Consider the following 576716-nt stretch of genomic DNA (forward strand, 5'->3'; position numbering starts at 1 on the left):
TGAAGGAGAGATTGGAGTCAAACATAACACCCAGACAGCGCGCCTGCTGCCGGGGTGTTATTATGGTGCCATCCACGGAGAGGGAAATGTCAGATTTAGGGAGGTTAGTAGATGGCGGGAGCAGAAGAAGTTCAGTTTTGGAGAGGTTGAGTTTCAGATAGAGAGCAGACATGATGTTGGAGACTGCGGACAGACAGTCAGTGGTGTTCTGTAGTACAGAGTCTAGAGGGACTCTAACCCCGTGTCCTTGGGGCAGAGTCCTGTGACCGAACACTAGTGCTAGTGCTCACTCTGCGGTATTGCGGCTCTGTGACGCAACAGAGTCCGTCTCCATACATACCGGGTGAAGTTAACCCGTGTGTGTCCTTGTTATGCCGCTATATAGTTAAGTCCATATATATTTGGACAGAGACAACATTTTTCTATTTTTGGTTATAGACATTACCACAATGAATTTTAAACAAAACAATTCAGATGCAGTTGAAGTTCAGACTTTCAGCTTTCATTTGAGGGTATCCACATTAAAATTGGATGAAGGGTTTAGGAGTTTCAGCTCCTTAACATGTGCCACCCTGTTTTTAAAGGGACCAAAAGTAATTGGACAGATTCAATAATTTTAAACAAAATGTTCATTTTTAGCACTTGGTTGAAAACCCTTTGTTGGCAATGACTGCCTGAAGTCTTGGACTCATGGACATCACAAGACGCTGTGTTTCCTCCTTTTTGATGCGCTGCCAGGCCTTCACTGCGGTGGTTTTCAGTTGCTGTTTGTTTGTGGGCCTTTCTGTCTGAAGTTTAGTCTTTAACAAGTGAAATGCATGCTCAATTGGGTGGAGATCAGGTGACTGACTTGGCCGTTCAAGAATATTCCACTTCTTTGCTTTAATAAACTCCTGGGTTGCTTTGGCTTTATGTTTTGGGTCATTGTCCATCTGTAGTATGAAACGACGACCAATCAGTTTGGCTGCATTTGGCTGGATCTGAGCACACAGTATGGCTCTGAATACCTCAGAATTAATTTGGCTGCTTCTGTCCTGTGTCACATCATCAATAAACACAAGTGACCCAGTGCCACTGGCAGCCATGCATGCCCAAGCCATCACACTGCCTCCGCCGGGTTTTACAGATGATGAGGTATGCTTTGGATCATGAGCTGTACCACGCCTTTGCCATACTTTTCTCTTTCCATCATTCTGGTAGAGGTTGATCTTGGTTTCATCTGTCCAAAGAATGTTCTTCCAGAACTGTGCTGGCTTTTTTAGATGTTTTTTAGCAAAGTCCAGTCTAGCCTTTTTCTTCTTGATGCTTATGAGTGGCTTGCACCATGCAGTGAACCCTCTGTATTTACTTTCATGCAGTCTTCTCTTTATGGTAGATTTGGATATTGATACACCTACCTCCTGGAGAGTGTTGTTCACTTGGTTATCTGTTGTGAAGCGGTTTCTCTTCACCATGGAGATTATTCTGCGATCATCCACCACTGTTGTCTTCCGTGGGCTCCCAGGTCTTTTTGCATTGATGACTTTACCAGTGCTTGCTTTCTTTCTCAGGATGTACCAAACTATAGATTTTGCCAGTCCTAATATTGTAGCAATTTCTCGGATGTTTTTTTCTGTTTTCACAGCTTAAGGATGGCTTGTTTCACCTGCATGGAGAGCTCCTTTGACCGCTTGTTTACTTCACAGCAAAACCTTCCAAATGCAAGCACCACACCTCAAATCAACTGAAAATGTTTTTAAAGGGACCAAAAGTAATTGGACAATTAACTCCAAGGTAGACATGGACAGGTGTGGGCAATCCCTTCGTTATGTCATTCTCACTTAACCAGATAAAAGGCCTGGAGTTGATTTGAGGTGTGGTGCTTGCATTTGGAAGGTTTTGCTGTGAAGTAAACAAGCGGTCAAAGGAGCTCTCCATGCAGGTGAAACAAGCCATCCTTAAGCTGTGAAAACAGAAAAAAACATCCGAGAAATTGCTACAATATTAGGACTGGCAAAATCTATAGTTTGGTACATCCTGAGAAAGAAAGCAAGCACTGGTAAAGTCATCAATGCAAAAAGACCTGGGAGCCCACGGAAGACAACAGTGGTGGATGATCGCAGAATAATCTCCATGGTGAAGAGAAACCCCTTCACAACAGCCAACCAAGTGAACAACACTCTCCAGGAGGTAGGTGTATCAATATCCAAATCTACCATAAAGAGAAGACTGCATGAAAGTAAATACAGAGGGTTCACTGCATGGTGCAAGCCACTCATAAGCATCAAGAAGAAAAAGGCTAGACTGGACTTTGCTAAAAAACATCTAAAAAAGCCAGCACAGTTCTGGAAGAACATTCTTTGGACAAATGAAACCAAGATCAACCTCTACCAGAATGATGGAAAGAGAAAAGTATGGCAAAGGCGTGGTACAGCTCATGATCCAAAGCATACCTCATCATCTGTAAAACCCGGCGGAGGCAGTGTGATGGCTTGGGCATGCATGGCTGCCAGTGGCACTGGGTCACTTGTGTTTATTGATGATGTGACACAGGACAGAAGCAGCCAAATTAATTCTGAGGTATTCAGAGCCATACTGTGTGCTCAGATCCAGCCAAATGCAGCCAAACTGATTGGTCGTCGTTTCATACTACAGATGGACAATGACCCAAAACATAAAGCCAAAGCAACCCAGGAGTTTATTAAAGCAAAGAAGTGGAATATTCTTGAACGGCCAAGTCAGTCACCTGATCTCCACCCAATTGAGCATGCATTTCACTTGTTAAAGACTAAACTTCAGACAGAAAGGCCCACAAACAAACAGCAACTGAAAACCACCGCAGTGAAGGCCTGGCAGCGCATCAAAAAGGAGGAAACACAGCGTCTTGTGATGTCCATGAGTCCAAGACTTCAGGCAGTCATTGCCAACAAAGGGTTTTCAACCAAGTGCTAAAAATGAACATTTTGTTTAAAATTATTGAATCTGTCCAATTACTTTTGGTCCCTTTAAAAACAGGGTGGCATATGTTAAGGAGCTGAAACTCCTAAACCCTTCATCCAATTTTAATGTGGATACCCTCAAATGAAAGCTGAAAGTCTGAACTTCAACTGCATCTGAATTGTTTTGTTTAAAATTCATTAATTTTGAAAATTCATTCATTTTTTGTCTATAACCAAAATTAGAAAAATATTGTATCTGTCCAAATATATGGACTTAACTGTATACTGTCCGCCATTACCGAGCAGCAGGTAACATCTCTGCACGGTGGACCCCAGGCTGCGAACACATCTTATAGCCTCTTTATATTGTTTGGTGCATTTCGCCAGCCCTAACATTATACTAGCGCCAGGTTCTGGCTAGTAATGGCAGATGAACAGTGACTGCAGCGGTACATCCAGCAGCTGGAGGGCAGGTTGGTGGCTCTTGAGCCTACAACCTCAGCTGTGGATGCTACCGCAGTAGCTGTTCAGGCTGCTAGCGTGGCTGCAGCTAGTATGTCTGCTGCCACCTCTGTTCCAACCTTATCCCGCCTCCTACTGTCAGGTAAGTTTTCTGGCGATGGTAAGTCGTATAGGGGATTCGTGAGCCAGTGTGCAATACACCTTGAGCTCCTGGCTGCACGTTTTCCCTTTAGTAGCCATTCAGGCCCATTTATGTCAACTTCTGTGCATGTTAGCAGGCCAAAATCACGATGGTATGCAAACTTTTGATCAGGGACATTTGGGTATTTTGGGTTGTTACTATGATTTGAAAAGAGAAAACACAGTAGTTTGACAATAAATGGCTTCACCCAACCACTAACCATGAGTGGAGAAAAAGTTTTGGTGTTATCATTCGTATTCTCTGAAAAAAGGCCACAAATGCTGCTGGGGTATGTAAACTTATGAGCACAACTGTAAATTCCTCAAAAACTTTAGTTTCCAAAATGGGGTCACTTTTGGGGGTTTCTGCTGTTTTGTCATGTCGGGGACTCTTCAAATGTGACATGGTGTCCGTTGTCTATTCCAATCAAAATTGAGCTCCAGAATTCAGTTGGTGCTCCTTCCCTTCCAATCCATCAAGCCCCGTTGTGCAACCAAACAGTCATTTTCCACACATATGGGGTATCAGTCTACTCAGAAGAAATTGCACAACAAAATACACAGTCCATTAATCCCCTGTTACCCAAAAGAAAATGTTAAATTTGGGGTTAAATCACATTTTTGGGGTAAAAAGTAGCATTTTCATTTTTCCATCCACATTGCTTTAATTCCTGAGAGACACCCCAAGGGTTAAAAAACTTATTGAATGTAAGGCTGCGGTCACACTAGCAGTATTTGGTCAGTATTTTACATCAGTATTTGTAAGCCAAAACCAGGAGTGGGTGATAAATACAGAAGTGGTGCACATGTTTCTATTATACTTTTCCTCTGTTTGTTCCACTCCTTGTTTTGGCTTACAAATACTGATGTAAAATACTGACCAAATACTGATAGTGTGACGGCAGCCTCATTTTGAGCACTTTGATGGGTGCAGTTTTTCTTAAATAGTGTCACTTTTGGTTATTTTCTATCATATAGGCCTCTCAAAGTCGCTTCAAATGTTGTTTGGTCCCTAAAAAATTTGTTTTGTAATTTTTTTGTTGGAAAATTGAGAAATCCCTGATCAACTTTCAACCCTGCTAACTTCCTAATAAAAAAAATTATGCTGAAGTAAAGTGTACATGTGGTAAATTTTATTTATTAACTATTTTGTGTGATATAACTATCTGGCTTAAGGGCATAGAAATAAGAAAATATTAAATTGCGATATTTAAAAAATTTCCATCTAAATTCCAATATTTTCACAAATAAATGCCAAAAATATCGGCCTAAATTTCCCGCTAGCATGAAGTACAATATGTCACAAAAAAACATTCTCAGAATAAGGCCGGCGTCACACTAGCGAGTTTTACGGACGTATGAGCGCATAAAATACGTCCGTAAAACTCGCCTAACAAACGTCCCAATTATTCTCTATGCCCCTGCTGCTATCTGCCGTATTTTACTGATCCGTATTATACGGCTTTCTACGGCCGTAGAAAATCGCAGCATGCTGCGTTTGTCACCGTATTGCGCAAAAAAAAGCCAATGAAAGTCTATGGAAGCCCCAAAAATACGGATTACACACGGACCAGCAGTGTGACTTGCGAGAAATACGCAGCGCTGTTAGAGAGAAAAGCCGGTAATTCATTGCGGTGTACAGTAAAATCACACTGACAGCTTACAATAGAATAGGTAGAATAAATGTGTACACATAGAATAGGTATATATATATATATGTCAGTGAGACACATATATGTATATATATTATTATTTCATACAGCGCTAGATAGCTTTAAAGCCGGTAATTCAATTGCCGGCTTTTGCTATCTCCTTCCTAAACCCGACATGATATGAGACATGGTTACATACAGTAAACCATCTCATAGCCTCATTTTTTTTGCATATTCCACACTACTAATGTTAGTAGTGTGTATATGCAAAATTTGGCCGTTCTAGCTATTAAAGGGTTAAATGGCGGAAAAAATTGGCGTGGGCTCCCGCGCAATTTTCTCCGCCAGAGTAGTAAAGCCAGTGACTGAGGGCAGATATTAATAGCCTGGAGAGGGTCCACGGTTATTGCCCCCCCCGGCTAAAAACATCTGCCCCCAGCCACCCCAGAAAAGGCACATCTGGAAGATGCGCCTATTCTGGCACTTGGCCACTCTCTTCCCATTCCCGTGTAGCGGTGGGATATGGGGTAATGACGGGTTAATGTCACCTTGCTATTGTAAGGTGACATTAAGCCAAATTAATAATGGAGAGGCGTCAATTATGACACCTATCCATTATTAATCCAATACTAGCAAAGGGTTAAAAAAAACACAAACACATTATTAAAAATTATTTTAATGAAATAAAAACAAAGGTTGTTGTAATAATTTATTCTACGCTCAATCCTTCTGAAGACCCTCTCTGTAACAAAGGAAACATAATAAACCAACAATATACATACCTTCCAAAGATCTGTAAGGTCCCACGATGTAAATCCATCTGAAGGGGTTAAAAAATTTTGCAGCCAGGAGCTCTGTTAATGCAGCGCTGCTCCTGGCTGCAAAACCCCGGAGAATGAAGGTAAAGTAGGTCAATGACCTATATTTACCTTTATTTGCGGTGAGGCGCCCTCTGCTGGCTGTTCCTGGTGCGTGGGAACTTTCCTAGAAAGCTCCCAGGCTCGAGTTCATATGAGGACAACCAGCAGAGGGTGCCCTCATATGAACTCGAGCCTGGGAGCTTTCTAGGAAAGTTCCCACGCTCCATGGACAGCCAGCAGAGGGCGCCTCACCGCAAATGAAGGTAAATATAGGTCATTGACCTACTTTACCTTCCTTCTCCGGGGTTTTGCAGCAAAAATTTTTAACCCCTTCAGAAGGATTTACATAGTGGGACCTTACAGATCTTCGGAAGGTATGTACTGTATATTGTTGGTTTATTATGTTTCCTTTGTTACAGAGCGAGGGTCTTCAGAAGGATTGAGCGTAGAATAAATTATTACAACAACCTTTGTTTTTATTTCATGAAAATAATTTTTTATAATGTGTTTGTGTTTTTTTTTAACCCTTTGCTAGTATTGGATTAATAATGGATAGGTGTCATATTTGACGCCTCTCCATTATTAATTTGGCTTAATGTCACCTTACAATAGCAAGGTGACATTAACCCTTCATTACCCCATATCCCACCGCTACACGGGAATGGGAAGAGAGTGGCCAAGTGCCAGAATAGGCGCATCTTCCAGATGTGCCTTTTCTGGGGTGGCTGGGGGCAGATGTTTTTAGCCAGGGGGGGGGCAAATAACCATGGACCATCTCCAGGCTATTAATATCTGCCCTCAGTCACTGGCTTTACTACTATGGCGGAGAAAATTGCGCGGGAGCCCACACCAATTTTCTCCGCAATTTAACCCTTAAATTTAATAGCTAGAACGGCCAAATTTTGCATAGACACACTACTAACATTAGTAGTGTGGAATATGCAAAAAAAAATGGTGATATAAGATGGTTTACTGTATGTAAACCATGTCTCATATCATGTCGGGCTTAGGAAGGAGATAGCAAAAGCCGGTAATTGAATTACCGGCTTTAAAGCTATCTAGCGCTGTATGAAGTAATAATATATATACATATATGTGTCTACTGACATATATATATATATATATATATATATAGACAGTATATATGTTTTGGTTTTTTTTACACATGGATCCCTTGTATAGCATGTCGGTTTTGCAAGCCTGCGAGAAAAACACGCAGTACGGATGCCATACGGATTACATACGGAGGATGCCATGTGCAAAAAACGCTGAAACACCCTGCCTACGGAGGAGCTACGGACCACTATTTTGGGGACTTTTCAGCGTATTACGGCCGTAATATACGGACCGTATTGTCTTACGCTGAGTGTGACTCCAGCCTAACTGGGATACGTTCAAGCATTCCAGAGTTCTTACCACATAAATTGACAGTGGTCAGAATTGTAAAATTTCACCTGGTCATGAAGGTGAAAACAGGCTCGTGTGTTTAGGGGCTAAAGCCACTGGATCCATAGTTACAGGTGCTTCTCACAAAATTAGAATACCATCAACAAGTTAATTTACTAAAGCTCTTCAATACAAAAAGTGAAACTCTTATATTATAAAGATTTGTTACAAACAGAGTGATCTATTTCAAGTGTTTATTTCTGTTAATGTTGATGATTATGGTTTACAGCCAATGAAAACCCAAAAGTTGTTATCTCAGTAAATTAGAATACTTTATAACACCAGCTTGCAAAATGATTTTAAAATCCGAAATGTTGGCCTCCTGAAATGTATGTTCAGTAAGTGCACCCAATACTTGGTTGGGGCTCCTTTAGCATCAATTACTGCATCAATGCATCGAGGCATGGAGGCGATCAGCCTGTGGCACTGCTGAGGTGTCATGGAAGCCCAGGTTGCTTTGATAGTAGCCTTCAGCTCATCTGCATTGTTGGGTCTTGTGTCTCATCCTCCTCTTGACAATACCCATAGATTCTCTATGGAGTTAAGGTCAGGCAAGTTCGCTGGCCAATCAAACACAGTGATACTGTTGTTTTTAAACCAGGTATTGGTACTTTCGGCAGTGTGGACAGGTGCCAAGTCCTGCAGGAGAATGAAATTTCCGTCTCCAAAAAGCTTGTCAGCACAGGGAAGCATGAAGTGCTTTAAAATTTCCAGGTTAATGGCTGTGCTGACTTTGGTCTTGATAAAACACAGTGGACCTACACCAGCAGATAAAATGGCTCCCTAAATCATCACTGTTTGTGGAAACTTCACACTGGACCTCAAGCAGCTTGGATTCTGGCCTCTCCATTCTCCTTCCAGACTCTGGGATCTTGATTTCCAAATGAAATGCAGAATGTACTTTCATCTGAAAACAACACCTTGGAACACTGAGCAACAGTCCAGTTTTTTTCTCCTTGGCCCAAGTAAGACGCTTCTGGCATTGTCTATTGGTCATGAGTGGCTTGACACAGGGAATGCAACACTTGTAGCCCATGTCCTCAAAACATCTGTGTGTGGTGCCTCTTGATGCAATGACTCCAGCAGCAGTCCATTCCTTGTGAAACTCCCCCAAATTTTTGAATGGCCTTTACTTTAAGCGAATCTGTCACCTCATTTTTCGCATATGAGCTGCGGACACAGCCATTAGGGGCTTATGTACAGCATTCTATAATGGTGTAAATAAGCTCCCAATGTAACCTGAAAGATAAGAAAAACAAGTTAGATGATACTCACCCGGGGATGTTCTGGTGTGGTCCAGGTCCGATGGGCGTCGCAGGTCCTAGTCTGGCCCCTCCCATCTTCATATGATGTCATTATCCTCCTTGCTTCGTGTTGCGGCCCCTGCGCAGGCGTACTGATTTGACCTGTTGAGTGCAGAGCAAAGTACTGCAGTGCGCAGGCGCTGGGCCTCTCTGAGCTTTCCCGGCGCCTGTGCACTGTAGTACTTCGATCTGCCCTCAACAGGGCAGAGAATTACACCTGCAATAGAAAAAAATCGGCTATAAGCCGCAGCCAGCTCACCAACCAGACCATAGATAATTGAGCATGGAGATTCGTCCAGACCAAGACGCCAAGCAATAGCAGTATACGAAAACGTGGAAACTCCAGCTCCAATAAAATGGCAAAATTCTTTATTAGTCCAACTTCATTAAAACGGACATCCTTGCAGAGTAAACAGGGCGCAGGTCTGAGCATGAGCATGAATAAGATCCTGTGTGATCGAAACGCGTTGCCTATATTCATGTAACCACCTGCGCCCTGTTTATTCTGCAAGGATGTCCGTTTTAATGAAGTTGGACTAATAAAGAATTTTGCCATTTTATTGGAGCTGGAGTTTCCACGTTTTCGTATACTGCTAGAGAATTACACCTGCACATGAGCCGTCACAGAAGCAAGGAAGAGGACGTCATCGCTTGAAGATGGGAGGTGCTGGACCGCCCCTGCGTGAGTATAATCCAAGTTGTTTTTCTTATCTTTTGGGTTACATTGGGGGCTTATCTACAACATTACAGAATGCTGTAGATAAGCCCTAATGGCAGTGGCCGCAGCTTATATGTGAAAAATGAGGTGAGAGATTCCCTTTAACAATCCTTTCAAGGCTGCGATTATCCTGGTTTCTTGTGCACCTTGTTCTACCACATTTTTTCTTTCCACTCAACTTTCCTTTAATATGCTTGGATACAGCACTCTGTGAACAGCCAGCTTCTTTAGCAATGACCTTGTAAGGATTCCGGACTTTCCTGGTGTCTGTTCGCCCTGATCCAAGATGGAGTCTTGGATCTCACCCTGTCATGGAACTTCCTGTCTGTCCTGACTATTTAAGTCCGGGTCTTGTGTTCACCTGTGCTTGAGTATTTTGTGCTGCTGGCTCCTGAGCATCTGCCTGTTTGCTGGCTAACTCCCTGCTTCTGCTGCTCACTACATCGGTGGTCTGCTTCACCCCATTCAGCTACCTCTCACATCTGGAACTGCTGCGACGTGCAGTACACCAGTGGAAGGATTTCCTCTTTGCACAACCACACCAGGTGAGCAAGATTCAAGCTGTGCTTTTCTCTCCAAGAAAGATGTACTCATCTACTACGCTTAGATAGCGCTCTCCCTCTTTCTCCCCTTGTCCTCTCTTTTCCAGGACGTCATTCACAGGACGCACCATCTGTGAAAATTGGACTCCTACCAACAAGTACTGTGCTGGACTTGTGCACTGTGCTGGACTTCATCATTTAAGTACTGTGTGCATTTGCACTATAACTTTATTGGACTTCCTCGTTCAAGTGTCTTGTTTGCTTCCACATTATTTCCTTGCTGGACTGGTTCACATAAGGCTTCTTTCACACTAGTGTCGGGCTCGGCCCGTCGCAGTGCGTCGGGCCGAGGTTACCGACGCTAGCGTTGTAAGCGCCGCACAACGGGTGCAGCGGATGCAGATTTTCATTGCATCCGCTGCCCCATTATGAGGTGCGGGGAGGTGGGGGAGGAGTTCCGGCTGCGCATGCGCGGTCGGAAAAAGCGGTCCGTTGGCAGCAAAAAACGTTACATGTAGCGTTTTTTGCTCCCGACGGTCCGCCAAAGCACGACGCATCCGTCGCACGACGGATGCGACGTGTGGCAATTTGTCGCAATGCGTCGTCAATACAAGTCTATGGGGAAAAACGCATCCTGCAAGCACTTTTGCAGGATGCGTTTTTTCTGCAAAACGACGCATTGTGACGGATTGCAGTTAACGCTAGTGTGAAAGTAGCCTTAGCGGTCGCGCCCCGCTACTCAGTTTGCTGTGATTTTCTATATGGAGCTGAGGACCTCGTTACTATTGCAGGAATATCTGTACCATGTTTTGTTCGCTATTCTGTTTGCTGTGATTCTCTATATAGAGCTGAGGACTTCGTTACAACTGCAGAAATATCTGTTAGTTCTGTTTACATTTCTGTTTTTGAGTAAATACATCTTTTGTTGCAACTTTGCTCTCAGACTGGCTTTATCCCATGCTATCAGATTCCGTAGGACCCATATAATTATTACAGACCTTTTGTGGCTTACCCTCCTTGTGGAGTGTGTCAGTGACTGCCTTCTGGACATCTGTCAAGTCAGCAGTCTTCCCCATGATTGTGGAGTCTACTGAAACAGACTGAGGGGCCTTTTTACACGCTTAGGAAGCCTTTGCAGGTGTTTCTTGTTAATTATTCTAATTTACTGAGGTAATGACTTCTGGGTTTTCATTGGCTGTCAACCATAATCATCAACATTAACAGTAATAAACACTTGAAATAGATCACTCTGTTTGTAATGACTCTATACAATATATGAGTTTCACTTTTTGTATTGAAGAATTGAAATTAACTTTTTGATGATATTCTAATTTTGTGAGAAGCACCTGTAGCTTGTCATGCACAATTCCTTTAAGAAGTGATGACATTCTAAGTTATGCCATCAGTTAATAACCAGTGAAATTCTAAGGAATGAGAAGAGCATAATCCACGTTTTTTGGAAAGTTTTTGTGCATTTTACTCTCTAGTGCAAACAAATGATTTGGGCTGTGCTACTCTCTCTTTCAGAGCAGGTGGAAGCGACCTGCTCTATCCACTGATCAAATGTGAGGAATCGACAGAGTTTGATTAGTGCTGTGCCCTCTTCTTTCTAAGGGCAATGGGAATCTTGACAGCAGGACCTGGACCAATCAGTAAGTGACAGCATATCCCCCGCAATATGTGATCACTGATGAAGCTAGAAAACCACCTTTTAGGGGTTAAACAATGAACTCAATTGACAGTTGAGTAACTTCATGACAAATTTTCATTGTTTAATGAAGTGAGAGTAGTTTGTACCTCCCAGTTCCTGCCAGAGCCTCCCTTCACCCACTTACCATTACTGTCTCTGTCACTTATGAGCTCCTCATTACGTCTTCTTCTCTAAATACCTGACATTTTACTGCCTTACGTAAGAAGCAAATGTCCCTTTATTGTGGGGATGAGTCCAAAACTATTTGGTCTTCTTCTACCATGATAGCAGAAAGTGGAAAGCAAAGCTCAAAGTATATCCCACCACCAACAATGAAGACACATTGAGCCTGGTAAGCGCACAGCTTGTCTGTAACTGCTGATTTTGTGCTAATATAACTGAAAAATACTGTTTAGCAAAGGGCAATGTGCAACCTGCAGCTGTGGAGCTTCTGGGGCACTACAAATCCCAGCTTAATAACTGCACACTCTTATTAGCTAAAAGCTGACGACGTACAAATAAATCAGGAAAATGTTACTTTCAATGCTTCCACATAATGTTATTATAATGAACACTTTTTCTCTGGTGATACTTTTATTTTGGTGTGCACACTTTATTTTCCCTTTAGTGTACATAAGGAGTATTTGTACCTTTTTAGAACCCTGGACTTAGGTCACATTTTTTTGTGTGCAGATTTTATGCATGCAGAAAAAAAAAGAATTTTAATTTACTAGCAAAGTGGATGAGTTTTAAATTAAAGGGGTATTTCTATGTCCAAGATTGTAATAATAATAATATGAGCAAATACCTCCAACGAGAAATGTAGCATAGTTCTTCTGATTTGCTATATCTCTTACCTTATTTGCAGGGCATTGCAGTAGCTTAGGTGTCCATGGTTACCACTACTAACATTAACTAACAAATTAACTGTCACTATATGAGTGGTCGTAACCATGGATAACTAAGTTACTGCAATGCCCTGCATATGGAGTAAGCAACATAGCAAATCAGAAGAACTATACTTCATTTCTAATTGGAGGTGTTTGCTAGTATTATTATTATTACACCTCCGACATATGCACATGCTGTGTTTTTTCTTGGCATGGAATCCAAATGGAAATTAACTTTTCTTGCTTTTTATAATAAATTTGCAGCATGCTAATTTCTGTTACAGAAAACACCTTTTTGGTGCAGATCTTACTAGTCATAAGTTCATAACCGCAGGCCTGGCACTCAATTAATGGATATTTTGTTGTGTTTCTGAAAAAAAATGCACATAAAAATGATTAACTGCAGAAAATATATGCAGATTATTGACGGAGAAACACTATAAACTTCAGTTTAGTAATTCATGCGTAAAATTTGCACCAATTGTTTAACATGTGAAACTGGTCTAAGGCCGGTTTCACACATCAGAGGCTCCGGTACGTGAGGTGACAGTTTCCTCACGTACCGGAGACACTGACTCACGTAGACACATTAAAATAAATGTGTCTCTGCACATGTCAGCGTGTTTTCACGGACCGTGTGTCCGTTTGGAAAACACGGAGACATGTCAGTGTTCGTGGGAGTGCACAGATCACACCGACCCATTAAAGTCAATGGGTCCGTGTAAACACGTACGGCACACGGATGCTGTCCGTGTGCCATCCGTGTGCTGTCCGTGTGCGTTTTTCCTGTCATAGGGTTAAAACTGTAAAAATTGTTGCAATACACAGACACAGACACACGTACAGCACACGGACCCTAAAAACGTACTCACGGACATCACACGGATGGCCTACGTGAGCACACGGACAACTTCGGTACCGTTTTCTCCGGTACCGGAATTATCTGGACATGTGAGACTGGCCTAACACTGACTTCCCACGCACTCAAGGCTCATTCAGATGTCTGATTTTACCAGCAAAACAGGCCTCATTTGCAGACCAGGCTTTGATCAGAGTTTGATCAGAGTGTGCTTTGAGTGACATCAGTTTTTCTGGTATGTGGAGGGAAAAAAAAAGTTTCTCCACCTTCTCCATTCTTACAGTCCATGACAGTTGGTTCGCACTCGGATGCAGACCGATTTCTTCACTGATAGACTTGCATTACCAATTTTGATCCAACACTTGGGTGAAAATCTGACATGTCTGTGCGACTTTGTCAGACATGTGAATGGTCCCAAAGACTATCACAGGTAGGAGTGTTATCTATGCAATATATGTATAGCGCTTGCACACGATAAACTGATGTCTGAATGAGCCCTTAATTGCATGTGTTTTTTTTTTCTGTTTTTTTTTGCAAGTGCTGACTTTTTTTGATCGTTTTGTATGTGTTTTTTTTTTTTTTTTTTAAATAGCGTGTTCAATACCTGGGTTTTTTATACTACATTTCAAATATCAGAAGTCATCTGTTTCAATTTCTATTTCATACTAAGATTTATTATATAATCGCATGACATGTAGAGTAGAATGAAATGCAATGAAAAAAAAGAGCACAGTAAGGGCTCGTTCAGACGAATTTATTATTTGGACATGTACTGTCAGCATGTGCATATGGCAAAATAGTCACACGGACCAAAGGTCTGCATGGCAAAAATCACAGTATGATCTATTCTGGTCCGATTTACGGATCAGACTATTGCATGTAAATAAAATGAGCAACCACTGCATATCAAATAAAAATATAATTTTACTGACATCAAAATAAAAAGAGGAGATTTAAAATGACCCAAATAGACAGCAGGATCACCAAAGATAAGAATGATATGAGGGTTAAAAATTAGGGATGAGCGAGCACTAAAATGCTCGGGTGCTCGTTGCTCGAACCAAGCAATTCCTAATACTCGCATGCTCACTTCGAGTAACGAGTATAATGGGAGTCAAACTTTTTTCCGGCAGACCCTACAAAGAGGTCTGGGGGGGCTGTGAAAATGTTCAAATGTTTGGGACAAGTGCTGAATGGAAGGAGAACAGCATGGGGAAGACCCCTGGAAGCATCTCTGCCTCCCAGATCACTGCTGAGAACAATGGAGTCACACTTTTGTTCCACTTTAACAAAATGAACCAGCATAGGCTGCAACCAAACATCATCTCTTAACCCCTTTACCCCCAAGGGTGGTTTGCACGTTAATGACCGGGCCAATTTTTACAATTCTGACCACTGTCCATTTATGAGGTTATAACTCTGGAACGCTTCAACGGATCCCAGTGATTCTGACAATGTTTTCTCGTGACATATTGTACTTCATGATAGTGGTAAACTTTCTTTGATATTACCTGCGTTTATTTGTGAAAAAAACGGAAATTTGGCGAAAATTTAGAAAATTTCGCAATTTTCCAAATTTGAATTTTTATGCAATTAAATCACAGAGATATGTCACACAAAATACTTAATAAGTAACATTTCCCACATGTCTACTTTACATCAGCACAATTTTGGAACCAAAATTTTTTTTTATTAGGGAGTTATAAGGGTTAAAAGTTGATCAGCAATTTCTCATTTTTACAACACCATTTTTTTTTAGGGACCACATCTCATTTGAAGTCATTTTGAGGGGTCTATATGATAGAAAATACCCAAGTGTGACACCATTCTAAAAACTGCACCCCTCAAGGTGCTCAAAACCATATTCAAGAAGTGTATTAACTCTTCTGGTGCTTCACAGGAATTTATGGAATGTTTAAATAAAAATGAACATTTAACTTTTTTTCACAAAAAATTTACTTCAGCTCCAATTTGTTTTATTTTACCAAGGGTAACAGGAGAAAAAGGACCCCAAAATTTGTTGTACAATTTGTCCTGAGTACACCGATACCCCATATGTGGGGGTAAACCACTGTTTGGGCGCATGACAGAGCTCAGAAGCGAAGGAGCGCCATTTGACTTTTCAATGCAAAATTGACTGGAATCGAGATGGGACACCATGTTGCGTTTGGAGAGCCCCTGATGTGCCTAAACATTGAAACCCCCCACAAGTGACACCATTTTGGAAAGTAGACCCCCTAAGGAACTTATCTAGATGTGTGGTGAGCTCTTTGACCCACCAAGGGCTTCACAGAAGTTTATAATGCAGATCCGTAAAAATAAAACAAAAATTTTTTCCCACAAAAATTATTTTTTAGCCCCCAGTTTTGTATTTTTCCGAGGGTAACAGGAGAAATTGGACCCCAAAATTTGTTGTCCAATTTGTCCTGAGTGCGCTGATACCTCATATGTGGGGGGAACCACTGTTTGGGCGCATGGGAGGGCTCAGAAGGGAAAGAGCGCCATTTGGAATGCAGACTTAGATGGAATGGTCTGCAGGTGTCACATTGCGTTTGCAGAGCCCCTCATGTACCTAAACAGTAGAAACCCCCCACAAGTGACACCATTTTGGAAAGTAGACCCTCTAAGGAACTTATCTAGATGTGTGGTGAGCGCTTTGACCCACTAAGGGCTTCACAGAAGTTTATAATGCAGAGCCGTAAAAATAAAACAAAAATTTTTTCCCACAAAAATTAATTTTTAGCCCCCAGTTTTGTATCTTTCCGAGGGTAACAGGAGAAATTGGACCCCAAAATTTGTTGTCCAATTTGTCCTGAGTGCGCTGATACCCCATATGTGGGGGGAACCACTGTTTGGACGCATGGGAGGGCTCGGAAGGGAAGGAGCGCCATTTGGAATGCAGACTTAGATGGAATGGTCTGTAGGCGTCACATTGCGTTTGCAGAGCCTCTAATGTACCTAAACAGTAGAAACCCCCCACAAGTGACCCTATATTGGAAACTAGACCACCCAAGGAACTTATCTAGATGTGTTGTGAGAACTTTGAGCCCCCAAGTGTTTCACTACAGTTTATAACGCAGAGCCGTGAAAATAAAAAATCTTTTTTTTTACCCCACAAAAATTATTTTTTAGCCCCCAGTTTTGCATTTTCCCAAGGGTAACAGGAGAAATTGGAGCCCAAAAGTTGTTGTCCTATTTGTCCTGAGTACGCTGATACCCCATAGTTTGGGGTAAACCCCTGTTTGGGCACACGGGAGAGCTCGGAAGGGAAGGAGCACTGTTTTACTTTTTCAACGCAGAATTGGCTGGAATTGAGATCGGACGCCATGTCGCGTTTGGAGAGCCCCTGATGTGCCTAAACAGTGGAAACCCCCCAATTATAACTGAAACCCTAATCCAAACACACCCCTAACCCTAATCCCAATGGTAACCCTAATCACACCTCTAACCCAGACACACCCCTAACCCTAATCCCAACCCTATTCCCAACCATAAATGTAATCTAAACCCTAACCGTAACTTTAGCCCCAACCCTAACTGTAGCCTTAACCCTAGCCCTAACCCTAACCCTAGCCCTAACTCTAGCCCTAACCCTAGCCCTAACCCTAACCCTAGCCCTAACCCTAACCCTAGCGGGAAAATGGAAATAAATACATTTTTTAAATTTTTCCCTAACTAAGGGGGTGATGAAGGGGGGTTTGATTTACTTTTATAGCGGGTTTTTTTAGCGGATTTTTATGATTGGCAGCCGTCACACACTGAAAGACGCTTTTTATTGCAAAAAATATTTTTTGCATTACCACATTTTGAGAGCTACAATTTTTCCATATTTTGGTCCACAGAGTCATATGAGGTCTTGTTTTTTGCGGGACGAGTTGACGTTTTTATTGGTAACATTTTCGGGCACGTGACATTTTTTGATCGCTTTTTATTCCGAAAAATATTTATTTTTGCATCGCTTTATTCTCAGGACTATAACTTTTTTATTTTTTTGCTGATGATGCCGTATGGTGGCTTGTATTTTGCAGGACAAGATGATGTTTTCAGTGGTACCATGGTTATTTATATATGTCTTTTTGATCCGTGTTATTCCACTTTTTGTTGTTTTTGCCTCGTTTTTCTTTTTTTTCCTTATGGTGTTTACTGATGGGGTTAACTAGTGGGCCAGTTTTATAGGTCGGGTCGTTACGGACACGGCGATACTAAATATGTGTACTTTTATTGTTTTTTTTATTGAGATAAAGAAATGTATTTATGGGAATAATATATATATATTTTTTTCATTATTTAGGAATTTTTTTTTTATTTAGTTTTACACATTTGGAAATTTTTTTTTAAACTTTTTTACTTTGTCCCGGGGGGGACATCACAGATCGCTGATCTGACAGTTTGCACAGCACTCTGTCAGATCAACGATCTGACTTGCAGTGTTGCAGGCTTACCAAGCGCCTGCTCTGAGCAGGCACTTGGTAAGCCACCTCCCTCCCTGCAGGACCCGGATGCCGCGGCCATTTTGGATCCGGGCCTGCCACAGGGAGGGAGGTAGGAGACCCTCGCAGCAACGCGATCACATCGCGTTGCTGCGGGGGTCTCAGGGAAGCCCGCAGGGAGCCCCCTCCCTGCTCGATTCTTCCCTGCACCACCGGCACACCACGATCATGTTTGATTGCGGTGTGCTGGGGGTTAATGTGCCGGGGGCTGTCCGTGACCGCTCCTGGCACATAGTGCCGGATGTCAGCTGCGATAGGCAGCTGACACCCGGCCGCGATCGGCCGCGCTTCCCCCGTAAGCGCGGCCGATCGCGTATGATGTACTATCCCGTCGGTGGTCATACGGGCCCACCCCACCTCGACGGGATAGTACGTCATATGTCAGAAAGGGGTTAAATTAAAAAAAAAATTGGAAAAAAAATTTAGCGGGCTCCCGCGTAATTTTCATAATCAGCAGAGGAAAACCTGACAGCTGAGGGCTGATGTTAACCCCTTTCTGACATCAGGCGTACATTTACGCCAATGTTAGACTCCCTCCCTTAGATGTGGGTTCCGGCGGTGAGCACACATCTTTCCAGGGACATAACAGCTGCTTTGAACAGCTGACATGTGCCCGCAATAGCCGCAGGTGGAATCACAATCCATTTGCAGCGATTAACCAGTTAAATGCCTTTGTCAAACTCTGACAGCTGCATTTAAATTGCGCTTCCGGCAATTGCACCAGAAATATGCACACCGGTGACCACCATCATGTGATCGCGGGTCACAAGTGTGTTGGCATGACAACCTGAGGTCTCCTGGAGACCTCTATGGTTGTCAGTGCCAGCTTGATATGAACACCACCCAGTGGTCGGAACTCATAGCAAATGAGTAAATCTTCTATATAGAGGTGATCTGAACATCGGCTCTATTGTATATACCAATTGAGGGGGCACCACGGTCAGTGGGATACACACCAAGACCTACAAAAAGATCAATGATAGAGCACAAAGAAGCAGGATAGGTCATATAAATGGGGATCACCACACATAAGGATATGGCAAATAATTAAACACAGCTTTATTGAGGTAGATATACACAAAATAACAGGACACTAACATTTAAAAACATTTAAAAATGGAACATGTTTGTGCCCTGTATACACGCCCATAATAAGGCTACAACCCACACATGACTCGTAGGTACAATAAAAGAATGGTACGCAAAGGAGTACCTATATAAACAGCATTGCCAAATTGTGATTAACAAACTAAAATATGTATAAACACCCAATACACCTAAAAATAATGAATTTATGGGGCCTTGATGATAAGATAATCCACTGGCCAGACAAGCGAGCCAGTAGTTAAACACAGTACAATGACAAACCCTCAGTAGGAGAGACTAAAAATAATAGTCCAAGGTACAGCCGGTCATAAGGAAGCAAAACTGCTTGTTGAGCAGAAAAACACACATGGTATATGGTCCACAGTACACCCAGCATGGGGGTGGAAACATCATGCTTTGGGGCTGCTTCTCTGTAAAGGGACCAGGACGACTGATCTGTGTACATGAAAGAATGAATGGGGCCATGTATCGTGAGATTTTGAATGCAAATCTCCTTCGATCAGCAAGGGCATTGAAGATGAAACGTGGCTGGGTCTTTCAGCATGATAATGATCCCAAGCACACCGCCAGGGCAACGAAGGAGTGGCTTCGTAAGAAGCATATGAAGGTCCTGGAGTGGCCTAGCCAGTCTCCAGATCTCAACTCCATAGAAAACCTTTGGACGGCGTTGAAAGTCCGTGTTGCCAGGCGGCAGGCCCAAAACATTACTACTCTAGAGGAGATCTTCATGAAGGAATTGGCCAACATACCACCATGTGCCATCCTTGTGAAGACTTACAGAAAATGTTTGACCTCTGTCATTGCCAACAAAGGATATATAACAAAATATTGAGATGAACTTTTGTTAACGACCGAATACTTATTTTCCACCATAATTTGCAAAATAAATCTTTCCAAATCAGACAAGGTGAATTTCTGGATTTGTTTTCTCATTTTGACTCTGATATTTGTGGTCTACCTATGATGTCAATTATAGGCCTCCCTTATTTTTTTTAGTGGGAGAACTTGCACAATTGGTGGTTGACTAAATACTTTTTCCCAACTGTATGTATATAAGTAAGTATGCAAGTGAGAGCGGGGGTCACCGCTGCGGGGTCACGCTCACATCTGATAGCATGATCCCGCAGCGCTCTGACCGATGATCTTACTGGCGGTAGCTTTATAGCCGATAAGAACCACTGCAACGGTGTTTCCCACGCTGTCACACAGATGGCACCATGGGAAGCACCATGGAAAGCTCGTAAAAATGCAAACAAAACTCAGCAAATATGAAAACATTTTCTTACCTGCATTTTTGCTGTGGAATTGACTGACTCAGTTGAAGTCAATGTGTGGAAAATGCTACAGATCTGCACAAAGAATTGACATGCTGCAGTAAAGAACGCACTGCAAATACTCTAAGGCTGCCGTCACACTAGCAGTATTTGGTCAGTATTTTACATCAGTATTTGTAAGCCAAAACCAGGAGTGGAACAAACAGAGGAAAAGTATAACAGAAACATTTGCACCACTTCTGCATTTATCACCCACTCCTGGTTTTGGCTTGCAAATACTGATGTAAAATACTGACCAAATACTGCTAGTGTGACGGCAGCCTAAGGAAATTTACTGATCATGTGCACACTACAGGATTGTCATTCAATTAGCTTGCATAATTTTTCCATAGCGTTTTTGACCCATTTCCACGCGGAAGAAAAAACCCCTAAAATGCATCAAAAACATACCGTGTGCACATAACCTAAATGTGCTAATCTGGTAGAGACAGACCCCAAAAGCCTTGGCGAGGTAATTGTAGTGAAACGTTGTCCTATAGAGTATTCACTCTGGGAACTGAATAATAATGTCACAATTTTCAGATTTAGATTTTTAAAATTTTCCGAAAACCATATGTACCGTATATACTCAAGTATAAGCCGAGATTTTCAGCCCAAATTTTTGGGCTGAAAGTGCCCCTCTCGGCTTATACTCGAGTCACGGTAGCGGTGGGGTCGGCGGGTGAGGGGGAGAGGGCGCTGAGGTATACTTACCTAGTCCCAGCGATCCTGGCGCTCCCCCTGCCGTCCCACGGTCTTTGGTGCTGCAGCTTCTTCCCCTCTTCAGCGGTCACGTGGGACCGCTCATTAGAGAAATGAATAGGCGGCTCCACCTTCCATAGGGGTGGAGCCGCCTATTCATTTCTCTAATCAGCAGTGCCGGTGACCGCTGATATAAGAGGCTGCAGCACAGAAGACCGTGGGACAGGCGGGGAGCGCCAGGATCGCTGGGACTAGGTAAGTATGTCATATTCACCTGTCCCCGTTCTAGCCGCCGGGCGCCGCTCCATCTTGCCGGCGTCTCTGTGCTCTGACTGTGCAGGTCAGAGGGCGCGATGACGCATATAGTGTGCGCGCCGCCCTCTGCCTGATCAGTCAGAGCGGAGAGACGCTGGGACCGGACGCTGAGGAGCTGCAAGCAGCGAGGTGAGTATGGCATTTTTTTTTTTATTGCAGCAGCAGCAGAGGCACAGATTTATGTGGAGCATCTATGGGGAAATATGAATGGTGCAGAGCACTGTATGGGGCACAGCTATGGGACAAAAATGAACGGTGCAGAGCATATATGGGGCACAGATATGGGGAAATATGAACGGTGCAGAGCACTATATGGGGCACAGCTATGGGGAAATATGAACGGTGCAGAGCACTATATGTTGCACAGCTATGGGGAAATATGAATGGTGCAGAGCACTATATGGCACAGATATGGGGAAATATGAACAGTGCAGAGTACTATATGGCACAGATATGGGGCAATATGAATGGTGCAGAGCATATATGGGGCACAGCTATGGGGCAGTATGAACGGTGCGTGCAGAGCATATATGGGGCACAGATATGGGGCAATATGAACGGTGCAGAGCAGTATATGGCACAGATATGGGGAAATATGAACGGTGCAGATCACTATATGGCACAGATATGGGGAAATATGAACGGTTCAGAGCACTATATGGCACAGATATGGGGCAATATGAACGGTGCAGAGCATATATGGGGCACAGATATGGGGCAATATGAACGGTGCAGAGCACTATATGGCACAGATATGGGGAAATATGAACGGTGCAGAGCACTATATGGCACAGATATGGGGCAATATGAACGGTGCAGAGCACTATATGGGCACAGCTATGGGGCAGTATGAACGGTGCAGAGCATATATGGGGCACAGATATGGGGCAATATGAACGGTGCAGAGCACTATATGGCACAGATATGGGGAAATATGAACGGTGCAGAGCACTATATGGCACAGATATGGGGCAATATGAATGGTGCAGAGCATATATGGGGCACAGATATGGGGCAATATGAACGGTGCAGAGCACTATATGGCACAGATATGGGGCAATATGAATGGTGCAGAGCACTATATGGGGCACAGATATGGGGCAATATGAACGGTGCAGAGCACTATATGGCACAGCTATGGGGAAATATGAACAGTGCAGAGCACTATATGGCACAGCTATGGGGAAATATGAACGGTGCAGAGCACTATATGGCACAGATATGGGGCAATATGAACGGTGCAGAGCATATATGGGGCACAGATATGGGGCAATATGAACGGTGCAGAGCACTATATGGCACAGATATGGGGCAATATGAACGGTGCAGAGCATATATGGGGCACAGATATGGGGCAATATGAACGGTGCAGAGCACTATATGGCACAGCTATGGGGCAATAATGAACGGTGCAGAGCACTATATGGCAGAGCTATGGGGAAATAATGAACGGTGCAGAGCACTATATGGCACAGCTATGGGACAATAATGAACGGTGCAGAGCACTATATGGCACAGCTATGGGGAAATAATGATCTATTTTTATTTTTGAAATTCACCGGTAAATGCTGCATTTCCACCCTAGGCTTATACTCGAGTCAATAAGTTTTCCCAGTTTTTTGTGGCAAAATTAGGGGGTCGGCTTATACTCGGGTTGGCTTATACTCGAGTATATATGGTAATTTCCTTTACACTTTGCAAATACTTGCTACTTTGTGTTGGTATATCACATAAAATCGCAATAAATTACATTCAAGTTTGTGGGTACAACATGAAAAAATGTGGAAAAGTTCACAAAGTATGAATTATTTTTCAAGGTACTGTAAAAAGATTTCATTCTGTTTAAAGTCTAAAGCCACTGATGACAGAGCGGAACATCTCTTCTACGGTATTAGGGTTGTTAAATAGAAAAACGTCAAGCAATGAATCTCATTGGCTTATAAGGGTTCTGTTATTTCATTGGCAATATCAGCAAAATATTACAAGGAAAAGTAGGGGGAAACTACTGTGTCGTGGAGAGTAATGTTAAGGCTGCAGTCACACTAGCGTATCAAAAATCTGTCCGATATTGATCCATAAAGGTAGAACGAGTGTAATGCAATTAGAATGTGATTATTCTCAACTAACATCTGTATGCAATGCGTTTTTAATATCATCTTTTACAGACAGTAGTTCTCTATGTAATTTAAAGCTAGTTTTCAAACTAATAAAGCAATCTTATATGTAGATATTGTATAGATAGAGAGAATAGATGAATACAGAGATAGATAGAATAGATAAATACAACAGATAGAATAGATAAACAAAATAGATAGATCAATAGACAGACAAACAGACAGATAGATAGATAGATAGATAGACAGACAGATAGATAGATAGATAGATAGATAGATAGATACATGTCCGTGAGATATATAATTAGTACCATGCATGCGTAGTTTATTGTATGTGTTTAGGTAATAAATGAAAAAAATGGCATGGGGTCCTTCCTATTTTTAAAAACCAGCCAAGGGAAAGCAGACAGCTGTGAACTGGTCTTATTATGCTACAAAGGTACCGATAACTATGGAGCTTCCCAGTCAATTAATATCAACTCACAGCTGTCTGTTTAGCCTTTAGTAGTTATTAAAAAGTGGAGACGCTAAAAAGAATGGTGTTGAGTCCACACTATTTTTAATAACCATCAAAAAGTAAGCAGACAACTGCGGGCTGATATTGATTGTCTGGGAAAATCCATGAATATTAGCCCCTTCCCAGCCTAATAAATCAATCCCTCAGCCATCCCAAAAATGGAGCATAGATTAGATGCGCCAATTCTGGTGCTTAGCTTCGGCTCTTCCCGATTGCCCTGGTGCATTGGAAATCGGGGTAAAGAGTTTGTGAGGTTGATGTCAGCAGCTGTATCTGACATCAAGCCCTGGGGTTAGTAATGGAGAGGTGCCTGTCAGACACTGGACAAAGAAGATGGGGATCATCCTGGGACCTCCATGCGGATTACTGTGAACCACTGTGGATTACTTTATTTTGGTAATAAATGGGGGAAAGAGAGAAATTGTTAGGGCATAATTTTTTACAAATAAAGGTCTTTTCTGTATGTGTTTATTTCTTTTGACTTTGGGGTTAGTAATGGGGGCGTTTGACAGACACCTCTCCATTACTATGTATAAATGAACCTGGTTATTAAATCGGTTAAGAGGACTCACTTTTAATGATGGGCTAGAAAAATCGGAATGAAAATTAGCACTTTTCTTGTAGGTGCACTATGTCTAGTGTTATTCTGTTAACTCTATGTATAATAATATTCTACTGGCATTATGGTGCACAATATGTGCTTCTATTCTATTTGCACAATATCTGCTACTATTCTATTTGCACAATATCTGCTACTATTCTATTTGCACAATATCTGCTACTATTCTATTAGCACAATATCTGCTACTATTCTATTTGCTGCTATTTTCACAACATCTAGTGCTATATTTGCTTTGCAGTAAGACTATTAAGGCCTCCATACACATTAAACTAATGTTGGCCAAACCAGCCGATATAGATGGGTTCTGCTAAAGCACTAATTTGTATTCTTGGCATTCAACTGATGGTTTTGAGATATATTGATCAAGCATGAAAAATTTCAGACTGCACACTGCATTGCTCTGCCAGATATAAGCTGCCGGCCGGTGTGTCTGCTCTGAGCTTTCACATAGAAAACACAGGAGCGCTCAGCCATCTCCTGTGTTTGTGAAAGATGGCTGACAAAGGTTTTGGTCAAATCAGTCTAAGCATCATTGGGTCAATAGCCGCCATCTAATGGGTATGGACAGCTTTACTTTACTATTTGCACTGTCTCTAAAGACACAGTGTAAATAGAATAGCAGCAGACATAGCACAAATAGCACAGCACTAGACAAACTGCGAAAAGAAATGTAACAGCTATGTTGCAAGTAGAGTAACACCAGACATAGTGCAATAGCACAGTGCCTCAGTGGTTAGCGCTGCTGTTTTGCAGCGCTGTGGTCCTGGGTTTAAATCCCACCAAGGACAACACCTGCCAGCAGTTTGTATGGTTTCCCCCAACTCTTCAAAGACATACAGATAGATTGCGAGCCCCAATAGGGACAGTGATGATGATATCTGTAGAGTATTGAGTTATATGATGGTGCTAAATAAGCAAAGCATCCTGAATAAAAATAGAACAGTATCCTATATGCACTGGTGTCATTTCACTTGCAACGTAACTGTTACATTATGTCTGGCACTATTTTATTTGTACTATACAGCAACTAATTGTACTATGTGTGACAGTGTCACTGGTAATGTAAGTGAGGAGAGATATGTATCACGAAGATTGCTATCTTTCATGATGTGAAAACCTACCATCATTGACTTTGTTATCCTGAAGCCACTTTGTTACCATTTTGTCAGTATGCTTCAGGTCAATGTCCTTTTGGAAGACCCATTTCCACCCAAGCTTTAACTTCCTGGCTGATGTCTTGAGATGTTGCTTCAGTATTGCCACATAATCTTTTTTTCTCGTGATTAGTGTTGAGCATTCCGATACTGCAAGTATCGTGTATCGGCCGATATTTGCTGTATCGGAATTCCGATACCGAGTTCCGATATTTTTGTGATATCGGAAATCGGAATCGGAGTGTGCCGTGCGTGTGGTTCCCAGGGTCTGGAGGAGAGGAAACTCTCCTTCAGCCCCTGGGATCCATATTAATGTAAAAAATAAAGAATAAAAATAAAAAATATGGCTATACTCACCCCTCCGAAGGACCTTGGCTGTCACCGCTGCAAGCGTCCACCTCCGTTCCTGAGAATGTAGTGAGTGAAGGACCTTCGATGACGTCGCGGTCAGGTGTGCGGTCACGTGAACGGTCAGGTGACCGGTCCCCTGACTGCGACGTCATCGAAGGTCCTTCACTCTATGCAATTCTCAGGAACGGAGGCGGACGCTTGCAGCGGTGACAGCCAGGGTTCATCGGGAGGGTGAGTATAGCAATATTTTTTATTTGTATTCTTTATTTTTTACATTAATATGGATCCCAGGGCCTGAAGGAGAGTCTCCTCTCCTCCAGACCCTGGGAACCATACAGGATACATTCCGATATTTGTGTCCCATTGACTTGTATTGGTATCGGTATCGGCGAGATACGATATTTTGCCGGCATCGGCCGATACCATCCGATACCGATACTTTCAAACATCGGAAGGTATCGCTCAACACTACTCGTGATGCCATCTATTTTGTGAACTTCACCAGTCCTTCCTGCAGCAAAACAACCCCACAACATTGTGCTGCCACCCCCTTGTTTCACAATTGGGATGGTGTTCTGAGGCTTCCAAGACTCTCCCTTTTTCCTCCAAACGTAACAATGGTCATTATGCCCAAAAAGTTTAATTTTAGTTTAATCCGACCATAGGACATCTCCAAAAATTAAGATATTTGTTCCTGTGTGCATTTGCAAACATTAATCTGCCTTTTTTATATTTCTTTTGGAGTAATGGCTTCTTCCTGGCAGCCCATGTTGATATAATACTCTTTTCACTGTGAATGTTGACACAATCTCACCAGATGCCGACATCATCTTTACAAGGTCTTTTGCTTTTGTCCTTGGGTTGACATGCAAATGTCAGACCAAAGCACTTTCATCTCTGGGACACAGAGCCCGTCTCCTTCCTGAGCAGCATGATGGTTGGACATTTCCATCTTGTTCATACTTGCATATAATTGTTGGTACAGATAAACGAGGCACCTTCTGGTATCATGAAATTGTACCCAAGGATGAGCCAGACTTGTGCCAGTCCATAATTGTCATCCTGATATCTTAGCTGATTTCTTTAGACTTTCCCACAAATGCTACAAAAAGAAGCAGTGTTTTGGGTATACATTAAAATGCATCCCAGGTGTGTCTCTAATTAACTCAGATGTTACCAAAAATCAGAAACTTCCAAAAACATGACAAGATCATACGGGCAGCCCAGAATTGTTTAACCCCTTCCCGACCTGTGATGCCACGTAGGCGTCATGAAATTCAGTGCCAATCCGACCTGTGATGCCTATGTGGCGTCATGGCAGGATAGCGCTCCTGCAGATCAGGTGAAACTGTTAACTGAAATTTAACCTGCAGGGACAGGTGGAGTGGTACTTCAGCCCAGGGGGGTGGCTTCGCCCCCCCGTGGCTACGATCACTCTGATTGGCTGTTTAATGTGAAACAGCCAATCAGAGCAATTTGTAATATTTCACCTATGAAAATTGGTGAAATATTACAATCCAGCCATTGCCGATGCTGCAATATCATCGGCCATGGCTGGAGACCCCGATCTGACCCCTCCACCGACTGACAGTGGCGATCTGCAGCCGCTGCCAGTGTTTGCTACCCCTCCATCCTGTCCTCCGCGCCCTTCTCTCCCCTCCGCCCCTCGCTGTCCGATCCCACCTCCCATTCTTACCGAGTCCCGGTGTCCCTCCCGTGTCCATCCGTCTTCTCCTATGGGCGCGCCAAATTCCAAAATGGCAGGCAGATTCATTCCAGGTACATTTTGATCACTGTGATAGTTCTATCACAGTGATCAAAATAAAAAAATAGTTAATAAATCTCCCTTTCTCACCCCCATAGGTAGGGAACATAATATAATGAAGAAAATATATTTATTTTTATTTTTCCACTAGGGTTAGGGTTAGAACTAGGGTTAGGGTTGCAATTAGGGTTAGGGTTGCAATTAAGGTTAGGGTTGCAATTAGGGTTACGGTTAGAATTAGGGTTAGGGTTAGAATTAAGCTATGTGCACATGGTGCGGATATGGCTGCGGATCCGCAGTGGATTGGCCGCTGTGGATTTGTAGCAGTTTTACATCATGTTTACATTACCATGTAAACCTATGGAAAGCCAAATCCGCTGTGTCCATGGTGCGGCAAATACCGCTCCGTATTTTCCCCAGCATGTCAATTCTTTCTGCGGTTTTCGCAGCATTTTACACCTGTTCCTGTATAGGAATCCGCTGGTGAAATCTGCACAAAAAACACTGGAAATCCGCGGTAAATCCGCAGTGCGTTTTACCTGTGGATTTTCAAAAGCGGTGCGGAAAAATCCGCACACAAATCCACAACGTGGGCACATAGCGTTAGGGTTAGGGTTGGAATAAGAGTTAGGGTTGGAATTAGGGTTAGGGTTGGAATTAGGGTTAAGATTAGGGTTAGGGGTGTGTTGGGGTTAAGGTTAGGATTGTGGTTAGGGTTATGGTTGTGGTTAGGGTTGGGATTAGGGTTAGGGGTGTGTTGGGGTTAGGGTTGTGGTTAGGGTCATGGTTAGAGTTGGGATTAGGGTTAGGGGTGTGTTGGGGTTGGAGTCAGAATTGAGGGGTTTCCACTGTTTAGACACATCAGGTGGTCTCCAAACGTGACATGGCGCCACTATTGATTCCAGCCAATCTTACGTTCAAAAAGTCAAATAGTGCTCTCTCTCTTCCGAGCCCCGACATGTGCCCAAACAGTGGTTTACCCCAACATATGGGGTACCAGCATACTCAAGACAAACTGGACAACAACTTTGGTGTCAAATTTCTCCAGTCATCCTTGGGAAAATAAAAAATTATGGGCTAAAAATAATTTTTGAGGAAAGAAAAAAGATTTTTTATTTTCACGGCTCTGCATTATAAACTTCTGTGAAGCACTTAGGGGTTCAAAGTGTTCACCACACATCTAGATAAGTTCCTTTGGGGGTCTAGTTTCCAAAATTGGGTCAACTGTGGGGTGGTTCTACTGTTTAGGCACATTAGGGGCTCTGCAAATGCAACATGAGGCCCGCAGACCATTCCATCAAAGTCTGCATTTCAAAATGTCACTACTTCCCTTCTGAGCCCCGACGTGTGCCCAAATAGTGGTTTACCCCCACATATGTGGTATCATCGTACTCAGTACAAATTGTACAACAAGTTTTGGGGTCCAATTTCTCCTGATACCCTTGTGAAAATAAAAAATTGTGGGCTAAAAAATCATTTTTGAGGAAAGAAAAATGATTTTTTATTTTCACGGCTCTGCGTTATAAACTTCTGTGAAGCACTTGGGGGTAAAAAAGTGCACACCACAAATCTAGATAAGTTCCTTGGGGGCTCTAGTTTCCAAAATGGGGTCACTTGTGGGGGAGCTCCTATATTTAGGCACACAGTGGCTTTCCAAACGCGACATGGTGTCCACTAACGATTGGAGCTAATTTTCCATTCAAAAAGTCAAATAGCACTCCTTCTTTTCCGAGCCTTGCCGTGTGCCCAAACAGTGGTTTACCTCCACATGTGAGATATCAGTGTACTCAGGAGTAATTGCCCATCAAATTTATGATCCATATTATCCTGATGCCCATGTGAAAATGAAAAAATTGAGGCTAAAATAACTTTTTTTGTGAAAAAAAAGTACTTTTTCATTTTTACGGATCAATTTCTGAAGCACCTGGGGGTTTAAAGTGCTCACTATGCATCTAGATAAGTTTCTTGGTGGGTCTAGTTTCCAAAATGGGGTCACTTGTGGGGGAGCTCCAATCTTTAGGCACACAGGGGCTCTCCAAACGCGACATGTTGTCCGCTATAGATTGAGCCAACTTTTCATTCAAAAAGTCAAATGGCGCTCCTTCCCTTCCGAGTCCTGCCGTGCACCCAAACAGTGGTTCCTCCCCACACACATATGGGGTATCGGCATACTCAGGACAAATTGGACAACAAATTTCAATGTCCAGTTTCTCCTCTTACCCTTGGGAAAATAAAAAATAGTTGCTAAAAGATAATTTTTGTGACTAAAAAGTTAAATGTTCATTCTTTCCTTCCATGTTGCTTCTGCTGCTGTGAAACACCTGAAGGGTTAATAAACTTCTTGAATGTGGTTTTGAGCACCTTGAGGGGTGCAGTTTTTAGAATGATGTCACTTTTGGGTATTTTCAGCCATATAGACCCCTCAAACTGACTTCAAATGTAAGGTGGTCCCTAAAAAAAATGGTTTTGTAAATTTTGTAAAAATGAGAAATCGCTGGTCAAATTTTAACCCTTATAACTTCCTAGCAAAAAAAACAACGGTGTTTCCAAAATTGTCCTGATGTACAGTAGACATGTGGGAAATGTTATTTATTAACTATTTTGTGTCACATAACTCTCTGGTTTAACAGAATAAAAATTCAAAATTTAAAAATTGCAAAAGTTTCAAAATTTTCGCCAAAGTTGCATTTTTTTCACAAATAAATGCAAAAATTATCAACCTAAATTTACCACTAACATGAATCCCAATATGTCATGAAAAAACAATCTCAGAAGCGATATGATCCGTTGAAGCGTTCTTGAGTTATTACCTCATAAAGGGACACTGGCCAGAATTGCAAAAAATGGCCAGGTCATTAAGGTCAAAATAGGCTGAGGCATGAAGGGGTTAAAACCATAGTAATCTTAGTGTATGTAAACTTTTAACTTTGCAATAAGTAGTAAAAATGCCTTAAAACATTCTCTCTTATTATTATAGCATTTGGCAAATATTAATAACTATGGTAATCCTAATTGACCTAAAACGGGAAAGGATTATTGTGATCTCATGTCAGATTTTGAGAAAAACATGCAGATGTGTCTTTTTATATAGTGTATGTAAACTTCTGCTTTCAACTGTATATTACTACTAATAAACCAAAAAACAGGCCTAATGAAGGCACTTCCAATTAAGCAAATCCTACACAAAACCACGGAAGTAATGCCATAGTAGAAGATTTAAAATGTCATTTTATTACATATATGCGAACATTACAGAAATTAACAAAAAGGAAGGAGGGGAAAAAACAACACAAAATAGCCGCAATACCAAAAATATAATGCACTTCAAAGTGCTAAAGGGGATGTTTAGAAATTTTTATTATTTCCAATATAAAAAAATCCTTTTTATACTTAGCACTTTGCACTTTACTAATTATGTATTAATTTTTTCGTGTCCTTATAATAAATCTATATATATAATTGTCTAAGGGTTTTTCCGTCTGTCTGTCTGTCTGTCTGTCTGTCTGTCCTGGAAATCCCGGCTCTCTGATTGGTCGAGGCCGCCAGGCCTCGACCAATCAGAGACCGGCACAGCATCGACGTAGAAATCCCGCGTCTCTGATTGGTCGAGGCCGCCAGGCCTTGACCAATCAGCAACGGACACAGCGACGATGTCATAAAGGACGTAGACATCCCGCGTCTCTGATTGGTCGAGGCCGCCAGGCCTCGACCAATCAGCAACGGGCACAGCGACGATGATGTCATAATGGTTGCCATGGCGACGATGATGTCATAAAGGTTGCCTCGATTAATCAGCGACGGACACAGTCTGCCGCGAATTCTGGAATCATCATTGTCCATATATTACAGGGACATGCATATTCTAGAATACCCGATGCGTTAGAATCGGGCCACAATCTAGATTGTGGCCCGATTCTAACGCATCGGGTATTCTAGAATATGCATGTCCCCGTAGTATATGGACAATGATGATTCCAGAATTCGCGGCAGACTGTGCCCGTCGCTGATTGGTCGAGGCAACCTTTATGACATCATCGTCGCCATGGCAACCATTATGACATCTACGTCGATACTGTGCCCGTCGCTGAATCAGAGACGCGGGATATCTACGTCCTTTATGACATCATCGTCAAGTGTCAGGAGGACTGATCAATATAGAAGTGTCAGGAGGACTGATCAATATAGAAGTGTCAATCAGACTGGCGGCCTCGACCAATCAGAGACGCGGGATTTCTACGTCGATGCTGTGCCGGTCTCTGATTGGTCGAGGCCGCCATCAATAAAGAGGTATCAGGAGGACTGATCAATATAGAAGTGTCAGGAGGACTGATCAATATAGCAGTATCAGGAGGACTGATCAATATAGAAGTGTCAGGAGGACTGATCAATATAGAGGTGTCAGGAGGACTGATCAATATAGAAGTGTCAGGAGGACTGATCAATATAGAATGTCAGGAGGACTGGTCAATATAGAAGTGTCAGGAGGATTTATCAATATAGAGGTATCAGGAGGACTGATCAATACAGAAGTGTCAGGAGGATTTATCAATAAAGAGGTGTCAGAAGGACTGATCAATATAGAAGTGTCAGGAGGACTGATCAATATAGAATGTCAGGAGGACTGATCAATATAGAAGTGTCAGGAGGACTGATCAATATAGAAGTGTCAGGAGGACTGATCAATATAGAAGTGTCAGGAGGACTGGTCAATATAGAAGTGTCAGGAGGATTTATCAATATAGAGGTATCAGGAGGACTGATCAATACAGAAGTGTCAGGAGGATTTATCAATAAAGAGGTGTCAGAAGGACTGATCAATATAGAAGTGTCAGGAGGACTGATCAATATAGAATGTCAGGAGGACTGATCAATATAGAAGTGTCAGGAGGACTGATCAATATAGAAGTGTCAGGAGGACTGATCAATATAGAATGTCAGGAGGACTGATCAATATAGAAGTGTCAGGAGGACTGATCAATATAGAAGTGTCAGGAGGACTGATCAATATAGAAGAGTCAGGAGGACTGATCAATATAGAGGTGTCAGGAGGACTTATCAATATAGAAGTGTCAGGAGGACTGATCAATATAGAAGAGTCAGGAGGACTGATCAATATAGAGGTGTCAGGAGGAATGATCAATATAGAAGTGTCAGGAGGACTGATCAATATAGAAGTGTCAGGAGGACTGATCAATATAGAAGTGTTAGGAGGACTGATCAATATAGAATTGTCAGGAGGACTGATCAATATAGAAGTGTCAGGAGGACTGATCAATATAGAAGTGTCAGGAGGACTGATCAATATAGAATGTCAGGAGGACTGATCAATATAGAGGTGTCAGGAGGACTGATCAATATAGAGGTGTCAGAAGGACTAATCAATATAGAAGTGTCAGGAGGACTGATCAATATAGAAGTGTCAGGAGGACTGATCAATATAGAGGTGTCAGGAGGACTGATCAATATAGAAGTGTCAGGAGGACTGATCAATATAGAAGTGTCAGGAGGACTGATCAATATAGAAGTGTCAGGAGGACTGATCAATATAGAATTGTCAGGAGGACTGATCAATATAGAAGTGTCAGGAGGACTGATCAATATAGAAGTGTCAGGAGGACTGATCAATATAGAATGTCAGGAGGACTGATCAATATAGAGGTGTCAGGAGGACTGATCAATATAGAATTGTCAGGAGGACTGATCAATATAGAAGTGTCAGGAGGACTGATCAATATAGAATTGTCAGGAGGACTGATCAATATAGAAGTGTCAGGAGGACTGATCAATATAGAGGTGTCAGAAGGACTAATCAATATAGAAGTGTCAGGAGGAATGATCAATGTAGAATGTCAGGAGGACTGATCAATATAGAGGTATCAGGAGGACTGATCAATATTGAAGTGTCAGGAGGACTGATCAATATAGAAGTGTCAGGAGGACTGATCAATATAGAAGTGTCAGGAGGACTGATCAATATTGAAGTGTCAGGAGGACTGATCAATATAGAAGTGTCAGGAGGAATGATCAATATAGAGGTGTCAGGAGGACTGATCAATATAGAAGTGTCAGGAGGACTGATCAATATAGAAGTGTCAGGAGGACTGATCAATATAGAAGTGTCAGGAGGACTGATCAATATAGAGGTATCAGGAGGACTGATCAATATAGAAGTGTCAGGAGGACTGATCAATATAGAGGTATCAGGAGGACTGATCAATATAGAAGTGTCAGAAGGACTGATCAATATAGAAGTGTCAGGAGGACTGATCAATATAGAGGTGTCAGGAGGACTGATCAATATAGAGGTATCAGGAGGACTGATCAATATTGAAGTGTCAGGAGGACTGATCAATATAGAGGTGTCAGGAGGACTGATCAATATTGAAGTGTCAGGAGGACTGATCAATATTGAAGTGTCAGGAGGACTGATCAATATAGAGGTGTCAGGAGGACTGATCAATATAGAAGTGTCAGGAGGACTGATCAATATTGAAGTGTCAGGAGGACTGATCAATATAGAATGTCAGGAGGACTGATCAATATAGAAGTGTCAGGAGGACTGATCAATATAGAAGTGTCAGGAGGACTGATCAATATAGAGGTATCAGGAGGACTGATCAATATAGAAGTGTCAGGAGGACTGATCAATATAGAAGTGTCAGGAGGACTGATCAATATAGAAGTGTCAGGAGGACTGATCAATATAGAAGTGTCAGGAGGACTGATCAATATAGAAGTGTCAGGAGGACTGATCAATATAGAAGTGTCAGGAGGACTGATCAATATAGAAGTGTCAGGAGGACTGATCAATATAGAATGTCAGGAGGACTGATCAATATAGAAGTGTCAGGAGGACTGATCAATATAAAAGTGTCAGGAGGACTGATCAATATAGAAGTGTCAGGAGGACTGATCAGTATAGAAGTGTCAGGAGGACTGATCAATATAGAGGTATCAGGAGGACTGATCAATATAGAAGTGTCAGGAGGACTGATCAATATAGAAGTGTCAGGAGGACTGATCAATATAGAAGTGTCAGGAGGACTGATCAATATAGAAGTGTCAGGAGGACTGATCAATATAGAAGTGTCAGGAGGACTGATCAATATAGAAGTGTCAGGAGGACTGATCAATATAGAATGTCAGGAGGACTGATCAATATAGAAGTGTCAGGAGGACTGATCAATATAAAAGTGTCAGGAGGACTGATCAATATAGAAGTGTCAGGAGGACTGATCAATATAGAAGTGTCAGGAGGACTGATCAATATAGAATGTCAGGAGGACTGATCAATATAGAAGTGTCAGGAGGACTGATCAATATAGAAGTGTCAGGAGGACTGATCAGTATAGAAGTGTCAGGAGGACTGATCAATATAGAGGTATCAGGAGGACTGATCAATATAGAAGTGTCAGGAGGACTGATCAGTATAGAGGTATCAGGAGGACTGATCAATATAGAAGTGTCAGACAGCATCGACGTAGAAATCCCGCGTCTCTGATTGGTCGAGGCCGCCAGGCCTCGACCAATCAGCAACGGGCACAGCGACGATGATGTCATAATGGTTGCCATGGCGACGATGATGTCATAAAGGTTGCCTCGACCAATCAGCAACGGGCACAGTCTGCCGCGAATTATGGAATCATCATTGTCCATATATTACAGGGACATGCATATTCTAGAATACCCGATGCGTTAGAATCGGGCCACAATCTAGTAATATATATATTTTTTGTATACATTAGGACTTTTTGTATAGTGCAATAGTGTCATGATATAGGCTGCAGCTTAGTGTTTTGTTTCACTTTGATATATGATTTATATTCATTATGATTTTATATTATTTATTAGTACAATCTATATTTGGAACTTACACTGTGACTGCTGGAGTGAGTAAGAGTAGCATGGGATATAAAATTTCTAAACATCCCCTTTAGCACTTTGAAGTGCATTATATTTTTGGTATTGCGGCTATTTTGTGTTGTTTTTTCCCCTCCTTCCTTTTTGTTAATTTCTGTAATGTTCGCATATATGTAATAAAATGACATTTTAAATCTTCTACTATGGCATTACTTCCGTGGTTTTGTGTAGGATTTGTATATTACTACTGTCTGGTGGTTTTCTTTTAGCACTTTAGTACTATGACAGTTACTATTTTATTTGCACTATGATAGAAACTATTTTATTTGATAGGACACTATCCTATGATATAATATTATAGGAACAACCATAAATACAAAACGGCAGTTAAAGGGAAACAGTCACCAGGAATATCTCTGTTAACCTGCAGATATTGGGTTAATCCGCATGTTAACAGCGTTATGATTTGCGGGGAGAATAAGGATAATTTTCTCCTTGCTGCATTTGGGTGTGTGCAGGTGCCTGGCATCATAATACTTTTAACCTGCAGGCAGATTAACCCCATCCAGGTTAACAGTATTATGCCTTGTGACAGGTTCCCTTTAAGTAAAACTGTAAACTTGTTGATTTGGGCCATTTATTGTGTTTTTATTTTTATCTGTCATCATCTTACAATTCACATTACCTATTGCCAACATGTTCAAATTAACGTTTTAGTCTGGTTTCACACTTGCGTTTGGCTGGTCTGCATATGGCTGCGTACATCCTCCCTTAAGCTCCGCCTACGTGCCGCCTACTTCCGCATGCGTCCTGTGTCGTCCTGCATACCTATCTTTAACATTGTATGTAAAAAGAAAAATTTTCTGCTCACCCTGTTATGTCCAGGTTCCTTAGCTGGTCATCGGCACTCGGAGCTGCCCTGGTCCTGGCGGTATAGAAATCCAATGTGCAAGAAAAATTGTCTCCAGCGACCACAGGAGATATGATTCTTAAAACTTGACGATTATTTATCATCGTATTAAAACGCAGAGATATGCAGATATGAGCAATCCCAGTGCAAGAAATGAATCCATGATTAAGAGCATTTCTCCTGTGGTCGCTGGAGACAACGTTTCTTGCACATTGGATATCTTTAACATTGGGTACGCAGGGACATGCGTTTTATGCAGATGCTTCCATATGCGGCATTTTGACGTCAAAACGCATGTCACTGTGTACCCAATGTTAAAGATAGGTACGCAGGACGCATGTGGAAGTAGGTGGAGCGTAGGCGGAGCTTAAGGGAGGATATACGCAGCCATACGCAAACCAGCCAAAGGCAAGTGTGAAACCAGCCTTATAAGGACATGTTGATTTAATATATTGTTATAGACATGTGATGCTTTGATTATTTTTTGTTTTCTAATCTGAACCTGGCTGAGAGGATGATGATAGAACGCTATCCTTGGACTGTTGGCCATCATATTGTGGATTTTACAAAGATGATTTTTGCCTGCTTTTGGCAATGTAGTAATCTCAAAGAAAAATGGCATCCTATTCTGTCAATATGTTTTAAGCATTTATAACCTGCAAGACCTTAGAGCTTAGTGTCAGCATAGGGAGAGTGAAATCAGCGTATAAGGAGAGTTTGAGTCCAAAATGCTCTTTTATGAGCTACTTAAAGTGAAGATTAGTTCTCTGTTAGGTTTAGATAGCTTAGGGAGAGATTTATTACCAGGGAGAGGGAAAGGCAGGCAGAGTATTAACATTGCAAGTACATGCTGCAGATCTCTGCTAGGTTGCATTGTGTATAGTGTAGGAACAGATTGTGGAGTCGCTAGAGAGAGGCAGGGTTTCATATCCAGTACCAGCATATACTAAACAGCTCTTTTTTAGAGCGAAATAATATTCCTCAGTACCAGCATACACTAAACAGCCATTTTAGAGCAAAGTAATATTCCTCAGTACCAGCATATACTTAACAACCTTTTTTAGAGCAAAGTAATATTCCTCAGTACCAGCATATGCTATACAGCGTTTTTTTAGAGCAAAATAATATTCCTCAGTACTATCAGGATCATACTAGCCCACAGGGTAACAGAGGAATCCCCCGGTGGGCTCCTGTGTAGATCTGGGCCCCCGACCCCACTGTATGGGCAGTACTTGGCATAATTCACTTGATTCACTCTGTACAGAAAAAATAGCATCTCATCATTCATTAACCAAACTACCCAGTTTATTATTATATAGAGATATAGCTACATTTGTGAATGAAGATAGTATAATGCGGTAGTAGGAAGAAAAGAGCCGGCACTCACCGATCGTCCAAGACAGGTTACTTTATTAAAGTGCGGTTAAAAATCTTCACGGCCGGGGGTGCTAGGTAAGGAGAGCGGTAAGCATCACGACGGCCGTTTTGCGCCTGGTATGTGCTTCACTGACCCGTAGAAGCTCCTACCAGGCGCAAAACGGCCGTCGTCATGCTTGCCGCTCTCCTTACCTAGCACCCCCGGCCGTGAAGATTTTTAACCGCACTTTAATAAAGTGCCAGTGTCAGAACCAGTTGAAGTGTATTGAGCACGAAACGGCCGTCGTCCGGGTGCATTCACTACCCTCCCTCCCTGCGTTTTCTATGTATATGTCCGAATAAACCTGACGTTTCACTACCGGTGAGTGCGCTCTTTTCTCTTCTTTTTCTTCTTATTTTTTGTGGAACTTTAATAAAGTAACCTGTCTTGGACGATTGGTGAGTGTCAGCTCTTTTCTTCTTACTACCGCATTGACTGTCTACTGCATTCGCCAAGTCACCCGTGATCAGAAGCCTGGGCTTCCACTGCAGGGGAGAGGTTCACACTATTATTAAGAGCGGTGGTGCCGTCCATCTGTTTCTACATATTTTGAAGGTAGTATAATATTTGCATGTAGGTGAAAAGTGGGCCCCCCAAGGTCAGTGTTATTAGTGGGCCCTTGTCACTCCAGTCCAACACTGAGTACTAGTGTCATGACACGAGGACCAGAGGCTCTTTCCCTGTCCCTAACACTAGGGGGCGCCCTAGCTCTTCCTGCTCCCTGGGATATTTCAGATGGCAAAGTTGCCAGGGTCTCCACCCTTGCCTTTTCTCATAAGTTAACCCTCCATCTGTGTTCTTCCCCCACCCAGGGAAGAGGAGGTGCTACTGTGCACAGTAGTAGGCCAACCCAACAAACAAGGCAATACAGACAAGGGTTAACAGAAAACTCCAGGTATACAAAATATTGAATCACATGTAACAGAAGAATGTACCGGGGTGTGAAGGTAAGGGAATAAACAAAAACAGTGAAGTATAACGAACTACCACACATACAAACCAAGCAACAGTCACTAATAACTCCTTCGCCTTCTCATTGTACTCCTCTCCCATCGATAGCCATGCAGCAAATGCTAGGCTCTGACGAGGATTAGTAACAGAGCCCGGATTATAAAGGGAAAAGGAGTGGCTAACTGAGCACAGCTGTGTGTACAGGGATTTCCAACATAGCTGATTAACCCGTGTTCTGCCAAAAGAAATAAACACTAGAGTTGAGCGACCTTGACCTTTTTAGAGTCGAGCCGGGTTTCGCGAAACCCGACTATCTCAAAAGTCGGGTCGAGTGAAATCGGCCGATTATGACGTAAAGTCGGGATCGACCGAAACACGAAACCCAATGCAAGTCAATGGGGCAGCATAGTCGGCAGTGAGTGGGGGCCAGGAAAACACCTAGAGTGCCCATTTTAATGTCAAAACCATCCATTCTTCAGCGGTGTGTTTGCACGGCGGGGGCGCCTCCCACCGGCAGCAACACTTTTGCGTACTATGAGAGGCCCTGTGCCAGTGACGTCGCCAACTAGTATTCCTCCCCCCACCTGATGAAGGAACCTGCACTTTCATCTGCACCTTCCTCTTTGTCCCCGTGTAAGGTGGTATGGTATGAGGGAAGAGCAACCTGACTTTCAGCAGGGTCACAATGTTGTTGTGTAGCGTGCACGGGGAATGTTGCGTTATGGGTCAATGTACCAGCAGACTCATCTATCACTGGCTGGGCAATGGGCAGGATGAGGAGGAAACACAGATATAGGCCCAAAGAATAAAGTTGGCTAAATGCAGTTCAAAATTGGTAACACAGGAATAACCAGGGGGCATTGCAGTGGAGGACAACTGGAATGAGAGGCTGACACAGAGAGTAGGCCCAAATCAGTAAGTAGTCGAAATGCAGTTCAAAATTGGCAACCGTAGTAAACAGGCGGCACAGCTTTGTTCAGTGGAGGAGAACAGCAAGGAGTGGCAGACACCGATAGTAGGCCCCAACCCAACTAGTAGGCCAAATGCAGTCTAACATTAACAACTACTTAACGAGCGCCTGAAAACGGAATTTCAGGACAGGAAACCAGGAGAACAGCAAGGAGTGGCAGACACCGATAGTAGGCCCCAAACCAACTAGTACGCCAAATGCAGTTGTTCCGTTTAACCACAATTTAATGAGAGCCTGAAGATAGAAGTTCAGGAAAGGCAACCTGGAGAACACCTTGGAGTGGAACACACCATCTCTCTACACCCCATACCCAATTTGTAGGCCTAATGCAGCGTAGTTTCCAACAACTACTAAACGAGAGCCGGAAGATCGAAGCTCAGGAAAGGCAACCTGGGGAACACCTTGGAGTGGAACACACCATCTCTCTACACCCCATACCCAATTTGTAGGCCTAATGCAGTGTAGTTTCCAAGAACTACTAAACGAGAGCCGGAAGATCGAAGCTCAGGAAAGGCAACCTGGAGAACACCTTGGAGTGGAACACACCATCTCTCTACACCCCATACCCAATTTGTAGGCCTAATGCAGTGTAGTTTCCAAGAACTACTAAACGAGAGCCGGAAGATCGAAGCTCAGGAAAGGCAACCTGGAGAACACCTTGGAGTGGAACACACCATCTCTCTACACCCCATACCCAATTTGTAGGCCCAATGCAGCGTAGTTTCCAACAACTACTAAACGAGAGCATGATGATCGAAGCATTGGCGAGGAAACCTGGGGAACACCTTGGAGTGGAACACACCATCTCTCTACACCCCATACCCAATTTGTAGGCCTAATGCAGCGTAGTTTCCAACAACTACTAAACGAGAGCCGGAAGATCGAAGCTCAGGAAAGGCAACCTGGAGAACACCTTGGAGTGGAACACACCATCTCTCTACACCCCATACCCAATTTGTAGGCCTAATGCAGCGTAGTTTCCAACAACTACTAAACGAGAGCCGGAAGATCGAAGCTCAGGAAAGGCAACCTGGAGAACACCTTGGAGTGGAACACACCATCTCTCTACACCCCATACCCAATTTGTAGGCCTAATGCAGCGAAGTTTCCAACAACTACTAAACGAGAACATGATGATCGAAGCATTGGCGAGGAAACCTGGGGAACACCTTGGAGTGGAACACACCATCTCTCTACAGTGGAACACACCATCTCTCTACACCCCATACCCAATTTGTAGGCCTAATGCAGCGTAGTTTCCAACAACTACTAAACGAGAGCCGGAAGATCGAAGCTCAGGAAAGGCAACCTGGAGAACACCTTGGAGTGGAACACACCATCTCTCTACACCCCATACCCAATTTGTAGGCCTAATGCAGCGTAGTTTCCAACAACTACTAAACGAGAGCCAGAAGATCGAAGCTCAGGAAAGGCAACCTGGGGAACACCTTGGAGTGTAACAAACCCTCTCTCTACACCACGGAAGGGCTGATTCTTAGGAAGGAAGGCTGTCGGAAAGAAGCAGGGCGCGTCCGAGGGTGATTATATTCTTATTAGGTATATACTCACCCTCGGACGCGCCCTGCTTCTTTATTTGTAATGAATGTTTATTTGCAATGTGGTTTTGACTTACTCTATTTTTTTGGTAAATAATGATTTTATTATTTTCATTGTTTTGCATCTTCTTGCCAATAATATAAAGAAGACGCGACAGGACAACACTCGGTGGATGCCATATCTGTGTTTAAAATTGAAAAAACCTTTCAGTTAACTACTTGCAGGAGAAAGTTATTGTAGCTGGTGGCCATTTTTAGTACTGTACCAGATTTTTGTTGTATGTGTTTGTTTTTAATGTTAAAATGTCTGCATTTGATATCTCTCCAGTATTTTCTTTTTTATAAGCAAAATACTTATTTTTATATTTTCTGATGTTGGTTCCAGGGGTACACGGGCAGCAGTGGTGTGGTCAGTGGAGGCCTAGTGGAAGGAGTGACCGCAGACAGGCATCGAAGGCCTAAAATAATAACACATGGCTGTAGGCAATTTTAAATTGGTTACAGGGGTACACGGGCAGCAGTGGTGTGGTCAGTGGAGGCCTAGTGGAAGGAGTGACCGCAGACAGGCATCGAAGGCCTAAAATAATAACACATGGCTGTAGGCAATTTTAAATTGGTTACAGGGGTACACGGGCAGCAGTGGTGTGGTCAGTGGAGGCCTAGTGGAAGGAGTGACCGCAGACAGGCATCGAAGGCCTAAAATAATAACACATGGCTGTAGGCAATTTTAAATTGGTTACAGGGGTACACGGGCAGCAGTGGTGTGGTCAGTGGAGGCCTAGTGGAAGGAGTGACCGCAGACAGGCATCGAAGGCCTAAAATAATAACACATGGCTGTAGGCAATTTTAAATTGGTTACAGGGGTACACGGGCAGCAGTGGTGTGGTCAGTGGAGGCCTAGTGGAAGGAGTGACCGCAGACAGGCATCGAAGGCCTAAAATAATAACACATGGCTGTAGGCAATTTTAAATTGGTTACAGGGGTACACGGGCAGCAGTGGTGTGGTCAGTGCAGGCCTAGTGGAAGGAGTGACCGCAGACAGGCATCGAAGGCCTAAAATAATAACACATGGCTGTAGGCAATTTTAAATTGGTTACAGGGGTACACGGGCAGCAGTGGTGTGGTCAGTGGAGGCCTAGTGGAAGGAGTGACCGCAGACAGGCATCGAAGGCCTAAAATAATAACACATGGCGGTAGGCAATTTTAAATTGGTTACAGGGGTACACGGGCAGCAGTGGTGTGGTCAGTGGAGGCCTAGTGGAAGGAGTGACCGCAGACAGGCATCGAAGGCCTAAAATAATAACACATGGCTGTAGGCAATTTTACATTGGTTACAGGGGTACACGGGCAGCAGTGGTGTGGTCAGTGGAGGCCTAGTGGAAGGAGTGACCGCAGACAGGCATCGAAGGCCTAAAATAATAACACATGGCTGTAGGCAATTTTAAATTGGTTACATGGGTACACGGGCAGCAGTGGTGTGGTCAGTGGAGGCCTAGTGGAAGGAGTGACCACAGACAGGCATCGAAGGCCTAACATAACAAAAATGTCAATACAATGGTAATGTCAGTGGCAGGCATTGAAGGATGTCAGCGCATAGACTAAACATTGGTGGAGCTGTGAGATAATTTTGCAAGTGGTAGAGCACTGTTTGAGCTGGGGGGGGGAACTGTCTTGTGGCCGGCGGTACAGGCCCAGGGCCCCTCATATTACAACGGTGTGTCTGACGTTGGGTGCGCACCACCACCGCCAGAGACACTTTATTGTACTATGAGGGACCCAGTGGCAGTGCCGTCGACCAAAAGCGGGCACACCCACCTCTTCAGACAAACTGCACTCTCACGGGTGCTGTCGCCAAGTGTCGATACCACGGCCCCGTGTGGGGAGTTTGGCCATTTAGTGAGGTGTAAACATGTCGTATGCTGGACAATCAGGTGCAGAAAATTACGAGATTGGAAAAGGCATTCAGAATAGTCCACAGGCAAGACCTTTTCATAGGAAAGCTAGGTGTCAGCCGGGCAAGGTGGGGCAAAAGATTTTGAAATCCAGTTGTGGTTCATTTTAATGAAGGTTAGATCATCTACATTTTGGGTAGCCAGACGAGTCCTTTTTTCTGTTAGTATTGAACCTGCAGCACTGAATACTCTTTCTGATAGGACACTAGCTGCCGGGCAAGCAAGCTCCTGCAATGCATATTCTGCCAATTCTGGCCAGGTGTCTAATTTTGATGACCAGTAATCAAATGGGAATGACGGTTGAGGGAGAACATCGATAAGGGATGAAAAATAGTTTGTAACCATACTGGACAAATGTTGTCTCCTGTCACTTTGAATTGATGCTGCAGTACCTGTCCTGTCTGCGGTCATAGCAAAATCACTCCACAACCTGGTCAGAAAACCCCTCTGGCCAACGCCACTTCTGATTTCTGCCCCTCTAACTCCTCTGGTCTGCTGGCCCCTGCAGCTCGTGTGAGAACGATCACGGGCGCTGTGTGCAGGGAATGCCAGAAGCAAACGGTCAACAAGAGTTGATTGTTTGGTTGCTAATATTAGTTCCAAGTTCTCATGTGGCATTATATTTTGCAATTTGCCTTTATAGCGAGGATCAAGGAGGCAGGCCAACCAGTAATCGTCATCATTCATCATTTTAGTTATGCGTGTGTCCCTTTTGAGGATACGTAAGGCATAATCCGCCATGTGGGCCAAAGTTCCAGTTCTCAAATCTGCGGTTGTGCTTGGTTGAGGGGCAGTTTCAGGCAAATCCACGTCACTTGTGTCCCTCCAAAAACCAGAACCCGGCCTTGCCGCGCCACCAATTTCCAGTGGCCCCGGAAAAGCTTCCTCATTAAAAATATAATCATCCCCATCATCCTCCTCGTCCTCCTCCTCCTCTTCGCCCGCTAACTCGTCCTGTACACTGCCCTGGCCAGACAATGGCTGACTGTCATCAAGGCTTTCCTCTTCCTCAGCTGCAGACGCCTGATCCTTTATGTGCGTCAAACTTTGCATCAGCAGACGCATTAGGGGGATGCTCATGCTTATTATGGCGTTGTCTGCACTAACCAGCCGTGTGCATTCCTCAAAACACTGAAGGACTTGACACATGTCTTGAATCTTCGACCACTGCACACCTGACAACTCCATGTCTGCCATCCTACTGCCTGCCCGTGTATGTGTATCCTCCAACAAAAACATAACAGCCCGCCTCTGTTCACACAGTCTCTGAAGCATGTCCAGTGTTGAGTTCCACCTTGTTGCAACGTCTATGATTAGGCGATGCTGGGGAAGGTTCAAAGAACGCTGATAGGTCTGCATACGGCTGGAGTGTACGGGCGAACGGCGGATATGTGAGCAAAGTCCACGCACTTTGAGGAGCAGGTCGGATAACCCCGGATAACTTTTCAGGAAGCACTGCACCACCAGGTTTAAGGTGTGAGCCAGGCAAGGAATGTGTTTCAGTTGGGAAAGGGAGATGGCAGCCATGAAATTCCTTCCGTTATCACTCACTACCTTGCCTGCCTCAAGATCTACAGTGCCCAGCCACGACTGCGTTTCTTTCTGCAAGAACTCGGACAGAACTTCCGCGGTGTGTCTGTTGTCGCCCAAACACTTCATAGCCAATACAGCCTGCTGACGTTTGCCAGTAGCTGCCCCATAATGGGAGACCTGGTGTGCAACAGTGGCAGCTGCGGATGGAGTGGTTGTGCGACTGCGGTCTGTGGACGAGCTCTCGCTTCTGCAGGAGGACGAAGAGGAGGAGGAGGGGGTGCGAACGGCTACAGCCAATTGTTTCCTAGACCGTGGGCTAGGCAGAACTGTCCCAAACTTGCTGTCCCCTGTGGACCCTGCATCCACCACATTTACCCAGTGTGCCGTGATGGACACGTAACGTCCCTGGCCATGCCTACTGGTCCATGCATCTGTTGTGAGGTGCACCTTTGTGCTCACAGATTGCCTGAGTGCATGGACGATGCGCTCTTTAACATGCTGGTGGAGGGCTGGGATGGCTTTTCTGGAAAAAAAGTGTCGACTGGGTAGCTCGTAGCGTGGTACAGCGTAGTCCATCAGGGCTTTGAAAGCTTCGCTTTCAACTAACCGGTAGGGCATAATCTCTAACGAGATTAGTCTAGCTATGTGTGCGTTCAAACCCTGTGTACGCGGATGCGAGGCTAAGTACTTCCTTTTTCTAACCATAGTCTCATGTAGGGTGAGCTGGACTGGAGAGCTGGAGATCGTGGAACTAGCGGGGGTGCCGGTGGACATGGCAGACTGAGAGACGGTGGGAGATGGTATTGTTGCCGCCGGTGCCCTAGATGCAGTGTTTCCTACTACGAAACTGGTGATTCCCTGACCCTGACTGCTTTGGCCTGGCAAAGAAACCTGCACAGATACTGCAGGTGGTGCGGAAAATGGTGGCCCTACACTGCCGGAAGGGATGTTGCGTTGCTGACTAGCTTCATTGGCCGAGGGTGCTACAACCTTAAGGGACGTTTGGTAGTTAGTCCAGGCTTGCAAATGCATGGTGGTTAAATGTCTATACATGCAACTTGTATTGAGACTTTTCAGATTCTGTCCTCTGCTTAAGGTAGTTGAACATTTTTGACAGATGACTTTGCGCTGATCAATTGGATGTTGTTTAAAAAAATGCCAGACTGCACTCTTTCTAGCATCGGATACCTTTTCAGGCATTGCAGACTGAGCTTTAACCGTATGGCCACGCTGTCCTCCAACAGGTTTTGGCTTTGCCACGCGTTTTGGGCAAGATACGGGCCCGGCAGATGGAACTTTTGCGATGTTGATGCCTGCTGCGGCCCCTCCTCCTCTGCTTCAGAACTGCTGCCGCCTGCACCCTGTTCCCCCAATGGCTGCCAATCGGGGTCAAGAACTGGGTCATCTATTACCTCTTCTTGTAGCTCGTGTGCAACTTCGTCTGTGTCACCGTGTCGGTCGGTGGTATAGCGTTCGTGATGGGGCAACATAGTCTCATCAGGGTCTGATTCTTGATCATTACCCTGCGAGGGCAATGTTGTGGTCTGAGTCAAAGGACCAGCATAGCAGTCTGGCTGTGGCTGTGCATCAGTGCACTCCATGTCAGATTCAACTTGTAATGGGCATGGACTGTTAACTGCTTCACTTTCTAAGCCAGGGACGGTATGTGTAAAGAGCTCCATGGAGTAACCCGTTGTGTCGCCTGCTGCATTCTTCTCTGTTGTTGTTTTTGCTGAAGAGGACAAGGAAGCGACTTGTCCCTGACCGTGAACATCCACTAACGACGCGCTGCTTTGATATTTACCAGTTTCACGAGAGGAGGCAAAAGAGCTAGAGGCTGAGTCAGCAAGATAAGCCAAAACTTGCTCTTGCTGCTCCGGCTTTAAAAGCGGTTTTCCTACTCCCAGAAAAGGGAGCGTTCGAGGCCTTGTGTAGCCTGACGACGAACCTGGCTCCACAGCTCCAGACTTAGGTGCAATATTTTTTTTCCCACGACCAGCTGATGCTCCACCACTACCACTACCCTCATTACCAGCTGACAATGAACGCCCCCGGCCACGACCTCTTCCACCATACTTCCTCATTGTTTTAAAAACGTAAACAAACTAACGGTATTTGTTGCTGTCATACAAATTACACGGTGAGCTATAACTTCAGTATGATTTAGCTACCCCTTTACAGGTGAGTGAGACCACAACGAAAATCAGGCACAATGTTACACACTCTGTTGTTGGTGGCAACAAATGAGAGAGATGCCACACACGCAGGACTGTCACTGAAGCACAAATGTAAATATTAATCTCCCACTGATTTGATTTTTTTTTTTTTTTCAGGGAGACTTGAGGAAAAAAAAATAATAGAATAAAATGATTTTTTTCAGGAAGAATTTAGAAACCAAATAAAATAAAATGATTTTTTCAGGGAGAATTTAGAAAACAAATAAAACAAAAAAAGGCTTTCTATGGCCCACTGAGTGAGAGATGACGCACACAGGAGTCAGGAGTGGCACACAAGCCCAGAGGCCAATATGTATCTCCCACTGATTGATGTAGTGATTTTTTCAGGTAGATTTTGGAACCCAAATCAAGCTAAAAAAATAATAGGCTTTCTATGGCCCACAATTGGAGAGAGAGAGAGAGATGGCACACCCAGGAGTCAAGACTGGCACACAAGCAGAAAGGGCAATATTAATCTCCCACTGATTTTTTTTTTTTTTTCAGGGAGACTTTAGGAAAAAAAAATAATAGAATAAAATGATTTTTTCAGGAAGAATTTAGAAACCAAATAAAATAAAATGATTTTTTCAGGGAGAATTTAGAAAACAAATAAAACAAAAAAAGGCTTTCTATGGCCCACTGAGTGAGAGATGACGCACACAGGAGTCAGGAGTGGCACACAAGCCCAGAGGCCAATATTTATCTCCCACTGATTGATGTAGTGATTTTTTCAGGTAGATTTTGGAACCCAAATCAAGCTAAAAAAATAATAGGCTTTCTATGGCCCACAATTGGAGAGAGAGAGAGAGATGGCACACGCAGGAGTCAAGACTGGCACACAAGCAGAAAGGGCAATATTAATCTCCCACTGATTTTTTTTTTTTTTTTCAGGGAGACTTTAGGAAAAAAAAAATAGAATAAAATGATTTTTTCAGGAAGAATTTAGAAACCAAATAAAATAAAATGATTTTTTCAGGGAGAATTTAGAAAACAAATAAAACAAAAAAAGGCTTTCTATGGCCCACTGAGTGAGAGATGACGCACACAGGAGTCAGGAGTGGCACACAAGCCCAGAGGCCAATATTTATCTCCCACTGATTGATGTAGTGATTTTTTCAGGTAGATTTTGGAACCCAAATCAAGCTAAAAAAATAATAGGCTTTCTATGGCCCACAATTGGAGAGAGAGAGAGAGATGGCACACCCAGGAGTCAAGACTGGCACACAAGCAGAAAGGGCAATATTAATCTCCCACTGATTTTTTTTTTTTTTTTCAGGGAGACTTTAGGAAAAAAAAATAATAGAATAAAATGATTTTTTCAGGAAGAATTTAGAAACCAAATACATAGTAACATAGTAACATAGTAACATAGTAACATAGTTAGTAAGGCCGAAAAAAGACATTTGTCCATCCAGTTCAGCCTATATTCCATCATAATAAATACCCAGATCTACGTCCTTCTACAGAACCTAATAATTGTATGATACAATATTGTTCTGCTCCAGGAAGACATCCAGGCCTCTCTTGAACCCCTCGACTGAGTTCGCCATCACCACCTCCTCAGGCAAGCAATTCCAGATTCTCACTGCCCTAACAGAAAAGAATCCTCTTCTATGTTGGTGGAAAAACCTTCTCTCCTCCAGACGCAAAGAATGCCCCCTTGTGCCCGTCACCTTCCTTGGTATAAACAGATCCTCAGCGAGATATTTGTATTGTCCCCTTATATACTTATACATGGTTATTAGATCGCCCCTCAGTCGTCTTTTTTCTAGACTAAATAATCCTAATTTCGCTAATCTATCTGGGTATTGTAGTTCTCCCATCCCCTTTATTAATTTTGTTGCCCTCCTTTGTACTCTCTCTAGTTCCATTATATCCTTCCTGAGCACCGGTGCCCAAAACTGGACACAGTACTCCATGTGCGGTCTAACTAGGGATTTGTACAGAGGCAGTATAATGCTCTCATCATGTGTATCCAGACCTCTTTTAATGCACCCCATGATCCTGTTTGCCTTGGCAGCTGCTGCCTGGCACTGGCTGCTCCAGGTAAGTTTATCATTAACTAGGATCCCCAAGTCCTTCTCCCTGTCAGATTTACCCAGTGGTTTCCCGTTCAGTGTGTAATGGTGATATTGATTCCTTCTTCCCATGTGTATAACCTTACATTTATCATTGTTAAACCTCATCTGCCACCTTTCAGCCCAAGTTTCCAACTTATCCAGATCCATCTGTAGCAGAATACTATCTTCTCTTGTATTAACTGCTTTACATAGTTTTGTATCATCTGCAAATATCGATATTTTACTGTGTAAACCTTCTACCAGATCATTAATGAATATGTTGAAGAGAACAGGTCCCAATACTGACCCCTGCGGTACCCCACTGGTCACAGCGACCCAGTTAGAGACTATACCATTTATAACCACCCTCTGCTTTCTATCACTAAGCCAGTTACTAACCCATTTACACACATTTTCCCCCAGACCAAGCATTCTCATTTTGTGTACCAACCTCTTGTGCGGCACGGTATCAAACGCTTTGGAAAAATCGAGATATACCACGTCCAATGACTCACCGTGGTCCAGTCTATAGCTTACCTCTTCATAAAAACTGATTAGATTGGTTTGACAGGAGCGATTTCTCATAAAACCATGCTGATATGGAGTTAAACAGTTATTCTCATTGAGATAATCCAGAATAACATCCCTCAGAAACCCTTCAAATATTTTACCAACAATAGAGGTTAGACTTACTGGCCTATAATTTCCAGGTTCACTTTTAGAGCCCTTTTTGAATATTGGCACCACATTTGCTATGCGCCAGTCCTGCGGAACAGACCCTGTCGCTATAGAGTCACTAAAAATAAGAAATAATGGTTTATCTATTACATTACTTAGTTCTCTTAGTACTCGTGGGTGTATGCCATCCGGACCCGGAGATTTATCTATTTTAATCTTATTTAGCCGGTTTCGCACCTCTTCTTGGGTTAGATTGGTGACCCTTAATATAGGGTTTTCATTGTTTCTTGGGATTTCACCTAGCATTTCATTTTCCACCGTGAATACCGTGGAGAAGAAGGTGTTTAATATGTTAGCTTTTTCCTCGTCATTTACAACCATTCTTTCCTCACTATTTTTTAAGGGGCCTACATTTTCAGTTTTTATTCTTTTACTATTGATATAGTTGAAGAACAGTTTGGGATTAGTTTTACTCTCCTTAGCAATGTGCTTCTCTGTTTCCTTTTTGGCAGCTTTAATTAGTTTTTTAGATAAAGTATTTTTCTCCCTATAGTTTTTTAGAGCTTCAATGGTGCCAAATAAAATAAAATGATTTTTTCAGGGAGAATTTAGAAAACAAATAAAACAAAAAAAGGCTTTCTATGGCCCACTGAGTGAGAGATGACGCACACAGGAGTCAGGAGTGGCACACAAGCCCTGAGGCCAATATTTTTCTCCCACTGATTGATGTAGTGATTTTTTCAGGTACATTTTAGAACCCAAATCAAGCAAAAAAATAAATAGGCTTTTTATGGCCCACTATTTGTGAGATAGATGGCACGCTCAGGACTGGCACACAAGCCCAGAGGCCAATATTAATCTCCCACTTTTTTTTTTTTGGTTCCAGGGAAAATTTATAAACCCAATAAAAAAATAAATAAATAGGCTTTCTATGGCCCACTATCTGAGAGAGAGAGATGGCACGCTTAGGACTGGCACACAAGCCCAAAGGCCAATATTAATCTCCCACTGATTGATTTATTGATTTTTTCAGGTAGAATTTAGAACCCAAATAAAGCAAAAAAAAAAAAAAAAAGGGCTTTCTATGGCCCACTGAGTGAGTGATGATGCACACAGGAGTCAGGAGTGGCACACAAGCCCTGAGGCCAATATTTTTCTCCCACTGATTGATGTAGTGATTTTTTCAGGTACATTTTAGAACCCAAATCAAGCAAAAAAATAAATAGGCTTTCTATGGCCCACTATTTGTGAGATAGATGGCACGCTCAGGACTGGCACACAAGCCCAGAGGCCAATATTAATCTCCCACTTTTTTTTTTTTGGTTCCAGGGAAAATTTATAAACCCAATAAAAAAATAAATAAATAGGCTTTCTATGGCCCACTATCTGAGAGAGAGAGATGGCACGCTTAGGACTGGCACACAAGCCCAAAGGCCAATATTAATCTCCCACTGATTGATTTATTGATTTTTTCAGGTAGAATTTAGAACCCAAATAAAGCAAAAAAAAAAAAAAAAAGGGCTTTCTATGGCCCACTGAGTGAGTGATGATGCACACAGGAGTCAGGAGTGGAACACAAGCCCTGAGGCCAATATTTTTCTCCCACTGATTGATGTAGTGATTTTTTCAGGTAGATTTTAGAACCAAAATCAAGCAAAAAAATAAATAGGCTTTCTATGGCCCACTGACTGAGAGATGGCACACACAGGAGTCAAGAGTGGCACACAAGCCCTGAGGCCAATATTTTTCTCCCACTGATTGATGTAGTGATTTTTTCAGGTAGATTTTATAACCCAAATCAAGCAAAAAAATAAATAGGCTTTCTATGGCCCACTGAGTGAGAGATGACACAGACAGGGATGGCACTCTAGCAGAAATGTCAATCTTAATCTCCCACAAAAAAAACAAAACAAAACAGGGAGTGTCCTTCAATTACTATCTCCCTGCAGTAATCTCAGCCAGGTATGGCAGGCAGCAATAAGGAGTGGACTGATGCACAAATTAAATAAAAAGTGTGTACAAACAAAAAAGATAGCTGTGCAGAAAGGAAGGAACAAGAGGATTTGTGCTTTGAAAAAAGCAGTTGGTTTGCACAGCGGCGTACACACAGCAATGCAGCTATCAGGGAGCCTTCTAGGGCAGCCCAATGAGCTACAGCGCTGAGGGGGAAAAAAAAAAAAATGTAGCTTCCACTGTCCCTGCACACCGAAGGTGGTGTTGGGCAGTGGAAATCGCTACAGCACAAGCGGTTTGGTGGTTAATGGATCCTGCCTAACGCTATCCCTGCTTCTGACGAAGCGGCAGCAACCTCTCCCTAAGCTCAGATCAGCAGCAGTAACATGGCGGTCGGCGGGAACTCCCTTTTATAGCCCCTGTGACGCCGCAGACAGCAAGCCAATCACTGCAATGCCCTTCTCTAAGATGGTGGGGACCAGGACCTATGTCATCACGCTGCCCACACTCTGCGTTTACCTTCATTGGCTGAGAAATGGCGCTTTTCGCGTCATTGAAACGCGACTTTGGCGCGAAAGTCGCGTACCGCATGGCCGACCCCGCACAGGGGTCGGATCGGGTTTCATGAAACCCGACTTTGCCAAAAGTCGGCGACTTTTGAAAATGAACGACCCGTTTCGCTCAACCCTAATAAACACATTTAAAATGAAGGAGAAGTACTTCTCACTGCCGTAGTAGGAGCAATCAGATGCTGAGGTCTCCTGGCTCCACACTGTTGCAGTAACCCTGTGACAACCAGCATATACTAAACAGCTTTTTTTTAGAGCTAAATGATATTCCTTGGTACCAGCATATACTAAACAGCTTTTTTTAAATGCAAAATAATATTCCTCAGTACCAGAATATATCAAATAGCTTTTTTTGTAGAGCAAAATAATATTCCTTAGTACCAGCATATACTAAATGACTTTTTTTAGTGCAAAATAATATTCATCGGTACCAGTATATTCTAAACAGCTTTTTTTTAAATAAAATAATATTCCTCAGTATCAGCATATACTAAATAGCTTTTTTAGAGATAAATAATATTCCTCGCCTATTGGTGAAATAGCGTATATTTATGTATTTATGTAGCATTTGTGCAAATGGTGTAAAGCCTGCTGACATACCGAAACGTCACTTTTTACCAGTAATTTACATGAGCATGCTGTTGCTTCTGTGTAATCAAGGCGATATAAAAGAATTGCTATGCTATTGGTGAAATAGCATACAATTATCTAGCAGTTGTGCGACTGGCGTAAAGCTTGCTGACACGCAAACGTCACATCACTATTTACTAGTAATTTACCTGAGTCTGCTGTTGCCGTGTATAATAAAGGTGATATATAAAAAAATACTCTGCTATTGGTGAAATAGCGTACATTTATCTTGCAGTTGTAAGACTGGCGTAAAGTATGCTCACATGCGCAAACATCACTATTTACCTGTAATTTACTGGAGTCTGCTGTTGGCATGTGTAATGAAGCCGATATCCAAAAATAATTACTGTGCTATTGCTTAAATAGCGTACATTTATCTAGCAGTTGTGCGACTGGCGCAAAGCCTGCTGACATATGTAAACATCAATATCTAGCCGTAAGTTACCTACGTCTGCTGTTGCCATGTGTAATAAAGCTTATAGCTAAAAAAAATTACACACACATTGCTAGATACAGGAAATTTGTACATAATACCTTGTGAGGGTACTTGAGACAAATAAAGCCAGGAAATTATTTTTCATAACGCATTCAATATGGGAAAGGGTGATGTTAAGGAACACGGACATGGATGTGGTGGTGCCAGATCAGAAGGTGACTTTATCTCTTTCTAGCTTCATGTCAAAATTCGGTCTGCGCACTACACCACTGTTGAACTCAGACAAGTGCGAGGGTGTTGTGGGTTGGATGGCATACAGAGGCTCTATTGTGTTGACAAGCAGCACCACCAAGTCTTCCACATGATCCAGTCTCAGCAGCCAAGACACTGGGTCTCATAATCATCAACCTGATCCTCCAACCTCCCCCCCATGAAAAGACCTAAGAGACATATGACCCAAAAGCTGGCCACTCCGAGCCATTATTATGGTCTCTGACCGTGCACTATTAAAGAGGGTTATGAGGAAATGGAGTGCAGTGATGCAAAAACATTTGAGCATCCACAGCCAGAAGAAAGCCACGTTGAGGAACATCAATTCATGTCTGAAGAGGTGGAGGGTAATGATGACGCACAGTTGCCATCAGGTCAGCTTAAAATCGCAATTCAGAAGGGGGATCAGATTGATGAATTGGAAGACAACGTAGTCGATGATGAGGCCACTGATCCAACCTGGCACAGTGGCACAGCAATGCAGAGAGGGATGGATACGTAGCACGAAAACAGGCATGAAGAGGTAGTGGTTTGACCAGAGGGCGAACTCGGTCAACTGTTCCACAGAGCCTCCCCACTCAGCAAGATAACAGGCCAAGTATATGTTGTTCCCCTGTATGTCAGTTTTTTTCTGAATGTCCTTCAGACAAAACAACTGTAATTTGCAGCATCTGCCATACCAAGCTGAGAAGAGGCAAGAACACTGCCAATGTGAGCAACACCAGCATGCAGAAGCACATGGCAGCCAAGCACACCAGTAGGTGGGTGGAATGCTTGGGTACAAAGTCTGTGTCTGAGGGTGAGACCACTGTCTCATCCCCTGTGTTATATCCTTCCCAATCTGCTGTCCAGGAAGCAGGCGCTGATGCCCCATGCCCACAACCTGCAGCTGCACATACATTAAGAACATTCAGCAACCACATCCACCTTTTGGTACCAGCGCAGTGTTCAGTTTTCCCTTGTCAGCATATTTGTCTCTTCCCAAATTGTTACTTGGATAGGACATACATATTAGTTAGCACTTTACATTGTCCGGTGCTAGCCAAAGACCATTCCTGGCTCTTCTAGTCTCCTAAGTGGGACTTGTGTCTCTTTATTAAACCGTCCCATTCCTTAAATATTTAAATTTTGGTAAACAAAAATGGTGGTGGTGTATTGGTCAGTTTCTTTACATTTTAAGCAGGTCTAAGAGACTGGGTTAATACGCTCCTCAGACCTATTCAGGCCGCAGCCTTACACACTTACACATACGGGAACATGGTCATTACCACGCTAAGGCCTTTACCTGAGCTCTGTAGCTCTGCCTGTCACCTGAGTAACACACTCCACAGACCACATCACTCTCTGGGACATATCCTGTAATTACTTCATTGTTGCTCAAAACCTTGCAAAGGATACATTCTGCCTGTTTGGGTAGTTTCCAGAAGCAGTGCGTAGGCTTGTCCAGATTGGTTAGTGGCACTCCTGTCTCTTTTCCTTGAGGAAGCTGCAGCAAAGTAAAGTGAGGCTTGCACATGTTCCTGTCATGTGTTTCAGGCCTGACAGACTGACCACAATACAGGCACTCACTTTCATACACTGGTTTCAGAATTTAATTCAAATGATTTTGGTGTTCGGTAGAATCCAATGTACCGACATTGATCATACAGCTCCCCCAACTCCTGTATTAAATTCGCCTTACAGCGGCTTCACCCGCTATGACAGTGGCTCCATTTGGATCTGGTGGCCAAAATGAACTGTGGAGCTCACAAAACTCAGGTTTCACGGCACCTGCTGGCCCTCTGAAAATGTCAAGCAGGGGCTGCATAATGACATGGTGGTCGACGTGGTGGTGGTGGTGGCGGCCGAAGCCCAAAATTTAAATGGGCATGTTTTAGCTGGCATTGTAAAGTGCTGGGGAATAAGTATTCCACCATCAAGCTAACAATTATGAATGAGGAAGGGACCTCCCAAATGTATAAGGAAAAAATAAAGCCAAAACGCTGATTGTGAACATATGTTATAGGGGGAGGTATAATTTTTTTTTAATTATTATTTTTATTTTGCCTTAGGCTGGGTTCCCATTGCGTTATGTGATCGCGTTTAACGGACAGCGTTGCACGGCGAAATTAACGCCGTGCAACGCGTCCGTTAGCGCGCCCATTCAAGGCAATGGGAACGCGCATCGCTAGCGCGTGCCATTTTCGGCACGCGCTAGCGATGTGCCGGTGTTTTGTAGCGAGGTCCGTTCCCCGCTCTCGCAGATCAGGGTTTGGTAGGTATTCTTATAAATCCATATTACTGATGCAATATTCTGACAACATTATTCCCAGATATCATATGTCAGAAAGGCATGCAGGCATCTTCTCCATGCTGTTTCAATTTAGTTTTAGCACTTTACTATCCATTTTAGCTTTTTTTCTCATGCCCCCAGACCAGTTTGTTGGGTCCAGCAGAAAAATATTTGGCTGTCCCATTGTCTTGCATTGTACTCGTTATTTGGTACAAATATCCGAATATCAGAAATTATTCAGACCGATTTTCCTAAATCTGAATATTTCACTATTCGATCATCACTAATTATTACCATTACAATGGGTGCAAAAGAGCAGAAGCCTTTATGGTCTTTGTTGAAGATATATCCTCCCCAAAATGCCAAATATATACATTAAATACTGTTTGTGACACATGTCAAACTGTGGCATTCAATAACCATAGACAATAATGAACTTTTCTATGACTTTTCATGATATACTCATGAAATGGATGCCATTATAGTCTATGAATGATGGATGTATCTGTTAGGCATGCATCACAAACTTCTGTCACCTATTGGCTATAATAGCATTTATTTAACAGATATGTAATAAAAATTTATCGAAAAGCTTGACATACTGTAAACATTTATCATATGCCAACAGTATCTGTCACCCATAGGCTCCAATATTAAAAAAGTATATAACAAAGGATATATTATTTACTGGAATTTGTAAGTTGGAGTATATAGTATTTTCAACTACACTATTTCTTAACTTTTCTGTGGTTCAGGTAGAATAAAAAATTAAACTTTGTTTAGACACCATTATAACTGTTGGAGACCTGCAGACATGTCGGTTGTAGTGACTTTTATGTCATATCTTGTGTATAATCAATTCCCGTCGGGTGTCTCCACAACTTATGTTTCCTCTTTTATACTTTCATCGAAGATACTCAAGTATCACATCCTTTATTGCATCATAATATAAAAAAACTCAAATTACCATAGCACAAAAAACTGACAAATATCAGTAAACACGCAAGAGAAAATCCAGTATACTGTGCCAATTAAAAAGGTACAACTTTTATTAAATTAAACTAAACAGAGTTTATATATCAATGCCACAGACTAAATCCAAAGTCAGTCCATATAACAATTAAGGTCACTACTTGATCATAGTGGGAAGATATACCAACATAGACCCAACCTACAGCCTATATGAAAAGTGCATCGTGCCTTCCATTTTCATGGTCCCATATAATATCCCATATAAGGTGTCAACTGCGTCCTTCTTGTAATAATGCCAAACTATATTAATGGATAGCACTTACATTAGGGGTGGTCTGCCGTGTGTGGTTTTTCCCCAAGCGCCCCAACGCGCGTTTCGTCCCTTCGTCAGGTTCGCTTCCTGATGTCCTGTCAATGTATGGTCACATCTGGAGCCAAGACCATGCAACCTGAGGAGATCTCCAATCCAAAAGTGAGTGATGTGCACTATACACAAACAACATGACAGACAGGACATTATCTTTTCTTTGCGGGGTACCAGGGTGTGCCGGAATAGCAGCCCCTCACCATGACTACCACCCTGGCCACCTCACATACGGATCTGATTAGGGACATCTGCCATGATGTTTTACGTTTATGGACAACTTATCCAAAAATCAAGCTAATGTGATTGGATATAGTACCCAGAACAAGTGGGCGCACTGCCTGATATGTGGAAAGGATTAATAAGACCAGGAAAAAAGTGAACAGGGCAGTGGGAAGTTTTATTGCAAAGAACGTAGATGTTGTAGTGAGGGACACAGATCTGTAGTCTGGGGAGGCAAGTTTTTGGCGACATGATGGGGTGCATCTAAATGCAGTTGGGATTTATTTGTAGGCTTTGGGCATTCAAGAAGGAGTGGAGCAGGCATTTCTTTTGGTGGGGTAACTCGCATTTTGAGGAGTTAGGTAATGCTGTGGCGTTGGTGAGGGAGTTGGTGGCAAAATTGTGGTGGGTACTTGTACATCGGGTGGATGGTATCCTCTCCTTTACACCATGTTCCAAATTATTATGCAAATTGGATTTAAGTGTCGTAAAGATTTAATTGTTTTGTTTTTTCATATAAATTCATGGATGGTATTGTGTCTCAGGGCTCAATGGTTCACTGAAATCAATCTTAAACACATGATAATTAATTTTCCAGGTCATTCTAATTAAAGGAAAACAACTTAAAAATGATGTTCCACATTATTAAGCAGGCAGCAGTTTCAAGCAATATGGGAAATAAAAAGAATCTCTCTGCTGCTGAAACGCGTTAAATAGGGCAGTGCCTAGGACAAGGTATGAAAACAGATATTTCACGAAAACTTAAGAGTGATCATCATACTGTGAAGAGATGGGCATTTTCAGTTCTTTAAAACATATCAAATGTTTAGAAATTCTACTGTGCCTAACAATTTGGAACAGTGCATTTTGAGTTTTTATTCCTTTTGGAGATTATACTGTTATCATTGGGAGGTCTCTTCAATAAAATTCGATCTATGCTCTAACGGGTGATGACTTTTATTAGACTGACTGTCATTTGCACCATGTAGAAAAGCCGCGGAGACACCATCACGTGTTTCTCAACATAAGCAATAAATAGCCAGGTCTTTTACCGGGAAGGAACAACCACGGGAAGGGCAGCATCCAAAAAGGAAAACCACCTATGTTGTTCCTTCCCGGTGAAAGACTTGGCTATTTATTGCTTGCGTTGAGAAACACGTGATGGTGTCTCCGCGGCTTTTCTACATGCATTTGCATATTTCCCATAAGGGATGGGGGCAGTGTTCTGGATCACTGCATTGAGAAACAAGTGATGGTGTCTCCGCGGTGTTGGATGTTTTGGTCTCCCCGAGGTCATTCATCCTTATGTTTATAGTCCTTTTACTAGGCACTGCTCCTAATAGCCAGTTTCCTACTCCACACTGATGAGGGGCAAATACCCCGAAACAGCTGTTTGTGGATGGATACCATGTTTTGGCATAGGTGGTTTTCCTTTATGGATGCTGCCCTTCCCGTGGTTGTTCCTTCCCGGTGAAAGACCTGGCTATTCATTGCTTGCGTTGAGAAACACATGATGGTGTCTCCACGGCTTTTCTACATGCATTTGCATATTTCCCACAAGGAATGGGGGCAGCGTTCTGGATCACTGCGTTGATAAACACGTGATGGTGTCTCCGCGGTGTTGGATGTTTTGATCTCCCCGAGGTCATTCATCCTTATGTTTATAATACAGTACCATGTAAACCAATGGAAAACCAAATCTGCTGTGCCCATGGTGCAACTTTCATTAGAAATGGTTCACAGCAAAGAGACGTGTATTTTACATGTTTTGAGATATTTATCCCTATATTGGTGGGAGGCCCCCGCTTGGTGGGAGGCCCAGGGCCCGGGCCTTTTGGGCCCACCCCTAAATCTGGGCCTGTCAAGTGGAGAAGGAGGTTGAGGAGTGGGTGGACACATAGGTGGAAAAGGTGGATGAGGAGGAGGTAGCCAACACTATTTTTGTATTTTGTTTTTTTATTGATTTTTTTGGGGGGTGTACACTGAAAACAGGCAGTATAATAATCTGCTGTTCTCTTTTTCTATGTAATACTCTGCACTATTTTTTGTACTAAAACATGGAGGAGAGCACTAAATAGGGGATGCGGCTGTGTTGCTGGTGCGGGTGATGTTGCTGCTGAAGGGGGAGAGAGGCTGTGGTGGATCTGTGCATGAAACTCCTTAATCTGGTTCATGCAGACGACAAAACGTTCTGTGTAATTTTGTAGTGAATAAGGATGGATGAATGGTGAGGCCAGAACAAGTAGAGGTGATTTTAGATTGGATGGCTGAGAGTGTCTTCAGTTTCTTCGCTTTGTCTTCCACTCAGTACCATGCCGAAAGTGCAGAGTTTGCACCTGCAGCCCTTGGGCATCTGTTTTCCACCTCACCCCCGTACAAATCAGGCAAGCAGTCTGAGCCCTAAGTCATGCAGCAGTCACTTCTGCTTTTTGATAACTGCTGGCTGTGATTCCGTGGGCCATCCACCTTACAATTGTAAGAAATTGATTGCACTGATGCACTAATATCTATCACTGAGGCACTATCTATCACTAATTTAGCACTGCCTGAAAAATCAAGATTTCCAATATTTCGAATCATAGCAATAATACCACCATTTCAGATTGAATAATAATTACAATACCGCAATAATAATATTGCAATATAACAAATACCAACAAACCATAACCAAATATCACCAGCATATACTGTAATAATAATACCATCAGACTGATCGTTAAAGGAATTGTCCAGGCTTGGTGTTAAAGTCTATGTCTATGTGACTTCAGATTTCTGAATCCTCACAGTATGCACTGTTAGGATTCTCCGATGTCGGCGTTGGGAGCGGCTGTCATGTGACAGCAAGTATGCAATTTCCACACTTACAACCACATTCTGACTAAGCATACTCTGCTTTTCTAAATTCACTTGTATTGAGCAAGGCACATTACCACATGAATTCAAATAGCATACTTGTGGTCACTTAATCTCCCGCTCCCGGCACCGAAGAATTCTGACAGCGCGCACTGCACACACTGTGAGGATTCAGAAGTCAGCACTGCACTCACACAGAGTGACTACAGACTTTAACACCAAACCTGGATAACCCCTTTAACCAAAACCACTGTACTAGGACTGATATCACCACCATACAGTGACTGTATAATGCTAATATCCATTTTGCATCAGTGCTCTGCAGACCATATATGTGTGTACTGTGCAGGTTCTCACCAGTGACGTCTCGCTGATTGTTGACGTTCATTTTTTTCCCCTTTGCATTCGATCCAGACTGTCATGACCTTTTCTTTCGTCCATAATTCGTCCCTCTAAAATATAATACACAGATATTTTTATTTTACTGCTTTTCCATGACTCCCTTCACATTCTACCATCTCTACACAAAACACAACTTCCGCTGCCTTATTGTAATTCCCCGGTGCCTCCTTAAAGTTATACAGAACCATACAGTAATAATTTTCCTTTGTTACATAGGTTGAAAAAATACCTAAGTTCATCAAATTCAACCTTTCCCCACCAATTGTACATTTTTTTTCACTAAATTAACTGTAACCTACAATGTTATGTGTATTGAGGAAATCATCCAGCCCTTGTGCTACCTTATATTAATTCCCCTGTACCTCCTTTAATAATACTCCCTCCTGACCCCTTATAATAATGACCCTACACTGCCTTACAATAATACAAACACCCACTGTGATTTCTTACAATAATATTGCCTCCTTGCTTCCCCTATAATAATAACAGCCCCCCTCTTTGTGCTCACACTGCCGTATAATTTGGACTAATGCAATCCGATAAAAAAATCGCATCATGCTATAACTTCACCCTGAAATCGGTAGGACATAAGAAAAAAATTGCATGTCATACGGACTATCAGTATGGCAAGCTATTTTTTTTTGGCTACCGTATATACTCGAGTTTAAGCCGAGATTTTCAGCCCATTTTTGGGGGCTGAAAGTCCCCCTCTCGACTTATACTCTAGTCATACCCAGGGGTCGGCAGTGGAGGGGGAGCGGGGGCTGTCTAATTATACTCACCTGCTCCTGGCGCGGTCCCTGCAGGTCCCTGGCTCCCTGGCATCCCAGCTTCTTCCTGTACTGAGCGGTCACATGGTACTGCTCATTACAGTAATGAATATGCTGCTCCACCTCCCATATTCATTACTGAAATTAGCGGTAACAGTGACCGCTCAGTACAGGAAGAAGCTGGGGCGCTGGGGAGCCAGGGACTGCACAGGAGCAGGTGAGTATACGGGGAGGGGAGCACTACGCGATATTCACCTGCTCATCATTCCAGCGCCGCTCCATCTTCAGCGTCTTCTGCAGTGATGCTCAGGTCAGAGGCCGCGATGACGTGGTTAGTGCGCGCCCTCTGCCTGAACGTCAGTGCAGAAGACGCTGAAGATGGAGCGGCGCCGGAACGAAGTCAGGTGAATATTGAAACTGCTGGGGGCCTGAGCGATGGAGAGGTGAGTATGTGATTTTTTTTTTTTTTATCGCAGCAATAGCAAAATTGGGCAAGTGTTTGTATGGAGCATCTTATGGGGCCATAAAGTTTGTGCAGCACTATATGGTGCAAGTGTCTGTATGGGGCCATAATCAACGTTTGTGCAGCACTATATGGGGCAAATATCTTTATGGAGCATCTTATGGGGCCATAATCAACCTTTGTGCAGCACTATATAGGGCAAATATCTTTATGGAGCATCTTATGGGGCCATAATCAACGTTTGTGCAGCACTATATGGGGCAAGTGTCTGTATGGAGCATCTTATGGGGCCATAACGTTTGAGCAGTACTATATGGGGCAAGTGTCTGTATGGGGCCATAATCAACGTTTGTGCAGCACTATATGGGGTAAGTGTCTGTATGGAGCATCTTATGGGGCCATAATCAACGTTTGTGCAGCACTATATGGGGCAAAAGTCTGTATGGAGCATCTTATGGGGCTATAACGTTTGTGCAGCACTATATGGGGCAAGTGTCTGTGTGGGGCCATAATCAACGTTTGTGCAGCACTATATGGGGCAAGTGTCTGTATGGGGCCATAATCAACGTTTGTGCAGCACTATATGGGGCAAGTGCCTGTATGGAGCATCTTATGGGACCATAATTAACGTTTGTGCAGCATTATATGGGGCAAATGTCTGTATGGAGTATCTTATGGGGCCATAATGTTTGTGCAGCACTATATGGGGCAAATATCTTTATGGAGCATCTTATGGGGCCATAATTAACATTTGTGGAGCATTATATGGGGCAAGTGTCTGTATGGAGCATCTTATGGGGCCATAATCAAGGTTTGTGCAGCACTATATGGGGCAAATATCTTTATGGAGCATCTTATGGGGCCATAATTAACATTTGTGGAGCATTATATGGGGTAAGTGTCTGTATGGAGCATCTTATGGGGCCATAATCAACGTTTGTGCAGCACTATATGGGGCAAGTGCCTGTATGGAGCATCTTATGGGACCATAATTAACGTTTGTACAGCATTATATGGGGCAAATGTCTGTATGGAGTATCTTATGGGGCCATAATGTTTGTGCAGCACTATATGGGGCAAATATCTTTATGGAGCATCTTATGGGGCCATAATCAACATTTGTGCAGCACTATATTGGGCAAATGTGTCTGTGGAGCATCTTATGGGACCATCATAAACTTTATGGAGCATTGGTGTAGGAAAGAGGGGTTTGGGTTCCTGCAGAACTGGGCCGACTTCTCAGTTGGCTACAGGCTCTACGCTAGGGACGGGCTGCACCTCAATGGGGAGGGTGCAGCTGTGCTGGGGGAGAGAATGGCTAGAAGGTTGGAGGAGTGTTTAAACTAGGAATTGGGGGGGAGGGTATTCATTTTATAGGAGGGGAAGATAGTGCAGACAGAGACCTGGGCACAAATAAGGAAGTTGGGGGTGGCGGTGGCATGGGGGTTGGGGTCAGAACAGTTAATAATTTAAGAAATAGAAGTACAGAGAGGAACATAAAGTGCATGTATACTAATGCCAGAAGCCTCGCCAACAAAATGGACGAATTAGAACTAATGTTGTTGGAGCATAATTATGACATGGTGGGGATATCTGAAACGTGGCTGGATGAGAGCCATGACTGGGCTGTTAACTTGCAGGGCTACAGCCTGTTCAGAAATGACCGTACAGATAAGCGAGGGGGAGGGGTGTGTCTATATGTTAAATCATCCTTAAAACCCATCCTGCGCGATAATATAGGTGAATTTAATGAAAATGTAGAATCCCTGTGGGTGGAGATAAGGGGAGGGGGAAAAAATAATAAATTACTGATAGGGGTTTGTTATAAATCTCCAAAAATAATGGAAGCAATGGAGAATATCCTCGTAAAGCAAATAGATGAAGCTGCGACTCAAGGAGAAGTCATTATTATGGGGGACTTCAACTACCCTGAAATAGATTGGGGAATAGAAACCTGCAGTTCCAGCAAAGGTAATCAGTTTTTGACAATTATGAGAGACAATTACCTTTCACAACTGGTTCAGGACCCAACAAGAAGGGGGGCACTGCTAGACCTAATATTAACCAACAGGCCAGACCGCATATCAAATATAAGGGTTGGGGGTCACTTGGGAAATAGCGATCACAAAATAATAAGTTTTCAAGTATCCTTTAAAAAGATGTGTAGTAGAGGGGTTACAAGGACACTAAACTTCAGGAGGGCAAATTTCCAACGGATGAGAGAGGATCTTGGTGCAATTAACTGGGACGATATCCTGAGACACAAAAATACACAAAGAAAATGGGAGACGTTTATTAGCATCCTGGATAGGACCTGTGCACAGTATATACCGTATGGGAATAAACATACTAGAAATAGGAGGAAACCAATATGGCTAAATAGAGCTGTAAGGGGCGCAATAAGTGACAAAAAGAAAGCATTTAGAGAATTAAAGGAAGTAGGTAGTGAGGAGGCATTAAATAAATACAGAAAATTAAATAAATTCTGTAAAAAGCAAATCAAGGCAGCAAAGATTGAGACAGAGAGACTCATTGCCAGAGAGAGTAAAAATAATCCTAAAATATTCTTTAACTACATAAATAGTAAGAAACTAAAAAATGATAGTGTTGGCCCCCTTAAAAATAGTCTGGGTGAGATGGTGGATGAGGATGAGGAAAAAGCCAATATGCTAAATGACTTTTTTTCATCAGTATTTACACAAGAAAATCCCATGGCAGACAAAATGTCTAGTGATAAAAATTCCCAATTAAATGTCACCTGCTTAACCCAGCAGGAAGTGCGGCGGCGTCTAAAAATCACTAAAATTGACAAATCTCCGGGCCCGGATGGGATACACCCTCGAGTACTGCAGGAATTAAGTACAGTCATTGATAGACCATTATTTTTAATCTTTAAAGACTCCATAATAACAGGGTCTGTGCCACAGGACTGGCGTATAGCAAATGTGGTGCCAATATTCAAAAAGGGGACAAAAACTGAACTCGGAAATTATAGGCCAGTAAGCTTAACCTCTACTGTGGGTAAAATCCTGGAGGGCATTCTAAGGGATGCTATACTGGAGTATCTGAAGAGGAATAACCTCATGACCCAGTATCAGCACGGGTTTACTAGGGACCGTTCATGTCAGACTAATTTGATCAGTTTCTATGAAGAGGTAAGTTCCAGATTGGACCAAGGGAACCCAGTGGATGTAGTGTATATGGACTTTTCAAAAGCTTTTGATACGGTGCCACACAAAAGGTTGATACATAAAATGAGAATAATGGGGATAGGGGAAAATATGTGCAAGTGGGTTGAGAGCTGGCTCAGGGATAGGAAACAAAGGGTGGTTATTAATGGAGCACACTCGGACTGGGTAGCGGTTAGCAGTGGGGTACCACAGGGGTCAGTATTGGGCCCTCTTCTTTTTAACATATTTATTAATGACCTTGTAGGGGGCATTCAGAGTAGAATTTCAATATTTGCAGATGACACTAAACTCTGCAGGGTAATCAATACAGAGGAGGACAATTTTATATTACAGGATGATTTATGTAAACTAGAAGCTTGGGCTGATAAATGGCAAATGAGCTTTAATGGGGATAAATGTAAGGTCATGCACTTGGGTAGAAGTAATAAGATGTATAACTATGTGCTTAATTCTAAAACTCTGGGCAAAACCGTCAATGAAAAAGACCTGGGTGTATGGGTGGATGACAAACTTAAATTCAGTGGCCAGTGTCAGGCAGCTGCTACAAAGGCAAATAAAATAATGGGATGCATTAAAAGAGGCATAGATGCTCATGAGGAGAACATAATTTTACCTCTATACAAGTCACTAGTTCGACCACACTTAGAATACTGTGCACAGTTCTGGTCTCCGGTGTTTAAGAAAGACATAGCTGAACTGGAGCGGGTGCAGAGAAGAGCGACCAAGGTTATTAGAGGACTGGGGGGTCTGCAATACCAAGATAGGTTATTACACTTGGGGCTATTTAGTTTGGAAAAACGAAGACTAAGGGGTGATCTTATTTTAATGTATAAATATATGAGGGGACAGTACAAAGACCTTTCTGATGATCTTTTTAATCATAGACCTGAAACAGGGACAAGGGGGCATCCTCTGCGGTTGGAGGAAAAAAGGTTTAAGCATAATAACAGACGCGGATTCTTTACTGTAAGAGCAGTGAGACTATGGAACTCTCTGCCGTATGATGTTGTAATGAGTGATTCATTACTTAAATTTAAGAGGGGACTGGATACCTTTCTGGAAAAGTATAATGTTACAGGGTATATACACTAGATTCCTTGATAGGGCGTTGATCCAGGGAACTAGTCTGATTGCCGTATGTGGAGTCGGGAAGGAATTTTTTTCCCCAATGTGGAGCTTACTCTTTGCACATGGGGTTTTTTTGCCTTCCTCTGGATCAACATGTTAGGTTAGGCTATGGGTTGAACTAGATGGACATATAGTCTTCCTTCAACCTTAATAACTATGTAACTATGTAACTATTATATGGGGCTCCTGATTCAATATGGATATTCAAAAACACTTAACCTACTGATGTCTCAATTAATTTTACTTTTATTGGTATCTATTTGTATTTTTGACATTTACCAGTAGCTGCTGCTTTTCCCACCGTAGGCTTATACTAAAGTCATTAAGTTTTCCCAGTTTTTTGTGGCAAAATTAGGGGGGGTCGCCTTATACTCGGGTCAGCTTATACTCGAGTATATACGGTAATTACAATTTTGTAGCATAGGAAATTGTAAATGGTTCTGGAAAAGATTAATAGCTGTCGAGTGAAAAAACGGATTGCACACTGATGACAAGTGAGTAAAAAATATTTTTTTTAATGCGCTAGTGTGATCATACCCTAATAATGACCAGCAGTGCCTTTTTATTGTAATAAGGCTCCTGAGCAGGGGGGAGCATAAAAATAAAAGATTCCCCATAGAATGTCCTATCGCATTACAGTCACAGAAGGGCATATCTCCCAACTTTTTAACGGAGAAGGATATGTATTGCAGCACTTACCATTATTTTGCCCCTACTAAAGTCCCTAAGTGGTCTCATCCACCATGATACTCCTTCCATGACCACCATAGTGTATTATGCCCCCACACGGTATGATTACCCTAAAAAACCCTATACAATGTATGATGCCCCATAGCACCCCACACAGTAAGATAATCACCACAGCCCTCCATATATTATGGTATTCAACACAGACCCCAATATACAGTATGTGATGCAACACAGACCCCTAAATAAAGTATGATACCATAAGCACTCTATACAGTATGAAGGTCACCACAGCCCCCACTTAGTATAATGTACTCCATAGACCTCCACACAGTATAATGTCCACCCCAGCACCCATACACTATGAAGATCCCCCACAGACCCCTATGTAGTATGATGGTCCCTTCAACAGCTCCCCATATAATATGATGTCCCCCAACAACACCCTATTTAGTATGGTTGCCCACCCTACAGAACCCGATAAAATATGATGTCCCCCCAAACAGCACCCTATACATTATGGTGGTCCTCCCCACAACCCCTTATATAGCATGATGGTCTCCCAAACAGCCATCTATATAATATGATAGTCCCCCAAACAGCCCCAATATTGTATGATGGGAAAGAGGCACCTGCATACTAGAATAGTTTGTTAGAAACACTACTCGTATAGGCACAGTGGTAGAATAAAATATTTTTTTTGACTCACAAATGGGAAAGATACTGCTGCATACTAGAATTTTTCTTAGAAGCACTACTCACAAAATCACGGCTGCAGTGTAGAAAAATGTTTTACACACACTACTCGTATAGACCCAGCGGTATAATAAGCTAATTTTTATCGATCACTCATGACAGCACCACGAGAGAGGGGATCCACCCTCCAAAGATAGGAAACTTACAGGCTAAAAAGGGTGACACCTTTCACTAGCATCAGTTGGTTTCCTGTCCTTCACAGGGGAACCTCTTACAGGCATACCTGAAGATACAGTCTTGAACTAGGCGTTTCCACCAGTATCCTCAAAGTCCAGGTGTGAGCTCTTGGGGCCCTGTATAACTGTGATCTAGTAGGCAATTATTGGGTGTCTAGATTTATTAGAGCATCATCTAGATCCATGCCCATTTTAAAAGAAAACGTAGTACCATGCAATTTAAATCTAGTTTTAACAGCTATGATGGGGTTACCGTTTGAGCCCATTGAATCAGCATCTGTTAAGGTTCTTTCTCTTAAAACAGCCCTGCTCGTAGCCTTAACATCTGCCTAAAAGGTTACTGACATTCAGACCCTTTCCAAAGATCCACCATTTACTCAGATACTGGAAGACAGAGTAATTTTGTAGCCTGGTCCATCCTACCTACCTAAAGTAGCATCCCGCTTTCATAGGATACAGGAGAGAGATCTTCCTTCTTTTTTCTCTAGTTCAAAAATTAGAAGGAACAGAAGCCTCATACTCTAAACTTTATGATATGTCTAGTTAAGTACCTGTCTGTTACTGGGGCCTGGAGGAAAGATAGTTCAGTAATTGTGTCCTTCCAGGGATCTAGGAAGGAGCTTAAAGGTACCTTCACATTTAGCGACGCTGCAGCGATCTAGACAATGATCCCGATCGCTGCAGCATCGCTGTTTGGTCGCTGGAGAGCTGTCACACAGACAGCTCTCCAGCGACCAACTATGCGAAGTCCCCTGGTAACCAGGGTAAACATCGGGTTACTAAGCGCAGGGCCGCGATTAGTAACCCGATGTTTACCCTGGTTACCAGCGTAATCGTAAAAAAAACCAAACACTACATACTTACATTCCGGTGTCTGTTCCCCAGCGTTCTGCTTCTCTGCACTGTGTGAGTGCTGGCTAGCCGTAAAGCACAGCGGTGACGTCACCGCTGTGCTTTACGGCTGGCCGGCGCTGACACAGTGCAGAGAAGCAGAACGCCGGGGGACAGACACCTGAATGTAAGTATGTAGTGTTTGGTATTTTTTACGTTTACGCTGGTAACCAGGGTAAACATTGGGTTACTAAGCGCGGCCCTGCGCTTGGTAACCCGATGTTTACCCTGGTTACCAGGGAAGACATTGCTGAATCGGCGTCACACACGCCGATTCAGCGATGTCTGCGGGAGATCCAGCAACGAAATAAAGTGCTGGCCTTCTAGCTCCGACCAACGATGTCACAGCAGGATCCAGATCGCTGCTGCGTGTCAAACACAACGATATCGCTAGCCAGGACGCTGCAACGTCACGGATCGCTAGCGATATTGTTGTGAAGTTGTTTAGTGTGAAGGTACCTTAAGGCTTCATAATGCATAATAGCTAGGTGGATAAAGGATGTCATTTCTTTAGCTTATTCAGCAAGTTCTAAAGCAGTTCCAGATGGATCTGTAGACTCACTCCACAAGGGACGTGGAAATCTCCTGGGTGGAGAGATCGGACGTCTCAAATGAGCAGATTTGTAAGGCTGTGAGCAGGTTGCGGGATGCAATGACGGACAGTAGACAGAGCAAGGGTTTACAATTTTAATTAACTCTGAGATACTCCACGCAGGGAGGTTAAAGGTTAACTAGGGTGTTGAGTAGGCAGTTCAAAATATAGATAGTATGCAGGAGTTAAAGAACAGGAAAAAAGGTATTAACAGTTCTTGGATGGTTAACTTATCCTGTCAGATATTTATCAAGACGTAATCCCGGAGCAGGTTATGGCGCCAACAACAGCTGACACAGCGCTTGTCCGATATGGTCCTGTAGGTAACGATGATCCATCTTCTGGCCGCAACGGTTGGTCTCCGGCACCTTCCGCTGAGCCCGTAGTCCATATACTAATGTGGCTGGAGGAGCATGGGCCACGGTTCGGTCTGAGCCCGACGTGGCCCAGCAGTCATATACTGGTGAACCAGGGTGCAGATAGCAGTCCTGCACCCAGTCTCTCTCTGGCAGCAGGCGTGCAGTACTCACTAGTCCGGAACATGCAACACCTCGTTTTGTGGTGACCAACAGGCACACTTCACGTCTCTCCTGACAGTCTCTGTCAGCGGTGATGGGGAAGCTCAAGCGCAGGCCTATGCTATTGATGCTCGAGGGCTGGAGCACTCACGTCCCCCTGCTGTGTGCTGTCTCTTCCCGCCAAGTCTGCCCATTTCCATGCGTGCTGAGTCTGTAAGCGCTTAGACACACACCCTGTTTCTGCCTGCAATGATTGGTTCGGTCTTTTAAGCTTTCCCCTGGACAACAGAGAAGACAGCCCCGACAGTTCTGGACCCGGCACAAAAAAGGTACCCGTGGCACAGTCCTTCTTCTTACAATGTGGCAAACCTTCAACTTTCTATAAGCACTATAGACTGGACAAGGGTTCCCCTTCTAACTCACCTTTGGGAGAAGTGTACTCCCAGCTGACGTCCCTAGCAAAGAGGGGGTGGAGGGCACCATCAAACCTAATAGTAAGAAGGGGGTCAACCCAAAGCATGATAAACCATGAGACTATAAGAAGACAAAAAAGCGTCAAGCTATATAGCAGGGACCACCACTAAATCAATTTTTGAAAATACAGTAAATTTTATTTTGTCAACCATAAACAGCACACCACACAATTAAAATCACTTAAAACAAAGATGACATCAAGGTTTTTACGTGAAGAACCCCCCCCTGGACATGATTATGATAGGAAATAGTATGCAGATAAAGGTACAAAATTCAGAAATGCAACTGCCTTAAATATAAATATGCATAGAAGTTTAGACATGAACAATTCTGCTGGTCGGAGGCCACATGCATAAAGATAAAAATAGGTATAATAATTAATGTAAACGTGGCCCAGCTTGCAGCATGAAATGATTATAGACTTGAATAATGAGTGTATGCTAGCTGCTAATTAGTAATTTAGTTGCATGACAGAAATACAAACAATAACTGATTTAAACAAAGGTAAAAAACAGATAACATGTTCACTGAAATGGCAAAGTATTTCTTGTGAATAAACTTCACTACTTTAGAGAGATCCGAGACAATAGTGGAGGGTTATGTTTATATCTACTCTGTGGGGAGGGATATAGCCAAATCCCTGAAAAGCCTGGGTAAGTGCAATAGCCAAAAGGACAGATGGTAATCTTGACAGGCAGATTAGATCAAAGCAACAAATAATATCCAGAACAATACATGTTTTTAAGATGCAAAATTTCCCACACCCAATAATCCAAGACACTGTCCTACTATTGTAAGTCTCTGTTACAAAAGGAATAACAAATGCTGCCTGTGGAAGAGCAAAAACGCTGTGCACAGCATAATGCTGTTGCCACAATAACTGTTTGTAGATAGCACTGCTCAGAGAACATGAACATGATACCTATCACCACAGAGGTCCATGGGGCAAAAGCCCAATGCGTATCGCCACAGAAGTGGCTTCGTCAGGAGCGGACGTCCCTGAGGTCTTATTTTTTGCTGTAATACTCTCATGGTGTTACCATAGATGATCATTAAAGTTTTAGTTACTTACTGGTAATGGGATTTTCTGAAACCATTAGATCACCCTTATCTTTCCTTCTGTCCAGGGCCGGACTGGCCATCGGGCACTTCTGGCAAATGCCAGGAGTGGGCCGCTGCCGCTATCACCCCCCCGATCGCCCGCCCCGCATTCAACTCAACTGGGGGGTTACATTATACTCAGGGGGCTACAATATATTCTGTGGGGTGGCTGCATTATACTCTGGAGTGGCATCATTATACTATATGTGGGCTGCATTATACTGTATCGAAGACTAATGGGAATACATTATACTATATGAAGAACAATAGGGTGCATTATACTATGGGAAGTGAGTTGTACTACATGTATAACAATGGCGGGGCATTATACTATATGGAGCATTATGAGGAATGTATTATACTATTTGGAGGACCGTGGCAGTACATTATACTATATGGAGGTCTGAGGAGTATATTTTAATATATGGAGGACTATGAGGAGTGTATTATACTATATGGAGGACTGAGGAATGTATTACACTATATGGAGGACTGAGTAGTGTATTATACTATATGGAGGACTGGGGAGTGTATTATACTATATGGAGAACTGAGGAGTGTATTATGCTATATGGAGGACTGAGGAGTGTATTATACTATATGGAGGACTGAGGAACACATTATAATATATGGAGGACTATGGGATGTATTATACTAAACAAGCAAAATGCTGCCTATTCATCGAGTGATTTCATTGTTTATGTGGGAACAGAAATCCTTGTTCTCAGCAGCACATCACTGGTGTAAACTGTAGATGTGCTGCTGATAACATGATACTGTATGGGGACAGATTGAGCTAATTGTGACTGTTCTGTCCTCATCATTCTTTCTCAGATGGTATAAAGAGGCCGGGAAACAAGCAAACAACTTCAATATTGTCGATCACACTCGTTTAGCGGCCTGAGATCAGCGCATGTAAATACAGCAGAAATGCTTCGCAAGGAGATGAGGCAAGGATGATGACAGTTGTAGTTAGCACCCGACGCCTGGGAATAGCGCTCACTCTACTGCTTTTACCAGCTGCCAAGCATTTAATTCTGGTATGTGTAATGATTTTTAGGGTTGATGTCAGCTGTGTAATGTCAGCTGCTATCAATCCCTGGTGTAAGTAATGGAGAGGTGTCTATCAGACACCCCCAGTACTAGCCCAGACCTGGCGAGACCCAGCGACTCTAAAGAGTGGTGACGGTCGTAACAATACCGCTCTTCACAGTCGCCGAGCTCAGTGCAAGACCCGGAATATCTGAAGAGCGGTGACGTTACTGATGTCATCGCTCCTCAGAGTCACCGGGTCTCATGCTGCGCAGCGGAAGAGTGGCTGTAGGCAAAGTTTATGGAGCATCAGAATGAGGTTCCATAGCCTTTGGTCGTCTCATCCCTTCATTATCTACGAGATCCAGTTATGTAGGTAAAGTAGCGGCTTTTCTTGGTACTGCAACTAAAAGCAATAAATAGGACTGAGCTGTAATGCTGGATACAGCTGTAATTATATGTTCTATAGTCGTGTTACACTCCCCTCACTTCTTGTAACCTACAAGTGTACAAAGATATTATACAGTCACCATGTGACAAGTGAGCCTGTGTAACTTCAAATGCCCGGGCTGAATTTTAGTCCCAGTCAGCCCTACATCCGTCACATGTGGTTGAGTACTTCTATCTCTAGTGTTATAATTATAAGTTCACGTTGTGATATGTGGTGCTGGTAAATTGTGTTGTAATAACTACTGGAGGTCCTCTCGTGCTCTGTAATCCAACTGATGCGAGGGAGAGGTGCTGCCTTTTTAGCCTGTAGGTTTCCTGTCCTTGAAGGGCAGATCACCTCTCATGGTGCAGTCATGGGTTCCAAAAAATTCTGTAGAATTACCGGAAAGTAACCAAGACTTTTTAGCCCACAAATAGGAAAATAGAATTTATTTTTTTAGACACACTACTCACAAAAAGAGGGCTGCAAAGTAGAAACATATATAATTTTTTTGGCCCACAAATGGGAAAGAAACGGCTGCATACTAGAATTAATTTCTGTGGGATCATTTTTATGCCTCATTTCGTCTACACCTGTTGAGTGCAACGAATCTAGAAACATTCTTTACTACACTTAGATCGTGCATGGCTTTTGTTTCCCCTTCTTTTCCCTATTTTTAGGGTCAGTTCGATTTAGAATAACAGACATAGACATAGCAGTAGAATAAAATATTTTTTTTCAGCCCACAAATGGGAAATAGACAGCTGCATAATAATATTTTTTTTCAAAAGTACTGCTCACAAAAATACTGCTGTGTAGTAGAAATGATTTTTTAGACTCGTATAGACCCAGCAGTAGGATAATTTTTTCGGCCTACAAGTGGGAAAGAGACGGCTGCATACTGGAATTTTTTTTTAGAAACACTACTCACAAAAATACAGCTGCATAGTAAAATATTTTTTTAGACACACTACTCGCATATACCCAGCAGTAGAATAAAATATTTTTTTTGGACCACAAATGGGAAAGAGACAGCTGCATACTAGAAAAAGTTTTTAGACACACTACTCGTATAAACACAGAGGTAGAATAAAATAAGTGGAAAAATATATAATTTTCTCGGCCCACAAATGGGATAGAGATGGCTGCATAGTAGAATAATTTTTAGAAACACTACTCATATAGACCCAGCAGTAGAATAAAATATTTTTTTTGGCCCACAAATGGAAAAGAGATAGGTGCACAATACTCCCACAGGAAAGGGTGCAGAGTACACAGCATTTTTTTGGCATAGTGCTCCCACAGATACGGGTGCAGAGTACACACATCAGATTTTTGGCACAGTACCCCCACAGATATCGGTGCAGAGTGCACACAGAAGATTTTTGGCACAGTAATTCCACAGATATGGTTGCAGAGTACACATTGTTTCTCTTTGGCACAGTACTCTCACTCACACACGTGCAGAGTACACACAGCGGCTTTTTGGCAGAGTACTCCCACTCGGTTATGTGTAGGGTACACAAAGAGGCTTTTTTGCAGAGTGCACAGTCTAATTCTGTTACTCCAGCTGCGCCCTGTCCCTACACAAATCAGAGCAGAACAGCAGTGGCACTTGTGATTCGGCATTTATACAAGCAGGGTCACATGCTGCGCCAGCAAATCACAGCCATGGCAATAATTGGCATGGTTGTGAAGACTCTGGAAATGCCCACAGCCTAAAAGCTTGTTGATTGGCTGCACTGCCACCTTTCAACAAACTTTATTAGGCATCTGAACCCGAAAAATGGACATTCTGTTAAAAGTCTGTGTTTGGGGTTCGGTACCAGACACTAAGTGTCTGATACAGAACCTGAACTTTACAGTTTGGGTTTGGGCTCATCCATAGTTATCATATTAAATGAGACATTGTTTCATAAAATTTGATGTGAATTTTTTTTCCCATAACCTGATAAACTAATATAGATCCATCAAAAAGAAGAAGTAAGCAAAAAAAAAAAGTTATACTTCCATATATGTGAAGGAATAGGTTTAAGGTTCCTGACGTGTTCCTCATCTCGAAAACTGGCTTGGTTTTCAGACATATTGCACATTTTATATTTACTTAGCATCAAACTAAGTTTCTGGGTTTGTTCAATTGTTAGGGTATGTGTCCACGTTCAGGATTGCATCAGGATTTGATAAGGATTTGACGCTGGTAAAATCTGCACCAAATCTGCACCTGAGGTCACTGGCAGGTCACCTGCGTTTTTCATGCGTTTTTTGCCACGTTTTTGACGCTTTTTTCATGCGGATTTGTGTGTGTTTTTGTAAGCTCAATAAAGATATACCAAAAAAAGGGTGATGTCATTTCTTGTCCGACCTCTTCATTTACATACTCCATTGAAGAATAATGTTTACACACACAGACAGATAGATAATATAATATAATAATAATTTTTATTTATATAGCGCCAACATATTCCGCAGCGCTTTACAAATTATAGAGGGGACTTGTACAAACAATAGACATTACAGCATAACAGAAATACAGTTCAAAACAGATACCAGGAGGAATGAGGGCCCTGCTCGCAAGCTTACAGACTATGAGGAAAAGGGGAGACACGAGAGGTGGATGGTAACAATTTCTTTAGTTTTTCGGACCGGCCATAGTGTAAGGCTCGGGTGTTCATGTAAAGCTGCATGAACCAGTTAACTGCCTAAGTATGTAGCAGTACAGACACAGAGGGCTATTAACTGCATAAAGTGAATGAGAACATGATGCGAGGAACCTGGGTTTTTTTTTTATATAAATAGGCCACACAGGGATCGTTAGGTTAATGCATTGAGGCGGTAGGCCAGTCTGAACAAGTGAGTTTTTAGGGTACGCTTAAAACTGTGGGGATTGGGGATTAATCGTATTAACCTAGGTAGTGCATTCCAAAGAATCGGCGCAGCACGTGTAAAGTCTTGGAGACGGGAGTGGGAGGTTCTGATTATTGAGGATGCTAACCTGAGGTCATTAGCGGAGCGGAGGGCACGGGTAGGGTGGTAGACTGAGACCAGAGAGGAGGTGTAGGGTGGTGCAGAGCCATGGAGTGCTTTGTGGATGAGGGTAGTAGTTTTGTACTGGATTCTGGAGTGGATGGGTAGCCAGTGTAATGACTGGCACAAGGTAGAGGCATCGGTGTAACGGTTGGCGAGGAATATGATCCTGGCAGCAGCATTCAGGACAGATTGGAGTGGGGAAAGTTTGGTAAGAGGGAGGCCGATTAGTAGAGAGTTACAATAGTCCAGACGAGAATGAATAAGTGAAACAGTAAGAGTTTTTGCAGAGTCGAAAGTAAGAAAAGGGCGAATTCTAGAAATGTTTTTGAGATGCAGGTAAGAAGAGCGAGCCAGTGATCGAATGTGGGGGGTGAATGAAAGGTCAGAATCAAGGATGACCCCAAGACAGCGGGCATGTTGCTTTGGAGTAATGGTGGAACCGCACACGGAGATGGCAATGTCAGGCAAAGGTAGGTTAGTAGAGGGAGAGAACACGAGGAGTTCAGTTTTTGACAGGTTTAGTTTCAGATAGAGGGAGGACATGATGTTAGAGACAGCAGTAAGACAATCACTGGTGTTTTCTAAAAAGGTCGGCGTGACAACAGGAGAAGAGGTGTATAATTGGGTGTCGTCAGCATAGAGATGGTACTGGAAACCAAATCTACTGATTGTTTGTCCAATAGGGGCAGTATACAACGAGAAGAGGAGGGGGCCTAGGACTGATCCTTGAGGAACCCCAACAGTAGGGAAGGTGAGAGGAGGAGGAACCAGCAAAACATACAGTGAAGGATCGGTCAGAGAGATAGGAGGAGAACCAGGAGAGAACGGTGTCCTTGAGGCCGATGGAGCGGAGCATAGTGAGGAGGAGCTGGTGATCCACAGTATCGAATGCTGCAGAGAGATCCAAGAGAATTAGCATGGAGTAGTGACCATTAGATTTAGCTGTTAGTAGGTCATTAGAGACTTTAGTGAGGGCAGTTTCAGTAGAGTGTAAAGAGCGGAAGCCAGATTGAAGAGGGTCGAGAAGAGAGTTATCTGAGAGATAGCGGGTAAGACGGGAGTGGACCAGGCGTTCGAGGAGTTTAGAGATGAAGGGAAGATTAGAGACAGGTCTATAATTAGCGGCAGAGTTTTGATCGAGGGATGGTTTTCTAAGTAATGGATGTATGATGGCATGCTTAAATGAGGAGGGAAAAATACCGGAAGTGAGGGAAAAGTTGAATATTTTTGTTAGGTAAGAGGTGACAGCCGGGGAAAGGGACTGGAGGAGATGTGACGGAATGGGGTCACTGGTGCAAGTGGTCGGGCGAGAAGATGCAAGGAGCCTGCTTACTTCTTCTTCTGTAACTGCTTCAAAGTCAGAGAGTGAACTAGATGCAGTGGAGGAGGGAGGACAGTGCATGGTATGAAGAGATTGGGAGATGATTTCCTGTCGAATGTGGTCAATTTTTTCTTTGAAGTAATTGGCCAGATCGTCAGCATGGAGATCCGTGGTTGGGGCCTGCTCTCTTGGGTTGAGTAGGGACTGGAACGTGTCAAAGAGACGTTTAGGGTTATTGGACAGGGAGGTGATGAGGGTGTTGAAGTAGGTTTGTTTGGAGAGGTGAAGGGCAGAATTGTATGTCTTTAGCATGAACTTATAATGGATGAAATCTTCGGGTAGATTAGATTTTCTCCACAGACGTTCTGCGCACCTGGAGCACCGCTGCAGGAAACGTGTTTGCAGCGTGTGCCACGGTTGTTGCCGTCTGTGCCGAGTTGTTTTATGTATAGGAGGAGCAGCTTCATCCATAGCACTTTGCAGGGTTTCATTGTAATGCTTCAGAGCAGAATCAGGACATGAGATGGAGAAGATTGGGGCCAATGAGGACTGCAAGTTCTTCATAAGTTTCTGGGTGTTAATGGCCTGTATGTTTCTATATGTGTGGAAAGTGGGGGTGACCTGAGCGGGATGGCAGTTCTTGATAGAGAATGAAAGAAGGTTGTGGTCAGAGAGTGGGAGAGGGGAGTTTGTGAAATCATCCACTGAGCTAAGCCGGGAGAAGACCAAGTCAAGGGAGTTTCCATCTTCATGTGTTGGAGAGTTGGTATGCTGCGAGAGGCCGAAAGAGGAGGATAGAGATAAAAGGTGAGAAGCAGATGGGGAGAGGGGAGAGGCAACGGGGATGTTGAAATTACCCATGATAAGGGTGGGGGTGTCACAGGAGAGAAAGTGTGGAAGCCAGGTGGCAAAGTGATCCAGGAACTGATGAGAGGGGCCGGGAGGACGATACACCACCGCCACTCGCATGGAGAAGGGGACGTAAAGTCTGACCACATGGACCTCAAAGGAAGGGAAGACAAGTGAGGGTACTTGGGGGATAACTTGGAAAGTACATTTGGGTGAAAGGAGCAGACCAACGCCTCCACCTGCTCTGTTGTCTGATCTTGGGGTATGAGAAAAGTGTAGTCCACCATATGAAAAAGCAGCAGCGGTGGTGTCTGACTGCTGGATCCAGGTTTCAGTAAAAGCCAGGAGATTAAGAGAATTAGAAAGGAAGAAGTCATGAATGAAGGAGAGTTTATTACACACAGAGCGAGAATTCCAAAGGGCACAATTCAAAGAGACAGAAGGCATGCAGGGAATATTAATAAGGTTAGAGGGGTTTCTGAGTGTAGCAGTTGGGAGGTTTGACTGGCTATAACATGGGGGGCCGGGGTTTGGAGAGATGTCTCCAGCGACTAGGAGAAGGAGGATCGAAAGAGTGAGCAGATGGTTAAGTGATTTGTGAGAACGTCTCTTGTGTTGGATGGTGGGACTGAATGGATCTGTGCTGTTAAGCAATGTAAACAGAGCATGAGTGCTATACATAGCACTCATAGATGATAGATAACGTATAGATCGATAGATAGATGATAGATATGGGATAGATAGATAATAGATCTATCGTATCTATCGTATCTATTATCTATCTATAAATATATCTATTGATAGATATATCTATCGATAGATATATCGATAGATAGATAATAGATAGATGACATAGATACAATAGATAGATAATAGATAGATAGATAGATAGATAGATAGATAGATAGATAGATAGATAGATAGATAGATAGATAGATAATACCAAGCCCGATGTTTAGTATATTTATGTATCTATAGATATATATATATATATCTATAAATATATCTTTAGCTAGATTATCCATCTATCTATTTAACCATCTAAGGGGTACTTTCGTCTATTTATCTGTCTGTCCTTCTGTCTGTAACGGAAATTCCGAGTTGCTGATTGGTCACTGCTGGCAGTCCGGCTGCAAATTGGCCCCTCCCTACTCCCCATCCCGGACCAACTTTTTTACTATTGATGCTGGCTATGCAGCATCAATAGGAAAAAGATATAATGGTAAAAGTAATAAAAAAAATAAAAAATCATGCTATTCTGACCTTCCGTTGTCTCGGCAGCTTTCCCGCTCCTCCCGATGCTCTCGGCAGCTTCTGGTCCCAGAGATGCATTGCGAAATTACACAGATGACTTAGCAGTCTCTGGCAAAGACTGCTAAGTCATCTGGGTAATTTCGCAATGCATCTCTGGGAACAGAAGCTGCCGGCCGCATTGCGAGGAGCGGGACAGCTTCGGTGGACGACAGAAGGTGAGTATATAACTATTTTTTATTTTAATTCTTTTTGTGGGCTGTGTTATTTACTACGTGGCTGCTATATACTACGTGGCTGCTATATACTATGTGGCTGCGCTATCTACTGCATTGGCTGTGCTATATACTACGTGGCTGCTATATACTACGTGGCTGTGCTATCTACTACGTGGGCTGTGTTATATACTACATTGCTGTGCTATATACTATGTGGCTGTGCTATATACTACGTGGCTGTGCTATATACTACGTGGCTGTGCTATATACTACGTGGCTGCGCTATCTACTGTGTTGGCTGTGCTATATACTACGTGGCTGTGTTATATACTACGTGGGCTGTGCTATATACTACATCGCTGTGCTATATATACACACATTCGCCAGAAGACTCGCTACACTCATCAGGAGGGCGTTAAACTAGAAGAAGAGGGGACGGGAAGAAAAACATTAGACTTGAACAAAGAAGATCCAGGAAAACATACTCAGAAGGGAGGTAAGAACATTTCTAAAACAATCCACAGTGAGGAGATTGGAACAAAACAAAATCCTCTAAACTGCATGCTCGCAAACACCAGAAGCCTGACAAACAAGATGGAAGAACTAGAAGCAGAAATATCTACAGGTAACTTTGACATAGTGGGAATAACCGAGACATGGTTAGATGAAAGCTATGACTGGGCAGTTAACTTACAGGGTTACAGTCTGTTTAGAAAGGATCGTAAAAATCGGAGAGGAGGAGGGGTTTGTCTCTATGTAAAGTCTTGTCTAAAGTCCACTTTAAGGGAGGATATTAGCGAAGGAAATGAGGATGTCGAGTCCATATTGGTCGAAATTCATGGAGGGAAAAATGGTAACAAAATTCTCATTGGGGTCTGTTACAAACCCCCAAATATAACAGAAACCATGGAAAGTCTACTTCTAAAGCAGATAGATGAAGCTGCAACCCATAATGAGGTCCTGGTTATGGGGGACTTTAACTACCCGGATATTAACTGGGAAACAGAAACCTGTGAAACCCATAAAGGCAACAGGTTTCTGCTAATAACCAAGAAAAATTATCTTTCACAATTGGTGCAGAATCCAACCAGAGGAGCAGCCCTTTTAGACCTAATACTATCTAATAGACCTGACAGAATAACAAATCTGCAGGTGGTCGGGCATCTAGGAAATAGCGACCACAATATTGTACAGTTTCACCTGTCTTTCACTAGGGGGACTTGTCAGGGAGTCACAAAAACACTGAACTTTAGGAAGGCAAAGTATGACCAGCTTAGGGATGCCCTTAATCTGGTAGACTGGGACAATATCCTCAGAAATAAGAATACAGATAATAAATGGGAAATGTTTAAGAACATCCTAAATAGGCAGTGTAAGCGGTTTATACCTTGTGGGAATAAAAGGACTAGAAATAGGAAAAACCCAATGTGGCTAAACAAAGAAGTAAGACAGGCAATTAACAGTAAAAAGAAAGCATTTGCACTACTAAAGCAGGATGGCACCATTGAAGCTCTAAAAAACTATAGGGAGAAAAATACTTTATCTAAAAAACTAATTAAAGCTGCCAAAAAGGAAACAGAGAAGCACATTGCTAAGGAGAGTAAAACTAATCCCAAACTGTTCTTCAACTATATCAATAGTAAAAGAATAAAAACTGAAAATGTAGGCCCCTTAAAAAATAGTGAGGAAAGAATGGTTGTAGATGACGAGGAAAAAGCTAACATATTAAACACCTTCTTCTCCACGGTATTCACGGTGGAAAATGAAATGCTAGGTGAAATCCCAAGAAACAATGAAAACCCTATATTAAGGGTCACCAATCTAACCCAAGAAGAGGTGCGAAACCGGCTAAATAAGATTAAAATAGATAAATCTCCGGGTCCGGATGGCATACACCCACGAGTACTAAGAGAACTAAGTAATGTAATAGATAAACCATTATTTCTTATTTTTAGGGACTCTATAGCGACAGGGTCTGTTCCGCAGGATTGGCGCATAGCAAATGTGGTGCCAATATTCAAAAAGGGCTCTAAAAGTGAACCTGGAAATTATAGGCCAGTAAGTCAAACCTCTATTGTTGGTAAAATATTTGAAGGGTTTCTGAGGGATGATATTCTGGATTATCTCAATGAGAATAACTGTTTAACTCCATATCAGCATGGGTTTATGAGAAATCGCTCCTGTCAAACCAATCTAATCAGTTTTTATGAAGAGGTAAGCTATAGGCTGGACCATGGTGAGTCATTGGACGTGGTATATCTCGATTTTTCCAAAGCATTTGATACCGTGCCGCACAAGAGGTTGGTACACAAAATGAGAATGCTTGGTCTGGGGGAAAATGTGTGTAAATGGGTTAGTAACTGGCTTAGTGATAGAAAGCAGAGGGTGGTTATAAATGGTATAGTCTCTAACTGGGTCGCTATGACCAGTGGGGTACCGCAGGGGTCAGTATTGGGACCTGTTCTCTTCAACATATTCATTAATGATCTGGTAGAAGGTTTACACAGTAAAATATCGATATTTGCAGATGATACAAAACTATGTAAAGCAGTTAATACAAGAGAAGATAGTATTCTGCTACAGATGGATCTGGATAAGTTGGAAACTTGGGCTGAAAGGTGGCAGATGAGGTTTAACAATGATAAATGTAAGGTTATACACATGGGAAGAAGGAATCAATATCACCATTACACACTGAATGGGAAACCACTGGGTAAATCTGACAGGGAGAAGGACTTGGGGATCCTAGTTAATGATAAACTTACCTGGAACAGCCAGTGCCAGGCAGCAGCTGCCAAGGCAAACAGGATCATGGGGTGCATTAAGAGAGGTCTGGATACACATGATGAGAGCATTATACTGCCTCTGTACAAATCCCTAGTTAGACCGCACATGGAGTACTGTGTCCAGTTTTGGTCACCGGTGCTCAGGAAGGATATAATGGAACTAGAGAGAGTACAAAGGAGGGCAACAAAATTAATAAAGGGGATGGGAGAACTACAATACCCAGATAGATTAGCGAAATTAGGATTATTTAGTTTAGAAAAAAGACGACTGAGGGGCGATCTAATAACCATGTATAAGTATATAAGGGGACAATACAAATATCTCGCTGAGGATCTGTTTATACCAAGAAAGGTGACGGGCACAAGGGGGCATTCTTTGCGTCTGGAGGAGAGAAGGTTTTTCCACCAACATAGAAGAGGATTCTTTACTGTTAGGGCAGTGAGAATCTGGAATTGCTTGCCTGAGGAGGTGGTGATGGCGAACTCAGTCGAGGGGTTCAAGAGAGACCTGGATGTCTTCCTGGAGCAGAACAATATTGTATCATACAATTAGGTTCTGTAGAAGGACGTAGATCTGGGGATTTATTATGATGGAATATAGGCTGAACTGGATGGACAAATGTCTTTTTTCGGCCCTACTAACTATGTTACTATGTTACTATGTATATACTACGTGGCTGTGCTATATACTAGGTGGATGCTATATACTACATGGCTGTGCTATATACTACGTGGCTGTGCTATATACTACATGGCTGTGCTATATACTACGTGACTGTGCTACCTACTACATGGCTGTGCTATATACTATGTGGTTGCTATATACTACGTGGCTGAGCTATCTACTGCGTGGGCTGTGTTATATACTACGTGAGCTGTGTTATATACTACGTGGCTGTGCTATATACTACGTGGCTGTGCTATATACTACGAGGCTGTGCTATATACTACGTGACTGTGCTTTATACTACGTGGTTGTGCTATATACTACGTGGCTGTGCTATCTACTGCGTGGGCTGTGCTATATACTATGTGGGCTGTGCTATATACTACATCGCTGTGCTATATACTACATCGCTGTGCTATATACTACGTGGCTATGCTATATACTACGTGGCTGTGCTATATACTACGTGGCTGTGCTATATACTACGTGGTTGTGCTATATACTACGTGGCTATGCTATCTACTGCGTGGGCTGTGCTATATACTATGTGGGCTGTGCTATATACTACATTGCTGTGCTATATACTACATCGCTGTGCTATATACTACGTGGCTGTGCTATATACTACGTGACTGTGCTATATACTACGTGGCTGTGCTATATACTACATCGCTGTGCTATATACTACGTGGCTGTGCTATATACTACATGGATGCTATATACTACATGGCTGTGCTATATACTACGTGGCTGTGCTATATACTACATGGCTGTGCTATATACTACGTGACTGTGCTACCTACTACATGGCTGTGCTATATACTATGTGGTTGCTATATACTACGTGGCTGTGTTATCTACTATGTGGCTGTGCTATATACTACGTGACTGTGCTATATACTACGTGGTTGTGCTATATACTACGTGGCTGTGCTATCTACTGCGTGGGCTGTGCTATATACTATGTGGGCTGTGATATATACTACATCGCTGTGCTATATACTACGTGGATGCTATATACTACATGGCTGTGCTATATACTACGTGGCTATGCTATATACTACATGGCTGTGCTATATACTACGTGACTGCTATATACTACGTGGCTGTGCTATATACTATGTGACTGTGTTATATACTACGTGGCTGTGCTATATACTACATCGCTGTGCTATATACTACATGGCTGTGCTATATACTACGTGGCTGTGCTATATACTACATGGCTGTGCTATATACTACGTGACTGTGCTACCTAATACATGGCTGTGCTATATACTATGTGGTTGCTATATACTACGTGGCTGTGCTATCTACTGCGTGGGCTGTGTTATATACTACGTGAGCTGTGTTATATACTACGTGGCTGTGCTATATACTACGTGGCTGTGCTATATACTACGTGGCTGTGCTATATACTACGTGACCGTGCTATATACTACCTGGTTGTGCTATATACTACGTGGCTGTGCTATCTACTGCGTGGACTGTGCTATATACTATGTGGGCTGGCTGTGCTATATACTACATCACTGTGCTATATACTACATTGCTGTGCTATATACTACGTGGCTGTGCTATATACTACGTGGCTGTGCTATATACTATGTGGCTGTGCTATATACTACATGGTTGTGCTATATACTATGTGACTGTGCTATATACTACGTGGTTGTGCTATATAGTACATGGCTGTGCTATATGCTACGTGGCTGTGCTATATACTACGTGACTGTGCTATATACTACGTGGCTGTGCTATCTACTGCGTGGGCTGTGCTATATACTATGTGGGCTGTGCTATATACTACATCGCTGTGCTATATACTACGTGGATGCTATATACTACATGGCTGTGCTATATACTACGTGGCTGTGCTATATACTACATGGCTGTGCTATATACTACGTGACTGCTATATACTACGTAGCTGTGCTATATACTATGTGACTGTGTTATATACTACGTGGCTGTGCTATATACTACATCGCTGTGCTATATACTACGTGGCTGTGCTATATACTACGTGGATGCTATATACTACATGGCTGTGCTATATACTACGTGGCTGTGCTATATACTACATGGCTGTGCTATATACTACGTGACTGTGCTACCTAATACATGGCTGTGCTATATACTATGTGGTTGCTATATACTGCGTGGCTGTGCTATCTACTGCGTGGGCTGTGTTATATACTACGTGAGCTGTGTTATATACTACGTGGCTGTGCTATATACTACGTGGCTGTGCTATATACTACGTGGCTGTGCTATATACTACGTGACTGTGCTATATACTACGTGGTTGTGCTATATACTACGTGGCTGTGCTATCTACTGCGTGGACTGTGCTATATACTATGGGGGCTGTGCTATATACTACATCGCTGTGCTATATACTACATTGCTGTGCTATATACTACGTGGCTGTGCTATATACTACGTGGCTGTGCTATATACTATGTGGCTGTGCTATATACTACGTGGCTGTGCTATATACTATGTGGCTGTGCTATATACTACGTGGCTGTGCTATATACTAAGTGATTGTGCTATATACTACGTGGTTGTGCTATATACTACGTGGCTGTGCTATCTACTGCATGGGCTGTGCTATAGACTATGTGTGCTGTGCTATATACTACATCGCTGTGCTCTATACTACATCGCTGTGCTATATACTATGTGGCTGTGCTATATACTACGTGGCTGTGCTATATACTACGTGACTGTGCTATATACTACGTGGCTGTGCTATATACTACGCAGCCGGCCGTGACCAATCAGCGATATTGGCGTGGAATTTAACCCCCAATCACAGCGCGACGTACATACATACATACATATTCTAGAATACTCAATGCGTTAGAATCGAGTCACCATCTAGTATATATATAATTGCCAAAGGGTCTGTTTGTCTGTAATGGAAATCCCGCATCGCTGATTGGCCGCGGGCGGCTGGCGCGACCATTCAGTGACAGGTGCAGTCCGGCCATGAATTGGCACCGGATTTAAACCACACTTCACTGATTGCTCGCGCCTGGCCGACTGCGACCAATCAGCGATATTGCAGCGGGATTTAAACATCACTTCGTAAATAAACTACATACATATTCTAGAATACCCGATGCGTTAGAATCGGGCCACCATCTAGTATATATGTAATAGCAAGGCCGATGTTTATGAATGAACCATTAATTTAAAAAAAAAATGGGAAAAAAATGGCGTGGGCTCCCACGCAATTTTCTGCGCCAGAGGGGGAAAGCCGATGGCTGGGGGCCAATATTTGTAGCCTGGGAAGGGGGTAATAACCATGGCCCCTCTCTAGGCTATGAATATCAGCCTGTAGCTGTCTGCGCAGCCTTTACTGGCTATAAAGCTAGGGGGACCCCCCAAAAAAGGCATGGGGTTCCCCTATATTTTATAGCCAGAAAGGCTACGCAGACAGCTGCGGGCTGATATTCATAGCCTAGAGAGGGGCCATGGTTATTGCCCCCCCCCCCCCCCCGGCTACAAATACCAGCCCCCAGCCACCCCAGAAATGGTGCATCTGTAAGATGCGCCAATTCCGGAACTTAGCCCCTATCTTCCCACTCCCATGTAGCGGTGGGATATGGGGTAATAAGAGGGTTAATGTCACCTTGCTATTGTAAGGTGACATTAAGCCGGGTTAATAATGGAGAGGTGTCAATAAGACTATCCATTATTAATCCTAGCGTAGTGAAAGAGTTAAAAGAAATAAAGACACAGCCAGAAAAAAGTATTTTAATATTCTAAATTTAACCATACTTACCATACTGCAGCGCCTGCAAAAAATTAAAAATAATAAATCGTATACTCACTTTCTGCCGTAGTCCAATTAATAACAAGTGTCCCACGACGATCTCCCCTATAGAACAATGACATCGGGTGATGTCACTGCTCTATAGGACCTCCAGTGACACACTGACAGGAGACAATGGCTCCTGCAGTGCATCAGTGAGGTTACCTGAGTTCAGGGTCTCACTTTATGGCATTGCTGCATGGGAACTTTCTCACACAGCAGTGCCAGAAGAGAGACTAGGGACTATTTTCGCACAGGGGCATAGGAATACATTGTGGGGAATACATTGTGGAAGGATACCTTCCATCATTGTATTCCTGGGGCTCCTGGAGAGCGGTCGCATCAGCTGATGCTGCTGCTCTCCACGGGAGATCGTCGTGGGACACTCGTTTTAATTGGATTTCTGCGGATCAGGGAGTATATTGCTTGTTTATTATTTTAATATCTTTTACAGGTGACACTGGCTTCGGGGATTAAAGTGACAAGTGATGGTGAGTATGTAATCTATGTTTAATGTACTGTATGTCTATATGTATGTGTTGTATGGTGTATGTTGCATGTTGTATGGTGCATGGTGCATGTCGTATGTCGCATGTTGTCGCATGTTGCATGGCACATCGCATGTTGTCACATGTTGCATGTTGCTGCATGTCGCATGTTGTCACATGTTGTCGCAAGTTGTCGCATGTCGCATGTTGATGCATGTCGCATGTTGCATGTCACGTGTTGTCACATGTTGCATGTTGTCGCATGTCGTCGCATGTCGCATATTGTCGCATGTTGTTGCATGTCGCATGTTGTTGCATTTCGCATGGTGAATGTTGTATGGTGTTTGTTGTGTGTTGTATGTTTTGTTTTGTATGTGCACACAGTCTAGACGACATCCTGATGTAGCAGAGCCTGTAGATGATCGCCAGAGAGAACTCTCCAGCGATCACCTACACTACAGCGTTCTCACAAACAGCTGATCAGCTGTTTGCAAGAACCAGACTAGAGACCGGAGATAAGTCCCATTCACGTGCACGGCAGTTCTGGCGATAAGATAAGTTATCGCGAGAACTGCCGTGGACGAGGGACTTCCAGTGGCGGGACAGGTGAGCAGGCAGACATGCGTAGTAAGCTGCGTGTATGCAGTTTCTACGCATGTGACTAATCATTAGTGATTTTATCGCATCTAATGATTGTCTACAGTAAATATGCGGCGCAGCGACGGAGCATCGCTGCTTTGTATACAGACATGCTGCATTCTGAAAAGACGCACCGCATGTCCGTTTTCACGGGTCTGCCACCTGCGTGTTTTACCGCATAGTGGAGACGGGATTTCATTAAATCCTCTCCACTATGCTGTAACATCTGGACGCTGCATGTTTGACGGCTCTACGCAGCGTCAAACATGCAGCGTTTCCTGAACGTGGAAACATAGCCTTAGTGTTGAATTAACATTACTTTAAACAGGCAAAAAAATAATTCTACTTTTGTTCATATCATTAGTTAAAAAATGATTTACTCAGTTTCATATTAAAAAGGTTTTCCATAGAATAGACTTTATTGTTTAAAGGCCTCAGATCAAGGGCAGACAGAGATAGATGAGGGCCCCTTTGCCGGAACAATGTATTGGCCTTCACAGTCCAATAGCTTATCATAATGCGCCATTTCACCAGCTATGGTTGTGGCTTCGGCCCCCTTACCTCTTGGGCTCCTGTGTGGCTGCACAGGTTACACCAATGTTATGTCTGCTCCTGCCTTGGACTACTACAAAATAAAATAAATAAAATCTATCCCACCAATCATTTGCTGCTCTGGTACTAATGCTTGACCAGTCTTTGCAGGTCTCTGTCTCCAAGTACTGTTCTAGAAGTAATCATTCAGCCAAACACTGGCCACAGTACTGAAATTCCAAAGGCCTCATTCAGACATCAGTTTTTCTTTTTTAATGCACTCTGAAGTCTTTAACCTTTTTCTGCCATCGGACGGAATAGTACGTTCGATGGCAGAACCCTCGCTTTGATGTGGGCTCTGGCGGTGAGCCCGCATCAAAGCCAGGACATGTCAGCTGTCTCTGACAGCGACATTTAACTAGCGTTTCCTGCCATATGGCCACAAATGTGCGCATTGGTGACCCCCCACATGATCCGGGGTCATCGGTGCGTCGGCATAACAACCAGAGGTCTCCAGCAGATTGCCAGATGCCAGATTGCTATTAGCGCCACCCAGTTGTCGGCACTCATTTCAATGCAGCAATTCTGCTACATATGGGCAATCTGAGCATCGCCTCTATGAAGCAGAGGAGATCGAGTTGTGGCAGCATCTAGCCTCCCATGGAGGCTATTGAAGCATGCCAAAATTTAAATTTTTTTTTTTAAATATGAAAAAAATAAAAAATATATAAAAGTTTAACTTACCCCCCTTTCAATCCATTCAAAATATTGGTATTGCTGCGTTCAGAATCGCCCGATCTGTCAATAAAAAAGGATTAACCTGATTGCTAAATGGCATTGCGAGAAAAAGTCAAAACGCCAGAATTACGTTTTTTTGGTCGCTGCAACATTGCATTAAAATACAATAACAGGTGATCAAAAGAACATATCTGCACCAAAATGGTATCATTAAAAACGTCAGTTCGGTACGCAAAAAATAGGCCCTCGACCGACCTGAGATCCCCAAAAATGGAGACACTACAGGTATCGGAATATGGCACCATTTTTTGTTAAGCAAAGTTTGGAATTTTTTTTCACCACTTAAAAAATAACCTAGACATGTTTGGTGAACTCGTAAGCACCTGGAGAATCATAATGGCAGGTCAGTTTTAGCATTTAGTGGGCCTAGCAAAAAAGCCAAACAACAAATGTGGGATTGCACTTTTTTTTGTAATTTCACCGCATTTGGAATTTTTTTCCCATTTTATAGTACACGATATGCTAAAACAAATGATGTCGTTCAAAAGTACAACTCGTCCCGCAAAAATAAGCCCTCACATGGCCAAATTGACGGAAAAATAAAAAAGTTATGGCTCTGAGAAGGAGGGGAGCGAAAAATGAAAATGCAAAACTGTAAAAAGCTCCGGGGGTTAAGAGGTTAAACAATTTTTCCTGCAACCTCTATGCTCCTTGTATACAGAACCGGATTTTCTATTAGATACAAGAAGCAAATGGAGAGCCCTCTGTTGGAAGTGGCACTCTTTATAATCATTATATAATGTAGTAGTGTTGGCATCTTTCTAAATAATCTTTTATCTGATGAAAGTCCTTTGGGCTATGTTCACATGCAACATTTCAGAAGCTTTTTTTATGCAGATAAGAAGCTGTGCTTTATAGTACCAGCAGAAACGGACACAGACAATAAATGGTTACTGAAAGGGCCCTTTGCACTCCAAGTCTATGTTCTCACAATGAGCTTTTGGTGAGCATTTGATGCTGCTGAACTTTAATTATGGTGCTTGAACCCTCTAGGTTCAAGCAACATATTGTGGGGGGTTTCAATGTTTAGGCACATCAGTGGCTCTCCAAACGCAACATGGCATCCCATCTCGATTCCAGTCAATTTTGCATTGAAAAAGTCAAATGGCTCTCCTTCCCTTCCGAGCTCTGCCATGCACCCAAACAGTGGTTTACCCCCACATATGGGGTATTGGCATACTCAGAACAAATTGTACTACAACTTTTGGTGTCCAATTTCTCCTGTTACCCTTGGTAAAATAAAACAAATTGGAGCTGAAGTAAATTTTTTGTGAAAAAAGTTAAATGTTCATTTTTTTTTAAACATTTCAAAAATTCCTGTGAAGCACCTGAAGGGTTAATAAACTTCTTTTATGTGGTTTTGAGCACCTTGAGGGGTGTAGTTTTTAGAATGGTGTCACACTTGGTTATTTTCTATCATATAGACCCCTCAAAATGACTTCAAATGTGATGTGGTCCCTAAAAAAAATGGTGTTGTAAAAATGAGAAATTGCTGGTCAACTTTTAACCTTTATAACTCCCTAACAAAAAAATTTTGGTTCCAAAATTGTGCTGATGTAAAGTAGACATGTGGGAAATATTCTGAAAAGTTCCCAGGCTCGAGTTCATGTGAGGACATCCAGCAGAGGGCACATCACCGCGACTCGAGGTAACTACAGGTCATTCCCCTGCATTCCATTCATTCCCCGGGTTTTTACAGGCAGGGGCGGCTGCATTAGCAGGCTTCTGCTTGTAAAATTAGTTAACCCCTTCAAATGGATTTACAGAGTGGGACTTGACTGAACGACGGAAGGTATGGAATATTGTTGTTTGTTTTGTTTCAGGTGACAAGGGTCTTCAGGTGGATTAAAAGTATAATAAAATATTAAAACAACCTGTGTCTTTATTTCATTAAAATACTTTGTAATAATGTGTGTGTGTTTTATTAACCATTTCGTACTATTGGATTAATAATGGATAGGTGTCATAATTGACGCCTCTCCATTATTAATCTGGCTTAAAGTCACCTTACAATAGCAAGGTGACATTTCCCCCATATCCCACTGCTACAGGGGAGTGGGAAGGGAAAGGCTAAGTGCCAGAATAGGCGCATATTCCAGATGCGCCTTTTCTGGGGTGGCTGGGGGCAGATGTTTTTAGCCGGGGGGGGGGGGGCAAATAACCATGGACCCTCTCCAGGCTACTAATATCTGCCCTCAGTCACTGGCTTTCCCACTCTGGCGGAGAAAATTGAGCGGGAGCCCACGCCAATTTTTTCCGCGATTTAACCCTTTAATTTAATAGCTAGAGACACCAAATTTTACACACATACACCTCTAACATTACTAAAGAGGAATATGTAATAAAAGAAGGGATATGAGATGGTTTGCTGTATGTAAACCATGTCTCATATGTCGGGCTTTGGAAGGAGATAGCAAAAGCCGTTAATTGAATTACCGGCTTTTCTGCTATCTAGCGCTGTATGAAATATTAATATATATATATATATATATATATATATATGTGTGTCTCACTGATTCTATATATCTATATATATATATATATGTACATATATATACTGTATATATATATATAGATAGATATATATATATATACCCCTATACTATGTGTAGACATTTATTCTACCTATTCTATTGTAAGCTGTCAGTGTGATTTTACTGTACACCGCACTGAATTGCCGGCTTTTCTCTAGAACACCGCTGCGTATTTCTCGCAAGTCACACTGTTGGTCCGTGTGTAATCTGTTTTTTTCTTGCCCCATAGACTTTCATTGGCATTTTTTTTGCGCAATACGCTGACAAACGCAGCATGCTGCGATTTTCTACGGCCGTAGAAGACCGTATAATACGGATTAGTAAAATACGGCAGATACAGTCATGGCCAAAAGTATTAACACCCCTGCAATTCTGTCAGATAATACTCAGTTTCTTCCTGAAAATGATTGCAATCACAAATTCTTTGGTATTATTATCTTCATTTAATTTGTCTTAAATGAAAAAACACAAAGTAGAATGAAGCAAAAATCAAAACATTGATCATTTCACACAAAACTCCAAAAATGGGCCAGACAAAAGTATTGGCACCCTCAGCCTAATACTTGGTTGCACAACCTTTAGGCAAAAAACCTGCGACCAACCGCTTCCGGTAACCATCAATGAGTTTCTGACAATGCTCTGCTGGAATTTTAGACCATTCTTCTTTGGCAAACTGCTCCAGATCCCTGATATTTGAAGGGTGCCTTCTCCAAACTGCCATTTTTAGATCTCTCCACAGGTGTTCTATGCGATTCAGGTCTGGACTCATTGTTGGCCACCTTAGAAGTCTCCAGTGCTTTCTCTCAAACCATTTTCTAGTGCTTTTTGAAGTGTGTTTTGGGTCATTGTCCTGCTGGAAGACCCATGACCTCTGAGGGAGACCCAGCTTTCTCACACTGGGCCCTACTGCTGCAAAATTTGTTGGTAGTCTTCAGACTTCCTAATGCCATGCACATGGTCAAGCAGTCCAGTGACAGAGGCAGCAAAGGAACCCCAAAACATCAGGGAACCTCCGCCATGTTTGACTGTAGGGACCGTGTTCTTTTCTTTGAATGCCTCTTTTTTTCTCCTGTAAACTCTATGTTGATGCCTTTGCTCAAAAAGCTCTACTTTTGTCTCATCTGACCAGAGAACATTCTTCCAAAACGTTTTAGGCTTTTTCAGGTAAGTTTTGGCAAACTTCAGCCTGGCTTTTTTATGTCTCGGGGTAAGAAGTGGGGTCTTCCTGGGTCTCCTACCATACAGTCCCTTTTCATTTAGATGCCGACAGATAGTACGGGTTGACACTGTTGTACCCTCGGACTGCAGGGCAGCTTGAACTTGTTTGGATGTTAGTCTAGGTTATTTATCCAACATCCGCACAATCTTGCGTTGAAATGTCTTGTCAATGTTTCTTTTCCATTAACATCTAGGGAGGTTAGCCACAGTGCCATGGGCTTTAAACTTCTTGATGACACTGCGCACGGTAGACACAGGAACATTCAGGTCTTTGGAGATGGACTTGTAGCATTGAGATTGCTCATGCTTCCTCACAATTTGGTTTCTCAAGTCCTCAGACAGTTCTTTGGTCTTCTTTCTTTTCTCCATGCTCTATGTGATACACACAAAGACACAGGACAGCGGTTGAGTCAACTTTAATCCATGTCAACTGGCTGCAAGTGTGATTTAGTTATTGCCAACACCTGTTAGGTGCCACAGGTAAGTTACAGGTGCTGTTAATTACACAAATTAGAGAAGCATCACATGATTTTTCGAACGGTGCTAATACTTTTGTCCACCCCTTTTTTATATTTGGTGTGGAATTGTATCCAATTTGGCTTTAGAACAATTCTTTTTGTGTTTTTTTTCATTTAAGACAAATTAAATGAAGATAATAATACCAAAGAATTTGTGATTGCAATCATTTTCAGGAAGAAACTGAGTATTATCTGACAGAATTGCAGGGGTCTTAATACTTTTGGCCATGACTGTAGGAGCTGGGCCATAGAGCTTCATTGGGCCGTGTATAATGCGTATTTTACGGACGTATTTTATGCGCTCATACGTCCGTAAAACTCGCTAGTGTGACGGCGGCCTTGCACTGAGCGGCTGCTGCGTCCACCTGCTTGACCAAGTGGGTGGCCATGGCCATAGACCTTCATTGCCGCGGTTGAGTGCTAGCGTCAATGAGTGGCCGAGCACGATACTGAAATTACTAATTTACAGTGGTGCAGTATCTCTCCAACTGACCGAGCACTTGTTCAGTGCCCGGTCTATCAGGGTACAGACACATAGAGCAGCTGCTCGGCCGAGTATCTGCAGACTGTTGATGTGTGTCAGAGTACCCTTAAGGACTAATCAGATCTTGTTACGTCCTTTGACACTGCTCCCGTCATTGGATATAGCATGTACAGCATAAGAATTCTTCTCTTCCCACCCACCAGGTGTGTTTTCTGTCCTGCCCTCCAACCCATGTATTGTTATGAACTCTGTATTTATGGATTTTATTGTAACCCCTGTTATGACCTGGTGGTTAGGAGCACCCGACCTGATAGTTAAACTCATACAGGACAAGCTCTGGGATGTGGGAGCTCTGCTGACCGCAAGCCCTAATCCTATCGCACACACTAAAAATAGCCGTGGAGCGCTCCTGACGCTCCCTAGGCGCCTCGTCACAGCCTAAGGACTAGCTAGCCCTAGAGATAGAAAATAAAGCCTACCTTGCCTCAGAGAAATTCCCCAAAGGCAAAGGAAGCCCCCCACATATAATGACTGTGAGTAAAGATGAAAGTCACAAACGCAGAAATGAAACAGGTTTCAGCAAAGGGAGGCCAGACTTACTAAATAGACAGAGGATAGGAAAGGTAACTTTGCGATCAGCACAAAAACCTACAAAAGACCACGCAGAGTGTGCAAAAAAGACCTCCGCACCAACTCACGGTGCGGAGGGGCCACTCTGCATCCCAGAGCTTCCAGCTAGCAAGACAAAATCATGATAACCAGCTGGACAAGAAAACAGAGAACAAATAATGACTATCAGGAACTTAGCTTCTGCAGGAGAAGGCAGGTCACCAGAGAGATCCAGGAGCGAACTGAACCAATGCAAAAACATTGACAGCTGGCATGGAGTAACGATCTGAGAGGAGTTAAATAGAGCAGCCAACCAAAGGATAAACCATGTCACCTGTGTAAGGAACCTCAGAAGCAGCAGCTTCACTCATAGCCACCAGAGGGAGCCCATAGACAGAACTAGCCGAAGTACCGTTCACGACCACAGGAGGGAGTTCGACAACAGAATTCACAACAGTACCCCCCCTTGAGGAGGGGTCACCGAACCCTCACCAGAGCCCCCAGGCCGATCAGGATGAGCCAAATGAAAGGCTCGAACAAGATCGGCAGCATGAACATCAGAGGCAAAAACCCAGGAATTATCTTCCTGACCATAACCCCTCCACTTGACCAGGTACTGGAGTTTCCATCTCGAAACACGAGAATCCAAAATCTTCTCCACCACATACTCCAACTCGCCCTCGACCAACACCGGGGCAGGAGGATCAACGGAGGGAACCATAGGCGCCACGTATCTCCGCAACAACGACCTATGGAACACATTATGGATGGCAAAAGAAGCTGGAAGGTCCAAACGAAATGACACAGGATTAAGAACTTCAGAAATCTTATATGGCCCAATGAAACGAGGCTTAAACTTAGGAGAGGAAACCTTCATAGGAACGTGACGAGATGACAACCAAACCAAATCCCCAACACGATGTCGGGGACCAACACAACGTCGGTGGTTAGCGAAACATTGAGCCTTCTCCTGGGACAATGTCAAATTGTCCACCACATGAGTCCAAATCTGCTGCAACCTGTCCACCTCCGCATCCACACCAGGACAGTCCGAAGGCTCAACCTGCCCTGAAGAGAAACGAGGATGGAAACCAGAATTAAAGAAAAAAGGAGAAACTAAAGTAGCCGAGCTGGCCCGATTATTAAGGGCGAACTCAGCCAAAGGCAAGAAGGACACCCAATCATACTGATCAGCAGAAACAAAGCATCTCAGATATGTCTCCAAAGTCTGATTAGTTCGTTCGGTTTGGCGATTAGTCTAAGGATGGAAAGCCGAAGAAAAAGACAAATCAATGCCCATCTTAGCGCAAAAGGACAGCCAAAACCTCTAAACAAACTGAGAACCTCTGTCCGAGACGATGTTCTCTGGAATGCCATGCAAACGAACCACATGCTGGAAAAACAATGGCACCACATCAGAGGAGGAAGGCAATTTAGATAAGGGTACCAAATGGACCATCTTAGAGAAGCGATCACAAACCACCCAAATGACCGACATCTTTTGAGAAACAGGGAGATCAGAAATAAAATCCATGGAAATATGCGTCCAGGGCCTCTTCGAGATCGACAAGGGCAAATGCAACCCACTGGCACGAGAACAGCAGGGCTTAGCCCGAGCACAAGTCCCACAGGACTGCACAAAAGAACGCACATCCCATGACAAAGAAGGCCACTAAAAGGATCTAGCCACCAAATCTCTGGTACCAAAGATTCCAGGATGACCAGCCAACACTGAACAATGAATCTCAGAGATAACTCTACTAGTCCATCTATCAGGGACAAACAGTTTCTCCGTAGGACAACGGTCAGGTCTATCAGCCTGAAACTTTTGCAGCACACGCCGCAAATCAGGGGAAATGGCAGACAAAATTACCCCTTCTTTAAGAATACCCGCCGGCTCCGGAACACCCGGAGAGTCAGGCACAAAACTCCTTGACAGGGCGTCAGCCTTCACATTCTTAGATCCCGGAAGGTATGAAACCACAAAATCAAAACGGGAGAAAAAGAGCGACCATCGAGCCTCTCTAGGATTCAACCGTTTGGCAGACTCGAGATAAGTCAAATTCTTGTGATCCGTCAAGACCACCACGCGATGTTTAGCTCCTTCAAGCCAATGTCGCCACTCCTCGAATTCCCACTTCATGGCCAACAACTCCCGATTGCCCACATCATAATTGCGCTCAGCAGGCGAGAATTTTCTAGAAAAGAAGGCACAGGGTTTCGTCACCGAGCCATCAGAACTTCTTTGCGACAAAACAGCCCCTGCTCCAATTTCAGAAGCACCAACCTCAACCTGAAAAGGGAGCGAAACATCTGGCTGGCACAACACAGGGGCAGAAGCAAAACGACGCTTCAACTCCTGAAAAGCCTCTACAGCCGCAGAGGACCAATTGACCACATCAGCACCTTTCTTGGTCAAATCAGTCAACGGTTTAGTAATACTGGAAAAATTAGCGATGAAGCGACGATAAAAATTAGCAAAGCCCAGGAACTTCTGCAAGCTCTTCACAGATGTCGGTTGAGTCCAATCGTAAATGGCCTGAACTTTAACAGGGTCCATCCCGATAATAGAAGGGGAAAAAATGAAACCCAAAAATGAAACCTTCTGAACTCCAAAGAGACACTTTGACCCCTTCACAAACAAGGAATTCGCACGAAGGACCTGGAACACCATTCTGATCTGCTTCACATGAGACTCCCAATCATCCGAAAAGACCAAAATGTCATCCAAATATACAATCATGAATCTATCCAGGTACTCTCGGAAGATGTCATGCATAAAGGACTGAAACACAGATGGAGCATTAGAAAGCCCGAATGGCATAACCAGGTACTCAAAATGGCCCTCGGGCGTATTAAATGCAGTTTTCCATTCATCACCCTGTTTAATTCGCACAAGATTATACGCACCACGAAGATCTATCTAGGTGAACCAACTAGCCCCCTTAATCCGAGCAAATAAATCAGACAGCAGCGGCAAAGGATACTGAAATTTGACTGTGATCTTATTAAGAAGGCGGTAATCAATACAAGGTCTCAAAGAACCATCCTTCTTGGCCACAAAAAAGAACCCTGCTCCCAATGGTGACGACGACGGACGAATATGACCCTTCTCCAAGGATTCCTTTATATAACTCCGCATAGCGGCGTGCTCTGGCACAGATAAATTAAACAGACGGCCCTTAGGAAACTTACTACCAGGAATCAAATTAATAGCACAGTCGCAATCCCTATGAGGAGGTAGGGCACCAGATTTGGGCTCTTCAAATACATCCCGGTAATCTGATAAAAACTCAGGGACTTCAGAAGGAGTGGAAGTCGAAATTGACAGCAATGGAACATCACCATGTACCCCCTGACAACCCCAGCTGGACACAGACATAGATTTCCAATCCAACACTGGATTAAGGAACTGTAACCATGGCAACCCCAAAACGACCACATCATGCAGATTATGCAACACCAAAAAACGAATATCCTCCTGATGTGCAGGAGCCATACACATGGTCAATTGAGTCCAGTACTGAGGCTTATTCTTGGCCAAAGGCGTAGCATCAATTCCTCTCAATGGAATAGGATACTGCAAGGGGTCCAAGAAAAAACCACAGCGCCTGGCAAACTCCAAGTCCATCAAATTCAGGGCAGCGCCTGAATCCACAAATGCCATGACAGAATAGGACGACAGAGAGCAAATCAGAGTAACGGACAAAAGAAATTTAGACTGTACCGTACCAATGGTGGCAGACCTAGCGAACCGCTTAGTGCGCTTAGGACAATCGGAGATAGCATGAGTGGATTCACCACAGTAAAAACACAGCCCATTCCGACGTCTGTGTTCTTGCCGTTCAGCTCTGGTCAAAGTCCTATCACACTGCATAGGCTCAGGCCTATGCTCAGAGAATAACGCCAGATGGTGCACTGCTTTGCGCTCACGCATGCGCCGATCGATCTGAATGGCCAAGGACATAGACTCATTCAGACCAGCAGGCGTGGGAAATCCCACCATGACATCCTTAAGGGTCTCAGAAAGACCCTTTCTGAAAATTGCTGCCAGGGCACATTCATTCCACTGAGTAAGCACAGACCACTTTCTAAACTTCTGACAGTACACCTCCGCTTCATCCTGACCCTGACACAAAAAAAGCCAGCAAGATTTTCTCTGCCTGATCCACTGAATTTGGTTCATCATAAAGCAATCCAAGCGCCAGAAAAAACGCATCAGCATCACGCAATGCAGGATCTCCTGGCGTAAGGGAAAATGCCCAGTCTTGAGGGTCACCACGCAACAAAGAAATTATGATTTTTACTTGTTGAACGGGGTCACCAGAGGAGCGGGGTTTCAAAGCTACAAACAGTTTACAATTATTTTTGAAATTCAAGAATCTAGATCTATCCCCAGAAAATAAATCAGGAATAGGAATTCTAGGCTCTAACATAGGATTCTGAACCACAAAATCTTGAATGTTTTGTACCCTTGCAGTGAGATGATCCACACAAGAGGACAGACCCTGAATGTCCATATCTACACCTGTGTCCTGAACCACCCAAAGGTCTAGGGGAAAAGAAAGACAAAACACAGTGCAAAGAAAAAAAAATGATCTCAGAACTTCTCTTATCCCTCTATTGAGATGCATTAATACTTTTGGCCAGCTGTACTGTTATGACCTGGTGGTTAGGAGCACCCGACCTGATAGTTAAACTCATACAGGACAAGCTCTGGGATGTGGGAGCTCTGCTGACCGCAAGCCCTAATCCTATCGCACACACTAAAAATAGCCATGGAGCGCTCCTGACGCTCCCTAGGCGCCTCGTCACAGCCTAAGGACTAGCTAGCCCTAGAGATAGAAAATAAAGCCTACCTTGCCTCAGAGAAATTCCCCAAAGGCAAAGGAAGCCCCCCACATATAATGACTGTGAGTAAAGATGAAAGTCACAAACGCAGAAATGAAACAGGTTTCAGCAAAGGGAGGCCAGACTTACTAAATAGACAGAGGATAGGAAAGGTAACTTTGCGATCAGCACAAAAACCTACAAAAGACCACGCAGAGTGTGCAAAAAAGACCTCCGCACCGACTCACGGTGCGGAGGGGCCACTCTGCATCCCAGAGCTTCCAGCTAGCAAGACAAAATCATGATAACCAGCTGGACAAGAAAACAGAGAACAAATAATGACTATCAGGAACTTAGCTTCTGCAGGAGAAGGCAGGTCACCAGAGAGATCCAGGAGTGAACTGAACCAATGCAAAAACATTGACAGCTGGCATGGAGTAACGATCTGAGAGGAGTTAAATAGAGCAGCCAACCAAAGGATAAACCACGTCACCTGTGTAAGGAACCTCAGAAGCAGCAGCTTCACTCATAGCCACCAGAGGGAGCCCATAGACAGAACTCGCCGAAGTACCGTTCACGACCACAGGAGGGAGTTCGACAACAGAATTCACAACAAACCCCCCCTTCATAAAAAAAGAAATAAAAAAAAGTATATATTATGTGAAGAATACATGATAATATAAAATAAGTATATCTAATATATAATTGCCTAGAATACTACTTCCTGCAATTTGTGCCAACTTCCGTGGCTTTGTCCGAAGCTAATGTCCGGAGCTAATGTCCGGAGCTAATGTCCGGAGCTAATGTCCGGAGATTAATTGCCTAGAATACTACTTCCTGCAATTTGTGCCAACTTCCGTGGCTTTGTCCGGAGCTAATGTCCGGAGCTAATGTCCGGAGCTAATGTGCGGAGATAATGTCCGGAGCTAATGTCCGGAGCTAATGTCCGGAGCTAATGTCCGGAGATAAGTGACGTCAACAGTGTCCAGTGTCTGATTGGTTGCCGCCTGCTGCGAGCGACCAATCAGAAACGTGCCGTACTGTGACACACTCCGCCCGCCATTTTGGTGTGATTTTTGAATTTTTACCTCACAGCAAGTTTCTACTGCGTGGAGGCGGGCCCAGTGACGTTGCTCTTCAAGCTCCTGCCGAATTTCAAGTATATATGGATTCTAGACTCCCGATTCTTTAGAATCGGGCTGCCATCTAGTATATATATAATAAGTATATATATATATATATATTATTATTATTTATTTATATAGCACCATTGATTCCATGGTGCTGTACATGAGAAGGGGTTACATACAAGTTACAAATATCACATACAGTAAACAAACTAACAATGACGGACTGATACAGAGGGCGAGGACCCTGCCCTTGCGGGCTTACATTCTACAGGATTATGGGGAAGGAGACAGTACATTGCTGGTTCATTGTGGGTGTTTATTCTTGATGTATTGTTATTAAGTCACACCTGACGATATATTTTGGCGGAGTGGATAAAATTATATGGGAAGGCACTAGTGCACGCCAAAAGTCTGTGTGGCACCCTGCTTCCTGTTCTATTTCAATGGTTTTAATTTTTAAAATGTGAGAGTTTCTGATTTATTAAAAGCTGTCGCCACCACCACCCATTTACAATTTACAAAGTTGTTTGTGTTTTTACTTCATATTGTCAAAGGGGCATGAAGCGTAAGAGCATCTGGTGTGTGTGACGCAGTACTAGCACAGGCTTCCTGTTCTCTGACTTGGCATAAAACATTCTAATTCACTTTCCTTTGATTTTAAAGCTATATGTACCGTATATACTTGAGTATAAGCCGACCCGAGTATAAGCCGACCCCCCTAATTTTGCCACAAAAAACTGGGAAAACTTATTGACTCGAGTATAAGCCTAGGGTAGAAAATGCAGCATTTACCGGTGAATTTCAAAAATAAAAATAAATGCTCCATACCGTTCATTATTGCCCCATAGATGCTCCATATACAACTGTGCTATATAGAATGCTCTGCACCGTTGATTATGGCCCCATAGATGTTCCTTATAATGCTGTGCCATATATGCTCTGCACCTTTGATTATGGCCCCATAGGTGCTCCTTATAATGCTGTGCCCCATATATGCTCTGCACCTTTATGGCCCCATTGGTGCTCCTTATAATGCTGTGCCCCATATATGCTCTGCACCTTTATGGCCCCATAGGTGCTCCTTATAATGCTGTGCCCCATATATGCTCTGCACCTTTATGGCCCCATAGGTGCTCCTTATAATGCTGTGCCCCATATATGCTCTGCACCTTTATGGCCCCATTGGTGCTCCTTATAATGCTGTGCCCCATATATGCTCTGCACCTTTATGGCCCTATAGGTGCTCCTTATAATGCTGTGCCCCTTATATGCTCTGCACCTTTATGGCCCCATAGGTGCTCCTTATAATGCTGTGCCCCATATATGCTCTGCACCTTTATGGCCCCATAGGTGCTCCTTATAATGCTGTGCCCCTTATATGCTCTGCACCTTTATGGCCCCATAGGTGCTCCTTATAATGCTGTGCCCCTTATATGCTCTGCACCTTTATGGCCCCATAGGTGCTCCTTATAATGCTGTGCCCCTTATATGCTCTGCACCTTTATGGCCCCATAGGTGCTCCTTATAATGCTGTGCCCCTTATATGCTCTGCACCTTTATGGCCCCATAGGTGCTCCTTATAATGCTGTGCCCCATTTATGCTCTGCACCTTTATGGCCCCATAGGTGCTCCTTATAATGCTGTGCCCCTTATATGCTCTGCACCTTTGATTATGGCCCCATAGGTGCTCCTTAGAATGCTGTGCCCCATATATGCTCTGCACCTTTATGGCCCCATAGGTGCTCCTTAGAATGCTGTGCCCCTTATATGCTCTGCACCTTTATGGCCCCATAGGTGCTCCTTAGAATGCTGTACCCCTTATATGCTCTGCACCTTTATGGCCCCATAGGTGCTCCTTATAATGCTGTGCCCCATATATGCTCTGCACCTTTATGGCCCCATAGATGTTCCTTATAATGCTGTGCCCCATATATGCTCTGCACCTTTATGGCCCCATAGGTGCTCCTTATAATGCTGTGCCCCATATATGCTCTGCACCTTTATGGCCCCATAGATGCTCCTTATAATGCTGTGCCCCTTATATGCTCTGCACCTTTATGGCCCCATAGGTGCTCCTTATAATGCTGTGCCCCATATATGCTCTGCACCTTTATGGCCCCATAGGTGCTCCTTATAATGCTGTGCCCCATATATGCTCTGCACCTTTATGGCCCCATAGATGCTCCTTAGAATGCTGTGCCCCATATATGCTCTGCACCTTTATGGCCCCATAGGTGCTCCTTATAATGCTGTGCCCCTTATATGCTCTGCACCTTTATGGCCCCATAGGTGCTCCTTATAATGCTGTGCCCCATATATGCTCTGCACCTTTATGGCCCCATAGATGCTCCTTAGAATGCTGTGCCCCATATATGCTCTGCACCTTTATGGCCCCATAGGTGCTCCTTATAATGCTGTGCCCCATATATGCTCTGCACCTTTATGGCCCTATAGGTGCTCCTTAGAATGCTGCTGGTGCTGCCATAAAAAAAAAAAAAAAATCACATACTCGCCTCTCTTCTCAGGACGCCGGCGCTTTCAATAATTACCTGCTCCTCTGCGGCTCCGTCTCCAGCACTGACGCTCAGCAGAGGGCGCGCACTGACTACGTCACAGCGCCCTCTAACCTGAGCGTCATTGCTAGAGGACGCTGCAGACGGAGCCGGAGCGAGGAGCAGGTAATTATAGCGCTGCGCTCCCCTTACCTGCTGCGGCGCGGTCCCTGCAGTCCCTGGCTTCTCCGTCGCTGCAGCTTCTTCCTGTAATTGAGCGGTCACATGGCACCGATCATTTACAGCAATGAATATGCGGCTCCTCCCCTATGGGGGTGGAGCTGCCTATTCATTTCTGTAATGAGCGGTGCCATGTGACCGCTCAGTGCAGGAAGAATCTGCAGCGCCGGAGAAGCCAGGGACTGCAGGGACCGCGCTGGGAGCAGGTAAGTATAACTACACAGCCCCCGCTCTCCCTCCCCTGCTGACACCCGGGTATATGACTCGAGTATAAGCCGAGAGGGGGACTTTCAGCCCAAAAAAATGGGCTGAAAATCTCGGCTTATACTCGAGTATATACGGTAAGTAATCACACTTATACACTGCTTTATAAGGGCTAGTACAAACAGTCCAATTTTTACATCCGAATTCGACCGATTATTTATTCTGACTGTGTGTACTAGCCCTAAATGTGACTTCATTAGCTACATATAAATAGTTTGTTTCCATTATGGGTGCCCCTATTCAAATCTGCCAAAAGCAGACAGATTTTAGATTAGCAGAGTCTACCTGTGAGAACTTGCTGCTAGAGAGATTATTTGTTGCAATCAGAATTTCTAGTGAAATCAATAAATCAAACTGAGCAGCCACAATTTCTTACATGCCACCACAACCTCTTTGACATAATTCTGTCAGCATAGAAGGCTAAAATTAGCCCATACAAAAAGAAAGTATACCCACTCAAACAAACATATTTACAGGGAGAAACAAGAGTTTTCTTGGGTAAATAGTAAAAGGTCAAAATTTATTGATAGTTCACATTACATATCATAAATAATTTTCAAAGAACAATCAGATAAAGTGATACATGTGCAGATACAATACCGGGGTAACCAGGAATCACCAGTTGCATTTGCCCCTTAGTGCAAAATAATCCATTTAGACATAAAGTGCATGTGCATTAGGGTATAGCACCAGTAAGTAGCCTTGCCCAGAATCGATCTTATATATATAGTAACAGGGGGTCTATATAGTATAGTACCCTACAGGGCCGGTACACACTTACCACGGGCAAACGCTGAAGGGGACCTGGGGCGGGTGTAGAAAAAAGCCCGACGCGCGTTTCGCGTCTCCAATAGAACGCTTTCTCAAGGGAAGTGAGAAAGCGTTCTATTGGAGACGCGAAACGCGCGTCGGGCTTTTTTCTACACCCGCCCCAGGTCCCCTTCAGCGTTTGCCCGTGGTAAGTGTGTACCGGCCCTGTAGGGTACTATACTATATAGACCCCCTGTTACTATATATATAAGATCGATTCTGGGCAAGGCTACTTACTGGTGCTATACCCTAATGCACATGCACTTTATGTCTAAATGGATTATTTTGCACTAAGGGGCAAATGCAACTGGTGATTCCTGGTTACCCCGGTATTGTATCTGCACATGAATCACTTTATCTGATTGTTCTTTGAAAATTATTTATGATATGTAATGTGAACTATCAATAAATTTTGACCTTTTACTATTTACCCAAGAAAACTCTTGTTTCTCCCTGTAAGTACAATTTCTTACATACAGACTCTGCCTAGGACAGTCTGCCTGTTCTTCACAAGTGTCCGGACCCCGCTCATTTCATCATTGTGGGTCCCAGCATCCCCTTGAAGCAAATGGCAGTGACATCACACAGGTCCTTTAGCCTGCACCCAATATTATATGATGGTGACATCACTACATCACTCCCATTGGCTGCATATACAACCCACCCCAGGTTGTACCATCGCTATACACAACATTCATATTCTAACTTTACTTTCTTACAGTTGACACCTGATACACTGCTGTAAAGCTGGCAGCGCTGTTCAAGCACCATGTATTTCCTTCAGGAAATGCTCATCTAATTATTATTATTTATTTGAATAAGGTAACTTGCTGTTTTTCATTGCATTTTTGTGTGCAGTTTTTTAAATATGCATTTTAATTGCGTTTTTGACTCTGTGTTTTTTGTCTCTTTTATGTATCATGCTTTAAATGAAGCTACTTGGTTTTTCATGCTTGCTGGTTTTTGGTTTAAACAAAAATTTATTGATATACTTAGGTGCGAATGCGTTTTTGATGTGTTTCCGCTTCGGAAATGCACTAAAAACACATGTGCATTTTTAACTGCAAATTTTCCACTTTGAACGCAAGTCTATGGCCCGTGTCTCACTTGCAAGTGCAATGCGAGAAACTCGCGCAAGTCTCCCGCCTCAATACCCGGCACTGCCGCCGGCACTCGGGACCGGAGCATTCAGCTGCATAGAAATACATACAGCCGCATGCTCCGGTCACGAGTGGCGGCGACAACGCCGTGTACTGATGCTCAAGTTTCTTGCATTGCACTTGCAAGTGTGACCCCGGCCTATGGGGAAAATCTGCACAGAAAACTCAGGGTACCCGCAAGAGAAATGAACACGTTGTGTATTTGAAACACGCACCGCAGGTCAGATTACGCTGAGTCAAATAATAGCACAGTGGGCAGGAGATTTCTATAAATCCCATCCACTTTGCTTTAATTGTAAGGTCACATTCACATCTTCAATATTTGGTCAATATTTTACCTCAGCATTTGTAAGCCAAAATGAGTAGTGGAGAAATCAAAGGAAAAGTATAATAGAAACACATCACCACGTCTGTATTTATCACCCACTCCTGGTTTTGGCTTACAAATACTGAGGTAAAAAAACTCACCAAATACTTCACGTGTGAACGTGGCCTAAGATGCTTTGTTTTTGACACAGAAACAATACCCTGTGTCAAAAAGACACCAAATGATCATACTGGTAAATCAGCTGAATATTTAATGATACTGCACCATTCCACCTGTTTAGAGGCAAAAATGGGCCCCCTTATCTCTTGGACCCCTGTGTGGCTGCAGAAGTTGCATCAATGTTCGCCCCTGAGTACCAACAAAAACTGTGAAATTTCAGAAATCTCATGTACATGCTTGATTTCTTTTTCATAACTGGATTTGAGAACTGAGGCGTCAATTCTTTCAGTGTTTTTGCAGCTGTTTAGCTGTTATTGAACGAATAAAAACTAATTTTACTAAACGTCCGGTAGACAAATCACACGTGGAATCCTCAGGAAAAATAAAAGAGATGCAACAAAAAAGCAATAATAAGGCAACAAAACAATTTTATTGCCAAGAAAGCAGATTTTGGCTCCAAAAACAAGCTGCAAAAATGCTGCATGTGAACATAGCCTAAGATGTTATGAAAACTCTCAAATGTAATGAATGAGCCAATGGGCTGCATTATTTTGGGCTGCTCTAAGGCTACGTTCACATTTGCGTTGTGCGCCGCTGCGTCGGCGATGCAACGCACAACGCAAATCAAAACGCACACAAAAACGCTGCGTTTTGCGACGCATGCGTCGTTTTTTGCCGAAATTTCGACGCAAAAAAAAATTCTTTGCCCGACGCTTGCGGCAAAAAAAACGCATGCGTCGCACAACGCAGCACAACGCATGTCCATGCGTCCCCCATGTTAAATATAGGGGCGCATGACGCATGCGTCGCCGCTGCGTTTCCCGACGCTGCGTCGGGAAACGCTAATGTGAACGTAGCCTAGGGTAGATCACACCCTGTTGCTATTTGAGAACCCACAACAGACAAACTTTCCAATATAAGTGAACTAGAAACCACAATTGTATTTGTTTTGATCAGATAAATTTTTTTCATGTCATCTGCAGAAACGAAACTGGCAAAGTGGAAAAACCGTGGTTCTCTATACTGCATCTGCAGTTACATAATGCTAGAATGGCTTCTCATAGAACTAGAAAACTCCACTGTATTGATGTGTGTGGTTTTGTGGTGTGCTAACAATTTTAAGTTTGCAGGATTTTCCCCACATTTGAGTGACTATACATTGAGGTTGTATGGTGGAATGTGACTGAGTAATAATTTACAGCAATTTCCTGACCCCAGATCTCAGCTTCATCTGTTATGTGCTATGTATAGCTCCAAAGTATTAAAAGGCATGAGCACAATCCTTGAGACTCAAGTTACACACACAGGGCACTTGCTAGAGAGACCATATTGCGTCCACCAAGATCAATAGAAGCAAAACAAGTTTTAGAATGTTCCCTGAAAAATACGAACCATCGTGAACGCGATTATGGAAATTGTCATGAAAAGATATGTTCGATGTCACAAAACGTCTCCTCCGAGCACAGGAATCAGAATCGACACTGCACTGTTGTGCTGGACATCCACAGGTTATGTGCAATTGTGTGTTCTCACAGCTAAGCTTCTATGTGCTGTAATAAGTGTTTTTATTATCATTATTATCAGTATTAACTGTATAATTAAAAAGGCACTTTCCATTTTATGATAACAGGCATTTTGGGCAAAATGACATTTGTCACATTCACTATGGAACACATATTTAATAAATTTCAACATAAAAGGAAAAAGTGAAGATGCATACTCACAGCAGGGATTAAACCATAGTATTCTAGGTTTTTGGGGGTGAAGGACAAAGAAAAATCATGATTCCTTTTGTGATAATTAATCATTTAAGAGCCTACATTCCGATGATCAGCTTTTAGTGAGCTTTTGATGTTGCAGATTTCTGCACCATATCTGCACCTATTAGATAAATTTTGTGTTTTGTTTTTTAGTAATTTGTTTTTTTTACATGCGTCATTATCGCATTTTTGATGCTGCTTTTTTTGTCTCTTCTTGGTTTGTCACTTTTTAAATAAAGCTGCTTTGTTTTGATACTTCCTGGTATTTGACTTTGACAAAACTTTATTGATACAGTCATGTGCGGATTACGAGGATTTTTATTGCATTTTTGACTCTGGATTTTTTGTCTTTTGTTGGTATGTCATATTTTAAATAAACTTGTTTGGTTTTCGATGCTTCCTGAAATTTTGCTTTAACAAAGCCTTTTTGATATGGTTGTGTGCGGATTACATTCATTTTTGCTGCGGAAATGCACTAAAATCGCATGTGCATTTTTACTTTTGGATTTTCTGTATCTAATCCCAGTCTATGGGAAAAATCCACAGATAAAACTCAGCATACCCGCAGAAGAAATTGTAATATTGCGGATTTGAAACACGCACTGCAGGTGAGTTTATGTAAGTAAAAAAAGCACAGTGGGCATCATATTTCTATAAATCCTTTTCACTTTTCTGGAATTTGGTCTGTATTTTACTTACGTATTTGTAAGCCAAAATCAGTGGAGCAATCAAAGGAAAATTATAATAGAAAAACGTGCACCGCTTCTGCGTTTTTCACTCATTCTTAGTTTTAGCTTAAAAATACTCATGTTAAATACCGACCAAATATTCAACGTGTGAACATGACCTAAGCACTGGGTCAAATACTCACCAAAAACTCATTGTGGGCACGCAGTCTACAAGGATTTTTGAATAGTGTCCAAAAACATTTGCTGATATCTACACTGGCAAAGCAGATGAGCTCAGTGATTGACTGCAGCAGTATAACTCACTGTAGTCATGATTTAACTACTGCAGCCAAAACATAGAGACAAAAGCAGGGATGGGGAGTCAGCACTGGATTGGCGGAATGTAAGTACTCCCTGGCTTTGTTTTTTACTTTATGCATCAGCAAACATTTTTCTCCAAAAGTTGAAACACTTTTTTAATATGCACTATATGGACAAAAGTATTGAAAAACATATACATTGTTACCTTCATGCCATGTTCACATATTCAGCATTTGGTCAATATTTTACATTATTATTATAAGCCGAGCCATGGTGACTTGATGGATGAACCTCTGTAGGAAGATCAATGTTGTTCAAGTTTGCATAGGTCCACCAGGGTCTTCTCTGCCATTATCTAGATTGTATCAAGCCACCAGGTTTCTGGTTTTCTTCTTCGCCTTCTTACGACCATGATGTCCTTCTCCAGTGATTTCTCTTAGTATGATGTGTTCAAAATAGATAAGTCGTAGCTTGGTGATCCTTGCTTTTATTGACATGTCTGGCTCGATTTGTACCAAGATTGATTTGTTTGTTCATCTTGCCATCCATGGTATTAATAGCATCCTTCTCCAGCACCATATTTCAAAGATTCTTCTTCTGTCTTATTCCTTTATCGTCCAGTTTTTGCATCCATATGTTACTACAGAAAAAAACATATTATATACAATCCTTGTCTTCATCGCCATTGAAATGTTCCGCGATATGAAGACCTTGTCCAGTGACTACATTTTTTATTTGCTCGTAGCTATTCCCCTATTGATTTATCTGCATCTTGAGTTGCTGCATTATGAGTGATCATTGATCCGCGTAGGTTTAAGTCCTTTACAACTTCTTCCAATTTGTCGCCTTCCATCTCAATGTGTCCCAGTCATACCTCGCAGTAGTAGTATCTTTGTCTTCCTTATATCGAGAAGGAGTCCCATGGTCTTAGTATTGTAAACCAAATTTAGGAGTGGAACAGTCAGAGGAAAAGTATAATAGAAACACGTCACCACTTCTGCATTTCTCAATCACTCCTGGTTTTGGCTTACAAATACTGTTTTCTACAAGATTATGGAGTAAGTCTGTGGGAATTTTTGCCCATTCATTCAGAAGAACATTTGTGAGATCAGATATTGGTCGAGACGGCCTTGCGTGCAATCTGAATTCTAGTGTATCCCAAAAATATGCATTGTGGTGATGTAAGGCCATGTTCACGCACAGTGTTTAATGCTGTTTTTTTTTTTCATGCAGCCAAAACCTGCTCTCTTAAGCTACTTTCACACGTCAGTGTCTCCGGTATGTGTGGTGACTGTTTCCACACGTACCGGACACTCTTAAATACGTAGACGCATTCAAATCTATAGGTCTGCGCACACGTCAGTGTTTGCACTGACTGTGTATCCATGTGCAAAACACGTTGACACATCCACTTTTTTGCCGGCAGCATGGTCCGCAATATGTCCCACACAGGTGCACACTGATGACAAACTAATGACATCCGTGTGTCATGAGTGTGACACGTATCAGCACCTGCGAAAAGCAGTACAGTTAGCGCTGTTTCCAGGCGCTGGGTGCTGAATGCAGCTCTCATCATTGTCACCTGGTCTCTCTGCAATCAGTGAGACCAGGTGACACTGATGAGACTTGTAATCACCACCGGCCATCTGTGTATCTCGTGTATTAAATAAATGATTTAAAAAAAAACATCATGGGAACCCTTTAATTTTCCTAACCAGCTGAGGGTTGGTTTTAATATTTTGGGAAGGGGCAAATAGCCATACTGGTTCACCGCCTATTAATAACAGCTCACTGCTGTTTGCTCAGCCTTTACTGGCTATTAAAGGGGACCCTCCAAAAATGATGTGGTGGTCCTCTCTGTATTTACTAACCAGCAAAAGCTGAACAGACAGATGTGGGGTGATGTTAACAGGCTGGGACGGAGCCGTAGATATTGGCCACCTTCCAGACTAAGAATATTAGCCCTCTGCCGCCCCAGAAATTATGCCTCTATTAAATGCACTAGCTCTGACACATAGCCTTGGCTCTTCCCACTTGCCCTGGTGTGGTGGCAAGTGGGGTAATAGTTTTGGGGTTGAAGTTAGCTGTTTTATTTCCACTGACATCAAGCCCAGGGGTTAGTAATGGAAAGGTGTCTATCAGACATCCCCATTACTAACCTCATAGTTAAATTTAACATAGACACACACAGAGTACAGTTCTTTAATTGAAATTAACACTCCCCAACCATCTTGTACCCATTTATTAACCAAAAAATCAAAGTCATCCTTCAGACGTAATGACTTGAAGTGGCCATTGATTGGCAGCAGGGATTGTTAGGTCATGCGAGCCCTGGGAGAGCCAGTGCCGACACTGCTGGAATGGTGTCAGCACCACAGGTGAGTATAGCTGTCATTATTTTATAAGAGGGAATAAAGTCATTTAGAAGGGTTTGCCCAAGTAGTGGGCATACCCTTTAAGAATCTGGGCAGTCTGCAATAACATTTTAAATCGTCATTGCATATTAAACAACTGCACAAGTTTGTTTCTATAGCTGCGGAAGCAGGGAGCCAGTTTTCAGGCACAGCCAGGCTTGCCATAGAGAAGGCAGAGATGATTTTTTTTACTATCTTTGCCTTCCTGACTATTGTATACACAGTGCTGAATGAGTGCGGTGTATGCAGATTTGGAAGCATTGACAGCATTTCATCCTCACATCCTAGCAATTATGTGATCTCAAAGTGGAGGGTAGGACCTGAAGCTTGAGTCCTAGCAGATTCAGATCAGCTCTGCAGTGTTGGCAAGAGCCTGAATTTACCCTATAACTGGAAGTTAATAAGGCAACCTCAGTTACAGGGAAAATCAAATATATAAAAATGTATTTAAAGGTTGCAGTGCACCCCAAAGGTCTTTATGGCCTCAAGGGTTGAATGGGGGATATGAGAAAAAATAAATTAATAAAAATAAGAAAATAAAATGATAAAAAATGATAAACAAAAGTTGTTGAAAATCCAAATCTCTGTTTCTGTTTTTATGCCCTTAAATCACAGAGATATGTCACACAAAATAATTAATAAGTAACATTTCCCACATGTCTACTTTACATCAGCACAATTTTGGAACCAACATTTTTTTTTGTTAGGGAGTTATAAGGGTTAAAAGTTGACCAGCAATTTCTCATTTTTACAACACCAATATTTTTTAGGGACTACATGACATTTGAAGTCATTTTGAGGGGTCTATATGATAGAAAATAACCAAGTGTGACACCATTCTAAAAACTGCATCCCTCAAGGTGCTCAAAACCACATTCAATAAGTTTATTAACCCTTCAGGTGTTTTACAGGAATTTTTGGAATGTTTAAATAAAAATTAACATTTAACTTTTTTCATAAACAATTTTCTTCAGCTCCAATTTGTTTTATTTTACCAAGGGTAACAGGAGAAAATGGACCCCAAAAGTTGTTGCACAATTTGTCCTGAGTACGCTGATACCCAATATGTAGGGGTAAACCACTGTTTGGGCGCATGGCAGAGCTCGGAAGGGAAGGAGCGCCATTTGACTTTTCATTGCAAAATTGACTGGAATTGAGATGGGATGCCATGTTGCGTTTGGAGAGCCCCTGATGTGCCTAAATATTGAAACCCCCCACAAGGGACACCATTTTGGAAAGTAGACCCCCTAAGGAACTTACCTAGATGTGTGGTGAGCACTTTGATTCACCAAGTGCTTCACAGAAGTTTATAATGCAGAGCCATAAAAATAAAAAATGATATTTTTTCACAAAAATGATTTTTTCCCCAATTTTTTATTTTCCCAAGGGTAAAAGAAGAAATTAGACCACAAAAGTTGTTGTGCAATTTGTCCTGAGTACGCTGACACCCGATATGTGGGGATAAACGACTGTTTGGGCGCATGGCAGATCTCGGAAGGGAAGGAGCGCCGTTTTACTTTTCAATACAAGATTTACTGGAATTGAGATGGGACACCATGTCGCGTTTGGAGAGCCCCTGATATACCTAAACATTAAAATCCCCCACAAGTGACACCATTTTGGAAAGTAGACCCCCTACGGAACTTATCTATATGTGTTTTGAGAGCTTTGAACTCCCAAGTGTTTCACTACAGTTTATAATGCAGAGCCGTGAAAAGCCCCAGTTTTGTATTTTAACAAGGGTAAGAGGATAAATTGGACCCCAAAAGTTGTTGTACAATTTGTCCTGAGTACGCTGATACCCCATATGTGGGGGGGAACCACTGTTTGGGTGCATGGCAGAGCTCGGAAGGGAAGGAGCGCCATTTGGAATGCAGACTTAGATGGATTGGTCTGCAGGCATCACGTTGCATTTGCAGAGCCCCTGATGTACCCAAACAGTAGAAACCCCCCACAAGTGACCCTATATTGGAAACTAGACCTCCCAAGGAACTTATCTAGATGTGTTGTGAGAACTTTGAACCCCCAAGTGTTTCACTACAGTATACAACGCAGAGCCGTGAAAATAAAAAATATTTTTTTCCCACAAAAATGATTTTTAGCCCTCCAAATTTTTATTTTCCCAAGGGTAAAAAGAGAACTTGGACCCCAAAAGTTGTTGTTCAATTTATCCCGAGTACGTTGATACCCCATATGTGGGGGTAAACCCCTGTTTGGGCGCACGGGAGAGCTCGGAAGGGAAGGAGCACTGTTTTACTTTTTCAACGCCGAATTAGCTGGAATTGAGATCGGACGCCATGCCGCGTTTGGAGAGCCCCTGATGTGCCTAAACAGTGGAAACCCCCAATTCTAACTGAAACCCTAATTCAAACACACCCCTAACCCTAATCCCAACCATAACCCTAACCCCAACTCTAACACACCCCTAACCCTAATCCCAACAGTAACCCTAACCACACTCCTAACCCTGACACACCCCTAACTCTAACTTTAGCCCCAACCCTAACCCTAACTTTAGCCCCAACCCTAACCCTAACTTTAGCCCCAACCCTAACCCTAACTTTAGCTCCAACCCTAACCCTAACTTTAGCCCCAACCCTAACCCTAATTAAAGCTCCAACCCTAACTCTAACTTTAGCCCCAACCCTAACCCTGATTTTAGCTCCAACCCTAGCCCCAGCCCTAACCCTAGCCCTAACCCTAGCCCTAACCCTAGCCCTAACCCTAGCCCCAGCCCTAACCCTAACCCTAACCCTAGCCCTAACCCTAGCCCTAGCCCTAACCCTAACCCTAACCCTAGCCCTAACGGGAAAATGGAAATTAATACATTTTTTTTTTTTAATTATTTTTACCTAACTAAGGGCGTGATGAAAGGGGGTTTGATTTACTTTTATAGCGTTTTTTATACCGGATTTTTATGATTGGCAGCTGTCACACACTAAAAAACGCTTTTTATAGCAAAAAAGTTTTTGCGTCTCCACATTTTGAGACATATAATTTTTCCATATTTTGGTCCACAGAGCCATGTGAGGTCTTGTTTTTTACGGGACGAGTTGATGTTTTTATTGGTAACATTTTCTGACACGTGACATTTTTTCATCGCTTTTTATTCTGATTTTTGTGAGGCAGAATGACCAAAAACCAGCTATTCATGAATTTCTTTTGGGGGAGGCGTTTATACCGTTCCGCGTTTGGTAAAATTGATAAATCAGTTTTATTCTTCGGGTTAGTACGTTTACAGCGATACCCCATTTATATCTTTTTTATGTTTTGGTGCTTTTATACGATAAAAACTATTTTATAGAAAAAATAATTATTTTGGCATCGCTTTATTCTCAGGACTATAACTTTTTTATTTTTTTGCTGATGCTGTATGGCAGCTCGTTTTTTGCGGGACAAGATGACGCTTTCAGCGGTACCATGGTTATTTATATTTATCTTTTTGATCGCGTGTTATTCCACTTTTTGTTCGGCGGTATGATAATAAAGCGTTGTGTTTTGCCTCATTTTTTTTTTCTTACGGTGTTCACTGAAGGGGTTAAATAGTGGGACAGTTTTATAGATTGGGTCGTTACGGACGCGTCGATACTAAATATGTGTACTTTTATTGTTTTTTTAATTTAGATAAAGAAATGTATTTATGGGAATAATATATATATTTTTTTCCTTATTTAGAAATTTTTTTCTTTTTTTTTTAATACATGTGGAAATTTTTTTTTAAACTTTTTGACTTTGCCCCGGGGGGGACATCACAGATCACTGATCTGACAGTTTGCACAGCACTCTGTTAGATCAGTGATCTGACTTACAGTGCTGCAGGCTTACCAAGCGCCTGCTCTGAGCAGGCACTTGGTATGCCACCTCCCTCCCTGCAGGACCCGAATGTCGCGGCCATTTTGGATCCGGGCCTGGAGCAGGGAGGGAGGTAAGGAGACCCTCGCAGCAACGTGATCACATCGCATTGCTGCGGTGGTCTCAGGGAAGCCCGCAGGGAGCCCACTCCCTGCGCGATGCTTCCCTATACCGCCGGCACACCACGATCATGTTTGATCACGGTGTGCTGGGGGTTAATGTGCCGGGGGCGGTCCGTGACCGCTCCTGGCACATAGTGCCGGATGTCAGCTGCGATAGGCAGCTGACACCCGGCCGCGATCGGCCGCGCTCCCCCCGTGTGCGCGGCCGATCGCATATGACGTACCCTCCCGTCATTAAGACGGGATAGTACGTCATATGGGATTAAGGGGTTAAACATCTGAAAAACAAATTTAGAATTAGAAAAATTTAGGAACTCTCATGTACCTAGTGAACACTAATGTTAAAAACATCCTCAAAAGTGTGGCAGTCATAAACAGGGAAAAATGACCTAGTCTTGAACTGTTAATTTTCTATATAGTATATTTTGTGTACTAGTAGCAGCTCCATTTTTTCACTAAATTTTCTTAAAACAGATTAAAAAATTCTGCTACTTGCACACTACTATGAAGTTCTGAGTGAATAATGTTTCCCAATGATAAAACAGTAAGCAGTCCCATAGACAATAAATGGAGCAGTGGTGCAAATGTTCAACCTCCGATCAATTCAGATGAAGATCTGCAGTGCTCCATTCTTGGTTTTTGCTTCTATGATTCCAGTATAATGCAGATAGATGATAATTTGTTAACACCCATTTGCATAATCATTTGTATAACTGCATAGTTATATGGTTATATAATTGTTTAAAAAGCATAATAAAAATATAATTGAAAGTCAATAGCACTGCTAATACAGCTCATAGGGCAGAGCTTCAACAGCAATTCACAGCCTTGTTATGCTTTGCTCTCATGAATGTATACAGTTGTGTGAAAAAGTTTTTGCCTTCTTCCTGATTTCTTATTCTTTTGCATGTTTGTCACACTTAAATGATCATCAAACAAATTAAAATATTAGACAAAGATAACACAAGTAAACAAAAAATTCAGTTTTTAAATGAAGGTCTTTATTAAGGGAAAAGGAAATCTAAGCTGAGGGCCGCAGGGCCACGCTTAGTAACCCGATGTTTACCCTGGTTACCATCGTTAAAGTAAAAAAACAACCGCTACATACTTACCTACCGCTGTCTGTCCTCGGCGCTCTGCTTCTCTGGTCTGGCTGTGAGCGCCGGGCAGCCGGAAAGCAGAGCGGTGACGTCACCGCTCTGCTTTCCGGCCGCTGTGCTCACAGCCAGACCAGAGAAGCAGAGCGCCGAGGACAGACAGCGGTAGGTAAGTATGTAGCGGTTGTTTTTTTTACTTTAACGATGGTAACCAGGGTAAACATCGGGTTACTAAGCGCGGCCCTGCGCTTAGTTACCCGATGTTTACCCTGGTTGCCAGCGAAGACATCGCTGAATCGGTGTCACACACGCCGATTCAGCGATGTCTACGGGGAGTCCAGCGACCAAATAAAGTTCTGGACTTTCTTCCCCGACCAGCGACAGCACAGCAGGGGCCTGATCGCTGCTGCCTGTCACACTGGACGATATCGCTAGCCAGGACGCTGCAACGTCACGGATCGCTAGCGATATCGTCTAGTGTGACGGTACCTTAATGCTTGGAAACCCTTCAATGTGGCTGAATTACAACAATTCTGCAAAGATGAGTGGGCCAAAATTCCTCCAGAGTGTTGTAATAGACTCATAGCCAGTTATTGCTGCTAAGGGTAGCCCAAGCAGTTGTAAGGTTTAGGGGACAATAACTTTTTCACACCAGGCCCTGTAGGTTTGGATTTCTTTTTCCCCTTATAATAAAGACCTTCATTTAAAAACTGCATTTTTGTGTTTACTTATGTCATCTTTGTCTAATATTTAAATTTGATGAAAACAGTGGTGAAAAAATAATAAATAAATAAATTTTCTTTTTTTTCTCACGCCGCTACCCTCAGAGCTGCTTCTGGCCAGAGCGCGTGAGGAGTAGGCGTTCTCCTCCAGCGCACTGAATGCCGGAATCTCCACCACTCAGCACCTTCATGCTGTCTATTCATCTGATCACTGGGCTTCACTGGTAAGTGCACCATATCTCATATCTAGCATTTTGCCTCAGAAGGGACCAATAATAACTGTCACCACCATATATTTAGTGCACACCTCCAGTATCTTCATTGATTGAGCCATTACCACTAGGGTTGAGCGAAACGGGTCGAACATTTTCAAAAGTCGCCGACTTTTGGCTAAGTCGGGGTTTCATGAAACCCGATCCGACCCCTGTGCGGGGTCGGCCATGCGGTACGCGACTTTCGCGCCAAAGTCGCGTTTCAATGACGCGAAAAGCGCCATTTCTCAGCCAATGAAGGTAAACGCAGAGTGTGGGCAGCGTGATGACATAGGTCCTGGTCCCCACCATCTTAGAGAAGGGCATTGCAGTGATTGGCTTGCTATCTGCGACGTCACAGGGGCTATAAAGAGGCGTTCCCGCCGACCGCCATCTTACTGCTGCTGATCTGAGCTTAGGGAGAGGTTGCTGCCGCTTTGTCAGAAGCAGGGATAGCGTTAGGCAGGGTCCATTAACCACAAAACCGCTTGTGCTGCAGCGATTTGCACTGTCCAACACCACCCTCGGTGTGCAGGGACAGTGGAAGTTTTTTTTTTTTTTTTTCCCCTCAGCGCTGTAGCTCATTGGGCTGCCCTAGAAGGCTCCCTGATAGCTGCATTGCTGTGTGTACGCCGCTGTGCAAACCAACTGCTTTTTTCAAAGCACAAATCCTCTTGTTCCTTCCTTTCTGCACAGCTATCTTTTTTGTTTGTCCACACTTTTTATTTCATTTGTGCATCAGTCCACTCCTTATTGCTGCCTGCCATACCTGGCTGAGATTACTGCAGGCAGGGAGATAGTAGCTGCCTGCCATACCTGGCTGAGATTACTGCAGGCAGGGAGATAGTAATTGTAGGACATTCCCTGTTTTTTTTTTTTTTTTTTTTTTTGGTGGGAGATTAAGATTGGCAATTTGGCATTTCTGCTAGAGTGCCATCCCTGTGTGTGCCATCTCTCTCACATAGTGGGCCATAGAAAGCCTTTTCATTTTTCTGTATTTTTTTTTGTGGGTGTATAAATTCTCCCTGATAAAAATACAGTGGGAGATTAATATTGGCCTTTGGGCTTGTGTGCCAGTCCTGAGTGTGCCATCTCTCTCACAAATAGTGGGCCATAGAAAGCCTATTTTATTTTTTTTTGGGTTTTATAAATTCTCCCTGAAAAAAGGGAGATTAATATTGGCCTCTGGGCTTGTGTGCCAGTTGTGAGCGTGCCATCTCTCTCACAAATAGTGGGCCATAGAAAGCCTATTTAATTTTTTTTTTGGTTTTATAAATTTTCCCTGAAAAAAGGGAGATTAATATTGGCCTCTGGGCTTGTGTGCCAGTTGTGAGCGTGCCATCTGTGCCAGCCCTGAGCGTGCCATCTCTCTCACAAATAGTGGGCCATAGAAAGCCTATTTAATTTTTTTTTTTGGTTTTATAAATTCTCCCTGAAAAAAAGGGAGATTAATATTGGCCTCTGGGGTTGTGTGCCAGTTGTGAGCGTGCCATCTGTGCCAGTCCTGAGCGTGCCATCTCTCTCACAAATAGTGGGCCATAGAAAGCCTATTTAATTTTTTTTTTGGTTTTATAAATTTTCCCTGAAAAAAGGGAGATTAATATTGGCCTCTGGGCTTGTGTGCCAGTTGTGAGCGTGCCATCTGTGCCAGTCCTGAGCGTGCCATCTCTCTCACAAATAGTGGGCCATAGAAAGCCTATTTAATTTTTTTTTTGGTTTTATAAATTTTCCCTGAAAAAAGGGAGATTAATATTGGCCTCTGGGCTTGTGTGCCAGTTGTGAGCGTGCCATCTGTGCCAGTCCTGAGCGTGCCATCTCTCTCACAAATAGTGGGCCATAGAAAGCCTATTTAAATATTTTTTTGGTTTTATAAATTCTCCCAGAAAAAAAGGGAGATTAATATTGGCCTCTGGGCTTCTGTGCCAGTCCTGAGCGTGCCATCTGTGCCAGTCCTGAGCGTCCCATCTCTCTCACAAATAGTGGGCCATAGAAAGCCTATTTTTTTTTTTTTTTGGGTTTTAGAAATTCTCCCTGAAAAAAAAAGGGAGATTAATATTGCCCTTTGGGCTTGTGTGCCAGTACTAAGCGTTCCATCTCTCTCTCTCTCTCAGTCAGTGGGCCATAGAACGCCTATTTTTGGTTTTATTTGTTTTCTAAATTCTCCCTGAAAAAATCATTTTATTTTATTTGGTTTCTAAATTCTTCCTGATAAAATCATATTTTTTTTATTATTTTTTTTTCTAAAGTCTCCCTGAAAAAAAAAAAAAAAAAACAAACCCCCAAAAAAATTGGGAGATTAATATTGGCCTTTCTGCTTGTGTGCCAGTCTTGACTCCTGGGTGTGCCATCTCTCTCTCTCTCTCTCTCTCTCCAATTGTGGTCCATAGAAAGCCTATATTTTTTTTCCTTGATTTGGGTTCAAAAATCTACCAGAGAAAATAACTCCATCAATCATTGGTAGAAAAATATTGGCCTCTGGGCTTGTGTGCCACTTCTGATTCCTGTGTGCGTCATCTCTCACTCAGTGGCCCATAGAAAGCATATAGTTTGTTACATTTGTTTTCTAAATTCTCCCTGCAAAAATCTATTTTTTTTTTTTTTTGCGGTTTCTAAAGTGTTCCTGAAAAAAATAAAAAAAAAAAAAAAATAATAGTGTGACATTAATATTAACATTTGTGCTTCAGTGACAGTCCTGCGTGTGGGGCATCTCTCTAATTTGCAGCCACCAAAAAAAGAGTGTGTAACATTGGCCCTGATTTTCGCTGTGGTCTCACCAACCTGTAAAGGGGTAGCTAAATCATACTGAAGTTATAGCTCACCGTGTAAGTTGTGTGACTGCAACAAATAACGTTAGTTTGGTTACGTTTTTAAAACAATGAGGAAGTCTAGTGGAAGAGGTCGTGGCCGGGGGCGTTCATTGTCAGCTGGTAATGAGGGTAGTGGTAGTGGTGGAGCATCAGGTGGTCGTGGGGAAAAAAATATTGCACCTAAGTCTGGAGCTGTGGAGCCAGGTTCGTCGTCCGGCTACACAAGGCCTCGAACGCTCCCTTTTCTGGGATTAGGAAAACCGCTTTTAAAGCCGGAGCAGCAAGAGCAAGTTTTGGCTTATCTTGCTGACTCAGCCTCTAGCTCTTTTGCCTCCTCTCGTGAAACTGGTAAAAGTAAAAGCAGCGCGTCGTTAGTGGATGTTCACGGTCAGGGACAAGTCACTTCCTTGTCCTCTTCAGCAAAAACAACAACAGAGAAGAATGCAGCAGGCGACACAACGGGTTACTCCATGGAGCTCTTTACACATACCGTCCCTGGCTTAAAAAGTGAAGCAGTTAACAGTCCATGCCCATTACAAATTGAATCTGACATGGAGTGCACTGACGCACAGCCACAGCCAGACTACTATGCTGGTCCTTTGACTCAGACCACAACATTGCCCTCGCAGGGTGCTGATCAAGAATCAGACCCTGATGAGACTATGTTGCCCCATCACGAACGCTATACCACCGAACGACACGGTGACACAGACGAAGTTGCGCAGGAGGTACAAGAAGAGTTATTAGATGACCCAGTTCTTGACCCCGATTGGCAGCCATTGGGGGAACAGGGTGCAGGCGGCAGCAGTTCTGAAGCAGAGGAGGAGGAGGGGCCGCAGCAGGCATCAACATCGCCACAGGTTCCATCTGCCGGGCCCGTATCTTGCCCAAAACGCGTGGCAAAGCCAAAACCTGGTGGAGGACAGCGTGGCCATCCGGTTAAAGCTCAGTCTGCAATGCCTGAAAAGGTATCCGATGCTAGAAAGAGTGCAGTCTGGCATTTTTTTAAACAACATCCAATTGATCAGCGCAAAGTCATCTGTCAAAAATGTTCTACTTCCTTAAGCAGAGGTCAGAATCTGAAAAGTCTCAATACTAGTTGCATGCATAGACATTTAACCACCATGCATTTGAAAGCTTGGACTAACTACCAAACGTCCCTTAAGGTTGTTGCACCCTCGGCCAATGAAGCTAGTCATCAACGCAACATCCCTTCCGGCAGTGTAGGACCACCATTTAGCGCACCACCTGCTGTATCTGTGCAGGTATCTTTGCCAGGCCAAAGCAGTCAGGGTCAGGGAATCACCAGTTTCGTAGTAGGAAACACTGCATCTAGGGCACCGGCGGCAACAATACCATCTCCCACCGTCTCTCAGTCTGCCATGTCCACCGGCACCCCCGCTAGTTCCACGATCTCCAGCTCTCCAGTCCAGCTCACCCTACATGAGACTATGGTTAGAAAAAGGAAATACTTAGCCTCGCATCCGCGTACACAGGGTTTGAACGCCCACATAGCTAGACTAATCTCGTTAGAGATGATGCCCTACCGGTTAGTTGAAAGCGAAGCTTTCAAAGACCTGATGGACTACGCTGTACCACGCTACGAGCTACCCAGTCGACACTTTTTTTCCAGAAAAGCCATCCCAGCCCTCCACCAGCATGTTAAAGAGCGCATCGTCCATGCACTCAGGCAATCTGTGAGCACAAAGGTGCACCTGACAACAGATGCATGGACCAGTAGGCATGGCCAGGGACGTTACGTGTCCATCACGGCACACTGGGTAAATGTGGTGGATTCAGGGTCCACAGGGGACAGCAAGTTTGGGACAGTTCTGCCTAGCCCACGGTCTAGTAAACAGTTGTCTGTAGCCGTTCGCACCCCCTCCTCCTCCTCCTCCTCCTCGTCCTCCTGCAGAAGCAAGAGCTCGTCCACAGACCGCAGTCGCACAAACACTCCATCCGCACCTGCCACAGTTGCACACCAGGTCTCCCATTATGGGGCAGCTACTGGCATACGTCAGCAGGCTGTATTGGCTATGAAGTGTTTGGGCGACAATAGACACACCGCGGAAGTTCTGTCCGAGTTCTTGCAGCAAGAAACGCAGTCGTGGCTGGGCACTGTAGATCTTGAGGCAGGCAAGGTAGTGAGTGATAACGGAAGGAATTTCATGGCTGCCATCTCCCTTTCCCAACTGAAACACATTCCTTGCCTGGCTCACACCTTAAACCTGGTGGTGCAGTGCTTCCTGAAAAGTTATCCGGGGTTATCCGACCTGCTCCTCAAAGTGCGTGGACTTTGCGCACATATCCGCCGTTCGCCTGTACACTCCAGCCGTATGCAGACCTATCAGCGTTCTTTGAACCTTCCCCAGCATCGCCTAATCATAGACGTTGCAACAAGGTGGAACTCAACACTGCACATGCTTCAGAGACTGTGCGAACAGAGGCGGGCTGTAATGTTTTTGTGGGAGGATACACATACACGGGCAGGCAGTAGGATGGCAGACATGGAGTTGTCAGGTGTGCAGTGGTCGAAGATTCAAGACATGTGTCAAGTCCTTCAGTGTTTTGAGGAATGCACACGGCTGGTTAGTGCAGACACCGCCATAATAAGCATGAGCATCCCCCTAATGCGTCTGCTGATGCAAAGTTTGACGCACATAAAGGATCAGGCGTCTGCACCAGAGGAAGAGGAAAGCCTTGATGACAGTCAGCGATTGTCTGGTCAGGGCAGTGTACATGACGAGGTACCGGGCGAAGAGGAGGTGGAGGATGAGGAGGATGATGGGGATGAGTATATTTTTAATGAGGAAGCTTTCCCGGGGGCACGGGAAATTGGTGGCGTGGCAAGGCCGGGTTCTGGTTTTTTGAGGGACACAAGTGACGTAGATTTGCCTGCAACTGCCCCTCAACCAAGCACAACCGCAGATTTGACAACGGGAACTTTGGCCCACATGGCGGATTATGCCTTGCGTATCCTCAAAAGGGACACACGCATTACAAAAATGATGAACGATGACGATTACTGGTTGGCCTGCCTCCTTGATCCTCGCTATAAAGGCAAATTGCAAAATATTATGCCACATGAGAACTTGGAACTAATATTAGCAACAAAACAATCAACTCTTGTTGACCGTTTGCTTCTGGCATTCCCTGCACACAGCGCCCGTGATCGTTCTCACACGAGCTCCAGGGGCCAGCAGACCAGAGGTGTTAGAGGGGCAGAAATCAGAAGTGGCGTTGGCCAGAGGGGTTTTCTGACCAGGTTGTGGAGTGATTTTTCTATGACCGCAGATAGGACAGGTACTGCAGCATCAATTCTAAGTGACAGGAGACAACATTTGTCCAGTATGGTTACAAACTATTTTTCATCCCTTATCGACGTTCTCCCTCAACCGTCATTCCCATTTGATTACTGGGCATCCAAATTAGACACCTGGCCAGAATTGGCAGAATATGCATTGCAGGAGCTTGCTTGCCCGGCAGCTAGTGTCCTATCAGAAAGAGTATTCAGTGCTGCAGGTTCAATACTAACAGAAAAAAGGACTCGTCTGGCTACCCAAAATGTAGATGATCTAACCTTCATTAAAATGAACCACAACTGGATTTCAAAATCTTTTGCCCCACCCTGCCCGGCTGACACCTAGCTTTCCTATGAAAAGGTCTTGCCTGTGGACTATTCTGAATGACTTTTCCAATCTCGTAATTTTCTTCACCTGATTGTCCAGCATACGACATGTTTCCACCTCACGAAATGGCCAAACTCCCCACACGGGGCCGAGCTATCGACACTTTGCGCTTGGACCCTTGAGAGTGCTGTTTGTCTGAAGAGGTGGGTGTGGCCGCTTTTGGTCGACGGCACTGCCACTGGGTCCCTCATAGTACAATAAAGTGTCTCTGGCGGTGGTGGTGCGCACCCAACGTCAGACACACCGTTGTAATATGAGGGGCCCTGTGCCTGTACCGCCGGCCACAAGACAGTTCCCCCCCCAGCTCAAACAGTGCTCTACCACTAGCAAAATTATCTCTCACAGCTTCACCAATGTGTAGTCTAGGCGCTGACATCCTTCAATGCCTGGCACTGACAATACCATTGTTTTGACATTTTTGTTATGTTAGGCCTTCGAAGCCTGTCTGCGGTCCCTTCTTTCTACAACTACTACACTGACCAGGCCACTGCTGGCCGTGTTACCCTGGAACCAATTTAAAAGTGCCTACAGTCAGCCCAATTTTGTTATGTTAGGCCTTGGAAGCCTGTCTGCGGTCACTCCTTCCACTAGACTTCCACTGACCAGACCACTGCTGCCCGTGTACCCCTGGAACCAATTTAAAAGTGCCTACAGCCAGCCCAAGTTTGTTATGTTAGGCCTTGGAAGCCTGTCTGCGGTCACTCCTTCCACTAGACTTCCACTGACCAGACCACTGCTGCCCGTGTACCCCTGGAACCAATTTAAAAGTGCCTACAGCCAGCCCAAGTTTGTTATGTTAGGCCTTGGAAGCCTGTCTGCGGTCACTCCTTCCACTAGACTTCCACTGACCAGACCACTGCTGCCCGTGTACCCCTGGAACCAATTTAAAAGTGCCTACAGCCAGCCCAAGTTTGTTATGTTAGGCCTTGGAAGCCTGTCTGCGGTCACTCCTTCCACTAGACTTCCACTGACCAGACCACTGCTGCCCGTGTACCCCTGGAACCAATTTAAAAGTGCCTACAGCCAGCCCAAGTTTGTTATGTTAGGCCTTGGAAGCCTGTCTGCGGTCACTCCTTCCACTAGACTTCCACTGACCAGACCACTGCTGCCCATGTACCCCTGGAACCAATTTAAAAGTGCCTACAGCCAGCCCAAGTTTGTTATGTTAGGCCTTGGAAGCCTGTCTGCGGTCACTCCTTCCACTAGACTTCCACTGACCAGACCACTGCTGCCCATGTACCCCTGGAACCAATTTAAAAGTGCCTACAGCCAGCCCAAGTTTGTTATGTTAGGCCTTGGAAGCCTGTCTGCGGTCACTCCTTCCACTAGACTTCCACTGACCAGACCACTGCTGCCCATGTACCCCTGGAACCAATTTAAAAGTGCCTACAGCCAGCCCAAGTTTGTTATGTTAGGCCTTGGAAGCCTGTCTGCGGTCACTCCTTCCACTAGACTTCCACTGACCATACACTGCTGCCCATGTACCCCTGGAACAAATTTAAAAGTGCCTACAGCCAGCCCAAGTTTGTTATGTTAGGCCTTCGAAGCCTGTCTGCGTCCCGTTCTTTCAACTACAACTACACTGACCAGGCCACTGATGGCCGTGTTCCCCTGGAACCAATTTTAACTTGCCTACAGCCAGCCCTATGTTATTATGTTAGGCCTTCGAAGCCTGTCTGCGTCCCGTTCTTTCAACTACAACTACACTGACCAGGCCACTGATGGCCGTGTTCCCCTGGAACCAATTTTAACTTGCCTACAGCCAGCCCAATGTTAGGCCTTTGATGCCTGTCTGCCGTCACTCCTTCCACTAGGCCTCCACTGACCTGTCTATTGCTGCCCGTGTACCCCTTGAACCAACCTAATAAAATATTTTAAAAATTAATTTGATTATAAAAAATAAGATCGTGTTGAGATCTCAAATGCAGACATTTTAACAATCAAAACAAACACACAACAAATATCTGGAACTGTACTACAAAGGTCCAACAGCTACAATTTCTTTCTCCTGCAAGAAGTTAACTGAAAGTTTTTTGGAGTTGTTAACACAGATATGGCATCCACCGAGTGTTGTCCTGTCGCGTCTCCTTTAAATTATTTCCAATAAGATGTTAAACTATTAATTTAATAAAATCAATAATTAAAAAATTAATTGAGTAAGTCAAAAGCACATTGCAAATAAACATTAATTACAAATCAAGAAGCATGGCTGTTGTGAATTCTGTGGCTGAGTTCACTTCTGTGGTCACAAGTGGTATTGCAGTCTCTGGGCTTCCTCCCTCAGGTGTTTTGGTGAGCTCGTTGGCTGCCTTGCTATTTAGCTCCACCTGAGTCTGTCTTCCTTGCTCCTTGTCAATGTTCCAGTGTTGGATCTGAGCTACTGCATCTTTCCTTGGGCCTGCTGCTCTGCTAGATAAGTGCTTCTAGTTTGTTTTCTGTTTTTTCTGTCCAGCTTGCTATTAACTTTTGCTGGAAGCTCTGAGAAGCAAAGGGGTGCACCGCCGTGCTGTTAGTTCGGCACGGTGGGTCTTTTTGCCCCTTTGCGTGGTTTTCGTTTTAGGGTTTTTTGTAGACTGCATAGTTCTCTTTGCTATCCTCGCTCTGTCTAGAATATCGGGCCTCACTTTGCTGAATCTATTTCATTCCTACGTTTGTCTTTTCATCTTGCTAACAGTCATTATATGTGGGGGGCTGCCTATTCCTTTGGGGTATTTCTCTGAGGTAAGTCAGGCTTGTATTTCTATCTGCAGGCTAGTCAGCTCCTCAGGCAGTGTCGAGTTGCATAGGTAGTTATAGGCGCAATCCACTGCTGCTTATAGTTGTGTGAGGATAGATCAGGTACTGCAGTCTACAAAGATTCCACGTCTCAGAGCTCGTCCTATTGTTTTTGGTTATTGCCAGATCTCTGTATGTGCGCTGATTACTGCACGCTGTGTTGCCTGATTGCCAGCCATAACAGTACAAGGAGCCATTCCAATGATTTCCAATAGAGGGAGAAAAAAAAATCCTGACATCATTTTTTTTTCTTAGCTCTGTCTTCAGTCTTTTTTTTCCCCTAGACATTAGAGTGCTTCAGGACACAGCTGTGGACATGGATATTCAGGCTCTGTGCTCCTCAATGGATAATCTCGTTGTAAATGTACAAAAGATTCAAGATACTATTGATCAGAAATCGATGCTAGAACCAAGAATTCCGATTCCTGATTTGTTTTTTGGTGACAGAACTAAGTTCCTGAGCTATTTTTGGCCTTGAAACCTCATTCTTCTGGTAATCCTATTCAACAGGTTTTGATTATTATTTCTTTTTTGCGCGGCGACCCACAGGACTGGGCGTTTTCTCTTGCACCAGGAGATTCTGCATTGAGTAATGTTGATGCATTTTTCCAGGCGCTGGGATTGCTTTACGATGAGCCTAATTCAGTGGATCAAGCTGAGAAAAATCTGCTGGCTTCATGCCAGGGTCAGGATGATGTAGAAGTATATTGTCAGAAATTTAGGAAATGGTCAGTACTCACTCTGTGGAATGAATCTGCACTAGCGGCCTTGTTCAGAAAGGGTCTCTCTGAAGCTCTTAAGGATGTAATGGTGGGATTTCCTATGCCTGCTGGTTTGAATGAGTCTATGTCCTTGGCCATTCAGATCGGTCGTCGCTTGCGCGAGCGTAAATCTGTGCACCATCTGGCGGTATTGTCTGAGAGTAAGCCTGAGCCTATGCAGTGCGACAGGACTATGACTAAAGTAGAACGGCACGAACACAGACGTCTGAACAGACTGTGTTTCTATTGTGGTGATTCTACTCATGCTATTTCTAATTGTCCTAAACGCACTAGGCGGTTCGATAGCTCTGCCGTTATTGGTACTGTACAGTCCAAATTCCTTTTGTCCATTACCTTAATGTGCTCTTTGTCATCATATTCTGTCATGGCGTTTGTGGATTCAGGCGCTGCCCTGAATCTGATGGATTTGGATTATGCTAACCGTTGTGGATTTTTCTTGGAGCCTTTGCGGTGTCCTATTCCGTTGAGAGGAATTGATGCTACACCTTTGGCCAAGAATAAGCCTCAGTACTGGGCCCAGCTGACCATGTGCATGGCTCCTGCACATCAGGAAGTTATTCGCTTTCTGGTACTGCATAATTTGCATGATGTGGTCGTGTTGGGGTTGCCATGGCTACAAACCCATAATCCAGTATTGGATTGGAACTCTATGTCGGTAACCAGCTGGGGTTGTCAGGGAGTACATGGTGATGTTCCATTTTTGTCTATTTCGTCATCCATTCCTTCTGACATCCCAGAGTTCTTGTCGGACTTTCAGGATGTATTTGAAGAGTCCAAGTCTGATGCCCTACCTCCGCATAGGAATTGTGATTGTGCTATCGATTTGATTCCTGGTAGTAAATTCCCTAAGGGTCGTTTGTTTAATTTGTCCGTACCTGAACACACCGCTATGCGCAGTTATGTGAAGGAGTCCCTGGAGAAGGGACATATTCGCCCATCGTCGTCACCATTGGGAGCAGGGTTCTTTTTTGTAGCCAAGAAGGATGGTTCGCTAAGACCGTGTATTGATTACCGCCTTCTTAATAAGATCACTGTTAAGTTTCAGTATCCCTTGCCATTGATATCTGACTTGTTTGCTCGGATTAAGGGGGCTAGTTGGTTTACTAAGATTGATCTTCGTGGTGCGTATAATCTGGTGAGAATCAGGCAGGGAGATGAATGGAAAACGGCATTTAATACGCCCGAGGGTCATTTTGAGTATCTGGTGATGCCGTTCGGACTTGCCAATGCTCCATCTGTTTTTCAGTCTTTTATGCATGACATTTTCCGTGAGTATCTGGATAAATTCTTGATTGTTTACTTGGATGACATTTTGATCTTCTCAGATGATTGGGAGTCTCATGTGAAGCAAGTCAGAATGGTTTTCCAGGTACTGCGTGCTAATTCCTTGTTCGTGAAGGGATCAAAGTGTCTCTTCGGTGTGCAGAAAGTTTCATTTTTGGGGTTCATCTTTTCCCCTTCTACTATCGAGATGGATCCGGTTAAGGTTCAGGCCATCCAGGATTGGACTCAGCCGACATCTCTGAAAAGTCTGCAGAAATTCCTGGGCTTTGCTAATTTTTATCGTCGCTTCATCTGTAATTTTTCTAGCATTGCCAGACCATTGACCGATTTGACCAAGAAGGGTGCTGATTTGGTTAATTGGTCTTCTGCTGCCGTGGAAGCTTTTCAGGAGTTGAAGCGTCGTTTTTGCTGTGCCCCTGTGTTGTGTCAACCTGATGTTTCTCTTCCGTTCCAGGTCGAGGTTGATGCTTCTGAGATTGGTGCAGGGGCGGTTTTGTCACAGAGAGGTTCTGGTTGCTCAGTGTTCAAACCATGTGCTTTCTTTTCCAGGAAATTTTCTGCTGCTGAGCGTAATTATGATGTGGGCAACCGAGAGTTGCTGGCCATGAAGTGGGCATTCGAGGAGTGGCGTCATTGGCTTGAGGGTGCTAAGCATCGCGTGGTGGTTTTGACTGATCATAAGAACCTTACTTATCTTGAGTCTGCCAAGCGCTTGAATCCTAGACAGGCCCGTTGGTCGTTATTTTTTGCTCGTTTTGATTTTGTGATTTCATACCTTCCGGGCTCTAAAAATGTGAAGGCGGATGCTCTGTCTAGGAGTTTTGTGCCCGATTCTCCGGGGTTATCTGAGCCGGCGAGTATCCTCAAGGAAGGAGTCATTGTGTCTGCCATCTCCCCTGATTTGCGGAGAGTGTTGCAGAAATTTCAGGCTAATAAACCTGATCGTTGTCCGGCCGAGAAACTGTTCGTCCCTGATAGGTGGACTAGTAAAGTTATCTCTGAACTTCATTGTTCGGTGCTGGCCGGTCATCCAGGAATCTTTGGTACCAGGGAGTTGGTTGCTAGATCCTTCTGGTGGCCATCTCTGTCACGGGATGTGCGTGCTTTTGTGCAGTCCTGTGGAATTTGTGCTAGGGCTAAGCCCTGCTGTTCACGTGCCAGTGGGTTGCTTTTGCCCTTGCCGGTCCCGAAGAGGCCTTGGACACATATTTCGATGGATTTCATTTCTGACCTTCCCGTTTCTCAAAAAATGTCGGTCATTTGGGTGGTCTGTGATCGCTTTTCTAAAATGGTCCATCTGGTGCCCTTGGTTAAATTGCCTTCCTCCTCTGATTTGGTGCCTTTGTTCTTTCAGCATGTGGTTCGTTTACATGGCATTCCTGAGAATATTGTTTCTGACAGAGGTTCCCAGTTTGTCTCGAGGTTCTGGCGAGCCTTTTGTGGTAGGATGGGCATTGACCTATCTTTTTCCTCGGCCTTCCATCCTCAGACTAATGGCCAGACCGAACGAACCAATCAGACCTTGGAAACATATCTGAGATGTTTTGTTTCTGCAGACCAGGATGATTGGGTGTCCTTTTTGCCGTTGGCTGAGTTCGCCCTTAATAATCGGGCCAGCTCGGCTACCTTGGTCTCTCCATTTTTCTGCAATTCTGGGTTCCATCCTCGTTTCTCTTCAGGACAGGTTGAGTCTTCGGACTGTCCTGGTGTGGATTCTGTGGTGGACAGGTTGCAGCAGATCTGGACTCAGGTAGTGGACAATTTGACCTTGTCCCAGGAGAAGGCTCAGCTTTTCGCTAATCGCAGACGCCGTGTGGGACCCCGACTTCGTGTTGGGGATCTGGTTTGGTTATCTTCTCGTCATATTCCTATGAAGGTTTCCTCTCCTAAATTTAAACCTCGTTTTATTGGTCCGTATAGGATTTCTGAGATTCTCAATCCGGTGTCTTTTCGTCTGACCCTCCCAGACTCCTTTTCCATACATAATGTATTCCATAGGTCGTTGTTGAGGAGATACGTGGCACCTATGGTTCCATCTGTGGAGCCTCCTGCCCCTGTTTTGGTGGAGGGGGAATTGGAGTATATTGTGGAGAAGATTTTGGATTCTCGTGTCTCTAGACGGAAACTCCAGTATCTGGTCAAATGGAAGGGTTATGCTCAGGAAGATAATTCCTGGGTTTTTGCCTCTGATGTCCATGCCCCAGATCTTGTTCGTGCCTTTCATGTGGCTCATCCTGGTCGGCCTGGGGGTTCTGGTGAGGGTTCGGTGACCCCTCCTCAAGGGGGGGGTACTGTAGTGAATTCTGTGGCTGAGTTCACTTCTGTGGTCACAAGTGGTATTGCAGTCTCTGGGCTTCCTCCCTCAGGTGTTTTGGTGAGCTCGTTGGCTGCCTTGCTATTTAGCTCCACCTGAGTCTGTCTTCCTTGCTCCTTGTCAATGTTCCAGTGTTGGATCTGAGCTACTGCATCTTTCCTTGGGCCTGCTGCTCTGCTAGATAAGTGCTTCTAGTTTGTTTTCTGTTTTTTCTGTCCAGCTTGCTATTAACTTTTGCTGGAAGCTCTGAGAAGCAAAGGGGTGCACCGCCGTGCTGTTAGTTCGGCACGGTGGGTCTTTTTGCCCCTTTGCGTGGTTTTCGTTTTAGGGTTTTTTGTAGACTGCATAGTTCTCTTTGCTATCCTCGCTCTGTCTAGAATATCGGGCCTCACTTTGCTGAATCTATTTCATTCCTACGTTTGTCTTTTCATCTTGCTAACAGTCATTATATGTGGGGGGCTGCCTATTCCTTTGGGGTATTTCTCTGAGGTAAGTCAGGCTTGTATTTCTATCTGCAGGCTAGTCAGCTCCTCAGGCAGTGTCGAGTTGCATAGGTAGTTATAGGCGCAATCCACTGCTGCTTATAGTTGTGTGAGGATAGATCAGGTACTGCAGTCTACAAAGATTCCACGTCTCAGAGCTCGTCCTATTGTTTTTGGTTATTGCCAGATCTCTGTATGTGCGCTGATTACTGCACGCTGTGTTGCCTGATTGCCAGCCATAACACATGGCGCGTCCGAGGGTGAGTAGATACCGAATAAGAATATAATCACCCTCGGACGCGCAATGCTTATTTAAAACAGCCTTCCTTCCTATGAATCAGCCCTTCCGTGGTGTAGAGAGAGGTTGTGTTACACTCCACGGTGTTCCCCAGGTTGCCTTTCCTGAGCTTCGATCTTCCGGCTCTCGTTTAGTAGCTGTTGGAAACTACGCTGCATTAGGCCTACTAATTGTGTATGGGTGAAACAGTGGCGCATCTGCGGTCCCTCCTTCCACTAGGCCTCCTCTGACCTGTCTACTGCGGCCCGTGTACCCCTTGAACCAACCTAATAAAATATTTTAAAAATTAATTTGATTATAAAAAATAAGATCGTGTTGAGATCTCAAATGCAGACATTTTAACAATCAAAACAAACACACATCAAATATCTGGAACTGTACTACAAAGGTCCAACAGCTACAATTTCTTTCTCCTGCAAGAAGTTAACTGAAAGTTTTTTGGAGTTGTTAACACAGATATGGCATCCACCGAGTGTTGTCCTGTCGCGTCTCCTTTAAATTATTTCCAATAAGATGTTAAACTATTAATTTAATAAAATCAATAATTAAAAAATTAATTGAGTAAGTCAAAAGCACATTGCAAATAAACATTAATTACAAATCAAGAAGCATGGCGCGTCCGAGGGTGAGTAGATACCGAATAAGAATATAATCACCCTCGGACGCGCAATGCTTATTTAAAACAGCCTTCCTTCCTAAGAATCAGCCCTTCCGTGGTGTAGAGAGAGGTTGTGTTACACTCCAAGGTGTTCCCCATGTTGCCTTTCCTGAGCTTCGATCTTCCGGCTCTCGTTTAGTAGCTGTTGGAAACTACGCTGCATTAGGCCTACTAATTGTGTATGGGTGAAACAGTGGCGCATCTGCGGTCCCTCCTTCCACTAGGCCTCCACTGACCTGTCTACTGCGGCCCGTGTACCCCTTGAACCAACCTAATAAAATATTTTAAAAATTAATTTGATTATAAAAAATAAGATCGTGTTGAGATCTCAAATGCAGACATTTTAACAATCAAAACAAACACACAACAAATATCTGGAACTGTACTACAAAGGTCCAACAGCTACAATTTCTTTCTCCTGCAAGAAGTTAACTGAAAGTTTTTTGGAGTTGTTAACACAGATATGGCATCCACCGAGTGTTGTCCTGTCGCGTCTCCTTTAAATTATTTCCAATAAGATGTTAAACTATTAATTTAATAAAATCAATAATTAAAAAATTAATTGAGTAAGTCAAAAGCACATTGCAAATAAACATTAATTACAAATCAAGAAGCATGGCGCGTCCAAGGGTGAGTAGATACCGAATAAGAATATAATCACCCTCGGACGTGCAATGCTTATTTAAAACAGCCTTCCTTCCTAAGAATCAGCCCTTCCGTGGTGTAGAGAGAGGTTGTGTTACACTCCAAGGTGTTCCCCAGGTTGCCTTTCCTGAGCTTCGATCTTCCGGCTCTCGTTTAGTAGCTGTTGGAAACTACGCTGCATTAGGCCTACTAATTGTGTATGGGTGAAACAGTGGCGCATCTGCGGTCCCTCCTTCCACTAGGCCTCCACTGACCTGTCTACTGCGGCCCGTGTACCCCTTGAACCAACCTAATAAAATATTTTAAAAATTAATTTGATTATAAAAAATAAGATCGTGTTGAGATCTCAAATGCAGACATTTTAACAATCAAAACAAACACACTACAAATATCTGGAACTGTACTACAAAGGTCCAACAGCTACAATTTCTTTCTCCTGCAAGAAGTTAACTGAAAGTTTTTTGGAGTTGTTAACACAGATATGGCATCCACCGAGTGTTGTCCTGTCGCGTCTCCTTTAAATTATTTCCAATAAGATGTTAAACTATTAATTTAATAAAATCAATAATTAAAAAATTAATTGAGTAAGTCAAAAGCACATTGCAAATAAACATTAATTACAAATCAAGAAGCATGGCGCGTCCAAGGGTGAGTAGATACCGAATAAGAATATAATCACCCTCGGACGCGCAATGCTTATTTAAAACAGCCTTCCTTCCTATGAATCAGCCCTTCCGTGGTGTAGAGAGAGGTTGTGTTACACTCCAAGGTGTTCCCCAGGTTGCCTTTCCTGAGCTTCGATCTTCCGGCTCTCGTTTAGTAGCTGTTGGAAACTACGCTGCATTAGGCCTACTAATTGTGTATGGGTGAAACAGTGGCGCATCTGCGGTCCCTCCTTCCACTAGGCCTCCACTGACCTGTCTACTGCGGCCCGTGTACCCCTTGAACCAACCTAATAAAATATTTTAAAAATTAATTTGATTATAAAAAATAAGATCGTGTTGAGATCTCAAATGCAGACATTTTAACAATCAAAACAAACACACAACAAATATCTGGAACTGTACTACAAAGGTCCAACAGCTACAATTTCTTTCTCCTGCAAGAAGTTAACTGAAAGTTTTTTGGAGTTGTTAACACAGATATGGCATCCACCGAGTGTTGTCCTGTCGCGTCTCCTTTAAATTATTTCCAATAAGATGTTAAACTACTAATTTAATAAAATCAATAATTAAAAAATTAATTGAGTAAGTCAAAAGCACATTGCAAATAAACATTAATTACAAATCAAGAAGCATGGCGCGTCCGAGGGTGAGTAGATACCGAATAAGAATATAATCACCCTCGGACGCGCAATGCTTATTTACAACAGCCTTCCTTCCTAAGAATCAGCCCTTTCGTGGTGTAGAGAGAGGTTGTGTTACACTAAGGTGTTCCCCGGGTTGCCTTTCATGAGCTTCGATCTTCCGGCTCTCGTTTAGTAGTTGGTGGAAACTACGCTGCATTAGGCCTACAAATTTGGTATGGGGTGTAGAGACAGGTTGTGTTACACTCCAAGGTTTTCACCAGGTTGCCTTTCCTGAGCTTCGATCTTCATGCTCTCGTTTAGTAGTTGTAGAAAAGTACGCTGCATTAGGCCTACAAAATGGGTATGGGGTGGAGAGAGATGGTGTGTTACACTCCAAGGTGTTCCCCAGGTTGCCTTTCCTGAGCTTCGATCTTCATGCTCTCGTTTAGTAGGTGTCGGAAAGTAGGCTGCATTAGGCCTAAAAAATGGGGAATGGGGTGGAGAGAGATGGTGTGTTACACTCCAAGGTGTTCCCCAGGTTTCCTTGCCATTGCTTCGGTCTTCCGACTCTCGTTTAGTAGTTGTAGAAAAGTACACTGCATTAGGCCTAAAAAATAGGTATGGGGTGGAGAGAGATGGTGTGTTACACTCCAAGGTGTTCCCCAGGTTGCCTTTCCTGAGCTTCGATCTTCATGCTCTCGTTTAGTAGGTGTCGGAAAGTAGGCTGCATTAGGCCTACAAATTGGGTATGGGGTGGAGAGAGATGGTGTGTTACACTCCAAGGTGTTCCCCAGGTTGCCTTTCCTGAGCTTCTATCTTCAGGCTCTCATTAAATTGTGGTTAAATGGAACAACTGCATTTGGCGTACTAGTTGGTTTGGGGCCTACTATCGGTGTCTGCCACTCCTTGCTGTTCTCCTGGTTTCCTGTCCTGAAATTCCATTTTCAGGCTCTCGTTAAGTAGTTGTTAATGTTAGACTGCATTTGGCCTACTAGTTGGGTTGGGGCCTACTATCGGTGTCTGCCACTCCTTGCTGTTCTCCTCCACTGAACAAAGCTGTGCCGCCTGTTTACTACGGTTGCCAATTTTGAACTGCATTTCGACTACTTACTGATTTGGCCCTACTCTCTGTGTCAGCCTCTCATTCCAGTTGTCCTCCACTGCAATGCCCCCTGGTTATTCCTGTGTTACCAATTTTGAACTGCATTTAGCCCACTTTCTTCTTTGGGCCTATATCTGTGTTTCCACTTCATCGTGCCCATTGCCCAGCCAGTGATAGATGAGTCTGCTGGTACATTGACCCATAACGCAACATTCCCCGTGCACGCTACACAACAACATTGTGACCCTGCTGAAAGTCAGGTTGCTCTTCCCGCATACCATACCACCTTACACGGGGACAAAGAGGAAGGTGCAGATGAAAGTGCAGGTTCCTTCATCAGGTGGGGGGAGGAATACTAGTTGGCGACGTCACTGGCACAGGGCCTCTCATAGTACGCAAAAGTGTTGCTGCCGGTGGGAGGCGCCCCCGCCGTGCAAACACACCGCTGTACTTTGAGGGGCCCTGTGCCAGTGCCAATGCCAACGAGTGGGCCCCCCCTGCTTGCTCAGGTTCACAGCACTTGCAAAGTTGAAATACTTACCTCTCCCTGCTCCACTGCCGTGACGTGGTCCAGATTTCCTGGGCCCACTAATTACTTGAACCAGCCCTACCCCCCACAACTTTAGCCAAATGACCCCCAATTTCAAATGCCTTCCAATTATTATAAGGTAAATTACGCTTGACAAGCTTCATTAAGAAGAATGGATGGTATTGACATTAAAATGTGTACTCTAGGTGTTTTCCTGGCCCCCACTCACTGCCGACTATGCTGCCCCATTGACTTGCATTGGGTTTCGTGTTTCGGTCGATCCCGACTTTACGTCATAATCGGCCGATTTCACTCGACCCGACTTTGGACATAGTCGGGTTTCACAAAACCCGGCTCGACTCTAAAAAGGTCAAGGTCGCTCAACTCTAATTACCACTCATTTACCCCTGTCTTGATACTCCTGCTCATACTGCACACCCAGCTGCTTAATTGACCAAGCACATTAGCCAGCAAGTACACGGGGCCCAACCATCCTGTCAAATCAGCACTCAGCACTTTATTTTAGAGCTATCTCCCTTTTTCATGGATTCCTGCATGCACCCATGAGTACATTGTTTCCTTAATCAGTAGATAGTTCAATTACATTTATATATATATAGATAAATAAAGAAAAAAAAGAATATACATTTATTTATTTATCATTTTTTCACCACTATTTTCATCAGCCTTACTATCCAAACGGATGAACAATTACATTCATCTCTGAGCACGCTCCATACAGACTCGTCTAGTGTGTGAGTGTACACGATTCAATCTATCTCAGTTATTGCGCGGTGATCCGTTATTATTTACCTAAACCAGTATTTTTACAGGAGCTGGCATAGAGCCTGTTATTTTCACCAGCTGCATCTGAGATTCATTGTACTTTCTTTCTCGAGTAGGCAAGCGCCAGTGTGTATATCTATCTATTTAGTAGAGAAAAAGATAACAAAAAGCAGCACCAAACGAAAAATAAAGGGTGCAAAAAATCCTTCCAGGTATGTACCAAACCTCATGCTATAATCCAAAAAAGAGAAGGCAGCACTCCAATAGAAAAAAAGATATGGTTTATTGGCCCATGTGCGACGTTTCAGTCCAAAATGTGGACCTTTCTCTGCTTGAGAAATGTCCACATTTTGGACTGAAACGTTACACATGGGCTAATAAACCACATCTTTTTTTCTATTGGAGTGCTGTCTTCGTTTTTTTGGATTATATCTATTTAGTAATAATTAAATTTGTTTGGTGATCTGAAACATTTAAGTGTGACAAACATGCAAATGAATATGAATTCAGGAAGTATGTGGTTGGTAAAAGTGCACTAAACATAAATCTGCAAATAGTCTTATTGCACAAGGAAGAAAAAAAACACAAAACCTCAAGAATATTGTGCAACAGTGTAGTGACATAAGTGTCTAATGGAAGATAAACTTTAATGATAGTATCCATATAACCAGAAAGGTTATCAGAAATCCACCTGAGATTTCCATTGTAAATAATTATCACGGAGACTCTCAATCTTTTAGTAACAAACCAATGTCGGAAGGCAAAATACTGCACACCCATTCAGTCAGTCAGACAGGGCTTCAGGAATCATCAGTTTGGAGTAATATCAGCGCTTGAACTGAATTGGTGAATTGTGATTTATGTGAACCCTCCCTGAGTATTGTAACGGTGGTATGAATGAAATGTAGGACATATGGGTGTACAGTGCCTTGAAAATGCATTTTATGTGCTATACCAAAGCAAAGTAGCAAGTATTTGTGAAGTATATAGGACATTATATGTGTATAGTAAAACATGTGCAATTGCAATAATTTTCTGTAAGAATTTATTAATTTTCTGGACCAATTTCAAAGGTGCCAACACTTTCGGCCATGACTGTATACTACCTTGCCTCCCATCTATCAGGCTGCCCAGCTCCGCATCTGGTCCTCCGCTGGTTCCAGCTCTGGACACTTCTAGTCTCCTACCTCTTCCTTCGGTTCTGGCACTTCCTGTTCAGGGTGATCTCACACCTTGTGATGACATGAAGTCAGAACGTATCAACATAATTCACCTGAAATACTGACATGCTCGCCATCATGTTTTGCTCTCATGAAATCACAATGCGTGTCTTCAAAGGCTTTCCTAGTACAAGAAGTAACTGTGTAAGGCCGGTTTCACACGTCAGTGGCTCCGGTACGTGAGGTGACAGTTTCCTCACGTACCGGAGACACTGACTCACGTAGACACATTGAAATCAATGTGTCTCTGCACATGTCAGCGAGTTTTCACGGACCGTGTGTCCGTGTGCAAAACACGGAGACATGTCAGTGTTCGTGGGAGCGCACGGATTACACGGACCCATTAAAGTCAATGGGTCCGTGTAAAACACGTACCTCCCATAGGGGTGGAGCTGCATATTCATTACTGTAATCGGCGGCCCCACGTGACTGCTCATACAGAAGGTGCGGCGAGGACAGGACACTGCGAAAGAGCTGGGTGAGTATTTGAATAACAGCGGGCGGGCTCACAGGGGCTGGGAGGGGAGTGGGGACAAGGATCTTTATTTTAAACACGAGAAACAAAAAAAAAAGGATTTATCATATCTTCTCTACAGCAAACGCTGCTGCAGAGAAGATATGAATGGCGGCTTCAGCACCAGATGCAGGGGACAGCGCTTATCTCTAGCGCTGTCTCCTGCACGCTCCGTGTGGTACCCAGTCGGCACACGGGCGGAACACGTGTGCCGCACGTGTGCCACACTGATGTGCCACAGAAACGCACGGGCACACGGACACGGATAATTCCGGTACCGATTTTTCCGGTACCGGAATTATCTGGACGTGTGGGACTGCCCTAAAGTGTAGGCAGAAGCAGAAGAGGATGTTCCCTGTCATGAAGACTGGAAGAGACTAGAGCTGGAGGGAGCCAGTGGAGGACATGACTGGAAGATGCAGGCAGGACAGTAGAGCAGCAGGGCGAGTGTACTATTTTGTTTTAAACCGCAGCTTAACATTTTGCTTGATTTACAGGAGGCAAATACCCCACAAATTCAGATTCAGGCAAATCTAATTTTTTTTTTCAAAATTCACATGAATTCAAATGAATTCACATAGAAGCGAGTTGCTCATCTTTATTGCCCACCTTTAGAGCTTACCATGTACAATAAATAAAGGAAAATATGAGAGCTGGAAAACATTTTATTTAACATGGTGTATTATTTACACAGACCACAAAAATGTATAGATAATGGACCAAGCTCAATTAATATAGGTGTTGGGTGTAAATCTCTAGATCGATGTTAGACTACAGTATATTGTAATCACCAAACAGGAATCATGCCAGACAATATTATTATTAACACAAATCCCAAAGTCATATCAGCAGTACAAATTATGTCCGCTCCATACCATACACATGAAAATAGGAGAACACGGAGCATATGGTAAAGGTATATATAAACATCATCTTTATTGATACAAACGTTAAAAACCAGCATCAGTAATATGGAGAAAAAAATGGCAGGACCCTCCTCCTCTGTCTCCCCCTGTGCTGGTAAGCTGACCCTTTACATAAGCCGCGGTTGTAGGGACCATTCACTGTTGGGAGTTGCCTGGATCACTTGATATCCTGCTGACTGTTTGGCTAATCTTGTTACAAGTAGTAAGCACATTGGGCCTTTTTGCATCCCCTCTGTGTGGTAACTGCTCAGCACGGGGGTCACTGAGGGGTGGGTTTCTCCCCCCTGTCTTTCTGTTGATTGGAATATGTGCACCTATTGTATTACTGATTCTGGTTTTTAACGTTTGTATCAATAAAGATGATGTTTATATATACCTTTACCATATGCTCTGTGTTCTCCTATTTTCATGTGCAGACAATATTATGATAGGATTATCGAGAACAGAAGAGACTCTTGCACTAGTATGGACTGTGCTTTAATCCATATTATGATTAACGTGTAATGTTTTTGTAAAATTAAAATTAAGAAGATATTCATGATACTGCCAAATTCAGTGATTGTTTTTTCTTTTGTTTTTTGTAGATATTAAAGAACAACTTATTTAATCTTCTTTGCTTCTGTCACCATGGTTCGTATCTTAAGAAAACTAGGTCTTATCACTATAACCATCTGCATTTCGAGTTTTCTTTATGTTTGTCTTTTTCGACATCCAAAAACATTTGCCAATACTGCGGAAGATCAGTATGTATTAACAATCATTAGAGAATATGCTAAAGTTAATATTTCATTACCCAAAGAAAGCAGCTCAACATATGTCACAGAACAGAATACTCACTTACCTAGACCTACCTGGAAATCCATGTACCATAAACATTCACTGTGGCAAAAGCAGATAAGTTTCCGTGACCTTGCCCTAAGACTACAAAAACAGAGGAGATATTATCAAACTAAGAATATATACAAAGTTAAATATGAGGGCAAAATTGATCAACAGCACAAACCACACGACATTCTGTGCCAGCTTAAGCTCAAGGTGAACATAACAACATTGACGAGGTCTGACCTATCTGACAATGCCATTCCCTGGAGTCATTATCTACCCAACAAAGATGTTAATGAGGCGGTGGGAAAACTAAGACGGTGTGCTGTAGTTGCTTCAGCTGGATCTATGAGAGGTTCAAAGCTCGGACAGGAGATTGGTGAGTGGAACAGTTATGTAAATATTCATCCTGGTTACATAGCTTGTAAGACTTAAACAAGATCCATCTATGGTAGTTTTGCCTAGTCTTCCAAAAGTCAAAGTAAAGAGAAAAACCATTGTTAAAGGCTTGTTAAAGGGTCGATATTGACTTGTAGGATTGCTACTTGCAATAGGTGGCTTGGAATAAAAATTATGGTGTGTTGAAAGTTAGTAAAACTAACCAAGAAGCATTGTAAGATCTTCATTATAAGTGTTTGGAATTTCTAGGTTATAAGGAGGAACACATCAATTCAATGCAACTCACATTTACCTTGAATTTTACAGAAAATCTCTATTCACCAGAATTTTTTTTTTTAATTTGCTTCTGGCGATTGCAGTAAAATTTCCCCATTTTGCTGAACCATAAAGGGCCAGTATAGGATTTAAAATATCTTATACTGCTCTTCGTTGGTCCTACTCATAACTATTGTGCTGCTGCTCCTCTAATTGACTCTTACATCTTTTATTTTTTTGGCCTGTATCTTCTGTCTTGCTTTCAGTCGGGTCTTTCATTGACTAGGCTCCGCATGACATGCTATTGATGTGCCTTGCACTTAAATTGTCACAATAGGCAAACTGCAAGTCACTGATATGCATCTTGCTGCAAAAGATCAAGTGGGGTCTATAGAATGGAAGGCCCAGTTGGACAGAAGATAGAAGAGCCAATCAAAGGAATGGCAGAAGTGGGACAAGTATGAAAAGGGCCCAAGACACATGGTATAATATTTTTAACTTCTTCCCAGCTGATTCAATTTTCATCCGATTTATTCAATGTAAATTGAAATTCTTTCCTGATCTGAGCCAATCTACCAGAACTGAAGTTTGGCAGATTTGCTTAACTCTACTAGCTTGTCTCAAGACATGATATGTAGTATCTAATTTACATCATAGGATACTCATAAAAAAGATTCTTGGGGCTCACACCTATTGGATAGTTAATCATTTACCATAGATCGTTGAGTGCAGAATATCATCTGCAGCTTCTGTGATTCTTCTTTTGTCACTTATGATGTAGATCTATGCCACATAGATCTATAGTGTCAATGTAGACAAGCCTATCAACTCTCTTAACTTGAGATTGACAGTTAGAAGAAGACCCCATTTAAACACGCTGTAAAATGTATTGTAAATTTAATCTACGAGGTGCCTTTTTGCTTTTTCAGACTCCCACGATGCTGTTCTCAGATTTAATGCTGCACCTACAAAAGAGTTTGAGACTGATGTGGGATCAAAAACTACATTCCGCCTAATAAACTCACAGGTAAATTTATAGAAACTGTCAAAAACAGAACTCTCAAACAACCTGCAAACAACAGCACACTAAAAGACCTTATGGCTCCACAACTTTAGTAGCTGACAGAACTGCACCATGCATTCCACCAATAGGCACACGATGCCTTACTAATTCACATATTATTTGTAATAGGAGCTGATCTGCAATACTCTATGCGGGTTACTAAACAGAGTGATGGAAGTACACTGTTTACATCTGGCCACTGCAGATGCTAGTAACAGCTAATAAGTAGGGGAGCATAGTGAGTGAACCCAAGTGACATGACATTGATGATCTATCTAGAGATGACAACCATTATTATTATTATTATTATTATTATTATTTATTGTTATAGCGCCATTTATTCCATGGAGGGGTATACATAATAAAAACAAGTACAATAATCTTGAACAATACAAGTCATAACTGGTACAGGAGGAGAGAGGACCCTGCCCGCGAAGGCTCACAATCTACAAGGGATGGGTGAGAATACAGTAGGTGAGGGAAAATCCTTTAAAGGGTTATACTTGAGCAATGTGTCATGGTAAGACTGGAGTAGCCTTTAAGAGGGGTGGTTTAGTTGTATTGTTAGGGGGTGGTACCAGCACTGTACCTCTACATGCAAAGCAGGCACAGTAAAAGTCAAGAATAAAAATGAAAATAAAACTTCAATATGTCTGGTGCTCCAGTCACAGACTGGGCAAACTAAGATGAAAAAAAAACCATAAAAAGCAGGCAATAAACACTGTAAAACATCAGTTTATAAATTATTAATTGCTTATATTAATTTAGTTCTTAAGTTTCTAACGAGGGATTTTCGTGGAGATTCCTATTGTTCTACTTGGTAGTGTAGGGCCAAGAGTACCGGTATGTTGTCTGGGTGCTCTCCCTGTAATGCTGCTCTTTACCCACTCACTACATACACACACTTAGAGGCTTCTTACCCCTGTGGTAAGAGACATGGGGAGCAGTGCCAGGGCTGACAGCAGGCTTCTCTTCAAGAAAATGCAGCAGAGTTAGTGCCACAGATGAAAATAATAATAATCTTTATTTTTATATAGCGCTAACATATTCCGCAGCGCTTTACACACATTATCATCACTGTCCCCGCTGGGGCTCACAATCTAAATTCCCTATCAGTTTGTCTTTGGAATGTGGGAGGAAACCGGAGTGCCCGGAGGAAACCCACGCAAACACGGAGAGAACATACACGTGCACATTAGCAGAGCACAGTAGATGGTTGGCTGTTATCTGTAATAATCTACTTGTCCTGGAGACCTGAAATGTGGATTGCAGATTGTGCACCACTGAGCAGGACTCTGCCCATGAAAAATCTTCAACCTGTCCCATCATGTGGGTGAACAGCCCAGGTGATTGGTTGAGCAGGTGACAGAATATGAAAGCTGTGTAGAGTAGACAAGCCTTTCTATCCTAATCATAGGTTATCAATTCCCTTGTAGTGGTAATCTCCTTTAAACTAAAATTGAGTCTCCCTGCTGTTCTTTCTGAAAAGTTGGCAAATTTGCTTAATGGTTACTCCACCTGAAGAGGTAGAGTGCTTGGTGGTTACTCCCACACCTTGTGGGAACAGTGCTTCAACTAACAAACAGAGCGACAATATAATTGCATCAAATATTACTGCTTTTACTTGAGACTTAGTGGCCGAGTTATGCTTTAAGGTGGTCTAGGCTTTTAATTTTTTATATCATTGTTCAAAGGGATGCAGAGCTGGGAAAAGGTATTTTCAGCCCTAGGCAGATGAGGCGGTTTTCCGCTGCAGAAACACTGTGAAAACGCTAACAAAAAGCATCCCATTAATTTTAATGGCATTCTGCAATTGTTGTGCCTATGCTGCATTTTTTTCTGTAGCGGAAACACTTTGCGGAAAAAAATGCAGCATGTTCATTATTTCTACGGAATAACAGCTATTCCGCAGCCATAGGAATGCATTGGAATTCTCACTTACGGATGTGGATATGCCCACCATGCGTAAAGTGAGCCCTTCATGTGCAGATGGTACCCAGGATCTGGAGGAGAGGAGACTCCTGGGTACCGTATTTCTGTAAAAAAAAGAAATAAAATAAAAAATATTGCTATTCTCACCTTCTGACAGCCCCCGATCTCCTCAGCGGAGCACGTGGTGGCTTCCGTTCCCAGGGATGCATTATGCGAATCACCTGAGATTACGTCACGGTCACACGACCGTGACATCACAAAGGTCCTTCGCGCAAAGCATCTCTGGGAACGGAACTTACCGGGAGCGCTGCTGAGGAGATCGGGGACCGTCGGAGGGTGAGAATAACCATATTTTTTATTTCTTTAATTATTTTTAACGTTCTATCTTTTACTATTGATGCTGCATAGGCAAAACGCTTGTGTTTTGCGGGAAAATTCATGCGAATTCCACATGCGTTTTACCCACGGCAGGGAGTTGCGGAAATGCTGCAGACATTTCCGCAGCATTTCTGCAACGTGGGTACATAGCCTAACACCCACCCCATCATGTCCTGATGGATCCGGAATGAGCTCTGATGACCACTTTCACAAGAATTGTTAGCTTTTTCACAAAAACACACCAGTTAAAGGTAAAAAAGTGGTGTTGCTTAACAGGGAGTGTAATTTCACAGACATAGGAATGACTGATTTTTGGTGAACCATTTATATGTTACCAGGGACAAATAGCGATAGTGATCTCTGACATCCTATATGTTGTGTCTACCCCAAGGATAGTCATGGAAACCAATATAACTTAACTATAATAAGGCCCTTTGGTTTATGATATCCCCCCACAGCCCTTAATACAGTATGATGCTCCAACATCTGACTCCCAGGCCAAATAATTTAAGAGAAATAATAAAACATTATACTCACCTAATCCAGGCTCTCCATCTACAGCAGCTTTCATCTCATCTCCTATTATGAGCAACAGTGAATATAATATCAAAACACCTCCTGACGTCTCTTGCCTCCAACAGACCAAAGGCTGAAAGTAACTTGCGGCCTTCTGTAGTATCTAGTTGAGCAAGGATATGATTAATACTTTTCTTCTCCTATCTCTGCCATCACATCTTCAATTATATTCACTCCTTACTGGATGCAAATACAATTGATTGCTAGGAGGGATCGACGGCCAGGACGCAGGCAGAGAGCAGTGAGTGGTGTTAGTGATTTACTGACAAATCCCAGCTGTCACTGTGCAGAATGCTGGAAGCCGCAGGTCAAATGTAGTATACTAGCTGAGTGCCTATCCTTACCTAACTATCGTATTGGCCCTAAAGGGGTGTGGCTCACTACCAATTCTAGCCCCATAAGTGTGTTTGCAGGATGTTAACCTGGATAGCTCAACACAAAAGTTGTTATTTTATTATTTTAACACATTTCATGCTCTCAGGCAGTTTGGGAAAAACCTAGACAATGGTCTTTAAAGAGATGGTACCATTGCTAATTAGGGCTATGACTGAGACTTTATTGACCCCATAGTGGGAAGACCATGCTCTTGTTCCATAGACTGATGGGTGATGCGCAAGTTGTCACACAAATAATCACAGGTAATTACAAGTAAAGTCCAGGCAAAATAGTGACCTGGTGTCACCCTGCTGCAATGCAGGAAGGGGCAGGCTCCACTAGATGGCAGTAGAGTGGAAGCAGGACTGCACCTATACAGAGCTGGCCTGCAGTGCAGCAGTGAGGCTACCACAGGTGGCAGCAGAATAGTCAAAACAAGCTGGGTCAAATCCTAGACTGTAGCGCAGTACCAAAGGAATAATCAAACTCACGGTCAGATACAAGCCAGGGAGTCAGTAACGGTCTACAGTTAGGTTCTGTAGAAGGACGTAGATCTGGGGATTTATTATGATGGAATATAGGCTGAACTGGATGGACAAATGTCTTTTTTCGGCCTTACTAACTATGTTACTATGTTACTATGTTACAGCAGATAAGCCAAAAGACAGAAGCAGGTCAGGATGCAAGCTAAGTCAAAACCAGGGAGTCAGCACACTAATGGGAAACATGAAGTCCAGACGGGAATAGGGGAAAACAGAGACATGGGTTCAGACAGCAAAGCAGCAGGACAAATCAGAGCAATCAGAGTCGGCTACAGCAGCACTAGGCAAAAACCATAACTGACATCACCTGCAGGAAGCAGCAGCGATAAATAGCCAACCTGAACCCAGCTGGTGGCCTAGAAAGGTTAACCCTTGACATGACCAGACTGGGAAAACAGGAATCAAAACCCAGTCTGGATCATGACACCTGGCTATCACAATGACCCATAAGTGTGTCTAAACAGAGGTTCCTGACACCCCACAAAAAAAGAGGGGCAGCATGTGTCCTCTCAGAAAAGAACAGAAGTACAGAAGTATAGTATGACAGGCAAAATCCAGCACTCACTTTACCACCTGATTGTCAGTGGACCCTTGAGTTATGTTGGACCTTGAAATGTGTTGTATCTGTAAAGTGCTGCGCAATATGTTAGCGCTATATAAAAATAAAGATTATTATTATTATCTTAATAAATGGATATTATACTTGAATTCATTTGGACAGATCATTATATACTGGCAATGCTTCCTACACTTGTTGCATTTATTATTACATTTCCCTTTGTCATCCTGAACAAAGATTGAGCAAGCATAATGTACATTGGTGCATGTACAGTTCAGTCTCTCATATACACTTCACATCTCTTTTGTGCGTGAACTGGAAATATCTGATAGTTTACATCAGGACAAGTTTGCCTGAAAGGTAAAGAAACATTTTGTAAAATTTGCAGAATGTTCTATGCACATCTGTTATCTGAATGACCCTATTAATTATTAAGCTGGATTCTAATGTCAGAGATGTGCAACCTTTTTTTGCCCCTTCGATCTACCCAACATGCACAGGATAGAACCTCAGTTGGTCAAGAAAATGGATAAATAGAAATTTGAAGTTACGACAAACAAGTTTCCCATAACATATTGAATATAGCCACAGTATGTAGCTGCCCACGGTGCAGCTGGACATTTTATTGGAAAACACTTGAGTTCAAATCTGTAACTCAATTATTCAATTGACATATAAATGAAAGAGCTTTAAGCAACTACATCATTAATGACCAGTCCTTGCATAACATATATCCAAATATGGTAATGCCTAGATGAATGGCAACTTCATTACTAATATTTATCAAAAAGGAAAAAAGAAGTTATATGCCATAAAAATGTACAAATCTTTATTGAAACAAAAATTGTTTAAAAGCAATTAAAAATAAGTATGAAAGTAGGGATAAAGTGAAAAAAGCGACTCATTAATAGTAATGCACCTTAAGAAATACAATGTATAGAGTGGAATATTACAGGTTTGCGTTAAATAATAAATGTAAAAAAGGAAATAGCAATGAGATTCCTATAATAAATGTGAGCGGCCAAACAATAAATGCTTCAAAGAACAATATATACAAAGCATTCTCAAAAGGATAGTAAGAAATTGATGTCCATCCTATTATGTTGGCAATAAAGTAATCAAAAAATATATAAATGAGCAAAACTGTGCTTAATGAATGATAAAGGTTTCTGTGTGATCAAAAAGAAATAAAGGTAACAAAATAGTGCTAGTTTTATATGATGTATCTACAAGCTCATAAATATAAAGGGATCAATGATATCAGAGGAACCAATTATGAAAACAGTGGATGGAAAATATGCATAGGTACCTTTACCATATATTACCTTTAATGGTGGCTGAACCCCAACGCGCGTTTTGCATATAGCTTTGTCCAGGGGATGCCTTGAAAAAGCGTTGTTTTAACGCGCGAAACGCGCGTTCGGGTACTTCCACCCGGCCCAGGGTCCCACTCTTCAACATTGGTAAGCACCATTCCTGGATATGACTTCTTTCTGGTGTAACCTTTCTGGGGTGGTCCCTGCCAGGGTGCATTCTGTGACACAGTAGCACTTTATATATTCTATTTTCGGATGCATAAAGACTATGTTGTACCAATGAGTGGTGGTGATCTTGGTGCGTCTGTATTTTTCTGCACTGCGTCATGTGATATTGTTACTTTTGTTTTTAAATAATATTTTTCCTACTAAAATTTCATCTTTTACTTCATACACCTGTATACTCCTAATTCTTCTATTGCCATAAAAACAGTAGATATGTTTTCTGTAAACTGCATGCTCTAGTGAAAGAGCTTTTATATTGCAGAGTTTATTATTTAAAATTCCCAACGGGTTGTGGCCATATTGTTTTAAACAACCAGACACCTTTCTCTCTTTCATCTGCAAAGTACGGCTGCACAGTGACTCATTGGTTGGCACCAAAGATAATTGATCATTTTAAATTTGAATTTTTCAGGTTCAGTGATTTTTTTCAAAAAGGTGTTAGCTGCAAATCTCAAGTACCGGTAGTCCACTTGTGAATCTCAAGTAGTCCATTGCCTTGTAATGGTGTGTAGAACATTTTGCTGCACCCCAATGTTGTATGCAATCTGTTTTATATAAGTAGAGAGAGGGGGAGTAAGAGGAAGAGAAAGAAAGAGAGAGATTCATTCCCTATATGAATTCTTTGGGAAATAGATTTCAAATATTTGCATTGCAAGAAGGATGAGAAATTGCTCAATCACACTGATACTAGTGCGGCCTGCTTTAACTTTCTCTCCCTTTTGATTCAACAAAACGGTGTTTTTTTATTAACAACTTTAAACATTTTAGAAAAAGCAGACCAAATATTTCCCCAACCCTCCCAGCTCCCTTTCAAAAACATTCTCCACATCCAGAACGTATTTTTAAAGAGTAGTGCTACAGTAAAAACATTCAGAATACTGCAGAAAACAAAGGCTTGAGTAACACATACAGGAGAAAAAGCAGCAAGACTCATCCTGAATCTGTAATAAAACCACACCAGCCCTTTCCCATTACTTCAGAATACATCATATATTTTGTAAAGCGACTAAGGGAACAGGTATACTGCCTGACATCTTTTTTACCTACAAGTGGGAAAACGGCAAGTACTACTTATCCCTGTCCGTCAGCTATAATGAACCCAGACCGAGCCTACCGTACTTTTCGGATTATAAGACTCACTTTTTCGCCCCCAAAGTTTTGGGGAAAATAGGGGTGTATTTTATAATTCGATTATATCTTACTGGGTCCGGTGGAGCTGGATCCCAGGGTTGCTGATGGCGGAGGCAAGAGTAACGAGTTGCTGCGGGCCACAGAGGTGCGACACTGCGGGTGTTCGGTGGTGTGGGGGCTCTGCCAACATCTTGTGAAAAGCAGGAGACCCTGCACTTCCATGGTTTACATTGCGGTGTACTAGGGTAAAATGGCTGCTGAGGGCACATTCGCAGATGGAGATCTCGGCACTAATATCTCAGGAGACGACGTCTCAGTGCCAAGATCTCCATCTGCTTATGCGCTGCCTCCAGGGGCAATTTTCCAGAAGTCCACTGCAATAAGAACCATGGAGGTGTGGGTGCTCCGGGCTTTCACAAAATGTCGGCGTAACCCACTGAACACCTACAGCGTCACACCTGCAAACACCCCTTCCTTCCAACCTGGGGTTCGCAGCATCACCCCACTTCTGCCTCTACCAGCAGCGACTCTGAGACCCTGCTATACCGCAGCCGCCACCCACGGTAAGTAATAAGATACATGTATTATAAGAAGCACCACCATTTTATTTAAATAGTTTTTTCCTATTTTTCTCCCCAAAATTTGGGGTTCGACTTATAATCCTGTGCATCTTATAAACCTCAAAATATGGTAATTAACGCTCTAGAAGAAACATCAGATGTATCAATTGCGCGGTGTTGACTCACTCAGCTGTTTGCAGAGGTAAACACTGGAACACTTTTTGTGGTATATCACCTGCTGGTTTATTAGTGCACAGAATAAACCGTAGCAGGGTTGAACAAAGTAAACATGGCGTTTCTGGCCTAATGGGAAAACAAAACAAAGATAAAGTTCAATAAAGTCCTTTTTCCTGCAAGATTCACCTGCAGGGAACACTCAAAGTCCTCAACTCCTCCTGGAGCCACGTCTGTAGAATTTACTTCGCAAACACACTACAACCCCGAGGAAAAAAAAAAGTGACTGAGGTGGAGATATGGTGAGTAGGCTTCCCGCTCATCTCTTACTTACTCACCAAAAAACCCAGTCCATTATCATGGGTGGTTTAATCCCTTCAGCACATAGCATGCTGGAGAGAAACTAATGCGTTTTTAGATCACAGAAGAAAGTAATCTTCGTGACACATATCTCCCATCACATGCAGTGCCAGTGACCCTGTCACACAATCCACGATGCCCACAATTTCTTGAATTTTACAATGGCACCTCGTTTACCTTATACAACATTCTCCAGAGTTAAGAATCAGTTGTTCTTATAGATAAATTATCATTAAGATAGACCCTTCTCATAAGCAATGTTGCGCTAACTTCCTTGCCATATAAAGTATTCTTGCCACTACCACCTTACTTGGTTTGTCAGTCTCAAAGTCCTTCACATAACCCAGAAATCACTCCAATGGCGTGAAGGAGACATTTATAGAATAGACATTATCATGTCTGTTACTGCCTTCCAAATACTTTCTAGGCCTTGACAGTACTACAGCAGATCAGCAAACTGTGACTTACATCTAGGATATAGGGAATCACCTATAAAGAGATTGTCCAATAGTAGGACAACCCCTTCTTGATCAAAATGTTTGGCCCCCATAAAATAATAAAGCTGATAGCTTTCCCACTGTGTTAGTGTAGGGGAGTGCCAGGGGCGCAGTCGTAGCCAAGCATTCCGGGTCTGGTATAAAAGTCACATCTCACTTTGAGCTTACTTGTGTTCCCGTTTTCTGCTCCTTCTGGAATTGCCCGCTGCTCTTCAAGGTTACTTTTAGTTACTTCAGAATAAACAGACAAACAGTCCAATTGCAATTTAAAACGGGCAACTTTACTTGACATACTTCGCAGCACATCCGTGTCAGAAACAATTTCCGCATCAAAGTCCATACAGTTCACATTCTATAACCTTAAACAAACTTCTTACACCTCTCAACTTGAATTTCAAAAAACTCTTCTTGGGCAAACTGATCCAGGTCTTATATTTTCAAGATTATGTGACTTTTGTGCATGGTGCTTGTGTGATGTGTGTGCATGGTGCTGGAGCGATGTGTGTGCATGGTGCTGGTGCGATGTGTGTGCATGGTGCTGGTACGATGTGTGTGCATGGTGCTTGTGCATTGTGTGTGCATGGTGCTGGTACGATGAGTGTGCATGGTGCTGGTGTGATGCGTGTGCATGGTGCTGGTGCGATGTGTGTGCATGGTGCTGGTGCGATGTGTGTGCATGGTGCTGGTGTGATGTGTGTGCATGGTGTTGGTGCGATGTGTGTGCATGGTGCTTGTGTGACGTGTGCGAATGGTGCTTGTGTAATGTGTGTGAATAGTGCTTGTGCCTGTGTGATGTGTGTGCATGGTGCTTGCGTGATGTGTGTGAATGGTGCTTGTCTGACGTGTGTGCATGGTGCTTGTGTAATGTGTGTGAATGGTGCTTGTGCCTGTGTGACGTGTGTGAATGGTGCTTGTGCCTGTGTGATGGTGTGTGCATGGTGCTTGTGTGAAGTGTGTGAATGGTGCTTGTGTGACGTGTGTGCATGGTGCTTGTGTGATGTGTGTGAATGGTGCTTGTGCCTGTGTGATGTGTGTGCATGGTGCTTGTGTGACGTGTGTGCATGGTGCTTGTGTGATGTGTGTGAATGGTGCTTGTGCCTGTGTGACGTGTGTGAATGGTGCTTGTGCCTGTGTGATGGTGTGTGCATGGTGCTTGTGTGAAGTGTGTGAATGGTGCTTGTGTGACGTGTGTGCATGGTGCTTGTGTGATGTGTGTGAATGGTGCTTGTGCCTGTGTGATGTGTGTGCATGGTGCTTGTGTGACGTGTGTGCATGGTGCTTGTGTGATGTGTGTGAATGGTGCTTGTGCCTGTGTGACGTGTGTGAATGGTGCTTGTGCCTGTGTGATGGTGTGTGCATGGTGCTTGTGTGAAGTGTGTGAATGGTGCTTGTGTGACGTGTGTGCATGGTGCTTGTGTGATGTGTGTGAATGGTGCTTGTGCCTGTGTGATGTGTGTGCATGGTGCTTGTGTGACGTGTGTGCATGGTGCTTGTGTGATGTGTGTGAATGGTGCTTGTGCCTGTGTGACGTGTGTGAATGGTGCTTGTACCTGTGTGATGGTGTGTGCATGGTGCTTGTGTGAAGTGTGTGAATGGTGCTTGTGTGACGTGTGTGCATGGTGCTTGTGTGATGTGTGTGAATGGTGCTTGTGCCTGTGTGATGTGTGTGCATGGTGCTTGTGTGACGTGTGTGCATGGTGCTTGTGTGACGTGTGTGCATGGTGCTTGTGCCTGTGTGACGTGTGTGAATGGTGCTTGTACCTGTGTGATGGTGTGTGCATGGTGCTTGTGTGAAGTGTGTGAATGGTGCTTGTGTGACGTGTGTGCATGGTGCTTGTGTGATGTGTGTGAATGGTGCTTGTGCCTGTGTGATGTGTGTGCATGGTGCTTGGGTGACGTGTGTGCATGGTGCTTCTGTGACGTATGTGCATGGTGCTTGTGTGACGTATGTGCATGGTGCTTGTGTGACGTGTGTGCATGGTGCTTGTGTGACGTATGTGCATGGTGCTTGTGTGACGTGTGTGCATGGTGCTTGTGTATTGTGTGTGAATGGTGCTTGTGTGATGTGTGATGTGTGTGCATGCTGCTTGTGTGACGTGTGATGTCCCCCAACATATCATTATCATATTTTCAGGATTTCATTTTGTATTGTGCGAGAGAACCTACTGCAATTTCTGATGCCTTAATAATAATTCTATCACCTGTGAAATAGTAAGGAAATCCTGAAAACATGAACTGTTGGCTGCCACAAAGACTGGAGATTGGGAAACAATGGTGGAGAGAAGAAAGTTTAATCATAATCATACAATCCTTGAGGAAGCCCAAAACGCGAAATGCACGTCAGGGCAATGGACGAACGTACATAATTTTTCTTCCCACATGGGTAAACACTACTTTGCACTTTATCTAAGCTGAGGGACTATGGATTTTGCCCTATCATTTACATTCACATAACCTGCCCTCTCTTCTTGGCTATATATCTGGGCAGGTGCTGTGGGAATGCTGTTCTCTACTTGTATGCCATCTTGTGGCCATATTATTATTATTATTTATTTATATAGCACCATTAATTCCATGGTGCTGTACATGAGAAGGGGCTACATCAAAATACAAATATCACTTACAGTAAACAAACTAACAATGACAGACTGGTACGGAGGGAAGAGGACCCTGCCCTTGCGGGCTTACATTCTACAGAATTATGGGGAAGGAGACAGGAGGTCGAGGGTTGCAGTAGCTCCGATGGTGTTGAGGTGGCAGTGTGGTCTTTACAGGCTGTAAGCTTCCTTGAAGAGGTGGGTTTTCAGGTTTCTTTTGATGGATCCAAAAGTAGTGGATAACCGGACGTGTTGGGGCACAGAATTCCAGAGGATGGGTGATATTCGGGAGAAGTCTTGGAGGCGATTGAGTGAGGAGCGAATAAGCGTGGAAGAAAGGAGGAGGTCTTGGGAGGACCGGAGATTACGTGAGGGAAGATATTGAGAGATTACTGTGGAAATATACGGAGGAGAAAGATTATGGATGGCTTTGTAGGTCAGTGTTAGTAATTTAAACTGGATATGCTGGGAAATTGGGAGCCAGTGAAGGGATTTGCAAAGAGGGGAAGCAGGAGTGTAGCGAGGAGAGAGATTAATTAGTCGGGATATTGCTATATTTTATAACCCATGGTGTCGTTACCATTAACTCTTAATATATTGTTCACAATTAATGTTTTTTATACAATTGAGAAATAAAGTCTTTAAATTGTATCATTAATATTAATATCTCATGATATTTGATTTTGGGGCACATTTCTCCAATTCTTTATAGGATTTATACTATTTAGGGAGTAGCGATGCCCCTTTCCTCCCGTTATTGGAGTACTATACATAAGTATATCCAGTATGTCAGTCTTGGATTTACTGTCAACGCCCCCCCCTCCCCCCTCCTGAAAATTACAACTCCTAGCATGCAGTGTCAGATTAAAGCTTTAAGGGCCTGCAGGAGTTGTAGTTTTGCTACCGCAGTGATGATGTAGGGACAGGTATTGCATCTGTACCCACAATATAAAAAGTCATCAACACTTTAAGACTACTTTTATACTTGCATTGTGAAATCTGGAAGGCTCTTTTGTCTGGGAAGATCCGGATGGATTTCACAGGATCTGGCAGTTTCATGATACAGCCAGATGCTCCCATTGACTATAGTGAGAGGCCGGTCACGAGCCAGCAAAACAGGAAGTCGGAAATCACAGCACTTTGAGGTTTGATGTTTGGCCGTTTTGCCGGATCTATACCAGATCTGGGTGGCTTCACATTATAGTCAATGGGAGCATCTGGCTGCCTCAAGTGGATCCTGTGCAATCCGTCCCACACTTCCCAGATAGAAGTGCATGCTGGATTTCACAACCACTATGATAACAATGGCAGAAAAAAAACAGATGAATGTCAGACTAAAATAACGCAAATGTTCACCAGAGTCTTCAGATGGAAAAGTTTATTGGAGTATTTATGCTTTATACTCCCACAGATTGACATTTACAGGATATTTCCCAAGTTTATTGTGAAAGACCCTATATGGCTGGCTAGATGGTGGCATAGGTGGATTCATTGTAGTAAACTTTTCAACTTGAAAATGCTGGATTCCATTTTTGCTTCACTTTGAATATTGTTTAAAGGGAACCTGTCAGGCCCCCTGTACCCCCAAGAACCACCAGCAGCTGTTTGTGTATATGTAGACATACTGCCGATTGTCAATATAAATCAGAGAGGAGGAGGGAAAAACACCAAACAACAATCACATGGTTAAGACTCGAGTAAAGTATATACTGTATAAAATTGCTTTATTTTCATTAATCAGACAAGGATAAGTGTCAACAAACATACATGAACCAACATGCAATCTGCATGCTGGAGGCATATTGGACCATTAAAGACCCATATAAAATTGAGTCACGTATATCACATGTAAGTGAAAAATAATGACAAGCAGTGGTACAGGTAGGGAGAGAGGCAGGCATATGATAGTGCTAGTATATAGAACAAAAATTCAGATATATACACCGTGTTACAAATTATTATGCAAATTGGATTTAAGTGTCATAAAGATTTAATTGTTTTGTTTTTCAAATAAACTCGTGGATGGTATTGTGTCTCAGTGCTCAATGGATCACTGAAATCAATCTTAAAACACATGTGATAATTAGTTTTCCAGGTGATTCTAATTAAAGGAAAACTACTTAAAAATGATTTTCCACATTACTAAGCAGGCCACTGGTTTCAAGCAATATGGGAAATAAGAATAATATCTCTGCTGATGAAAAGTGTTAAATAGTGCAATGCCTTGGACAAGGTATGAAAACATTAGTTATTTCACAAAAACTTAAGAGTGATCAATCATCATACTGTGAAGAGATTTGTGACTGAAACAGAGCACAGACAGAGTTCATGCAGATAAAGGCATAATGAGGAAGGTTTCTGCCAGACAAATTCACTGGATTAAGAGAGCAGCTGCTAAAATTCCATTACAAAGCAGCAAACAGATATTTGAAGCTGCTGGTGCCTCTGGAGTCCCTCGCACCTCAAGGTGTAGGATCCTTCAAAGGCTTGCTGTGGTGCATAAACCTACTATTTAGCCACCCCTAAACAGTGTTCACAAGCAGAAATGGTCGCAGTGGGCCCAGACATACATGAAGACTAATTTCCAAAAAGTCTTGTTTACTGATGAGGGTAGAGCAACCCTGGATGGTCCAGATGGATGGAGTAGTGGATGGTTGGTGGATGGCCACTATGTCCCAACAAGGCTGCGACGTCAGCAAGGAGGTGGAGGAGTCATGTTTTGGGCCGGAATCATGGGGAAACAGCTGGTAGAGCCCTTTAAGGTTCCTGTAGGTGTGAAAATGACCTCTGCAAAGTATATAGAGTTTCTGTCTGACAACTTTCTTCCATGGTCTAAAAAGCAGAAACGTGCCTTCAGGAGCAAAATCATCTTCATGCTGCAAAGAATACCTCTGAGTCATTGGCTGCTATGGGCATAAAAGGAGATAAACCCATGGTGTGGCCACCATCTTCCCCTGACCTCAACCCTATAGAGAACCTTTGGAGTATCATCCAGCACAAGATCTATGAGGGTGGGAGGCAGATCACATCAAAACAGCAGCTCTGGGAGGCTATTCTGACTTCATGCAAATAAATACAAGAGAAACTCTCCAAAAACTCACAAGTTCAATGGATGCAAGAATTTTGAAGGGGATATCAAAGAAGGGTTCACATGTTAACATGTAACTTGGCCTGTTAGGAGGTTTTGGAGTTAAATAGCTTTTTGTTCAGTGAATGTGACCTCCTAATGCTGCAAATTCAACAAATGAGCATTTTCAGTTCTTTAAAAGATATCAAATGTTTAGAAATTCTACTGTCCTAATAATTTGGAACAGTGCATTTTGAGTTTTTGTTCATTTTGGAGATTTCTTCAATAAAATTCGATGTATACTCTAACGGGTAATGACTTTTATTAGACTGACTGTCTTTTGCACCTACCATTTAGGAAAATCCGAGAAAAATGTGATTTGCATAATAATTGGAACATGGTGTAGGATAAAATAAACCTTAAAAACTGCCCATATATACTACCCGGCATACAGTATATCAATGTATCAGTATGTGGCAGTAACATTCTATTACATAAGAAAATACAATTGGTTAAATACCGTAAATACTCGAGTATAAGCCGAGATTTTCAGCCCAATTTTTGGGGCTGAAAGTCCCCCTCTCGGCTTATACTCGAGTCATATACCGGGAGGTCAGCAGGGGAGGGGGAGCGGGGGCTGTGTAATCATACTTACCTGCTCCCGGCGCGGTCCCTGCAGTCCCTGGCTTCCCCGGCGCTGCAGATTCTTCCTGTACTGAGCGGTCACATGGTACCGCTCATTACAGAAATGAGTATGCGGCTCCACCTCCCATAGGGGTGGAGCCGCATATTCATTACTGTATATGAGCGGTAACGCTGCCCGCTCAATACAGGAAGAAGATGCAGCGCCGGGGAAGAAGCAGGGACGCAGCGCCAGGACCAGGTGAATATATGGGGAGGGGGAGCGCTGCGCTGCGCGATAGTCACCTGCTCCTCGGTCCAGGTGTCGCTCTGTCTTCAGCAGTGATGCTCAGGTGAGAGGGTGCGGTGACGTTGTCAGTGCGCGCCCTCTGCTGAGCGTCAGTGCCGAAGACAGAGCCGCACGAGGATCAGGTAAAAGTGCCGGGGTCCTGAGCGAAGAGAGGTGAGTATGTGATTTTTTTTATGGCAGCAAAAGCAAATGGGGCAAGTGGCTGTGCAGAGCATCTTATGGGGCCATAACACTTGTGTAGCATTATAAGGGGCAAGTGACTATGCAGAGCATCTTATGGGGCCATAACACTTGTGTAGCATTATAAGGGGCAAGTGACTGTGCAGAGCATCTTATGGGGCCATAACACTTGTGTAGCATTATAAGGGGCAAGTGACTGTGCAGAGCATCTTATGGGGCCATACTTGTGCAGCATTATAAGGGGCAAGTGGCTGTGCGGAGCATCTTATGGGGACATACTTGTGCAGCATTATGAGGGGCAAGTGGCTGTGCGGAGCATCTTATGGGGACATACTTGTGCAGCATTATAAGGGGCAAGTGACTGTGCAGAGCATCTTATGGGGCCATACTTGTGCAGCATTATAAGGGGCAAGTGGCTGTGCGGAGCATCTTATGGGGCCATACTAGTGTAGCATTATAAGGGGCAAGTGACTGTGCAGAGCATCTTATGGGGACATACTAGTGCAGCATTATAAGGGGCAAGTGGCTGTGCGGAGCATCTTATGGGGCCATACTTGTGCAGCATTATAAGGGGCAAGTGGCTGTGCGGAGCATCTTATGGGGCCATAACACTTGTGCAGCATTATAAGGGGCAAGTGACTGTGCGGAGCATCTTATGGGGCCATACTTGTGTAGCATTATAAGGGGCAAGTGACTGTGCAGAGCATCTTATGGGGCCATACTAGTGCAGCATTATAAGGGGCAAGTGACTGTGCGGAGCATCTTATGGGGCCATACTTGTGTAGCATTATAAGGGGCAAGTGGCTGTGCAGAGCATCTTATGGGGCCATACTAGTGCAGCATTATAAGGGGCAAGTGACTGTGCGGAGCATCTTATGGGGCCATACTAGTGCAGCATTATAAGGGGCAAGTGACTGTGCGGAGCATCTTATGGGGCCATACTTGTGTAGCATTATAAGGGGCAAGTGGCTGTGCGGAGCATCTTATGGGGCCATACTTGTGCAGCATTATAAGGGGCAAGTAGCTGTGCGGAGCATCTTATGGGGCCATACTTGTGCAGCATTACAAGGGGCAAGTGACTGTGCAGAGCATCTTATGGGGCCATACTTGTGCAGCATTATAAGGGGCAAGTGGCTGTGCAGAGCATCTTATGGGGCCATACTTGTGTAGCATTATAAGGGGCAAGTGGCTGTGCGGAGCATCTTATGGGGCCATACTTGTGCAGCATTATAAGGGGCAAGTGACTGTGCAGAGCATCTTATGGGGCCATACTTGTGCAGCATTATAAGGGGCAAGTGGCTGTGCGGAGCATCTTATGGGGCCATACTTGTGCAGCATTATAAGGGGCAAGTGGCTGTGCGGAGCATCTTATGGGGCCATACTAGTGCAGCATTATAAGGGGCAAGTGGCTGTGCGGAGCATCTTATGGGGCCATAACACTTGTGCAGCATTATAAGGGGCAAGTGACTGTGCGGAGCATCTTATGGGGCCATAACACTTGTGCAGCATTATAAGGGGCAAGTGACTGTGCGGAGCATCTTATGGGGCCATACTAGTGTAGCATTATAAGGGGCAAGTGACTGTGCAGAGCATCTTATGGGGCCATACTTGTGTAGCATTATAAGGGGCAAGTGACTGTGCAGAGCATCTTATGGGGACATACTAGTGTAGCATTATAAGGGGCAAGTGACTGTGCAGAGCATCTTATGGGGCCATAACACTTGTGCAGCATTATAAGGGGCAAGTGACTGTGCGGAGCATCTTATGGGGCCATACTAGTGTAGCATTATAAGGGGCAAGTGACTGTGCAGAGCATCTTATGGGGCCATACTTGTGTAGCATTATAAGGGGCAAGTGACTGTGCAGAGCATCTTATGGGGCCATACTAGTGCAGCATTATAAGGGGCAAGTGACTGTGCGGAGCATCTTATGGGGCCATACTAGTGCAGCATTATAAGGGGCAAGTGGCTGTGCGGAGCATCTTATGGGGCCATACTTGTGCAGCATTACAAGGGGCAAGTGACTGTGCAGAGCATCTTATGGGGACATACTTGTGTAGCATTATAAGGGGCAAGTGGCTGTGCGGAGCATCTTATGGGGCCATACTAGTGCAGCATTATAAGGGGCAAGTGGCTGTGCGGAGCATCTTATGGGGCCATACTTGTGCAGCATTACAAGGGGCAAGTGACTGTGCAGAGCATCTTATGGGGCCATACTTGTGCAGCATTATAAGGGGCAAGTGGCTGTGCAGAGCATCTTATGGGGCCATACTTGTGTAGCATTATAAGGGGCAAGTGGCTGTGCGGAGCATCTTATGGGGCCACACTTGTGCAGCATTACAAGGGGCAAGTGACTGTGCAGAGCATCTTATGGGGACATACTTGTGCAGCATTATAAGGGGCAAGTGACTGTGCAGAGCATCTTATGGGGCCATACTTGTGCAGCATTATAAGGGGCAAGTGACTGTGCAGAGCATCTTATGGGGCCATACTTGTGCAGCATTATAAGGGGCAAGTGACTGTGCAGAGCATCTTATGGGGCCATACTTGTGTAGCATTATAAGGGGCAAGTGACTGTGCAGAGCATCTTATGGGGCCATACTAGTGCAGCATTATAAGGGGCAAGTGGCTGTGCGGAGCATCTTATGGGGCCATACTTGTGCAGCATTACAAGGGGCAAGTGACTGTGCAGAGCATCTTATGGGGCCATACTTGTGTAGCATTATAAGGGGCAAGTGGCTGTGCGGAGCATCTTATGGGGCCATACTTGTGCAGCATTATAAGGGGCAAGTGACTGTGCGGAGCATCTTATGGGGCCATACTTGTGCAGCATTATAAGGGGCAAGTGACTGTGCGGAGCATCTTATGGGGCCATACTTGTGCAGCATTATAAGGGGCAAGTGGCTGTGCAGAGCATCTTATGGGGCCATACTTGTGTAGCATTATAAGGGGCAAGTGGCTGTGCGGAGCATCTTATGGGGCCATACTTGTGCAGCATTATAAGGGGCAAGTGACTGTGCAGAGCATCTTATGGGGACATACTTGTGTAGCATTATAAGGGGCAAGTGGCTGTGCGGAGCATCTTATGGGGCCATACTTGTGCAGCATTATAAGGGGCAAGTGGCTGTGCGGAGCATCTTATGGGGCCATACTTGTGCAGCATTATAAGGGGCAAGTGGCTGTGCGGAGCATCTTATGGGGCCATAACACTTGTGCAGCATTATTAGGGGCAAGTGGCTGTGCGGAGCATCTTATGGGGCCATACTAGTGTAGCATTATAAGGGGCAAGTGGCTGTGCGGAGCATCTTATGGGGCCATAACACTTGTGCAGCATTATTAGGGGCAAGTGGCTGTGCAGAGCATCTTATGGGGCCATAACACTTGTGCAGCATTATAAGGGGCAAGTGGCTGTGCGGAGCATCTTATGGGGCCATACTTGTGCAGCATTATAAGGGGCAAGTGGCTGTGCGGAGCATCTTATGGGGCCATACTTGTGCAGCATTATAAGGGGCAAGTGGCTGTGCGGAGCATCTTATGGGGACATACTTGTGCAGCATTATGAGGGGCAAGTGGCTGTGCAGAGCATCTTATGGGGCCATACTTGTGCAGCATTATAAGGGGCAAGTGGCTGTGCGGAGCATCTTATGGGGCCATACTAGTGTAGCATTATAAGGGGCAAGTGACTGTGCAGAGCATCTTATGGGGACATACTAGTGCAGCATTATAAGGGGCAAGTGGCTGTGCGGAGCATCTTATGGGGCCATACTTGTGCAGCATTATAAGGGGCAAGTGGCTGTGCGGAGCATCTTATGGGGCCATAACACTTGTGCAGCATTATAAGGGGCAAGTGACTGTGCGGAGCATCTTATGGGGCCATACTTGTGTAGCATTATAAGGGGCAAGTGACTGTGCAGAGCATCTTATGGGGCCATACTAGTGCAGCATTATAAGGGGCAAGTGACTGTGCGGAGCATCTTATGGGGCCATACTAGTGCAGCATTATAAGGGGCAAGTGGCTGTGCGGAGCATCTTATGGGGCCATACTTGTGCAGCATTATAAGGGGCAAGTGGCTGTGCGGAGCATCTTATGGGGCCATAACACTTGTGCAGCATTATAAGGGGCAAGTGACTGTGCGGAGCATCTTATGGGGCCATACTTGTGCAGCATTACAAGGGGCAAGTGACTGTGCAGAGCATCTTATGGGGCCATACTTGTGCAGCATTATAAGGGGCAAGTGGCTGTGCAGAGCATCTTATGGGGCCATACTTGTGTAGCATTATAAGGGGCAAGTGGCTGTGCGGAGCATCTTATGGGGCCATACTTGTGCAGCATTATAAGGGGCAAGTGACTGTGCAGAGCATCTTATGGGGCCATACTAGTGCAGCATTATAAGGGGCAAGTGGCTGTGCGGAGCATCTTATGGGGCCATACTTGTGCAGCATTATAAGGGGCAAGTGGCTGTGCGGAGCATCTTATGGGGCCATAACACTTGTGCAGCATTATAAGGGGCAAGTGACTGTGCGGAGCATCTTATGGGGCCATACTAGTGTAGCATTATAAGGGGCAAGTGACTGTGCAGAGCATCTTATGGGGCCATACTTGTGTAGCATTATAAGGGGCAAGTGACTGTGCAGAGCATCTTATGGGGCCATAACACTTGTGCAGCATTATAAGGGGCAAGTGACTGTGCGGAGCATCTTATGGGGCCATACTAGTGTAGCATTATAAGGGGCAAGTGACTGTGCAGAGCATCTTATGGGGCCATACTTGTGTAGCATTATAAGGGGCAAGTGACTGTGCAGAGCATCTTATGGGGCCATACTAGTGCAGCATTATAAGGGGCAAGTGACTGTGCGGAGCATCTTATGGGGCCATACTTGTGTAGCATTATAAGGGGCAAGTGGCTGTGCGGAGCATCTTATGGGGCCATACTTGTGTAGCATTATAAGGGGCAAGTGACTGTGCAGAGCATCTTATGGGGACATACTTGTGTAGCATTATAAGGGGCAAGTGGCTGTGCGGAGCATCTTATGGGGCCATACTTGTGCAGCATTATAAGGGGCAAGTGACTGTGCAGAGCATCTTATGGGGCCATACTTGTGTAGCATTATAAGGGGCAAGTGGCTGTGCGGAGCATCTTATGGGGCCATACTTGTGCAGCATTATAAGGGGCAAGTGGCTGTGCGGAGCATCTTATGGGGCCATACTTGTGCAGCATTACAAGGGGCAAGTGACTGTGCAGAGCATCTTATGGGGCCATACTTGTGCAGCATTATAAGGGGCAAGTGGCTGTGCAGAGCATCTTATGGGGCCATACTTGTGTAGCATTATTAGGGGCAAGTGGCTGTGCGGAGCATCTTATGGGGCCATAACACTTGTGCAGCATTATAAGGGGCAAGTGACTGTGCGGAGCATCTTATGGGGCCATAACACTTGTGCAGCATTATAAGGGGCAAGTGACTGTGCGGAGCATCTTATGGGGCCATACTAGTGTAGCATTATAAGGGGCAAGTGACTGTGCAGAGCATCTTATGGGGCCATACTTGTGTAGCATTATAAGGGGCAAGTGACTGTGCAGAGCATCTTATGGGGCCATAACACTTGTGCAGCATTATAAGGGGCAAGTGACTGTGCGGAGCATCTTATGGGGCCATACTAGTGTAGCATTATAAGGGGCAAGTGACTGTGCAGAGCATCTTATGGGGCCATACTTGTGTAGCATTATAAGGGGCAAGTGACTGTGCAGAGCATCTTATGGGGCCATACTAGTGCAGCATTATAAGGGGCAAGTGACTGTGCGGAGCATCTTATGGGGCCATACTAGTGCAGCATTATAAGGGGCAAGTGACTGTGCAGAGCATCTTATGGGGCCATACTTGTGTAGCATTATAAGGGGCAAGTGGCTGTGCGGAGCATCTTATGGGGCCATACTTGTGTAGCATTATAAGGGGCAAGTGACTGTGCAGAGCATCTTATGGGGACATACTTGTGTAGCATTATAAGGGGCAAGTGGCTGTGCGGAGCATCTTATGGGGCCATACTTGTGCAGCATTATAAGGGGCAAGTGACTGTGCAGAGCATCTTATGGGGCCATACTTGTGTAGCATTATAAGGGGCAAGTGACTGTGCAGAGCATCTTATGGGGCCATACTAGTGCAGCATTATAAGGGGCAAGTGGCTGTGCGGAGCATCTTATGGGGCCATACTTGTGCAGCATTACAAGGGGCAAGTGACTGTGCAGAGCATCTTATGGGGCCATACTTGTGCAGCATTATAAGGGGCAAGTGGCTGTGCAGAGCATCTTATGGGGCCATACTTGTGTAGCATTATAAGGGGCAAGTGGCTGTGCGGAGCATCTTATGGGGCCATACTTGTGCAGCATTATAAGGGGCAAGTGGCTGTGCGGAGCATCTTATGGGGCCATACTTGTGCAGCATTACAAGGGGCAAGTGACTGTGCAGAGCATCTTATGGGGCCATACTTGTGCAGCATTATAAGGGGCAAGTGGCTGTGCAGAGCATCTTATGGGGCCATACTTGTGTAGCATTATTAGGGGCAAGTGGCTGTGCGGAGCATCTTATGGGGCCATAACACTTGTGCAGCATTATAAGGGGCAAGTGACTGTGCGGAGCATCTTATGGGGCCATAACACTTGTGCAGCATTATAAGGGGCAAGTGACTGTGCGGAGCATCTTATGGGGCCATACTAGTGTAGCATTATAAGGGGCAAGTGACTGTGCAGAGCATCTTATGGGGCCATACTTGTGTAGCATTATAAGGGGCAAGTGACTGTGCAGAGCATCTTATGGGGCCATAACACTTGTGCAGCATTATAAGGGGCAAGTGACTGTGCAGAGCATCTTATGGGGACATACTTGTGTAGCATTATAAGGGGCAAGTGACTGTGCAGAGCATCTTATGGGGCCATACTTGTGCAGCATTATAAGGGGCAAGTGACTGTGCAGAGCATCTTATGGGGCCATACTTGTGTAGCATTATAAGGGGCAAGTGACTGTGCAGAGCATCTTATGGGGCCATACTTGTGCAGCATTACAAGGGGCAAGTGACTGTGCAGAGCATCTTATGGGGCCATACTTGTGCAGCATTATAAGGGGCAAGTGGCTGTGCAGAGCATCTTATGGGGCCATACTTGTGTAGCATTATAAGGGGCAAGTGGCTGTGCGGAGCATCTTATGGGGACATACTTGTGCAGCATTATAAGGGGCAAGTGACTGTGCAGAGCATCTTATGGGGACATACTTGTGCAGCATTATAAGGGGCAAGTGACTGTGCAGAGCATCTTATGGGGCCATACTAGTGCAGCATTATAAGGGGCAAGTGACTGTGCAGAGCATCTTATGGGGACATACTTGTGTAGCATTATAAGGGGCAAGTGGCTGTGCAGAGCATCTTATGGGGCCATACTAGTGCAGCATTATAAGGGGCAAGTGACTGTGCAGAGCATCTTATGGGGCCATACTTGTGTAGCATTATAAGGGGCAAGTGGCTGTGCGGAGCATCTTATGGGGACATACTTGTGCAGCATTATAAGGGGCAAGTGACTGTGCAGAGCATCTTATGGGGACATACTTGTGCAGCATTATAAGGGGCAAGTGACTGTGCAGAGCATCTTATGGGGACATACTTGTGCAGCATTATAAGGGGCAAGTGACTGTGCAGAGCATCTTATGGGGACATACTTGTGCAGCATTATAAGGGGCAAGTGACTGTGCAGAGCATCTTATGGGGCCATACTAGTGCAGCATTATAAGGGGCAAGTGACTGTGCAGAGCATCTTATGGGGACATACTTGTGTAGCATTATAAGGGGCAAGTGGCTGTGCGGAGCATCTTATGGGGCCATACTTGTGCAGCATTATAAGGGGCAAGTGGCTGTGCAGAGCATCTTATGGGGACATACTTGTGTAGCATTATAAGGGGCAAGTGACTGTGCAGAGCATCTTATGGGGCCATACTAGTGCAGCATTATAAGGGGCAAGTGACTGTGCAGAGCATCTTATGGGGCCATACTTGTGCAGCATTATAAGGGGCAAGTGGCTGTGCGGAGCATCTTATGGGGCCATACTTGTGCAGCATTATAAGGGGCAAGTGACTGTGCGGAGCATCTTATGGGGACATACTTGTGTAGCATTATAAGGGGCAAGTGGCTGTGCGGAGCATCTTATGGGGCCATACTTGTGCAGCATTATAAGGGGCAAGTGACTGTGCAGAGCATCTTATGGGGCCATACTTGTGCAGCATTATAAGGGGCAAGTGACTGTGCAGAGCATCTTATGGGGACATACTTGTGTAGCATTATAAGGGGCAAGTGGCTGTGCGGAGCATCTTATGGGGCCATAACACTTGTGCAGCATTATAAGGGGCAAGTGGCTGTGCGGAGCATCTTATGGGGCCATACTTGTGCAGCATTATAAGGGGCAAGTGGCTGTGCGGAGCATCTTATGGGGCCATACTTGTGCAGCATTACAAGGGGCAAGTGACTGTGCAGAGCATCTTATGGGGCCATACTTGTGTAGCATTATATGGGGCAAGTGGCTGTGCGGAGCATCTTATGGGGCCATACTAGTGTATCATTATAAGGGGCAAGTGACTGTGCAGAGCATCTTATGGGGCCATACTTGTGCAGCATTATTAGGGGCAAGTGGCTGTGCGGAGCATCTTATGGGGCCATACTTGTGCAGCATTATAAGGGGCAAGTGGCTGTGCGGAGCATCTTATGGGGCCATACTTGTGCAGCATTACAAGGGGCAAGTGACTGTGCAGAGCATCTTATGGGGCCATACTTGTGCAGCATTATAAGGGGCAAGTGGCTGTGCGGAGCATCTTATGGGGCCATACTAGTGTATCATTATAAGGGGCAAGTGACTGTGCAGAGCATCTTATGGGGCCATACTTGTGCAGCATTATTAGGGGCAAGTGGCTGTGCGGAGCATCTTATGGGGCCATACTAGTGTATCATTATAAGGGGCAAGTGACTGTGCAGAGCATCTTATGGTGCCATACTTGTGCAGCATTATAAGGGGCAAGTAGCTGTGCAGAGCATCTTATGGTGCCATACTTGTGCAGCATTATAAGGGGCAAGTGACTGTGCGGAGCATCTTATGGTGCCATACTTGTGCAGCATTATAAGGGGCAAGTGACTGTGCAGAGCATCTTATGGGGCCATACTTGTGCAGCATTATAAGGGGCAAGTGACTGTGCGGAGCTTCTTATGGGGCCATACTTGTGCAGCATTATAAGGGGCAAGTGACTGTGCGGAGCATCTTATGGGGACATACTTGTGCAGCATTATAAGGGGCAAGTGACTGTGCAGAGCATCTTATGGGGCCATACTTGTGTAGCATTATAAGGGGCAAGTGACTGTGCAGAGCATCTTATGGGGACATACTTGTGCAGCATTATAAGGGGCAAGTGACTGTGCGGAGCATCTTATGGGGACATACTTGTGTAGCATTATAAGGGGCAAGTGACTGTGCGGAGCATCTTATGGGGACACACTTGTGCAGCATTATAAGGGGCAAGTGGCTGTGCAGAGCATCTTATGGGGACACACTTGTGCAGCATTATAAGGGGCAAATGGCTGTGCAGAGCATCTTATGGGGCCATACTTGTGTAGCATTATAAGGGGCAAGTGACTGTGCAGAGCATCTTATGGGGCCATACTAGTGTAGCATTATAAGGGGCAAGTGGCTGTGCGGAGCATCTTATGGGGCCATACTAGTGTATCATTATAAGGGGCAAGTGACTGTGCAGAGCATCTTATGGGGCCATACTTGTGCAGCATTATTAGGGGCAAGTGGCTGTGCGGAGCATCTTATGGGGCCATACTTGTGCAGCATTATAAGGGGCAAGTGACTGTGCAGAGCATCTTATGGTGCCATACTTGTGCAGCATTATAAGGGGCAAGTGACTGTGCGGAGCATCTTATGGGGCCATACTTGTGCAGCATTATAAGGGGCAAGTGGCTGTGCGGAGCATCTTATGGGGCCATACTAGTGTATCATTATAAGGGGCAAGTGACTGTGCAGAGCATCTTATGGGGCCATACTTGTACAGCATTATTAGGGGCAAGTGGCTGTGCGGAGCATCTTATGGGGCCATACTTGTGCAGCATTATAAGGGGCAAATGGCTGTGCAGAGCATCTTATGGGGCCATACTTGTGCAGCATTATAAGGGGCAATTGACTGTGCGGAGCATCTTATGGGGACATACTTGTGCAGCATTATTAGGGGCAAGTGGCTGTGCGGAGCATCTTATGGGGCCATACTTGTGCAGCATTATAAGGGGCAAGTGACTGTGCAGAGCATCTTATGGGGACATACTTGTGCAGCATTATAAGGGGCAAGTGACTGTGCAGAGCATCTTATGGGGACATACTTGTGTAGCATTATAAGGGGCAAGTGGCTGTGCGGAGCATCTTATGGGGACATACTTGTGTAGCATTATAAGGGGCAAGTGGCTGTGCGGAGCATCTTATGGGGACATACTTGTGTAGCATTATAAGGGGCAAGTGGCTGTGCGGAGCATCTTATGGGGACATACTTGTGTAACATTATAAGGGGCAAGTGGCTGTGCGGAGCATCTTATGGGGCCATACTTGTGCAGCATTATAAGGGGCAAGTGACTGTGCAGAGCATCTTATGGGGACATACTTGTGCAGCATTATAAGGGGCAAGTGACTGTGCAGAGCATCTTATGGGGCCATACTTGTGCAGCATTATTAGGGGCAAGTGACTGTGCAGTGCATCTTATGGGGACATACTTGTGCAGCATTATAAGGGGCAAGTGACTGTGCGGAGCATCTTATGGGGACATACTAGTGTAGTATTATAAGGGGCAAGTGACTGTGCAGAGCATCTTATGGTGCCATACTTGTGCAGCATTATAAGGGGCAAGTGACTGTGCAGAGCATCTTATGGGGACATACTTGTGTAGCATTATAAGGGGCAAGTGACTGTGCAGAGCATCTTATGGAGACATACTTGTGCAGCATTATAAGGGGCAAGTGGCTGTGCGGAGCATCTTATGGGGACATACTTGTGCAGCATTATTAGGGGCAAGTGACTGTGCGGAGCATCTTATGGGGCCATACTTGTGCAGCATTATAAGGGGCAAGTGGCTGTGCGGAGCATCTTATGGGGCCATACTAGTGTAGCATTATAAGGGGCAAGTGACTGTGCGGAGCATCTTATGGGGACATACTTGTGCAGCATTATTAGGGGCAAGTGACTGTGCGGAGCATCTTATGGGGCCATACTTGTGCAGCATTATAAGGGGCAAGTGGCTGTGCGGAGCATCTTATGGGGCCATACTAGTGTAGCATTATAAGGGGCAAGTGACTGTGCAGAGCATCTTATGGGGCCATACTTGTGCAGCATTATTAGGGGCAAGTGGCTGTGCAGAGCATCTTATGGGGCCATACTTGTGCAGCATTATAAGGGGCAAGTGGCTGTGCGGAGCATCTTATGGGGCCATACTAGTGCAGCATTATAAGGGGCAAGTGACTGTGCAGAGCATCTTATGGAGACATACTTGTGCAGCATTATAAGGGGCAAGTGGCTGTGCAGAGCATCTTATGGGGCCATACTAGTGCAGCATTATAAGGGGCAAGTGACTGTGCAGAGCATCTTATGGAGACATACTTGTGCAGCATTATAAGGGGCAAGTGGCTGTGCGGAGCATCTTATGGGGACATACTTGTGCAGCATTATTAGGGGCAAGTGACTGTGCGGAGCATCTTATGGGGCCATACTTGTGCAGCATTATAAGGGGCAAGTGGCTGTGCGGAGCATCTTATGGGGCCATACTAGTGTAGCATTATAAGGGGCAAGTGACTGTGCGGAGCATCTTATGGGGACATACTTGTGCAGCATTATTAGGGGCAAGTGACTGTGCGGAGCATCTTATGGGGCCATACTTGTGCAGCATTATAAGGGGCAAGTGGCTGTGCGGAGCATCTTATGGGGCCATACTAGTGTAGCATTATAAGGGGCAAGTGACTGTGCAGAGCATCTTATGGGGCCATACTTGTGCAGCATTATTAGGGGCAAGTGGCTGTGCAGAGCATCTTATGGGGCCATACTTGTGCAGCATTATAAGGGGCAAGTGGCTGTGCGGAGCATCTTATGGGGCCATACTAGTGTATCATTATAAGGGGCAAGTGACTGTGCAGAGCATCTTATGGGGACATACTTGTGTAGCATTATAAGGGGCAAGTGGCTGTGCGGAGCATCTTATGGGGACATACTTGTGTAGCATTATAAGGGGCAAGTGGCTGTGCGGAGCATCTTATGGGGCCATACTTGTGTAGCATTATAAAGGGCAAGTGGCTGTGCGGAGCATCTTATGGGGCCATACTTGTGTAGCATTATAAGGGGCAAGTGACTGTGCAGAGCATCTTATGGGGACATACTAGTGCAGCATTATAAGGGGCAAGTGACTGTGCGGAGCATCTTATGGGGCCATACTAGTGCAGCATTATAAGGGGCAAGTGACTGTGCAGAGCATCTTATGGGGCCATACTTGTGCAGTATTATAAGGGGCAAGTGACTGTGCAGAGCATCTTATGGGGACATACTAGTGCAGCATTATAAGGGGCAAGTGACTGTGCGGAGCATCTTATGGGGCCATACTAGTGCAGCATTATAAGGGGCAAGTGACTGTGCAGAGCATCTTATGGGGCCATACTTGTGTAGCATTATAAGGGGCAAGTGACTGTGCAGAGCATCTTATGGGGACATACTAGTGCAGCATTATAAGGGGCAAGTGACTGTGCAGAGCATCTTATGGGGCCATACTTGTGCAGTATTATAAGGGGCAAGTGACTGTGCGGAGCATCTTATGGGGCCATACTAGTGCAGCATTATAAGGGGCAAGTGACTGTGCAGAGCATCTTATGGGGCCATACTTGTGCAGTATTATAAGGGGCAAGTGACTGTGCAGAGCATCTTATGGGGCCATACTTGTGCAGTATTATAAGGGGCAAGTGACTGTGCAGAGCATCTTATGGGGCCATTTTAGTGTAGCATTATAAGGGGCAAGTGGCTGTGCGGAGCATCTTATGGGGCCATACTAGTGTAGCATTATAAGGGGCAAGTGGCTGTGCGGAGCATCTTATGGGGCCATACTAGTGTAGCATTATAAGGAGCAAGTGGCTGTGCGGAGCATCTTATGGGGACATACTTGTGCAGCATTATAAGGGGCAAGTGGCTGTGCAGAGCATCTTATGGGGCCATACTTGTGCAGCATTATAAGGGGCAAGTGGCTGTGCGGAGCATCTTATGGGGACATACTAGTGTAGCATTATTAGGGGCAAGTGACTGTGCAGAGCATCTTATGGGGACATACTTGTGCAGCATTATTAGGGGCAAGTGACTGTGCAGAGCATCTTATGGGGCCATACTTGTGCAGCATTATAAGGGGCAAGTGGCTGTGCAGAGCATCTTATGGGACCATAACACTTGTGCAGCATTATTAGGGGCAAGTGACTGTGCAGAGCATCTTATGGGGCCATACTAGTGTAGCATTATAAGGGGCAAGTGACTGTGCAGAGCATCTTATGGGGACATACTTGTGCAGCATTATAAGGGGCAAGTGACTGTGCGGAGCATCTTATGGGCCATAACACTTGTGCAGCATTATTAGGGGCAAGTGACTGTGCAGAGCATCTTATGGGGCCATACTAGTGTAGCATTATAAGGGGCAAGTGGCTGTGCGGAGCATCTTATGGGGACATACTTGTGCAGCATTATTAGGGGCAAGTGGCTGTGCGGAGCATCTTATGGGGCCATACTAGTGTAGCATTATAAGGGGCAAGTGACTGTGCGGAGCATCTTATGGGGCCATACTAGTGTAGCATTATAAGGGGCAAATGGCTGTGCAGAGCATCTTATGGGGACATACTTGTGCAGCATTATAAGGGGCAAGTGACTGTGCAGAGCATCTTATGGGGCCATACTAGTGCAGCATTATAAGGGGCAAGTGGCTGTGCGGAGCATCTTATGGGGACATACTTGTGCAGCATTATTAGGGGCAAGTGGCTGTGCGGAGCATCTTATGGGGCCATACTAGTGTAGCATTATAAGGGGCAAGTGACTGTGCGGAGCATCTTATGGGGACATAGTTGTGTAGCATTATAAGGGGCAAGTGACTGTGCGGAGCATCTTATGGGGCCATACTAGTGTAGCCTTATAAGGGGCAAGTGGCTGTGCGGAGCATCTTATGGGGCCATACTAGTGTAGCATTATAAGGGGCAAGTGACTGTGCGGAGAATCTTATGGGGCCATACTTGTGCAGCATTATAAGGGGCAAGTGACTGTGCAGAGCATCTTATGGGGCCATACTAGTGTAGCATTATAAGGGGCAAGTGGCTGTGCGGAGCATCTTATGGGGCCATAATTGTGCAGCATTATTAGGGGCAAGTGACTGTGCGGAGCATCTTATGGGGCCATAATTGTGCAGCATTATTAGGGGCAAGTGACTGTGCGGAGCATCTTATGGGGCCATACTAGTGTAGCATTATAAGGGGCAAGTGGCTGTGCGGAGCATCTTATGGGGACATACTTGTGCAGCATTATAAGGGGCAAGTGACTGTGCAGAGCATCTTATGGGGCCATACTTGTGTAGCATTATAAGGGGCAAGTGGCTGTGCGGAGCATCTTATGGGGCCATACTTGTGCAGCATTATAAGGCGCAAGTGACTGTGCAGAGCATCTTATGGGGCCATACTAGTGTAGCCTTATAAGGGGCAAGTGGCTGTGCGGAGCATCTTATGGGGCCATAATTGTGCAGCATTATTAGGGGCAAGTGACTGTGCAGAGCATCTTATGGGGCCATACTAGTGTAGCATTATAAGGGTCAAGTGGCTGTGCGGAGCATCTTATGGGGCCATAATTGTGCAGCATTATTAGGGGCAAGTGGCTGTGCGGAGCATCTTATGGGGCCATAATTGTGCAGCATTATTAGGGGCAAGTGACTGTGCAAAGCATCTTATGGGGCCATACTAGTGTAGCATTATAAGGGTCAAGTGGCTGTGCGGAGCATCTTATGGGGCCATAATTGTGCAGCATTATTAGGGGCAAGTGACTGTGCAGAGCATCTTATGGGGCCATACTTGTGTAGCATTATAAGGGGCAAGTGACTGTGCAGAGCATCTTATGGGGCCATACTTGTGTAGCATTATAAGGGGCAAGTGACTGTGCGGAGCATCTTATGGGGCCATACTTGTGCAGCATTATAAGGGGCAAGTGACTGTGCGGAGCATCTTATGGGGCCATACTAGTGCAGTATTATAAGGGGCAAGTGACTGTGCGGAGCATCTTATGGGGCCATAACACTTGTGCAGCATTATTAGGGGCAAGTGACTGTGCAGAGCATCTTATGGGGCCATACTAGTGTAGCATTATAAGGGGCAAGTGGCTGTGCGGAGCATCTTATGGGGCCATACTTGTGCAGTATTATAAGGGGCAAGTGACTGTGCAGAGCATCTTATGGGGCCATACTTGTGCAGTATTATAAGGGGCAAGTGACTGTGCGGAGCATCTTATGGGGCCATAACACTTGTGCAGCATTATTAGGGGCAAGTGACTGTGCAGAGCATCTTATGGGGCCATAACACTTGTGCAGCATTATTAGGGGCAAGTGACTGTGCAGAGCATCTTATGCGGCCATACTTGTGCAGTATTATAAGGGGCAAGTGACTGTGCAGAGCATCTTATGGGGCCATACTTGTGCAGTATTATAAGGGGCAAGTGACTGTGCAGAGCATCTTATGGGGCCATACTAGTGTAGCATTATAAGGGGCAAGTGGCTGTGCAGAGCATCTTATGGGGCCATACTAGTGTAGCATTATAAGGGGCAAGTGACTGTGCAGAGCATCTTATGGGGCCATACTAGTGTAGCATTATAAGGGGCAAGTGACTGTGCAGAGCATCTTATGGGGCCATACTAGTGTAACATTATAAGGGGCAAGTGGCTGTGCGGAGCATCTTATGGGGCCATACTTGTGCAGCATTATAAGTGGCAAGTGACTGTGCAGAGCATCTTATGGGGCCATACTAGTGTAGCATTATAAGTGGCAAGTGACTGTGCAGAGCATCTTATGGGGCCATACTTGTGCAGTATTATAAGGGGCAAGTGACTGTGCGGAGCATCTTATGGGGCCATAACACTTGTGCAGCATTATTAGGGGCAAGTGACTGTGCAGAGCATCTTATGGGGCCATAACACTTGTGCAGCATTATTAGGGGCAAGTGACTGTGCAGAGCATCTTATGCGGCCATACTTGTGCAGTATTATAAGGGGCAAGTGACTGTGCAGAGCATCTTATGGGGCCATACTTGTGCAGTATTATAAGGGGCAAGTGACTGTGCAGAGCATCTTATGGGGCCATACTAGTGTAGCATTATAAGGGGCAAGTGGCTGTGCAGAGCATCTTATGGGGCCATACTAGTGTAGCATTATAAGGGGCAAGTGACTGTGCAGAGCATCTTATGGGGCCATACTAGTGTAGCATTATAAGGGGCAAGTGACTGTGCAGAGCATCTTATGGGGCCATACTAGTGTAACATTATAAGGGGCAAGTGGCTGTGCGGAGCATCTTATGGGGCCATACTTGTGCAGCATTATAAGGGGCAAGTGACTGTGCAGAGCATCTTATGGGGCCATACTAGTGTAGCATTATAAGGGGCAAGTGGCTGTGCGGAGCATCTTATGGGGCCATACTAGTGTAACATTATAAGGGGCAAGTGGCTGTGCGGAGCATCTTATGGGGCCATACTTGTGCAGCATTATAAGGGGCAAGTGACTGTGCAGAGCATCTTATGGGGCCATACTTGTGCAGCATTATAAGGGGCAAGTGGCTGTGCGGAGCATCTTATGGGGACATACTTGTGTAGCATTATAAGGGGCAAGTGACTGTGCAGAGCATCTTATGTGGCCATACTAGTGTAACATTATTAGGGGCAAGTGACTGTGCAGAGCATCTTATGGGGCCATATTTGTGCAGCATTATAAGGGGCAAGTGACTGTGCAGAGCATCTTATGGGGCCATACTAGTGTAGCATTATAAGGGGCAAGTGGCTGTGCGGAGCATCTTATGGGGCCATACTTGTGCAGCATTATAAGGGGCAAGTGGCTGTGCGGAGCATCTTATGGGGCCATACTAGTGTAGCATTATAAGGGGCAAGTGGCTGTGCGGAGCATCTTATGGGGCCATACTTGTGCAGCATTATAAGGGGCAAGTGGCTGTGCGGAGCATCTTATGGGGCCATACTAGTGTAGCATTATAAGGGGCAAGTGGCTGTGCGGAGCATCTTATGGGGCCATACTAGTGTAGCATTATAAGGGGCAAGTGACTGTGCGGAGCATCTTATGGGGCCATACTAGTGTAGCATTATAAGGGGCAAGTGGCTGTGCGGAGCATCTTATGGGGCCATACTTGTGCAGCATTATAAGGGGCAAGTGACTGTGCAGAGCATCTTATGGGGCCATACTAGTGTAGCATTATAAGGGGCAAGTGGCTGTGCAGAGCATCTTATGGGGCCATACTAGTGTATCATTATAAGGGGCAAGTGACTGTGCAGAGCATCTTATGGGGACATACTTGTGCAGCATTATAAGGGGCAAGTGACTGTGCAGAGCATCTTATGGGGCCATACTAGTGTAGCATTATAAGGGGCAAGTGGCTGTGCAGAGCATCTTATGGGGCCATACTAGTGTATCATTATAAGGGGCAAGTGACTGTGCAGAGCATCTTATGGGGACATACTTGTGCAGTATTATAAGGGGCAAGTGACTGTGCAGAGCATCTTATGGGGCCATACTAGTGTAGCATTATAAGGGGCAAGTGACTGTGCAGAGCATCTTATGGGGCCATAACACTTGTGCAGCATTATTAGGGGCAAGTGACTGTGCAGAGCATCTTATGGGGACATACTTGTGCAGCATTATAAGGGGCAAGTGACTGTGCGGAGCATCTTATGGGGCCATACTTGTGCAGCATTATAAGGGGCAAGTGACTGTGCAGAGCATCTTATAGAGCCATACTTGTGCAGCATTATAAGGGGCAAGTGACTGTGCAGAGCATCTTATGGGGCCATACTTGTGCAGCATTATATGGGGCAAGTAGCTGTGCAGAGCATCTTATGGGGCCATACTTGTGCAGCATTATAAGGGGCAAGTAGCTGTGCGGAGCATCTTATGGGGCCATACTAGTGCAGCATTATAAGGGGCAAGTGACTGTGCAGAGCATCTTATGGAGCCATACTTGTGCAGCATTATAAGGGGCAAGTGACTGTGCAGAGCATCTTATGGGGACATACTTGTGCAGCATTATAAGGGGCAAGTAGCTGTGCAGAGCATCTTATGGGGCCATACTTGTGCAGCATTATAAGGGGCAAGTAGCTGTGCGGAGCATCTTATGGGGCCATACTAGTGTAGCATTATAAGGGGCAAGTGACTGTGCAGAGCATCTTATGGGGCCATACTTGTGCAGCATTATTAGGGGCAAGTGGCTGTGCGGAGCATCTTATGGGGCCATACTTGTGCAGTATTATAAGGGGCAAGTGACTGTGCAGAGCATCTTATGGGGCCATACTTGTGCAGCATTATTAGGGGCAAGTGGCTGTGCGGAGCATCTTATGGGGCCATACTTGTGCAGTATTATAAGGGGCAAGTGACTGTGCGGAGCATCTTATGGGGCCATACTAGTGTAGCATTATAAGGGGCAAGTGACTGTGCGGAGCATCTTATGGGGCCATACTAGTGTAGCATTATAAGGGGCAAGTGACTGTGCGGAGCATCTTATGGGGCCATACTAGTGTAGCATTATAAGGGGCAAGTGACTGTGCAGAGCATCTTATGGGGCCATACTTGTGCAGCATTATAAGGGGCAAGTGGCTGTGCGGAGCATCTTATGGGGCCATAACACTTGTGCAGCATTATTAGGGGCAAGTGACTGTGCAGAGCATCTTATGGGGCCATACTAGTGTAGCATTATAAGGGGCAAGTGGCTGTGCGGAGCATCTTATGGGGCCATACTTGTGCAGCATTATAAGGGGCAAGTGGCTGTGCGGAGCATCTTATGGGGCCATAACACTTGTGCAGCATTATTAGGGGCAAGTGACTGTGCAGAGCATCTTATGGGGCCATACTAGTGTAGCATTATAAGGGGCAAGTGGCTGTGCGGAGCATCTTATGGGGCCATAATTGTGCAGCATTATAAGGGGCAAGTGACTGTGCGGAGCATCTTATGGGGCCATACTAGTGTAGCATTATAAGGGGCAAGTGGCTGTGCGGAGCATCTTATGGGGCCATAACACTTGTGCAGCATTATTAGGGGCAAGTGACTGTGCAGAGCATCTTATGGGGCCATACTTGTGTAGCATTATAAGGGGCAAGTGACTGTGCGGAGCATCTTATGGGGCCATACTAGTGCAGTATTATAAGGGGCAAGTGACTGTGCGGAGCATCTTATGGGGCCATAACACTTGTGCAGCATTATTAGGGGCAAGTGACTGTGCAGAGCATCTTATGGGGCCATACTTGTGCAGTATTATAAGGGGCAAGTGACTGTGCGGAGCATCTTATGGGGCCATAACACTTGTGCAGCATTATTAGGGGCAAGTGGCTGTGCGGAGCATCTTATGGGGCCATACTTGTGCAGCATTATAAGGGGCAAGTGACTGTGCAGAGCATCTTATGTGGACATACTTGTGCAGCATTATAAGGGGCAAGTGACTGTGCAGAGCATCTTATGTGGACATACTTGTGTAGCATTATAAGGGGCAAGTGACTCTGCGGAGCATCTTATGGGGACATACTTGTGCAGCATTATAAGGGGCAAGTGACTCTGCGGAGCATCTTATGGGACCATAACACTTGTGCAGCATTATAAGGGGCAAGTGACTGTGCGGAGCATCTTATGGGACCATAACACTTGTGCAGCATTATTAGGGGCAAGTGACTGTGCAGAGCATCTTATGGGGCCATAACACTTGTGTAGCATTATAAGGGGCAAGTGACTGTGCAGAGCATCTTATGGGGCCATACTTGTGTAGCATTATAAGGGGCAAGTGACTGTGCAGAGCATCTTATGGGGCCATACTAGTGTAGCATTATAAGGGGCAAGTTACTGTGCAGAGCATCTTATGGGGACATACTTGTGCAGCATTATTAGCGGCAAGTGACTGTGCAGAGCATCTTATGGGGCCATACTTGTGCAGCATTATAAGGGGCAAGTGACTGTGCAGAGCATCTTATGGGGACATACTTGTGCAGCATTATAAGGGGCAAGTGGCTGTGCGGAGCATCTTATGGGGCCATACTTGTGTAGCATTATAAGGGGCAAGTGGCTGTGCAGAGCATCTTATGGGGACATACTTGTGCAGCATTATAAGTGGCAAGTGACTGTGCGGAGTATCTTATGGGGCCATACTTGTGTAGCATTATAAGGGGCAAGTGACTGTGCAGAGCATCTTATGGGGCCATACTAGTGTAGCATTATAAGGGGCAAGTGGCTGTGCAGAGCATCTTATGGGGACATACTTGTGCAGCATTATTAGCGGCAAGTGACTGTGCAGAGCATCTTATGGGGCCATACTTGTGCAGCATTATAAGGGGCAAGTGGCTGTGCGGAGCATCTTATGGGGACATACTTGTGCAGCATTATTAGCGGCAAGTGGCTGTGCGGAGCATCTTATGGGGCCATACTTGTGCAGCATTATAAGGGGCAAGTGGCTGTGCAGAGCATCTTATGGGGACATACTTGTGCAGCATTATAAGTGGCAAGTGACTGTGCGGAGTATCTTATGGGGCCATACTTGTGTAGCATTATAAGGGGCAAGTGACTGTGCAGAGCATCTTATGGGGCCATACTAGTGTAGCATTATAAGGGGCAAGTGACTGTGCAGAGCATCTTATGGGGACATACTTGTGCAGCATTATAAGGGGCAAGTGGCTGTGCGGAGCATCTTATGGGGCCATACTAGTGTAGCATTATAAGGGGCAAGTGACTGTGCAGAGCATCTTATGGGGCCATAACACTTGTGCAGCATTATTAGGGGCAAGTGACTGTGCAGAGCATCTTATGGGGACATACTTGTGCAGCATTATTAGGGGCAAGTGGCTGTGCGGAGCATCTTATGGGGCCATACTTGTGCAGTATTATAAGGGGCAAGTGACTGTGCGGAGCATCTTATGGGGCCATACTTGTGTAGCATTATAAGGGGCAAGTGACTGTGCGGAGCATCTTATGGGGCCATAACACTTGTGCAGCATTATTAGGGGCAAGTGACTGTGCAGAGCATCTTATGGGGACATACTTGTGCAGCATTATTAGGGGCAAGTGGCTGTGCGGAGCATCTTATGGGGCCATACTTGTGCAGTATTATAAGGGGCAAGTGACTGTGCGGAGCATCTTATGGGGCCATACTAGTGTAGCATTATAAGGGGCAAGTGACTGTGCGGAGCATCTTATGGGGCCATACTAGTGTAGCATTATAAGGGGCAAGTGGCTGTGCGGAGCATCTTATGGGGCCATACTTGTGCAGCATTATAAGGGGCAAGTGGCTGTGCGGAGCATCTTATGGGGCCATAACACTTGTGCAGCATTATTAGGGGCAAGTGACTGTGCAGAGCATCTTATGGGGCCATACTAGTGTAGCATTATAAGGGGCAAGTGGCTGTGCAGAGCATCTTATGGGGCCATACTTGTGCAGCATTATAAGGGGCAAGTGACTGTGCGGAGCATCTTATGGGGCCATACTTGTGCAGCATTATAAGGGGCAAGTGGCTGTGCGGAGCATCTTATGGGGCCATAACACTTGTGCAGCATTATTAGGGGCAAGTGACTGTGCAGAGCATCTTATGGGGCCATACTAGTGTAGCATTATAAGGGGCAAGTGGCTGTGCGGAGCATCTTATGGGGCCATAATTGTGCAGCATTATAAGGGGCAAGTGACTGTGCGGAGCATCTTATGGGGCCATAACACTTGTGCAGCATTATTAGGGGCAAGTGACTGTGCAGAGCATCTTATGGGGCCATACTAGTGTAGCATTATAAGGGGCAAGTGGCTGTGCGGAGCATCTTATGGGGCCATACTTGTGCAGTATTATAAGGGGCAAGTGACTGTGCGGAGCATTTTATGGGGCCATACTAGTGTAGCATTATAAGGGGCAAGTGACTGTGCGGAGCATCTTATGGGGCCATACTTGTGCAGCATTATAAGGGGCAAGTGACTGTGCGGAGCATCTTATGGGGCCATACTAGTGCAGCATTATAAGGGGCAAGTGACTGTGCAGAGCATCTTATGGGGCCATACTTGTGCAGCATTATAAGGGGCAAGTGACTGTGCAGAGCATCTTATGGGGCCATACTTGTGCAGCATTATAAGGGGCAAGTGACTGTGCAGAGCATCTTATGGGGCCATTTTAGTGTATCATTATAAGGGGCAAGTGGCTGTGCGGAGCATCTTATGGGGCCATACTAGTGTAGCATTATAAGGAGCAAGTGGCTGTGCGGAGCATCTTATGGGGCCATACTTGTGCAGCATTATAAGGGGCAAGTGACTGTGCAGAGCATCTTATGGGGCCATTTTAGTGTATCATTATAAGGGGCAAGTGACTGTGCGGAGCATCTTATGGGGCCATACTAGTGTAGCATTATAAGGAGCAAGTGGCTGTGCGGAGCATCTTATGTGGACATACTTGTGCAGCATTATAAGGGGCAAGTGACTCTGCGGAGCATCTTATGGGGACATACTTGTGCAGCATTATAAGGGGCAAGTGACTGTGCAGAGCATCTTATGGGGCCATACTTGTGCAGTATTATAAGGGGCAAGTGACTGTGCAGAGCATCTTATGGGGCCATTTTAGTGTAGCATTATAAGGGGCAAGTGGCTGTGCGGAGCATCTTATGGGGCCATACTAGTGTAGCATTATAAGGAGCAAGTGGCTGTGCGGAGCATCTTATGTGGACATACTTGTGCAGCATTATAAGGGGCAAGTGACTCTGCGGAGCATCTTATGGGGACATACTTGTGCAGCATTATAAGGGGCAAGTGACTCTGCGGAGCATCTTATGGGGACATACTTGTGCAGCATTATAAGGGGCAAGTGGCTGTGCAGAGCATCTTATGGGACCATAACACTTGTGCAGCATTATTAGGGGCAAGTGACTGTGCGGAGCATCTTATGGGGCCATAATTGTGCAGCATTATTAGGGGCAAGTGACTGTGCAAAGCATCTTATGGGGCCATACTAGTGTAGCATTATAAGGGTCAAGTGGCTGTGCGGAGCATCTTATGGGGCCATAATTGTGCAGCATTATTAGGGGCAAGTGACTGTGCAGAGCATCTTATGGGGCCATACTTGTGTAGCATTATAAGGGGCAAGTGACTGTGCAGAGCATCTTATGGGGCCATACTTGTGTAGCATTATAAGGGGCAAGTGACTGTGCGGAGCATCTTATGGGGCCATACTTGTGCAGCATTATAAGGGGCAAGTGACTGTGCGGAGCATCTTATGGGGCCATACTAGTGCAGTATTATAAGGGGCAAGTGACTGTGCGGAGCATCTTATGGGGCCATAACACTTGTGCAGCATTATTAGGGGCAAGTGACTGTGCAGAGCATCTTATGGGGCCATACTAGTGTAGCATTATAAGGGGCAAGTGACTGTGCGGAGCATCTTATGGGGCCATACTAGTGTAGCATTATAAGGGGCAAGTGACTGTGCAGAGCATCTTATGGGGCCATACTTGTGCAGTATTATAAGGGGCAAGTGACTGTGCAGAGCATCTTATGGGGACATACTTGTGCAGTATTATAAGGGGCAAGTGGCTGTGCGGAGCATCTTATGGGGACATACTTGTGCAGCATTATTAGGGGCAAGTGACTGTGCAGAGCATCTTATGGGGCCATACTAGTGTAGCATTATAAGGGGCAAGTGACTGTGCGGAGCATCTTATGGGGCCATACTAGTGTAGCATTATAAGGGGCAAGTGGCTGTGCGGAGCATCTTATGGGGCCATACTTGTGCAGTATTATAAGGGGCAAGTGACTGTGCAGAGCATCTTATGGGGCCATACTTGTGCAGTATTATAAGGGGCAAGTGACTGTGCGGAGCATCTTATGGGGCCATAACACTTGTGCAGCATTATTAGGGGCAAGTGACTGTGCAGAGCATCTTATGGGGCCATAACACTTGTGCAGCATTATTAGGGGCAAGTGACTGTGCAGAGCATCTTATGCGGCCATACTTGTGCAGTATTATAAGGGGCAAGTGACTGTGCAGAGCATCTTATGGGGCCATACTTGTGCAGTATTATAAGGGGCAAGTGACTGTGCAGAGCATCTTATGGGGCCATACTAGTGTAGCATTATAAGGGGCAAGTGGCTGTGCGGAGCATCTTATGGGGCCATACTTGTGCAGCATTATAAGTGGCAAGTGACTGTGCAGAGCATCTTATGGGGCCATACTAGTGTAGCATTATAAGGGGCAAGTGACTGTGCAGAGCATCTTATGGGGCCATACTAGTGTAGCATTATAAGGGGCAAGTGGCTGTGCGGAGCATCTTATGGGGCCATACTTGTGCAGCATTATAAGTGGCAAGTGACTGTGCAGAGCATCTTATGGGGCCATACTAGTGTAGCATTATAAGGGGCAAGTGACTGTGCAGAGCATCTTATGGGGCCATACTAGTGTAGCATTATAAGGGGCAAGTGACTGTGCGGAGCATCTTATGGGGCCATACTAGTGTAACATTATAAGGGGCAAGTGGCTGTGCGGAGCATCTTATGGGGCCATACTTGTGCAGCATTATAAGTGGCAAGTGACTGTGCAGAGCATCTTATGGGGCCATACTAGTGTAGCATTATAAGGGGCAAGTGACTGTGCAGAGCATCTTATGGGGCCATACTAGTGTAGCATTATAAGGGGCAAGTGGCTGTGCGGAGCATCTTATGGGGCCATACTAGTGTAACATTATAAGGGGCAAGTGGCTGTGCGGAGCATCTTATGGGGCCATACTTGTGCAGCATTATAAGGGGCAAGTGACTGTGCAGAGCATCTTATGGGGCCATACTTGTGCAGCATTATAAGGGGCAAGTGGCTGTGCGGAGCATCTTATGGGGACATACTTGTGTAGCATTATAAGGGGCAAGTGACTGTGCAGAGCATCTTATGGGGCCATACTAGTGTAACATTATTAGGGGCAAGTGACTGTGCAGAGCATCTTATGGGGCCATACTTGTGCAGCATTATAAGGGGCAAGTGACTGTGCAGAGCATCTTATGGGGCCATACTAGTGTAGCATTATAAGGGGCAAGTGGCTGTGCGGAGCATCTTATGGGGCCATACTTGTGCAGCATTATAAGGGGCAAGTGGCTGTGCGGAGCATCTTATGGGGCCATACTAGTGTAGCATTATAAGGGGCAAGTGGCTGTGCGGAGCATCTTATGGGGCCATACTTGTGCAGCATTATATGGGGCAAGTGGCTGTGCGGAGCATCTTATGGGGCCATACTAGTGTAGCATTATAAGGGGCAAGTGGCTGTGCGGAGCATCTTATGGGGCCATACTAGTGTAGCATTATAAGGGGCAAGTGACTGTGCGGAGCATCTTATGGGGCCATACTAGTGTAGCATTATAAGGGGCAAGTGGCTGTGCGGAGCATCTTATGGGGCCATACTTGTGCAGCATTATAAGGGGCAAGTGACTGTGCAGAGCATCTTATGGGGCCATACTAGTGTAGCATTATAAGGGGCAAGTGGCTGTGCAGAGCATCTTATGGGGCCATACTAGTGTATCATTATAAGGGGCAAGTGACTGTGCAGAGCATCTTATGGGGACATACTTGTGCAGCATTATAAGGGGCAAGTGACTGTGCAGAGCATCTTATGGGGCCATACTTGTGCAGCATTATAAGGGGCAAGTGACTGTGCAGAGCATCTTATGGGGCCATACTAGTGTAGCATTATAAGGGGCAAGTGGCTGTGCAGAGCATCTTATGGGGCCATACTAGTGTATCATTATAAGGGGCAAGTGACTGTGCAGAGCATCTTATGGGGACATACTTGTGCAGTATTATAAGGGGCAAGTGACTGTGCAGAGCATCTTATGGGGCCATACTAGTGTAGCATTATAAGGGGCAAGTGACTGTGCAGAGCATCTTATGGGGCCATAACACTTGTGCAGCATTATTAGGGGCAAGTGACTGTGCAGAGCATCTTATGGGGACATACTTGTGCAGCATTATAAGGGGCAAGTGACTGTGCGGAGCATCTTATGGGGCCATACTAGTGCAGCATTATAAGGGGCAAGTGACTGTGCAGAGCATCTTATGGAGCCATACTTGTGCAGCATTATAAGGGGCAAGTGACTGTGCAGAGCATCTTATGGGGCCATACTTGTGCAGCATTATATGGGGCAAGTAGCTGTGCAGAGCATCTTATGGGGCCATACTTGTGCAGCATTATAAGGGGCAAGTAGCTGTGCAGAGCATCTTATGGGGCCATACTTGTGCAGCATTATAAGGGGCAAGTAGCTGTGCGGAGCATCTTATGGGGCCATACTAGTGTAGCATTATAAGGGGCAAGTGACTGTGCAGAGCATCTTATGGGGCCATACTTGTGCAGCATTATTAGGGGCAAGTGGCTGTGCGGAGCATCTTATGGGGCCATACTTGTGCAGTATTATAAGGGGCAAGTGACTGTGCAGAGCATCTTATGGGGCCATACTTGTGCAGCATTATTAGGGGCAAGTGGCTGTGCGGAGCATCTTATGGGGCCATACTTGTGCAGTATTATAAGGGGCAAGTGACTGTGCGGAGCATCTTATGGGGCCATACTAGTGTAGCATTATAAGGGGCAAGTGACTGTGCGGAGCATCTTATGGGGCCATACTAGTGTAGCATTATAAGGGGCAAGTGGCTGTGCGGAGCATCTTATGGGGCCATACTTGTGCAGCATTATAAGGGGCAAGTGGCTGTGCGGAGCATCTTATGGGGCCATAACACTTGTGCAGCATTATTAGGGGCAAGTGACTGTGCAGAGCATCTTATGGGGCCATACTAGTGTAGCATTATAAGGGGCAAGTGGCTGTGCGGAGCATCTTATGGGGCCATACTTGTGCAGCATTATAAGGGGCAAGTGGCTGTGCGGAGCATCTTATGGGGCCATAACACTTGTGCAGCATTATTAGGGGCAAGTGACTGTGCAGAGCATCTTATGGGGCCATACTAGTGTAGCATTATAAGGGGCAAGTGGCTGTGCGGAGCATCTTATGGGGCCATAATTGTGCAGCATTATAAGGGGCAAGTGACTGTGCGGAGCATCTTATGGGGCCATACTAGTGTAGCATTATAAGGGGCAAGTGGCTGTGCGGAGCATCTTATGGGGCCATAACACTTGTGCAGCATTATTAGGGGCAAGTGACTGTGCAGAGCATCTTATGGGGCCATACTTGTGTAGCATTATAAGGGGCAAGTGACTGTGCGGAGCATCTTATGGGGCCATACTAGTGCAGTATTATAAGGGGCAAGTGACTGTGCGGAGCATCTTATGGGGCCATAACACTTGTGCAGCATTATAAGGGGCAAGTGGCTGTGCGGAGCATCTTATGGGGCCATACTTGTGCAGCATTATAAGGGGCAAGTGACTGTGCAGAGCATCTTATGTGGACATACTTGTGCAGCATTATAAGGGGCAAGTGACTCTGCGGAGCATCTTATGGGGACATACTTGTGCAGCATTATAAGGGGCAAGTGACTCTGCGGAGCATCTTATGGGACCATAACACTTGTGCAGCATTATAAGGGGCAAGTGACTGTGCGGAGCATCTTATGGGACCATAACACTTGTGCAGCATTATTAGGGGCAAGTGACTGTGCAGAGCATCTTATGGGGCCATAACACTTGTGTAGCATTATAAGGGGCAAGTGACTGTGCAGAGCATCTTATGGGGCCATACTTGTGTAGCATTATAAGGGGCAAGTGACTGTGCAGAGCATCTTATGGGGCCATACTAGTGTAGCATTATAAGGGGCAAGTTACTGTGCAGAGCATCTTATGGGGACATACTTGTGCAGCATTATTAGCGGCAAGTGACTGTGCAGAGCATCTTATGGGGCCATACTTGTGCAGCATTATAAGGGGCAAGTGACTGTGCAGAGCATCTTATGGGGACATACTTGTGCAGCATTATAAGGGGCAAGTGGCTGTGCGGAGCATCTTATGGGGCCATACTTGTGTAGCATTATAAGGGGCAAGTGGCTGTGCAGAGCATCTTATGGGGACATACTTGTGCAGCATTATAAGTGGCAAGTGACTGTGCGGAGTATCTTATGGGGCCATACTTGTGTAGCATTATAAGGGGCAAGTGACTGTGCGGAGCATCTTATGGGGCCATACTAGTGTAGCATTATAAGGGGCAAGTGGCTGTGCGGAGCATCTTATGGGGACATACTTGTGCAGCATTATTAGCGGCAAGTGGCTGTGCGGAGCATCTTATGGGGCCATACTTGTGCAGCATTATAAGGGGCAAGTGGCTGTGCAGAGCATCTTATGGGGACATACTTGTGCAGCATTATAAGTGGCAAGTGACTGTGCGGAGTATCTTATGGGGCCATACTTGTGTAGCATTATAAGGGGCAAGTGACTGTGCAGAGCATCTTATGGGGCCATACTAGTGTAGCATTATAAGGGGCAAGTGACTGTGCAGAGCATCTTATGGGGACATACTTGTGCAGCATTATAAGGGGCAAGTGGCTGTGCGGAGCATCTTATGGGGCCATACTAGTGTAGCATTATAAGGGGCAAGTGACTGTGCAGAGCATCTTATGGGGCCATAACACTTGTGCAGCATTATTAGGGGCAAGTGACTGTGCAGAGCATCTTATGGGGACATACTTGTGCAGCATTATTAGGGGCAAGTGGCTGTGCGGAGCATCTTATGGGGCCATACTTGTGCAGTATTATAAGGGGCAAGTGACTGTGCGGAGCATCTTATGGGGCCATACTTGTGTAGCATTATAAGGGGCAAGTGACTGTGCGGAGCATCTTATGGGGCCATAACACTTGTGCAGCATTATTAGGGGCAAGTGACTGTGCAGAGCATCTTATGGGGACATACTTGTGCAGCATTATTAGGGGCAAGTGGCTGTGCGGAGCATCTTATGGGGCCATACTTGTGCAGTATTATAAGGGGCAAGTGACTGTGCGGAGCATCTTATGGGGCCATACTAGTGTAGCATTATAAGGGGCAAGTGACTGTGCGGAGCATCTTATGGGGCCATACTAGTGTAGCATTATAAGGGGCAAGTGGCTGTGCGGAGCATCTTATGGGGCCATACTTGTGCAGCATTATAAGGGGCAAGTGGCTGTGCGGAGCATCTTATGGGGCCATAACACTTGTGCAGCATTATTAGGGGCAAGTGACTGTGCAGAGCATCTTATGGGGCCATACTAGTGTAGCATTATAAGGGGCAAGTGGCTGTGCAGAGCATCTTATGGGGCCATACTTGTGCAGCATTATAAGGGGCAAGTGACTGTGCGGAGCATCTTATGGGGCCATACTTGTGCAGCATTATAAGGGGCAAGTGGCTGTGCGGAGCATCTTATGGGGCCATAACACTTGTGCAGCATTATTAGGGGCAAGTGACTGTGCAGAGCATCTTATGGGGCCATACTAGTGTAGCATTATAAGGGGCAAGTGGCTGTGCGGAGCATCTTATGGGGCCATAATTGTGCAGCATTATAAGGGGCAAGTGACTGTGCGGAGCATCTTATGGGGCCATAACACTTGTGCAGCATTATTAGGGGCAAGTGACTGTGCAGAGCATCTTATGGGGCCATACTAGTGTAGCATTATAAGGGGCAAGTGGCTGTGCGGAGCATCTTATGGGGCCATACTTGTGCAGTATTATAAGGGGCAAGTGACTGTGCGGAGCATTTTATGGGGCCATACTAGTGTAGCATTATAAGGGGCAAGTGACTGTGCGGAGCATCTTATGGGGCCATACTTGTGCAGCATTATAAGGGGCAAGTGACTGTGCGGAGCATCTTATGGGGCCATACTAGTGCAGCATTATAAGGGGCAAGTGACTGTGCAGAGCATCTTATGGGGCCATACTTGTGCAGCATTATAAGGGGCAAGTGACTGTGCAGAGCATCTTATGGGGACATACTTGTGCAGCATTATAAGGGGCAAGTGACTGTGCAGAGCATCTTATGGGGCCATTTTAGTGTAGCATTATAAGGGGCAAGTGGCTGTGCGGAGCATCTTATGGGGCCATACTAGTGTAGCATTATAAGGAGCAAGTGGCTGTGCGGAGCATCTTATGTGGACATACTTGTGCAGCATTATAAGGGGCAAGTGACTCTGCGGAGCATCTTATGGGGACATACTTGTGCAGCATTATAAGGGGCAAGTGACTGTGCAGAGCATCTTATGGGGCCATACTTGTGCAGCATTATAAGGGGCAAGTGGCTGTGCGGAGCATCTTATGGGGCCATACTAGTGTAGCATTATAAGGGGCAAGTGACTGTGCAGAGCATCTTATGGGGCCATAACACTTGTGCAGCATTATTAGGGGCAAGTGACTGTGCAGAGCATCTTATGGGGACATACTTGTGCAGCATTATTAGGGGCAAGTGGCTGTGCGGAGCATCTTATGGGGCCATACTTGTGCAGTATTATAAGGGGCAAGTGACTGTGCGGAGCATCTTATGGGGCCATACTTGTGTAGCATTATAAGGGGCAAGTGACTGTGCGGAGCATCTTATGGGGCCATAACACTTGTGCAGCATTATTAGGGGCAAGTGACTGTGCAGAGCATCTTATGGGGACATACTTGTGCAGCATTATTAGGGGCAAGTGGCTGTGCGGAGCATCTTATGGGGCCATACTTGTGCAGTATTATAAGGGGCAAGTGACTGTGCGGAGCATCTTATGGGGCCATACTAGTGTAGCATTATAAGGGGCAAGTGACTGTGCGGAGCATCTTATGGGGCCATACTAGTGTAGCATTATAAGGGGCAAGTGGCTGTGCGGAGCATCTTATGGGGCCATACTTGTGCAGCATTATAAGGGGCAAGTGGCTGTGCGGAGCATCTTATGGGGCCATAACACTTGTGCAGCATTATTAGGGGCAAGTGACTGTGCAGAGCATCTTATGGGGCCATACTAGTGTAGCATTATAAGGGGCAAGTGGCTGTGCAGAGCATCTTATGGGGCCATACTTGTGCAGCATTATAAGGGGCAAGTGGCTGTGCGGAGCATCTTATGGGGCCATAACACTTGTGCAGCATTATTAGGGGCAAGTGACTGTGCAGAGCATCTTATGGGGCCATACTAGTGTAGCATTATAAGGGGCAAGTGGCTGTGCGGAGCATCTTATGGGGCCATAATTGTGCAGCATTATAAGGGGCAAGTGACTGTGCGGAGCATCTTATGGGGCCATAACACTTGTGCAGCATTATTAGGGGCAAGTGACTGTGCAGAGCATCTTATGGGGCCATACTAGTGTAGCATTATAAGGGGCAAGTGGCTGTGCGGAGCATCTTATGGGGCCATACTTGTGCAGTATTATAAGGGGCAAGTGACTGTGCGGAGCATTTTATGGGGCCATACTAGTGTAGCATTATAAGGGGCAAGTGACTGTGCGGAGCATCTTATGGGGCCATACTTGTGCAGCATTATAAGGGGCAAGTGACTGTGCGGAGCATCTTATGGGGCCATACTAGTGCAGCATTATAAGGGGCAAGTGACTGTGCAGAGCATCTTATGGGGCCATACTTGTGCAGCATTATAAGGGGCAAGTGACTGTGCAGAGCATCTTATGGGGCCATTCTTGTGCAGCATTATAAGGGGCAAGTGACTGTGCAGAGCATCTTATGGGGCCATTTTAGTGTAGCATTATAAGGGGCAAGTGGCTGTGCGGAGCATCTTATGGGGCCATACTAGTGTAGCATTATAAGGAGCAAGTGGCTGTGCGGAGCATCTTATGTGGACATACTTGTGCAGCATTATAAGGGGCAAGTGACTCTGCGGAGCATCTTATGGGGACATACTTGTGCAGCATTATAAGGGGCAAGTGACTGTGCAGAGCATCTTATGGGGCCATACTTGTGCAGTATTATAAGGGGCAAGTGACTGTGCAGAGCATCTTATGGGGCCATTTTAGTGTAGCATTATAAGGGGCAAGTGGCTGTGCGGAGCATCTTATGGGGCCATACTAGTGTAGCATTATAAGGAGCAAGTGGCTGTGCGGAGCATCTTATGTGGACATACTTGTGCAGCATTATAAGGGGCAAGTGGCTGTGCAGAGCATCTTATGGGACCATAACACTTGTGCAGCATTATAAGGGGCAAGTGACTCTGCGGAGCATCTTATGGGGACATACTTGTGCAGCATTATAAGGGGCAAGTGACTCTGCGGAGCATCTTATGGGGACATACTTGTGCAGCATTATAAGGGGCAAGTGGCTGTGCAGAGCATCTTATGGGACCATAACACTTGTGCAGCATTATTAGGGGCAAGTGACTGTGCAGAGCATCTTATGGGGCCATACTTGTGTAGCATTATAAGGGGCAAGTGACTGTGCAGAGCATCTTATGGGGCCATACTAGTGTAGCATTATAAGGGGCAAGTGACTGTGCAGAGCATCTTATGGGGACATACTTGTGCAGCATTATAAGGGGCAAGTGACTGTGCAGAGCATCTTATGGGGACATACTTGTGCAGCATTATAAGGGGCAAGTGACTGTGCGGAGCATCTTATGGGCCATAACACTTGTGCAGCATTATTAGGGGCAAGTGACTGTGCAGAGCATCTTATGGGGCCATACTAGTGCAGCATTATAAGGGGCAAGTGGCTGTGCGGAGCATCTTATGGGGCCATACTAGTGTAGCATTATAAGGGGCAAATGGCTGTGCAGAGCATCTTATGGGGCCATATTAGTGTAGCATTATAAGGGGCAAGTGGCTGTGCGGAGCATCTTATGGGGCCATACTTGTGCAGCATTATAAGGCGCAAGTGACTGTGCAGAGCATCTTATGGGGCCATACTAGTGTAGCACTATAAGGGGCAAGTGACTGTGCAGAGCATCTTATGGGGCCATACTTGTGCAGCATTATTAGGGGCAAGTGACTGTGCAGAGCATCTTATGGGGCCATACTTGTGCAGCATTATAAGGGGCAAGTGACTGTGCGGAGCATTTTATGGGGCCATACTAGTGTAGCATTATAAGGGGCAAGTGACTGTGCGGAGCATCTTATGGGGCCATACTAGTGTAGCATTATAAGGGGCAAGTGGCTGTGCGGAGCATCTTATGGGGCCATACTTGTGCAGCATTATAAGGGGCAAGTGACTGTGCGGAGCATCTTATGGGGCCATACTTGTGCAGCATTATAAGGGGCAAGTGACTGTGCAGAGCATCTTATGGGGCCATACTAGTGTAGCATTATAAGGGGCAAGTGACTGTGCAGAGCATCTTATGGGGCCATACTTGTGCAGCATTATAAGGGGCAAGTGACTGTGCGGAGCATCTTATGGGGCCATACTTGTGCAGCATTATAAGGGGCAAGTGACTGTGCAGAGCATCTTATGGGGCCATACTTGTGCAGTATTATAAGGGGCAAGTGACTGTGCGGAGCATTTTATGGGGCCATACTAGTGTAGCATTATAAGGGGCAAGTGACTGTGCAGAGCATCTTATGGGGCCATACTTGTGCAGTATTATAAGGGGCAAGTGACTGTGCGGAGCATTTTATGGGGCCATACTAGTGTAGCATTATAAGGGGCAAGTGACTGTGCGGAGCATCTTATGGGGCCATACTTGTGCAGCATTATAAGGGGCAAGTGACTGTGCGGAGCATCTTATGGGGCCATACTAGTGCAGCATTATAAGGGGCAAGTGACTGTGCAGAGCATCTTATGGGGCCATACTTGTGCAGCATTATAAGGGGCAAGTGACTGTGCAGAGCATCTTATGGGGCCATACTTGTGCAGTATTATAAGGGGCAAGTGACTGTGCAGAGCATCTTATGGGGCCATTTTAGTGTAGCATTATAAGGGGCAAGTGGCTGTGCGGAGCATCTTATGGGGCCATACTAGTGTAGCATTATAAGGAGCAAGTGGCTGTGCGGAGCATCTTATGTGGACATACTTGTGCAGCATTATAAGGGGCAAGTGACTCTGCGGAGCATCTTATGGGGACATACTTGTGCAGCATTATAAGGGGCAAGTGACTCTGCGGAGCATCTTATGGGGACATACTTGTGCAGCATTATAAGGGGCAAGTGGCTGTGCAGAGCATCTTATGGGACCATAACACTTGTGCAGCATTATAAGGGGCAAGTGACTGTGCGGAGCATCTTATGGGACCATAACACTTGTGCAGCATTATAAGGGGCAAGTGACTGTGCAGAGCATCTTATGGGGCCATACTTGTGTAGCATTATAAGGGGCAAGTGACTGTGCAGAGCATCTTATGGGGCCATACTAGTGTAGCATTATAAGGGGCAAGTGACTGTGCAGAGCATCTTATGGGGACATACTTGTGCAGCATTATAAGGGGCAAGTGACTGTGCAGAGCATCTTATGGGGCCATACTTGTGCAGTATTATAAGGGGCAAGTGACTGTGCGGAGCATCTTATGGGGCCATAACACTTGTGCAGCATTATAAGGGGCAAGTGACTGTGCAGAGCATCTTATGGGGCCATACTTGTGCAGCATTATAAGGGGCAAGTGACTGTGCAGAGCATCTTATGGGGCCATACTTGTGCAGTATTATAAGGGGCAAGTGACTGTGCAGAGCATCTTATGGGGACATACTTGTGCAGCATTATAAGGGGCAAGTGACTGTGCAGAGCATCTTATGGGGACATACTTGTGCAGCATTATAAGGGGCAAGTGGCTGTGCAGAGCATCTTATGGGGCCATACTTGTGCAGCATTATAAGGGGCAAGTGGCTGTGCAGAGCATCTTATGGGGCCATACTAGTGTAGCATTATAAGGGGCAAGTGGCTGTGCGGAGCATCTTATGGGGCCATACTAGTGTAGCATTATAAGGGGCAAGTGACTGTGCGGAGCATCTTATGGGGCCATACTAGTGTAGCATTATAAGGGGCAAGTGGCTGTGCGGAGCATCTTATGGGGCCATACTTGTGCAGCATTATAAGGGGCAAGTGACTGTGCGGAGCATCTTATGGGGCCATACTAGTGCAGTATTATAAGGGGCAAGTGTTTGTGCGGAGCATCTTATGGGGCCATAACACTTGTGCAGCATTATTAGGGGCAAGTGACTGTGCAGAGCATCTTATGGGGCCATAACACTTGTGCAGCATTATTAGGGGCAAGTGACTGTGCAGAGCATCTTATGCGGCGATACTTGTGCAGTATTATAAGGGGCAAGTGACTGTGCAGAGCATCTTATGGGGCCATACTTGTGCAGTATTATAAGGGGCAAGTGACTGTGCAGAGCATCTTATGGGGCCATACTAGTGTAGCATTATAAGGGGCAAGTGGCTGTGCGGAGCATCTTATGGGGCCATACTAGTGTAGCATTATAAGGGGCAAGTGGCTGTGCGGAGCATCTTATGGGGCCATACTAGTGTAACATTATAAGGGGCAAGTGGCTGTGCAGAGCATCTTATGGGGACATACTTGTGCAGCATTATAAGGGGCAAGTGACTGTGCGGAGCATCTTATGGGGCCATACTTGTGCAGCATTATAAGGGGCAAGTGACTGTGCAGAGCATCTTATGGGGCCATACTAGTGTAGCATTATAAGGGGCAAGTGGCTGTGCGGAGCATCTTATGGGGCCATAACACTTGTACAGCATTATTAGGGGCAAGTGACTGTGCAGAGCATCTTATGGGGCCATACTAGTGTAGCATTATAAGGGGCAAGTGGCTGTGCGGAGCATCTTATGGGGCCATACTAGTGTAGCATTATAAGGGGCAAGTGACTGTGCGGAGCATCTTATGGGGCCATACTAGTGTAGCATTATAAGGGGCAAGTGGCTGTGCGGAGCATCTTATGGGGCCATACTAGTGTAGCATTATAAGGGGCAAGTGGCTGTGCGGAGCATCTTATGGGGCCATACTTGTGCAGCATTATAAGGGGCAAGTGACTGTGCAGAGCATCTTATGGGGCCATACTAGTGTAGCATTATAAGGGGCAAGTGGCTGTGCGGAGCATCTTATGGGGCCATACTAGTGTAGCATTATAAGGGGCAAGTGACTGTGCGGAGCATCTTATGGGGCCATACTAGTGTAGCATTATAAGGGGCAAGTGACTGTGCGGAGCATCTTATGGGGCCATACTAGTGTAGCATTATAAGGGGCAAGTGGCTGTGCGGAGCATCTTATGGGGCCATACTTGTGCAGCATTATAAGGGGCAAGTGACTGTGCAGAGCATCTTATGGGGCCATACTAGTGTAGCATTATAAGGGGCAAGTGACTGTGCGGAGCATCTTATGGGGCCATACTAGTGTAGCATTATAAGGGGCAAGTGACTGTGCGGAGCATCTTATGGGGCCATACTAGTGTAGCATTATAAGGGGCAAGTGACTGTGCGGAGCATCTTATGGGGCCATACTAGTGTAGCATTATAAGGGGCAAGTGGCTGTGCGGAGCATCTTATGGGGCCATACTAGTGTAGCATTATAAGGGGCAAGTGACTGTGCGGAGCATCTTATGGGGCCATACTAGTGTAGCATTATAAGGGGCAAGTGACTGTGCAGAGCATCTTATGGGGACATACTTGTGCAGCATTATAAGGGGCAAGTGACTGTGCAGAGCATCTTATGGGGCCATACTTGTGCAGCATTATAAGGGGCAAGTGACTGTGCAGAGCATCTTATGGGGCCATACTAGTGTAGCATTATAAGGGGCAAGTGACTGTGCAGAGCATCTTATGGGGCCATAACACTTGTGCTGCATTATTAGGGGCAAGTGACTGTGCAGAGCATCTTATGGGGACATACTTGTGCAGTATTATAAGGGGCAAGGGCCTGTGCGGAGCATCTTATGGGGCCATACTAGTGTAGCATTATAAGGGGCAAGTGACTGTGCGGAGCATCTTATGGGGCCATACTAGTGTAGCATTATAAGGGGCAAGTGGCTGTGCGGAGCATCTTATGGGGCCATAACACTTGTGCAGTATTATAAGGGGCAAGTGGCTGTGCGGAGCATCTTATGGGGCCATACTAGTGCAGCATTATAAGGGGCAAGTGACTGTGCAGAGCATCTTATGGAGCCATACTTGTGCAGCATTATAAGGGGCAAGTGACTGTGCAGAGCATCTTATGGGGCCATACTTGTGCAGCATTATAAGGGGCAAGTAGCTGTGCAGAGCATCTTATGGGGCCATACTTGTGCAGCATTATAAGGGGCAAGTGACTGTGCGGAGCATCTTATGGGGCCATACTTGTGCAGCATTATACGGGGCAAGTGACTGTGCAGAGCATCTTATGGGGCCATACTTGTGCAGCATTATAAGGGGCAAGTGACTGTGCAGAGCATCTTATGGGGCCATACTTGTGCAGCATTATAAGGGGCAAGTGGCTGTGCAGAGCATCTTATGGGGCCATACTAGTGCAGCATTATAAGGGGCAAGTGACTGTGCAGAGCATCTTATGGGGCCATACTAGTGTAGCATTATAAGGGGCAAGTGGCTGTGCGGAGCATCTTATGGGGCCATACTTGTGCAGCATTATAAGTGGCAAGTGACTGTGCAGAGCATCTTATGGGGCCATACTTGTGTAGCATTATAAGGGGCAAGTGACTGTGCAGAGCATCTTATGGGGACATACTTGTGCAGCATTATAAGGGGCAAGTGACTGTGCGGAGCATCTTATGGGGCCATACTAGTGTATCATTATAAGGGGCAAGTGACTGTGCAGAGCATCTTATGGGGACATACTTGTGTAGCATTATAAGGGGCAAGTGACTGTGCAGAGCATCTTATGGGGACATACTTGTGCAGCATTATAAGGGGCAAGTGACTGTGCGGAGCATCTTATGGGGCCATACTAGTGTATCATTATAAGGGGCAAGTGACTGTGCAGAGCATCTTTTGGGGACATACTTGTGCAGCATTATTAGGGGCAAGTGGCTGTGCGGAGCATCTTATGGTGCCATGCTTGTGCAGCATTATAAGGGGCAAGTGGCTGTGCGGAGCATCTTATGGGGCCATACTAGTGTATCATTATAAGGGGCAAGTGACTGTGCAGAGCATCTTATGGGGACATACTTGTGTAGCATTATAAGGGGCAAGTGACTGTGCAGAGCATCTTATGGGGACATACTTGTGCAGCATTATAAGGGGCAAGTGACTGTGCGGAGCATCTTATGGGGCCATACTAGTGTATCATTATAAGGGGCAAGTGACTGTGCGGAGCATCTTATGGGGACATACTTGTGCAGCATTATTAGGGGCAAGTGGCTGTGCGGAGCATCTTATGGGGCCATACTAGTGTAGCATTATAAGGGGCAAGTGACTGTGCAGAGCATCTTATGGGGACATACTTGTGCAGCATTATTAGGGGCAAGTGGCTGTGCGGAGCATCTTATGGGGCCATACTTGTGCAGCATTATAAGGGGCAAGTGGCTGTGCAGAGCATCTTATGGTGCCATGCTTGTGCAGCATTATAAGGGGCAAGTGGCTGTGCGGAGCATCTTATGGGGACATACTTGTGCAGCATTATAAGGGGCAAGTGACTGTGCAGAGCATCTTATGGGGCCATACTTGTGCAGCATTATTAGGGGCAAGTGGCTGTGCGGAGCATCTTATGGGGCCATACTAGTGTATCATTATAAGGGGCAAGTGACTGTGCAGAGCATCTTATGGGGACATACTTGTGTAGCATTATAAGGGGCAAGTGGCTGTGCGGAGCATCTTATGGGGACATACTTGTGTAGCATTATAAGGGGCAAGTGGCTGTGCGGAGCATCTTATGGGGCCATACTTGTGTAGCATTATAAGGGGCAAGTGACTGTGCAGTGCATCTTATGGGGACATACTTGTGCAGCATTATAAGGGGCAAGTGACTGTGCGGAGCATCTTATGGGGCCATACTAGTGTATCATTATAAGGGGCAAGTGACTGTGCAGAGCATCTTATGGGGACATACTTGTGTAGCATTATAAGGGGCAAGTGACTGTGCAGAGCATCTTATGGGGACATACTTGTGCAGCATTATAAGGGGCAAGTGACTGTGCGGAGCATCTTATGGGGCCATACTAGTGTATCATTATAAGGGGCAAGTGACTGTGCAGAGCATCTTATGGGGACATACTTGTGTAGCATTATAAGGGGCAAGTGACTGTGCAGAGCATCTTATGGGGACATACTTGTGCAGCATTATAAGGGGCAAGTGACTGTGCGGAGCATCTTATGGGGCCATACTAGTGTATCATTATAAGGGGCAAGTGACTGTGCAGAGCATCTTATGGTGCCATACTTGTGCAGCATTATAAGGGGCAAGTGGCTGTGCGGAGCATCTTATGGGGACATACTTGTGCAGCATTATAAGGGGCAAGTGACTGTGCAGAGCATCTTATGGTGCCATACTTGTGCAGCATTATAAGGGGCAAGTGGCTGTGCGGAGCATCTTATGGGGACATACTTGTGCAGCATTATAAGGGGCAAGTGACTGTGCAGAGCATCTTATGGGGCCATACTTGTGCAGCATTATTAGGGGCAAGTGGCTGTGCGGAGCATCTTATGGGGCCATACTAGTGTATCATTATAAGGGGCAAGTGACTGTGCAGAGCATCTTATGGGGACATACTTGTGTAGCATTATAAGGGGCAAGTGGCTGTGCGGAGCATCTTATGGGGACATACTTGTGTAGCATTATAAGGGGCAAGTGACTGTGCGGAGCATCTTATGGGGACATACTTGTGTAGCATTATAAGGGGCAAGTGACTGTGCGGAGCATCTTATGGGGACATACTAGTGTAGCATTATAAGGGGCAAGTGACTGTGCAGAGCATCTTATGGGGACATACTAGTGTAGCATTATAAGGGGCAAGTGGCTGCGCGGAGCATCTTATGGGGCCATACTTGTGCAGCATTATAAGGGGCAAGTGGCTGTGCGGAGCATCTTATGGGGACATACTTGTGCAGCATTATAAGGGGCAAGTGGCTGTGCGGAGCATCTTATGGGGCCATACTAGTGTATCATTATAAGGGGCAAGTGACTGTGCAGAGCATCTTATGGGGACATACTTGTGTAGCATTATAAGGGGCAAGTGGCTGTGCGGAGCATCTTATGGGGACATACTTGTGCAGCATTATTAGGGGCAAGTGGCTGTGCAGAGCATCTTATGGGGCCATACTTGTGCAGCATTATAAGGGGCAAGTGACTGTGCGGAGCATCTTATGGGGACATACTTGTGCAGCATTATAAGGGGCAAGTGGCTGTGCGGAGCATCTTATGGGGCCATACTAGTGTAGCATTATAAGGGGCAAGTGACTGTGCAGAGCATCTTATGGGGACATACTTGTGCAGCATTATAAGGGGCAAGTGACTGTGCGGAGCATCTTATGGGGACATACTTGTGCAGCATTATTAGGGGCAAGTGGCTGTACGGAGCATCTTATGGGGCCATAACACTTGTGCAGCATTATTAGGGGCAAGTGACTGTGCGGAGCATCTTATGGGGCCATACTTGTGCAGCATTATAAGGGGCAAGTGGCTGTGCGGAGCATCTTATGGGGCCATACTAGTGTAGCATTATAAGGGGCAAGTGACTGTGCAGAGCATCTTATGGGGCCATACTTGTGCAGCATTATTAGGGGCAAGTGGCTGTGCAGAGCATCTTATGGGGCCATACTTGTGCAGCATTATTAGGGGCAAGTGGCTGTGCAGAGCATCTTATGGGGCCATACTTGTGCAGCATTATAAGGGGCAAGTGACTGTGCGGAGCATCTTATGGGGCCATACTAGTGTAGCATTATAAGGGGCAAGTGACTGTGCAGAGCATCTTATGGGGCCATACTTGTGCAGCATTATAAGGGGCAAGTGGCTGTGCGGAGCATCTTATGGGGCCATACTAGTGTATCATTATAAGGGGCAAGTGACTGTGCAGAGCATCTTATGGGGACATACTTGTGTAGCATTATAAGGGGCAAGTGGCTGTGCAGAGCATCTTATGGGGACATACTTGTGCAGCATTATAAGGGGCAAGTGACTGTGCAGAGCATCTTATGGGGACATACTTGTGCAGCATTATTAGGGGCAAGTGGCTGTGCAGAGCATCTTATGGGGACATACTTGTGCAGCATTATAAGGGGCAAGTGGCTGTGCGGAGCATCTTATGGGGCCATACTTGTGCAGCATTATAAGGGGCAAGTGGCTGTGCGGAGCATCTTATGGGGCCATACTAGTGTATCATTATAAGGGGCAAGTGACTGTGCAGAGCATCTTATGGGGACATACTTGTGTAGCATTATAAGGGGCAAGTGGCTGTGCGGAGCATCTTATGGGGACATACTTGTGCAGCATTATAAGGGGCAAGTGGCTGTGCGGAGCATCTTATGGGGACATACTTGTGCAGCATTATAAGGGGCAAGTGACTGTGCAGAGCATCTTATGGGGACATACTTGTGCAGCATTATTAGGGGCAAGTGGCTGTGCGGAGCATCTTATGGGGCCGTACTTGTGCAGCATTATAAGGGGCAAGTGGCTGTGCGGAGCATCTTATGGGGACATACTAGTGTAGCATTATAAGGGGCAAGTGACTGTGCGGAGCATCTTATGGTGCCATACTTGTGCAGCATTATTAGGGGCAAGTGGCTGTACGGAGCATCTTATGGGGCCATAACACTTGTGCAGCATTATTAGGGGCAAGTGACTGTGCGGAGCATCTTATGGGGCCATACTTGTGCAGCATTATAAGGGGCAAGTGGCTGTGCGGAGCATCTTATGGGGCCATACTAGTGTAGCATTATAAGGGGCAAGTGGCTGTGCGGAGCATCTTATGGGGACATACTTGTGCAGCATTATAAGGGGCAAGTGGCTGTGCGGAGCATCTTATGGGGCCATACTTGTGTAGCATTATAAGGGGCAAGTGGCTGTGCGGAGCATCTTATAAGATGAAAGCTATGACTGGGCAGTTAACTTACAGGGTTACAGTCTGTTTAGAAAGGATCGTAAAAATCGGAGAGGAGGAGGGGTTTGTCTCTATGTAAAGTCTTGTCTAAAGTCCACTTTAAGGGAGGATATTAGCGAAGGGAATGAGGATGTCGAGTCCATATGGGTCGAAATTCATGGAGGGAAAAATGGTAACAAAATTCTCATTGGGGTCTGTTACAAACCCCCAAATATAACAGAAACCATGGAAAGTCTACTTCTAAAGCAGATAGATGAAGCTGCAACCCATAATGAGGTCCTGGTTATGGGGGACTTTAACTACCCGGATATTAACTGGGAAACAGAAACCTGTGAAACCCATAAAGGCAACAGGTTTCTGCTAATAACCAAGAAAAATTATCTTTCACAATTGGTGCAGAATCCAACCAGAGGAGCAGCACTTTTAGACCTAACACTATCTAATAGACCTGACAGAATAACAAATCTGCAGGTGGTCGGGCATTTAGGAAATAGCGACCACAATATTGTGCAGTTTCACCTGTCTTTCACTAGGGGGACTTGTCAGGGAGTCACAAAAACATTGAACTTTAGGAAGGCAAAGTTTGACCAGCTTAGAGATGCCCTTAATCTGGTAGACAGGGACAATATCCTCAGAAATGAGAATACAGATAATAAATGGGAAATGTTTAAGAACATCCTAAATAGGCAGTGTAAGCGGTTTATACCTTGTGGGAATAAAAGGACTAGAAATAGGAAAAACCCAATGTGGCTAAACAAAGAAGTAAGACAGGCAATTAACAGTAAAAAGAAAGCATTTGCACTACTAAAGCAGGATGGCACCATTGAAGCTCTAAAAAACTATAGGGAGAAAAATACTTTATCTAAAAAACTAATTAAAGCTGCCAAAAAGGAAACAGAGAAGCACATTGCTAAGGAGAGTAAAACTAATCCCAAACTGTTCTTCAACTATATCAATAGTAAAAGAATAAAAACTGAAAATGTAGGCCCCTTAAAAAATAGTGAGGAAAGAATGGTTGTAGATGACGAGGAAAAAGCTAACATATTAAACACCTTCTTCTCCATGGTATTCACGGTGGAAAATGAAATGCTAGGTGAAATCCCAAGAAACAATGAAATCCCTATATTAAGGGTCACCAATCTAACCCAAGAAGAGGTGCGAAACCGGCTAAATAAGATTAAAATAGATAAATCTCCGGGTCCGGATGGCATACACCCACGAGTACTAAGAGAACTAAGTAATGTAATAGATAAACCATTATTTCTTATTTTTAGGGACTCTATAGCGACAGGGTCTGTTCCGCAGGACTGGCGCATAGCAAATGTGGTGCCAATATTCAAAAAGGGCTCTAAAAGTGAACCTGGAAATTATAGGCCAGTAAGTCTAACCTCTATTGTTGGTAAAATATTTGAAGGGTTTCTGAGGGATGTTATTCTGGATTATCTCAATGAGAATAACTGTTTAACTCCATATCAGCATGGGTTTATGAGAAATCGCTCCTGTCAAACCAGTCTAATCAGTTTTTATGAAGAGGTAAGCTATAGACTGGACCACGGTGAGTCATTGGACGTGGTATATCTCGATTTTTCCAAAGCGTTTGATACCGTGCCGCACAAGAGGTTGGTACACAAAATGAGAATGCTTGGTCTGGGGGAAAATGTGTGTAAATGGGTTAGTAACTGGCTTAGTGATAGAAAGCAGAGGGTGGTTATAAATGGTATAGTCTCTAACTGGGTCGCTGTGACCAGTGGGGTACCGCAGGGGTCAGTATTGGGACCTGTTCTCTTCAACATATTCATTAATGATCTGGTAGAAGGTTTACACAGTAAAATATCGATATTTGCAGATGATACAAAACTATGTAAAGCAGTTAATACAAGAGAAGATAGTATTCTGCTACAGATGGATCTGGATAAGTTGGAAACTTGGGCTGAAAGGTGGCAGATGAGGTTTAACAATGATAAATGTAAGGTTATACACATGGGAAGAGGGAATCAATATCACCATTACACACTGAACGGGAAACCACTGGGTAAATCTGACAGGGAGAAGGACTTGGGGATCCTAGTTAATGATAAACTTACCTGGAGCAGCCAGTGCCAGGCAGCAGCTGCCAAGGCAAACAGGATCATGGGGTGCATTAAAAGAGGTCTGGATACACATGATGAGAGCATTATACTGCCTCTGTACAAATCCCTAGTTAGACCGCACATGGAGTACTGTGTCCAGTTTTGGGCACCGGTGCTCAGGAAGGATATAATGGAACTAGAGAGAGTACAAAGGAGGGCAACAAAATTAATAAAGGGGATGGGAGAACTACAATACCCAGATAGATTAGCGAAATTAGGATTATTTAGTCTAGAAAAAAGATGACTGAGGGGCGATCTAATAACCATGTATAAGTATATAAGGGGACAATACAAATATCTCGCTGAGGATCTGTTTATACCAAGGAAGGTGACGGGCACAAGGGGGCATTCTTTGCGTCTGGAGGAGAGAAGGTTTTTCCACCAACATAGAAGAGGATTCTTTACTGTTAGGGCAGTGAGAATCTGGAATTGCTTGCCTGAGGAGGTGGTGATGGCGAACTCAGTCGAGGGGTTCAAGAGAGACCTGGATGTCTTCCTGGAGCAGAACAATATTGTATCATACAATTATTAGGTTCTGTAGAAGGACGTAGATCTGGGTATTTATTATGATGGAATATAGGCTGAACTGGATGGACAAATGTCTTTTTTCGGCCTTACTAACTATGTTACTATGTTACTATGTTATGGGGACATACTAGTGTAGTATTATAAGGGGCAAGTGACTGTGCAGAGCATCTTATGGTGCCATACTTGTGCAGCATTATTAGGGGCAAGTGGCTGTACGGAGCATCTTATGGGGCCATAACACTTGTGCAGCATTATTAGGGGCAAGTGACTGTGCGGAGCATCTTATGGGGCCATACTTGTGCAGCATTATAAGGGGCAAGTGGCTGTGCGGAGCATCTTATGGGGCCATACTAGTGTAGCATTATAAGGGGCAAGTGACTGTGCAGAGCATCTTATGGGGCCATACTTGTGCAGCATTATTAGGGGCAAGTGGCTGTGCGGAGCATCTTATGGGGCCATACTAGTGTAGCATTATAAGGGGCAAGTGACTGTGCAGAGCATCTTATGGGGCCATACTTGTGCAGCATTATTAGGGGCAAGTGACTGTGCAGAGCATCTTATGGGGCCATACTTGTGCAGCATTATTAGGGGCAAGTGACTGTGCGGAGCATCTTATGGGGCCATACTTGTGCAGCATTATAAGGGGCAAGTGGCTGTGCGGAGCATCTTATGGGGCCATACTAGTGTAGCATTATAAGGGGCAAGTGACTGTGCAGAGCATCTTATGGGGCCATACTTGTGCAGCATTATTAGGGGCAAGTGGCTGTGCGGAGCATCTTATGGGGCCATACTTGTGCAGCATTATAAGGGGCAAGTGGCTGTGCGGAGCATCTTATGGGGACATACTTGTGCAGCATTATAAGGGGCAAGTGGCTGTGCGGAGCATCTTATGGGGCCATACTTGTGTAGCATTATAAGGGGCAAGTGACTGTGCAGAGCATCTTATGGGGCCATACTTGTGCAGCATTACAAGGGGCAAGTGACTGTGCAGAGCATCTTATGGGGACATACTTGTGCAGCATTATTAGGGGCAAGTGGCTGTGCGGAGCATCTTATGGGGCCATACTTGTGCAGCATTATAAGGGGCAAGTGGCTGTGCAGAGCATCTTATGGGGACATACTTGTGTAGCATTATAAGGGGCAAGTGGCTGTGCGGAGCATCTTATGGGGACATACTTGTGTAGCATTATAAGGGGCAAGTGGCTGTGCGGAGCATCTTATGGGGACATACTTGTGCAGCATTATAAGGGGCAAGTGGCTGTGCGGAGCATCTTATGGGGCCATACTTGTGTAGCATTATAAGGGGCAAGTGGCTGTGCGGAGCATCTTATGGGGCCATACTAGTGTAGCATTATAAGGGGCAAGTGGCTGTGCGGAGCATCTTATGGGGCCATACTTATGTAGCATTATAAGGGGCAAGTGGCTGTGCGGAGCATCTTATGGGGCCATACTAGTGTAGCATTATAAGGGGCAAGTGACTGTGCAGAGCATCTTATGGGGCCATACTTGTGCAGCATTACAAGGGGCAAGTGACTGTGCAGAGCATCTTATGGGGACATACTTGTGCAGCATTATAAGGGGCAAGTGGCTGTGCGGAGCATCTTATGGGGCCATACTTGTGCAGCATTATAAGGGGCAAGTGGCTGTGCGGAGCATCTTATGGGGACATACTTGTGCAGCATTATAAGGGGCAAGTGGCTGTGCGGAGCATCTTATGGGGCCATACTAGTGTATCATTATAAGGGGCAAGTGGCTGTGCGGAGCATCTTATGGGGCCATACTTGTGCAGCATTATAAGGGGCAAGTGGCTGTGCGGAGCATCTTATGGGGACATACTTGTGCAGCATTATAAGGGGCAAGTGACTGTGCAGAGCATCTTATGGGGCCATACTTGTGCAGCATTACAAGGGGCAAGTGACTGTGCAGAGCATCTTATGGGGACATACTTGTGCAGCATTATAAGGGGCAAGTGGCTGTGCGGAGCATCTTATGGGGCCATACTAGTGTAGCATTATAAGGGGCAAGTGGCTGTGCGGAGCATCTTATGGGGCCATACTAGTGTAGCATTATAAGGGGCAAGTGGCTGTGCGGAGCATCTTATGGGGCCATACTAGTGTAGCATTATAAGGGGCAAGTGGCTGTGCGGAGCATCTTATGGGGCCATACTTATGTAGCATTATAAGGGGCAAGTGGCTGTGCGGAGCATCTTATGGGGCCATACTAGTGTAGCATTATAAGGGGCAAGTGACTGTGCAGAGCATCTTATGGGGCCATACTTGTGCAGCATTACAAGGGGCAAGTGACTGTGCAGAGCATCTTATGGGGACATACTTGTGCAGCATTATAAGGGGCAAGTGGCTGTGCGGAGCATCTTATGGGGCCATACTTGTGCAGCATTATAAGGGGCAAGTGGCTGTGCGGAGCATCTTATGGGGACATACTTGTGCAGCATTATAAGGGGCAAGTGGCTGTGCGGAGCATCTTATGGGGCCATACTAGTGTATCATTATAAGGGGCAAGTGGCTGTGCGGAGCATCTTATGGGGCCATACTTGTGCAGCATTATAAGGGGCAAGTGGCTGTGCGGAGCATCTTATGGGGACATACTTGTGCAGCATTATAAGGGGCAAGTGACTGTGCAGAGCATCTTATGGGGCCATACTTGTGCAGCATTACAAGGGGCAAGTGACTGTGCAGAGCATCTTATGGGGACATACTTGTGTAGCATTATAAGGGGCAAGTGGCTGTGCGGAGCATCTTATGGGGCCATACTAGTGTATCATTATAAGGGGCAAGTGGCTGTGCGGAGCATCTTATGGGGCCATACTTGTGCAGCATTATAAGGGGCAAGTGGCTGTGCGGAGCATCTTATGGGGACATACTTGTGCAGCATTATAAGGGGCAAGTGACTGTGCAGAGCATCTTATGGGGCCATACTTGTGCAGCATTACAAGGGGCAAGTGACTGTGCAGAGCATCTTATGGGGACATACTTGTGCAGCATTATTAGGGGCAAGTGGCTGTGCGGAGCATCTTATGGGGCCATACTTGTGCAGCATTATAAGGGGCAAGTGGCTGTGCAGAGCATCTTATGGGGACATACTTGTGTAGCATTATAAGGGGCAAGTGACTGTGCAGAGCATCTTATGGGGACATACTTGTGTAGCATTATAAGGGGCAAGTGGCTGTGCGGAGCATCTTATGGGGACATACTTGTGTAGCATTATAAGGGGCAAGTGGCTGTGCGGAGCATCTTATGGGGCCATACTAGTGTAGCATTATAAGGGGCAAGTGGCTGTGCGGAGCATCTTATGGGGCCATACTAGTGTAGCATTATAAGGGGCAAGTGGCTGTGCGGAGCATCTTATGGGGCCATACTTATGTAGCATTATAAGGGGCAAGTGGCTGTGCGGAGCATCTTATGGGGCCATACTAGTGTAGCATTATAAGGGGCAAGTGACTGTGCAGAGCATCTTATGGGGCCATACTTGTGCAGCATTACAAGGGGCAAGTGACTGTGCAGAGCATCTTATGGGGACATACTTGTGCAGCATTATTAGGGGCAAGTGGCTGTGCAGAGCATCTTATGGGGCCATACTTGTGCAGCATTATAAGGGGCAAGTGACTGTGCGGAGCATCTTATGGGGACATACTTGTGCAGCATTATAAGGGGCAAGTGACTGTGCGGAGCATCTTATGGGGCCATACTTGTGTAGCATTATAAGGGGCAAGTGGCTGTGCAGAGCATCTTATGGGGCCATACTTGTGCAGCATTACAAGGGGCAAGTGACTGTGCAGAGCATCTTATGGGGACATACTTGTGCAGCATTATTAGGGGCAAGTGGCTGTGCAGAGCATCTTATGGGGCCATACTTGTGCAGCATTATAAGGGGCAAGTGGCTGTGCGGAGCATCTTATGGGGACATACTTGTGCAGCATTATAAGGGGCACGTGGCTGTGCGGAGCATCTTATGGGGACATACTAGTGTAGTATTATAAGGGGCAAGTGACTGTGCAGAGCATCTTATGGTGCCATACTTGTGCAGCATTATAAGGGGCAAGTGACTGTGCAGAGCATCTTATGGAGACATACTTGTGCAGCATTATAAGGGGCAAGTAGCTGTGCAGAGCATCTTATGGGGCCATACTTGTGCAGCACTATAAGGGGCAAGTGGCTGTGCGGAGCATCTTATGGGGCCATACTTGTGCAGCATTATAAGGGGCAAGTGACTGTGCGGAGCATCTTATGGGGCCATACTTGTGCAGCATTATAAGGGGCAAGTGACTGTGCGGAGCATCTTATGGGGCCATACTAGTGTAGCATTATAAGGGGCAAGTAGCTGTGCAGAGCATCTTATGGGGCCATACTTGTGCAGCATTATAAGGGGCAAGTAGCTGTGCAGAGCATCTTATGGGGCCATACTTGTGCAGCATTATAAGGGGCAAGTGGCTGTGCGGAGCATCTTATGGGGCCATACTTGTGCAGCATTATAAGGGGCAAGTGACTGTGCGGAGCATCTTATGGGGCCATACTAGTGTAGCATTATAAGGGGCAAGTGACTGTGCGGAGCATCTTATGGGGCCATACTAGTGTAGCATTATAAGGGGCAAGTGACTGTGCAGAGCATCTTATGGGGCCATACTAGTGTAGCATTATAAGGGGCAAGTGACTGTGCAGAGCATCTTATGGGGACATACTTGTGCAGCATTATTAGGGGCAAGTGGCTGTGCGGAGCATCTTATGGGGCCATACTTGTGCAGCATTATAAGGGGCAAGTGACTGTGCGGAGCATCTTATGGGGCCATACTTGTGCAGCATTATAAGGGGCAAGTGACTGTGCGGAGCATCTTATGGGGCCATACTTGTGCAGCATTATAAGGGGCAAGTGACTGTGCGGAGCATCTTATGGGGCCATACTAGTGTAGCATTATAAGGGGCAAGTAGCTGTGCAGAGCATCTTATGGGGCCATACTTGTGCAGCATTATAAGGGGCAAGTGACTGTGCGGAGCATCTTATGGGGCCATACTAGTGTAGCATTATAAGGGGCAAGTGGCTGTGCGGAGCATCTTATGGGGCCATACTTGTGCAGCATTATAAGGGGCAAGTGACTGTGCGGAGCATCTTATGGGGCCATACTTGTGCAGCATTATAAGGGGCAAGTGACTGTGCGGAGCATCTTATGGGGCCATACTAGTGTAGCATTATAAGGGGCAAGTAGCTGTGCAGAGCATCTTATGGGGCCATACTTGTGCAGCATTATAAGGGGCAAGTAGCTGTGCAGAGCATCTTATGGGGCCATACTTGTGCAGCATTATAAGGGGCAAGTGGCTGTGCGGAGCATCTTATGGGGCCATACTTGTGCAGCATTATAAGGGGCAAGTGACTGTGCGGAGCATCTTATGGGGCCATACTAGTGTAGCATTATAAGGGGCAAGTGACTGTGCAGAGCATCTTATGGGGCCATACTAGTGTAGCATTATAAGGGGCAAGTGACTGTGCAGAGCATCTTATGGGGACATACTTGTGCAGCATTATTAGGGGCAAGTGGCTGTGCAGAGCATCTTATGGGGCCATACTTGTGCAGCATTACAAGGGGCAAGTGACTGTGCAGAGCATCTTATGGGGACATACTTGTGCAGCATTATTAGGGGCAAGTGGCTGTGCAGAGCATCTTATGGGGCCATACTTGTGTAGCATTATAAGGGGCAAGTGGCTGTGCAGAGCATCTTATGGGGACATACTTGTGCAGCATTATAAGGGGCAAGTGGCTGTGCGGAGCATCTTATGGGGCCATACTTGTGCAGCATTATAAGGGGCAAGTGGCTGTGCGGAGCATCTTATGGGGCCATACTTGTGCAGCATTATAAGGGGCAAGTGGCTGTGCAGAGCATCTTATGGGGCCATACTAGTGTAGCATTATAAGGGGCAAGTGGCTGTGCGGAGCATCTTATGGGGCCATACTTGTGCAGCATTATAAGGGGCAAGTGACTGTGCAGAGCATCTTATGGGGCCATACTTGTGCAGCATTATAAGGGGCAAGTGGCTGTGCAGAGCATCTTATGGGGACATACTAGTGTAGCATTATAAGGGGCAAGTGACTGTGCGGATCATCTTATGGGGCCATACTTGTGTAACATTATAAGGGCAAGTGGCTGTGCGGAGCATCTTATGGGGCCATACTTGTGCAGCATTACAAGGGGCAAGTGACTGTGCGGAGCATCTTATGGGGCCATACTTGTGCAGCATTATAAGGGGCAAGTGGCTGTGCGGAGCATCTTATGGGGACATACTTGTGCAGCATTATAAGGGGCAAGTGGCTGTGCGGAGCATCTTATGGGGCCATACTTGTGTAGCATTATAAGGGGCAAGTGGCTGTGCGGAGCATCTTATGGGGCCATAACACTTGTGCAGCAATATAAGGGGCAAGTGACTGTGCAGAGCATCTTATGGGGACATACTTGTGCAGCATTATTAGGGGCAAGTGGCTGTGCAGAGCATCTTATGGGGACATACTTGTGCAGCATTATTAGGGGCAAGTGGCTGTGCAGAGCATCTTATGGGGACATACTTGTGTAGCATTATAAGGGGCAAGTGACTGTGCGGAGCATCTTATGGGGACATACTAGTGTAGCATTATAAGGGGCAAGTGACTGTGCAGGGCATCTTATGGGGACACACTTGTGCAGCATTATAAGGGGCAAGTGACTGTGCAGAGCATCTTATGGGGACATACTTGTGCAGCATTATAAGGGGCAAGTGGCTGTGCGGAGCATCTTATGGGGCCATACTAGTGTATCATTATAAGGGGCAAGTGACTGTGCAGAGCATCTTATGGGGACATACTTGTGTAGCATTATAAGGGGCAAGTGGCTGTGCGGAGCATCTTATGGGGCCATACTAGTGTATCATTATAAGGGGCAAGTGACTGTGCAGAGCATCTTATGGGGACATACTTGTGCAGCATTATAAGGGGCAAGTGACTGTGCAGAGCATCTTATGGGGACATACTTGTGCAGCATTATAAGGGGCAAGTGGCTGTGCGGAGCATCTTATGGGGCCATACTTGTGCAGCATTACAAGGGGCAAGTGACTGTGCAGAGCATCTTATGGGGACATACTTGTGCAGCATTATTAGGGGCAAGTGACTGTGCAGAGCATCTTATGGGGCCATACTTGTGTAGCATTATAAGGGGCAAGTGGCTGTGCAGAGCATCTTATGGGGACATACTTGTGCAGCATTATAAGGGGCAAGTGGCTGTGCGGAGCATCTTATGGGGCCATACTTGTGCAGCATTATAAGGGGCAAGTGGCTGTGCGGATCATCTTATGGGGCCATACTTGTGTAGCATTATAAGGGGCAAGTGACTGTGCGGATCATCTTATGGGGCCATACTTGTGTAGCATTATAAGGGGCAAGTGGCTGTGCGGAGCATCTTATGGGGCCATACTTGTGCAGCATTACAAGGGGCAAGTGACTGTGCAGAGCATCTTATGGGGCCATACTAGTGTAGTATTATAAGGGGCAAGTGACTGTGCAGAGCATCTTATGGGGCCATACTTGTGTAGCATTATAAGGGGCAAGTGGCTGTGCGGAGCATCTTATGGGGACATACTTGTGCAGCATTATAAGGGGCAAGTGACTGTGCGGAGCATCTTATGGGGCCATACTTGTGCAGCATTATAAGGGGCAAGTGGCTGTGCGGAGCATCTTATGGGGCCATACTTGTGTAGCATTATAAGGGGCAAGTGGCTGTGCGGAGCATCTTATGGGGCCATACTTGTGTAGCATTATAAGGGGCAAGTGGCTGTGCGGAGCATCTTATGGGGACATACTTGTGCAGCATTATAAGGGGCAAGTGGCTGTGCGGAGCATCTTATGGGGCCATACTTGTGCAGCATTATAAGGGGCAAGTGACTGTGCGGAGCATCTTATGGGGCCATAACACTTGTGCAGCAATATAAGGGGCAAGTGGCTGTGCAGAGCATCTTATGGGGACATACTTGTGCAGCATTATAAGGGGCAAGTGGCTGTGCAGAGCATCTTATGGGGCCATACTTGTGCAGCATTATTAGGGGCAAGTGGCTGTGCAGAGCATCTTATGGGGACATACTAGTGTAGCATTATAAGGGGCAAGTGACTGTGCAGAGCATCTTATGGGGCCATACTTGTGCAGCATTATTAGGGGCAAGTGACTGTGCAGAGCATCTTATGGGGACATACTTGTGCAGCATTATAAGGGGCAAGTGGCTGTGCGGAGCATCTTATGGGGACATACTTGTGCAGCATTATAAGGGGCAAGTGGCTGTGCGGAGCATCTTATGGGGCCATACTTGTGCAGCATTATAAGGGGCAAGTGACTGTGCGGAGCATCTTATGGGGACATACTAGTGTAGCATTATAAGGGGCAAGTGACTGTGCAGGGCATCTTATGGGGACACACTTGTGCAGCATTATAAGGGGCAAGTGACTGTGCAGAGCATCTTATGGGGCCATACTTGTGTAGCATTATAAGGGGCAAGTGGCTGTGCGGAGCATCTTATGGGGCCATACTAGTGTATCATTATAAGGGGCAAGTGACTGTGCAGAGCATCTTATGGGGACATACTTGTGTAGCATTATAAGGGGCAAGTGGCTGTGCGGAGCATCTTATGGGGCCATACTTGTGTAGCATTATAAGGGGCAAGTGACTGTGCAGAGCATCTTATGGGGACATACTTGTGCAGCATTATAAGGGGCAAGTGGCTGTGCGGAGCATCTTATGGGGCCATACTTGTGCAGCATTATAAGGGGCAAGTGACTGTGCAGAGCATCTTATGGGGACATACTTGTGTAGCATTATAAGGGGCAAGTGGCTGTGCGGAGCATCTTATGGGGACATATTGTGCAGCATTACAAGGGGCAAGTGACTGTGCAGAGCATCTTATGGGGCCATACTTGTGTAGCATTATAAGGGGCAAGTGGCTGTGCGGAGCATCTTATGGGGCCATACTTGTGCAGCATTATAAGGGGCAAGTGACTGTGCAGAGCATCTTATGGGGACATACTTGTGCAGCATTATAAGGGGCAAGTGGCTGTGCGGAGCATCTTATGGGGACATACTTGTGTAGCATTATAAGGGGCAAGTGGCTGTGCGGAGCATCTTATGGGGCCATACTTGTGCAGCATTATAAGGGGCAAGTGACTGTGCAGAGCATCTTATGGGGACATACTTGTGCAGCATTATAAGGGGCAAGTGGCTGTGCGGAGCATCTTATGGGGACATACTTGTGCAGCATTATAAGGGGCAAGTGGCTGTGCGGAGCATCTTATGGGGACATACTTGTGTAGCATTATAAGGGGCAAGTGACTGTGCAGAGCATCTTATGGGGACATACTTGTGTAGCATTATAAGGGGCAAGTGGCTGTGCGGAGCATCTTATGGGGACATATTGTGCAGCATTACAAGGGGCAAGTGACTGTGCAGAGCATCTTATGGGGCCATACTTGTGTAGCATTATAAGGGGCAAGTGGCTGTGCGGAGCATCTTATGGGGCCATACTTGTGCAGCATTATAAGGGGCAAGTGACTGTGCAGAGCATCTTATGGGGCCATACTTGTGCAGCATTATAAGGGGCAAGTGGCTGTGCGGAGCATCTTATGGGGACATACTTGTGCAGCATTATAAGGGGCAAGTGGCTGTGCGGAGCATCTTATGGGGCCATACTTGTGTAGCATTATAAGGGGCAAGTGGCTGTGCGGAGCATCTTATGGGGCCATACTTGTGCAGCATTACAAGGGGCAAGTGACTGTGCAGAGCATCTTATGGGGCCATACTTGTGTAGCATTATAAGGGGCAAGTGGCTGTGCGGAGCATCTTATGGGGCCATACTTGTGCAGCATTATAAGGGGCAAGTGGCTGTGCGGAGCATCTTATGGGGCCATACTTGTGTAGCATTATAAGGGGCAAGTGGCTGTGCGGAGCATCTTATGGGGCCATACTAGTGTAGCATTATAAGGGGCAAGTGACTGTGCGGAGCATCTTATGGGGCCATACTTGTGCAGCATTATAAGGGGCAAGTGACTGTGCAGAGCATCTTATGGGGACACACTTCTGCAGCATTATTAGGGGCAAGTGGCTGTGCAGAGCATCTTATGGGGCCATACTTGTGTAGCATTATAAGGGGCAAGTGACTGTGCGGAGCATCTTATGGGGCCATACTTGTGTAGCATTATAAGGGGCAAGTGACTGTGCAGAGCATCTTATGGGGCCATACTTGTGTAGCATTATAAGGGGCAAGTGACTGTGCAGAGCATCTTATGGGGCCATACTAGTGTAGCATTATAAGGGGCAAGTGACTGTGCGGATCATCTTATGGGGCCATACTAGTGTAGCATTATAAGGGGCAAGTGACTGTGCAGAGCATCTTATGGGGTCATACTAGTGTAGCATTATAAGGGGCAAGTGACTGTGCAGAGCATCTTATGGGGACATACTTGTGTAGCATTATAAGGGGCAAGTGGCTGTGCGGAGCATCTTATGGGGCCATACTAGTGTAGCATTATAAGGGGCAAGTGACTGTGCGGATCATCTTATGGGGCCATACTAGTGTAGCATTATAAGGGGCAAGTGACTGTGCAGAGCATCTTATGGGGCCATACTAGTGTAGCATTATAAGGGGCAAGTGACTGTGCAGAGCATCTTATGGGGACATACTTGTGTAGCATTATAAGGGGCAAGTGGCTGTGCGGAGCATCTTATGGGGCCATACTTGTGCAGCATTACAAGGGGCAAGTGACTGTGCAGAGCATCTTATGGGGCCATACTTGTGTAGCATTATAAGGGGCAAGTGGCTGTGCGGAGCATCTTATGGGGCCATACTTGTGCAGCATTATAAGGGGCAAGTGGCTGTGCGGAGCATCTTATGGGGCCATACTAGTGTAGCATTATAAGGGGCAAGTGACTGTGCGGAGCATCTTATGGGGCCATACTTGTGTAGCATTATAAGGGGCAAGTGGCTGTGCGGAGCATCTTATGGGGCCATACTTGTGCAGCATTATAAGGGGCAAGTGACTGTGCAGAGCATCTTATGGGGACATACTAGTGCAGCATTATAAGGGGCAAGTGACTGTGCAGAGCATCTTATGGGGCCATACTAGTGTAGCATTATAAGGGGCAAGTGACTGTGCAGAGCATCTTATGGGGACATACTTGTGCAGCATTATAAGGGGCAAGTGACTGTGCAGAGCATCTTATGGGGCCATACTTGTGCAGCATTATAAGGGGCAAGTGACTGTGCAGAGCATCTTATGGGGACATACTAGTGCAGCATTATAAGGGGCAAGTGACTGTGCAGAGCATCTTATGGGGCCATACTAGTGTAGCATTATAAGGGGCAAGTGACTGTGCGGAGCATCTTATGGGGACATACTTGTGCAGCATTATAAGGGGCAAGTGACTGTGCGGAGCATCTTATGGGGACATACTAGTGTAGCATTATAAGGGTCAAGTGACTGTGCAGGGCATCTTATGGGGACACACTTGTGCAGCATTATTAGGGGCAAGTGACTGTGCGGAGCATCTTATGGGGACATACTAGTGTAGCATTATAAGGGGCAAGTGACTGTGCAGGGCATCTTATGGGGACACACTTGTGCAGCATTATTAGGGGCAAGTGGCTGTGCAGAGCATCTTATGGGGACATACTTGTGCAGCATTATAAGGGGCAAGTGACTGTGCAGAGCATCTTATGGGGACATACTTGTGCAGCATTATAAGGGGCAAGTGACTGTGCGGAGCATCTTATGGGGACATACTAGTGTAGCATTATAAGGGGCAAGTGACTGTGCAGGGCATCTTATGGGGACACACTTGTGCAGCATTATTAGGGGCAAGTGGCTGTGCAGAGCATCTTATGGGGACATACTTGTGCAGCATTATAAGGGGCAAGTGACTGTGCAGAGCATCTTATGGGGACATACTTGTGCAGCATTATTAGGGGCAAGTGACTGTGCAGAGCATCTTATGGGGCCATACTTGTGCAGCATTATTAGGGGCAAGTGACTGTGCAGAGCATCTTATGGGGACATACTTGTGCAGCATTATTAGGGGCAAGTGACTGTGCAGAGCATCTTATGGGGACATACTTGTGTAGCATTATAAGGGGCAAGTGGCTGTGCGGAGCATCTTATGGGGCCATACTAGTGTAGCATTATAAGGGGCAAGTGGCTGTGCGGAGCATCTTATGGGTCCATACTAGTGCAGCATTATAAGGGGCAAGTGGCTGTGCAGAGCATCTTATGGGGACATACTTGTGCAGCATTATAAGGGGCAAGTGACTGTGCGGAGCATCTTATGGGGCCATACTAGTGCAGCATTATAAGGGGCAAGTGACTGTGCAGGGCATCTTATGGGGACATACTTGTGCAGCATTATAAGGGGCAAGTGACTGTGCAGAGCATCTTATGGGGACATACTAGTGCAGCATTATAAGGGGCAAGTAGCTGTGCAGAGCATCTTATGGGGACACACTTGTGCAGCATTATTAGGGGCAAGTGGCTGTGCGGAGCATCTTATGGGACCATAACACTTGTGCAGCATTATTAGGGGCAAGTGACTGTGCAGAGCATCTTATGGGGCCATACTTGTGTAGCATTATAAGGGGCAAGTGGCTGTGCGGAGCATCTTATGGGGCCATAACACTTGTGCAGCATTATTAGGGGCAAGTGACTGTGCAGAGCATCTTATGGGGCCATACTAGTGCAGCATTATTAGGGGCAAGTGGCTGTGCGGAGCATCTTATGGGGCCATACTTGTGCAGCATTATTAGGGGCAAGTGACTGTGCAGAGCATCTTATGGGGACATACTTGTGCAGCATTATAAGGGGCAAGTGACTGTGCAGAGCATCTTATGGGGCCATACTTGTGCAGCATTATAAGGGGCAAGTGACTGTGCGGAGCATCTTATGGGGACATACTTGTGCAGCATTATAAGGGGCAAGTGACTGTGCGGAGCATCTTATGGGGCCATACTTGTGTAGCATTATAAGGGGCAAGTGACTGTGCGGAGCATCTTATGGGGACATACTTGTGCAGCATTATAAGGGGCAAGTGACTGTGCGGAGCATCTTATGGGGACATACTTGTGCAGCATTATAAGGGGCAAGTGGCTGTGCGGAGCATCTTATGGGGACATACTAGTGTAGTATTATAAGGGGCAAGTGACTGTGCGGAGCATCTTATGGGGCCATACTTGTGCAGTATTATAAGGGGCAAGTGACTGTGCAGAGCATCTTATGGGGACATACTTGTGCAGCATTATAAGGGGCAAGTGACTGTGCAGAGCATCTTATGGGGACATACTTGTGCAGCATTATAAGGGGCAAGTGACTGTGCAGAGCATCTTATGGGGCCATACTTGTGCAGCATTATAAGGGACAAGTGGCTGTGCGGAGCATCTTATGGGGCCATGCTTGTGCAGCATTATAAGGGGCAAGTGACTGTGCAGAGCATCTTATGGGGACATACTTGTGCAGCATTATAAGGGACAAGTGGCTGTGCGGAGCATCTTATGGGGCCATGCTTGTGCAGCATTATAAGGGACAAGTGACTGTGCGGAGCATCTTATGGGGACATACTTGTGCAGCATTATAAGGGGCAAGTGACTGTGCAGAGCATCTTATGGGGCCATACTAGTGTAGCATTATAAGGGGCAAGTGGCTGTGCGGAGCATCTTATGGGGCCATACTTGTGCAGCATTATAAGGGGCAAGTGACTGTGCAGAGCATCTTATGGGGACATACTTGTGCAGCATTATAAGGGGAAAGTGACTGTGCAGAGCATCTTATGGGGCCATACTAGTGTAGCATTATAAGGGGCAAGTGGCTGTGCAGAGCATCTTATGGGGACATACTTGTGCAGCATTATAAGGGGCAAGTGACTGTGCAGAGCATCTTATGGGGCCATACTAGTGTAGCATTATAAGGGGCAAGTGACTGTGCAGAGCATCTTATGGGGACATACTTGTGTAGCATTATAAGGGGCAAGTGGCTGTGCAGAGCATCTTATGGGGCCATACTAGTGTAGCATTATAAGGGGCAAGTGGCTGTGCAGAGCATCTTATGGGGCCATACTAGTGTAGCATTATAAGGGGCAAGTGACTGTGCAGAGCATCTTATGGGGACATACTTGTGTAGCATTATAAGGGGCAAGTGGCTGTGCAGAGCATCTTATGGGGACATACTTGTGTAGCATTATAAGGGGCAAGTGGCTGTGCAGAGCATCTTATGGGGCCATACTTGTGCAGCATTATAAGGGGCAAGTGGCTGTGCAGAGCATCTTATGGGGCCATACTAGTGCAGCATTATAAGGGGCAAGTGACTGTGCAGAGCATCTTATGGGGCCATACTAGTGCAGCATTATAAGGGGCAAGTGACTGTGCGGAGCATCTTATGGGGACATACTAGTGTAGCATTATAAGGGGCAAGTGGCTGTGCAGAGCATCTTATGGGGCCATACTAGTGTAGCATTATAAGGGGCAAGTGACTGTGCGGAGCATCTTATGGGGACATACTTGTGTAGCATTATAAGGGGCAAGTGACTGTGCAGAGCATCTTATGGGGCCATACTTGTGTAGCATTATAAGGGGCAAGTGACTGTGCAGAGCATCTTATGGGGCCATACTAGTGTAGCATTATAAGGGGCAAGTGGCTGTGCGGAGCATCTTATGGGGACATACTTGTGTAGCATTATAAGGGGCAAGTGACTGTGCAGAGCATCTTATGGGGCCATACTAGTGCAGCATTATAAGGGGCAAGTGACTGTGCGGAGCATCTTATGGGGCCATACTAGTGTAGCATTATAAGGGGCAAGTGACTGTGCGGAGCATCTTATGGGGCCATACTAGTGCAGCATTATAAGGGGCAAGTGACTGTGCAGGGCATCTTATGGGGACATACTTGTGCAGCATTATAAGGGGCAAGTGACTGTGCGGAGCATCTTATGGGGCCATACTAGTGTAGCATTATAAGGGGCAAGTGACTGTGCAGAGCATCTTATGGGGCCATACTAGTGTAGCATTATAAGGGGCAAGTGGCTGTGCAGAGCATCTTATGGGGCCATACTAGTGTAGCATTATAAGGGGCAAGTGACTGTGCAGAGCATCTTATGGGGACATACTTGTGTAGCATTATAAGGGGCAAGTGGCTGTGCAGAGCATCTTATGGGGACATACTTGTGTAGCATTATAAGGGGCAAGTGGCTGTGCAGAGCATCTTATGGGGCCATACTTGTGCAGCATTATAAGGGGCAAGTGGCTGTGCAGAGCATCTTATGGGGCCATACTAGTGCAGCATTATAAGGGGCAAGTGACTGTGCAGAGCATCTTATGGGGACATACTAGTGTAGCATTATAAGGGGCAAGTGGCTGTGCAGAGCATCTTATGGGGCCATACTAGTGTAGCATTATAAGGGGCAAGTGACTGTGCGGAGCATCTTATGGGGACATACTTGTGTAGCATTATAAGGGGCAAGTGACTGTGCAGAGCATCTTATGGGGCCATACTAGTGTAGCATTATAAGGGGCAAGTGACTGTGCAGAGCATCTTATGGGGCCATACTTGTGCAGCATTATAAGGGGCAAGTGGCTGTGCAGAGCATCTTATGGGGCCATACTTGTGTAGCATTATAAGGGGCAAGTGACTGTGCGGAGCATCTTATGGGGACATACTTGTGTAGCATTATAAGGGGCAAGTGACTGTGCAGAGCATCTTATGGGGCCATACTTGTGTAGCATTATAAGGGGCAAGTGACTGTGCAGAGCATCTTATGGGGCCATACTAGTGTAGCATTATAAGGGGCAAGTGGCTGTGCGGAGCATCTTATGGGGCCATACTTGTGTAGCATTATAAGGGGCAAGTGGCTGTGCGGAGCATCTTATGGGGACATACTTGTGCAGCATTATAAGGGGCAAGTGACTGTGCAGAGCATCTTATGGGGCCATACTAGTGTAGCATTATAAGGGGCAAGTGACTGTGCAGAGCATCTTATGGGGACATACTTGTGTAGCATTATAAGGGGCAAGTGGCTGTGCAGAGCATCTTATGGGGCCATACTAGTGTAGCATTATAAGGGGCAAGTGGCTGTGCAGAGCATCTTATGGGGCCATACTAGTGTAGCATTATAAGGGGCAAGTGACTGTGCAGAGCATCTTATGGGGACATACTTGTGTAGCATTATAAGGGGCAAGTGGCTGTGCAGAGCATCTTATGGGGACATACTTGTGTAGCATTATAAGGGGCAAGTGGCTGTGCAGAGCATCTTATGGGGCCATACTTGTGCAGCATTATAAGGGGCAAGTGGCTGTGCAGAGCATCTTATGGGGCCATACTAGTGCAGCATTATAAGGGGCAAGTGACTGTGCAGAGCATCTTATGGGGCCATACTAGTGCAGCATTATAAGGGGCAAGTGACTGTGCGGAGCATCTTATGGGGACATACTAGTGTAGCATTATAAGGGGCAAGTGGCTGTGCTGAGCATCTTATGGGGCCATACTAGTGTAGCATTATAAGGGGCAAGTGACTGTGCGGAGCATCTTATGGGGACATACTTGTGTAGCATTATAAGGGGCAAGTGACTGTGCAGAGCATCTTATGGGGCCATACTTGTGTAGCATTATAAGGGGCAAGTGACTGTGCAGAGCATCTTATGGGGCCATACTAGTGTAGCATTATAAGGGGCAAGTGGCTGTGCGGAGCATCTTATGGGGACATACTTGTGTAGCATTATAAGGGGCAAGTGACTGTGCAGAGCATCTTATGGGGCCATACTAGTGCAGCATTATAAGGGGCAAGTGACTGTGCGGAGCATCTTATGGGGACATACTTGTGTAGCATTATAAGGGGCAAGTGACTGTGCGGAGCATCTTATGGGGCCATACTAGTGCAGCATTATAAGGGGCAAGTGACTGTGCAGGGCATCTTATGGGGACATACTTGTGCAGCATTATAAGGGGCAAGTGACTGTGCGGAGCATCTTATGGGGCCATACTAGTGTAGCATTATAAGGGGCAAGTGACTGTGCAGAGCATCTTATGGGGCCATACTAGTGTAGCATTATAAGGGGCAAGTGGCTGTGCAGAGCATCTTATGGGGCCATACTAGTGTAGCATTATAAGGGGCAAGTGACTGTGCAGAGCATCTTATGGGGACATACTTGTGTAGCATTATAAGGGGCAAGTGGCTGTGCAGAGCATCTTATGGGGACATACTTGTGTAGCATTATAAGGGGCAAGTGGCTGTGCAGAGCATCTTATGGGGCCATACTTGTGCAGCATTATAAGGGGCAAGTGGCTGTGCAGAGCATCTTATGGGGCCATACTAGTGCAGCATTATAAGGGGCAAGTGACTGTGCAGAGCATCTTATGGGGACATACTAGTGTAGCATTATAAGGGGCAAGTGGCTGTGCAGAGCATCTTATGGGGCCATACTAGTGTAGCATTATAAGGGGCAAGTGACTGTGCGGAGCATCTTATGGGGACATACTTGTGTAGCATTATAAGGGGCAAGTGACTGTGCAGAGCATCTTATGGGGCCATACTTGTGTAGCATTATAAGGGGCAAGTGACTGTGCGGAGCATCTTATGGGGACATACTTGTGTAGCATTATAAGGGGCAAGTGACTGTGCAGAGCATCTTATGGGGCCATACTTGTGTAGCATTATAAGGGGCAAGTGACTGTGCAGAGCATCTTATGGGGCCATACTAGTGTAGCATTATAAGGGGCAAGTGGCTGTGCGGAGCATCTTATGGGGACATACTTGTGTAGCATTATAAGGGGCAAGTGACTGTGCAGAGCATCTTATGGGGCCATACTAGTGTAGCATTATAAGGGGCAAGTGGCTGTGCGGAGCATCTTATGGGGACATACTTGTGCAGCATTATAAGGGGCAAGTGACTGTGCAGAGCATCTTATGGGGACATACTTGTGTAGCATTATAAGGGGCAAGTGGCTGTGCAGAGCATCTTATGGGGACATACTTGTGTAGCATTATAAGGGGCAAGTGGCTGTGCAGAGCATCTTATGGGGCCATACTTGTGTAGCATTATAAGGGGCAAGTGACTGTGCAGAGCATCTTATGGGGCCATACTAGTGTAGCATTATAAGGGGCAAGTGGCTGTGCGGAGCATCTTATGGGGACATACTTGTGTAGCATTATAAGGGGCAAGTGACTGTGCAGAGCATCTTATGGGGACATACTTGTGTAGCATTATAAGGGGCAAGTGGCTGTGCAGAGCATCTTATGGGGACATACTTGTGTAGCATTATAAGGGGCAAGTGGCTGTGCAGAGCATCTTATGGGGCCATACTAGTGCAGCATTATAAGGGGCAAGTGACTGTGCGGAGCATCTTATGGGGACATACTTGTGCAGCATTATTAGGGGCAAGTGGCTGTGCAGAGCATCTTATGGGGCCATACTTGTGTAGCATTATAAGGGGCAAGTGGCTGTGCAGAGCATCTTATGGGGACATACTTGTGTAGCATTATAAGGGGCAAGTGGCTGTGCAGAGCATCTTATGGGGCCATACTAGTGCAGCATTATAAGGGGCAAGTGGCTGTGCGGAGCATCTTATGGGGCCATACTAGTGCAGCATTATAAGGGGCAAGTGACTGTGCGGAGCATCTTATGGGGCCATACTAGTGCAGCATTATTAGGGGCAAGTGGCTGTGCAGAGCATCTTATGGGGCCATACTTGTGTAGCATTATAAGGGGCAAGTGACTGTGCAGGGCATCTTATGGGGACATACTTGTGCAGCATTATAAGGGGCAAGTGACTGTGCGGAGCATCTTATGGGGCCATACTAGTGCAGCATTATAAGGGGCAAGTGACTGTGCAGGGCATCTTATGGGGACATACTAGTGCAGCATTATAAGTGGCAAGTGGCTGTGCGGAGCATCTTATGGGGCCATACTAGTGCAGCATTATAAGGGGCAAGTGACTGTGCAGGGCATCTTATGGGGACATACTTGTGCAGCATTATAAGGGGCAAGTGACTGTGCGGAGCATCTTATGGGGCCATACTTGTGCAGCATTATAAGGGGCAAGTGACTGTGCAGAGCATCTTATGGGGCCATACTTGTGTAGCATTATAAGGGGCAAGTGGCTGTGCAGAGCATCTTATGGGGACATACTTGTGCAGCATTATAAGGGGCAAGTGGCTGTGCGGAGCATCTTATGGGGCCATACTAGTGTAGCATTATAAGGGGCAAGTGGCTGTGCGGAGCATCTTATGGGGCCATACTTGTGCAGCATTATAAGGGGCAAGTGACTGTGCAGAGCATCTTATGGGGACATACTTGTGTAGCATTATAAGGGGCAAGTGGCTGTGCAGAGCATCTTATGGGGCCATACTTGTGTAGCATTATAAGGGGCAAGTGACTGTGCAGAGCATCTTATGGGGCCATACTTGTGTAGCATTATAAGGGGCAAGTGACTGTGCAGAGCATCTTATGGGGCCATACTAGTGTAGCATTATAAGGGGCAAGTGGCTGTGCAGAGCATCTTATGGGGCCATACTTGTGTAGCATTATAAGGGGCAAGTGACTGTGCAGAGCATCTTATGGGGACATACTTGTGTAGCATTATAAGGGGCAAGTGGCTGTGCAGAGCATCTTATGGGGACATACTTGTGTAGCATTATAAGGGGCAAGTGGCTGTGCAGAGCATCTTATGGGGCCATACTTGTGTAGCATTATAAGGGGCAAGTGGCTGTGCAGAGCATCTTATGGGGACATACTTGTGTAGCATTATAAGGGGCAAGTGGCTGTGCGGAGCATCTTATGGGGCCATACTAGTGCAGCATTATTAGGGGCAAGTGGCTGTGCAGAGCATCTTATGGGGCCATACTTGTGTAGCATTATAAGGGGCAAGTGGCTGTGCAGAGCATCTTATGGGGACATACTTGTGTAGCATTATAAGGGGCAAGTGGCTGTGCAGAGCATCTTATGGGGCCATACTAGTGCAGCATTATAAGGGGCAAGTGACTGTGCAGAGCATCTTATGGGGCCATACTAGTGCAGCATTATAAGGGGCAAGTGACTGTGCGGAGCATCTTATGGGGCCATACTAGTGCAGCATTATTAGGGGCAAGTGGCTGTGCAGAGCATCTTATGGGGCCATACTTGTGTAGCATTATAAGGGGCAAGTGGCTGTGCGGAGCATCTTATGGGGACATACTTGTGCAGCATTATAAGTGGCAAGTGGCTGTGCGGAGCATCTTATGGGGCCATACTAGTGCAGCATTATAAGGGGCAAGTGACTGTGCGGAGCATCTTATGGGGACATACTTGTGCAGCATTATAAGGGGCAAGTGACTGTGCGGAGCATCTTATGGGGCCATACTTGTGCAGCATTATAAGGGGCAAGTGACTGTGCAGAGCATCTTATGGGGCCATACTTGTGTAGCATTATAAGGGGCAAGTGGCTGTGCAGAGCATCTTATGGGGACATACTTGTGCAGCATTATAAGGGGCAAGTGACTGTGCAGAGCATCTTATGGGGACATACTTGTGCAGCATTATAACGGGCAAGTGACTGTGCAGAGCATCTTATGGGGCCATACTTGTGCAGCATTATTAGGGGCAAGTGGCTGTGCAGAGCATCTTATGGGGCCATACTAGTGCAGCATTATAAGGGGCAAGTGACTGTGCAGAGCATCTTATGGGGCCATACTAGTGTAGCATTATAAGGGGCAAGTGGCTGTGCGGAGCATCTTATGGGGCCATACTAGTGTAGCATTATAAGGGGCAAGTGACTGTGCAGAGCATCTTATGGGGACATACTTGTGTAGCATTATAAGGGGCAAGTGGCAGTGCAGAGCATCTTATGGGGACATACTTGTGTAGCATTATAAGGGGCAAGTGGCTGTGCAGAGCATCTTATGGGGACATACTTGTGTAGCATTGTAAGGGGCAAGTGGCTGTGCGGAGCATCTTATGGGGACATACTTGTGTAGCATTATAAGGGGCAAGTGGCTGTGCGGAGCATCTTATGGGGCCATACTTGTGCAGCATTATAAGGGGCAAGTGACTGTGCGGAGCATCTTATGGGGCCATACTTGTGCAGCATTATAAGGGGCAAGTGACTGTGCAGAGCATCTTATGGGGACATACTTGTGTAGCATTATAAGGGGCAAGTGACTGTGCAGAGCATCTTATGGGGCCATACTAGTGTAGCATTATAAGGGGCAAGTGGCTGTGCAGAGCATCTTATGGGGACATACTTGTGTAGCATTATAAGGGGCAAGTGGCTGTGCGGAGCATCTTATGGGGACATACTTGTGCAGCATTATAAGGGGCAAGTGACTGTGCAGAGCATCTTATGGGGACATACTTGTGCAGCATTATAAGGGGCAAGTGACTGTGCAGAGCATCTTATGGGGACATACTTGTGTAGCATTATAAGGGGCAAGTGGCTGTGCGGAGCATCTTATGGGGACATAGTTGTGTAGCATTATAAGGGGCAAGTGGCTGTGCGGAGCATCTTATGGGGCCATACTAGTGTAGCATTATAAGGGGCAAGTGACTGTGCAGAGCATCTTATGGGGCCATACTTGTGTAGCATTATAAGGGGCAAGTGGCTGTGCAGAGCATCTTGTGGGGACATACTTGTGCAGCATTATAAGGGGCAAGTGGCTGTGCGGAGCATCTTATGGGGCCATACTTGTGTAGCATTATAAGGGGCAAGTGGCTGTGCAGAGCATCTTATGGCGCCATACTAGTGTAGCATTATAAGGGGCAAGTAGCTGTGCGGAGCATCTTATGGGGACATACTTGTGCAGCATTATAAGGGGCAAGTGACTGTGCAGAGCATCTTATGGGGACAGAGTTGTGTAGCATTATAAGGGGCAAGTGACTGTGCAGAGCATCTTATGGGGACATACTTGTGCAGCATTATAAGGGGCAAGTGGCTGTGCAGAGCATCTTATGGGGACATACTTGTGTAGCATTATAAGGGGCAAGTGACTGTGCGGAGCATCTTATGGGGCCATACTTGTGCAGCATTATAAGGGGCAAGTGGCTGTGCAGAGCATCTTATGGGGACATACTTTTGTAGCATTATAAGGGGCAAGTGACTGTGCAGAGCATCTTATGGGGACATACTTGTGCAGCATTATAAGGGGCAAGTGACTGTGCAGAGCATCTTATGGGGACATACTTTTGTAGCATTATAAGGGGCAAGTGGCTGTGCAGAGCATCTTATGGGGACATACTTGTGTAGCATTGTAAGGGGCAAGTGACTGTGCAGAGCATCTTATGGGGACATACTTGTGTAGCATTATTAGGGGCAAGTGACTGTGCAGAGCATCTTATGGGGACATACTTGTGTAGCATTGTAAGGGGCAAGTGACTGTGCAGAGCATCTTATGGGGACATACTTGTGTAGCATTATTAGGGGCAAGTGGCTGTGCGGAGCATCTTATGGGGCCATACTAGTGCAGCATTATAAGGGGCAAGTGACTGTGCAGAGCATCTTATGGGGCCATAATTGTGTAGCATTATAAGGGGCAAGTGACTGTGCAGAGTATCTTATGGGGACATACTTGTGCAGCATTATAAGGGGCAAGTGACTGTGCAGAGCATCTTATGGGGCCATAATTGTGTAGCATTATAAGGGGCAAGTGACTGTGCAGAGTATCTTATGGGGACATACTAGTGCAGCATTATAAGGGGCAAGTGACTGTGCAGAGCATCTTATGGGGCCATAATTGTGTAGCATTATAAGGGGCAAGTGACTGTGCAGAGTATCTTATGGGGACATACTTGTGCAGCATTATAAGGGGCAAGTGACTGTGCGGAGCATCTTATGGGGCCATACTTGTGCAGGATTATAAGGGGCAAGTGACTGTGCAGAGCATCTTATGGGGCCATACTTGTGCAGGATTATAAGGGGCAAGTGACTGTGCAGAGCATCTTATGGGGCCATACTTGTGCAGGATTATAAGGGGCAAGTGACTGTGCAGAGCATCTTATGGGGCCATACTTGTGCAGGATTATAAGGGGCAAGTGACTGTGCAGAGCATCTTATGGGGACATACTTGTGCAGCATTATAAGGGGCAAGTGACTGTGCAGAGCATCTTATGGGGCCATACTTGTGCAGCATTATAAGGGGCAAGTGGCTGTGCGGAGCATCTTATGGGGCCATACTAGTGTAGCATTATAAGGGGCAAGTGGCTGTGCGGAGCATCTTATGGGGCCATACTAGTGTAGCATTATAAGGGGCAAGTGACTGTGCGGAGCATCTTATGGGGCCATACTAGTGTAGCATTATAAGGGGCAAGTGGCTGTGCAGAGCATCTTATGGGGACATACTTGTGCAGGATTATAAGGGGCAAGTGACTGTGCAGAGCATCTTATGGGGCCATACTTGTGCAGGATTATAAGGGGCAAGTGACTGTGCAGAGCATCTTATGGGGCCATACTTGTGCAGGATTATAAGGGGCAAGTGACTGTGCAGAGCATCTTATGGGGACATACTTGTGCAGCATTATAAGGGGCAAGTGACTGTGCAGAGCATCTTATGGGGCCATACTTGTGCAGCATTATAAGGGGCAAGTGGCTGTGCGGAGCATCTTATGGGGCCATACTAGTGTAGCATTATAAGGGGCAAGTGGCTGTGCGGAGCATCTTATGGGGCCATACTAGTGTAGCATTATAAGGGGCAAGTGACTGTGCGGAGCATCTTATGGGGCCATACTAGTGTAGCATTATAAGGGGCAAGTGGCTGTGCAGAGCATCTTATGGGGACATACTTGTGCAGCATTATAAGGGGCAAGTGGCTGTGCGGAGCATCTTATGGGGCCATACTAGTGTAGCATTATAAGGGGCAAGTGACTGTGCGGAGCATCTTATGGGGCCATACTAGTGTAGCATTATAAGGGGCAAGTGGCTGTGCAGAGCATCTTATGGGGACATACTTGTGCAGCATTATAAGGGGCAAGTGACTGTGCGGAGCATCTTATGGGGCCATACTAGTGTAGCATTATAAGGGGCAAGTGACTGTGCAGAGCATCTTATGGGGCCATACTTGTGTAGCATTATAAGGGGCAAGTGGCTGTGCAGAGCATCTTATGGGGCCATACTAGTGTAGCATTATAAGGGGCAAGTGACTGTGCAGAGCATCTTATGGGGACATACTTGTGCAGGATTATAAGGGGCAAGTGACTGTGCAGAGCATCTTATGGGGCCATACTTGTGCAGGATTATAAGGGGCAAGTGACTGTGCAGAGCATCTTATGGGGACATACTTGTGCAGCATTATAAGGGGCAAGTGACTGTGCGGAGCATCTTATGGGGCCATACTAGTGTAGCATTATAAGGGGCAAGTAGCTGTGCGGAGCATCTTATGGGGACATACTTGTGCAGCATTATAAGGGGCAAGTGACTGTGCGGAGCATCTTATGGGGCCATACTAGTGTAGCATTATAAGGGGCAAGTGACTGTGCGGAGCATCTTATGGGGCCATACTAGTGTAGCATTATAAGGGGCAAGTGGCTGTGCAGAGCATCTTATGGGGACATACTTGTGCAGCATTATAAAGGGCAAGAGACTGTGCGGAGCATCTTATGGGGCCATACTAGTGTAGCATTATAAGGGGCAAGTGACTGTGCAGAGCATCTTATGGGGACATACTTGTGCAGCATTATAAGGGGCAAGTGACTGTGCAGAGCATCTTATGGGGCCATACTTGTGTAGCATTATAAGGGGCAAGTGGCTGTGCAGAGCATCTTATGGGGCCATACTAGTGTAGCATTATAAGGGGCAAGTGACTGTGCAGAGCATCTTATGGGGACATACTTGTGCAGGATTATAAGGGGCAAGTGACTGTGCAGAGCATCTTATGGGGCCATACTTGTGCAGCATTATAAGGGACAAGTGACTGTGCGGAGCATCTTATGGGGCCATACTAGTGTAGCATTATAAGGGGCAAGTAGCTGTGCGGAGCATCTTATGGGGACATACTTGTGTAGCATTATAAGGGGCAAGTGGCTGTGCAGAGCATCTTATGGGGACATACTTGTGTAGCATTGTAAGGGGCAAGTGGCTGTGCGGAGCATCTTATGGGGACATACTTGTGTAGCATTATAAGGGGCAAGTGGCTGTGCGGAGCATCTTATGGGGCCATACTTGTGCAGCATTATAAGGGGCAAGTGACTGTGCAGAGCATCTTATGGGGATACACTTGTGCAGCATTATAAGGGGCAAGTGACTGTGCAGAGCATCTTATGGGGACATACTTGTGTAGCATTATAAGGGGCAAGTGACTGTGCAGAGCATCTTATGGGGACATACTTGTGTAGCATTATAAGGGGCAAGTGGCTGTGCGGAGCATCTTATGGGGACATACTTGTGCAGCATTATAAGGGGCAAGTGACTGTGCAGAGCATCTTATGGGGACATACTTGTGTAGCATTATAAGGGGCAAGTGACTGTGCGGAGCATCTTATGGGGACATACTTGTGCAGCATTATAAGGGGCAAGTGGCTGTGCGGAGCATCTTATGGGGACATACTTGTGCAGTATTATAAGGGGCAAGTGACTGTGCAGGGCATCTTATGGGGCCATACTTGTGTAGCATTATAAGGGGCAAGTGGCTGTGCAGAGCATCTTATGGGGACATACTAGTGTAGCATTATAAGGGGCAAGTGACTGTGCAGAGCATCTTATGGGGCCATACTTGTGTAGCATTATAAGGGGCAAGTGGCTGTGCAGAGCATCTTATGGGGCCATACTAGTGTAGCATTATAAGGGGCAAGTGACTGTGCGGAGCATCTTATGGGGCCATACTAGTGTAGCATTATAAGGGGCAAGTGGCTGTGCAGAGCATCTTATGGGGCCATACTAGTGTAGCATTATAAGGGGCAAGTGACTGTGCGGAGCATCTTATGGGGCCATACTTGTGCAGCATTATAAGGGGCAAGTGGCTGTGCAGAGCATCTTATGGCGCCATACTTGTGCAGCATTATAAGGGGCAAGTAGCTGTGCAGAGCATCTTATGGGGACATACTTGTGTAGCATTATAAGGGGCAAGTGACTGTGCAGAGCATCTTATGGGGCCATACTAGTGTAGCATTATAAGGGGCAAGTAGCTGTGCAGAGCATCTTATGGGGACATACTTGTGCAGCATTATAAGGGGCAAGTAGCTGTGCAGAGCATCTTATGGGGCCATACTTGTGCAGCATTATAAGGGGCAAGTGGCTGTGCAGAGCATCTTATGGCGCCATACTAGTGTAGCATTATAAGGGGCAAGTAGCTGTGCGGAGCATCTTATGGGGACATACTTGTGTAGCATTATAAGGGGCAAGTGGCTGTGCGGAGCATCTTATGGGGCCATACTAGTGTAGCATTATAAGGGGCAAGTGGCTGTGCAGAGCATCTTATGGGGACATACTTGTGTAGCATTATAAGGGGCAAGTGACTGTGCGGAGCATCTTATGGGGACATACTTGTGTAGCATTATAAGGGGCAAGTGACTGTGCAGAGCATCTTATGGGGACATACTTGTGTAGCATTATAAGGGGCAAGTGACTGTGCAGAGCATCTTATGGGGACATACTTGTGTAGCATTATAAGGGGCAAGTGACTGTGCAGAGCATCTTATGGGGACATACTTGTGTAGCATTATAAGGGGCAAGTGACTGTGCGGAGCATCTTATGGGGACATACTTGTGTAGCATTATAAGGGGCAAGTGGCTGTGCAGAGCATCTTATGGGGACATACTTGTGCAGCATTATAAGGGGCAAGTGACTGTGCGGAGCATCTTATGGGGACATACTTGTGTAGCATTATAAGGGGCAAGTGACTGTGCGGAGCATCTTATGGGGACATACTTGTGCAGCATTATAAGGGGCAAGTGGCTGTGCAGAGCATCTTATGGCGCCATACTAGTGTAGCATTATAAGGGGCAAGTAGCTGTGCGGAGCATCTTATGGGGACATACTTGTGCAGCATTATAAGGGGCAAGTGGCTGTGCGGAGCATCTTATGGGGACATACTTGTGTAGCATTATAAGGGGCAAGTGACTGTGCGGAGCATCTTATGGGGACATACTTGTGTAGCATTATAAGGGGCAAGTGGCTGTGCAGAGCATCTTATGGGGACATACTTGTGCAGCATTATAAGGGGCAAGTGACTGTGCAGAGCATCTTATGGGGACATACTTGTGTAGCATTATAAGGGGCAAGTGACTGTGCAGAGCATCTTATGGGGACATACTTGTGTAGCATTATAAGGGGCAAGTGACTGTGCGGAGCATCTTATGGGGACATACTTGTGCAGCATTATAAGGGGCAAGTGGCTGTGCAGAGCATCTTATGGCGCCATACTAGTGTAGCATTATAAGGGGCAAGTAGCTGTGCGGAGCATCTTATGGGGACACACTAGTGTATCATTATAAGGGGCAAGTGGCTGTGCGGAGCATCTTATGGGGCCATACTTGTGCAGCATTATAAGGGGCAAGTGGCTGTGCGGAGCATCTTATGGGGCCATACTTGTGTAGCATTATAAGGGGCAAGTGACTGTGCGGAGCATCTTATGGGGACATACTTGTGCAGCATTATAAGGGGCAAGTGGCTGTGCGGAGCATCTTATGGGGACATACTTGTGCAGTATTATAAGGGGCAAGTGACTGTGCAGGGCATCTTATGGGGCCATACTTGTGTAGCATTATAAGGGGCAAGTGACTGTGCAGAGCATCTTATGGGGACATACTTGTGCAGCATTATAAGGGGCAAGTGGCTGTGCGGAGCATCTTATGGGGCCATACTTGTGTAGCATTATAAGGGGCAAGTGACTGTGCGGAGCATCTTATGGGGACATACTTGTGCAGCATTATAAGGGGCAAGTGGCTGTGCAGAGCATCTTATGGGGACATACTTGTGCAGTATTATAAGGGGCAAGTGACTGTGCAGGGCATCTTATGGGGCCATACTTGTGTAGCATTATAAGGGGCAAGTGGCTGTGCAGAGCATCTTATGGGGACATACTAGTGTAGCATTATAAGGGGCAAGTGACTGTGCAGAGCATCTTATGGGGCCATACTTGTGTAGCATTATAAGGGGCAAGTGGCTGTGCAGAGCATCTTATGGGGCCATACTAGTGTAGCATTATAAGGGGCAAGTGGCTGTGCAGAGCATCTTATGGGGACATACTTGTGCAGCATTATAAGGGGCAAGTGGCTGTGCAGAGCATCTTATGGGGACATACTAGTGTAGCATTATAAGGGGCAAGTGGCTGTGCAGAGCATCTTATGGGGACATACTTGTGCAGTATTATAAGGGGCAAGTGGCTGTGCGGAGCATCTTATGGGGACATACTTGTGCAGCATTATAAGGGGCAAGTGGCTGTGCGGAGCATCTTATGACGCCATACTAGTGTAGCATTATAAGGGGCAAGTAGCTGTGCGGAGCATCTTATGGGGACATACTTGTGTAGCATTATAAGGGGCAAGTGGCTGTGCGGAGCATCTTATGGGGCCATACTAGTGTAGCATTATAAGGGGCAAGTGGCTGTGCAGAGCATCTTATGGGGACATAGTTGTGTAGCATTGTAAGGGGCAAGTGGCTGTGCAGAGCATCTTATGGGGCCATACTTGTGTAGCATTATAAGGGGCAAGTAGCTGTGCGGAGCATCTTATGGGGACATACTTGTGTAGCATTATAAGGGGCAAGTGGCTGTGCGGAGCATCTTATGGGGCCATACTTGTGTAGCATTATAAGGGGCAAGTGACTGTGCGGAGCATCTTATGGGGACATACTTGTGTAGCATTATAAGGGGCAAGTGACTGTGCGGAGCATCTTATGGGGCCATACTTGTGTAGCATTATAAGGGGCAAGTAGCTGTGCGGAGCATCTTATGGGGACATACTTGTGTAGCATTATAAGGGGCAAGTGGCTGTGCGGAGCATCTTATGGGGACATACTTGTGTAGCATTATAAGGGGCAAGTGACTGTGCGGAGCATCTTATGGGGACATACTTGTGTAGCATTATAAGGGGCAAGTGACTGTGCAGAGCATCTTATGGGGACATACTTGTGTAGCATTATAAGGGGCAAGTGACTGTGCAGAGCATCTTATGGGGACATACTTGTGTAGCATTATAAGGGGCAAGTGGCTGTGCAGAGCATCTTATGGGGACATAGTTGTGTAGCATTGTAAGGGGCAAGTGACTGTGCGGAGCATCTTATGGGGACATACTTGTGTAGCATTATAAGGGGCAAGTGGCTGTGCGGAGCATCTTATGGGGACATACTTGTGTAGCATTATAAGGGGCAAGTGACTGTGCAGAGCATCTTATGGGGACATACTTGTGTAGCATTATAAGGGGCAAGTGGCTGTGCAGAGCATCTTATGGGGACATAGTTGTGCAGCATTATAAGGGGCAAGTGACTGTGCAGAGCATCTTATGGGGACATACTTGTGTAGCATTATAAGGGGCAAGTGGCTGTGCGGAGCATCTTATGGGGACATACTTGTGTAGCATTATAAGGGGCAAGTGGCTGTGCGGAGCATCTTATGGGGCCATACTTGTGCAGCATTATAAGGGGCAAGTGACTGTGCAGAGCATCTTATGGGGCCATACTTGTGTAGCATTATAAGGGGCAAGTGGCTGTGCGGAGCATCTTATGGGGCCATACTAGTGTAGCATTATAAGGGGCAAGTGGCTGTGCAGAGCATCTTATGGGGACATACTTGTGCAGCATTATAAGGGGCAAGTGGCTGTGCAGAGCATCTTATGGGGACATACTTGTGCAGCATTATAAGGGGCAAGTGGCTGTGCAGAGCATCTTATGGCGCCATACTAGTGTAGCATTATAAGGGGCAAGTGGCTGTGCAGAGCATCTTATGGGGACATAGTTGTGTAGCATTGTAAGGGGCAAGTGGCTGTGCGGAGCATCTTATGGGGACATACTTGTGTAGCATTATAAGGGGCAAGTGACTGTGCAGAGCATCTTATGGGGACATACTTGTGTAGCATTATAAGGGGCAAGTGACTGTGCAGAGCATCTTATGGGGACATACTTGTGTAGCATTATAAGGGGCAAGTGGCTGTGCAGAGCATCTTATGGGGCCATACTTGTGTAGCATTATAAGGGGCAAGTGACTGTGCAGAGCATCTTATGGGGACATACTTGTGTAGCATTATAAGGGGCAAGTGACTGTGCAGAGCATCTTATGGGGACATAGTTGTGTAGCATTGTAAGGGGCAGGTGACTGTGCAGAGCATCTTATGGGGACATACTAGTGTAGCATTATAAGGGGCAAGTGACTGTGCAGAGCATCTTATGGGGACATACTAGTGTAGCATTATAAGGGGCAAGTGACTGTGCAGAGCATCTTATGGGGACATAGTTGTGTAGCATTGTAAGGGGCAGGTGACTGTGCAGAGCATCTTATGGGGCCATACTTGTGTAGCATTATAAGGGGCAGGTGACTGTGCAGAGCATCTTATGGGGACATACTAGTGTAGCATTATAAGGGGCAAGTGACTGTGCAGAGCATCTTATGGGGCCATACTAGTGTAGCATTATAAGGGGCAAGTGGCTGTGCAGATCATCTTATGGGGACATACTTGTGCAGCATTATAAGGGGCAAGTGGCTGTGCGGAGCATCTTATGGGGCCATACTAGTGTAGCATTATAAGGGGCAAGTGACTGTGCGGAGCATCTTATGGGGCCATACTAGTGTAGCATTATAAGGGGCAAGTGGCTGTGCAGAGCATCTTATGGGGACATACTTGTGCAGCATTATAAGGGGCAAGTGACTGTGCGGAGCATCTTATGGGGCCATACTAGTGTAGCATTATAAGGGGCAAGTGACTGTGCAGAGCATCTTATGGGGACATACTTGTGCAGGATTATAAGGGGCAAGTGACTGTGCAGAGCATCTTATGGGGCCATACTTGTGCAGGATTATAAGGGGCAAGTGACTGTGCAGAGCATCTTATGGGGACATACTTGTGCAGCATTATAAGGGGCAAGTGACTGTGCGGAGCATCTTATGGGGCCATACTAGTGTAGCATTATAAGGGGCAAGTAGCTGTGCGGAGCATCTTATGGGGACATACTTGTGCAGCATTATAAGGGGCAAGTGACTGTGCGGAGCATCTTATGGGGCCATACTAGTGTAGCATTATAAGGGGCAAGTGACTGTGCAGAGCATCTTATGGGGCCATACTTGTGCAGCATTATAAGGGGCAAGTGGCTGTGCGGAGCATCTTATGGGGCCATACTAGTGTAGCATTATAAGGGGCAAGTGACTGTGCGGAGCATCTTATGGGGCCATACTAGTGTAGCATTATAAGGGGCAAGTGGCTGTGCAGAGCATCTTATGGGGACATACTTGTGCAGCATTATAAGGGGCAAGTGACTGTGCGGAGCATCTTATGGGGCCATACTAGTGTAGCATTATAAGGGGCAAGTGACTGTGCAGAGCATCTTATGGGGATATACTTGTGCAGCATTATAAGGGGCAAGTGACTGTGCAGAGCATCTTATGGGGCCATACTTGTGTAGCATTATAAGGGGCAAGTGGCTGTGCAGAGCATCTTATGGGGCCATACTAGTGTAGCATTATAAGGGGCAAGTGACTGTGCAGAGCATCTTATGGGGCCATACTAGTGTAGCATTATAAGGGGCAAGTGACTGTGCACAGCATCTTATGGGGACATACTTGTGCAGGATTATAAGGGGCAAGTGACTGTGCAGAGCATCTTATGGGGCCATACTTGTGCAGCATTATAAGGGGCAAGTGACTGTGCGGAGCATCTTATGGGGCCATACTAGTGTAGCATTATAAGGGGCAAGTAGCTGTGCGGAGCATCTTATGGGGACATACTTGTGTAGCATTATAAGGGGCAAGTGGCTGTGCAGAGCATCTTATGGGGACATACTTGTGTAGCATTGTAAGGGGCAAGTGGCTGTGCAGAGCATCTTATGGGGCCATACTTGTGTAGCATTATAAGGGGCAAGTGGCTGTGCGGAGCATCTTATGGGGACATACTTGTGTAGCATTATAAGGGGCAAGTGGCTGTGCGGAGCATCTTATGGGGCCATACTTGTGCAGCATTATAAGGGGCAAGTGACTGTGCAGAGCATCTTATGGGGATACACTTGTGCAGCATTATAAGGGGCAAGTGACTGTGCAGAGCATCTTATGGGGCCATACTAGTGTAGCATTATAAGGGGCAAGTGGCTGTGCGGAGCATCTTATGGGGACATACTTGTGTAGCATTATAAGGGGCAAGTGGCTGTGCGGAGCATCTTATGGGGACATACTTGTGCAGCATTATAAGGGGCAAGTGACTGTGCGGAGCATCTTATGGGGACATACTTGTGTAGCATTATAAGGGGCAAGTGGCTGTGCGGAGCATCTTATGGGGCCATACTTGTGTAGCATTATAAGGGGCAAGTGACTGTGCAGAGCATCTTATGGGGCCATACTAGTGTAGCATTATAAGGGGCAAGTGGCTGTGCGGAGCATCTTATGGGGACATACTTGTGTAGCATTATAAGGGGCAAGTGGCTGTGCGGAGCATCTTATGGGGACATACTTGTGCAGCATTATAAGGGGCAAGTGACTGTGCAGAGCATCTTATGGGGACATACTTGTGTAGCATTATAAGGGGCAAGTGGCTGTGCGGAGCATCTTATGGGGCCATACTTGTGTAGCATTATAAGGGGCAAGTGACTGTGCGGAGCATCTTATGGGGACATACTTGTGCAGCATTATAAGGGGCAAGTGGCTGTGCGGAGCATCTTATGGGGACATACTTGTGCAGTATTATAAGGGGCAAGTGACTGTGCAGGGCATCTTATGGGGCCATACTTGTGTAGCATTATAAGGGGCAAGTGGCTGTGCAGAGCATCTTATGGGGACATACTAGTGTAGCATTATAAGGGGCAAGTGACTGTGCAGAGCATCTTATGGGGCCATACTTGTGTAGCATTATAAGGGGCAAGTGGCTGTGCAGAGCATCTTATGGGGCCATACTTGTGTAGCATTATAAGGGGCAAGTGGCTGTGCGGAGCATCTTATGGGGCCATACTTGTGTAGCATTATAAGGGGCAAGTGACTGTGCGGAGCATCTTATGGGGACATACTTGTGCAGCATTATAAGGGGCAAGTGGCTGTGCGGAGCATCTTATGGGGACATACTTGTGCAGTATTATAAGGGGCAAGTGACTGTGCAGGGCATCTTATGGGGCCATACTTGTGTAGCATTATAAGGGGCAAGTGGCTGTGCAGAGCATCTTATGGGGACATACTAGTGTAGCATTATAAGGGGCAAGTGACTGTGCAGAGTATCTTATGGGGCCATACTTGTGCAGCATTATAAGGGGCAAGTGGCTGTGCAGAGCATCTTATGGGGCCATACTTGTGCAGCATTATAAGGGGCAAGTGGCTGTGCAGAGCATCTTATGGCGCCATACTTGTGCAGCATTATAAGGGGCAAGTAGCTGTGCAGAGCATCTTATGGGGACATACTTGTGTAGCATTATAAGGGGCAAGTAGCTGTGCGGAGCATCTTATGGGGACATACTTGTGTAGCATTATAAGGGGCAAGTGGCTGTGCGGAGCATCTTATGGGGACATACTTGTGTAGCATTATAAGGGGCAAGTGACTGTGCGGAGCATCTTATGGGGACATACTTGTGTAGCATTATAAGGGGCAAGTGACTGTGCAGAGCATCTTATGGGGACATACTTGTGTAGCATTATAAGGGGCAAGTGACTGTGCAGAGCATCTTATGGGGACATACTTGTGTAGCATTATAAGGGGCAAGTGGCTGTGCAGAGCATCTTATGGGGACATAGTTGTGTAGCATTGTAAGGGGCAAGTGACTGTGCGGAGCATCTTATGGGGACATACTTGTGTAGCATTATAAGGGGCAAGTGACTGTGCAGAGCATCTTATGGGGACATACTTGTGTAGCATTATAAGGGGCAAGTGGCTGTGCGGAGCATCTAATGGGGACATACTTATGTAGCATTATAAGGGGCAAGTGGCTGTGCGGAGCATCTTATGGGGCCATACTTGTGCAGCATTATAAGGGGCAAGTGACTGTGCAGAGCATCTTATGGGGCCATACTTGTGTAGCATTATAAGGGGCAAGTGACTGTGCAGAGCATCTTATGGGGACATACTTGTGTAGCATTATAAGGGGCAAGTGGCTGTGCGGAGCATCTTATGGGGACATACTTATGTAGCATTATAAGGGGCAAGTGGCTGTGCGGAGCATCTTATGGGGCCATACTTGTGCAGCATTATAAGGGGCAAGTGACTGTGCAGAGCATCTTATGGGGCCATACTTGTGTAGCATTATAAGGGGCAAGTGGCTGTGCGGAGCATCTTATGGGGCCATACTAGTGTAGCATTATAAGGGGCAAGTGGCTGTGCAGAGCATCTTATGGGGACATACTTGTGCAGCATTATAAGGGGCAAGTGGCTGTGCAGAGCATCTTATGGGGACATACTTGTGCAGCATTATAAGGGGCAAGTGGCTGTGCAGAGCATCTTATGGCGCCATACTAGTGTAGCATTATAAGGGGCAAGTGACTGTGCGGAGCATCTTATGGGGACATACTTGTGCAGCATTATAAGGGGCAAGTGGCTGTGCAGAGCATCTTATGGGGACATACTTGTGCAGCATTATAAGGGGCAAGTGGCTGTGCAGAGCATCTTATGGCGCCATACTAGTGTAGCATTATAAGGGGCAAGTGACTGTGCGGAGCATCTTATGGGGACATACTTGTGTAGCATTATAAGGGGCAAGTGGCTGTGCGGAGCATCTTATGGGGCCATACTAGTGTAGCATTATAAGGGGCAAGTGACTGTGCGGAGCATCTTATGGGGACATAGTTGTGTAGCATTATAAGGGGCAAGTGGCTGTGCAGAGCATCTTATGGGGCCATACTTGTGTAGCATTATAAGGGGCAAGTGACTGTGCAGAGCATCTTATGGGGCCATACTTGTGCAGCATTATAAGGGGCAAGTGACTGTGCAGAGCATCTTATGGGGACATAGTTGTGTAGCATTATAAGGGGCAAGTGGCTGTGCGGAGCATCTTATGGGGACATACTTGTGTAGCATTATAAGGGGCAAGTGGCTGTGCAGAGCATCTTATGGGGACATACTTGTGTAGCATTATAAGGGGCAAGTGACTGTGCAGAGCATCTTATGGGGCCATACTTGTGCAGCATTATAAGGGGCAAGTGACTGTGCAGAGCATCTTATGGGGACATAGTTGTGTAGCATTATAAGGGGCAAGTGGCTGTGCGGAGCATCTTATGGGGCCATACTTGTGCAGCATTATAAGGGGCAAGTGACTGTGCAGAGCATCTTATGGGGCCATACTTGTGTAGCATTATAAGGGGCAAGTGACTGTGCAGAGCATCTTATGGGGCCATACTTGTGCAGCATTATAAGGGGCAAGTGACTGTGCAGAGCATCTTATGGGGACATAGTTGTGTAGCATTATAAGGGGCAAGTGGCTGTGCGGAGCATCTTATGGGGACATACTTGTGTAGCATTATAAGGGGCAAGTGGCTGTGCAGAGCATCTTATGGGGACATACTTGTGTAGCATTATAAGGGGCAAGTGACTGTGCAGAGCATCTTATGGGGCCATACTTGTGCAGCATTATAAGGGGCAAGTGGCTGTGCAGAGCATCTTATGGGGACATAGTTGTGTAGCATTGTAAGGGGCAAGTGGCTGTGCGGAGCATCTTATGGGGACATACTTGTGTAGCATTATAAGGGGCAAGTGGCTGTGCGGAGCATCTTATGGGGACATAGTTGTGTAGCATTATAAGGGGCAAGTGGCTGTGCGGAGCATCTTATGGGGACATACTTGTGTAGCATTATAAGGGGCAAGTGACTGTGCAGAGCATCTTATGGGGACATACTTGTGTAGCATTATAAGGGGCAAGTGACTGTGCAGAGCATCTTATGGGGACATACTTGTGTAGCATTATAAGGGGCAAGTGGCTGTGCAGAGCATCTTATGGGGACATACTAGTGTAGCATTATAAGGGGCAAGTGACTGTGCAGAGCATCTTATGGGGACATACTAGTGTAGCATTATAAGGGGCAAGTGACTGTGCAGAGCATCTTATGGGGACATACTAGTGTAGCATTATAAGGGGCAAGTGGCTGTGCAGAGCATCTTATGGGGACATAGTTGTGTAGCATTATAAGGGGCAAGTGGCTGTGCAGAGCATCTTATGGGGACATACTTGTGTAGCATTATAAGGGGCAAGTGACTGTGCAGAGCATCTTATGGGGACATACTTGTGTAGCATTATAAGGGGCAAGTGACTGTGCAGAGCATCTTATGGGGACATACTTGTGTAGCATTATAAGGGGCAAGTGGCTGTGCAGAGCATCTTATGGGGACATACTAGTGTAGCATTATAAGGGGCAAGTGACTGTGCAGAGCATCTTATGGGGACATACTAGTGTAGCATTATAAGGGGCAAGTGACTGTGCGGAGCATCTTATGGGGACATACTTGTGTAGCATTATAAGGGGCAAGTGGCTGTGCAGAGCATCTTATGGGGACATAGTTGTGTAGCATTATAAGGGGCAAGTGGCTGTGCGGAGCATCTTATGGGGACATACTTGTGTAGCATTATAAGGGGCAAGTGACTGTGCAGAGCATCTTATGGGGACATACTTGTGTAGCATTATAAGGGGCAAGTGACTGTGCAGAGCATCTTATGGGGACATACTTGTGTAGCATTATAAGGGGCAAGTGGCTGTGCAGAGCATCTTATGGGGACATACTAGTGTAGCATTATAAGGGGCAAGTGACTGTGCAGAGCATCTTATGGGGACATACTAGTGTAGCATTATAAGGGGCAAGTGACTGTGCAGAGCATCTTATGGGGACATACTAGTGTAGCATTATAAGGGGCAGGTGACTGTGCAGAGCATCTTATGGGGACATACTAGTGTAGCATTATAAGGGGCAAGTGACTGTGCAGAGCATCTTATGGGGACATACTAGTGTAGCATTATAAGGGGCAAGTGACTGTGCAGAGCATCTTATGGGGACATAGTTGTGTAGCATTGTAAGGGGCAGGTGACTGTGCAGAGCATCTTATGGGGCCATACTTGTGTAGCATTATAAGGGGCAGGTGACTGTGCAGAGCATCTTATGGGGACATACTAGTGTAGCATTATAAGGGGCAAGTGACTGTGCAGAGCATCTTATGGGGACATACTAGTGTAGCATTATAAGGGGCAAGTGACTGTGCAGAGCATCTTATGGGGACATACTAGTGTAGCATTATTAGGGGCAAGTGGCTGTGCAGAGCATCTTATGGGGCCATACTTGTGTAGCATTATAAGGGGCAAGTGACTGTGCAGAGCATCTTATGGGGACATACTTGTGTAGCATTATTAGGGGCAAGTGGCTGTGCGGAGCATCTTATGGGGACATACTTGTGTAGCATTATAAGGGGCAAGTGACTGTGCAGAGCATCTTATGGGGACATACTTGTGCAGCATTATAAGGGGCAAGTGGCTGTGCGGAGCATCTTATGGGGACATACTTGTGCAGCATTATTAGGGGCAAGTGGCTGTGCGGAGCATCTTATGGGGACATACTTGTGTAGCATTATAAGGGGCAAGTGACTGTGCAGAGCATCTTATGGGGACATACTTGTGTAGCATTATTAGGGGCAAGTGGCTGTGCGGAGCATCTTATGGGGACATACTTGTGCAGCATTATAAGGGGCAAGTGGCTGTGCGGAGCATCTTATGGGGCCATACTAGTGTAGCATTATAAGGGGCAAGTGACTGTGCGGAGCATCTTATGGGGCCATACTTGTGTAGCATTATTAGGGGCAAGTGGCTGTGCGGAGCATCTTATGGGGACATACTTGTGTAGCATTATAAGGGGCAAGTGACTGTGCAGAGCATCTTATGGGGCCATACTTGTGTAGCATTATAAGGGGCAAGTGACTGTGCAGAGCATCTTATGGGGACATACTTGTGCAGCATTATAAGGGGCAAGTGACTGTGCAGAGCATCTTATGGGGACATACTTGTGCAGCATTATAAGGGGCAAGTGGCTGTGCGGAGCATCTTATGGGGCCATACTTGTGCAGCATTATAAGGGGCAAGTGACTGTGCAGAGCATCTTATGGGGCCATACTTGTGTAGCATTATAAGGGGCAAGTGGCTGTGCAGAGCATCTTATGGGGACATACTTGTGTAGCATTATAAGGGGCAAGTGACTGTGCAGAGCATCTTATGGGGCCATACTAGTGTAGCATTATAAGGGGCAAGTGACTGTGCAGAGCATCTTATGGGGACATACTTGTGCAGCATTATAAGGGGCAAGTGACTGTGCAGAGCATCTTATGGGGACATACTTGTGTAGCATTATAAGGGGCAAGTGACTGTGCAGAGCATCTTATGGGGACATACTTGTGTAGCATTATAAGGGGCAAGTGACTGTGCAGGGCATCTTATGGGGACATACTTGTGCAGCATTATAAGGGGCAAGTGGCTGTGCGGAGCATCTTATGGGGCCATACTTGTGCAGCATTATAAGGGGCAAGTGACTGTGCAGAGCATCTTATGGGGACATACTTGTGTAGCATTATAAGGGGCAAGTGACTGTGCAGAGCATCTTATGGGGCCATACTAGTGTAGCATTATAAGGGGCAAGTGACTGTGCGGAGCATCTTATGGGGCCATACTTGTGTAGCATTATTAGGGGCAAGTGGCTGTGCGGAGCATCTTATGGGGACATACTTGTGTAGCATTATAAGGGGCAAGTGACTGTGCAGAGCATCTTATGGGGCCATACTTGTGTAGCATTATAAGGGGCAAGTGACTGTGCAGAGCATCTTATGGGGACATACTTGTGCAGCATTATAAGGGGCAAGTGACTGTGCAGAGCATCTTATGGGGACATACTTGTGCAGCATTATAAGGGGCAAGTGGCTGTGCGGAGCATCTTATGGGGCCATACTTGTGCAGCATTATAAGGGGCAAGTGACTGTGCAGAGCATCTTATGGGGCCATACTTGTGTAGCATTATAAGGGGCAAGTGGCTGTGCAGAGCATCTTATGGGGACATACTTGTGTAGCATTATAAGGGGCAAGTGGCTGTGCAGAGCATCTTATGGGGACATACTTGTGCAGCATTATAAGGGGCAAGTGACTGTGCAGAGCATCTTATGGGGCCATACTTGTGTAGCATTATAAGGGGCAAGTGACTGTGCAGAGCATCTTATGGGGCCATACTAGTGTAGCATTATAAGGGGCAAGTGACTGTGCAGAGCATCTTATGGGGACATACTTGTGCAGCATTATAAGGGGCAAGTGACTGTGCAGAGCATCTTATGGGGACATACTTGTGTAGCATTATAAGGGGCAAGTGACTGTGCAGAGCATCTTATGGGGACATACTTGTGTAGCATTATAAGGGGCAAGTGACTGTGCAGGGCATCTTATGGGGACATACTTGTGCAGCATTATAAGGGGCAAGTGGCTGTGCGGAGCATCTTATGGGGCCATACTTGTGCAGCATTATAAGGGGCAAGTGACTGTGCAGAGCATCTTATGGGGACATACTTGTGTAGCATTATAAGGGGCAAGTGACTGTGCAGAGCATCTTATGGGGCCATACTTGTGCAGCATTATAAGGGGCAAGTGACTGTGCAGAGCATCTTATGGGGACATACTTGTGTAGCATTATAAGGGGCAAGTGACTGTGCAGAGCATCTTATGGGGACATACTTGTGTAGCATTATAAGGGGCAAGTGACTGTGCAGGGCATCTTATGGGGACATACTTGTGCAGCATTATAAGGGACAAGTGACTGTGCGGAGCATCTTATGGGGACATACTTGTGCAGCATTATAAGGGGCAAGTGACTGTGCGGAGCATCTTATGGGGCCATACTTGTGCAGCATTATAAGGGGCAAGTGACTGTGCAGAGCATCTTATGGGGACATACTTGTGCAGCATTATAAGGGACAAGTGACTGTGCGGAGCATCTTATGGGGACATACTTGTGCAGCATTATAAGGGGCAAGTGGCTGTGCAGAGCATCTTATGGGGCCATACTAGTGTAGCATTATAAGGGGCAAGTGACTGTGCAGAGCTTCTTATGGGGCCATACTTGTGTAGCATTATAAGGGGCAAGTGGCTGTGCAGAGCATCTTATGGGGCCATAACACTTGTGTAGCATTATAAGGGGCAAGTGACTGTGCAGAGCATCTTATGGGGACATACTTGTGTAGCATTATAAGGGGCAAGTGGCTGTGCAGAGCTTCTTATGGGGCCATACTAGTGTAGCATTATAAGGGGCAAGTGACTGTGCAGAGCATCTTATGGGGACATACTTGTGCAGCATTATAAGGGGCAAGTGACTGTGCAGAGCATCTTATGGGGCCATACTTGTGTAGCATTATTAGGGGCAAGTGGCTGTGCGGAGCATCTTATGGGGCCATACTAGTGTAGCATTATAAGGGGCAAGTGGCTGTGCGGAGCATCTTATGGGGACATACTTGTGTAGCATTATAAGGGGCAAGTGACTGTGCAGAGCATCTTATGGGGACATACTTGTGCAGCATTATAAGGGGCAAGTGGCTGTGCGGAGCATCTTATGGGGACATACTTGTGCAGCATTATTAGGGGCAAGTGGCTGTGCGGAGCATCTTATGGGGACATACTTGTGTAGCATTATAAGGGGCAAGTGACTGTGCAGAGCATCTTATGGGGACATACTTGTGTAGCATTATTAGGGGCAAGTGGCTGTGCAGAGCATCTTATGGGGCCATACTAGTGTAGCATTATATGGGCAAGTGACTGTGCAGAGCATCTTATGGGGACATACTTGTGTAGCATTATAAGGGGCAAGTGACTGTGCAGAGCATCTTATGGGGACATACTTGTGCAGCATTATTAGGGGCAAGTGGCTGTGCGGAGCATCTTATGGGGACATACTTGTGTAGCATTATAAGGGGCAAGTGACTGTGCAGAGCATCTTATGGGGACATACTTGTGCAGCATTATAAGGGGCAAGTGACTGTGCAGAGCATCTTATGGGGCCATACTAGTGTAGCATTATAAGGGGCAAGTGACTGTGCGGAGCATCTTATGGGGACATACTTGTGCAGCATTATAAGGGGCAAGTGACTGTGCAGAGCATCTTATGGGGCCATACTTGTGTAGCATTATTAGGGGCAAGTGACTGTGCAGAGCATCTTATGGGGCCATACTAGTGTAGCATTATAAGGGGCAAGTGACTGTGCGGAGCATCTTATGGGGACATACTTGTGTAGCATTATTAGGGGCAAGTGGCTGTGCAGAGCATCTTATGGGGCCATACTAGTGTAGCATTATAAGGGGCAAGTGACTGTGCAGAGCATCTTATGGGGCCATACTAGTGTAGCATTATAAGGGGCAAGTGACTGTGCAGAGCATCTTATGGGGCCATACTAGTGTAGCATTATAAGGGGCAAGTGACTGTGCAGAGCATCTTATGGGGCCATACTTGTGTAGCATTATTAGGGGCAAGTGACTGTGCAGAGCATCTTATGGGGCCATACTAGTGTAGCATTATAAGGGGCAAGTGACTGTGCGGAGCATCTTATGGGGACATACTTGTGTAGCATTATAAGGGGCAAGTGACTGTGCAGAGCATCTTATGGGGACATACTTGTGTAGCATTATTAGGGGCAAGTGGCTGTGCAGAGCATCTTATGGGGCCATACTAGTGTAGCATTATAAGGGGCAAGTGACTGTGCGGAGCATCTTATGGGGACATACTTGTGCAGCATTATAAGGGGCAAGTGACTGTGCAGAGCATCTTATGGGGCCATACTTGTGTAGCATTATTAGGGGCAAGTGACTGTGCAGAGCATGTTATGTGGCCATACTAGTGTAGCATTATAAGGGGCAAGTGACTGTGCGGAGCATCTTATGGGGCCATACTAGTGTAGCATTATAAGGGGCAAGTGGCTGTGCGGAGCATCTTATGGGGCCATACTTGTGCAGCATTATAAGGGGCAAGTGGCTGTGCGGAGCATCTTATGGGGACATACTTGTGTAGCATTATAAGGGGCAAGTGACTGTGCAGAGCATCTTATGGGGCCATACTTGTGCAGCATTATAAGGGGCAAGTGGCTGTGCGGAGCATCTTATGGGGACATACTTGTGCAGCATTATTAGGGGCAAGTGGCTGTGCGGAGCATCTTATGGGGACATACTTGTGCAGCATTATAAGGGGCAAGTGACTGTGCAGAGCATCTTATGGGGCCATACTTGTGCAGCATTATAAGGGGCAAGTGGCTGTGCGGAGCATCTTATGGGGACATACTTGTGTAGCATTATAAGGGGCAAGTGACTGTGCAGAGCATCTTATGGGGCCATACTTGTGCAGCATTATAAGGGGCAAGTGGCTGTGCGGAGCATCTTATGGGGACATACTTGTGCAGCATTATTAGGGGCAAGTGGCTGTGCAGAGCATCTTATGGGGCCATACTAGTGTAGCATTATAAGGGGCAAGTGACTGTGCAGAGCATCTTATGGGGCCATACTTGTGTAGCATTATAAGGGGCAAGTGACTGTGCAGAGCATCTTATGGGGCCATACTTGTGCAGCATTATAAGGGGCAAGTGGCTGTGCGGAGCATCTTATGGGGCCATACTTGTGTAGCATTATAAGGGGCAAGTGACTGTGCAGAGCATCTTATGGGGCCATACTTGTGTAGCATTATAAGGGGCAAGTGACTGTGCAGAGCATCTTATGGGGACATACTTGTGCAGCATTATAAGGGGCAAGTGGCTGTGCGGAGCATCTTATGGGGCCATACTTGTGCAGCATTATAAGGGGCAAGTGACTGTGCAGAGCATCTTATGGGGCCATAACACTTGTGTAGCATTATAAGGGGCAAGTGACTGTGCAGAGCATCTTATGGGACCATAACACTTGTGTAGCATTATAAGGGGCAAGTGGCTGTGCGGAGCATCTTATGGGGACATACTTGTGTAGCATTATAAGGGGCAAGTGGCTGTGCGGAGCATCTTATGGGGCCATACTTGTGCAGCATTATAAGGGGCAAGTGACTGTGCAGAGCATCTTATGGGGACATACTTGTGCAGCATTATAAGGGGCAAGTGACTGTGCGGAGCATCTTATGGGGACATACTTGTGTAGCATTATAAGGGGCAAGTGGCTGTGCAGAGCATCTTATGGGGCCATACTAGTGTAGCATTATAAGGGGCAAGTGACTGTGCGGAGCATCTTATGGGGCCATACTAGTGTAGCATTATAAGGGGCAAGTGACTGTGCAGAGCATCTTATGGGGACATACTTGTGTAGCATTATTAGGGGCAAGTGGCTGTGCGGAGCATCTTATGGGGACATACTTGTGTAGCATTATAAGGGGCAAGTGACTGTGCAGAGCATCTTATGGGGCCATACTTGTGTAGCATTATAAGGGGCAAGTGGCTGTGCAGAGCATCTTATGGGGACATACTTGTGCAGCATTATAAGGGGCAAGTGGCTGTGCGGAGCATCTTATGGGGACATACTTGTGCAGCATTATTAGGGGCAAGTGGCTGTGCGGAGCATCTTATGGGGACATACTTGTGTAGCATTATAAGGGGCAAGTGACTGTGCAGAGCATCTTATGGGGCCATACTTGTGTAGCATTATAAGGGGCAAGTGACTGTGCAGAGCATCTTATGGGGACATACTTGTGCAGCATTATAAGGGGCAAGTGGCTGTGCGGAGCATCTTATGGGGACATACTTGTGTAGCATTATAAGGGGCAAGTGACTGTGCAGAGCATCTTATGGGGACATACTTGTGCAGCATTATAAGGGGCAAGTGGCTGTGCAGAGCATCTTATGGGGACATACTTGTGTAGCATTATTAGGGGCAAGTGACTGTGCAGAGCATCTTATGGGGCCATACTAGTGCAGCATTATAAGGGGCAAGTGGCTGTGCGGAGCATCTTATGGGGACATACTTGTGTAGCATTATAAGGGGCAAGTGACTGTGCAGAGCATCTTATGGGGCCATACTAGTGCAGCATTATAAGGGGCAAGTGGCTGTGCGGAGCATCTTATGGGGACATACTTGTGCAGCATTATAAGGGGCAAGTGGCTGTGCGGAGCATCTTATGGGGACATACTTGTGTAGCATTATAAGGGGCAAGTGACTGTGCAGAGCATCTTATGGGGACATACTTGTGCAGCATTATAAGGGGCAAGTGGCTGTGCGGAGCATCTTATGGGGACATACTTGTGCAGCATTATAAGGGGCAAGTGGCTGTGCGGAGCATCTTATGGGGACATACTTGTGTAGCATTATAAGGGGCAAGTGACTGTGCAGAGCATCTTATGGGGACATACTTGTGTAGCATTATTAGGGGCAAGTGACTGTGCAGAGCATCTTATGGGGCCATACTAGTGCAGCATTATAAGGGGCAAGTGGCTGTGCGGAGCATCTTATGGGGCCATACTTGTGTAGCATTATAAGGGGCAAGTGGCTGTGCGGAGCATCTTATGGGGACATAGTTGTGCAGCATTATTAGGGGCAAGTGACTGTGCAGAGCATCTTATGGGGACACACTTGTGCAGCATTATAAGGGGCAAGTGGCTGTGCAGAGCATCTTATGGGGACATACTTGTGTAGCATTATAAGGGGCAAGTGGCTGTGCGGAGCATCTTATGGGGCCATACTAGTGCAGCATTATAAGGGGCAAGTGACTGTGCAGAGCATCTTATGGGGCCATACTTGTGCAGCACTATATGGGGCAAGTGGCTGTGCGGAGCATCTTATGGGGCCATACTAGTGCAGCATTATAAGGGGCAAGTGGCTGTGCGGAGCATCTTATGGGGCCATACTTGTGTAGCATTATAAGGGGCAAGTGGCTGTGCGGAGCATCTTATGGGGACATAGTTGTGTAGCATTATAAGGGGCAAGTGGCTGTGCAGAGCATCTTATGGGGACATACTTGTGCAGCATTATAAGGGGCAAGTGACTGTGCAGAGCATCTTATGGGGACATAGTTGTGTAGCATTATAAGGGGCAAGTGGCTGTGCAGAGCATCTTATGGGGCCATACTTGTGTAGCATTATAAGGGGCAAGTGACTGTGCAGAGCATCTTATGGGGCCATACTAGTGCAGCATTATAAGGGGCAAGTGGCTGTGCGGAGCATCTTATGGGGCCATACTAGTGTAGCATTATAAGGGGCAAGTGACTGTGCAGAGCATCTTATGGGGACATACTTGTGTAGCATTATAAGGGGCAAGTGACTGTGCAGAGCATCTTATGGGGACATAGTTGTGTAGCATTGTAAGGGGCAAGTGACTGTGCGGAGCATCTTATGGGGCCATACTTGTGCAGCATTATAAGGGGCAAGTGACTGTGCAGAGCATCTTATGGGGACATAGTTGTGTAGCATTGTAAGGGGCAAGTGACTGTGCGGAGCATCTTATGGGGCCATACTTGTGCAGCATTATAAGGGGCAAGTGGCTGTGCGGAGCATCTTATGGGGACATAGTTGTGTAGCATTGTAAGGGGCAAGTGACTGTGCGGAGCATCTTATGGGGCCATACTTGTGTAGCATTATAAGGGGCAAGTGGCTGTGCGGAGCATCTTATGGGGACATAGTTGTGTAGCATTATAAGGGGCAAGTGGCTGTGCAGAGCATCTTATGGGGACATACTTGTGCAGCATTATAAGGGGCAAGTGACTGTGCAGAGCATCTTATGGGGACATAGTTGTGTAGCATTATAAGGGGCAAGTGGCTGTGCAGAGCATCTTATGGGGCCATACTTGTGTAGCATTATAAGGGGCAAGTGACTGTGCAGAGCATCTTATGGGGCCATACTAGTGCAGCATTATAAGGGGCAAGTGGCTGTGCGGAGCATCTTATGGGGCCATACTAGTGTAGCATTATAAGGGGCAAGTGACTGTGCAGAGCATCTTATGGGGACATACTTGTGTAGCATTATAAGGGGCAAGTGACTGTGCAGAGCATCTTATGGGGACATAGTTGTGTAGCATTGTAAGGGGCAAGTGACTGTGCGGAGCATCTTATGGGGCCATACTTGTGTAGCATTATAAGGGGCAAGTGACTGTGCGGAGCATCTTATGGGGCCATACTTGTGCAGCATTATAAGGGGCAAGTGACTGTGCAGAGCATCTTATGGGGACATACTTGTGCAGCATTATAAGGGGCAAGTGGCTGTGCGGAGCATCTTATGGGGCCATACTTGTGTAGCATTATAAGGGGCAAGTGACTGTGCAGAGCATCTTATGGGGCCATACTTGTGTAGCATTATAAGGGGCAAGTGACTGTGCAGAGCATCTTATGGGGACATACTTGTGTAGCATTATAAGGGGCAAGTGACTGTGCAGAGCATCTTATGGGGACACACTTGTGCAGCATTATAAGGGGCAAGTGGCTGTGCAGAGCATCTTATGGGGACATACTTGTGTAGCATTATTAGGGGCAAGTGACTGTGCAGAGCATCTTATGGGGCCATACTAGTGCAGCATTATAAGGGGCAAGTGGCTGTGCGGAGCATCTTATGGGGCCATACTAGTGCAGCATTATAAGGGGCAAGTGGCTGTGCGGAGCATCTTATGGGGCCATACTTGTGTAGCATTATAAGGGGCAAGTGGCTGTGCGGAGCATCTTATGGGGACATAGTTGTGCAGCATTATTAGGGGCAAGTGACTGTGCAGAGCATCTTATGGGGACACACTTGTGCAGCATTATAAGGGGCAAGTGGCTGTGCAGAGCATCTTATGGGGACATACTTGTGTAGCATTATAAGGGGCAAGTGGCTGTGCGGAGCATCTTATGGGGCCATACTAGTGCAGCATTATAAGGGGCAAGTGGCTGTGCGGAGCATCTTATGGGGCCATACTAGTGCAGCATTATAAGGGGCAAGTGGCTGTGCGGAGCATCTTATGGGGCCATACTTGTGTAGCATTATAAGGGGCAAGTGGCTGTGCAGAGCATCTTATGGGGACATACTTGTGCAGCATTATAAGGGGCAAGTGGCTGTGCGGAGCATCTTATGGGGCCATACTTGTGTAGCATTATAAGGGGCAAGTGACTGTGCAGAGCATCTTATGGGGCCATACTTGTGTAGCATTATAAGGGGCAAGTGACTGTGCAGAGCATCTTATGGGGACATACTTGTGTAGCATTATTAGGGGCAAGTGACTGTGCAGAGCATCTTATGGGGCCATACTAGTGCAGCATTATAAGGGGCAAGTGGCTGTGCAGAGCATCTTATGGGGACATACTTGTGTAGCATTATAAGGGGCAAGTGGCTGTGCGGAGCATCTTATGGGGCCATACTAGTGTAGCATTATAAGGGGCAAGTGACTGTGCAGAGCATCTTATGGGGACATACTTGTGTAGCATTATAAGGGGCAAGTGACTGTGCAGAGCATCTTATGGGGACATAGTTGTGTAGCATTGTAAGGGGCAAGTGACTGTGCGGAGCATCTTATGGGGCCATACTTGTGTAGCATTATAAGGGGCAAGTGACTGTGCGGAGCATCTTATGGGGCCATACTTGTGCAGCATTATAAGGGGCAAGTGACTGTGCAGAGCATCTTATGGGGACATACTTGTGCAGCATTATAAGGGGCAAGTGGCTGTGCGGAGCATCTTATGGGGCCATACTTGTGTAGCATTATAAGGGGCAAGTGACTGTGCAGAGCATCTTATGGGGCCATACTTGTGTAGCATTATAAGGGGCAAGTGACTGTGCAGAGCATCTTATGGGGACATACTTGTGTAGCATTATAAGGGGCAAGTGACTGTGCAGAGCATCTTATGGGGACACACTTGTGCAGCATTATAAGGGGCAAGTGGCTGTGCAGAGCATCTTATGGGGACATACTTGTGTAGCATTATTAGGGGCAAGTGACTGTGCAGAGCATCTTATGGGGCCATACTAGTGCAGCATTATAAGGGGCAAGTGGCTGTGCGGAGCATCTTATGGGGCCATACTAGTGCAGCATTATAAGGGGCAAGTGGCTGTGCGGAGCATCTTATGGGGCCATACTTGTGTAGCATTATAAGGGGCAAGTGGCTGTGCGGAGCATCTTATGGGGACATACTTGTGTAGCATTATTAGGGGCAAGTGACTGTGCAGAGCATCTTATGGGGCCATACTAGTGCAGCATTATAAGGGGCAAGTGGCTGTGCGGAGCATCTTATGGGGCCATACTAGTGCAGCATTATAAGGGGCAAGTGGCTGTGCGGAGCATCTTATGGGGCCATACTTGTGTAGCATTATAAGGGGCAAGTGGCTGTGCAGAGCATCTTATGGGGACATACTTGTGTAGCATTATTAGGGGCAAGTGACTGTGCAGAGCATCTTATGGGGCCATACTAGTGCAGCATTATAAGGGGCAAGTGGCTGTGCGGAGCATCTTATGGGGCCATACTAGTGCAGCATTATAAGGGGCAAGTGGCTGTGCGGAGCATCTTATGGGGCCATACTAGTGCAGCATTATAAGGGGCAAGTGGCTGTGCGGAGCATCTTATGGGGCCATACTTGTGTAGCATTATAAGGGGCAAGTGGCTGTGCGGAGCATCTTATGGGGACATAGTTGTGCAGCATTATTAGGGGCAAGTGACTGTGCAGAGCATCTTATGGGGACACACTTGTGCAGCATTATAAGGGGCAAGTGGCTGTGCAGAGCATCTTATGGGGACATACTTGTGTAGCATTATAAGGGGCAAGTGGCTGTGCGGAGCATCTTATGGGGCCATACTAGTGCAGCATTATAAGGGGCAAGTGGCTGTGCGGAGCATCTTATGGGGCCATACTAGTGCAGCATTATAAGGGGCAAGTGGCTGTGCGGAGCATCTTATGGGGCCATACTTGTGTAGCATTATAAGGGGCAAGTGGCTGTGCAGAGCATCTTATGGGGACATACTTGTGCAGCATTATAAGGGGCAAGTGGCTGTGCGGAGCATCTTATGGGGCCATACTTGTGTAGCATTATAAGGGGCAAGTGACTGTGCAGAGCATCTTATGGGGCCATACTTGTGTAGCATTATAAGGGGCAAGTGACTGTGCAGAGCATCTTATGGGGACATACTTGTGTAGCATTATTAGGGGCAAGTGACTGTGCAGAGCATCTTATGGGGCCATACTTGTGCAGCATTATAAGGGGCAAGTGGCTGTGCAGAGCATCTTATGGGGACATACTTGTGTAGCATTATTAGGGGCAAGTGACTGTGCAGAGCATCTTATGGGGCCATACTAGTGCAGCATTATAAGGGGCAAGTGGCTGTGCGGAGCATCTTATGGGGCCATACTAGTGCAGCATTATAAGGGGCAAGTGGCTGTGCGGAGCATCTTATGGGGCCATACTTGTGTAGCATTATAAGGGGCAAGTGGCTGTGCGGAGCATCTTATGGGGACATAGTTGTGCAGCATTATTAGGGGCAAGTGACTGTGCAGAGCATCTTATGGGGACACACTTGTGCAGCATTATAAGGGGCAAGTGGCTGTGCAGAGCATCTTATGGGGACATACTTGTGTAGCATTATAAGGGGCAAGTGGCTGTGCGGAGCATCTTATGGGGCCATACTAGTGCAGCATTATAAGGGGCAAGTGGCTGTGCGGAGCATCTTATGGGGCCATACTAGTGCAGCATTATAAGGGGCAAGTGGCTGTGCGGAGCATCTTATGGGGCCATACTTGTGTAGCATTATAAGGGGCAAGTGGCTGTGCGGAGCATCTTATGGGGACATAGTTGTGTAGCATTATAAGGGGCAAGTGGCTGTGCAGAGCATCTTATGGGGACATACTTGTGCAGCATTATAAGGGGCAAGTGACTGTGCAGAGCATCTTATGGGGACATAGTTGTGTAGCATTATAAGGGGCAAGTGGCTGTGCAGAGCATCTTATGGGGCCATACTTGTGTAGCATTATAAGGGGCAAGTGACTGTGCAGAGCATCTTATGGGGCCATACTTGTGCAGCACTATATGGGGCAAGTGGCTGTGCGGAGCATCTTATGGGGCCATACTAGTGCAGCATTATAAGGGGCAAGTGGCTGTGCGGAGCATCTTATGGGGCCATACTTGTGTAGCATTATAAGGGGCAAGTGGCTGTGCGGAGCATCTTATGGGGACATAGTTGTGTAGCATTATAAGGGGCAAGTGGCTGTGCAGAGCATCTTATGGGGACATACTTGTGCAGCATTATAAGGGGCAAGTGACTGTGCAGAGCATCTTATGGGGACATAGTTGTGTAGCATTATAAGGGGCAAGTGGCTGTGCAGAGCATCTTATGGGGCCATACTTGTGTAGCATTATAAGGGGCAAGTGACTGTGCAGAGCATCTTATGGGGCCATACTTGTGCAGCATTATAAGGGGCAAGTGGCTGTGCGGAGCATCTTATGGGGCCATACTAGTGTAGCATTATAAGGGGCAAGTGACTGTGCAGAGCATCTTATGGGGACATACTTGTGTAGCATTATAAGGGGCAAGTGACTGTGCAGAGCATCTTATGGGGACATAGTTGTGTAGCATTGTAAGGGGCAAGTGACTGTGCGGAGCATCTTATGGGGCCATACTTGTGCAGCATTATAAGGGGCAAGTGACTGTGCAGAGCATCTTATGGGGACATAGTTGTGTAGCATTGTAAGGGGCAAGTGACTGTGCAGAGCATCTTATGGGGCCATACTTGTGCAGCATTATAAGGGGCAAGTGGCTGTGCGGAGCATCTTATGGGGACATAGTTGTGTAGCATTATAAGGGGCAAGTGGCTGTGCAGAGCATCTTATGGGGCCATACTTGTGTAGCATTATAAGGGGCAAGTGACTGTGCAGAGCATCTTATGGGGACATAGTTGTGTAGCATTGTAAGGGGCAAGTGACTGTGCAGAGCATCTTATGGGGACATACTTGTGCAGCATTATAAGGGGCAAGTGGCTGTGCGGAGCATCTTATGGGGCCATACTTGTGTAGCATTATAAGGGGCAAGTGACTGTGCAGAGCATCTTATGGGGCCATACTTGTGTAGCATTATAAGGGGCAAGTGACTGTGCAGAGCATCTTATGGGGACATACTTGTGCAGCATTATAAGGGGCAAGTGGCTGTGCGGAGCATCTTATGGGGCCATACTTGTGTAGCATTATAAGGGGCAAGTGGCTGTGCGGAGCATCTTATGGGGACATACTTGTGCAGCATTATTAGGGGCAAGTGACTGTGCGGAGCATCTTATGGGGCCATACTTGTGCAGCATTATAAGGGGCAAGTGGCTGTGCGGAGCATCTTATGGGGACATACTTGTGTAGCATTATAAGGGGCAAGTGGCTGTGCAGAGCATCTTATGGGGCCATACTAGTGTAGCATTATAAGGGGCAAGTGGCTGTGCAGAGCATCTTATGGGGCCATACTTGTGCAGCATTATTAGGGGCAAGTGACTGTGCGGAGCATCTTATGGGGACATACTTGTGTAGCATTATAAGGGGCAAGTGGCTGTGCAGAGCATCTTATGGGGCCATACTAGTGTAGCATTATAAGGGGCAAGTGACTGTGCAGAGCATCTTATGGGGACATACTTGTGCAGCATTATAAGGGGCAAGTGACTGTGCAGAGCATCTTATGGGGCCATACTTGTGTAGCATTATAAGGGGCAAGTGGCTGTGCGGAGCATCTTATGGGGACATACTTGTGTAGCATTATAAGGGGCAAGTAGCTGTGCGGAGCATCTTATGGGGACATACTTGTGTAGCATTATAAGGGGCAAGTGGCTGTGCGGAGCATCTTATGGGGCCATACTTGTGCAGCATTATAAGGGGCAAGTGGCTGTGCAGAGCATCTTATGGGGCCATACTAGTGTAGCATTATAAGGGGCAAGTGACTGTGCAGAGCATCTTATGGGGCCATACTTGTGCAGCATTATAAGGGGCAAGTGACTGTGCGGAGCATCTTATGGGGACATACTTGTGCAGCATTATTAGGGGCAAGTGGCTGTGCGGAGCATCTTATGGGGACATACTTGTGTAGCATTATAAGGGGCAAGTGACTGTGCGGAGCATCTTATGGGGACATACTTGTGCAGCATTATTAGGGGCAAGTGGCTGTGCGGAGCATCTTATGGGGACATACTTGTGCAGCATTATTAGGGGCAAGTGGCTGTGCGGAGCATCTTATGGGGACATACTTGTGTAGCATTATTAGGGGCAAGTGGCTGTGCGGAGCATCTTATGGGGACATACTTGTGCAGCATTATTAGGGGCAAGTGGCTGTGCGGAGCATCTTATGGGGACATACTTGTGTAGCATTATAAGGGGCAAGTGACTGTGCGGAGCATCTTATGGGGCCATACTTGTGCAGCATTATAAGGGGCAAGTGGCTGTGCAGAGCATCTTATGGGGCCATACTAGTGTAGCATTATAAGGGGCAAGTGACTGTGCGGAGCATCTTATGGGGCCATACTTGTGTAGCATTATAAGGGGCAAGTGGCTGTGCAGAGCATCTTATGGGGCCATACTAGTGTAGCATTATAAGGGGCAAGTGACTGTGCGGAGCATCTTATGGGGCCATACTTGTGCAGCATTATAAGGGGCAAGTGACTGTGCGGAGCATCTTATGGGGCCATACTTGTGCAGCATTATAAGGGGCAAGTGGCTGTGCGGAGCATCTTATGGGGCCATACTTGTGTAGCATTATAAGGGGCAAGTGACTGTGCGGAGCATCTTATGGGGCCATACTAGTGTAGCATTATAAGGGGCAAGTGACTGTGCGGAGCATCTTATGGGGCCATACTTGTGCAGCATTATAAGGGGCAAGTGACTGTGCAGAGCATCTTATGGGGCCATACTTGTGCAGCATTATAAGGGGCAAGTGACTGTGCAGAGCATCTTATGGGGACATACTAGTGTATCATTATAAGGGGCAAGTGGCTGTGCGGAGCATCTTATGGGGCCATACTTGTGCAGCATTATTAGGGGCAAGTGGCTGTGCGGAGCATCTTATGGGGACATACTAGTGTAGCATTATAAGGGGCAAGTGGCTGTGCGGAGCATCTTATGGGGCCATACTTGTGCAGCATTATAAGGGGCAAGTGGCTGTGCGGAGCATCTTATGGGGACATACTAGTGTATCATTATAAGGGGCAAGTGACTGTGCAGAGCATCTTATGGGGCCATACTTGTGCAGCATTATTAGGGGCAAGTGGCTGTGCGGAGCATCTTATGGGGACATACTTGTGCAGCATTATTAGGGGCAAGTGGCTGTGCGGAGCATCTTATGGGGACATACTTGTGCAGCATTATAAGGGGCAAGTGACTGTGCGGAGCATCTTATGGGGCCATACTTGTGCAGCATTATAAGGGGCAAGTGACTGTGCGGAGCATCTTATGGGGACATACTTGTGCAGCATTATAAGGGGCAAGTGACTGTGCAGAGCATCTTATGGGGCCATACTAGTGTAGCATTATAATGGGCAAGTGACTGTGCAGAGCATCTTATGGGGACATACTTGTGCAGCATTATAAGGGGCAAGTGGCTGTGCGGAGCATCTTATGGGGACATAGTTGTGTAGCATTATAAGGGGCAAGTGACTGTGCAGAGCATCTTATGGGGCCATACTTGTGCAGTATTATAAGGGGCAAGTGACTGTGCAGAGCATCTTATGGGGCCATACTTGTGCAGCATTATAAGGGGCAAGTGACTGTGCAGAGCATCTTATGGGGCCATACTTGTGCAGCATTATAAGGGGCAAGTGGCTGTGCAGAGCATCTTATGGGGCCATACTAGTGTAGCATTATAAGGGGCAAGTGACTGTGCAGAGCATCTTATGGGGACATACTTGTGCAGCATTATAAGGGGCAAGTAGCTGTGCAGAGCATCTTATGGGGCCATACTAGTGTAGCATTATAAGGGGCAAGTGACTGTGCAGAGCATCTTATGGGGCCATACTAGTGTAGCATTATAAGGGGCAAGTGACTGTGCAGAGCATCTTATGGGGCCATACTTGTGCAGCATTATAAGGGGCAAGTGACTGTGCAGAGCATCTTATGGAGCCATACTTGTGCAGCATTATAAGGGGCAAGTGGCTGTGCAGAGCATCTTATGGGGCCATACTAGTGTAGCATTATAAGGGGCAAGTGACTGTGCAGAGCATCTTATGGGGACATACTTGTGCAGCATTATAAGGGGCAAGTAGCTGTGCAGAGCATCTTATGGGGCCATACTTGTGTAGCATTATAAGGGGCAAGTGGCTGTGCAGAGCATCTTATGGGGCCATACTAGTGTAGCATTATAAGGGGCAAGTGACTGTGCAGAGCATCTTATGGGGCCATACTAGTGTAGCATTATAAGGGGCAAGTGACTGTGCAGAGCATCTTATGGGGCCATACTTGTGCAGCATTATAAGGGGCAAGTGACTGTGCAGAGCATCTTATGGGGCCATACTTGTGCAGCATTATAAGGGGCAAGTGGCTGTGCAGAGCATCTTATGGGGCCATACTAGTGTAGCATTATAAGGGGCAAGTGACTGTGCAGAGCATCTTATGGGGACATACTTGTGCAGCATTATAAGGGGCAAGTAGCTGTGCAGAGCATCTTATGGGGCCATACTTGTGTAGCATTATAAGGGGCAAGTGGCTGTGCGGAGCATCTTATGGGGACATACTTGTGCAGCATTATAAGGGGCAAGTGACTGTGCGGAGCATCTTATGGGGCCATACTAGTGTAGCATTATAAGGGGCAAGTGACTGTGCAGAGCATCTTATGGGGACATACTTGTGTAGCATTATAAGGGGCAAGTGGCTGTGCGGAGCATCTTATGGGGACATACTTGTGTAGTATTATAAGGGGCAAGTGGCTGTGCAGAGCATCTTATGGGGCCATACTAGTGTAGCATTATAAGGGGCAAGTGACTGTGCAGAGCATCTTATGGGGACATACTTGTGCAGCATTATAAGGGGCAAGTGACTGTGCAGAGCATCTTATGGGGACATACTTGTGTAGCATTATAAGGGGCAAGTGGCTGTGCGGAGCATCTTATGGGGACATACTTGTGCAGCATTATTAGGGGCAAGTGACTGTGCGGAGCATCTTATGGGGACATACTTGTGCAGCATTATTAGGGGCAAGTGGCTGTGCGGAGCATCTTATGGGGACATACTTGTGTAGCATTATAAGGGGCAAGTGGCTGTGCAGAGCATCTTATGGGGCCATACTAGTGTAGCATTATAAGGGGCAAGTGACTGTGCAGAGCATCTTATGGGGACATACTTGTGCAGCATTATAAGGGGCAAGTGACTGTGCAGAGCATCTTATGGGGCCATACTTGTGTAGCATTATAAGGGGCAAGTGGCTGTGCGGAGCATCTTATGGGGACATACTTGTGTAGCATTATAAGGGGCAAGTGGCTGTGCGGAGCATCTTATGGGGCCATACTTGTGCAGCATTATAAGGGGCAAGTGACTGTGCAGAGCATCTTATGGGGACATACTTGTGCAGCATTATTAGGGGCAAGTGGCTGTGCGGAGCATCTTATGGGGACATACTTGTGCAGCATTATTAGGGGCAAGTGGCTGTGCGGAGCATCTTATGGGGACATACTTGTGCAGCATTATTAGGGGCAAGTGGCTGTGCGGAGCATCTTATGGGGACATACTTGTGCAGCATTATTAGCGGCAAGTGACTGTGCAGAGCATCTTATGGGGCCATACTTGTGCAGCATTATAAGGGGCAAGTGGCTGTGCGGAGCATCTTATGGGGACATACTTGTGTAGCATTATAAGGGGCAAGTGGCTGTGCGGAGCATCTTATGGGGCCATACTTGTGCAGCATTATAAGGGGCAAGTGACTGTGCAGAGCATCTTATGGGGACATACTTGTGCAGCATTATTAGGGGCAAGTGGCTGTGCGGAGCATCTTATGGGGACATACTTGTGCAGCATTATTAGGGGCAAGTGGCTGTGCGGAGCATCTTATGGGGACATACTTGTGCAGCATTATTAGGGGCAAGTGGCTGTGCGGAGCATCTTATGGGGACATACTTGTGCAGCATTATTAGGGGCAAGTGGCTGTGCGGAGCATCTTATGGGGACATACTTGTGCAGCATTATAAGGGGCAAGTGACTGTGCGGAGCATCTTATGGGGACATACTTGTGCAGCATTATTAGGGGCAAGTGGCTGTGCGGAGCATCTTATGGGGACATACTTGTGCAGCATTATAAGGGGCAAGTGACTGTGCAGAGCATCTTATGGGGACATACTTGTGCAGCATTATTAGGGGCAAGTGGCTGTGCGGAGCATCTTATGGGGACATACTTGTGCAGCATTATTAGGGGCAAGTGGCTGTGCGGAGCATCTTATGGGGACATACTTGTGTAGCATTATAAGGGGCAAGTGGCTGTGCGGAGCATCTTATGGGGCCATACTTGTGCAGCATTATAAGGGGCAAGTGGCTGTGCAGAGCATCTTATGGGGCCATACTAGTGTAGCATTATAAGGGGCAAGTGACTGTGCGGAGCATCTTATGGGGCCATAACACTTGTGCAGCATTATAAGGGGCAAGTGACTGTGCGGAGCATCTTATGGGGCCATACTTGTGCAGCATTATAAGGGGCAAGTGACTGTGCGGAGCATCTTATGGGGCCATACTTGTGCAGCATTATAAGGGGCAAGTGGCTGTGCGGAGCATCTTATGGGGCCATACTTGTGTAGCATTATAAGGGGCAAGTGACTGTGCGGAGCATCTTATGGGGCCATACTAGTGTAGCATTATAAGGGGCAAGTGACTGTGCGGAGCATCTTATGGGGCCATACTTGTGCAGCATTATAAGGGGCAAGTGACTGTGCAGAGCATCTTATGGGGCCATACTTGTGCAGCATTATAAGGGGCAAGTGACTGTGCAGAGCATCTTATGGGGCCATACTTGTGTAGCATTATAAGGGGCAAGTGGCTGTGCGGAGCATCTTATGGGGACATACTAGTGTAGCATTATAAGGGGCAAGTGGCTGTGCGGAGCATCTTATGGGGCCATACTTGTGCAGCATTATAAGGGGCAAGTGGCTGTGCGGAGCATCTTATGGGGACATACTAGTGTATCATTATAAGGGGCAAGTGACTGTGCAGAGCATCTTATGGGGCCATAACACTTGTGTAGCATTATAAGGGGCAAGTGGCTGTGCGGAGCATCTTATGGGGACATACTTGTGCAGCATTATTAGGGGCAAGTGGCTGTGCGGAGCATCTTACGGGTACATACTTGTGTAGCATTATAAGGGGCAAGTGGCTGTGCAGAGCATCTTATGGGGACATACTAGTGTAGCATTATAAGGGGCAAGTGACTGTGCGGAGCATCTTATGGGGCCATACTTGTGCAGCATTATAAGGGGCAAGTGACTGTGCGGAGCATCTTATGGGGACATACTTGTGCAGCATTATAAGGGGCAAGTGACTGTGCGGAGCATCTTATGGGGCCATACTAGTGTAGCATTATAAGGGGCAAGTGACTGTGCAGAGCATCTTATGGGGCCATACTAGTGTAGCATTATAAGGGGCAAGTGACTGTGCAGAGCATCTTATGGGGACATACTTGTGCAGCATTATAAGGGGCAAGTGGCTGTGCGGAGCATCTTATGGGGCCATACTTGTGCAGCATTATAAGGGGCAAGTGACTGTGCAGAGCATCTTATGGGGCCATACTTGTGCAGCATTATAAGGGGCAAGTGGCTGTGCAGAGCATCTTATGGGGCCATACTAGTGTAGCATTATAAGGGGCAAGTGACTGTGCAGAGCATCTTATGGGGACATACTTGTGCAGCATTATAAGGGGCAAGTAGCTGTGCAGAGCATCTTATGGGGCCATACTTGTGTAGCATTATAAGGGGCAAGTGGCTGTGCAGAGCATCTTATGGGGCCATACTTGTGCAGCATTATAAGGGGCAAGTGACTGTGCGGAGCATCTTATGGGGCCATACTAGTGTAGCATTATAAGGGGCAACTGACTGTGCAGAGCATCTTATGGGGACATACTTGTGCAGCATTATAAGGGGCAAGTGACTGTGCAGAGCATCTTATGGGGCCATACTTGTGTAGCATTATAAGGGGCAAGTGGCTGTGCGGAGCATCTTATGGGGACATACTTGTGTAGTATTATAAGGGGCAAGTGGCTGTGCGGAGCATCTTATGGGGACATACTTGTGTAGCATTATTAGGGGCAAGTGGCTGTGCGGAGCATCTTATGGGGCCATACTTGTGTAGCATTATAAGGGGCAAGTGGCTGTGCGGAGCATCTTATGGGGCCACACTTGTGTAGCATTATTAGGGGCAAGTGGCTGTGCGGAGCATCTTATGGGGCCATACTTGTGTAGCATTATAAGGGGCAAGTGGCTGTGCGGAGCATCTTATGGGGACATACTTGTGTAGTATTATAAGGGGCAAGTGGCTGTGCGGAGCATCTTATGGGGACATACTTGTGTAGCATTATTAGGGGCAAGTGGCTGTGCGGAGCATCTTATGGGGACATACTTGTGTAGCATTATAAGGGGCAAGTGGCTGTGCGGAGCATCTTATGGGGACATACTTGTGTAGCATTATAAGGGGCAAGTGGCTGTGCGGAGCATCTTATGGGGACATACTTGTGTAGCGTTATAAGGGGCAAGTGACTGTGCAGAGCATCTTATGGGGCCATACTTGTGTAGCATTATAAGGGGCAAGTGGCTGTGCGGAGCATCTTATGGGGACATACTTGTGTAGTATTATAAGGGGCAAGTGGCTGTGCGGAGCATCTTATGGGGACATACTTGTGTAGCATTATTAGGGGCAAGTGGCTGTGCGGAGCATCTTATGTGGACATACTTGTGTAGCATTATAAGGGGCAAGTGACTGTGCGGAGCATCTTATGGGGCCATACTTCTGTAGCATTATAAGGGGCAAGTGGCTGTGCAGAGCATCTTATGGGGCCATACTTGTGTAGCATTATTAGGGGCAAGTGGCTGTGCGGAGCATCTTATGGGGACATACTTGTGTAGCATTATAAGGGGCAAGTGGCTGTGCGGAGCATCTTATGGGGCCATACTTGTGCAGCATTATAAGGGGCAAGTGGCTGTGCGGAGCATCTTATGGGGACATACTTGTGTAGCATTATAAGGGGCAAGTGGCTGTGCAGAGCATCTTATGGGGCCATACTAGTGTAGCATTATAAGGGGCAAGTGACTGTGCGGAGCATCTTATGGGGACATACTTGTGCAGCATTATAAGGGGCAAGTGACTGTGCGGAGCATCTTATGGGGACATACTTGTGTAGCATTATAAGGGGCAAGTGACTGTGCAGAGCATCTTATGGGGACATACTTGTGCAGCATTATAAGGGGCAAGTGACTGTGCGGAGCATCTTATGGGGCCATACTAGTGTAGCATTATAAGGGGCAAGTGACTGTGCAGAGCATCTTATGGGGCCATACTAGTGTAGCATTATAAGGGGCAAGTGACTGTGCAGAGCATCTTATGGGGACATACTTGTGCAGCATTATAAGGGGCAAGTGACTGTGCGGAGCATCTTATGGGGCCATACTAGTGTAGCATTATAAGGGGCAAGTGACTGTGCAGAGCATCTTATGGGGCCATACTAGTGTAGCATTATAAGGGGCAAGTGACTGTGCAGAGCATCTTATGGGGACATACTTGTGCAGCATTATAAAGGGCAAGTGACTGTGCGGAGCATCTTATGGGGCCATACTAGTGTAGCATTATAAGGGGCAAGTGACTGTGCAGAGCATCTTATGGGGCCATACTAGTGTAGCATTATAAGGGGCAAGTGGCTGTGCAGAGCATCTTATGGGGACATACTTGTGCAGCATTATAAGGGGCAAGTGACTGTGCAGAGCATCTTATGGGGCCATACTTGTGTAGCATTATAAGGGGCAAGTGGCTGTGCAGAGCATCTTATGGGGCCATACTAGTGTAGCATTATAAGGGGCAAGTGACTGTGCGGAGCATCTTATGGGGCCATACTAGTGTAGCATTATAAGGGGCAAGTGACTGTGCAGAGCATCTTATGGGGCCATACTAGTGTAGCATTATAAGGGGCAAGTGGCTGTGCAGAGCATCTTATGGGGACATACTTGTGCAGCATTATAAGGGGCAAGTGACTGTGCAGAGCATCTTATGGGGCCATACTTGTGTAGCATTATAAGGGGCAAGTGGCTGTGCAGAGCATCTTATGGGGCCATACTAGTGTAGCATTATAAGGGGCAAGTGGCTGTGCAGAGCATCTTATGGGGCCATACTAGTGCAGCATTATAAGGGGCAAGTGACTGTGCAGAGCATCTTATGGGGCCATACTAGTGTAGCATTATAAGGGGCAAGTGGCTGTGCAGAGCATCTTATGGGGCCATACTAGTGTAGCATTATAAGGGGCAAGTGGCTGTGCGGAGCATCTTATGGGGACATACTTGTGCAGCATTGTAATGGGCAAGTGGCTGTGCGGAGCATCTTATGGGGACATACTTGTGTAGCATTATAAGGGGCAAGTGACTGTGCAGAGCATCTTATGGGGACATACTTGTGTAGCATTGTAAGGGGCAAGTGGCTGTGCAGAGCATCTTATGGGGACATACTTGTGCAGCATTATAAGGGGCAAGTGACTGTGCGGAGCATATTATGGGGACATACTTGTGTAGCATTATAAGGGGCAAGTGACTGTGCGGAGCATCTTATGGGGACATACTTGTGCAGCATTATAAGGGGCAAGTGACTGTGCGGAGCATATTATGGGGACATACTTGTGTAGCATTATAAGGGGCAAGTGACTGTGCGGAGCATCTTATGGGGACATACTTGTGCAGCATTATAAGGGGCAAGTGACTGTGCGGAGCATATTATGGGGACATACTTGTGTAGCATTATAAGGGGCAAGTGACTGTGCGGAGCATCTTATGGGGACATACTTGTGCAGCATTATAAGGGGCAAGTGACTGTGCAGAGCATCTTATGGGGACATACTTGTGCAGCATTATAAGGGGCAAGTGACTGTGCGGAGCATCTTATGGGGACATACTTGTGTAGCATTATAAGGGGCAAGTGACTGTGCAGAGCATCTTATGGGGACATACTTGTGTAGCATTATAAGGGGCAAGTGGCTGTGCAGAGCATCTTATGGGGCCATACTTGTGTAGCATTATAAGGGGCAAGTGGCTGTGCAGAGCATCTTATGGGGACATAGTTGTGTAGCATTGTAAGGGGCAAGTGACTGTGCAGAGCATCTTATGGGGACATACTTGTGTAGCATTATAAGGGGCAAGTGGCTGTGCGGAGCATCTTATGGGGACATACTAGTGTATCATTATAAGGGGCAAGTGGCTGTGCGGAGCATCTTATGGGGACATACTTGTGTAGCATTGTAAGGGGCAAGTGACTGTGCGGAGCATCTTATGGGGACATACTTGTGTAGCATTGTAAGGGGCAAGTGACTGTGCAGAGCATCTTATGGGGCCATACTTGTGTAGCATTATAAGGGGCAAGTGGCTGTGCGGAGCATCTTATGGGGACATACTTGTGTAGCATTATAAGGGGCAAGTGGCTGTGCGGAGCATCTTATGGGGCCATACTTGTGTAGCATTATAAGGGGCAAGTGGCTGTGCAGAGCATCTTATGGGGACATACTAGTGTAGCATTATAAGGGGCAAGTGGCTGTGCGGAGCATCTTATGGGGACATAGTTGTGCAGCATTATAAGGGGCAAGTGGCTGTGCGGAGCATCTTATGGGGCCATACTTGTGCAGCATTATAAGGGGCAAGTGGCTGTGCGGAGCATCTTATGGGGACATACTAGTGTATCATTATAAGGGGCAAGTGACTGTGCAGAGCATCTTATGGGGCCATACTTGTGCAGCATTATTAGGGGCAAGTGGCTGTGCGGAGCATCTTATGGGGACATACTTGTGCAGCATTATTAGGGGCAAGTGGCTGTGCGGAGAATCTTATGGGGCCATACTTGTGCAGCATTATAAGGGGCAAGTGACTGTGCAGAGCATCTTATGGGGCCATACTTGTGCAGCATTATAAGGGGCAAGTGACTGTGCAGAGCATCTTATGGGGACATACTTGTGCAGCATTATAAGGGGCAAGTGGCTGTGCGGAGAATCTTATGGGGCCATACTTGTGCAGCATTATAAGGGGCAAGTGACTGTGCAGAGCATCTTATGGGGCCATACTTGTGCAGCATTATAAGGGGCAAGTGGCTGTGCAGAGCATCTTATGGGGCCATACTAGTGTAGCATTATAAGGGGCAAGTGACTGTGCAGAGCATCTTATGGGGCCATACTTGTGCAGCATTATAAGGGGCAAGTGACTGTGCGGAGCATCTTATGGGGACATACTTGTGCAGCATTATAAGGGGCAAGTGACTGTGCGGAGCATCTTATGGGGCCATACTAGTGTAGCATTATAAGGGGCAAGTGACTGTGCAGAGCATCTTATGGGGCCATACTAGTGTAGCATTATAAGGGGCAAGTGACTGTGCAGAGCATCTTATGGGGACATACTTGTGCAGCATTATAAGGGGCAAGTGGCTGTGCGGAGAATCTTATGGGGCCATACTTGTGCAGCATTATAAGGGGCAAGTGACTGTGCGGAGCATCTTATGGGGCCATAACACTTGTGCAGCATTATAAGGGGCAAGTGGCTGTGCAGAGCATCTTATGGGGCCATACTAGTGTAGCATTATAAGGGGCAAGTGGCTGTGCAGAGCATCTTATGGGGCCATACTAGTGTAGCATTATAAGGGGCAAGTGACTGTGCGGAGCATCTTATGGGGCCATACTTGTGCAGCATTATAAGGGGCAAGTGGCTGTGCAGAGCATCTTATGGGGCCATACTTGTGCAGCATTATAAGGGGCAAGTGGCTGTGCGGAGCATCTTATGGGGCCATACTTGTGCAGCATTATAAGGGGCAAGTGGCTGTGCAGAGCATCTTATGGGGCCATACTAGTGTAGCATTATAAGGGGCAAGTGGCTGTGCAGAGCATCTTATGGGGCCATACTAGTGTAGCATTATAAGGGGCAAGTGACTGTGCGGAGCATCTTATGGGGCCATACTTGTGCAGCATTATAAGGGGCAAGTGACTGTGCAGAGCATCTTATGGGGACATACTTGTGCAGCATTATAAGGGGCAAGTAGCTGTGCAGAGCATCTTATGGGGCCATACTTGTGTAGCATTATAAGGGGCAAGTGGCTGTGCAGAGCATCTTATGGGGCCATACTTGTGCAGCATTATAAGGGGCAAGTGACTGTGCGGAGCATCTTATGGGGCCATACTAGTGTAGCATTATAAGGGGCAAGTGACTGTGCAGAGCATCTTATGGGGACATACTTGTGCAGCATTATAAGGGGCAAGTGACTGTGCGGAGCATCTTATGGGGCCATACTTGTGTAGCATTATAAGGGGCAAGTGGCTGTGCGGAGCATCTTATGGGGACATACTTGTGTAGTATTATAAGGGGCAAGTGGCTGTGCGGAGCATCTTATGGGGACATACTTGTGTAGCATTATTAGGGGCAAGTGGCTGTGCGGAGCATCTTATGGGGCCATACTTGTGTAGCATTATAAGGGGCAAGTGGCTGTGCGGAGCATCTTATGGGGCCATACTTGTGCAGCATTATAAGGGGCAAGTGACTGTGCGGAGCATCTTATGGGGCCATACTTGTGCAGCATTATAAGGGGCAAGTGGCTGTGCGGAGCATCTTATGGGGCCATACTAGTGCAGCATTATAAGGGGCAAGTGACTGTGCAGAGCATCTTATGGGGACATACTTGTGTAGTATTATAAGGGGCAAGTGGCTGTGCAGAGCATCTTATGGGGACATACTTGTGTAGCATTATTAGGGGCAAGTGGCTGTGCGGAGCATCTTATGGGGACATACTTGTGTAGTATTATAAGGGGCAAGTGACTGTGCGGAGCATCTTATGGGGACATACTTGTGCAGCATTATAAGGGGCAAGTGGCTGTGCGGAGCATCTTATGGGGACATACTTCTGTAGCATTATAAGGGGCAAGTGGCTGTGCAGAGCATCTTATGGGGCCATACTTGTGTAGCATTATTAGGGGCAAGTGGCTGTGCGGAGCATCTTATGGGGACATACTTGTGTAGCATTATAAGGGGCAAGTGGCTGTGCGGAGCATCTTATGGGGCCATACTTGTGCAGCATTATAAGGGGCAAGTGGCTGTGCAGAGCATCTTATGGGGCCATACTAGTGTAGCATTATAAGGGGCAAGTGACTGTGCGGAGCATCTTATGGGGCCATACTTGTGCAGCATTATAAGGGGCAAGTGACTGTGCGGAGCATCTTATGGGGACATACTTGTGTAGCATTATAAGGGGCAAGTGACTGTGCAGAGCATCTTATGGGGACATACTTCTGTAGCATTATAAGGGGCAAGTGGCTGTGCAGAGCATCTTATGGGGCCATACTTGTGTAGCATTATTAGGGGCAAGTGGCTGTGCGGAGCATCTTATGGGGACATACTTGTGTAGCATTATAAGGGGCAAGTGGCTGTGCGGAGCATCTTATGGGGCCATACTTGTGCAGCATTATAAGGGGCAAGTGGCTGTGCAGAGCATCTTATGGGGCCATACTAGTGTAGCATTATAAGGGGCAAGTGACTGTGCGGAGCATCTTATGGGGCCATACTTGTGCAGCATTATAAGGGGCAAGTGACTGTGCGGAGCATCTTATGGGGACATACTTGTGTAGCATTATAAGGGGCAAGTGACTGTGCAGAGCATCTTATGGGGACATACTTGTGCAGCATTATAAGGGGCAAGTGACTGTGCGGAGCATCTTATGGGGCCATACTAGTGTAGCATTATAAGGGGCAAGTGACTGTGCAGAGCATCTTATGGGGCCATACTAGTGTAGCATTATAAGGGGCAAGTGACTGTGCGGAGCATCTTATGGGGCCATACTTGTGCAGCATTATAAGGGGCAAGTGACTGTGCGGAGCATCTTATGGGGCCATACTAGTGTAGCATTATAAGGGGCAAGTGACTGTGCAGAGCATCTTATGGGGCCATACTAGTGTAGCATTATAAGGGGCAAGTGGCTGTGCAGAGCATCTTATGGGGACATACTTGTGCAGCATTATAAGGGGCAAGTGACTGTGCGGAGCATCTTATGGGGCCATACTAGTGTAGCATTATAAGGGGCAAGTGACTGTGCAGAGCATCTTATGGGGCCATACTAGTGTAGCATTATAAGGGGCAAGTGACTGTGCAGAGCATCTTATGGGGACATACTTGTGCAGCATTATAAAGGGCAAGTGACTGTGCGGAGCATCTTATGGGGCCATACTAGTGTAGCATTATAAGGGGCAAGTGACTGTGCGGAGTATCTTATGGGGCCATACTTGTGCAGCATTATAAGGGGCAAGTGACTGTGCAGAGCATCTTATGGGGACATACTTGTGTAGCATTATAAGGGGCAAGTGGCTGTGCAGAGCATCTTATGGGGCCATACTAGTGTAGCATTATAAGGGGCAAGTGGCTGTGCAGAGCATCTTATGGGGCCATACTAGTGTAGCATTATAAGGGGCAAGTGGCTGTGCGGAGCATCTTATGGGGACAGAGTTGTGTAGCATTGTAAGGGGCAAGTGGCTGTGCGGAGCATCTTATGGGGACATACTTGTGTAGCATTATAAGGGGCAAGTGACTGTGCGGAGCATCTTATGGGGCCATACTAGTGTAGCATTATAAGGGGCAAGTGACTGTGCGGAGTATCTTATGGGGCCATACTTGTGCAGCATTATAAGGGGCAAGTGACTGTGCAGAGCATCTTATGGGGCCATACTAGTGTAGCATTATAAGGGGCAAGTGACTGTGCAGAGCATCTTATGGGGACATACTTGTGCAGCATTATAAGGGGCAAGTGACTGTGCAGAGCATCTTATGGGGACATACTTGTGCAGCATTATAAGGGGCAAGTGACTGTGCAGAGCATCTTATGGGGCCATACTAGTGTAGCATTATAAGGGGCAAGTGACTGTGCAGAGCATCTTATGGGGACATACTTGTGCAGCATTATAAGGGGCAAGTGACTGTGCGGAGCATCTTATGGGGCCATACTTGTGTAGCATTATAAGGGGCAAGTGGCTGTGCAGAGCATCTTATGGGGACATACTTGTGTAGCATTATAAGGGGCAAGTGGCTGTGCAGAGCATCTTATGGGGCCATACTAGTGTAGCATTATAAGGGGCAAGTGGCTGTGCAGAGCATCTTATGGGGCCATACTAGTGTAGCATTATAAGGGGCAAGTGGCTGTGCGGAGCATCTTATGGGGACAGAGTTGTGTAGCATTGTAAGGGGCAAGTGGCTGTGCGGAGCATCTTATGGGGACATACTTGTGTAGCATTTTAAGGGGCAAGTGGCTGTGCAGAGCATCTTATGGGGACATACTTGTGTAGCATTGTAAGGGGCAAGTGGCTGTGCAGAGCATCTTATGGGGACAGAGTTGTGTAGCATTATAAGGGGCAAGTGACTGTGCGGAGCATCTTATGGGGACATACTTGTGCAGCATTATAAGGGGCAAGTGACTGTGCAGAGCATCTTATGGGGACATACTTGTGTAGCATTATAAGGGGCAAGTGACTGTGCGGAGCATCTTATGGGGACATACTTGTGCAGCATTATAAGGGGCAAGTGACTGTGCAGAGCATCTTATGGGGACATACTTGTGTAGCATTATAAGGGGCAAGTGACTGTGCGGAGCATCTTATGGGGACATACTTGTGTAGCATTATAAGGGGCAAGTGACTGTGCAGAGCATCTTATGGGGACATACTTGTGTAGCATTATAAGGGGCAAGTGACTGTGCAGAGCATCTTATGGGGCCATACTAGTGTAGCATTATAAGGGGCAAGTGACTGTGCAGAGCATCTTATGGGGCCATACTAGTGTAGCATTATAAGGGGCAAGTGACTGTGCAGAGCATCTTATGGGGACATACTTGTGTAGCATTATAAGGGGCAAGTGACTGTGCAGAGCATCTTATGGGGCCATACTAGTGTAGCATTATAAGGGGCAAGTGGCTGTGCAGAGCATCTTATGGGGTCATACTTGTGTAGCATTATAAGGGGCAAGTGACTGTGCAGAGCATCTTATGGGGACATACTTGTGCAGCATTATAAGGGGCAAGTGGCTGTGCAGAGCATCTTATGGGGACATACTTGTGTAGCATTATAAGGGGCAAGTGGCTGTGCAGAGCATCTTATGGGGACATAGTTGTGTAGCATTGTAAGGGGCAAGTGACTGTGCAGAGCATCTTATGGGGACATACTTGTGTAGCATTATAAGGGGCAAGTGGCTGTGCGGAGCATCTTATGGGGACATACTTGTGTAGCATTGTAAGGGGCAAGTGACTGTGCAGAGCATCTTATGGGGCCATACTTGTGTAGCATTATAAGGGGCAAGTGACTGTGCGGAGCATCTTATGGGGACATACTTGTGTAGCATTATAAGGGGCAAGTGGCTGTGCAGAGCATCTTATGGGGCCATACTTGTGTAGCATTATAAGGGGCAAGTGACTGTGCAGAGCATCTTATGGGGACATACTTGTGTAGCATTATAAGGGGCAAGTGGCTGTGCAGAGCATCTTATGGGGTCATACTTGTGTAGCATTATAAGGGGCAAGTGACTGTGCAGAGCATCTTATGGGGCCATACTTGTGTAGCATTATAAGGGGCAAGTGACTGTGCGGAGCATCTTATGGGGACATACTTGTGTAGCATTATAAGGGGCAAGTGGCTGTGCGGAGCATCTTATGGGGCCATACTTGTGCAGCATTATAAGGGGCAAGTGACTGTGCAGAGCATCTTATGGGGCCATACTTGTGCAGCATTATAAGGGGCAAGTGACTGTGCAGGGCATCTTATGGGGCCATACTAGTGTAGCATTATAAGGGGCAAGTGGCTGTGCGGAGCATCTTATGGGGCCATACTTGTGCAGCATTATAAGGGGCAAGTGACTGTGCGGAGCATCTTATGGGGCCATACTTGTGCAGTATTATTAGGGGCAAGTGACTGTGCGGAGCATCTTATGGGGCCATACTAGTGTAGCATTATAAGGGGCAAGTGACTGTGCGGAGCATCTTATGGGGCCATACTAGTGTAGCATTATAAGGGGCAAGTGGCTGTGCAGAGCATCTTATGGGGCCATACTTGTGCAGCATTATAAGGGGCAAGTGACTGTGCAGAGCATCTTATGGAGACATACTTGTGCAGCATTATAAGGGGCAAGTGACTGTGCAGAGCATCTTATGGGGACATACTAGTGTAGCATTATAAGGGGCAAGTGACTGTGTGGAGCATCATATGGGGCCATACTAGTGTAGCATTATAAGGGGCAAGTGGCTGTGCGGAGCATCTTATGGGGCCATACTTGTGCAGCATTATAAGGGGCAAGTGACTGTGTGGAGCATCATATGGGGCCATACTAGTGTAGCATTATAAGGGGCAAGTGGCTGTGCGGAGCATCTTATGGGGCCATACTTGTGCAGCATTATAAGGGGCAAGTGACTGTGCAGAGCATCTTATGGGGCCATACTAGTGTAGCATTATAAGGGGCAAGTGACTGTGCAGAGCATCTTATGGGGCCATACTAGTGTAGCATTATAAGGGGCAAGTGACTGTGCAGAGCATCTTATGGGGACATACTTGTGTAGCATTATAAGGGGCAAGTGACTGTGCAGAGCATCTTATGGGGCCATACTAGTGTAGCATTATAAGGGGCAAGTGGCTGTGCAGAGCATCTTATGGGGTCATACTTGTGTAGCATTATAAGGGGCAAGTGACTGTGCAGAGCATCTTATGGGGACATACTTGTGCAGCATTATAAGGGGCAAGTGGCTGTGCAGAGCATCTTATGGGGACATACTTGTGTAGCATTATAAGGGGCAAGTGGCTGTGCAGAGCATCTTATGGGGACATAGTTGTGTAGCATTGTAAGGGGCAAGTGACTGTGCAGAGCATCTTATGGGGACATACTTGTGTAGCATTATAAGGGGCAAGTGGCTGTGCGGAGCATCTTATGGGGACATACTTGTGTAGCATTGTAAGGGGCAAGTGACTGTGCAGAGCATCTTATGGGGCCATACTTGTGTAGCATTATAAGGGGCAAGTGACTGTGCGGAGCATCTTATGGGGACATACTTGTGTAGCATTATAAGGGGCAAGTGGCTGTGCAGAGCATCTTATGGGGCCATACTTGTGTAGCATTATAAGGGGCAAGTGACTGTGCAGAGCATCTTATGGGGACATACTTGTGTAGCATTATAAGGGGCAAGTGACTGTGCAGAGCATCTTATGGGGCCATACTTGTGTAGCATTATAAGGGGCAAGTGACTGTGCAGAGCATCTTATGGGGACATACTTGTGTAGCATTATAAGGGGCAAGTGGCTGTGCAGAGCATCTTATGGGGTCATACTTGTGTAGCATTATAAGGGGCAAGTGACTGTGCAGAGCATCTTATGGGGCCATACTTGTGTAGCATTATAAGGGGCAAGTGACTGTGCGGAGCATCTTATGGGGACATACTTGTGTAGCATTATAAGGGGCAAGTGGCTGTGCGGAGCATCTTATGGGGCCATACTTGTGCAGCATTATAAGGGGCAAGTGACTGTGCAGAGCATCTTATGGGGCCATACTTGTGCAGCATTATAAGGGGCAAGTGACTGTGCAGGGCATCTTATGGGGCCATACTAGTGTAGCATTATAAGGGGCAAGTGGCTGTGCGGAGCATCTTATGGGGCCATACTTGTGCAGCATTATAAGGGGCAAGTGACTGTGCGGAGCATCTTATGGGGCCATACTTGTGCAGTATTATTAGGGGCAAGTGACTGTGCGGAGCATCTTATGGGGCCATACTAGTGTAGCATTATAAGGGGCAAGTGACTGTGCGGAGCATCTTATGGGGCCATACTAGTGTAGCATTATAAGGGGCAAGTGGCTGTGCAGAGCATCTTATGGGGCCATACTTGTGCAGCATTATAAGGGGCAAGTGACTGTGCAGAGCATCTTATGGAGACATACTTGTGCAGCATTATAAGGGGCAAGTGACTGTGCAGAGCATCTTATGGGGACATACTAGTGTAGCATTATAAGGGGCAAGTGACTGTGTGGAGCATCATATGGGGCCATACTAGTGTAGAATTATAAGGGGCAAGTGGCTGTGCGGAGCATCTTATGGGGCCATACTTGTGCAGCATTATAAGGGGCAAGTGACTGTGTGGAGCATCATATGGGGCCATACTAGTGTAGCATTATAAGGGGCAAGTGGCTGTGCGGAGCATCTTATGGGGCCATACTTGTGCAGCATTATAAGGGGCAAGTGACTGTGCAGAGCATCTTATGGGGCCATACTTGTGCAGCATTATAAGGGGCAAGTGACTGTGCAGGGCATCTTATGGGGCCATACTAGTGTAGCATTATAAGGGGCAAGTTGCTGTGCGGAGCATCTTATGGGGCCATACTTGTGCAGTATTATAAGGGGCAAGTGACTGTGCGGAGCTCTTATGAGGCCATAACACTTGTGCAGCATTATTAGGGGCAAGTGACTGTGCAGAGCATCTTATGGGGCCATACTTGTGCAGCATTATAAGGGGCAAGTGACTGTGCAGGGCATCTTATGGGGCCATACTAGTGTAGCATTATAAGGGGCAAGTTGCTGTGCGGAGCATCTTATGGGGCCATACTTGTGCAGTATTATAAGGGGCAAGTGACTGTGCGGAGCTCTTATGAGGCCATAACACTTGTGCAGCATTATTAGGGGCAAGTGACTGTGCGGAGCATCTTATGGGGACATACTTGTGCAGTATTATAAGGGGCAAGTGACTGTGCGGAGCATCTTATGGGGCCATACTAGTGTAGCATTATAAGGGGCATGTGACTGTGCGGAGCATCTTATGGGGCCATACTAGTGTAGCATTATAAGGGTCAAGTGGCTGTGCGGAGCATCTTATGGGGCCATAATTGTGCAGCATTATAAGGGGCAAGTGACTGTGCGGAGCATCTTATGGGGCCATACTAGTGCAGTATTATAAGGGGCAAGTGACTGTGCGGAGCATCTTATGGGGCCATAACACTTGTGCAGCATTATTAGGGGCAAGTGACTGTGCAGAGCATCTTATGGGGCCATACTTGTGCAGTATTATAAGGGGCAAGTGACTGTGCGGAGCATTTTATGGGGCCATACTAGTGTAGCATTATAAGGGGCAAGTGACTGTGCGGAGCATCTTATGGGGCCATACTAGTGTAGCATTATAAGGGGCAAGTGGCTGTGCGGAGCATCTTATGGGGCCATACTTGTGCAGCATTATAAGGGGCAAGTGACTGTGCAGAGCATCTTATGGGGCCATACTTGTGCAGTATTATAAGGGGCAAGTGACTGTGCGGAGCATCTTATGGGGCCATAATAGTGCAGCATTATAAGGGGCAAGTGACTGTGCAGAGCATCTTATGGGGCCATAACACTTGTGCAGCATTATTAGGGGCAAGTGACTGTGCAGAGCATCTTATGGGGCCATACTTGTGCAGCATTATAAGGGGCAAGTGACTGTGCAGAGCATCTTATGGGGCCATACTAGTGTAGCATTATAAGGGGCAAGTGGCTGTGCGGAGCAACTTATGGGGCCATAACACTTGTGCAGCATTATTAGGGGCAAGTGACTGTGCAGAGCATCTTATGGGGACATACTTGTGCAGCATTATAAGGGGCAAGTGACTCTGCGGAGCATCTTATGGGGACATACTTGTGCAGCATTATAAGGGGCAAGTGGCTGTGCAGAGCATCTTATGGGGACATACTTGTGTAGCATTATAAGGGGCAAGTGACTGTGCAGAGCATCTTATGGGGACATACTAGTGCAGCATTATAAGGGGCAAGTGGCTGTGCGGAGCATCTTATGGGGCCATACTAGTGTAGCATTATAAGGGGCAAGTGACTGTGCAGAGCATCTTATGGGGCCATACTTGTGCAGTATTATAAGGGGCAAGTGACTGTGCGGAGCATTTTATGGGGCCATACTAGTGTAGCATTATAAGGGGCAAGTGACTGTGCGGAGCATCTTATGGGGCCATACTAGTGTAGCATTATAAGGGGCAAGTGGCTGTGCGGAGCATCTTATGGGGCCATACTTGTGCAGCATTATAAGGGGCAAGTGACTGTGCAGAGCATCTTATGGGGCCATACTTGTGCAGTATTATAAGGGGCAAGTGACTGTGCGGAGCATCTTATGGGGCCATAATAGTGCAGCATTATAAGGGGCAAGTGACTGTGCAGAGCATCTTATGGGGCCATAACACTTGTGCAGCATTATTAGGGGCTGTTAAATATTAATTATTCTTATTTTTATTCTGTACCGAGCACATGGTTTCTTGCTGACACTATCTAAAGCTATTTTTGTGTATGTAGCTCAGAGTATAAGTTAACTCCATATACAGAGGACATGTCATCTGTAGAAATCATATAAATAACGTCTCTAAGGAGGGTGGGGGGCTTTTTGTCACGTGGGACGGTCACCTCCCTTCCTTCACCATCATTCTCCATGGACATGGGACAAGACACGAGGAACAACAGCTGTTAGCTACTCCATGCCATGATGACTTCAGACTTTCACACAGACAGATGACTTCTACCATTCAGGACCCTGGAAAGATGAGTAACAGGAGAAGCGCTGATATCTACACATGGACACTCTGTTTGTAATTGTTTCATCTACCTTTTATGTTTTTGCTGCGATGGTGGATAACTCAATAAACCACTATACTTTCGTCAGAATATCATGACATTTTTCTTTTAAGAATAACGCACCTGGTTAAGTCTTGATTAGATATTTTTGCGCAATAACGATTTTTAACATTTGGCCTAGCCAGCCAGTTTTGATTTTTTGTGCTATTTTTGCGTGAATTTCCTTCTTCTTGCACACGGGGGAAGACAGAAGAGTTCCGCTAGATTGTGCAAGTATTCAGGAATTCCACTTCAAAATTTCAAGTCACAAAGATCTCACAAGAACCTACGAATGACGGAGACTAACAGGTGTTGTACGGATTGACAGCAAGCACTGGTAGTGCTGAAGAACAGACGTGCTAAAAATAGCCGTGCTGAAGTCCGGAGCCCAGCGTTGTAAAAGCAAAGGGATTACAAGCTGAGATTTCAAGGTAAGACAAATGGATTTGATAAATTCATATGCTAAATCAAGTCAGATAGACTTTGTAAGTTTGTACGGATCTAGCTTAGAAATATTTTGGTCTAATTTATTTTCAGAATGCAGAACTGCGAATTTGAATTTAGATTGTAAGCTAATGTCTAAGAAAAAAGAAAAAGAGCAACTTAAAAATATTTTACATATGGTTTATGTATTTAACGAGTTTGTGACAGAGAAGTCCAAAAAAGACAGTGTAGAAAGAATTTCTAAGGAAACGAATGATGTTCCCAAGATTGACTGTAATGAGAAGAGTGAGAAAGATGTGACGCACGTATCTGTAATGACGATGACCACCCAAAGTGACATTGACTTTGTGACACAAGATGAAAAACAAGATGGAGGAAGTGAAGGAGACATGACAATTGACAAAGATGATCTACGAGGGACAGATGTACCATTGCCCTTAAAAATAGACGACTCAGAGGCCCAACTCCAACTTAAATCTAGGAAAATCCTGCTAAAATTATGCAAAATCATTCCTGCATATGATGACAAAATCCATGTGTGCAGAAATTCAGAGATATTTGAGAGTTTTGCTGATAAGTTTGATTTGACTAATCAGGAGAAAAATAATTTGTTTAAAATTTGGCTGCCAGTAACTTTTATGAGAAGATATTCATTAGAAATGCAGAATGAGGAGTATGAAAATATGACTGATGTAGAAAGATTAAGAATTTTGATTTTCTGTGGATTGAAAGAAAATTATCCAGATCTTGATATTCTTCTAAAATTGAAGATTGGCCGGGAAGAATGTACGTTTACTTTTATGGCCATTTTTGAAAGGATTTATAAATTGGTCTGTACGAATTTGAATCAACAATCCATGATAAATTGTTTTGTAAACAAGTTTAAATTCTTAAATCCTGTATCTCGTGTAATTGCTACACAGAAAAATTCTTTATACGAATGCGCCCAATCCCTTGATTTTTCTAGAAAACACGAGAATCTTGAAAGGAAAACACATTTTACTAAGTTTTTGAAACCAGGCAGAATTCAATCTTATCAAAAGCCAAAATCAAAATCTTCAAACCTGTTCCAAAATCAAATCTATGAAGTACGAAGAAAATTACATATTTGCTACAAACCCTATGAAAAGATTCAGGAGTCTATTAAAGAAATTTCTCTGAAAGATTTAAAATCTGAAGGCTCAGATCTGTCTGTAAAGATGGCGGAGACTGACAGACGGAAGCAGGTGAGTATCCCAGGGGGAGCTCAGCTGAACACTCCATTATCACAGCAGCTCTTCAAAGAGTCCATAGGGTTAAAACTGACCTTACTAAATTTAGCATTTCAGCAGATTATCGACAAACAGCCAAATTTTGGGATAGGAATTGGCTAAAAATTAATTATATTATATGATGAGGTATACAATGTATTATTTATTAATGTAATTATTCTATTTCAATATAATTCTGCAGTTATATATATTAATATAGTATACAGTAAATACTGTAGCATATTTGTATAAGTAGAGATTATATTAACTGCATTTTTATATATATAGTGAAATAATTAAAATATACTCCAGTAAAAAATATTTAGAATTACAATTAAATACATTTATTAAGTATATACATATGTATAAGATATCTAAATTATTTTGTTTTGAAATAAATATGAAAATAACCTTTATCTTTCATTTCCCTTAGAATTTTACTTTCAAAGCGAGGATTGAACAAAAAAATACCTGTTTCATGAATTTATGTCTTATTCACACAGGAAGCTATATTAACTGCATGATATATATATATTTAACACTAACAAAATAAATAATATATCTAACAACCTAAAAAAATGTGTGTACTACATGTTTTTCTGTAACATTATGTTTTTTCCACTGCATGGTGCATGACATGAGCAGCTGCTGAGTGAATTTGACATGAGATGTGATGTAAGAGTGACCAGAGCGTGGTATGTGGAATGTGGAATGTGGATGCACAGTTTGACTGAGGCCTCATGATTTATGGTATGTTTGAGAGAAAAGAAAAAAAAAAAAACAACAACTTTGTGTTTAATAAATAATAAGATTCAGTTAAATTATTAGAATATTAAGATATATTTAAATATTATTATTCAACATATATTTCTTTAGTTATTATTATTTAATAAGTACAATAACACATCAATATGGTTTATCAAGGAAACCTACATTTAGAACATTTTTTCCTAATGATAATTTTTTCATATTTCAGTGTTTTTTATATTTACATAGATGAGTACACATCTTCAAACAAATATATGGCACAAGTTGATATGACAGTTATAAAAATAATTATTTTTCACTTGGGTTTTTACAAATTAATTTTTTCATAAAATAATATTTTTTGATATTAAGGGGGAAATGTGTTTTTGATCCTGATCACATCATCACATTTCATCAATACCTCTTCTTCACACATTTTAATAAAGAAGGAATATTAATAAGGTATTATTGGGTACAATAACAATAAATATTATAAATATCATTTTTTTCTCTTATGAAGGGTATTATATGCAAAGTTGCATAATTTCAATATTTTGGTGTTCCAAGGTTATGACAACATCTACATGAGGAAGTATTAAGGGAGTGTGTTGCTGAAACATAATCTCAGCATTTGTCATCAACATATAAAGGCCTTATTTTTATTTTTATTTTTTATTCTCATTTTTATTTTTCTATTTTTCATTTTTATTTTTTTATCTCAAGAAAAAATCAATATTTAATAGAGTAATGTCTACAAGCATATTGCTTTATCAAATATAGTGATCATATGGTTTCATTATATAAGAAATGTTTCAATTCCTGAGTTAAATACAACAATTCTTTCACTCATTCATTCATTTATTCATATATATATTCTTATTTTGGTTCATGGCTATACATACTTACATATTATTGATTGCTATGGTACGCTGTGATATTATAAGTTAGGGAAATAACCAGATTTGGTATAGAATAGGGAATGAAGACTTCAATCAAGATACCGGAGATACGTTAATAAAGACTTTTCATTTTTCTAAATTCAATTGATTCTTAAAAGTTGCAAGAAGAAAAGCCGTTATCCAGAAGTTCCACAAGGTAACAATGCTATGATTTCTGAGTAATAATAGACTGTGTCAAATACAATTCATGTCACAACTACAGCATCCATCACTGACAACTGAGTACAGTATCAAAGATGAACTGTGTTATTACGTTCTTATCACGATCCAGTGGTTTCCTATCACCTATAAGACTTCCATGAAAGCTGGTGAACATTCAGGTAATTGTCAGGACGCTACAACCCTGACATGTGTCCTGTGCACTAAGGACTGGTTATGGTGCTATGTTTGGCAAGGAAGAGTCAATGTAACCCTTGCTGTGCTGACCAAAGACGTCACACCTGTCCCAAGACCAGTGCGGACGATATGAGGATTCCAGATGATTTCCAAGGCGAGCCAATGTAAGTCCAGGTCTCTAAAGGTGACACTGCACAGATATTAAAGCTACATTTCATCTATGGACTTTGTTTTCTTATCAACATTTGATTTTATGGACTTTGATTGACACATGACACACGGTCTCTACATATCTACATGCTATCATCCTATTTCAAAAGACTTATAATAAAGATTGTTTAAAAGAACCAAGAAGACATCAATATGAAGACCAGATGACATCAGACCTGAGATGCTTCAAGTAGATATAGGGAAGTATAATATATATTTTATATGAATATTAGTCACGGCTTACCATAACATGAATTACCATAACATGAATTACCATAACATGAATTTACATATCATTATATTATTGAGAACATATAACGATATTATTATTAATAATATTATTTATTACATCATTTTGCCAAAGAAGAAAGAAGATCTTATTATTATTTTAATTTGAGGGTTCCAATCAATGTCTGTCACCCTCAAAAGGGGGAATTGTTAAATATTAATTATTCTTATTTTTATTCTGTACCGAGCACATGGTTTCTTGCTGACACTATCTAAAGCTATTTTTGTGTATGTAGCTCAGAGTATAAGTTAACTCCATATACAGAGGACATGTCATCTGTAGAAATCATATAAATAACGTCTCTAAGGAGGGTGGGGGGCTTTTTGTCACGTGGGACGGTCACCTCCCTTCCTTCACCATCATTCTCCATGGACATGGGACAAGACACGAGGAACAACAGCTGTTAGCTACTCCATGCCATGATGACTTCAGACTTTCACACAGACAGATGACTTCTACCATTCAGGACCCTGGAAAGATGAGTAACAGGAGAAGCGCTGATATCTACACATGGACACTCTGTTTGTAATTGTTTCATCTACCTTTTATGTTTTTGCTGCGATGGTGGATAACTCAATAAACCACTATACTTTCGTCAGAATATCATGACATTTTTCTTTTAAGAATAACGCACCTGGTTAAGTCTTGATTAGATATTTTTGCGCAATAACGATTTTTAACAGGGGCAAGTGACTGTGCAGAGCATCTTATGGGGCCATACTAGTGTAGCATTATAAGGGGCAAGTGGCTGTGCGGAGCAACTTATGGGGCCATAACACTTGTGCAGCATTATTAGGGGCAAGTGACTGTGCAGAGCATCTTATGGGGACATACTTGTGCAGCATTATAAGGGGCAAGTGACTCTGCGGAGCATCTTATGGGGACATACTTGTGCAGCATTATAAGGGGCAAGTGGCTGTGCAGAGCATCTTATGGGGCCATACTAGTGTAGCATTATAAGGGGCAAGTGACTGTGCAGAGCATCTTATGGGGCCATAACACTTGTGCAGCATTATAAGGGGCAAGTGACTGTGCAGAGCATCTTATGGGGCCATAACACTTGTGCAGCATTATTAGGGGCAAGTGACTGTGCAGAGCATCTTATGGGGCCATACTTGTGTAGCATTATAAGGGGCAAGTGGCTGTGCAGAGCATCTTATGGGGACATACTTGTGCAGCATTATAAGGGGCAAGTGACTGTGCAGAGCATCTTATGGGGACATACTTGTGCAGCATTATAAGGGGCAAGTGACTGTGCGGAGCATCTTATGGGGCCATAACACTTGTGCAGCATTATTAGGGGCAAGTGACTGTGCAGAGCATCTTATGGGGCCATACTTGTGCAGCATTATAAGGGGCAAGTGGCTGTGCGGAGCATCTTATGGGGCCATACTAGTGTAGCATTATAAGGGGCAAGTGACTGTGCGGAGCATCTTATGGGGCCATACTAGTGTAGCATTATAAGGGGCAAGTGACTGTGCAGAGCATCTTATGGGGCCATACTTGTGCAGCATTATAAGGCGCAAGTGACTGTGCAGAGCATCTTATGGGGCCATACTAGTGTAGCATTATAAGGGGCAAGTGGCTGTGCGGAGCATCTTATGGGGCCATACTAGTGTAGCCTTATAAGGGGCAAGTGGCTGTGCGGAGAATCTTATGGGGCCATACTAGTGTAGCATTATAAGGGGCAAGTAGCTGTGCAGAGCATCTTATGGGGCCATACTAGTGTAGCCTTATAAGGGGCAAGTAGCTGTGCCGAGCATCTTATGGGGACATACTTGTGCAGCATTATAAGGGGCAAGTGACTGTGCAGAGCATCTTATGGGGCCATACTTGTGCAGCATTATTAGGGGCAAGTGACTGTGCAGAGCATCTTATGGGGCCATACTTGTGCAGTATTATAAGGGGCAAGTGACTGTGCGGAGCATCTTATGGGGCCATACTAGTGTAGCATTATAAGGGGCAAGTGGCTGTGCGGAGCATCTTATGGGGCCATACTAGTGTAGCATTATAAGGGGCAAGTGGCTGTGCGGAGCATCTTATGGGGCCATAACACTTGTGCAGCATTATAAGGGGCAAGTGACTGTGCGGAGCATCTTATGGGGCCATACTTGTGCAGTATTATAAGGGGCAAGTGACTGTGCGGAGCATCTTATGGGGCCATACTTGTGCAGCATTATAAGGGGCAAGTGGCTGTGCGGAGCATCTTATGGGGCCATACTTGTGTAGCATTATAAGGGGCAAGTGGCTGTGCGGAGCATCTTATGGGGACATACTTGTGCAGCATTATAAGGGGCAAGTGACTGTGCGGAGCATCTTATGGGGCCATACTTGTGTAGCATTATAAGGGGCAAGTGACTGTGCGGAGCATCTTATGGGGACATACTTGTGCAGCATTATAAGGGGCAAGTGACTGTGCGGAGCATCTTATGGGGCCATACTTGTGTAGCATTATAAGGGGCAAGTGGCTGTGCGGAGCATCTTATGGGGACATACTTGTGTAGCATTATAAGGGGCAAGTGACTGTGCGGAGCATCTTATGGGGCCATACTTGTGTAGCATTATAAGGGGCAAGTGGCTGTGCAGAGCATCTTATGGGGCCATACTAGTGTAGCATTATAAGGGGCAAGTGGCTGTGCGGAGCATCTTATGGGGCCATACTAGTGCAGCATTATAAGGGGCAAGTGGCTGTGCGGAGCATCTAATGGGGCCATACTAGTGTAGCATTATAAGGGGCAAGTGGCTGTGCGGAGCATCTTATGGGGCCATACTTGTGCAGCATTATAAGGGGCAAGTGACTGTGCAGAGCATCTTATGGGGCCATACTAGTGTAGCATTATAAGGGGCAAGTGGCTGTGCGGAGCATCTTATGGGGCCATACTAGTGTAGCATTATAAGGGGCAAGTGGCTGTGCGGAGCATCTTATGGGGCCATACTAGTGTAGCATTATTAGGGGCAAGTGACTGTGCAGAGCATCTTATGGGGCCATAACACTTGTGCAGCATTATTAGGGGCAAGTGACTGTGCAGAGCATCTTATGGGGCCATACTTGTGCAGCATTATTAGGGGCAAGTGGCTGTGCGGAGCATCTTATGGGGCCATACTTGTGCAGTATTATAAGGGGCAAGTGGCTGTGCGGAGCATCTTATGGGGCCATACTTGTGCAGTATTATAAGGGGCAAGTGACTGTGCGGAGCATCTTATGGGGCCATACTAGTGTAGCATTATTAGGGGCAAGTGACTGTGCAGAGCATCTTATGGGGCCATAACACTTGTGCAGCATTATTAGGGGCAAGTGACTGTGCAGAGCATCTTATGGGGCCATACTTGTGCAGCATTATTAGGGGCAAGTGGCTGTGCGGAGCATCTTATGGGGCCATACTTGTGCAGTATTATAAGGGGCAAGTGGCTGTGCGGAGCATCTTATGGGGCCATACTTGTGCAGCATTATAAGGGGCAAGTGGCTGTGCGGAGCATCTTATGGGGCCATAACACTTGTGCAGCATTATTAGGGGCAAGTGACTGTGCAGAGCATCTTATGGGGACATACTTGTGCAGCATTATAAGGGGCAAGTGGCTGTGCGGAGCATCTTATGGGGCCATACTAGTGTAGCATTATAAGGGTCAAGTGGCTGTGCGGAGCATCTTATGGGGCCATACTAGTGCAGCATTATTAGGGGCAAGTGACTGTGCAGAGCATCTTATGGGGCCATACTTGTGCAGTATTATAAGGGGCAAGTGACTGTGCGGAGCATTTTATGGGGCCATACTAGTGTAGCATTATAAGGGGCAAGTGACTGTGCGGAGCATCTTATGGGGCCATACTAGTGTAGCATTATAAGGGGCAAGTGGCTGTGCGGAGCATCTTATGGGGCCATACTAGTGTAGCATTATAAGGGGCAAGTGACTGTGCGGAGCATCTTATGGGGCCATACTTGTGCAGCATTATAAGGGGCAAGTGACTGTGCAGAGCATCTTATGGGGCCATACTTGTGCAGTATTATAAGGGGCAAGTGACTGTGCGGAGCATCTTATGGGGCCATACTAGTGCAGCATTATAAGGGGCAAGTGACTGTGCAGAGCATCTTATGGGGCCATAACACTTGTGCAGCATTATTAGGGGCAAGTGACTGTGCAGAGCATCTTATGGGGCCATACTTGTGCAGTATTATAAGGGGCAAGTGACTGTGCAGAGCATCTTATGGGGCCATTTTAGTGTAGCATTATAAGGGGCAAGTGGCTGTGCGGAGCATCTTATGGGGCCATACTAGTGTAGCATTATAAGGGGCAAGTGGCTGTGCGGAGCATCTTATGGGGCCATACTAGTGTAGCATTATAAGGGGCAAGTGACTGTGCGGAGCATCTTATGGGGACATACTTGTGTAGCATTATAAGGGGCAAGTGACTGTGCAGAGCATCTTATGGGGACATACTTGTGCAGCATTATTAGGGGCAAGTGACTGTGCAGAGCATCTTATGGGGACATACTTGTGCAGCATTATAAGGGGCAAGTGGCTGTGCAGAGCATCTTATGGGACCATAACACTTGTGCAGCATTATTAGGGGCAAGTGACTGTGCAGAGCATCTTATGGGGACATACTTGTGCAGCATTATAAGGGGCAAGTGACTCTGCGGAGCATCTTATGGGGACATACTTGTGCAGCATTATAAGGGGCAAGTGGCTGTGCAGAGCATCTTATGGGACCATAACACTTGTGCAGCATTATTAGGGGCAAGTGACTGTGCAGAGCATCTTATGGGGCCATACTAGTGTAGCATTATAAGGGGCAAGTGACTGTGCAGAGCATCTTATGGGGACATACTTGTGCAGCATTATAAGGGGCAAGTGACTGTGCAGAGCATCTTATGGGGAAATACTTGTGCAGCATTATAAGGGGCAAGTGACTGTGCGGAGCATCTTATGGGCCATAACACTTGTGCAGCATTATTAGGGGCAAGTGACTGTGCAGAGCATCTTATGGGGCCATACTAGTGCAGCATTATAAGGGGCAAGTGACTGTGCGGAGCATCTTATGGGGCCATACAAGTGTAGCATTATAAGGGGCAAATGGCTGTGCAGAGCATCTTATGGGGACATACTTGTGCAGCATTATTAGGGGCAAGTGGCTGTGCAGAGCATCTTATGGGGCCATACTAGTGTAGCATTATAAGGGGCAAGTGACTGTGCGGAGCATCTTATGGGGCCATACAAGTGTAGCATTATAAGGGGCAAATGGCTGTGCAGAGCATCTTATGGGGCCATACTAGTGTAGCATTATAAGGGGCAAGTGGCTGTGCGGAGCATCTTATGGGGCCATAACACTTGTACAGCATTATTAGGGGCAAGTGACTGTGCAGAGCATCTTATGGGGCCATACTAGTGCAGCATTATAAGGGGCAAGTGGCTGTGCGGAGCATCTTATGGGGACATACTTGTGCAGCATTATTAGGGGCAAGTGACTGTGCGGAGCATCTTATGGGGCCATACTAGTGTAGCATTATAAGGGGCAAATGGCTGTGCAGAGCATCTTATGGGGCCATACTAGTGTAGCATTATAAGGGGCAAGTGGCTGTGCGGAGCATCTTATGGGGCCATACTTGTGCAGCATTATAAGGCGCAAGTGACTGTGCAGAGCATCTTATGGGGCCATACTAGTGTAGCCTTATAAGGGGCAAGTGGCTGTGCAGAGCATCTTATGGGGCCATACTAGTGTAGCATTATAAGGGGCAAGTGACTGTGCGGAGAATCTTATGGGGCCATACTTGTGCAGCATTATAAGGGGCAAGTGACTGTGCGGAGCATCTTATGGGGCCATACTAGTGTAGCATTATAAGGGGCAAGTGACTGTGCAGAGCATCTTATGGGGCCATACTTGTGCAGCATTATAAGGGGCAAGTGACTGTGCGGAGCATCTTATGGGGCCATACTTGTGTAGCATTATAAGGGGCAAGTGACTGTGCGGAGCATCTTATGGGGCCATACTTGTGCAGTATTATAAGGGGCAAGTGACTGTGCGGAGCATCTTATGGGGCCATACTAGTGTAGCATTATAAGGGGCAAGTGGCTGTGCGGAGCATCTTATGGGGCCATACTAGTGTAGCATTATAAGGGGCAAGTGGCTGTGCGGAGCATCTTATGGGGCCATAACACTTGTGCAGCATTATAAGGGGCAAGTGACTGTGCAGAGCATCTTATGGGGCCATACTTGTGCAGTATTATAAGGGGCAAGTGACTGTGCGGAGCATCTTATGGGGCCATACTTGTGCAGCATTATAAGGGGCAAGTGGCTGTGCGGAGCATCTTATGGGGCCATACTTGTGCAGCATTATAAGGGGCAAGTGACTGTGCGGAGCATCTTATGGGGCCATACTTGTGTAGCATTATAAGGGGCAAGTGGCTGTGCGGAGCATCTTATGGGGCCATACTTGTGTAGCATTATAAGGGGCAAGTGGCTGTGCGGAGCATCTTATGGGGCCATACTTGTGCAGCATTATAAGGGGCAAGTGACTGTGCGGAGCATCTTATGGGGCCATACTTGTGTAGCATTATAAGGGGCAAGTGGCTGTGCAGAGCATCTTATGGGGCCATACTTGTGCAGCATTATAAGGGGCAAGTGGCTGTGCAGAGCATCTTATGGGGCCATACTAGTGTAGCATTATAAGGGGCAAGTGACTGTGCAGAGCATCTTATGGGGCCATAACACTTGTGCAGCATTATTAGGGGCAAGTGACTGTGCAGAGCATCTTATGGGGCCATACTTGTGCAGCATTATTAGGGGCAAGTGGCTGTGCGGAGCATCTTATGGGGCCATACTTGTGCAGTATTATAAGGGGCAAGTGGCTGTGCGGAGCATCTTATGGGGCCATACTTGTGCAGTATTATAAGGGGCAAGTGACTGTGCGGAGCATCTTATGGGGCCATACTAGTGTAGCATTATAAGGGGCAAGTGGCTGTGCGGAGCATCTTATGGGGCCATACTTGTGCAGCATTATAAGGGGCAAGTGGCTGTGCGGAGCATCTTATGGGGCCATACTTGTGTAGCATTATAAGGGGCAAGTGGCTGTGCAGAGCATCTTATGGGGCCATACTTGTGCAGCATTATAAGGGGCAAGTGGCTGTGCGGAGCATCTTATGGGGCCATACTTGTGCAGCATTATAAGGGGCAAGTGGCTGTGCGGAGCATCTTATGGGGCCATAACACTTGTGCAGCATTATTAGGGGCAAGTGACTGTGCAGAGCATCTTATGGGGACATACTTGTGTAGCATTATAAGGGGCAAGTGGCTGTGCGGAGCATCTTATGGGGCCATACTAGTGTAGCATTATAAGGGGCAAGTGGCTGTGCGGAGCATCTTATGGGGCCATACTAGTGTAGCATTATAAGGGTCAAGTGGCTGTGCGGAGCATCTTATGGGGCCATAATTGTGCAGCATTATAAGGGGCAAGTGACTGTGCGGAGCATCTTATGGGGCCATACTAGTGCAGCATTATTAGGGGCAAGTGACTGTGCAGAGCATCTTATGGGGCCATACTTGTGCAGTATTATAAGGGGCAAGTGACTGTGCGGAGCATTTTATGGGGCCATACTAGTGTAGCATTATAAGGGGCAAGTGACTGTGCGGAGCATCTTATGGGGCCATACTAGTGTAGCATTATAAGGGGCAAGTGGCTGTGCGGAGCATCTTATGGGGCCATACTTGTGCAGCATTATAAGGGGCAAGTGACTGTGCAGAGCATCTTATGGGGCCATACTTGTGCAGTATTATAAGGGGCAAGTGACTGTGCGGAGCATCTTATGGGGCCATACTAGTGCAGCATTATAAGGGGCAAGTGACTGTGCAGAGCATCTTATGGGGCCATAACACTTGTGCAGCATTATTAGGGGCAAGTGGCTGTGCAGAGCATCTTATGGGGCCATACTTGTGCAGTATTATAAGGGGCAAGTGACTGTGCAGAGCATCTTATGGGGCCATTTTAGTGTAGCATTATAAGGGGCAAGTGGCTGTGCGGAGCATCTTATGGGGCCATACTAGTGTAGCATTATAAGGAGCAAGTGGCTGTGCGGAGCATCTTATGGGGACATACTTGTGTAGCATTATAAGGGGCAAGTGACTGTGCAGAGCATCTTATGGGGACATACTTGTGCAGCATTATAAGGGGCAAGTGGCTGTGCGGAGCATCTTATGGGGACATACTAGTGTAGCATTATTAGGGGCAAGTGACTGTGCAGAGCATCTTATGGGGCCATACTTGTGCAGCATTATAAGGGGCAAGTGGCTGTGCAGAGCATCTTATGGGGCCATACTTGTGTAGCATTATAAGGGGCAAGTGACTGTGCAGAGCATCTTATGGGGACATACTTGTGCAGCATTATTAGGGGCAAGTGACTGTGCAGAGCATCTTATGGGGCCATACTTGTGCAGCATTATAAGGGGCAAGTGGCTGTGCAGAGCATCTTATGGGACCATAACACTTGTGCAGCATTATTAGGGGCAAGTGACTGTGCAGAGCATCTTATGGGGCCATACTAGTGTAGCATTATAAGGGGCAAGTGACTGTGCAGAGCATCTTATGGGGACATACTTGTGCAGCATTATAAGGGGCAAGTGACTGTGCGGAGCATCTTATGGGCCATAACACTTGTGCAGCATTATTAGGGGCAAGTGACTGTGCAGAGCATCTTATGGGGCCATACTAGTGTAGCATTATAAGGGGCAAGTGGCTGTGCGGAGCATCTTATGGGGACATACTTGTGCAGCATTATTAGGGGCAAGTGGCTGTGCGGAGCATCTTATGGGGCCATACTAGTGTAGCATTATAAGGGGCAAGTGACTGTGCGGAGCATCTTATGGGGCCATACTAGTGTAGCATTATAAGGGGCAAATGGCTGTGCAGAGCATCTTATGGGGACATACTTGTGCAGCATTATAAGGGGCAAGTGACTGTGCAGAGCATCTTATGGGGCCATACTAGTGCAGCATTATAAGGGGCAAGTGGCTGTGCGGAGCATCTTATGGGGACATACTTGTGCAGCATTATTAGGGGCAAGTGGCTGTGCGGAGCATCTTATGGGGCCATACTAGTGTAGCATTATAAGGGGCAAGTGACTGTGCGGAGCATCTTATGGGGACATAGTTGTGTAGCATTATAAGGGGCAAGTGACTGTGCGGAGCATCTTATGGGGCCATACTAGTGTAGCCTTATAAGGGGCAAGTGGCTGTGCGGAGCATCTTATGGGGCCATACTAGTGTAGCATTATAAGGGGCAAGTGACTGTGCAGAGCATCTTATGGGGCCATACTTGTGTAGCATTATAAGGGGCAAGTGGCTGTGCGGAGCATCTTATGGGGCCATACTTGTGCAGCATTATAAGGCGCAAGTGACTGTGCAGAGCATCTTATGGGGCCATACTAGTGTAGCCTTATAAGGGGCAAGTGGCTGTGCAGAGCATCTTATGGGGCCATACTAGTGTAGCATTATAAGGGGCAAGTGACTGTGCAGAGCATCTTATGGGGCCATAATTGTGCAGCATTATTAGGGGCAAGTGACTGTGCGGAGCATCTTATGGGGCCATACTAGTGTAGCATTATAAGGGGCAAGTGGCTGTGCGGAGCATCTTATGGGGCCATAACACTTGTGCAGTATTATAAGGGGCAAGTGACTGTGCAGAGCATCTTATGGGGACATACTTGTGCAGCATTATAAGGGGCAAGTGGCTGTGCAGAGCATCTTATGGGGCCATACTTGTGTAGCATTATAAGGGGCAAGTGACTGTGCGGAGCATCTTATGGGGCCATAACACTTGTGCAGCATTATTAGGGGCAAGTGACTGTGCAGAGCATCTTATGGGGACATACTTGTGCAGCATTATTAGGGGCAAGTGACTGTGCAGAGCATATTATGGGGCCATACTAGTGTAGCATTATAAGGGGCAAGTGACTGTGCGGAGCATCTTATGGGGCCATACTAGTGTAGCATTATAAGGGGCAAGTGGCTGTGCGGAGCATCTTATGGGGCCATACTTGTGCAGCATTATAAGGGGCAAGTGACTGTGCGGAGCATCTTATGGGGCCATACTAGTGCAGTATTATAAGGGGCAAGTGACTGTGCGGAGCATCTTATGGGGCCATAACACTTGTGCAGCATTATTAGGGGCAAGTGACTGTGCAGAGCATCTTATGGGGCCATACTAGTGTAGCATTATAAGGGGCAAGTGACTGTGCGGAGCATCTTATGGGGCCATACTAGTGTAGCATTATAAGGGGCAAGTAACATAGTAACATAGTAACATAGTAAGTAAGGCCGAAAAAAGACATTTGTCCATCCAGTTCAGCCTATATTCCATCATAATAAATACCCAGATCTACGTCCTTCTACAGAACCTAATAATTGTATGATACAATATTGTTCTGCTCCAGGAAGACATCCAGGCCTCTCTTGAACCCCTCGACTGAGTTCGCCATCACCACCTCCTCAGGCAAGCAATTCCAGATTCTCACTGCCCTAACAGTAAAGAATCCTCTTCTATGTTGGTGGAAAAACCTTCTCTCCTCCAGACGCAAAGAATGCCCCCTTGTGCCCGTCACCTTCCTTGGTATAAACAGATCCTCAGCGAGATATTTGTATTGTCCCCTTATATACTTATACATGGTTATTAGATCGCCCCTCAGTCGTCTTTTTTCTAGACTAAATAATCCTAATTTCGCTAATCTATCTGGGTATTGTAGTTCTCCCATCCCCTTTATTAATTTTGTTGCCCTCCTTTGTACTCTCTCTAGTTCCATTATATCCTTCCTGAGCACCGGTGCCCAAAACTGGACACAGTACTCCATGTGCGGTCTAACTAGGGATTTGTACAGAGGCAGTATAATGCTCTCATCATGTGTATCCAGACCTCTTTTAATGCACCCCATGATCCTGTTTGCCTTGGCAGCTGCTGCCTGGCACTGGCTGCTCCAGGTAAGTTTATCATTAACTAGGATCCCCAAGTCCTTCTCCCTGTCAGATTTACCCAGTGGTTTCCCGTTCAGTGTGTAATGGTGATATTGATTCCTTCTTCCCATGTGTATAACCTTACATTTATCATTGTTAAACCTCATCTGCCACCTTTCAGCCCAAGTTTCCAACTTATCCAGATCCATCTGTAGCAGAATACTATCTTCTCTTGTATTAACTGCTTTACATAGTTTTGTATCATCTGCAAATATCGATATTTTACTGTGTAAACCTTCTACCAGATCATTAATGAATATGTTGAAGAGAACAGGTCCCAATACTGACCCCTGCGGTACCCCACTGGTCACAGCGACCCAGTTAGAGACTATACCATTTATAACCACCCTCTGCTTTCTATCACTAAGCCAGTTACTAACCCATTTACACACATTTTCCCCCAGACCAAGCATTCTCATTTTGTGTACCAACCTCTTGTGCGGCACGGTATCAAACGCTTTGGAAAAATCGAGATATACCACGTCCAATGACTCACCGTGGTCCAGTCTATAGCTTACCTCGTCATAAAAACTGATTAGATTGGTTTGACAGGAGTGATTTCTCATAAACCCATGCTGATATGGAGTTAAACAGTTATTCTCATTGAGATAATCCAGAATAACATCCCTCAGAAACCCTTCAAATATTTTACCAACAATAGAGGTTAGACTTACTGGCCTATAATTTCCAGGTTCACTTTTAGAGCCCTTTTTGAATATTGGCACCACATTTGCTATGCGCCAGTCCTGCGGAACAGACCCTGTCGCTATAGAGTCACTAAAAATAAGAAATAATGGTTTATCTATTACATTACTTAGTTCTCTTAGTACTCGTGGGTGTATGCCATCCGGACCCGGAGATTTATCTATTTTAATCTTATTTAGCCGGTTTCGCACCTCTTCTTGGGTTAGATTGGTGACCCTTAATATAGGGTTTTCATTGTTTCTTGGGATTTCACCTAGCATTTCATTTTCCACCGTGAATACCGTGGAGAAGAAGGTGTTTAATATGTTAGCTTTTTCCTCGTCATCTACAACCATTCTTTCCTCACTATTTTTTAAGGGGCCTACATTTTCAGTTTTTATTCTTTTACTATTGATATAGTTGAAGAACAGTTTGGGATTAGTTTTACTCTCCTTAGCAATGTGCTTCTCTGTTTCCTTTTTGGCAGCTTTAATTAGTTTTTTAGATAAAGTATTTTTCTCCCTATAGTTTTTTAGAGCTTCAATGGTGCCATCCTGCTTTAGTAGTGCAAATGCTTTCTTTTTACTGTTAATTGCCTGTCTTACTTCTTTGTTTAGCCACATTGGGTTTTTCCTATTTCTAGTCCTTTTATTCCCACAAGGTATAAACCGCTTACACTGCCTATTTAGGATGTTCTTAAACATTTCCCATTTATTATCTGTATTCTCATTTCTGAGGATATTGTCCCAGTCTACCAGATTAAGGGCATCTCTAAGCTGTTCAAACTTTGCCTTCCTAAAGTTCAATGTTTTTGTGACTCCCTGACAAGTCCCCCTAGTGAAAGACAGGTGAAACTGCACAATATTGTGGTCGCTATTTCCTAAATGCCCAACCACCTGCAGATTTGTTATTCTGTCAGGTCTATTAGATAGTATTAGGTCTAAAAGTGCTGCTCCTCTGGTTGGATTCTGCACCAATTGTGAAAGATAATTTTTCTTGGTTATTAGCAGAAACCTGTTGCCTTTATGGGTTTCACAGGTTTCTGTTTCCCAGTTAATATCCGGGTAGTTAAAGTCCCCCATAACCAGGACCTCATTATGGGTTGCAGCTTCATCTATCTGCTTTAGAAGTAGACTTTCCATGCTTTCTGTTATATTTGGGGGTTTGTAACAGACCCCAATGAGAATTTTGTTACCATTTTTCCCTCCATGAATTTCAACCCATATGGACTCGACATCCTCATTCCCTTCGCTAATATCCTCCCTTAAAGTGGACTTTAGACAAGACTTTACATAGAGACAAACCCCTCCTCCTCTCCGATTTTTACGATCCTTTCTAAACAGACTGTAACCCTGTAAGTTAACTGCCCAGTCATAGCTTTCATCTAACCATGTCTCGGTTATTCCCACTATGTCAAAGTTACCTGTAGATATTTCTGCTTCTAGTTCTTCCATCTTGTTTGTCAGGCTTCTGGCGTTTGCGAGCATGCAGTTTAGAGGATTTTGTTTTGTTCCAATCTCCTCACTGTGGATTGTTTTAGAAATGTTCTTACCTCCCTTCTGAGTATGTTTTCCTGGGTCGTCTTTGTTCGAGTCTAATGTTTTTCTTCCCGTCCCCTCTTCTTCTAGTTTAACGCCCTCCTGATGAGTGTAGCGAGTCTTCTGGCGAATGTGTGTTTCCCAGGTTTGTTGAGGTGTAGTCCGTCTCTGGCGAGGAGTCCATCATACCAGTAATTCACACCGTGGTCCAGGAATCCAAATCCTTGTTGTCTGCACCATCGTCTTAGCCAGTTGTTTGCATCAAGGATCCTGTTCCATCTCCTGGTGCCATGCCCGTCTACTGGAAGGATAGAAGAAAAAACTACCTGTGCATCCAGTTCCTTTACTTTCTTCCCCAACTCTTCAAAGTCCTTGCAGATTGTCGGTAGGTCCTTCCTTGCCGTGTCATTGGTGCCAACATGTATCAGAAGAAATGGGTGGACGTCCTTGGAGCTGAAGAGCTTTGGTATCCTATCGGTCACATCCTTGATCATCGCACCTGGAAGGCAGCATACTTCTCTTGCAGTTATGTCCGGTCTGCAGATGGCTGCTTCGGTGCCTCTCAGTAGTGAGTCTCCCACCACCACCACTCTTCGTTGCTTCTTGGCTGTACTTTTTGCTGTCACTTGTTGCTGTGTGCCCTTTTCTTTTTTGCTTGCTGGTATTGCTTCATTCTTAGGTGTGCCATCTTCATCCTCTACAAAGATTTGATATCGGTTCCTCAGTTGTGTGGTTGGTGATTTCTCCATGGTCTTCTTGCTTCTTTTGGTCACATGCTTCCACTCATCTGCTTTTGGAGGTTCTCTGACACTTTTTGCACCTTCTGTGACCAGTAGAGATGCTTCTGTTCTGTCTAGAAAGTCTTCATTCTCTTTGATGAGTTTCAAAGTTGCTATTCTTTCTTCCAGACCCCGCACCTTTTCTTCTAAAAGGGCCACTAGTCTACACTTCTGACAGGTGAAATTGGATTCTTCTTCTGGTCGATCTGTGAACATGTAGCACATGCTGCAGCTCACCATGTAGGTTGTCACATCTGCCATGTTGCTCCTAGATCCTGCTGACTTGCTGTGTGTTTTCCTTCTTGTGTAATCTACTCATCCAAGCTCTCTTGCAATAATGTCCTACAGGCAAAAATTCGCGCGCCGCAAGGCGCGCGGTTTGGTGATGCTTTCGAAGCAGCTGGTCCCGGCTGTACCCAACGATCTTCTAGCTTAGGGAGACTTCGCTTCTCCCAGAAGGCACCTGGAATATGCAAATTAGCCTCCTGAAGCTTGAATCCCTGGTTTGGTGATGCTTTCGAAGCAGCTGGTCCCGGCTGTACCCAACGATCTTCTAGCTTAGGGAGACTTCGCTTCTCCCAGAAGGCACCTGGAATATGCAAATTAGCCTCCTGAAGCTTGAATCCCTGGTTTGGTGATGCTTTCGAAGCAGCTGGTCCCGGCTGTACCCAACGATCTTCTAGCTTAGGGAGACTTCGCTTCTCCCAGAAGGCACCTGGAATATGCAAATTAGCCTCCTGAAGCTTGAATCCCTGGTTTGGTGATGCTTTCGAAGCAGCTGGTCCCGGCTGTACCCAACGATCTTCTAGCTTAGGGAGACTTCGCTTCTCCCAGAAGGCACCTGGAATATGCAAATTAGCCTCCTGAAGCTTGAATCCCTGGTTTGGTGATGCTTTCGAAGCAGCTGGTCCCGGCTGTACCCAACGATCTTCTAGCTTAGGGAGACTTCGCTTCTCCCAGAAGGCACCTGGAATATGCAAATTAGCCTCCTGAAGCTTGAATCCCTGGTTTGGTGATGCTTTCGAAGCAGCTGGTCCCGGCTGTACCCAACGATCTTCTAGCTTAGGGAGACTTCGCTTCTCCCAGAAGGCACCTGGAATATGCAAATTAGCCTCCTGAAGCTTGAATCCCTGGTTTGGTGATGCTTTCGAAGCAGCTGGTCCCGGCTGTACCCAACGATCTTCTAGCTTAGGGAGACTTCGCTTCTCCCAGAAGGCACCTGGAATATGCAAATTAGCCTCCTGAAGCTTGAATCCCTGGTTTGGTGATGCTTTCGAAGCAGCTGGTCCCGGCTGTACCCAACGATCTTCTAGCTTAGGGAGACTTCGCTTCTCCCAGAAGGCACCTGGAATATGCAAATTAGCCTCCTGAAGCTTGAATCCCTGGTTTGGTGATGCTTTCGAAGCAGCTGGTCCCGGCTGTACCCAACGATCTTCTAGCTTAGGGAGACTTCGCTTCTCCCAGAAGGCACCTGGAATATGCAAATTAGCCTCCTGAAGCTTGAATCCCTGGTTTGGTGATGCTTTCGAAGCAGCTGGTCCCGGCTGTACCCAACGATCTTCTAGCTTAGGGAGACTTCGCTTCTCCCAGAAGGCACCTGGAATATGCAAATTAGCCTCCTGAAGCTTGAATCCCTGGTTTGGTGATGCTTTCGAAGCAGCTGGTCCCGGCTGTACCCAACGATCTTCTAGCTTAGGGAGACTTCGCTTCTCCCAGAAGGCACCTGGAATATGCAAATTAGCCTCCTGAAGCTTGAATCCCTGGTTTGGTGATGCTTTCGAAGCAGCTGGTCCCGGCTGTACCCAACGATCTTCTAGCTTAGGGAGACTTCGCTTCTCCCAGAAGGCACCTGGAATATGCAAATTAGCCTCCTGAAGCTTGAATCCCTGGTTTGGTGATGCTTTCGAAGCAGCTGGTCCCGGCTGTACCCAACGATCTTCTAGCTTAGGGAGACTTCGCTTCTCCCAGAAGGCACCTGGAATATGCAAATTAGCCTCCTGAAGCTTGAATCCCTGGTTTGGTGATGCTTTCGAAGCAGCTGGTCCCGGCTGTACCCAACGATCTTCTAGCTTAGGGAGACTTCGCTTCTCCCAGAAGGCACCTGGAATATGCAAATTAGCCTCCTGAAGCTTGAATCCCTGGTTTGGTGATGCTTTCGAAGCAGCTGGTCCCGGCTGTACCCAACGATCTTCTAGCTTAGGGAGACTTCGCTTCTCCCAGAAGGCACCTGGAATATGCAAATTAGCCTCCTGAAGCTTGAATCCCTGGTTTGGTGATGCTTTCGAAGCAGCTGGTCCCGGCTGTACCCAACGATCTTCTAGCTTAGGGAGACTTCGCTTCTCCCAGAAGGCACCTGGAATATGCAAATTAGCCTCCTGAAGCTTGAATCCCTGGTTTGGTGATGCTTTCGAAGCAGCTGGTCCCGGCTGTACCCAACGATCTTCTAGCTTAGGGAGACTTCGCTTCTCCCAGAAGGCACCTGGAATATGCAAATTAGCCTCCTGAAGCTTGAATCCCTGGTTTGGTGATGCTTTCGAAGCAGCTGGTCCCGGCTGTACCCAACGATCTTCTAGCTTAGGGAGACTTCGCTTCTCCCAGAAGGCACCTGGAATATGCAAATTAGCCTCCTGAAGCTTGAATCCCTGGTTTGGTGATGCTTTCGAAGCAGCTGGTCCCGGCTGTACCCAACGATCTTCTAGCTTAGGGAGACTTCGCTTCTCCCAGAAGGCACCTGGAATATGCAAATTAGCCTCCTGAAGCTTGAATCCCTGGTTTGGTGATGCTTTCGAAGCAGCTGGTCCCGGCTGTACCCAACGATCTTCTAGCTTAGGGAGACTTCGCTTCTCCCAGAAGGCACCTGGAATATGCAAATTAGCCTCCTGAAGCTTGAATCCCTGGTTTGGTGATGCTTTCGAAGCAGCTGGTCCCGGCTGTACCCAACGATCTTCTAGCTTAGGGAGACTTCGCTTCTCCCAGAAGGCACCTGGAATATGCAAATTAGCCTCCTGAAGCTTGAATCCCTGGTTTGGTGATGCTTTCGAAGCAGCTGGTCCCGGCTGTACCCAACGATCTTCTAGCTTAGGGAGACTTCGCTTCTCCCAGAAGGCACCTGGAATATGCAAATTAGCCTCCTGAAGCTTGAATCCCTGGTTTGGTGATGCTTTCGAAGCAGCTGGTCCCGGCTGTACCCAACGATCTTCTAGCTTAGGGAGACTTCGCTTCTCCCAGAAGGCACCTGGAATATGCAAATTAGCCTCCTGAAGCTTGAATCCCTGGTTTGGTGATGCTTTCGAAGCAGCTGGTCCCGGCTGTACCCAACGATCTTCTAGCTTAGGGAGACTTCGCTTCTCCCAGAAGGCACCTGGAATATGCAAATTAGCCTCCTGAAGCTTGAATCCCTGGTTTGGTGATGCTTTCGAAGCAGCTGGTCCCGGCTGTACCCAACGATCTTCTAGCTTAGGGAGACTTCGCTTCTCCCAGAAGGCACCTGGAATATGCAAATTAGCCTCCTGAAGCTTGAATCCCTGGTTTGGTGATGCTTTCGAAGCAGCTGGTCCCGGCTGTACCCAACGATCTTCTAGCTTAGGGAGACTTCGCTTCTCCCAGAAGGCACCTGGAATATGCAAATTAGCCTCCTGAAGCTTGAATCCCTGGTTTGGTGATGCTTTCGAAGCAGCTGGTCCCGGCTGTACCCAACGATCTTCTAGCTTAGGGAGACTTCGCTTCTCCCAGAAGGCACCTGGAATATGCAAATTAGCCTCCTGAAGCTTGAATCCCTGGTTTGGTGATGCTTTCGAAGCAGCTGGTCCCGGCTGTACCCAACGATCTTCTAGCTTAGGGAGACTTCGCTTCTCCCAGAAGGCACCTGGAATATGCAAATTAGCCTCCTGAAGCTTGAATCCCTGGTTTCTGTGACTGTGCAGAGCATCTTATGGGGCCATACTTGTGCAGTATTATAAGGGGCAAGTGACTGTGCGGAGCATCTTATGGGGCCATACTAGTGTAGCATTATAAGGGGCAAGTGACTGTGCGGAGCATCTTATGGGGCCATACTAGTGTAGCATTATAAGGGGCAAGTGGCTGTGCGGAGCATCTTATGGGGCCATACTTGTGCAGCATTATAAGGGGCAAATGACTGTGCAGAGCATCTTATGGGGCCATACTTGTGCAGTATTATAAGGGGCAAGTGACTGTGCGGAGCATCTTATGGGGCCATAACACTTGTGCAGCATTATTAGGGGCAAGTGACTGTGCAGAGCATCTTATGGGGCCATAACACTTGTGCAGCATTATTAGGGGCAAGTGACTGTGCAGAGCATCTTATGCGGCCATACTTGTGCAGTATTATAAGGGGCAAGTGACTGTGCAGAGCATCTTATGGGGCCATACTTGTGCAGTATTATAAGGGGCAAGTGACTGTGCAGAGCATCTTATGGGGCCATACTAGTGTAGCATTATAAGGGGCAAGTGGCTGTGCGGAGCATCTTATGGGGCCATACTAGTGTAACATTATAAGGGGCAAGTGGCTGTGCGGAGCATCTTATGGGGCCATACTTGTGCAGCATTATAAGGGGCAAGTGGCTGTGCGGAGTATCTTATGGGGCCATACTAGTGTAACATTATTAGGGGCAAGTGACTGTGCAGAGCATCTTATGGGGCCATACTAGTGTAGCATTATAAGGGGCAAGTGGCTGTGCGGAGCATCTTATCGGGCCATACTAGTGTAACATTATAAGGGGCAAGTGACTGTGCGGAGCATCTTATGGGGCCATACTAGTGTAGCATTATAAGGGGCAAGTGGCTGTGCGGAGCATCTTATGGGGCCATACTAGTGCAGTATTATAAGGGGCAAGTGACTGTGCGGAGCATCTTATGGGGCCATAACACTTGTGCAGCATTATTAGGGGCAAGTGACTGTGCAGAGCATCTTATGGGGCCATACTTGTGCAGTATTATAAGGGGCAAGTGACTGTGCGGAGCATCTTATGGGGCCATAACACTTGTGCAGCATTATTAGGGGCAAGTGGCTGTGCGGAGCATCTTATGGGGCCATACTAGTGCAGTATTATAAGGGGCAAGTGACTGTGCGGAGCATCTTATGGGGCCATAACACTTGTGCAGCATTATTAGGGGCAAGTGACTGTGCAGAGCATCTTATGGGGCCATACTTGTGCAGTATTATAAGGGGCAAGTGACTGTGCGGAGCATCTTATGGGGCCATAACACTTGTGCAGCATTATTAGGGGCAAGTGGCTGTGCGGAGCATCTTATGGGGCCATACTTGTGCAGCATTATAAGGGGCAAGTGGCTGTGCGGAGCATCTTATGGGGCCATAACACTTGTACAGCATTATTAGGGGCAAGTGACTGTGCAGAGCATCTTATGGGGCCATACTTGTGCAGCATTATAAGGGGCAAGTGGCTGTGCGGAGTATCTTATGGGGCCATACTAGTGTAACATTATTAGGGGCAAGTGACTGTGCAGAGCATCTTATGGGGCCATACTTGTGCAGCATTATAAGGGGCAAGTGACTGTGCAGAGCATCTTATGGGGCCATACTAGTGTAGCATTATAAGGGGCAAGTGGCTGTGCAGAGCATCTTATGGGGCCATACTTGTGCAGCATTATAAGGGGCAAGTGGCTGTGCGGAGCATCTTATGGGGCCATACTAGTGTAGCATTATAAGGGGCAAGTGGCTGTGCGGAGCATCTTATGGGGCCATACTTGTGCAGCATTATAAGGGGCAAGTGGCTGTGCGGAGCATCTTATGGGGCCATACTAGTGTAGCATTATAAGGGGCAAGTGGCTGTGCGGAGCATCTTATGGGGCCATACTAGTGTAGCATTATAAGGGGCAAGTGACTGTGTGGAGCATCTTATGGGGCCATACTAGTGTAGCATTATAAGGGGCAAGTGGCTGTGCGGAGCATCTTATGGGGCCATACTTGTGCAGCATTATAAGGGGCAAGTGACTGTGCAGAGCATCTTATGGGGCCATACTAGTGTAGCATTATAAGGGGCAAGTGGCTGTGCAGAGCATCTTATGGGGCCATACTAGTGTATCATTATAAGGGGCAAGTGACTGTGCAGAGCATCTTATGGGGACATACTTGTGCAGCATTATAAGGGGCAAGTGACTGTGCAGAGCATCTTATGGGGCCATACTTGTGCAGCATTATAAGGGGCAAGTGACTGTGCAGAGCATCTTATGGGGCCATACTAGTGTAGCATTATAAGGGGCAAGTGACTGTGCAGAGCATCTTATGGGGCCATAACACTTGTGCAGCATTATTAGGGGCAAGTGACTGTGCAGAGCATCTTATGGGGACATACTTGTGCAGTATTATAAGGGGCAAGGGCCTGTGCGGAGCATCTTATGGGGCCATACTAGTGTAGCATTATAAGGGGCAAGTGGCTGTGCGGAGCATCTTATGGGGCCATAACACTTGTGCAGTATTATAAGGGGCAAGTGACTGTGCGGAGCATCTTATGGGGCCATACTAGTGCAGCATTATAAGGGGCAAGTGACTGTGCAGAGCATCTTATGGAGCCATACTTGTGCAGCATTATAAGGGGCAAGTGACTGTGCAGAGCATCTTATGGGGCCATACTTGTGCAGCATTATATGGGGCAAGTAGCTGTGCAGAGCATCTTATGGGGCCATACTTGTGCAGCATTATAAGGGGCAAGTAGCTGTGCAGAGCATCTTATGGGGCCATACTTGTGCAGCATTATAAGGGGCAAGTAGCTGTGCAGAGCATCTTATGGGGCCATACTTGTGCAGCATTATAAGGGGCAAGTAGCTGTGCGGAGCATCTTATGGGGCCATACTAGTGTAGCATTATAAGGGGCAAGTGACTGTGCAGAGCATCTTATGGGGCCATAACACTTGTGCAGCATTATTAGGGGCAAGTGACTGTGCAGAGCATCTTATGGGGCCGTACTTGTGCAGTATTATAAGGGGCAAGTGGCTGTGCGGAGCATCTTATGGAGCCATACTTGTGCAGTATTATAAGGGGCAAGTGACTGTGCGGAGCATCTTATGGGGCCATACTAGTGTAGCATTATAAGGGGCAAGTGACTGTGCGGAGCATCTTATGGGGCCATAACACTTGTGCAGCATTATTAGGGGCAAGTGACTGTGCAGAGCATCTTATGGGGACATACTTGTGCAGCATTATTAGGGGCAAGTGGCTGTACAGAGCATCTTATGGGGCCATACTTGTGCAGTATTATAAGGGGCAAGTGACTGTGCGGAGCATCTTATGGGGCCATACTAGTGTAGCATTATAAGGGGCAAGTGACTGTGCGGAGCATCTTATGGGGCCATACTAGTGTAGCATTATAAGGGGCAAGTGGCTGTGCGGAGCATCTTATGGGGCCATAACACTTGTGCAGCATTATTAGGGGCAAGTGACTGTGCAGAGCATCTTATGGGGCCATACTAGTGTAGCATTATAAGGGGCAAGTGGCTGTGCGGAGCATCTTATGGGGCCATAACACTTGTGCAGCATTATTAGGGGCAAGTGACTGTGCAGAGCATCTTATGGGGCCATACTAGTGTAGCATTATAAGGGGCAAGTGGCTGTGCGGAGCATCTTATGGGGCCATAATTGTGCAGCATTATAAGGGGCAAGTGACTGTGCGGAGCATCTTATGGGGCCATACTAGTGTAGCATTATAAGGGGCAAGTGGCTGTGCGGAGCATCTTATGGGGCCATACTAGTGCAGTATTATAAGGGGCAAGTGACTGTGCGGAGCATCTTATGGGGCCATAACACTTGTGCAGCATTATTAGGGGCAAGTGACTGTGCAGAGCATCTTATGGGGCCATACTTGTGCAGTATTATAAGGGGCAAGTGACTGTGCGGAGCATCTTATGGGGCCATAACACTTGTGCAGCATTATTAGGGGCAAGTGGCTGTGCGGAGCATCTTATGGGGCCATACTTGTGCAGCATTATAAGGGGCAAGTGACTGTGCAGAGCATCTTATGTGGACATACTTGTGCAGCATTATAAGGGGCAAGTGACTCTGCGGAGCATCTTATGGGGACATACTTGTGCAGCATTATAAGGGGCAAGTGACTCTGCGGAGCATCTTATGGGACCATAACACTTGTGCAGCATTATAAGGGGCAAGTGACTGTGCGGAGCATCTTATGGGGCCATAACACTTGTGCAGCATTATTAGGGGCAAGTGACTGTGCAGAGCATCTTATGGGGCCATACTTGTGTAGCATTATAAGGGGCAAGTTACTGTGCAGAGCATCTTATGGGGACATACTAGTGCAGCATTATAAGGGGCAAGTGGCTGTGCAGAGCATCTTATGGGGACATACTTGTGCAGCATTATTAGCGGCAAGTGACTGTGCAGAGCATCTTATGGGGCCATACTTGTGCAGCATTATAAGGGGCAAGTGACTGTGCAGAGCATCTTATGGGGACATACTTGTGCAGCATTATAAGGGGCAAGTGGCTGTGCGGAGCATCTTATGGGGCCATACTTGTGTAGCATTATAAGGGGCAAGTGGCTTTGCAGAGCATCTTATGGGGACATACTTGTGCAGCATTATAAGGGGCAAGTTACTGTGCAGAGCATCTTATGGGGACATACTTGTGCAGCATTATTAGCGGCAAGTGGCTGTGCAGAGCATCTTATGGGGCCATACTTGTGCAGCATTATAAGGGGCAAGTGACTGTGCGGAGTATCTTATGGGGCCATACTTGTGTAGCATTATAAGGGGCAAGTGACTGTGCAGAGCATCTTATGGGGCCATACTAGTGTAGCATTATAAGGGGCAAGTGACTGTGCAGAGCATCTTATGGGGACATACTTGTGCAGCATTATAAGGGGCAAGTGGCTGTGCAGAGCATCTTATGGGGACATACTTGTGCAGCATTATTAGCGGCAAGTGACTGTGCAGAGCATCTTATGGGGCCATACTTGTGCAGCATTATAAGGGGCAAGTGACTGTGCAGAGCATCTTATGGGGACATACTTGTGCAGCATTATAAGGGGCAAGTGGCTGTGCGGAGCATCTTATGGGGCCATACTTGTGTAGCATTATAAGGGGCAAGTGGCTTTGCAGAGCATCTTATGGGGACATACTTGTGCAGCATTATAAGGGGCAAGTTACTGTGCAGAGCATCTTATGGGGACATACTTGTGCAGCATTATTAGCGGCAAGTGACTGTGCAGAGCATCTTATGGGGCCATACTTGTGCAGCATTATAAGGGGCAAGTGACTGTGCAGAGCATCTTATGGGGACATACTTGTGCAGCATTATAAGGGGCAAGTGGCTGTGCGGAGCATCTTATGGGGCCATACTTGTGTAGCATTATAAGGGGCAAGTGGCTGTGCGGAGCATCTTATGGGGACATACTTGTGCAGCATTATAAGGGGCAAGTTACTGTGCAGAGCATCTTATGGGGACATACTTGTGCAGCATTATTAGCGGCAAGTGACTGTGCAGAGCATCTTATGGGGCCATACTTGTGCAGCATTATAAGGGGCAAGTGACTGTGCAGAGCATCTTATGGGGCCATACTTGTGCAGCATTATAAGGGGCAAGTGACTGTGCAGAGCATCTTATGGGGACATACTTGTGCAGCATTATAAGGGGCAAGTGACTGTGCGGAGTATCTTATGGGGCCATACTTGTGTAGCATTATAAGGGGCAAGTGACTGTGCAGAGCATCTTATGGGGCCATACTAGTGTAGCATTATAAGGGGCAAGTGACTGTGCAGAGCATCTTATGGGGACATACTTGTGCAGCATTATAAGGGGCAAGTGGCTGTGCGGAGCATCTTATGGGGCCATACTAGTGTAGCATTATAAGGGGCAAGTGACTGTGCAGAGCATCTTATGGGGCCATAACACTTGTGCAGCATTATTAGGGGCAAGTGACTGTGCAGAGCATCTTATGGGGCCATACTTGTGCAGCATTATTAGGGGCAAGTGGCTGTGCGGAGCATCTTATGGGGCCATACTTGTGCAGTATTATAAGGGGCAAGTGACTGTGCGGAGCATCTTATGGGGCCATACTTGTGTAGCATTATAAGGGGCAAGTGACTGTGCGGAGCATCTTATGGGGCCATAACACTTGTGCAGCATTATTAGGGGCAAGTGACTGTGCAGAGCATCTTATGGGGACATACTTGTGCAGCATTATTAGGGGCAAGTGGCTGTGCGGAGCATCTTATGGGGCCATACTTGTGCAGTATTATAAGGGGCAAGTGACTGTGCGGAGCATCTTATGGGGCCATACTAGTGTAGCATTATAAGGGGCAAGTGGCTGTGCGGAGCATCTTATGGGGCCATACTTGTGCAGCATTATAAGGGGCAAGTGGCTGTGCGGAGCATCTTATGGGGCCATACTAGTGTAGCATTATAAGGGGCAAGTGACTGTGCGGAGCATCTTATGGGGCCATACTAGTGTAGCATTATAAGGGGCAAGTGGCTGTGCGGAGCATCTTATGGGGCCATACTTGTGCAGCATTATAAGGGGCAAGTGGCTGTGCGGAGCATCTTATGGGGCCATACTTGTGCAGCATTATAAGGGGCAAGTGGCTGTGCGGAGCATCTTATGGGGCCATAACACTTGTGCAGCATTATTAGGGGCAAGTGACTGTGCAGAGCATCTTATGGGGCCATACTAGTGTAGCATTATAAGGGGCAAGTGGCTGTGCGGAGCATCTTATGGGGCCATACTAGTGCAGTATTATAAGGGGCAAGTGACTGTGCAGAGCATCTTATGGGGCCATACTTGTGCAGTATTATAAGGGGCAAGTGACTGTGCGGAGCATTTTATGGGGCCATACTAGTGTAGCATTATAAGGGGCAAGTGACTGTGCGGAGCATCTTATGGGGCCATACTAGTGTAGCATTATAAGGGGCAAGTGGCTGTGCGGAGCATCTTATGGGGCCATACTTGTGCAGCATTATAAGGGGCAAGTGACTGTGCAGAGCATCTTATGGGGCCATACTTGTGCAGTATTATAAGGGGCAAGTGACTGTGCGGAGCATCTTATGGGGCCATACTAGTGCAGCATTATAAGGGGCAAGTGACTGTGCAGAGCATCTTATGGGGCCATACTTGTGCAGCATTATAAGGGGCAAGTGACTGTGCAGAGCATCTTATGGGGCCATACTTGTGCAGTATTATAAGGGGCAAGTGACTGTGCAGAGCATCTTATGGGGCCATTTTAGTGTAGCATTATAAGGGGCAAGTGGCTGTGCGGAGCATCTTATGGGGCCATACTAGTGTAGCATTATAAGGAGCAAGTGGCTGTGCGGAGCATCTTATGTGGACATACTTGTGCAGCATTATAAGGGGCAAGTGACTCTGCGGAGCATCTTATGGGGACATACTTGTGCAGCATTATAAGGGGCAAGTGACTCTGCGGAGCATCTTATGGGGACATACTTGTGCAGCATTATAAGGGGCAAGTGGCTGTGCAGAGCATCTTATGGGACCATAACACTTGTGCAGCATTATAAGGGGCAAGTGACTGTGCGGAGCATCTTATGGGACCATAACACTTGTGCAGCATTATTAGGGGCAAGTGACTGTGCAGAGCATCTTATGGGGCCATACTTGTGTAGCATTATAAGGGGCAAGTGACTGTGCAGAGCATCTTATGGGGCCATACTAGTGTAGCATTATAAGGGGCAAGTGACTGTGCAGAGCATCTTATGGGGACATACTTGTGCAGCATTATAAGGGGCAAGTGACTGTGCAGAGCATCTTATGGGGACATACTTGTGCAGCATTATAAGGGGCAAGTGACTGTGCGGAGCATCTTATGGGCCATAACACTTGTGCAGCATTATTAGGGGCAAGTGACTGTGCAGAGCATCTTATGGGGCCATACTAGTGCAGCATTATAAGGGGCAAGTGGCTGTGCAGAGCATCTTATGGGGCCATATTAGTGTAGCATTATAAGGGGCAAGTGGCTGTGCGGAGCATCTTATGGGGCCATACTAGTGTAGCATTATAAGGGGCAAATGGCTGTGCAGAGCATCTTATGGGGCCATATTAGTGTAGCATTATAAGGGGCAAGTGGCTGTGCGGAGCATCTTATGGGGCCATACTAGTGTAGCATTATAAGGGGCAAATGGCTGTGCAGAGCATCTTATGGGGCCATATTAGTGTAGCATTATAAGGGGCAAGTGGCTGTGCGGAGCATCTTATGGGGCCATACTTGTGTAGCATTATAAGGGGCAAGTGACTGTGCAGAGCATCTTATGGGGCCATACTAGTGTAGCATTATAAGGGGCAAGTGACTGTGCAGAGCATCTTATGGGGACATACTTGTGCAGCATTATAAGGGGCAAGTGACTGTGCAGAGCATCTTATGGGGCCATACTAGTGTAGCATTATAAGGGGCAAATGGCTGTGCGGAGCATCTTATGGGGCCATACTTGTGTAGCATTATAAGGGGCAAGTGACTGTGCAGAGCATCTTATGGGGCCATACTAGTGTAGCATTATAAGGGGCAAGTGACTGTGCAGAGCATCTTATGGGGACATACTTGTGCAGCATTATAAGGGGCAAGTGACTGTGCAGAGCATCTTATGGGGCCATACTAGTGTAGCATTATAAGGGGCAAGTGGCTGTGCAGAGCATCTTATGGGGCCATATTAGTGTAGCATTATAAGGGGCAAGTGGCTGTGCGGAGCATCTTATGGGGCCATACTTGTGCAGCATTATAAGGGGCAAGTGACTGTGCAGAGCATCTTATGGGGCCATACTAGTGTAGCATTATAAGGGGCAAGTGACTGTGCAGAGCATCTTATGGGGACATACTTGTGCAGCATTATAAGGGGCAAGTGACTGTGCAGAGCATCTTATGGGGCCATACTAGTGTAGCATTATAAGGGGCAAATGGCTGTGCAGAGCATCTTATGGGGCCATATTAGTGTAGCATTATAAGGGGCAAGTGGCTGTGCGGAGCATCTTATGGGGCCATACTTGTGTAGCATTATAAGGGGCAAGTGACTGTGCAGAGCATCTTATGGGGACATACTTGTGCAGCATTATAAGGGGCAAGTGACTGTGCAGAGCATCTTATGGGGACATACTTGTGCAGCATTATAAGGGGCAAGTGACTGTGCGGAGCATCTTATGGGCCATAACACTTGTGCAGCATAATTAGGGGCAAGTGACTGTGCAGAGCATCTTATGGGGCCATACTAGTGCAGCATTATAAGGGGCAAGTGGCTGTGCGGAGCATCTTATGGGGCCATACTAGTGTAGCATTATAAGGGGCAAGTGGCTGTGCGGAGCATCTTATGGGGCCATACTTGTGCAGCATTATAAGGGGCAAGTGGCTGTGCGGAGCATCTTATGGGGCCATAACACTTGTGCAGCATTATTAGGGGCAAGTGACTGTGCAGAGCATCTTATGGGGCCATACTAGTGTAGCATTATAAGGGGCAAGTGGCTGTGCGGAGCATCTTATGGGGCCATAATTGTGCAGCATTATAAGGGGCAAGTGACTGTGCGGAGCATCTTATGGGGCCATACTAGTGCAGTATTATAAGGGGCAAGTGACTGTGCAGAGCATCTTATGGGGCCATACTTGTGCAGTATTATAAGGGGCAAGTGACTGTGCGGAGCATTTTATGGGGCCATACTAGTGTAGCATTATAAGGGGCAAGTGACTGTGCGGAGCATCTTATGGGGCCATACTAGTGTAGCATTATAAGGGGCAAGTGACTGTGCAGAGCATCTTATGGGGCCATACTTGTGCAGCATTATAAGGGGCAAGTGACTGTGCAGAGCATCTTATGGGGCCATACTTGTGCAGTATTATAAGGGGCAAGTGACTGTGCGGAGCATCTTATGGGGCCATACTAGTGCAGCATTATAAGGGGCAAGTGACTGTGCAGAGCATCTTATGGGGCCATACTTGTGCAGCATTATAAGGGGCAAGTGACTGTGCAGAGCATCTTATGGGGCCATACTTGTGCAGTATTATAAGGGGCAAGTGACTGTGCAGAGCATCTTATGGGGCCATTTTAGTGTAGCATTATAAGGGGCAAGTGGCTGTGCGGAGCATCTTATGGGGCCATACTAGTGTAGCATTATAAGGAGCAAGTGGCTGTGCGGAGCATCTTATGTGGACATACTTGTGCAGCATTATAAGGGGCAAGTGACTCTGCGGAGCATCTTATGGGGACATACTTGTGCAGCATTATAAGGGGCAAGTGACTCTGCGGAGCATCTTATGGGGACATACTTGTGCAGCATTATAAGGGGCAAGTGGCTGTGCAGAGCATCTTATGGGACCATAACACTTGTGCAGCATTATAAGGGGCAAGTGACTGTGCGGAGCATCTTATGGGACCATAACACTTGTGTAGCATTATAAGGGGCAAGTGACTGTGCAGAGCATCTTATGGGGCCATACTTGTGTAGCATTATAAGGGGCAAGTGACTGTGCAGAGCATCTTATGGGGCCATACTAGTGTAGCATTATAAGGGGCAAGTGACTGTGCAGAGCATCTTATGGGGACATACTTGTGCAGCATTATAAGGGGCAAGTGACTGTGCAGAGCATCTTATGGGGACATACTTGTGCAGCATTATAAGGGGCAAGTGACTGTGCGGAGCATCTTATGGGCCATAACACTTGTGCAGCATTATTAGGGGCAAGTGACTGTGCAGAGCATCTTATGGGGCCATACTAGTGCAGCATTATAAGGGGCAAGTGGCTGTGCGGAGCATCTTATGGGGCCATACTAGTGTAGCATTATAAGGGGCAAGTGGCTGTGCGGAGCATCTTATGGGGCCATACTTGTGCAGCATTATAAGGGGCAAATGGCTGTGCAGAGCATCTTATGGGGCCATATTAGTGTAGCATTATAAGGGGCAAGTGGCTGTGCGGAGCATCTTATGGGGCCATACTTGTGCAGCATTATAAGGGGCAAGTGGCTGTGCGGAGCATCTTATGGGGCCATAACACTTGTGCAGCATTATTAGGGGCAAGTGACTGTGCAGAGCATCTTATGGGGCCATACTAGTGTAGCATTATAAGGGGCAAGTGGCTGTGCGGAGCATCTTATGGGGCCATAATTGTGCAGCATTATAAGGGGCAAGTGACTGTGCGGAGCATCTTATGGGGCCATACTAGTGCAGTATTATAAGGGGCAAGTGACTGTGCAGAGCATCTTATGGGGCCATACTTGTGCAGTATTATAAGGGGCAAGTGACTGTGCGGAGCATTTTATGGGGCCATACTAGTGTAGCATTATAAGGGGCAAGTGACTGTGCGGAGCATCTTATGGGGCCATACTAGTGTAGCATTATAAGGGGCAAGTGACTGTGCAGAGCATCTTATGGGGCCATACTTGTGCAGCATTATAAGGGGCAAGTGACTGTGCAGAGCATCTTATGGGGCCATACTTGTGCAGTATTATAAGGGGCAAGTGACTGTGCGGAGCATCTTATGGGGCCATACTAGTGCAGCATTATAAGGGGCAAGTGACTGTGCAGAGCATCTTATGGGGCCATACTTGTGCAGCATTATAAGGGGCAAGTGACTGTGCAGAGCATCTTATGGGGCCATACTTGTGCAGTATTATAAGGGGCAAGTGACTGTGCAGAGCATCTTATGGGGCCATTTTAGTGTAGCATTATAAGGGGCAAGTGGCTGTGCGGAGCATCTTATGGGGCCATACTAGTGTAGCATTATAAGGAGCAAGTGGCTGTGCGGAGCATCTTATGTGGACATACTTGTGCAGCATTATAAGGGGCAAGTGACTCTGCGGAGCATCTTATGGGGACATACTTGTGCAGCATTATAAGGGGCAAGTGACTCTGCGGAGCATCTTATGGGGACATACTTGTGCAGCATTATAAGGGGCAAGTGGCTGTGCAGAGCATCTTATGGGACCATAACACTTGTGCAGCATTATAAGGGGCAAGTGACTGTGCGGAGCATCTTATGGGACCATAACACTTGTGTAGCATTATAAGGGGCAAGTGACTGTGCAGAGCATCTTATGGGGCCATACTTGTGTAGCATTATAAGGGGCAAGTGACTGTGCAGAGCATCTTATGGGGCCATACTAGTGTAGCATTATAAGGGGCAAGTGACTGTGCAGAGCATCTTATGGGGACATACTTGTGCAGCATTATAAGGGGCAAGTGACTGTGCAGAGCATCTTATGGGGACATACTTGTGCAGCATTATAAGGGGCAAGTGACTGTGCGGAGCATCTTATGGGCCATAACACTTGTGCAGCATTATTAGGGGCAAGTGACTGTGCAGAGCATCTTATGGGGCCATACTAGTGCAGCATTATAAGGGGCAAGTGGCTGTGCGGAGCATCTTATGGGGCCATACTAGTGTAGCATTATAAGGGGCAAATGGCTGTGCAGAGCATCTTATGGGGCCATATTAGTGTAGCATTATAAGGGGCAAGTGGCTGTGCGGAGCATCTTATGGGGCCATACTTGTGTAGCATTATAAGGGGCAAGTGACTGTGCAGAGCATCTTATGGGGCCATACTAGTGTAGCATTATAAGGGGCAAGTGACTGTGCAGAGCATCTTATGGGGACATACTTGTGCAGCATTATAAGGGGCAAGTGACTGTGCAGAGCATCTTATGGGGACATACTTGTGCAGCATTATAAGGGGCAAGTGACTGTGCGGAGCATCTTATGGGCCATAACACTTGTGCAGCATAATTAGGGGCAAGTGACTGTGCAGAGCATCTTATGGGGCCATACTAGTGCAGCATTATAAGGGGCAAGTGGCTGTGCGGAGCATCTTATGGGGCCATACTAGTGTAGCATTATAAGGGGCAAATGGCTGTGCAGAGCATCTTATGGGACCATATTAGTGTAGCATTATAAGGGGCAAGTGGCTGTGCGGAGCATCTTATGGGGCCATACTTGTGCAGCATTATAAGGGGCAAGTGACTGTGCAGAGCATCTTATGGGGCCATACTTGTGCAGCATTATTAGGGGCAAGTGACTGTGCAGAGCATCTTATGGGGCCATACTTGTGCAGCATTATAAGGGGCAAGTGACTGTGCAGAGCATCTTATGGGGCCATACTAGTGTAGCATTATAAGGGGCAAGTGACTGTGCAGAGCATCTTATGGGGCCATACTTGTGCAGCATTATAAGGGGCAAGTGACTGTGCAGAGCATCTTATGGGGCCATACTAGTGTAGCATTATAAGGGTCAAGTGGCTGTGCGGAGCATCTTATGGGGCCATAATTGTGCAGCATTATTAGGGGCAAGTGACTGTGCGGAGCATCTTATGGGGCCATACTAGTGTAGCATTATAAGGGGCAAGTGGCTGTGCGGAGCATCTTATGGGGCCATAACACTTGTGCAGCATTATAAGGGGCAAGTGACTGTGCAGAGCATCTTATGGGGCCATACTTGTGCAGTATTATAAGGGGCAAGTGACTGTGCAGAGCATCTTATGGGGACATACTTGTGCAGCATTATAAGGGGCAAGTGGCTGTGCAGAGCATCTTATGGGGCCATACTTGTGCAGCATTATAAGGGGCAAGTGGCTGTGCAGAGCATCTTATGGGGCCATACTAGTGTAGCATTATAAGGGGCAAGTGGCTGTGCGGAGCATCTTATGGGGCCATACTAGTGTAGCATTATAAGGGGCAAGTGACTGTGCGGAGCATCTTATGGGGCCATAACACTTGTGCAGCATTATAAGGGGCAAGTGACTGTGCAGAGCATCTTATGGGGACATACTTGTGTAGCATTATTAGGGGCAAGTGACTGTGCAGAGCATCTTATGGGGACATACTTGTGCAGCATTATTAGGGGCAAGTGACTGTGCAGAGCATCTTATGGGGCCATACTAGTGTAGCATTATAAGGGGCAAGTGACTGTGCGGAGCATCTTATGGGGCCATACTAGTGTAGCATTATAAGGGGCAAGTGACTGTGCGGAGCATCTTATGGGGCCATACTTGTGCAGCATTATAAGGGGCAAGTGACTGTGCGGAGCATCTTATGGGGCCATACTAGTGCAGTATTATAAGGGGCAAGTGACTGTGCGGAGCATCTTATGGGGCCATAACACTTGTGCAGCATTATTAGGGGCAAGTGACTGTGCAGAGCATCTTATGCGGCCATACTTGTGCAGTATTATAAGGGGCAAGTGACTGTGCAGAGCATCTTATGGGGCCATACTTGTGCAGTATTATAAGGGGCAAGTGACTGTGCAGAGCATCTTATGGGGCCATACTAGTGTAGCATTATAAGGGGCAAGTGGCTGTGCGGAGCATCTTATGGGGCCATACTAGTGTAGCATTATAAGGGGCAAGTGGCTGTGCGGAGCATCTTATGGGGCCATACTAGTGTAACATTATAAGGGGCAAGTGGCTGTGCGGAGCATCTTATGGGGCCATACTTGTGCAGCATTATAAGGGGCAAGTGGCTGTGCGGAGCATCTTATGGGGCCATAACACTTGTACAGCATTATTAGGGGCAAGTGACTGTGCAGAGCATCTTATGGGGCCATACTAGTGTAGCATTATAAGGGGCAAGTGGCTGTGCGGAGCATCTTATGGGGCCATACTAGTGTAGCATTATAAGGGGCAAGTGGCTGTGCGGAGCATCTTATGGGGCCATACTAGTGTAGCATTATAAGGGGCAAGTGGCTGTGCGGAGCATCTTATGGGGCCATACTAGTGTAGCATTATAAGGGGCAAGTGGCTGTGCGGAGCATCTTATGGGGCCATACTAGTGTAGCATTATAAGGGGCAAGTGGCTGTGCAGAGCATCTTATGGGGCCATACTAGTGTAGCATTATAAGGGGCAAGTGACTGTGCGGAGCATCTTATGGGGCCATACTAGTGTAGCATTATAAGGGGCAAGTGACTGTGCGGAGCATCTTATGGGGCCATACTAGTGTAGCATTATAAGGGGCAAGTGGCTGTGCGGAGCATCTTATGGGGCCATACTAGTGCAGCATTATAAGGGGCAAGTGGCTGTGCGGAGCATCTTATGGGGCCATACTTGTGCAGCATTATAAGGGGCAAGTGACTGTGCAGAGCATCTTATGGGGCCATACTAGTGTAGCATTATAAGGGGCAAGTGACTGTGCGGAGCATCTTATGGGGCCATACTAGTGTAGCATTATAAGGGGCAAGTGACTGTGCGGAGCATCTTATGGGGCCATACTAGTGTAGCATTATAAGGGGCAAGTGGCTGTGCGGAGCATCTTATGGGGCCATACTAGTGCAGCATTATAAGGGGCAAGTGGCTGTGCGGAGCATCTTATGGGGCCATACTTGTGCAGCATTATAAGGGGCAAGTGACTGTGCAGAGCATCTTATGGGGCCATACTAGTGTAGCATTATAAGGGGCAAGTGACTGTGCGGAGCATCTTATGGGGCCATACTAGTGTAGCATTATAAGGGGCAAGTGGCTGTGCGGAGCATCTTATGGGGCCATACTTGTGCAGCATTATAAGGGGCAAGTGACTGTGCAGAGCATCTTATGGGGCCATACTAGTGTAGCATTATAAGGGGCAAGTGACTGTGCAGAGCATCTTATGGGGCCATAACACTTGTGCTGCATTATTAGGGGCAAGTGACTGTGCAGAGCATCTTATGGGGACATACTTGTGCAGTATTATAAGGGGCAAGGGCCTGTGCGGAGCATCTTATGGGGCCATACTAGTGTAGCATTATAAGGGGCAAGTGACTGTGCGGAGCATCTTATGGGGCCATACTAGTGTAGCATTATAAGGGGCAAGTGGCTGTGCAGAGCATCTTATGGGGCCATAACACTTGTGCAGTATTATAAGGGGCAAGTGACTGTGCAGAGCATCTTATGGGGCCATAACACTTGTGCAGTATTATAAGGGGCAAGTGGCTGTGCGGAGCATCTTATGGGGCCATACTAGTGCAGCATTATAAGGGGCAAGTGACTGTGCAGAGCATCTTATGGAGCCATACTTGTGCAGCATTATAAGGGGCAAGTGACTGTGCAGAGCATCTTATGGGGCCATACTTGTGCAGCATTATATGGGGCAAGTAGCTGTGCAGAGCATCTTATGGGGCCATACTTGTGCAGCATTATAAGGGGCAAGTAGCTGTGCAGAGCATCTTATGGGGCCATACTTGTGCAGCATTATAAGGGGCAAGTGACTGTGCAGAGCATCTTATGGGGACATACTTGTGCAGCATTATAAGGGGCAAGTAGCTGTGCAGAGCATCTTATGGGGCCATACTTGTGCAGCATTATAAGGGGCAAGTGACTGTGCAGAGCATCTTATGGGGCCATACTAGTGCAGCATTATAAGGGGCAAGTGACTGTGCAGAGCATCTTATGGGGACATACTTGTGCAGCATTATAAGGGGCAAGTGGCTGTGCAGAGCATCTTATGGGGCCATACTAGTGCAGCATTATAAGGGGCAAGTGACTGTGCAGAGCATCTTATGGGGCCATACTAGTGTAGCATTATAAGGGGCAAGTGACTGTGCAGAGCATCTTATGGGGCCATACTTGTGTAGCATTATAAGGGGCAAGTGACTGTGCAGAGCATCTTATGGGGCCATACTAGTGTAGCATTATAAGGGGCAAGTGACTGTGCAGAGCATCTTATGGGGCCATACTTGTGTAGCATTATAAGGGGCAAGTGACTGTGCAGAGCATCTTATGGGGACATACTTGTGCAGCATTATAAGTGGCAAGTGACTGTGCAGAGCATCTTATGGGGCCATACTTGTGTAGCATTATAAGGGGCAAGTGACTGTGCAGAGCATCTTATGGGGACATACTTGTGCAGCATTATAAGGGGCAAGTGGCTGTGCAGAGCATCTTATGGGGCCATAACACTTGTGCAGCATTATTAGGGGCAAGTGACTGTGCAGAGCATCTTATGGGGACATACTTGTGCAGCATTATTAGGGGCAAGTGGCTGTGCGGAGCATCTTATGGGGCCATACTTGTGCAGTATTATAAGGGGCAAGTGACTGTGCGGAGCATCTTATGGGGCCATACTAGTGTAGCATTATAAGGGGCAAGTGACTGTGCGGAGCATCTTATGGGGCCATAACACTTGTGCAGCATTATTAGGGGCAAGTGACTGTGCAGAGCATCTTATGGGGACATACTTGTGCAGCATTATTAGGGGCAAGTGGCTGTGCGGAGCTTCTTATGGGGCCATACTTGTGCAGTATTATAAGGGGCAAGTGACTGTGCGGAGCATCTTATGGGGCCATACTAGTGTAGCATTATAAGGGGCAAGTGACTGTGCGGAGCATCTTATGGGGCCATACTAGTGTAGCATTATAAGGGGCAAGTGGCTGTGCGGAGCATCTTATGGGGCCATACTTGTGCAGCATTATAAGGGGCAAGTGGCTGTGCGGAGCAGCTTATGGGGCCATAACACTTGTGCAGCATTATTAGGGGCAAGTGACTGTGCAGAGCATCTTATGGGGACATACTTGTGCAGCATTATAAGGGGCAAGTGGCTGTGCGGAGCATCTTATGGGGCCATACTAGTGTAGCATTATAAGGGGCAAGTGGCTGTGCGGAGCATCTTATGGGGCCATACTAGTGTAGCATTATAAGGGGCAAGTGGCTGTGCGGAGCATCTTATGGGGCCATACTAGTGTAGTATTATAAGGGGCAAGTGACTGTGCGGAGCATCTTATGGGGCCATACTAGTGTAGCATTATAAGGGGCAAGTGGCTGTGCGGAGCATCTTATGGGGCCATACTTGTGCAGCATTATAAGGGGCAAGTGACTGTGCGGAGCATCTTATGGGGCCATACTAGTGCAGTATTATAAGGGGCAAGTGACTGTGCGGAGCATCTTATGGGGCCATAACACTTGTGCAGCATTATTAGGGGCAAGTGACTGTGCAGAGCATCTTATGGGGCCATACTTGTGCAGTATTATAAGGGGCAAGTGACTGTGCGGAGCATCTTATGGGGCCATACTAGTGTAGCATTATAAGGGGCAAGTGACTGTGCGGAGCATCTTATGGGGCCATACTAGTGTAGCATTATAAGGGGCAAGTGACTGTGCGGAGCATCTTATGGGGCCATACTAGTGTAGCATTATAAGGGGCAAGTGACTGTGCGGAGCATCTTATGGGGCCATACTTGTGCAGCATTATAAGGGGCAAGTGACTGTGCAGAGCATCTTATGGGGCCATACTTGTGCAGTATTATAAGGGGCAAGTGACTGTGCGGAGCATCTTATGGGGCCATACTTGTGCAGTATTATAAGGGGCAAGTGACTGTGCAGAGCATCTTATGGGGCCATACTTGTGCAGTATTATAAGGGGCAAGTGACTGTGCAGAGCATCTTATGGGGCCATACTTGTGCAGTATTATAAGGGGCAAGTGACTGTGCAGAGCATCTTATGGGGCCATACTAGTGTAGCATTATAAGGGGCAAGTGGCTGTTCGGAGCATCTTATGGGGCCATACTAGTGTAGCATTATAAGGGGCAAGTGGCTGTGCGGAGCATCTTATGGGGCCATACTAGTGTAGCATTATAAGGGGCAAGTGACTGTGCAGAGCATCTTATGGGGCCATAACACTTGTACAGCATTATTAGGGGCAAGTGACTGTGCAGAGCATCTTATGGGGCCATACTTGTGCAGCATTATAAGGGGCAAGTGGCTGTGCGGAGCATCTTATGGGGCCATACTAGTGTAACATTATTAGGGGCAAGTGACTGTGCAGAGCATCTTATGGGGCCATACTTGTGCAGCATTATAAGGGGCAAGTGACTGTGCAGAGCATCTTATGGGGCCATACTAGTGTAGCATTATAAGGGGCAAGTGGCTGTGCGGAGCATCTTATGGGGCCATACTAGTGTAGCATTATAAGGGGCAAGTGACTGTGCGGAGCATCTTATGGGGCCATACTAGTGTAGCATTATAAGGGGCAAGTGGCTGTGCGGAGCATCTTATGGGGCCATACTTGTGCAGCATTATAAGGGGCAAGTGGCTGTGCGGAGCATCTTATGGGGCCATACTAGTGCAGCATTATAAGGGGCAAGTGGCTGTGCGGAGCATCTTATGGGGCCATACTAGTGTAGCATTATAAGGGGCAAGTGGCTGTGCGGAGCATCTTATGGGGCCATGCTTGTGCAGCATTATAAGGGGCAAGTGACTGTGCAGAGCATCTTATGGGGCCATACTAGTGTAGCATTATAAGGGGCAAGTGACTGTGCAGAGCATCTTATGGGGCCATACTAGTGTAGCATTATTAGGGGCAAGTGACTGTGCAGAGCATCTTATGGGGACATACTTGTGCAGCATTATAAGGGGCAAGTGGCTGTGCGGAGCATCTTATGGGGCCATACTAGTGTAGCATTATAAGGGGCAAGTGGCTGTGCGGAGCATCTTATGGGGCCATGCTTGTGCAGCATTATAAGGGGCAAGTGACTGTGCAGAGCATCTTATGGGGCCATACTAGTGTAGCATTAAAAGGGGCAAGTGGCTGTGCGGAGCATCTTATGGGGCCATACTTGTGCAGCATTATAAGGGGCAAGTGGCTGTGCGGAGCATCTTATGGGGCCATACTTGTGCAGCATTATAAGGGGCAAGTGACTGTGCAGAGCATCTTATGGGGCCATACTTGTGCAGCATTATAAGGGGCAAGTGGCTGTGCGGAGCATCTTATGGGGCCATACTAGTGTAGCATTATAAGGGGCAAGTGGCTGTGCGGAGCATCTTATGGGGCCATGCTTGTGCAGCATTATAAGGGGCAAGTGACTGTGCAGAGCATCTTATGGGGCCATACTAGTGTAGCATTAAAAGGGGCAAGTGGCTGTGCGGAGCATCTTATGGGGCCATACTTGTGCAGCATTATAAGGGGCAAGTGGCTGTGCGGAGCATCTTATGGGGCCATACTAGTGTAGCATTATAAGGGGCAAGTGACTGTGCGGAGCATCTTATGGGGCCATACTTGTGCAGCATTATAAGGGGCAAGTGACTGTGCAGAGCATCTTATGGGGCCATACTAGTGTAGCATTATTAGGGGCAAGTGACTGTGCAGAGCATCTTATGGGGACATACTTGTGCAGTATTATAAGGGGCAAGGGCCTGTGCGGAGCATCTTATGGGGCCATACTAGTGTAGCATTATAAGGGGCAAGTGACTGTGCGGAGCATCTTATGGGGCCATACTAGTGTAGCATTATAAGGGGCAAGTGGCTGTGCGGAGCATCTTATGGGGCCATAACACTTGTGCAGTATTATAAGGGGCAAGTGACTGTGCGGAGCATCTTATGGGGCCATACTTGTGCAGCATTATAAGGGGCAAGTAGCTTTGCAGAGCATCTTATGGGGCCATACTTGTGCAGCATTATAAGGGGCAAGTAGCTGTGCAGAGCATCTTATGGGGCCATACTTGTGCAGCATTATAAGGGGCAAGTGACTGTGCAGAGCATCTTATGGGGCCATACTTGTGCAGCATTATATGGGGCAAGTAGCTTTGCAGAGCATCTTATGGGGCCATACTTGTGCAGCATTATAAGGGGCAAGTAGCTGTGCAGAGCATCTTATGGGGCCATACTTGTGCAGCATTATAAGGGGCAAGTGACTGTGCAGAGCATCTTATGGGGCCATACTAGTGCAGCATTATAAGGGGCAAGTGACTGTGCAGAGCATCTTATGGGGCCATACTTGTGCAGCATTATAAGGGGCAAGTGACTGTGCAGAGCATCTTATGGGGCCATACTTGTGCAGCATTATAAGGGGCAAGTGGCTGTGCAGAGCATCTTATGGAGCCATACTTGTGCAGCATTATAAGGGGCAAGTGACTGTGCAGAGCATCTTATGGGGCCATACTAGTGTAGCATTATAAGGGGCAAGTGGCTGTGCAGAGCATCTTATGGGGCCATACTTGTGCAGCATTATAAGGGGCAAGTGGCTGTGCGGAGCATCTTATGGGGCCATACTTGTGCAGCATTATAAGGGGCAAGTGGCTGTGCAGAGCATCTTATGGGGCCATACTTGTGCAGCATTATAAGGGGCAAGTGGCTGTGCGGAGCATCTTATGGGGCCATACTAGTGTAGCATTATAAGGGGCAAGTGGCTGTGCAGAGCATCTTATGGGGCCATACTTGTGCAGCATTATAAGGGGCAAGTGGCTGTGCGGAGCATCTTATGGGGCCATACTTGTGCAGCATTATAAGGGGCAAGTGGCTGTGCAGAGCATCTTATGGGGCCATACTTGTGTATCATTATAAGGGGCAAGTGGCTGTGCGGAGCATCTTATGGGGACATACTTGTGTAGCATTATAAGGGGCAAGTGGCTGTGCAGAGCATCTTATGGGGCCATACTTGTGCAGCATTATAAGGGGCAAGTGGCTGTGCAGAGCATCTTATGGGGCCATACTTGTGCAGCATTATAAGGGGCAAGTGGCTGTGCGGAGCATCTTATGGGGCCATACTTGTGTAGCATTATAAGGGGCAAGTGGCTGTGCAGAGCATCTTATGGGGCCATACTAGTGTAGCATTATAAGGGGCAAGTGACTGTGCGGAGCATCTTATGGGGCCATACTTGTGCAGCATTATAAGGGGCAAGTGACTGTGCAGAGCATCTTATGGGGACATACTTGTGTAGCATTATAAGGGGCAAGTGACTGTGCGGAGCATCTTATGGGGACATACTAGTGTATCATTATAAGGGGCAAGTGACTGTGCAGAGCATCTTATGGGGCCATACTAGTGTAGCATTATAAGGGGCAAGTGGCTGTGCGGAGCATCTTATGGGGCCATACTAGTGTAGCATTATAAGGGGCAAGTGACTGTGCAGAGCATCTTATGGGGCCATACTTGTGCAGCATTATAAGGGGCAAGTGACTGTGCAGAGCATCTTATGGGGCCATACTAGTGTAGCATTATAAGGGGCAAGTGGCTGTGCGGAGCATCTTATGGGGCCATACTAGTGTAGCATTATAAGGGGCAAGTGGCTGTGCGGAGCATCTTATGGGGCCATACTAGTGTAGCATTATAAGGGGCAAGTGGCTGTGCAGAGCATCTTATGGGGACATACTTGTGCAGTATTATAAGGGGCAAGTGACTGTGCAGAGCATCTTATGGGGACATACTTGTGCAGCATTATAAGGGGCAAGTGACTGTGCGGAGCATCTTATGGGGACATACTTGTGCAGTATTATAAGGGGCAAGTGACTGTGCAGAGCATCTTATGGGGACATACTTGTGTAGCATTATAAGGGGCAAGTGGCTGTGCAGAGCATCTTATGGGGACATACTAGTGCAGCATTATAAGGGGCAAGTGACTGTGCGGAGCATCTTATGGGGACATACTTGTGCAGTATTATAAGGGGCAAGTGACTGTGCAGAGCATCTTATGGGGCCATAACACTTGTGCAGCATTATTAGGGGCAAGTGACTGTGCGGAGCATCTTATGGGGCCATACTTGTGCAGCATTATAAGGGGCAAGTGGCTGTGCAGAGCATCTTATGGGGACATACTAGTGCAGCATTATAAGGGGCAAGTGACTGTGCGGAGCATCTTATGGGGACATACTTGTGCAGTATTATAAGGGGCAAGTGACTGTGCAGAGCATCTTATGGGGCCATAACACTTGTGCAGCATTATTAGGGGCAAGTGACTGTGCGGAGCATCTTATGGGGCCATACTTGTGCAGCATTATAAGGGGCAAGTGGCTGTGCAGAGCATCTTATGGGGCCATACTTGTGCAGCATTATAAGGGGCAAGTGGCTGTGCAGAGCATCTTATGGGGCCATACTTGTGCAGCACTATATGGGGCAAGTGGCTGTGCGGAGCATCTTATGGGGACATACTTGTGCAGCACTATATGGGGCAAGTGGCTGTGCAGAGCATCTTATGGGGCCATACTTGTGCAGCATTATAAGGGGCAAGTGGCTGTGCGGAGCATCTTATGGGGCCATACTAGTGTAGCATTATAAGGGGCAAGTGGCTGTGCAGAGCATCTTATGGGGACATACTTGTGCAGCATTATAAGGGGCAAGTGGCTGTGCGGAGCATCTTATGGGGCCATACTAGTGTAGCATTATAAGGGGCAAGTGGCTGTGCGGAGCATCTTATGGGGCCATACTAGTGTAGCATTATAAGGGGCAAGTGGCTGTGCGGAGCATCTTATGGGGCCATACTTGTGTAGCATTATAAGGGGCAAGTGGCTGTGCGGAGCATCTTATGGGGCCATACTAGTGCAGCATTATAAGGGGCAAGTGGCTGTGCGGAGCATCTTATGGGGCCATACTTGTGCAGCATTATAAGGGGCAAGTGGCTGTGCAGAGCATCTTATGGGGCCATACAAGTGTAGCATTATAAGGGGCAAGTGGCTGTGCGGAGCATCTTATGGGGCCATACTAGTGTAGCATTATAAGGGGCAAGTGGCTGTGCGGAGCATCTTATGGGGCCATACTTGTGTAGCATTATAAGGGGCAAGTGGCTGTGCGGAGCATCTTATGGGGCCATACTAGTGCAGCATTATAAGGGGCAAGTGGCTGTGCGGAGCATCTTATGGGGCCATACTTGTGCAGCATTATAAGGGGCAAGTGGCTGTGCAGAGCATCTTATGGGGCCATACTTGTGCAGCACTATATGGGGCAAGTGGCTGTGCGGAGCATCTTATGGGGCCATACTAGTGCAGCATTATAAGGGGCAAGTGGCTGTGCGGAGCATCTTATGGGGCCATACTTGTGCAGCATTATAAGGGGCAAGTGGCTGTGCAGAGCATCTTATGGGGCCATACTAGTGCAGCATTATAAGGGGCAAGTGGCTGTGCGGAGCATCTTATGGGGCCATACTTGTGCAGCATTATAAGGGGCAAGTGGCTGTGCAGAGCATCTTATGGGGCCATACTTGTGCAGCACTATATGGGGCAAGTGACTGTGCAGAGCATCTTATGGGGCCATACTAGTGTAGCATTATAAGGGGCAAGTGACTGTGCAGAGCATCTTATGGGGACATACTTGTGCAGCATTATAAGGGGCAAGTGGCTGTGCGGAGCATCTTATGGGGCCATACTAGTGTAGCATTATAAGGGGCAAGTGGCTGTGCAGAGCATCTTATGGGGACATACTTGTGCAGTATTATAAGGGGCAAGTGACTGTGCAGAGCATCTTATGGGGCCATAACACTTGTGCAGCATTATTAGGGGTAAGTGACTGTGCAGAGCATCTTATGGGGACATACTTGTGCAGCATTATAAGGGGCAAGTGGCTGTGCGGAGCATCTTATGGGGACATACTAGTGTAGCATTATAAGGGGCAAGTGGCTGTGCGGAGCATCTTATGGGGCCATACTTGTGCAGTATTATAAGGGGCAAGTGACTGTGCAGAGCATCTTATGGGGCCATACTTGTGTAGCATTATAAGGGGCAAGTGGCTGTGCAGAGCATCTTATGGGGACATACTTGTGCAGCATTATAAGGGGAAAGTGGCTGTGCAGAGCATCTTATGGGGCCATACTTGTGCAGCATTATAAGGGGCAAGTGGCTGTGCAGAGCATCTTATGGGGCCATACTTGTGCAGCACTATATGGGGCAAGTGGCTGTGCAGAGCATCTTATGGGGACATACTTGTGCAGCACTATATGGGGCAAGTGGCTGTGCAGAGCATCTTATGGGGACATACTTGTGCAGCATTATAAGGGGCAAGTGGCTGTGCGGAGCATCTTATGGGGCCATACTAGTGTAGCATTATAAGGGGCAAGTGGCTGTGCGGAGCATCTTATGGGGCCATACTAGTGTAGCATTATAAGGGGCAAGTGACTGTGCAGAGCATCTTATGGGGCCATACTAGTGTAGCATTATAAGGGGCAAGTGGCTGTGCGGAGCATCTTATGGGGCCATACTAGTGTAGCATTATAAGGGGCAAGTGACTGTGCAGAGCATCTTATGGGGCCATACTAGTGTAGCATTATAAGGGGCAAGTGGCTGTGCGGAGCATCTTATGGGGCCATACTTGTGTAGCATTATAAGGGGCAAGTGACTGTGCAGAGCATCTTATGGGGCCATACTTGTGCAGCATTATAAGGGGCAAGTGGCTGTGCGGAGCATCTTATGGGGCCATACTAGTGTAGCATTATAAGGGGCAAGTGGCTGTGCGGAGCATCTTATGGGGCCATACTAGTGTAGCATTATAAGGGGCAAGTGGCTGTGCGGAGCATCTTATGGGGCCATAACACTTGTGCAGCATTATTAGGGGCAAGTGACTGTGCAGAGCATCTTATGGGGCCATACTTGTGTAGCATTATAAGGGGCAAGTGGCTGTGCGGAGCATCTTATGGGGCCATAACACTTGTGCAGCATTATTAGGGGCAAGTGACTGTGCAGAGCATCTTATGGGGCCATACTAGTGCAGCATTATAAGGGGCAAGTGGCTGTGCGGAGCATCTTATGGGGCCATACTTGTGCAGCACTATATGGGGCAAGTGGCTGTGCAGAGCATCTTATGGGGCCATACTAGTGCAGCATTATAAGGGGCAAGTGACTGTGCGGAGCATCTTATGGGGCCATACTTGTGCAGCATTATTAGGGGCAAGTGACTGTGCAGAGCATCTTATGGGGCCATACTAGTGTAGCATTATAAGGGGCAAGTGACTGTGCAGAGCATCTTATGGGGACATACTAGTGTAGCATTATAAGGGGCAAGTGACTGTGCAGAGCATCTTATGGGGCCATACTAGTGTAGCATTATTAGGGGCAAGTGGCTGTGCGGAGCATCTTATGGGGCCATACTTGTGCAGCATTATAAGGGGCAAGTGGCTGTGCAGAGCATCTTATGGGGCCATACTTGTGCAGCACTATATGGGGCAAGTGGCTGTGCAGAGCATCTTATGGGGCCATACTAGTGCAGCATTATAAGGGGCAAGTGACTGTGCGGAGCATCTTATGGGGCCATACTTGTGCAGCATTATTAGGGGCAAGTGACTGTGCAGAGCATCTTATGGGGCCATACTAGTGTAGCATTATAAGGGGCAAGTGACTGTGCAGAGCATCTTATGGGGCCATACTAGTGTAGCATTATTAGGGGCAAGTGGCTGTGCGGAGCATCTTATGGGGCCATACTTGTGCAGCATTATAAGGGGCAAGTGGCTGTGCAGAGCATCTTATGGGGCCATACTTGTGCAGCACTATATGGGGCAAGTGGCTGTGCGGAGCATCTTATGGGGCCATACTTGTGCAGCATTATTAGGGGCAAGTGACTGTGCAGAGCATCTTATGGGGCCATACTTGTGTAGCATTATAAGGGGCAAGTGACTGTGCAGAGCATCTTATGGGGCCATACTTGTGCAGTATTATAAGGGGCAAGTGACTGTGCGGAGCATCTTATGGGGCCATACTTGTGTAGCATTATAAGGGGCAAGTGACTGTGCAGAGCATCTTATGGGGCCATACTAGTGTAGCATTATAAGGGGCAAGTGGCTGTGCGGAGCATCTTATGGGGCCATAACACTTGTGCAGCATTATAAGGGGCAAGTGACTGTGCGGAGCATCTTATGGGGCCATACTTGTGCAGCATTATAAGGGGCAAGTGGCTGTGCAGAGCATCTTATGGGGCCATACTTGTGCAGCACTATATGGGGCAAGTGGCTGTGCGGAGCATCTTATGGGGCCATACTTGTGCAGCATTATTAGGGGCAAGTGACTGTGCGGAGCATCTTATGGGGACATACTTGTGCAGCATTATAAGGGGCAAGTGACTGTGCAGAGCATCTTATGGGGCCATACTAGTGTAGCATTATAAGGGGCAAGTGGCTGTGCGGAGCATCTTATGGGGCCATAACACTTGTGCAGCATTATAAGGGGCAAGTGACTGTGCGGAGCATCTTATGGGGCCATACTTGTGCAGCATTATAAGGGGCAAGTGGCTGTGCAGAGCATCTTATGGGGCCATACTTGTGCAGCACTATATGGGGCAAGTGGCTGTGCGGAGCATCTTATGGGGCCATACTTGTGCAGCATTATTAGGGGCAAGTGACTGTGCGGAGCATCTTATGGGGACATACTTGTGTAGCATTATAAGGGGCAAGTGACTGTGCAGAGCATCTTATGGGGCCATACTTGTGCAGTATTATAAGGGGCAAGTGACTGTGCGGAGCATCTTATGGGGCCATACTTGTGTAGCATTATAAGGGGCAAGTGACTGTGCAGAGCATCTTATGGGGCCATACTTGTGCAGCATTATAAGGGGCAAGTGGCTGTGCAGAGCATCTTATGGGGCCATACTTGTGCAGCACTATATGGGGCAAGTGGCTGTGCGGAGCATCTTATGGGGCCATACTTGTGCAGCATTATAAGGGGCAAGTGACTGTGCGGAGCATCTTATGGGGCCATACTTGTGCAGTATTATAAGGGGCAAGTGACTGTGCGGAGCATCTTATGGGGCCATACTTGTGTAGCATTATTAGGGGCAAGTGACTGTGCAGAGCATCTTATGGGGCCATACTTGTGCAGCATTATAAGGGGCAAGTGGCTGTGCAGAGCATCTTATGGGGCCATACTTGTGCAGCACTATATGGGGCAAGTGGCTGTGCGGAGCATCTTATGGGGCCATACTTGTGCAGCATTATAAGGGGCAAGTGACTGTGCGGAGCATCTTATGGGGCCATACTAGTGTAGCATTATAAGGGGCAAGTGGCTGTGCGGAGCATCTTATGGGGCCATACTAGTGTAGCATTATAAGGGGCAAGTGGCTGTGCGGAGCATCTTATGGGGCCATAACACTTGTGCAGCATTATTAGGGGCAAGTGACTGTGCAGAGCATCTTATGGGGCCATACTTGTGTAGCATTATAAGGGGCAAGTGGCTGTGCAGAGCATCTTATGGGGCCATACTAGTGTAGCATTATAAGGGGCAAGTGACTGTGCAGAGCATCTTATGGGGCCATAACACTTGTGCAGCATTATAAGGGGCAAGTGGCTGTGCGGAGCATCTTATGGGGCCATACTTGTGCAGCATTATAAGGGGCAAGTGGCTGTGCGGAGCATCTTATGGGGCCATACTTGTGCAGCATTATTAGGGGCAAGTGACTGTGCAGAGCATCTTATGGGGCCATACTAGTGTAGCATTATAAGGGGCAAGTGACTGTGCAGAGCATCTTATGGGGCCATACTAGTGTAGCATTATAAGGGGCAAGTGACTGTGCAGAGCATCTTATGGGGCCATACTAGTGTAGCATTATAAGGGGCAAGTGACTGTGCGGAGCATCTTATGGGGCCATACTAGTGTAGCATTATAAGGGGCAAGTGGCTGTACGGAGCATCTTATGGGGCCATACTTGTGCAGCATTATAAGGGGCAAGTGGCTGTGCAGAGCATCTTATGGGGCCATACTTGTGCAGCACTATATGGGGCAAGTGGCTGTGCGGAGCATCTTATGGGGCCATACTTGTGCAGCATTATTAGGGGCAAGTGACTGTGCAGAGCATCTTATGGGGGCATACTTGTGCAGTATTATAAGGGGCAAGTGACTGTGCGGAGCATCTTATGGGGCCATACTTGTGCAGCATTATTAGGGGCAAGTGACTGTGCAGAGCATCTTATGGGGGCATACTTGTGCAGTATTATAAGGGGCAAGTGACTGTGCGGAGCATCTTATGGGGCCATACTTGTGTAGCATTATAAGGGGCAAGTGACTGTGCAGAGCATCTTATGGGGCCATACTTGTGCAGCATTATAAGGGGCAAGTGACTGTGCAGAGCATCTTATGGGGCCATACTAGTGTAGCATTATAAGGGGCAAGTGGCTGTGCGGAGCATCTTATGGGGCCATACTTGTGCAGCATTATAAGGGGCAAGTAGCTGTGCAGGGCATCTTATGGGGCCATACTTGTGCAGCATTATAAGGGGCAAGTGACTGTGCAGAGCATCTTATGGGGCCATACTTGTGCAGCATTATAAGGGGCAAGTGACTGTGCAGTGCATCTTATGGGGACATACTTGTGCAGCATTATAAGGGGCAAGTGACTGTGCAGAGCATCTTATGGGGCCATACTAGTGTAGCATTATAAGGGGCAAGTGGCTGTGCGGAGCATCTTATGGGGCCATACTTGTGCAGCATTATAAGGGGCAAGTGACTGTGCAGAGCATCTTATAGGGCCATACTAGTGTAGCATTATAAGGGGCAAGTGGCTGTGCGGAGCATCTGTATGGGGCCATGATAATGTGTGCAAAACTGTAAAGCGCTGCGGAATATGTTAGCGCTATATAAAAATAAAGATTATTATTATTATAACACTTGTGCAGCACTATATGGGGCAAGTGACTGTACGGAGCATCTTATGGGGCCATAATGCTTGTGCAGCACCATATAGGGCAAATATCTCTATGGAGCATCTTATGGGGCTCTTATTGCCCTTTATGCAGGATTATATGGGGCATATTTTAATATGGAGCATCTAATGGGGCCCATCAAACTTTATGGAGCATTATATGGGGCTTCTGATTCAATATGGATATTCAAAATCACTTAACCTACTGATGTCTCAATTAATTTTACTTTTATTGGTATCTATTTTTACTTTTGAAATTCACCGGTAGCTGCTGCATTTTCCACAATAGGCTTATACTCGAGTCATTAAGTTTTCCCAGTTTTTTGTGTCAAAATTAGGGGGGTCGGCTTATACTCGGGTTGGCTTATACTTGAGTATATACGGTAGTTACTACACCCTAAGGATGCCTGGCCCGTGGGTACAAATGGTCCGTATGCCCACTCCAATGTGCGTTTCAAAACACCTTAGTCAGGGGGCGAAGCAGCTTCTTCCCCTTATTGCATTGATACTCTAAAGTTGGGTGTACACGTCCTGGCCTCAGAGAGGCGCACTGCGCATGATTGGAATGAACTATTTTTTTTGTTTATTGTATATGGAGGTATATGCTCCTAGTTTGCACCTGTTCACATTAGCTTGGAAGTGCCAGTCAGTCTTTTTGTCATTGTATATTAGCTGATGGAGCACTCCGACCTTTAGCATGTGCTGGATTTTAATTGCAACAGGGTCCTACCTACCCATAAAATCAGATTTGGAAGAGAGGTATTTACATTTACCCAGGAATTCAGACTTCAATTTTAGAGAGGAATTCAAATTAGACACGTTAGGACTAGTGATGAGCGAATATACTCGTTACTCGAGATTTCTCGAGCATGCTCAGGTGACCTCCGAGTATTTTTTAGTGCTCGGAGATTTAGGTTTCATCACCTCAGCTGAATGATTTACAGCTATTAGCCAGCATAAGTAAATGTGGGCAATTCCTAGCAACAATCAACCCCCACATGTACTTATGCTGGCTAACAGATGTAAATCATTCAGCTGCGGCGAAGAAAACTAAATCTCCGAGCACTAAAAAATACTCGGACAACACCTGAGCATGCTCGGGAAATCTCGAGTAACGAGTATACTCGCTCATCACTAGTGTTGAGCATTCTGATACCGCAAGTATCCGATACTTTTTTGGTATCGGGTATTGGTATCGGATCCATAGTGAGGTGTAAAATAAAGAATTAAAATAAAAAATATTGATATATTCACCTCTCCGGCGGCCCCTGGACATCACCGCGGGTAACCGGCAGGCTTCTTTGTTTAAAATGAGCGCGTTTAGGACCTGAGGAATGACGTCGCGGCTTCTGATTGGTCACGTGCCGCCCATGTGACCGCCACGCAACCAATCAGAAGCCGCGACGTCATTCCTCAAGTCCTAAATTCCTAGAATGAGCGCGTTTAGGACCTGAGGAATGACGTCGCGGCTTCTGATTAATCGCGTGCCGCCCATGTGACCGCCACGTGACCAATCAGAAGCCGCGACGTCATTCTCAAGCACTAAACTCCTCATTCTAGGAATTTAGGACCTGAGGAATGACGTCGCGGCTTCTGATTGGTCGCGTGGCGGTCACATGGGCGGCACGCGACCAATCAGAAGCCGCGACGTCATTCCTCAGGTCCTAAACGCGCTCATTTTAAACAAAGAAGCCTGCCGGTTACCCGCGGTGATGTCCAGGGGCCGCCGGAGAGGTGAATATATCAATATTTTTTATTTTAATTCTTTATTTTACACATTAATATGGATCCCCGGGCCTGAAGGAGAGTTTCCTCTCCTTCAGACCCTGGGAACCATCAGGATACCTTCCGATACTTGGTGTCCCATTGACTTGTATTGGTATCGGATATCGGTATCGGCGATATCCGATACTTTTCGGGTATCGGCCGATACTATCCGATACCGATACTTTCAAGTATCGGACGGTATCGCTCAACACTACTCATCACTAGTTAGGACCCATCAGTTTTGAGACCACCTTGTCGTTGGTTGATGGGCATGCATGAATTGGCCAAATTGTGTGCTAAGCGTCTCATTTTTTCCTAGTATTCAGAAGCAGTATTGCTATTCATATTTCATATATTTCATATTGACATGCTTTAGCATGACAAACAACAGAGTGCAACTTTTTTTGTTTACCGACTAGCAGCTCTGTCACTGTGCGCTGTACACAGAAAGCTGTGAAGTGGGCGGTGTAATACAAAGCTCTATAATCAAGATCTGCAGCAGAGAAAACAGTAATTTTATCATAACTTCTCCACCTTGTAAACTAATTAAAACAGCACTTGAATCAGGGTATCTGTCCCTATCTCATGATGCTGACAGATTACACTGCAAAAAACTGCTGACAAATCCCCTTTATATGTTTGTTCCAGGATAGAACAATCGATGAACTATCCATAGAAAACATCATCAATATGAGTTTGGTGGGTTTCCGACACACAAACCCTCAATCAATCTGCTCCAGCAGTGGCCGAAACTAAGCAGCAGCTCCGTACAGTTCTCACTAGGGTTGAGCGAAATGGGTCGGCCAGATTCAGAAGTCGCCGACTTTTGGCAAAGTCGGGTTTCATGAAACCTGACCCGACCCCTGTGTGGGGTCGGCCATGAGGTCGGCGATCTTCTGATCTGGAATCGGAATTCCGATACCGAGTTCCGATATGTTTAAGATATCGGGAATCGGTATCGGAATTCATATTTAAGTGTAAAATAAAGAATAAAAATAAAAAATATTGATATACTCACCCTCGGACGCGCCCTGGTTCTCACCGGCAGCCTTCCTTCCTAAGAATGAGCGCCTGAAGGGCCTTCGATGACGTCGCGGCTTGTGATTGGTCGCGTGAGCGGTCACATGGGCGTCACGCGACCAATCACAAGCCGCGATGTCATCTAAGGTCCTTCAGGCGCTAATTCTTAGGAAGGAAGTGTCCGAGGGCGCGTCCGAGGGTGAGTATATTCCTAATAGGTATATACTCACCCTCGGACGCGCCCTGGTTCTAACCCGCAGCCTTCCTTCCTAAGAATCAGCGTCTGAAGGACCTTAGATGACGTCGCGGCTTGTGATTGGTCGCGTGACGCCCATGTGACCGCTCACGCGACCAATCACAAGCCGCGACATCATCGAAGGTCCTTCAGGCGCTCATTCTTAGGAAGGAAGGCTGCCGGTGAGAACCAGGGCGCGTCCGAGGGTAAGTATATCAATATTTTTTATTTTGATTCTTTATTTTACACTTAAATATGGATCCCAGGGCCTGAAGGAAAGTTTCCTCTCCTTCAGACCCTGGGAACCATAAGAAACCCAATGCACTGCATTGGGTTTCGTGTTTCGGCCGACCCCGACTTTTCTGTAGGATCGGCCGATTTCACTCGACCCGACTTTTGAAAAAGTCGGGTTTCATGAAACCCGACCCGATCCTATAAAAAGAAAAGTCGCTCAACCCTAGTTCTCACTGATTGCTGCTGAGTATTGCGGTTTGTCTTCCATTCATTAGAGGGTCACATCCTCAGCTATGCTATCAGCCCCTATAGCTATTTGGTAAACCCCTACATGAATGCTTCACCGAAAGGCCTATAAAAATGAAAGGTGACAATTTATGTTCTTTACAGACACTAAACCACCAAGAAATGTGAGATGATTTGAGCTGTGCACCCTGAGTGCTGTTGGGATAAGATGTACCTTAGGATAAGGACATTGTGGTTATCAAAATGTGAAGGGTAAAATTCTGATTCATATCTATATAATGTTTCCCTTATTTGCAGGTTGTGACGCAGAAAGAGTTTAATTTCACGAAAAACCCTATCTATAAAGATGTAATATTAATTTTGTGGGATCCGGCCCCATATGATGCTGACATATACCAGGTAAAACTGGACATGTATTGAAAGTCATTTTTTTATATTACTACTAAAGACATTCTATAGTCTAATATTGATATTGTTTAAGAATAAGGCTATGTCTCCACATTCAAGATTCCCTGCGCTTTGGACGCAGCGGATACCCCGCCCTGCTCCGCCCAAAGCGCTGCCCCCATTGTACGCGCGGTCATTTCAAGAAATCCCATCTCCACTATGTGTTCAAAGATGCAGGCAGTAGACCTGCGTAAACGGACATGTGGTGTATCTTTCCAGACCACAGCATGTCTATTTACAATACGGAGACAATCAGTCAACGCAGCGTAAATTTCCCCCCGCCACATCTAATTATTAGTCACATGCCTAATAACTGCGGGAACGCAGCTTACTATGCATGTGTACTAATTTACATATGCTGAATCTTGTGTCACATCCGGAAGTACGTGACAGACCGGGGTCACAATTGCAAATGTGATGCGAGAAAATCGCGCGAGTGTCTTGCATCACCACCTGGTGCTGCCGCTGGCACTCGGACTAGCGTGTGCAGCTGCATAGAAATACATGCAGCCACACACTCTGGTCCTGAGTGCCGGGTGTTGATGCGAGAGACTCACGCAAATTTTTCACATCACACTCGCAAGTGTGACACCGGCCACACAGAAATATCTAATGTCCTTTCCTTTTTTTTTACTAAATAAATAACTTTTTACAAAAAAATGCCGTGGGCTCCTGTGCAATTTTCCAAACCAGCAGAGGGAAGGCCAGCTACTGGGGGCCAATGTTTATAGCCTGGGAAGGGGGAAATACCTATGGAGCTTCCCAGGCTATTAACATCAGCTCACAGCTGTATACTTAGCCTTTATTGGCTATTAAAATAGGGGGAAACCCCCCAAAATTTTGTGGGGTCCCCCTATAATTAATAACCAGCAAAGGCTAGGCAGACAGCTGCAAGCTGATATTAATAGCCTAGGAAAGGGCCAGGAATATTTCCCCCTCTGGCTACAAACACCAGCTCACAACCACCCCAGAAATGGTGCATCTCTAAGATGCGCCAGTTCTGGCACTTAGCCTCTCTCTTCCCACTTCCCCTGTAGCAGTGGCAAGTGGGATAATAGTTTGGGGGTTAATGTCACCTTTGTATTGTAAAAGGTGACATCAAGCCCGGCTTAGTAATGGACAGGCATCTATAAGACACCTATCCATTAATCATCCTATAGTTGTTACAAGTTAAATAAAGACACAGCCAGAATAAAGAATTTTAATGAAATAAATCACCACACAGTTTTCCCATCTTTATGGTCCTGATAATTCCCCGAATCCCTCGATCTCCTGCAAAAATAATAAAATAATACACTAACACAAATACTCCCTGGTCCAACATAGTCCTTAATAACGAGTGCCCCACGACGAGTCCAGCTCTGCTACATCTGGATGCCTGACATCCAGATGTAGTAGAGCTTGTAGATGACCGCCGGAGATAACTCTCCGGCAATCACTTGCACTGCAGTTCTCATGATCAGCTGATTAGCTGATTGTGAGAACCAGCCTAGTGACTGGAGGTAACCCCGGCGGTCACATGCACGGCAGTTCTTGCAGTCAGCTCCGTCATCGTGAGAACTGCAGTGGACGCGGACTTCCGGGGTCATAAGGTAAGAGACTATTTAAATTAGTTCACATGCGTAGTAAGCTGCGTTTACGCAGTTATTACGCATGTGACTAATAATTAGATGCGGTTTTACCACATCTAATGTTAGTCAATGGGAAATTTATGCTGCGGAGACTGAGCGTCTCCGCATCGTAAATAGACATGCTGCTGTCTATAAAGATGCACCGCGTGTCTGGATACGCGGGTCTGCTGCCTGCGTCTCCGAACTCATAGTGGAGATGGGATTTCATCAGATCCTCTCCACTATGCTGTAACATCTGAACGCTGCGGGTTTAACGCTGCAGATGCACACAGCGTCAAACCCACAGTGTTACCTGACTATGGAAGCATACCTTTACAGTACCAGCAAAATTAATGAGATTTCTACAATCTCATGCATACGCTGCTAATTTTTTTCTTTCAGATTTGAACTATCAGATCTTTTTTTCATATCTACGGCGTGTTAATTCTTTCACCATTTTTGCAGCTTTTTTCACCCATTCAAATGAATGTGACAAATTGCAAGTAGAAACACAAGAAAACCGAATGTAAAAATGCACCAAAAATTCATCTAAAACATGAATATCTAGCACATCATTTTTCTTTCAATATTTTGTTTTTTGGTGCAGAAAAATCTGCTGCAAATGGTTAATGTGTGCACATGCCCTTATCATCGATATTATTCAAGAAAGTGCACAATAAATAACTGATTTTACTTACTATACTGGGAAACTGAATGTGACGTAATTATATCATGTGGAAGGTCAATATTACTACAGATATAGCACAACTAAGTGCACATTATATCAAATATTTACCATTGTGTTATAACCCCTTTATAGGGGTTTTCTGGTTTTGGAAAAACATCTCTTTCCCTGCGCCGCATTTAAAAGAAAAAGAAAACAAAATGCTTTAACACGCTTTCCTCATCCTCCACGGGTACAGCGAGTGTTCGTCGTTACTATCAGAGTCATTGTCTGCAGCGCTAACTTCACGGCGACAGCGCTGTAGCCAATAACTGATCTCAGCGGCGCCGCTTAAGTTGGCAGCATAAGCTGCGGAGCTCAGTTATTGGCTGCAGCGCTGTCAGATTGATGTCACCATTGCAATCAATACCAAACATGGGGAACATTGGAGGAGACTTGTTGTAGGAGGATGAGTAATGCACAGATTGTCTAGAGGGGGGGCTGTATGGGGCGCAGCTAAAAGGAGGCCCCCACATGACTGCGTTGCCATGGGAGCAGTGCAGTAGGTTTTCTTTTTAAAAATAAAGGTGTTATTGAGTAAAGGAGCCCGGGGATTGGAAGAGTAGGATTTGGGGTGGGGATTTATGCAAAAAGGGAGGTGGGGGCTTGGGAAAGTGCAGGAAAAGGGGAGATCAGTTACCTTAGACGGGCGAAGTGAGTGGACCTGCTGCCACATCCCTCTCACCATGTCTTCTGTGGACAGCCTGGTAGCTCAGCTTCGTCGGGAGGCCAGTTCCAGGAGGGCCGGATGGCTGGAGGAGCAGCTCACAGGGCTGCTCGGAGGCAGTGGGAGCCAGGACAGCGGGAGCCGGGGCAGCAGAACCAGGCGGTCTAGGCCGCCAGACAGGCTGTCCCCCGACACTACACCGCGCGGCAGGCGCAGGCCGCGGAGCCCCTCCAGGGACCCTGCGGGGGCTGGGGGACGCGGCCGATCCACCTTGCCCGCCCCCTCCCCCGGCAGGAATCCACCTGGCGGCCCTGCCGGCGCGAGGCGGCGCGGTGCTGGGCGAGCGGTGCAGACGCGGCAGGACGCCGGCGCTGCACAGGATGTCAGGGCCGCACTTCCGGTGCGGCCTAGCAGAGGGCGCGGCGGCGCCGCAGCACCGATAGCAGCAGCTTCTACCCGCCGGGGAGCACCTCCCGCGGTGGCGGCAACACGAGCAGGGGGACGGGGAAGGAGCCCAGCGGCGGCGGCAGCATCCACCAGGCAGGAGCCGGGGAGTATCGCGGCGGGCGCAATTGCGGCGGGGGCACCCGGATCCCATCCCCCCAGTGCACCTGGCTCTGCGACAGGACGGCAGAGCAGACTATCGGGCAGGACAGCGGCGGCATCACGGCAAGGAGCGGGTCGCGGTCGGGCCGCAGGAGCGGCGTCCAGAGGAGACAGTCCAGCGGCTGGAGGCAGAGGAATCACGGAGCCGGACAGATCCAGATCCAGCAGGAGGTTGAGGGACCGGTCGCCTTCGCCAGTCTCGGTCCCCCCTGGTGACGTGGAGGCCAGGGGCGCGGGCCTGGGGCAGATGAGTGGCAGCGATGATTCCGGGAACGAACATCGCGACGAAATGGACCAGCAGGATTCAGGAAGCACGGCTGGTGGGGACACAGCACCTGCGCAGCCACGTGAGTACATGTCCAGTCTTTCCCCAGTGCCGGGTGTTTCGGGTGTGGTGGAGCGGGGTGGGGGCTGTAATGAGGTCCCGGGGGTCAGAGAACTTCTAGCGGGTATGTCGCAGATTTTGCGTAGATTGGATGGGGGCGGGGGTAGCTCAGTTGCTAACAGTGTGGGATCGTCGCCCGCTGGTGCCTGGGTGTCAGTTGCCGGGGGCGTAGCAGGGGGTTCGAACGAGATTGCGAGCTCGGGTAGCGGGACACCTGTTTCTGTGGCGGGGGTGTCGGTGTCGGTACAAGCGGAAACGGGAAAAGGTGATACCGTTAAGTTAGACGACAGGGCAAAAGGCGAGGTATATGTGTGTTTTGAGGGTCCGCTGGGGGCCCATTTGAAGAAAGAAGTCAAGGAAAAGATTTGGAAAGATGAATACGTAGAGATTTTCTCTCTCCTTCCTTTAGAAAAATTTAACTTGGATAAAGGAAAGAAAGACGACAGCAAAAAGGAAGAGGAAGAAAAGAGGCGTTGGCGCCTTATTCCTCAGACATTCGTTAACTGGCAGCAGGCCTTTGCCATTCTAGCGAGTGTTATAGGGGAGAAATTCCCCGAGAATTGCTCGGGCCTGTTTTGTTATTTGGATGCTATTGGTGAAGCGCATCGTACCTACGGGGGCCAGGCTTGGCTGAGATACGATGAACAGTTCAGGCAGCGAAAAGCAGTGAGGCCGGAGATAAGGTGGGACCAAAAAGACATCGGGTTGTGGCTGAAGGTGATGGCTCCGGTGCGTTATGGGCAGTCCTTTCAGGGGGGAGGGGGGGGGGGGTAGCAGTCAGCAGTCAGGACAAAGTGGAGGACACGGGTCTCAGGGTTCAAAGGAAAAATCTGGGACATGCTGGCAGTTTAATGAGGGCCAGTGCAAGTATGGCACCACTTGTAAATTTAAACACGTGTGCTCCCATTGCAACGGGGCCTCTCACGGAGCCGCTAAGTGTTTCAAGAAATCACGTGGTAAGCCATCAGTGGGTGGCGGTCAAGGGGGTGACTCCGGTGAGGGTTCAAAAGATGGCCCCCTATCTAAGTAGATACCCGGATGTTAAAAAGGCGGAGGTTATTAGGGACGGTTTTCTTGAGGGGTTTAAGATCCCTCACCCGATGCATGTTGTTCCTTTTTCTACAAAAAATTTGAGATCAGCTGGCTTGCATGCGGAGGTGGTTTCGGCTAAATTGGCAAAAGAGGTTGAGCTGGGAAGAATGGCGGGGCCTTTTAGTTCGTTGCCCATGGCGGGTGTAATTGTTTCCCCGCTTGGGGTGGTGCCCAAGAAGGAGCCGAACAAGTTCCGGCTAATTCAGCATCTTTCATATCCCAAAGGATCCTCGGTTAATGACGGGATTGCGGAGGAGTTGTGCTCCGTTGTTTACACATCGTTTGATGCGGCTGTTCGGTGGGTGCGAATGTACGGGCCTGGAGCATTGCTGGCAAAAACGGACATCGAGTCGGCATTTAGGCTCTTGCCGGTGCACCCGCAGAGCATTCCTTTGTTAGGTTGTTGGTGGGAGGGTGGTTTTTACTTGGATAGGTGTTTGCCTATGGGATGTTCTATTTCCTGTGCATTGTTTGAGACTTTCAGTACCTTTTTAGAGTGGGTAGTGAGAGATGTATCGGCTGTTCCTTCTGTCATTCACTATTTGGATGATTTTTTGTTTGTTGGTCCACCGGATTCAGCAGTGTGCTGTCATTTACTTGGGACCATGGAATGGGTGGCCGGACAGTTTGGTGTTCCTTTGGCACAGGGAAAAACGGAGGGCCCCTGCACGGTCTTGAGTTTCTTAGGGATTCTCATTGATTCTGAGAAAATGGAGTGTAGGTTGCCTGATGATAAGTTGGAGTTGCTTAAGCGAGAGGTGAGTCGGATTGGAAAATTGCGGAAGACTTCATTGAAGGAGTTGCAGTCGCTGCTGGGCCGCCTGAATTTTGCTTGTCGTATTATGCCAATGGGCAGGATATTTTGCCGCAGATTGTCCAGGGCGACGGCTGGAGTTCGGTCGGCTCATCATTTTATTCGTTTGGGTAGAGAGCATAAGGAGGACCTTCTTGTTTGGCAACGTTTTTTGGAAGGCTATAATGGCAGGTCGCTTATTCAGCAGGAGGATCTGAATGCTTTTGATTGCGAGATCTACACAGACGCAGCAGGTGGAGTTGGTTATGGGGCCTACTGTGGAGGAAAATGGAGCGTCGGGGTGTGGCCAGAGGATTGGCGAAAGAAGGGGCTCACCAAGAATTTGGCATTGTTGGAGTTGTTCCCGATTGTGGTGTCAGTGTTTGTTTGGGGTGACAGCTTTCGTGATCGGCGAGTACGTTTCCATTGCGATAACTCGAGCGTGGTGGCCGTGATTAACAGCTTATCTTCTTCTTCCCCTCCAGTAATTAGGTTGGTCAGGGAGTTGGTACTGAGATGCTTGGAGTTGAATGCATGGATTACGGCGGTGCACGTGCCAGGAGTTCAGAATAATATAGCTGATGCTTTGTCTCGTTTGCAGTGGGACCGATTCCGGGATTTGGCTCCAGATTCGGAGGCGGCAGGAGCAGCATGTCCTTTGCATCTGTGGCAGGTGGTTACGGAAGGGGAGGCCGATTGATCCAAGCCTCGGTGTCAAACAGGACATGGTCAGATTATGCGGCGTCATGGGCCATGTGGGAAAGTTGGTTGTTTCAATGCGGCTCGGCTGAGTCAGATAGCGACAGGGCAATGGCGTTATTGGCACTGGTAGGTAAGGTCGTGGAGTGGGGTTGGTCCGTGTCTAGGTTAAACAAGTTTATAGCAGGTTTGGCTTTTGGTTTTCAGTTGCAAGGATTGAGGGATGTCACAAAGGACTTTGTTATACGGCAGGCGTTGAAAGGTTTTCGTAAGGGTAATTCGACTTTTGATAAGCGCAGGCCCATTTCTTTTGGGTTGTTGCAGCGGTTAGGGGAGGCCTTGGGCGTAATTTGTTCATCTCAGTTTGAGGTGGTACTGTTTCAATTGGCCTTTTCTCTAGCGTTTTTTGGTGCTTTGCGTCTGGGTGAATTGGTTTCCCCGAGCAAGGACAGGTCAGGTGGTCTTTTGGCGGAAGATGTGGTTTTTTGGGAAGGGGGAGTTGCCTTTTGGATAAGGCGTTCAAAGACGGATCAGCTAGGTAGGGGAAAGAAAGTAGTGCTAGGAAGGGTGGCGGGTAGCGGGATGTGTCCGCAACGCTGCTTAGAGGCATATTGGAATTTGTCATCAGTCAGGTCAGGCCCTCTGTTGCAACACCAAGAGGGGGATTTCTTGTCACGTTTCCAGTTTGTAGCCATTTTGAAGAAGGGCTTGGGTTTGCTGGGTGTTAACCCGGAAAATTTCGGCTCGCATTCTTTTAGGATTGGGGCCGCATCTGAGGCCGATGGTTTGGGCCTTGGGCCGGAGGTGATCAAGAAAATAGGCAGATGGAGTTCTAATCGTTACCTGTCTTATGTGCGGCATTAAATCAACAATGCGGGGTGAAGAGGGACGTCTTTGCGGATTGTTAATTATGGTTGTGTTTTTCAGGTCGTACCCCTCTTTTGGCGTGGATTGTCGGACACTCTTTCGTTTATTGGGGCGCCCTCCGGGCCGATGCGCGCGCGAATGGTAGGCAACTGGGTTTCGGCCGAGAGGCAGTGATCATCCGTTGGATGGGGACTCGTGGTATGTCGTGGCGTAGTTTTTTGCCGGAATTCTCCCGCGCCGCCCGTCTGGATCGCCCCCCGGATATTTTAGTGGTTCACTTGGGGGGTAATGATTTGGGGGCAAAACCCGTGAGGGAACTCATTCGGGATATCCGTTATGACTTGTTGAGGCTGTGGGTATCTTTTCCCGGTATGCTGACTGTGTGGTCAGACATTGTGCCGCGGAAGACGTGGCGGGAGGCCCGTTCCCATAAAGGGATTAACAGAGCCAGGGTAAAATTGAACAGGATGGTGGCGAGTTTTGTGTCCCGGAATGGGGGTATTGCCGTGAGGCATTTCGAGCTGGAGGCCGGGGTCGGTAATTTTTGGAGGGATGATGGAGTGCATCTTAACGAGATCGGGATGGATTTATGGGCGCTCGGTCTACAGGAAGGAGTTGAAAGAGCTTTGGCGGTGGTGGGGCACTCACGAGCCTGAGGTGGTCAGGGCTGTTCGTGTGTGGCGGGGGGTGGGGTTCTTGGAGTTGGTGATGATGCTGATAGGGTTGATCTGGCTTTTGGTACGGGCTCTGGACGGGGTGTTGCTTTGTGGTTGGTTTGCCCGAAATGGGTTACATGGTGCCCTCGAGCTGGTGGTTACGGCTGAGGGTAAATACGTGTTTTTTGTAAAAATTTTGGGTAGGCACTCTGCCTATTATGAGCCAGATTTTTTAGCTCCAAGAGCCCCCCCCTCGAGGTTTTATATATTTACTGTTTACATGTTGTTATTTATGTATTTGTTAATAAAATGGCCGCTGTGGCCAAATTATCCAAAAAGAAATTAACGTGGTGGTGTGTTTTCCTGGGTAATAGATGGAGGGGTTAAGAGGGGCAAGGTAGTTGGGGGTGGGGGATGCTTTACGGAAAGGATCCTTTATTGGCCATACGCGGTCAAGAGGGGGGGCTGTATGGGGCGCAGCTAAAAGGAGGCCCCCACATGACTGCGTTGCCATGGGAGCAGTGCAGTAGGTTTTCTTTTTAAAAATAAAGGTGTTATTGAGTAAAGGAGCCCGGGGATTGGAAGAGTAGGATTTGGGGTGGGGATTTATGCAAAAAGGGAGGTGGGGGCTTGGGAAAGTGCAGGAAAAGGGGAGATCAGTTACCTTAGACGGGCGAAGTGAGTCCCTCCCACCCTCCCTGTTTTAGCGGTTCTATGAGGCAACGTAGCTTTAGGCAAGATCGGCGAGTTCGTCAATTCTTAAGGTAAAAAAAAAAAAAAAAGGGGTCTTTTGAATTATATTTCTTTTCTGTTGATTTATTGAAGGCAAGCATTCTGTATTATTGTCACAGTGGCGTTGGCGGGGGGTGGGGTTCTTGGAGTTGGTGATGATGCTGATAGGGTTGATCTGGCTTTTGGTACGGGCTCTGGACGGGGTGTTTACCTCGGGAGCTTTGTGGTTGGTTTGCCCGAAATGGGTTACATGGTGCCCTCGAGCTGGTGGTTACGGCTGAGGGTAAATACGTGTTTTTTGTAAAAATTTTGGGTAGGCTCTCTGCCTATTATGAGCCAGATTTTTTAGCTCCAAGAGCCCCCCCCTCGAGGTTTTATATATTTACTGTTTACATGTTGTTATTTATGTATTTGTTAATAAAATGGCCGCTGTGGCCAAATTATCCAAAAAGAAATTAACGTGGTGGTGTGTTTTCCTGGGTAATAGATGGAGGGGTTAAGAGGGGCAAGGTAGTTGGGGGTGGGGGATGCTTTACGGAAAGGATCCTTTATTGGCCATACGCGGTCATGTTCACAACAAGCTGCAGATGGTGGACAGGGGGTTTCTCAAATTGGAAAACCCCTTCAACTGTTTGTGCTCAGAGAATTCTGATAACTCTGATATTCCGCTCCCATTTACAGTACAATCTGCATTCTGAACTGTGCACTGGTACAAAGCATGATCGCCAAGTTCTGCTATTTCATCTATTTATTACAGACAGTCATAAACTGTATTCCGACTGGATAGAAGGAAATTGTGTGATTGAATCAATACTGACAGATCAGTTTAGGGGATGAGTCAGTCAGTCCCAGCAAATATGGAAGTGAAACCTCACAATTCAGACGAAATAGTGGATAAATCCAAATGACAAGATACCTGCAGATATGGGCAGAATATAGTATAGATCCAATAGAGTGAATGAGTAGTAAAATTGTATTTACTGTACTCACAAAAGGAGTTAAAAACAGCTCGTTATGTAAAAGCAAATGCAAGGAGCAGTCCACCTCGTGACAAATGCCAAGAGTGCAGGCCGATGCACACTCGGTCTTCCGACGCCTTGGAATAAGCTGTCATTTGTAGGGCAACACCCTGGGTCAGGCTGCACACCTGGTATCTGCTGGCACCCTGGAATAAGCTGTCATTTGTAGGGCAACACCCTGGGTCAGGCTGCACACCTGGTATCTGCTGGCACCCTGGAATAAGCCGTAATTTGTAGGGCAACACCCTGGGTCAGGCTGCACACCTGGTATCTGCTGGCACCCTGGAATAAGCCGTAATTTGTAGGGCAACACCCTGGGTCACGCTGCACACTCTGCATCTGCCATGAGGTGGACTGCTCTATGAATTTCTTTTAATGACATAATTAGCTGTTTTTAAACACTTTTGTGAGTATAATAAATACAATTTTTACTGTTCATTCAGTTTAGTGGATCTTTACAATAATCCGTTTTATTGGCATAATTACCATGTAACTTGGATTTATCCACTCTATTTCAACAGAACTGTGACATTTACAAGGATACCAGCTGCTCAGGTACAGAATTTCTGCTAGATTAATTATTCAGAAACTAAGGACCCTGTTTCTAATTTGTGTCAGGTGAAGAGCCTTCATTGAATCTCTACCCAATGTCGTAGTGCAGTGGTTATTTTCTATCTCACAGTATTCCAGCTATTCTCCAAATTTGCTCGGTGCCACATGGTGCATGAATGCCACTTTGCAAGTATTGGGATTATGATTGGCTTGAACCACTAGACCAAGTTAAAGATGACACATTTTCTTTGTATTTTTGGTAAAAATATTATACATAAATATATATATATATATATATATATATATATATATACACTTATATGCATATCTATATATATATATATAATTGTCTAAAGGGGTACTTCCGTCTGTCTGTCTGTCTGCAACTTCCATAACGGAAATCCCGCGTCGCTGATTGGTCTCGCCAGCTGCCTGTCATGGCTGCCGCGACCAATCAGAGATGGGCACAGTCTGATTAGTCGCTCCCTACTCCCCTGCAGTCAGTGCCCGGCGCCCGCTCCATACTCCCCTGCAGTCAGTGCCTGGCGCCCGCATACTCCCCTCCAGTCACCGCTCACACAGGGTTAATGCCAGCGGTAACGGACCGCGCTATGCCGCGGGTAACGTTACCGCTGCTATTTACCGTGTGTGCCCCCAACTTTTTGCTATTGATGCTGCCTATGCGGCATTAATAGTAAAAAGATCTAATTTTAAAAATAATAAAAAAACAAAAACCTGCTATTTTCACCCTCCGTCATCCGAAGATGCGCTCGCGCCTGCCGCCATCTTCGTTCCCGCTAAGTCATCTGGGTAATTTCGCAATGCATCCTGGGAACGGAAGATGGTGGCAGTGCAGCGCCCCAGAGTCCTGGTCATTGCAGTAATGTCGCTCTGCCACTAAGGGGAGTGATGTTATGTCTGATTGCACTAAAGGAGTTCACCTGACCAGGTATCACAGTCACACATTACACTTCACACTCCGGCCACCAGGGGGAGCAAAATGCACTATGTATTAGGCCACTCCTCACACTCTGGTAAAACTGGGGGTTGGATAGGAAGTTAGTGAGAACGCAGCCTGGGAGAGCTCCAGGGAGGACCTGTCAGGGGTGGGTTCCTGGCAGGTACCTAGCAGAAAGGACAGAACGTGACGGAGCCGCGCCTGTACTACCTTGCGGCGGCATCCTAAGAAAGGACACGAAGCGAAGGATATTGTGGAGAAGTGAGAAACGAGATCATAGCACAAAGGAGAACCAGTAGGAGTCATGCCCTGAGATCGGCAACATCCTAGTGAGGCGCGTAGCCGGTGGCCGGAACGCCGAGGAAGTAACTGACTCCAAGCATTACTTCAAACAGCGGCAGGACAGTTGATTATAGGTTGGCTGTCTACCTTAAATCACCTAAGAAGACATAGGGGGCAAACGTGGAGAGGGGCGTCTCTAGGGTCCCAGAATAGCTCCGAGCCTACCCGTCATACGGGTGCGTCCTAGCCAGATAAACTTGGGGGACGGAGAAGAGAAAGAACTGATACGAAAGTTGTGAGGACTATCCCGTGGTGCTCAGCAGGGAAGGACTACAACACACAGGCGCTAGTTGGTAGGCACTGATTTCCACCTGCAAAGGGAACTCTGGATGTGCCTTCGGACCGGCTGGTCTCAGCCAGCCCTGTTAACAGTGCTCTGGATTGTGGATCCCGAAGCCTTCAGTAAAAGGTAAAGAGACTGCAACCCTGTGTCCTCGTTATTAACCGTGACTCACATCATCACCACCTACACTCCTGAGAAGCCCTGGGGATATACTTCACATGTGGGATGGTATACCATCTAGCTACCATAACATCACCCCAGTGGGCCCCAAGCAGCGTCGGTCACCCTGACCGAATACCACAGGTGGCGTCACGAAACCTTGACCGACTTTCTTCTCCCTTTCATCGGACGCCCCTTAGCAGGGTCACGGACCGGGTCCAGCCACCGTGACAACCTTAGAAGCTAGACAGAGAGGACCGGTATCGAGTACCCCGCGGCCCTGCGTTTGGAGGCGCTCCAGCAGCCGTGCGTGTATCGCTGGAGCTTCGCTGGATCACAGGGGGTGAGTATATAACTATTTATTATCTTAATAATTTTTTATTAACAGGGATATGGTGCCCACACTGCTGTATACTACGTGGGCTGTGTTAGATACCGCGTGGCTGCTATATACTACATAGGCAGTGTTATATACTATGTGGGCTGTGTTATGTACTGCGTGGGCTGTGCTATATATTACGTGGTCACTGTTATATACTGCATGGGCAGTGTTATATACTATGTGGCTGCTATATACTGTGTGGGCTGTGCTATATATTACGTGGCCAGTGTTATATACTGCGTGGCCTGTGTTATATACTACGTCGCCTGTGTTATATACTGCGTGGCTGCTATATACTGCGTTGGCTGTGCTATTTAGTACGTGGACTGTGTTATATACTGTTTGGGCTGTGTTATATACTGCATGGCCACTGTTATATATTGCGTGGCCTGTATTAACGCATCGGGTATTCTACAATATGTATGTATATACCAGCCACATAGTATATAGCACAGGCCACGTAGTATTTGCCTGCTATATACTACATGGCTCCTATATACTATGTGGCCTTTGCTATATACTATGTGGCTGCTATATACATACATAAATATATATTCTAGAATACCCGATGCGCTAGAATCGGGCCACCATCTAGTATATATATATATATATATATATATTTGTTTTTTTTTTTCATTTTTTCCATTTTCAAAATTCCAGAAGAGAAAATGGGCCACTGCTAAAGTTAGAGCATCCTTGGAGATTTGTGTGCTCAGATAACTTTGACTAAGGTTTCAGACCTTAATTAGCCTGTTAGCGTTATGGCTTTTTCAATATCCTAGTTATAAAGGCCAGGTCATGCAAATTTACCAGCTTTATAAAAATCCAGCCTCCTCTAACCTTTTGTAAAAAAACAATGGCCATGGGTTCTTCTAAGCAGCTTCACAGCTTTCTGAAAATGAAAATGGTGTAGGCTCACAGGGCAGGAGAAGGTTTTAAGTAGATACCAATGCATTTTCAAGTTGCCCTTTCCTCTGTTTGAAATGTAATTAAGAAATGGCAGTTAATAGTAACAGTGAAGGTCAAGATAAGGTCTGGAAGATCAAGCTAAATTTCAGTGAGAGCTACTCATTGGATTGCTAGAGAGGCAAATCAGAACTCCTGCTTGGCTGCAAAAGACCTGCAGAAAGATTTAGCACTCTGGAGTTGTGGTATATTGTACTACTGCTCAGAGACACCTGAACAAATATGGCCTTCATGGAAGAGTCATCAGAAGAAAACCTCTCCTGCATCCTCACTTAAAATTCAGCATCAGAAGTATACAAAAGGACAACGAAATAAGCCTCCTGCATTTTAGAAACAAGTACTGTGAACTGATGAGGTCAAAATAGAACTCTGGCTACAGTGATCAAAGGTGAAGAAAAAAGGGCACAAAATTTAAGGAAAAGCGCATCTCACTAACCATTAAGCTTGGGGTGGATCAATCATGATTTGGAGTTGTGTTGCAGCCAATGGCATGGAGATCATTTCACGGTGAGAGAGGAAGAATGAATTCAATGATATTTCAACAAATTCTTGATGCAAACAAAACAGCATCTGTAAAAAAAAACTGAAGTTGAAAAGAGGATGGCTTCTACAAATGGATAATGATCCTAAACACTTGTCAAAATTTACAATAGACTACCTCAAAAGATGCATGCTAAAGGTTTCACAAAGGCCTTCACAGTCCCCTGATCATCATTGAAAATCTGAAAATCTGTGGCTAGACCTCAAAATGCAGTGCATGCAAGATGACCCAGGAATCTCACAGAACTGGAAGAATTTTCCAAGGAAGAATGCATGAAATCCCTCAAACATGAATTGAAAAACTCTTGTCTGGCTGCAAAAACCGTTTACAAGCTGTGATATTTTCAAAATGGGGTGCTAATAGATACTAACCATGCAGGGTGCTCAAACTTTTGATTTGGCCCATTTTCCTTTTTGCAATTTTAAAATGTAAAAGATGCAATATTTTTGTAATACCTAAAAATGCAAAGGAAATGTGTAATCTTTAACCCCTTTCTGACCTCGGACGGGATAGTACGTCCGAGGTCAGAAGCCCCGCTTTGATGCGGGCTCCGGCGGTGAGCCCGCATCAAAGCCCGGACATGTCAGCTGTTTTGAACAGCTGACATGTGCCCGTAGTAGGCGCGGGCAGAATCGCGATCTGCCCGCACCTATTAACTAGTTAAATGCCGCTGTCAAACGCAGACAGCGGCATTTAACTACCGCATCCGGCCGGGCGGCCGGAAATGATGGCATCGCCGACCCCGTCACATGATCGGAGGTCGGCGATGCTTCTCCATTGTAACCATAGAGGTCTTTGAGACCTCTATGGTTACTGATCGCCGGTAGCTGTGAGCGCTGTTATGACCTGGTGGTTAGGACAATAATGGACCTAGTGGGTAAGAGCACACGGAATGACCTAATAGTTACTAATAATATAGGACAAGCTCTGAGACGTGGGAACTCTGCTGACCGCAATCCCTAATCCTATCACACACACTAGAAATAGCCGTGGATTGCTCCTAACGCTCCCTTTGCAACTCAACACAGCCTAAGAAACTAGCTAGCCCTAGAGAAGAAAAATAAAGCCTACCTTGCCTCAGAGAAATTCCCCAAAGGAAAAGGCAGTCCCCCACATATAATGACTGTGAGTAAAGATGAAAATTACAAACACAGAGATGAAATAGATTTAGCACAGTGAGGCCCGACTTACTGAACAGACAGAGGATAGGAAAGGTAACTTTGTGGTCAGCACAAAAACCTACAAAAAGACCACGCAGAGGGCGCAAAAAGACCCTCCGCACCGACTCACGGTGCGGAGGCGCTCCCTCTGCGTCCCAGAGCTTCCAGCAAGCAAGACAAAAATCAAAATAGCAAGCTGGACAGAAAAATAGCAAACCAGAGAAAAACAAGCAGTAACTTAGCTTCAGCTGGGAAGACAGGTCACAAGAACGATCCAGGAGAGAGCAAGACCAATACTGGAACATTGACAGGTGGCATGGAGCAATGATCTAAGTGGAGTTAAATAGAGCAGCCAGCTAACGAATTAACCTCGTCACCTGTAGAAGGAAACTCAGAAGCCGCAGCTCCACTCACAACGACCAGAGGAAGCCCATGGACAGAACCAGCCGAAGTACCATTCATGACCACAGGAGGGAGCTTGACAACAGAATTCACAACAGTACCCCCCCCTTGAGGAGGGGTCACCGAACCCTCACCAGAGCCCCCAGGCCGACCAGGACGAGCCAAATGAAAGGCACGAACCAGATCGGCAGCATGAACATCGGAGGCAAAGACCCAGGAATTATCTTCCTGACCATAACCCTTCCACTTGACCAGGTACTGGAGTTTCCGTCTCGAAATACGAGAATCCAAAATCTTCTCCACCACATACTCCAACTCCCCCTCAACCAACACCGGGGCAGGAGGATCAACGGATGGAACCACAGGCGCCACGTATCTCCGCAACAATGACCTATGGAATACATTATGGATGGCAAAAGAAGCTGGAAGGGTCAAACGAAACGACACAGGATTGAGAACCTCAGAAATCTTATACGGACCAATGAAACGAGGCTTAAACTTAGGAGAGGAAACCTTCATAGGAACATAACGAGACGACAACCAAACCAAATCCCCAACACGAAGTCGGGGACCCACAAAGCGCCGGCGGGTAGCGAAACGTTGAGCCTTCTCCTGGGACAATGTCAAATTGTCCACCACATGAGTCCAAATCTGCTGCAACCTATCCACCACAGTATCTACACCAGGACAGTCCGAAGACTCAACCTGCCCTGAAGAGAAACGAGGATGGAAACCAGAATTGCAGAAAAACGGCGAAACCAAAGTAGCCGAGCTGGCCCGATTATTAAGGGCGAACTCGGCCAAAGGCAAAAAGGACACCCAATCATCCTGATCAGCAGAAACCAAGCATCTCAGATATGTTTCCAAAGTCTGATTAGTTCGTTCGGTTTGGCCATTTGTCTGAGGATGGAAAGCCGAGGAAAAAGACAAATCAATGCCCATCCTAGCACAAAAGGCTCGCCAAAACCTCGAAACAAACTGGGAACCTCTGTCCGAAACGATGTTCTCCGGAATGCCATGTAAACGAACCACATGCTGGAAAAACAATGGCACCAAATCAGAGGAGGAAGGCAATTCAGACAAGGGTACCAAATGGACCATCTTAGAGAAGCGATCACAAACCACCCAAATGACCGACATCTTTTGAGAGACAGGGAGATCCGAAATAAAATCCATAGAGATATGCATCCAGGGCCTCTTCGGGACCGGCAAGGGCAAAAGCAACCCACTGGCACGAGAACAGCAGGGCTTAGCCCGAGCACAAGTCCCACAGGACTGCACAAAAGAACGCACATCCCGTGACAAAGACGGCCACCAAAAGGATCTAGCCACCAAATCTCTGGTACCAAAGATTCCAGGATGACCAGCCAACACCGAACAATGAACCTCAGAGATAACTCTACTAGTCCATTTATCAGGGACAAACAGTTTCTCCGCTGGGCAAAGTTCAGGTCTATCAGCCTGAAATTTTTGCAGCACCCGCCGCAAATCAGGGGAGATGGCAGACAAAATTACCCCCTCTTTGAGAATACCCGCCGACTCAGGAACACCCGGAGAGTCGGGCACAAAACTCCTTGACAGGGCATCAGCCTTCACATTCTTAGAGCCTGGAAGGTACGAAACCACAAAATCAAAACGGGAGAAAAATAGCGACCAACGAGCCTGTCTAGGATTCAACTGTTTGGCAGACTCGAGATAAGTCAAATTCTTGTGATCCGTCAAGACCACCATGCGATGCTTGGCTCCTTCAAGCCAATGACGCCACTCCTTGAATGCCCACTTCATGGCCAACAACTCTCGATTGCCAACATCATAATTGCGCTCAGCAGGCGAAAACTTTCTAGAAAAGAAGGCACATGGTTTCATCACCGAGCCATCAGAACTTTTTTGCGACAAAACAGCCCCTGCTCCAATCTCAGAAGCATCAACCTCGACCTGAAACGGAAGCGAAACATCTGGCTGGCACAACACAGGGGCAGAAGAAAAACGACGCTTCAACTCCTGAAAAGCTTCCACAGCCGCAGAAGACCAATTGACCACATCAGCACCCTTCTTGGTCAAATCAGTCAACGGTTTAGCAACACTAGAAAAATTACTGATGAAGCGACGATAAAAATTAGCAAAGCCCAGGAACTTTTGCAGACTCTTCACAGATGTCGGCTGAGTCCAATCATAAATGACCTGGACTTTAACAGGGTCCATCTCGATAGTAGAAGGGGAAAAAATGAAACCCAAAAATGAAACCTTCTGAACACCAAAGAGACACTTTGACCCCTTCACAAACAAAGAATTCGCACGAAGGACCTGGAACACCATTCTGACCTGCTTCACGTGAGACTCCCAATCATCCGAGAAGACCAAAATATCATCCAAATATACAATCAGGAATTTATCCAGGTACTTACGGAATATGTCATGCATAAAGGACTGAAATACTGATGGAGCATTGGAAAGCCCGAATGGCATAACCAGGTACTCAAATTGGCCCTAGGGCGTATTAAATGCTGTTTTCCATTCATCGCCCTGTTTAATACGCACAAGATTATACGCACCAAGAAGATCTATCTTGGTGAACCAACTAGCCCCCTTAATCCGAGCAAATAAATCCGACAGCAGCGGCAAAGGGTACTGAAATTTGACTGTGATCTTATTAAGAAGGCGGTAATCAATACAAGTTCTCAAAGAACCATCCTTCTTCGCCACAAAAAAGAACCCTGCTCCCAATGGTGACGACGACGGGCGAATATGACCCTTCTCCAAGGATTCCTTTACATAACTCCACATAGCGGCGTGCTCTGGCACAGATAAATTGAACAGTCGGCCCTTAGGAAACTTACTACCAGGAATCAAATTGATGGCACAATCGCAATCCCTATGAGGAGGTAGGGCACTGGATTTGGGCTCATCAAATACATCCCGGTAATCCGACAAAAACTCCGGGACTTCAGAAGGGGTGGATGACAAAATAGACAAAAATGGAACATCACCATGTACCCCCAGACAACCCCAGCTGGACACAGACATAGATTTCCAATCCAATACTGGATTATGGACTTGTAGCCATGGCAACCCCAAAACGACCAGATCATGCAGATTATGCAACACCAAAAAGCGAATATCCTCCTGATGTGCAGGAGCCATGCACATGGTCAATTGGGTCCAGTACTGAGGCTTATTCTTGGCCAAAGGCGTAGCATCAATTCCTCTCAATGGAATAGGATAATGCAAGGGCTCCAAGAAAAAAACACAGTGCCTAGCAAACTCCAAGTCCATCAAATTCAGGGCAGCGCCTGAATCCACAAATGCCATAACAGAATAGGATGACAAAGATCAAATCAGAGTAACGGACAAAAGAAATTTAGACTGTACCGTACCAATGGTAGCAGACCTAGCGAACCGCTTAGGACAATTGGAGATAGCATGAGTGGAATCACCACAGTAAAAACACAGCCCATTCCGACGTCTGTGTTCTTGCCTTTCAGCTCTGGTCAAAGTTCTATCACACTGCATAGGCTCAGGCCTATGCTCAGAGAACACCGCCAGATGGTGCACAGCTTTGCGCTCACGCATGCGCCGATTGATCTGAATGGCCAAAGACATAGACTCATTCAGACCAGCAGGCGTTGGAAATCCCACCATGACATCCTTAAGGGCTTCAGAAAGACCCTTTCTGAAAATTGCTGCCAGGGCACATTCATTCCACTGAGTAAGCACAGACCACTTTCGAAACTTCTGACAGTACACCTCCGCTTCATCCTGACCCTGACACAAAGCCAGCAAGATTTTCTCTGCCTGATCCACTGAATTTGGTTCATCATAAAGCAATCCAAGCGCCAGAAAAAACGCCTCAACATCACGCAATGCAGGATCTCCTGGCGCAAGGGAAAATGCCCAGTCTTGAGGGTCACCACGCAACAAAGAAATAATGATTTTTACTTGTTGAGCGGGGTCACCAGAGGAGCGGGGTTTCAAAGCTAGAAACAGTTTACAATTATTTTTGAAATTCAAGAACCTAGATCTATCCCCAGAAAATAAGTCAGGAATAGGAATTCTAGGCTCTAACATCGGATTCTGAACCACAAAATCTTGAATGTTTTGTACCCTTGCAGTGAGATGATCCACACAAGAGGACAGACCTTGAATGTCCATACCTACACCTGTGTCCTGAACCACCCAAAGGTCTAGGTGAAATGAGAAACAAAACACAGTGCAAAGAAAAAAAAATGGTCTCAGAGGTTCTCTTATCCCTCTATTGAGATGCATTAATACTTTGGGCCACCTGTACTGTTATGACCTGGTGGTTAGGACAATAATGGACCTAGTGGGTAAGAGCACACCGAATGACCTAATAGTTACTAATAATATAGGACGAGCTCTGAGACGTGAGAACTCTGCTGACCGCAATCCCTAATCCTATCACACACACTAGAAATAGCCGTGGATTGCTCCTAACGCTCCCTCTGCAACTCGACACAGCCTAAGAAACTAGCTAGCCCTAGAGAAGAAAAATAAAGCCTACCTTGCCTCAGAGAAATTCCCCAAAGGAAAAGGCAGCCCCCCACATATAATGACTGTGAGTAAAGATGAAAATTACAAACACAGAGATGAAATAGATTTAGCACAGTGAGGCCCGACTTACTGAACAGACAGAGGATTGGAAAGGTAACTTTGCGGTCAGCACAAAAACCTACAAAAAGACCACGCAGAGGGCGCAAAAAGACCCTCCGCACCGACTCACAGTGCGGAGGCGCTCCCTCTGCGTCCCAGAGCTTCCAGCAAGCAAGACAAAAATCAAAATAGCAAGCTGGACAGAAAAATAGCAAACCAGAGAAAAACAAGCAGTAACTTAGCTTCAGCTGGGAAGACAGGTCACAAGAACGATCCAGGAGAGAGCAAGACCAATACTGGAACATTGACAGGTGGCATGGAGCAATGATCTAAGTGGAGTTAAATAGAGCAGCCAGCTAACGAATTAACCTCGTCACCTGTAGAAGGAACTCAGAAGCCGCAGCTCCACTCACAACCACCAGAGGAAGCCCATGGACAGAACCAGCCAAAGTACCATTCATGACCACAGGAGGGAGCTTGACAACAGAATTCACAACAGAGCGCCACCCTGTGGTCGGCGCTCACAGCACACCTGATTTTCTGCTACATAGCAGCGAACAGCAGATCGCTGCTATGTAGCAGAGGCGATCGTGCTGTGCCTGCTTCTAGCCTCCCATAGAGGCTATTGAAGCATGGCAAAAGTAAAAAAAAAGTGAAAAAAATAAAAAAATATAAAAGTTTAAATCACCTCCCTTTCGCCCCTATCAAAATAAATCAATAAAAAAAATCAAATCTACACATATTTGGTATCACCGCGTTCAGAATCGCCTGATCTATCAATTAAAAAAAAGCATTAACCTGATCGCTAAACAGCGTAGCGAGAAAAAAATTTGAAACGCCAGAATTACGTTTTTTTGGTTGCCGCGACATTGCATTAAAATGCAAAAACGGGCGATCAAAAGAACGTATCTGCACCAAAATGCTATCATTAAAAATGTCATCTCAGCACGGAAAAAATAAGCCCTCAACCGACCCCAGATCATGAAAAATGGAGACGCTACGAGTATTGGAAAATGGCGCACATTTTTTTTTAGCAAAGTTTGGAATTTTTTTTTACCACTTAGGTAAAAAATAACCTAGTCATGTTAGGTGTCTATGAACTCGTACTGACCTGGAGAATCATAATGGCAGGTCAGTTTTAGCATTTAGTGAACCTAGCAAAAAAGCCAAAACAAAAAACAAGTGTGGGACTGCACTTTTTTTGCAATTTCACCGCACTTGGAATTTTTTCCCCGTTTTCTAGTACACGACATGCTAAAACCAATGATGTCGTTCAAAAGTACAACTCGTCCCGCAAAAAATAAGCCCTCTCTTGGCCAAATTGAAGGAAAAGTAAAAAAGTTATGGCTCTGGGAAGGAGGGGAGTGAAAAACGAACACGGAAAAACGAAAACTCCCAAGGTCATGAAGGGGTTAACTTTAGGCCAAAGGTGCCCAAACTTTTACATGCCAATGTATATCCCTGGACAACTTTTCCAAAAATCACGTTCATTCCATGTTATTAACACACTGAAAAGCAATAATAAAGCACTATTGTTTTAGTTTATACACAGCATTGTAAAACCAAATAATGAGCTGGAATATATGTTGGTACAGTATATGTGCAAGAAGTAGGTATACATTCACACTGTGGCCACCTAATAGACAAAATCTAAGATAAAAACAAACCGAGCATATGCGGTAGCTTGTAAAAAAATAAATAATATTACACGTAAAAAATAGTGATGAGCGAATATTCTCGTTACTCAAGATTTCCCAAGTATGCTCGGATGTCCTCCGAGTATTTTTTAGTGCTCGGAGATTAAGTTTTCATCACCGCAGCTGAATGATTTACATCTCTTAGCCAGCTTGATTACATGTGGGGATTCCCTAGCAACTAGGCAACCCCCACATGTACTTATGCTGGCTAACAAATGTAAATCTCAAGTAATGAGTATATTTGCTCATCACTAGTAAATAACATAGGGTACTTGTTTTGATCAAAAAAGTGTACAAAGCAGCCCACCGCCACAAGGTGTACCACATCGGGACTGTCCTATTTATAGTATCACATTATGTGTCAGCAGATCTCAATATACATAGAGCCAGAGTAGGATTCAGAACTGACTATTCCGACACCTGCCCATTGAAAGCTATACAGACAGAATACCCAGCCCAAAATGGGGGAGCCATGTCCCTGTTTGTACAAGTTACACAAAACTAAAGCAAAACTGTATACAGCACCATGTAAAAGTGTTAGGCGGGTGTTGAAAAAATGCTGCAAAGTAAGTGGAGCGCCCTCAGACACAGGGCCACGAGTTCTCGGTACCGGGCGTCTCTGCTTCGGTTCTGAGGCTGTCACGGTGGCTAGACCCAGTCCGTGACCCTGCTAAGGGGCGTCCAGTAAAGCGGAGATAGTCTGTCAGGGGTTCGTGACGCCACATGTGGTGTTCGGTCAGGGTGACCGACGCTGCTGTGGGGTCCGCTGGGGTGATGGAATGGCAGCTGGATGGTATACCTTCCCACAGGTGAAGTATGTCCCCAGGGCTTCCCAGTAAGTTGGATGGTGATGGTGTAAAGCGCAGTCAATAACAAGGACACAAGGTTGCAGTCTCTTTACCTCTTTACTGAAGGCTTCAGGATCCTCAATCCAGAGTACGTTTAACTGGGCTCTCTGAGACCGGCCGGTCCGATGGGCACATCCAGAGTTTCCTTCGCAGATGGAAATCGTTGCCTACCACTAGAGCCTGTGTGTTGTAGTCCTACCCTGCTGAGCATTCGGAATAGTCCTCACAACTGCTGTTCTCGTCCGTTCATTCTCTACAGCTCTCTCGTTCTTTGGTCCCAGATGTTACTAGTTTCTAACGTCCCCCAGGTATGTTATGGCTAGGACGCCACCCGTATGATGGGAAGGCTTGGAGGTCTTCCGGGACCCTAGAGACGCCCCTCTCCCAATGTTGCCCCCTATGTCTTCGTAGGTGTAGTAAGGTAGACAGCCAACCTATGATTAACTGTCCGGCGGATTTTGAAGTAAGGCCTGAAGTCAGTTACTCCTGCGGTGTTTCCGCCACCGACTACGTGCCTCAGTAAGATGTTACCTCTCTCTCTCGGCACGACTCTTACTGGCTCTCCTTTGTGCTTGATCTCGTTTACACTGTTCCACAATATCCTTCCCTTCGTGTCTCTCTCTTAGGATGCCGCCGCAAGTGGTGCAGGCGCAGCTCCTTAACGTTCTGTTCTGTTCGCTAGGCACCTGCCAGGTTCCCACGCCTGACAGGGACCCCCCTGTGCCTTCTCCCTGCAACACCCCCTGCCACGGGATGTTGCCTGGATCCAACCCAGTCAGCTTCTGACTAACTTCCTCCCCAGCACCTAGTTTTACCAATGTGAGGAGTGGCCCAATAAATAAAGCCTTTTTCTCCCCCTAGTGGCCGGAGTGTGAAGTGTAATGTGTTCTGGCGATACCTGGTCAGGAGAACTCCTTAGTGCCATCAGACGTACCATCACTCCCCTTAGCGGCAGAGTGCCATACTGCAACGACCAGGTCTCTGGGGCGCTGCATAAGAATGCTTTAAAAAATGTAAGTGTTTAAAAAAATGCAAAGTGAATGAACAAGAGAGAAATCAGAATCAAATAATTATTTGGCATGAAGACGCTTTGCCTTCAAAATGGCATCAATTCTTCTATAGTAGATACACTCCAAAGAAGGTCATCTGTCTGAATTCTCCCCAAGAAGTAGGACTTCTTCAAGAAAACGCAGTACGTTTCCTATATTTGATCCTCTTCTGGATGAAGGAGCTTACACTGCATTTATGAATGTGCCGTAATTTTTCACTTGTCAAAATACACAGTATGATATCACCAGTTGCCAGTGATAGTATATCTGAAAGTAATGGTGAGAAAGAATGAAAAAAGGCACGTCACTGCAAAAATAGCAAAATAATGAACCTACACTAGAACTATTCATGGCTACTTTATCAAGCCTTATCATGTTTCATCTGCTCGTTATCAGCAGCAATGGTTAATGATTGGCATGAAAAGTCTCATCCTTCATTTCCAAAGAATTTACATCCACGAACAGTTGCAATATGGAGAGGCCGGTACCAAACAAACATGATCCCATATGTCTAAGTAAAGTCATTGAGCTATGAGCTGTGTTGTGTTATATCCACATCTTATCTTTATTGTCTCATTTCTCCCCTCAGTGGTATAAGAAACCGGAATATAAATTCTTTGAACCATATAGAAAATATCGATTGGCAAATCCTGAGCAGCCGTTTTATATCCTGAAACCACAAATGCTTTGGCAGCTGTGGAACATAATTCAAGAGAACTCACCAGAATTTATCCATCCAAATCCTCCATCGTCAGGGTCAATTGGTGAGCATACATAGATTATTGTGTGTATGATTATAGTCCTATTTTAAGAGAGTTTTGCAGGGCTTTTACCCCTTCACGACAGAGCCAAGTTCCATTTTTGTATGTTCGTTTTATCCTCCCTTTCTTTCCAGAGCAATAACTTTTAGTTTTCTGTCCCCATAGACATATCTGGGCTTGTTATTTGCAGGACGAATGTTACTTTTGAATCGCACCATTCATTTTACCACATAATGTACTGAAAACCGGGAAAAAAAATTAGGTGGGGAAAAATTGTCAAAAAACGCAATTCTAACAATTACGATTACAGCAATACTCAACATGTCTAGTTTTTTTTTATTATTTAGTAGTGAAAAAAATGTGGAAGTTTTTAAAAATAAATTTTTTTTGGGTCTTGTCATCATTTTCCGAGACCCATAACATTTTCAATTTGATGAAGCTATGTGATGGCTTTTTTGCGGGGGGGGGGGAGACAGTGTTTTTATTGGTACCATTTTGGGATAGCTGTGAATTTTAATCACTTGTTACAGCATTTTTTGTGGAATTGGAGAGATCAAAAAGCACAATTTTTTCATCGTTGAATCTTTTTTTTGTCTATGGTGTTTACTGATCAGGTTAATTATTTTTACAGACTTTTCTGAAAGAAGCAATATTTTTTTATTACAATGTTTTAATGGGGTAAATGGAGGGTGATTTTTTCACATTTTTTAAAACATTTTTTTTAACATTTTCACTGTTCTTAACAGTCCCCTTAGGGGACTTGAAGCTGCGATCGTCTGATCACTTGTACTATATACAGAACTGTCACAGCATCGCTGTATATAGCAGAAATCATGGTCTCCTTTGAAGCCTGGCCATAAGTAGGGTTTCAAAGGAGCTCTATAATGTCAAGCACAGAGGTCTTTCGTGAATACACCCCCTGTTATCATGGCAACCCATCTGAGATCTGCGATCACGTCATGGGCGCACCAATGGGTGCACTGAATGACGCTCCCTATGCTCCACTCAATCACTATTTCAGTTTTTTTCAGTCAAGATGGGGTGCAGAGTGTACATTAATGAGAAAAAAATGAACTTTTTTGAATTTATCAAATGGCTGCAATGAAACAAAGAGTGAAAAATTTAAAGGGGTCTGAATACTTTCCGTACCCATTGTATATGGTGCAAAACTGCTGAGACCAGTGATTGGCTGCAAGTGTTATATGCACATGGTCAGACGTCACCACTGCTGGACAAAGGGCAGCGAGACCATCAAGCGCTGAAGGGGGAAATAACTAGTTGAGCATCAGTTATTTTTTTTATCTTTAGTTCATTTGTCTCATATTATTATTATTACTGAAAAGTTGTGTTACTTATCTTACTCGGCAGTGAATGAATGATTTTAAGTGCAAACGAATTAAAAATAGTGGCCATTATTTATTTTTTCTTCTTTTATCACATTCTCTGCTTCTAGAATTTTATTTTTATCCAGGACGTCTCCTAAATTTTTAATTGACCTTCTCAACTCTTTTCTCAATAGCAGTATAACTACAATCTAGAATATATATAAAACAACTATTTGCAACTTTGTTACAAAAGAATGTTCATTTGTTTCTCTGTACAGGAATCCTGTTGATGATGAATATTTGTGATGAAGTCAATGTGTATGAATTTCTGCCATCTTCACGTCAAACGGACCGGTGTTACTATTACAAGCGCTATCTTGATGCAGCTTGTACATTTGGTGCTTACCATCCACTTATATACGAAAAAAATCTAATTAAAAAACTCAACCAAGGAACTGACGAAAATATCCACAAAAATGGCAAAGTGACCTTGTCCGGAATCAGAGATTTACAATGTTAGACTCAAACTCAATAAAATACGTGTTGATAAAATGACAATCATTTCAATCTCCATCAAAACAATGAAGACATTGACGATTATTGGTAATTCAGACTGCCAAAATCAAATATTCTTGAAAAGATATCCTTATCATATCATATAAATTGATTACTTTATACAGCACTAACTTATTCTGCAGAATACAAATAGCGAGAACTTTCTATACTGGGCAGCATTTTGCTCTTTCACTGTGAGAGAAGCCACAGAGGACTTGCTAGTAATCCAGCTCCCAAAACAATTTTGGGCCCAACTTTTGCTGGAAAACCAGCTCTTTTGGGGACAATAGGGAGTTTTCTGCATATCTTTGACAATAACTTCCAGTTTATATAGATAAATCACCAATCTTTGGCGACTCACTCTCTTGTTCAATAAAAAAATACCAGTAATAGCTTTGACAATTTTTTTATGAATAATTTGATTTTCCGCAAATTGCAAAACCTACAATTGTCTTGAAAATATGTGTACAACTTTCTGTGGTGTTCTAGGACTGTGGTGAACTTCGTTTTGAGCTCTTTAACACAAACACAACCTTAGAAACGTCAAATCTGGCTATGGATACATGCTTGGTATCTGGTGGCAACTAGAGATGAGCGGATCATTTGAAATTTGAATTTTCTAAAATAATTTGATTTGATTTTAATTCTATAAACCTCTAATTGACTTGGAAAATATTGACTATAATACTCTGAATCGCCTAGATATTTGTTTAACCTATTTTGAGCTCTGTAATACAAACATAGCCTTTTTAATGAGCAACTGACCATAACCTATCTGGCTAGGAGAAATTGATGGTACTATGGGTAAGCAGCAGCCTATGTAGCCACACATTGTAGTTTCAGACTTTGCAGGCTACTACAATGGTATGAATAGCTCAAAACTTATCACTTTTTGGGGGTAGATGCCTGTGTTACAGAAACCCCAGCACCAAGAATATGTTATGCAGTATATATTATGTATAATAGGTTCCATGTGAAATGCATCAGTCCACAGGCTGCGCCCCTGGGCAGAGAGGACACGATATCCCCCTTCTGTCCTCCCCCACCTTTGTAATTCCCTCAGTAAATATCAGCAGGCTCCGGCCCCCTGCGGCTATTGTAATGTATGTCTGGCCTGCTTTTTCTATTGGCCTGCCCTGTGTATCTGTGTTATATATTCTGTGTGCTGTAAATAAAGTGTGTTCTTTTAGACTGGAAATACCTGGAGTAGCAGTCAGCTTTTATATGCTCTCACGTAATCAAGGAATTCCAGCCAGCGTCCTTCATTCAGAATCCAGCAAAAGCAGAGTGGACCTCCTGAAACACGGGGTGGTACTGAAAGAGGTACCCCAGCTTGGTAGACCCCGTTACAGCCTGCCTTGCTGCTGTTTATACACAGGTGGTACAAATGAAGGAAGCTATAGGTCTTTCACACATGGATAGCAAAAATTATCTTCATTTGTGTAGTATCAGGAGCCTTGTTCTTTCATAAAGGGACTCTGTCACCTGAATTTGGCGGGACTGGTTTTGGGTCATATGGGCGGAGTTTTCGGGTGTTTGATTCACCCTTTCCTTACCCGCTGGCTGTATGCTGGCTGCAATATTGGATTGAAGTTCATTCTCTGTCCTCCATAGTACACACCTGTGCAAGGCAATCTTGCCTTGTGCAGACGTGTACTATGGAGGATAGAGAATGAACTTCAATCCAATATTGCAGCCAGCATGCAGCCAGCGGGTAAGGAAAGGGTGAATCAAACACCCGAAAACTCCGCCCATATGACCCAAAACCAGTCCCGCCAAATTCAGGTGACAGGTTCCCTTTAATATTTGTAGTAGAGATTGCTTTTTCACAAGCCATCCAAAAATGATTTCCTTATTTAGGGAGAAAAACAGGTATGCTCTTTTGAAAAAGAAAATGAAATGGCTTCTCAAATAGTAGTGAAAAATTACCCCTTTTTTGAGAACTGCAACAGGTTTGCTGTTCAAAAAAGGATTAAGCAATCACAGAGGATTTTTATCAAGTCATCCAAAAATTATCCATTTATTTAGGGAGCAGGAAAACAGAATAGCTGTTTTCAAAGTGAAGAAACAATGGATTAGCTATCACCAAGCCTTTCCAGATATTAGCTCTGTTGTGACAGCAATTTCATGTTGGTGTACCCGCAAGATAGGTAAATTTTGCATCAGCATTACAGTCTATCACAATAAACAAAGGGGGCAGGAAAACAGGATATGTGTGGCTGGCGTGGCTTTGCAGTGGCAGAAGCTGTGTAATAGTATGCAGGTACTGAGTGTGTCACCACGGAACAGACAGACCAACAGTTGAGGGGTTTATTAACAGGAATCAGGTTCTCCTCGCAGGGAGGAAGCAGTGGAATATAACTAACAATATAACAGTGCAAAAATATGGGAGTCAAACAGTGTAACAGTAGAAAACGGAATTTCTTGGGAAAAACACTTATCAGTCTGATGAGGCTGACAGTCTCTGCATGGGCCACTGTCTCTGCACGGGTGTCAAGGCGCCCCTCTCCAGTCACAGCAGAGTCTGCTTTCATGTACTCACAAGATGCAGTCTTTTTGGGCGATCTCCCTTTATTTGTCCTCTGACCGGGAGCTCTCTCTCTTTCCCGGAGTGCAGGTGCGTCCTGCTCTGACCGCTGCTCACGCTGCTCTGACTGCTACTCTGACCGCCGATCACGCTGCTCTGACCCTTGTGCGCGCCTTTCCCGCTCTCTGCCGGCTTCCTTCCTGTCCCGGTCTCTAAGTCTGCCCCCTGGGGAACCTGTAGCACAGCTCAATGGTTCCAGGCACGGAGCCGAGAAGGTAACCGCCCCTGGACTCTTCTTGTGCTTCAGCTTCTTACATTCCCCCCTCTCTCTGCTCGCCATTCCACGGGCGAGATCTTCAGGAGTTCCTGTTGGCAATCTTCCAGTCCATGCACAATCTGCTGCCAGATGAACTCGTCCTGATTGTAGCAAACTAGGGGTACACCAGCCGTTGAACGTAGTTTCACCCTCCCCTTCGGGGGCAGCTTCTCTGTGTCGCACCAGAGGGCCGGGCCCTTCTGCCAGAGTTCTTCTGGAGGCTGCCATTTCTTCATGGACCAGTCTAATCTCCATTCTCAGGTCCTCCACCCACTGGGGGATATTGTCTGTGGTGTTGGTTACCTCCCCGCTCCACACCCTTCCCACCAGCCCCGTCACTCCCTTTTCTTGTTCTCGCACACGCGCCTCACTGCCAACCTCAGAGAAAGTCATGTCTGGCTTTACTCACATGCGATCTCGCAGTGCCTGTTTCATCATTGCATCACACAGTCCCATCACCAGTTGATCCCTGAGCACCACATCAACTGACCCAACCCCTACACCGTCCTTTCATCTGATAGCAGTGTGAAGTTCTTGTAGGGCGTTCATGAATTGGGTAATGGTCTCCCCCTCTCATTGTACCTGGTGAAACAGTCGCATGCAAAGTTCCCCTACGTCAGTGGGGTCCCCATGCATCTCCTAAAGTATGCGCAGCACTTTGTCCAGGGTATCTCTCTCCCGGGGGGACCTATGCATGACAGTTTCCCACGCCTCCCCCTCCAGGGCCATCAATGCTGTTTCTGCCTCCAGGGCTGGTGTCATGGGATGCATCCGCATCATTCCCCAGATACGCTCCGTCCAACTCCACACCATTACATTGTTCCCAGTGAACCTTGACAAATTATTCAACATGGGTCCCAGGGAAATGCTAGACCTGGGAACTTCCACCGGCTGCTTGGTCTGCCCTGTCCGCGATACCGTGGGACATCCTGCCGACTACGCCAAATGTAATAGTATGCAGGTACTGAGTATGTCACCACGGAACAGACAGACCAACAGTTGAGGGGTTTATTAACAGGAATCAGGTTCTCCTTGCAGGGAGGAAGCAGTGGAATATAACTAACAATATAACAGAATAGCCGAAAAAGACACTTCATACAAGGCAACGTAGTAGAAAAAATAAATATATCTTTATTTGCACACTAAATGTATAAAAAAGCACAGCATAAACCCACAATGCAGGAAAAGAGAGGTGGAGTGCCTCAAAGCATCAACCCCTAGATCCTACTTCCCAATGTCATAATAGTTAAGCACATTATATGTAAAGAAAAAATTAATTAGTAATGACCTAATACTCCAAAATGTACCACACAGGATAATAAAGTGCAATTAGGCATATACTGACAAATTAAGTACATGCCTAGCCACATAAGGGACACGTATATCACAATGTAACAAAATTCCTGTATGTGCACAAATTGAAAAGGCATGTAACACTGTAAACAATTACTATGCTATTAGATACATAAGGACCAAGGTATAGTTACCAGTTAGGGGAGCGCACTGAGGACCCACCACACCCCACGCGCGTTTCGCAAGAAATGGACGAAACGGAATTTCTTGGGAAAAACACTTATCAGTCTGATGATGACTTGCTTGAAGGGTTGTCTTCTCCAACGTAGGTGCTGAGATACAGCGGCACTTGTCGTCCCTCTGTTGTCCGTGGGCTGAGTAGTCTGTAGGAACCTGCTCCCTGGGGTTTCGGGAGTGAATGTGATATACACCGGCTCTGAGTCTTTAACTTTTACAGCACAGCCTATCCCGGGAAAACGATGGTCAGTCTATTATTAAGTTTCTCAACAGGAATCAAGGGCTCTGCACTCGTACTGTGGGTACCAGGGGTCACAGTCTCTGCATGGGCAACTGTCTCCGCACGGGTGTCAAGGTGCCCCTCTCCAGTTACAGTTGCAGCGCCCCAGGGTCCTGGTAGTTGCAGTAATATCATTTTCCTCTAGGGGGGAGTAATGTTACGTTTGGAGGCAATGAAAGACAACTGAATCTAGGTATCACAAACATACAACACATTTTACACTCCAGGCCACCAGGGGGAGCTATGCTCCTATTTATTAGGGTACTCTTCACACTTAGGTAAAACTGGTGACCTGGGGAAGAAGTGAGGAAGAAGCTGGCTGAGTTTGCTCAGGTAGTTGGTCCCTGACAGGGGTGGGATCCTGTGAGAGGCTGAGACAGAAGGACACGGAGCTGCCCCTGCCCTGAGTGCGACAGCTTCCAGAAAGAGACACTAAAGGAGAACTGTATTGTAGAGAGGGTGAAGAAGTCGTAGCAAAGGAGTGGATATAAGAGGAGTTCAGCCCTGCACAGGCTGCCTCCTTCTGAGGCGCAAGATCCTGGTAGCCGGAACACCGAGGGAGCAACAGTCCTTTATGCCTTGCTCCAGAGACCGGCAGGACAGCTAATTTCATGTTACTTGTCCGCTCCTACACCCACGAGAGGCCAGGGCATGATAGAGTCCCTGTAAAAAGCCTCAAGCCACCGGTCATATGGGTTTGTCCTATCCTATCCGGGTTGGGACAGAGAGAGAGAAAGAGAGAGAGACATTACATCTGTAACATTTTCAACAGTTGTGAGGACCTTATGAGAAGCTTAGCAGTAAGGTACTACACCACACGGCATTAGAGGAAGGCTACTGATTTCTACCTGGATAAGGGGACTCTGGATTTGCCTCCAAACCGGCCGGACTCTGCCTGTCCTGTGGTCTGTGGTCCGGGCTGGGGATGCTGAAACCTTCAGTAAAAAGGTAAAGAGACTGCAACCTTGTGTCCTCGTTATTCACTGCGCCTTACATCATCCAACAGCCACCATCTACACTCTGGCTAGCCCTGGAGATACACTTCACCTGTGGGAAGGTATACCATCTTCACTGCACTTCTCACCATCCACCACCTACATACTGGGAAGCCCTGGGGACATACTTCACCTGTGGGAAGGTATACCATCTAGCTGCCATAACATCAACCCAGCTGACCCCTTAGCAGCGTCGGTCACCCTGACCAAACACCACAGTTGGCGTCACGAACATATCCCTTTAAAGACCTTTCCCCTTTTACACTTCACCTGTGGGAAGGTATACCATCTAGCTGCCATAACATCAACCCAGCTGACCCCTTAGCAGCGTCGGTCACCCTGACCAAACACCACAGGTGGCGTCACGAACATATCCCTTTAAAGACCTTTCCCCTTTTACACGGACCTCCCGAAGGCCACGGACCAGGTCAGCCACTGTGACATCCCCTGAGAACCGAAGGATCCGGTACTGAGTACCCCACTGCCCACGGGGGCGCTCCACATCTTTTTGGGCGATCTCCCTGTATTTGTCCTCTGACCGGGAGCTCTCTCTCTTTTCCGGAATGCTGCTGCATCCTGCTCTGACCGCTGCTCACGCTGCTCTGACCGATGCACTGACCCTTGCGCGCATGCCTTCCCGCTCTCTGCCCGGCTTCCTTCCTGTCCCGGTCTCTAAGTTTGCCCCCTGGGGAACCTGTAGCACAGCTCAATGGTTCCAGGCATGCAGCCGAGAAGGTAACCGCCCTCGGACTCTACTTATGCTTCAACTCCTTACAGCTGTATGGTAGAGAATTAGAATGGGGCAGGCAAGAAGCTATCTGGCAGTGTAGGGCCAGCAATGGCAGCCTTGGGAATAGCAGTACACTCTCGCACTATAAAACACTGGGTAGCAACATGTTTTGCTGGGGTACAAGAAAACAAAAAAGACGTCAAGCTATATGAATGGGACCACCACTCAAATTTTATTTTGTCGACCAAAAATCACACACCACGCTTATTAAAAACATTTAAAACCAAAATATAATCATAGGTTCCACATGAGGAACCACCCCCCTGGACATGGATGCGGTGAAGAACAATATAAATATATGAAATTAAGATGGCAATACACCTGTCATGGATTGAAATACAGACAATACTACTAAGGAGATATCACAAATATGTCAATAACACAACAATATGTAGATATGGCACAGCCCGCAGCACAGATAAGAGAGAGTTTTTGATAATATACAGATCCGATATAGCTGCTGAGCAACATTTTATGCCCACCATGACAGAGAGGTATATATACCACATAAAAATACATATAGATACATCTGTATGTAAAGATCAAATATTCTCTAAGATGGAAAAATGATATTTAGTGGGAAAAATTGCCCATACCGAAAGAGGCACAGAGACTATGAAGAAGGACTGGACAATATCTCATATCTGACTTGTAAAGGCACATCAAATCTTATGATGACACCATAGGAAAATACCCCAAAAAAGACAGAGTAAAATACAAGACTAGAAGCAATAATGACCCAATATTATCAATCCCAATAACTGTCCAACTAAGGCTCTGTGCATTGGCAGATACTGCATAGGTAACTAGAGCAAAATGAAGCATGAAATGACGCATACACGCTCAGTATAGACACCACAAAGAAAGGGTTTTCTGCTGTAGATATCCCTGTTAAGAGAACATGACCATATCACCAATCAGCAGAGGTCCATACATAAAAACACATCACATCACCAGAGGTCCAACATAAAAAGTTAGGGTTAGTACAGTTTAATGAAATTACAATTACATTCCTTTCATGTGTAACAAAATTAGTATTAACCAAGAGTCCATTTACTAACACAGTGCTCAGACACTTTTCGTGTTTTTAAAATTAAAAATTGGTCCAAAAATGATCCCTCTTACTCATTTTTGATCAGGCAGACTATACTGTTCAGAACACTGATTCAAACTGAAGGTGTTGCTTTAAAGGTAACACAATCATGCAGTGATTTAGATGAGCAATGTGCCATATATTCTATGCCTTCCACTTCTTCCCCCAAACATACTTACAAGAGGCAAAGGAGGCCAATTATCGCCTGCATTTGGTACTACAATTGCACAGTTGGCTGGTGCCTGTGGTGGGGCTTCTGCTGCTGCTAAGGGCTTCCACATTCTTAGCCGCTATATAGTTTTTTTTGTTTTACACTACCCTGCCAATTGCATAGGTGTTACAGATCTGCAACACAGGACTAGGGTAGAAGTGGGAAAACTGACCCTGCACTATAACTAGGCTGAAACCCCACGATGGAGTGGGCAACCCATTCCTTGCAAATAGACCCACCGACGATCCTAGGTTAATCTCAAGAAAAGACCTTTAGATAAGGGGAAGGGGTTCCCTAAAAGAACTAAGGACTGGGTACAAAAACGGGTCATCTCCTAGTAGAAAACACAGAGAAGGCTGCAGAAACCAATAAGCTAAGGCTAGCAGAACCAGAGGTACCAGAACTGCACAAATAACACACACAGAAGACAAAGCAAAGCACAAATCTAGAGCTTAAGCAGATAAACACTGTTGTCCAGCAAGGAATGGGAGGCAGGTGCTGGTTACTTAAGAGTGAAACAAACACCTGACCCGAGACAAACCCAGCACCAGAGGAAAACAACCAGCAGCCAGAACTCCACAAGAAAATGGCGGATAGTAACAAACTAAACAGGTTCTAACAATAGGCATATTTTCCTTTACCATATATTTTGTACAACTCTGTGATTAACGTTTGACAATCATTCCCATCCCAATTACTCAACCATTGCCACCCTAAAAGGACGTAACAAGAAATTCTAGGTAGATACAAGTACAGAAAACAAAATAAGATGACAGGTTGGAGTATTTTTGTGGCATGTATAGCTATCAAATTGGGCTACTAAAACAGCTGTGCAAAAACACACATGCAAGGTGAAATGTCTACATTTTCATAGTTTGTATTTTTTTTTTTTTTTTTTTTAGCAAAATTCAACTCCTTTCCAAAAAGGACAAAATAAGAAAGGCTATGCAAGCAGTATAGTTATTATTTTACTTTGGGGAACAGTGTTGATTGAGAAGGGGTTGGCTAAAAAGTATTCACATTGAATCAGTCTTGCAGGGACTTATGGAAAAATTGTGAAATCACCATGACCTGCTCCGTAAATGTATTAGGCCATGTTCACACGTTCCTGATTTCCCTCCTTTTTTTCAGCACTAAAAACCGCAGCTCTTGGCAGAAAACGCAGGTGCGTTTTTTGGTGCGTTTTTGGTGCGTTTTTTAGTGCGTTTTTTAATGCAGAGTCTGTGTGTTTTCTAGGAAGTTTTTTAGGGTTAAAATGGCTGAAAACACCCTAACCCTACCCCTACCCCTAACCCTACCCCTAACCCTAACCCTACCCCTAACCCTACCCCTACCCCTAACCCTAACCCTACCCCTACCCCTAACCCTACCCCTAACCCTAACCCTACCCCTAACCCTACCCCTAACCCTACCCCTAACCCTAACCCTACCCCTACCCCTACCCCTACCCCTAACCCTACCCCTAACCCTACCCCTAACCCTACCCCTAACCCTAACCCTACCCCTAACCCTACCCCTATTCTAACCTTAGTGAAAAAAAAAATTCTTTATTTTTTTATTGTCCCTGCCTATGGGGGTGACAAAGGGGGGGGGGTCATTTACTATTTTCTTTATTTTGATCACTGAGATAGGTTATATCTCAGTGATCAAAATGCACTTTGGAACGAATCTGCCGGCCGGCAGATTCGGCGGGCGCACTGCGCATGCGCCCGCCATTTTGGAAGATGGCGGCGCCCAGGGAGAAGATGGACGGACGGACACCGGGAGGCCGGGTAAGTATAAGGGGGGGAGATGAGGGCACGGGGGGGTGTCGGAGCATGGGAGGGTGGCATCGGAGCACGGGGGGGTGGGATAGGGGCACGGGGGGGAGCCACACTGCAGCGGTTCTGCACCACAAACCGCAATAAAACCCGCAGATATATTTTTGATCTGCGGGTTTTACTGCGGGTTTGACCTCACAATGGAGGTCTATGGGTGCAGAACCGCTGCAGTTTCGCACAAAGAAGTGACATGGTCCTTCTTTTTTACCGCAGCTATTCAGCGCGGCTTTTTTTGGGAATTTCAGGATCATGTGCACAGCAGTTCCTGTTTTCCATAGGGTACAGTGTACTGTACCCTGCATGGAAAACAGCTGCGGACCCGCAGCGGCAAAAACGCTGCGGTTCCGCAGTAAAAAACGCACTGTGTGAACATGGCCTTATTGTTTTATACAGGGAGAATATTTGTCATATTATTTGTAATGATGATGGCCCATAGGAAAATACTAATGTTTCAGTTTGAGCCATGATAATGTCACTGTTTTAATGCACCATCGAGATACTGCATCACTGTAGAAATGAATACAAGCTGGGCTACCTTGTTTAGCAGAATAGTAAGTAATAGATCACACCTTAATGTGTGCATTTATAGATGAGATATACAGTACATTTTGATGGGGGTCACATTTGTGTTGAATTTTAGGAAATTTGCAGGATTCAGCCTTTTCAAACAATTTGCTATTTAATTTGAACCACCCAAAAAAATTCCCTTTACCTCTTTCATAAAGCAGATGGTTCCCTAAGCCAGAAAACACGTACATGTCCTCAGGAATGACTACAATAACTTCCTTATAATGCCTTGCAGCCATTAAACCACATGGTATAGAACAGTCAATTAGGAAAGACTATCATAATCTCTAAAAAAGCAGAGGCAGAAGTTACAGCAGATAAGTTGTAGTGAATCTGGATAGTTAGAGAACTTCACAGCTTTGCAATATAGATCAGGATGGAAAGCTTTAAAACACTGAATAATCATTACAGATTACACGAGTGTGTGTAACAGAACAGCAATGATAAACAGCTTCCATATGGTAACCCATAACCATATATGATGAGATCACTTAGACATTACTTGTGTATGCATTAAAGGGAACCTGTCATCAGATTTTGCCGCTATAAGATGTAACCACTGCCTTTCAGGGATTATCTACAGCATTCTACAATGCTGTAGATAAGCCCCCGGTCCCACCTGCAAGTGAAGAAAAATAAGTTATATTATACTCACCCGGGGGTGGCGGGCCGGTCCAATGGATGTCACAGGTCTGGGTCCGGCGCCTCCCATCTTCTTGTGACGCCGCCCTCCTGCTTCTTCATGGCTCCCCGGCATCGCACTCCTGCGCATGCATACTCATTTGCCCTGTTGAGGGCAGAGTAAAATACTGCAGTGCGCAGGTGCCGGGAAACGTCAGAGAGGCCCAGCGCCTGCGCACTGCATTACTTTACCCTGCCCTCAACAGGGCAGATGAGTATGCATGCGCAGGAGTGCGATGTCGGGGAGCCATGAAGAAGCAGGAGGGCGGCGTCGCAAGAAGATGGGAGGCGCCGGGCCCAGACCTACGACACCCATCGGACTGCACTGGACCGGACCGCCCCCCCCGGGCGGGTGAGTATAATATAAATAATATAACTTATTTTTCTTCACTTGCAGGTGGGACCACGGGCTTATCTACAGCATTGTAGAATGCTGTAGACAAGCCCTGAAAGGCAGTGGCTGCATCTCATAGCGGCAAAATCTGCTCACAGGTTCCCTTTAAAGAGCTTGAAAACTGTTCAACACAGTCCTATGAGACCTAAGAATATTAAATAAGTGTTTTCATGGCATTTGGAGGCTTTGGCATATTTTAAGTTAATAAAAAATTTATTCAAAGCAAAACATATTTTTTGGGGGAAAAATGGGAGAAAACGTGTGAATTTGAATTTTAAAATGTTCGCTAATTTCTGGTGCATTTGGATGACTTTTATTAATAAAGCAACAGCCCTACTCATCTAATAATAGCTTGTTGGTGCTGTCTGACATTTCTTGTCCCCATTGCTAGGGTTGGTATATACACAACAACTATGGATGGACCAACAATACTAACTTTTTATATAAATTAATTTGTAAAGCATCAATCTGATTGGTTTTTACATGCATGCTCCACTGTACAATGTCCGTTTTGATATAATTCTTCACCATAGTCTTTGGCTGAATGTTAGTAATGATGGGGCAAAGAGGGCATCTGGACATGGCACTCTCTGTGCTATCAGCACTGCCATTCACCCTGATGAAGGATTATCTGTCTGGAATGTCCTCCTTTTGGTATGTTAATAATATGCTCCTTTAACCAATAAACAAGCAAAATTGCATCAAACACTGTAATGGTGTTTTTTCACGAGTATTTCTCAGACTTTTATCAATTGTATATTGCTAGACTAATGTTTCATTGAAAATATGGTCAGCTTAGAGAAATGTCTATTGTTAACCAAATTGTTTAATTATTGATCATTAAGCTTTTTTTTTTAAGTCTTACAAAACATAAAATAGCAAAGATGTAATGTTATAAATATAATTTACAGGATTCATGCCCAACTTGTATCAACAAAAGTATCTAATCCATCCAATTTAGCAGGTCTTATCTGTGCACTTTGTCCAAATTTCGTGAATCGTTAATGATCAACCAAGAGAAGAGACGACAAGGAAAAAGGAATAACGAATGACAGAAAACATTTTCAGAATGTCAATATGGGGATCTATTAATAATTTACATAAATATTATTGTGTATTAAAGCTACAAACTTCGGAGCACACTTTATTTAAATTAACATTTGCAACTTTTCACTTTTTGGTATTCATGAAGTTTATTTGCTCCCTTTATGGCAATACTTTATCATGCATATTGAGAGTGGATAGCACAGTGATTTATTGCAGTTGGACATAGGGGTCAGTGCAGCTATTTAAACTTTACTTCAGGCTAGCAAAATATGGTGGTTATAAAAATAAATAACATATATACATGATACATACACTAATGGTCTCAATTTGATAACACTCTGCTTCAACTTTGCATCATCATCATAATCATACTGGTCCTACAGACAAAAGATTTTAAAAAGGATACATTTCCCTGCTACTGAGGTACTTTCTTTTTTACATTGGACTTTTTCTAGCTGATCCAATTAAATGAGTTGTCAACTACTAGGACAACACCTTCTTGAACTAAATGTTTGGCCCCGCCAAAATAATAAAGCCTATACTCACCTCCCTTGCCTGTGCCGATCCTGCGGTGTTGGCACTGACTCTGCTCGGGGCTCTCGTGCGGTGTTGTGACTAGAGATGAGATGAGTGAATTTGCTCGGGTTCCCTCTTAACCCCTTAGCGACCGCCGATACGCCTTTTAACGGCGGCCGCTAAGGGTACTTAAACCACAGCGCCGTTAATTAACGGCGCTGTGGAAAAAGTGTATAGCGCCCCCCAGAGTCGGATTTTCTTTGGGGTCTCGGCTGCCGGGGGTAGCCGAGACCCCAGAGAACATGATTCGGGGGGTTTTGTACCCACCCCGCATTTGCGATCGCCGGTAATTAACCGTTTACCGGCGATCACAAAAAAAACAAACCGCGATCTCTTTTTAATTTCTCTGTCCTCCGATGTGATCGCACATCGGAGGACAGAGAAAAGGGGTCCCAGGTGGTCCCCCAATACTTACCTAGCTCCCCCGGTGCTCCTCGTGTCTCCCAGTGGGCGCCGCCTTCTTCAAAATGGCGGGCGCATGCACAGTGCACCCGCCGGCCGGCCCCGCGAGAATCTTTGGGGTCTCAGCTGCCGGGGGTAGCCGAGACCCCAAAGAGCATGATCGGGGTCGGTTTTACTAATTAACTGTTTACCGGCGACCGCAAAAAAAAAAAAAAAAAGTAAAGTGTAATTCTCTGTCCTCTGATGTGATCGCACATCAGAGGACAGAGAAATAGGGGGATTCGGGGACCCTACAATACTCACCTGTGTCCCTGGATCCTCTTGCTGCTCCTCCTGGCCGCCGGCAGAAGAAAATGGCGGGCGCATGCGCAGTGCGCCCACCATCTGTCTCCATCTGCCGGCCGGCAGGAGAACAGCAGTTGGGGCTAAAAGTAGGGTTAGGGTTAGGGGTAGGGCTAGGGTTAGGGTTAGGGTTAGGGGTAGGGTTAGGGGTAGGGTTAGGGGTAGGGTTAGGGGTAGGGTTAGGGGTAGGGGTAGGGTTAGGGGTAGGGCTAGGGTTAGGGGTAGGGTTAGGGGTAGGGGTAGGGTTAGGGGTAGGGTTAGGGGTAGGGTTAGGGCTAGGGTTAGGGGTAGGGTTAGGGCTAGGGGTAGGGCTAGGGTTAGGGCTAGGGTTAGGGGTAGGGTTAGGGCTAGGGTTAGGGCTAGGGTTGGGGCTAAATTTAGGGTTAGGATTGGGGCTAAATTTAGGGTTAGGGTTGGGGCTAAATTTAGGGTTAGGCTTCTTTCACACTTACGTCGGTACGGGGCCGTCGCAATGCGTCGGCCCAACATACCGACGCACGTTGTGAAAATTGTGCACAACGTGGGCAGCAGCTGTATTTTTTCAACGCATCCGCTGCCCAATCTATGTCCTGGGGAGGAGGGGGCGGAGTTACGGCCACGCATGCGCGGTCAGAAATGGCGGATGCGACGTACAAAAAAACGTTTCATTGAACTTTTTTTGTGCCGACGGTCTGCCAAAACACAACTGATCCAGTGCACGACGGACGCGACGTGTGGCCATCCGTCACGATCCGTCGGCAATACAAGTCTATGGGCAAAAAACCGCATCCTGCGGGCACATTTGCAGGATCCGTTTCTTGTCCAAAACGACGGATCGCGACGGAATGCCAAACGACGCAAGTGTGAAAGTAGCCTTAGGGCTAGGGTTAGGGTTGGGGCTAAAGTTAGGGCTAGGGTTGGGGCTAAAGTTAGGGTTAGAGTTGGGATTAGGGTTAGGGTTTGGATTAGGGTTGGTATTAGGGTTAGGGTTGGCATTAGGGTTACGCTTGGGATTAGGGTTAGGTTTGGGATTAGGGTTGATATTAGGATTAGGGGTGTGTTGGATTTAGGGTTTTGATTAGGGTTATGGTTAGGGTTGACATTAGGGTTGTTTTGGGGTAAGGGTTGTGATTATGGTTAGGGTTAGTGATTAGGATTATGGATCAGGTTGGGATTAGGGTTAGGGGTGTGTTGGGGTTAGGGTTGGAGCTAGAATTGGGGGGTTTCCACTGTTTAGGTACATCAGGGGGTCTCCAAACACGACAGCCAATTTTGCGCTCAAAAAGTCAAATGGTGCTCCCTCCCTTCTGAGCTCTGCCGTGCGCCCAAACAGTGGGTTACCCCCACATATGGGGCATCAGCGTACTCGGGATAAATTGGACAACAACTTCTGGGGTCCAATTTCTCTTGTTACCCTTGTGAAAATAAAAACTTGGGGGCTACAAAATCTTTTTTGTGGAAAAATATATATATATTTTTTTTATGACTCTGCATTATAAACTTCTGTGAAGCACTTGGGCATTCAAAGTTCTCACCACACATCTATATAAGTTCCTTGGGGGGTCTAGTTTCCAAAACAGGGTCACTTTTGGGGGGTTACTACTGTTTAGGTACATCAGGGGCTCTGCAAACGCAACATAACGCCCACAGACCATTCTATCTAAGTCTGCATTCCAAAATGGCGCTCCTTCCCTTCCGAGCTCTGCCGTGTGCCCAACCAGTGGTTTACTCCCACATATGGGGCATCAACATACTCAGGATAAATTGGACAACAACTTTAGTGGTCCAATTTCTCCTGTTACCCTTGTGAAAATAAAAACTTGGGGGCTACAATATCTTTTTTGTGGAAAAAAAAATATTTTTTATTTTCACGACTCTGCATTCTAAATTTCTGTGAAGCACTTGGGCATTCAAAGTTCTCATCACACATCTAGATAAGTTCCTTGGGGGGTCTAGTTTCCAAAATGGGGTCACTTGTGGGGGGTTACTACAGTTTAGGTACATCAGGGGCTCTGCAATCGCAACATAATGACCACAGACCATTCTATCAAAGTCTGCATTCCAAAAAGGCGCTCCTTCCCTTCCGAGCTCTGCCGTGCGCCCAAGCAGTGGTTTACCCCCACATATGGTGCATCAGCGAACTTGGGATAAATTGGACAACAACTATTGCTTTCCAATTTCTCCTGTTACCCTTGTGAAAATAAAAACTTGGGGGCTACAATATCTTTTTTGTGGAAAAAAAAATATTTTTTATTTTCACGACTCTGCATTCTAAACTTCTGTAAAGCACTTGGGCATTCAAAGTTCTCATCACACATCTAGATAAGTTCCTTGGGGGGTCTAGTTTCCAAAATGGGGTCACTTGTGGAGGGTTTCTACTGGTTAGGTACATCAGGGGCTCTGCAAACGCAACATAATACCCGCAGACCATTCTATCAAAGTCTGCATTCCAAAATGGCGCTCCTTCCTTCTGAGCTCTGCCGTGCGCCCAAACAGTGGTTTACCCCCACATATGGGGTACCAGCATACTCAGGACAAATTGGACAACAACTTTTGGGGTCCAATTTCTCTTGTTACCCTTGTGAAAATAAAAACTTGGGGGCTAAAAAATCTTTTTTGTGGAAAAAAAAAATATTTTTTATTTTCACGACTCTGCATTCTAAACTTCTGTAAAGCACTTGGGCATTCAAGGTTCTCACCACACATCTAGATAAGTTCCATGGGGGGGTCTTTTTTCCAAAATGGGGTCACTTGTGGGGGATTTCTACTGTTTAGGCACATCAGGGGCTCTCCAAACGCGACATGGCGTCCAATCTCAATTCCAGCCAATTCTACATTGAAAAAGTAAAACGGCACTCTTTCTCTTCCAAGCTCTGCGGTGCGCCCAAACAGTGGTTTACCCCCACATATTGGGTATCGACGTACTCAGGAGAAATTGCACAACAACTTTAGTGGTCTAATTTCTCCTGTTACCCTTGTGAAAATAAAAATTTGTTGGCAAAAAGATCATTTTTGTAGAAAAAATGCATTTTTTTTTTCACGGCTCTACGTTATAAACTTCTGTGAAGCACATGGGGGTTCAAAGTGCTCGCCACACATCTAGATAAGTTCCTTAAGGGGTCTAGTTTCCAAAATGGTGTCACTTGTGGGGGGTTTCCACTGTTTAGGCACATCAGGGGCTCTCCAAACGCGACATGGCGTCCAATCTCAATTCCAGCCAATTCTACATTGAAAAAGTAAAACGGCACTGTTTTTTTCACGGCTCTACATTATAAACTTCTGTGAAGCACTTGGGGGTTCAAAGTGCTCACCACACATCTAGATATGTTCCTTAAGGGGTCTAGTTTCCAAAATGGGGTCACTTGAGGGGTTTCCACTTTTTAGGCACATCAGGGGCTCTCTAAACGCGACATGGCGTCCGACTCTCAATTCCAGCCAATTCTGCATTGAAAAAGTCAAACGGCGCTCCTTCACTTCTAAGTTCTGCGGTGCGCCCAAAAAGTGGTTTACCCCCACATATGGGGTATTGGCGTATTCAGGAGAAATTGCATAACAAAATTTATGGTTACATTTCTGTTTTTACACTTGTGAAAATAAAAAAAATGGTTCTGAATTAAGATGTTTGCAAAAAAAAGTTAAATGTTCATTTTTTCCTTCCACATTGTTTCAGTTCATGTGAAGCACGTAAAGGGTTAATAAACTTCTTGAATGTGGTTTTGAGAACCTTGAGGGGTGTAGTATTTAGAATGGTGTCATACTTGGGTATTTTCTATCATATAGACCCATCAAAATGACTTCAAATGTGATGTGGTCCCTAAAAAAAAATGGTGTTGTAAAAATGAGAAATTGCTGGTCAACTTTTAACCCTTATAACTCCCTAACAAAAAAAAATTTGTTTCCAAAATTGTGCTGATGTAAAGTAGACATGTGGGAAATGTTATTTATTAACTATTTTTCGTGACATATCTCTCTGATTTAAGGGCATAAAAATACAAAGTTTGAAAATTGCTAAATTTTAAAGATTTTCGCCATATTTCCATTTTTTTCATAAATAATCGCAAGTAATATCAAAGAAATGTTACCACTCTCATGAAGTACAATATGTCAAGAAAAAACAATCTCAGAATCAGCGGGATCCGTTGAAGCGTTCCAGAGTTATAACCTCATAAAGTGACAGTGGTCAGAATTGCAAAAATTGGCCTGGTCATTAAGTACCAAATTGGCTCTGTCACTAAGGGGTTAATTGGCAAGCAATAGCACTTGCAAAGTAAGCTATAACAATTTCATAGAACACATACCCATATCAGCTATTAATAACTATAAGGGAAAAGTTTCCATATTACATTATGGGTCATGTCATGAACAATATTGGGGTAATCGCAACACATAACTATAAAAACCGCAGCAAAAAAGCGATCAAACAACACCCATAATTTACAAAAAATGAAAAAACTTTATTAAATATTTCCAGGATAAGGCGCATAGGAAAAACAGGGTTCATGCCGTATTGCACATGTAGGAAACGCAAGGGTACACATCCATGGGTGACAATGTACACATAGATTAAGTGGGTATCACAGCCTGTCAAACACTGATAGTGTGAGTATAACCATATACAATCATGTTCACCATCCAACCCTATTATACACTATCACAGGTATACATTTTCAATACAATCAATCCATATCAAATTCATGTTTTTAAGTAAATAATTTACCTGAACAGATTAGGGAATCAACATACCCACCGAGTGGGTGAGCTCTGTACCATGACCATGGGAGAGAAGGACATATGAAGCCATACGGATTGAGGGATGACTGTTGTGAATTCCGCTCTTGGGCTCCCTCCGGTGGTTGTAAGTGGCACTTTTGTGAGTTCTGCTCTTGGGCTCCCTCTGGTGGTTTTAAGTGGAATGGCTGCTCCTTGGATTTAGCAGTCAGCAGCTGCTTCCACTAATTGTCTATTCTGCTCGGCTATTTAGCCTGGCTCTCCCCCTCAGCTTGTGCCACTTGTCAGTTGTTCCTGGTTGGATTCACATCTCTCTTGGTTTTCCCTGATATCCTGACCAGTTCAGCAAAGATAAGTCCTTGCTTGCTCTTTTCTGTCCACATGTTGTGGACTTCATTGTTCGGTACATTCTATGTTTTTGTCCAGCTTGTCAGTATAGATTAATTCAGTTAAGCTGGAAGCTCTGGGAAGCAGATTTACCCTCCACACCTTTAGTCAGGTGTGGAGATTTTTGTAAACTCTGTGTGGATTTTTTGTAGTTTTTATACTGACCGCACAGTATCCTGTTCTGTCCTATCTATCTAGCTAGTATGGCCTCCTATGCTAAAATCTGATTTCATTTCTCCGTATGTTATTTCCCTCTCCTCTCACCGTCAATATTTGTGGGGGGCTATCTTTCCTTTGGGGATTTTCTCTGAGGCAAGATAGGTTTCCTGTTTCTGTCTTTAGTGGAAGTTAGATCTTAGGCTGTGCCGAGGGGTCTAGGGAGTGTCAGGTACCCCCCACGGCTATTTCTAGTTGCGCTGCTAGGTTCAGGGTTTGCGGTCAGTACAGATACCACCTCCTTCAGAGCTCATCCCATGTTGCTCCTAAACCACCAGATCATAACAGATGACCTTACATTTTAGTACTATATCATCTTTATGAATTGGCCATTAAAAGGTATCAACCACTGAGGACTCTCAATTCTAAATATTTTTCTATCTACTGGCTAACACGGTACCAAGATATATATCTTTCCTGTATTACTACAGGAGGAAGCCCCCCGAGGAAGCCCAACGCGAAACGCGCGTCGGGGCTGCTGGAGTCACGCACTGGCACATATTTGTGGGTAAGATGAATGGTGGACCTCCCACTTTCTTTATGACTTAATTTTAGAAGTGACTTGCAATGTGTGGAGTTTGGTAGTCAGTTACGACTCATATTATACCATATAGTACTTACAGCACAGTATTGTGATACGTTTGGTTACCTTTCATCTGAGGTCATCCGTTTATTAAGCCCCATGTGTTACCACAGTGTTTGTGTCCTCTGTATTTGCACCAGTTTCTGTACCTTGTATAGTCAGTCTGTATATTATATTTGTATATGTGTTTAATAAAGATTGTTATACGTTCTTTTTTATACCTGCGTATGGGATTTTTACTCCTTGTTCTTTGTAGGATTAAAAGGTAATGAGTGGAAGACAGAGGAGCCTCTTAAAGAAGAAGTTACAGGTCAGTGAGAGCCAGAAATCTTGCACGTTTTTAGGTGACCAAATACTTATTTTCCACCATAATTTGCAAAATAAATCTTGCTAAATCAGACAAGGTGATTTTCTGGATTTGTTTTCTCATAGTTGTGGTCTACCTTATGATGTCAATTACAGGCCTCTCTCATCTTTTTAAGTGGGAGAACTTGCACAATTGGTGGCTGGCTAAATACTTTTTTTTCCCCACTGTAATGGGTATGTGTGACATTGGGAAAAAAACAGATGCCACACATACTGCAAACATGGAGACTTTTTCATTACAAACGACTACACTTCTAACTACTACGCCATCATCATTCAGATTTCCGCTAGACTCCTGGTACTATGGTAGGAAGGGAGTCTTTTTATTCTACATGCAAGGTCTACCTTTACAAGTATGTTTAGTGAAGATGAGCGGATTAATCTGTGGAGGATTGAGTTCTAGTCTAAGTTCCTGAAATTTTTAATTTGCAGTATATGTGTATGTTGTAGCATGGCTAAAGGGTTTGTAGTCGATGGGAGGTATGTGCCACATAAGTGCCTGGTTGCTGTAATGTAGCCCGGAGTATTCCTTTCTTGCACATAATCTTGTATATGTGTTTCAGGACCTGTGGTAATGTCAGACCACATGGCTAATCATGTGATGGGTTACTGGGTGGGGTTAGCTCTTTATAAGACTGGCTAATCCTTTACACAGCAGATATGTGTGGAGGTGAAACCCTCCTGAGTGTGTTACGGCTTCAGGACTGAGCCGGATGAACTGGACACTTGCTTTTCTTTGCCTGAACCAAAGGCCCATTTTGCTTTCTGTTATTTGCCACATGGTTTATGAAGCAATAAACCCAGTGAACTTTAAAGGAACACGTCTCCTGAGTGTCAGCCGTCGCAGCTGAGTGAGTGAAATCCTTACAATGTATATATAAGTGCTTCTCACTAAATTAGGATATAATCAAAAAGTTAATTTATTTCAGTCATTCAATACAAAAAGTGAAACTCATATATTATATAGAGTCATTGCAAAGAGAGTGATCTATTTCAAGTGTTTATTTCTGTTAATCATACTATTCCTTGAATTTTGTAGTTTGCAATAAAATTGCCTTGCATTGCAAATATTAACCTTTTTTAAAGCCATAGCTGAACCTTAGTGTTAAAAATATATCAGATAAAATTGCAAAATTCTCCTGTAAATAATTGTGCAAAAAGGGAACCATCATACCATTAAAAAATACGAGTGAATTTTCCTGGGCCCATCCAGTATGTGGGTTCCAAGGCCTAATGGGGTGCATATGACTATGCAGCAGGGCTCCCCTTCCTGCCAATGTGTAAAACAAAGGAGTATGGAGCACACAATGCATATTGTTTAGTGGATTTTCATGGACCCATCCAGTATGTTTGTTCCAAGGCCTAATGTGGTGCATATGACTGACTATGCAGCAGGGCTGGCCTTGCCGCCAATGTGTAAAACAAAGGAGTACGGAGTACAAAATGCATATTGTGAAGAGGATTTTCATGGGCCCATCCACTATGTGGGTTCAAAGGCTTATTAGGGTGCATATGAATTGGTAGCAGGGCAGGCCTTGAATTCAATGCAACACTTTTTAAGGAGTCCCCCCTGGACATCTTATGACGGGAATTGTGGTGCGTCATAATTCTTGGCAGCCCATCCACTCACAGCATAGGCTACAACAGCTTAGGAGACCCACTGTTTCATAATGGCCCTTTAAGAAGATTAATGCCACCTGATGCACCAGTAAATATAGGCTCTGTGACTTTAAGGGTCCCTCCTTTGTAAATGAAACAAGATGGGTCTGCTTATGTGTCACACACCACATGGCCAGCTAGGGGTATTAAATGTTACATTGACATTTCCCATTGAATGCATTTGTAGTGGTTGAAAGCAAGGTTAAAGTTGAAAAACACTTCAAAAATGCAGCGTCTGAACTAAGTCTAAGTGGGAGAGGAAATTTTCGGTCTGGGGTTAAATATTTGGCCTTACAGGCAAGTAATTAACCTGCAAAGGATGTACCTCAACATATTTCCAAGCAAAACCCGTTTTGGTTTAGTTTTCATGTGTTTTTTGTGGCACCGGGAAAAATGGCATGAATCTCGGAAAAAATTATTAAGGCTGTGAACTAGGAGTCAGGAATGCTTCCAGGGGCGATCCCCACGATGTCCCTGTGTCATGTGAGCAGTGTTTCCATCATTTTCAGACGTTTTTAGATCTTAAAAGGACCCCCCGGGGGGATCGCGGTAAAAATACTCTGGTCTCCCATAGACTTACATTGGACTCGTTGTTCTGGCCGAGTACCCGAGTATTCCAATTTGCTTGACCCGAGCAACGAGCACTCAAGCATTTTAGTCGCCTATCACTAGTAATTACCTAATCATTTTTTAATTAGCTGACCTGTTTCATATCCCAAAAAAGGAAATATTTTTCAATCGAATGTGAGAAGCAATAACTTCTTCAGGTTCAAAATGGTACATCTGTTTTGTCTACTTAATAAAAGCGATTTTTTTTGAATGGCTTATGAAAAATCTATTGATTCTTTGGTTTACAAAGTGCTAAGCTAATTTCCCCTCCATCTGTGAACAAATAGACTATCGGGCCCGTGAGAAAGCATGGCTTACCCTGCTTTATAAAGCGTTTAGTGATCGAACAGGTGTTATTTAAGATGTAAAGTCCAGAAATATTACTGAAACAACTCAGAAATTCAAGAATTTATTAAATGAATGCATAAGACTATGGTGGAATAGGTCTTGTTTGGAGAGATATGTGTCTTGTGGCCTTATCCCAAGGAGATTACGTGTGCAGGCGTTCCCGTAGTTCCCAATAGAAGAAGAAACTTTTAAATCCCAATGTGAAGAATTGGCCTCAAATTGTTCCAGAGGATTTATGGAACTATTAATCAATTTTAATCAAACAAAAATCAAAGATCTGGATATGGAACTGGGTAGTCAACAAGATGAATTAAATAAGCTACTTACTCCTGATACACTTACTAAATTTAACAGTGAATTAGAAAAGGATTTAGAGAAATGGGAGAAAGATATTAATCAGAGCAAAATTAAAAAATATCAACGAGATGTATCAGACAAAGTAATAGGATATACAGATGGAGGAATAAAAATTTGAATAACAAATCCTTTGTACAAGGTTATTCGATGTCGTTTTCATCAGTGTCATCCAGCGAAGATAAAGGTCAAAGTACAGACCTTGCATGTCCAATTTGGGATATAAGGGAACATCTGAGAGACTCTGTCCCAAATGGAGGAAGATTTGGAAATAAACATAAACTTACATCTTCACCTCAGAGGGAGAAAAAATCCAAAAATACCCTGGAAATAATCAATCTCTCCTCACATACAATTAGTCAGGCGCAAAGAGAGGTTTTTTGGTTTGGTGTTGTCTTTTGCTCCAAGTAACAAATATGATTTTTTTACAGTCATGAAAAAACTCCATCTCTTCTTCAGGTAGTTGATACTCAAAAAACTTCACTCAAAGCCATCACTGAATTGGATTTGGATAGTGTTGCTGAACAGGAGGCAATCAACATCCTGGAAGAACTGGCTAATGAATCTGAACAGAGCATCACAGGTATTCCTCCACCATCAGTATTGTCTAGGTCCACCACATTCCCTCCCTTGTCGTTATGTCCTTAGGTAGAGATATTTACAAAACTGATAATTGAGGATCTTAAAACTATCAGTATTTTTACAAATAAAGATAATCTTACCAAACAGCAGCGGGTGGCTCTCAAAGAACTAAAAAGAATGGATGGAGTGGTAATAAAACCTGACAATAAGGGGGGAATGTGGTGGTCTGGCTGGTGGAGAATTATGAGAGGGAGGTCTTTAGACAGCTGCGGGACAGAGACACTTATGCACCCCTTTCTCAGAATCCTCTGGTAACTTTCAAAGAAAAATTGAGTAATATGTTTGAGATGGCCTTTGAGAGAGGTATAATTTCAAAAAAGTATTGGAGGGTTTGATTACAAAATTTCCAGTGGTCCCGACTTTCTACCTTCTCCCCAAGGTCCACAAAGATCCGGTGAATCCCCCGGGGCGCACAGTTGTCTCTGGTATAGGAGGACTATTCGATCCTATTTGTACATTTTTGGAACGCTACTTGTGGCCACAGGGTGAGACACTGTCCTCCTATGTCAGGGACACTATAGATGTCCTGAGACGGTTGGATAGTCTACATCTTGAATCTGATATGTTACTCTTTGTAGTTGATGTAGAATCATTGTACATGAGTATAAGACATGAAGGTGGTCTGAGGGCAGCCCAATTTTTACTTGAGTCTAGTAATTTAGATGCGAACACTAGGGGCCTGGTGTTGGAGTTGTTGGAGTTCATCCTAACACATAACTTTTTTACATTCAAGGATCAATTCTTTCTACAATGTACGGGTACAGCTATGGGGGTGGAGTGAGCGCCTTCGTATGCTAACCTATTTTTGGGGTACTGGGAGAGGAGTGTCTTTCACGATGACGCACACGTCGCCTCTCTGATCCTTGAATGGTATAGATATATAGACAATATCTTGCTTATATGGCAGGGTTCTGTCAGTGACCTTGAGAACTTTATATTGGGATTGAACCACAACGACTTCAACATTATTCTTACTTATTCATAATATCAAGAGGAGATTCCCTTCTTGGTCATCATAATTAGAAAACCAAGTGATGGATTGTTGCACACAGATGTGTATAGCAAGGATACATCAGTGAATGCATTATTGCATGCATCTTCAGCACATCTTGGCTCAACTATTAGGGCAGCACCAACAGGCCAGTTCGTTCCTCCATATGAGAATTTGTACCTCTGATAATCTTTTTGAAAATCAAGCTAAGGACCTTGGAGAGAGGTTTCTGAGTCGGGGCTACAGTAAGAAATGTATCAAACGGAGTTATTATAGGTCTAAGAGAACTACCAGGAGTGAACTACTACCCAGGACTAGGAAATCAGGAGATTCGACTGTGAGATTTATATCTACCCATAATCAACAATGGAGTGCAATTAGGGGGATTCTCCAAAAGCATTGGGCTGTACTTAAAACAGAACCAACACTTTCCAAGATTATCCCAGCATCACCCCTCTTGACTGCAAGAAAAAGTAGGAATTATTATTATTATTTATTATTATAGTGCCATTTATTCCATGGCGCTTTACATGTGAGGGAGGTGTACATAATAAAAACAAGTACAATAATCTTGAACAATACAAGTCACAACTGGTACAAGAGGAGAGAGGATCCTGCCCGCGAGGGCTCACAATCTACAAGGGATGGGTGAGGGTACAGTAGGTGAGGATAGAGCTGGTCGTGCAGTGGTTTGGTCAATCAGTGGTTACTGCAGGTTGTAGGCTTGTCAGAAGAGGTGGGTCTTCAGGTTCTTTTTGAAGGTTTCGATGGTAGGTGAGAGTCTGATATGTTGTGGTAGAGAGTTCCAGAGTAGGGGTGATGCGCGAGAGAAATCTTGTATGCGATTTTGGGAAGAGGAGATAAGAGGGGAGTAGAGAAGGAGATCTTGTGAGGATCGGAGGTTGCATGCAGGAAATTACCGGGAGACGAGGTCACAGATGTGTTGTGAATTCCGCTCTTGGGCTCCCTCCGGTGGTTGTAAGTGGCACTTTTGTGAGTTCTGCTCTTGGGCTCCCTCTTGTGGTTTCTGGTGGTATGGCTGCTCCTTGGAGTTAGCTGTCATCAGCTGCCTCCACTTATCGTCTCTTTTGCTCGGCTATTTAGGTCTGGCTCTTTCTTCAGCCAGTGCCACTTGTAAACGATTCCTGGTTGGATTCACATCTCTTTGGAGTTCCCTGTTATCCTGATCAGTTCAGCTAAGCTAAGTTTTTGCCTGCTCTTTTCTGTCCATAGATTGTGGACTTATCCATTCTGTGCTTTCTATGTTTGTCCAGCTTATCAGTGTGAATTAATTCTGTCTTGCTGGAAGCTCTGGAAGGCAGATTTGCCCTCCACACCTTTAGTCAGGTGTGGAGATTTTTTGTAAACTCTGCGTGGATTTTTGTAGTGTTTTATACTGACCGCACAGTATTCCATCCTGTCCTATCTATTTAGCTAGACTGGCCTCCTGTGCTCATCCTGGTTTCATTCTGTGTATGTCTTTTTCCTCTCCACTCACAGTCATTATTTGTGGGGGGCTAATCTATCCTTTGGGGATTTTCTCTGAGGCAAGATCGTTCTCCTGCTTCTTTCTTTAGGGGTAGTTAGCTCTTAGGCTGTGACGAGATGCCTAGGGAGAGTTAGGAGCATTCCACGGCTACTTCTAGTGTTGTGTTGAGCTTAGGGACTGCGGTCAGTACAGTTACCACTTCCTTCAGAGCTCATTCCATGTTGCTCCTAGACCACCGTATCATAACACAGATGTATGGAGGAGACAGGTTGTGGATGGATTTGTATGTCATGGTTAGGCTTTTGTACTGGAATCTCTGGATAATGGGAAGCCAGTGAAGGAATTGACTGAGGGGAGAGGCCAGGGAATAGCGGGGGGACAGGTGGATTAGTTGGGCAGCTGAGTTTAGAATAGATTTGAGGAGTGCGAGAGTGTTAGAGGGGAGGCCACAGAGCAGGAGGTTACAGTAGTCGAGGCGGGAGATGATGAGGGCATGGACTAGGGTTTTTGCGGATTCTTGTTTTAGGAATGAACAGATCTGTGAAATATTTTTGAGTTGAAGGCGGCAGGAAGTGGAAAGGGCTTGGATATGTGGTTTGAAGGAGAGATCAGTGTCAAGGATTACCCCGAGACAGTGAGCTTGTGGGACTGGGGAGAGTGGGCAGCCGTTTACTGTAATGGATAGGTTCATTGGGGGAATCGCGTGAGATGGAGGAAAGATGATGAATTTTGTTTTGTTCATGTTAAGTTTTAGAAATCTAGTGGAGAAGAAGGATGAAATAGCGGACAGACATTGAGAGATTCTGGTTAGTAGGGTGGTGATATCTGGTCCAGAGATGTAGATCTGTGTGTCGTCAGCATAGAGATGATACTGAAAACTGTGTGATTCTATGAGCTGTCCCAGGCCAGAAGTGTGAATGGAGAAGAGCAGGGGCCCTAGAACTGAACCTTGCGGGACTCCGACAGATAGGGGGCGAGGTGAGGTGGTGTGTGAGTGGGAGATGCTGAATGTCCGGTCAGTTAGGTATGATGAGATCCAGGATAGGGCCAAGTCTGTGATGCCAAGGGATGAGAGGGTCCGCAACAACAGGGAATGGTCCACTGTGTCAAAGGCAGAGGACAAGTCCAGGAGGAGGAAGATAGAGTAGTGTCGCTTGCTCTTGACGGTTAATAGGTCATTGGTGACCTTGGTTAGGGCAGTTTCAGTGGAGTGGTGTGACCGGAAGGCTGATTGTAAATGGTCAAAGAGGGAGCAGGAAGATAGATAGGAGGACAGTTCAAGATGGACGTGTTGTTCCAGTAGTTTTGAGGCATAGGGGAGAAGTGATATAGGGCAATATCTAGATACAGAGGATGGGTCAAGAGAGCGCTATTTGAGGATATGTGTGATTGAGGCATGTTTGAAGCTTGAGTGGAAAACACCAGTTGTTAGTGATAGGTTGAAGAGATAGTTTAGGGTTGGAATTAAGACTGTGGCGAGGTTTGGGATGAAGTGGGAAGGGATTGGGTCAAGTGCACAAGTGGTGAGATGCAATCTTGAGAGTAGAGTGGAGAGTCAATCTTCTGTAATGGTGGAGAAGCTGGTTTTGGAGGTGGAGGGCTGGGTAGTTGGGAGGAAGGGCTCTGGGGGTTGTTGACTAAAACTGTCTCTGATGTTCTCAATCTTCTGCTTGAAAAATGAGGCAAAGTATTCAGCTGAGATGAGTGGGGAGGGAGGAGGTGCCTGGGGACGGAGGAGAGAATTGAAGGTGTTGAATGACTGCTTAGGGTTGTGAGACAGGGAGGATATGAGAGATGAGAAGTAGGTTTGTTTTGCTGTGGCGAGTGTGGTCTTGAAAGTGGTGAGGGACTGTTTGAATGCGATGAAGTGCTCACTGGTGTGGGATCTTTTCCATCTCCGCTCAGCAGCCCTGGAAGCTCACCTCAGTTCTTTGGTCAGGCTGGTGTGCCATGGCTGTCTGTTGATTTTGCAACTTTGGTATGTGTGAGAGGGGCAAGAGATTCCAAAGCTACAGCTATTGTGGTGTTATATAGAGCGGCAGCGGCATCCGCATTGTGTAGGGAACTTATGTCTGTGAAAGGGAGGAGGGATTCAGAGAGTGAGTGTAGATCAAGGTGTTTAAGATTTCTGCGAGGGTGTACAAGTTTGTGGGGTGGGGATTGTAGACAAGGAGTGGAGAGGGAAGAGAATGTGAGTAGATTCTGGTCAGAAAGAGGAAGAGGTAAGTTAGAGAGGTTAGATAGGGAACAGAGGTGGAGGAAGATGAGGTCCAGTATGTGACCATCTTTGTGAGTGGCTGCAGAAGACCATTGAGGGATGCCAATGGAGGAAGTGAGAGATAGAAGTTTAGTGGCAGTTAAGAGGGAAGTGTCAATGGGTATGTTGAAGTCGCCCATGATGATAGTGGGGATGTCCACAGAAAGGAAATAAAGTAACCAGGTGGTGAAGAGGTCAAAGAAGGTGGTGGCTGGCCCTGGGGGGCGGTAAATGACAACCAGTTGGAGGGGGAGTAGATGTGCACAGAGTGCACCTCAAAGGAAGGGAGGGTAACAGAGGGTGGCAGTGGGATATGGGTGAAGGAGCAGTTATCTGACAGGAGAAAACCAACTCCTCCATGCTTGCTGCTGGGGTGCGGTGTGTGAGAAAGGTGGAAGCCACCATACGAAAGTGCAATGGGAGAGACTGTGTAAGAAGGGGTGAGCCAGGTTTTGGTGATGGTGAGAAAGGAAAGTTTGTTAGTAATAAAAAGATCATGGATGTAGGAAAGCTTGTTGCAGACAGAGCAAGCATTCCATAGAGCTCATGTTAGTGGGACTGGGAAAGTGGGGGCCAGGCAAATGGGTATAAGGTTAGAGAGGTTATGGAAATTTTGTGATAGAGCGTGGATGGGAGGTAGAACTGACTGTGGGGATGTGGTGAGGAGGAGGACCAGGATTTGGAGAGCTATCACCAGCAGTGAGAAGGAGCAGAGAAAGTGTTAGCAGGTGGGAGCAGGAGAGGGCATGAGGCTGTCTGTACTTTCAGACAGAGGATTGTATGTTGAGGAACAGTTCTGAGGAGGAGGTGAGATGGATGGGGAGGATTGAAGAAGAGATGAACAGTTCCTTACTATGTGTAGAGATTAGGGGAGTTAGCAGAAAGTGAAGGATTATAGGGGTGAAAGTGAAAATAAACAGAAACATTGTTTACAGTGACTGGCCAGTTAGCTTCAGTTCCCTTCTGGTTCAATACTGGTTTTAATTCTACATTAATCTTCACACTTCTAGGACACACTTATAGGAATCACACTGCAGACTAAAGTCCTTGCAGGCTTGTGCTATGCAATATATGTGCTACAAAGTGCATTCAGAGAGGAGTGGTCTCTGTTCATCTTGGTCAGAGAATTAAGAGTGGACCAGATGCATATAATCAAGCCAGAGTAAACAAGGTCATAAATGACACGGGAAGGGGGGGGGGGGGGGGAATAAAGCTTAAGGATTTTCTTGTAAATAGCCAAGACCCCAAGATCCCTTCAATGCAGCCCCAAGAACCCTTTAATGCTGGGCCACGGGGGGTTGCTTTCCCTGTGGTGACTGCTTAGCGTGTAAAAGTTTGATACGCGCCACAACATTTACATCAGCAGATGGGAAGAAGGAGTTTAAAATCACAGATTATATATCCTGTAGTAACACACATATGGTATACTATGCAATATGCTCATGTGGACTAATCTATATTGGTCTCACATCACGTGAACTTAGGGTAAGGACACGTGAGCACGTCAGGTATATTATGGTGGCAAGAAATGTGGAGGACGTGAGTCTGTTGAAAACAATTCCCCGACAATTCAGGATCTATCATAAATATAATCCAAGCGAATTAAAAATTTCGGGAAATTGATAGGATACGCCTGGGTATACGGGGTGGAAGAGACGCTAAATGTCTTTTGGCACAGCGGGAAGGTCGATGGATTACAGTATTGGGGACGATGACACCTGCAGACCTAAATGAACACCTTAGTTTTGTGCCTTTTTGTAATTAGTATATTTCTGGACTTGGTTTTTAAATATGTGTTGTCTTTTGTTTTGATGTATGTTCTATATAATTTTTTTTCTTTATATATTTTTTTCTTTTTCTTTTTTAGATGTATTAACTAATATTTTTTCATATGACTTTAGATTGGCCCTAATGTATATCGTCCTTCTCTGCATCGCCCATATGGGCTCATACACAGTAACTAGACAAGTTATCAATGAGCGCACAACCATTCTGAGAAATATGCTCTTATGTGTTGGGTAAGGGATGTTTTGGACTGATTTATATTTAGTATGGTTGGGACTGTGTGTCCGTGTTTTTTGTATTTGGCTGTCTGGGTCTGCGCATTTCGGCTTTGACATCTACTTATGTGGATGTGTGATCCTGAATGTGCTGACCCAACATTTTCTTGATACTTATTTGGTATGGTTCTGGGGTATAAAATATAATAATACATGATAAAGTGTACTTGATTAATATAATTAAACTTTATTATATATTTAGTGGTGGGGAATAAGTATTTACTAGATTCACTTATTTTTAATTTTATTATTTATTATTATTTTTTATTTCTTTTTTATGTTCTTTTGAGGACTATGATAGCTGAAATGTTTAATTAGTTGCGGTAATTTAATAAAAAAATGTGTGTATTGTATCACGTGCAATGGAGTCACTTATTGATTTATAATAATATCAGGGGTCTATAATGATCTCAGATTTTTTATATATTTGTTGCATGTATTTTACTTAATTGTAGCACTGTCACTTTAAATTCATGTTTTATGGTATTTGGTTATTCCTTCACCTTACCCTGGAGAGGTTAGCTTATATAGGTACAGCCAATCTAACCCTGAAATAAATATATGGACAGTTTCAAAGCAAAACTCCTGGCTAATCTTACCAATATTAAAGATGGCGCCGGCATTTTCTGTGCATGTCGAGTATGCGCTGTGGTAGGTGCGTCACTGATGGTCTCACGATCCTGGTGCATTCTGGGCTAAGATATCACAGGGGATTTTTCCCGCCCAGCTGTACTTGCGGTGAAGCCGGATGTGAGGTACCGGCCGTACCAAGCTGTACGACGCATGCGCCGATTGGATAATCGACTGTCAGGAAGCCGTATATATAAACAGGAGCAACGCTTTTTTATTCACGGCCCTCCAAGGAAGCCCACACGAAATGCACGTTAGCGCTGACAGAACCTGACCCTGTGTGGAGACTATGGGTAAGAACCCTTATGTTTGAGGACTTGGTGGCATTTACTGTTCGTCTGTGAGTGCTCCATACTTGTGCCCTGGATTTTACAGCCTACTTGTCACTAATGTGGAGGATATGATTGATTAAGTACTCATAATTTTTTGATTATTGTAAATTAAACGTATTATGGGAGCACTGAATGAACAGCTAAGAATAATATAAGCACCAGCACTTTATTTACAATGCTGCTATTTCCATGGGTCCCTCCATGCACTATAGATATATAGATATATATATATATATATATATATATTTATATTTTATATATATATATATATTTTTTTTTTTTTATTTCTTTGGGTTTAGGTGCTATTTTCACCCTTGTTCCACATTATTAAGCTTTTGTTATTGATTGTTTTTGTAGATATACATTGGTTTTTAAACATGTGATTAATAAAATCGGATATGTTTTATATTGGACAATTAGTCTCTCTTGTTCCTTTTTTGGTTTTCTAATTTCCCCTGCAAACACGATAATGTTTGTACCCAACTGTATGAAAATTACCATCGCTTACCATCTGTTTTCCCCTAGCTTGAAAGATTGAGGTCACTCGGACATTGAAAAAAACTGTGTTTGCATTATAGACCTCAAATAGGGTAATTCAGAGTATTATACACATATTTACCAGGCAAATAAAAATGTTTTAATTATGTGATTCACAGAGAATATCTTCGCCTCAAATTGAATTTCTTCACCACATTTCTACCTGTCAGCATTGGGCTAGCTTATCGATGCTCAAAAATAAACTGCTGAGTAATTCATCAAATGTAACAAGATGAGTTTTGAGCATATTAAACATCATATACTCAATTTAGTAAAGGGAGAGAGAGAGAGAGACTTTTTCCAGATCTGAAAATCCTTCCGGGCATGCTCAGAAGGGAAAAACGGTATCCGTCGCTGGATTCCAGTGTGGAGCGGTATTATTGTGGGATATAGAAGAGGTTTGAATCAGCCCTGAAAAGATATTTTCTTCTACGTGGCAGCAACAAACTCTGGAGGAACGCAAGCAAACCTGACAACTTTGATGATTTTCTAGGTAAAGATCAGCAAAAAAAAAAACATGAATCTGTCAAGGAGTCCATGGAAAAAAGCAATCAAGTTATAGCATGTGGATGAGATGCATGTGACCAGAATGAACATTCATTTTTAGTAGATAGTATCTAGCACCTATCACAACACTAAACGTAGCTAACAGGAGTATTTATAGGGAATACAATAGATGCTAACTTGATTTTTTTTTTAGTTTGCAGCAAGGATTATTAAGCAATAATCCCTGACTAGATGCTTCTAATACGCTATCCCTACTGAGGCAGCTCACCCTACATGAATTGCAGATAAGATCGTTATTATTAGAGAATATAATCTATTTGAATTAGCCCTGAAAAAAAGCTATTAGTTTAATGTAGCAGCATCAAGATCTCTAATTTCATCAACCCTGAAGGGAATATAGTGGAGCGTTTCTAATCTACTCAGCCTGATATAGAGGAGACCAGGATCTTCTGTACTTACTGTACAAAGTCTCCTCTTCCTGCTGTGAAACCCTGTGTGCAGTGTGAGAACTCTCATTATGACAACCACAACAGAGCACTGGATCATATACTAACAGAATGCACCAGTTTTGGCTTCCAAAAGTGTTCCCTCAACTAGATGGTGGAGCCAAAGAAAAGCATTTTTCCCATTACTAAGGAGTAGTGATGAGAGAGTATACTCGTTGCTCGGGTTTTCCCGAGCACGCTCAGGTGATCTCTGAGTATTTGTAACTGCTCGGAGATTTAGTTTTCATGACCTCAACTGAATGATTTACAGCTACTAGCCAGGCTGAGTACATGTGGGGGTTGCCTGGTTGCTAGGGAATCACCACATGTAATCAAGCTGGCTAATAGCTGTAAATCGTTCAGCTGAGGCGATGAAAACTAAATCTCCGAGCAGTCATAAATACTCGGAGACCACCCGAGCGTGCTCAGGAAAACCCGAGCAACAAGTACACTTGCTCGTCACTACTAAGGAGTGATTCTCCTATACTGGTAAGCGTATGCACTAGGTGCAAGGAATACCAAACATTAGAAGGAATTAGTAGTTGTTTCCCTTGCTGTTGAAAGGGTTGAGATGTATTTCCCAGTAAAGATTAAATAAGGTGGTGGTTTATTCTATGAGTTTTGAAGTACAGAGTTACTTCTTCAGCTTTGAGATATATGGCTCAAACCATCCATTCCTTTAACCTTTGATCAGGATGGCCACCAGGAATTTAAGGGCCCCATACTGGCAAAATTTTTGGGGCCCCTTGAGACTCCACCCAGGCTATACACCCTTGCTACACCTCCACCCATGAAATCTTCCACAATCCCACTGCCCACTCTTGGAAAAACTCCACTTCTGCACCACATCCTCACCAATCACAGATTATCAGTTCCCATCGAACACCAGATCACATACATAGCCAACAGCTTTTGTTTTGGCCAACAGATTTTTTAATCCGCCACCACAGCAAGGTGTCTACCTTGGGACAGTAATACTCTAACCGATTAAAAATTTCTTTAAATATCTGTTACTCTTTTTAGGTATATTTTTATTAATTTTTCTTCAAGGGAATGTGTCACATAATTTTTTTTAAATGACCAATAATACCATATACAAGAGACAAATACCGTCACACCATGACAAGTCCACAAATTACCATTAGAGATGAGCGAATTTGCACAGGTCTCCTCTTATTTAGCATACGTGACAAAACCTGGCACTCAACTTTTATGTCTGAAGAGATATTTTATTAATCAGCAATGAAACGTTTTGGTCCTAAACAAACTGGACCTTCATCAGTCACGTGCTATTTAGCGTGTATTTATAAGAGATGTGCTCCTATGAGTAGGCAAGATATCAGAGTAGCTGGCAGAAAGCAGACCATATGGCTGCAAGGGCAATATCCTATCATGTGGGGGTAGCCGTAATGACGCGGTGTCCACCGCTAGTCCAGACGCTTTACAGGGAGGACGCCCTGTAAAGCGTCTGGACTAGCGGTGGACACCGCTAAATAGCACGTGACTGATGAAGGTCCAGTTTGTTTAGGACCGAAACGTTTCGTTGCTGATTAATAAAATATCTCTTCAGACATAAAAGTTGAGTGCCAGGTTTTGTCACATATGGTTATGGTGTTGGAACCTACCTGAGCACCTCTTGTCCTTAGGCTGTGCACCAGGTTATATACTTAAGCTATATCTCCTCTTATTTAGCAACCTGCAGAGGGAACCCGGCTTCCTGGACTGCTCCGGCTGATCAGCTGTTCGACTCCGCAGCTGCATGTGTCGTGGCTGTGTGACAGTCACGACACATGCATGAAGAGCCCAACAAACAGGGCATGTGTCATGATGGTGTCACAGCCACAACACATGCAGCTGCGGTGCTGATCAGTTGATCGGCCGGCGCGATCCAGAATGCCGAGTTCTTTTTGCAGCTTACCGCATAAGAGGGAACCCAAGCAAATTTGCTCATCTAAAATTACCATCACATAGTGAACAAATAATAACACATATAAGGAAATAATACCACCACACCATGACCTACCACATATTACCACCACATAGCGATGTCAGAAGCCATCGAGGGCCATAAAAACAGCCTAGTGATGGCTTTACACATGGCAGAGATTCCAGGATGCCCACCCAGAGCTAAGTCATGGAACTCCCAAAGCACCCTTAACCAATACTGAACAGGCACAAAGAGCTTATTATCAGGTATGGCCAAAGGAACAAGAGATTGGGCCTCACGAATCTAATGCCGAGGACACTGCAGCCATCACCACTCCACGCTTAAGAATGGAGGAAGGAACTTCTCTGAGGTGATATTGGATCTAGGCTACGAGACAAAGCATCAGCCTTCACAATCTTGGACCCAGGTCTGAAAGTAATAGAAAACTGAAATTGAGAAAAAAAAAAGTGACCACCTTGCCTGTCTCAGAGTAAAAGTTTGATGGACTCGATGTAAGACAGGTTCTTGTGATCCGTAATGACAGTGATACGATGGATAGCTCCCTCCAAAAAATGCCTCCATTCTTCAAACGCTAATTTAATGGCCAAAAGCTCCCAATTACCCACATCATAATTCCTCTCAGCAGAGGAAAATTTTCTCGAAAAAAAGGCTCAGAGTCTTAAGTTAGTCAAAGTGGTTAGCCCGAGACAAGACAGCTCCCACTCCCACCTCCGAGGTGTCCACCTCTATGACAAATGGATTAGACAAACAAGGTTTAACCAATACAGTGGCAGTCATGAAACAGTTTTTTATGGAAAAAAATTCTGCCACGGCTGGAGCTGAGCAGTTCTTGACATCAGCCCCGTTATGAGTTAAATCAGTGAGGGGTTTGACCATCTGAGAAAACCCCTTAATGAATTTTCTATAATAATTAGCGAAACCCAAAAAACGCTGAAGACCCTTGAGATCTCTGGGTTGCACCCAATCCACAGTAGCCTGTACCTTCCTAGGGTCCATGCAAAACCCCTCAGCAGACAAAATGACCCTAAGGAAGGACAATTCTTGAGCAAAAAATGAACTCTTCTCCAGTTTAGCAAATAGTGAGTTCTCCCTAAGCCTCTGTAGAACTGACCGGAAGGTGTCTTATATGACTCTGTTTGTCAGAAGAATATATGAGGATGTCATCCAAATAAACTACCATGAAACGCCCAATAAAATCAGAGAAAACATGGTTCATGAAATTCTGGAACACTGCTGGCACGTTAGTCAGGCCAAAGGGCATAACTAAATTCTCAAACAAGCCCTCAGAGGTGAGAAATGTAGTTTTCCACTCATCCCCTTCATGCATACGGATAAGATTGTATTGTATTTTATATTTGGTCGATTTAGTTGACTTTGTGCAAAGTGGTCTACAGCAACATGCAGCTGCTATGTACTCTTCATACAGTTAGCCACAAACACCATCTGTCTTTCAGTGACTGCCTTCGACTCTTTCCTGTTGATTTATCGTACAGCTTGCGTTTGTGCTTGCCTAGTCTCTTTATCTTACATTATTAGATGTGATTATGACAACATAAAAACATCTCCTCTCGCATGTTCTTAGTTTGAGGTTTTAATGTTTAATCATTGAATCATTTTCATTGGGTCTGTAACTCATATGAAAAGGAAAAATAAGTAGAAGCATTTTTCAGTTTTAGAAAAACTGTGCTATTAATATACACTGAGAAGCTAAAATTCTCAGTTAGAGCATTGGCATCCTGTGTTCACTGATGATGACCTAAGATAACTTCTGCATGGTGTTTACATGTTTATCACATGTTTTTGGTGGGTTTCTCCTGGTCCTAAGGTTTCTCCCTCATACTCCTAAAAATGCTGACATGCTAAATGACTCTTTGAACTTAGCCTTAGTGTACATGTGTGCACAGTATAGATAATTTAGACAGGGGAGAACAACTGATGACAATCCTAATACTGTACTGCAAAAATATTTTAGTTTTATGTAAGCTACAAAAAAGTATGTACATTACAATCTTTAATGGTTGTTCATAAGATTTCTCCGTGAAAAGTCCTGCACATATTCTATTAAAACTCATTGATTTACATTTCTCTCATGCCATCATGTTCCATTTGAAGTCGGTGAGAGAGGACTATGACATTAGAATTGGATTACTAAAAATAAATAAGTCAAAGCATAAAAATAAATAAGTAGAAACATACTATAAGTTAGTAGACAATGTATTCTTTCCCCACATGCAAATTGCAAAGGTTGTTCCCCCTTCGTTAGATATTATTTAAATTGTATAGATTATTAAAGCAGACTCCTTCTGTATATTAAGTAAGGGACTATATTGTTATGTGCCAGAGGGGAAGGAGACTGATTCTTTCTAGAGCCGGCCTCTAGCAGGAAGTAGGAACTGTGGCACAAATAGAATGAAACTAATGTCAACGTTATATTAAAACAGTCTTTGAAGCCTTTTGACAGCATTTTCAGGACATTTGGATATAACAATTATTTATGGGATAACCCGTTTACGTAGCTTTTACTCATAGATTTTTTCTAGAAACTCAATCTTTAGAAGCCACTGTTCAAAATTAAACAAAAAATAACATAGGGCTCACTTACAAAATACATTTTAAGAGTTAATTAACTATACAGATAATATATATATCTATGTACCATGTTAGCCAGTAGATAGAAAAATATTTAGAATTGAGAGTCCTCAGTGGTGCTGCCTTCCTCTCGGGGAGGGCAGTGCCATGCCTGGAGACAAGTGGGATCCCTTTGGCAGGTAAATCTCTACACACAACATATTCTAACTCCAGGCCAGAAGGGGGAGCTCAAAACCCTGTTTTAGGGGAACTTACCTGATATCCATCCTGCTCTGGAGGAGGAGTTAGTCAGTCGCTGTGAGACAAGAGACAGGGAAGGAGCAGAGAGGAACAGAGGAGCTCAAGGAGGCAGCGATTGGTACTCCTGTGAGCCAGAGCACAGAAACCGGGCACCTGTGGGAAAAGTCACCATCTTGCTGCAACAACACACCAGAGTACCCCTTTTAGCAGCGTCGGTCCCTCTGACCGAGAACCACAGGTGGTGTCACAAAAAAACTTTATTCGAAAATACCCTTTAAAGACCTTTCCCCTTAACTTGAGTTCCCAGTTCACGGAACGTGTCGTTGCCACCGTGAGCACCCCCTTAATTGCAACCAGACCCGGTATCAAGTACCGCCAGGCCCTGGTAGGGTTACTCAACTTTGGCGTCACGAACAGGATTTCGTGCCCTGGCATCTCCAGGTACTGTGTGTCAAAGACTGTGACAGTTTGTTTGGAAGCCACCATTGCCACGCCGTGTGGAGCGCGAGGAGAAGAAGGATGTATCTTTGTGGGTGAAGCAATCCAAAAGAGTGCAAAGAGGAAGCGGGTGCCACGCTGTGAGAAAAGCAGGAAGTGAAGATGCCATGCAGCAACAACGCAAGTGAGGATGCCACAAAGCCCTGGACAGAGGACCGGGAGAAGTGCCTGACCGTGCGCAGAGGAGGAACCGCTGCAAACTCCAGAGGCAAGACGTCGGGCCTCTACAAGGTTAGCACGGGAAAAGGTATATGTCTGCCCCAGGAGGAGAATTGGCTGCCGCAGCCCCAGGTCCCGTGATGCCCCCGATCCCTGCGGTGGACGCAGCCGCAGGCCCCGCAGTGCCTTTAGCTCCTGCAAGCCGGCTGGACCCCATCGCAGTATCCGCTCCCATATTGCCGCTATTCATGCCCTATATTCCAGGAGCAGCCTGGCTTCCACAATATCACAATATTCTGGGGAGTCCCATACACTTAATGACTTTAAGGAAAGACTCTGCAGCCTATTTGCAGTTTATCCCCTGAAAGAACATCAATAGGTCAGCATTCTAACTGGCCAACTGATTGGCACAGCCCTAAGAGAAGTAAGATCCTGGCTGGATATGGAGAAAGGAACTGTTCAGCAGATATTTGCCAAACTTAAAATCACTTTTGATACCCGCACCGCTGCAGAAATCAAAATGAGGTTTTACGGGTGCAAAACGAATGCAGGATAGCATGCAGGACTATGCCCTTAATCTGCAAGAGGCACTGCGGGCCATCAAACAGGTTGACCCTAACAGCGTGCAAGGATGGGGATAAGCTCTTAAAGGAACTTTTCATCAAAGGGCTCCTGTCCAACAACCACAGGACTCAACTACGCATCCTGGCCTTGCAAAACCCTGACCTGGACTTTGCACAATTTAAAGACAGGGCCATCCGGGTGCTGCATGAACCTCAGCCCAGCACACAGTGCCCCCTAGGCATCCTGCCCTCACGTACCACCAGGAGGTGGAACCCTGCCATCTTGTCCCTGTTGAGGCCGATGCAGAGATCCTGGATAATGACCCCCTCCACAGGACTACGCCTCCAGGTGCAGGAACTGACTAAAAGCATAGCTGCACTAGCCAGGGCCCTGAAGTCCCTGCAGGAACCCCCAAAGGAGAAGATCAAGCTGGCATCCAGACCGGATGACGTCCCCTGGTGACGACAGAAGAGGATCCCGCCGACCAGAGGAAGAGACGATGACCGCTATCATCAGGACAGATGAACCATCTGCCGCCACTGCAACTAGGCAGGACACATTGCAAGGTACTGCCATTTAAATGAGCGACCCCTGGGGCAGAGGGCCAACCCCCAGGAATAGGATGACCAAGCCCACAGAACTGGCGAGCTAAGTACGTCGGAGGACGACCGGTCCTCCTTATAGTGATCGACGGCATCCCGATGAACACTTTATTGGACACCGGCTCTCAGGTGACAACTATGCCTTACATTCTCTATAAACGTTATTAAGCTGACTCAGACATTACCCATGGCCCAGATAGTGATTTGATAATAGTAGCCAGTAATGGTCAGCCTTTGCCACAGGTGGGGGTAGAAGGCGGTCACCATTAAGGTGGGGCGGGTAGAATTGAAGGCCCAAGGACTGGTGATTGTTGATCGATGTGAATGTAACCCCATGGTGATCTTAGGTACTCTCCAGTACTCTCCACCTTCTAAGGTTTTTTTGTCCATTCAATATGTTTTTTGTAAGATTGTCTATTTACCAAATGAGCCTTAAGTGCTTTATCATTCAATCATCTACAGACTGGAATAATTCTTTTTTATGGTGTCAGGTTTTGACACTCTATGCCATATTATTTGGAATTCCCTGCCACTTATTCTAATGGATTTTCTACATAACATAGTGCTTGTAAAACTCTTTATTCATTAACCGTTTCTTTTGTATTTAGCTGCCTGGTTATTTTTAGATCAGGTCATATCTCTCTATAGATCCAGTTTGTCACGGAGTTACCGCGACAGAGCAGGGCCAGAAGACCACGGCGTCTGATGGCTTCTGCTTCATCGCTGAGAAGAAGCGCTTCTCCTGTGTATTAAAAGTGTTTTGTTTTCTTTCAGCAGGACAGGGGTTAATAGGCTTGTGGAAATTCCTGCTTTCAGCTGTGCTCGGTTAGCCACTCCTCTCTCCTATAAAAGCTAGGCCTTCTGGTCAGATCCTTGTCTGAGATAGCACTTGCTTGAAAGACCTGGAGTAGTGAGGAGCTGGTGTTTGGAGAGCTGGAGGAATTTATTGTGCGACAGTTGTATGGTTTGTACGCTTGGAAAATTCCTCATCCTTACCTGCTTTATTTACCCTTCCCGTCCTTCACACCTCTGTTATTTGTGAGAGCATATTTTGTGTGAGTGGAGTTTTCTTTTTACCCTTGTCTTTGTTCCCCTGTTTGTCGGGTTGGTGTTCAGTTGTACACAGTAGCGCCTCTCTTCCCCGGGTGGGGGAGGGGGACAGACGCAGGGCGGCAGTCAGGAGACAGGGCGAGGGCGAGGCCCCGGCATCCTCGCCATCTGAGGTATCCCGGAGAACAGGGCGAGTTAGGGCGCCCCCTAGAGTTAGGGCCAGGAAAGGTGCCCCTGGTCCCAGTTTACTCGCCAGTCCAATCGTGACACAGTTAAATTTCTTTTTCACTCTGTTCAAACTTAGATTATCCATAATGTTTTGAATTGTTCATTTTTTCTTCCACCTTACTTAGAAGATGTATTGACAGTTCAATTAAAGGTACCTTTTTTTGGAGAAATATCATGAAACATCTTGAATATCTTTTCCAGACTGCTTTTTTTAAATGTCCTATTTGAACCATTGATGGAGCTGTGGGAAAAGTCAATGCGAAATAGGGTCTTTTCCGGTGGATATTACAAGTATCTGCTCAGATCAAACTAACCTGATGTATCCAATAATAGAGTGAAAATCATTAGGGAGATGTCAGCTGCTGCAGATTCGCGGGTCAGCAAGTGACCATATCAAACTTTAGAATGAAAGGAATATTGTGGATTTTAGTTCTTCATCAGGAAAACACCACTTGTATACAAATAGTGATTTCTGGATGTAGAAGTAATGGAATACTTTGAAACGCGTAGAATAAACCACCATCTTTTCACTTATTTTGTTTGGATTGTAATTATATTCAGCAGCAGAGGTAATACCCACAATATTCCTTTCATTCTATTTGAACCATTGTGAGTTTTTTTTGTCGGGTGATACAACAAGCTACCATTGGAGTTTGCCTCACTATATAGCTTTGTAATTAAATTCATTCAATATTAACATGTTGTTTCCTCCCCTCTGCATTGTTGCTTTATGTTGCAAATATATTTCTCTATTCTTATTGCGTCAAAATATGGCCAATGTTGCATTTTTTTTATTACCGTATATGGGGCGATTATTATTTACCAGGAGTTCTTATTTGACTTATTCTATCATCTTTAATCTTTGGGTTATGGTCAATTAACAATACTATCTTTATAACTGCATGAACTAGAATTAGGTGTACACAATGTATCTTATTGCTTTTCCCTTTGTCACTGCAGTTTAACTAATTTATATATGTTTCTTTACACACCTATCCTTTAATATAATTACTCTGGGGTTTGCCTCACAATATAACTTTGCAATTAAAACTCTTTGAAGATTAGCATGCTGTTTCCACCCCTCTGCATTGTTGCTGTATTTTGCAAACATATTTTTACATTTTTTATTTTTAATATTTGGGTACATATTCAATCAACAATACTATCTTTACCACTGTGTGAACTAGAATTGGGTATACACAATGTATTCTATTGTCTCTCTCTTTGTCACTGCAATTTAACTAATTTATATATTTTTCTTTTTACACTTACCCTTTAATATTATTACTCTGTTTGTGCATCTTAATTAATCACAAAAAATACAGAATACGTTATTAGTTGAATAATAATAAGGGATTTTCTTTGTCATTTTTGATATTTTTCCTATGGGTATAGCTTTTATTTAAGTTTGTGTGGTTCCAAAGAGTTAAAGCACTACATTATGTCTACAGTACTTTCATTTAGCACAAGCAAATGTAATCGCAAGTTGTTTCAATCTTAGCTTGTGTTGACATCTCACCTTAGTATCATTTATGTGCTTTAGGCACCCGTAGAAGCACATATTATTAATATTAATTAATATATTAATATTTTTCCAGTGTTGACATTATATGCTTATCTGTACCTGTAGCTGGCACATTGCAGGAGGTCAGCTACTGGTCCCTATACAGACATGCTGGGGTTTTCTGTATGGCCAATTTTTGGATTTTTAAATTGATTTTAATGCTATGGTTGTTTTGTTTGTGTTTTTCCATCAATAAATTTATTTGTTATACAGTGGGTATGGAAAATATTCAGACCCCTTTACATTTTTCACTCTGTTATATAGCAGCCATTTGGTAAATTCAAAAAAGTTCATTTTTTTCTCATTAATGTACACTCTACTCTGCATCGTGACTGAAAAAACAGAAATGTATAGATTTTTGCAAATTTATTAAAAATGATATGAAATATCACATGGTCATAAGGATTTAGACCCTTTGCTTAGTATTGAGTGGAAGCACCTTTTGAGCTAGTACAGCCATGAGTATTCTTGTGAATGATGCAACAAGTTTTACCACACCTGAATTTGGGGATGCTCTGCCATTCTTCTTTGCAGATCCTCTCCAGTTCCGTCAGGTTGGATGGTGAATGTTGGCGGACAGCCATTTTCAGGTCTCTCCAGAGATGCTCAATTGGATTTAGGTCAGGGTTCTGGCTGGGCCAGTCAAGAATGATCACAGAGTTATCTGAAGCAACTCCTTAGTAGTGTTGTGCCACCTCCCTAGTGTTCGGGTTCGTTTCGTTTCGTCGAACAGCGATGTGTTCGACGAAATGTTCGTCGAACGTTCGACGAGCACTGTCGAACCCCATTGAATCCAATGGCAGGCAAACAAAAACACATACAAACACATGGAAAACACATAGAAAACACCTTAAAAGGTGTCCAAAAGCTGACAAACTGCTCAGAATACACAACAAACACATGGAAAAGTCACAACTACATACTGGAAAAGAAAAGAGGTGGAGGAGTAAAAGGAGGAGGAGACACAGATATAGGCATGTCATGCCCTTCTAAAATCAAGAAAGGCTGGAGTAAAAATGTAAACTCACTCTACCAACACCCAGACGTCATGACAAAAAAAATTAAAAAATAAATATCTTTAGGTAGAATGGCGGCAGGTCCATTCAGAACACTTTCCTTAGAAGACGTAATGGTACCCCCGTTGGGAGTTGTGCCAAAAAATGAAGCCAATACATTCAGACTAATCCACCATTTGTCATATCCAAGGGGCAGGTCAGTATACGACAACATCGAAGCGGAACCTCCTTTGACGAGGCAATCAGGCGGGTCAAGAAGTTGGTAAGGGGCACCCTCATAGCCAAAACAGACATTGAGGGGGCATTCCGGTTACTACCTGTGCCTCCAAATAGTGTCCTCCCATTGGGCGGCTTCTGTGAAGGAGCATACTACATAGATCGCTGTTTGCCCATGCGGTGCTCCATATCCTGCTCACTATTTGAGGCGTTTAGTTGCTTCCTCGAATGTGTCATCATGGACGTTTGTAAGGCGGCACATATTATCCATTACCTCGACGACTTCTTATGCCTGGGCCCAAAAGATTCGCCACAGTGTGAAAACACGCGGTAGTCCACCTGTGAGAAGGAGAGAGCTGGAGGGAGAGTGGACACCTCAGAGCCGAGGGGTTAGATTGAGAAAGAAAGAAGGCAGTGTAGCTTGCTTCATGGGTGGGGTACTCTGCTGAGTAGCATAAAATGCTACTAGACCCAAAATGATTTCCTGGGCTAGATGCCGTTAAAAAATAGTACTTAGGTAATCAGGCAGTGTAGCTTGCTTCATGGGTGGGGTACGCTGCTGAGTTGCACCAAATTCTACTAGGCTCAAAAGGATTTCCTGGGCTAGATGCCATTACAAAATAGTAGTTAGGAAAACAGGTGGTGTAGCTTGCTTCATGGGTGGGGTACGCTTCTCAGTTGCACCAAATTCTACTAGGCCCCAAAAAATTTTGTTGGCTAGATGCCGTTACAAAATAGTAGTTAGGTAAACAGGCAGTGTAGCTTGCTTCATGGGTGAAGTACGCTGCTGAGTAGCACCAAATTCTATTAGGCCCAAAAGGATTTCCTGGGCTAGATGCCGTTACAAAATAGTAGTTAGGTAAACAGGCGGTGTAGCTTGCTTCATGGGTGGGGTACTGTGCTGAGTAGCACAAAATGCTATTAGGTACAAAATGATTTCCTGGGCTAGATGCAGTTAAAAATTAGTAATTATATCAACAGGCGGTGTAGCTTGCTTCATGGGTGAAGTACGCTGCTGAGTAGCACCAAATTCTAATAGGCCCAAAAGGATTTCCTGGGCTAGATGCCATTACAAAATAGTAGTTAGGTAAAAAGGCGGTGTAGCTTGCTTCATGGGTGGGGTACGCTGCTGAGTAGCACCAAATTTTACTCGGCCCAAAAGGATTTCCTGGGCTAGATGCCGTTAAAAAATAGTACTTAGGTAAACAGGCGGTGTAGCTTGTTTCATGGGTGGGGTAAGCTGCTGAGTAGCACCAAATTCTACTAGGCCCACAAGGCCTAGCAGCGCTGAACACACGTTCAGAGAGAACGCTGGCTGCGGGGCACGACAAGATCTCCAAGGCGTGAGTGGCGAGCTCAGGCCATTTTTCAAGATTGGAAGCCCAAAATGAGCAAGGGTCCAGTTCCACAGTCATGGCATCAATGTTATCTTGGAAATACTCTTGTACCATCCTCTCTAGGCGTTGGCTGTGCGTCAGACTTCTTGTATCCTGTGGCCTTGCAAAGGATGGTCTTAAAAAATCTTAAAACGATTGGAAAAAATTGCTGTTACCACCAGATACAATGTTTCTGTTATGGTTTGAGTGATGACTCGATAGTCCCACGGTTGGCAAGTTAGAACTCAGAGATTCACTACATGCACCACTGGTGTTTTGTGGAAAAGCAGATGTTAGATTCTGTAACAGTCTCTGCTGATACTCCTGCATGCATGAATCCCTTTCTATGGCAGGAATTATTTCGCCAAATTTGCTTTTGTACCGGGGATCTAAGAGTGTGGCAACCCAGTAGTCGGCATTACTTCGGATTATGACAATCTGAGGGTCATGTTGCAGGTAGTGCAGCAAGAAGGCACTCATGTGTCTAGTGCATCCAGGAGGACCAAATCCTTGTTGTCTTGGTGGTGGCGAGGTGAGAATCATGCTTCCTTCATTAGCCCTCTCCCCCCAACCTTGCACAACAGAAATTTGATCAAGGTCTCCCTCATCTGATGAGTCTTCCATGCCCAGCACCAGTTCATCCTCCATTTCTTCCTCGCCTCCTGCACCTTCCTCAACAGTTTGGCTGCTACCATGTGCCCTCAGAAATCCCTCTCCCCCAGCCTCCAATGCTAGCCGCCTTGGTGCTGCCAACCTTCTTGACCTTGGAGATATGATCCATTCCGCATACGACTCCTCCTCCTCCTCTTGTTCCACCACCTGACTCCAAACACTGTGTAAGGTGTGCTCCAGCATGTAAATCACTGGAATGGTCATGCTGATAATGGCATCATCAGCACTAAACATCTTCGTCACTAGTTCAAAACTGTGCAGAAGGGTGCATAGGTCCCTGATCTGAGACCACTCCTGCAGCGTGATTTGCCGCACCTCTTGATCTCGTTGGTCATCGGTGCTGCCACAATTGCTGCAACATGTGCAGACTTGAATTCCACCATGTGGGCAAATCGCATTTCAGCCGGTGAACTGGCAGGCCCAACGACTTCTGTAGAGATGCAAGTCGTCGAGCTTAGGGATGCGAACAGCGGAAGTGAACACACAGCAACCGTGCCCTCTGCAGAAGCCCTTCTAGTCCGGGATAGTGGGATAAAAATTGCTGTACTACCAGGTTCAAAACATGAGCCATACAAGGCACGTGTGTGACATTGCCCCGGCGAAGGGCCACACCCAGGTTTGCAGCATTGTCGCACACAGCCTTCCCTGGCTGCAGGTTGAGTGGAGACAACTATTGATGGAACTCGGTCTCCAGAGCTGACCACAACTCCTCAGCTGTGTGACTCACATTTCCCAGACATTTCAATGTAAACACTGCCTGATGCCGTTGAGCCCTGGTGACAGCATAGTGAGGAGGTGTGCAGGATTCCTTCTGCGCAGTTACAACGCGGGTGGCATTACCAGACAGGCTTTGGGTGCAGGTGGAGGACCGAGAGGAGGTTGAGGAGGCAGAAGCAGTGGAGGAACTTCTAGATACAGAGGATCGACGAGCAACTCGTGGCGATGGCAAGACTTGGACAGCAGCCCCTTCTACTGATGTCGCCCTAGTTACCCAGTGCCCAGTCACCGACATTTAACGCCCCTGTCCATGTCTACTCGTCCAAGTGTCTGTGGTGAAATGCACCCTGTCACACACAGAGTTTCTCAAGGAAGCGGTGATGTTGTGTGCGACATGCTGGTGTAGCGCAGGCACAGCTTTCTTTGAGAAGTAGTGGCGACTGGGCATCTGGTACTGGGGCACTGCGACGGACATAAGGTCTCGAAAATCCTCTGTGTCCACCAGGCAGAAAGGCAGCATTTCTGTAGCCAACAACTTGCAGATGGAGAAATTCAACCTCTTAGCTTTGTCATGGCTAGGAGGAAATGGTCTTTTACTTGTCCACATCTGATGGACTGGGGGCTGGCTGCCGTGCTTAGATGGAGTTGAGTAGGGTGTCCCGGCAAACTGCTGGTCTGTGAGGAAGGTGCAGGCAGAGATATTATGTTGCCTTGATCAAAATGTGGTGTCGATGTCGGAGAGCGCTCAACACCAGCAGGTGTTTCCACTTGCAAATGTCCTGATGACCTGCCAATCACACTGGCTGTTGTGGGTAAAGAGGTGGAAGGTCTGCATCCAAAACCATGTGCGACTGCTGTCCCCACAGTCACAGAGGATGAAGAGGATGCGGATTCACTTGATGGGGCAGACAGTGGTTGACCCGGCCCACTAGGCCGCATTGTAGCACAGTGAGCTTCCCGCTGCAACTTATGCCTCATATGCATGTGACGGTTCATGCATGATGAACTCAAGTGTTATGGCTGGCAATCAGGCAACACAGCGTGCAGTAATCAGCGCACATACAGAGATCTGGCAATAACCAAAAACAATAGGACGAGCTCTGAGACGTGGAATCTCTGTAGACTGCAGTACCTGATCTATCCTCACACAACTATAAGCAGCAGTGGATTGCGCCTAACAACTACCTATGCAACTCGGCACTGCCTGAGGAGCTGACTAGCCTGAAGATAGAAATACAAGCCTGACTTACCTCAGAGAAATACCCCAAAGGAATAGGCAGCCCCCCACATATAATGACTGTTAGCAAGATGAAAAGACAAACGTAGGAATGAAATAGATTCAGCAAAGTGAGGCCCGATATTCTAGACAGAGCGAGGATAGCAAAGAGAACTATGCAGTCTACAAAAAACCCTAAAACGAAAACCACGCAAAGGGGCAAAAAGACCCAACGTGCCGAACTAACAGCATGGCGGTGCACCCCTCTGCTTCTCAGAGCTTCCAGCAAAAGACAATAGCAAGCTGGACAGAAAAAAACAGAAAACAAACTAGAAGCACTTATCTAGCAGAGCAGCAGGCCCAAGGAAAGATGCAGTAGCTCAGATCCAACACTGGAACATTGACAAGGAGCAAGGAAGACAGACTCAGGTGGAGCTAAATAGCAAGGCAGCCAACGAGCTCACCAAAACACCTGAGGGAGGAAGCCCAGAGACTGCAATACCACTTGTGACCACAGAAGTGAACTCAGCCACAGAATTCACAACAGTACCCCCCCCTTGAGGAGGGGTCACCGAACCCTCACCAGAACCCCCAGGCCGACCAGGATGAGCCACATGAAAGGCACGAACAAGATCTGGGGCATGGACATCAGAGGCAAAAACCCAGGAATTATCTTCCTGAGCATAACCCTTCCATTTGACCAGATACTGGAGTTTCCGTCTAGAGACACGAGAATCCAAAATCTTCTCCACAATATACTCCAATTCCCCCTCCACCAAAACAGGGGCAGGAGGCTCCACAGATGGAACCATAGGTGCCACGTATCTCCTCAACAACGACCTATGGAATACATTATGTATGGAAAAGGAGTCTGGGAGGGTCAGACGAAAAGACACCGGATTGAGAATCTCAGAAATCCTATACGGACCAATAAAACGAGGTTTAAATTTAGGAGAGGAAACCTTCATAGGAATATGACGAGAAGATAACCAAACCAAATCCCCAACACGAAGTCGGGGTCCCACACGGCGTCTGCGATTAGCGAAAAGCTGAGCCTTCTCCTGGGACAAGGTCAAATTGTCCACTACCTGAGTCCAGATCTGCTGCAACCTGTCCACCACAGAATCCACACCAGGACAGTCCGAAGACTCAACCTGTCCTGAAGAGAAACGAGGATGGAACCCAGAATTGCAGAAAAATGGAGAGACCAAGGTAGCCGAGCTGGCCCGATTATTAAGGGCGAACTCAGCCAACGGCAAAAATGACACCCAATCATCCTGGTCAGCGGAAACAAAACATCTCAGATATGTTTCCAAGGTCTGATTGGTTCGTTCGGTCTGGCCATTAGTCTGAGGATGGAAGGCCGAGGAGAAAGATAGGTCAATGCCCATCCTACCACAAAAGGCTCGCCAGAACCTCGAGACAAACTGGGAACCTCTGTCAGAAACAATATTCTCAGGAATGCCATGTAAACGAACCACATGCTGGAAGAACAAAGGCACCAAATCAGAGGAGGAAGGCAATTTAACCAAGGGCACCAGATGGACCATTTTAGAAAAGCGATCACAGACCACCCAAATGACCGACATCTTTTGAGAAACGGGAAGGTCAGAAATGAAATCCATCGAAATATGTGTCCAAGGCCTCTTCGGGACCGGCAAGGGCAAAAGCAACCCACTGGCACGTGAACAGCAGGGCTTAGCCCTAGCACAAATTCCACAGGACTGCACAAAAGCACGCACATCCCGTGACAGAGATGGCCACCAGAAGGATCTAGCAACCAACTCCCTGGTACCAAAGATTCCTGGATGACCGGCCAGCACCGAACAATGAAGTTCAGAGATAACTTTACTAGTCCACCTATCAGGGACGAACAGTTTCTCGGCCGGACAACGATCAGGTTTATTAGCCTGAAATTTCTGCAACACTCTCCGCAAATCAGGGGAGATGGCAGACACAATGACTCCTTCCTTGAGGATACTCGCCGGCTCAGATAACCCCGGAGAGTCGGGCACAAAACTCCTAGACAGAGCATCCGCCTTCACATTTTTAGAGCCCGGAAGGTATGAAATCACAAAATCAAAACGAGCAAAAAATAACGACCAACGGGCCTGTCTAGGATTCAAGCGCTTGGCAGACTCGAGATAAGTCAAGTTCTTATGATCAGTCAATACCACCACGCGATGCTTAGCACCCTCAAGCCAATGGCGCCACTCCTCGAATGCCCACTTCATGGCCAGCAACTCTCGGTTGCCCACATCATAATTACGCTCAGCAGCAGAAAATTTCCTGGAAAAGAAAGCACATGGTTTGAACACTGAGCAACCAGAACCTCTCTGTGACAAAACCGCCCCTGCACCAATCTCAGAAGCATCAACCTCGACCTGGAACGGAAGAGAAACATCAGGTTGACACAACACAGGGGCACAGCAAAAACGACGCTTCAACTCCTGAAAAGCTTCCACGGCAGCAGAAGACCAATTAACCAAATCAGCACCCTTCTTGGTCAAATCGGTCAATGGTCTGGCAATGCTAGAAAAATTACAAATGAAGCGACGATAAAAATTAGCAAAGCCCAGGAATTTCTGCAGACTTTTTAGAGATGTCGGCTGAGTCCAATCCTGGATGGCCTGAACCTTAACCGGATCCATCTCGATAGTAGAAGGGGAAAAGATGAACCCCAAAAATGAAACTTTCTGCACACCGAAGAGACACTTTGATCCCTTCACGAACAAGGAATTAGCACGCAGTACCTGGAAAACCATTCTGACTTGCTTCACATGAGACTCCCAATCATCTGAGAAGATCAAAATGTCATCCAAGTAAACAATCAAGAATTTATCCAGATACTCACGGAAAATGTCATGCATAAAAGACTGAAAAACAGATGGAGCATTGGCAAGTCCGAACGGCATCACCAGATACTCAAAATGACCCTCGGGCGTATTAAATGCCGTTTTCCATTCATCTCCCTGCCTGATTCTCACCAGATTATACGCACCACGAAGATCAATCTTAGTAAACCAACTAGCCCCCTTAATCCGAGCAAACAAGTCAGAAATCAATGGCAAGGGATACTGAAACTTAACAGTGATCTTATTAAGAAGGCGGTAATCAATACACGGTCTTAGCGAACCATCCTTCTTGGCTACAAAAAAGAACCCTGCTCCCAATGGTGACGACGATGGGCGAATATGTCCCTTCTCCAGGGACTCCTTCACATAACTGCGCATAGCGGTGTGTTCAGGTACGGACAAATTAAATAAACGACCCTTAGGGAATTTACTACCAGGAATCAAATCGATAGCACAATCACAATTCCTATGCGGAGGTAGGGCACCAGACTTGGACTCTTCAAATACATCCTGAAAGTCCGACAAGAACTCTGGGATGTCAGAAGGAATGGATGACGAAATAGACAAAAATGGAACATCACCATGTACTCCCTGACAACCCCAGCTGGTTACCGACATAGATTTCCAATCCAATACTGGATTATGGGTTTGTAGCCATGGCAACCCCAACACGACCACATCATGCAAATTATGCAGTACCAGAAAGCGAATAACTTCCTGATGTGCAGGAGCCATGCACATGGTCAGCTGGGCCCAGTACTGAGGCTTATTCTTGGCCAAAGGTGTAGCATCAATTCCTCTCAACGGAATAGGACACCGCAAAGGCTCCAAGAAAAATCCACAACGTTTAGCATAATCCAAATCCATCAGATTCAGGGCAGCGCCTGAATCCACAAACGCCATGACAGAATACGATGACAAAGAGCACATTAAGGTAATGGACAAAAGGAATTTGGACTGTACAGTACCAATAACGGCAGAGCTATCGAACCGCCTAGTGCGTTTAGGACAATTAGAAATAGCATGAGTAGAATCACCACAATAGAAACACAGTCTGTTCAGACGTCTGTGTTCTTGCCGTTCTACTTTAGTCATAGTCCTGTCGCACTGCATAGGCTCAGGTTTACTCTCAGGCAGTACCGCCAGATGGTGCACAGATTTACGCTCGCGCAAGCGACGACCGATCTGAATGGCCAAGGACATAGACTCATTCAAACCAGCAGGCATAGGAAATCCCACCATTACATCCTTAAGAGCTTCAGAGAGACCCTTTCTGAACAAAGCCGCTAGTGCAGATTCATTCCACAGAGTGAGTACTGACCATTTCCTAAATTTCTGACAATATACTTCTACATCATCCTGACCCTGGCATAAAGCCAGCAGATTTTGCTCAGCCTGATCCACTGAATTAGGCTCATCGTAAAGCAATCCGAGCGCCAGGAAAAATGCATCAACATTACTCAATGCAGAATCTCCTGGTGCAAGAGAAAACGCCCAGTCCTGTGGGTCGCCGCGCAAAAAAGAAATAATAATCAAAACCTGTTGAATAGGATTACCAGAAGAATGAGGTTTCAAGGCCAAAAATAGCTTACAATTATTTCTGAAGCTCAGGAACTTAGTTCTGTCACCAAAAAACAAATCAGGAATCGGAATTCTTGGTTCTAGCATCGATTTCTGATCAATAGTATCTTGAATCTTTTGTACATTTACAACGAGATTATCCATTGAGGAGCACAGAGCCTGAATATCCATGTCCACAGCTGTGTCCTGAAGCACTCTAATGTCTAGGGGAAAAAAAAGACTGAAGACAGAGCTAAGAAAAAAAAATGATGTCAGGATTTCTTTTTTCCCTCTATTGGGAATCATTGGCGGGCTCCTTGTACTGTTATGGCTGGCAATCAGGCAACACAGCGTGCAGTAATCAGCGCACATACAGAGATCTGGCAATAACCAAAAACAATAGGACGAGCTCTGAGACGTGGAATCTCTGTAGACTGCAGTACCTGATCTATCCTCACACAACTATAAGCAGCAGTGGATTGCGCCTAACAACTACCTATGCAACTCGGCACTGCCTGAGGAGCTGACTAGCCTGAAGATAGAAATACAAGCCTGACTTACCTCAGAGAAATACCCCAAAGGAATAGGCAGCCCCCCACATATAATGACTGTTAGCAAGATGAAAAGACAAACGTAGGAATGAAATAGATTCAGCAAAGTGAGGCCCGATATTCTAGACAGAGCGAGGATAGCAAAGAGAACTATGCAGTCTACAAAAAACCCTAAAACGAAAACCACGCAAAGGGGCAAAAAGACCCACCGTGCCGAACTAACAGCACGGCGGTGCACCCCTCTGCTTCTCAGAGCTTCCAGCAAAAGACAATAGCAAGCTGGACAGAAAAAAACAGAAAACAAACTAGAAGCACTTATCTAGCAGAGCAGCAGGCCCAAGGAAAGATGCAGTAGCTCAGATCCAACACTGGAACATTGACAAGGAGCAAGGAAGACAGACTCAGGTGGAGCTAAATAGCAAGGCAGCCAACGAGCTCACCAAAACACCTGAGGGAGGAAGCCCAGAGACTGCAATACCACTTGTGACCACAGAAGTGAACTCAGCCACAGAATTCACAACACTCAAGCTAGTGATTTTTTGGCCTCTACTGAGATTTTGTTGACAAATCTTACAGACAACATGAGTTGGGTCATCCTTTGCGATGTCACAAAATGCCCAGGTTATGCAATGCTTAGAGCTTGTGCGACCTGAAGAGCCACCACGACTTATAGTCTGAGGCATAGTTGGGGTTGAGGATGCAGTTGTTGACGTGCTTCCAGTACTCCATCTCTGTCCAGGAAGGTGCACCGTTACCTCAGACTCGTCTCTATCATCCTCCTCCCTCTGCTGACCTCATGGACTTGGCGGACTGGGGGTTGACAGTCAGTGGGGTCTACAACCTCGTCATCATCATCCTGTGTGTTCTCACACCCGTCGTCCTCAGAGCCAACCTCTTCCTGCCCTGACCGAAAAGTCAAGTTTTCATTCCAATCAGGTATCTCAGTCTCATCATCATCTTACCCATTGTCTCCACCAACAGGATTTAAAGTTTGGGAACGAGGGTCTACATTATGCTCAGAACCTTCTTCATCTGGACCTGGATCCGACTCGCAAAGATTCTGGGCATCAGTGCAGATCATTTCCTCGTCTGGATTCACAGAAGCTCTGGAGCAGACCTCTGATTCCCAGGCTGTAGTATGCGTAAACAGCTGTACAGACTCAACCATGTGTGTTACTCCATGCTCAGATGGGCAGCTGGAGACTTGGCAGCTGTGAGGAAGCAAGTGCAATTGTGGTGACAACTCTGAGGACTGGAGTAGTTGTGATGTTGAAGTTGACATGGAGGAGAGTCCACTTGAACGAGCACTTGATATCCGTTGAAGCACCTGCTATTTTTGTGCCTCATCTTGAATTTTTGGCGATGCTTCTAGCGATGGTTGTAAGAAAGGAATCATATCAGATTGTCCACGAAAAGAAGTAGACATCTTACTTTGGCTGGAAGATGGTCTTTCTTCTGCAGATGTTACTGCTGCTTTACCACCTACCCCACGGACACAACCATTTTTTCCCTTTTCAACAAGCCTATTCCCCTTTCCACCAGCAGTAGGCCTTTTGCCACTAATTTTAGTGCTTAACTAATTGGCAACTCTGTATCTGTAGTTGTTGACACAACAACCGATGGATGAAAACCGAGCAAAACTGAATGGCCAAACTGTGGTACTAGGCCCAAAACTATTAACTGGATTAGATGCAGTAAAAATAGAGATACACAGGCGGTGTAGTTAGTTTCACAGGTGGGCTACTCTGCTGACATGCAGACACTGCTCCTAGGCCCAAAACTAATAACTGGATTATATGCAGTGAAAATTGAGATACACAGGTGGTATAGTTAGTTTCACAGGTGGGCTACTCTGCTGACGTGCAGACACTGCTCCTAGGCCCTAAACTAATAACTGGATTAGATGCAGTGAAAATTGAGATACACAGGCGGTATAGTTTGTTTCACAGGTGGGCTACTCTGCTAACGTGCAGACACTGCTCCTAGGCCCTAAACTATTAACTGGATTAGATGCAGTGAAAATAGAGATACACAGGCGGAGTAGTTAGTTTCACAGGCGGGCTACTCTTCTGACGTGCAGACACTGCTCCTAGGCACAAAACTAATAACTGGATTAGATGCAGTGAAAATTGAAATATACAGGTGGTATAGTTTGTTTCATAGGCGGGCTACCCTGCTGACGTGCAGACACTGCTCCTGTCACGGGGCTACCGTGACAGAGAGGTTCCAGAGAACCGCAGCGCTCTGGGCCTCGTTCACACATAGTGAACAGAAGCTCTTTACCTGTATTCTGACCTAGCTGCTTTGTGCCAGCAGTCCAGGAGTTAACCTTATTGCTAAGTTGCTGAGAGCTGGGTCTCTTTCAGCTGAAGTGGATTTTGAAATCTGATCCTCTATATAGACCCAGTCCTGACTTCAGCTAGTGTCAGTGATCAGTTCTACTGCCCGGCTTGGAGGTTGAAGGAGCGTAGTGTTGGTGTTGGAGGTTTATTTACAGAGATTGGTGTCTGCTGTTTTGGTTGCATGTTAAACCTGTTTTCCTTCCTAAGTTTATTCCTTCTCTTCCCTTCTCTGTGTTTCCTCTGTGGTTGTGTGAGCATTTGGTGAGTTTGAGACTTTTAGTTACCTTGTCTGTATACCCTGTTATTTGTTGTATTATTACACTGGTGCAGTCCACCTCCTTTGGGGGAGAGGGGGCCCCTGATAGGGCCTGCACAGGAGACAGGGATACGCTGGCGGCTCGGGCCTCCTAACCATCATAGGTACCCCCGAGATAAGGGAAAGCCAGGGCCCCATTTAAGTGGTAGGGACAGGTGTGGGTTCCAGTGCACCGTCCTGCCCCTTTATCGCCGTTTACGGCGTGACAGTATCACTGACCTTAAAAAATTTTCTTGGTCCAATATGGACCCCATTGCTGCTTTAGCTGGACAAATGCAGCAACTCAGTCTAGAGGTGGCTGACCTCTGCTCAGCGGTTGTGCAGCGCACTCCAGTGGCCACTGCAGGGGTTGCTACACCTCCACAAGCTTTGCTGGAGCCTAAAATTGCATTACCTGACAGGTTCTCTGGGGGGCGTGACAAATTTGTTACTTTCAGGGAGGCCTGTAAATTGTATTTTAGGTTGCGTCCTCACACTTCAAGTTCAGAGGAGCAGTGGGTTGGAATTGTAGTATCTCTCCTACAAGGTGACCCTCAGGCCTGGGCTTTTTCACTTCCCGCTGACGCTTTGCCGTTACAGACTGTGGAGGAGTTTTTTCAAGCCTTAGGTCAAGTGTATGATAATCCTCCTGACCGCGTCTCCCTCGCTGAGTCCACAATATGCCATCTTACACAGGGAGACCGGCCAGTAGAGGAGTACTGCTCTGAGTTTTGGAGATGGGCTTCTTACACAATGTGGAATGACCCTGCACTCCGCAGTCAATTTTATCAGGGCCTATCTGATAAAATAAAAGATGCCTTCGCCCTACAGGAGACACCAACCACACTGGAGGTAGCTATATCTCTTGCTATCCGTGTGGACAGCCACCTGTGCCAGAGACTTAATGAATCACCGCTATTCAATGGTAATTCAGATTTGGACTCACCAGAATCTGAGTCTCTAGGAGAACCTATGCAGTTGGGTGGCGCTACTCGTTCTAAGGGGGCTGCAGTAGAACGGCGTAAGGAAGGTGCATGTTTTTTTGTGGCAGAAAGGGTCATTATGTGAATGTGTGTCCTTCTAGAAGACAACCACCAGAAAACTATTGAGCCCGGGTTGCGGGGAGGTTGGCAACTCGGGTGTACTAATTTCCTCTTTAGGTAAACCTCAATTTTTTCTACCAGCCGAGATTCGTCTTGGTGAAAATAGGTTCAATATCTCTGCCTTTCTGGACTCTGGGACAGGGTTTAATTTAATTGATGCTGGGTTTGTTTAGGCACATGGGTTTAAGACTCAAGAGTTGTCTAGACCCATACCTATAATTGCCATTGATTCTGCACCCTTGAGACAGGGGACTTTCACTCAGATCGTCCGTGGGGTGAGCCTACAAATAGGGACGTTGCACTCTGAGTCATTAGATTGTTATGTGTTGGAGGGTTTGCCGTCGCCAGTAGTTCTCGGTTTACCATGGCTCGATCCGGTGTTAGACTGGCAGATCCGGGAGATTACTAGATGGAGTGAGTTTTGTCAGGAACATTGCCTGGGTATTAGGCTGGCTGGATTGAGTTCTCAGGTTTTGCCAGAGTTTATCTCAGATTTTGAGGATGTATTCTCTGAGGAGGGGAGTCGAGAGCTACCTCCACACCGTCCTTATGATTGCGCCATACGTCTCATTCCTGGTGCTAAACTGCCTAAGAGTAGGCTATACAACATCTCTGCCCCAGAGAGACAGGCCATGAAGGACTATATCACGGAGAGTCTGGCCAAGGGTCATATCAGACCCTCGTCATCACCCATTGCTGCTGGGTTCTTCTTTGTAAAGAAGAAGGATGGGGGTTTACGCCCATTCTTAGACTTCCGTGAATTGAATCAAATTACGGTTTGGGATTCTTTCCCGCTCCCTCTTTTTCCGGACCTTTTGAACCAAATTGTGGGGGCTAAATGGTTCTCCAAATTAGATCTCAGGGGGGCATATAATCTCATTCGGATGAAGGGAGGGTATGAATGGAAGACGGCGTTTAATACTCCAGAGGGACATTACGAGAACTTGGTTATGCCTTTTGGGTTAAGTAATGCTCCTGCTGTGTTTCAACACTTTGTCAATGATATATTTAGTCACTTACTAGGTAGGTTTGTGGTGATATATCTCGATGACATCTTAATTTATTCCCCTGACCTCGATTCTCTTCAGGATCATGTACGGCAGGTCCTTCAGGTACTCAGGGACAATAAACTGTTTGCCAAACTTGAGAAATGGATGTTCGCGGTCAAAGAGATTCCTTTTTGTGGGTTATTTCTTATCCTCCACAGGTTTTCGTATGGATCCAGCTAAGGTCAGGGCGGTCTTGGAGTGGGATCGTCCTGAGGACCTTAAGGCTTTACAGAGGTTTTTAGGTTTTGCAAATTTCTATCGCAAATTTATTAAAAACTTTTCAGTGGAAGCTAAACCATTGACAGACATGACCAAGAGGGGCATGGATTTCTCCGTATGGTCCAGTGCGGCCAGTAAAGCTTTTGAAACTTTGAAAAATTGTTTTCCACTGCACCCATATTAATACAGCCTGACATCACTAAGCCATTTGTGGTAGAGGTGGATGCCTCTGAGGTAGGGGTGGGAGCTGTATTGTCTCAGGGGATTTCTCCGAGTAAGTGGCGTCCGTGCGCATTTTTCTCGAGAAAATTATCTCCTATGGAGAAGAATTATGACATTGGTAACAGGGAGCTGTTGGCAATTAAATGGGCATTTGAGGAATGGCGTAATTTTTTGGAGGGAGCACTTCACCCTGTCATGGTGATAACAGATCACAAAAATCTGTTGTGTTTAGAATCTGCAAAGCGTCTTACACCTAGGCAGGCAAGGTGGTCTCTGTTCTTCGCCAGGTTCAATTTCTACATTACGTACCGGCCAGGAAACAAGAATGTCAAGGCTGATGCGTTATCCCATTGTTTCCCAGGGGGTGGGGATAATTGTGAACCAGTTCCTATACTGCAGAAGGGTGTAGTTGTCGCCGCAAATAATTCTGACCTTGAGAAAGAGGTGGTAGAGGCACAGGGGGACGCCTGTTGTGAATTCTGCTCTAGGGCTCCCTTCGGTGGTTATGAGTGGTAGTGCTGCGGTAGTTGGATTGCAGCATTTATCAGGTGTATCCATTTTTTGCAATCTGGGCTGGGCTATTTAAGTCCTGCTTTATCCTTTGGTCAGTGCCAGTTGTCCATTGTTTTTGGAGGATTCACATCCATTCCTGGTCTCTCCTGGTCTGCTGTTCATTTCTTCAAAGATAAGTTCTGGCCTTGTTTTTGCTGTCCACCTGCTGTGGACCATATAGTTCTGTGCATTTTCATGTTTTGTTTTGTCCAGCTTTGTCTGTGAAGGATTTTTTGCAGCCAAGCTGTGTCTCTGGAGATGCAGATATACCCCCCATGACTTTAGTCAGATGTGGTGATTTGTATTTTCTGTGGTGGATATTTTCTAGTGTTTTTATACTGACCGCATAGTACTCTGTTCTATTCTTTCTTTTTAGCTAGTATGGCCTCCTATGCTAAATTCTGATTTCATGTCTGCATATGTTATTTCCCTCTCCTCTCACAGTCAATATTTGTGGGGGGCTATCTATCCTTTGGGGATTTTCTCTGAGGCAAGATAGGTTTCCTGTTTCTGTCTTTAGGGGAAGTTAGTTCTTAGGCTGTGTCGAGGGGTCTAGGGAGTGTTAGGCTACTTCTAGTTGCGCTGCTAGGTTCAGGGTTTGCGGTCAGTACAGTGACCACCTTCTCCAGAGTCCGTCTCATGCTGCTCCTAGGCCACCAGATCATAACAGTACAACTGGCCAACAATGAGTTAAATGCATCTCAGAAGAAGGGAAGGAAGCTCTTGAGCCATTTTTTTTTCTCCAGTCTATTTTGTGTTCTCTTCCCTCTTAATCTCTGGGTGGTTACGGAACTAGTAATAACATGAATGTTCAGGAGTTAGTTTCTCGGGTGGATCAGCTTGCTGCTAGGGTACAGGGTATTTCAGATTTTATTATTCAGACTTCTGCCTTAGAACCTAAGATTCCCACTCCTGATTTGTTTTTTGGTGACAGATCCAAATTTTTGAGTTTCAAAAATAATTGTAAACTGTTTTTTGCATTGAGACCCCGTTCTTCTGGTGATCCCATTCAGCAGGTTAAAATCATCATATCCTTGCTGCGTGGTGACCCACAGGATTGGGCATTTTCCCTGGAATCTGGCAATCCTGCTTTGCTTAATGTTGATTCTTTCTTTCAAGCATTGGGGTGAATTGTATGATGAGCCTAATTCTGTGGATCAAGCTGAGAAGATCTTGTTGGCCCTGTGTCAGGGTCAGGAAGCGGCAGAATCGTATTGCCAGAAATTTAGAAAATGGTCTGTACTGACTAAATGGAATGAGAATGCCTTGGCGGCAATTTTCCGAAAGGGTCTTTCTGAATCCGTTAAAGATGTTATGGTGGGGTTCCCCACGCCTGCTGGTCTGAGTGATTCTATGTCTCTGGCCATTCAGATTGATCGGCGCTTGCACGAGCGCAGAGTTGTGCACGCTGTGGCGTTGTCCTCCGAGAGGAGCCCTGAGCCTATGCAGTGTGATACGATTTTGTCTAGAGCTGAACGACAAGGATTTAGGCGTCAGAATAGGTTGTGTTTTTATTGCGGCGATTCTGCTCATGTTATTTCTGATTGCCCTAAGCGTACTAAGAGAATCGCTAGTTCTGTTACCATCAGTTCTGTACAACCAAAATTTCTGTTATCTGTGACCTTGATCGTCGTTTTCTGTCATGGCGTTTGTGGATTCAGGCGCCGCTCTGAATTTGATGGACTTGGAATTTGCCAGACGTTGTGGTTTCCCCTTGCAGCCTTTGCAGAACCCTATTCCTTTAAGGGGGATTGATGCTACACCGTTGGCTAAAAATAAACCTCAGTTTTGGACACAGCTGACCATGCACATGGCACCAGCCCATCAGGAAGATTGTCATTTTCTGGTGTTGCATAATTTGCATGATGATATTGTGCTGGGTTTTCCATGGTTACAGCTACATAATCCGGTGTTAGATTGGAAATCCATGTCTGTGACTAGTTGGCGTTGTCAGGGGGTTCATGGTCACGTTCCTTTGATGTCAATTTCCTCTTCCCCCTCTTCTGAAATTCCTGAGTTTTTGTCAGATTTCCAGGATGTATTCGATGAGCCTAAATCTAGTTCCCTTCCACCACATAGGGACTATGATTGTGCTATTGACTTGATTCCAGGTTGTTCACTAAGGGTCGATTTTTCAACCTGTCTGTGCCAGAACACGCCGCCATGCGGAGCTATATTAAGGAGTCTTTGGAGAAGGGGCATATTCGCCGGCCATCTTCTTCACCATTGGGAGCAGGTTTTTTTTCGTTGCCAAGAAGGATGGCTCCTTGTGACCGTGAACTGATTATCGCCTCTTGAATAAGATCAAAGTCAAATTTCAATACCCTTTGCCTTTGCTTACTGATTTGTTTGCTAGGGTTAAGGGGGCTAGCTGGTTTACTAAGATTGACCTTCGAGGGGCATATAATCTTATTCGTATTAAACAGGGTGACGAATGGAAAACTGCATTTAATACGCCTGAAGGCCATTTTGAATACCTAGTGATGCCATTCGGACTCTCTAATGCCCCATCTGTGTTCCAGTCCTTCATGCATGATATCTTTCGGAGTTATCTTGATAAATTCATGGTTGTATATTTGGATGATATTTTGATTTTTTCCGATGATTGGGAGTCTCATGTGAAACAGGTCAGGATGGTATTTCAGATCCTCCGTGATAATGCTTTATTTGTGAAGGCGTCGAAGTGCCTCTTTGGAGTGCAGAAGGTTTCTTTTTTGGGCTTCATTTTTTCTCCCTCATCTATAGAAATGGATCCGGTTAAGGTTCAGGCCATTCATGATTGGATTCAGCCCACATCTGTGAAGAGCCTTCAGAAATTCTTGGGCTTTGCTAATTTTTATCGTCGTTTCATTGCCAACTTCTCCAGTGTGGTTAAACCTCTGACCGATTTGACGAAGAAAGGCGCTGATGTGACGAATTGGTCCTCTGCGGCTGTTTCTGCCTTTCAGGAGCTTAAACGCCGATTTACTTCTGCCCCTGTGTTGCGTCAGCCGGATGTTTCTCTTCCATTTCAGGTTGAGGTTGACGCGTCTGAGATTGGGGCAGGGGCCGTTTTGTCTCAGAGGAATTCTGATGGTTCCTTGATGAAACCGTGTGCCTTCTTTTCTCAGAAGTTTTTGCCTGCGGAACGCAATTATGATGTCGGCAATTGGGAGTTGTTGGCTATGAAGTGGGCATTTGAGGAGTGGCGTCATTGGCTTGAGGGGGCCAAGCACCGTATTGTGGTCCTGACCGATCATAAGAATCTGATTTACCTCGAGTCTGCCAAACGGCTGAGTCCTAGACAGGCTCGATGGTCCCTGTTTTTCTCCCGTTTTGATTTTGTGGTCTCATACATTCCTGGTACTAAGAATGTTAAGGCGGATGCCCTCTCTAGGAGTTTTTTTCCTGATTCCCCTGGAGTTCTTGAGCTGGTCGGCATTTTGAAGGAAGGGATTATTCTTTCTTTCTGCCATCTCCCCTGAATTACGACAGGTTCTTCAGGAATTTCAGGCTAATAAACCTGACCGATGTCCAGTGGGGAAACTGTTTGTTCCTGATAGATGGACTAGTAAAGTGATTTCTGAGGTTCATTGTTCTGTGTTGGCTGGTCATCCTGGCATTTTTGGTACCAGAGATTTGGTTGGTAGGTCCTTTTGGTGGCCTTCTTTGTCGCGGGATGTGCGTTCTTTTGTGCAGTCCTGTGGGATTTGTGCGCGGGCTAAGCCTTGCTGTTCCCGCGCTAGTGGGTTGCTTCTGCCTTTGCCACTCCCTGAGAGACCTTGGACGCATATTTCTATGGATTTTATTTCAGAGCTTGTGGTTTCCCAGAGGATGTCTGTTATCTGGGTGGTTTGTGACCGGTTTTCTAAGATGGTTCATTTGGTACCTTTGCCTAAATTGCCTTCCTCTTCTGATTTGGTTCCATTGTTTTTTCAGCATGTGGTTCGTTTGCATGGCATTCCGGAGAACATTGTGTCTGAGAGAGGTTCCCAGTTTGTTTCTAGGTTTTGGCGGGCCTTTTGTGCTAAGCTGGGCATTGATTTGTCTTTTTCTTCCGCATTTCATCCTCAGACAAATGGCCAAACCGAGCGAACTAATCAGACTTTGGAAACCTATTTGAGATGCTTTGTGTCTGCTGATCAGGATGATTGGGTGGCTTTCTTACCATTGGCCGAGTTTGCCCTTAATAATATGGCTAGTTCTGCTACCTTGGTTTCGCCTTTTTTTTGTAATTTTGGTTTTCAGCCTCGTTTTTCTTCAGGGCAGGTTGAGCCTTCTGATTGTTCTGGTGTGGATTCGGTGGTTGACAGGCTGCAGCAGATTTGGGCTCATGTGGGGGACAATTTGGTGTTGTCTCAGGAGGAAGCTCAGCGTTTTGCTAACCGTCGTCGGTGTGTTGGTTCCCGGCTTCGGGTTGGGGATTTGGTCTGGTTGTCTTCCCGTCATGTTCCTATGAAGGTTTCTTCCCCTAAGTTCAAGCCTCGGTTTATTGGTCCTTATAGGATTTCTGAGATTATCAATCCAGTGTCTTTTCGTTTGGCCTTTCCGGCCTCTTTTTCCATCCATAATGTTTTCCATAGATCTTTGTTGCGGAAGTATGTGGTGCCCGTTGTTCCTTCTGTTGATCCTCCGGCTCCGGTGTTGATTGATGGGGAGTTGGAGTATGTGGTTGAGAAGATTTTGGATTCTCGTTTTTCGAGGCAGAAGCTTCAGCATCTGGTCAAATGGAAGGGTTATGGCCAGGAGGATAATTCTTGGGTTGTTGCCTCCGATGTTCATGCTGACGATTTGGTTCGTGCCTTTCATTTGGCTCGTCCTGATCGGCCTGGGGGCTCTGGTGAGGGTTCGGTGACCCCTCCTCAAAGGGGGGTACTGTTGTGAATTCTGCTCTTGGGCTCCCTCCGGTGGTTATGAGTGGTAGTGCTGCGGTAGTTGGATCGCAGCATATATCAGGTGTATCCATTTTTTGCAATCTGGGCTGGGCTATTTAAGTCCTGCTTTATCCTTTGGTCAGTGCCAGTTGTCCATTGTTTTTGGAGGATTCACATCCATTCCTGGTCTCTCCTGGTCTGCTGTTCATTTCTTCAAAGATAAGTTCTGGCCTTGTTTTTGCTGTCCACCTGCTGTGGACCATATAGTTCTGTGCATTTTCATGTTTTGTTTTGTCCAGCTTTGTCTGTGAAGGATTTTTTGCAGCCAAGCTGTGTCTCTGGAGATGCAGATATACCCCCAATGTCTTTAGTCAGATGTGGTGATTTGTATTTTCTGTGGTGGATATTTTTTCTAATGTTTTTATACTGACCGCATAGTACTCTGTTCTATTCTTTCTTTTTAGCTAGTATGGCCTCCTATGCTAAATTCTGATTTCATGTCTGCGTATGTTATTTCCCTCTCCTCTCACAGTCAATATTTGTGGGAGGCTATCTATCCTTTGGGGATTTTCTCTGAGGCAAGATAGGTTTCCTGTTTCTGTCTTTAGGGGAAGTTAGTTCTTAAGCTGTGTCGAGGGGTCTAGGGAGTGTTAGGTACCCCCCACGGCTACTTCTAGTTGCGCTGCTAGGTTCAGGGTTTGCGGTCAGTACAGGGACCACCTTCTCCAGAGTCCGTCTCATGCTGCTCCTAGGCCACCAGATCATAACAGACACCCCAGCAGCCTGTCCGTTAGGTAAACTTTTTGTTCCAGCTAATCTTCATCTCAGGGTCATAAATGAGCATCATGACTCGGTTTGGACAGGACACCCTGGAAGTAAGGTTACTGCGGACCTACTCACTCTGCGTTTTTGGTGGTCTGGGGTAAGATATGATGTACAGGAATCAGAGGTGTAGCTAGAGCTTTTGCCGCCCGGGGCTGTTCCCGAGTTTGGCGCCCCCCCCCCCCCCACTCAATACACACCAAGGTTACCAAAAATAGTTTTCCTGTTTTGTAGAACTTAAACTGGGCCTAATGGTGTCACCCCCACATGCCAAACCTGTGACTTTTCTTAATGACAATGAATGATATGGTTGCTGTCATGATCTGGTGGCCTAGCAGCAGCATGAGACGGACTCTGGAGAAGGTGGTCCCTGTACTGACCGCAAACCCTGAACCTAGCAGCGCAACTAGAAGTAGCCGTGGGGGGTACCTAACACTCCCTAGACCCCTCGACACAGCCTAAGAACTAACTTCCCCTAAAGACAGAAACAGGAAACCTATCTTGCCTCAGAGAAAATCCCCAAAGGATAGATAGCCCCCCACAAATATTGACTGTGAGAGGAGAGGGAAATAACATACGCAGACATGAAATCAGAATTTAGCATAGGAGGCCATACTAGCTAAAGAGAAAGAATAGAACAGAGTACTATGCGGTCAGTATTAAAACACTAGAAAATATCCACCACAGAAAATACAAATCACCACATCTGACTAAAGACATTGAGGGTATATCTGCATCTCCAGAGACACAGCTAGGCTGCAAAAAATCCTTCACAGACAAAGCTGGACAAGACGAAACATGAAAATGCACAGAACTATAAGGTCCACAGCAGGTGGACAGCAAAAACAAAGCCAGGACTTATCTTTGAAGAAAAGCACAGCAAACAGGAGAGACCAGAAGGGAAGTGAATCCTCCAAAAACAATGGACAACTGGCACTGACTAAAGGATCAAGCAGGACTAAATAGCTGAGTCCAAATTGAACACACCTGATGAATGCAGCGATCCACAGACAGCAGCACTACCACTCATAACCACCGGAGGGAGCCCAAGAGCAGAATTCACAACAGTACCCCCCCCTTGAGGAGGGGTCACCGAACCCTTACCAGAGCCCCCAGGCAGATCAGGACAAGCCAAATGGAAGGCACGAACCAAATCGTCAGCATGAACATCGGAAGCAACAACCCAAGAATTATCCTCCTGGCCATAACCCTTCCATTTGACCAGATACTGAAGCTTCCGCCTCGAAAAACGAGAATCCAAAATCTTCTCAACCACATACTCCAACTCCCCATCAATCAACACCGGAGCCGGAGGATCAACAGAGGGAACAACGGGCACCACATACTTCCGCAACAAAGATTTATGGAAAACATTATGGATGGAAAAAGAGGCTGGAAGGGCCAAACGAAAAGACACTGGATTGATAATCTCAGAAATCCTATAAGGACCAATAAACCGAGGCTTGAACTTAGGGGAAGTAACCTTCATAGGAACATGACGGGAAGACAACCAGACCAAATCCCCAACCCGAAGCCGGGAACCAACACACCGACGACGGTTAGCAAAACGCTGAGCCACCTCCTGAGACAACACCAAATTGTCCACCACATGAGCCCAAATCTGCTGCAGCCTGTCAACCACAGAATCCACACCAGGACAATCAGAAGGCTAAACCTGCCCGGAAGAAAATCGAGGATGAAAACCAAAATTACAAAAAAAGGCGAAACCAAGGTAGCAGAACTAGCCCGATTATTAAGGGCAAACTCGGCCAATGGCAAGAAAGCCACCCAATCATCCTGATCAGCAGACACATAGCATCTTAGATAAGTTTCCAAGGTCTGATTAGTTCGCTCGGTTTGGCCATTTGTCTGAGGATGAAATGCGGAAGAAAAAGACAAATCAATGCTCAGCCTAGCACAAAAGGCCCGCCAAAACCTAGAAACAAACTGGGAACCTCTATCGGACACAATATTCTCCGGAATGCCATGCAAACGAACCACATGCTGAAAAAACAACGGAACCAAATCAGAAGAGGAAGGCAATCTAGGCAAAGGTACCAAATGAACCATCTTAGAAAACCAGTCACAATCCACCCAGATAACAGACATCCTCTGGGAAACCGGAATCTCTGAAATAAAATCCATAGAAATATGCGTCCAAGGTCTCTCAGGGACCGGCAAAGGCAGAAGCAACCCACTAGCGCGGGAACAGCAAGGCTTAGCCCGCGCACAAATCCCACAGGACTGCACAAAAGAACGCACATCCCGCGACAAAGAAGGCCACCAAAAGGACCTACCAACCAAATCTCTGGTACCAAAAATGCCAGGATGACCGGTCAACACAGAACAATGAACCTCAGAAATCACTTTACTAGTCCATCTATCAGGAACAAACAGTTTCCCCACTGGACATCGGTCAGGTTTATTAGCCTGAAATTCCTGTAGAACCCATCGTAAATCAGGGGAGATGGCAGAAAGAATCACCCCTTCCTTCAGAATGCCGACCGGCTCAAGAACCCATGGGGAATCAGGAAAAAAACTCCCAGAGAGGGCATCCGCCTTAACATTCTTAGTACCAGGAATGTACAAGACAACAAAATCAAAACGGGAGAAAAACAGGGTCAATCGAGCCTGTCTAGGATTCAGCCGTTTGGCAGACTCGAGGTAAATCAGATTCTTATGATTGGTCAGGACCACAATACAGTGCTTGCCCCCTCAAGCCAATGTCGCCACTAGAGTTGAGCGACCTTGACCTTTTTAGAGTCGAGCCGGGTTTTGCGAAACCCGACTATGTCCAAAGTCGGGTCGAGTGAAATCGGCCGATTATGACGTAAAGTCGGGATCGACCGAAACACGAAACCCAATGCAAGTCAATGGGGCAGCATAGTCGGCAGTGAGTGGGGGCCAGGAAAACACCTAGAGTGGCCATTTTAATGTCAAAACCATCCATTCTTCTTAATGAAGCTTGTCAAGCGTAATTTACCTTATAATAATTGGAAGGCATTTGAAATTGGGGGTCATTTGGCTAAAGTTGTGGGGGGTAGGGCTGGTTCAAGTAATTAGTGGGCCCAGGAAATCTGGACCACGTCACGGCAGTGGAGCAGGGAGAGGTAAGTATTTCAACTTTGCAAGTGCTGTGAACCTGAGCAAGCAGGGGGGGCCCACTCGTTGGCATTGGCACTGGCACAGGGCCCCTCAAAGTACAGCGGTGTGTTTGCACGGCGGGGGCGCCTCCCACCGGCAGCAACACTTTTGCGTACTATGAGAGGCCCTGTGCCAGTGACGTCGCCAACTAGTATTCCTCCCCCCACCTGATGAAGGAACCTGCACTTTCATCTGCACCTTCCTCTTTGTCCCCGTGTAAGGTGGTATGGTATGCGGGAAGAGCAACCTGACTTTCAGCAGGGTCACAATGTTGTTGTGTAGCGTGCACGGGGAATGTTGCGTTATGGGTCAATGTACCAGCAGACTCATCTATCACTGGCTGGGCAATGGGCACGATGAAGTGGAAACACAGATATAGGCCCAAAGAAGAAAGTGGGCTAAATGCAGTTCAAAATTGGTAACACAGGAATAACCAGGGGGCATTGCAGTGGAGGACAACTGGAATGAGAGGCTGACACAGAGAGTAGGGCCAAATCAGTAAGTAGTCGAAATGCAGTTCAAAATTGGCAACCGTAGTAAACAGGCGGCACAGCTTTGTTCAGTGGAGGAGAACAGCAAGGAGTGGCAGACACCGATAGTAGGCCCCAAACCAACTAGTACGCCAAATGCAGTTGTTCCATTTAACCACAATTTAATGAGAGCCTGAAGATAGAAGCTCAGGAAAGGCAACCTGGGGAACACCTTGGAGTGTAACACACCATCTCTCTCCACCCCATACCCATTTTGTATGGCCTAATGCAGTGTACTTTTCTACAACTACTAAACGAGAGTCGGAAGACCGAAGCAATGGCAAGGAAACCTGGGGAACACCTTAGAGTGTAACACACCCTCTCTCTACACCCCATACCCAATTTGAAGGCCTAATGCAGTGTAGTTTCCAAGAACTACTAAACGAGAGCCGGAAGATCGAAGCTCAGGAAAGGCAACCTGGGGAACACCTTGGAGTGTAACACACCCTCTCGCTACACCCCATACCCAATTTGAAGGCCTAATGCAGCGTAGTTTCCAACAACTACTAAACGAGAGCCGGAAGATCGAAGCTCAGGAAAGGCAACCTGGGGAACACCTTGGAGTGGAACACACCATCTCTCTACACCCCATACCCAATTTGAAGGCCTAATGCAGAGTAGTTTCCAAGAACTACTAAACGAGAGCCGGAAGATCGAAGCTCAGGAAAGGCAACCTGGGGAACACCTTGGAGTGTAACACAACGTCTCTCTACACGACGGAAGGGCTGATTCTTAGGAAGGAAGGCTGTTGGAAATAAGCATTGCGCGTCCGAGGGTGATTATATTCTTATTAGGTATATACTCACCCTCGGACGCGCCCTGCTTCTTTATTTGGAATGAATGTTTATTTGCAATGTGGTGTTGACTTTCTCTATTATTTTGGTAATTAATGATTTTATTATTTTCATTATTTTGCATCTTCTCGGCAATAATATAAAGAAGACGCGACAGGACAACACTCGGTGGATGCCATATGTGTGTTTTCAATTTAAAAAAACTTTCAGTTAACTACTTGCAGGAGAAAGTAATTGTAGCTGGTGGCCATTTTTAGTACTGTACCAGATTAGAGTTGTGTGTTTGTTTTTAATGTTAAAATGTCTGCATTTGATATCTCACCAGTATTTTCTTTTTTATAAGCAAAATACTTATTTTTATATTTTCTGATGTTGGTTCCAGGGGTACACGGCCAGCAGTGCCCTGGTCAGTGTAGTAGTAGTTGAAAGAATGGACCGCAGACAGGCATCGAAGGCCTAAAATAATAACACATGGCTGTAGGCAATTTTAAATTGGTTCCAGGGGTACACGGACAGCAGTGGTGTGGTCAGTGGAGGCCTAGTGGAAGGAGTGACCGCAGACAGGCATCGAAGGCCTAAAATAATAACACATGGCTGTAGGCAATTTTAAATTGGTTCCAGGGGTACACGGACAGCAGTGGTGTGGTCAGTGGAGGCCTAGTGGAAGGAGTGACCGCAGACAGGCATCGAAGGCCTAAAATAATAACACATGGCTGTAGGCAATTTTAAATTGGTTCCAGGGGTACACGGGCAGCAGTGACCTGGTCAGTGTAGTAGTAGTTGAAAGAATGGACCGCAGACAGGCATCGAAGGCCTAAAATAAAAAAATTGGGCTGGCTGTAGGCAATTTTAAATTGGTTCCAGGGGTACACGGGCAGCAGTGACCTGGTCAGTGTAGTAGTAGTTGAAAGAATGGACCGCAGACAGGCATCGAAGGCCTAAAATAAAAAAATTGGGCTGGCTGTAGGCAATTTTAAATTGGTTCCAGGGGTACACGGGCAGCAGTGGTGTGGTCAGTGGAGGCCTAGTGGAAGGAGTGACCGCAGACAGGCATCGAAGGCCTAACATAACAAACTTGGGCTGGCTGTAGGCACTTTTAAATTGGTTCCAGGGGTACACGGGCAGCAGTGGTCTGGTCAGTGGAAGTCTAGTGGAAGGAGTGACCGCAGACAGGCATCGAAGGCCTAAAATAATAACACATGGCTGTAGGCAATTTTAAATTGGTTCCAGGGGTACACGGGCAGCAGTGACCTGGTCAGTGTAGTAGTAGTTGAAAGAATGGACCGCAGACAGGCATCGAAGGCCTAAAATAAAAAAATTGGGCTGGCTGTAGGCAATTTTAAATTGGTTCCAGGGGTACACGGGCAGCAGTGACCTGGTCAGTGTAGTAGTAGTTGAAAGAATGGACCGCAGACAGGCATCGAAGGCCTAAAATAAAAAAATTGGGCTGGCTGTAGGCAATTTTAAATTGGTTCCAGGGGTACACGGGCAGCAGTGGTGTGGTCAGTGGAGGCCTAGTGGAAGGAGTGACCGCAGACAGGCATCGAAGGCCTAAAATAATAACACATGGCTGTAGGCAATTTTAAATTGGTTCCAGGGGTACACGGGCAGCAGTGACCTGGTCAGTGTAGTAGTAGTTGAAAGAATGGACCGCAGACAGGCATCGAAGGCCTAAAATAAAAAAATTGGGCTGGCTGTAGGCAATTTTAAATTGGTTCCAGGGGTACACGGGCAGCAGTGACCTGGTCAGTGTAGTAGTAGTTGAAAGAATGGACCGCAGACAGGCATCGAAGGCCTAAAATAAAAAAATTGGGCTGGCTGTAGGCAATTTTAAATTGGTTCCAGGGGTACACGGGCAGCAGTGGTGTGGTCAGTGGAGGCCTAGTGGAAGGAGTGACCGCAGACAGGCATCGAAGGCCTAAAATAATAACACATGGCTGTAGGCACTTTTAAATTGGTTCCAGGGGTACACGGGCAGCAGTGGTCTGGTCAGTGGAAGTCTAGTGGAAGGAGTGACCGCAGACAGGCTTCGAAGGCCTAACATAACAAAATTGGGCTGGCTGTAGGCACTTTAAATTGGTTCCAGGGGTACATGGGCAGCAGTGTATGGTCAGTGGAAGTCTAGTGGAAGGAGTGACGGCAGACAGTCTTCGAAGGCCTAACATAACAAAATTGGGCTGACTGTAGGCACTTTTAAATTGGTTCCAGGGTAACACGGCCAGCAGTGGCCTGGTCAGTGTAGTAGTTGTAGAAAGAAGGGACCGCAGACAGGCTTCGAAGGCCTAACATAACAAAAATGTCAAAACAATGGTATTGTCAGTGCCAGGCATTGAAGGATGTCAGCGGCTAGACTACACATTGGTGAAGCTGTGAGAGATAATTTTGCTAGTGGTAGAGCACTGTTTGAGCTGGGGGGGGGAACTGTCTTGTGGCCGGCGGTACAGGCACAGGGCCCCTCATATTACAACGGTGTGTCTGACGTTGGGTGCGCACCACCACCGCCAGAGACACTTTATTGTACTATGAGGGACCCAGTGGCAGTGCCGTCGACCAAAAGCGGCCACACCCACCTCTTCAGACAAACAGCACTCTCAAGGGTCCAAGCGCAAAGTGGCGATAGCACGGCCCCGTGTGGGGAGTTTGGCCATTTCGTGAGGTGGAAACATGTCGTATGCTGGACAATCAGGTGAAGAAAATTACGAGATTGGAAAAGTCATTCAGAATAGTCCACAGGCAAGACCTTTTCATAGGAAAGCTAGGTGTCAGCCGGGCAGGGTGGGGCAAAAGATTTTGAAATCCAGTTGTGGTTCATTTTAATGAAGGTTAGATCATCTACATTTTGGGTAGCCAGACGAGTCCTTTTTTCTGTTAGTATTGAACCTGCAGCACTGAATACTCTTTCTGATAGGACACTAGCTGCCGGGCAAGCAAGCTCCTGCAATGCATATTCTGCCAATTCTGGCCAGGTGTCTAATTTGGATGCCCAGTAATCAAATGGGAATGACGGTTGAGGGAGAACGTCGATAAGGGATGAAAAATAGTTTGTAACCATACTGGACAAATGTTGTCTCCTGTCACTTTGAATTGATGCTGCAGTACCTGTCCTGTCTGCGGTCATAGAAAAATCACTCCACAACCTGGTCAGAAAACCCCTCTGTCCAACGCCACTTCTGATTTCTGCCCCTCTAACACCTCTGGTCTGCTGGCCCCTGGAGCTCGTGTGAGAACGATCACGGGCGCTGTGTGCAGGGAATGCCAGAAGCAAACGGTCAACAAGAGTTGATTGTTTTGTTGCTAATATTAGTTCCAAGTTCTCATGTGGCATAATATTTTGCAATTTGCCTTTATAGCGAGGATCAAGGAGGCAGGCCAACCAGTAATCGTCATCGTTCATCATTTTTGTAATGCGTGTGTCCCTTTTGAGGATACGCAAGGCATAATCCGCCATGTGGGCCAAAGTTCCCGTTGTCAAATCTGCGGTTGTGCTTGGTTGAGGGGCAGTTGCAGGCAAATCTACGTCACTTGTGTCCCTCAAAAAACCAGAACCCGGCCTTGCCACGCCACCAATTTCCCGTGCCCCCGGGAAAGCTTCCTCATTAAAAATATACTCATCCCCATCATCCTCCTCATCCTCCACCTCCTCTTCGCCCGGTACCTCGTCATGTACACTGCCCTGACCAGACAATCGCTGACTGTCATCAAGGCTTTCCTCTTCCTCTGGTGCAGACGCCTGATCCTTTATGTGCGTCAAACTTTGCATCAGCAGACGCATTAGGGGGATGCTCATGCTTATTATGGCGTTGTCTGCACTAACCAGCCGTGTGCATTCCTCAAAACACTGAAGGACTTGACACATGTCTTGAATCTTCGACCACTGCACACCTGACAACTCCATGTCTGCCATCCTACTGCCTGCCCGTGTATGTGTATCCTCCCACAAAAACATAACAGCCCGCCTCTGTTCGCACAGTCTCTGAAGCATGTGCAGTGTTGAGTTCCACCTTGTTGCAACGTCTATGATTAGGCGATGCTGGGGAAGGTTCAAAGAACGCTGATAGGTCTGCATACGGCTGGAGTGTACAGGCGAACGGCGGATATGTGCGCAAAGTCCACGCACTTTGAGGAGCAGGTCGGATAACCCCGGATAACTTTTCAGGAAGCACTGCACCACCAGGTTTAAGGTGTGAGCCAGGCAAGGAATGTGTTTCAGTTGGGAAAGGGAGATGGCAGCCATGAAATTCCTTCCGTTATCACTCACTACCTTGCCTGCCTCAAGATCTACAGTGCCCAGCCACGACTGCGTTTCTTGCTGCAAGAACTCGGACAGAACTTCCGCGGTGTGTCTATTGTCGCCCAAACACTTCATAGCCAATACAGCCTGCTGACGTATGCCAGTAGCTGCCCCATAATGGGAGACCTGGTGTGCAACAGTGGCAGGTGCGGATGGAGTGTTTGTGCGACTGCGGTCTGTGGACGAGCTCTTGCTTCTGCAGGAGGACGAGGAGGAGGAGGAGGAGGGGGTGCGAACGGCTACAGACAACTGTTTACTAGACCGTGGGCTAGGCAGAACTGTCCCAAACTTGCTGTCCCCTGTGGACCCTGAATCCACCACATTTACCCAGTGTGCCGTGATGGACACGTAACGTCCCTGGCCATGCCTACTGGTCCATGCATCTGTTGTCAGGTGCACCTTTGTGCTCACAGATTGCCTGAGTGCATGGACGATGCGCTCTTTAACATGCTGGTGGAGGGCTGGGATGGCTTTTCTGGAAAAAAAGTGTCGACTGGGTAGCTCGTAGCGTGGTACAGCGTAGTCCATCAGGTCTTTGAAAGCTTCGCTTTCAACTAACCGGTAGGGCATCATCTCTAACGAGATTAGTCTAGCTATGTGGGCGTTCAAACCCTGTGTACGCGGATGCGAGGCTAAGTATTTCCTTTTTCTAACCATAGTCTCATGTAGGGTGAGCTGGACTGGAGAGCTGGAGATCGTGGAACTAGCGGGGGTGCCGGTGGACATGGCAGACTGAGAGACGGTGGGAGATGGTATTGTTGCCGCCGGTGCCCTAGATGCAGTGTTTCCTACTACGAAACTGGTGATTCCCTGACCCTGACTGCTTTGGCCTGGCAAAGATACCTGCACAGATACAGCAGGTGGTGCGCTAAATGGTGGTCCTACACTGCCGGAAGGGATGTTGCGTTGATGACTAGCTTCATTGGCCGAGGGTGCAACAACCTTAAGGGACGTTTGGTAGTTAGTCCAAGCTTTCAAATGCATGGTGGTTAAATGTCTATGCATGCAACTAGTATTGAGACTTTTCAGATTCTGACCTCTGCTTAAGGAAGTAGAACATTTTTGACAGATGACTTTGCGCTGATCAATTGGATGTTGTTTAAAAAAATGCCAGACTGCACTCTTTCTAGCATCGGATACCTTTTCAGGCATTGCAGACTGAGCTTTAACCGGATGGCCACGCTGTCCTCCACCAGGTTTTGGCTTTGCCACGCGTTTTGGGCAAGATACGGGCCCGGCAGATGGAACCTGTGGCGATGTTGATGCCTGCTGCGGCCCCTCCTCCTCCTCTGCTTCAGAACTGCTGCCGCCTGCACCCTGTTCCCCCAATGGCTGCCAATCGGGGTCAAGAACTGGGTCATCTAATAACTCTTCTTGTACCTCCTGCGCAACTTCGTCTGTGTCACCGTGTCGTTCGGTGGTATAGCGTTCGTGATGGGGCAACATAGTCTCATCAGGGTCTGATTCTTGATCAGCACCCTGCGAGGGCAATGTTGTGGTCTGAGTCAAAGGACCAGCATAGTAGTCTGGCTGTGGCTGTGCGTCAGTGCACTCCATGTCAGATTCAATTTGTAATGGGCATGGACTGTTAACTGCTTCACTTTCTAAGCCAGGGACGGTATGTGTAAAGAGCTCCATGGAGTAACCCGTTGTGTCGCCTGCTGCATTCTTCTCTGTTGTTGTTTTTGCTGAAGAGGACAAGGAAGTGACTTGTCCCTGACCGTGAACATCCACTAACGACGCGCTGCTTTTACTTTTACCAGTTTCACGAGATGAGGCAAAAGAGCTAGAGGCTGAGTCAGCAAGATAAGCCAAAACTTGCTCTTGCTGCTCCGGCTTTAAAAGCGGTTTTCCTAATCCCAGAAAAGGGAGCGTTCGAGGCCTTGTGTAGCCGGACGACGAACCTGGCTCCACAGCTCCAGACTTAGGTGCAATATTTTTTCCCCCACGACCACCTGATGCTCCACCACTACCACTACCCTCATTACCAGCTGACAATGAACGCCCCCGGCCACGACCTCTTCCACTAGACTTCCTCATTGTTTTAAAAACGTAACCAAACTAACGTTATTTGTTGCAGTCACACAACTTACACGGTGAGCTATAACTTCTGTATGATTTAGCTACCCCTTTACAGGTTGGTGAGACCACAGCGAAAATCAGGCCCAATGTTACACACTCTTTTTTTGGTGGCTGCAAATTAGAGAGATGCCCCACACGCAGGACTGTCACTGAAGCACAAATGTTAATATTAATGTCACACTATTATTTTTTTTTTATTTTTATTTTTTTCAGGAACACTTTAGAAACCCCCCAAAAAAAAAAAAATAGATTTTTGCAGGGAGAATTTAGAAAACAAATGTAACAAACTATATGCTTTCTATGGGCCACTGAGTGAGAGATGACGCACACAGGAATCAGGAGTGGCACACAAGCCCAGAGGCCAATATTTTTCTACCAATGATTGATGGAGTTATTTTCTCTGGTAGATTTTGGAACCCAAATCAAGGAAAAAAAATGTAGGCTTTCTATGGACCACAATTGGAGAGAGAGAGAGAGAGAGATGGCACACCCAGGAGTCAAGACTGGCACACAAGCAGAAAGGCCAATATTAATCTCCCACTGTTTTTTTTGGTTGTTTTTTTTTTTTTTTTTTTCAGGGAGACTTTAGAAAAAAAAATAATAAAAAAAATATGATTTTATCAGGAAGAATTTAGAAACCAAATAAAATAAAATGATTTTTTCAGGGAGAATTTAGAAAACAAATAAAACCAAAAATAGGCGTTCTATGGCCCACTGACTGAGAGATGACGCACCCAGGAGTCAAGACTGGCACACAAGCAGAAAGGCCAATATTAATCTCCCACTGTTTTTTTTGGTTGTTTTTTTTTTTTTTTTTTTCAGGGAGACTTTAGAAAAAAAAATAATAAAAAAAATATGATTTTATCAGGAAGAATTTAGAAACCAAATAAAATAAAATGATTTTTTCAGGGAGAATTTAGAAAACAAATAAAACCAAAAATAGGCGTTCTATGGCCCACTGACTGAGAGATGACGCACCCAGGAGTCAAGACTGGCACACAAGCAGAAAGGCCAATATTAATCTCCCACTGTTTTTTTTGGTTGTTTTTTTTTTTTTTTTTTCAGGGAGACTTTAGAAAAAAAAATAATAAAAAAAATATGATTTTATCAGGAAGAATTTAGAAACCAAATAAAATAAAATGATTTTTTCAGGGAGAATTTATAAAACAAATAAAACCAAAAATAGGCGTTCTATGGCCCACTGACTGAGAGATGACGCACCCAGGAGTCAAGACTGGCACACAAGCAGAAAGGCCAATATTAATCTCCCACTGTTTTTTTTTTTTTTTTTCAGGGAGACTTTAGAAAAAAAAATAATAAAAAAAATATGATTTTATCAGGAAGAATTTAGAAACCAAATAAAATAAAATAATTTTTTCAGGGAGAATTTAGAAAACAAATAAAACCAAAAATAGGCGTTCTATGGCCCACTGACTGAGAGATGACGCACACAGGAGTCAGGAGTGGCACACAAACCCAGAGGCCAATATTTTTCTACCAATGATTGATGTAGTTATTTTCTCTGGTAGATTTTAGAACCCAAATCAAGGAAAAAAAATATAGGCTTTCTATGGACCACAATTGGAGAGAGAGAGAGAGAGAGAGAGAGAGAGAGAGAGAGAGAGAGAGATGGCACACCCAGGAGTCAAGACTGGCACACAAGCAGAAAGGCCAATATTAATCTCCCACTGTTTTTTTGGTTGTTTTTTTTTTTTTTTTTTTTCAGGGAGACTTTAGAAATAAAAATAATAAAAAAAATATGATTTTATCAGGAAGAATTTAGAAACCAAATAAAATAAAATGATTTTTTCAGGGAGAATTTAGAAAACAAATAAAACCAAAAATATGCGTTCTATGGCCCACTGACTGAGAGAGAGAGAGAGATGGAACGCTTAGTACTGGCACACAAGCCCAAAGGGCAATATTAATCTCCCTTTTTTTTTCCAGGGAGAATTTCTGAAACCCAAAAAAAAAATAAAATAGGCTTTCTATGGCCCACTATTTGTGAGAGAGATGGGACGCTCAGGACTGGCACAGATGGCACGCTCAGGACTGGCACAGAAGCCCAGAGGCCAATATTAATCTCCCTTTTTTTCTGGGAGAATTTATAAAACCAAAAAAATATTTAAATAGGCTTTCTATGGCCCACTATTTGTGAGAGAGATGGCACGCTCAGGACTGGCACAGATGGCACGCTCACAACTGGCACAGAAGCCCAGAGGCCAATATTAATCTCCCTTTTTTTCTGGGAGAATTTATAAAACCAAAAAAATATTTAAATAGGCTTTCTATGGCCCACTATTTGTGAGAGAGATGGCACGCTCAGGACTGGCACAGATGGCACGCTCACAACTGGCACACAAGCCCAGAGGCCAATATTAATCTCCCTTTTTTCAGGGAAAATTTATAAAACCAAAAAAAAAATTAAATAGGCTTTCTATGGCCCACTATTTGTGAGAGAGATGGCACGCTCAGGACTGGCACAGATGGCACGCTCACAACTGGCACACAAGCCCAGAGGCCAATATTAATCTCCCTTTTTTCAGGGAAAATTTATAAAACCAAAAAAAAAATTAAATAGGCTTTCTATGGCCCACTATTTGTGAGAGAGATGGGACGCTCAGGACTGGCACAGATGGCACGCTCAGGACTGGCACAGAAGCCCAGAGGCCAATATTAATCTCCCTTTTTTTCAGGGAGAATTTATAAAACCCAAAAAAAAATAAAATAGGCTTTCTATGGCCCACTATTTGTGAGAGAGATGGCACACTCAGGACTGGCACACAAGCCCAAAGGCCAATATTAATCTCCCACTGTATTTTTATCAGGGAGAATTTATACACCCCACAAAAAAAAATACAGAAAAATGAAAAGGCTTTCTATGGCCCACTATGTGAGAGAGATGGCACACACAGGGATGGCACTCTAGCAGAAATGCCAAATTGCCAATCTTAATCTCCCACCAAAAAAAAAAAAAAAAAAAAAACAGGGAATGTCCTACAATTACTATCTCCCTGCCTGCAGTAATCTCAGCCAGGTATGGCAGGCAGCTACTATCTCCCTGCCTGCAGTAATCTCAGCCAGGTATGGCAGGCAGCAATAAGGAGTGGACTGATGCACAAATGAAATAAAAAGTGTGGACAAACAAAAAAGATAGCTGTGCAGAAAGGAAGGAACAAGAGGATTTGTGCTTTGAAAAAAGCAGTTGGTTTGCACAGCGGCGTACACACAGCAATGCAGCTATCAGGGAGCCTTCTAGGGCAGCCCAATGAGCTACAGCGCTGAGGGGAAAAAAAAAAAAAAAAAAAATTCCACTGTCCCTGCACACCGAGGGTGGTGTTGGACAGTGCAAATCGCTGCAGCACAAGCGGTTTTGTGGTTAATGGACCCTGCCTAACGCTATCCCTGCTTCTGACAAAGCGGCAGCAACCTCTCCCTAAGCTCAGATCAGCAGCAGTAAGATGGCGGTCGGCGGGAACGCCTCTTTATAGCCCCTGTGACGTCGCAGACAGCAAGCCAATCACTGCAATGCCCTTCTCTAAGATGGTGGGGACCAGGACCTATGTCATCACGCTGCCCACACTCTGCGTTTACCTTCATTGGCTGAGAAATGGCGCTTTTCGCGTCATTGAAACGCGACTTTGGCGCGAAAGTCGCGTACCGCATGGCCGACCCCGCACAGGGGTCGGATCGGGTTTCATGAAACCCCGACTTAGCCAAAAGTCGGCGACTTTTGAAAATGTTCGACCCGTTTCGCTCAACCCTAGTCGCCACTCCTCAAATGCCCACTTCATAGCCAACAACTCCCGATTGCCGACATCATAATTGCGTTCCGCAGGCGAAAACTTCCGAGAAAACAAGGCACACGGTTTCATCAAGGAACCATCAGAATTCCTCTGAGACAAAACGGCCCCTGCCCCAATCTCAGATGCGTCAACCTCAACCTGAAATGGAAGAGAAACATCCGGCTGATGCAACACAGGGGCAGAAGTAAATCGGCGTTTAAGTTCCTGAAAGGCAGAAACAGCCGCGGAGGACCAATTCGTCACATCAGCGCCTTTCTTTGTCAAATCGGTCAGAGATTTAACCACACTGGAGAAGTTGGCAATGAAACGACGATAAAAATTAGCAAAGCCCAAGAATTTCTGAAGGCTCTTCACAGATGTGGGCTGAATCCAATCATGAATGGCCTGAACCTTAACCGGATCCATTTCTATAGATGAGGGAGAAAAAATGAAACCCAAAAAAGAAACCTTCTGCACTCCAAAGAGGCACTTTGACCCCTTCACAAATAAAGCATTATTACGGAGGATCTGAAATACCATCCTGACCTGTTTCACATGAGACTTCCAATCATTGGAAAAAAATCAAAATATCATCCAAATATACAACCATGAATTTATCAAGATAACTCCGAAAGATATCATGCATGAAGGACTGGAACACAGATGGGGCATTAGAGAGTCCGAATGGCATCACAAGGTATTCAAAATGGCCTTTGGGCGTATTAAATGCAGTTTTCCATTCGTCACCCTGTTTAATACGAATAAGATTATATGCCCCTCGAAGGTCAATCTTAGTAAACCAGCTAGCCCCCTTAATCCTAGCAAACAAATCAGTAAGCAAAGGCAAAGGGTATTGAAATTTGACCGTGATCTAATTCAAGAGGCGATAATCAATACAGGGTCTCAAGGAGCCATCCTTCTTGGCAACAAAAAAAAACCTGCTCCCCATGGTGAAGAAGATGGCTGAATATGCCCCTTCTCCAAAGACTCCTTAATATAGCTCCGCATGGCGGCATGTCCTGGCACAGTCAGGTTGAAAAGTCGGCCCTTAGGGAACTTACAACCTGGAATCAAGTCAATAGCACAAGCACAGTCCCTATGCGGTGGAAGGGAACTGGATTTGGGCTCATCGAATACATCCTGGAAATCTGACAAAAATTCAAGAATTTCAGAAGAGGGGGAAGAGGAAATTGACATCAAAGGAACGTGACCATGAACCCCCTGACAACCCCAACTTGTCTCAGACATAGATCTCCAATCTAACACCGGATTATGTACCTGTAACCATGGAAAACCCAGCACAATATCATCATGCAAATTATGCAACACCAGAAAACGACAATCTTCCTGATGGACTGGCACCATGCGCATGGTCAGCTGTGTCCAAAACTGAGGTTTATTTTTAGCCAACAGTGTAGGCTAAAATGCCCCTTAAAGGAATAGGGTTCTGCAAAGGCTGCAAGGGGAAACCACAACGTCTGGCAAATTCCAAGTCCATTAAGTTCAGAGCGGTGCCTGAATCCACAAATGCCATGACAGTAAATGATGATAATGAGCAGATCAAGGTCACAGATAACAGAAAATTAGGTTGTATAGTACTGATGGTAACAGAACTAGCGATTCTCTTTGTACGCTTAGGGCAATCAGAAATAACATGAGCAGAATCGCCGCAGTAAAAACACAACCTATTCTGACGCCTGAATCTTTGACGTTCAGCTCTAGACAAAATCCTATCACACTGCATAGGCTCAGGGCTCCGTTCAGAGGACAACGCCACAGTGTGCACAACTCTGCGCTCGCACAAACGCCGATCAATCTGAATGGCCAGAGACATAGAATCACTCAGACCAGCAGGCGTGGGGAACCCCACCATAACATCTTTAAAGGATTCAGAAAGACCCGTTCTGAAAATTGCCACCAAGGCATCCTCATTCCATTTAGTCAGTACAGACCATTTTCTAAATTTCTGGCAATACGATTCTGCCGCTTCTTGACCTTGACACAGGGCAAACAAGATTTTCTTAGCCTGATCCACAGAATTAGGCTCATCATACAACAACCCCAATGCCTGAAAGAAAGAATCAACATTAAGCAAAGCAGGATTGCCAGTTTCCAGGGAAAATGCCCAATCCTGTGATGATTTTAACCTGCTGAATTGGATCACCAGAAGACTGGGGTCTCAATGCAAAAAACAGTTTACAGTTATTTTTGAAACTCAAAAATTTGGATCTGTCACCAAAGAATAAATCAGGAGTGGGAATCTTAGGTTCTAAGGCAGGAGTCTGAATAATATAATCTGAAATACCCTGTACCCTAGCAGCAAGCTGATCCACCCGAGAAACTAACTCCTGAACATTCATGTTACTATTAGATTCCGTAGCCACCCAGAGATTAAGAGGGAGGAAAATACAAAACAGGCTAAGGAAAAAAAATGGCTCAAAACCTTCCCTCCCTTCTTCTGAGATGCATTTAACTCACTGTTGGCCAGTTGTACTATTATGATCTGGTGGCCTAGGAGCAGCATGAGACGGACTCTGGAGAATGTGGTCCCTGTACTGACCACAAACCCTGAACCTAGCAGCGCAACTAGAAGTAGCCGTGGGGGGTACCTAACACTCCCTAGACCCCTCGACACAGCCTAAGAACTAACTTCCGCTAAAGACAGAAACAGGAAACCTATCTTGCCTCAGAGAAAATCCCCAAAGGATAGATAGCCCCCCACAAATATTGCCTGTGAGAGGAGAGGGAAATAACATACGCAGACATGAAATCAGAATTTAGCATAGGAGGCCATACTAGCTAAAAAGAAAGAATAGAACAGAGTACTATGCGGTCAGTATTAAAACACTAGAAAATATCCACCACAGAAAATACAAATCACCACATCTGACTAAAGACATGGAGGGTATATCTGCATCTCCAGAGACAAAAAAAATCCTTCACAGACAAAGCTGGACAAGACAAAACATGAAAATGCACAGAACTATAAGGTCCACAGCAGGTGGACAGCAAAAACAAAGCCAGGACTTATCTTTGAAGAAAAGCACAGCAAACAGGAGAGACCAGAAGGGAAGTGAATCCTCCAAAAACAATGGACAACTGGCACTGACTAAAGGATCAAGCAGGACTAAATAGCTGAGTCCAAATTGAAGACACCTGATGAATGCAGCGATCCACAGACAGCAGCACTACCACTCATAACCACCGGAGGGAGCCTAAGAGCAGAATTCACAACAGGTTGCCCATAATCATCACTGTGTCATAACATCACATGTGCACTCCATCGGTCTAACCACTTAGGTAAAGCGGACCATGTAGGTTGCAGCATCTGACAGGTTGAATGACTGGTGATGGGGGGCGCCTTTTGCGCTTATGCCACCTGTGTGCTGTGCATATGCTATGCACAATACGCTAAATGTATAGGTGCCAGGGGGTAAATCCCCAATTGTAATGCAAATTTTCACTCAGTGCTTACCTGACCGCGCTCCTGCTCTCTCCACGCAGCTGAAGCGTGCACTCGCCGGCGACTGACAATGACGTCAGACGCCGGCGACATGCACGCTGGGACTGACGTCAGCTGCCAGCCTCAGATTGGCTGGCGGCTGTTAACTATTGACGTGCGGGCGCGGGCCCGCACGTCAATAGCGTTAAACAGCTGCAGCCAGGGTCGGACTGGGGTGTCTGGGGCCCACCAGAGGAATGGACTCTAGGGGCCCACCCTACAGCTATATGCAAATATCTGTCATTATAGTGGAGCATCGGCTGTAAAACACCGGCGGCTGCTGCACATCTACCGTGTGCCCCAATAACTGGGATGTATAATTACGGTAGTCTAGATTAATGGGGTTCTTGGTTAAAACAAGTTATCACTGATCCATGGGCTCCACAGGATAGGTGATCGCTTAGATCCGACCATTAGAAATTGCACCGATCGGAAGAATGGGGAAGTTTTATCCCTGACAGGACACTTTTATCACTATTTTAAAATGCAGCGGCAGGTGGGATTTCGGACCGCAACTCCATTCATTCTCTTTGGGGCTTCCAGAAAAAAACAAGTGCAGCCACTGAGGGAATTAATGGATCAGTGATCTAGTCGGACATGCCACTCCAGTCTAATGGGGATAAAAAGTTCCACATTTTGCTGAATGGGTCCAAGCAGTCAGATCCCCACCAATCAATACGTTATCACTTATCCTGTGGAGAGGTGATTACTTTTTTCCACAGGAAACCCCCTGTAAGTGCATCTCCGCCGCTGTGTACAAAGCATTAAAACTAATGGAAATAAAGAATCTTCTCCTAATTAATATCAGAGAGAACAAATGACCACCATACACAACACAATCCACTATACCAAGACCAATAATATCACATACAGGAAGAAACACCACCACATCATGACCAGACCACATAGTGACTGAATAATACTATATACAAGGGACAAATACTGCCACACCATGACCAGATCACATATTACGACCACTTGGTGACCAAATAGCACATACAAGGGACAAATACCACAACACCATTTCCAGACCACATATTACCACATAGTGACTGAATACTACAATACTGATCAGTAATAAAAAAAAACCACAATACTATCACCATAAGTGCCAGTATTCACAGGAGATCTGTACTTAGTATGCAGTGTCTGTGTAGAGGTAATACAGAGATCACTGGTGGTATTATACACAGGAGCTCTGTATATAATGTATAGGTAATACAGTGATCACTGGTGACATTGTACACAGGACCGCTGTATATAGTATACAGTGTATAGTGTCAGTGTATAGGTAACACTGACTCACCAGTGACATCTCTAGGTGAAGTCCTTCATCTTTCATCCAGCACAGACCGCCATCATTTCTTCCAGTCAGGACTCATTTCTGCAGGAAATAACACTGTTATCTCAAGCTCCGCTTGCAGAACACATTACTTAATTTTTAACAACTTCTACATTACACCACATGAAGAAAAAAAGGCGATATAGTGTCACTCTGCACAGTAACAGGACTGTCCCCCATTTAAAACAGTATACTCAAGAAATAAAATAAATACATCACTGCAGTAATAATATCCCTTAATTATCCCCTATGGTAATACTATTCCCCACCCTGGCCCCGTTTATTTCATTCTTGGCTCCAGGCATATGTTCTCGCATCCTGCCGTCATGAGTATCCATTCTACCCCATATGATCTCCCCATCCTGCCCCATCAGTTTCCATCGTATCCATCCTGCCCCATGATCCAATCCTGCCCCATGTCTTTCATTTTGCCCCATATCTCCAATCATGCCCCGTATCTACATTCTGCCCATGCCTCAAGTCCTGCCCCCAGTGTGTCCAGCAATCTGCCCCAGTGTGTCCAGCATATTACCCCCAGTGTGTCCAGCAATCTGCCCCAGTGTGTCCAGCATATTACCCCCAGTGTGTCCAGCATATTACCCCCAGGTTGTCCAGCAATCTGCCCCAGTATGTCCAGCACTGCCCCCAGGGTGTCCAGCAATCTGCCCCAGTGTCCAGCATTGCCCCAGTGTGTCCAGCATTGCCCCCAGTGTGTCCAGCAATCTGCCCCAGTGTGTCCAGCATATTACCCCAGTGTGTCCAGCAATCTTCCCCAGTATGTCCAGCACTGCCCCCCAGTGTGTCAAGCAATCTGCCCCAGTATGTCCAATTGTCCAGCACTGCCCACAGTGTGTCCAGCAATCTGCCCCAGTGTCCAGCATTGCCTCAGTGTTTCCAGCAATCTGCCCCAGGGTCTCCAGCATTGCCCCAGTGTGTCCAGCATTGCCCCCAGTGTGTCCAGCAATCTGCCCCAGTGTCCAGCTTTGCCCCAGTGTGTCCAACACTCTGCCCCAGTGTCCAGCATTGCCCCAGTGTGTCCAGAAATCTGCCCCAGGGTCTCCAGCATTGCCCCAGTGTTTCCAGCATTGCCCCCAGTGTGTCCAGTAATCTGCCTCAGTGTGTCCAGCATTGCCCCCAGTGTGTCCAGCAATCTGCCCCAGTGTCCAGCATTGCCCCAGCATGTCCAGCAATCTGCCCCAGGGTCTCCAGCATTGCCCCAGTGTGTCCAGCATTGCCCCCAGTGGGTCCAGCCATCTGCCCCAGTGTCAAGCATTGCCCCAGTGTGTCCAGCAATCTGCCCCAGTGTCCAGCATTGCGCCAGTGTGTCCAGAAATCTGCCCCAGGGTCTCCAGCATTGCCCCAGTGTGTCTAGCATTGCCCCCAGTGTGTCCAGCAATCTGCCCCAGTGTCCAGCATTGCCCCAGTGTGTCCAGCATTGCCCCCAGTGTGCCCAGCAATCTTCTCCAGGGTCTCCAGCATTGCCCCAGTGTGTCCAGCATTGCCCCAGTGTGTCCAGCAATCTGACCCAGTGTCCAGCATTGCCCCAGTGTGTCCAGCAATCTGCCCCAGTGTCCAGCATTGCCCCAGTGTCCAGAAATCTGCCCCAGGGTCTCCAGCATTGCCCCAGTATGTCCAGAAATCTGCCCCAGTGTGTCCAGAAATCTGCCCCAGGGTCTCCAGCATTGCCCCAGTGTGTCCAGAAATCTGCCACAGTGAGTCCAGAAATCTGCCCCAGGGTCTCCAGCATTGCCCCAGCATGTCCAGCATTGCTCCAGTGTGTCCAGCATTGCCCCCAGTGTGTCCAGCAATCTGCCCCAGTGTGCCCAGCAATCTGCCCCAAGGTCTCCAACATTGCCCCAGTGTGTCCAGCATTGCCCCCAGTGTGTCCAGCATTGCCCCCAGTGTGTCCAGCAATCTGTCCCAGTGTCCAGCATTGCCCCAGCGTGTCCAGCAATCTGCCCCAGTGTCCAGCATTGCCCCAGTGTCCAGAAATCTGCCCCAGGGTCTCCAGCATTGCCCCAGTATGTCCAGAAATCTGCCCCAGTGTGTCCAGAAATCTGCCCCAGGGTCTCCAGTATTGCCCCAGTGTGTCCAGAAATCTGCCCCAGGGTCTCCAGCATTGCCCCCAGTGTGTCCAGCAATCTGCCCCAGTGTCCAGCATTGCCCCAGTGTGTCCAGCATTGCCCCCAGTGTGCCCAGCAATCTTCTCCAGGGTCTCCAGCATTGCCCCAGTGTGTCCAGCATTGCCCCTAGTGTGTCCAGCAATCTGCCCCAGTTTCCAGCATTGCCCCAGCATGTCCAGCAATCTGCCCCAGTGTCCAGCATTGCCCCAGTGTCCAGAAATCTGCCCCAGGGTCTCCAGCATTGCCCCAGTATGTCCAGAAATCTGCCCCAGTGTGTCCAGAAATCTGCCCCAGGGTCTCCAGCATTGCCCCAGTGTGTCCAGAAATCTGCCCCAGTGTGTCCAGAAATCTGCCCCAGGGTCTCCAGCATTGCCCCAGCGTGTCCAGCATTGCCCCAGTGTGTCCAGCATTGCCCCCAGTGTGTCCAGCAATCTGCCCCAGGGTCTCCAGCATTGCCCCAGTGTGTCCAGCATTGCCCTCAGTGTGACCAGCATTGCCCCCAGTGTGTCCAGCAATCTGCCCCAGTGTCCCGCATTGCCCCAGCGTGTCCAGCAATCTGCCCCAGTGTCCAGCATTGCCCCAGTGTCCAGAAATCTGCCCCAGGGTCTCCAGCATTGCCCCAGTGTGTCCAGAAATCTGCCCCAGTGTGTCCAGAAATCTGCCCCAGGGTCTCCAGTATTGCCCCAGTGTGTCCAGCAATCTGCCCCATGGTCTCCAGTATTGCCCCAGTGTGTCCAGCCATCTGCCCCATGGTCTCCAGTATTGCCCCAGTGTCTCCAGCAATCTGCCCCATGGTCTCCAGTTTTGCCCCAGTGTCTCCAGCAATCTGCCCCATGGTCTCCAGTATTGCCCCAGTGTGTCCAGCAATCTGCCCCATGGTCTCCAGTATTGCCCCAGTGTGTCCAGCAATCTGCCCCATGGTCTCCAGTATTGCCCCAGTGTGTCCAGCATTGCCCCCAGACAGACAGAGTCAGACATAAAGAAAAAAAAAGAAGTAAAATCCTCACCTCTCCCGTTCCTAGCGCAGGTCCAGTGCACTCAGCGTCTCTCCGACTCTGCAACGCTCAGGACAGAGAGGCTGAGCGGCGCGCACAGTGATGACATCATCGCGCCCTCTGCCCTGAGACGTTGCAGAGTCAGAGGGCGCTGAAGACGCTGCAGCTGCCGCAGGAACCAGGAGAGGTGAGTATTAGAACGGGGGCCCCAGGGGCCCGATGCCAGCGCTGGCACCGGGGGGGGAAGGCGACCTGGTCGTGGCGGCGGACGGCGCTGCCCGAAGATTTAAAGGGCCCACATCTCTTTTTTTTTTTTCTTCCTCCTCCTGCAGCGCCGGCCACGGCCCGGTGACCCGCCCCCCGCATTGTGCCACCTGGGGCAGCCCGCCCCTTCCGCACCCCCCTTCCTACGCCACTGACAGGAATATGTCACTGCCTGCAGTGTGTGTGCGCGCTCCAAGTCCTCTCATTCTCGGCCGTCTGGGTCTCTCCCACCTTTGCAGATTCCCAATAGACCTTGGACTCATTTGTCAATAGATTTCATCACTGACTTACCGGTTTCGGAGGGTAATACAGTTATTTTTGTCATAGTTGATAGATTTAGCAAGATGTTTCATTTCATTGCGCTCCCCGCATTACCAAATGTTAAGACTCTGGCACAGGTCTTTATTAAGGAGGTTGTGAGACTACATGGTATTCCTTCACATATTGTCTCAGACCGTGGGGTGCAGTTTATTTCTATGTTTTGGAGGGCTTTCGGCAGCCGGCTGGGGACTCATTTGTCGTTTTCTTCAGCTTTTCATCCTCAATCCAATGGTCAGACTGAATGCGTAAATCAAAATCTTGAGACTTATCTCAGGTGTTTCATCTCAGAGAATCAAGAGGACTGGGTTAAGTACTTACCGTTAGCAGAATTTGCTATAAACAATCGTACTCATGAGTCTACTGGTAAGTCCCCGTTTTTCGGGGCATATGGTTTTCATCCTCAATCTAGTGCATTTAATAGGAGGGATTCCTCAGGTGTTCCTGAAGAGGAGAGGTTTTCTTCATCCATCACGTCCGCATGGCAAGGGGTTCTTGATAAATTAAATAGGATGGGTTCCAGGTATAAGAATGCGGCTGATCGGAGACGTGTGGAAGGTCCGGACCTGTTTTTGGGTTTGGTTGTCTTCGAAAAATATTAAGCTTAGAGTTCCCTCGTGGAAATTGGGCCCTAGGTTCATTGGCCCTTATAGGATTGTGGCCATCGTGAATTCCGTTGCTTTTTGGCTGGCTTTGCCTCAGTCATTTAAGATCCATAATGTTTTTCATCGCTCCTTACTCAAAAAGGTTGTGGCGCCATACAATCAGTCCCCTTCACCTCCATCTCCGGTCCATGTTGATGGAAGTCTCGAGTTCCAGATTTCCAGGGTTATGGATTCTCGTTTAGTTCGTCAATCCCTACAATATCTGGTACACTGGAGAGGGTACGGTCCTGAGGAAAGAATGTGGGTACCTGCTGCCGATGTCCATGAAGTTAGGTTGGTTCGGGCATTTCATACAGCTCATCCTGAGAAACCTGGTCTTGAGGTTCTGGAGGTCCCTCGTAGAAGGGGGGTACTGTCACGGGGCTACCGCGACAGAGAGGTTTCAGAGAACTGAAACGCTCTGGGCCTCGTTCACACACAGTGAACAGAAGCTCTTCACCTGTATTCTGACCTAGCTGCTTTGTGCCAGCAGTCCAGGAGTTAACCTTATTACTAAGTTGCTGAGAGCTGGGTCTCTCTCAGCTGAAGTGGATTTTGTAATCTGATCCTCTATATAGACCCAATCCAGTTCTACTGCCTGGCTTGGAGGTTGAAGGAGCGTAGTGTTGGTGTTGGAGGTTTATTTACAGAGATTGGTGTCTGCAGTTTTGGTTGCATGTTAAATCTGTTTTCCTTCCTAAGTTTATTCCTTCTCTTCCCTTCTCTGAGTTTCCTCTGTGGTTGTGTGAGCATTTGGTGAGTTTGAGACATTTAGTTACCTTGTCTGTATACCCTGTTATTTGTTGTATTATTACACTGGTGCAGTCCACCTCCCTTGGGGGGAGAGGGGGCCCCTGATAGGGCCTGCACAGGAGACAGGGAAACACTGGCGGCTCGGGCCTCCTAACCATCATAGGTACCCCTGAGATAAGGGAAAGCCAGGGCCCCATTTAAGTGGTAGGGACAGGTGTGGGTTCCAGTACGCCGTCCTGCCCCTTTATCGCCGTTTATGGCGTGACAGCTCCTAGGCCCAAAACTAATGACTGGATTAGATGCAGTGACAATTGAGATACACAGGCCGTGTAGTTAGTTTCACAGGCGGGTTACTCTGCTGGCGTGCAGACTCTGCTCCTAGGCCCAAAACTATTAACTGGATTATATGCAGTAAAAATAGAGATACACAGACGGTGTAGTTAGTTTCACAGGCGGGCTTCTTTGCTGACGTGCAGACACTGCTCCAAGTCCTAGGCCCTAAACTATTAACTGGATTACAATATTCTCCAAGAAAATAGCTGGTATGACCGGCACTGAGAGCTGTACAATTCACATGTATATGAGAGACTGTGATCCTATGTGGATAGGACAATCCTGGGCTCGCTGCTGAAATGGGTGGTGCTCAACATGTGAAGTCCACAATCCATAAAGCATAAATAAGAAGAAAAAGTGTGGCATTCACCCAGTTTTTTCAGCTAAATTCATGTCCTTTATTTAGCACTTAGCTGGTTACTGACATTTTTCGGCATCGGCAGAAGTGAATGGGGGAGCGGGGAGTGAAAGACAGGACGATGGCCGTTTCGCGCACTAGCGCTTCCACGGGTCCATATTAACTGCTATAGTGATGTCACTTCCTTTTGAAGGGATATGACTGCTATAGACACAAATCAATTTAATGTGAAAAACATTTAAAAACAATCATTATCTAAAAACTGACTGCATATCCAAAGCGAATTAGATGAAAATTGCCATATCTAGCTTATCATTCAAGCCCATCGGGCGTTGGGCATTGGTTCTTATAATCCATTTAGCTTCATGTTGTAAGAGTAGTTTATTATGATTACTTCCTTGCGGTGGGTAATTAACTATTTCTAAACCGGCAAATCGTAACAGGTTGGGATCGCTGATTATTGAATTAAAAACACGTTTCATTAATCGGGGATACCCTCAATATCTATTGCAACAGGCGGAATCGCGGGTTGATAAACTCACCCAATTTAATCTCCTTAAATAAGGTAAAAAAGAAAAAAAGAAAATGTCAAATATTGAGAATAATAGTTCAAACATTAATCAAAGATTCACCTTTGCATTTAAACATAGCACGATGGATCGAGAAATCCATGCTGCTATACGAAAAAGCTGGAATGTGTTACAAAGGGATGCTGACTTATGCAATTTAACAACTTTGGCTCCTCAGTTTGCCTATAAAAGATCTAAAAATATAGGCGATCTGTTGGTCAGAAATCTCTTACTGCCGACAGATAATAATTGGATAAAAAAAAACGACTCCACAAGGCAATTATTAATGCGGCAATTGTAGCTTCTGCCACCTGCACAAAAGAGACAATCCCCTAAAGATTGGCACCATAGAGCATTATGTCAAAGATTTCATCACTTGTAAGAGCAAGTTCATAGTTTATGTAATATTTTGCCCGTGCAATCATTTTTATATTGGAAAAACAATAAGACCCTTGATGGTCAGATTCCGTGAACACTATAACTCAGTGTCATCAGGCAAAGGGCGCGTACGTTTTGTAAAACATATGCAGGAGAAACACTGCAGCGATCCCAACCTGTTATGATTTGCCGGTTTAGAAATAGTTAATTACCCACCACAAGGCAGTAATCATAATAAACTACTCTTACAACGCGAAGCTAAATGGATTATAAGAACCAATGCCCGATGGGCTTGAATGATAAGCTAGATATGGCAATTTTCATCTAATTCGCTTTGGATATGCAGTCAGTTTTTAGATAATGATTGTTTTTAAATGTTTTTCACATTAAATTGATTTGTGTCTATAGCGGTCATATCCCTTCAAAAGGAAGTGACATCACTATAGCAGTTATTATGGACCCGTGGAAGCGCTAGTGTGCAAAACGGCCGTCGTCCTGTCTTTCACTCCCCGCTCCCCCATTCACTTCTGCTGATGCCGAAAAATGTCTGTAACCAGCTAAGTGCTAAATAAAGGACATGAATTTAGCTGAAAAAACTGGGTGAGTGCCACAGTTTTTCTTCTTATTTATGCTATTAACTGGATTAGATGCAGTGAAAATTGAGATACACAGGCGGTGTAGTTAGTTTCACAGGCGGGCTTCTCTGCTGACGTGCAGACACTGCTCCTAGGCCCAAAACTATTAACTGGATTAGATGCAGTAAAAATAGAGATACACAGGCTGTGTAGTTTGTTTCACAGGCGGGCTACTCTTCTGACGTGCAGACACTGTTCCTAGGCTTAAACTATCAACTGGATTAGATGCAGTGAAAATGGAGATACACAGGCGGTATAGTTAGTTTCTCAGCCGGGCTACTCTGCTGACATGCAGACACTGCTCCTAGGCCCTAAACTATTAACTGGGTTAGATGCAGTAAAAATTGAGACACACAGGCAGTGTAGCTAGCTTCACAGGTGCGCTACTCAGATGACTATCAGACAATGCTACTAGCCCAAAAGGATTGGCTGAGCTAGATTACACCAAATGCTGTGACAAACACTTGCACAGCACTGGCACAGACCTGCCTGGCAAACAGTGCTATGAACTGCTGTAACCTACCCTGAAAAGGGCTGATATTACAACTAGTCCCGACTCCTCCCGACTCCCTAAACCTATCTCTCTGACAATTCGCTCCAAAAAAACACTCTTAGTCTGTAGAGCGCCCACAGCAGCAGCGGTGCCGTCTAACACTAAGTGAGGAAATGGTGGCGACAGATCAAATGGCTGGTTCTTATAGGGCAAGGAGGACATGTGACACACAGCCAATGACACATGCCCTTGTTTGTGTGCATCACATGCATATTGCTGTGTGTGTGCACACTGCTGATAGGCTGAGAGACTGCACCGCCCCACTTTAAATGCGGGAAAGAAAAAAATGGAGATCGGCGTTATTTCAGCACAGATCTATCCCCGCCCCCCCTGCCCACTATACACTGAAACAGTCTATTAACAATGATAAACAGTTTTAATGTGCAAATCAAGCTAGGTTTTTGGTGAACGAACAGTTATCGAGCAGAAACTCGAACAGTCGAATTTTAAGCAAATTGTTCGGGTTCGTTGAATGACTCGAACACCGCCCAAAACAGCTCAAATTTGAAATTGGCGAACAGTTCGACTCGAACACTACTCATCTCTACTCCTTAGTTATTTTAGCTGTGTGCTTAAGGTCATTGTCTTGTTCGAAATTGAGGTCCAGAGCACTCTGTAAGATGTTTTCATCTAGGATATCTCTGTACTTGGCCACTTTCATGTTTCCTTCAATGACAACCAGTCGTCCTGTCCCTGCAGCTGAAAAACTCCCCCATAGCATGATGCGGTCACCACCATGCTTCACTGTTGGGAATGTGTTGGGCAGGTGAATTACCACCAAAAATATCTAATCTGGGAGTTCTTCATGTGTTTTTTTTAGCAAACTCTATGCGGGCTTTCATATGTCTTGCACTGAGGAGAGGCTTCCGTTGGGCCACTCTGCCATAAAGGCATGACTGGTGGAGGGTTGCAGTGATAGTTGACTTTGTGGAACTTTCTCCCATCTCTACTGCATCTCTGGAGCTCAGTCACAGTGTTCTTGGGGTTCTTCTTTACCTCTCTCACCAAGGCTCTTCTCCCCTGATTGCTCAGTTTGGCTGGATGGCCAGGTCTAAGAAGACTTCTGGTCTTCTTCCATTTAAGGATTATGGAGGCCACTGTGCTCTTAGGAACCTTGAGTACTGCAGAAATTCTTTTGTAACCTTGGCCAGATGTATGCCTTGCCACAGTTCTGTCTGATTTCCTTTGCCAGGTCCTTTTACCTTATGATTCTCACTTGGTCTGACATGCACTGTGAGCTGTGAGGTCTTAAACAGGTGTGTGTCTTTCCAAATAAAGTCCTATCAGTTTAATTAAACACAGCTGGACTGGGGTGCAAAGTGTACATTAGTGTGAAAAAAATGAACTTTTTTGAATTTACCAAATGGCTGCAATAAACCAAAGAGTAAAAAATTTAAAGGGGTCTGAATTCTTTCTGTACCCACTGTATATATAACAAATAAGTGAATGAGTTACAGAGTCTTTTCGAACAAAGGTCAGATAGAAATAGGCATGTATATCACTGACTGGGAAAAGGGGAGTTATAGTTTAAAAAAAAGTGAGTAGTGCTTATGTAAACCTCATTGTCACTCAGGGAATGTGGGGAGAGCAAAGCTAATTCATTATATGCATCTGCTGTAAACTGGATTTACTGAAACCCACCCCACCATGCCTAGAGAGACACTTATCCATAGTCAGTTGTAGGTGATGACACTTGAATACCCCCAAGGAAACTTTCGCATTGGCTGCCTCAGGGGGGCATAGTTCTTTGTGTGTCCCTACCAGGCATTAAATACAAGGCCTCCCAGGTGTATTGGGTTCCGTGTATGGCGCATGCGCGTGATCGTCCGTGCTGGAACTTACATCACTTATGGCAGCCTTACAGACACTGTGGGTCACGGGGAAAGCCCACGATGAGGTCAATGACACTCAAGCATCATAATTAGGCGCCATCAATGATGTTTTGGACCACGTCACAATCAAGACATGCTCACACTTGGGAAAGTCAAAGCCACAGAGGCACAGCCAAGTATGGGCACAGCCTGGCTGTGCCGCTGTGGCTTTGACTTTCCCAAGTGTGAGCATGTCTTGATCATGACGTGGTCCAAAACATCATTGATGGCGCCTAATTATGATGCTTGAGTGTCATTGACCTCATCGTGGGCTTTCCCCGTGACCCACAGTGTCTGTAAGGCTGCCAGAAGTGATGTAAGTTCCAACACCACACCCCAAATGCAGAAAGAATGCCCTCTCCAGCATGAACAGACAGAGGGACAGCAATTCACTACTGCATGTAAGTAATAAGCAGGGTTAAGTGCTATAAAACTTCCACAATCTGCATGGAAGTTGAGAGGTAAAATTAACAGTGCAAGACATAAAAGAAATCATCATTACCATGTGTAAAGATCACAATATAATACTTACAGTATAGTGCAATATAATACTCATGTGTAGACCATAAGAAGTGCGTGACCATAGGCATGTCCTACAAACAGTATTATTCTAAAGTGTTCGTGCAAAGAAATAGGAAATGGGTAAAGAACCAGAGGTTCTGCGGTGGGACACCTGCATCACAATACTTTACATGGTAAGGCTGATGGTTGTTGAGGCCTGCTGTTCGCATTTTAGCACAGAGATATTCCCATAGTAACGAATGTTGATTGCGCATGTTAAGGTTCAAACATGTAGTAGTCAAATTATTGCACTTTTTTTTCCTCTGCTCAGTTTTTTTTGCTAAGTTGGCAGATAACGCTAGTTGGCTCATCCTTTGTGATATCAAAAAAGACCCAGGCCAGGCAACCCTTGCTGCCCCTGTGAGCTGCAGACCTGCGAACTCTGGTGGCCACAGTTGTGGCTGAGGATGCATTCCTCTTCGTGGCTTCATCGAATGTCGCAACGTAACCTTGTCTTCCTCCTCAGATGACCTACTCAGCTGCGTGCCTCTGTGTTCATGCCAAGTTGGATCTACCACCTCATCATCATCCTCTGTGTTATCACATTCCTCGCCTGAGAGTTGCTCTCTTCTTCCTGCCCTGACAGCACAGTACAGTCCGCATGAGCTTCAAACATATGAGTCTCATCAGAATCAACTCCTCCTCAGGGTTAATCTCTCGTGATGAGGGTCAGGATGCTGTTCGGACCCTACTTCGTCCTGCACCATATTGTAGCCAGAAAGAAAATTTGGGCATCGATGCTGATGATTTCCTCCTCTTGACTCTGCGAAGCTTTTGAGTACACTTCTGGTGCCCACGGCATAGAATGCGTGAACAGATCTTCAGACTCACCCATCTATGGTTCCCTATAGTCAGCTGTACAGTATGGCTGGAGAGTTGTGATGTGGGGGGAAGCAAGGGTAACTGGGGTGCCAATGCTGTGGAATGTATTGGATGTGATGTTGAGGTGGAGGAAAAGGAGGAGAGGCCACATGAAGCTGCGTTTGCCATCCACTTGAGCACATGCTCTTTTTGGAACTCATGAACTAGGCATAACATTGTGCATCTGCCAAAGAAAGATAGTGGAATAGCCCATCCAGAAGTTGTCAGTTGTCTTTGTATGGGATGTGGCATTGCTGGTTCACTAATGCTTTCACAAAGATTGCCACCTACCCCACCTTGAACACCAAGCCTAATCCCCCTTTCACCACGTACTTGCCTTTTCCCAGTCATGTTGCTCAGATAGTGTGGTAGGAGCACAGTATTAACAACCAAAAATTAGATTTTTTTTACTCTGCACCAGCTCTGCAAACAGCTGAATTTCAGCGGCGCTAAATGACAAGGTGAAATATGGCATGCTGAATTGCGTCAGTTACAGAACAAAGAATTGTTTGAGTGTGAATGCAGCCTTTATGACTTAGAAGATATGCTCCAAACAATTTCAAAATAAGATCTCCCCTACTGTGTGACGTTAGTAACAAAAGAAATTTTGGGGGGCTGTGGATGAGGCCTGTATAAAATAGACTAGATGCTTCACACAGTTTCAAAGTGAGAGCTACCCTACTTTATGATGTTAGTAGCAAAAGACATATTTTGCTGGGTGGATGAGGCCTGTAAAAAATAGACTAGATGCTCCAAACAATTTCAAAGTGAGATCTACCCTACTGTATGATGTAATTAACCGAAAAGATTTTTTCGGACCTGTGGATGAGGCCTGTATAACACAAACTAGATGCTACCACAATTTAAAATTATATCTTCCCTACTGTATGATGTTAGTAAAAGAAGAATTTTTTTGGGGTAGACGAGGACTATCTAAAATAGACCAGATGATGCAAACAATTTCAAGTAAGAAATACCCTACTGGCTGACATTAGCAACCAAATACTTTTTTTGGCCTGTTGATGAGGCCTGTATAACATAGACTAGATACTACAAACAATTTCAAAGTGAGATCTCAACTACAGTAGAATGTTAAGAACTGAACAAATTTGTTTTTAATGTGGATGAGGCCTGTATAACCTAGAAAATATGCTCCAAACAATTTCAAACTTGGATTTAGCCTGCAGTATCACGTTTGTAAAAAAAAATTATATTTTGTAATGTGCAACAGCTTTGTAGAGATGAGCAAGTATTTCAATGTTTGGTTATGATTATGATTGCTGAGTTTGCAATATTCACCGAATGCCATTCAAGTTAATCAGAGGCAAAAGCAAACGCATACACAACACTATGAAATGTGCCCAAAAGATGCCAAAATGCATCAAATGAGGGGCAGACACCAGGAAAGTGTACTCAATTAACCCACAGTAGAAATTTTAGCATGGCACGGCAGCAATCAGCCATGCATGAGGTATCGGAGTCTAAGCTAGCATTTACAGCTTTTAATTGAATGTCAAATTAAGACGAGGTGGGTGAGGGATCAGTGTAGGCTGCTGTGCTGGGCACCCTGATACTACATGGACAGTTCAACCTACTTTCATGCTGAGCCACATTCAGGTGGTACAAATATCAGTTTTGAAGACTACTATTGTCAGAAAAATCTAAGGATAGTAACACGGCTAGTTGACTCAAAGGTAGCGGATGGCTGACGGTCTCGGAGGCATACTGCAACACGCATGAAGGAGACCCAACCAGGAGTCTACACATTTACAAAAATTAGTGGCATGCACCAACAAAGTGGTATAATTAGAGCTAGTATAATGGGGACCGACACCTTTTCCACTAAATCCAAACCAGAAGATGGAGACTGTCATGGGCAAGGTGATGGAACAACTGTGTTGTATCCCTCAGAAAGACTGGAGGGGCATAACTAAGTGGCCTATCAAATCCCAACTCTGATAAGTGGCAGCAGGTGAAAACAGCAACCAAAGGAGGGACAAGTAAGTGGCACTAGCTGCTACTCCAGGGCTGACCTACAGAGGGTGTCAGCTGACCCTCTATAGCGGGTAGGCTGCTAAGGCCGGAAGAAGGGATGAAGGATGCAGGCAGGCACTGTATGGACACTGGAAACATGGGTGCAGATGGGACCGGTTGAGGAACAGAAAATCACTGGCAGGTGTGAGACGGAACAGGTGTTAGACAGTTGGGCACTGGCAGGTGCGATCTGGACCAGATGATGGACAGAAGAGCACAGACAGGTGTGAACAGATGCTTACAGGGTAGACAAGCAGATGGGTGAACCTGGGAAGTAAACTAGCAAACATGCAAGGTAAACTAACAACCTAGCTCAGGCACCTCCATATTGGAGGAGGAACTTTAAATAGAAGGTGTCGCCCAGCTATTGGCTGGGAACACCTTAGGTTGACATGGGCAGCCTCTTAAAGAGGGAAGGAGCATGCGCGTGCCCTAAGCAATGTACCCAGATCACTGAACCTTGAGAGACACCAACACATAGGGGTTAAGATGATGAGGAGGTGGTGTGTAAGTGGGAGATGCTGAATGTCCTTTCTGTTAGGTAAGGGGATGATCCACGAAATGGCCAAGTTTGTTATGCCGAAAGAACAGAAAGTCTGTAGTAAGAGGGAATGGTCCACTGTGTCAAAGGCAGATGCCAAGTCCAGGAGAAGGAGGAGGACAAACTAGTGTCGCTTTCATTTGGCTGTTAGTAGATCATTGGTGATTTTAGTCAGGGAATTTTCCGTTGAATGGTGTGGTCAGAAGCCATATTGCAAGCGGTCAAAGAGGAAGCATGAGGAAAAGTGGGAGGACAGTTCAAAATAGATGTGTTACAGTAGTTTGGAGGCATAGGGAAGAAATGAGATGGGGCGATAGCTAGAGGATGGGTCAACAGGGAGCTTTTTAAAGATGGGTGTGATTGAAGTATGTTTCAATCTGGAGAGAAAGACACCAGCTGTTAGTGACAGGTTGAAGAGGTGGGTTAGGCATGGGATGAAGACTGGTAAGGTTTTGAATGAGGTGGGACATTATTGGGTCAAGCTCACAAGTGATGAGGCAAAGTCTTCAGATGAGAGGAGAGGAAAGGGAGGGGGAGTGTTGTGAGTTCTGTTTTTGGGCTCCCTCTGCTGGTTACTGATGGTACTGGGTGACTTGTGTTCTCTGCGGTCTCTGGTGTCCACCTGTTCCATCAGGTTAGGGGTGTTTCCTATTTAACCTGGCTTTTTTGTCATTTCCTCGCCGGCTATCAATGTAATCAGCGTGTCTTTTTACCTCTGCTCCCTGCTCTGTTATCTTCAGGACAAGCTAAGTTTTGATTTTCCTGTTCCACGTTTTGCTTAATTTTTGTCTTAGTCCAGCTTGCAGATATGTGATTCCTTGCTGCTGGTTGCTCTAGTGGGCTGAAATTACTCGTCATGTTCCATGAGTTGGCACATGAGTTCAAGTAATTTCAGGATGGTTTTTTGAAGGGTTTTTCGCTGACCGCGCAGTTCACTTTTGTATCCTCTGCTATCTAGCTTTAGCGGGCCTCATTTTTGCTGATTCTATTTTCATAACTACGTATGTGCTTTCCTCTCATTTCACCATTATTACATGTGGGGGGCTGCTATTTCTGTGGGGTGTTTCTCTGGAGGCAAGTGAGGTCTGTGTTTCTTCTTATAGGGGAAGTTAATCCTTCGGCTGGCGCGAGACGTCTAGGAATCATCGTAGGCACGTTCCCCGGCTACTGCTAGTTGTGTGTTTAGGTTCAGGATCGCGGTCAGCTCAGGTTCCATCACCCTAGAGCTTGTTTTGTTTTTGTGCTTGTCCTTTTGTGATCCCCTGCCATTGGGATCATGACAGTATAGCCGGCCTTATAAAATTGGTCATCGTTTTGGCTGAAGTAGGAGGAAAAGTAGTCTGCGGAAGTTTTTTTTTTCCCCTCCTCAGTGTTTGCTGCCTAGCCTTAATTGCAGCTTGACTGCTTCTTTCCTCCTCTTAATCCTTGAATGGCTCTGACCTCAGCTGTTTATCATGGACGTCCAGAGTTTGGCTTCCAGCCTGAATAATCTTGCTGCTAAGGTTCAAAATATACAAGATTTTGTTGTACATACGCCTATGTCTGAACCTAGAATTCCTGTCCCAGAGTTTTTTTCTGGAGATAGATCTAGTTTTCTGAATTTTAGGAACAATTGCAAGTTGTTTCTTTCCTTGAAATCTCGCTCTTCTGGAGACCCTGCTCAGCAGGTCAAGATTGTTATATCTTTCCTGCGGGGTGACCCTCAGAATTGGGCATTTGCATTGGCACCAGGGGATCCTGCGTTGCTCAATGTGGATGCGTTTTTTCTGGCATTGGGTTTGCTCTATGAGGAACCTAACCTAGAGATTCAGGCTGAAAAAGCTTTATTGGCTCTCTCTCAGGGGCAAGATGAAGCAGAAATATATTGTCAGAAATTTCGGAAATGGTCGGTGCTTACTCAGTGGAATGAGTGCGCTCTGGCTGCAAAATTCAGAGATGGCCTTTCTGAGGCCATTAAAGATGTTATGGTGGGGTTCCTGTTATGTTTGCTAATGACAGGTGTTATGAAGGCAATCCAGAAACACAGTGTGCTTAGCGATCAGAGCGCACACAGTGATCTGACAAATACCCAAAAATACAAGAACGAGCTCTGAGACGTGGAAACTCTGTAGACTGCACACCTGATCCTATCCTAAACACAACTAAAAGCGGCTGTGGATTGCGCCTAACAACTACCTAGGCAACTCGGCACAGCCTAAGAAACTAGCTAGCCTGAAGATAGAAAAATAGTCCTGACTTGCCCCAGAGAAATTCCCCAAAGGAAAAGGCAGCCCCCCACATATAATGACTGTGAGTAAGATGAAAAGACAAAACATAGGGATGAAATAGATTCAGCAAAGTGGGCCCCGATATTCTAGGACAGAGCGAGGACAGTAAAGCGAACTTTGCAGTCTACAAAAAACCCTAAAGCAAAACCACGCAAAGGGGGCAAAAAAAAAACCCACCGTGCCGAACTAACGGCATGGAGGTACACCCTCTGCGTCCCAGAGCTTCCAGCAAAACAAAAGACAAGCTGGACAGAAAAAAAGCAACCAAAAAGCAAAAGGCACTTAGCTATACAGAGCAGCAGGTCACAGGAACAATCAGGAGAAGCTCAGATCCAACACTGAAACATTGACAAGGAGCAAGGATAGCAGCATCAGGCGGAGTTAAGTAATGAAACAGTCAACGAGCTCACCAGAACACCTGAGTGAGGAAGCTCAGAAGCTGCAGTACCACTTGTGACCACAGGAGTGAATTCAGCCACAGAATTCACAACAGTACCCCCCCTTGAGGAGGGGTCACCGAACCCTCACCAGAGCCCCCAGGCCGACCAGGATGAGCCGCATGAAAGGCACGAACAAGATCGGAAGCATGAACATCAGAGGCAAAAACCCAGGAATTATCTTCCTGAGCATAACCCTTCCATTTAACCAGATACTGGAGTTTCCGTCTAGAAACACGAGAATCCAAAATCTTCTCCACAATATACTCCAATTCCCCCTCCACCAAAACCGGGGCAGGAGGCTCAACAGATGGAACCATAGGTGCCACGTGTCTCCGCAACAACGACCTATGGAATACATTATGTATGGAAAAGGAGTCTGGGAGGGTCAAATGAAAAGACACAGGATTGAGAACCTCAGAAATCCTATACGGACCAATAAAACGAGGTTTAAATTTAGGAGAGGAAACCTTCATAGGAATATGACGAGAAGATAACCAAACCAGATCCCCAACACGAAGTCGGGGACCCACACGGCGTCTGCGATTAGCGAAACGTTGAGCCTTCTCCTGGGACAAGGTCAAATTGTCCACTACCTGAGTCCAGATCTGCTGCAACCTATCCACCACAGAATCCACACCAGGACAGTCCGAAGACTCAACCTGTCCTGAAGAGAAACGAGGATGGAACCCAGAATTGCAAAAAAATGGAGAAACCAAGGTAGCCGAGCTGGCCCGATTATTAAGGGCGAACTCAGCCAACGGCAAAAAGGACACCCAATCATCCTGGTCTGCAGAAACAAAACATCTCAGATATGTTTCCAAGGTCTGATTGGTTCGTTCGGTCTGGCCATTAGTCTGAGGATGGAAAGCCGAGGAAAAGGATAGGTCAAACTCAATGCCCATCCTACCACAAAAGGCTCGCCAAAACCTTGAAACAAACTGGGAACCTCTGTCAGAAACAATATTCTCAGGAATGCCATGCAACCGAACCACATGCTGAAAGAACAAAGGTACCAAATCAGAGGAGGAAGGCAATTTAGCCAAGGGCACCAGATGGACCATTTTAGAAAAGCGATCACAGACCACCCAAATGACTAACATCTTTTGAGAAACGGGAAGGTCAGAAATGAAATCCATCGAAATATGTGTCCAAGGCCTCTTTGGGACCGGCAAGGGCAAAAGCAACCCACTGGCACGAGAACAGCAGGGCTTAGCCCTAGCACAAATCCCACAGGACTGCACAAAAGTACGTACATCCCGTGACAGAGATGGCCACCAGAAGGATCTAGCCACTAACTCTCTGGTACCAAAGATTCCAGGATGACCAGCCAACACCGAACAATGAAGTTCAGAGATAAGTTTATTAGTCCACCTATCAGGGACGAACAGTTTCTCTGCTGGACAACGATCAGGTTTATTCGCCTGAAATTTTTGCAGCACCCGCCGCAAATCAGGGGAGATGGCAGACACAATGACTCCTTCCTTGAGGATACTCGCCGGCTCAGATAAACCCGGAGAGTCGGGCACAAAACTCCTAGACAGAGCATCCGCCTTCACATTTTTAGAGCCCGGAAGGTACGAAATCACAAAGTCGAAGCGGGCAAAAAATAACGACCAACGGGCCTGTCTAGGATTCAAGCGCTTGGCAGACTCGAGATAAGTCAAGTTCTTATGATCAGTCAATACCACCACGCGATGCTTAGCTCCTTCAAGCCAATGACGCCACTCCTCGAATGCCCACTTCATGGCCAGCAACTCTCGATTGCCCACATCATAATTACGCTCAGCGGCCGAAAACTTCCTGGAAAAGAAAGCACATGGTTTCATCACTGAGCAATCAGAACCTCTCTGTGACAAAACCGCCCCTGCTCCAATCTCAGAAGCATCAACCTCGACCTGGAACGGAAGAGAAACATCTGGCTGACACAACACAGGGGCAGAACAAAAACGACGCTTCAACTCCTGAAAAGCTTCCACAGCAGCAGAAGACCAATTAACCAAATCAGCACCCTTCTTGGTCAAATCGGTCAATGGTTTGGCAATGCTAGAAAAATTACAGATGAAGCGACGATAAAAATTAGCAAAGCCCATTGCAGACTTTTCAGAGATGTCGGCTGAATCCAATCCTGGATGGCTTGGACCTTAACTGGATCCATCTCGATAGTAGAAGGGGTAAAGATGAACCCTAAAAATGAAACTTTCTGCACACCGAAGAGACACTTTGATCCCTTCACAAACAAAGAGTTACCACGCAGGACCTGAAAAACCATTCTGACCTGCTTCACATGAGACTCCCAATCATCTGAGAAGATCAAAATGTCATCCAAGTAAACAATCAGGAATTTATCCAGATACTCACGGAAGATGTCATGCATAAAAGACTGAAACACAGATGGAGCATTGGCAAGTCCGAACGGCATCACTAGATACTCAAAATGACCCTCGGGCGTATTGAATGCAGTTTTCCATTCATCTCCTTGCCTGATTCTCACCAGATTATACGCACCACGAAGATCTATCTTAGTGAACCAACTAGCCCCCTTAATCCGAGCAAACAAGTCAGATAACAATGGCAAGGGATACTGAAATTTAACAGTGATCTTATTAAGAAGGCGGTAATCAATACACGGTCTCAGCGAACCATCCTTCTTGGCTACAAAGAAGAACCCTGCTCACAGTGGTGATGACGATGGGCGAATATGTCCCTTCTCCAGGGATTCCTTCACATAACTGCGCATAGCGGCGTGTTCGGGCACGGATAAATTAAATAATCGACCTTTAGGGAATTTACTGCCAGGAATCAAATTGATAGCACAATCACAATCCCTATGCGGAGATAGAGCATCGGACTTGGACTCTTCAAATACATCCTGATAATCAGACAAGAACTCTGGGACCTCAGAAGGGGTGGATGACGAAATCGACAAAAATGGAACATCACCATGTACCCCCTGACAACCCCAGCTGGATACCGACATGGAATTCCAATCCAATACTGGATTATGGGTTTGTAGCCATGGCAACCCCAACACGACCACATCATGCAGATTATGCAACACCAGAAAGCGAATAACTTCCTGATGTGCAGGAGCCATGCACATGGTCAGCTGGGCCCAGTATTGAGGTTTATTCTTGGCCAAAGGTGTAGCATCAATTCCTCTCAATGGAATAGGACACCGCAAAGGCTCCAAGAAAAACCCACAACGTTTAGCATAATCCAAATCCATCAGATTCAGGGCAGCGCCCGAATCCACAAACGCCATGACAGAAAACGACGACAAAGAGCATATCAAGGTAATGGACAGAAGGAATTTGGACTGTACAGTACCAATGACGGCAGACCTAGCGGACCGCTTAGTGCGCTTAGGACAATCAGAAATAGCATGAGTGGAATCACCACAGTAGAAACACAGACCATTCAGACGTCTGTATTCCTGCCGTTCAACTCTAGTCATAGTCCTATCGCACTGCATAGGCTCAGGTTTAACCTCAGGCAGTACCGCCAAATGGTGCACAGATTTACGCTCGCGCAAGCGTCGACCGATCTGAATGGCCAAAGACAAAGACTCATTCAAACCAGCAGGCATAGGAAATCCCACCATGACATCCTTAAGAGCCTCAGAGAGACCCTTTCTGAACAAAGCTGCCAGCGCAGATTCATTCCACTGAGTGAGTACTGACCATTTCCTAAATTTCTGACAATATACTTCTATATCATCCTGACCCTGGCACAAAGCCAGCAAATTTTTCTCAGCCTGATCCACTGAATTAGGCTCATCGTACAGCAATCCGAGCGCCAGGAAAAACGCATCGACACTACTCAATGCAGGGTCTCCTGGCGCAAGAGAAAATGCCCAGTCTTGAGGGTCGCCGCGCAAAAAAGAAATAATAATCAAAACCTGTTGAATAGGATTACCAGAAGAATGAGGTTTCAAGGCCAGAAATAGCTTACAATTATTTTTGAAACTTAGAAACTTAGTTCTATCTCCAAAAAACAAATCAGGAATAGGAATTCTTGGTTCTAACATAGATTTCTGATCAATAGTATCTTGAATTTTTTGTACATTTATAACGAGATTATCCATTGAAGAGCACAGACCCTGAATATCCATGTCCACACCTGTGTCCAGAATCACCCAAATGTCTAGGGGAAAAAAAAAAGTGAACACAGAGCAGAAAAAAAAAATGATGTCAGAACTTTTTCTTTCCCTCTATTGAGAATCATTAGTTTGGGCTCCTTGTACTGTTATGTTTGCTAATGACAGGTGTTATGAAGGCAATCCAGAAACACAGTGTGCTTAGCGATCAGAGCGCACACAGTGATCTGACAAATACCCAAAAATACAAGAACGAGCTCTGAGACGTGGAAACTCTGTAGACTGCACACCTGATCCTATCCTAAACACAACTAAAAGCGGCTGTGGATTGCGCCTAACAACTACCTAGGCAACTCGGCACAGCCTAAGAAACTAGCTAGCCTGAAGATAGAAAAATAGGCCTGACTTGCCCCAGAGAAATTCCCCAAAGGAAAAGGCAGCCCCCCACATATAATGACTGTGAGTAAGATGAAAAGACAAAACGTAGGGATGAAATAGATTCAGCAAAGTGGGGCCCGATATTCTAGGACAGAGCGAGGACAGTAAAGCGAACTTTGCAGTCTACAAAAAACCCTAAAGCAAAACCACGCAAAGGGGGCAAAAAAAAACCCACCGTGCCGAACTAACGGCACGGCAGTACACCCTCTGCGTCCCAGAGCTTCCAGCAAAACAAAAGACAAGCTGGACAGAAAAAAAGCAACCAAAAAGCAAAAGGCACTTAGCTATACAGAGCAGCAGGTCACAGGAACAATCAGGAGAAGCTCAGATCCAACACTGAAACATTGACAAGGAGCAAGGATAGCAGCATCAGGCGGAGTTAAGTAATGAAACAGTCAACGAGCTCACCAGAACACCTGAGGGAGGAAGCTCAGAAGCTGCAGTACCACTTGTGACCACAGGAGTGAATTCAGCCACAGAATTCACAACAGGTTCCCTGTGCCTACAGGTCTGAATGAGTCCATTACTATGGCTATTCAGATTGATCGGCGTTTACGGGAGCGCAAACCTGTGCACCATTTGGCGGTGTCTTCTGAACAGGCACCTGAGATAATGCAATGTGATAGAATTCAGTCCAGATGTGAACGGCAAAATTATAGGCAGAAAAATGGATTGTGTTTTTATTGTAGTGATTCAGCTCATGTTATATCAGCATGCTCTAAACGCACAAAAAAGGTTGATAAGTCTGTTGCCATTGGTACTTTACAGTCTAAGTTCATTCTGTCTGTGACGCTGATTTGTTCATTATCATCCATTTCCGTCGATGCCTATGTGGATTCAGGCGCTGCCCTGAGTCTTATGGATTGGTCATTTGCCAATCGCTGTGGGTTTAGTCTGGAACCTCTGGAAGTTCCTATTCCTTTGAAAGGAATTGACTCTACACCTTTGGCTATGAATAAACCTCAGTACTGGACACAAGTGACCATGCGTATGACTCCCGTTCATCAGGAGGTGATTCGCTTCCTGGTACTGTATAATTTACATGATGTCTTAGTGCTTGGTCTGCCATGGTTACAAACTCATAACCCAGCCCTGGACTGGAAAACAATGTCTGTGTTAAGCTGGGGATGTCAGGGGGTTCATGATGATGCATCTCCGATTTCTATCGCTTCATCTACTCCTTCTGAGGTTCCGGTATTTTTGTCTGATTATCGGGAGGTTTTTGAGGAGCCTAAGCTCAGTTCGCTTCCTCCTCACAGGGATTGCGATTGTGCTATAGATTTGATTCCTGGCAGTAAATTCCCTAAAGGTCGTTTGTTCAATCTGTCAGTGCCAGAGCATACTGCTATGCGGAATTATGTTAAGGAGTCCTTGGAAAAGGGACATATCCGTCCATCTTCGTCCCCTTTGGGAGCAGGTTTTTTTTTTGTGGCCAAAAAAGATGGTTCCTTGAGGCCTTGCATTGAGTATCGTCTTTTGAATAAGATTACAGTCAAATATCAGTATCCTTTGCCATTGTTGACTGATTTGTTCGCTCGCATTAAGGGGGCTAAATGGTTCACTAAGATTGATCTTCGGGGTGCGTATAATCTTGTGCGGATAAGGCAGGGTGATGAGTGGAAAACCGCATTTAATACGCCTGAGGGCCATTTCGAGTATTTGGTGATGCCTTTTGGACTTTCTAATGCTCCTTCTGTCTTCCAGTCTTTTATGCACGATATTTTCCGTGAATATCTGGATAAATTTATTATCGTGTATTTGGATGATGTTTTGGTTTTTTCTGATGACTGGGAGTCTCATGTTCAGCAGGTCAGGAAGGTGTTTCAGGTCCTGCGGGCCAATTCTTTGTTTGTAAAGGGTTATAAATGTCTCTTTGGAGTCCAGAAGATTTCTTTTTTGGAGTATATTTTTTCCCCTTCTACTATTGAGATGGATCCCGTCAAGGTTCAGGCTATTTGTGACTGGACGCAGCCTACATCTCTTAAGAGTCTACAGAAGTTCTTGGGCTTTGCTAATTTTTATCGTCGCTTCATAACTAATTTTTCTAGTGTTGTTAAGCCTTTGACGGATTTGACTAAAAAGGGTGCTGATGTTACTGATTGGTCTCCTGCGGCTGTGGAGGCCTTTCAGGAACTTAAGCGCCGGTTTTCTTTTGCTCCTGTGTTGCGTCAGCCAGATACGTCGCTTCCTTTTCATGTTGAGGTTGATGCTTCTGAGATCGGAGCGGGGGCGGTTTTGTCACAGAGAAGCTCCGATGGCTCAGTGATGAAGCCATGTGCGTTCTTTTCTAGAAAATTTTCGCCCGCTGAACGGAATTATGATGTTGGTAATCGGGAGCTTTTGGCCATGAAGTGGGCATTTGAGGAGTGGCGTCATTGGCTTGAGGGTGCTAGACATCGTGTGATGGTCTTGACTGATCACAAAAATCTGATGTACCTTGAGTCTGCCAAGCGTCTGAATCCTAGACAGGCTCGTTGGTCACTGTTTTTCTCCCGTTTCAATTTTGTGGTTTCATACCTGCCAGGTTCAAAGAATGTGAAGGCGGATGCTCTTTCTAGGAGTTTTGTGCCTGACTCCCCTGGAAATTCTGAGCCCACTGGTATCCTTAGGGATGGGGTGATTTTGTCGGCTGTCTCCCCAGACTTGCGACTTGCTTTGCAGGAGTTTCAGGCGGATAAACCTGATCGTTGTCCGCCGGAAAGACTGTTTGTTCCGGATAATTGGACCAGTAGAGTCATCTCCGAGGTCCATTCTTCTGTGTTGGCAGGTCATCCTGGAATATTTGGTACTAGAGACTTGGTGGCCAGGTCTTTTTGGTGGCCTTCCTTGTCGAGGGATGTGCGTTCTTTCGTGCAGTCTTGTGGAGTTTGCGCTCGGGCTAAGCCTTGCTGTTCTCGGGCCAGTGGATTGTTGTTACCTTTGCCTATCCCGAAGAGGCCTTGGACGCACATTTCCATGGACTTTATTTCGGATCTCCCTGTCTCTCAAAAAATGTCCGTCATATGGGTTGTGTGTGACCGCTTTTCTAAGATGGTTCATCTGGTACCCTTGCCTAAGTTACCTTCCTCCTCTGAGTTGGTCCCTCTGTTTTTTCAAAACGTGGTCTGTTTGCATGGCATTCCGGAGAACATCGTTTCTGACAGGGGATCCCAGTTTGTGTCTAGATTTTGGCGGACGTTCTGTGCTAAGATGGGCATTGATTTGTCCTTTTCGTCTGCATTCCATCCCCAGACGAATGGCCAGACGGAACGAACTAATCAGACTTTAGAAACTTATTTAAGGTGTTTTGTTTCTGCTGATCAAGATGACTGGGTTTCCTTTTTGCCGCTTGCCGAGTTTGCCCTTAATAATCGGGCTAGTTCTGCTACCTTGGTTTCTCCTTTCTTTTGTAATTCGGGGTTTCATCCTCGTTTTTCCTCTGGTCAGGTGGAGCCTTCTGATTGTCCTGGAGTGGACATGGTGGTGGATAGGTTGCATCGGATTTGGAGTCATGTGGTGGACAATTTGAAGTTGTCCCAGGAGAGGGCTCAGCAGTTTGCTAATCGCCGTCGCCGCGTGGGTCCTCGACTTCTTGTTGGGGACTTGGTGTGGTTGTCTTCTCGTTTTGCTCCTATGAAGGTCTCTTCTCCTAAGTTCAAGGCTCGGTTCATCGGTCCCTATAGGATCTTGGAAATTCTTAACCCTGTGTCGTTTCGTTTGGATCTCCCGGCATCGTTTGCTATTCATAATGTGTTCCATCGGTCGTTGTTGCGGAAGTATGAGGTACCTGTCGTTCCTTCGCTTGAGCCTCCTGCTCCGGTGCTGGTGGAGGGTGAATTGGAGTATGTTGTGGAGAAGATCTTGGATTCTCGTGTTTCCAGACGGAAACTCCAGTATTTGGTCAAGTGGAAGGGTTATGGTCAGGAGGATAATTCTTGGGTGATTGCCTCTGATGTTCATGCTGCCGATTTGGTCCGTGCTTTTCATAGGGCTCATCCTGGTCGCCCTGGTGGTTCTCGTGAGGGTTCGGTGACCCCTCCTCAAGGGGGGGGTACTGTTGTGAGTTCTGTTTTTGGGCTCCCTTTGGTGGTTACTGATGGTACTGGGTGACTTGTGTTCTCTGCGGTCTCTGGTGTCCACCTGTTCCATCAGGTTAGGGGTGTTTCCTATTTAACCTGGCTTTTTTGTCATTTCCTCGCCGGCTATCAATGTAATCAGCGTGTCTTTTTACCTCTGCTCCCTGCTCTGTTATCTTCAGGACAAGCTAAGTTTTGATTTTCCTGTTCCACGTTTTGCTTAATTTTTGTCTTAGTCCAGCTTGCAGATATGTGATTCCTTGCTGCTGGTTGCTCTAGTGGGCTGAAATTACTCCTCATGTTCCATGAGTTGGCACATGAGTTCAAGTAATTTCAGGATGGTTTTTTGAAGGCTTTTTCGCTGACCGCGCAGTTCACTTTTGTATCCTCTGCTATCTAGCTTTAGCGGGCCTCATTTTTGCTGATTCTATTTTCATAACTACGTATGTGCTTTCCTCTCATTTCACCGTTATTACATGTGGGGGGCTGCTATTTCTGTGGGGTGTTTCTCTGGAGGCAAGTGAGGTCTGTGTTTCTTCTTATAGGGGAAGTTAATCCTTCGGCTGGCGCGAGACGTCTAGGAATCATCGTAGGCACGTTCCCCGGCTACTGCTAGTTGTGTGTTTAGGTTCAGGATCGCGGTCAGCACAGGTTCCATCACCCTAGAGCTTGTTTTGTTTTTGTGCTTGTCCTTTTGTGATCCCCTGCCATTGGGATCATGACAGGGGAGCTGGTGGATTGAGGAGATAATTGAAAGTACTGAATAGCTGTTTGGGGTTGTGAGAAAGGTATGATATGAGAGATGAGAAGTAGGTTTGTTTTGCTGCAGTGAGCAATTGCACAGCATTTTTACAACTTTTGTTACTGGATGGGCTACTCCACTCTCTTTCTTTGGCAGCCGCACAGCAGTATGCTTTGTAGATGAGGGCCAGAAAGAACATATGCTCCAGTAGATGGCAACTGCTGCATCAAATGGCCCCTGTTCCTCTTCCTCCACTTTAACATCACACACTGTACAGTCATCAGAGGGGGCACCCCAATTACCCTTGTTTTCGCCCACTTTACAACTCTCCAAAAGCCTAACTGACTATAGGGAACCACAGATGGCTTAGTCTGCAGATCTGTTCACACATTCTATGCCATGGCCATCGGAAGTGTTCTCCAAAGCTTCACAGAGTCAAATTTGTTTTTAGTTTGATCTAGGGCCAGACAAAGTATGGGCTGAGCGGAACCCAAACCCTTGTCAACAAACGTTAACCCTAGGGGGGTGGAGGTGATTCATTCATGATGAGACTTAGCTACTTGAGGCGCATGCAATGCTGACTGTGCTATGCTGTCATGGCAAGAAGAAGAGGGGTGTGAAACTCAGGGCAAGGAGTGGGAGAAGAGAATGATGATGAGGTGTTAGTTCACACTTAGTGTCAACCAAAGGGCATGCAGCTGAATAGCTCAGCAGAGGGGGAGGAGAACGACAAGGAGCTTACATTGTGGCCTCCTGCAGATATAGAGATATGCATGTGAAGAGCAGAACAAAAATGATTACCTCAATGAACAAAAATAAAAAAAAGAATTTGTGATATATATTGACCTGTCCATTCAAGGACATTTTAGCTATAGTATGAAATCCTGTTTTTCTTGTCTGTGGAATTGCCTTTGTACTGTTTGTTGTGAAACTGCCGCCCACAAAACTGTTTTCTTTTCTTTCTTTCCTGTTTTGTCTCTTTGTTTAAACATGCAAAACTTGTATAACCACTAAACCTACTGAAACAACTATATAAAGAAGGGATAGCACTTTGAAGGCAGGCGTGCTTCAGAGACTTCCCAGTGATACACTATACAAGACGTGTCTTGTGTATTATTTCTGGTGATTCCCCACTTCCAAAGGCTGCTCCGACTGAGTGTGATCCCGACATTTCCTGGCGCCTGAACAGGGACCCGAGGTCTGTGTATTCCTTCAAGAACACCGGCAGAATACGAACGAAAAGAGAATCTGGGATAATGGACGGCAGATGAACAAAAACCTGGCCAGGTAAGAGACACTGTTAGATCTCTTATATCTGCCCTGCACTGTCCGTAAGATTTTCTGTGTCGTGTTCTTTAGCGGGTAGTTCTAGTAGAGGAGGATACCTATAGCTCGGGTTCTTGAACTATTTAGGAATTGATCACCTCACGGAGTACGGCATTGAATGAGAGTGAATGTGAATAGAAGGTGTGTGGAAGTTGGGAATAGCCCTATAAGCCGCCCAGGGGGTTGAAACAGCAGAAGTGACTGTCCCACTGGGCAACGTGGTTGCGTCCTTTCGGGGAGACCTCCGCGCCTATGTTCAATCTCTGGTGAATCAAAAGACGTGGGCACAGCTACTAAGGTGCACGGGTAGGTTCCCAAGCCGTATATATAGATAAAAAGAATCCGGCACTCAACTTTAGTCAAATTGATGGTTTTTTATTTCGTAGTACGAAAAACGTTTCGGCCTGGTCTGGCCTTCGTCAGTTACTACAATGTTGTAAAGAAAATAGATAATAAGTACATCTGTGACTACATCTGTAAATACATCAGTGGATACATACAGTGTAAGATAAATAAATAAACGGAATAAAGAAAATGAACAGAACAAACAGAAGCAAACAAAGGTATATACAGTGTGTCAAAAGGTCCTGGTATGGCGATGTTAGGAACCAACAATATGAGGAGTACACTAGTAAATCCCAGCCCCCCTGGTGGTGAAAGGGTATGGAGAGTAAAGTGCCCCGTATCGTACCGTACTGAGAGGTGTCTGGGAGAATGTTGAGGGAATACTCCAAAAGGCGTGGTGAACTCCAAGGAGATCCCTAGGAAGGAGAAAAACCCCGTGGTAGGAGCTACTGTCAATCAGCTATAGTAAGTCCGTACCGGAAATATGAGAGGCCCCAGTGAGTGCTAATACCTTGAAAAATGTAAGCCTCCGGTCAAAAGACGCGGCTGCAGATACTGCTGCAGGCTGTGGAGAAGGAAGGAGTGAAGTCAGGGTACATGTCAGATGGCGAAGTAGCCAAGTTGTGTGACATGCTGGGTGGCGACATAGCCCCTGAGGAGAGAATTACCTGAGGGAGAAGAGGGTCCGGACGCGGTGTCCACCGCTGTCAGAGGGGCTTGCCCGAGTGAGGAGACGCCAATGCGGCGTTCCTTATGTGCGCGCCGGTCCAACCGGAAGTGATGTACCGGAAGTGACCGCATGTTGTTACCCGCGATTGACAGGAGTGAGCCGGCCAATCGGGTGACTCCACAATAGGGAGGCAGGACATAACAAGGTGTGCACTGTGAAGAGGCTGTGATAGAGGCTGTTCCTCTGCTACACTTCACAGTGCACACCTTGTTATGTCCCGCCTCCCTATTGTGGAGTCACCCGATTGGCTGGCTCACTCCTGTCAATCGCGGGTAACAACATGCGGTCACTTCCGGTACATCACTTCCAGTTGGACCGGCGCGCACATAAGGAACGCCGCATTGGCGTCTCCTCACTCGGGCAAGCCCCTCTGACAGCGGTGGACACCGCGTCCGGACCCTCTTCTCCCTCAGGTAATTCTCTCCTCAGGGGCTATGTCGCCACCCAGCATGTCACACAACTTGGCTACTTCGCCATCTGACATGTACCCTGACTTCACTCCTTCCTTCTCCACAGCCTGAAAAAGCAATAGTGTGCAAAAAACACACCATATATATACCCCCTGGCTCAAGACAGAATCAGCTGTGGAGGATATCCACTAATAAAACATAACTTTTAATATTAAATGCTAAAAACTGCACATCCAACAGGACACAAACGAAAAAAACATACAAAGTGCTCAGGTGAACCAGTGCTCAATAAAAAAGAATGGTTGGATCTCACCCAAGCTGCCGGACACTGTATACTTCCGTACGACACAGTAGAGATCCAATTAGATGAGGAGGGGCAGGGCTGAAGTAGTATGTCTACCCTGTAACCCCTCTGTAACTCCTGTCCTGACAAGGACAGGCCCCAAATGGACCTTGCTCTAAGGGACCAGCCCACCCAATATGTGTAAAGGCAGAGTCCCAAAACCTCTTGAAACGTAGAATCTTCCTCCCTACGCGTTTCAACTCCGGTCATGGAGAATCATCAGGGGAGTCATATGGAAAAAAGTGCCAACGGGCACAGAGATGTAAGTCCGTCTAAATTGTGGGGCCTGCAGTGGCTAGGTAACCCACGCTGGAGATGACCGTCTGTGTCCACAGTCTCTGGTAGAGTACAACCCACCTCTGTGAAGCCTCTCTTACATCTCTGTGCCCGTTGGCACTTTTTTCCATATGACTCCCCTGATGATTCTCCATGACCGGAGTTGAAACGCGTAGGGAGGAAGATTCTACGTTTCAAGAGGTTTTGGGATTCTGCCTTTACACATATTGGGTGGGCTGGTCCCTTAGAGCAAGGTCCATTTGGGGCCTGTCCTTGTCAGGACAGGAGTTACAGAGGGGTTACAGGGTAGACATACTACTTCAGCCCTGCCCCTCCTCATCTAATTGGATCTCTACTGTGTCGTACGGAAGTATACAGTGTCCGGCAGCTTGGGTGAGATCCAACCATTCTTTTTTATTGAGCACTGGTTCACCTGAGCACTTTGTATGTTTTTTTCGTTTGTGTCCTGTTGGATGTGCAGTTTTTAGCATTTAATATTAAAAGTTATGTTTTATTAGTGGATATCCTCCACAGCTGATTCTGTCCTTCTCCACAGCCTGCAGCAGTATCTGGAGCCGCGTCTTTTGACCGGAGGCTTACATTTTTCAAGGTATTAGCACTCACTGGGGCCTCTCATATTTCCGGTACGGACTTACTATAGCTGATTGACAGTAGCTCCTACCACGGGGTTTTTCTCCTTCCTAGGGATCTCCTTGGAGTTCACCACGCCTTTTGGAGTATTCCCTCAACATTCTCCCAGACACCTCTCAGTACGGTACGATACGGGGCACTTTACTCTCCATACCCTTTCACCACCAGGGGGGCTGGGATTTACTAGTGTACTCCTCATATTGTTGGTTCCTAACATCGCCATACCAGGACCTTTTGACACACTGTATATACCTTTGTTTGCTTCTGTTTGTTCTGTTCATTTTCTTTATTCCGTTTATTTATTTATCTTACACTGTATGTATCCACTGATGTATTTACAGATGTAGTCACAGATGTACTTATTATCTATTTTCTTTACAACATTGTAGTAACTGACGAAGGCCAGACCAGGCCGAAACGTTTTTCGTACTACGAAATAAAAAACCATCAATTTGACTAAAGTTGAGTGCCAGGTTCTTTTTATCTATATGTTCAATCTCTGATCCTGTCTTTGACAAAAACCTGGTGACGGATAAGTGTATGATAGTATGAGCCCAGGACAGATAAATTAGCCTGGGACAAGAATACGTTGTATGTGATAGTATAAGCCCAGGACAGATAAATTAGCCTGGGACAAGATACGTTGTATGTTCTTTTTCTTTTTCTGTCTGGTTGCATTTGTGTTGTTTGCTATAGGTGTAGGAATCAGGATTTTCTTACATCAACACAGTTTAAACATCCTAGCTCCTTAGGAAGAAGGTAACGAGGTATTCTCATACCCAAACGCCACCTAGGGCAAGAAAAAAGACATCCTAGCTCCTTAGGAAGAAGGTAACGAGGTATTCTCATACCCAAACGCCACCTAGGGCAAGAAAGCTCAGGATAAGAAAATGGTGAATAAGCAAACAAAGTCGGAACCAGAAGAATTAGATATCTATACTATCATAAAGGAGAGAAGTGGTGAAGATGCCACTAAGGGGCTGAAAAAGATTTTTAGTAAGTTTGGAGTTACTTGGGCAGAAGCTTTTAGTAGAAAACTATGGTAAGGAATTCAGGAAAGGAAGAAAGGCATAATCAGAGACAAGAAATGGATAGATCAGATCCAAGCATTGATTGATGTCTCTAGGGTAGCAGAAAATGAGGGATGGACATATAATCAACAGAGTAAAAAGTGGTGTATTAGACCCACAGGCTGTGGAGAAAAACAAAATGTGGAATCTAAAAATACCCCACCCCCATACCTTAACCCACATGCCCCATCTTTTCTCCAAACACCACCTCAAAGTTTAGCCGGACCAGGAGGATGGGTATGTCCGCACTGTGGACAACAAAATCCAGACTGGAGAAATGATTGCCTAGCCTGTGGTACACCTAGACATGGCGCTGTACTTGCCCCTGTTAGGGTAGTACCAAGACCCTTTAGGGAACCTGGTGCTGACGGAGTAATGGGAACTAGATATCACCAAACTCGACAATATTTCCCTTGGTCCCCCGCTGAAGGCATGTCTCTCTTGCATAACGCACCAGATCCCACCCAGTGTCCAGTTAGATTTGCACAATATATACAGCAAATTATGCAGACTCACGCTGGAGTTTGGGCAGATGGAGAAGAATTATGTAGAATGAAAATGACTCCTGGACTCTTCCAGGAGCTATTAGCAAATCTACAGGTACATAGGCCCCAAGCAGGAGATGGTGCCTTACAAACGATAGAATCAGGTACACAATTTGTAGATCACTTAATGGTTTTCATGAGGGAGAGACAGAGGCAGAGAGGAACAACGGGAGTGGTGGCTCAGAAATCTGGACAATCAGTAGACGAATATTATCTAAGTTTAGAAAATAATTTCAGAGATGAAGGCATGGATCTAACCGCTCCAGGAATGATGAGGTTAGTTACAAAAACCTTTATAGATGGATTGTCTCCAAAAGTGAAGGAAAAGCTTAAGGCCGCAACCCCTGATTGGAGAACCTTGGAAGACCCACACCTGGCTAGACAGAAAGCTGTAGGGATAGAAATGGACTTAAGAGAAAATTCTAAGCCAGTAAGAATTGCACAGGCTAATACTGGCTCTGCTAATCAAAAGTTTACTTGTCATTACTGTAAGAAGCCAGGACATTTCCAAAGGGAATGTAGGAAGAGAAAAATCAGATATAGATTCAGGAACCTTTGTACCCAAAAATAGGATAAATAACCCAGTGCCTGATCAAACAGACAGCTCAGAATGACTGAAAGTTATGCAGGTCTCTCTTCCTTCTAGAAGACCAATAATACAAGTTGAAGTTGAGGGTAAAAATGTACCTTCTCTGATAGATACGGGAGCAACATCCTCCATTTTAAATCAGGACTTTTTACCATATCCTGACAATATATCCTCAAAGGTTACATATGCAGAAGGGTATGATGGTAAAATTCAGGCGTTGCCCTTTACAAAACCTTTAAATGTGAGCTTTGGCCCTAAAACTTTTGTATCCAAATTTTTATTTGCTAAAGGTGCACCTACCTGCTTGTTGGGTACTGATGTCTTAAGTAAAATGCATGCAAACATCCATTTTAGAGAAGATAGCACAGTTATGCTGACCATCCCTGAAGATGCAGAAACTCTGGAACCATATGTTAGAATACAGGCAATGGAGGATTTTCCCGAAATTTACACTCAACAAGCAAAAATTGACTTGTCTCGGGTTCCTGACAGCCTATGGGCAAAAGGAGACACTGATGTAGGATTTTTATCAGTAGCTCCTATACTGTTAGAAACTGCCCCGGGAACCATATTACCTCAGCTTAGGCACTACCCCATCAGCGCCCAGCAAGAACAGGCGATTTCTCAACAAATTCAGGATTATGTGTTACAAGTAGTGTTGAGCGATACCTTCCGATATCGGAAAGTATCGGTATCGGTTTGGATCGGCCGATATTCAAAAAATATCGGATATCGCCGATACCGATACCCGATCCCAATGCAAGTCAATGGGACCAAAATATCGGAATTAAAATAAACCCTTTCTTTCCTTGTAGGTTCATTCTACCTGAAGGAAAACAACTAAGAATAATGTAGGATGTATGGGGGAGGTGGCGGAGACATTAAAGGCAATGAGGATTAGTCCAATCAAATAGAATAGCATGTTTTTTTTTTTTTTTTAAAGAAGTTCGGATTGAAAAAGATATTGAGTATGTAAATTTTTTTTATTTTGTCAGATATTGATGTTTCACTATTCCACGCCCTTCCCCTTCTTTTTTTTCTTTTTTTTTTTTTTCCTTTCCCACACTTTCATCTTCATCATCATCAGCATCCTTGACATCAACTTCTTCACCTTATTCATCTTCTTCTTCATCTTCTACCTATTTTTTTTTTTATTACATTCTTCATATTCATTTTCTTCAACTATTATTATTCTTCCTATTCTACATATTCTTTTTATTCCACTGTTATTATTCTTCCTATTCTACTTCTTCATCATATTCTCATTTGTGACAGGCATTCCCGTAGTTGTTATCTATAAAAGTTGGAAGATTACACCTTCCGTTCTGCCAGTCACAAAAGTTACATTTGTCCGCGTTCAGTTTGGCCTGCAGCATCAGGCTTTATCCAGGGGCACCACGAGGAGGAACGGACTCACCCCCATACACTGCTTAGTCTTCTTCTGCATATAATTTAGATAATATCTTTTGCTCTGATATTAAGTCTTATGCTTAATGTTCTTCTGCTCTTTGTTCTGCAGCCTCTTGTTCTTCTGCTTCTCGGTCTTCCATGTTGTCGTCTCCAGGGTCTTCGTCTCCAGTGTCGTCATCTCCGCCGTCGTCGTCTCAGCCGTCGTCGTCTCCGCCGTCGTCGTCGTCGTCGTCATCGGGGTGGTCTTCCGGGTCGTCGTCATCGGGGTGGTCTTCCGGGTTGTCGACGTTAGGGTCTTCAACTTGGAAATGTAGCAGAAGGTACAAGAAGGCTGAGAAAATGCCAAGAACCAGCTGATGGAACTGGAACTCGGATGGCTACCCGAAGGTTCAAGAGCCTATGGAACTACCGAGGACCAGCTGACGTTACTGGAACCCGGTTACTAAGCAGGAGGTACCCGTGCTAAAAAGCACTACCAAGGACCGCCTGACGTTGGCGGAACTCGGATACCCAGAAGGAGGCACCTAAGCCAAAGGCTCTGCCCGGAACCAGATGACGTTACTGGAACCAGGATGGGGAGCAGAAGGTACAAGAGCAAAAGACACTGCCGAGAACCAGCTGACGGTACTGGAACCCGGATGGGTAGCCGAATGTCCAAGAGCCAATGGAACTACCAAGGACCAGCTGACGTTACTGGAACCCGGTTACTAAGCAGGAGGTACCCGTGCCTGAAAGCACTACCAAGGACCACCTGACATTGGTGGAACTTGGATACCCAGAAGGAGGCACCTAAGCCAAAGGCTCTGCCCGGAACCAGCTGACGGTACTGGAACCAGGATGGGGAGCAGAAGGTACAAGAGCAAAAGACACTGCCGAGAACCAGCTGACGGTGCTGAAACCAGGTGGTGGACCCGAAGGCCCACAGGAGAGGAGAGAACAGCTAGGCCGCGAGGCAGCCGCAGTTACCAAACCCCAACAGTCCTACAGGGGGAGCTGGGCCTACTGGCACTACAGAACCAGCCTTGACTACCAGTTCACGCAGCCCACATAGGAAGCTCCTAAACTGGAGGCACCCTGGAGTTGGCTAACTCGACCGCCCCACGACGGGGCAAGCATAGGCGTCTCAGTGAAGTTGACACAACCCGGAAACAGCTGACGGTGCTGAAACCAGGCTTGGCACGAGGGAGTACCTGTGACAAGAACACTGCCGAGAACCAGCTGGCGGTGCTGGAACCCGGATGCGTTGCCCCAGTGTGCAAGAGCCAATGGCACGACCGAGGACCAGCTGACGGTGCTGGAACCCGGTTACTAAGCTGTAGGTGCCCGCGCTTAAAAGCACTACCAAGGACCGCCTGGCGTTGGCGGAACTCGGATACCCAGGAGGAGGCACCTTAGCCAAAGGCTCGGCCCGGAACCAGCTGACGGTGCTGGAACCAGGTGGTGGACCCCAAGGCCCACAGGAGAGGAGAGAACAGCTAGGCCGCGAGGCAGCCGCAGTTACCGAACCCCAACAGTCCTACAGGGGGAGCTGGGCCTACTGGCACTACAGAACCAGCCTTGACTACCAGTTCACGCAGCCCACATAGGAAGCTCCTAAACTGGAGGCACCCTGGAGTTGGCTAACTCGACCGCCCCACGACGGGGCAAGCATAGGCGTCTCAGTGAAGTTGACACAACCCGGAAACAGCTGACGGTGCTGAAACCAGGCTTGGCACGAGGGAGTACCTGTGACAAGAACACTGCCGAGAACCAGCTGGCGGTGCTGGAACCCGGATGCGTTGCCCCAGTGTGCAAGAGCCAATGGCACGACCGAGGACCAGCTGACGGTGCTGGAACCCGGTTACTAAGCTGTAGGTGCCCGCGCTTAAAAGCACTACCAAGGACCGCCTGGCGTTGGCGGAACTCGGATACCCAGGAGGAGGCACCTAAGCCAAAGGCTCGGCCCGGAACCAGCTGACGGTGCTGGAACCAGGTGGTGGACCCGAAGGCCCACAGGAGAGGAGAGAACAGCTAGGCCGCGAGGCAGCCGCAGTTACCGAACCCCAACAGTCCTACAGGGGGAGCTGGGCCTACTGGCACTACAGAACCAGCCTTGACTACCAGTTCACGCAGCCCACATAGGAAGCTCCTAAACTTGAGGCACCCTGGAGTTGGCTAACTCGACCGCCCCACGACGGGGCAAGCATAGGCGTCTCAGTGAAGTTGACACAACCCGGAAACAGCTGACGGTGCTGAAACCAGGCTTGGCACGAGGGAGTACCTGTGACAAGAACACTGCCGAGAACCAGCTGGCGGTGCTGGAACCCGGATGCGTTGCCCCAGTGTGCAAGAGCCAATGGCACGACCGAGGACCAGCTGACGGTGCTGGAACCCGGTTACTAAGCTGTAGGTGCCCGCGCTTAAAAGCACTACCAAGGACCGCCTGGCGTTGGCGGAACTCGGATACCCAGGAGGAGGCACCTAAGCCAAAGGCTCGGCCCGGAACCAGCTGACGGTGCTGGAACCAGGTGGTGGACCCGAAGGCCCACAGGAGAGGAGAGAACAGCTAGGCCGCGAGGCAGCCGCAGTTACCGAACCCCAACAGTCCTACAGGGGGAGCTGGGCCTACTGGCACTACAGAACCAGCCTTGACTACCAGTTCACGCAGCCCACATAGGAAGCTCCTAAACTGGAGGCACCCTGGAGTTGGCTAACTCGACCGCCCCACGACGGGGCAAGCATAGGCGTCTCAGTGAAGTTGACACAACCCGGAAACAGCTGACGGTGCTGAAACCAGGCTTGGCACGAGGGAGTACCTGTGACAAGAACACTGCCGAGAACCAGCTGGCGGTGCTGGAACCCGGATGCGTTGCCCCAGTGTGCAAGAGCCAATGGCACGACCGAGGACCAGCTGACGGTGCTGGAACCCGGTTACTAAGCTGTAGGTGCCCGCGCTTAAAAGCACTACCAAGGACCGCCTGGCGTTGGCGGAACTCGGATACCCAGGAGGAGGCACCTTAGCCAAAGGCTCGGCCCGGAACCAGCTGACGGTGCTGGAACCAGGTGGTGGACCCCAAGGCCCACAGGAGAGGAGAGAACAGCTAGGCCGCGAGGCAGCCGCAGTTACCGAACCCCAACAGTCCTACAGGGGGAGCTGGGCCTACTGGCACTACAGAACCAGCCTTGACTACCAGTTCACGCAGCCCACATAGGAAGCTCCTAAACTGGAGGCACCCTGGAGTTGGCTAACTCGACCGCCCCACGACGGGGCAAGCATAGGCGTCTCAGTGAAGTTGACACAACCCGGAAACAGCTGACGGTGCTGAAACCAGGCTTGGCACGAGGGAGTACCTGTGACAAGAACACTGCCGAGAACCAGCTGGCGGTGCTGGAACCCGGATGCGTTGCCCCAGTGTGCAAGAGCCAATGGCATGACCGAGGACCAGCTGACGGTGCTGGAACCCGGTTACTAAGCTGTAGGTGCCCGCGCTTAAAAGCACTACCAAGGACCGCCTGGCGTTGGCGGAACTCGGATACCCAGGAGGAGGCACCTAAGCCAAAGGCTCGGCCCGGAACCAGCTGACGGTGCTGGAACCAGGTGGTGGACCCGAAGGCCCACAGGAGAGGAGAGAACAGCTAGGCCGCGAGGCAGCCGCAGTTACCGAACCCCAACAGTCCTACAGGGGGAGCTGGGCCTACTGGCACTACAGAACCAGCCTTGACTACCAGTTCACGCAGCCCACATAGGAAGCTCCTAAACTGGAGGCACCCTGGAGTTGGCTAACTCGACCGCCCCACGACGGGGCAAGCATAGGCGTCTCAGTGAAGTTGACACAACCCGGAAACAGCTGACGGTGCTGAAACCAGGCTTGGCACGAGGGAGTACCTGTGACAAGAACACTGCCGAGAACCAGCTGGCGGTGCTGGAACCCGGATGCGTTGCCCCAGTGTGCAAGAGCCAATGGCACGACCGAGGACCAGCTGACGGTGCTGGAACCCGGTTACTAAGCTGTAGGTGCCCGCGCTTAAAAGCACTACCAAGGACCGCCTGGCGTTGGCGGAACTCGGATACCCAGGAGGAGGCACCTTAGCCAAAGGCTCGGCCCGGAACCAGCTGACGGTGCTGGAACCAGGTGGTGGACCCCAAGGCCCACAGGAGAGGAGAGAACAGCTAGGCCGCGAGGCAGCCGCAGTTACCGAACCCCAACAGTCCTACAGGGGGAGCTGGGCCTACTGGCACTACAGAACCAGCCTTGACTACCAGTTCACGCAGCCCACATAGGAAGCTCCTAAACTGGAGGCACCCTGGAGTTGGCTAACTCGACCGCCCCACGACGGGGCAAGCATAGGCGTCTCAGTGAAGTTGACACAACCCGGAAACAGCTGACGGTGCTGAAACCAGGCTTGGCACGAGGGAGTACCTGTGACAAGAACACTGCCGAGAACCAGCTGGCGGTGCTGGAACCCGGATGCGTTGCCCCAGTGTGCAAGAGCCAATGGCACGACCGAGGACCAGCTGACGGTGCTGGAACCCGGTTACTAAGCTGTAGGTGCCCGCGCTTAAAAGCACTACCAAGGACCGCCTGGCGTTGGCGGAACTCGGATACCCAGGAGGAGGCACCTTAGCCAAAGGCTCGGCCCGGAACCAGCTGACGGTGCTGGAACCAGGTGGTGGACCCCAAGGCCCACAGGAGAGGAGAGAACAGCTAGGCCGCGAGGCAGCCGCAGTTACCGAACCCCAACAGTCCTACAGGGGGAGCTGGGCCTACTGGCACTACAGAACCAGCCTTGACTACCAGTTCACGCAGCCCACATAGGAAGCTCCTAAACTGGAGGCACCCTGGAGTTGGCTAACTCGACCGCCCCACGACGGGGCAAGCATAGGCGTCTCAGTGAAGTTGACACAACCCGGAAACAGCTGACGGTGCTGAAACCAGGCTTGGCACGAGGGAGTACCTGTGACAAGAACACTGCCGAGAACCAGCTGGCGGTGCTGGAACCCGGATGCGTTGCCCCAGTGTGCAAGAGCCAATGGCACGACCGAGGACCAGCTGACGGTGCTGGAACCCGGTTACTAAGCTGTAGGTGCCCGCGCTTAAAAGCACTACCAAGGACCGCCTGGCGTTGGCGGAACTCGGATACCCAGGAGGAGGCACCTTAGCCAAAGGCTCGGCCCGGAACCAGCTGACGGTGCTGGAACCAGGTGGTGGACCCCAAGGCCCACAGGAGAGGAGAGAACAGCTAGGCCGCGAGGCAGCCGCAGTTACCGAACCCCAACAGTCCTACAGGGGGAGCTGGGCCTACTGGCACTACAGAACCAGCCTTGACTACCAGTTCACGCAGCCCACATAGAAAGCTCCTAAACTGGAGGCACCCTGGAGTTGGCTAACTCGACCGCCCCACGACGGGGCAAGCATAGGCGTCTCAGTGAAGTTGACACAACCCGGAAACAGCTGACGGTGCTGAAACCAGGCTTGGCACGAGGGAGTACCTGTGACAAGAACACTGCCGAGAACCAGCTGGCGGTGCTGGAACCCGGATGCGTTGCCCCAGTGTGCAAGAGCCAATGGCACGACCGAGGACCAGCTGACGGTGCTGGAACCCGGTTACTAAGCTGTAGGTGCCCGCGCTTAAAAGCACTACCAAGGACCGCCTGGCGTTGGCGGAACTCGGATACCCAGGAGGAGGCACCTAAGCCAAAGGCTCGGCCCGGAACCAGCTGACGGTGCTGGAACCAGGTGGTGGACCCCAAGGCCCACAGGAGAGGAGAGAACAGCTAGGCCGCGAGGCAGCCGCAGTTACCGAACCACAACAGTCCTACAGGGGGAGCTGGGCCTACTGGCACTACAGAACCAGCCTTGACTACCAGTTCACGCAGCCCACATAGAAAGCTCCTAAACTGGAGGCACCCTGGAGTTGGCTAACTCGACCGCCCCACGACGGGGCAAGCATAGGCGTCTCAGTGAAGTTGACACAACCCGGAAACAGCTGACGGTGCTGAAACCAGGCTTGGCACGAGGGAGTACCTGTGACAAGAACACTGCCGAGAACCAGCTGGCGGTGCTGGAACCCGGATGCGTTGCCCCAGTGTGCAAGAGCCAATGGCACGACCGAGGACCAGCTGACGGTGCTGGAACCCGGTTACTAAGCTGTAGGTGCCCGCGCTTAAAAGCACTACCAAGGACCGCCTGGCGTTGGCGGAACTCGGATACCCAGGAGGAGGCACCTAAGCCAAAGGCTCGGCCCGGAACCAGCTGACGGTGCTGGAACCAGGTGGTGGACCCCAAGGCCCACAGGAGAGGAGAGAACAGCTAGGCCGCGAGGCAGCCGCAGTTACCGAACCACAACAGTCCTACAGGGGGAGCTGGGCCTACTGGCACTACAGAACCAGCCTTGACTACCAGTTCACGCAGCCCACATAGAAAGCTCCTAAACTTGAGGCACCCTGGAGTTGGCTAACTCGACCGCCCCACGACGGGGCAAGCATAGGCGTCTCAGTGAAGTTGACACAACCCGGAAACAGCTGACGGTGCTGAAACCAGGCTTGGCACGAGGGAGTACCTGTGACAAGAACACTGCCGAGAACCAGCTGGCGGTGCTGGAACCCGGATGCGTTGCCCCAGTGTGCAAGAGCCAATGGCACGACCGAGGACCAGCTGACGGTGCTGGAACCCGGTTACTAAGCTGTAGGTGCCCGCGCTTAAAAGCACTACCAAGGACCGCCTGGCGTTGGCGGAACTCGGATACCCAGGAGGAGGCACCTAAGCCAAAGGCTCGGCCCGGAACCAGCTGACGGTGCTGGAACCAGGTGGTGGACCCCAAGGCCCACAGGAGAGGAGAGAACAGCTAGGCCGCGAGGCAGCCGCAGTTACCGAACCCCAACAGTCCTACAGGGGGAGCTGGGCCTACTGGCACTACAGAACCAGCCTTGACTACCAGTTCACGCAGCCCACATAGGAAGCTCCTAAACTGGAGGCACCCTGGAGTTGGCTAACTCGACCGCCCCACGACGGGGCAAGCATAGGCGTCTCAGTGAAGTTGACACAACCCGGAAACAGCTGACGGTGCTGAAACCAGGCTTGGCACGAGGGAGTACCTGTGACAAGAACACTGCCGAGAACCAGCTGGCGGTGCTGGAACCCGGATGCGTTGCCTTGCCTATTAAAGATTGTCTTCCTAGAGCCCCAACTAGCGGTGTTGGAGCAAAGGGTAAGCAGGGGGAGATGAGTGTAGGCCGAAGCCTGCACTGGAGGCAGCTTTGTGTCTGCGTTGCGTTTGCAGGACACTTTGCCGGCTACACACTGGGGGAACAGCTGGCGTTGCTGAACCCCACTAACACAATGGCGTGTGTTTTTATCTGTGCAGCTAGCACTTGCGGGCAAAAACTTGCGATGTTAGAGCCCGTGTTGAAGCAGGAGGAGGAGGAGAGGAGCAGAGTGTAGGCCGAAGCCTAGTTGAACCAATTTCAAAGGAAACCTTTAACCCCCCCCTCAGGTGTTACAAAGTACAAGAGACACACCTTGTGCAGTATTAATGCTGCACAAGTGAAAGGTTGCTCTATTAATTTGTCTACTTGCACACGCTGAATGAAAGACATACACAATTTACCCCATTCTACAGTCAAACTGTAGTGGATGCGTGACTTGGTTTTTTGATGAGACGCAGCACAGGTGTCCAAAATAACGCCTTGGTGCTTGGCGCAGCTTCCTGAGCGTTGTTATTTGCTGTACAGGAGTCTGCGCTCTTGTGTTATCCCTTGGCAATGCCCTGTTAGCGCTGCCCATCTTATGACCTCATTTCATGTTGGCCGGTGCGGTTAACGATGGCCATAAATCCCAGACCCACAGTGTCTTTTCATAAAGCCACACTGCGGTGCTGGGATTCGTGGCCTTGAGCAGTAAATATTTTGGCCGCTCACACACGTCCTTACACCTGCTTCAGACTGGGCGGCCTCTGCTGATCCCTTCTCGCATGCCGTGGCCATGAGGCTGCACAGTCTGAAGAAGGCGGAAGGAGATGAGTTAAGACAGGCGAAGATATGCACTGCTCGTGCCCATCAATCACACCCTCGCAGTCAAAATAATTAAGACAACGAGGAGCATTTTATTCAGGCAGGGCGGACGAACAGGCGCAAGTAGCCAACCAATGATGTCAGAAGACGGGAAGCGCTACCAAGGGGGGTGCTGCGTATCATTAGAAAGGAAAGTCACACCTCAGGGACAGTGGAATGGTCTCAAAGAGACACATTTTGTACGTGTTGAGTTCCACGTGGGCAAGGAGAAAACGTCAGCCACCTTGTACAAATGCAGCAGTACTGCTGTACAAGGTGGCTGTTATACATAGAAACACCTGGGGGTGGTGGCCAGGCTCCCTTCAATTTCAGTTCATGTGCCTGCGTGGCGTTTGCAGGTCACGTTGCAAGCTGCACAGCAGGGGAACAGCTGGCGGTGCTGAACCCCACTAACACATTGGCTGGTGTTTTTCTCTGTGCAGCTAGCATGTCCGGGCAGAAACTGGCGTTGTTTGAGCCCAGGGTCAGCAGGAGGAGGAGAGGAGCAAAGTGTAGGCCGAAGCCTGCACTGGTGGCAGCTTTTGGTCGGTTGTGCCAGCGTGGCTTGTGCTGGACACGTTGCCGACTACACAGCAGGGGAACAGCTGGCGGTGCTGAACCCCACTAACACATTGGCTGGTGTTTTTCTCTGTGCAGCTAGCATTTCCGGGCAAAAACTAGCGGTGTTTGAGCCCAGGGTCAGCAGGAGGAGTAGAGGAGCAGAGTGTTGGCCAAAGCCTAGTTGAACCAATTTCAAAGGTTACCTTTAACCCCCCCCTCAGGTGTTGCAAGGTACAAGAGCCACACCTTGAACAGCATTATTGATGCACAAGTCAAAGGTTGCTCTATTTAATTTTGCTCCTTGCACACGCTGAATTAAACACGTACACTATTTAGCCCATTATACTGTCAAACAGTAGTGGAGGCGTGACTACTAGTCTTTTTAAGGAGACGCAGCACAGGTGTACAAATTTACACCTAGGTGCTGTGCGCAGATTCCTTACCGTTGTTATTTGCAGTACAGGAAACTGCGCTCTTGTGTTATCCCTTGGCAATACCCTGTTAGTGCAGGCCGTCTCATGACCTCATTTCATGTTGGCCGGTGCGGTTAACGATGGCCATAAATCCCAGACCCACAGTGGCTTTTCCTAAAGTCACACTGCGGTGCTGGGATTCGTGGCCTTGTGCAGTAAATATGTTCGCCGCTCACACATGTCCTTACACCTGCTTCAGACTGGGCGGCCTCAGCTGATCCCTTATCGCATGCCGCGGCCATGAGGCCGCACAGTCAGAAGAAGGCGGAAGGAGGGGAGTGAAAACAGGGGAACATATGCACTGCTCGTGCCCATCAATCACACCCTCGCAGTCAAAATATATGAGACAACGGGGGGCGTTGTGTCGGGCAGGGGGGACGCACAGGCACAGCCAGCCAACCAATGATGTCAGGAGACGGGCAGCGCTAACAATGGGGGTGCTGCGTGTCATTAAAAAGGAAAGTCACACCTCAGGGACATTGTAATGGTCTGTAATGAGACACATTTTGTACTTGTTGAGTTCCACGTGTGCAAGGAGAAAAAGTCAGCCACCTTGTACAAATGCAGCAGTACTGCTGTACAAGGTGGCTGTTATACATAGAAACACCTGGGGGGGTGGGGGGCAGGCTCCCTTCAATTTCAGTTCATGTGCCTGCGTGGCGTTTGCAGGTCACGTTGCAAGCTACACAGCAGGGGAACAGCTGGCGTTGCTGAACCCCACTGACACATTGACTGGTGTTTTTCTCTGTGCAGATTGCATGTCCGGGCAAAAACTAGCGGTGTTAGAGCCCAGGGTCAGCAGGAGGAGGAGGAGAGGAGCAAAGTGTAGGCCGAAGCCTGCACTGGTGGCAGCTTTTGGTCGGTTGTGCCAGCGTGGCTTGTGCTGGACACGATGCCGGCTACACAGCGGGGGAACAGCTGGCGGTGCTGAACCCCACTAACACATTGGCTGGTGTTTTTCTCTGTGCAGCTAGCATGTCCGGGCAGAAACTGGCGTTGTTTGAGCCCAGGGTCAGCAGGAGGAGGAGAGGAGCAAAGTGTAGGCCGAAGCCTGCACTGGTGGCAGCTTTTGTTCTGTTGTGCCAGCGTGGCTTGTGCTGGACACGTTGCCGACTACACAGCAGGGGAACAGCTGGCGGTGCTGAACCCCACTAACACATTGGCTGGTGTTTTTCTCTGTGCAGCTAGCATTTCCGGGCAAAAAATAGCGGTGTTTGAGCCCAGGGTCAGCAGGAGGAGTAGAGGAGCAGAGTGTAGGCCGAAGCCTAGTTGAACCAATTTCAAAGGTTACCTTTAACCCCCCCCTCAGGTGTTGCAAGGTACAAGAGCCACACCTTGAACAGCATTAATGATGCACAAGTCAAAGGTTGCTCTATTTAATTTTGCTCCTTGCACACGCTGAATTAAACACGTACACTATTTAGCCCATTATACTGTCAAACAGTTGTGGAGGCGTGACTTGTCTTTTTAACGAGACGCAGCACAGGTGTCAAAATTTGCACCTAGGTACTGGGCGCAGATTCCTGAGCGTTGTTATTTGCTGTACAGGAGTCTGCGCTCTTGTGTTATCCCTTGGCAATACCCTGTTAGTGCAGGCCGTCTCATGACCTCATTTCATGTTGGCCGGTGCGGTTAACGATGGCCATAAATCCCAGACCCACAGTGGCTTTTCCTAAAGTCACACTGCGGTGCTGGGATTCGTGGCCTTGTGCAGTAAATATGTTCGCCGCTCACACATGTCCTTACACCTGCTTCAGACTGGGCGGCCTCAGCTGATCCCTTATCGCATGCCGCGGCCATGAGGCCGCACAGTCAGAAGAAGGCGGAAGGAGGGGAGTGAAAACAGGGGAACATATGCACTGCTCGTGCCCATCAATCACACCCTCGCAGTCAAAATATATGAGACAACGGGGGGCGTTGTGTCGGGCAGGGGGGACGCACAGGCACAGCCAGCCAACCAATGATGTCAGGAGACGGGCAGCGCTAACAATGGGGGTGCTGCGTGTCATTAAAAAGGAAAGTCACACCTCAGGGACATTGTAATGGTCTGTAATGAGACACATTTTGTACTTGTTGAGTTCCACGTGTGCAAGGAGAAAAAGTCAGCCACCTTGTACAAATGCAGCAGTACTGCTGTACAAGGTGGCTGTTATACATAGAAACACCTGGGGGGGTGGGGGGCAGGCTCCCTTCAATTTCAGTTCATGTGCCTGCGTGGCGTTTGCAGGTCACGTTGCAAGCTACACAGCAGGGGAACAGCTGGCGTTGCTGAACCCCACTGACACATTGACTGGTGTTTTTCTCTGTGCAGATTGCATGTCCGGGCAAAAACTAGCGGTGTTAGAGCCCAGGGTCAGCAGGAGGAGGAGGAGAGGAGCAAAGTGTAGGCCGAAGCCTGCACTGGTGGCAGCTTTTGGTCGGTTGTGCCAGCGTGGCTTGTGCTGGACACGATGCCGGCTACACAGCGGGGGAACAGCAGGCGGTGCTGAACCCCACTAACACATTGGCTGGTGTTTTTCTCTGTGCAGCTAGCATGTCCGGGCAGAAACTGGCGTTGTTTGAGCCCAGGGTCAGCAGGAGGAGGAGAGGAGCAAAGTGTAGGCCGAAGCCTGCACTGGTGGCAGCTTTTGGTCGGTTGTGCCAGCGTGGCTTGTGCTGGACACGTTGCCGACTACACAGCAGGGGAACAGCTGGCGGTGCTGAACCCCACTAACACATTGGCTGGTGTTTTTCTCTGTGCAGCTAGCATTTCCGGGCAAAAACTAGCGGTGTTTGAGCCCAGGGTCAGCAGGAGGAGTAGAGGAGCAGAGTGTAGGCCGAAGCCTAGTTGAACCAATTTCAAAGGTTACCTTTAACCCCCCCCTCAGGTGTTGCAAGGTACAAGAGCCACACCTTGTGCAGCATTAATGCTGCACAAGTAAAAGGTTGCTCTATTTGTTTTGCTCCTTGCACACGCTGACTAAAACACGTACACTATTTAGCCCATTATACTGTCAAACAGTTGTGGAGGCGTGACTTGTCTTTTTAACGAGACGCAGCACAGGTGTCAAAATTTGCACCTAGGTACTGGGCGCAGATTCCTGAGCGTTGTTATTTGCTGTACAGGAGTCTGCGCTATTGTGATCCCTTGGCCATGCGCTGTGAGCGCTTCCTGTCTTCTGACCTCATTTCATGTCGGCCGTTGCGGTTAGCGATGGACATGAATCCCAGACCCACAGTGTGTTTTTAAAAAATCACACTGCGGTGCTGGGATTCGTGCCCTGGTGCACTAAATATGTTTGCCGCTCACACATGTCCTTACACCTGCTTCAGACTGGGCGGCCTCATCTGATCCCTTATCGCCTGCCGCGGCCATGAGGACACCCAGTCTGAAGAAGGCGGAAGGAGATGAGTGAACACAGGCAAACATATGCACTGCACATGCCCATCAATCACACCCTCGCTGTCCAAAAAAATAAGACACCGAGGGCCGTTGTTTCGAGCAGGGGAGATGCACAGGCGCAGCCAGCTAACCAATGATGTCAAAAGACGGGCAGCGCTAACAAGGGTGGTGCTGCGTGTCATTACAAAGGAAAGTCACACCTCAGGGACATTGTAATGGTCTCTAATGAGACACATTTTGTACGTGTTGAGTTCCACGTGGGCAAGGAGAAAAAGTCAGCCACCTCGTACAAATGCAGCAGTACTGCTGTACAAGGTGGCTGATATACATAGAAACACCTGTGGGTGGGGGGCAGGCTCCCTTCAATTTCAGTTCATGTGCCTGCGTGGCGTTTGCAGGTCACGTTGCAAGCTACACAGCAGGGGAACAGCTGGCGTTGCTGAACCCCACTGACACATTGACTGGTGTTTTTCTCTGTGCAGATTGCATGTCCGGGCAAAAACTAGCGGTGTTAGAGCCCAGGGTCAGCAGGAGGAGGAGGAGAGGAGCAAAGTGTAGGCCGAAGCCTGCACTGGTGGCAGCTTTTGGTCGGTTGTGCCAGCGTGGCTTGTGCTGGACACGATGCCGGCTACACAGCGGGGGAACAGCAGGCGGTGCTGAACCCCACTAACACATTGGCTGGTGTTTTTCTCTGTGCAGCTAGCATGTCCGGGCAGAAACTGGCGTTGTTTGAGCCCAGGGTCAGCAGGAGGAGGAGAGGAGCAAAGTGTAGGCCGAAGCCTGCACTGGTGGCAGCTTTTGGTCGGTTGTGCCAGCGTGGCTTGTGCTGGACACGTTGCCGACTACACAGCAGGGGAACAGCTGGCGGTGCTGAACCCCACTAACACATTGGCTGGTGTTTTTCTCTGTGCAGCTAGCATTTCCGGGCAAAAACTAGCGGTGTTTGAGCCCAGGGTCAGCAGGAGGAGTAGAGGAGCAGAGTGTAGGCCGAAGCCTAGTTGAACCAATTTCAAAGGTTACCTTTAACCCCCCCCTCAGGTGTTGCAAGGTACAAGAGCCACACCTTGTGCAGCATTAATGCTGCACAAGTAAAAGGTTGCTCTATTTGTTCTGCTCCTTGCACACGCTGACTAAAACACGTACACTATTTAGCCCATTATACTGTCAAACAGTTGTGGAGGCGTGACTTGTCTTTTTAACGAGACGCAGCACAGGTGTCAAAATTTGCACCTAGGTACTGGGCGCAGATTCCTGAGCGTTGTTATTTGCTGTACAGGAGTCTGCGCTATTGTGATCCCTTGGCCATGCGCTGTGAGCGCTTCCTGTCTTCTGACCTCATTTCATGTCGGCCGTTGCGGTTAGCGATGGACATGAATCCCAGACCCACAGTGTGTTTTCAAAAAATCACACTGCGTGGCTGGGATTCGTGGCCTTGTGCAGTAAATAGGTTTGCCGCTTACACATGTCCTTACACCTGCTCCAGACTGGGCGGCCTCAGCTGATCCCTTATCGCCTACCACGGCCAGGAGGCCGCACAGTCTGAAGAAGGCGGAAGGAGATGAGTTAAGACAGGCGAACATATGCACTGCTCGTGCCCATAAACCACACCCTCGCTGACAAAATAAATATGACAACGAGGGGCGTTGTTTCTAGCAGGGCGGATGCACAGGCGCAGCCAGCTAACCATGATGACAAAAGACGGGAAACGCTACCAAGGGGGGTGCTGCGTATCATTACAAAGGAAAGTCACACCTCAGGGACAGTGGAATGGTCTCAATGAGACACATTTTGTACGTGTTGAGTTCCACGTGGGCAAGGAGAAAAAGTCAGCCACCTTGTACAAATGCAGCAGTACTGCTGTACTAGGTGGCTGTTATACATAGAAACACCTGGGGGGGTGGGGCCAGGTTCCCTTTTAATTTCAGTTCCTGTGCCTGCATGGCGTTTGCAGGTCACGTTGCCGGCTACACAGCAGGGGAACAGCTGGCGTTGCTGAACCCCACTAACACATTGGCTGGTGTTTTTCTCTGTGCAGCTAGCACTTCCGGGCAAAAACTAGCGGTGTTTGAGCCCAGGGTCAGCAGGAGGAGGAGAGGAGCAGAGTGTAGGCCGAAGCCTGCACTGGTGGCAGCTTTTGTTCTGTTGTGCCAGCGTGGCTTGTGCTGGACACGTTGCTGACTACACAGCAGGGGAACAGCTGGCGGTGCTGAACCCCACTGACACATCACCTAGTGTTTTTTTCTGTGTAGACAACACTTCCAGGTGGCAACTGACAGTGTTGAAACCCAGGGAATCAAAGAGGAGCAGAGTGTAGGCCGAAGCCTGCAGTGGAGCAAGTTGAAAGGGAACCTTTAACCCCCCCCCCCAGGCATTTGTTGCTGAAAGAGCCATCTTGTACAGCAGTAATACTGCACATGGAAAATGGTGGCTCCGAAAATTATGCTCCTTGCAAACGCTGAAGTACACACTCATATAATGTGTCCCCTCACACCGTCAAACCATCCCGGAAGTGGGACTTTCCTTTGTAATGTGACACAGCACAGCCGTCATTCCAACCCCCTTGGTGCCGGGCACCACCTCCTCAACGTTGTTTGGTTCTGTCACGGAGCCCGCACTGTAATGTTATCCCTTGGCCATGCACAGTTAGCGGTGCCCGTCTTCTGACATCATGTAGGTGTCAGGCTGGCAGTGCCTGTGCGTCCAAGCTGCCCGAGATCCAACCTTGCAGTGTCATCTAATGTAGTCCCACTGCGGGCCAGGGATCCATGGGCATGCGCAGTGCATATCATCGCCTCTCACTCACCTCCTTCCTGCTTCTTCAGAGTGTGCGGCGTCACGGCCGTGGCATGCTATTAGGGATCAGCTGACGCCGCCTAGTCTGAAGAAGCGTGAAGAAGGGGAGTGAGAGGCTAGTATATGCACTGCGCATGGCCATGGATACCAGGCCCACTGTGGGATCACATTAGACGACACTGCGAGGTGTGATTTCGGGCAGCGTGGACGCACAGGCGCAGCCAGGACGACAACAAATGATGTCAGAGGACGGGCAGCGCAAACTGTGCATGGCCAAGGGATAACATAACAGCGCAGGGTCCATGACGGAATCAAACAACGCTAAGGAGGCAGCGCACGGTGCCAAGGGGGTAGCAATGACGGCTGTGCTGCGTCACATTACAAAGGAAAGTCCCACCTCCGGGACGGTTGGACGGTGTGAGGGGACACATTACATGAGTGTGTAGTTCAGCGTTTGCAAGGAGCATAATTTCAAGAGCGACCTTTCCCTTGTGCAGTATTAGTGCTGCACATGGTGGCTCTTTCAGTAACAAACGCCTAGGGGGGGGGGGGGACAGGTCCCCTTACATTTTAGTTGTGCCAGCGTGGCGGTCGCATGACACGTTGCCGGATACACAGCTGGGGATCAGCTGACGTTACTGAACCCCAATAACAGAGGAGCGACTGTTGACTGTGCACACAGCACTTCCAGGCACCAACTGGCGGTGTTAGAGCCCAGGGACAGCAGGAGGAGCAGATTGGAGGTATTGCCGCACACACAGCTGGGGATCAGCTGACGTTACTGAACCCCAATAACAGAGGAGCGACTGTTGACTGTGCACACAGCACTTCCAGGCACCAACTGGCGGTGTTAGAGCCCAGGGACAGCAGGAGGAGCAGATTGGAGGTATTGCCGCACACACAGCTGGGGATCAGCTGACGTTACTGAACCCCAATAACAGAGGAGCGACTGTTGACTGTGCACACAGCACTTCCAGGCACCAACTGGCGGTGTTAGAGCCCAGGGACAGCAGGAGGAGCAGATTGGAGGTATTGCCGCACACACAGCTGGGGATCAGCTGACGTTACTGAACCCCAATAACAGAGGAGCGACTGTTGACTGTGCACACAGCACTTCCAGGCACCAACTGGCGGTGTTAGAGCCCAGGGACAGCAGGAGGAGCAGATTGGAGGTATTGCCGCACACACAGCTGGGGATCAGCTGACGTTACTGAACCCCAATAACAGAGGAGCGACTGTTGACTGTGCACACAGCACTTCCAGGCACCAACTGGCGGTGTTAGAGCCCAGGGACAGCAGGAGGAGCAGAGGAACAGAGTGTAGGCCGAAGCCTGATTGGAGCAAGTTGAAAGGAAACCTTTAACCCCCCCCCCCAAGACGTTTGTAGCTGAAAGAGCCATGTTGTGCAGCACTAAGGATGCAAAAGGAAAAGGTTGCTCTTTTAATTATGCTCCTTGCAAACACCGAAGTAAACACTAAAAATGTGTCCCTTTATACCGTTAAACCGTTCCGGAGGTGCGAATTTCCTTCGTAATGGGACACAGCACAGCTGTCATTCCTATCCCCTTGATGCCGTGCGCTGCCTCCTCAGCGTTGTTTTAAGCTGCCACGGAGCCTGCGCTGTTCTGTTAGCCCTTGGCCATGCCCAATTAGCGCTGCCTGTCTTCTGACATAATTTGGTGTCAGGCTGTCAGTGCCTGTGCGTCCACGCTGCTCCAGATCCCACCTCGCAGTCTCATCTAACGTAATCCCACTGCGGGCCTTGGAACCATGGGCATGCACAGTGCATAACCTCGACTCTCACTCCCCTCCTTCCCTCTTCTTCAGACTGTGCGGTGTCACGGCCGTGGCATGCTAGGGATCAGCTGACGGCGCACAGTCTAAAGAAGGCGGAGGGAAATGAGCGAGAGCCCGAGGGGAAGATATGCACTGCGCATGCCCATGGATCCCAGGCCCGCAGTGTGACTCAATCAGAAGACACTGCGAGGCGGGATCTCGGGCACCGCGGCCGCACAGGCGCAGCCAGCCTGACACCAAATTATGTCAGAAGACAGGCAGCGCAAATAGGGCATGCCCAAGGGATAACAGAACAGCGCAGGCTCCGTGACAGCTTAAAACAACGCTGAGGAGGCAGCGCATGGCACCAAGGGGGTAGGAATGACGGCTGTGCTGCGTCACATTACGAAGGAAAGTCCCAGCTCCGGGACGGTATAACGGTATCAGTGAACACATTTTATAAGTGTTAAGTTCTGCGTGTGCAAAGAGCTAAAAAAAAAGAGCTACCTTTTCCTTGTGCAGCATTACTGCTGCACAAGATGGCTCTTTCAGTAACAAACGACGGGGGGGGGGGGGGGACAGGTTCCCTTACATTTAGGTTGTTGTGCCAGCGTGGCGGTCGCAGGACACATTGCCGGCTACACAGCTGGGGATCAGCTGACGTTACTGAAACCCAATAACACTGGGTCGTATGTTTTTACTGTGCAGCCTGCACTTCTGAGCCGCAACTGGCGGTGTTGGAGCCCAGGAATAGCAGTTCAGGTGGTAGAAAGATGAACACAGCAGGAGACCTGGATGACACCCAATTACTTAATCAGGCAGAGGAGTGGCAAATTCCTGCGAGATCCAGGCCTGGTTCATTTTCAGGAAAGTAAGCCGGTCAACGTTATCGGAGGATAGTCGCATGCGACGGTCTGTTAGTACACCACCTGCGGCACTAAAGACACGTTCCGATAAGACACTAGCCGCAGGGCAAGCCAGCACCTCCAATGCATACTGGCTTAGCTCTGGCCATGTATCCAGCTTAGAGACCCAAAACTTGAACGGGGAAGAGCCGTCTGGGAGTACAGTAAGAGGGCAAGCCATGTAGTCTGTCACCATCTGACGGAACCGTTGCCTCCTGCTGACTGGAGCCGCCGGTGATGGTGTAGACATTTGGGGCGGGCACACAAAAGTGTGCCAGAGTTGTGCCATACTGGGCTTGCCTTGGGCAGAGGCACTGCTTCTGCTCCCTCTTTGGGCAGAGCCTCCCCCACTGCCTCGACGCACTGAGCTGCTTTGTAAAGCACTAGCAGCACTCCTCTCAGTTGGACAGGAGAAGATGATGGAATTCACCAGTGTGTCGTGGTACTCCCGCAATTTACGCTCCCGGGTCAACGCAGGGATGAGGTTTTGGACGTTGTCCCGGTAGCGAGGATCGAGGAGGGTGAACACCCAATAATCAGGCATGTTGAGAATGTGGTCGATGCGGCGGTCGTTTCTCAGGCACTGCAGCATGAAATCCACCATGTGCTGCAGAGTGCCAACCGGCCCAGAAACGCTGTCCCCTGCTTGAGACATGATCTCTGCCCGCTCGTCATCACCCCACCCTCGCTGTACACACTGACCACTGGACAATTGTGTCGCTCCCTCCTCTGGACGGAGCTCTTCCTCCTCCATTGACTCCTCCTCATCCTCCTCACAAATTGGCCCCTGCGTACCCCTTTGTGAGGAACCACGTGGCGCTGACTCTCCAGAAGCTGATGGAAAAGGTGACTCCTCATCCTCCACCTCTTCCACCACATCATCCCTTAACCCTTGCAAAGTTTGCTGAAGCAGGCAGATAAGGGGGACAGTCATGCTGACTAGTGCATCATCTGCACTTGCCATCCGCGTGGAATAATCAAAAGGACGCAAAACCTGGCAGACGTCCTTCATAGTGGCCCACTCTGTGGTTGTGAAGTCTGATCGGCGCTGACTGCGACTTCTTTGCGCCTGATGCAGCTGGTACTCCATAACTGCTTGCTGCTGCTCACACAACCGCTCCAACATATGTAACGTGGAATTCCACCGGGTAGGTAGGTCACATATGATGCGGTGTTCCGGAAGGCGGAATCGGCGCTGCAGAGCAGCAATGCGGGATCTGGCCAAGCTGGAACGCCGCAAGTGAGCACACTCTAGGCGGACCTTGTGCAGCAGGGCATCAAGATCCGGATAGTCCCTCAGAAAACTCTGCACAACCAAATTGAGCACATGTGCCAGACATGGGATGTGAGTGAGGTTGCCAAGGGCCAAAGCTGCCACCAGATTTCGGCCATTGTCACACACTACCATGCCTGGCTGGAGATTCGCTGGCAGTAACCACACATCGCTCTCCTGCTTTATGGCATTCCAGAGCTCCTGCGCTGTGTGGCTTCGATGCCCCAATGAAACTAGTTTCAAGACGGCCTGCTGACGTTTGGCCACGGCTGTGCTCATGTCGGTCATAGGTAAACGTTCACGGGTCCATGTGGGGGTGGACTGTGACGGATCCTGCAGAGAGGAATCAGAGGAACTGGTGTAAGAGGAGGAGTCGATGCGTACAGACTGGATTCCTGCAATCCTTGGAGTGGGCAGGACACGTCCTGCGCCACTCGCACGATCTGTACCTGGCTCAACAACATTAACCCAATGGGCAGTGAGGGAAACATATCGCCCCTGTCCATGCTGACTGGTCCACGCATCGGTGGTGAGGTGGACCTTGCTACTGACGGCGTTCAGTAGCGCATGTTTTATGTTTGCCTCAACATGCCTGTGCAGGGCAGGGACAGCCTGCCTGCTGAAGTAAAAGCGGCTGGGCACCTTGTACTGTGGGACTGCCAATGCCATCAAGTCACGGAAGCTGTCAGTCTCCACCAGCCTGAACGAGAGCATTTCCAGGGACAACAGTTTGGCAATGCCTGCATTCAGAGCCTGTGCTCGGGGGTGGTTGGCCGAGAATGCCCGCCTTTTCTCCCATGCCTGTACTACCGATGGCTGTAGAGTAGACTGGGAGTGTGAGGATGACTGGGAAGGTGGTGCTGTGGGTGGAATTACACAAGGTCTCTGGGAGGAAGCCAAACCAGCTGTGCGTGAGCTGGAGGAAGAGGCAACACGAGCTGAAGAGGTGGTAGCTGCCGCTGTTGGTTGGCCTACATCTTCAGTGTGTTTCTGTAACTCCACCGCGTGCCTGGTCCGCACATGTTTCCACATATTTGTGGTATTGAGGTTGCTGACATTTTTCCCTCTTTTTACTTTATGATGACACAGCTTGCATTTGACAAAACAAATGTCATCTGCAACTGTGTCAAAAAAGGACCAGGCACTGCAAGTCTTGGGAGCGCCCTTTTTGGCTTTGGAAAGAGACAGGCTCCTAACGGGTGCCAAAGTGGAGGCTACAGGCTCCGCAGTCTTCCCCCTCCCTCTCCCTCTTTGGCCCGTAAGAGGAAGCTCTTCCTCTGAGCTGCTCCCACCACCTTCCTGTTCCTCACGCCACGATGGGTCAAGGACCTCATCATCTCCACTACCCTCTGCCACCAACTGCTCCTCCTGGGTAGTCTCAGCAGCACAGTACGCACGAGAAAGCGGCACCTGAGTTTCATCATCAGATGCGTACTGCGCTGTGGTCACCGGAGGCACTGGCCCACCTGCCTCTTCAGAGTCAGAGAGAAAAAGGTGTTGGGCATCACTGCACACTGCCTCTTCTTCCATTTCTCCAATGCTGCTTGGCTGGCCCCCTGTTTCCAAGCCAAGAGATTCAGAGAACAGAAGTAGAGACGGCTCCTGTCCTGGGCTCTCTGACTGCCTGGCCAATTTGGCAGGTGGTGAAGAGACAGATGGCTGCTCTCCAGTGCTCTGTGCCTGAGAGGATGTGGCACTAACTGAAGTCGATGCCGAGGCGTTAGCTGCCATCCACCCGACAACGGCTTCAATTTGGTCTTCACGCAGCAGCGGTGCACGGCGCTCTCCGACAAAGCTGCGCATGAAGGACTGTTCCCTGCTGAAACTGAGTGACGACGAGTCACCGGCGCCCGCAGCAGGCACAGAATCACCACGTCCTCTCCCTGCTCCTCTCCCTGCTCCGCGCCCACGCCCACGTGCCTTACTCCCTGCCCTCTTCATCTTGGTTGACAGATAAAGATAAGCAGAAAAGTACTAAGGCCTTAGTGTGCTTATTCCTGTAATGCTCCTCCTAACAGGTGTAAGAAACACTAATGTTGTAAATTGTGGACTAAACTTTATTATTTTTCAAATGTGGCCTACACAAGTGTAAGTTGTGTTTGGTGAACTTAACCTTTTTTTTGGTGCAGATCGGGCTACAGAGCTAGTTTAAATCACACGGAGACCGTGCAGACAGCCGTAAACGGCGCTGCAAGGCCAAGAAACCCTCCTCTAGGTTATCCTATATAGTGTTTTTCCACTATTTAGCTGGATACAAGTGGAAAGACACTAATAGGAATTTTTTTTTTCAAATTTTAAACTGGCTGCACTATTTGAAAAAAAGGAAATTGTTTTTCAAGGTATGAGGCAGTAACGCACCCTGAGCTGAATCCAACCGGCTATGGCTGCACACAGACTACAGGGCGAGCTGCGCTCACACAGAGACCGTGCAGACAGCCGTAAACGGCGCTGCAAGGCCCCCAAAAAAACCTCTAGGTTATCCTATGTAGTGTTTTTCCACAATTGAGCTGGAGACTGGTGGAAAGACACTAATAGGAATTTTTTTTTTTTTCAAATTTTAAACAGGCTGCACTATTTGAAAAAAAGGAAAATTTTTCTCAAGGTATGAGCCAGTAACGAACCCTGAGCTGAATCCAACCGGCTATGGCTGCACACAGACTACAGGGCGAGCTGGGCTCACACGGAGACCGTGCAGACAGCCGTAAACGGCGCTGCAAGGCCAAAAAACCCTCCTCTAGGTTATCCTATATAGTGTTTTTCCACTATTTAGCTGGATACGAGTGGAAAGACACTAATAGGAATTTTTTTTTTCAAATTTTAAACAGGCTGCACTATTTGAAAAAAAGGAAAATTTTTCTCAAGGTATGAGCCAGTAACGAACCCTGAGCTGAATCCAACCGGCTATGGCTGCACACAGACTACAGGGCGAGCTGGGCTCACACGGAGACCGTGCAGACAGCCGTAAACGGCGCTGCAAGGCCCAAAAACCCCCCTCTAGGTTATCCTATGTAGTGTTTTTCCACAATAGAGCTGGAGACTGGTGGAAAAACACTAATAGGAAATTTGAGAAAAAATGTGCAGCAGGCTGCACTAAGAGCAAAAAAGAACAACTGTGTGAGGCAGTGTGAACCCCCCCTGAGCTGAATACAACCGGGTATATGGCTGCACACAGACTACAGAGTGAGCTGCACACACACACACACACAGAGACCTTGCAGAACGCTGTTAAAACAGCGCTGCAAGGCAAGAGCAAGGTGAACAGTGAAGAACACACAGCGTTTTGCTAAATTAGCCTTTGGAAAGGAAAATAAAGCAATTAGCTAGCTCGACTGGCCCTCAGTTAGAACACAGCGTCCTGTCCCTAACTGAAATCACAGCAGAGTGAGCGCAAAATGGCGGCAGCGCTTTTTTATAGTGCAGAGTGACATCATTTCAGCAGCCAATCCCAGCCTTGCCAGTACTTACATGCCCACCATGCTAAACAGGATGTGCCCACACTTTCATTCATTCCTCATTGGCTGCTGCGTTCAATTTGAATTCTGGGAACTTCCGATTCCGGTATCCGATACGCGGGAAGTATCGGAATTCAGTATCGGAATTCCGATACCGCAAATATCGGCCGATACCCGATACTTGCGGTATCGGAATGCTCAACACTAGTTACAAGGTGTTTTGGTAGAAATCAGGTCACCCGCCAATACACCCTTATATCCTGTTAAAAAGAAAGTGTCCTCCAAAGAAACTATGGTGAAATATCGCATGGTGCACGACTTACGGGAAATCAATAAGGTTTTGGCACCGGTCACCCCTGTGGTACCGAATCCTCATACCTTACTGTCTCAAATTCCCAGCACTGCTGCATATTTTACGGTAATTGACTTATCAAACGCATTTTTTTCTGTGCCACTACATAAGAACTGTTGGCATTTGTTTGCCTTTACATTCAAGGGTAAACAATTAGCATGGACAAGATTGCCACAAGGTATGGTACACTCACCAACTTTGTACTCTGAAGCAATGCAGACCGTGCTAAAAAATTTCATCCCAGAACCAGGAGTAGTCATTCTACAGTATGTACATGACTTACTTATTTGTTGCCCTGATGAACAGACGGCAGTTACCTCAACTGTTAATTTCTTAATTTTCCTAGCGCAAGAAGGCTGTAAAGTAAATAGACAGAAACTCCAGGCTTGTCAACAAACAGTCGTGTTTTTAGGTCACTGCATATCACAGGGCATCAGACACCTTACACCTCAACGTACGGAAGCCATACGTAACATGCTTGAACCCAGGAATCACAAACAGCTGCGTGCTTTCCTAGGTATTGTTTCACACTGTAGACAGTGGATCATACATGCAAGTCAACTCATGCAGCCTTTATATGACTGCATTGCCAACACACCATATTCACTCAGTGAAGAGGCTAAACAGTCATTTTCCTCTTTGAAAACAGCACTGGTATCAGCTCCGGCTTTGGGACTCCCAGACTACACTAAACCTTTTCAATTGATGGCAGCTGAGATATCCTCACATGCTACAGGGGTGCTCACACAAAAACATGGAAACAAACAGAGACCTGTGGCATACATATCAGCTCATCTGGACCCTGTAGCTAGAGCCGCACCTTCTTGTGTAAGAGTAGTAGCCGCAATTTCACTGTTATTAGATAAAGCTTCTGAGATTGTTCTTGATCACCCACTTCTAGTTCAGACCACTCATGATGTACATGGCATTCTTAACCAGGTCCAACCTAAACATATTTCAATGGCCAGACACCTCCGTCTCCAATGTTCCCTACTACTGCTGCCCAACATTTCCTTTGCCAGGATTCAGACTCTTAATCTCGCGTCTTTGCTCCCTTTAGAGTCTGAGGGGGGTACCATACCTGAGGAAACTGCACTCTCCAACTCCTTTGAAACTGCATTCTCCAACTCCTTTGACCCATCAAAGTCAATGCATGATTGTGTACAATTAATGGAACAAGAGACTCAGGGCTTATGTAATGTACGTGCCAAGCCACTCTGTAATGCTACATTTGAACTTTTCATAGATGGCAGTAGATATGCAGATATGAATGGACAATTTCATACAGGTTATGCGGTAGTAACTCAGCATGAAGTGCTGAAAGCAGAACCTCTCCCTGCTAATCAGTCTGCACAAGAAGCAGAACTTACGGCATTAGTTGAAGCTCTAAAAATAGCCAAAGATCAGACAGCAAACATATACACTGATTCTAGATATGCACATGGCATTATTTTCGATTTTGGCGTAATATGGAGAGCCAGAGGTTATATGACTGCTTCAGGCCAACCTGTTAAACATGCCTCCCTCATTAGACAGATTCTGGAGGCAGCACAAGAAACTAAAGAAATAGCGGTGATAAAGGTAGCTGCACATGTGAGACTCGACACCGAGGAAGCCAGGGGTAACGATAAAGCCGATAAGGCAGCAAAACAGGCAGCACGTAAACCCTTACATCATGCCCACACACTAGATAGCTCTGAACGAGGGCAGTGGCAGAAAAAAGGGCAGAAGATCAGCAAGGATTATGGAAAAAAGGAACTTTGTTGTGTTTACCCAGAGCCTGGTACCCCGCAGTGGCAAGTGACCTCCACCTACCCACGCATGTGTCGGCAAATGGTATGACGCTCAAGGTAAAAGAAAGGTGGTTGGCTCCAGGCTTTGGTAATTTTGCTCGGAACATGTGTGCTGCATGCGCTATATGCCTGGCACACAATCCAGGTCAGGCCATTAAAACCCCAACCAAGCATCATGTAAGACCACTGTATCCCTTTCAAAGACTCCAGATCGACTACATCCAACTTCCTAGGTACAATGGATACGAATATGTGCTTGTGTGTGTGGACATGTTCTCAGGGTGGCCAGAGGCTTATCCAGTTCGTAAAGCCTCAGCAAAAACTACTGCTATTAAAATAGCACATGAACTGATACCCCGTTACGGCATGCCTGAGGTGATCGAGTCAGATAGGGGTACCCATTTTACTGGGGAAATATTCCAGAATGTTATGAAAATGTTGGGAGTAGAAAACCAGTTTCACACTCCATATCATCCACAGAGTTCAGGTAAAGTGGAAAGAGTAAAAATCCAGAAGGCCATGGCAGAAACAGGAAAGCCTTGGACCGAGTGTCTACCACTTGCCCTGTATTCCATCCGAAACACCCCAAGGGGGAAGGCTAAGCTGTCACCACATGAGATTCTTTTTGGTAGAGCAGCAAATTTGGGTTGTTATTTTCCACAACAACTGATGTTGAATACTGAGACTTTAACTGCTTCTGTACAAGAATTACAAAAACGTTTAACTAAAGTGCATTCGCAAGTTTTTGCTTCCCTTCCAGATCCAGAAAATCTCGAAGGAGGCCACAAGTTGGAACCTGGTGATCAAGTCTACGTGAAAAGACACACCAGAAAGACTCTGGAACCGAGATTTGACGGACCTTTCCAAGTCCTGTTAACAACTCCAACAGCAGTCAAGCTTGAAGGAAAGGCATCATGGATACATGCAAGCCATTGCAAAAAAGCAGTATAAGACTCATGATATTGATGTTAATAATGTTAACCTCAACGGAGGCATGGGAAAGACTGAATTCTCTAGCCCCTTTGAACAATAGATTCGTACAACATCATAGAAAATTAGTGCATGACTTGTTAAATAATACGCAACCCCTGGCAGATTGTTGGATCTGTACCCATTCACCAGTATCAGCCACAAGTATACCTTTTCTAGCAGTTCCCGTGTCAGCTGAAGAAATATTCGCTTGGCCTAATTGTTCAGACAACCTGGCCAACAACCAACCTGGCAATACTAGACTATGGAATACTACAATCGCCATACCAATTGTGGGATGGGTAGAATTTCCTTGGTGGCAGGGCAATCTTACAGGAAAAATAGACAACTTACAATTTTTAGCATTCAAGGGAGGAAAATGGGTACCTAGGAATAAGACTGGATTAACTGATTTAGGACAGGTCCCCACTGAAAATCTACAGCTCAGTTTCAGTACAACCACCCCTTCCTCTGATGCTTTCAAACCTACAGTATTGGAAAGATACATACATAATAGAAAATGGGAACATTCTGAGTTGTTCCCCCAAGGTGATGCAAACAGTTGTACAAGTAAGCCGGGGAACCTGGTTTGTAATGAATCCAATGAGTATGTCAACGGAATGCATGTATGTGGGAATCCCGCAGCCGGGTACTGTAGCCCCTTGGGACAAAAACCCTCTTGGTGTATGCTTCAGAATGTATCTAGTTTTGTGGATTTGGCTCACAGATTGGTATTGCAGCACTCAGCTTTGTGGGATCTGCCTGAGGGTACATTTTGGATATGCGGAGAAGGAGCATATAAATGGCTTCCCGTAGGTATAAAGGGTACTTGTACATTAGGACGCCTAACCCCGGCTACTTTCATAATTTCAAATAAACAAGTGAATATGCAAGCCGTGCCCAAGCACACACTGTATAAAAGAGCTGCAAATAACTCACCACGTCCCTCGGGGAGGCCGCATATAGTACAAATGGGAATTCCCAACAAAATTGCTAGTACCATTTTTATTTATCCTATGTTAACACAAATGTGGGATAAATTAGTTAGAGCCACGGATTATCTAGATGATCAGATTTGGGATATATTGGACATATTAAATACTAGTATAGCTGTACAGAATCAGCTTATAATAGTCACTAACCAACATACCCTGGTATTGGATTACCTAACTGCCTCACAAGGGGGTATGTGTCAAATCATCGGACCCACCTGCTGTCATTATATAGACCCGAATAGTACTATGAGTATGAGATTTAAATTAAAAGACGTACAACGACTCAGGGATCAGTATGACAAAGACAATGACCAAAATAAGGATAGCTGGTGGTCAGATACCTTTTCTTTTCTTAACCCGGCCAATTGGTTCAGAGGGAACGGTGGGTGGGTTACCGGGATTATGCAAAGCCTAATACATACAGTTATGGTTATTGTAATTATATATGTATTATTCAAGGTTGTACTCAAGGGTATCTCGGTATGCACAAATAAATTTTGTGTAATGGATGCGAGAATATAAAGGTTTTTTTTTGTAATATCACAAAAAGAATGACTAAAATGATCAACAAGGTTTTGAATGGAATATGTCAAAGGGGGGATTGTGAAGAGCAGAACAAAAATGATTACCTCAATGAACAAAAATAAAAAAAAGAATTTGTGATATATATTGACCTGTCCATTCAAGGACATTTTAGCTATAGTATGAAATCCTGTTTTTCTTGTCTGTGGAATTGCCTTTGTACTGTTTGTTGTGAAACTGCCGCCCACGAAACTGTTTTCTTTTCTTTTCTTTCTTTCCTGTTTTGTCTCTTTGTTTAAACATGCAAAACTTGTATAACCACTAAACCTACTGAAACAACTATATAAAGAAGGGATAGCACTTTGAAGGCAGGCGTGCTTCAGAGACTTCCCAGTGATACACTATACAAGACGTGTCTTGTGTATTATTTCTGGTGATTCCCCACTTCCAAAGGCTGCTCCGACTGAGTGTGATCCCGACATGCAACCACAACAAACAATGCATCCTCAGTCCTAACTCTGTCAGTGGCCAGCAGCGTTCCTGGGTCTGCAGTTGGCTAGCTTGGGTCTTTTTTTCAGACCAACAAAAATCACATTAACTGCCAACTTTGTTAAAGTATAGTTAAAAAAATGCAATAATTTGACTACTACATGCATGAACTGGCACATGCGTGATCAACATGCGTTAATCTGGGAAATCTCACTGTGCTGAAATGCAGACAAGCGTGCCTCGCCAATCAGTATCCACGGCATCTTTCAATTCTTCCTCCTCCCTCACCATGGCAAGTGTTGTCACATAGGTCTCTGGCTGCAGAACCTTAACTTGTTTTCCAGAAACAGTAGGTGTGAGTGAGAACCTGTCAGCTGTCTAGTAGTGATGGGTGAGCACTAAAATGCTTGGGTGCTTGTTGCTCGGATCGAGCAGATTGGAATACTCGGGTACTCGACCAACGAGCCCAATGTAAGTCTATGGGAAACCAGAGTATTTTTTACAGCCATCCCCCCGGGGTCTTTTTAAGGTCTAAAAACGTCTGAAAATGATAGAAACACTGCTCAAATGACACAGGAACATCATGGGGATCGCCCCTGGAAGCATTTTTGACTCCTAGTTCACAGCTGTAAGCAATTTGGTCAGAGTTTCACACCATTTTTACAGATGCACCAAAAAACATTCAAAAACGAAAACAAAATAGATTATGCTAGGAAATGTGTTAAGGTACATCCTTTTCAGGGTAATGATTTGTATATAAGGCAAAATAATTAACCCCAGACCAAAATATTCCTCCACCACTTAGGCTATGTTCACATGTAGCGTTTTTGATGCGGTTTTCAACTTTAACATTGCTTTCAACCAATACAAATGCACTCACTGGGAAATGTCATTGTAACATAGCTAGCTGGCCATGTGGTGTGTGACACATCTTGTTTCATTTATGAAGGAGGGACTCTTAAAGTCATAAAGCCTATTTTTAGAGGGTCATCAGGTGGCATTAATATTGTTAAAGGGACATTATTAGACAGTCAAACAAACAAGGCAGCACACTGTAGTGCCAAAACATGCAAACATAAAATATGAAAGTTAAACTGCATTACTGCACTAGAAATAAGAAAAAATGAGAGCGTTTAGCCCATAAATTGGCCAATTTACGTTTACCTGGTAGCCACTTTACGGCATCTCTCGTATACCAGATCCTTCGCTTTCCCTGCTGGGGAACAAACGTCTTCATCTGAATGGGTACCTGTGAAACCTCTTCTTAGACTAAATTTCTCTCTCTCTGTGGAGGGGTAATGGACCTGCTGCGATTAAAACATCTGTCTGTGGCTTAGAGGTCAGAAGGCTAGTAAATACAAATTTCAAAAAACTGACCGTCACATCCAAACATAGATCAAGTGTGAACAGGTGCTGAGCCTAGAGTCACCAACTCGTACACAGTCAAACAAGGCAGCACACTGTAGCGCCAAAACATGCAAACATAAAATATGAAAGTTAGACTGCATTACTGCACTAGAAATATGAAAAAATGAGAGCGTTTAGTGCATAAATTGGCCAATTTACTTGTACCTGGTAGCCACTTTACGGCACAGAGAGAGAGAAATTTAATCTAAGAAGAGGTTTCACAGGTACCCATTCAGATTGTTTTCAGCAGGGAAATCGTAGGACCTGTATTACGAGAGATGCCGTAAAGTGGCTACCAGGTACACGTAAATTGGCCAATTTATGCACTAAATGCTCTCATTTTTTCATATTTCTAGTGCAGTAATGCAGTCTAACTTTCATATTTTATGTTGCATGTTTTGGCACTACAGTGTGCTGCCTTGTTTGTTTGACTGTGTACGAGTTGGTGACTCTAGGTTCAGCACTTGTTCACACTTGATCTATGTTTGGATGTGACGGTCAGTTTTTTGAAATTTGTATTTACTAGCCTTCTGACCGAGCACTCCGCCTCTTAGCCACAGACAGGTGTTTTAATCGCAGCAGGTCCATTACCCCTCCACAGAGAGAGAAATTTAGTCTAAGAAGAGGTTTCACAGGTACCCATTCAGATGAAGACGTTTGTTCTCAGCATGGAAAGCGTAGGACCTGGTATACGAGAGATGCGGTAAAGTGGCTACCAGGTACACATAAATTGGCCAATTTATGCACTAAACGCTCTCATTTTTTCATATTTCTAGTGCAGTAATGCAGTTTAATTTTCATATTTTATGTTTGCATGTTTTGGCACTACAGTGTGCTGCCTTGTTTGTTTGACTGTGTACGAGTTGGTGACTTTAGGTTCAGCACCTGTTCACACTTGATCTATTTTTGGATGTGAGGATCAGTTTTTTGAAATTATAAAACAGTGGGTCTCCTATGCTGTTATTGCATATGCAGTAAGTGGCTGGGCTGCCAAGAATTATGACGCACCCCAATACCCCTTTCACTGGATGGCCACAGGAAAACCCACTTCACATTATTCAGTTGGTCCTGCCATACTGTTTTTTTGCGTATTAACTGCTAGACCTGCCCTGCTACCAAGTCATATACACCCCAATAAGCCTTTGAACCCAGGTACTGGATGGCCACAGGAAAACCCACTTCACATTATTCAGTAGGTCTTGCCATATTGTTTCCTTATGCATTGAATGCAAGGGACTCCTTGACCCATATTTGCATGCAACACAATCCCCCTTGGAAGAAACATGGAAGAGGGTCTCAAAAAAAACTGTCCCATTACAAAGGAGCGGGTCTCCTAGACTTGTAATGTAATGACCATACACTAAGTGCATGGGCTGACAAAAATTTCCCCATGGGGCTACAATTTAAAAAATATTTTATGGGCATCATAGATACCCTTGCCAAAAAATGGACTGGCTGTAGCAGCATTTAACATGTTAACTCTGGTGATCTAGTGGAGGTGGATGATGAGACGTTGAGGAAGGCCTCATTTAAAACTAGGCCCAATTTAACATTTCCCCATGGGGGGTGTTGTGAATTCTGTGGCTGAATTCACTCCTGTGGTCACAAGTGGTACTGCAGCTTCTGAGCTTCCTCCCTCAGGTGTTCTGGTGAGCTCGTTAACTGCTTCATTACTTAACTCCGCCTGATGCTGCTATCCTTGCTCCTTGTCAATGTTTCAGTGTTGGATCTGAGCTTCTCCTGATTGTTCCTGTGACCTGCTGCTCTGTATAGCTAAGTGCTTTTTGCTTTTTTGTTGCTTTTTTTCTGTCCAGCTTGTCTTTTGTTTTGCTGGAAGCTCTGAGACGCAAAGGGTGTACCGCCGTGCCGTTAGTTCGGCACGGTGGTTTTTTTTTTGCCCCCTTTGCGTGGTTTTGCTTTAGGGTTTTTGGTAGACTGCAAAGTTCGCTTTACTGTCCTCGCTCTGTCCTAGAATATCGGGCCCCACTTTGCTGAATCTATTTCATCCCTACGTTTTGTCTTTTCATCTTACTCACAGTCATTATATGTGGGGGGCTGCCTTTTCCTTTGGGGAATTTCTCTGGGGCAAGTCAGGCCTATTTTTCTATCTTCAGGCTAGCTAGTTTCTTAGGCTGTGCCGAGTTGCCTAGGTAGTTGTTAGGCGCAATCCACAGCCGCTTTTAGTTGTGTTTAGGATAGGATCAGGTGTGCAGTCTACAGAGTTTCCACGTCTCAGAGCTCGTTCTTGTATTTTTGGGTATTTGTCAGATCACTGTGTGCGCTCTGATCGCTAAGCACACTGTGTTTCTGGATTGCCTTCATAACACCTGTCATTAGCAAACATAACAGGGGGGTACATTTTAAAAAAATATTTTATGGGCATCATAGACACCCTTGCCTAAAATTGGACTGGCTGAAGCAGCATGGAACATGTTAACCCTGGTGATCTAGTGTAAGTTGATGATAGACATTGAGGAAGGCATCATTAAAAACTAGGCTCAATGTAAAGGAGCTTGTCTTTTAGACTCGTAATGCCCATACACTACGTGTATGGGCTGACAAACATTTACCTCTAGAGGAGTAAAAATTTTTTCGGATTAAAATTAACGGGCATCATAAAAACACCCTTGCACAAAAAATGAGTGACTTTTGCATCACAGAAGTCTGGTGTTCGTATGGTTGTAGATGATGCGAATGAGGATAAGGAGGAGGATAACACCAAACAGACCAAATCAGGAAGTGTATACCCATGTGTGGTTGTGAAGAGGTGCATGAGAATACACCTCCACAAAAATGACAATGTATTTGAGGTTATGTTTCGCTGTTTTCATTCGGTGGTGTACAGAAGACTTGCCCAATCCAGCCCTTGTTCATTTTTATGAGTCAGCCTGTCAGCATTTTCAGTTGACAGGCGGATGCGCTTATCTGTTATAATTCCACCAGCGGCACTAAAAACCCTCTCTGACAAAACGCTAGCAGCAGGGCAAGCCAGGACCTCCAAGGCGTAGAGAGCCTGTTCATGCCACGTGTCCAGCTTGGATACCCAATAATTAAAAGGCACAGAGGAATCACGGAGGACGTTTGTATGATCAGCAAGGTACTCCTTCAGCATCTTCCCAAACATTACACCTCCTTGTGACAGCACCCGTTGCCTCTGTGCTGGCACGATTGGAGGGTCTGAGAAAACTGTCCCAGAACTTTGCCATTGTTCCCCTGCCTGAGCTGAATTGTACTTCTGTTTCTCTCGCTTGGACTCCTTGGTTGTACAACAAACTCTGACATCTGCTGCCAGCGTTCTCACATGGGAATTTTTTAAAGTAATTCCACTACAAGTGCCCTCTGGTACTGCAACATTTTAGTACACCTGTCTGCCTCTGGAAGAAGAGATTGAAAGTTCTCTATGTAGTGTGGGTCTAGAAGTGTCCCAAACCAGTAATGAGTGTCACCAAAAACTTTTATAATACGAGGGTACGTGAAACGCAGCGCAACATAAAGTCAGCCATGCATGCCAGACTGCTAACTGTCAAGACTTCCGTGTCCTCACCAACAGGATGACTGACCATGCTGTCCTCCTCCTCATCCTCCTCCTACCTGTCCTCAGGCCATCCACGCTGAACAGACGGTATGACAGCTGTGCTTATAGTACCGTCTATAGCACATGAAAGAAGCTCCTATTCTTCCTCCTCCTCATTGTCTACCATTCCACGTTGGGACAACATGAGGCTGCACTGAGTGTAATCACCCTGTATTTTTCCTTGCTTCATGTCCTTGTGCTCCACCTGCAATGCATCCTCTTTAGTTGTGAGCAGAGAAGTTTTCAGAATGCAGAAAAGCGGGATGGTGACGTTCATTATGGCATCATCACCGCTCACCATCTTGGTGCAGTCCTCAAAGTTTTTGAGGATGGTACATATGTCTAAAATCCATGTCCACTCCTGAGGTCTTATGTGTGGAGTCTGAACTGAATTACGGGGGACTTATGGATGCTGCTAGTCCACAACTGCCTTCTTCTGCTCACAAATCCTTTCCAACATATGCAGTGTAGAGTTCCAACACATGGGGACATCACACACCAGTCGGTGAGCAGGAAGCTGCAAACACTGCTGAAGCAATGCAAGGGCGGCTGAATTTGTAGTTGACTTTCTAAAATGGGCAGACAGACGGCATACTTTCACTAGCAGATCTGGCAGCTCCGGGTAGTTTTTGAGAAAACATTGAATGATGAAGTTAAGCACATTGGATAGGCAAGGTAGGTGTGTGAGCTCATCTTGCCATAGAGCCGCCAACAGGTTCCGGCCATTGTCACACACGACCATGCCTGGCTGCAGGTTCAGCGGTGTCATCCAAAAATCTGTCTGCTCTTTCAGCGCTGTCCACAACTTTTCAGCATCTAAGCAGATTAGCTTCAGCACAGCCCATTGCCGCTTTGCTGAGGCAGTGCTGCAGTGCTTCCAGCTTCTGACTGATGTGCTCATTTCAGAGATGGAGGCTGAAGAGGAGGAGGAGGAGGTGCAGGAGCTGTAGACTGTGGGGGCAACCCTGATAGATGTAGGGCCCGCAATCCTTGGCGTGGGAAGGATGTGTTCGATCCCAATTTCCGACTGGGTCCCGGCTTCCACTATGTTAACCCAGTGTGCCGTCAGTGGGATGTACTGTCCCTGCCCACAAGCACTTGTCCACATGTCCGTGGTTAGGTGGACTTTCCCATTAACAGCATTGTTGAGGGCATGGGTAATGTTGGGGGACACGTGCTGGTGTAATGCCGGTACAGAACATCAGGAGAAATAGTGCGACTGGGGACCGAGTACCTTGTGGCAGCCACCACCATCAGGTTGTGGAAAGCTTCCTTCTTAGCAAGCCTAAAATGGAACATTTCGAAGCACAAGCAGATGAGAAATGTTATAATTTAGTACTGTGGCCTGTGGGCTGTTGGCTGGGTATTTCCGATTGCGTTCCAATGACTGGGGTATAGACAACTGAAGGCTGCACTGGGACAATGAAGTGGATGGGCTTGATGATGGTGCTGGTTGACTGTGGGCAACAACAGGTGCAGGGCAAGAGGCATCTTAGCTTCTACACAAAACAGTGGAAGAAGTAGTAGTGTCACCTACAGACAGTGTTCCTGGAGCCTGGGGTTCAGCCCACAAAGTTGGGTGCTTTTATTGCCATGTGCCTGATCGTGCTGGTGGTGGTCAGGCTGATAGTTTTGCTACCCCTGCTGATGCGGGCTTGGCAGGTGCTGCAAATAGCCTGTTTGGGGATATCGTCAGAGTCTTTAAAAAATAACAAGACTCGGGAAGATCTAACAGTTGGAATGGCAACTTCCGTCATGTTGGTGTTACAGGGAATGGATGCACGCCTTCTGTCTGCAGCCACCACACAGGAATATTGGTAGCAGCAAAGAGTGTGGGGTTATCGTGGATTTAGCAATGATTGTAAAGCGGAATATACACATATTCCATGCGGTCTAATCCAGAGGTGGATATGTCCTACACTCAGTATAAGTTTTCGGAGAACTAATTACTGTGCACAGCCTGCGGCCAACTTGGATGATCGTCGCCCAATCGTGTAATTGTCTGGACGATAGGGGCCAGCTGAGAGTTGTTGGCTACAAAGATCACAGTGGGTGGTTCTTTGTGACTCATGGCCTGTGATCTCTGTGATTATTGCATGGCCAGTCCAATCTGTTGGCCATAGAAATGCAGTATTTCTGCTTTGGAAATACAGACAGTTTCCGAAAGCTGATGGCCATCATAGTTGACCAGTCACCATTACTTCTCTAAAAAAGATGTGCCTGATTACACCAGCATGTCTCAGACAACATCACTTGTTTCCTGTAAAATGTTATGTCTGTCAGGTTGCATTTCAGCACTGACACCGGGATGAGCAAGCATGGGGTCCTTACAGCTCGCTTACTGGGCACTGTGTCACTTTGGTGGCTGTGGGGGCAGTCGGGGAAGGGGATGTTCCACAAGTCTTTCAATGCCCAAGGCTTGTAGGGCACTTGGGGTGGAGAAATAAAACACTACACACTATAAGGTGGAAAACTAAACTACTAGACAACTGGGGTTGGAGAACTAAGCTAGTACACACTTGGGGAAAAAACTAAAAGCACTAGACACCAAGGTGTCACTAGACACCAAGTCTTGGAATCCCCAGGGATTGCGGAACAAACCTTTGTATCTAAAGGTACCTTCACACATAACGATATCGTTAACGATATCGTTGCTATTTGTGACGTAGCAACGATATCGTTAATGAAATCGTTATGTGTGACAGCGACCAACGATCAGGCCCCTGCTGGGAGATCGTTGGTCGCTGAATAAAGTCCAGAACTTTATTTCGTCGCTGGACTCCCTGGAGACATCGCTGGATCGGCGTGTGTGACACCGATCCAGCGATGTCTTCACTGGTAACCAGGGTAAACATCGGGTAACTAAGCGCAGGGCCGCGCTTAGTAACCCGATGTTTACCCTGGTTACATGCTAAAAGTAAAAAAAAACAAACACTAGATACTTACCTAACGCTGTCTGTCCTCCAGCGCTGTGCTCTGCACTCCTCCTGTACTGGCTGTGAGCCGGAAAGCAGAGCGGTGACGTCACCGCTCTGCTTTCCGGCTCCCAGACAGTACAGGAGGAGAGCAGAGAAGCAGAGCGCAGCGCTGGAGGACAGACGGCTGTAGGTAAGTATGTAGTGTTTGTTTTTTTTTACTTTTAGCATGGTAACCAGGGTAAACATCGGGTTACTAAGCGCGGCCCTGCGCTTAGTTACCCGATGTTTACCCTGGTTACCGGCATCGTTGGTCGCTGAAGAGCGGTCTGTGTGACAGCTCTCCAGCGACCAAACAGCGACGCTGCAGCGATCCGGATCGTTGTTGGTATCGCTGCAGCGTCGCTTAATGTGAAGGGGCCTTAACACTTCCTCCAGTGCTACTGCCTCCTCCACCTCCTCTAGGGCCTCCACCTGCACTCTCAACCACTGCCTTAAGGAAACATATGTTCCAACAATGCAGAGAGCATCCCCCCACCTCCATTCTGCACAGCCTGTATTCACTGCAATCAGGCAGTGTTTAAATTAATATGCCTTGGAGATTACAGTCATAAGGATCACTAGTTGTGGACAGCTATCCATGCCGAGTTTAAGCAATGGCTGTCTCCACTCAACCTGGAACCAGGGAAGACTGTGTGCGATTACGGTGCAAACCTGGTGGCAGTCCTATGTTGGGGCAACCTCACTTGTGCCTTTTATGGCTCGCATCCTCAACCTGATTCTACAGCAATCCCTCTGCCACTGTCCTAGCCTCGATGCACTGCTGCAGAAACTGCTGTGGTTGTGTGCTCACTTCCACCATCCCTCTTAAGTTGGTATAGAGATCTTTTGTACTACCAGTTACATAGTTACATAGTTATTAAGGTTGAAGGAAAACTATAAGTCCATCTAGTTCAACCCATAGCCTAACCTAACATGCCCTAACATGTTGATCCAGAGGAAGGCAAAAAAAAACCATGTGGCAAAGACTAAGCTCCACATTGGGGAAAAAAATTCCTTCCCGACTCCACATACGGCAATCAGACTAGTTCGCTGGATCAATGCCCTATCAATGAATCTAGTGTATATACCCTGTAACATTATACTTTTCCAGAAAGGTATCCAGTCCCATCTTAAATTTAAGTAATGAATCACTCATTACAACATCATACGGCAGGGAGTTCCATAGTCTCACTGCTCTTACAGTAAAGAATCCGCGTCTGTTATTATGCTTAAACCTTTTTTCTCCAAACGCAGAGGATGCCCCCTTGTCCCTGTTTCAGGTCTATGATTAAAAAGATCATCAGAAAGGTCTTTGTACTGTCCCCTCATATATTTATACATTAAAATAAGATCACCCCTTAGTCTTCATTTTTCCAAACTAAATAGCCCCAAGTGTAATAACCTATCTTGGTATTGCAGACCCCCCAGTCCTCTAATAACCTTGGTCGCTCTTCTCTGCACCCGCTCTAGTTCAGCTATGTCTTTCTTATACACCGGAGACCAGAACTGTGCACAGTATTCTAAGTGTGGTCGAACTAGTGACTTGTATAGAGGTAAAATTATATTCTCCTCATGAGCATCTATGCCTCTTTTACTGCATCCCATTATTTTATTTGCCTTTGTAGCAGCTGCCTGACACTGGCCACTGAATATGAGTTTGTCATCCACCCATACACCCAGGTCTTTTTCATTGACGGTTTTGCCCAGAGTTTTAGAATTAAGCACATAATTATACATCTTATTACTTCTACCCAAGTGCATGACTTACATTTATCCCCATTAAAGCTCATTTGCCATTTATCAGCCCAAGCTTCTAGTTTACATAAATCATCCTGTAATATAAAATTGTCCTCCCCTGTATTGATTGCCCTGCAGAGTTTAGTGTCGTCTGCAAATATTGAAATTCTACTCTGAATGCCCCCTACAAGGTCATTAATAAATATGTTAAAAAGAAGAGGGCCCAATACTGACCCCTGTGGTACCCCACTGCTAACCGCTACCCAGTCCGAGTGTGCTCCATTAATAACCACCCTTTGTTTCCTATCCCTGAGCCAGCTCTCAACCCACTTGGACATATTTTCCCCTATCCCCATTATTCTCATTTTATGTATCAACCTTTTGTGTGGCACCGTATCAAAAGCTTTTGAAAAGTCCATATACACTACATCCACTGGGTTCCCTTGGTCCAATCCGGAACTTACCTCTTCATAGAAACTGATCAAATTAGTCTGACATGAACGGTCCCTAGTAAACCCGTGCTGATACTGGGTCATGAGGTTATTCCTCTTCAGATACTCCAGTATAGCATCCCTTAGAATGCCCTCCAGGATTGTACCCACAGTAGAGGTTAAGCTTACTGGCCTATAATTTCCGAGTTCAGTTTTTGTCCCCTTTTGAATATTGGCACCACATTTGCTATACGCCAGTCCTGTGGTACAGACCCTGTTATTATGGAGTCTTTAAAGATTAAAAATAATGGTCTATCAATGACTGTACTTAATTCCTGCAGTACTCGAGGGTGTATCCCATCCGGGCCCGGAGATTTGTCAATTTTAGTGATTTTTAGACGCCGCCGCACTTCCTGCTGGGTTAAGCAGGTGACATTTAATTGGGAATTTTTCTCACTAGTCATTTTGTCTGCCATGGGATTTTCTTGTGTAAATACTGATGAAAAAAAGTCATTTAGCATATTTGCTTTTTCCTCATCCTCATCCACCATTTCACCCAGACTATTTTTAAGGGGGCCAACACTATCATTTTTTAGTTTCTTACTATTTATGTAGTTAAAGAATATTTTAGGATTATTTTTACTCTCTCTGGCAATGAGTCTCTCTGTCTCAATCTTTGCTGCCTTGATTTGCTTTTTACATAATTTATTTAATTTTTTGTATTTATTTAATGCCTCCTCACTACCTACTTCCTTTAATTCTCTAAATGCTTTCTTTTTGTCACTTATTGCGCCCCTTACAGCTCTATTTAGCCATATTGGGTTCCTCCTATTTCTAGTATGTTTATTCCCATACGGTATATACTGTGCACAGGTCCTATCCAGGATGCTAATAAATGTCTCCCATTTTCTTTGTGTATTTTTGTGTCTCAGGATATCGTCCCAATTAATTGCACCAAGGTCCTCTCTCATCCGTTGGAAATTTGCCCTCCTGAAGTTTAGTGTCCTTGTAACCCCTCTATTACACATCTTTTTAAAGGATACATGAAAACTTATTATTTTGTGATCACTATTTCCCAAGTGACCCCCAACCATTATATTTGCTATGCGGTCTGGCCTGTTGGTTAATATTAGGTCTAGCAGTGCCCCCCTTCTTGTTGGGTCCTGAACCAGTTGTGAAAGGTAATTGTCTCTCATAGTTGTCAAAAACCGATTACCTTGGCTGGAACTGCAGGTTTCTGTTCCTCAATCTATTTCAGGGTAGTTGAAGTCCCCTATAATAATGACTTCTCCTTGAGTCGCAGCTTCATCTATTTTCTTTACGAGGATATTCTCCATTGCTTCCATTATTTTTGGAGATTTATAACAAACCCCTATCAGTAATTTATTATTTTTTCCCCCTCCCCTTATCTCCACCCACAGGGATTCTACATTTTCATTAAATTCACCTATATTATCACGCAGGATGGGTTTTAAGGACGATTTTACATACAGACACACCCCTCCCCCTCGCTTATCTGTACAGTCATTTCTGAACAGGCTATAGCCCTGCAAGTTAACAGCCCAGTCATGGCTCTCATCCAGCCACGTTTCAGATATCCCCACAATGTCATAATTATGCTCCAACAACATTAGTTCTAATTCGTCCATTTTGTTGGCGAGGCTTCTGGCATTAGTATACATGCACTTGTTGTTCCTCTCTGTACCTCTATTTCTTAAATTTTTAACTGTTGTAACCCCACCCCCATGCCACCGCCACCCCCAACTTCCTTATTTGTGCCCAGGTCTCTATCTGCACTATCTTCCCCTCCTATAAAATGAATACCCTCCCCCCCAATTCCTAGTTTAAACACTCCTCCAACCTTCTAGCCATTTTCTCCCCCAGCACAGCTGCACCCTCCCCATTGAGGTGCAGCCCGTCCCTAGCGTAGAGCCTGTAGCCAACTGAGAAGTCGGCCCAGTTCTGCAGGAACCCAAACCCCTCCTTCCTACACCAATTCTGGAGCCACTTATTAACCTCCCTAATCTCCCGTTGCCTCTCTGGCGTGGTACGTGGTACAGGCAGTATTTCGGAAAATACCACGTTGGAGGTCCTTGCTTTCAGCTTGCAGCCTAATTCCCTGAAATCATCTTTAAGGACCTTCCACCTACCTCTAACTTTGTCATTAGTGCCAATGTGCACCATGACCACTGGGTCCTCACCAGCCCCTCCCGGTAATCTGTCCACCCGATCAGCGATGTGTCGGACTCGAGCGCCAGGTAGGCAGCACAACGTTCGACGATCCCTGTCTTTGTGACAGATTGCCCTATCTGTTCCCCTAATAATTGAGTCGCCCACTACCAGCACCTGTCTGGCCTGCCCTGCTCTCCTATTTCCCTCCTTACTGGAGCAGTCACTCCTCCGGCTTTCAGAGGACATGCCTGGCTGCAGCAGTGCTACCCCTGTACTGGCACCCCCCTCATCTGCCAACTTAGCAAACTTATTGGGGTGTTCCAGATCAGGACTAGCCTCCCTGGCACTCTTCCCTCTACCCCGCTTCCTAACTGTCACCCAGCTGTCTACTTCATCGTCCTGCAGCTCCATCCTACCATCCACCCCCTCATCTATCCCATTTAGCATCTGCTCCGTGAGCAGAAGACTCCTCTCCATATTGTCTATGGATCTCAGTGTTGCCAGCTGCACATTTCGATTCAGAATCTGGTTTTCCAAATGCACAACGTGCTCACATCTCGTACAGCAGTATGCACCCTCGATCGGCTGCTCAAAGACTGCATACATAATAATAATAATCTTTATTTTTATATAGCGCTAACATATTCCGCAGCGCTTTACAGTTTGCACACATTATCATCACTGTCCCCGATGGGGCTCACAATCTAGAATCCCTATCAGTATGTCTTTGGAATGTGGGAGGAAACCGGAGTGCCCGGAGGAAACCCACGCAAACACGGAGAGAACATACAAACTCTTACTGTGGCAAGATGTGCACTGGATGGTATTAACAAGAGTGGAGCACATTTCCTAATGGGGATTGTACCAGACAGAAAAGTTAAATAAAAAAAAATAAAAAATAAATACAAAGTATTAATAAAAAACAGACAGCAGTTCAGTAATTCCTCCCTTGGAAACTCCCTGAATCCAAAGTCACTGAATCACAAGTCACACTTACCGCCGTGTTAATCAGTTGATTTGCGATGTGACTATACTGTGGAATTAAACTCTGCACATGTTGCAGCGACTGTGCCAGCAGCGCCTAGACCTGGTGCAGTATGGCATTTTACATAGCCTGGCACAACACAGTACAGACCTGGTGCAATTCACTCTTGTAGAGTGAACACAGTTGAAGGACCTCTGCATCTTTCTGCATGCTTTCGAAATGGCTACTAAGATGGATAGCGTTGATGATGCCGTCATCAGCATCACTATTGCTGTCATCTACATGCTGGAGCACACTTGAAATAGTATGCAGGAGTAGGTGGTGGTGGTCCTGGGGTAAGAGGAGGGAGTAGAGGAGAATGCCTTTAGGGTTAACAATATCTCTATGCTTAGGTCTGTCATCTCACAGGCGGTTGCCATGGGAGGAACAAATGGAGAAGCACGAGGAAAAGGCCGAGAAGGAAGAGATCATGGACGTGCAACAGTTAGGTTGCCTGTAGGGGATGGAAGAAGCAAGCTTGAGTGTTACGGACTTGGATCTCATGAAAGAGACTGACCCATGTGCGCCTTCTTGCACCACTATCTGCAACATGATTGTTGCCCGTATTGTTAGGATTCAAAATAGTGCCCACTACTGGGTTGCCAGTCTGTTCGATCCACTATGCAAAAGTAAATTTTGCCAGTTGCTTTCTTCCCTTGCTGCAGTATAAACACCATGTTTGAAGACAAGCTTGACAGTGGTTTTCCCCAAGACAGCAGTGAGGCACACAGTGTGATAGGCTTCCAACCAAAGGAACGTTAAGTTGTCAACGCAAAAATATTAGCATCCTTGCAGTGCTGGAGTCCAGTGTTCTAACCCCACGAAGGACAGCATCTGCAAAGAGTTCGTATGATCTCCCCATGTTTGGATAGTAACACGGAGAGTTGACTCAAAGTGGGTGGAGGACTGTTGGTCTCGGAGGCCTAATGCTGCAGGCAACACACATGAAGGAGACCCAACCAGGGATCTATTTTCTGAGATTTGAGTGCCGAAGTCTATGTATTCCGAGCCTTTCGATCTCTTAAGAATGTCCTCCTTCACTTTAAGAAGGCGGCAAATGATATTCCTTGGGGGTTTGGTAGGGTTAGGCCTTATTCTTAAGTTACATTCACACGTTCAGTATTTGGTCACTATTTTCCATCAGTATTTGTAAGCCAAAACCAGGGGTGGATGATAAATACAGAAGTGGTGATGTGTTTCTATTATACTTTTCCTCTGATTGTTTCATTCCTGGTTTTGGTCTACACATACTGATGTGAAATACTGACCAAATACTGAACATGTGAATGTGGCCTAAAAGCTCTGTGGACCATTTTGATTATTATGTGTCTTGATATTTGTTAGCCAGGATTGAAATAAATAGAGCTTTTACTGTGGTGAGCACAGATTTGAGAGGAACAGTCTCTGGTAGGCCTCTAAAGGCCCCTTCACATTTAGCGACGCTGCAGCGATACCGACAACGATCCGGATCGCTGCAGCGTCGCTGTTTGGTCGCTGGAGAGCTGTCACACAGACCGCTCTCCAGCGACCAACGATGCCGGTAACCAGGGTAAACATCGGGTAACTAAGCGCAGGGCCGCGCTTAGTAACCCGATGTTTACCCTGGTTACCATGCTAAAAGTAAAAAAAAACAAACACTACATACTTACCTACCACTGTCTGTCCTCCAGCGCTGCGCTCTGCTTCTCTGCTCTCCTCCTGTACTGTCTGGGAGCCGGAAAGCAGAGCGGTGACGTCACCGCTCTGCTTTCCGGCTCACAGACAGTACAGGAGGAGTGCAGAGCGCAGCGCTGGAGGACAGACAGCGGTAGGTAAGTATCTAGTGTTTGTTTTTTTTTACTTTTAGCATGGTAACCAGGGTAAACATCGGGTTACTAAGCGCGGCCCTGCGCTTAGTTACCCGATGTTTACCCTGGTTACCAGTGAAGACATCGCTGGATCGGTGTCACACACGCCGATCCAGCGATGTCCACGGGAGATCCAGCGACGAAATAAAGTTCTGGACTTTGTTCAGCGACCAACGATCTCCCAGCAGGGGCCTGATCGTTGGTCGCTGTCACACATAGCGATTTTATTAACGATATCGTTGCTACGTCACAAAAAGCAACGATATCGTTAACAATATCGTTATGTGTGAAGGTACCTTAACAAACAGGTTGTTTCTGTGACCTCTATTCTCTAGATCTTCTAGGGCCTCAGAGGCCGAGTTTAGATAATGTTGGCATTTCTGGAGACCCTCTGAAGCCGCCACCGAGAAGTTACAAAGGGATTCTTGAGTCACTTCTAGATATTCCACTATTGTTCCTAATTGAATGACATCTTGCTTAACATTTCACATTTCTTTAATGAGTGGGTCTAATGCAGTAGACAAAGCATTTTGAAGGAACAAGCGAGAAACTGTCTTGTGTGGTATCATCGCTATTGCTGTCTTTATCCACGATAGAGGATAGTTTTAAAGAAGAGATGGATTCTTTAGGGAGTGGGGGAGGGAGGGGTTCTCGTTATACACTGTAGGTTGAGAAGAACCCGTTGTCTTAACAAATTTTTCCATTTCTCCCTTCACATGTTTGCATTAACTTCCCCTATTTTGAAAGGGAAAAGGGAATTATTTGTTGATGTATGGCATTTGAAAGAGTTCAATGTATTAATAGAGCTGTTTACATACTGAAATTTAAATTAGTCCCACAAGTTCAGGAAAGTAAAAACAGTAGTGTCACGCAGAGGGACTGTGAGGCGCTATTTATTTTAAGGCCACAAGGTGTCACTGAAGAATCAGAAACCAGAATATATGAAGTTTTCAAGTGTCTAGGTAAAGCTGTTGTTGTATCGTAATTATTCTTTGCTGTCTTCCTCCTTTTATTTTAGGCTATGTGCACACGATGCATTTTTTTATGCGTGCAAATTGTCTAAAAATGCAATGGAATACATAGACAATCCTGAAGTGTTGTGCACATGATCAGTAAATATCCGTCTGTATTTGCAGCGTTTTTATTTTCTGCAGCATGTCAATTCTTTTTGCGTTTCTGCAGCGTTTTTGACTCATTGCCTTCAATTGAGTCAAATCTGCAGCAAAAAGGCAGGTGTAAAAAGGTTTGCGTATTTTCTGCATATTTGCTGCAGATTTTCTGACAAAAATGCTGCGAATTTTCAAAGGAAATGATGTCAGAAGGAGGAAGAGTGTGTGGGCGGAGAAAATGTTTGTGGGCGGAGAATATGTGTGAGAGCGGAGAATATGTGCGTGTGCCTGTGTCTGTCTGTGTCTGTCTGTGTCTGTGTATCCATGTGATGAACAGCCCATAGTGATTGTACTTAGGTGTTGTCTGATGGGACTACTACTTCCATCCGGCTATATACAGAAAACTTCGTCACTCAAATGTTGTTTTAATGTCAAAAAGAGGCAAAACCAAAATAGTAAATGTACGACACAACCCTTTTGGGTATAAAAAAAAGAGTAAGCACAATAAATGACTAATGCGTAATAACCTTGCTCTATATAGTGGGACACAATATGCTCCTATTACCATCATTATATTGTCCCTTAGTGATTGATCTAAAGTAACCAGAGAATATTCTATGTCTCTAGGCATTCTTCTACATATTTTTCTTTTTCTTTTGCAAATTTGTTAAACCTTTGAAATATAGTGCTGTTTTCCCTAAAATTCATATGTCATATAATATATCATTCTTTTGGCTGATATGTAATAATCAGGAAACTTGGCACTCAACTTTTAGATGATTGTGAAAATGTTAATGCAGTCACCTGACTGCTCAGGGTTGACTAGCTCCAATGTACTGGGATTAGAGATCTAAAAACATTAGATAATGTCCCGAAGTGGTCATGAAGATGAAGCAGAGATGAGTAACCAAGGTAAGTAAACTTACCGTGTAGATTGGGGTATGCTTATTAATGGTTCAATAAGGCTAGTTTCACACTAGCATTTATCAGGGCTGCGGAGGGATGCGGACTTCCTCCGGGAAGCCCCACCCAGTGCCCCGCCTCTTCATTCAGCTCCGCCTACGGCTGCATGCGGCGTGTGCACCCTATCTTTAACATTGGGTATGCAGGCCATGCCGCTGTATGCGGATGCCCCCGCATGCGTTGTTTTGACGGTGCGACGACCTGCGCCGAACGCAACATGCTGCATTTTCGTGCAGATGCCGCACCGTCAAAACGACGCATGCGGTGGCATCTGCATACAGCGGCATGGCCTGCCTACCCAATGTTAAAGATAGGGTGCGCATGCTACATGCAGCCGTAGGTGGAGCTGAATGAAGAGACGCAGCAGTGGGCGGGGCTTCACGGAGGAAGTCCGCATCCCTCAGCAGCCCGGAAAAACGCTAGTGTGAAACTAGCCTCAGGTGACTGGTAAGCAAGTAGACCCTAGGGGGACAGATGGAACGATTAGTATGTACCATTTAAATGAGGCGATATAAAACAGAGATAATTTCCAAGTCATTGTACCAACTGAATTGTTCCTTTGTGTTGAGTTTCCCTTGGATAGGTGCAAGAAATCTGTGGAGAGGAGGGGTAAGGTTTGAACGAAAGGACAGAAAAATGAAACAAGCACTCTAAATTAATGACAGTAGCGCTTACTTTTTTAGATACTGTAAGGCACATAGATGTATCTCAATGTATTGAGAAGAGGAATGTCCTATAGTGGGATTGTAGGAAATCGTTCAAATCTTGTGAATGGGGTCTGAGGTTTTGCCTATAATAAATGTGTCCCATTAATGTGAGGAAAATCAAATATGCATTAAGGAGACGAGAGTAAAGGAAATGCTTACTCATGTGGAGTCCCACTATGTTCCAGAGGAGCGTTGGTGTCAGCCCTAAAGAGATTATATGTTCAATTAGCGCTGTGTATAGCAGCCCTGAAAGAATTAAGTGTGTTTTGAGGCGCAGTGTATCTTACCAGAGGTAGTTCAGTGGGTGGTGTGTCAGCCTCATAAACACGGTGTCCACCACTTGTTGTAGTGAAGTGAAGCATCCCGGAGACGCTACATAAATGGAAAAGGAGCGGGATTAGTATGTATGCTTATCCAGGAAGCGCATCACAGGAAGTGACGCCATTTGCATTCTACAGGCTCAAAGCTTGCGTTCCAGGTGCCATGTTGGATTAGTTGTGAGTTCATTCAGTGTTTAGGAAGTGAGATTACAGCACTATATACCTAGAAATAAGAAATATATACAGAGTGAGCAGTCGAGCACTGGGTAGAAGTCCGAAGGTCCAGATCTCTCCCTCTGGCTTCCCTCGGGGGGTCTTTAGGAAATTGCTGGGGAGATGTAATTTCAGGTCATTGAACATATCCCAAATCCCAGAAGAGGGGGCAACCGGATCCAAACATTGAAGAGGAGGGAGTCCTATTGGATCCATCAGTTACAGACCTTATCCCCCAAGGGGTTAAATAGGGAGTATGATTTACATTCCTTTATATGATGTGTAGTTTTACTTGCACTGTTTGTATAATGCATATCCCGGGGGATCATATGTGGAATTGTATAAGATAATCAGTTCCGAGATACACCATCATTTTTGCATAAAATCTCAAGATATGGTTTTTATTATTTAGGCTACTTTCACACATCCGTCTTTTGGCTTCAGGTTGAATCCGGCAAATTTTGTAAAACCTGGATCCGGGAAAAGATGCTGCCGGATCCGGTTTTTCCCCATAGACTTGTATTAGCGCCGGATTGCGCTGGATGACTCTATGATCCGGCAAAAATGTCATTTCCGGCGACTAGAAAAAATGTACAAAGTAACGTTTTTTGTCTCCGGCGAAAAAGTCGGAAGCGCTACAGGCTTTTTTGCTACAATGGAAGCCTATGAATGCCGGAATGCGCCGGATCCTGCAAAAGATGGATCCGGCACCGGATTCCATTTTTTAAAACTGAGCATGCTCAGAAACATTTGGCCAGCCCCCAATTTGGAAACATATATAAAGCCAGCCAAGTAGGCCTTCTTTTATCCATTTACCTGCCAGCAAGAGAACACCTGCCATCAGAGCCAGAGCTGAACCTGCCACCGGAGCCATAGCTGAACCTGCCACCGGAGCCAGCCACAGCCAGCTCCAACCAGCCACAGCCAGCTCCAGCAAGCCACAGCCAGCTCCAGCCACCCACAGCCACCCACAGCTAGCTACAGCCAGCTCTAGCAAGCCACATCCAGCTCCAGCCAGCCACAGGCAGCTCCAGCCAGCCACAGCCTGCTCCAGCAAGCCACAGCCAGCATCAGCAAGCTACAGCCACAGCCAGCTACAACAGCCATGTCTTCTTCTGGGAGCCCTCCCACGCATTGTCAGCGCTTAGAGGTAAATATATATATTTTTTTTTTATTGTGGGTGATGTTCATCTAACAATATGATTTAATTCTTAATAGGAACCTGCAGATTCAGAGGTGCTTGCAGAAGGAGACGGAAGGGGTGGAGAGATACCCGGAGTGGGAGCGCATGTAGTGAGTATCTAACTGTATCGCAGAAGCACATCATCACAGACATCACAGTACACACAACACATAACAGATCATTACAGACATCAGTGAACACACAACACAAGTCAACATCAAAGCACCTATTTTTTTTTTCATCTTCCGATTCTGGGTCTTGGTCCAGAGGTCCTCAAAGTGCCTCCCAGGGTCGTCGTCGTGAGCATTGTGTTGTCACCACCGAGTAAGTATTTTTATTTTTTTATTTTTTCTCCACTTTTTTAGTATAGACTTGAGTCTAATCTTTTGTGTTTTTTTTTCTTTAACAAGCTTCACAGAGGGCTCCTGACTCTGACGGTGAGGAGGCCGGTCTAAACATCGACCTCCTCATCGATCTAATCTGAAGCCGCTGTGGAACGTGGGTGACCAACGCCACGCTGATCTTAGTGTTACCCGTTGGCTCTGTGAGGAAGTCTGCCAACAACTTGTGGACAACTGGGAGGACCTTGAGGTTTGGGCCCAGAATCCAGCCCGTAAGTATTCACAGTTCAGTTATCTTGCTGGATGGAATGTGTTGTATACTAACCAATTTGTGCTTTCCCTTTACAGGTGAAAGAGTTGTAAAGCAGTGGCACTCATTCAGGGATCGCTTCAAGAAGGAATTCAACAAAGAGATGCAGGCCCCGATTGGATCCGGAGGACTCAGGAGCAAATATAAATATGCCCGAGCCCTGTCATTCCTCAGGTCAACGATGGTGAGCAGAAGGTAAATATTACCCCCCCATTTTAACATGTTTATATGTCTAACCTTATTTTTGGTTTCAGCCAGGGCCAAGCTATAACAATATATTAATTTCATTTTTTTTTCCTTTTTTCTGCAGCACTCAGGAGCCTGCCAAGTTGAATCCTTCAGAAGCGATCCCTCAGGAATCCACCACCGAGGGACACTTAACAGACCCGACCCCTCTGCACCTTCACAGCCTTCCCTCACATGCGGTCCCTCGGTCCCATCCACCACGCTGGAGCATCGTGGCTGACTGCGTTACATGAAGGTGCTGGTGAGGATATACTGTAGCTTTTCCATTACCCCACCTCTCTAATGCTGCCACCTGTAGAACACCTGTGGGTTCTGGGCTGCAGCGCCAGAGGGGTCAGGTACAGAGCTATGTGTCCGAGTTTTTGCATCTGAATTCAGCCTTCCAGAACTGTCTGAAACTGTTGTCTGAGCAAATGACTGCAGGTTTTAATTTGCTCAGCAACATTATTCTTAAGTTGCACACACGACTGGATAGGATGCATTCAGGTACAAGTCAATCACGTAACCACTCGTTTTTCAGGCGGTTGTCGAGCGCATAGACAAGCTATATCTTGACCAGCAGATGCATGTAATGCAAGTCTGTCAGTTTGCTCTAGCACATGTTACTGACCAAGCCACTCCACCTGTCCCGGTAGTTGCACCTGCACCTGCCCCCTCCCCTGCAGCCACTGTCCCACCACTACCCCCTTTCCAATACTAGCAAACTGGCCAGTATCATCCTCCCAAGTACTAGCATCCTGCCCCATACCAGCATCCTGCCCCATACCAGTTCCCTACCACATCTGTGCCTCTACTCCCTGCCCAACCTGCACTCTGTGCCCTGTACCACCAGTCTCCTACCCCACCCATCATGCCCCAAACACATACCTCTTCTCCAGTCTCCACTTCTTCTGCCTCCCTCTCCCTCCACTCCACCCCTTCAACCTTCCAAATTCCAAACACTACTCCCGGTTTCATGTCCGCCCGTTCTTTTACTTTCTCCACACCTTCACCTTCTGTTTTTCCTCCTGATCCTTCTCCACCACCATCCTCTCTCTACACTCCCACTCTTGAAGTATCCCAATCTGACAGCCCCTCCAGTATTATCTCTACCCCGCAGTTTTTAAACTTATGAAAGTTTTGTTTACATTTTTATTAAATAAAGCCCTTTTTTGTTTTAAAATATTACATGATAAGGTTAAGTATGGGTAAAACAGGTACAATACTTTGGGTTTAAAAAAGGTAATAAACATTTGGGAAATCCCAATAATGTACAGTACATTGGTTAAAAAAGGTAATAAACTAGGTAATATTGGGTAAACAAACGTAATAAACATTGGTAAAATTTCAATCAGGTACAATACATTGGGTAAAACAGGTACAATATTTTGGGTTAAAAAGGTAATAAACTTTGGGAAATTTCCAACCTGGTAAAATACTTTGGGTAACACAAGGTGAAATAATTTTGATAACACTGTACAAAACAGTTTTCAAACTCTCTCATCCTGCCAGTCTACTCTTCCTTGAAGTGACACGAAGTATTCAGCATATTTGTCCCTCATTCTTGAAACTGCCACAGAACCTCTAAAAGTAATGTCCTAATAGTCATGCAAGGTTGTTTCTTCTGTATGGTCTTCAGTGGAAATCTGTTCCTTGCAAATAACAAAATTGTGCAGGACCACAAAACCTTTAACCACCTCATCAACAGTGTCAGCCTTGAGGATGATAGCAGTCAAGATAACTCTCCATTTTGCAGTTAAAATCCCAGAAGCGCACTCCACCATTCTCCATGCTTGTATGAGGCGGTAATTAAAAATGCGTTTAGTTGCCGTCAATCCACTACTGGACTATGGTTTCAGCAGGTGCTCCGATAGCAGAAAGGCTTCATCTCCAACACAAACAAATGGCATTGGTGGCCCTGAGGTCTGAGGTAGTGGTCTTGGAGGTGGAAATTCAAAGGTATTTCCATAGAGATGACTGCCCATAGCAGACACTTTAAACACTTATGAATCACTAGATGGTGGCCCGATTCTGACGCATCAGGTATTCTAGAATATGTATGTAGTGTATTTATGAAGTTTTCAGAATAATGCAATTCATACACAGGATTCGGCAAGCCGGGCGCGACCAATTAGCGAAGCATGGTTCAAATTCGGTGCCAATTCGCGGCCTGACTGCGCCTGTCGCTGATTGTTCGTGGCCGGCCGGGCGTGACCAATCAGTGAAGCCAGGGCTGGTTCCAGGTTTTTGAGGGCCCCAAGTGAAAGAGTCTCAGTGGGCCCCCCTCTTAAACACATACCACGATTCATGATGCACAGATACAGCAGAGAAATATACCACAGCCAAGTAGCATATAGCACAGCCCATGTAGCATATAACACAGCCACGTAGCATATAAAACAGGCCACGTAGTATACAGCACAGGCCACGTAGTATATAACACAGCTCACGTAGCACATAGCACTGCCCACGTAGCATATAGCACAGCCACGTAGCATATAACACAGCCACGTAGCATATAGCACAGCCACATAGTATATAGCACAGCCACGTAGTATATAGCACAGCCCACATAGCATAAAGCACAGCCCACTTAGTATATAGCACAGCCCATGCAGTATACAGCATGGCCCACACAGTGTATAACACAGCCCATGTAGAATATAGCACAGCCCATGCAATGTATAACACAGCCCACGTAGTATATAGCACAACCTGCATAGTATATAACACAGCCCACGCAGTGTATAACAGCCCACGTAGTATATAGCACAGCCCACACAGTGTATAACACAGCCCATGTAGTATATAGCACAGCCAACGTAGTATATAACACAGCCCACATAGTATATGACACAGGCCAGGTAGTATATAACACAGCCCACATAGTATGTAACACAGCCACGTAGTATATAGTACAGCCATGTAGTATATTGCCCAGAAATGTATATTGCACAGCTGTGTAGTATATAGCACAGCCCACATAGTATATAACACAGCCACATAGTATATAGCACAGCTCACATAGCATATAGCACAGCTCACGCAGTATATAACACAGCCATGTAGTATATAGCACAGCTCACATAGCATATAGCACAGCTCACGCAGTATATAACACAGCCACGTAGTATATTGCCCAGCCACGTAATATATTGCACAGCTATGTAGTATATAGCACAGCTCACGTAGTATATAGCACATCTCACGTAGTATATAGCACAGCTCACGCAGTATATAACACAGCCACGTAGTATATTGCTCAGCCATGTAATATATTGCACAGCCCACGTAGTATATAGCACAGAGACGCAGTATATAACACAGCTCACGCAGTATATAACATAGCCCACGTAATATATAGCATATCGATATAGTATACAGCACAGCCCACGTAGTATATAGCACAGAGGCGTGGTATATAACCTAGCCCACGTAGTATATAACACAGCCCACGTAGTATATAGCAATGTGGGCACCATATCCCTGTTAAAAAAAAGAATAAAAAAAAAATAGTTATATATTCACCTTCTGGCGGCCCCTGGATCCAGGTGAGGCGTTTAGCGATGCTCCTCACGATGCTCCGGTCCCAAGATCCCTACATCATCATCTCTCGAGACCGCAATGCATGGCCCGGAGCATCAGAGGAGCAGAAAAGGTGCCAGAAGGTGAGTATATAATGATTTTTTATTTTTTTAATTATTTTTAACATTAGATCTTTTACTATTGATGCTGCATAGGCAGCATCAATAGTAAAAAGTTGGTCACACAGGGTTAATAACAGCATTAACGGACTGTGTTACACCGCGGCATAACGCGGTGTAACACAGCCATTAACCCTGTGTGAGCGCTGACTGGAGAGGAGTATGGAGGGGGCACTGACAGAGAGTATGAGAGGGGCGAATTCGCGGCCGGACTGTGCTTGTCACTGCCGGCCGTGACCAATCAGCGATGCGGGATTTCCGTGACAGACAAACAGACAGACGGAAGTGACCCTTAGATGATTATATATATATAGATTGGAGCGTCCATAGGCCCCAATGTCGACCGCAACAAATTTGTATTCAGCGTCTGCGATGGCCATGAGCATGATGGAGAAATATTTTTTGTAGTTAAAATATTCTGATCCAGATCCAGCAGGATATATTTCCCGTCCACTGCTCCCAGGCAACTGGGAAACTGACAAATTTGTAGATATTTGTCCGCGATCTCCAGCCAACTCTCCTCTGTGGGATGTGGTATAAATTCCTCATGTAGAGAGTCCCACAATGCATGGCAGGTGTGCTTGACAATTCCAGATATGGTGGAAATCCCAAGTCAGAACTGGAAATGGAGTGACGAAAGGGATTCTCCAGTTGCAAGGAATCTGTGACAAAAAAGGGAAAAATTAGTACAAAATACCAGTAATAACATTACAGTTATGAGTCAGCTAGAACAGTTGGAGATAAAAAAAATAATATTTAAAAACTACCAGCAACAATATGAGGCCTATATATCTAGGCCTATATATGAGGCCTAGATGTCTTCCTGGAGCAGAACAATATTGTATCATACAATTATTAGGTTCTGTAGAAGGACGTAGATCTGGGTATTTATTATGATGGAATATAGGCTGAACTGGATGGACAAATGTCTTTTTTCGGCCTTACTAACTATGTTACTATGTTACTATGTTAATATTAAAGTTATAAGTGTGGTTTCACAGAAGGAGATACAATAAAAATGGCTTACCATAGAGTCACCATCAGACATTCTGCAGGTGAAACGGAGAAACATCAATAGGTATCACTTCTTGCGATGAGGTGTCCAATCCGTTCCACCAACACGTCGATGCTCTCAGCTTTCATCCGCACATAGCTAAAAAACTTCTATGGGTCTCCTCGTAGCTCTATGTATAAAGATGAATAGACTCCCCACGTCATTCTCTGTGCTGTGATGGGATGAATCCACAAATGCGTTGGTGCAAACTCATGATGCGCTGCTGTCTCTCGCTCCTTCTCCAGAACAATCGCTCTCAAACAATCCTCCACAGTAAAAATCCACTGTAATCTTCAGAATGTTCGCAATAATGCCTTTCATCTTGCTCTCCAACCACTTGCTCCTTTACAACCTGTCAAAGATGGGCTGTAGGAACACAGTATATATAGGTTATCAGTAGCCAATCACGTTGGGAGCCTCCCATGGGCATTTTTCAAAACCGGATCCATCGCAATCCGTCGTAAAACGAGTGAAAAACCGGACGGAATGGAAGAAGAACTGATGCGACAGATCCGTCCCATCAGTTTTTCACTAATTTCGCCAGATCCATCGTTCTGGCACGCCGCCGGATTGTGCCTGACGCAAAAAGATGGATGTGTGAAAGTATCCTAACTGTATACACCTTCATTATATTAATACCTTTGTCTTTTTTCATAACAGAGCCGTCTTTATTGAACACACCTTGAAAACTCTCTAACCTGACTCATCCCTCTGGACCTTCAGACTGACACACCGCCCACTGAACTACCTCTGGTAAGCTACACTGCACCTCAAAACACACTTAATTCTTTCAGGGCTGCTATTCACAGCGCTAATTGAACGTATCTCTTTAGGGCTGACACCAACGCTCCTCTGGGACATAGTGGGACTCCACATGAGTGAGCATTTCCTTTACTCTTGTCTCCTTAATGCATATTTGCTTTCCCTCACATTAATGGGACACATTTATTATAGGCAAAACCTCAGACCCCATTCACAAGATTTGAACAATTTCCTACAATCCCACTATAGGACATTCCTCTTCTCAATACATTGAGATACATCTATGTGCCTTACAGTATCTAAAAAAGTAAGCACTACTGTCATTAATTTAGAGTGCTTGTTTTATTTTTCTGTCCTTTTGTTCAAACCTTACCCCTCAAACAATTCAGTAGGTTCAATGATTTGGAAATTTATCTCTGTTCCATATCGCCTCATTTAAATGGTACATACTAATCGTTCCATCTGTCCCCCTAGGGTCTACTTGCCTACCAATCAGCTTATCGAACCTTTAATAAGTATACCCCAATCTACATGGTACGTTTACTTACCTTGGTTACTCATCTCTTCTTCATCTTCATGACCACTTAGGTACATTATCTAATGTTTTTAGATTTCTAATCCCAGTACATTGGAGCTAGTCAACCCTGAGCAGTCGGGTAGGTATCTCCATACCCTTTTACTTTTTTCCCTTCTTCCTTTTTTTCCCCCCCAATTTCCTTTCTGCACTTTAAGCATGCATATGATGTCATATTACTTTTGAGTTTAGCCCCTTTTAGTCTTGTGTTTATAGCTTTAGAAATTTTGTCTCACATTCATGGCTCCATTTATTTGAGATGTGTTTGATTTGTTGTACATGATATTTGTTGCAGTACTTGATGAAGGTCCATAGAGGGACCGAAACGTTGTGATTGGACTGCATTAAAATTTTCACAATCATCTAACAGTTGAGTGCCAAGTTTTTCTGATTATTATTCACGGGTTGGGATACTACTTAGGTACCACTCACAGCTGTGCCACATTATATCCTCTATATTTGGCTGATATGTGACATACTGACTCAAACAATTTCTTTATGTTTATTAACATTAGTCATTGATTGTGCTTACTCAAACAGCCCTAGTCAATTACTCATTATTTAATTTTATTCTTTAATATGCTGATTTTATATACTAATACTTTGTGTCTTAATGCAGATTTATACTTGAAAAAGGCTTAAATAAGCCGAAACATCGTGTTGAAACTATCTGTATTGAAAGGGTAATATTTTGCGTTTTCCTTTTTTATTTTTTTTTTATATCCAAAAGGGTTGTGTCGTTCATTTACTGTTTTGGTTTTGACTCTGTTTGACATATGACAATAAAACTTAACATTTGAGTGCCGAAGTTTTTTTGATCTTTCAAGTTGATTTTCTTCAGAGCACCAATATTTCCTATATAAATAGTGAGCACCCCTTTATTCTTTGGTCTACATCTTTTACAGAGACACTATGAGCCGATGATGGGAGAATAGTCTCATCATCCGGCGCCTGTGTTCAATTGTAAAAAAAATCAAAACATTTACATAATTACATACATATTCACATATAAAATACATACTCACCGAATGCCTTATCCCCGATGCCCGTGTCTCCTGCAAACAATCAAAAATAATAAACTGCTGGTTATGATTAGTGTTGAGCATTCCGATACTGCAAGTATCGGGTATCAGCCGATATTTGCAGTATCGGAATTCCGATACCGAGTTCTGATATTTTGCGATATCGGGAATCGGGATCCATATTCATGTGTAAAATAAAGAATAAAAATAAAAAATATGGATTATACTCACCCTCGGACGCACCCTGGTTGTAACCGCTGCAACCGGCAGCCTCCGTTCGTAAGAATGAGCGAGTGAAGGACCTGCGATGATATCGTGGCTTGTGATTGGTCGCGTGAGCGGTCACATGAGCGGTCATGTGACCAATCACAAGCCACGACGTCATCGAAGGTCCTTCACCCTGCATTCTTAGGAACGGAGGCTGTCGGTTACACCGCTAAGGTCCAGGGTCCGCCGGAGGGGTGAGTATATCCAAATTTTCTATTTTTATTCTTTATTTTTTACATGAATATGGATCCCAGGGCCTGAAGGAGAGTTTCCTCTCCTTCAGACCCTGGGAACCATCGAGGAATACCTTCCAATATTTGTGTCCCATTGACTTGTATTCGTATCGGGTATCGGTATCGGCGATATCCGATATTTTTCGGATATCGGCCGATACAATTCGATACCGATACTTTCAAATATTGGAAGGTATCGCTCAACACTAGTTATGATAATTATGCAAGATCCCACGCAATTCTTTTTTTAATTTTTTTATTGCTGTTTTGTGACAGCATATGTAGGTTAATTATGTTAATGCCCCTACATAGGCTGGTGACTGTGTGTGTTTGTGTGTGTGTGTGTGTGTATCTTTATTTAACTCTTTATGTACCATTTTATTAATGAGGGTATATGGCTGACACATGTTCATTACTAAACCTCAGGCTTGGTATATATAAATTATATATAGTTTTTACACACACAAAACAAGTAAAAGTGAATGTACAAGTCTGGCACACATTAAGAGAGCACAGCAAAATGTTCAGTTTATCTGATTTTCTCTTTATAGGTATATTTTTGAGTAAAATGTAAATTGTTCTTTTAGTCTATAAACTTCTGACAACATATCTTTAAAATTCCATGCAATTAATTTTGTATTTTTTTCTGAAAAAGAAAAAAGGTCAAAATCTTTAAAAAAAAGAGTGCTTTCAGACCTCAAATAATGCAAAGAAAACAAGTTCATAATCATTAAAAACAACAATACTAATGTTTTAACTCAGGAAGAGTTCAGAAATCAATATTTTGTGGAATAACCATGATTTTTAATCACATGTTTTATGCGTCTTGACTTGCTTTCCACCAGTCTTTCAAACTACTTCAGGCACAAAAATTTAAGCAGTTCTTCTTTGTTTGATGGCTTGTGACTATTCATCATCCTCTTGATTACATTTCAGAGGTTTTGAATGGGGTTCAGGTCTGGAGATTGGGCTGCAGACCTGACAAGACATGATATGACATGTGGTGGTCTCTTAATTTTTGCCAGAGCTATATATATACATAGTATATATTCACTTATATTTGTTTTGTGTGTGTAAAAATTATAAATGTGAACATGTAATGTAATGACATTATGGTCTTCAATGGAGAATGAAAAAGAAGAGGTTGAACAAGGATATTACATCACAAAAATCCTTTTTTCTTTTTTTCTTTTTATAATATAGCTTTATTTAGCTCTATGGATTTACAAAAACGCATGAAAAAATGCATGCAACAACGTATAAAAAATGCATGCAGTATTTTCTACTTCGTTTTTCTGCCAAAAGTTGCAGAAACCATACAAAAATTTCTGCAAGCAAATACGCAACGTGCACACATAGCCTATATATTTTTGCTGCAACTTGGAATTATTTTTCGTTATTTGTCCATGTAATTTTTGATGCAATTTTAAATTATTATACATACTATACCGATAGGTGTGTCTCCTGATATACGTCATCCTTCCAGCATCGGACTGGGGTGCCATGGGCCCTCCAATAACCATAGCTATCCAGCTATGACAACCACAGGGGTCTCCTGCTGACCTCGGGTTGACATGCCAATCCATCGGCAACCTGTGGTCATGTGACACAGGTGCCCATGGGAGGAGGTAATGACACGCTTCCTGTGTGTGAATGTTAAATGCCGCTATCAGAGTTTGTCAGCAGCATTTAACATATTAACAGCTGCGAGTAGATCGCTATTCTACCAGCGGCTGTTAGGGGCAAATGCCAGCTGATCCGATCAGCTGTTATGTGCTGGAAAAGGTGCAGGCTCGAAAAGGTGCGGGCTCATCGCTGGAGCCCGCACCAAACAAGGAGAGGCGTCCAATGATGGCCACTGCACGTCATTGGACGATAAGGGGTTAAGATGCAACATGTGATATGCAATTCCTGACCCCTTTTTTCATGTGCCTGTTTTTGAATGTTTTGTCTATTTATATCTGCCCATTCTGATTGTACCCTTATCGTGGTCTCTCCTGATGAAGAATTTGTATACTTTGAAAAGCGTTGACGAATAAACCAAATCATTTCTTCTATGGCAATGCAGAACAACTCTAACATAGTAACTTAGTAACATATTTAGCAAGGCCAAAAAAAGACATTTGTCCATCCATTTTCAGCCTACATTCCATGAGAAAAAATCGCTAGATTAACGTCCTTCTAAAGAACGTAATAACTCTAAGATACAATATTGTTACGCTCCATGAAGACATCCAGGCCTCGCTTGAACCCCTTGACTGAGTTCCCCATCACCACCTCATTAGGCAAGGAATTTCAGATTCTCACTGCCCTAACAGTAAAGAATCTTCTTCTATGTTGGTGGTACCCCACTGGTCACACCAACCCAGTTAGAGAATATATAATTTATAACCACCCTCTGCTTTCTATCACTAAGACAGTTACTTACTCATTTACACACATTTTCCCCCAGACCAAGCATTCTCATCTTGTATACCAACCTCTTGTGTGGCACGGTATCAAACGCTTTGAAAAAATCAACATATACCATGTCCAATGACTCACCTTGGTCCAGTCTATAGCTTACCTCTTCATAAAAACTGATTAGATTTGTTTGACAGGAGTGATTCCTCATACACCCATGCTGATATTGAGTTAAAGTTATTCTCATTGAGATAATTCAGAATAACATCCCTCAGAAACCCTTCAAATATTTTACCTACAACAGAGATTAGACTTACTGGCCTATAATTTCCAGGTTCACTTTTAGAGCCCTTTTTGAATATTGGTACCACATTTGCTATGAGCCAGGCCGGTGGTACAGACCCCATCGCTATAGAGTCCCTAAATGGTTTGTCTATTACATTACTTAGTTCTCTTAGTACTCGTGGGTGTATGCCATCCGGACCCAGAGATTTTTCTATTTTAATCTTATTTAGCCGATTTCGCACCTCTTCTTGGGTTAGATTAGTGACCCTTAGACTAAGGGTATCTCTAAGCTCGTCAAACTTTGCCTTCCTAAAGTTCAGTGGTTTTGTGACTCCCTGGCAAATCTGCCTAGCGAAAGACAAGAGAAACTGTAGAATATTGTGGTCGATATTTTCTAGATGCTCGATGACCTGCAGATTTGTTATTCTGTCAGGTCAATTAGATAGTATTAGGTCTAAAACTGCTGCTCCTCTGGTTGGATTCTGCTCCAATTGTGAAAGATAATTTTTCTTGGTTATTAGCAGAAACCTGTTGCCTTTATGGGTTTCCCATTTAGTATCTGGGTAGTTAAAGTCCCCCATAACCAGGACCTCATTATGGGTTGCAGCTTGATCCATCTGCATTAGTAGTAGACGTTCCATGATTTCTGTTATATTTGGAGGTTTGTAACAGACCCCAATGAGAATTTTGTTACTATTTTTCCCTCCATGTATTTCGACCTATATGTACTCGACATACTCATTCCCTTTGCTAATATTGTGGCACCCCAGAGTCCAGTTGCCACGGTGACTTGTGAATTCTGTTGTCGAACTCCCTCCTGTGGTCGTGAATGGTACTTCGGTGAGTTCTGTCTATGGGCTCCCTCTGGTGGCTATGAGTGAAGCTGCTGCTTCTGAGGTTCCTTACACAGGTGACGTGGTTTGTCCTTTGGTTGGCTGCTCTACTTAACTCCTCTCAGATCGTTACTCCATGCCAGCTGTCAATGTTTTTGCATTGCTTCAGTTCGCTCCTGGATCTCTCTGGTGACCTGCCTTCTCCTGCAGAAGCTAAGTTCCTTATAGTCTTATTTTGTTCTCTGTTTTCTTGTCCAGCTAGGTTTTCATGATTTTGTCTTGCTAGCTGGAAGCTCTGGGATGCAGAGTGGTCCCTCCGCACCGTGAGTCGGTGCGGAGGTCTTTTTTGCACACTCTGCATGGTCTTTTGTAGGTTTTTGTGCTGATCGCAAAGTTACCTTTCCTATCCTCTGTCTATTTAGTTAGTCTGGCCTCCCTTTGCTGAAACCTGTTTCATTTCTGCGTTTGTGACTTTCATCTTTACTCACAGTCAATATATGTGGGGGGCTTCCTTTACCTTTTCGTCGTCACCATTGGGAGCAGGGTTCTTTTTTGTGGCCAAGAAGGATGGTTCTTTGAGACCTTGTATTGATTACCGCCTTCTTAATAAGATCACAGTCAAATTTCAGTATCCTTTGCCGCTGCTGTCTGATTTATTTGCTCGGATTAAGGGGGCTAGTTGGTTCACCAAGATAGATCTTCGTGGTGCGTATAATCTTGTGCGAATTAAACAGGGTGATGAATGGAAAACGGCATTTAATACGCCCGAGGGCCATTTTGAGTACCTGGTTATGCCATTCGGGCTTTCTAATGCCCCATCTGTGTTTCAGTCCTTTATGCATGACATCTTCCGAGAGTACCTGGATAGATTCATGATTGTATATTTGGATGACATTTTGGTCTTTTCGGATGATTGGGAGTCTCATGTGAAGCAGGTCAGAATGGTGTTCCAGGTCCTTCGTGCGAATTCCTTGTTTGTGAAGTGGTCAAAGTGTCTCTTTGGAGTTCAGAAGGTTTCATTTTTGGGTTTCATTTTTTCCCCTTCTACTATCGAGATGGACCCTGTTAAAGTTCAGGCCATTTACGATTGGACTCAGCCGACATCTGTGAAGAGCTTACAGAAGTTCCTGGGCTTTGCTAATTTTTATCGTCGCTTCATCGCTAATTTTTCCAGTATTGCTAAACCGTTGACTGATTTGACCAAGAAAGGTGCTGATGTGGTCAATTGGTCCTCTGCGGCTGTAGAGGCTTTTCAGGAGTTGAAGCATCATTTTTCTTCTGCCCCTGTGTTGTGCCAGCCAGATGTTTCGCTCCCTTTTCAGGTTGAGGTTGATGCTTCTGAAATTGGAGCAGGGGCTGTTTTGTCGCAAAGACGTTCTGATGGCTCGGTGATGAAACCCTGTGCCTTCTTTTCTAGAAAATTCTCACCTGCTGAGCGCAATTATGATATGGGCAATCGGGAGTTGTTGGCCATGAAGTTGGCATTCGAGGAGTGGCGACATTGGCTTGAAGGAGCTAAACATCGTGTGGTGGTCTTGACGGATCACAAGAATTTAACTTATCTCGAGTCTGCCAAACGGTTGAATCCTAGACAGGCTCGATGGTCACTCTTTTTTTCCCGTTTTGATTTTGTGGTTTCATACCTTCCGGGATCTAAGAATGTGAAGGCTGACGCCCTGTCAAGGAGTTTGGTGCCTGACTCTCCGGGTGTTCCGGAGCCGGCGGGTATTCTTAAAGAAGGGGTAATTTTGTCTGCCATTTCCCCTGATTTGCGGCGTGTGCTGCAAAGGTTTCAGGCTGATAGACCTGACCGTTGTCCTATGGAGAAACTGTTTGTCCCTGATAGATGGACTAGTAAAGTTATCTCTGAGATTCATTGTTCAGTATTGGCTGGTCATCCTGGAATCTTTGGTACCAGAGATTTGGTGGCTAGATCCTTTTGGTGGCCTTCTTTGTCACGGGATGTTCGTTCTTTTGTGCAGTCCTGTGGGACTTGTGCTCGGGCTAAACCCTGCTGTTCTCATGCCAGTGGGTTGCTTTTGCCCTTGCCGATCCCGAAGAGGCCCTGGACGCATATTTCCATGGATTTTATTTCTGATCTCCCTGTTTCTCAAAAGATGTCGGTCATTTGGGTGGTTTGTGATCGCTTCTCTAAGATGGTCCATTTGGTACCCTTGTCTAAATTGCCTTCCTCCTCTCATTTGGTGCCACTGTTTTTCCAGCATGTGGTTCGTTTGCATGGCATTCCAGAGAACATCGTCTCGGACAGAGGTTCCCAGTTTGTTTCGAGGTTTTGGCGGTACTTTTGCGCTAAGATGGGCTTTGATTTGTCTTTTTCTTCGGCTTTCCATCCTCAGACTAATGGCCAAAGCGAACAAACTAATCAGACTTTGGAGACATATCTGAGATGCTTTGTTTCTGCTGATCAGGATGATTGGGTGTCCTTCTTGCCTTTGGCTGAGTTCGCCCTTAATAATCGGGCCAGCTCGGCTACTTTAGTTTCTCCTTTTTTCTGTAATTCTGGTTTCCATCCTCGTTTCTCTTCAGGACAGGTTGAGCCTTCGGACTGTCCTGGTGTGGATGCGGTGGTGGACAGGTTGCAGCAGATTTGGACTCATGTGGTGGACAATTTGACATTGTCCCAGGAGAAGGCTCAACGTTTCGCTAACCGCCGGCGTTGTGTTGGTCCCCGACTTCGTGTTGGGGATTTGTTTTGGTTGTCATCTCGTCACGTTCCTATGAAGGTTTCCTCTCCTAAGTTTAAGCCTCGTTTCATTGGGCCATACAACATTTCTGAAGTTCTTAATCCTGTGTCATTTCGTTTGGACCTTCCAGCTTCTTTTGCCATCCATAATGTGTTCCATACGTCGTTGTTGCGGAGATACGTGGCGCCTATGGTTCCCTCCGTTGATCCTCCTGCCCCGGTGTTGGTCGAGGGGGAGTTGGAGTATGTGGTGAAGATCTTGGATTCTCGTGTTTCGAGACGGAAACTCCAGTACCTGGTCAAGTGGAAGGGTTATGGTCAGGAAGATAATTCCTGGGTTTTTGCCTCTGATGTTCATGCTGCCGATCTGGTTCGTGCCTTTCATTTGGCTCATCCTGATTGGCCTGGGGGCTCTGGTGAGGGTTAGGTGACCCCTCCTCAAGGGGGGGTACTGTTGTGAATTCTGTTGTCGAACTCCCTCCTGTGGTCGTGAATGGTACTTCGGTGAGTTCTGTCTATGGGCTCCCTCTGGTGGCTATGAGTGAAGCTGCTGCTTCTGAGGTTCCTTACACAGGTGACGTGGTTTGTCCTTTGGTTGGCTGCTCTACTTAACTCCTCTCAGATCGTTACTCCATGCCAGCTGTCAATGTTTTTGCATTGCTTCAGTTCGCTCCTGGATCTCTCTGGTGACCTGCCTTCTCCTGCAGAAGCTAAGTTCCTTATAGTCTTATTTTGTTCTCTGTTTTCTTGTCCAGCTAGGTTTTCATGATTTTGTCTTGCTAGCTGGAAGCTCTGGGATGCAGAGTGGTCCCTCCGCACCGTGAGTCGGTGCGGAGGTCTTTTTTGCACACTCTGCGTGGTCTTTTGTAGGTTTTTGTGCTGATCGCAAAGTTACCTTTCCTATCCTCTGTCTATTTAGTTAGTCTGGCCTCCCTTTGCTGAAACCTGTTTCATTTCTGCGTTTGTGACTTTCGTCTTTACTCACAGTCAATATATGTGGGGGGCTTCCTTTACCTTTGGGGAATTTCTCTGAGGCAAGGCAGGCTTTATTTTCTATCTCTAGGGCTAGATAGTTCTTAGGCTGTGACGAGGCGCCTAGGTCTGGTCAGGAGAAGGGTTTTGGCGTGCACTCAGCCTGAATAAAGCGAGGTGCCGGTGTAATGGACCAAAGGCCCCAATATAATGAGATATTGAAATTCACCGCACTCTCTTTAGATAATTATGCAAAGTTGTGCCAATTTATTAGAGTGTACTGGGAGCGCAACAGAATATTACAGTATATGCGATTAACAACGTTTTGGCTCTACCTGAGCCTTTGTCACGTACTCGCTGTGAAAAGAAGAAATATGCAAAACAAAAAAATAAAAAAATAAAATAAATAACCTAAATAAAATAACAATAAAATAATAATACATTGTAAATGCGATCGGTTGTCCAAAGCGTCATGCAGGAGGAGGGAGAAGCCCACCAACACAAACATACAAGGACGTCCGTAGAAATGATGACCAAGGGATCGTGTATCTGGGTAAAGTATAGAGGGTCTTGTGTATCCTGTGGGTAGGGATGATACAATAAGTGCCAACATAGAAGGATATAGACATTGTCGGAGAGAGGAAGTAAGTTGCAGGATACCACATATGAAAATAACATTACATGAGGTCAAGTCTATATAACGGTGGCACAAGAGATTACCTTATTCCGGGTACAAGATAGTATACAAATGGAGAAAAGTCCCAGCGGTGAAATGTAAGTTCTGCAGAAAACAGTGATGGAGAATTAGCTGGTGTAAAGTAAGGAAATAGTGCCCCTAGGAACTGATAAAATACCTTAGATAATGCACTCAGTATTCTATATGAGGCTCCCTTCGGGTAGTGTGGACCTAATGGAGGCAAGCAGCATGTATGTAATACTCCTGTGGGTGTCTAATATGCGCCGAGAGAAGCAAGGACCTGCTGTCAGATGTTTACCTGTAGTGTCGGGATAAAGAGCGGCGCTCCCGCGCTGTGCTCAGTTGCAGCGTATGTCAGGTCTGTAGCAGGGACGGCGTGTGTTTGTTAAAACACCGCCGTACCGGAAGTGGATGGCGCAAACCGGAAATGACATATCGCTACTGTGTGGGGCCTCAGTGCGCATATGCAGCTACTGTTGTGGCAACCTTGTAACTAAGTGCTGCTAGTAGCTCAAGACAAAAGGCTGTACGATGTAGTTAGAAGCACTATGGGGATGTATAGTGACCTGGAGGCTAAGTAATAGTTATATAGAACTCGGTAACAGATACCACAGGGGGATATTAAGGACTGAATATAATATATAATAAATAATAAAGGGGAGCAATGAATGATAATAAGGGGCAAAGACAAGATTAGGTGGGGGGCTGAGGGCAACTCACCTATACTAGATTTAATAGATGCTGTGCAGTCATGTATTACCGGGTCTGAAAAGAAAGGTACAATCATTAGAGAGTATAACAAGGCTCATATTAACCAATCAATCTCCCTATTGAGCCCTTTGGGGGCCAATGTGTCAAGTTTATATATCCAGTGGGTTTCACGTGCTTTGAGAAGTTTAATATGATTGCCCCCTCTTCTGGGGAGAGGGACATGCTCAATCACTTGGAATTTGAGCTGTGCTACAGTATGTCTGGATTTGGAAAAATGCTCTGGTAGCGGTAGCCAGTTTTTTTCACACCTAATGGTAGATTTGTGGCTGGCAATTCTATCCTTAATGTGTTGTGTGGTTTCTCCTATGTATAGGAGGCCACATGGGCATTTGATTAGATATACGACAAAATTGGAGTCACATGTATGAAATCCGCGTACTGGATAGGACTTTCCTGTTCTTGGGTGGGTTATGGTGTCTGATTTGATGACATTCGAGCAGGCCGCACAATTTAAACAAGGAAAAGTGCCATTGCGTTGGGTGCTTAGCAATCTCTGTGTAGTAGTGGGCCGCTTGCCGCCAACGTCAGCTCTTACGAGTTTGTCCCTGATGTTGGGTGGTCTTTTGTTGCACATTAGGGCTGGTTCCTTGAACGGAGAGATGGTAGGGTATGATTTGTCTAGAAGAGGCCAGTGTCTCCTGATAATAGAATGGACTTTGGGTACCAACGGGTGAAACACATGTACAAATGGAATCCTTTCTCGTGTGGTACTAGGGGGCCGAGGTGATGGAGGTGAAAGAATACGTGCTTTCTCTTTAGTAAGAAGTTTAGAAGGATAACCTCGTGTTAGAAATTTGGAGGTCATGGTATCCAATCTATCGTTAAGTGTCATGGGATCCGAGACAATGCAAGCTACCCTATTAAGCTGAGAACGTGGCAGGCTATCTTTTAATGAGCGTGGATGGCAGCTGGTATATTGTAAAAGACTGTTGCAGTCAGTTGGTTTGCAATAAACATCAGTGGAGAGATTTCCATTGATATCCTTGATGACTTTGGTGTCCAAAAAGGGTACTGAGTTGGCATTATAGTGAATAGTGAACTGGAGCTCTGGGAGAATCGAGTTGAGGTGCAAGTGGAAGGATTGCAATGTGTCTGAGGTACCTGTCCAGATGAGGAAAATGTCATCGATGTAGCGATGATAGCATAAAACATGTTGCAGATACAATTCGTTAGTGAATACATGTGTTATTTCAAAATGATTCATGAATGCGTTGGCATAGGCTGGCGCAACGTTCGAACCCATTGCGGTCCCGCATTTCTGGATGTAGAAGGTATCCTCAAATAAGAAGTAATTCTCATATAACACTAGGGTAAGCAGGTCTATACAGAATTGGATCGCATCCTCTGATATTGAAGATTGACATAATAGGTGTTTAGTAGCCTCAATGCCTCTTGTATGTTGGATTGATGTATAGAGACTATTTACGTCTAGTGTGACAAGGGTACTATCAGGTGGCACTTTGTCGAGTCGTTTGATGATATTAAGGAAGTGACCGGTGTCCAGGAGAAATGATCGAGTGGATTTAATCAAAGGTGTCAGAATCCTCTCCAGGAAGACAGACAGCGGAGACAGAACAGAATCTGTTGAAGCCACTATAGGACGGCCTGGGGGATTAAGTAGTGATTTATGGATCTTGGGTAACACGTAGAAGACCGGTGTTACCGGATGGGGTTAGTGAGGAAGGTTGCTGTTTTCTGATCGATGGTGTGCTGAGTCAAGTAAGTGTCAATGACACCCTTGATCTTGCGACTAATGGCTGCAACCGGATCCCTGGGTATGGTTTCATAGGTATTTGTATCTGCTAATTGATGATAAATCTCACCCATCTATTGTGTACGATTCATCACTACGATTGCTCCCCCTTTGTCTGCTGGTTTCACTATAATGGAGTTGTTAGAGTGAAGAGAGGACAGAGCCTGTTTCTCCGTGGAAGAAAGATTGGAGTGAGGAGGAAATAGACCAAGACGTTGTTGGTGTATCAGACAATCTACTTCCTGATCTACTAGAGAAATAAACGTTTCTGTAGCATGATAGGTCCTAGGAGGGCAGAAGTTGCTACGATTACGAAGACCAAGGGTAGTGATAGACAACGCCGATGGCGTGTCATCACCCCTTGAAGGCATTGGAGTACGCATATTGTCCATATTAAGTCCAAAGTGAGTCTTCAACCTAATTGTCCGGTAGAAACTCTCTAAGTCTTTCTTCAGCTGCAGAGCGTCCCAATAAGGTGTAGGGCAAAATGAGAGTCCCTTTTGAAGCACTGAGAGTTCTACAGGGGACAGAAGGTAATCGGATATATTGATCACTAGGTTCGTGGTCTCACCTGTGATCTTGTTGTCATTCTTTCGCTTTGCTCTCCTTGTGGGTCTCCATCGTGATGTCCCCCTCTGCGTCCCTTGGATAAAAAACGTCGACCGCTGGAATTAGCTGAGGAGTCGCTCTCGGAACTGTAGGAACCATTTCTGCGTGGATACCGCGACCGGCGCCAGGTGGAGGTAGAAGAGTCGGTCCATTTGTAGACCCTGTTATTGGCATAATCCTCGGTGTCACGTTGGAATTTGACTCTTTTGCGCTCCTGCAGGACCTTTTGATGTTCAGCTAGCGCCTTCTCTGTCTTGGTCTTCAAAGAGGACCACTCCGTGGAAGAGAGAGTAGTTGAGAGCTGTGCCTCTATATTCTGAATATTCTGTTTGGTCTCCACTATAGCTTTCTGAAGGAATTCTATTGTTAGTATAATTATATCTAATGAGCACTTGTTTAGAATCCTCTTATATTTTTCACAATAATCAGGATTATCGGAAAAAAGGGTGGGATGTAGATTTCACCTGAGACCCCTAGGTATCTTGTTTTGCCTGTGGTATTCGGCTAGGGTTGTGCAATGAAGGTCGTAGGAGATAAGTCTACGTATTTCCTTCTCAAAATCCCTGGTCCTCAGTTCTTGTACTGGGGTCCTGATGAATTCGCTAGAACCTGTCACATGGGACAGAATATCTGAGCTTGTGGCCACATCATAGGCAAATGTGTCAGTAGACATGGGAACGTTAATAATAATGTATAAGGACTGGCCGGTGCTACTGCCAATAAATATAGTATAGGAGAAGGGTTTTGGCGTGCACTCAGCCTGAATAAAGCGAGGTGCCGGTGTAATGGACCAAAGGCCCCAATATAATGAGATATTGAAATTCAACGCACTCTCTTTAGATAATTATGCAAAGTTGTGCCAATTTATTAGAGTGTACATATTGTACTGGGTACTGGGTACTGGGAGCGCAACAGAATATTACAGTATATGCGATTAACAACGTTTCGGCTCTACCTGAGCCTTTGTCACGTACTCGCTGTGAAAAGAAGAAATATGCAAAACAAAAAAATAAAAAAATAAAATAAATAACCTAAATAAAATAACAATAAAATAATAATACATTGTAAATGCGATCGGTTGTCCAAAGCGTCAAGCAGGAGGAGGGAGAAGCCCACCAACACAAACATACAAGGACGTCCGTAGAAATGATGACCAAGGGATCGTGTATCTGGGTAAAGTATAGAGGGTCTTGTGTATCCTGTGGGTAGGAATGATACAATAAGTGCCAACATAAAAGGATATAGACATTGTCGGAGAGAGGAAGTAAGTTGCAGGATACCACATATGAAAATAACATTACATGAGGTCAAGTCTATATAACGGTGGCACAAGAGATTACCTAATTCCGGGTACAAGATAGTATACAAATGGAGAAAAGTCCCAGCGGTGAAATGTAAGTTCTGCAGAAAACAGTGATGGAGAATTAGCTGGTGTAAAGTAAGGAAATAGTGCCCCTAGGAACTGATAAAATACCTTAGATAATGCACTCAGTATTCTATATGAGGCTCCCTTCGGGTAGTGTGGACCTAATGGAGGCAAGCAGCATGTATGTAATACTCCTGTGGGTGTCTAATATGCGCCGAGAGAAGCAAGGACCTGCTGTCAGATGTTTACCTGTAGTGTCGGGATCAAGAGCGGCGCTCCCGCGCTGTGCTCAGTTGCAGCGTGTGTCAGGTCTGTGGCAGGGACGGCGTGTGTTTGTTAAAACACCGCCGTTCCGGAAGTGGATGGCGCAAACCGGAAATGACATATCGCTACTGTGTGGGGCCTCAGTGCGCATATGCAGCTACTGTTGTGGCAACCTTGTAACTAAGTGCTGCTAGTAGCTCAAGACAAAAGGCTGTACGATGTAGTTAGAAGCACTATGGGGATGTATAGTGACCTGGAGGCTAAGTAATAGTTATATAGAACTTGGTAACAGATACCACTGGGGGATATTAAGGACTGAATATAATATACAATAAATAATAAAGGGGAGCAATGAATGATAATAAGGGGCAAAGACAAGATTAGGTGGGGGGCTGAGGGCAACTCACCTATACTAGATTTAATAGATGCTGTGCAGTCATGTATTTAACGGGTCTGAAAAGAAAGGTACAATCATTAGAGAGTATAACAAGGCTCATATTAACCAATCATGTCACTATACATCCCCATAGTGCTTCTAACTACATTGTACAGCCACAACAGTAGCTGCATATGCGCACTGAGGCCCCACACAGTAGCGATATGTCATTTCCGGTTTGCGCCATCCACTTCCAGTACGGCGGTGTTTTAACAAACACACGCCGTCCCTGCCACAGACCTGACACACGCTGCAACTGAGCACAGCGCGGGAGCGCCGCTCTTGATCCCGACACTACAGGTAAACATCTGACAGCAGGTCCTTGCTTCTCTCGGCGCATATTAGACACCCACAGGAGTATTACATACATGCTGCTTGCCTCCATTAGGTCCACACTACCCGAAGGGAGCCTCATATAGAATACTGAGTGCATTATCTAAGGTATTTTATCAGTTCCTAGGGGCACTATTTCCTTACTTTACACCAGCTAATTCTCCATCACTGTTTTCTGCAGAACTTACATTTCACCGCTGGGACTTTTCTCCATTTGTATACTATCTTGTACCCGGAATTAGGTAATCTCTTGTGCCACCGTTATATAGACTTGACCTCATGTAATGTTATTTTCATATGTGGTATCCTGCAACTTACTTCCTCTCTCCGACAATGTCTATATCCTTCTATGTTGGCACTTATTGTATCATCCCTACCCACAGGATACACAAGACCCTCTATACTTTACCCAGATACACGATCCCTTGGTCATCATTTCTACGGACGTCCTTGTATGTTTGTGTTGGTGGGCTTCTCCCTCCTCCTGCTTGACGCTTTGGACAACCGATCGCATTTACAATGTATTATTATTTTATTGTTATTTTATTTAGGTTATTTATTTTATTTTTTTATTTTTTTGTTTTGCATATTTCTTCTTTTCACAGCGAGTACGTGACAAAGGCTCAGGTAGAGCTGAAACGTTGTTAATCGCATATACTGTAATATTCTGTTGCGCTCCCAGTACACTCTAATAAATTGGCACAACTTTGCATAATTATCTAAAGAGAGTGCGGTGAATTTCAATATCTCATAGGTCTGGTCAGGAGCGCTCCACGGCTATTTCTAGTGTGTGTGATAGGATTATGGCTTGCGGTCAGCAGAGCTCCCACATCCCAGAGCTCGTCCTGTATGAGGTTTAATTATCAGGTCATTCCGGGTGCTCCTAACCACCAGGTCATAACAGGTGACATTGCCTCCCTCTGAGGGGTGATGTCATGCCTGGAGGCAGGAAGAGGTCCCCATGCCAGGTAATACACAGCATTCATCATGATTCCTGCTCCAGGCCAGAGGGGGGAGCTCTAGACCTGACTTCAGAGGAGCTGTTCTCTCTGGTCAGGAGGAGGAGTCAGTTAAGTCTTTTGAGCAGTTAGTCTGGGGAGAGGGAAGGGACAGGAGTGGAGACAAGGGCTCTGGGTAATTGAAGCTGTGTCAGAGATGACCCAGGAGCGGAGTGCTGACAAAATGGACGCCAGAGTCTCTGGCTATGTGGGGGCTGTACACCCCAACAGCCGACCTGGAGGGCAGGGGATTGCAAGCTCCCTGGCCACACCCAACACCGAAAAGCACCACAGCAAACCAAGAGCCCAGGGAAAGACAGTGCCCATGATAGGCTCACGCTGTCTGCCATACAGGTTAAAACCAACACACAGGAGAGAGCCACAGCTTAGCTACAGCCAGCAGGGACCCAAAAAGAGAGCAAAGCAGAAAGGCCCCCAACCCTACCCGACAGGGTGGACCCCCTGAATGCTTCCAGGATAGCCGGACTCCTTCTGTCATCTCTAACTGGTACCCCGGATCGCATTTTCATCTACCAAGAAGTAAAAGGTAAAGAAAACTGCACTTCTATGTGTCCCTTAATTACTCCCTGCACCCCAATGTTCACCACCACCTGAACAGCCAAAAATATTTGCCCTGGGGCCCCCGCTCTACCCGTGGGGAGCTGTACCATCTTTGCTGCGTCTTCATCGGCCCCAGTGGACCTGAACCGCAGCGTCGGCCACCCATTGCCGAACACCACAGATGGCATCACGACTCAATCCCATATAACTATCCCCCATTTTATGACACGGCCAGGGCAAAGGAGATGGATCACGGCCCGTGACCTCCCCCAAAGAACTGTCCGGCCCGGTTACAAGTACCCCCGGCCCTGGCAGGCATGTCAATATCTTCCTTTAAAGTGGACTTTAGACAAGACTTTACATAAAAACAAACCCCTCCTCCGCTCCGATTTTTACGATTCCTTCTAAACAGACTGTAACCCTGTAAGTTAACTACCCAGTCATAGCTTTCATCTAACCAAGTCTCGGTTATCCCAGTATGTCATAGTTACCTGTAGATATTTCTGCTTCTAGTTCTTCCATCTTGTTTGCCAGGCTTCTGCCGTTTGGAAGCATGCAGTTTAGAGGATTTTGTTTTGTTCCAATCTCCTCCCTGTGGATTGCTTTAGAAATGTTCTTACCTCCCTTTTGAGTACTTTGTCTTGGGTCTTCTTTGCCGCACCTCATATCTTTCATTCATCAGTATATTTTCTGGCTTCATGTTCATGTCTAATGTTTTTCTTCCCAACCCTCTTCTTCTAGTTTAATGCCCTCCTGATGAGTGTCTTATGGCGAATATGTGTTTCCCAAGTTTGTTGAGGTGTAGTCCATCTCTGGTGAGGAGTCTGCCTTACAGGTAATTCCCACCGTGTTTCAGGAATCCGAATTCTTGTTGTCTGCACCATCGGTCTAGCCAGTTGTTCGCATCAAGGATCCTGTTCCATCTCCTGGTGCCATGCCCGTCTACTGGATGGATAGAAGAAAAATCTGCCTGTGCATCAAGTTCCTTTACATTCTTCCCTAACTCTTCAAAGTCCTTGCAAATTGTCGGTAGGTCCTTCCTTGCCATGTTATTGGTGCCAACATGTATCACAAGAAATATGTGGACATCCTTGGAACTGATGAGCTTTGGTATCCTATTGGTCACATCCTTGATCTTCGCACTTGGGAGGCAGCATACTTCTCTTGTGGTGATGTCCGGTCTGCAGATGGCTACTTCTGTGCCTCTCAGTAGTGAGTCTCCCACCACTACCACTCTTTTGTTTCCAGTTTTATTCAGGTATCTCATTGTGGTGCAGTGCAAGTATCAGGGGTGCCCTTTATCCTTTCCTAGTGGCAGAGCTTTCTACCCCTCCTGCCTCGCCGTGCTCCATCTTGCTTTGGGTAAAAGCATTACAATATTGGTCTTAGTGACCTATTACCTTTTCAATTTGCATACACATTTAAGCATTACAAGTTGTTATTCTTCTTACTTACTGCCAGTCAATTAATATAATATTTCCCTTTAAAAATCTAAAAATATAGATTTGTTTGCCCTTTTACAACCTTGCCCCTTGATAATATTTTCCAACAGTTGCTGGTAGGAAAGTAAGGTACTCAGAATTTATGGCAGGTCACAGCTGGTAATACAGCACACAGTAGAAATCATCAATTCTACACCATGGGGGTCCTAAGCCCTTATTACACTTACTGCCTGCAGTTTGAACAAGAACTATGTATTAACCACAAGTTTATCATCTAATAGAAATTAATTAACACCCAAACACAAGACGATCTGGCTGCAGGAAAGGATGGCCACTAATTGTCAGTGAGCTGTCACTTTGTATTACCATCTTTTCACTCTGCTTGGTGTTGTTTTTCTAATAATACCTTAACTATAGAGAACTTTATTTTAATTGTAATTCATTTTCACCCTGGATAATTATCTACAGCATGATTGGAGTTTTCATTCTATGTAGCATGATTCGGTAATTGTGAATTGTATCTCCATGCTTCTTAATGCATGTATTTGTGCAGCCATTATGGTATATACTGCCAAATACAAACGGCAGTGTAAGAAATAAATGCCTCAATGTGACATCTGATCTACAAAAAAGGGGTTAAAATAGGTTAATTAAGTGGGTTTTCGGGGCACACAGATTATTTATTAAAACATTGTAAAGCCTATAACAAATGGAAAAAAAATTTACTTGCTGTTAAAATGCTGAACTTGTTCTTGAACCGTCACATATCAAGTGACATTCGGGGCAGTGGGGCAATCATACTGTGACTTGGTAGCTGTTGGCATCATCATACTGTGTATATGGTGCTTTAGGGCATCATAATATTTATAGGGGTCGGTGGGAGAATAACACTATATATCTGGGAACTATGAGGCCATCATACTGTGTACAGGGTGTAGAGATGATCGAACCACTTGAAATTCAAATTTGCCAGTTTCACCAAATAATAAACTCCCCGCAAATTGCAATAGGGCAAAGCCTCTGATTGTCCTGAACGTAGGTGTATACCTCTTAGGCCGGCATCACACTCAGCGTATGAAAATACAGTCCGTTTTTTATGGCCGTAATACGCAGTAATTGTCCCAAAACACTGTTCTGTATTCAATGCGAGGATGCGATTTTTAAACACAAATTTATCCGTGTGTCATCAGTATGGCATCCGTATGGCATCCGTACGGCGATTTTTTTTCTCGCAGGCTTGCAATATGGACATATCATGGATCCATCGGCTCAAATATTATTACAAACATATATACAGTCTATACATATACTGTATGATTGACTTCAAGTTGGATTTCCTAAAATTCACATTTTCATGTGAATTTAAATATTTTGAGATTCATTTTGCGGTTCACAATAATAAAATAAACTTGCCCACCACTATTTTCCACACTGTTGAAGCATCAGAGAGCTGGAAAATATAAATTTGTGTTGCCTGTAATATGTTGCAGTTATGTCATCAGTGTTGGTCAGTACCTAGGGCCACCACAGATCAACAGTTTCCAGTGCAGCACAGTTTGTACGACAGAGTCGCTTTCCATCTCCAGAGTCACTGAGTAAGTTACTTTAATTTGTAAAATGTCAGCAGCTCTTATCGTCAGTGAGGTCCCCTCTCTCCCTCCTGTAAAGCATAAGCTCATCAGTACATGAACACAGCACCAGACCCACCATTAATACATGGATATAGCCCCAGAACCACCATAAGTGAAGGAATACATTAGCAGAAACATCATTAGTACAATGTAGTACCAGAACCACCATAAGTACAAGAATAGACCAGCAGAACCATCAGTAGTACATGAATACAATACCAGAACCACCATCAGTACATGAATAAATCACCAGTACCATCATCAGTACATGGATACAGTACCAGAATCAGAATCTCAACAAGATTACAGCATGAGAATCATAATCAGTACATGAGCACCAAAGCCACCATCAGTTTATGAATATAGTACCAGAACCACCATCAGTACATTAATACTGATGCAAATAAATTTATATAACATATACAATGTGATCTTCTGGATTTTATTTTTGATATTCTCTCTCAATGTTAAAATTAACCTACCCTTGAAATTATAGACTGTTCATGTCTTTGTTTTTGTCTGTGGGCAAACACAAAATCAGCAAGGGATCAAATACTTATTTCCCCCACTGTATATACAAACCCCTCTTACAGTATATCACTTATCTCATCTACAGAAATCCCAGTGCATAATTCTTCTAAACACCTTATATATATTTCCCCCTTACTGCAGAACATCACTGGGTTGCGGTTAGCAGTGGGGTACCACCGGGGTCAATATTGGGCCCTCTTCTTTTTAACATATTTATTAATGACCTTGTAGGGGGCATACAGAGTAGAATTTCAATATTTGCAGATGACACTAAACACTGCAGGGTAATCAATACAGAGGAGAACAATTTTGTATTACAGTATAATTTATGTAAACTAGAAGCTTGAGCTGATAAATGGCAAATGAGCTTTAATGGGGATAAATGTAAGGTCATGCACTTGGGTAGAAGTAATAAGATGTATAACTATGTGCTTAATTCTAACACTCTGGGCAAAACTGTCAATGAAAAAGACCTGGGAGTATGGGTGGATGACAAACTCACATTTAGTGGCCAGTGTCAGGCAGCTGCTACAAAAGCAAATAAAATAATGGGATGCATTAAAAGAGGCATAGATGCTCATGAGGAGAACATAATTTTACCTCTATACAAGTCACTAGTTCAACCACACTGAGAATACTGTGTACAGTTCTGGTCTCCGGTGTCTAAGAAAGACATAGCTGAACTAGAGCGAAACTAGTCGCGAAACCCGACTTTCTCAAAAGTCGGGTCGGGTGAAATCGGCCGATTATTACGAAAAGTCGGGGGCCGAACGAAACACGAAAACCAATGCAAGTCAATGGGGACTCAAAGTCCGCAGTGAGTGGAGGACAGGAAAACACCTACAGTGTCCATTTTAATGCCAAAAACATCAATTCTTATTTCGTAAGCATGTCAATCTTAATTTACTTTATAATAATAGTTAGGCATTGAAAACAGGGGCTCATTTGGCTAAAGTTGTGGGGGGGTGGGTAGGGCTGGCTCAAGATTTTCGTGGGCCCAGGAAACACAGAATACGTCACGGCGGTGGAGCAGGGAGAGGTAAGTATTTCAACTTTGCAAGTGCTGTGATCCTGAGCAAGCAGGGGAGGGCCACTAGTTGGCACTGGCACAGGGCCCCTCATAGCACGGCGGTGTGTTTGATGGTGGGTGGTGCATCCCACTGCCAGAGACACTTTTGCGTACTATGAAGGGCCCTGTGCCAGTGCCAACGAGTATGCCCCCTACCTGATGAAGGAACCTGCACCTTCATCTGCACCTTCCTCTTTGTCCCGGTGTAAGGTGGTATAGTATGAGGGAAGGGGAACCTGACTTTCAGCAGGGTCAGATTCTGGCTGTGTACAGTGCAAGGGGAATTGTTGTGAGTTCTGTTTTTGGGCTCCCTCTGGTGGTTACTGATGGTACTGGGTGACTTGGGTTCTCTGCGGTCTCTGGTGTCCACCTGTTCCATCAGGTTATGGGAGTTTCCTATTTAACCTGGCTTTTTTGTCATTTCCTCGCCGGCTATCAATGTAATCAGTGTGTCTTTTTACCTCTGCTACCTGCGTCTGTTATCTTCAGGACAAGCTAAGTTTTGATTTTCCTGTTCCACGTTTTGCTTAATTTTTGTCTTAGTCCAGCTTGCAGATATGTGATTCCTTGCTGCTGGTTGCTCTAGTGGGCTGAAATTACTCCTCATGTTCCATGAGTTGGCACATGAGTTCAAGTAATTTCAGGATGGTTTTTTGAAGGGTTTTTCGCTGACCGCGCAGTTCACTTTTGTATCCTCTGCTATCTAGCTTTAGCGGGCCTCATTTTTGCTGATTCTATTTTCATAACTACGTATGTGCTTTCCTCTCATTTCACCGTTAATACATGTGGGGGGCTGCTATTTCTGTGGGGTGTTTCTCTGGAGGCAAGTGAGGTCTGTGTTTCTTCTTATAGGGGAAGTTAATCCTTCGGCTGGCGCGAGACGTCTAGGAATCATCGTAGGCACGTTCCCCAGCTACTGCTAGTTGTGTGTTTAGGTTCAGGATCGCGGTCAGCTCAGGTTCCATCACCCTAGAGCTTGTTTTGTTTTTGTGCTTATCCTTTTGTGATCCCCTGCCATTGGGATCATGACAGGGAATGTAGTGGTCTGGGTCAATGTACCAGCAGACTCCTCTAGCAGTGGCTGGGCAATGGGCAAGATGAGGAGGAAACACAGATATAGGCCCAAATAATAAAGTAGGCTAAATGCAGTTCAAAATTGGTAAGAGGAGTACACAGGCGGAATAGCTTTTTTCAGCGGAGGAGGACAACTGTTATGAGAGGCTCACACAGACTTAGTAGGCCTAAAATAAAAAAGTAGGCTAAATGCAGTTCAAAATTGATAACAGGAGTACACAGGCGGCATAGCTTTGTTCAGCGGAGGAGGACAACTGTAATGAGAGGCTCACACAGTTACTAGGCCCAAGTAAGTAAGAAGGCTAAATGCAGTTCAAAATTGGTAAGAGGAGTACACAGGTGGCATAGCTTTGTTCAGCGGAGGAGGACAACTGTTATGAGAGGCTCACACAGACTTAGTAAGCCTAAAATAAAAAAGTTGGCTAAATGCAGTTCAAAATAGGTAAGAGGAGTACACAGGCGGCATTGCTTTGTACAGTGGAGGACAACTGTAATAAGTGGCTGACACAGTTAGTAGGCCAAAATAATAAAGTGGGCTAAATGTCAGCCAAAAAAAATGTTCATAAATAAACTGGTGGCATATCTAGGTACAGGGGTGGGCTCCTCTGCTGAGTAGTAGACAGTGGTAGTATTAACTGGTCTAAATGGAGGCCAGGACCCCTGTATATTTTTACTAGCATCTATCATTTCAACAAATTTGTATTGGCAGTGCCATTGAAGGATTTAACAGCACAGACTACACAGTGGTGGAGCATGGAGAGATAACATCGTCATGTGGCTGCAGTACATAGACGATGTTTTTGTCATCTGGAGGGGCAGTGAGGAAGGTTTTGTTTCCTTCGCAGTAGGCCTTAATAATAATGATTTGGGTTTACACTTTACCTATGAGATGGACCGTACCAGATTACCATTCCTGGACGTCCTGATTGAAAAAGGTAGTGACGGTCAATTAATTACGAGTACATACAGAAAGCAGACATCGTCTAACTCCCTCCTGCGGTGGGAGTCATATCATCCTGCTCCGCTCAGGAAGGGTATCCCCAAGGGACAGTACTTGCGGGTCCGAAGAAACTGCTCTGAGCCCTCCACATATCGTGAACAGGCAGATGATCTCAGAGCACGTTTCCGAGAACGGGGATATCCGGATAAGATTCTTAAGGAGGCTTATAGTGTATAGTGCACAGCCGCCGGAAAGCAGAGCGGTGACGTCACCGCTCTGCTTTCCGGCTGACCGACGCTCACAGCCAGTGCAGGAGGAGAGCAGAGCACAGCGCTGGAGGACAGACAGCGGTAGGTAAGTATGTACTGTTTGTTTTTTTTACTTTTAGGATGGTAACCAGGGTAAACATCGGGTTACTAAGCGTGGCCCTGCGCTTAGTTACCCGATGTTTACCCTGGTTACCAGTGAAGACATCGCTGGATCGGTGTCACACACGCCGATCCAGCGATGTCCACGGGAGATCCAGCGACGAAATAAAGTTCTGGACTTTCTTCAGCGACCAACGATCTCCCAGCAGGGGCCTGATCGTTGGTCGCTGTCACACAGAACGATTTTATTAACGATATCGTTGCTACGTCACAAAAAGCAACGATATCGTTAACAATATCATTATGTGTGAAGGTACCTTAAGGGTGTAATCTATAAGATGACTTATGAATGCGGAGTGAAGTATATTGGAAAGACGAGTAGAGAGCTAAGAAGGAGGGTAGGTGAGCACCACAGGGACACGATAAAAGGGAGAGACACCCCGGTGGCTAGCCATATCAACCAAGGCAATCTGAAGGCCGTAAAATTCATGGGGATAGATAGAGTATACCAGCCCCAAAGAGGTGGTGACTGGGACAGGAACATTTTGCAAAGGGAAAGCAAATGGATATTTCGACTACAAACCACAACACCACATGGTCTTAATGACCAATTGAGCTTTTCTTCCTTCCTGTAGAAGCAGGGTGCACCAGGGCATCTTTTTTCTAAGGACAGCCGCCGTTGAGTGGGGGCACCACTGCGCAGGTTTAAGGTGCCAACCTACGCGTGAGGTAGGGATCAGGATAGGGAGGGCCTAATAGGAGATTGTGTAGTTTCACCCTTTGCCTATCTTTTCCATCATTGAGGGTCTGCCGTGTCACTCCGTATAAAGTATTTATCTATTTATTCATTTATTTTGCTATTTTGGGATAATCTTTGTTATTCTGGGTCTTGGTTATGTCTGACATATGTACTTTTATGGAGGCCTTTGTCCATGGGGGTATTAACAGTGTTTTAGGGATAGTTTTATCTACCCATACATACCTATCTTTTTTGGCTTTAGGGTATCTTTTACCCGTCTTATAGTGGAGGGAGGCAGCACGGTGGGAACGGTTCACCATGAATAGATGACCGTGAATGTGCGCCTCATCTCTAAATAATACGGTACGCACAGGTCTCCACTGAATGAGGATTCAGAAGTGGTAACAAACCGGAAATGACGCTACGCCACTGGGTCAGAGCGTCCCGGTTGCCAGGGAGACTGTGCGCGTCACAATTTGGTGCATGCGCCTTGACATACCCGAAGGTTACACAAGGCCGGTCACATGAATGCGCGCCGCCGCTAGGTGCGCGCGCTCTCTCAGACCGGAAGTAGGAACCATGGCGTCCAGAAGTGCGCGACCATGAATGACGGTGACTCTCTGTTATAAGGGCTGGCAGAATGTAAGTAAACCAGAGATTGCTCACCATCATGCCATAATCCCCTGATGAATCTATTCAGGAAGAAACGCGTCGGGAGGCATACTCTAAGCAGGATACCTTAAGGCGGATGTCTGTGAAAACCGCTAGAGAGTCCTGTTAAACTCAACTCTGCAGGAGGACTGTGATAACTACCAGTACAAGCAGATGAGTATATTCTTAACAGGTGGACGTAATATTAAATCCCATTAAGTGGCCCGTGTGGACATACACCTTGAGAGGTTTCCCTCAGTGGAAAACTGTGTTATTGTCTGTTTGGCCACTGGTTGGGAGATGTCCAGTCCATACAGGACCTATGTCATATAGGGTCATGTATTTGTTTGCATATCCAGCATATCGCATCTGTACACTGCCATTGTAGGATCTATCAAAACTGTATTCTACACCCCTCACAGAGGAGCTCCGTGAGAGGTATCCCCCGATATACCTACCGTCTTAAAGTGCGTGGCCCCAGTTTTTACGGGGGAGTATGTTATCACGATTATTCATCTGATGATATTGGTAGGGGGGACTCCCTCTGTTGTGGCACGGTGGACTCCACTACTAGCTGGGTTTGTTTATTTCTGTCCCAATGGTGACCGTTTCTTGGTCCTTTGGGGTGATCTGAGGCAGTGAGATATTTTATGGTTTGTTCGTCTTTGTGTCTTTGTATATGTCGGCACTAGCACCTTAGTGGCACTGTTTGTTTACACCACTTTTTATCAAGTAATACAGTAAAAGTTACGTTTTAACGCTTCCATTTTTTCAAAAACCTGCTTATTTTGGAGCAGGGAGAGGTAAGTTTTGCAAGTGGTAGAGCACTGTTCGAGCTGGGGGGGGGGAACACTCTCTCATGGGCGGCGGTACTGGCACAGGCTCCTCATATTACGATGGTGTGTCTGACGTTGGTTGTGCACCACCACCATCAGAGACACTTCATTGTGCTATGAGGGACCCTGTGCCAGCGGCATCACCCAAGAGTGGGCACACCCACCTGTCCAGGCAAACGGCACTCGCACGGGTGCTTGCGCCAAGTGGTGACCACGGCCCTGTGGGGGGAGTCAGCCCATTTAGGGAGGTATAAAAATGGTGGACATTCAGCAGCTGCAAATGGAGGACTTGGAGCAGTCAGTAAGAGGAGGCCAAAAGCAAGACATTTTTAAGGGAAGCTACGTGTCAGCAGGGGAAGGTCGGGCAAAATAATTTGAAATCCATGATTGGTTCATTTTAATGAAGGTTAGATCATCAACATTTCAAGTAGCCAGACGTGTCCTTTTTTCGGTCAGTATTGAACCAGCAGCACTGAAGTCTCTTTCTGATAGCACACTAGCAGCTGGGCAAGCGAGCTCCTGTAATGCATATTCTGCCAATTCAGGCCAGGTATCTACTTTAGATGCCCAGTAATCAAAGGGGAATGACCTGTGAGGGAGAACATCGATAAGGGAGGAAAAATAGTTGGTTACCATACTGGACAAATGCTGTCTCCTGTCACTTTGAATTGATGCAGCAGTACCTGTTGTGTCTGCGGTCATTGCAAAATCACTCCACAACCTGGTCATAAAACCCCCCTGTCAAAAGCCACTTCGGATTTGTGCACCTCTAACATGTGTGCCATGTTGCCCCCTACAGCTCGTGTGAGAACCATCACTGCTGCTGTTTGCTGGGAATGCCTGAACCAAACGGTAGCTTGTTTGGTAGCCAATATTTGCTCAAGGTTCTCATGTGGCATGATATTTTGTAATTTTCTTTTGTATCGTGGATCCAGGAGGCAGGCCAACCAGTAATCATCATCGTTCATCATTTTGATAATGCGGGGGTCCCATTTTAGGATACGCAAGGCATACTCTGCCATGTGGGCCAAAGTTCCAGGTGTCAATTCACTGCTTGTGCTGGGTTGAGGAGCACTTTCTTGAAAATCTACAACACTTGTGGCCCGCAAAAACCCTGTACCTGACCTTGCAATGCCACCAGTTTCTATTGCCCCCTGAGAAGCATCCTCATCCAATAAATATTCATCCCCATCATGCTCCTCCACCTCTTCATCCGCCACCTCATCCAGGAGAGTTCCCTGACCAGACAATGGCTGACTGTCATCAAGGCTTCCCTCCTCCTTGGCTGCAGACTCCTGCTCCTTGATGTGCGTCAAACTTTGCATCAGCAGACGCATTAGTGGGATGCTCATGCTTATGATGGAGTCGTCTGCACTTACCAGCCGTGTGCATTCCTCAAAACACTGAAGGACTTGACAGAGGTCTTGGAGCTTCGACCACTGCACACCAGACAACTCCATGTCTGCCATCCAACTGCCTGCCCATGTATGTGTATCTTCCCACAAATAAATGACAGCACGCCTCTGTTCGCACAGTCTCTGAAGCATGTGCAGTGTGGAGTTCCACCTTGTTGCAACGTCGATTATTAGGCGGTGCTGGGGAAGATTCAGCGATCGCTGGTGTTTCTGCATATGGCTGGAGTGTACGGGCGACCGGAGGATGTGCGAGCAAAGTCTTCGCACCTTCAGGAGCAGGGCTGGTAACTCCGGATAATTTTTGAGGAAGCACTGCACCACCAGGTTCACGGTGTGAGCCAGGCAAGGAATGTGTTTCAGTTCTGAAAGGGCTATGGCAGCCATAAAATTCCTTCCGTTATCACTGACTACCTTGCCTGCCTCAAGATGTACACTGCCCAGCCATCACTGAGTTTCTTGCTGCAAGTACTCAGCCAGTACTTCCGCGGTGTGTCTGTTGTCGCCCAAACACTTCATTTGTAGCACAGCCTGCTGACGCTTACCACTAGCTGTTCCATAATGGGACACCTCGTTGTTGTGAATTCTGTGGCAGAGCTCCCTCCTGTGGTCACAAGTGGTACTTCGGCTGATTCTCTCTGTGAGCTTCTGTTGGTGGAGGGAAGTGGTACTGCGGCTTCTGAGTTTCCTCCCTCAGGTGATCTGGTGAGGTCGTTAGGTGCTTCTCTACTTAACTCCACCTAATGCTTTGATCCTGGCTTCCTGTCAATGTTCCAGTGTTGGACTTGCTTTTCCCTGGATCATTCCTGTGGCCTGCTGCTCTGCATAGCTAAGTTCTTCTTTGCTATTTGTTTGCTATTTTTTCTGTCCAGCTTGTCTAATTTGTTGCTGGAAGCTCTGGGACGCAAAGGGTGTACCTCCGTGCCGTTAGTTCGGTACGGAGGGTCTTTTTGCCCCCTTTGCGTGGTGTTCTTTAGGGTTTTGTGTAGACCGCAAAGTTACCTTTTCTATCCTCGATCTGTTAAGAAAGTCGGGCCTCACTTTGCTGAATCTATTTCATCTCTACGTTTGTCTTTTCATCTTAACTCACAGTCATTATATGTGGGGGGCTGCCTTTTCCTTTGGGGTATTTCTCTGAGGCAAGGTAGGCTTATTTTCTATCTTCAGGCTAGTTAGTTTCTCAGGCTGTGCCGAGTTGCATAGGCAGAGTTAGGCGCAATCCACGGCTGCCTCTAGTGTTGTTTGGAGAGGATTAGGGATTGCGGTCTACAGAGTTCCCACGTCTCAGAGCTCGTTCTATGATTTTGGGTTATTGTCAGATCACTGTATGTGCTCTGACCGCTATGTCCATTGTAGTACTGAATTGCCTTTCATAACACCTCGTGTGCAACACTGGCAGCTGTGGATGAATTGGTCATGCGACTGCGCTCTGTGAACGAGCTGTCACTTCTGGAGGAGGAGGAGGGGTGGCGAACGCCTAGAGCAAACTGTTTCCTAGACCGTGGGCTAGGCAGAACTGTCCCACTATGGCTGTCCCCTGTGGACCCTGCATCCACCACATTATCCCAGTGCACCATGATGGACACGTAACGTCCCTGGCCATGCCTACTGGTCCATGCATCTGTTGTGAGGTGCACCTTTCTACTGAATGATTGCCTCAGTGCATGAACAATGTGGTCTTTGACATTCTGGTGGAGGGCTGGGATGGTTTTTCTCGCAAAGAAGTGTCGACTGGGTAGGTCATAGCGTGGTACTGCGTAGGCCATCAGGGCTTTGAAAGCTTCGCTTTCAACCAACTGGTAAGGCATCATCTCTAACGAGATTAGTCTAGCAATGTGGGCATTCAAACCCTGTGTACGTGGATGACAGGATGAGTACTTTCTTTTCCTAATGAGAGTCTCTTGTAGGGTGAGCTGGACTGGAGAGCTGCATATGGTGGAACTAGCGGGGGAGGTGGACATGGCAGATTGAGAGAGGGTTGGTGATGGTATTCTTGATGTTGGCCTACCTACAGTGTTTCCTTCCAAGAACCTTGTGATTCCCTGACTGCTTTGGCCTTGCGACGATACCTCCACATTTGCTGCTGGTGGTGTCCTAACCAGTGGGCTTACTGTGAGGGATGCAATGTAGCGTTGCTGGCTACCTTCATTCTGAGCAGGTGCACCAACGGTACTGGACTGTTATGATCTGGTGGCCTAGGAGCAGCATGAGACGGAATCTGGAGAAGGTGGTCCCTGCACTGACCGCAAACCCTGAACCTAGCAGCGCAACTCCCTAGACCCCTGACTCCCTGACACTCCCTAGACCCCTCGGCACAGCCTAAGATCTAACTACCCCTAAAGACAGAAACAGGAAACCTATCTTGCCTCAGAGAAAATCCCCAAAGGATAGATAGCCCCCTACAAATATTGACGGTGAGAGGAGAGGGAAATAACATACGCAGAAATGAAATCAGATTTTAGCATAGGAGGCCATACTAGCTAAAAAGAAAGAATAGAACAGAGTACTATGCAGTCAGTATAAAAACACTAGAAAATATTCACCACAAAAAATACGAATCACCACATCTGACTAAAGACATGGTGGGTATTGTTGTGAATTCTGTTATCGAACTCCCTCCTGTGGTCATGAATGGTACTTCGACGAGTTCTGTCCATGGACTCCCTCTGGTTCCTTCCACAGGTGACGTAGTTGATTCTTTGGCTGGCTGCTCTATTTAACTCCACTCAGATCGTTACTCCATGCCAGCTGTCAATGTTCTTGTACTGGTTCAGTTCGCTCTTGGATCTTTCTGGTGACCTGTCTACTCCAGCAGAAGCTAAGTCCCTGCTAGTTAACTATTTGTTCATTGTTTTCTTGTCCAGCTTGCTATCATGATTTTGCCTTGCTAGCTGGAAGCTCTGGGATGCAGAGTGGCACCTCCGCACCGTGAGTCGGTGCGGAGGTCTTTTTGCACACTCTGCGTGGTCTTTTGTAGTTTTTTTGTGCTGACCGCAAAGATACCTTTCCTATCCTCAGTCTGTTTAGTAAGTCTGGCCTCCCTTTGCTGTAACCTGTTTCATTTCTGTGTTTGTGACTTTCATCTTAACTCACAGTCAATATATGTGGGGGGCTGCCTTTTCCTTTGGGGGATTTCTCTGAGGCAAGGTAGGCTTTATTTTCTATCTCTAGGGCTAGTTAGCTCTTAGGCTGTGAAGAGGCGTCTAGGCAGAGTTAGGTATGCTCCACGGCTATTTCTAGTTGTGTGATAGGATTAGGGGTTGCGGTTAGCAGAGCTCCCACTTCCCAGAGCTTGTCCTGTGTGAGTTTAACCATCAGGTCGTTCCGGGTGCTCCTAACCACCAGGTCCATAACAGTACAGCTGGCCCAAAGTGTTAATGCATCTCAATAGAGGGATAAGAGAAGTTCTGAGACCATTTTTTTTTCTCTGCAGTGTGTTTTGTCTTTCTTTTCCCCTTAACCTCTGGGTGGTTCAGGACACAGGTGTAGATATGGACATTCAAGGTCTGTCCTCTTGTGTGGATCATCTCACTGCAAGGGTACAAAACATTCAAGATTTTGTGGTTCAGAATCCGATGTTAGAGCCTAGAATTCCAATTCCTGATTTGTTTTCTGGGGATAGATCTAAGTTCCTGAATTTCAAAAATAATTGTAAACTGTTTCTAGCTTTGAAACCCCGCTCCTCTGGTGACCCCGTTCAACAAATAAAAATCATTATTTCTTTGTTGCGTGGTGACCCTCAAGACTGGGCATTTTCCCTTGCACCAGGAGATCCTGCATTGCGTGATGTAGATGCGTTTTTTCTGGCGCTTGGATTGCTTTATGATGAACCAAATTCAGTGGATCAGGCAGAGAAAATCTTGCTGGCTTTGTGTCAGGGTCAGGATGAAGCGGAGGTGTATTGTCAGAAGTTTAGAAAGTGGTCTGTGCTTACTCAGTGGAATGAGTGTGCCCTGGCAGCAATTTTCAGAAAGGGTCTTTCTGAAGCCCTTAAGGATGTCATGGTGGGATTTCCCACGCCTGCTGGTCTGAATGAGTCTATGTCCTTGGCCATTCAGATCGATCAGCGCTTGCGTGAGCGCAAAGCTGTGCACCATTTGGCGGTATTCTCTGAGCATAGGCCTGAGCCTATGCAATGTGATAGGACTTTGACCAGAGCTGAACGGCAAGAACACAGACGTCGGAATGGGCTGTGTTTTTACTGTGGTGATTCCACTCATGCTATCTCCGATTGTCCTAAGCGCACTAAGCGGTTCGATAGGTCTGCCACCATTGGTCCGGTACAGTCTAAATTTCTTTTGTCCGTTACTCTGATTTGCTCTTTGTCGTCCTATTCTGTTATGGCATTTGTGGATTCAGGCGCTGCCCTGAATTTGATGGACTTGGAGTTTGCCAGGCGCTGTGGATTTTTCTTGGAGCCCTTGCAGTATCCTATTCCATTGAGAGGAATTGATGCTACACCTTTGGCCAAGAATAAGCCTCAGTACTGGACTCAATTGACCATGTGCATGGCTCCTGCACATCAGGAGGATATTCGCTTTTTGGTGTTGCATAATCTGCATGATGTGGTCGTTTTGGGGTTGCCATGGCTACAGGTCCATAATCCAGTATTGGATTGGAAATCTATGTCTGTGTCCGGCTGGGGTTGTCAGGGGGTACATGGTGATGTTCCATTGCTGTCAATTTCGCCTTTCACTCCTTCTGAAGTCCCTGAGTTTTTGTCAGATTACCGGGATGTATTTGATGAGCCCAAATCCAGTGCCCTACCACCTCATAGGGATTGCGATTGTGCTATTAATTTGATTCCTGGTAGTAAGTTTCCTAAGGGCCGACTGTTTAATTTATCTGTGCCAGAGCACGCCGCTATGCGGAGTTATATAAAGGAATCCTTGGAGAAAGGTCATATTCGCCCTAGAAACAAAAAAGAAAACAGACTAGGCCAATAACGGTATGCACAACCATAAATTATATAAACATATCAAACAATTTTAATTTTAATTACACCTCAAAACAGGACATGTACAAGATAAAACCAATTAAAAAGGTCTGGATACAGGACCATATACCGTCACCCCTAACCATATGTGGCATAGATAGGTCTAACATATAGAAGGAATGTTACTACATAAATACAAAATATAAATATATATACATACACAATGTCTCTTGTCCACAGGATATTCTATCAGATCACAGAAAAAATACAGGAACATAATATAACATATACTCAGAAAATAAAGTGAGCCAAACCCAGCATACCAAATGGCAAATAATTATAGTAATTTTCTCCTATGTAATAATGTGGTCATATGTCAGGATAAGTATGCTCATATATGGCGGTGACAATGTCATAAACAAATATGTCCCTCATGACCCTGATAGGACTCAGAATACTCCAAGCCACAACCAGGTGTGTGGCAAATATCCCACAAAAGTGCAAGAAAACAGGCAAAATATGCTATCCCTAGATTTTCAATATGGGCACACAGTGAGACCATAGTATAACGTCCCAGCGGTATACCTGTGGCACCAATAGTCAGCAAAAGTGTGGCATGAATAGCGATGCCTGAAGAGGACAAGAGACAAATGAAGGGGTGAGGCAGCAAGCCCCACGCGTATCGCTGCAAGCGCAGCTTCGTCAGGGGAAGTGGAATGACACATCCCTCCTGAGGTATTATATACATAAACATAAATGAATTGAGTAGAAACCGGTGTGCAGCCAGGGAACGCCGTGCCAGTGGGAATCGCCGCAGGACGCATGCCGGAAGTGGCTATAGCCGGAAAGTGTTGCCGTTGTCATAGTGCAGTTGCACATGCAGAACAGCAACACTAGAGGGGGAAAGAGATCACGCTTGCGCAGATAGAATGCAAGGAATGCACGGGCCAGTGCTCATAGCCAGAGGAAAGCCTGCATGACCATATATAGAAAGCACAAGACGTACGCACATCCAAGTGGACAGCTGGATATAACAGCACTCAAAAATGAGTGTCTAAATAGTCACAGCATAGACAAACAAATAAGAAAAACAAAGAAGAATGTCTAATAACACCGCTCACATATACAATAGAGGCTTAAATGGCAACAGATGGAAATAATTGCCAGAGGTCAGAATCAGCCTGTTAGTATACGGAAGTATGAATAGCCCTATTTTCCAAAAGAGGGGAAAGAGAATAGTACTATTTATGAGGAGTGCTAGAAATAAGTAACAATAACCATAATTAGCGGTAGACTGGTTTATGAATCTGAGTAGAAACCATAAAATGGACCACACAGGGTAAACATACCTGTCACTCTACATGTCTAAGACTATTCAAAGGTAAAGCATCCATTAATCAACATGACCCCGATGGGGAGAGTCATCCTCATAGTATATATCACCATAAAAAATTAGTGGCAATATGCACATTGGACATAAGTCCACAAATAGGGACAAATGAAACGGATCTAACATGGTGAAAAATACCTATCACTCTATACAGCTAAAGTAATTCAAAAATATACATTAATCTCCATAACCCCAATGGGGAAAACAGTTCTCATAGTATGTGTCTCCAAAGGCAGTTGGTGGCGATATACACGTTGGACATGAGTTCGCATAGATGGAAAGTCATATGCAGGTGTATCTTCCCTAAAGCCTGATCCCAAGTCCCTTCCATCGATGTAAATTCTTTAAGGGTTAACAACCCAAAATATATGTAGTTTTCTTGAATGAGAGAAGATCTCAATATGTCCGGAGCGTCCTCACTGCCTCAATATAATCGTAGACCGCAACCAAGATAGATGTGTCCATAGATAGAGATCACAGGAGTCAAAGGTCCCAAAGAGACGTTGTATGTTGTCTTCATAACAACACCATCATGATGTTCCTCAAGTTACCCCCAATAAGTGTGGGCTCCTAAATTTTGATAACTCCAACGTCCAGTTAGATCCCAAAGCCGTATATCCCATTTGGAGCAAGGAATCACTTGAGCAACATGGAGCTCTAGGGAATAGAGACAAAAAGCGGGCATATAAGGTAAATATGCAAGTAGCACAAATTTTAAAAGGGGAGATGGAGGAGAGGCAGCAAGATGACAAAACGTAGTAAGGGGAAGAAAAAAAAAAAAAAAAAACCCCATTACACGAACATGCCTGCCCTACCCATCTCAACCCAAAAACCCAGTGAATAAAAGTTCTTCGTTAAGCCCTAGGGGTGTTGTGGACCGAAGATTAAAAATCCACCTGGATTCCATCTGAAGGAGCTGGTTATGTGAGCTGCCGCCCCGACCTTTGTATGGTATCTTCTGCAACCCCACAACCCTAATGTTGGAGGTAGAGCCCCCATGAGTTGCCAAAAAATGTGCTGCCACCGGGGTGAGGGGCTTACCCTTACGTTGTTCTGCAGCTGCCAGGTGAATAGTTGACATGTGCTTCTGGATTCTCTTTCTAAGTTCCTGGGAGGTTTGTCCAACATACGGTTTACCACATGGACAAATAATAACGTAGATGACGTCCCTCGTCTTGCAGTTGATATAGTGTTTAAGGCGATGGATGGATGAGTCTAATGGGTTAGAAAAAACATTCTTTGTGGGTATCATGAAGGGACATACGCTACAGTCCCCACAGGGAAATGACCCTTTAAGATAAAGCCCTCTGTTAAGCCTAATAGTAGGTCTTGAGAAATGACTGTTGGTTAGAAGATCTCTCAGATTGGGGGCCCGTCTCGTCGCGAGTAACGGTCTATCACTCGTTACCTCCGCCGTCTGAGAATCGGTCCTAAGGATGGGCCAATGTCGAGTGATAATGGTCTTTACCTGGTCCCAGCTGCTGTTGTAATCCGTAACAAATCTGGTGACTTTATCCAGGTTGCGAGGTCTCGGAGTTAGTAATGACACTTGATCCTCCCGTCGTGCTCTCTGAAAAGCAGATGAAATTATTCGTTTTGGGTAACCCCTTTGTTTGAAACGATTTGTAAGCTCACGGGCTTGCGACAAGAAATCAGTGTCATGTGTACAATTCCGCCTCACCCGCAGAAATTGGCCAATAGGAACACCCACCTTGGTATGTGCCGGATGAAAGCTACTGTATTCCAGTAGGGCGTTGGTGGCTGTCGGCTTGCGGAAAAGATCTGTTATCAAATGATGGTCTTCTACAGTAATTTTTAAGTCCAGGTAAGTGACCGAGGCAGTTGACATAAAATGTGTGAGAAAAATGTTATGGGAGTTGGTATTGAGATCCTGCAGGAACTGGACACATTCCGATTCGGTGCCAAGCCATAGAAAAAACACATCATCGATATATCGATGCCAATGGCGCACCTTCTCCTGGAAGGTCACGGAGGGGTAAACTACAGTCTCTTCCCACCAGCCCAAAAAGATGTTAGCGTAGGCTGGCGCACATTTAGCCCCCATGGCCACACCGGACACCTGGAGGTAGAAGTTCCTATCGAAGAGAAAAAAATTATGGTGTAAAACAAATTTGAGAAGTTCCAAGAGAAACATATGGTGTCCTGAATCCTCATGTTGTCTCAAGTTCAGAAAAAAGGACAATGCATTAATGCCATCCGCATGGCTAATGTTGGAATATAATGATTCCACATCGCACGTGACTAGATGGAATTCAGTTGGCAGATTAATGTCCCGAATGATCTCAATAAAATGGGCAGAGTCCCTGACAGAGTCTTTAGGCTTTAGGGAAGATACACCTGCATATGACTTTCCATCTATGCGAACTCATGTCCAACGTGTATATCGCCACCAACTGCCTTTGGAGACACATACTATGAGGACTGTTTTCCCCATTGGGGTTATGGAGATTAATGTATATTTTTGAATTACTTTAGCTGTATAGAGTGATAGGTATTTTTCACCATGTTAGATCCGTTTCATTTGTCCCTATTTGTGGACTTATGTCCAATGTGCATATTGCCACTAATTTTTTATGGTGATATATACTATGAGGATGACTCTCCCCATCGGGGTCATGTTGATTAATGGATGCTTTACCTTTGAATAGTCTTAGACATGTAGAGTGACAGGTATGTTTACCCTGTGTGGTCCATTTTATGGTTTCTACTCAGATTCATAAACCAGTCTACCGCTAATTATGGTTATTGTTACTTATTTCTAGCACTCCTCATAAATAGTACTATTCTCTTTCCCCTCTTTTGGAAAATAGGGCTATTCATACTTCCGTATACTAACAGGCTGATTCTGACCTCTGGCAATTATTTCCATCTGTTGCCATTTAAGCCTCTATTGTATATGTGAGCGGTGTTATTAGACATTCTTCTTTGTTTTTCTTATTTGTTTGTCTATGCTGTGACTATTTAGACACTCATTTTTGAGTGCTGTTATATCCAGCTGTCCACTTGGATGTGCGTACGTCTTGTGCTTTCTATATATGGTCATGCAGGCTTTCCTCTGGCTATGAGCACTGGCCCGTGCATTCCTTGCATTCTATCTGCGCAAGCGTGATCTCTTTCCCCCTCTAGTGTTGCTGTTCTGCATGTGCAACTGCACTATGACAACGGCAACACTTTCCGGCTATAGCCACTTCCGGCATGCGTCCTGCGGCGATTCCCACTGGCACGGCGTTCCCTGGCTGCACACCGGTTTCTACTCAATTCATTTATGTTTATGTATATTATACCTCAGGAGGGATGTGTCATTCCACTTCCCCTGACGAAGCTGCGCTTGCAGCGATACGCGTGGGGCTTGCTGCCTCACCCCTTCATTTGTCTCTTGTCCTCTTCAGGCATCGCTATTCATGCCACACTTTTGCTGACTATTGGTGCCACAGGTATACCGCTGGGACGTTATACTATGGTCTCACTGTGTGCCCATATTGAAAATCTAGGGATAGCATATTTTGCCTGTTTTCTTGCACTTTTGTGGGATATTTGCCACACACCTGGTTGTGGCTTGGAGTATTCTGAGTCCTATCAGGGTCATGAGGGACATATTTGTTTATGACATTGTCACCGCCATATATGAGCATACTTATCCTGACATATGACCACATTATTACATAGGAGAAAATTACTATAATTATTTGCCATTTGGTATGCTGGGTTTGGCTCACTTTATTTTCTGAGTATATGTTATATTATGTTCCTGTATTTTTTCTGTGATCTGATAGAATATCCTGTGGACAAGAGACATTGTGTATGTATATATATTTATATTTTGTATTTATGTAGTAACATTCCTTCTATATGTTAGACCTATCTATGCCACATATGGTTAGGGGTGACGGTATATGGTCCTGTATCCAGACCTTTTTAATTGGTTTTATCTTGTACATGTCCTGTTTTGAGGTGTAATTAAAATTAAAATTGTTTGATATGTTTATATAATTTATGGTTGTGCATACCGTTATTGGCCTAGTCTGTTTTCTTTTTTGTTTCTATTGTTGATTTACTGGCCAGGTTTTGCACCCTTTCCTTTTCTGATTAGTGCAGGGGTGCACCACTTACATATACTACTATAGGTCATATTCGCCCGTCGTCATCACCGTTGGGAGCAGGGTTCTTTTTTGTGGCCAAGAAGGATGGTTCTTTGAGACCTTGTATTGATTACCGCCTTCTTAATAAGATCACAGTCAAATTACAGTACCCTTTGCCGCTGCTGTCTGATTTGTTTGCTCGGATTAAGGGGGCTAGTTGGTTCACCAAGATAGATCTTCGAGGGGCGTATAATCTTGTGCGAACTAAACAGGGCGATGAATGGAAAACAGCATTTAATACGCCCGAGGGCCATTTTGAGTACCTGGTTATGCCATTCGGGCTTTCTATTGCTCCATCTGTGTTTCAGTCCTTTATGCATGACATCTTCCGAAGGTACCTGGATAGATTCATGATTGTATATTTGGATGATATTTTGGTCTTTTCGGATGATTGGGAGTCTCATGTGAAGCAGGTCAGAATGGTGTTCCAGGTCCTTCGTGCGAATTCCTTGTTTGTGAAGGGGTCAAAATGTCTCTTTGGAGTTCAGAAGGTTTCATTTTTGGGTTTCATTTTTTCCCCTTCTACTATCGAGATGGACCCTGTTAAAGTTCAGGCCATTTATGATTGGACTCAGCCGACATCTGTGAAGAGCCTGCAGAAGTTCCTGGGCTTTGCTAATTTTTACCGTCGCTTCATTGCTAATTTTTCTAGTGTTGCTAAACCGTTGACTGATTTGACCAAGAAAGGTGCTGATGTGGTCAATTGGTCCTCTGCGGCTGTAGAGGCTTTTCAGGAGTTGAAGCGTCATTTTTCTTCTGCCCCTGTGTTGTGCCAGCCAGATGTTTCGCTCCCGTTTCAGGTCGAGGTTGATGCTTCTGAGATTGGAGCAGGGGCTGTTTTGTCGCAAAGAAGTTCTGATGAATCGGTGATGAAACCAAGTGCCTTCTTTTCTAGAAAATTCTCACCTGCTGAGCGCAATTATGATGTTGGCAATCGAGAGTTGTTGGCCATGAAGTGGGCATTCGAGGAGTGGAGACATTGGCTTGAAGGAGCCAAGCATCGCGTGGTGGTCTTGACGGATCACAAGAATTTGACTTATCTCGAGTCTGCCAAATGGTTGAATCCTAGACAGGCTCGATGGTCGCTGTTTTTCTCCCATTTTGATTTTGTGGTTTCATACCTTCTGGGCTCTAAGAATGTGAAGGCTGATGCCCTGTCAAGGAGTTTTGTGCCTGACTCTCCGGGTGTTCCTGAGCCGGCGGGTATTCTCAAAGAGGGGGTAATTTTGTCTGCCATCTCCCCTGATTTGCGGCGGGTGCTGCAGAAGTTTCAGGCTGATAGACCTGACCGTTGTCCAGCGGAGAAACTGTTTGACCCTGATAGATGGACTAGTAGAGTTATCTCTGAGGTTCATTGTTCGGTGTTGGCTGGTCATCCTGGAATCTTTGGTACCAGAGATTTGGTGGCTAGATCCTTTTGGTGGCCTTCTCTGTCATGGGATGTGTGTTCTTTTGTGCAGTCCTGTGGGACTTGTGCTCGGGCTAAGCCCTGCTGTTCTCATGCCAGTGGGTTGCTTTTGCCCTTGCCGGTTCCGAAGAGGCCCTGGACGAATATTTCCATGGATTTTATTTCAGATCTCCCTGTCTCTCAAAGGATATCGGTCATTTGGGTGGTTTGTGATCGCTTCTCTAAGATGATCCATTTGGTACCCTTGTCTAAATTGCCTTCCTCCTCTGATTTGGTGCCATTGTTTTTCCAGCATGTGGTTCGTTTGCATGGCATTCCGGAGAACATTGTCTCGGACAGAGGTTCCCAGTTTATTTCGAGGTTTTGGCGGTCCTTTTGTGCTAAGATGGGCATTGATTTGTCTTTTTCTTCGGCTTTCCATCCTCAGACAAATGGCCAAACCGAACGAACTAATCAGACTTTGGAAACATATCTGAGATGCTTTGTTTCTGCTGATCAGGATGATTGGGTGTCCTTCTTGCCTTTGAGTTCGCCCTTAATAATCGGGCCAGCTCGGCTACTTTGGTTTTGCCTTTTTTCTGTAATTCTGGTTTCCATCCTCGTTTCTCTTCAGGGCAGGTTGAGCCTTGGGACTGTCCTGGTGTGGATACTGTGGTGGACAGGTTGCAGCAGATATGGACTCATGTGGTGGACAATTTGACATTGTCCCAGGAGAAGGCTCAACGTTTCGCTAACCGCCGGCGCTGTGTTGGTCCCCGACTTCATGTTGGGGATTTGGTTTGGTTGTCGTCTCGTTATGTTCCTATGAAGGTTTCCTCTCCTAAGTTTAAGCCTCGTTTCATTGGTCCGTATAAGATTTCTGAAGTTCTCAATCCTGTGTCATTTCGTTTGGCCCTTCCAGCTTCTTTTGCCATCCATAATGTGTTCCATAGGTCGTTATTGTGGAGATACGTGGCGCCTATGTTTCCCTCCGTTAATCCTCCTGCCCCGGTGTTGGTCGAGGGGGAGTTGGAGTATGTGGTGGAGAAGATTTTGGATTCTCGTATTTCGAGACGGAAACTCCAGTACCTGGTCAAGTGGAAGGGTTATGGTCAGGAAGATAATTCCTGGGTTTTTGCCTCTGATGTTCATGCTGCGATCTAGTTTGTGCCTTTCATTTGGCTCGTCCTGATCGGCCTGGAGGCTCTGGTGAGGGTTCGGCGACCCCTCCTCAAGGGGGTGGTACTGTTGTGAATTCTGTTATCGAACTCCCTCCTGTGGTCATGAATGGTACTTCGGCGAGTTCTGTCCATGGACTCCCTCTGGTGGTTGTGAGTGGAGCTGCTGCTTCTGAGGTTCCTTCCACAGGTGACGTAGTTGATTCTTTGGCTGGCTGCTCTATTTAACTCCACTCAGATCATTACTCCATGCCAGCTGTCAATGTTCTTGTACTGGTTCAGCTCGCTCTTGGATCTTTCTGGTGACCTGTCTACTCCAGCAGAAGCTAAATCCCTGCTAGTTAATTATTTGTTCATTGTTTTCTTGTCCAGCTTGCTATCATGATTTTGCCTTGCTAGCTGGAAGCTCTGGGATGCAGAGTGGCACCTCCGCACCGTGAGTCGGTGCGGAGGTCTTTTTGCACACTCTGCGTGGTCTTTTGTAGTTTTTTTGTGCTGACCGCAAAGATACCTTTCCTATCCTCAGTCTGTTTAGTAAGTCTGGCCTCCCTTTGCTGTAACCTGTTTCATTTCTGTGTTTGTGACTTTCATCTTAACTCACAGTCAATATATGTGGGGGGCTGCCTTTTCCTTTGGGGGATTTCTCTGAGGCAAGGTAGGCTTTATTTTCTATCTCTAGGGCTAGTTAGCTCTTAGGCTGTGAAGAGGCGTCTAGGCAGAGTTAGGTACGCTCCACAGCTATTTCTAGTTGTGTGATAGGATTAGGGGTTGCGGTCAGCAGAGCTCCCACTTCCCAGAGCTTGTCCTGTGTGAGTTTAACCATCAGGTCGTTCGGGTGCTCCTAACCACCAGGTCCATAACAGGGTATATCTGCAGCTCCAGAGACACAGCTTAGCTGCAAAAAATCCTTCACAGACAAAGCTGAGCAACACAAAAACATGAATATGCACAAAACTTTAAGGTCCACAGCAGGTGGACAGCAAAAACAAAGCCAGGACTTATCTTTGTAGAAAAGCACAGCAAACTGGAGAGAACAGCAGGGAAATGAATCCTTCAAAAACAATGGACAACTGGCAGGGACTAAAGAGTCCAGCAAGGCTATATACCCCAGTCAGTTTTGCAATTAGTAGATACACCTGTCCAATCCTGCAGTCCAGTCACAACTGCATTACCCTCTACAACCACCGGAGGGAGCCCAAAAGCTGAATTCACAACACTGGACGTTTGGTAGTTAGTCCAGTGCATGCTGGTTAAATGTCTATGCATGCACGTTGTATTTAAACTTAGGAGATTCTTCCCTCTGCTAAAGATCTTTGAGCACTTCTTACAGAAAACTTTGCACTGATCATTCGGATCTTGGTTAAAAAAATTCCCACACTGCACTCTTCCTTCTATGGATTACCTTTTCAGGCATTGCACGCTGTGCTACTTTCACCGGATGGCCACGCTGTCCTAAAACTGTTTTTGGTTTTGATAAACATTTTTAGCCAGATACGGGCCTGCCGGATGAAAGCTGTTGCGATGTAGATGGCTGCTGCGGATCATCCTCCTCCGCTTCTGAGCTACTGGCAGCGGCACCCTCTTCCCCAATGCCTGCCAATCTGGGTCAACAACTGGGTCATCTATCACCTCCTCTTCAATGTCAAGAAAGGCCGTACTGGGCCTCCGGCCCTTGGGGGAGGCCGCCATGTCAGGGTGACGTGGGACAATAGGGAGCTCGTAGGAAGTTGGGGGGTATAGGGTTAACAGAAGCTAAGAGGAGGGACGGAGTTTTTTGAATTTGAAAAAGGAAGGAGGGGTCGGAGACAGGGCAGGGGGGGGGCCTACATAAAAGGTGGTGGCCACGTGGAGGGGGCAACCATTTGGGTACTCACCAGCCACAGAAGAGAAGCTCCTTGTACCCAAGCGATGGATGTCGAGGCCTTGCTTCAGCAGCTCCGGGTGGAAGCAGCCGCCCAAGGGACGGATTGGCTGCAGGCTTCGGTGAACAGCCTGCTTCAGGGGTCGGTAGCCGGAGCCTCCATCGCCCCTCCAACAGGACCCCGGCCGCGGAGGTCTCGGCCTCCGGCGCGCTTTAGTCCTGAGGCTACCCCCCGGGTCCGGCGCCGCATACGGAGCCCCTCCAGGGACCCTCCAGCCAGGGCCGGTGGACGCGGTCCCCCTGCTCCCCGCCCGCAGGCTGGGAGGAATCCATCCAACAGGCGGGACCTACAACAGGGGCCGGGTTCCCCCCCCGCGGCACAGAGGTGACGGGATCCAGGACCAGGAGCGGCGGGCGTCAGCGGCTCTGCAGGCCCCGCTCGGCGTGGAGGAGCGCATGGAGGAGCGCGAGGAGCCAGGGGGCGGGCCCCTGTGCGGCGACGTCCCAGCGGCCGGCAGCCGGCCGGCCTGTCTTCAAGCACGCCGGATGGAGCGGCGTACAGAGGATCATCGGCTCTGGGAGCGATGGGGGAGGCTCCGGTGAGCAGCGGGCAGCGTTCGGCTGCCTCGGTCAGCAGCGCTGCAGCAGCGCCACTCTCCCAGGACTTCATCCAAGATGGCGCCGCTGCAGGAAGTGCGGCACCACGTGGGAGAGGTCTCCGGCAAGATGGCGCCGGATCAGGGAGCCCGGCGCCTGCGCACCAGCACCAGGGACTGCAGCAAGATGGCGGCGCCCTGTGGAGACCTCCCCAAGATGGCGGCGCCCTGCAGATCACGGCGGCAGCTCCGAGGGGCCCTGCAGTTCTTGCCGGTTAGCCTGCTTCTGGCGGTGGGCAGCCGGTGAGGCAGGTTGACCCGGGAGCTGCGGAGCCACCAGCAGACGGAGCCAGCATGGGACCAGCACACCTTGATCAGGACCCAGGACCTTCGGCTGCTGGGTTCACAGCGCCCAGGCAGCCAGGTGAGAGCCAGCAATTTACTAATTTTAACCCCTCCGTAGCTCCCAGTGAGAGTAGGGAATGGGAGTTATTTATGGGGGGGGCTAGCGGGGGGATGGGCCTTATAGTACATGGCCTTAGAGATTTAGCCAGAATATGGTACGGGGGCCCTCAAGGGGGGGGTCACCTGCAGCGGCGTGGTTAGGAATCGCGGAAGGGCCAGTGGGGACTGGGGGGTTAACAAGCCCTGAGGTAGTGTTGCAGTGTGGGGACCAGGGTACAGCGGTCGCAGCTACATCAGGGGGGGGCGGCAGTGAAGCAGTAAGGGGGACGGGGTCAGCAGACGCGGGAGGCCAAAACGAAGGGGCTAGCAAAGATAAGGAAAATGAAGACACGGTGCGTCTGGATGATTCCGCTAGGAGCGAAGTATACATTTGTTTTGAGGGACCGCTGGGGTCGCATTTGCGGGAGGAGGTGAAGGAAAAGATATGGAAGGGGGATTACGTAGATATTTTTTCATTACTGCCGTTGGAAAGATTTAATCTGGATAGGTTAAGAAGAGACGATTCCAAGTAAGATGATGAGGAAAAGAGGCGGTACCGCCTAATCCCTCGTTCTTTTTCAAACTGGTTGCAGGCGTTTGCTATATTGGCAAGCGTGATAGGCGAAAAGGCACCCGAAAATTGTTCGGGACTTTTTTGCTATATGGACGCGATTGGGGAGGCTTACAGGGTATATGGCGGTTTGGGATGGTTAAGGTACGACGAGCAGTTCAGGCAGCGCAAAGCGGTACGACCAGGTATACGTTGGGATCATAAGGATATAGCACTGTGGATGAGAGTTATGGCACCGGTTAGAGCGAATCAGGGAACCCAGCCATTTCAGGGGGGCGCCGGGGGTTCAGGGCAGTCAGGACACTCGGTCGCAATGCAGAAGGGACTGTGTTTCTCCTTTAATGAGGGGACATGTAGATTTGGGAGCAAGTGCAAGTACAAGCACGAATGCTCAAGTTGTGGGGGCACACACGGGGCGGCTAGATGTTTCAGAGGGGGAAAAACAAGAGGGGGACACGGTGCTGAAAAAAGGGGAGACACCGGTGCGGCTGGACGCGATGGAAGCGTATCTAAATAGATACCCAGATGTAGCAGCAGCATCACTTTTGAGGGAAGGTTTTGGTTACGGTTTTAAAATTCCGTTTATTGAGCAGGATGTTTGTTTGTCAAGAAAGAATCTAAAGTCGGCACTGCAGTTTCCTAGCGTTGTTTCTGAAAAATTGAAAAAAGAGGTTGATCTGGGTAGGATGGCCGGACCTTTTCCAACGGCTCCAATCAGTAATTTGAGGGTGTCACCGCTAGGAGTAGTTCCGAAGAAGGAGCCTAACAAATTTAGGCTTATTCACCATTTATCCTTCCCAAAAGGTCTGTCAGTAAACGACGGTATTGATCCTCAACTGTGTGCAGTTTCTTACATGTCTTTCGATGCAGCGATTAATCTGGTACGATTGTGTGGTAGGGGTGCTGTGATGGCAAAAACGGATATCGAGGCGGCGTTTCGTCTGTTACCAGTGCATCCGGAGAGCATGCACCTGTTGGGCTGTTTTTGGGACGGAGGTTTTTTCATTGATCGTTGTCTTCCCATGGGCTGTTCGCTATCATGCGCCTATTTTGAAACGTTTAGTACATTCTTGGAATGGGTTGTTAAGGATGTATCTGGTTTGAATTCGTGTTTGCATTATCTTGACGATTTCTTGTTTGTAGGCCCGCCACAGTCCGCGGCTTGCTCGATTCTACTGCACACAATGGAGAGGGTAGCAAAAGGTTTCGGAGTTCCATTAGCGGCTGATAAAACGGTTGGGCCGGTGACGACACTAAGTTTTCTAGGCATTGAAATTGATACCGTTGCAATGGAATGTAGATTGCCTGATGACAAATTAGTCGCTTTTCGGGAAGAAGTGAGAAAAGCGTGTACCCGGCGCAAGATAACGCTGCACGATTTGCAATCTTTATTGGGCAAGCTGAACTTTGCTTGCAGAATTATGCCAATGGGCCGCGCATTTTGTCGCCGTTTGTCTTTGGCGACGGTGGGGGTAAAGTCTCCCCTGCATTTCATCAGATTGACTAAGGAGTTGAAACAGGATTTGAAGGTGTGGGCTCTTTTCTTAGAGGAATACAATGGCAAATCCATTTGGATTCAAACAGTGGAAAACGCAGTAGATCTAGGTTTTAGCATTAACGTGATTGAAAAGCGTGGTTTCAATTTGTGGTATCGCGGTCAGGTGTTGGTGGCGGAGTGGCCACTCGATTGGCGCGAACGAGGTTTATTACAAAACCGGGTCCTATTACAGTTATTTCCTCGAGTAGTGGCGTTGTCAGTGTGGGGCGAGTCAGTGATGAATAAAAAGATCTGTTTTTCTTGCGAAAATGTGACTGTCGTGGAAGCCATCAATTCGCTGTCTGCAGCGTCTCAAGAAGTAGTTAGGGTACTGCAGCACTTGGTTTTCGTGGGGCTAAAGCTCAACTTGTGGATTGTAGCGGATTGCAAGGCAATTGAGCCTACTAATGCTGATGATGTTCTTTTCCATTCACAGTGGCATCAGTCTCAAGGGCCGAGGCCTTACTTGGATTCATTGTGCCGGGAATGTCCAGCGGAGCTGTGGAACCTGCCTTTAGGGCCGTGAAGGAGCTATTTGCTAGATCACTGTCAGAAAGGTCTTGGCTGCATTACGAGCAGGCCTGGAGTACATGGGAAAGTTGGAAGGTGTCTTACGGGTCCGTTATGGACGACGAGAGCAAGCTGCTGTTGCTAGTAGGGCATGTGTGGGAATCCGGTTGGTCGGTGTCCAAAGTGAGTAAGTTTCTAGCTGGTTTAGCATTTGGTTTCAGGGCTAGAGGTTTAAACGATGAGACGAAATCATTTATGGTAATGCAAGTGGTAAAAGGTTTGAAAAAAGGGCAGAAGTCGTTCGATGGTAGACGACCGGTCTCCTTTGAGGTGCTGTTGACAATCGGAAGGCAATTACGAGCGGTTTGTTTTTCGGATTGGGAAGTAATTTTATTCCAAGCGGCTTTTGCGTTGGCGTTTTTTGGGGCATTTCGCTTGGGGGAGTTGGTTAGCCCTTCAAGATTTAAGGGAGGGGGTTTACGGAGAGAAGACGTGGATGTTACGTCTGACAAGATAGTGGTGTTTATTAGGTCGTCAAAAACGGATGTAACTGGCAAAGGGTGCAAATTAGTGTTATTTCAAGTTCCAAATTGTCCATTGTGCCCGGTAATCTGCGTGGATAGGTTGATGAGAAGAGGGGGTGTATTATCCGATCCACTGTTGGTTCATGCAGATGGTTCGTTCTTGTCGCGCTACCAATTTGTTTCAGTTTTTCGGAATTGTTTGGAGACAGGGGGGATTTTGCCAGCGAAGTATAGCGGCCATTCATTCCGGATAGGGGCTGCAACGGAAGCAGCCAGGAGAGGGTTGGGGGATGAAGTGGTTAAAAGAATTGGGCGGTGGGAATCGGAAAGGTTCTGGTCTTATGTTCGCCCGGATCTGGTTTAATTTTACATGGTCACGTATTCGGTGGGTTTTCTCGAAATGATCGGTGTCAATGTTTATTCTCTTACAGAACACGATAGAAGGCTGGTGTGGATAATGGGACACTCGTTCGTGTTCTGGGCGGCGGAGAGGGCAGCGGTTCGCCCGGATGGCCGCCAATTGGGGTTTTCGCGGGACGTCGCAACGCTGAGATGGATCGGGAAAAGGGGGATGACATGGAGTCAATTTTTACCGGACTTCCATCGTTTCGTGAGTTGGGACCAGGTCCCACAAATTTTAGTTATTCACCTGGGGGGTAATGACCTCGGGAAAAGGCCATGCAGGAACTTATAAAAGATATTAAGTTCGACGTATTGAGGTTATGGGCGATGTTTCCAAAGGTCTTGGTAGTGTGGTCGGACATCGTACCGCGGAAGGTTTGGCGGGGTGCTAGGTCACCAGAAGGGGTGAACAGGGCAAGGATTAAGGTAAACAAAGCTGTTTCGAGGTTCATGGCAAGGAACGGAGCGGTGGTGGTGCGTCATATAAATTTGGAGTCCGGTACGGGAGGTTATTGGAGGTTGGATGGGGTGCACTTGAATGCAGTTGGTACCGACATGTGGTGTCTGGCGATCCAGGAGGGCATCGAAACAGCTTTGAAGGTGTGGAGGGACATAAATGGCTAAGGGGTTAGTACATTTATGTTTGTGGCTGGGGTGGTGGTCCTCGAAGTTGGTGGAAGTGTAAAATGGCGGATTGCCGGGGGGGGGATCTCAATAGGTCCTGGACTCCCCGGGGTAATTTGAAATGGTAAAAGAGGTATGGATAATCCCGTGGAGGGGATTATTGGGGGACCCACAAACTGGTGTGCGGTTTTGGCCTGGCGGGTGGAGTTTGCCTCCGAGCTGGTGCTTAGTGGCTGGGGGTAAGGCGGTTATAAGGCCAAAGTAGGTGGGACGGTTGGCTGAAAAACGTTAATACTGGTTTCGGGTTACGAGGACCATCCACTTCCGGGGTTTACTGTTATTATATTGTTGTATGTTAAATTTTAATAAACGGCTGCTGTGGCCAATTAATCCAATTTAATTGTCGTGTGTTTAATAGGGGGTAATCCTCTGTCGCAGGAAAGGGGGAGGTGGCCGTTACTCCGGGGTGTCATAAGGTAAGGTAAATCGTTTTATACAAGAGCTCACAGGAGTCACGGATACCCGTTGTCAAGAAAGGCCGTACTGGGCCTCCGGCCCTTGGGGGAGGCCGCCATGACAGGGTGACGTGGGACAATAGGGAGCTCGTAGGAAGTTGGGGGGTATAGGGTTAACAGAAGCTAAGAGGAGGGACAGAGTTTTTTGAATTTGAAAAAGGAAGGAGGGGTCGGAGACAGGGCAGGGGGGGGGGCCTATATAAAAGGTGGTGGCCACGTGGAGGGGGCAACCATTTGGGTACTCACCAGCCACAGAAGAGAAGCTCCCACCCACCCTCCCTTTTGTAGGTAAGGTTCAAGGGTAGAAGCAACTGTTGTTAGTATGAGGTTAGAGCTAGGATGCTTAACATTATGAAGGTACTTATGTAAATTTAAGTATGGATGATCTTATGTCGCGGCAGCATGGCTGGGGTGGTGGTCCTCGAAGTTGGTGGAAGTGGAAAATGGCGGATTGCCGGGGGGGGGGGGGGGGGGATCTCAATAGGTCCTGGACTCCCCGGGGTAATTTGAAATGGTAAAAGGGGTATGGATAATCCCGTGGAGGGGATTATCGGGGGACCCACAAACTGG

The 576716-nt window shown here is 45.9% G+C and overlaps 1 protein-coding gene across 2 annotated transcripts; it reads left to right on the top strand.

The window, feature by feature from the left end:
- Positions 1 to 11884: 11884 nt before the first annotated feature.
- Positions 11885 to 358326, top strand: ST6GAL1 (ST6 beta-galactoside alpha-2,6-sialyltransferase 1). Of its 2 annotated transcripts, XM_069727802.1 has the most exons (7): positions 11885 to 12124; positions 117465 to 117583; positions 140294 to 140910; positions 142115 to 142212; positions 330544 to 330645; positions 355080 to 355254; positions 356855 to 358326. In XM_069727802.1, exons 3-7 carry the CDS (start codon positions 140337 to 140339, stop codon positions 357094 to 357096), a joined length of 1191 nt encoding a protein of 396 aa, XP_069583903.1. In that variant the 5' UTR covers positions 11885 to 12124; positions 117465 to 117583; positions 140294 to 140336; the 3' UTR covers positions 357097 to 358326. The 2 variants fall into 2 exon arrangements, with proteins under 2 accessions (XP_069583903.1, XP_069583904.1); XM_069727803.1 differs by lacking the exon at positions 117465 to 117583.
- The last annotated feature ends 218390 nt before the right edge of the window (positions 358327 to 576716 follow it).

This window comes from Ranitomeya imitator, chromosome 5 (genome assembly GCF_032444005.1).
Source record: "Ranitomeya imitator isolate aRanImi1 chromosome 5, aRanImi1.pri, whole genome shotgun sequence".
In the NCBI taxonomy this organism is placed as follows: Eukaryota; Metazoa; Chordata; class Amphibia; order Anura; family Dendrobatidae; genus Ranitomeya; species Ranitomeya imitator.

Bases quoted from the DNA above. Each gene is read 5' to 3' on its own strand.
- ST6GAL1 (XM_069727802.1), top strand. From the start codon at position 140,337: ATGGTTCGTATCTTAAGAAAACTAGGTCTTATCACTATAACCATCTGC. The intron at 330,646-355,079 runs GTAAAACTGGAC...TTCTCCCCTCAG, and splicing joins ATGATGCTGACATATACCAG to TGGTATAAGAAACCGGAATA. The intron at 355,255-356,854 runs GTGAGCATACAT...TTCTCTGTACAG, and splicing joins TCCATCGTCAGGGTCAATTG to GAATCCTGTTGATGATGAAT.